This window comes from Lepidochelys kempii, chromosome 1 (genome assembly GCF_965140265.1).
Source record: "Lepidochelys kempii isolate rLepKem1 chromosome 1, rLepKem1.hap2, whole genome shotgun sequence".
Classification (NCBI taxonomy): Eukaryota; Metazoa; Chordata; order Testudines; family Cheloniidae; genus Lepidochelys; species Lepidochelys kempii.
In genome coordinates, this window is record NC_133256.1 from 327101226 (window position 1) to 327590420 (window position 489195).

General features: G+C 42.2%; 6 protein-coding genes across 19 annotated transcripts; 2 read left to right on the forward strand and 4 right to left on the reverse strand.

Moving 5' to 3' along the window:
• Positions 1–18088: 18088 nt before the first annotated feature.
• FAM185A (family with sequence similarity 185 member A) lies at positions 18089–95506 on the reverse strand. The gene is made up of 8 exons (XM_073328557.1): positions 94775–95506; positions 92647–92756; positions 87273–87365; positions 73014–73152; positions 60300–60341; positions 32526–32621; positions 30038–30172; positions 18089–18303 (listed from the first exon to the last, which is right to left on the reverse strand). The coding sequence occupies exons 1-8, from the start codon at positions 95244–95246 to the stop codon at positions 18188–18190; spliced, it is 1203 nt and encodes a 400-aa protein (XP_073184658.1). The 5' UTR covers positions 95247–95506; the 3' UTR covers positions 18089–18187.
• A 283-nt stretch (positions 95507–95789) lies between these two features.
• Positions 95790–223106, forward strand: CCDC146 (coiled-coil domain containing 146). 5 transcript variants are annotated; one of them, XM_073328559.1, is made up of 19 exons: positions 95790–95867; positions 115515–115676; positions 166263–166345; positions 172287–172496; positions 187635–187692; positions 190852–191028; positions 192069–192142; positions 193673–193900; positions 195676–195862; positions 200195–200290; positions 201252–201422; positions 204727–204815; positions 204937–205101; positions 206781–207005; positions 209045–209273; positions 216676–216804; positions 217626–217763; positions 219692–219940; positions 221026–223106. In XM_073328559.1, the coding sequence occupies exons 2-19, from the start codon at positions 115527–115529 to the stop codon at positions 221227–221229; spliced, it is 2862 nt and encodes a 953-aa protein (XP_073184660.1). In that variant the 5' UTR covers positions 95790–95867; positions 115515–115526; the 3' UTR covers positions 221230–223106. The 5 variants fall into 5 exon arrangements, with proteins under 5 accessions (XP_073184660.1, XP_073184662.1, XP_073184664.1 ...); XM_073328560.1 differs by lacking the exon at positions 95790–95867 and adding an exon at positions 156004–156050 and having other exon boundaries at positions 115639–115676; XM_073328561.1 differs by lacking the exon at positions 193673–193900.
• On the reverse strand, positions 135609–143587 carry FGL2 (fibrinogen like 2). Its single transcript, XM_073328570.1, has 2 exons — positions 142886–143587; positions 135609–138294 (listed from the first exon to the last, which is right to left on the reverse strand). The coding sequence occupies exons 1-2, from the start codon at positions 143502–143504 to the stop codon at positions 137588–137590; spliced, it is 1326 nt and encodes a 441-aa protein (XP_073184671.1). The 5' UTR covers positions 143505–143587; the 3' UTR covers positions 135609–137587.
• On the reverse strand, positions 222849–285563 carry GSAP (gamma-secretase activating protein). Of its 5 annotated transcripts, none has more exons than XM_073328566.1 (31): positions 285294–285563; positions 277742–277818; positions 272344–272400; positions 269621–269690; positions 269172–269228; positions 268932–269020; positions 268452–268521; positions 267854–267903; positions 264538–264642; positions 263522–263581; positions 262332–262375; positions 260800–260885; positions 255843–255920; positions 254689–254766; positions 254108–254200; positions 252023–252240; positions 251614–251683; positions 250730–250812; positions 249793–249846; positions 243560–243688; positions 243090–243148; positions 242610–242641; positions 240537–240598; positions 238923–239018; positions 235240–235310; positions 234577–234671; positions 231967–232086; positions 230199–230260; positions 226717–226821; positions 226461–226554; positions 222849–223194 (listed from the first exon to the last, which is right to left on the reverse strand). In XM_073328566.1, exons 1-31 carry the CDS (start codon positions 285376–285378, stop codon positions 223103–223105), a joined length of 2541 nt encoding a protein of 846 aa, XP_073184667.1. In that variant the 5' UTR covers positions 285379–285563; the 3' UTR covers positions 222849–223102. The 5 variants fall into 5 exon arrangements, with proteins under 5 accessions (XP_073184667.1, XP_073184665.1, XP_073184668.1 ...); XM_073328564.1 differs by having other exon boundaries at positions 269172–269231; XM_073328567.1 differs by lacking the exon at positions 238923–239018 and having other exon boundaries at positions 269172–269231.
• A 42095-nt stretch (positions 285564–327658) lies between these two features.
• PTPN12 (protein tyrosine phosphatase non-receptor type 12) lies at positions 327659–478230 on the forward strand. 6 transcript variants are annotated; one of them, XR_012156837.1, is made up of 19 exons: positions 327659–327996; positions 386728–386836; positions 401134–401210; positions 403283–403378; positions 404664–404702; positions 405639–405710; positions 407085–407144; positions 415597–415739; positions 419368–419434; positions 421229–421306; positions 421398–421496; positions 433537–433622; positions 452832–453808; positions 461259–461336; positions 464415–464506; positions 472420–472450; positions 473455–473571; positions 476413–476594; positions 478123–478230. XR_012156837.1 is itself a non-coding variant. In XM_073328578.1 (18 exons), exons 1-18 carry the CDS (start codon positions 327898–327900, stop codon positions 476472–476474), a joined length of 2382 nt encoding a protein of 793 aa, XP_073184679.1. In that variant the 5' UTR covers positions 327659–327897; the 3' UTR covers positions 476475–477731. The 6 variants fall into 6 exon arrangements, 5 of the variants coding, with proteins under 5 accessions (XP_073184679.1, XP_073184681.1, XP_073184682.1 ...); XM_073328578.1 differs by lacking the exon at positions 478123–478230 and having other exon boundaries at positions 476413–477731; XM_073328580.1 differs by lacking the exons at positions 472420–472450; positions 478123–478230 and having other exon boundaries at positions 476413–477731.
• LOC140905373 (uncharacterized) lies at positions 468286–469844 on the reverse strand. Its single transcript, XM_073328584.1, has 2 exons — positions 469437–469844; positions 468286–468848 (listed from the first exon to the last, which is right to left on the reverse strand). The coding sequence occupies exons 1-2, from the start codon at positions 469840–469842 to the stop codon at positions 468313–468315; spliced, it is 942 nt and encodes a 313-aa protein (XP_073184685.1). The 5' UTR covers positions 469843–469844; the 3' UTR covers positions 468286–468312.
• Positions 478231–489195: the final 10965 nt, after the last annotated feature.

Below are 489195 nucleotides of genomic sequence, written 5' to 3' on the forward strand. Positions count from 1 at the left end.
AATTTATTTTTTTATGTTGGTCTTTGTTTACATCTCATGTCCCTACAACCAGAATAAAGTTTTCCATACACTAGCCAACACTGCAGTACCTGGGGAGCACACACTGCAGGGGAACAGTTACTTGTTAAAGGGATGCTGACAACACAGATTTTTGAAATTAGTTTCTGACTGGCCAGTTAGCTGTTACCACCTCCTTTTTGTTATTCAGGCCAAGGATTGGCTTTGGGGTCCTGATCCACAACTAGGGCACCTAGATGCACCCGTAGTTGTACTAAGCTGGGACCCCCCAAGGGGCGGGCATGGTGGGGACTGGAAGCAGGGACTTGGAAGGGAGGAAAGGTTGTAATGCTGGGGAGGAATCAGGGATCCATGGGGATGGGGAGGCATCATGCTGATGAAGGAAGCAGGGCCCTGGGGGTGGGAGGATGATGTGGAAGCAAGGATGCAGCAGGGGAGTAGAGATGGGGTGGCGGGAGCGGGGATTGTAACCAACCTTGGCTTTACCAGTGCCACCTCTGCAACTATTGACTCAAGAAGAAGCAGGGCCCTGGTTGGGTAGGGGAGTGATTTCCAGCCAACGCTTGACAGGGTAAAGGAAGGTTTGGTGGGGGGAAGGGTGTGAACTTCTGAGGTCAGGTGGGAAGGGGATGGGGGCAGGGGGAAGGACTAAACAGCTCTGAGTGCAGGCACTGGGGTATCTGTAACTGCCATGATCCCCATCTCTAGCCACTCCTAGTCCCTGTAACCCCTCCCCACTCCCTGTATAGCACTTTCCCCACCAAACTGCTGAAGGCAGCGGAATCTCTGGCATCCCCTTGTGCTGCCTACACATACTCCAGGCAGCAGCTTCAGCCGCTGCTCTTTCATTGCGTGTCCAGCTCCACCTACAGACGCAATGACGTGGTAAATCCTTTAGTCAATTTTTGAAGTTTTTTTTCTGTTCCACCGCTGCTGACTGTGTAGGGCACATAAGCAAGGCAGCACATGCAGACCTGAAAGCACCATGAAGCGACGTGCTGAGGGCCAAGTCTCCCCCTCTCTACCTGGCATGCCTGTGCCTGCCTCTGTTTTACGGTACCCACTCCCAGGTATGCTGTTGCTTCTCCATGCCTGCGCCCCACATAGCGAAGAGTTCCTCTTGCTGCTCCCCAGCCCTGGGGAGGGCTCCAGGGACAAGACACATCATCATTGCCTCCTACTAGGCTACTAAGAAACAACAGAAAAGAAGGTAGAGTGTCACATTAATGGTGCCATAACAAGTGACTGCCTGTTCACTGAGGCCTATCTTTGTGTGGTTTTAGTGCATCTGCAATCTAAATATACCTGCTTACAAGATAAGCCAGCCTGAACCAGCAAGCCCACCTTGGCTCTGACTAATGCCTCCCGAGGTGTAAGTCAATTTACACTTGAAAAGACTCTTTCCAAAGAAGGGCCTTTTGCCTGGGTTTCAGCAAGGAAGGCATTTCCTTTCACCAGGTATCTAACCGCACCCTGGTAGAAAATAACTCTTTGAAGTGGATCACAGACAACCAGGTTAATGTGAAGGAAATTTGAAGATTATATATTGGTGGCAATGGCATAATGGGAAGTTATGTTTCCTAATGCTAATGAAACTTTGCCCACTTGCCTCTGCTAAGAGCAAAGAAAGTCCTGTCTTTACACATCAGGACACTGAACTTGAGGGAGCGGGCGAGCAAAAACAAGCCAAGGAACACGTATACAGTGTTGGTGTAGCCATGTTGGTCCAGGATATTAGTGAGACAAGATGGGTGAGGTCACATCGTTTATTGGACCAACTGCTGTTGGTGAGAGAGGCCAGGTCTACACTACAGCGTTAGATTGACATAAGGCAGCTTACGTCAACCTAGCTCCGTAACTGTCTACACTAAAATGTTGCACCCACTGATGTAACTCACCAAATACACTGACTTAACTCCACCGCCATGAGAGGCGTAGCGTTTAGTCAACATAGTCAGGTTGACGCAGTGTCGATGTAAGCAGAGTCAAGATGAGCTCCACCCTGACATCTGGTGGTGAGGTGTGGCAAGTTGTAGAAAAGAACTTCAGGGGCTGATCTCATTTGCATAGGCACACCCACCCTGCCTAGCATGAGCCCATAGCTGCCCAAATTGTCACTTTGGCTGCTGTGGGATCCCCAGTGTCTCTGTTATTGGGGCAGGAAAAACAAATTGTTATTATCCTGATTATGTGAATCAAGGACAGTGGAACTGTACTTGGCCTTTGGTTATGATGGAGGGACTCGCCATCAACTAAGTAGCACCCGCTAGGCAAGGGACATGGGTTCCAAAACTCAGTGAAGGGAGAGAGGTTGGGGATGGGTATTAATATTTGGTGGCATCCTCCCTGAGGGTCTTATATGCTAATTGCATTTTCTTCTCTCTCTACTGTAGAATATTGGAGTTAATTTTGATTCAATTAGCAGTCTAGTTACAGACTGCTGAGCTGAATTCACTTTGGGCCAATGGTGCACCAGCACTGAGGCTCCCCTACTACAAGCTGAAATCACAAAAGAGCTAAACTTACTAAGAGCTGAAATCACTGAGTGTTGTGTTAAGTACTAGGGGAGGCTAAAGATATATTGTGGAGCAGTTTGTGGGACAGCTGGAGAAGAATAGAGAGACTCTTGGAACAGAACAGTTCACAGGACGGCTGGAGTGGCTCATGGGACGGCTGGCAGAGGGGAGCGATTTGTGGGACGGCTGGTGGAGCAGAGCAGAGCTCCATGGAGAGGTGGGGCAATCGGCTTTGGACCACGTAAGGTGCCCCTTAACTCCCCCCCCCCCCATCTCCACCCAGGTTGGGAGGTAAAACTCTGCAGATAGACTTTCAAACTCTGGTGCTGCACTGACCAGGGACAGAGACTTTGGGGTTGTTGGACTTTGGGTGACTTTGGGTTGCTGGACTCAAGAACCAAAGAGAAAGGACACGCCCCAATTTGCTTGGGGTTGGTTTTTTGCTCATGGGTTGTGTTATGAATCCTGTTGGTAGTGTTTCCCCAACATAATGCCACATTGTTTCTCTCTGTTATGAAAAGGCTTTTGCTACACTCAGACTCTGTGCTTGCGAGAGCGGAAGTATTGCCTCTTAGAGGCGCCTAGCGGGGGTGGTATATATTTGTCCCAGGTCATGGGGGGTGGGGGGGCTTGAGCCGGTTTTGCATTGTGTTATTGGAATGGAACCCCAAGATACTGAATCCAGCCCTTGTTGCTGCCAACTCTGATGGGCAGAAGGGTTACATCAGTATAAACACTGCATTACTTAAGTCAACTTTAATAGCCTCCAGGAGGTGTCCCACAATGCCCCACTGTGACCACTCTGGTCACCATTTTGAACTCCACTGCCCAGCAGCAAGATACACAGGTATATGCTCCCTCCTCTAAATTCCCACAAATTTTTGAAATTCCATTTCCTGTTTACTTGGCATGGAGAGCTCACCTAGCAACTGCCCTGCTGACCATGCTGCTTCACACTGCAGACGCGCTCCTGCCTGGAGTATACAGGAGGTGGTGGATCTCTGTGGGGAGAAGAGGCTGGGCAGGCACAGCTCCAGTCCAGGCATAGAAACATCAATATCTACGAGGAGATCACTCATGGCATGGGGAAGAAGGGCTACAAGAGGGACCTGCAGCAGTGACGCATGAAAGCCAAGGAGGCCAGGGAGGCCAACAGTCTCACTAGTGCAAAACCACAGACGTTGCTTTTACGAAGATCTGCATGCTATCTGTGGATGCTTAGGAGAAGTCAGAGAACAGTGGGGAGCAGGTGTTGGACAAGGAAGTGGGTGGAGGGGGGAATGACAGGTGAATAGTGGCACAGTGAGCCAGGACCTGTTTTTGACTCCAGAGCAGTTGAGCCAGTCCCGACAGTCCAGCCCAGGTGAGCCTGATGCAGGGGAAGGAACCTCCGGTAAGTATGCTGTTTGTTTTGATATTACAGGGACACATCTGTACATTTAATCAAGGTAGAAGAGGTAGTGAAATAACCAATAGAGGCAGAGTTGCTATCTGCTGCTCATTTCCCTGTACAGTCAGGCAGAAGGAGACATGCGGAGCAGCTTGTTTATGTGCACCAGGATGTCCTATGAATCCTCCATACAGATCTTGAGAAAATGTTCCAGGAGGTGCTCTGCAATTGTCTGCCGAAAGTCTCTGGGGAGGATTGCCTTGTTTCTTCCGCCGCAGTAGAACACTTTCCCACGCTGGTCAGCAATTACTTCAGCAAGCACCATTGCAGCACACAGGCTAGCAACATGTGGACCCGGTCTGCAGCTGGACGCAGGCAGGAGCTGTTCCCTTTCAGCCTCCATTACCCTCAGAAGTGAGATATCAGCTACAATCACCACCGCCTGTGGAAAATGGTGCCAGTATTCAGTTCAATTGCCCTATCCGCATATACTCATGCCCACGAGCTACCCCCCTCCCCCCACACCATTATTTTCCCAAGTCGCTCCCTCCCCCGGGCCATACTCACCATGGCTGGGAGTGCCACCATGCTCTATGAATCCCAAGGAGAAGTGAGAATGTAGTGCTTGTACCTTGTGTGGATCCAGGGGAGTGAGTTCAGTATACAAACTTCCCATTTATCTTGTGAATACACTCACAATAGTACCTCTGTGCATTGTATCCTTTGCAGCTGGAAATGTGGCCTTGAGGATCTCTTCATCCACACCAGCGGAGCGGCTCAGCCAGATAAGGAGGATAAGGAAGAGGATGCAGGATGACATGTTCCAAGAGATTCTGCAAGTCTCTGGTGCTTTGGATACCAAGCACAGGGCTTGGCGGATCACACTCATGGACAGAATGGACAGATATAGAGCGGAGAGGAGAAAAGCACAGGAAAAGGAGAGAGACGTGCTGCAGGAGATGCTAGAGCTTCTCAAGCAGCAAACAGACGTGCTGGAGACTCTTGTTCACCTTCAGGTTCAAAAGACCCATGCTTGCCTCCCTCTATAGCCTATAGAGAACTGCATTTCGGGACCTCTCTACACTCACTCCCCACATTGCACATGGCATCCAGAGCCATTGCACTACCACTCCACCCCAAGGGAGACAATCATAGATAATCACAGCTGCACATACGTCAACTTTAATGGCCTCCAGGAGGGGTCCCACAATGCCCCACTGTGACCACTCTGGTCACCATTTTGAACTCCACTGCCTGGCAGCAAGATACACAGGTATATGCCCCTCTCCTCTAAATCCCCACAAATTTTTGAAATTTGAGAGACATGATTGGTGTATGGGTTTGTGAAATGAAAATGACTGTTCTTTCCCCTTCAAAGGTTCTTGTCCCTGCATTTATAGAATCATAGAATATCAGGGTTGGAAGGGACCTCAGGAGGTCATCTAGTCCAACCCCCTGCTCAAAGCAGGACCAATCCCCAATTAAATCATCCCAGCCAGGCCTTTGTCAAGCCTGACCTTAAAAACTTCGAAGGAAGGAGATTCTACCACCTCCCTAGGTAACGCATTCCAGTGTTTCACACCCTCCTAGTGAAAAAGTTTTTCCTAATATCCAACCTAAACCTCCCCCACTGCAACTTGAGACCATTACTCCTTGTCCTGTCCTCTTCTACCACTGAGAATAGTCTAGAACCATCCTCTCTGGAACCACCTCTCAGGTAGTTGAAAGCAGCTATCAAATCCCCCCTCATTCTTCTCTTCTGCAGACTAAACAAGCCCAGTTCCCTCAGCGTCTCCTCATAAGTCATGTGTTCCAGACCCCTAATCATTTTTGTTGCCCTTCGCTGGACTCTCTCCAATTTATCCACATCCTTCTTGTCGTGTGGGGCCCAAAACTGGACACAGTACTCCAGATGAGGCCTCACCAATGTCGAATAGAGGGGGACAATCACGTCCCTCGATCTGCTCACTGCCCCTACTTATACATCCCAAAATGCCATTGGCCTTCTTGGCAACAATGGCTGACTCATATCCAGCTTCTCGTCCACTGTCACCCCTAGGTCCTTTTCCGCAGAACTGCTGCCTAGCCATTCGGTCCCTAGTCTGTAGCTGTGCATTGGGTTCTTCCGTCCTAAGTGCAGGACCCTGCACTTATCCTTATTGAACCTCATCAGATTTCTTTTGGCCCAATCCTCCAATTTGTCTAGGTCCCTCTGTATCCTATCCCTGCCCTCCAGCGTATCTACCACTCCTCCCAGTTTAGTATCATCCGCAAATTTGCTGAGAGTGCAATCCACACCATCCTCCAGATCATTTATGAAGATATTGAACAAAACCGGCCCCAGGACCGACCCCTGGGGCACTCCACTTGACACCGGCTGCCAACTAGACATGGAGCCATTGATCACTACCCATTGAGCCCGACAATCTAGCCAACTTTCTACTCACCTTATAGTGCATTCATCCAGCCCATACTACTTTAACTTGCTGACAAGAATACTGTGGGAGATGGTGTCAAAAGCTTTGCTAAAGTCAAGAAACAATACATCCACTGCTTTCCCTTCATCCACAGAACCAGTAATCTCATCATAGAAGGCGATTAGATTAGTCAGGCATGACCTTCCCTTGGTGAATCCATGCTGACTGTTCCTGATCACTTTCCTCTCATGTAAGTGCTTCAGGATTGATTCTTTGAGGACCTGCTCCATGATTTTTCCGGGGACTGAGGTGAGGCTGACTGGCCTGTAGTTCCCAGGATCCTCCTTCTTCCCTTTTTTAAAGATTGGCACTACATTAGCCTTTTTCCAGTCATCCGGGACTTCCCCCGTTCGCCACGAGTTTTCAAAGATAATGGCCAATGGCTCTGCAATCACAGCATTTATAAAGTTTCATTAAGTTATAAATATGTCTGTTTGCCTGGATTTGGAATAAAAGTCTATTTATGGAAAATTAATTCATCTTTATTAGTTCACAACATATGCAGGCTGGGGCTGACATCATTCAGAAGTAACAGCAAGAGGTGCATTTACAATGTGTTATTACTACGCACAGCACTCATTACAAGGTTCGTACCGGGGTGCAAAAAGCCAATGCCAGGCAGAGTGCACTACAGCAACACACTACTCTGGCTCGCTATTAAAGTGGTTTTTCAAAGCCCCCCTGAGACTTATTGCTTCCCACTGAGCTCTTCTTATAGCCCTGGTATCTGGCTGCTCAAAATCAGTGGACAGCCATTCCACCTCCGCCCTGGCGTAAACTTCCCGCCTTCACTTCACAGCTTTTACAAAGTGCACAGCAGGCAGCTATAACCACTGGGATATTTTTTCACTGAGGTCTAATCTCACGAGTAGACAGAGCCAGCGGCCTTTCAAACGGCACATTTAACTGTCATTCTGCACCTGCTGAGCCTGTGGTTGAAGTGTTCTTTGCTGCTGTTGAGGCGGCCAGTGTATGGCTTCATGAGCCATGGGAGTAAGGGGATAGGCTGGGTCGCCCCGGATCATTACTGGCATTTCAACATCCCCAATGATAATCTGCTGGTCTGGAAAGAAAGTCCCTGCTTGCAGCTTTCTGAACAGTCCTGTGTTCTTATAGATGCTCGTGTCTTGCACCTTCCCTGACCATCCCGGATTGATGTCAGTAAAACATCTCTGGTGATCCACGAGCGCTTGCAATATACCATAGAAAAGTAGCCCTTTCTATTGACGTACTCTGTGGCAAGGTGGTCTGGTACCAAAATAGGGATATGTGTGCCATCTATTGCCCTCAGGCAGTTCGGGAACCCCATTGCTGCAAAACTATCCAGTATGTCCTGCAGATTGCCCAGAGTCACAGTCCTGTGTAGCAGGAGGCGATTAATGGCCCTGCACACTTGCATCACATCAATGCCCATGGTGGATTTCCCAACTCCAGATCGATTCCCCACTGACCGGTAGTAGTCTGGCATTGCAAGCTTCCACGCGATCGTCACTTGCTTCTCCACTGTCAGTGCAGCTCTCATTTTGGTGTCACAGCTCTAGAGCAAGCTCTGCACATACACCCAGGAATGTGGCCTGGCACAGCTGAAAGTTCTGCAGTCCCTGTCAGGCTGTACCTACATAACAATGCAATCCCACCAATCAGTGCTTGTTTCTCAGCCCCAGAACCGGCACTCCATCACCTGCAGCTGTTCTGCGAATGCCTGCAACAACCTTGAATTGTTTCTTTTTGTGTCCCACAGCAAGCTAGCCTCCAAGGAATAGTCAAGTTCTCCGAGGCTCCGCTGGCTGTTCTGCGAATACTGCAGGATCAGGCACACCATGCTCACAACGCTCATCACGATCGTGCAGAGCTGTACAGGACCCATGCCTCTCACACAGATGGTGGATGCATGGGTTTGGGGGCTTTTGAAAAGAGGCATGAAACATTATGGGATGCAGATACAATTATGGGATGGAGAAAACTGCATCTTGGGACATTGAACCCATGTTCCCAGTTGTCTCTGCATAACTTGTTTGCCCCCATGAGGCATTGGAAACCCTTGCCAAAACACCCTGCACTAGACGATGCACTGCTCTCTGAATCAATGCAAGTGCTGCTAGTGAGGATGCATATTGCGGACACAAGGAGCATAGTGTGGACATGCAAAAGCAATTTAATTACTGTGGCAGCTGTGTATGTTGACTTAACTTAGGTCAACTTAATTTTGTAGTGTCGACTTGCCCCAGAGACAAGCTTTCAGGCTTACATAGAGCTCTTCTTCAGGTCTGGGAAACATACCCAGAGCCAGAGTGTCACAGTTCAATACAAGATGGAACAGACTGTTCAGCATAAGCAGTTAACAGATATTTCAAGAGACCATTGAATGTGAAGTGGCCAATTAACACCACTCCAGCTATATGAAGAAAGGGGGGGGAAGCAGCTGGGGGTGGGGAGTTAGTGAGTTACAGATTGTTGCAATAAGCCATAAATCCAGTGTTTCTTTTCAGTCCATGATTTTTAGAGTCTGTCAAAGTTATGAATTTAAGCTTCCAGGCTCATCTTTTGAAAGTGTTGTGCAACCTTTCCTTTGAGGCTGAGGACTGATAGGGTAGATACAGAGTGATCATTTTGTGAACAGTGTTCACCACAGGTGATATGGTGTGTTTGTCTTTTATAATTTTACTGTGAGAGTTTATTCTAGAGCGTAGTTGTCAAGGTTCCTTCCCCACTCTGAACTCTAGGGTACAGATGTGGGGACCTGCATGAACACCTCCTAAGCTTACTTTTACCAGCTTAGGTTAAAACTTCCCCAAGGTACAAACTATTTTACCTTTTGCCCTTGTACTTTATCGCTGCCACCACCAAATATCTAACAGGTATATAACGGGGAAAGAGCCCGTTTGGAAACGTCTTTCCCCCCAAAATCCTCCCAAACCTTACACCCCCTTTCCTGGGGAAGGTTTGATAAAAATCCTCACCAATTTGCATAGGTGAACAGAGACCCAAACCCTTGGATCTTAAGAACAATGAAAAAGCATTCAGTTTCTTTAAAGAAGAATTTTAATAGAAGAAAAAGTAAAAAGAATCACCTCTTGTAAAATCAGAATGGTAAATATCTTACTGGGTAATCAGATTCAAAACACAGAGAATCCCTCTAGGCAAAACCTTAAGTTACAAAAAGACACAAACAGGAATCTACATTCTATTCAGCACAGCTTATTTTCTCAGCCATTTAAAGAAATCAGAATGTAACGCATATCTAGCTAGATTACTTACTAAGTTCTAAGACTCCATTCCTGTTCTGTCGCCGGCAAAAACATCACCCAGACAGAGAGAGTTTTGTTCCCCCCCCAGCTTTTGAAAGTATCTTGTCTCCTCATTGGTCATTTTGGTCAGGTGCCAGCGAGGTTATCCTAGCTTCTTAACCCCTTACAGGTGAAAGGGTTTTTCCTCTGGCCAGGAGGGATTTTAAAGGTGTTTACCCTTCCCTTTATATTTATGATAGTAGCGATTGTCTGGTTTCACCCAGATAGTTGCTATTGGGGCATTTAGTGCACTAGATGAGGTATACTACATATGATAGGCATGTGTAGGACTCATCAATCTTGATTATCACTACAAAAGGTTTTCTTCCCCCTCCCCCGCTCTCCTGCTGGTATTAGCTCATCTTAAGTGATCACTTTCCTTACAGTGTATATGTTAACACCCATTGTTTCATGTTTTCTGTGTATATAAATATCCCCACTGTATTTTCCACTGAATGCATCCGATGAAGTGAGCTGTAGCTCACGAAAGCTTATGCTCAAATAAATTGGTTAGTCTCTAAGGTGCCACAAGTCCTCCTTTTCTTTTTGCCAATCTCGAAAGGTGTGTTGTGGGGAGTGCTGATCATTGTAGCAGTGGAGATATGTCTGCAGGTTTTGCATCTGTTGTTCTGGCAGGGTCTGGTGCTGGCCTGAGTTGCTGTGTCTTGGCCCTCGTCTACACTACAGAGTTGGGTCAATGCAAGACAGCTTACATTGGCCTAACTCTGTAACCATCGACACAAAAATGTCGCTCCTGCCAACATAACTCACCTGCTCTGCCAATTTAATAACTCCACTTCCACGAGAATGCTTAGCTCGATGTAGTGGAGTGTCAGTTGCTGGTTCTCAGAAGCCATCCCACAATGCCCCACACTGACAGTTAAATCGGTGCAAGCGCACCTGGCGAGGACTCGCATCGCTGACACAAGAAGCATAGTGTGGACATGCAAAAGTGATTTAATTACTGCGGTGGCTGAGCAGCCACGTAACTTAGATCGACATAATAATGTAGTGTAGACATACCCTTGGTCTACGGGGAGCTTGCTTCTGATGATGAGGTTGGACAGATTAGGGGATTGTTTGAAGGTCAGAAGAGGGGGTCCAGAAAAGGTGTCTCTCAGGAAGCCAAGGAATAGACATGGATTGTGTAGGCTTAAAGTGACAGATATGGCAATTTCTTGCAATATTCTTGAAAAAACACCTTACTGAACTACCTTTAAGTAGTTTTGGAGCCCATTGTTTAAATGCAAAAGTTATAAATGCCAGAGGACTGTATTGAACAATGGATCAGACAAGAATGGACTTTTGGACAAACAGTGTCATGTATCTCCTGAGAAATCTCTAGTGGGAGGAGAATGTAAATTCCCCACCTCTAGTTATGCAGAAACCCAGCCTTTTAAAGCTACACCCGCATGAGCTGATTACCTGATCCTGGAATCTGAAGATCAAAGGCCCAAGCTGTAGAAAGGAAAAGCTAAGCTATTCATAGGGAGGGCTTGTTCTGAGCTATGAACTTGTTACCACAGAAACCCCCCTCTGTGCAGAGGGTCTGAAAGACTCCTACCAAAGCTCCTGCTGTGTGATCTCTGGTAAGCTTATTAGCATGCATGTAGATTCTTTTATTGTTTTTAACATTTTTTCTCTCTAATGCTTTCACCTTAAGAATAAATGTGCTTGTTTAGAAATGACTGTGTGGTGATGTATACCTGTGCGCAATCTTGCTGTTTACAGCGTCTAAGAGAGCAAAGTGCAGCCACCGGCCTGTTTAGGCAGTCTGGCTTGCTAGGAATAACAAAGTATAGGCAGGGAACTATGCAGCCTAGAAAAAACCCAGTCAGGAGGGAGAGATGTGGGTGTCTGCCCAGGAGAGGTGATGGCCAAGGAGCCGAGAGCCTAAGAATGGGGACTCTTGCTCGACCATGGAGGGGAATACAGAGGCAGTTGTCCTGAATTGTGACACTTAGTATGCATGGGATTCTGTCATTGACAGGCTAAAGCTACAGATGGAGAGAATAGGAGACTGTACACGGATAGGTAAGATCCATAATTCCCAACCTTTATGCAAGTAAGCCTCAGAAACTCTTCTAGCTGTGGACTATGTAAGTTCAGATGCTTTTCACTCTTTCTTAAACAAATAATATCTTGTTCAACTGCAGGTATAACTCAGAGCTGGCTGTTAACGTGGTGCTGATGGCATCCTGGAAGATGAAAGAATTTAAACTGCCATGGTAGGGAAAGAGAACAAGCAGAGATAACTAGTCCTAAAGTGCCTATCACAGGGTGATTGGCCCTTTAAGGGGAGATGGATCCAGTCCCTACCTGTGACTGACCCTCTGCCTCCCACCTGAGGCTGTGGGGCTCAGGTTCAGGTGAGAATGTGAAGAACACATGGCCTTCATAAAAGCCAGGAAGAGCTCAGATGAGTTGTAACTGCAGAGAGAAGGAGTGCAATGGTTAGGTGGCTCCAAGGCAGGTAGTCTGGAGAGTGAGAACTGAAGGGAACACAGAGTCAGGAGGGAGACTCTGTGGCATGGAACCAAAACCTGGCTTTGGTGAGCTGAGGAAGTTTACCATGAATTACACCACAGTCCCGAGGAGACGTAGCAGTGCAGGGACCAAGGGAGGCTCCTTGGACCAGGATCGGACCCTGGATGCTGCTGGACTGAGGAAGCCTGCCATGAATTGCAACACAGCCCCAGGAAGGAGGCTGTGGAGCCCCTGGAACCAAAAGGAAGAAGTTTGAGTCCAAGGACCAGGGCAAAAGGAAACCTGGAAAAAAATTATCCAGGAAGACCAGTGATTGGCAGAGCTCCCTGGCTCAGAGGGAACTAAGGGAGAGCTGGGACTTGAAGTTTTGGACAAAAGTGAATTAGAAGCCTCAAGAAGATTTGAAGCTGAAGGGCCCAAGGAGACCATATTCTGTAGGGACTTAATAACCCAGACCCCCGGAGCAGGAATGTTATTTTAAGTTCTCTGGGCTGTGAATTAGTGGGAGGACCAGGAGGAAACTGAAGGGGGCATGTTCTGGTAGCACCCTGCTACCATCCCCAGTGGTATAATAAAGAAGGGGTTCTCTGGGGTTGCTGCCCCTACCGACAGTGAAGCCACAGATGAGAGAGGTTCATGAGGGCATAAAATAAGCTCTCAAGCTTTCGATGTGCAGGGGCTTGGTGACCAGTTTTACACATAGCACAGTATAATAAGTCATAGATTCATAGATATTTAGGTCAGAAGGGACCATAATGATCATCTAGTCTGAGCTCCTGCACAACGCAGGCCACAGAATTTCACCCACCACTCCTGCAAAAAACCTCACACCTATATCTGTGCTATTGAAGTCCTCAAATCGTAGTTTAAAGACTTCAAGGAGCAGAGAATCCTCCAGCAAGTGACCCGTGCCCCATGCTACAGAGGAAGGTGAAAAACCCTCTTCCAATCTGCCCTGGAGGAAAATTCCTTCCTGACCCCAAATATGGCGATCAGCTAAACCCTGAGCATATGGGCAAGATTCACCAGCCAGATACTACAGAAAATTCTTTCCTGGGTAACTCAGATCCCACCCCATCTAATATCCCATCACAGGCCATTAGGCCTATTTACCATGAATATTTAATTACCAAAATCATGTTATCCCATCATACCATCTCCTCCATAAACTTATCGAGTTTAATCTTAAAGCCAGATAGATCTTTTGCCCCCACTGCTTCCCTTGGAAGGCCATTCCAAAACTTCACTCCTCTGATGGTTAGAAACCTTCGTCTAATTTCTAGTCTAAATTTCCTGGTGGCCAGTTTATATCCATTTGTTCTTGTGTCCACATTGGTACTGAGCTTAAATAATTCCTCTCCCTCTCCGGTATTTATCCCTCTGATATATTTATAGAGAGCAATCATATCTCCCCTCAACCTTCTTTTAGTTAGGCTAAACAAGCCAAGCTCCTTGAGTCTCCTTTCATAAGACAAGTTTTCCATTCCTCGGATCATCCTAGTGGCCCTTCTCTGTACCTGTTCCAGTTTGAATTCATCCTTCTTAAACATAGGAGACCAGAACTGCACACAGTATTCCAGGTGAGGTCTTCCCAGTGCCTTGTATAGCGGTACTAAAACCTCCTTAACCCTACTGGAAATACCTCTCCTGATGCATCCCAAGACAGCATTAGCTTTTTTCATGGCCATATCACATTGGCAGCTCATAGTCATCCTATGATCAACCAATACTCCAAGGTCCTTCTCCTCCTCCGTTACTTCTAATTGATGCGTCCCTATCTTATAACTAAAATTCTTGTTATTAATCCCTAAATGCATGACCTTACACTTCTCACTATTAAATTTAATCCTATTACTATTACTCCAGTTTACAAGGTCATCCAGACCCTTCTGTAGGATATCCCTGTCCTTCTCTAAATTGGCAATACCTCCCAGCTTTGTATCATCCGCAAACTTTATTAGCACACTCCCACTTTTTGTGCCAAGGTCAGCAATAAAAAGATTAAATAAGATTGGTCCCAAAACCGATCCTTGAGGAACTCCACTGGTAACCTCCCTCCAGCCTGACAGTTCACCTTCCAGTAGGACCCGTTGTAGTCTCCCCTTTAACCAATTCCTTATCCACCTTTCAATTTTCCTATTGATCCCCATCTTATCCAATTTAACTAATAATTCCCCATGTGGCACGGTATCAAATGCCTTACTGAAATCTAGGTAAATTAGATCCACTGTGTTTCCTTTGTCTAAAAAATCCGTTACTTTCTCAAAGAAGGAGATCAGGTTGGTTTGGCACGATCTACCTTTTGTAAAACCATGTTGTATTTTGTCCCATTTACCATTGACTTCAATGTCCTTAACTACCTTCTCCTTCAAAATTTTTTCCAAGACTTGCATACTACAGATGTCAAACTAACAGGCCTATAATTACCCAGATCATTTTTTCCCCTTTCTTAAAAATAGGAACTATGTTAGCAATTCTCCAATCATACGGTACAACACCTGAGTTTACAGATTCATTAAAAATTCTTGCTAATGGGCTTCCAATTTCATGTGCCAATTCCTTTAATATTCTTGGATGAAAATTATCTGGGCCCCCCGATTTAGTCCCATTAAGCTGTTTGAGTTTTGCTTCTACCTCAAATATGGTAATGTCTACCTCCATATCCTCATTCCCATTTGTCATGCTACCATTATCCCTAAAATCCTCTTTAGTCTTATTAAAGACTGAGGCAAAGTATTGGTTTAGATATTGGGCCATGCCTAGATTATCCTTGACCTCCACTCCATCCTCAGTGTTTAGCGGTCCCACTTCTTCTTTCTTTGTTTTCTTCTTATTTATATGGCTATAGAACCTTTTACTATTGGTTTTAATTCCCTTTACAAGGTCCAACTCTATTTGATTTTTAGCCTGTCTCACTTTATCCCTACATGTTCTGACCTCAATAAGGTAGCTTTCCTTTCTGATCACTCCCTTCTTCCACTCCCTGTATACTTTCTGCTTTTTCTTAATCACCTCTCTGAGATGCTTGCTCATCCAGCTTGGTCTACAACTCCTGCCTATGAATTTTTTCCCCTTTCTTGGGATGCAGGCTTCCAATAGCTTCTGCAGCTTTGATTTAAAATAATCCCAGGCCTCCTCTACCTTTAGATCCATAAATTCTTCAGTCCAATCCACTTCCCTAACTAATTTCCTTAATTTTTGAAAGTCAGCCCTTTTGAAATCAAAAACCCTAGTTGCAGATCTATTTTTGTTAATCCTTCCATTCAGTTTGAACTGAATTAGCTCATGATCACTTGAGCCAAGATTATCCCCTACAACCATTTCTTCTATGAGGTCCTCACTACTCACCAAAACCAAATATAAAATGGCATCCCCTCTAGTCGGTTCAGCATCTACTTGATGAAGGAATCCATCACCTATCACATCTAGGAAAATCTGAGCCCTATTATTATTACTAGCACTTGTCCTCCAGTCTATATCTGGGAAGTTAAAGTCTCCCATGATCACACAGTTTCCATTAGTATTTACTTTATTAAAAACATTAAAAAGGGCTCTATCCATATCCAAATTAGATCCCGGTGGCCTATAGCACACCCCAAGCACTATCCCAGGGGAGGCTCTAATAGTTTTCTTCCCCAATGTAATTTTTGCCCAGACGGACTCTGTCTTATCCATTTCATTGCTTCTTATTTCTTTACATTCTACCTCATCATTGATATATAATGCTACTCCACTTTATTTTGGTCTTTCCTAAACAGCACAGACCCCTCAATACCTGTAGCCCAGTCATGACGACTATTCCACCAGGTCTCTGTTGTCCCTATAATATCTGGTTTCACTTCCTGCACCAGTAGCTCTAGTTCCTCCATTTTGTTACCTAGGCTCCTTGCACTGGTGTATAAACATCTTAATTTTTGCTGTTTGGCCTCACTCACATTCTGTACCCTATTAGGCACGGTCATTCTACAGCCAGTATGACCTATTAGACTGGTATCTACACTGCCCTTCCTCCTACCCACGGCTGTATCCTTTCTTACTTCGTTTTCTTTCCTCTCAATGCTAAAATCTGGCGTGGAGATTACCTGGATGTCTCCCAACCATCTCCCCCAAATTCCTAGTTTAAAGCTCTCGTAATCAGCTGTGCCAGCCTCCATCCTAGAAGTCTATTTCCTTCCCTACTCAGATGAAGTCCATCCCGAGAGAACTGTCCTCTGTCCATAAATGCCTCCCAGTAGCCATACATCCCAAAGCCCTCCTTATAGCACCACTGCCTAAGCCATCTGTTGATAGTCATAATCTTGTCACACCTTTGTTGCCCTTCTCTAGGAACAGGCAGAATCCTACTAAAGATCACCTGAGCCTCGATTTCCTTAAGCGTCTTCCCCAGCCTAGCATAGTCTCCCTTAATACTTTCCAGCGAGAATCTAGCCGTATCATTGGTTCCCACATGAAAGATAATTAGGGGATTCTTTCCTGCTCCCTTTAGAATCCTTTTCAACCTCAGGTCTACATCCCGTATCTTAGCACCTGGAAGACAGCACACCCTCCTATTCTCTGGATCAGCTCTGGTTACAGGCCTGTCTATTCTTCTCAGTAAAGAGTCCCCGATCACATAGACGTGCCTTTTCCTGGTGACAGTGCTATTCTCCAGTCTATCCCTGTTCCCTCTGGCTGCAAGTTCTTTCCATTCCTATTCTCCCTTGTAATCCTCTTCAACCCATCCTGTATCCTCCTGGGGCTCATATTTGGTGTAGTCTCCATTAACTCTTCCCCTTTTCCTATAGGACTAGCCGCTCTTCTCTTCCTTGCCCTTCCATCTTCCTTGCCCTTCCATCTTCTCTTCCTTGCCCTTCCATTACCTGCTGAGCCCCTTCTTCATTTTCCAACTCTGCAAACCTATTCTTGAGCTCTATTTCTGCTTCACTAGCCCGTCTTTTCCTCTGCCTGGTTCTTTTAGTCACATGCTTCCACTGACCACTTTCCTCACCCAGTCTCCCCTCAGAATTCCCCCGTCCTGCTTCCATCTGCAAGTCTGAGCTTTTCCCTTCAGATACCTCATGTCTTTGCTCCATAATCTGCTCAAACCCCTTCCTAAACTCAACCAAACTTTCCACCTGCATCTCCAAACCTCGGATCTTTTCCTCCATCAGCTTTATCAGACGGCACTTCATACAGACAAAACTCTTACCAGGTGCCCCCTCCAGGATCATGTACATACCACAGCTTCCACAACCAGTCATCTTCATTGTGTCTTCTGCTACATGGGTCACTCCCACTGCTGCCTCTGTATCTGTCATCGCCTTCCCACTGAAATCCTGTTAATCTGGGAAACACAAACCACACCAAAACACCACCACCCAGAGCAAAAACAAACCCCAAACGAGCACCACAAGGCAAACTCGCCTTTCAAACTCCCACTCAAACTCCCCTGTTTACAGCTCTGTTTGCTAGCTTCTGTGCCGCGGCAGCTGTCTGTGAATTGTAGACTGATTACTTAGGAGTCAAATGTAAACTGCAACCCTAAACGTGGTTTTATCCCACACATTATATACATAATTCAGTAAAAGGAAATGCTCAGCATTATGCACAAACCACAAATTTCAAATGGTAACAATTCATTTAAAAGCAGCATACAGAATATGGCACCATCACAAAGCTTAACTCAAATTCTTGTATTTTCAGGCATCAACCTGTGTTGAAAATGTTCTTTGCAGTGGCTTTATACTTTTACTTGAAATTCACTAGCTTTCAGAATAGGCAGGGTGTGCGGGTCAAGTTTTACACAAATCAAGTTTTACACTGGATTGTGCAACTGTAGAAGGCACTAACAGTAAAACCTGTTTCATACAGTAGTCAAATAAAAGCAGTCATTTCACATATAAAAAGGTTGGGCAAAAAAGTCCTCACTTAATATATTGTTTACTGTATTTTAATAAGTAGCATTCACCACCACTGTACAGTAATCTTTCTTCACTGTTCCTTGATTTTGAATACCTTTGGCCTATTCCATCCTCAAGGAACCTGCAACTTGATGGACTGGAACCAGCTTTGGCTTTTAAGATGCACTGTGCCATCCTGTGTGTCAGCCTTTATCCATTTGTCTCTTTCATTCATTTGATTCATATGACCTGAAAAACAAAACTGCATTCAGTTTGCTATTCTGACACATTAAAAGTTTCTTCAGTATAAGCTTATTCAGAGCTTCCTGGAAACATTCTGCAAGAGGATTTGATTGATGCTTTGTGTTTCCTTGCTGACATGATATCATTTGTTCTCTAAGTCTTTTAGTAATATGCCAGTGGAATGAATCTGGAGACTCATCATATTTTCTATTGCATAACATCATGTAGATTAGAATTGCAGTGGGAAAAGAGACAAGGTGGATGAGGTAATATCTTTCATTGGACCAACTTCTGTTAGTGAAAGAGAGAAGTTTTCAAAACGCATCTGTCATGGAAGCAAGAAGCTTTCATCTCAGCTGCAAACTAGTCTAAGAAACATGGGTGAATGCCATGCACTATAGTGCTGATTTACTGGGACCAGTTTGCTACCTGTGGAAATGTTATTCTTATTACAGCAGTGCATAGAGAACATGACTGAGACTGGGGCTCTGTTATGTTAGGTGCTTTACATTCACATGGTAAGCAACAGTCCTTGCCCTGAAAAGCTTGCAGTCTAAATGGACACAACAAGGGAGAAAGTCAATATCATTTTACAAATGTGGGGCTGAGACACAGAGGACTAGATTCACAAAAAGCCTTAGGTGCCTAAATCCAAATCAGGCCCCACTGGGATTCACAAAACTCCCGCTCTGCTGCCCCCAAATTCAATAACTCGCTAAAATCACTTGGCACCTAAATTTTTGCTGAAGAAGTTCCTAGGTACCTATGTTTCTGCCTCTGAGCAAGCGCACTGCAGCCCCACCAGCCTGAAGCGATTCACAAACTGGGGAAGGAAGATAGGCATTCTGCCTAAGTCACCTGAAAGATCTGATCCGGGAGGCATGCTCAGAGCCTGCTTACCGGATCAGGCCCCTAGAGATGATCTTACACAAAATGGCTGGGGACCAGGGGGAGGGAGAATTAGGACCTCCTTTATAACTTTTAGCTCAGTGATCAGGGTACTCACCTAGAATGTAGGAGACCTCCCAGTTCAAGTCCCTCTCCATCTGAGGGAGAAAAGGAATTTGAACTGGGATCTGCCACTTCTTTGAAGAGTGCCCTAATCAGTTGGCTATGGGATAGTCTGATGGAGGGAGGAGAGTCCCTCCATCTCTCCTGTCGAAGCTGTTCCACTATTGGACGAGAGAGAGAGAGAATGTGCCAGCATGAGAATGATTCTGTAGCCTGGTGACTAGAGCACTCAGGTGGGAGACCCAGGACCCAGCCCCCTGCATCAACGATTTAAAAAAAAAAAAAAGATTTAGCCACAGTGGAAAAGCTTCAACAGGAGAGACTGAGGGAGGTAGCTGAACTGGGGGGGGGTGTCTCCCAAGTGAGTGCTCCAACCAGTGGGCCAGAAGTAATGAGGAAGCACTCTCAGCTTCTTGCTAAAACAGTGTAGGCACCTAACCCCAAAGAGGTTTTGCAGCAGAGAATCCCATGCAGAGATAGGCACCTAAATCCAGGCTACAGGGAGGTGCCTATCTCTGAGAAAGGACCAGGGTTTAGCACACCCCCCGCAATTTGGCATCTCCCATTGGTTAGCTTAGGTGAGGAGCCACTTCCCATGCTGGCTGTTATGAGTCCCATTCTCAGGCACCCGTCTCCAGTGGCGCTGGAACATTTTTAATAGTGGGAGTGCTGAAAACCAGCGCCCTTACCCGTGTCTAACCCCTCTCCCCCAGCTGAGGCCAGGAGCAAAGCCCTGGGTGCAGGGTGGCAGCAGAGCCCCGGGCGTGGGGCTGGCAGCTGAGACCCCGGGCACGGGACTGTCAGCTGGGAGCCCGAGGGTGCTGCAGCACCCCTCACACTCCTAGTTCCTGCGCCTATGCCTGTCTCTCCCCATTCATTGTACAAGGAGCCTAGGCACCTAACTCAGGCTTTGTGAATGCCAGTGATTTTCTTGGTGCCTAAATTTCTTTATGAATCTAGCCCAGGGGGATTAAGTGATTTGCCCAAGGTTACATAGATAATCCGTGGCACATCTAGGAATTAAACCCAGATTTCCTGAGTCCCAGTCCCATGCCAGTCACAAGATCAGCTTTCATCTTGAACTCTTTTCTAAACAACCTTTTGTTTTGTTTAAATTTTTGACGACTTTAGTGCTTACATAAGTGTGTAATTTGTAAGTTTAGCGCTGAGCCTGGCATGGCCTGGGGCAGGTACTGAATCAGCATTCTAGAACAACTTTGCAAATGCGCCTCGGTTCAAACCTGCAACACACAGAACGTGAAGTTCTGGCCCCAATGAAGTCCAAGACGAACCCTGCCATGACTTCAATTGGTCAGTTTTCATCCCTAGAATCCAAGTCTTCTTGAGAAGAGGCTGACACTGCTACTGCAGTTCTATATGTTGATAAGTGGTGGCTACTGTGAGACTCTGGACAAAATCATGTCAACCCACAAGAGTGCTGGGAAACTATTTCAAAGCAACTGAGAAGACAGTTTGTTTACCCAGCTCTCCCACAGAGCAGGCAGGGATGTGAGTTTCCTAACCTACAGATGGTGAAAACGCTTTGGGGATCTTCATGTAGATGCTCCAGTGCTTACTCCTCAGTCCCCATTGCAACATGGGTCCCACTGAAGTTTTGCTCCTATTGGTTCCCTTCCTGCATTTGGGCCAAAACCCAGGTTTCTCAACTCCATCTGCCCAAACACTTCGAATGTCTGTCTTTGAAAAACATTTAAAAACAAAAGTGGAGTTCATGACAATGTAGGACGGATGGGGTGTGCAGAATATTTGTCATTGCTGAAGTTTCAAGTTCTTCAGAAATTTTATCGGAATTACTATTACCTATTACTTTTCATTTGCCATAGCTCTGTGTAGGAGAATGAAGAATAGAAATGAAAAAGGAATCTACCTTCTAAGTAGAGACAGCCCTTAAAACATGAAAATGGACTGAATTTTAAACAGGAAATAACCTTGAAGTGTCAAAAAAATGAGCTGACAAAAATATGAAGGATTTCAGCTGTTCCCTTAGTAATGTTGTATGATATCTAGAATGCAGGCATTTTTCTAGGCTGTAAGAAGAGGGGACAGAGCAAATAGGTGGGGCATAGAAATATATGCCAGGAGATGGAAGTGAGAGTTGAAGATGCCTGGCCGTAATAAGTGTTTTATGCCAAGTGTGAATCTCTCTGGTGTGTTTTCATAGTCTCCAGTAAGCGCCACTGCATATGCGTTGATGAGATTTCATGCATCATTTACCTCTTATTAAATTATTGCTATAGAGCTGGAGAAAATCTTTTAACAAAACTAACAGAAAAAATATCTGAGATGTTTCAAAGTTCTAAAGTTGTCTGGCCTCAGCCTCTAGTTTTGTATTTGCTGTATTAACAAAAACGATTAATTCCTTTTGCTTCCTTTGGAGTTTTGTCTCGGCCACACTGGTGGGGAATACAAGACCAACTTCCCTGTAACCAGAGTCCAGTGTTTAAAGTTCCACTTCCCTGGGACATGGCACCAAGAGCTCCTGGGGGAACAGATTCCCGAGCCCATCCCCATTAGCAGTTTAAATCAGGCACAGGAGCATAACATAGTTTAATGCACATGAAAACTTTCCAACTAAGCTATAAATAATTTTATAAAACCGTGTTGGAGTCCTGCCGGAGTAGTTCTTGAACACAGTTTTGTCTTGTGCTTGTGCTCTGAATAAGGAGACTCTAAGTAGGTTTTGAAGACTGCTTTGCTAAAACGTTTAAACTATGATAGCAAAAGCCATTCAGGTTTTTGTCAGTGTGGACAGGGATTTACTTTTAAAGCACACCATTCACGCTATCAGGACTATGCACCAAACATTCTGCATCTAACCATTAGCCATCCCTTTCAACTTAACACCTAGAAAACAGTAACTTTCCACATGTTTTGATAGTCAAAACAATTGTTCTCTAGACAAAGGCAAGTATGCACAAGCCTTCCCGGAGAATGGAGAAGCTAAAATGATCCCTTCCTAAGTTACAAGACACAGAATTTACTTATTTATTTTAATGTGAATTAATAGGAGAATAACCATTCCAAACCTTAAAAATCTACAAAAAAATCATATGCATGCAAGCTACGGATAAAAATGAGAGCTGTGATTCACATTAAAACCCAAACCTAAGGTAACCATATGACCCGTTTTGGCCAGGACAGTCCCCCTTTTTAAGCTCTGTCCCGGATATCATGACATTTTTGGCAAAACTTGCCATTTGTCCTATTTGCTCTTGCCAACTGATCATTAGGGACAAATGCTGAGTTTTCAAATTGCCCCCAGGGGGGCATGGAGGAATGTTGAGGGGGGTGAACAGCGACACCAGGCAGCTCAGGCAAGTAATGACACTAGATAGCTCAGGCCTGACACCAGGCAGCTCTGGTGGGCAGCCCTGTATGGAAAGGCTCAGACAGCCTGTCGCAGCGCCAGGCAGGGCTGGGGCCAATGGCGACACCAAGCAGAGCTCAGGGAGAATCTCCCTGAGTGACATCAGGTGGCTCGGGCCGGTGTCCTGTTTTCAGTTAGGGAAATATGGCCACCCTACCCAAACCATTTTCATATGATGATGTGGAAAATTAGGAAATCAATCTCTGCAGTCAGAGTCCAGACCTTGGATTGCTCTCTGTTAAGGCAAGAACAGATGGAGAAATGCCATGCCAATGGTAGCTTTTTATTCTCACCTTGTGAGTAGTACATGACCAAAGGTTGGCTGACAGTGCAAGGCTCTAGTTTAAATGAATCTTGACAAGTCTCACAAGTTTTTGACTTTCTTGAGTTAAATGCAAGCTGAAACCAACCAAAAATCGATCTGTTGGACACAAGCTGATCTAATGTGTTATTAAAAAGCTGGGTTAACTTTCTATTTGACTCCAAGGAATTTAATCTTTTGCAGATTTTTATTAACTTCTTGCTTTAAGGAACAAAACTTCACCAAGATGTGCAAATGGACATTGTGAAACTGTAAGAAAGTCTCTTCCGACTCAGGTTGGGTGACATGGATTTTTGCAGCATTTGATTCTAGGAAAGAAGGAAATTCTTGAAGAAGTACCTTGAGAATACAGAAAATTATTGGGTTGATCTCCTTTGTTGGGATCAGGGCTCAAACTTAAAATGCAGCAGAGGCTTTCCAATTGCCTTCAAGATGTGGGGGAGAAGTGGCACTGAGCAATGAGGGCTACGAGAAGAGAAAGTCCTCTAAGATGAGCCCTGACTCTCTGGGACCTATTGGAGAGGGAAGAGCGGAGCACAAACAGATTGCTTTGGCCCTTGCAAATTTCTTAAAGGTGAGTCAGCAGCACCTCATGGTCGATCATGTCAATACCACTGACAGGTCAAGCAGTATTATCATGGAGGAGCCACCACGATATGTGGCCAGTAGGAAGCAGGCTCCAAAAGCTACCAAGGCTGTCTCTGCATCAAGAGGGAGCCTGAAACCTGGCTGGAAAAGCTCCAGGATACTGAAGGATGTTGGGTGTTACTGGCCATCTCATCCATCCCACTCTCAATGATTTTTGCCACAGAAGGAGAGGTTGGCGACAGGATGGAAGCTGGAAGGATCACCAGTGCCAAGTTCCACCAGTGAAAAGTCTTAGAAGTGGCTTCCCCTACAGTCTTCAGAACCATAATCTGTGGTATTGGGCCAAACTCCACCAGGGATGGCACTCTGCTCACTTGTTTCTCCAGTTACTTGTTTTCCTTGAAGTTATAAAAAAGATTACTATACTTTTTTTCCTCCCCATAAACCTCACCACCAAATTAGAAGCTAGATGGCCTTGGGGACTAGAAATGATGCACTGACCCCTTGATCTTTAACAGGCAACCCCCAAAACAACATCTAAAGAAGAGCCCATTTGACCCCAAAATATGAGAGTTATATGATCTATTAGCTGGTGCAGTACATACTGAAAACATTATGTGCAAAGTTAAAAGCATTTGACACACACCAGCCAAAATACCATATAATTCAATTTGGTGAATAAAGTGAGAGCCATATGCTGAATGATTTTATAAAAGTCTGCCCGGTTCTCATTATTCCCCAATACTTTACTTCCCCCTTGGACATGAGCAATAACTCTGACCTTCCAGAAAATAGATTGCTTAGGTGAAACTTTTCCTCCCTTCTGGGATGGGTGAGCAGGATGCTTCTCAAAAGATATGGCTTTTTTTTTTTAATTTGAGATTAAAACAAGGCACCATGGTTTATAAGAGTCCATAAAAACTGCTGTAAATTGCTTTCTCTGCCCATTCCAAACTAAGCTGCCAAACATGCAATTTACTCAGCCTGTCTCCACGTTCAGATGCAGTATCTCTGCCCGAGATCTGCTGGGAAATAGAATATAGTATGCCTGGTTAATTTCTTGTCTCTGCGCCTGAGAAACTTCAGTCACTGGGATTTTCTCTTGCAAAAGGTTTATTGTCTAGTTTGCTTCTTTTATTTTCCAAATCAAAAACTCAGTGGCTGTTTCTCTTTGCTGATATATAGGAAACTGAGTAGCCTCACTTTCCCCACATATACTGCTGGTGAGGGAGATGATGCTTCCTTGCTAACTCTTAAAGATGTATTGTTTCAGAAGGACTTAAACTTCAAGGTTGTTTACTAGCCATCTGCTAGGTATTGCAATGATGGGCATGCTGGAAATACAAAAGATGGATTAGAAAGAGCTATTCTCATGTCCCAAGATCCTCTAGTTTGAGTGAATACCCAAAGTGGAGTTGGGGTAGAAAGGCCATAGAAACCACTTAATGATAATAGATTATTTCACTAAAACTGACCAGATGAGCAAAAGAAAATTCATGGCTGGGGTGTTGGGAAATTGCTGGGCTAACTGCCAGTTCCCTGAGACCAGCCCCCTTTCCCTTTGAAGATCTCTTCACAACAGCAAGCCTCTATTCTCACTGAGTCTGTGTTCTTTGGCACACGAGCAGGCAATGCGAGTGTAGGGGAACCTGTCCATTGGCTGTCTTGCTCCCAAATGGTTCCTGCCTGTACCTTCATGATCTTCCTTTCAGTCACCTTACAGCAGGTAGGAGCAGGTGGCCAGGTAAGCTCTTGGCCAATCAGGCTCTCCCCAGAATTCTGCCAAGCATCCTTTACTTTAATTACATGGTCCTTGCTGTATGTCCTGTGCCCTTCCCATTGTCCATGTAGTTCCACACAGAGTTCAGTTCGCAGATACCTCCTGATCTTGAGTGAGTGGGGATGGACCACGGGTTAGGCCACAGGCCCTTTTTCCCTATTGCCAAAGAAAAAGATAGGAGTGTCTGCCTAGTAGGATCAGCACCAGGGATGGAGTTATACTAGCACTTTCCAGCTATGCAGCCTGACAATGCTAAGAAGGAAATTGGGCCATAGAGTTTGCAAATCAACTCTTAAAACCTATTTTTAGATTTCCTTAAAGTACCCACTGACTCCTTAGAGAACTGAGGGCTCATCCTTGTTAATTACACTGAAGCACTCAAGAGTAAACTCTCCTTCCATGTTTCCTATTTCCCTCCCTCCTACAGCAAATGCCCCAATTCCTCTGAACTGATCCTCCGTTTCTGGAGAGAACAAATGCCTTCCCACTTCTCTAACTTTCCCATCACCTCTCCTCCCAGCACGCTCCACCTACTACTCACCCTAGGCTGTTTCCCTCTTGTCTTCATGCTATGTTCGAAATCAGTTCCATTCTTTGGTAGCCTCCCAACTCCCCTGTATGTGCATCACCATTGAACTCGCAATCCTGCTACTCCCTTGACCAATATTGTACCTAGTAGCAGAGAGAGGACTAGTCCCATGAGTGTTACACCAAACTTCAGGGTTCAGTGAGAGTTTCCTGTAGCTGGAGGTGGACTGGATCAGAACTCACTTGATGCAAGAATTCTACTTTCTGACATTCCCCTGGTGTTATCTGGACTGGTGATGTGCCGGCCTTACCTCTGGGAGCCGGCCTTACCCTGATCTGCTGTGAGAACCCCCACTCCCAGGATGTTCATGCACAGCCTTTGGCATGTAAGCTGCTCCCAGCTACATGAATGGGCACTTTTGGCCAGCCACTGCTTGGATTGTGCAACCGAATGATACTAACCAATATCTCTGGTCCCAGACACAACCCTAGGAACTTCCATCTTGCAGTATGCAGTTATGCCCGCTGGTCGCTGCGAGCTTATATAAGTTCGTCAATTTAACAAAGAAATTGATGTATAACAGCCTTGTTATCCCAAGGGGAGTCTCTGTCACGCTTCAAACCAAATGCACTGTTTCACGTAGAATAAACAAACAGAGTTCTTAACTACAAAGATAGATTTTAAGTGATTATAAGTCAAAGCATAACAAGTCGGATTTGGTCAAAAGAAATAAAAGCAAAATGCATTCTAAACTGATCTTAATACTTTCAATGCCCTTACAAACTTAGATGCTTCTCACCACAGGCTGGCTGGCTGCCATCAGCCAGGCTCTCCCCTTTGTTCAGCACTTCAGTCGCTTGGTGTGGTGTCTGTAGATGGAGTTGGAAGAGAGAGGAAGAGCATGGCAAACGTCTCTTCCTTTTATCATGTTCTTTCTTTCCTCTTGGCTTTTCCCCCTCCCCCTTCAGGGTCAAGTGAGCATTACCTCATTGCAGTCCCAAACTGACCAAAGGAAGGGGGGTGACTCACTCGAAAGTCCAACAGATCCTTTGTTGTTGCCAAGGCCAGTGTCCTTTGTTTCTGTGAGGCTGGGCTGGGTTTGTCCTATACATGCTCTGATGAGCTGTGAACTGCCTCTCTGCTCTTAGAGAGTTTTTGCCTGGGCTTGCTTTAAGTCACGAGGACACATTTTCAGCCTCTTAACTATATATATGAAATTACAACCTATACCATTACTATAACAACGATTACTGTAACATTCCCATAACAACAATGCTCACTGCATCATGAGCCTTCCGAAAACACCCAACATGACAAACTTTGCATTGGATACCACACAATCATATTATAAGGATGAACATGGGGGTGCTGGGTATTCCCCCGAGGTACAGAACATCACATACACCCACTCTGCCCTGGAAGAACTCTTCATTGACCTCTCACACTAGAATTCCCAAGAGATATGGAAAATCCATTCAAAACAGACAGTTCCCAGCATTAACCACCTGGAAACCAGCCAGCTTCTGAAGGGTTAACTATTTTTGTACTAACCTCTTAGCTTACAGACTTAAAAGTCTAAATTGATATCCCCTTGTGATGTGGGGTTTTTTATGGTTTGGCAAACACAGGGACTTTTTTCATCTGTTTTATATGTGCTTCAGCTAAAACGCAAATGAAATTGCTGCCACGCTGTCCCTAAGGTTCCCGAGGGTAGGAACATTTTTCACCATGTACCCTATCTGTTAATTTTATTAAATTATTTGTAATTATTTCAGAGTCTACTTATATTAGAAAACTATCTTACTGGAAAAATAATACTTTCTGTTACAAAGAGAATCTTGACATTTAATATAAGACATTGTTAAATTAGTTGAAGGGAGGATGTGAAAAGAAGCCAGCCTACATTTAAAGGAAATAAAGGAAAACTGTATAAAAAATACAGAATTGGATAAGGTTTCTTTTTAAAGCACAGCTCCCCAAAATGTTATATTCAGACTATGAAGTCACACACTGTTTAATCATACATTTGTACAGAATCACAGGGTATGATCCTTTACCCAAATACCGCTGAAATATGGACAAAGTATATTGATTTGTTCCTAGAATGTGGGATATTAGGCACTAAATAAGGTAGAGATGGCCACCCTACCTGTAAACATGAACTGTTATTTCCTCTAAACTATCTGTATTAGGATTATTGAAGTCAATCAATATTAAAATGATTTAAATGTGACACGGATAGAAATAAAGCAACATGTGATGCAAGGACAGATCATCCCAAAATCTTACTGAATTTTATATCCATAGTCATTGGGTGTCTTATTGGAATGCCATGGGCTCTTTAAGGGAAGTGAAAACTAGTGGCTAAATGCTGCCTTCAGTGGCCTCTGGATGTGTACATTTGAGGGCTGACTGATCAGGAGACACTTTCAGTCTAAACTGCTGAATGGTTTGTATGCAGAATGGTAGGTTTGTGGGTCATTCCTGTTTCAAAGATGATTCGTCCCCATCCCTCCCCCACAAAAATCACAGAATGTTAGAAGTAGATGCTGACCACCTCCCCCTAAAAGAAACAAAAAACCGCCCATGGGCCTGATCCAGGTATCAGAAGGATCAACCCCAGGATAGAAGAGGGGCCACTCAGCTCACATGTACATTTTATAGTGCAAGGGTATGGTTTGTTGTTTTTAAAGTCCATGAGATCCAGACCACTGGCCAATCACCAGCTCCCCACTCATTGTGACATGTTGTTTAATTTAATCCAGGCTGGAGAAGTGAGTCTGCCTGCAGGAGTTATGTCACTCTGAGGACCTTTAACATTGCTTTTTAAAAATTCTAATTTCATATCCTCTATATATCTTATCACACACTGTGCACTGAATGAGGGAGGGAAAAATAGTAGGTGGTGATCATGTAACTAAAGACGGCATCATGAGGCACATGCAAAAGGGAGCCAAATTAAGACTGCACAGGCACCCTTAATTCCTTGCATTTTGAGTGCTTGACTTTGCAACCTTAACATTCTTTTAATATAGATTTGTGTGTGTGTTTTCTTATGGTTTTAAAAAAGCAAAATGAAAAAAAGAAACTCCATCATGGATCATCAGCAGGGTAGATAACCTTCAGTTCCATCACACAGACCTAAGCTAAACGGAGTGACTGGTAGCAATGATAGACTGTTATCCTCTACGTGGAGCAGTCACTAAAGGGGGGATGAGACACATGTTTTGCCAGTGGATTTCACAGCTATATCTTGATAGCAGAGGAACGTAGAGACTCAGGACTCCAAGGTTCAGTTCTAGGTTCTCTGCTCTAGTGGTTACAGATGCTTCTTTGTGCCCCGAGCTTGTCTTTGTCCCCTCTGCTCCTATCAACTCCCTCATCCCAGCTCCAGCCCCTCCCCACATAGTCCTATCCACCCTCCCATATGCATCCCTGCTCCCTGGCTCCTGACACTGTCCTTTTCTGTTCTTATCCACTATCCCCTAGCTCCTGCCCACCCTGGTTCCTGTTTCCCTTTGGCTCCTGCAACATCCTTTCGCCCCCTCTCCCCCCATTTTTCACCCCTCTGAATTCCAGTGTGCCTGCTACATCCTTACCTTTCTTACTGGCTGGGCCCCAACAGAGGGAGCATCACATATAAAATATATAAATGTATTTTTCGAAAATACGCTGCATTCCCCTTTTACCCTGGTTATCAGAGGCACTCAGAACACATTTGTAAAGATTCTTGTGTTATATTTTAATACATATTTGCTGGTCACCTATTTAATTATACTCAGCTGTCTAAAAACCAACAACATACTCTCTCTCTCTCTCTCTCTAAAAATCAGTGGGCCAAATTCTTGCCCAGTGTAGCTCCACAAAAGTCAATGAAGTTACGTTGGGGATGAATTTGGCCCTACAACTCTAACTACTGAAACAGCTGATTGGCATTCACATGTCATTTACGAAGGCATGAAATAAAAAAGGCATCTAATAACAGATGTGGAGGCCATTGGCATAAGCAAACATTTGAAGTTGAAACAGATGGAACAGGAAGAAGCCAAGAACAATAAAACCATAATCAAACATATCTACATTTTATTTAGGCCAGATAAATTTATTAAAAGCAAGTCTTACCAGTAATAGTTATGTGACCCTCTTTAGGGGCACACTGGGTTTCCTGTAACTGGATCTCTGAGCTCACATCAACCTTGCTTCCAGATAACTGTAAATAAGCTTTAAGAGAGGCAGGTACCTTGACTGTAATAGAGCCTGTTATAAATTAAAATGAAAGACATGAATGTTAATATCCAAGACAAAGCATGCAAACAGAGAGTGGGCCTCCGCTATTCTACTCTTTTCTGAGCTTAGATGGGAGAGAGAGTCCTATTTTTGCTCAAGAATCTTCAGAGATGCTGGTTTCTTTTCTTGCCTCCAGGAGGATAAAGAGCACTCCTGTGGACACACGGACTCTCATTTACTGCAACCAGAAGACTGTGCAGCAGTATACACCATCAATACAAACAGCTATTTTCTGAGATATCTTCCCCTTACAGCATAGAGCTAGCACTTCACATCCATTGAGAAGATGTGGCCTCACAGTTGATTCTAGCTTGGGGTATAAATTGCTGTCTATTCCACAGCTATTGTGAATTACGTTTTACAGATGATCTGTTAGCAAAATCACAACAGCTTCAGTAATCTGCACTACCACACCTTGAGATTAAAAACTGGAAGTCTGGCCTCTACTGGAACAGCAATCCTGAAGTACTTTCCCTAAATGTGGGCCTCCTGTTGGGTTGCAGCTAATAGCTGAGCCATCCAGTTACCAGTCTTAGGCATATTTGAACTAGTTAGATCAAGGATCTTCAGTACCTATGCTCTGTGCATGATGGCAAAAAACAAAAAAACACACACATTTTCTGAATAAAGGTTTTTTATTTTCAGCCTGATTCCTGCTTTTGCTTAGCAAAAATTTTCATTTTTATATAGCTACATATATACTGTAGGTCCAACTCAGAACATAACTAGTACTTTACTACACTATTTATATATCAGTCCTCCAAAGTAATATCTATGATGCTACCTGTACAAGAAAATGCAAACAATAGACATATAGGGCCTGATACTATCCCTACTCCACACAGCACAAGACAGTCAGAAAGCTACCCTAATAAGGCTGCTGGGGATTCCCCTGGTGCATGGGAATCCCGGGGTGGTATATCCTCAGCTCTATATCTTTGGTTCCTGACCCTCCCTAGAGGACCACAACTAACAGCATAATTCAGGCTGGCATAAATTATGATGGGCACAGAAGAACCAGCCAGATCAGGGGAATGGAAAGATGGCTCACAGACACTTTTTCTCCATTGTCATGTCCTGGCTGGTCAGATTCAATGATCTAGCCCATAAAACCTGACAAACACTCAGTTATTTTGACATTACAGGCCAGGTTCTGCTCCACTGATGTCAACAGTTATTCTGGATTTACATTGGTGTAACTGAGAGCAGAGTTTGTCCTGTTTTATCTTTGTCTTCACTGGTACAGATGTCAGAGTATGTTTTGAACATCAGTTTAATTTTTTTTTCTTTATAACACTTATGAAACACATTTCCCTCTCTTGATGGTTAAACATTAATGTGAGTTATTGGAAGTAATTCCACACCTGGTTAGACAGTAATGTAAAGATAGTTCTTCCCACACAGGAGATGGAGTGGCTAGTGCAAGACAATAAAAGATAGCACACAGGAATTAATTCAGTACCTTTCTTTCCTCTCTTGCTGAACACTGCATTCCTACAGGACATACTCCCCATTTCAGGGATAACAGGGGAGGTTTATCCAAAGACAAATGACCACACAGAAACACTGGGAGAGTGCAAAGGCATAACAGAAATGAGAATGAAGAGTACTGTATAACGGCTTTTGCAAATGCATTACACAATATTGTAACACAAAACACCTGCAAGGCATGAATGTTTTTACTATAACAGGACCTTTAGGTCTGTGCTCTTTCAAATGGCAAAGGGGTGAATCCAGCTTTTGAAGGATGATGTTTTAACAACTAAAGCTGTGATAAGTAAGTAAGTAGATAGCAGAAATTAGGGGAGTAATTAGCTCATTTAACAACATGTCCATGGGCTGGGGCATGTGTCATCTCTCTGGCTCTGCCTTCCCTTGCGTTGCTGCTTTGCCATTTTAATTTCAGGGTCTCCACACACAGTAATTCTTTTCATGGGAAATGGGCATGGAGAAATGAAATACGAGCCTCATCAGTTCCACACGCCTGCCAACAGCATGGAGTAAACTGCATTGATGAGGCAAAGGGGGATTACAATCCTAGTCAGTTCTGCAGGATTCTACTGGTTTGGTGCGGAAGATTACTGGAAGAAAGGTGGAAAGTGTAAGATTCTTACTGAAATGAAAGCCCCAGATGATCTTGTGGGGTCTATTTTAAATACCATTGTCCTCTGCAGTGCCTACTGTGCTAAGAGCCAATATACATTTTCTAATGATGAATTAGGTAAGAATGACTATTTTACTGTAATTATTTAAATATAAGAGAGTGGGTAGTTTTACCATCTCTTATATCAAAGGATGCCATAAAATGTTGCAATTTGCTAACCTTTCTGGCTTTTCAGATCCACTTTTCTCACTTGACTAACATAAACATCTATTGCCCCCTGACGTGTAGAAGCTTTTAGACATCCATCCGAGGAATCTGAAAAATGAGAGAATAAAAGGATTAAGTCTGAACGACATTTGCTCTAGGATTTTTGAAGTAATTTTCAAAATATTAAACTCTGAGCTGGATTCAGCCACTGGGATAATGAATTGGTATTTTCTGTGATATAGCTTTCCCTCATCTAGCTCGGACCAAACTCCTGTCCTATGTGCAGTGTCAGAGTACACAGGCTTTATGCAGGAAACCTTTCTCTTTGATTGAGCTCAGAGCTGCCACCTTGTTTCTAGGGTTGTGGAAGCAGCCATGGCCTACTCCATCTTCCTGAGGTGGAAGTTTTACCATTCTGCATCATTGCCCTTAACATCACTGCTTCGCTGGCCCAATCATAACATCTCTAGCTCACTATAGAGGGGGAACTTCATCCCTGTGCAGACAGCCAGCACAAGGCCTAAGCACCACTTAAGCCTTCAAATGAGGCCTGCACTGAACCTCTCTGTGGGGTACATTTCACTCAGAGAAAGCCACTATACATATAAGGTTGCCAGGGGTCCAGTTTTTGACCAGAATGCCCAGCCAAAAAGGGACTCTGGTGGCTCCGGTTGGCACCGCCGACTGGGCCGTTAGAAGTCCGGTCGGCGGCGCAGTGGGGGGCCAGGGCTAAGGCAGGCTCCCTACCTGCCCCAGCTCCACATGGCTCTGATAAGCAGATGCCAGGTCTCTGCGGCCCTTTGGCGCTGGGGTGTCCAGGGACTGGGAGGCTCCATGAGCTGCCCCCACCCCAGTGCCGGTTCCGCAGCTCACATTGGCCAGGAACCACAACCAATGGGAGCTGTGGGGGGCAGCGTCTGCCAGCACGGAGAAAGCACACAGAGCCTCCCTGGCTGTCCATGCACCTAGAGGCCGCAGGGATCTGGCGGCCGCTTTCTCAGAGTGGCGGTAAGCACCACTGGGACCCTCTCTCCCCCCTCCCCCCTCCCCCACACTCCAACCCCCTGCCCCAGCCCCGTGTCCCCTCCTGCACCCCAAACCCCTCATCCCCAGCCGCACCCCAGAACCCACACACCCAGCCGGAGCCCTCGCCTCCCTGCACTCCAACCCTCTGCACCAGCCCAGAGTACCCTCCCGCCGCAAACCCCCATCCCTGGCCCCACCCCAAAGCCCTCACCCCCTGCACACCAACCCCCTGGCCCAGCCCGAAGCCCCCTCCTGCACCTCAAACCCCTCATCCCCAGCCCCACCCCCAGCCGGACCCTTACACCTCCCCCCCCATCCACTCCAACCCCCTGCCTCAGCCCGGAGTCCTCTCCCACACCCCAAACCCCTCATCCCCGGCCCCACCCCAGAGCCCACATGCCAAATTCCTCATCCCCAGCCCATACCCCCTCCCACACGCCAACCCCTGCCCCAGCCAGGTGCAAGTGAGTGAGGGTAGGGAAGAGCAAGTGACAGAGGGAAGGGGATGGAATGAGTGGGGCGGGGCCTTGGAGAAGGGGCGAGGCATGGGCAGGGCCTCAGTGAAGGGGCGGGGCAGGGGCATTCGGTTTTGTGTGATTAGAAAGTTGGTAACCCTACATACATAGGCAGTATGGAGTTTAGCATAACGACCTCCCATCTCCCATACAGCACAACTGAGATGATTTTACTAATTTTTAGGCATTGTAGAACAGTGTTTCTCAACCTTTTTGGGCTCAGAACCCATTTGTAAATGTTTATGAACTATCATAACCCAGTTAATAGTCTGGGGCTGGAGGCCCTGGGATGGTTTTAGTCAGGTCCTGTCTCTGAGGGGGTTGGGCCCTGCCTGGCACTCACCCCACAGTATCAGCTCCTGCAGCTCCTGTTAGGATGGCTGGGCTTGGCTCTCCACTAGGGTTGCCACCTGGCTGGTATTTGACCGGCATGGCTGGGTTTTTTTAATGGATTTACCAGTTGCCAGAAAAATAATTTAATCTGACAAGTATTATTTTTTTATGTGGGTCTAAAGATTTGCATTATTATTACAGTACACTGGGATATCTAATGTTAAAAGTTTCTATGTCCAGCTAAAGATGCTGCAAGTGTTCCCACTTCCGAAGTTTAAGTAAGAAAATGATGTTATTAGTCTTATCTATGTGTGTTCTCTCTCTAAACACTATAAGTGGCTGTTAAGGGGGGATTGTGGAGTTGCTTTGGGGTTGGGGTTGTGGCAGGCTTGCCTTGAGGGAAGGAGGTGCCAGGTTTTTTGCATTTCAAAGGTGGTAACCCTACTCTCCACTCTGGGTGTTGCAACCTCCGGGGTTGCAGCACTGCTCAGACTTGGCCTTGCACCCGTGACCTGAACAAATTTGTGTGAGTGGAGTTGTGACCTGGCTCATGGGGTTGCAGGTGCCACTCACTCAAATTTGACCTACCCAGACTCCCGTCATACTGTTGGCTGGGCCAATCGTGAGCGGCGCTGGGACCCCAGAGGCTGCACTGCCTGGAACAGGGAGGTGAGCCAAGCAAACCCGTGGGACAGGAGCCACCACATGACCCTTTGAAACAATCTGGCGCCCCAATTTTGGGTACAACCCAATGGGTTGAGAAACATTGTTGTAGAGTATAGAGGGACAGGATATTCTCCCTACATTTGAAGTTTACTTAACTGGAGACAGAATTACTGAATTTTGATATTTATAGAAAACCGACACATACAGATAACTGTCTGATACCTCACTACTGGCTTAGAAAGCAGCATACATATATTTTCCTTCATATATTATCAGTTTTCATCTATGACAACTGAAGACTCTCTAAAGGAATGACTACACAAATACAATGCTTCAAAAAGGGCAAACCAGAGATGGAGACAACACATTCTACAATTGTCTCCATTTCCTGTCATTGTACTTGCAATTCATTCAGGCTTCAGATAAACAAGTTTCAACAATGTTATACTGAAAGTCTGCAGAATTAACTTTTGAACAAACTAAGGGATTTTTCCCCCTGTAGATAAAGATTCTAAATCCCAATCTTAATTTAAGAAGTATACAGAAACGCCAGAGATTTGAACAAATCTGAAAAAATATCAAGCAGCATGATCAATGGTAAGTGAACTAAAAATCTTTTGTCCAGACAGTGGTTGGAATGAACAAATCTTTCCACTGTGGATTTCTTTTATCCAAAGGATGTATTGGCAAGGAATGTGAAAGGTTGACAGAAACCATTCCCTTTTTCTGATGTTTTGCATGTGCGTAAAAAAGATAATCAGCCAGAAATGTCTAAAACTACATACATGAGTCTGACTGAAGCTAATTAGAGCTGACCTGGCAATTTGACATGGGGAAGATTTCTGGAGAACAACATGCTTGATTAGTAATGGGGAAGAAAAGAAGAATCCAAGCATAATGCTCTAAGCTCTTCTGTTGTCTTTAGCAATAAGCAATTACTGAACTGGTCTGCAAAAAGAAAAGGAGTACTTGTGGCATCTTAGAGACTAACCAATTTATTTGAGCATAAGCTTTTGTGAGCTACAGTACTCCTTTTCTTTTTGTGAATACAGACTAACACGGCTGCTACTCTGAACTGGTCTGCAGTTTTTTGTTTTAACTGGGCTCTCAACCCACAGATGTGACAGACCAACACACCAATTTTAAGAGTAACAACATGGGAAGGGAATGTTTTCTCACAGCTAAAGCTGCTTTCTTAGAGGGGAAAATATTAGGAAGAAAAATAAGTGTGGCCATTCCAGCTGTAGTCAGCTGGGAAACTGACAGCATCTTTTGGCTCATTTAAAACAGCAGTAAGAGTAGCCTCCACAGAATTCTGAAAGGGATTTTGCTGGAACTGGACCATGATCAAACAAACAATTGGCTCAATACAAGTCCATTTTTACCTGCCTGGATGCTTCATGGGAGAGTGACACACTAACCAGACTGCTCAGGAGAACCGCCACTAACAGCCTGTATAGTACAGTAAATCCCAGTCCTCAAATACAGTGTTTCTATGGCCAATTCTTCAGTGAAACGCTCTTGAAAAAAAGCTCTGCTGGGATTCTCCACCATGGGCAGCTGCTTCTTCCTAACATCAGAGCAATTGTAACTGAAATATTTTCCTTGTGGATTGTATTTTCTAAATGGACAACCTACCCAATTCTCAATTACTGAGGGACAATCTCCACTCATTGTTATATTTCGCTTTCCACAACCAAATCTCTTATCATGACAATACCCGAGTATTCAGATTCTAATATCTAAACTGTATTGTTAAATCTATTCACCTATGTTTGCGTTATTGCTGATTATGTACTCCATGTATCATATGACTTTAAAAACAAACTTTGTATTTGTGGATAATCTAAGCACTATACCCAGATGTACAGATACTCTTTTCTCAACCTATGTATTATATAGTTTTTTTTAACAATAGCTTTAATAAAAATTTTAAAAGGCTGACAGTTAGAAATTTGCCAGGCTTCCAATTCAAATAGAGAGACTCCATTTAAAAAATAATTCTATATTTGAGGGAAAACCCTGCGTGATGCAAGTGCACTCAGCTGTTCCACTCTGCATAAAATACTTAAATATTCAGTGGAGCAGGACTGTAATATGGGTCTCTCAGGTAACTGACCTAACTATTGGGCTTTAGATTCTCGCGGTCTCTCTGCTCCAGTGAATACCTCAGTATTTCATACAAAGTGGAACAGCTTCAATAGAAGAGAGAGAGAGATCCACCCCAGAATATCCCATAGTCTGGTGGTTAGGGCACTCACCTGGAGTGGGAGACCTGGGTTCAAGTTGCTGCTCTGAATCAGGCAGAGTAGGGACTATGAATATGGGTCTCCCATGTCCCAGATGAGTGCTCTAACCACTGCTGTACATGGTATAAGGGCAGCCCCACTGTTGCTGTCATCATTGTGGTGTTTCATGCAGGACCCAATACAGTAGGCCAGCTCTAAGGAGGCTTCTGAGAATGCCAGTCAGATCATGGACAATAAGTGGGGGAATACCTAGTTTGAGGAGACCAGCACAAGTTTGAAACTGAGCAGATCAGGGTGTCAGGACTTAGGCAGCTTTGTACATGCCTGCTGACAGAAATTTAGGTACCTAGGGAACTTTACTAGCAGAAATGTAGGCACGTGGGAATTTAGGCAACAGGTAAGCATGGGCTTGAGGTAGGGCTGTCAATTAATCGCAGTTAACTCACGCGATTAACTCAAAAAAATTAATCACAATTAATTGCACTGATAAGCAATAGAATACCAATTGAAATTTATTAAATATTTTTGGCTTTTTAATCTACATTTTCAAATATATTGATTTCAATTACAACACAGAATACAAAGTGTACAATGCTCACTTTATATTATTTTTGATTACAAATATTTGCACTGTAAAAGTGATAAAAGAAATAGCATTTTTTCAATTCACCTCATACAAGTACTGTAGTGCAATCTCTATCCTGAAAGTGTAACTTACAAATGTAGATTTTTTTGTTACATACTTGTACTCAAAAACAAAACAATGTAAAACTTTAGAGCCTGCCTGTCCACTGACTCCTACTTCAGCCAATCACTCAGATAAATAAGTTTGGTTACAATTTGCAGGAGATAATGCTGCACGCTTCTTGTTTACAAGGTCACCTGAAAGTAAGAACAGGTGTTCGCATGGCACTGTTGTAGCTGGTGTCACAAGATATTTATGTGTCAGATGCACTAAAGATTCATATGTCCCTTCATGCTTCAACCACCATTCCAGAAGACATGCTGATGACGGGTTCTGCTCGATAACGATCCAAAACAGAGCAGACCGACTCATGTTCATTTTCATAATCTGAGTCAGATGCCACCAGCAGAAGGTTGATTTTCTTTTTGGTGGTTCGGGTTCTGTAGGTCCTGCCCCTGAGTGTTGTTCTTTGAAGACTTCTGAAATCATGCTCCACCAGTAGCCTAGCCAGGGAGGAAGCGGGGGGAGCAGCCGCTCCCCCTCTGAGCACAAGTGGTGCCTTTTTAATTTATAGGTGCCTTTTTAAATTTTTACTCACCCGGCAGCACTCCAGGTCTTCGGCAGCGGGGGCCTTCGCGCGCTCTGGGTTCTCGGTGGCATTTTGGCGGTGGGGGCCTTCAGTGCCGCCGAGGACCTGGAGCGCCGCCCGGTGAGTACAAGCGGATGGCACCTTTTTTTATGTCCACACCCCTGTTCGCTCCACCTAGCTACGCCACTGTGCTCCACACCCCGTCCCTCTCAAGATTTGGGATGGCACTTCAGATTCTTAAACCTTGGGTGGAGTGCTGTAGCTATTTTCAGAAATCTCAGATTGGTACTTTCTTTGTGTTTTGTGAAATCTGCAGTGAAAGGTTCTTAAAACAAACATGTGCTGGGTCATCGTCCGAGACTGCTGTGAACATGAAATATATGGCAGAATGCAGGGAAAACAGAACAGGAGACATACAATTCTCCCCCCAAGGACTTCAGTCACAAATTTAATTAACACATTATTTTTTTAAAAAGCATCATCAGCATGGAAGCATGTCCTCTGGAATGGTGGCCAAAGCATGAAGGGGCATACAAATGTTTAGCATATCTGGTACTTAAATACCTTGCAACACCGGCTACAAAAGTGCCATGCGAATGCCTGTTCTCACTTTCAGGTGACATTGTAAATAAGAAGCAGGCAGCAGTGTCTCCTGTAAATGTAAACAAACTTGTTTGTCTTAGCGATTTGGCTGAACAAGAAGTAGGACTGAGCGGACTTGTAGGCTCTAAAGTTTTACATTGTTTTGTTTTTTAATGCAGTTTTTTTTGGTACATAATTCTACATTTCTAAATTCAACTTTAATGATAAAGAGATTTCACTACAGCACTTGTATTAGGTGAATTGAAAAATACTATTTCTTTTGTTTTTTTACAGTGCAAACATTTGTAATAAAAATAAATATAAAGTGAGCACTGTAGACTTTGTATTCTGTGTTGTAACTGAAATCAATATATTTGAAAACGTAGAAAACGTCCAAAAACATTTAAATAAATTGTATTCTATTATTGTTTAACAGCATGATTAATCATGCAATTAATTTTTTAATCACGCGACTTATCACGCAATTAATTTTTTTAACTGCTTGACAGCCCTAGTTTTAGGATCTAAATTTTGAACTGAGGCACCTAAAGTGGCAGTTAAGTGCCAGAATACCTTTGTGGCTCTTGAGAGACAAGGTGGGTGAGGGAATATATTTTATTGGACCAACGATGTGGATCTAGTGTTTTCTTGACATCTATGATGCTGAAAAGGTACCATACCTCCAACTGAAAGGGTCAGGCCCCAGCCTCCTCTGTGCATGCTTTGATCAGCAGTTGTACTAGTCAATGCACAGTTGTACTGGCCTGCCCCTTTGTACCCTCTGCATGACTTCTACCTCTCCACACTTTCCCATGCACAGTACACCTTTATTGAGTTAGGGCAGGCACTAAATGCTCCTGGGGGTGGACAGAGATTATATCTATTTTGGAAAACACTGAGCACTCTGTCAGATTTAAACAAACAATAATACAACACTACAATCCATGTTTAACTGTGGAATTGGGCTTTTGGAAATGATACTGTAATAATTATTAGACTATATCTCTGATGTTAGGTAATGAATGAGATATAAATGCCTAAATGGTAGATTAGGCAGAACATATACAGTACTACGTTAATAGTTAAAAAGTCAACATCTTTCTTTTTGAAAAGGCTGTTGAAGTTGATATTTGTGTTTAAGTCTTCTTTTGTCTTCTATTTCTCTTAAACAAGTTAGAGAAGGAAATATAACAATGGGTTAAAAAACAGAGGCTGGAAAAGCTTGGATAACAAAACGGTCTGAAATTTAAATGAATAATGCTGCAGGAAAAGTATGGTCTTGCAACAGTTAATGAAGCTTGGTGGGACAAAGTACACAACTGAAATGTTAATAGAGAAGATACATCCTATACAGAAAATAGAAAAAAGGAGATGAAATGGGACGGGGTTATTTTATATATAAATACTTACCTAGTTCTAGATGGTGCTAATATGAATGAACTATTGAGGTTAAAAGATAGAGAGAAAGTAGAGGATATTTTACATTCAGAATCTGTTATGAACAGACAACTGAAAGGGAAATAAAGATGAATCATTCTAAAGGAAATGGAACAGATTGCTAGAAAAAATGACTGGTATTCTTGAGTAACTCCAATGATCTAGGTATTTACTAGTACAAAAATGCAGTGATGCAAAATGTCCTTGATACGTTCTTTGTTTAATTTTATGGATAATAGTTTTCTAGAAATAAAGGCAATCAGTGGGGAGACCAGCTTGGTTAGAGTTTATACTTCACCAGAAATGAAAATGGAAAGATGGTGTGATAAATAAAGTGGGGAATAGCTCCCTTTGATGGACACCAAGCCAGCCAATTAGTTGTAAAATCCCTCTTGGTAGCTGTTCTTTACTTGCTTTACCTGTAAAGGGTTAAAAAGTCCCCCAGGTATAGAAAAAAAAAAAGTGGGCACCTGACCAAAAGAGCCAATGGGAAGGTAGAACTTTTTAAAATTGGGAAATAAACTTTCCCTTTGTCAGTTGTTCTCTGGACTGGAGGGACAGAGCAGCCATGCTATAAGCAGCTTAAGCCAGGTATGATCATAAATTAGCAGATCATGCCTAGAACTACTTATCTGAACTCTAAATGTGTAAGTAGATCAGAATGTTTAGCTAGACACGATTAGGGTTATTTCTTTTATTTCTTATTGGCTTGTGGACTCCTCTGTGCTAACCCCAGATGCTTTTGTTTGCTAGTAACCTTTAAACTGAACCCCCAAGAAAGCTATTTTGGGTGCTTAATTTTTGTAATTATTTCTTTTAAGATCTAGCAAAAAGCCTAAATTCCAGATGTAATTTTTCCTTTTTGTTTTTAATAAAATTTACCTTTTTTAAGAACAGGATTGGATTTTTGGTGTCCTAAAAGGTTTGTGTATGTTGTTTGATTAGCTGCTAGCCACAGCTAATTTCCTTTGTTTTCTTTCTCAGCTCTTCCTCGTAGTGGGGATGAAAGGGCTTGAGGGTACCCCACAGGGAGGAATTCCCAAGTGCTCCTTCCTGGGTTCAAAGGTGTTTTTTTTTTTGCATTTGGGTGGTGGCAGCATCTACCCCTCCAAGGTCAGAGAGAAGCTGTAACCTTGGGAGTTTAATACAAGCCTGGAGTGGCCAGTATTAATTTTTAAAATCCTTGCGGGCCCCACTTCTGCACTCGGAGTGACAGAGCTGGGATTCAGCCTTGACAGATGGGGATATTAAAGATGGTGAAACCTGGAATCCACTATCAGAGGGGTAGCCGTGTTATTCTGGATCTGTAAAAGCGGCAAAGAGTCCTGTGGCACCTTCTAGGCTAACAGACATATGGGAACATAAGCTTTCATGGGTGAATAGTGGGTATTCACCCACAAAAGCTTATGCTCCAATACGTCTGTTAGTCTATAAGGTGCCACAGGACTCTTTGCCGCTGGAATCCACTGATCAGGATCAAATTGGAGGAGGAGGAGAAGCCCTGGAGATATTAAGTATCAGTGAGAGAGAATGTCAAACTGAAAGAGTGACTGGGAAAATGAGATATGGTTGACATATGAATCAATTGGTGCAAAGATACTATGTTAATGGGTACACTAGAGATGCCTACGGTCACGTCTACACTATGTGCGCTATGGAGGCAAAGTTATGGCACTGGAGCTATTCTCCTGTAACCCTGTAATGTTGCCACAGGCCACAGACATGGAAGAGATTTATCTGCTGCTGTAGGAACTCCACCTCCCCAAGTGACAGAACTAGGTTGATGGAAGAATTCTTCCGTTGATCTAACTGCATATAAATGGGGTTAAGTCGGCACAGCGATGGCGCTCAGGGTTGTGGACTTTCACACTCCAGAGTGCCGTAGCTCTGTCAACGTAAATTTTAAGTACAGACCAGGGCCTACACTAGGACTTTAGGTTGAATTTAGCAGCATTAAATCGATGTAAACCTGCACCCGTCCACACAATGAAGCCCTTTATTTCGATTTAAAGGGCTCTTAAAATCGATTTCCTTATTCCACCCCTGACAAGTGGATTAGTGCTTAAATCGGCCTTGCCGGCTCGAATTTGGGGTACTGTGGACACAATTCGACGGTATTGGCCTCTGGGAGCTATCCCAGAGTGCTCCATTGTGACCGCTCTGGACAGCACTCTCAACTCAGATGCACTGGCCAGGTAGACAGGAAAAGAACCGCGAACTTTTGAATCTCATTTCCTGTTTGGCCAGCGTGGCAAGCTGCAGGTGACCATGCAGAGCTCATCAGCACAGGTAACCATGATGGAGTCCCAGAATCGCAAAAGAGCTCCAGCATGGACCGAACGGGAGGTACGGGATCTGATCGCTGTTTGGGGAGAGGAATCCGTGCTATCAGAACTCCGTTCCAGTTTCTGAAATGCCAAAACCTTTGTCAAAATCTCCCAGGGCATGAAGGACAGAGGCCATAACAGGGACCCGAAGCAGTGCCACGTTAAACTGAAGGAGCTGAGGCAAGCCTACCAGAAAACCAGAGAGGCAAATGGCTGCTCCGGGTCAGAGCCCCAAACATGCCGCTTCTATGATGAGCTGCATGCCATTTTAGGGGGTTCAGCCACCACTACCCCAGCCGTGTTGTTTGACTCCTTCAATGGAGATGGAGGCAATATGGAAGCAGGTTTTGGGGATGAAGAAGATGATGATGAGGAGGAGGTTGTAGATAGCTCACAGCAAGCAAGCGGAGAAACCGGTTTTCCCGACAGCCAGGAACTGTTTCTCACCCTAGACCTGGAGCCAGTACCCCCCGAACCCACCCAAGGCTGCCTCCTGGACCCAGCAGGCGGAGAAGGGACCTTTGGTGAGTGTACCTTTTAAAATGCTATACATGGTTTAAAAGCAAGCATGTGAAAGGATTACTTTGCCCTGGCATTTGCGGTTCTCCTAGATGTAGTCCTAAAGCCTTTGCAAAAGGTTTCTGGGGAGGGCAGCCTTATTTCGTCCTTCATGGTAGGACACTTTACCACTCCAGGCCAGTAACACGTACTCGGGAATCATTGTAGAACAAAGCATTGCAGTGTATGTTTGCTGGCATTCAAACAACATCCGTTCTTTATCTCTCTGTGTTATCCTCAGGAGAGTGAGATTGGTTGAAATAGAGTGCTTTTCTTCAGGGGACACTCAGAGGAGCCCATTCCTGCTGGGCTGTTTGCCTGTGGCTAAACAGAAATGTTCCCCGCTGTTAGCCACAGAGAGGGGGGAAGGTTGAGGGGGTAGTCACGCGGTGGGAGGAGGCAAAATGCGACCTTGTAACGAAAGCACATGTGCTATGTATGTAATGTTAACAGCAAGGTTTACCCTGAAAGAGTGTAGCCACTGTTTTATAAAATGTGTCTTTTTAAATACCGCTGTCCCTTTTTTTTTCTCCACCAGCTGCATGTGTTTCAATGATCACAGGATCTTCTCCTTCCCAGAGGCTAGTGAAGCTTAGAAAGAAAAAAAAACGCACTCGCGATGAAATGTTCTCCGAACTCATGCTGTCCTCCCACACTGACAGAGCACAGACAAATGCGTGGAGGCAAATAATGTCAGAGTGCAGGAAAGCACAAAATGACCGGGAGGAGAGGTGGTGGGCTGAGGAGAGTAAGTGGCAGGCTGAAGAGAGTAAGTGGCAGGCTGAAGACAGGGCTGAAGCTCAAATGTGGCGGCAGCGTGATGAGAGGAGGCAGGATTCAATGCTGAGGCTGCTGCAGGACCAAACCAGTATGCTCCAGTGTATGGTTGAGCTGCAGCAAAGGCAGCTGGAGCACAGACTACCACTGCTGCCCCTCTGTAACCAACCGCCCTCCTCCCCAAGTTCCATAGCCTCCACACCCAGACGCCCAAGAACGCGGTGGGGGGGCCTCCGGCCAACTAGCCACTCCACCACAGAGGATTGCCCAAAAAAAAGAAGGCTGTCATTCAATAAATTTTAAAGTTGTAAACTTTTAAAGTGCTGTGCTTAAAGTGCTGTGTGGCATTTTCCTTCCCTCCTCCACCACCCCTCCTGGGCTACCTTGGTAGTCATCCCCCTATTTGTGTGATGAATGAATAAAGAATGCATGAATGTGAAGCAACAATGACTTTATTGCCTCTGCAAGCGGTGATTGAAGGGAGGAGGGGCGGGTGGTTAGCTTACAGGGAAGTAGAGTGAACCAAGGGGCGGGGGGTTTCATCAAGGAGAAACAAACAGAACTTTCACACCGTAGCCTGGCCAGTCATGAAACTGGTTTTCAAAGCTTCTCTGATGCGTACCGCGCCCTCCTGTGCTCTTCTAACCGCCCTGGTGTCTGGCTGCGCGTAACCAGCAGCCAGGCGATTTGCCTCAACCTCCCACCCCGCCATAAACGTCTCCCCCTTACTCTCACAGATATTGTGGAGCACACAGCAAGCAGTAATAACAGTGGGAATATTGGTTTCGCTGAGGTCTAAGTGAGTCAGTAAACTGCGCCAGCGCGCCTTTAAATGTCCAAATGCACATTCTACCACCATTCTGCACTTGCTCAGCCTGTAGTTGAACAGCTCCTGACTACTGTCCAGGCTGCCTGTGTACGGCTTCATGAACCATGGCATTAAGGGGTAGGCTGGGTCCCCAAGGATACATATAGGCATTTCAACATCCCCAACAGTTATTTTCTGGTCTGGGAATAAAGTCCCTTCCTGCAGCTTTTGAAACAGACCAGAGTTCCTGAAGATGCGAGCATCATGCACCTTTCCCGGCCATCCCACGTTGATGTTGGTGAAACGTCCCTTGTGATCCACCAGAGCTTGCAGCACTATCGAAAAGTACCCCTTGCGGTTTATGTACTCGGCGGCTTGGTGCTCCGGTGCCAAGATAGGGATATGGGTTCCGTCTATAGCCCCACCACAGTTAGGGAATCCCATTGCAGCAAAGCCATCCACTATGACCTGCACATTTCCCAGGGTCACTACCCTTGATATCAGCAGATCTTTGATTGCGTGGGCTACTTGCATCACAGCAGCCCCCACAGTAGATTTGCCCACTCCAAATTGATTCCCAACTGACCGGTAGCTGTCTGGCGTTGCAAGCTTCCACAGGGCTATCGCCACTCGCTTCTCAACTGTGAGGGCTGCTCTCATCTTGGTATTCATGCGCCTCAGGGCAGGGGAAAGCAAGTCACAAAGTTCCATGAAAGTGCCCTTACGCATGCGAAAGTTTCGCAGCCACTGGGAATCGTCCCAGACCTGCAACACTATGCGGTCCCACCAGTCTGTGCTTGTTTCCCGAGCCCAGAATCGGCGTTCCACAGCATGAACCTGCCCCATTAGCACCATGATGCATGCATTGGCAGGGCCCATGCTTTCAGAGAAATCTGTGTCCATGTCCTGATCACTCACGTGACCGCGCTGACGTCGCCTCCTCGCCCGGTATCGCTTTGCCAGGTTCTGGTGCTGCATATACTGCTGGATAATGCGTGTGGTGTTTAATGTGCTCCTAATTGCCAAAGTGAGCTGAGCGGCCTCCATGCTTGCCTTGGTATGGCGTCCGCACAGAAAAAAGGCGCGGAACGATTGTCTGCCGTTGCTCTGACGGAGGGAGGGGCGACTGACGACACGGCTTACAGGGTTGGCTTCAGGGAGCTAAAATCAACAAAGGGGGTGCCTGTACATCAAGGAGTATTTCAGGCAGGACTGCACGGAGGGTTCCAATAAGAAATGGTGCACCTAAGTTATCGTTCTTATTGGAACAAGGAGGTTAGCCTGGCCTCTGATTGATACATGGCTAGATTTACCTCGCTGCACCTTCTCTGTGAGTGACTGCAGTGTGATCTAGAGGAATGAGTCCCCTAGACAGGGGAGGAGGCAAATGAGTACAAAACAAATCTGGTCTATTTCTTGTTCTGACCCACTCCATCTATCTTTTACATCTTTGGCTGGCAGCAGACGGTGCAGAAGGACTGCATGCCATCCACATCTCATGGCTGCTCGGCAGAAGATGGTACAGTACGACTGCTAGCCATCTTCATCTCTTGCCTGCCTGGCAGAAGATGGTACAATACGACTGCTAGCAATCCTCATCTCTTGCCTGCCTGGCAGAAGGTGGTACAGTATGACTGCTAGCAGTCCGTATCGCCTGCCCGCTCACCATAAGACGGTTCAATAGGACTGACTGCAGGACTAAAGAGAATGACCTGGTCAAGTCACTCCAAATTTAGTCCCTGCACCCATGTCTGCTCAGGCGCTCCCAGCCGACGTGGCCAGGAGCACCTCGGACATGACAATGACGTACTGTACCGTCGTACATGACAGTCGTACTGCACCTAAGTCCTTCTGCACCGTCTGCTGCCAGCTGCTAGATTTACCTCGCTGCACCTTCTCTGGGAGTGACTGCAGTGTGACCCAGAGGAATGAGTCCCCTAGACAGGGGAGGGGGGGAAGCAAATGAGTACAAAACAAATCTGGTCTATTTCTTGTTTTGATCCAATCCATCTATCTTTTACATCTTTGGCTGGCAGCAGACGGTGCAGAAGGACTGCATGCCATCCACATCTCATGGCTGCTCGGCAGAAGATGGTACAGTACGACTGCTAGCAATCCGTATTGCCTGCCTGCTCACCATAAGACAGTTCAATAGGACTGACTGCAGGACTAAAGAGAATGACCTGGTCAAGTCACTCCAAATTTAGTCCCTGCGCCCATGTCTGCCCAGGCGCTCCCAGCCGATGTGGCCAGGAGCACCTCGGACACGACAAGGACGGCTACCAGTCGTACTGCACCGTCTGCTGCCACAAGGCAATGGGTTGCTGCTACTGTGTAGCAATGCCGTACCGCGTCTGCCAGCACCCAGGAGACATACGGTAATGGTTACCTGAGTGGGCTCCATGCTTGCCGTGGTATGGCGTCTGCACAGGTAACTCATGAAAAAAGCCGCGAAACGATTGTCTGCCCTTGCTTTCACGGAGGGAGGGAGGGAACGGGGGCCTGACGATATCTACCCAGAACCACCCGCGACAATGTTTTAGCCCCATCAGGCATTGGGATCTCAACCCAGAATTCCAATGGGCAGCAGAGACTGCGGGAACTGTGGGATAGTTACCCACAGTGCAACGCTCCGGAAGTCGACTCTAGCCTCGGTACTGTGGAAGCACTCTGCTGAGTTAATGCACTTAATGCACTTAGAGCATTTTCTGTGGGGACACACGCACTCGAATATATAAAACCGATTTCTAAAAAACCGACTTCTATAAATTCGACCTAATTCTATAGTGTAGACATACCCTAAGATTAAATAGATAGCTGGAGGAAGGGGGAGTCTTAAAAAGATGTTCTTTGTAAGGGTCAAAAGGAAACAAGGTTAAGATGGAGGACAATCACAACCAAAACACAAAAAGAAAAGGAGGACTTGTGGCACCTTAGAGACTAACCAATTTATTTGAGCATAAGCTTTCGTGAGCTACAGCTCACTTCATCGGATGCAATTTGTGCTTTGTGATTACAATTACTTTTTTTTCCCGCTCTTATGATGGCAACTGTAAGAGCGGGAAAATAAAGTAATTGTAATCACAAAGCACAAATTGCATCCGATGAAGTGAGCTGTAGCTACTTACTGGGTACAGTTGCCATCATAAGAGCGGGAAAAAAAAGTAATTGTAATCACAAATTGCATCCGATGAAGTGAGCTGTAGCTCACGAAAGCTTATGTTCAAATAAATTGGTTAGTCTCTAAGGTGCCACAAGTCCTCCTTTTCTTTTTGCGAATACAGACTAACACGGCTGTTACTCTGAAACCAACCAAAACACAGCTTCACTTTTGTTGGTGCGGCATGGCATTTTTTCCTATTTTTGAACTAGGTGTGGAACAGAAGGTATCACAGAAAACTAAAAAACATGAAAGAAATTAAGACATCACACAAAGATTTACCTCCGAGATCTAGCAACCAGAATTTTTCCGAAACAATTCACTCTCTCTCTTACTTGCAAAGTATTGTATAAAGTAGTGACCCATATAAATCACACAGCTACAGGAAACATACACAAGTAAATACCAATATAAGTTACAAGAAAATATTTACAAAAAAACTGGAACTTGATATATCCCAGTAAAACACTCAGCACATCAGAATAGGGTAGAACAGTTCCATAGCTTGACAATCAATTATTTCTCTTCATACTGACACTTAACAAGTGGAAATAATAAAGAAAAATGTTGACAGAAATTGTCCTTGGCTTAAATCTGAGTATTTCCAGGAAAACTTTAGTTTTCCCAGGAGCACTAATGGATTCTGTTCCCATTAAAATCAATGGCAAAACTCTCTATGATTTCAATAGAAGGAAGATCATGCTTTGATTAAGATTTGGTTAAGGACACACAGCAACGATATAAGGAAATTAATTAAATGTCATGACTCTGGAGGTGCAAAGCAGATGATTTAAGCCCTACTTAACTGGCCAGTGGAAGACTTCCCTGGTGTAAGGGAATCCTACAGTGGCATAGGGCCTCTGTAGCAGTTTTTATGTCACCTATTCTGCTGAACCTAAATGGAGGATGGAGAGAGAGCATGGCCAGGGTGCCCATCTACCAGAACAGCCTTGTCTGCAGCAATCATAACACAGAGAAGCACTAAAACTGCTCTACTTCGTGCTAGGGACCAGGCTGGTATCTGCTGGCATCAGGTCAAGAATGAGGCTGCATTTGCCCCTCTCCCTGGCTGTGTACCAATCACAGCTCAACCAGTCTGGAGGATCTGGACTTGAGAAAGGATTTTAGGGGTTGCCTCATATAACTATAGCTCCTATCCACAGATGTTCACCTAATATTGTCCTGGTGCTATTAGATGTCCAGACTTTTATAATCTTTTTCACTTTAGCCAGTCATCTGACCCAAGCAGCTTAACACTATAGGCTTGCTTAAAATGTGGGAGGTTGCCAGCCCTGAAGATTAATGGGAAGGAAGAGACTTCTGGCTCATTTTTTTAACATGGGACAGATTCTTAAGAAGATATACAGCGTTCTGTCAGGGATGCTACTGTCAGTAGTTAAATGCAAGTAAAGAGTTATGTAAGACTCCCTGGTACAGTTATGTGAGAGGGTTTGTCTATGCAGTCTGGACCATTAAACACTTTGACATGTTCTTTAATTCAAGGGAAGTTCTAAAGATAAGATTATGACGCATAAAGGAGTCTGCTGCATCACAACCGTCTTCTGGTAATTCTTTTTAAACTTTTGAACTTTTCAGAATTTAATTTCATCTTTACAACTGTAATCTTTATTTACAACTTGATAGTGTATTTTTAAAAGGAAATTAATCCTTTACAGAGTTATAGGTGAGCCTGCATTTTATCATGTATTTACAATGAACAAATGCAGCTCTCTCTTACTTCATAGCTTCTTCCTTCTAGGAAGGATGAATTAATTAATCTGGATCAACTCTATGAATCAAATTCTTCTCTGAAAGTAGTTTAATTCACAACAGTAGTTACTCTGGATTTACACTGATATAATGACAGGTTTCAGAGTAACAGCCGTGTTAGTCTGTATTTGCAAAAAGAAAAGGAGTACTTGTGGCACCTTAGAGACTAACCAATTTATTTGAGCATGAGCTTTCGTGAGCTACAGCTCACTTCATCGGATGCATACCGTGGAAACTGCAGCAGACTTTATATACACACAGAGATCATATCATCTCTGTGTGTATATAAAGTCTGCTGGAAAAAGTCTGCTGCAGTTTCCACAGTATGCATCCGATGAAGTGAGCTGTAGCTCACGAAAGCTCATGCTCAAATAAATTGGTTAGTCTCTAAGGTGCCACAAGCACTCCTTTTCTTTTTACTGATATAATGGAATGCAGAATTTGTTTCTATGTTTGAAACATAATGAACATGCTTTCTGAATACAATATATCAGTCTTGTAGAGCTAAACAGTAGTTTAAATGTTGGTATTTAAGGAACCATAAATTAATCCAAATGCTCTTTTATTATCAGGTATTGGTTCATCCAAGCCACTACGCTAGACATGGAAACCAAAATACATTTTTTGATTCAGGCAGCATGTATGATAAAACATTTTCGTATACCATCCTTGAATGGAAATATTGCCTGGTGGAGTTAATTTGGATAGGATTATATCTGAGTGTCTGATTACATATCCACTGTCTGAAATGTATATTATGTGGGAGTACTTTCTCACCTTTTGGATCTGAAGAACTGAAGGGTCTGTCTGTGGATTAAATGTTTATCTACATGAATTTGTTGCTTTCTCATTATAAAATGCCTGTTGGCAGTTTTTAAAAGGTCTATAAATCTCTAGGACAGGAACAGAACTATTAAAAACTTCTAGAGGTGAAAGTTTTTTAAATGATTACTGTAATACAGCTATTAAGTAACAGTAATGTGCAGAGGTCTCAGTCAGGACAGTGGCTCCGTCATGCTAAGCACTATAAAGCACATACTGTATAAGATCAAAACCTTACAATGGACAGATGTGTACTATAAAAAGAATGAGATTATGTACAGAAGAAAAAAACTATTTATCCTTTTGAGTGGCAAGAAAACTCATGTTGTGACTCAGGGCTGAAGGAAAGCTGACAGGTATGAAGAACCACATGATTTGGGCAGAGACATCCCTTAGCGACGAATTTATTAAAGGAAGAACTCTATATCCTAGTAAAGAGGACAAGAAAGAAGTTGGTAAAGTACAAGAATGCACTAGTAAGCAATGGTGAAAAGTAAAAGAGTCCCATTTAAATATAAACATGTGAAGGCAAGCAACTGAATATTGACAAAATGTACAAGTGAAGGGTGAACTAGAGTGCCTGGTATTAAATGAGGATATGGCTATAACAGGCATCATGGAAACTTAGCGGAAAGAGGATAGTCAATAGGACACAGTAATATCAGGGTACAAAATACATAGGAATGATAAAGCAGGTCACGCTGGTGAGGAAGTGGCACTATACGTGAAAGCAAGCACAGAGTCAAACAGAGTAAATATCTTAAATGACTTATACTGTACCACAGAATATCTATGGATAGATAATCCATGCTTGAACAATAGGAGTATAGCAGTAGGAATATATTACCAACCCCCTCATCAGGATGGTGACTGTGAAATGCTTAGGGAGATTAGAGAGGTCACAAAGGCAGAAAAATGCAATAACAATGGAGGATTTCAACTATTCTCACATTTACAGGGTATATGTCACCTCAGGAAGGAATGCAGAGAGAAAATTTCTAGATAGCATTAAAGACTGCTTCTTGGAGCAGCATGTCCTAGAACCCACAAAGTGGGGAGACAATTCTTGATTTAGTCCTACGTGGAACACAGGATCTGGTCCAAAAGGTGAATATAGCTGAACCACTCAGTAATAGCACATAATGTAATTAAATTTAACATCCTTGTAGGAGGAAAAGTGCCAAATAAACCCACCACAGTAGCATCTAACTTCAAAAAGGGGAACTACACAAAAATGAGGAAGCTAGTTAAACAGAAATTTAAAAAAACAGTCACAAGGAAGAAATGCCTGCAAACTGCATGGAGACTATTTAACAATACCATAATAGAGGTTCAGACTAAATATATATCCCAATTAAAAAAAGACAGTAAGAGGACCAAAAAAATACCACCATGACTAAACAGCAGAATAAAAGAGGCAATTGAAGGCAAAAAGCATCCTTTAAAAATTGGAAATCAAATCCTACTGAGGAAAAAAGAAAGGAGTATAAACTCTGGCAAGTAAAGTATAATAAGGCAGGCCAAGACAGAATTTGCAACTAGCCAAGGACACAAAAATTAACAGCAAAAATTTTTTTGGTACATCAGAAGCTGGAAGCCTGCCAAAAAGTTAGCAGGGCCACTGGACAATTGAAGTGATTACGTAGCTGTCAAGGTTCCTTCCCCACTCTGAACTCTGGGGTACAGATGTGGGGACCTGCATGAAAACCTCCTAAGCTTACTTTTACCAGTTTAGGTTAAAACTTCCCCAAGGTACAAACTATTTTACCCTTTGCCCTTGGACTTTCACTGCCACCACCAAACGTTTATCTGGGTTTATTGGGAAAATGTTGTTTGGAAACGTCTTTCCCCCAAAAATCCTCCCAACCTTTGCACCCCACTTCCTGGGGAAGGTTTGGTAAAAATCCTCACCAATTTGCATAAGTGACCACAGACCCAAACCCTTGGATCTTAGAACAATGAAAAAAGCATTCAGTTCTTGAAAAGAAACATTTTAATAGAAGAAACAGTAAAAAGAATCACCTCTGTAAAATCAGGATGGTAAATACCTTACAGGGTAATTAGATTCAAAACAGAGAATCCCTCTAGGCAAAACTTTAAGTTACAAAAAGACTCACAGATAGGAATATTCATTCTACTCAGCACAACTTAATTTCTCAGCCATTTAAAGAAATCAGAATCTAACGCATATCTAGCTAGATTACTTATTAAGTTCTAAGACTCCATTCCTGTTCTGTCCCCTGCAAAAGCATCACACAGACAGACACAGACCCTTTGTTTTTCTCCCTCCTCCCAGCTTTTGAAAGTATCTTGTCTCCTCATTGGTCATTTTGGTCAGGTGCCAGCGAGGTTATCCTAGTTTCTTAACCCTTTACAGGTGAAAGGATTTTTCCTCTGGCCAGGAGGGATTTTAAAAGTGTTTACCCTTCCCTTTATATTTATGACAGGAGTACTCAAGGAAGACAAGGCTGTTGTGAAGAAGCTACATTAATAATTTGCATCCCTCTTCACTGCAGACAGTTATGGGTAGAAACCCACAACTGTGCCATTCTTTTAGGTGACAAATCTGAGGAACTGTCTCAGATTGAGGTGTCATTAGAGGAGGTTTTGGAACAAATTGATAAATTAAATAGAAATAAATCCCCAGGATCAGATGGTACTCACCCAAGAGTTCTGACAGAAATCAAATACGAAATTGCAGAACTTCTAACTGCGCTATGTAATCTATAGCTTAAATCAGCCTCTGTATCAAATGATTGGAGGATAGCTAATGTAATGTAAAAGGCTCCAGAGGTGATCCTGGCAATTACAGGCCATTAAGCCTAATGTCAGTATCAGACAAATTGTTTAAAACTATAGTAAAGAACAAAATTATCAGATACATAGGTAAACACAGTATATTGGGGAAGATTCAACACTGCTTTTGTAAATGGCACTCATGCCTCACCAATCTGTTAGAGTTCTTTGAGGGTGTCAACAAGCATGTGAACAAGGGCGATCCAGTAGATATAGCATACCTGGACTTTCAAAAAGCCTTTAACGACGTTCCACATCAAAGACTCTTAAGCAAACTATAGAGTCATGAGATAAGAGGAAAGATCCTCTCATGGATCAGTAACTGGTTGAAAGACCAGAAACAAAGGGTAGGAATAAACAGTCAATTTTCACAATAGAAATACATAGAGTTTCCCAAGGATCTGTACTGGGACCTGTGCTGTTCAACATATTCATAAATGATCAGAAAAAAAGGTGTGAACAGTGAGGTGGCAAAGTTTGCAGATGATACAAATTTACTCAATATCATTAAGTCCAAAGCTGACTGTGAAGAGTTACCAAGGGATCTCACAACACTGGCTGACAGGGCAGCCATATGGCATATGAAATTCAGTGTTGATAAATGTTAATTAATCCACAAAGGAAAAAATAATCCCAACTATATACATAAAATGATTCTAAATTAGTTCTAAATTAGCTGTTACCCTTTGTGATGTCCCTTGCTCCGGGGGTGGTTGGTAGGGAAGCAGCACCTACTAGTCAGGGGCTTTGCCCCGTGACTTGCCAGTGGGTGTTGGTAGAGGAGTCCGGGCCTCCCAGTCCACTGAGCTCTGTCCCAGGGCCCGTTGAGGGCTATCAGTGATCTGACAGCTGGGGCACCTAAGGTGCCCTCCATGGGCCACTTCCTAACACACACCCCACAATTGTCCCAAGGTTGCTGTCTGGGTTAAGACAGTGTGAAGGGTGTCCGCCCAACATGAGGCACCGTCTGCCAGCTGCACACAGCAGAATAGCTCCCTCTCTCTCAGGGTGGCAACTGTCTCCTCCTGGGCCATGTCAGTCCTAATGCTTTCCCCTGCTGGGGTAGTCCAAAACAAAACAAAGGGGATTAACAAAATAGGGAATTCATATAAGGGGGAGAGGGGAATTCTTCCATCTAAGGTGGTCTCTGCAGCAGGTCCTCCCTTCCCTCAGGGAGGGACCTTTGGGCAGTTGTTTTAGGGAGAGATTCTGCCTTTCCTCAGCTCTTCTATGCTGGAGCTGCAGGATACAGGTCTGCTCTCTTCCCTGATCTCCCAGCAAGTGAGCTGTTTCCCTGCCTTTTAATTCCTTCTCCAGTTGGTGCATTTCTTACAAGTGTGGTGGGGTGGTGCTGGCTGAGCCCAGAGTAATTCCCTACTCCTTATTTGTATACCCCCATCACACCACTCAAGAAAGAGACCTTGGAATCATCATGGATAGTTCTCTGAAAACATCCACTCAATGTGCAATGGCAATCAAAAACGCTGACAGAATGTTAGGAACCATTTGGAAAGGGATAGCTAATAAGACAGAAAATATCATAATGCCACTATATAAATCCATGGTACGCCCACATCTTGGATACTGCGTGGAGTTCTGGTCATCCCATCTCAAAAAAAGATATATTAGAATTGGAAAAAGTACAGAGAAAGGAAACAAAAATGATTAGGTGTATAGAACAGCTTTCATAAGAGGAGAGATTAAAAAAACTGGAACTGTTCAGTTTAGAAAAGAGATGACTGAGGGGGGATATGATAAAGGTTTATAAAATCATGAATGGTATAAACAAAGTGCATACGGAAGTGTTATTTACCCCTTCATGTAACACAAGAACAAGAGGTCACACAATGAAATTAATAGGCAGCAGATTAAAAACAAACAAGAGGAAGTATTTCTTCACACAATGCAAAGTCAACCTGTGGAACTTGTTGCCAAGGGATGTTCTGAAGGCCAAAAGTATAACTGGGTTCAAAAAAGAATAGACCTATCCTCTATGAACTCATCTAACAATAGCTATTAGCCAAGATGGAAAGGGACACAACCCCATGCTCCAGTCAGACTGCTAGACTGCCTCTGACTGCCAGAAACTGGGACTGGACAACAGGAGATGGATCATTCAAAAGTGCCCTGTTCTGTTCATTCCCCTGAAGCATCTGGCACCGGCCACTGTCAGAGACAGGATAGTGAGCTAGAAGGACCATTGGTCTGACTCAATATTGCCATTCTTATGTTCTTACATGCGTTTATTATTATTTTTCTACGGCAGAAGCTGTGTTTTTGCTTTCAGATACACTTGTTTTTGGTATTGCTGTGCTCTTCAATGCATGGTCTCTGCCCAGACCACACAGTCTAAATTCAACATGACACAACAAGGGAGGGTATCTGACAAAGGAGGGAAGAGGAAGAAGGTGATAAAGACTATTTTGGTAGTAGTATTTGGATGAAGTGAAGGAGTGGACATGAATGATATAAAATACTTAGGAACAGTTGCTGAGGAGGCACTTCCATCCTTATTAGAGGGAAAATACCAAATTAAAAACCTTGGGTCTAATTTTAAACACTTGAAAGCTTAAGATAGGCATCAAGTTCTACACCTGGGTACTCATATCAGTGCATAAGCACCCAAATGTTGATCTGAACCCCCAGAAGTGAAATGGGCATCCTGACACAGCCCGGTTTTCAAATAGGCATCTGAAAGCTTGCAGCATGTCATACCTGGTGTTAGGGTTTGAGATAAAAAACAGCCCACAGTCTGAGTATGTTGTTGGAGCTATGCAGGTTACATCTGGGGTGTTTCCTCACACAATTATGCTAAAAATATTTTGAGCATCTTTTTTTTGTTTTCCACAAACAATAAAACTTCATAGGAGAGAGAAATTGCACCCGAATTCTTGGTATTGTCTTTCAGTCCTGGGTAACTTCCAAGCAACGGTCACATATAGCAACCTTCTCACATCACTTTGGACACCTGCAGATTGCTCAGTTCACTTTAGGACTGTACCCCAATTTCGAGTAACAGATATCTGAGTTTTGACAGATGTTTAACACTTAACTGGAAATTAATATTTCAGGTACAACAAATCCAAGGCAATAAGTGACTCCAGGTCCTGTACAGACAGAGGGTCATGATGTGAGGAAGTGGGACAGAATCACTTTGTGTCTTTCAATATTTGGAGGATGGTGAAAAAATTGGCAATGAAACATGTAAGAAAATGAGCCTGACAAATCTGTTCTTTCCCGAGTTTCCTTGTGCTCTGTGTGCCAAGTCTTGCTTTCACAAGCAGGACCCACTTCCTATAAATACAATCCATAAAGCTAGCAGCTGAAAATAAACTCTGCCTTCAATCCCACAAAAAATCTGGGGTCATTCCCTCTTATTTGAAATAGCATGGCTGGCACAGAACTCCCCATTTTTCTCACATTTCCAACAGACCAAACTCAAAGTAAAGAGTTGCTATTTCAGAACATTTTGAAGCTGAAATGTAAACATTACCATGCAGGGAAGCAGGACTTGAATGTTATTTTTAAAACATCTGTAGGATGGTAGAAAGAAATTTGTCCTGGCAGCAGAGAACACCTCATGGGAACAAGGAATAACAGCAAGGAATGAGTGATTACTAGCAGGACTATGACAACTATAAATTGGAAAGATAGGATTGGTACTGAACACAAAGCCATCTCCGTTGTCCTTTGTGAAACTGTTAAGAATTCTGGTAGTAGCTTAGGGACCATTTCAGCAGTGATTTAATCAAATCAGAAATAAAACAAGGCTGGGTTGATCTACATTAACAGGTCATTTAAAATCTGCATATTATTTGGTCCACGTTGAAAGTTTCCAGTAAAGTACTTTCAAAACACATCAAAATTATTTCACATTTGTTAATCACTAACAGTGTACTTGGCATGTATAAACACTTGCTGTAGAGAAAAGCATGCTTCCTGCTTCAGTATGCTTATTTTAAACCCCCAGTCCTGCAAGAAGTTGAACACCAGCAATCCCTCTAATTTTTTTACGTCCATGTGCAGAATGAATTTTGATATGTACACTAATATGGAGGTGATGTGTGACACATCATATTACTTCATATTACTGCACGTAACAAAATTCATGGGGGGAGATGAGGGGTTCAGAGTGTGGGAGGGGGTTCAGGGCTGGGGCAGAGGGTTGGGGTGCAGGCTGAGGGAGGGACTCCTCTCCCCAGCAGCTCCAGCGGGCCTGGACCAGGCTGGAGAAGGGGCATCTCTCCCCACCTGCCTGCTTGGCCCTTGAGAGCAGGCTGGGCAGCTTACAGGGAACATAGTTGAACCACCTCAATTCCTGTTGAATTTATGATTGGATCACCAAGTATACAATATATTTCAAACATAACTCAGAAGGGGATGGCCAGGTATTATTCCAGACACAATGGAAAGAATGGCTGAAGGCAAGAAGATAGAAGTATAAGAAGAATTCAAAGGGAGCGAAAATAAAGCAATACAAGTGTTGCTTGGTTCCTACTGACTATTAAAGCAGAATTTTGCAAGAATAAGGAATCGTTGATTAGCATGATTTCCTGTTGTCTCACAGATTAATACCTTGAAAATAAATTCAACATCTCACCTCTGTGTTAGCCGGTCTCCTATGATATATCGATAGATAGATAGATAGATAGATAGATAGATAGATAGATAGATAGATAGATAGATAGATAGATAGATAGATAGATAGATAGATAGATAGATATAGATATAAAAAATAAGGATATACGAAGTAGCACGACACTAAAGAGTCATTGAGAGATATAATGGGTATATTATTCAATTAACTAGTTTTACCTAATGAATGGCATTCCTGTTTGTGCAAAATCATATTATTTACTATTACTAACTTTATACAAACAGGAATAATATTCAGTTGCTAAAATTTGAAAATATATGTACCTCCAGGCAGGTAACATAGCACAGTGGTTATAAGAAGGCACTAAGCACTAGAAGACCAGAGTTGCTATATGAGCTCTAGCAATCCACTTAACAACTTTGTGCCTCAGTTTCCCCATCTACAAAACGGAGAAAATACTTATCCACTTGTGTAAAGCACTTTAAGAGTTTGAGGTGAAACTATGAAAGTGCAAGGTATTATCGTATCTGACCCAGTGTTCCCTAAGTGTATATGATTCTTTAAAAAGTTATTTTTTCCTTTGAAAAAGTCCATAAAAAAACCTGAAAATGAATACAAATGGCTTTGTGATCTCCTGAGGAAAAAGTCAAACGTAACTAATCACTAAGGCACATAAATCTGAAAGATAAAATGGCTCTCAACTGTCAGACACTTCTTAACATTTAGAACTGAGCCCAGTTAATTATGGAAACTATTCATCATGTGTTAGTAGACAGGGATACCTCCTGGGTTAAGAAACTAAAGTCTTCCAACACCGTCATCATCAATCAGTTCATTTGACAGAAGGAAAAGCAGAGTCTGGAAAGTTGAGTTTAGGTTTGTGGTTTTCATGACTGACTTTTTTGAGGAGATTTGTTGCATTTATTTTTAAGAAATGTTTATGTTGATTTTTTAGTTACTATTGTTTTCAGGTTTTGATATTTCTAACAGGCCTCAATCCTGCAAGGAGCTTGCTGTGGTGGGATCACTGAGGTCAGCTGGTGCTCCCAGAAAACACTCAGAACCTTTCAGAATTAGCTCCATAATTGTATTCTTTAGAAAAAATGTAATTCCTTGAGTGCTCACATTGTACATCCAAAAGAGACAGTCCACCTGATTCACCACTGCGTTACTCCCGTTTTACTTCACTGAAATTATTAGAATTACATTGGCATAAAAACTAGAGTAACTCAGTGATGAATCAGGCCCAGTACATTTTGATTTGAAGTAAAAAAGAGGGAGTCGCAACAACCCCTGAACTCAGTACGAAAATCACAAGAGAACATTGAGATAATTCAGCAGTGTTTTACCATTCACAACGAAAAATCACTTTGTTGAAACAGAGACAAGACTAACCCCGGTCTTTTTTCTTTAACTTAAGAGCACGCTGATTAAAGTGGCACTTAGACTGTAAACATTTTGTCTTCTATTTTCTAGAGAAGCTCCTAGCATCTTTGTGGATGACAAAATAATAAAACAATGATTTAATATTACTTGTAAGTGACAAAATCCCAGCCATTCAGTTTTAATCATCAAACATAAGACAAAATAAAAGGTTAAGAAGACACTTGATCATGTTCTATAATTATCTACAGAGAAAGAAGATATCAGATACTTCAGAGCTCTTTTATCTAGCAGATAAAGGCATAACAATATCCAAAGGCTGAAAGCTGAGGTCAGTAAAATTCAGACTGGAAAAGAGAGGTAAATTTTTTATAGCAAGCGTAATTCAGCATTGGAACAGATTACCAAGTGCTGTGGTAAATGTTCCTTACTTGGGAATTTTTAAAACAAGAATGGATGTCTTTCTAAATGTATAGCTTTATCTTTCCCAGCATTATAATATTCCCTTGCAGTTTGCAAAACCAAAATGAAATGATCCTGTACTAAACCAATTCTTTATTACAAATCCTAGAAAACATTTTAATCACATCAGTAAAACAAACAAAATATGTTACTGAAGTTACAAATAATCTATGTATTTCACCTAAATACTATCTGGAAAAAAATACAAGAATGCTATCCTATTTAAAGAGAAAATAGAACCTACCTACTGTGATGTTCCCTGTTTCAGTCTGAAGGGTTGTGTCACCTATAAGAGAAAAACAGAGTCGATGTTTTAATGATAAGAGAAACTTATTTTATACAGTCCATTCAGAGACTGCACAGATTATCTGCATATCTGAGAGTCCTGCTTCAATGACCATAATACAACTGATAGTCTACATATTTTTATTTGGGTTGCACATAAAAATTAACAAAATAAATCAATACAAAATATATTACTTTATATTCACAGAGTTTCATTCTATGAAAATTCTTAACAAATGTGGAAATAAAGTTTAAAAATATGTAGATATGGGAAACAATCTAAACTTTATGTGTAAAACTTTATGAACATATAGACGAACAAAAAAAGCCAAAAGCATTTCATGGGTATCAAACAATACTTTTTTATTATTACTTTGTGCCAGAGTTGTTTTTTTAGTGTGCAGCTAACTACATCAGCCATTTGGTTGACTAAACTGGTTTAATTGTATGTGTAACAAAAATGGCATGCAGATAGCTAACCAAAAAAAGTTTCCATCTTCCAACAGGGATATATTTTCCAAGCTGAGCGTGGGGGATTACAATAATATTTTTTTCCAGGAGGGGTTTTTCTGTTTCATTCTACAAGGCTGCTTCTTAAAAAATTCCTGTGGAGTCATTGCACATTACCATGCTATTCCTTTCAAACCTCTCTTCATGTCAGACTCCAATGTCAATCTGTGCAAGTAATCACATTAGCATCTGCAGCCCTGTTTTGAAAGAATTCAATGAAATGAGGATCTGACAAAGTCATAAATCTGCTAAAGGAATCAGTTTATTGTAAACTGCCTTATGTATTTTATGCTTGCTCAAAAATATTGATACATATCAACATCGTGGAAAGTAGTAAATAATTTATCAGTTTTTAATTTGTTTAGCAAAACATGATTCTGTTCAGCTGTACTACTGTATCATATTAATTTCTTATGGACACCAGAGCAATCTATTTGACAAAGAAAGGGCTGGTGCTGCAAAGTGTAGAGCAGTGGTTCTTAACCTGTGGTCCCCAAACCCCTGGGGATCCTCAGACTATGTCTAAGATTTCCAAAGAGGTCTGCACTTCCATTAGAAATTTTTTAGGGGTCCACAAATGAAAAAAGGTTGAGAACCAGTGGCTTGGCGGGTCCCACTAGACATACCAAACATCCTCAATTTTCATGGACTTTATTGGGATTTGATAGTGCTAAGCACCTCACACAATCTGGCCCCAAGAGATTAAAGAGAATAAGTGTAGAATAGTGCAAGAGATCTGGAGCATGTAAAATCATCTCTTGTTGTACTTGTCAATTTCTGATCAGACAGTACCACATCGTATTATACGCAGATACCTTCAGACATACTAAATCCATGTACTGTACTCTTCCTGTTCAATTACAGTGCTTGCAGAGTTTGCAAGGTCAGTGCCTAAGGCTTACGATCTACCTAATTAAAAAAAAATGCAATTAATAGTCTCTCAATAGCTGGTAGAAGGTATTATACACATACATCATATATATGGAGCAACATTCACACACAAAATACATTCAAAATGCAAAGTAGAACTGCACAGGAAAGTAGTATACTGGAAAATACAGTTTAAAAATGGTTTCCATGATTCGGAAGTTGGCAACAATATGATGAAAGAAATTTACAATTTTCAAGCTCCTCAGAACAAGACTGAAAATTTTCACATCAGAGGTCAAACTGAGCAATTTTCGAAGACAACAGGCATTACTAAGGATGGAATCAGGCCGTTTTTATATGTTCTATCGACTTGAAAGAGGTTTCCCCTCCCTTGCCCTTTCCAGCCTCAGATATACAACCTATATATAGGTCTCCTCTTTTCCTCCAATTTGTTATTAATACTTATTTCAACACAACAAAAAGAGACATAGGGCCAGATTCAGACCTGTTGTAATCAGGTGACTCAAACAGAACTTCAGCCACTTACACCAGCTTTGAAATTAGCCCCTAGTTTATAAATTATCAAAGAGATCCCTGAAGAACATTAAACATTTGGAGATCATTAACTCAGCCAATTTGACAAGTTGTTTGGAAGGCAGAGACGAATTTTTTCTGTGCTGTATTGTGAAATGTCCATAGAGTATATATAAAACTAACTTTAAAGTCATGCAATTATTCCATTAATACCAATAGTTAGTTAAACTTACAATTTTTCAGCTAACTAATCCTTCAGCCTAAATATATTAGGGGTGGAACAGAGGAGAGCTGACTATATTTAAATATTGGTTGGTTTATTCTGCACTACTAGATGTTATGTTGGGGTGAAGTACTATAAATACTGCACTCTAGCAGCTTTAATAGATCACTGATGGTGGTGGCTTACTGTGTCGCTTTCTGTTTTTTCTGAACATTAATTAGAACCTTTTCCTGCTTTCCTAAGTTTTGTTTATCTATAGATATTGTAAGTCTCAGCATCAAGGTCAGTTTGAGGCCAAACTCAAGATGTGGCTTCTGGGATGTGAACAGTGTCATCATATTTCTCTTGTATTGTATTGCTTTCCCTGTGAATTCCTGACTTAGGCCCATAAGGGGACAAGGCATGCATGGGAAGGGATAGAGTTCATATCCTTGCACTTCTCCTTAGCTTTGGTTTTCTATTGTGAAGTTGATGCTATTCAGACCTATGTCTATGAAGGAGCTAACACCAGACTGCTAAAATACGTAGAATTTTGAAATGAAGTCATAATCTGCCATTAAAAATGTAAAAGACTCATTTTTGTGCAGGGACCATGTTTTCATGTGCTTTTACAGTGCCAAGCTCAAGGAATAACAAGCCTTTCCACATGTCATAGCTTCTTTATAATATCGAGGTGATAAGTTAATGATAGCATAAGAGAGTTCCCATTTTAACCTTTCTCCGTGCTGCACATAGCCAAGATCTTTTAAATCAGAAGTTCATTTCAAAAGATTATGTGACAGAGGAGGAAAAAGGTCTGAGTGTATTGGTTGATCACAGAATCACGCCAACATGATGCAGATGTGAAAAAGGCTAATGCAGTTCTAGGCTGGCACAGGCGAGGTATTTCCAATCGAGACAGGAAATATCTGTTACCATTATACAAGGCACTGGTGAGACTTCATCTGGAATACTGTGTGCAATTCTGGTCTCCCATGTTTAAGAAAGATAAATTCAAACTGGAACAGGTGTAGAGAAGGGCTACTAAGATGATCCGAGGAATGGAAAACCTACCTTATGAGAGGAGACTCAAAGAGCTTGGCTTGTTTAGCCTAACCAAAAGAAGGCTGAGGGGAGATATAATTGTTCTCTATAAATATATCAGAGGGATAAATACCGGAGAGGGAGAGGAATTATTTAAGCTCAGTACCAATGTGGACACAAGAACAAATAGATATAAACTAGATAGATATCAACAAACGTAGGCCTGAAATTAGACAAAGGTTTCTAACCATCAGAGAAGTGAAGTTTTGGAACAGTCTTATAAGGGGAGCAGTGGAGGCAAAAAACTTAACTGGCTTTAAGACTGAGCTTGATAATTTTATGGAGGGGATGGTAAGATGACACTGCCTACAATGGCATGTAGCTGATCATAGAATCATAGAATATCAGGGTTGGAAGGGACCCCAGAAGGTCATCTAGTCCAACCCCCTGCTCAAAGCAGGACCAATTCCCAGTTAAATGATTTATGACTGCTAACAGCAAATATCTCCACTACCCAGTGATGGGACATTAGATGGGGAGGGCTCTGAGTTACTACAGAGAATTCTTTCCTAGGTGTCTGGCTAGTGGGTCTTGCCCACATGCTCAGGGTCTAACTTACTGCCATGTTTGGGGTTGGGAAGGAATTTTCCTCTGGGTCAGATTGCACAGACCCTGGAGTGCGGGGCTTTCGCCTTCCTCTGCAGCATGGGGCACAGGTGACTTGCAGGTTTAGACTAGTGTAAATGGTGGCTCCTCTGTAACTTGAAGTCTTTAAATCATGTAATTCAGTCAGAGGTTAGGGACTATTACAGGAAGTTTCTGTGGCCTGCAATATGCAGGAGGTCAAACTAGATCAGGGGCTGGCAACCTTTCAGAAGTGGTGTGCCGAGTCTTCATTTATTCACTTTAATTTAAGGTTCACATGCCGGTAATACATTTTAATATTTTTTAGAAGATCTCTCTCCCTATAAAAGTCTATATATTATATAACTAAACTATTGTTGTATGTAAAATAAACAAGGTTTTCAAAATGTTTAAGAAGCTTAATTGAAAATTAAATTAAAATGTTCATCTTATGCGGCCAGCCTGCTCAGCCCGCTGCTGGTCTGGGGTTCCGTTCACCTAGGCCAGCAGCAGGCTGAGTGGGGCCTGCGGCCGGGACTCCGGCTGGCAAGGGGCCAGCAGCCAGAACCCTAGACTGGCAGTGGGCTGTGCGGGGCCAGCAGCCGGGACCCCAGACCGGCAGTGGGCTGAGTGGCTCAGCCCGCTGCCACTCAGGGGTTCCATCTGCCGGCTCCTGCCAGCTGGGATCCCGGCTGCTGGACCCACTCAGCCCGCTGCCGGTCTGGGGTCCTGGCCCTGCCCACATACATTGGGTACCTACCTTCTCCCTGGTTCTAGCCCCTTTTCTTCCTCTCTGTCTGCACTGAGCTGGGGGTGGGAGTGCACTAAGCACAGGGCTGGGGGTGAAGGAGCAGGCTGGGGGTTGGGGTGTAGGGTCTGGCCAGGAGCTAAAATGAGGGAGGGGGCTCAGGGTTGGGGCAGGAGGTTTGGGTGTGGAGTGCTTACCTGGGGAGCTCCCATTTGGTAGGAGGGGTGCAGGTGGGAATGTGGAGTGGAAGTGCAGGAGCTCCCATTTAGTGCTCAGGGTGGGGGTGGTGATGTGGGGGGTGCATGGGGTGTGGGGGGGCTGGGTATGTAGGGGGGTACAAGAGTCAGGGCTGGGGTCGTGGGGGGGTGAAGGAGTCAAGCAGAGTGCTGGATGTGTGTGAGAGGGGTACAGGGCTCAGGGCAGAGGCCTGGGGGGCGTGCAGGGCTCGGAGCAGAGGGCTGGGTGTGTGTGTGGGGGGGTCAGGGCAGAGGGCTGAGGGTGTGGGCTGGGGTCGTGGGGTGCTCACGGTAGGGGGCTGGAGGGGGTATGCCCCGCTTCCACCCCGCCCTTCTCCAAGGCCCTGCCCCGCGCATCTTCTTTGGCTCCGCCGGGAGCACCAAGCACGATGACCCCGCTGCTCCTCCCCCACCCCCTCGCAAGGGCCATCAGCTGATTGGCCAGCAGGGAGGGACGGAGAGGAGGAGGAGGGGCAGGAACCCAGCATACTGCGGGAAGAGGCAGGGGAGCCGGCAGGACCAAGCTTCTGCCCCTTATTCCCTACCCCCACGGGAGGGAGTGGGGGGCGGAGAAGAGCAGGCCAGACCGGGCAGGATTTTTAATGGCATGCTGCTGCTGCCCCAGCAGGCAGCAGCATGCCATTAAAAATGGGCTTGCGTGCCGTCTTTGGCACACATGCCATAGGTTGCCAATCCCTGAACTAGATAATCATGATGGTCCCTTCTGGCCTTAAAGTCTATGAGTCTACTCTGCATGCTAACTCCTACCAAGTGTAGTAACTCTTACATAATTTAATACCAGTTGCTTTTTAATGCATTGTGGTCACGTAAGTAAGCCCTAGTCTACACTACAGGGTTAGGTCAAATTTAGCCGTGTTAGGTTGATTTTATAATGAATGTGTCTACACAAGCAACCCCATTCCATCGACCTAAAGGGCTCTTAAAATCGACTTCTGTATTCCTCCCCGGCGAGGGGAGTAGCGCTAAAATCGACCTTGCTGGGTCAAATTTGGGGTAGTGCGGATGCAAATCGACATTATTGGCCCCCAGGAGCTATCCCAGAGTGCTCTAATGTGACTGCTCTGGACAGCACTTTCAACTCCGATGCACTAACCAGATACACAGGAAAAGCCCTGGGAGCTTTTGAATTTCATTTCCTGTTTAGTGAGCATGGCGAGCTCAGCAGCACAGATGACCATGCAGTCCCCCCAGAATTGCAAACAAGCTCCAGCATGGAGCGAATGGGAGACACTAGATCTGACTTCTGTATAGGGAGAAGAATCTGTGCAGGCAGAACTCCAGTCAAAAAGAAGAAATGCTAATATATATGCCAAAATTGCACAGGGCATGATGGACAGAGGCTACAACAGGGACACATAGCAGTGCCACGTGAAAGTCAAGGAGCCCAGGCAAGCCTGCCAAAAGACAAAGGAGGCGAACGGTCGCTCAGGGTCAGAGCCCCATACATGCTGCTTCTATGATCAGCTGCATGGCATTCTAGTGGGGGACCCTACCATTACCCCACCACTGTCCATGGACACCTGCAAGGGGGGAGTCTAACACAACACGGAGGAGGATTTTGTGGATGAGGAGGAGGAGCAGGAGCAGGAGGAGAATGTGCAGCAGGCAAGTGGTGAATCTATTCTCCCCGTTAGCCAGGACCTTTTCATCACCCTGGAGCCAATACCCTCCCAAAGTGGGATCCCCGACCCTGAAGGCGAAGGCACCTCTGGTGAGTGCACATTTGTAACTACAGTATAGGGTTTAAAAGCAATAGTGTTTAATGTTTGATTTGCCCTGAAGACTTGGGGTGCATTTGCGGCCAGTACAGCTACTGGAAAAGTCTGTTAATGTGTCTGGGGATGGAGCAGGAACCCTCCATGGACATCTCCATGAAGCTCTTCTGGAGGTATTCTGAAAGCCTGAAAGTACTCTGCAGGTTTCTGGGGAGGGCTGCCTTATTTTGTCCTCCATGGTAGGACACTTTACCACGCCAAGCCAAGAGCACGCAATCTGGAATCACTGCAGCACAAAGCATGGCAGCGAATGGTCCTGGGTTTTGGTCGCATTCAAGCACATTCAGTCTTTATCTTTCTGTGTTAGCCTCAGGAGAGTGATATCATTCATGGTCACCTGGTTGAAATAGGGGAATTTTTGTATGGAAACAGTAAAAGGACCCCGTTCATGCTGCGCTGTTTGTGCTTGGCTACAAGGGATCATCCCATAGCCACGTGGCAGAGGGAGGGGTGAAGGGATCATCCCAAATAGCCATGCAGAGGAGTGGGGGGAGGTGTGTGCTGCACATCCACCCGAAAACCGCAGCCCCTCCTTTTAAATGGCAAACCCAACCGGCATTACTTCCTATGGGAAAGGAGGACGCTGCAGTTTGAAAACATTCCCACATGTTATGAAGGTGTTAGAAGCCAAACCTGCGTACCCTTTGGCTTACCATGGCTGCCTGGAAACCAAATTCTGTTGCCCAGCCGTTTGTGATGTGTCACCATACCGGCAGGCGTTCAATATAAAAGACAAAATGTGACCTTGTACCTAAAGCACATGTGCTGTCTGCTGTGAATTGCTTGATTCACTGTGAAAGAGTCTCCCTTTTGTTCTCAGAAATGTATTGTCTTAAATTTTACTCTCCCTTTTTATCTCCCCCCAGGTGCAAATGTTTCTATGCTCCCCCTATCATCTCCATCCCTGAGGTTACCGCAGATTAGAAGGCGAAAAAAAACACACTCGCGATGACATGTTTTCCAAGCTCATGCAGTCCTCCCGCACTGATAGGGCACAGCTTAATGCATGGAGGCATTCAGTGACAGAGTCCAGGAAAGCATTAAGTGAGCATGAGGAGAAGAGGCAGGATGCAATGCTGAGGCTAATGGGGGAGCAAACAGACAGGCTCAGGCATCTGGTGCAGCTGCAGGAAAGCCAACAAGAGCACAGACTGCCACTGCATCCACTGTACAACCCCCTGTCCTCCTCCCCAAGTTCCGTATCTTCCTCACCTAGACGCCCACCACACCATAAACATCTCCCCCTTACTCTCACAGATATTATGGAGCACACAGCAAGCAGTAATAACATTGGGAATATTGGTTGCGCTGAGGTCAAACCTAGTCAGCAAACAGCACCAGTGAACTTTTAAATGTCCAAAGGCACATTCTACCACCATTCTGCACTTGCTCAGCCTATAGTTGAACTGCTCCTTACTACTGTCCAGGCTACCTGTGTATGGCTTCATGAGCCATGGGAACAAGGGGTAGGCTGGGTCCCCAAGGATAACTATTAACTTTTTAACATCCCCAACAGTAATTTTCTGGTCTGGGAAGTAAGTCCCTTCTTGCAGCTGCTCAAACAGCCAGGAGTTCCTAAAGATGTGAGTATCATGCCCCTTTCTGGGCCATCCCACATTGATGTTGGTGAAACATCCCTTGTGATCCACCATTGCTTGTAGTACCATTGAGAAGTACCCCTTGCAGTTTATGTACTGGTTGGCAAGGTGGTCCAGTGCCAAGATAGGGATATGTTCCTTCTATCACCCCACCACAGTTAGGGAAACCCATTGCAGTAAAGCCATCCACTATGACCTGCACATTTCTCAGAGTCACTACCCTTGATAGCAGAACTTCAGTGATTGCATTAGCTACTTGGATCACAGCAGTCCCCACAGTAGATTTGCCCACTCCAAATTGATTCCCGACTGACCAGTAGCAGTCAGGCGTTGCAAGCTTCCACAGGGCTATTGCCACTTGCAACTGTCAGGGCAGTTCTCATCTTGGTATTCCTGTGCTTCAGGATGGGGAAAAGCAACTCACAGAGTTCCAGGAAAGTGGCCTTACGTACGCGAAAGTTTCGCAGCCACTGGGAATCATCCCATACCTGCAAGACTATGCGGTCCCACCAGTCTGTGCTTGTTTGCCTGGCCCAGAATCGGTGTTCCACTGTATCATCCAGCCCCACTGCTGCCATGATGTCCCAATTGCCACAGCCCGTGCTTTCAGGAATGTCTGTGTCCATGTCCTCTTCACAATCGTCCTCACGCTGCCATCTCTTAGCCAGGTTCTGTAGTATAATGTGCGAGGTGTTTACAATGCTCGCAACAGCAGCAGAGAGCTGAGCGGACTCCATGCTTGCCATGCTATGGCGTCTCCACGGGTAACCCAGGAAAAATGGCGCAAAATGATTGTCTGCAATTGCTTTTACAGAGGGAGGGAAGGAACGGAGACTGACAACATGTACCCCAAACCACGACAATGTTTTTGCCCCATTAGGCATTGGGAGCTTAACCCAGAATTCCAATGGGCAGCAGAGACCGTGGGAACTGTGGGATAGCTTTCCACAGTGCACCACTCCATGAGTCGATGCTAGCCACGGTAGTGAGGACGCACTCCGCCGACTTAATGCGCTTAGTGGGGACATACACAATCGACAGTATAAAATCGATTTCTAAAAATCGACCTAATTTCGTAGTGTAGTCCTAGTCTATCAGATAAAGTAAACAAATAACAGGCCAAGGCATTGTGGTTTATATTCAGGGAATTTAAATAATTAATTTAAATCACTCGATTTAAAAAAACAATTTATTTAAATCAGGTTGAGGCTTTGTGAGATGGTTACAAGGCAAGCTGCACTCAGATACCTTTTAATCTCTCTCAGGTGTACCTTTCTGGGGACAGATTTTGCCACCATCACCCCTCCTTTTCTGGGAGCAACAATGTGGTTCTAAACTGGATTTCTGGGCTGCAGGTCCCCTCTTTACCATCTGTGTTAACCCAACAGGCTCAACTGCATTTAGCACCTGTAAGCTCTTTACCTCCAGGAGCCTATGACAGCAGCTGATTAAAGTGACTCAAAAACAACTTCTTCAAAACAAAGCATTATTTATTCACTCTACCTACTCAGTAAGCAGAGCAAATGTATACAACAAAGAAGACCTATTTACATTTCCCCTTACCAAAACCTTATCTTTCCTTGCAAGCTTTAGTAAGTTCCATTCAGCCCAGTTACCTCCATCTCTGGGTTGGGAGCAATAGTGTGCCTTGCTGCAGTGTGTTCTCTCTCTCTCTTTCTTTGAATCCCCATCAATGCTCACTGACACTCCCTGGGGAGCCCCTGGCTACTCACTCAAACCCCTCACTGCCCCCCTTCTTCTCTAGGCTAGCATCCCCTTTGATCCTAGGTTTGGCCTGGAAGGAGTAAACTTTGCCATCTTAGCTGGAGCCAGGCTGGAGGTATTTGCCATATATAGGGCCCTACCAAATTCACAGTCCATTTGGATCAATTTCATGGTCATAGGATTTTAAAATTGTAAATTTCATGATTTCAGCTATTTAAATCTGAAGTTTCACGGTGATGTAACTGTAGGGGTTCTGACCTAAAAAGGAGTTGTGTGGGGGTTGCAAGGTTACTGTAGGCGGGGTTGTAATACTGCTTCCCTCACTTCTGCGCAGCTGCTGGGGCAGCGCTGCCTGCAGAGCTTCGCAGCTGGAGAGCGGTGGCTGCTGACCAGGAGCCCAGTTCTGAAGGCAGAGCCACTGCCAGCAGCAGTGCAGAATAAAGACTGGCACGGTATGGTATTGCCACCCTTACTTCTGTGCTGCTGCCTGCAGAGCTGGGCCCTCAGTCACCAGCCACCGCTCTCTGGCCGCCCAGCTCTGAAGGCAGCAGCGCTGAAGTAAGGGTGGCATGCTACGGATTTCCATCCTTACTTCTGTGCTGATGCTGGTGGGGCGCTGCCTTCAGAACTGGGTGCCCGGCCAACAGCCACTGCCCTCCGGCTGCCCAGCTCTGAAGGCAGCACAGAAGTAAGGGTGGCAATACTGTGATCCCCCTAAAATAACCTTGTGACTCCCCTGCAACTCCCTTTTGGGTCAGGACCCTCAATTTGAGAAACACTGGTCTCCCCCATGAAATCTGTATCGTATAGGGTAAAAGCACACCAAAGACCAGATTTCACGGTCCATGACGCGTTTTTCAGGGCCATGAATTTGGTAGGGTCCTAGCCATATATGTTAGTTACAAGGTATCAGTGGGTTTAATTAACAAATAAACACTCTCCTGATGGGTTTGCAATCTAAATGTTGCAGCTTTGTGCTCATTCAGGAGACCCAGGAAGTAAAATACACTAGAACTAAAAATAAAAATAAATAATTTCAATTTTCAAGCTAAGGGAAATGCAAAAATAAACAAATGGCAAAAGAGTAAATTCAAATGTAAAAATTGTCATTTTTAATAATCGATGGTGTTATTACTAAAATAGAGAAATATATGATTTTAAAATAAGATTTACCTTAAAGTTTCACCATCAGGTTAAAAACACGTGTTATAACATGTGCACTATATAATCATGAATAGATCCTTATACTTGTCTGCTGTGTTTACAAAGAATTACTGTTCCATAAAAAGGCACTCAAAGTACTAAATAAACTTAGATTTACTTTTGCTTCTGTTTTTAAAAGCAACATTTTTAAAAGAAGTGTGTGTTAAAAGAGCAAGTGTTAAAGAGTTCCAGAACCATTTAATGTAGAGCTTTATGAAAATAAACATGAAGTAAGGTAAGAACTATTTGTTTAATCTGGATACAGCTCTATTTGCATTCATGCAGTTCCCTGACTGAAATTACAAAACAGCTGTAGATATGTGGATTATGAAAGTGATTTACCTTCAAGTACGATTGTTACTGTTTGATTTTTGGGTTGAAATAAGCCAAAATATGCTTTTCACAGAGACCCGTCCCCTCCCCAACCTCCCATTTCACATTAAGAATTTAGTTCTTAGAAGATTACTTAGTAAAAGTCAGCATATTGGCTTAGCTTACTGAACAGCAACTAAATATAGTATTTATGTAATTAAATTTATTTATGCCTCATCTGTTGGAGAGGCTGGTTCCATTCTAAAGGCTAGAACTTTAGCCAGGAAGTTTATGAATCAGTTTTCTATAATTGACAAAGGGGTGTGCTTTTTTTATAAGGATTAAAGGGAGACGCAGTATTTCTGGAGTGAGGTAAAAATCTGCAGCCTTCATGAAATTGCAGCAAGTTGTTTTGGTGGCCTATAGCTAAAGATTGGAAGTTGTGCCAACGTGAGTAATTTTCACTGTTGGTACATGCTCCAGTTTGTCTCTCCAGTTTGCCTAACTTAGCTTCAAAATCACTATAAACACATCAAGAACAGAGAGAAGGTGCTCAAGGGGAATTCTTACTGAATTATTACTGGGGACCAGGTTCCAACCACCACTACTACTAATATGAAAGAGACCCATGTTAGCCATCCTTCCAAGTCTGGATGAAAAACATTTGGGGGAAAAATATGACATTTGACCTGGAAAATTGTAAATTGGCAGTGTACTAGCTATACAGGGAGCCAGCACAAACACAGAGAAAATACTTCTAATAAAAATAGTATCACTTTAAGTCATCATAACCAAATTCTACCCAGAAGTCTTGTTAAACAGGTTAACCCCCTTGATTTCTGTAAAGAGATAAAAACAGATATTTAAAAACAAAGTATAGTTTTACCACTGATGTTCCTTTTATTTGTTGTATTTTCCACTATTTAACTCTATAGCAAATTGTTAATTTATATCCCTAAAAATGTGGTATGTTTCTTCCTTATATGCTTTTTCTTTACTATAACAAGCTTCCTTATGGAAGTATCTTTAAAATACAATATTATTTATAGCAGAGGAAGAATTAATTAACTTGTCTTATATATGGTGATCTCATCATTTTAGTATTTGCCAGTATTGAACTGTTTGAGTCTGGTTTGCTCAGCTGCTGCGTCTGCAGTTGATTATTTAGGGCCCCAGCCTCATGGGAGCAGTCATTTTGTTTTTATTATTAACACTATAGATACCTGCACGTCTGCTAAATTCCAGACTGTATTTTGCCTTTCCTGTCTTACCATGAATGCTTCCCAATAGAATATCACCAGCTGTTGAAGACAGAAATGAAGATTCTGCATAAAGATATTTGGTTTTCAACAAACCATCTTCAGTAGAAATTTTGATGGATGTCCCCTGTAGTTTCTCTATATTCACACTCTGTAAGAGAAACAAGCTGAAATAAGAACCATGGAAATATGCCCAGGCTCTTTGAGGGGCAACAGAACTACATGGCACACATTTACCCAGATACAAAACACAAGTGGAGTGTCAGATCCCAGCTAGAAGCTAAGTAACACACAAAATAAATCATCATATTTTGCACTTCCATTCAAGGACTTTAAAGCACTTTATAAGTACAAACTGAATTAATCTTTACAACATCCCTATGTGGAAAGGAAGTATTATTATACTCATTTTATAGGTGGAGAACCTGAGGAACAAAGAGGTTAAAAGGATTTTTAAAGGCAACACAATGGAGTCTTTGGCACATCCAACAATAAGGTTCCAGTCCTGTGTTTTATTCACATGATCCCAAACAAGGGGAGTTAAAGATCTCAGCCAGAACCTACAAAATGAAGTTTAATCTGTTTCAAAATAAGTTACTGAATATGATCAAAATTAATAACTGAGGGTTAGTGATCTTGAGACAGACTTTTGCAGATATTTAAGAGATGAAGTTAAGATGGCGTGCTTTGATAGGAAGTAGTTTACTGTATTACTGTTGTGCCTAATCCATAGACCAGGACCCCAAGCTAAGCAGAGCCTTAAAGGTGAAGGCAAGGGGTTTAAATCCAATATGGCTGGAGAGACAGGAAAGGAATTTGAAGGTATCATCTTGGACAGACTGGAAGGGTACAGAGTGGGGGTAAGTAGAACTAGGCCTTTGTGCAAATAGTCAGACTTATGACTATTTGGACATACACAGAGGAGATACATTCTCATGTGATTACACAGAAAAGAATTAAATTCTTATAGATTCATAGATTATAATATCAGAAGGACCACTAAGAGCATCTCGACTGACCTCCTGTATGAAACAGACCATAGGATTCCCTAAATTAATTCCTGTTTGAACTAGAGCACAACTTGTAGAAAAACATCCAATTTTGATTTTAAAATTGGCAGTGATGGAAAATCCACCACAATCCTTGGTAAACTGTTCCAACAGTTACTTCACTGTTAAAAATTTGTACCTTATTTCCAGTCTGAATGGCTCTAACTTCAACTTCTAGCCATTGGATTATGTTATACTTTTCTCTGCTAGACTGAAGTGTCCATTATCAAATTTTTGTTCCCGATCTGGGTGCTTATAGACTGTGATCAAGTCTCCTTTTAACCTTCTCTTTGTTAAACTTCAGTAGAACCTCAGAGTTACGAACACCTCAGGAATGGAGGTTGTTTGTAATTCTGAAATGTTTGTAACTCTGAACAAAATGTTATGGTTGTTCTTTCAAAAGTTTACAACTGAACATTGATGTAATATAGCTTTGAAACTTTACTATGCAGAAGAAAAATGCTGTTTTCCCTTTATTTTATTTTTTACTAGTTTACGTTTAACACAGTACTGTACTGTATTTTCTTTTTTTTTGGTCTCTGCTGCTGCTGATTGTATACTTGCAGTTCCAAATGAGGTGTGTGGTTGACTGGCCAGTTCATCACTCTGGTATTCATAACTCTGAGGTTCTACTCTAAATAGATTGAGCTTCCTTAAGCCTATCGTTATAAACTGTGTTTTCCTATCCTTTAATCATTATCATGGCTCTTCTCTGAACCCTCTCCAATTTATCAGCATCCTTCCTGTATTGTTGACATCAGAACTGGACACAGTATTCCAGTAGTCACACGAGTGCTAAATACAAAAGTAATATAAGCTCCCTACTCCTACTACATATTCCTCTGTTTTTATACATCCAAGGATCACATTAGATTTTTTGGCCAGTGTATCACACTGGGAGCTCACATTCAGCTACTTATCCACCATGACCCCCAAGACTTTATACAAATTGCTGCTTCCCAGGAAAGAGTTCTCCATCCTATAAGTATAGCCTACATCTTTTGTTCCTAGAAGTATAACTTTACATTTGGCAATATTAAAATGCATATTGTTTGCTTGGGCCCAATTTACCAAACGATCCAATACTTACAAGTTCAGCATGATCTGTGTTGTAACCTGTCATAATAATTCAAGTTACACTCCTGTCCAGCATGTTTTAAAATTTGCCAGCTTTGCCTTTGTTCCTAATGAAATGTATTGTGCAAAATCATTATCCACCCTATGAAATGATTTACAGCCTTGGGGTGTACATCAGGTCATCTTAAAATCCACTTTGGCATTTTAATTCTATCTTCGCCTTATAAGATGAACAAATTCATGAGAAAAAACCAATCTCCCATCTCATACAATCCTCTGGAAAGGATGTGATGTAGAAAAGTTCTTACAAATATAAGGATATGTCATCAAAATCTTTTGTCTAAGGTTCTCTCTCTCCAACCCTGCTATGTGAGTTTACAGTCAACTAAGTTTGGGAGTGAAATCTGTGCTCCCATTACAGCCCCTTTCATAGAATCATAGAATAACAGAGTTGGAACGGACCTCTGGAGGCCATCTAGTCCAATCCCCTGCTCAGAGCAGGACCAATCCCAACTAAATCATCCCAGCCAGGGCTTTGTCAAGCCTGACCTTAAATACTTCTAAGGAAGGGGATTCAACCATCTCCCTAGGTAACGCATTCCAGTGTTTCACCACCCTCCTAGTGAAAAAGTTTTTCCTAATATCCAACCTAAGCCTCCCCCACTGCAACTTGAGACCATTACTCCTTGTCCTGTCCTCTTCTACCACTGAGAATAGTCTAGAACCATCCTCTCTGGAACCACCTCTCAGGTAGTTGAAAGCAGCTATCAAATCCCCCCTCATTCTTCTCTTCTGCAGACTAAACAATCCCAGTTCCCTCAGCCTCTCCTCATAAGTCATGTGTTCCAGACCCCTAATCATTTTTGTTGCCCTTCGCTGGACTCTCTCCAAATTATCCACATCCTTCTTGTAGTGTGGGGCCCAAAACTGGACACAGTACTCCAGATGAGGCCTCACCAGTGTCGAATAGAGGGGAACGATCACGTCCCTCGATCTGCTGGCAATGCCCCTACTTATACACCCCAAAATGCCATTGGCCTTCTTGTCAAGAAGGGCACACTGTTGACTCATATCCAGTTTCTCGTCCACTGTCACCCCTAGGTCCTTCTCTGCAGAAACTGCTGCCGAGCCATTCGGTCCCTAGTCTGTAGCGGTGCATTGGATTCTTCCGTCCTAAGTGCAGGACTCTGCACTTGTCCTTGTTGAACCTCATCACATTTCTTTTGGCCCAATCCTCCAATTTGTCTAGGTCCCTCTGTATCCTATCCCTACCCTCCAGCGTATCTACCACTCCTCCCAATTTAGTGTCATCCGCAAACTTGCTGAGCGTGCAATCCACACCATCCTCCACATCATTAATGAAGATATTGAACAAAACCGGCCCCAGGACCGACCCTTGGGGCACTCCACTAGATACCGGCTGCCAACTAGACATGGAGCCATTGATCACTACCCGTTGAGCCCGACAATCTAGCCAACTTTCTACCCACCTTGTAGTGCATCCATCCAGCCCATATTTCTTTAACTTGCTGACAAGAATACTGTGGGAGACCGTGTCAAAAGCTTTGCTAAAGTCGAGGAATAACACTGCTTTCCCTTCCCTTCCCTTCATCCACAGAGCCAGTTATCTCATCATAGAAGGCAATTAGATTAGTCAGGCATGACTTGCCCTTGGTGAATCCATGCTGACTGGTCCTGATCACTTTCCTCTCCTCTAAGTGCTTCAGAATTGATTCCTTGAGGACATGCTCCATGATTTTTCCGGGGACTGAGGTGAGGCTGACCGGCCTGTAGTTCCCAGGATCATCCTTCTTCCCTTTTTTAAAGATGGGCACTACATTAGCCTTTTTCCAATCTTCCGGGACTTCCCCCGATCGCCATGAGTTTTCAAAGATAATGGCCAATGACTCTGCAATCACATCCGCCAATTCCTTTAGCACTCTCGGATGCAACGCATCCGGCCCCATGGACTTGTGCACGTCCAGTTTTTCTAAATAGTCCCGAACCACTTCTTCCTTCAGACAGGGCTGGCCACCTCCTCCCCATGCTGTGCTGCCCAGTGCAGTAGTCTGGGAGCTGACCTTGTTCGTGAAGACAGAGGCAAAAAAAGCATTGAGTACATTAGCTTTTTCCACATCCTCTGTCACTAGGTTGCCTCCCTCATTTAGTAAGGGGCCCACACTTTCCTTGGCTTTCTTCTTATTGCCAACAAACCTGAAGAAACCCTTCTTGTTACTCTTACCATCCCTCACTAGCTGCAACTCCAGGTGTGATTTAGCCTTCCTGATTCCATTCCTACATGCCCGAGCAATATTTATATACTCATCCCTGGTCATCTGTCCAATCTTCCACTTCTTGTAAGCCTCTTTTTTGTGTTTAAGATCAGCAAGGATTTCACTGTTAAGCCAAGCTGGTCGCCTGCCATATTTACTATTCTTTCGACACATCGGGATGGTTTGTCCCTGTAACCTCAATAAGGATTCTTTAAAATACAGCCAGCTCTCCTGGACTCCTTTCCCCCTCATGTTATTCTCCCAGGGGATCTTGCCCATCAGTTCCCTGAGGGAGTCAAAGTCTGCTTTTCTGAAGTCCAGGGTCCGTAATCTGCTGCTTTCCTATCTTCCTTGTGTCAGGATCCTGAACTCGACCATCTCATGGTCACTGCCTCCCAGGTTCCCATCCACTTTTGCTTTCCCCACTAATTCTTCCCAGTTTGTGAGCAGCAGGTCAAGAAGAGCTCCACCCCTAGTTGGTTCCTCCAGCACTTGCACCAGGAAATTGTCCCCTACAGTTTCCAAAATCTTCCTGGATTGACACTGCACTGCTGTATTGCTCTCCCAGCAGATATCAGGATGATTGAAGTTGCCCATGAGAACCAGGGCGTGCGATCTAGTAGCTTCTGCGACTTGCCGGAAGAAAGCCTCGTCCACCTCATCCCCCGGTCCGGTGGTCTATAGCAGACTCCCACCACGACATCACCCTTGTTGCTCAGGCTTCTAAACTTAATCCAGAGACTCTCAGGTTTTTCTGCAGTTTCATACTTGAGCTCTGAGCAGTCATACTGCTCCCTTACATACAGTGCAACTCCCCCACCTTTTCTGGCCTCCCTATCCTTCCTGAACAGTTTATACCCATCCATGACAGTACTCCAGTCATGCGAGTTATCCCACCAAGTCTCCATTATTCCAATCACATCATAATTCCCTGACTTTGCCAGGACCTCCAGTTCTCCCCACTTGTTTCCCAGGCTTTGTGCATTTGTATATAGGCACTTGAGACAACCTGCTGATCGCCCCTTGTTCTCAGTATGAGGCAGGAGCCCTCCCCTCTCACACGCTCCTGCTCGTGCTTACTCCCGGTATCCCGCTTCCCCACTTACCTCAGGGCTTTGGTCTCCTTCCCCCGGTGAACCTAGTTTAAAGCCCTCCTCACTAGGTTAGCCAGCCTGCTTGCGAAGATGCTCTTCCCTCTCTTCGTTAAGTGGAGCCCGTCTCTGCCTAGCACTCCTTCTTGGAACACCATCCCGTGGTCGAAGAAGAAAACACATAAAACAGCCAATGCAGCATAAAGGGGCCTTAAGAGCCCTGTACCTCACTGGGGATACTGCACTGGTGCATGCACAGTGGAAGACAGCTCTTGAGGACATCCTTACAAGCCCTGGCATAGGGGCATGCTGGGAGCAGAGATGGTGTAAGGAAGGAGAGGCATGTTGGAGGCAGGGTCACAGCACTACAGAGATTTTGGGCAACATTGCAACCCATAGGGCAGTCTGGGGAGGCTGCCTTAGACCTGGGCCTCTCCAACCCCCAGACAGCCTAAGATCAGGAGGGCACAAAGATGGTTTATAGCTTAGCCTTTAGAAGCACAGTCCAGACTCTAACCCTATATTTCATACACAGTGCACAGCGAGAGTGATATTTGGTCTCAGACCTCATATAATTCAATAATGTTCACGGATTGCTGCCAACTTTTGAAAAGTAATTTAAATATCATTTCATTTAAAACTAAACTTCTCTGTTACAATCAAGATTCCATGTATTCAGCAATTCCAAAGCTGTGGCAGTCGCCACACAAACCAACACTTCCCTCAAAATTATGTTCCAGAATTTAAGCTTTCATTTTTAAAAAAGTTGAGGGAGAGATTTTCAAAGGCACTCCAGTTAGGATGGAAAGTGAATGGAATTTCGGTGCCTAACTGCTCTTCATGCCTCTGAAAACTTTCCCTCTAAGGCCTTGTGTACACTACACAGTTTTGTCAACAAAAGTCAGCTTTCACTGACAAAACAGTGGAGGTGTACACACTGAAAGGCTCCTCCCACCAACGTAACTTCCCTGCTATGCTGACATAATAAAACCACCTCGACAAAAGACATAGGGCTTTTTGTGACATAGTTGGAGTGACACAGCTGCAATGTAGACACTGCGCTTTTGTATGTCACCCTAACTGGCCTACAGGAGGTGTCCCACAATGCCCTGACCTGACCGGTCTGGTCATCAGTTTGAACTCCTCTGCCCTGAAGGTACACATGTATGTACCCCTCCCCCTTTTAAAGGCCTGGGAATTTTTGAAATTCCTCTTCCTGTTTGCTCGGCCTAGACAGTTCACACAGCATCTTCCCAGCTGATCATGCCGGCTTTCTGCAACAGACGTGCTTCCCCATAAAATACACCAGAGCTGTTGGATCTACTGGGTCTGTGGGGAGAGAAGGCTGTGCAGTTGCAGCTTTGTTCTAGCCTTAGGAACTTTGATACCTATGGGTTGATTGCTAGTGGCATGCAGGAGAAGGGGCACGAAAGGGACACGCAGCAGTGCCGTGCTAAAATCAAGGTGCTGAGGCAGGCGTACCAGAAGACAAGGGAGGCCAACCGTTGCTCTGGTGCAGCATTGAAGACATGCTGCTTCTACAAGGAGCTGCACACCATCCTTGGTGGCAACTTCACCTCTACCATCAACAGCCGCGTGGATACTTCGGGGGGGACTAGAGGCAGGGGCCAGTGGAGTCAACTCAGAGGATGAAATGTAGATACGGAAATGGCATTGGAGGAGGAGGTGGAACACACAATAGGATCATCTGGTAGTACGGTGAGTCTTTTTGACTCCAGAGGGGTCTAAGCCAGTCCCAACACTCCGGCTCTGGCATGCCTGAAGCAGGGGACACGAGCATGGGTAAGCACGCATTTTGCTTTGATACTTCATGGGGAGAGGAGATTGAGCTCTCATGTATTTTGTTATATGGTAGGGGACGGATAAGGGAAAGAAATTAACAACAGTATATGCAGATATACAGTGGGGGCCCGGCAGAAAAGTTTGTTAACGTACACCGGGAGGTCCCAGTTGTTGAAGCACTACTTGCTGCTGTTTAGGTTCCTGGTGCAAGGCTTCATGAGCCATGGGAGCAAGGGATAGGCAGGTCTCCCAGGATCACTCTGGGCACTTCCACATCCCCCACTGGAAGCTTCTGGTCTGGGAAGAAAGTCCCAGCATGCAGCTTTCTATACAGTCCAGTGCTCCTAAAGATGTGTGCATCATGCACCTTCCCGGACCATCCCGCACTGATGTCAGTGAAACAGCCCCAGTGATCCACCAGTGCCTGCAAGACAATGTAGAAGTAGCCCTTTCAGTTGATGTACTCCTTCTCAAGATGGTCTGGGGTCAAAAGAAGAATATGTGTAGCATCTATTGCCCTGCTGCAGTTAGGGAATCCCATTGCCTTGAAGCCATCAAGTATTTCTTGCACATTACCGAGAGTCACAGTCCTTCGTAGGAGGAGGCGATTCATAGCCCTGCACACATGCACCACCAGAACCCCCATGGTGGATTCGTGACTGATGGGTAGCAGTCTGGCTTCCACAGCTTCCACACAGCGATTGCCACTCGCTTTTCCACAGTGAGGGCAGCTCTCATTCTGGCGTCTTTGTGCTGCAGTGCTGGGTCGAGCTCCCCACACAGTTCCAGGAAGGTGGATTTGTGCATCCAAAAGTTCTGTAGCCACTGCTCATCATCCCCTATGTGTATCACAACGCAATCCCACCACGCAGTACTTGTTTCCCGAGCCCAGTACTGACAGTCCACCATGTGCAGCTGCTCCATGAATGTCAGCAGCAACCTTGAATTATTTCTTTACATGGCACACAGCAGGGCAGGCACCACTGATTCATTTTCTGTTTCACAGCTTATGAAATACAGCAGGACCAGTCATGTTGTATTCATAACGCTCATCACTAGACTGGTCAGCAGTGCAGGATCCACGCTTTCAGGCAGAGATGATGGCGGGCACACAGTTTACAAGGGCTGCTAAAAAACAGTGCAACACGAAGTGGGAAGCCCACGAAATGATGGGACAAAACAAACTGCATCATGGGATGGTGAGCACACTCCCAGAGCTCAGTGAGTTGCACTGTGGGATAGCTTCCCACAATGCAATGCTCTCTGAGTCAATCACGATCACTGAATGTGCACGTGTTCCGCCAATGCAAGGAAAATTGTGTGGTCGGGCACAACCGATGTAATTAAAGCAGCTTATGATCACTGATCTAACTTAAGTCAACTTAACTCTGTAGAGTAGACAGGGCCTTAGTTTCTTCTTGTTGCAGTGCTAGTATAGCCAAGGCACTGGTGGCGCTTGGCATTTTAAGCATCAGGTTATCAAGACCTACTCAGCATAAGATTAGATGCCATGTTGTTCAAAATGGTGGTGACCTCCTGGAGCCCCATCTACATTAGTGAAGTCATCACTGTTACTATCAGTGGAATGGAAATATAGGCAGCAAAATTCTAGCAAAAAGACATCCTAGCGTAGACACAGCCCTAAGTGTACAGCTGTAGAGCTGCTCTTCTGAATATGCAAAGAAAGCCTGAAACAATAGTTCTGAGAGGTGTGAAATACCCCATTTATCCTCATGGGTATTAACTCAGACTCTTGCTGATGACAATTTAAATATTAACATTATTAATAATTTCACTGCTTAACATTTTTAACAGTGATATCCAGCTAATGTGCTTACTTGTTACTGGATGCAGGGGTTGATATTGAGGTGAAGTGCAATGAGGCAGCTAGTTACTACTGAAAGTTACTGAGGTGAGGAATGAGCATTTCAAGGCACCTCAGAATTCTAAAATCACCTCAGATCTCACCCACAAGTGCAGGATACACAGTTAAGACACGTACTGTAAACAGAAGAAGATGGGTAAAACGGGGTGGCTCCTAACTGTGACTATTTTTCATGTTGAATTGTTTATCTTTTATGGATTTTTGGCAGAATCTGAATGGTTTGGTTTTGTTAAGTGTTATATAAGATCCTACAAGTGTAGATTCGCTAATGACTCCCCACTGAAATAAGTGGGATGTTTTCACCAATCTATCCGCCAGAAATTCTTGGGGAATTCCATTCCCTCCTGTGAAGATCAGAACATCAGAATGGTCATACTGGGTCAGACCAATGGTCCATCTAGCCCAGTATCCTGTTTTCTGACAGTGGCTAGTACCACTTGCTTCAGAGGGAATGAACAGAACAGTGCAATTATCAAGAGATCCATCCCCTGTTGTCTATTCCCAGCTTCTGGCAGTCAGAGATATAGGGACACCTGAAACATGGGGGTGTCCCATTCCATCTTGGCTTGTAGCCACTTATGCACTTATGCTCCATGAACATATCTAATTCTTTTTTTTAACTCAGTTATACTTTTTTAGATGCATTAGTTCAGCCTTGCAAAACTCATTTCGCCTACATGCACAGGGTCATTAATTTTCTTTAGGTGGGCAAGTAAAATATCATCAGTTCATTCATCAGTATATTAAATGGGAGTGAGTAGATTTTGTGACTTGGCAAGTTTTCATGACAAGTTTGCAATAGAGCATTAATTTCCGAGTCTCAATAAAAAATACTTGAAGTAAGAAGCAAAGCACACTTTCTTATTTATTTATTTGCTCTTATTCTTTGTTTTATAAGTACCTTGACCATTTCTTCATTTTTCTTCATTTTGTCTAGTGTTTTAGAAAACAACTCCCTTTGCGGCTGAAATCTTGGGTGTCCAATTTCAGCCCAGAAGAAATTATAGAGCATAGCTAGAAACCCCTCATATTCCTGGTTTATAATGGAAATGCTGACAAACCCATAACTACATAATGATGACTACCACTAATGGAACAAAAGTGTAACAACAGCACACATGGCAGATATAATGCAACCTGATTACTAACAGAAACTGCTATTTGAGAAAAGCCGAATATCACACTCTAAAAACTGGCTGCCCAAATACTGCATTAAGAAATTTTACTCTGTAGATAAACATGATCGGCCAAATTCTGTTCCCAGTGCCATGGCTGTAAATTCAAAGTTACTCCACTGACCTATGTAAAGTTACTGTAGATTTACAAAGGTGTTACTGAGAGCAGAGTAGTCCTTAACTATATTGTGTAAATTATTATGGGCTTTTAGAAAAGTACATTTCCAAATATTAAAAGACGTATGAAATTTATTTGAATGTTTTATTGCTTCCAAATCCCATTTTAGCAGAACATTTATGTAAAAAAATAGTAATATTTCCAAGGTTTAAATGCATCCACTACATTAGAGTATCTTTAGATAGGCTATAGTTTGTATTTACAATACAATTGTCACATTCTAACACATGAAATACCTATGTGTCTAGTTCTGCTCTGATACTGGCTTTATACTGTTGTAACTCCATAGCTAAATTCTACTCTTGGTTAAACCAGTGTAAATTTGGAGTAACATTAATGGATGTAAATGAGAGTAGATTATGACAAATGACTTCTTTATGTTAAACCTAATTTACACCAACATATATGAGAAGAGAGCCAAGCTAGCATGTTGTAAAACAAGTGAATCTGCTTTGACATATGGCCCCCTGCACTACTCTGAGTCTTACTCAATATGAAAAAACAAGGGCCCCAATCCTCAGGTCAGGCCCAGGTGAGCTCAGCATAGGAACATGAAGAGCTGGCACCATGGTGGCTGTAAACCATCTTTGTGCTCCCCCAGTCCCTGGCGCGCTCTAACCTGGCCTCAGAGGAATCATGACACCAGCCAAGGATGACAACACCACAGCAAGGTCCAGTCACACCCTTCCTCCAGATGACTGTATGCTAAAAGGCCAGGCTGGGGTACCATAGTGCCAGCATAGCCAGAGGAATTCTCAGCTGTTTGGTTAGGGCAGCTTTAAAGTCCCTTTGCACCACTGAAGCAGGGGCCCAGATCTGGTCCAAGGAATGGTAGCTGTACAGAATGCTCTTATCTCTCTTACCATTAAGACAGACAGACAAAGCACAGTGGCATGAAACTTGCCTTATGATGCCATCTGCTGGAAAATATGAACTATTTCTACTTTAAAAAAGGTTTGTATTAACCACTCTCTTCAGTTCACATTGTATGATTAGTATTACATACTCCCATTCAGCATTTTACCTAAACAACTACCCAGATATACACAAACCATTTTCTGCTTTAGTTTTGTTGACCTTACAGCCCTGAAATTATTAGATGTGATTATGATCCATTGTACACTATCTCGTACACAATTTTTGTTAAAATGTTATGGTCAACATGTTCAAACTTGGTTGCCTAGAGTTAGGCACCTAAATCCACATTAAAGAACCTAAATAAATCTACTGATTTTCAGAGATGCTTAACTCCCATTAACTTCAATAGAAGCTGTGGGTGGTCAGCACTTTTGAATATCAAGCCACTTTTAATTGGGTGCTTATATATGGATTCAGATGACTATTTTAGGCACCCATATTTGAAAATGTTGGACAATTTACTCCTAATGAAAGGAGTCACAACTAAGCTGGAACTGACAGAGTTGCATCTACTTATTCCATAGCTAATTTGTTCCTATGTTAGAATAAAAGGAGATTGATTTTTATTTTTATTTAATATTAACAAAAACTAGAAATTAAATCTACTATGGTAGAATTCATATTTATAGACTGACCTCGCATGCAAAATTTAAAATGAAGCAAGTTAAAAAGATACAAAAAGTAGTCTTGTCAGCAAGATACCAGATTTGAATTTTAGTTTAGTAATTTAACTAAATTTAGTAATTTAACTGACATACTTTATAAAAGACAAAATAAGAAATCTTGAGTTCCAGCCTCTAATCTCTCCACAAGTGAGAGAGGCTTTATTCATTATTATTATTATTTGTACTGGTGTAGTGACTAGAGCCCCCAATCAGGACTGGTGCTCCACTGTGCTCGGCAGTGTACACATATGTAAGAAAAAGACAGTCTTTGCCCTGAAGAGCTAACAGTCTAAGGGCTTGTCTACATGATGCATTAGTCCACACCAGAAGGGTATAAATTCTAATGTGCACTAGCACAGTAGTTCTCAACCTTTCCAGACTACTGTACCCCTCTCAGGAGCCTGACTTGTCTTACGTACACCCAAGGTTCACCTCACTTGAAAACTACTTGCTTACAAAATCAGACATCAAAATACAAAAGCGTCACAGGACACTTACTGAAAAATTGCTGACTTTCTCATTCTTACCATATAATTATAACATAAATCAAGTCAAATATGAATATTGTACTTACATTTCAGTGTACAGTATATAGAGCAGTCTAAAGTCATTGTCTGTATGAAATTTTAATTTGTATTGACTTCGCTAGTGCTTTTTATGTGGCTTGTTGTAAAACTAGGCAAACATCTAGATGAGTTTATGTACCCCCTGAAAAACCTCTGTTATGTTGGATCATATTAAAGAAGTTCTGTATTAAAATCACAAATGAGTTTGATTCCCCATAGTTTAAGTTCCAGGGTATTACTAATTAAGAGGTCTCTTGGTTTTTGGTCTCTTGTTTTTACTGTTTCTCTCCCTCTGCGTGAATGTTGCAAGCTGCTAATTGTGTTAGTACACCCTAAAACAGAGTCTGTTCTCAAAGCAATACTTTGTAATAACAACTACTCACAGAGAGAGACTCAAAGCGATACTTTGTAACAACAGAAACAGCACCCAGAGACCCCCCCCCGCCCTTTTGTTGTATTTATCTTGCTTTGTTAACAATTGGGATTAAAATAGAGATAGAGGATGTGGATGGATGCTTGGTGTGGATAATAAATGAATGACCAGGGAGGTGCCAGCCTAAGAATCCAGTGTCGATTGGCTGAAGAAGGCGTCAACTGGAAACAACCAGAGGACCCCCTGAGGACAGACTGGAATCCACCCAACAGCCTCAAGGATGGGAGAACTGAAGAACAAGATAACATCTGGCAGCATGGAGCCATCAGGAATGTGCCATCTGCTGATTGATTCAGCAACAGCATGATGAAGCAATTCCCATAGACTGGCATAGGAATAAATTCCTATAAAAATGGACTCTAGAAAGTGAGAACTTTGGGGTCTGATTCTGCAAACCAACTTCCAGGAGCATCAGATGTGCCTCTGACAAGGCCCTGTTCCCTCCTTGTGTCCAGGCCACCTGGCCAGTGGCTTGGCATGAGCAACTGTAAGGCTGGTAACTATGATAACAACCTTGCAGAACCTGTGTGTGTGTGTGTATGAATGAATGTGTGAATAAATATGAAATTGAATGGAATGTTATAGTTATAACTAACTGCTTACTATGATTCTTTCTGTATTCACAATAAATGTGGCATTTTGCCTTATCCCCTTTAAGAAGATCCTGCTGGGTTTTATTTTATTGAACACCTCTGTGCACCCCCAGGGGTATGGTACCCCTGGTTGAGAACCACTGCACAAGCATACTGTGCACTAACTGGCCAGGGTGGACACTACTAGCATTCACTAAAAGTTCCCGTGTGTGTGTTAAAGTAATCCTGTTTCAAACAGGACTACAGTACATTAACATGCACTAGGGAACTTTTAGTGCACATCAGCTGGGTCCTCACAGGCCAGTTAGTACACAATATATTAGTGTGCATTAGAATTTACATCCCTCTGGTGTGGACTAATGCATTGCGTGGACAAGCCATAAGTATATGAAAAAGACTCAACAACCAGATGGAGGGTAGACAAGGTAAGAACGAGATGAAGATTAGCTGATCAGAATCAAGTTGCAGTACATAAACATTCCTCAGCATTTACCTACTTTACATCAGACAACTTGAATTATAAATATAACAATCCCCAAAAGCGAAGACTTCACTTTTTGCTTACACTTTTTCCTGCTGCATGAATATCTGCATTTCCATGAAGAGTTCCCAGACAGATCACTTTGCCTCCTTTAGTTTGTACATGGATTTTGTGACTCTGAAAAATAATTATACGTATGTATCAAAATAGTTTAGTTTCAGATTCTGTTTATCTTTGTTCTTTCAAACTCCACTGTTCAAATCACTCTTGATCTGCAAACCTCAGCAATTCCACTTATTGAGCTTCTTCTGGAAAACTGCCAAGTGCGCTAAGTAATTTTGAAGTAAACATCTTTCCACTATGACTAAAAACAAATTCATTTTTTCTTATGATTGAAGATATACACAAATGGATCACTCTGCCCAGCTCTCTTCTTCTGAAAGCAACTATTTTGGAGCCAAATGGTCACACTAACTTAAATGTGGAAATAATACATGGCAACATGATTTCTCTTTTTTAAAACAAAAAATACCATTTTAATGCCAATAATTTTGCAATATTTTGTGGTTCATGTCCCTTGAAAGCCTGTAATGTGAGGTTTCCAATAATACCAAGCTTGTGCTAAAATGTTATGTTGTACAGATATCAAGCATGAGAAAGTCACTTGGTAATTTTCATTGATAGAAGTTGGGTAATTTTTGCCCCAAGTCCTAAAATCTACCACTACCAAGTTTTACCAATTTCACTTTCTATTGGTAAATACTAGCCAGGAGAGTGAGACCAGTAAAATGCTCAGCATATTAGGGTCGGAGGCAGCTGAGGGTCTAAAGCTTGAGAACAAATAAGTCTTCAGCAAAAGTGGGTGTAAATATCATTCATACTTGTGACCCTCTTTTCTCTCACCCCTTCCTCAGAAATTGATATGATCACTCTACTTACTCAGCAGCTTTAAGGACACACAGCTTCTCCCGAGATGGAAGTGTCACTATGTAATATCTTACTCGGGCATGTGAAAGACCCACCAAGACTTCTTACCCTCCTCTCTACAAATCATGCATTTTTGGCTCCCAACCTGATTAGAAATCATATTCACAAGGTAGCTTTATATGTTAACTGTTGATGAAACGCATACTAAAGGCATGCGAAGGAAAGTAAAGATGTTTGGCTAACAAATTCAGGCTATTATGCCATGCTTATTTCATTATTTAGAGTAGAACCAATGGATGGTTGAATGAATGAATCACCTGCAGAAAATATGAAAAAAGCATTGAGTTCTGAATACACAAAGGTAATATTTAAAAGAGGATGGGCTTTGGGGTTTGTTTGCATTGCATCCTGGGACCTAGATGAAGTAGGACTTTAGCTTGGACATGCAGATTATTATATAGGGAGTATATCCTGCAGTTTTTACTCAGATCAAACTCTCCTGCATTTTAGCCAGATATAAAACAATTGTGAACCCTGCCACAACGGATGAAGGACTATTTGCAGAACCTAGTGAGAAACTGACAGGAAGATCTGTGGGAAACTGACGAGTATAGATGGCTTCCATAGCACATATTGGGCTATAACCTATATTAATAAACCATACCCCAGGAGGTGAGATTCTATTTTAAAATTCTTGTTCAATTAGTCTGCAGGGTAACCTGAGGTATGGCTGTGCACTTGATGAGAGGGGTAAGCAACCTCTGTATAATCTCACTGTATCTGAGCATCGCATCACACACTGAGTGTTACTGTACTCCAAAAAAAAATTCATAAGTCTAATCTTTCCTGATTTGAGCCCTATTTCTCAATGCAGGAAGGACTCTGCTGACCAAAGAAATACTGGGGGAAGAAGAAATCAAAATAGCTGTTATTTCTTGCTGAATGTAGAATGAGCTCTAAAGACATTATATATTTCAGATGTGACAGCACTGAGCAGCAACTCATCTTCTGAAGAAGATTAAAAAGAACAATGCATAACTTGCTGAGACCTATAACTATGAATCTGAGAACTAGTGACTGTGAAAATCTGCCTTCGCTGGTGTTCTTGAATACACACACAATCATTTCCTCTAATAGACCACCCTATCAATGGTTTGGAATGACTGCATAATATTTTGTTCTCATCTAGTGGGAAGGGGCCTCCTTCCTCCCTGAACTGGAATGCTAAACTGTATTATACTACAAAAAGAAAAGGAGGACTTGTGGCACCTTAGAGATTAACAAATTTATTTGAGCACATCCGATGAAGTGAGCTGTAGCTCACGAAAGCTTATGCTCAAATAAATGTGTTAGTCTCTAAGGTGCCACAAGTACTCCTTTTCTTTTTGTGAATACAGACTAACACGGCTGCTACTCTGAAACCTGTATTATACTGTTTAGCTACTAGGTGACATTTTGTGTAAAATATCTTTTTTAAACAAACCGCAACCATACCTCACAAAGCATTAAAGGATCTTATGATGAACATATCTGGTGTGTATAAACAAGCTCTGTAACTAGTCCATTTCTAGAACAGGAACATGACACTCCACGATCACAATGGTGTGTAGATAGCATGTGACCACCGAAGTGAGACAGAAGATTTCTATAATGCACAGTCAAGTACTTCCCGATTCCATCCAGTAGAGGGCAATAGAACATGGATACAAAGTCCCACGTATGACAAGGGAACACTATGCAGGAATACGGCTCAGACTCTGTAGATCATTTTGAAGGGCTGCAGTCTTAGAATGCAATTTAAACTTCAGTTACTTGTAGACTATGCACTTCTAAGTAGTTAAGATCGCTTTATCACTCTTCTAATCATCTTTCTTCCAACTACTATAATAGGACATTTTCTAAATCAGCAGCATAAATACAGTAGACTTATATAACTTTGTAAGTTTTTTCTAATTGCCAGAATACTACTTTAAAAAATTGGCTAAAAGCTAAATTTGTGTTTTGACTAAGTAATGAGATGTTGTAATTTTACTAGGATCATAAGCCCCGATCCTGCATACACTTACATGAATAATTTTACTCACATGAGTAGCCCCATGGACTTTAGTGTCTGCATGAGTGTGCCCATGTTGACACATAGTAGTGCAAGAGTAAATGCAACTAGTGCTACGTTTTTTTTTAAAAAGGAAAGTCATATAAAAATGTCCAGTGACATTTCATTCTAGTAAATGTTTGAATCCAGTCCTTGGATTCCTTCTTATGTTCTTACTAAATTAACTCCACCAAAAAAAACCCCCCAAAAAACAAAAAACCCCAAAACATTCCAGGTCAAGTTCTCTCCCCTACTGTGGCCCATCTGTGCTACGGTGGTATGAAGGAGCCAGATCTCCCCAGTTGAAGGTTCTTCCAGTGAGGCCCTAGCACAGGGTGCATTCCAGAAGCACGTCCAGAGGGGAGGGATCCTGTGTTATACTCCAGTGATTGTCATCTTGCCCCCAGGGAGGTATGGCAAGGGGAATTCAGTCAGCTGGTACAGATTAGAGAAATCCCAAGGCTACTCTAAACTATGATGGAGAGTCCACGGCACCTTACTCTTCTTGTCGGGAGTTGAGTACAGGTGTTGATTGGAGAGCAATCTACTGTCATTTTGACGGGTCAGAGTGTGGATTCGGGCTATAGTGTAGACCTGCCCTCAAGCTTAGCTCCCAGACCTGACAGCTCTAGGAATCACCAACCAGAAACAAGGACTCTCTATTGAGTCTAATCAGCTCTGTCATTAGCACTCTTTGAGCAGCATCCATATCATCAAGTAGGAACATCTGTCCCAACCCATTTTCTTCTTCACTGGGATTTGACATCCCTACCCTCTGCTTAGCGAGTGAGGTTCAGTTTAGGGGAAACCCTCAATCATGCTAAGAACATGCTAAGAACAGTTCTGCTACCCTTTACTTGTACAATAAGGATTACAAGATTTCATTACCCCTACATTCAAATACTTGAGTAATTTGTAATCCAAGACCAGCCAAAATTGATCATTCTGGCAAAGCAGCTCCATCATGCTGCGCACTTAGGCAGACTAGGCACGTCTACGCAAACATGGTTTGCTCCTAAAGTCTTTTCCCCCATTGCATCACTAGATATCAAGGGGAGCGCTCATTCAGATCCTGTTTCATATATTATTTAGTGCTTTATAGTTTTCCTATATTCTAGTAAACTGAAATGTTTGTTTTAGACATATACTGCCTCTCACACTTAGGAGAAGCTCCCTGTAAACATACGCAAAATTAACTCATTATCCTTCTTTAAAACTCTTCTTTTCCATGATGCCTACAAAAATCTTCACAATTGTTAGGCTGCTGGCATGCTGAGACCACTGCCCATCACGCTGACCAATACTGTTGTGTTGTTTCCATGTAGTTCCCTCTCTGTCTGCCTGTACCCATCTGTTGTCTCTTGTCTTATAGTTAGATTATAAGCTCTTTGGGGCAGGGGCCTTCTCTTTTTTCTGTGTTTGTATAGCACCAAGCACAATTGGGTTCTGGTCCAGTACTGATAGTGCAGAATCTGGAGGGAAAATGGTACACAGCTTTTAAAAAGCTTGGTCAGTGTAGGACCCGATCCCGTTTGAAGTTAATGACAAATCTCCCATTAAGGGCCTGACTGTCTACCACTGAAATTAAAGTAACTCTCTCTTTTTTGCATTTTTGGCTACCAAAAATAGGTAGAAGTGAATGTGTCTGAAAACACATTCTGGGACCAATTCTCCCTTGAATTACATTAATTTTTATACTATTTTATACTATGAATTATACTATTCAATTGATTTAAGTGAAATTAATCCTGATTTACAGCAGAGTTGGACCCACTATGAGTCCAAAAGCGTACTGTGCAGAGAAGTCTGAAATCTTTGGGGTAAAAAGGGGTCATGTCAACACAATGTATGGTATTTATCGGTAATATTAATGTCAGCAATTTAGCTGGAAAGTTATATACAAATCTATGGCTGAAAACTTATCCAGAGGGCATGTGTGTGATAGTGATTAATTGAATTAACTTGAGAAGTCAAGAGAAATATAATGATCTCAACAACAAAAACTAAGGATCCAAAAGAAAACTCTCCTTGTTACTAATTTAAACAAAAACATCATAGGCTGATCGTGGGAGGGACCAAGCTCCTCCTGGAAGATGCTGCACACCCTTAACTCACAACCGGGTTTAGCCTTCACTCACTGAAGTCAAGGCCAATTTTGACATTGACTTTTGGGAGAACAGATTTTGGCCTACTGGCTTGAATTGTTGTTGAGGGCGCTCAGCACTTCATTGTCTCAAGCAATCTGTGATTATTAACTTGCATATTGTAATCAGTGCACTAAAAAACAATGAAATCAGCTATTGTAACATCTGCAAGTGTTCTTGCATGTGCACTGCATACCATGTCTTCAAGACTAGATTCTGGCCTTATAATACTGTATTCCATAATAAACAGTTGCCTTTAAAATAATGAGTATAGAGGAAGAAGAGCTCTTTGTACCTTTATTGACTGTAAAATGCTAGTCCCCTTCTCAGTTTCTACTCTGCAGCTATCACAGTCTATTTTCTGAATCTTCACACAGCCAGTTCCTGATGTCTTGATATCCAAATCTAGAATAGTGAAAGCAAAAATGGGGCTCTCTTAGTGCTAAAGAGAAACAAATAACAGTTCTAAAACACTGTAATATCTGGTCTCAATCTACAATAATTACACGTAGAAGAAAAACAGAGCAGTCACTGAAAATACTCTACAACCACATCTTCCAAAGCTCGGTCACTTTCTGTTTCACTGTTAGCCCAGAGTTATTTTACATGATTTTCCTTGATAAACTGATAATATTGCAAGCCTAAATACCCTCCAACTTCTGAGATTGTTAAAAGAGGCAGTATAGCCAATACAGGATTATAGCCTCCTGGGGAAGAGGGAATAATCCACAGAGTATGCCTCCATCTGAAATTTTCAATCATCTCAAAACATGCCATTCCTATGATCTCAAAAGTACACTTCAAATTTCAGATAACAAATATTGTCTATATATACAGTGTGTGTACGTGCGGCAGAAGGGGCACAGGGAAATCAGTACATTGACTAACGTATCTGCAGAGTAAGTATAGGGAGAAGGTATTAGCCTATGAAAAAGATGTTTGCATATTGTTTAACAGGCATTTATGGTACTTATTTCAGTAGTGTGAGTGCCTCAAACATTTATGAATTTAGGCACATAACAGCCCTTGGGCCTAGCTGAAATTTGGGGTTCATCTCTGGTGCAAAGCAGTTAAGGAGTAATATGGCTATTGGCCCAAGCCTGGTTAGCAACTACCACATTTGGTGGTAGTACCATAGGCACGGACACTAGAGGTGCGGGCGGGGGGGGGGGGTGCTGCAGCACCCACCAGGTTTTACATGGGGCTCCGCTCCTGGCCCCGCACACTGGGTCCTGGCCCCATGCCCGGGGGTCCTGGCCACTGGCCCCACGGCTCCTTTTCTGGCCCCCCATGCAGCCACTGGCCCCACGCCTCCGCTTCTGGCCCTGCACACAGCTACTCACCCTGTGCCTGAGGGTCCTGGCCACTGGACCCGCGCCTCTGCTTCTGGCCCTGCATGCAGCTACCACACCCCCTCACCCCCCTGCTGTGACCACAGCCTTGGCCCCCTTAGCCCTGTCCGGGTTCCCCCTTCCCGGAGACACGGCCCTGCTCCCGGCCCCAGCTCTGGGGGAGGGGGCGCGGACAGGGGGTAAGGGATCTGGCTTTCAGCACCACCACTATTAAACATATTCCAGCAAGACTGGGCAGTACAGCTGAGCTGTCTGTAGGATTTGTACTCACAGCACTGTCTGGATTCAGAGGGAGTTTCTCACTGCTAAGGGATGACATAGGAATTGTACTGGAAAAGAAGAGGCCTCTCCTGGCATTCCTGTCTCTATGACTGCAAACACTGTTGTCTTCCAGTTTTTGTAACCGGTGAGATGGGACACCCAAAAAAACACAAGCTAGTAGAGCTCATGACTCTGACTCCATTGGAGGTTGTGTTGGAGGGTTGGCTGCATGTACCACATCTGGTGCGAAAAATCCGTGAACTGCAAGTGTGCACAGCCAACTATCAGTAGTATCGCCAGTTCAGCTAGAAAACAACATCAACCCCTGCTGATGTGTTGCCAACTCTCATAATACCTGGTGTTTTTCTTACCGCTTCAGCTGCTGGAATCAAAAGATGGCATGTATATCTCCGTTTTCATTCAAATAAAAATGTACATTTCTAGCCCCTATGGTTGCACAGAAAAGTTTGAAAATAAGAAGCTTCAGTGTACCCTAAAGCCTCTCTTCCAACCCTAATCTTCTATGATTCTGTGATTCCATGAAACCAACAGGAAAAGAAAAGGAACCCTTTAAAAAAAGTTTCATGATTTTGTGGAGAACATGACTCATGGTTTTTGAGTGCCTGAGGTTGGCACTATTGCAACAGCACTGTCAGTCTTACAAGAAGGGAGGTCAGGAGAGGCCTGAACCCAGGGAGACACAGGTGCATGTCTCACTGTGCGGGAGAACAGGGATTGGACACACAGGGCACATACCCACACCTCAACTACAACAGAAAACTACATCTGAACCAGCTACACCTCACATACCAAACTTCATAGGTGTCTTCACAACAACAGCGGCCTTGCTGTCCACGTGGTCGGAGACAATCGCCATCTCCTTCAGCGCCTCGTCGTACTTCACCTGCAGGCGATCCAGGTCCACACCCTGGGGCAGGCTGCTGTCCACCCCGCTGACAGTGACCAGCGCTCTGTCCGCGGCCGGGTAGCGGAGCGGGTCCAGGGGGCGCACGGTAACGTGGCAGGGCAGCCGCACCTTCAGCTGGCCGAACGGGCTGACAATCAGCGTCCACTCCTTGAGGGGCTTATTGCCCCTCTTCTTGCCCGCCTCGGGGCCCGCCGGGCTCCCGCAGCCGCTGCAGGGGCCCGTCACGAACAGGGCAGAGCGCGACCAGCTGCCGCCCCTCGCCCCTCGCCCGGGGCCGCCGCTGCTCAACAGCCCTCGCGGGACACCTGCCACCCTCACCCCCAGGTGCCACCAGCCCGGGCAGGGGGGCCGCATATTGCCCAGCTTTGATGCCGGCGATGGCGCCCTTCTCCGCGCGGGGTGCGGCTTATGGGAACGGGGCACCGCGGGCGGGGGTGGGGTCTGCCCCCCACCGGGCACCGCAGGGACGGGCTATGGGGCCCGCCCTGGCCGAGGGCCGGGGCGCACAGCTCATAGGAGGGGACCCCACCCGCAGCTCCCGCACATAACTCGCAGCGGGCGGAGGGGGTGGCGAACAGGTCCCCGGCCAGGGTCAGGCGGGCAGCTCCCCACCTCCCTTTAGCCGATGTGGCTGCTGGGACTTGTAGTTCGGAGCCACAGCAACTTCATAGAGAAAGGAAGAAGGATGAACTACAAATCCCAGCGGGCTACATCACAACCCCTCAGCCGCCCTTAATTCTCTGTCCACGAACCACGGGTTTCCGTGTTCTGCTCCTATTGGACAGAGGGGGAGACGTTGTCACCAATCAGAAGTGAGGGAGAAGGAAGGTAGCGAGGCTGTGCGGCGGGTGGGGGGGGGAGGGGGCTGTGTCTCCATGGCGACCCGAGACGCTCTGGGGGTGGTGAACACGCGGCTCGAGGCTGCCGGGCAGCTGCTAGGGGGAACAAAACGCCCCGGAGGAGGAACCTGACTGGGTAGGAAACATCAGGCAAGAGGAGCCCCGGGTGGCACAGACGCCTCAGCCCAGCGGCTGGGCCCGCGAGGGGGAGAGACGCTGGCTAAAAAGAAGCGGGGGCTGGGGTGCGGGAGCCGTGAGGTATTTGCGGGAGGGGATCGCACTGTGTGGGGCACGCGTGGAGAGGTGCACTGTGCAAGGGGGCGCACGCCCTGGCAGTGTGGCGAGATGCATGGGGTGGGCACCATGGGTAGCTCGGTGAGGGTACGAATTTCCTGGGGGGCGCACCGGGGGTGGTGTTACAGGCCAACATACATGATGTAACCCTGACAGACCCCAGTCGTCGGCAGGCGGGATCGAACCTGCAGCTTAAAGCATGAATCATAGAATCATAGAATATCAGGGTTGGAAGGGACCCCAGAAGGTCATCTAGTCCAACCCCCTGCTCAAAGCAGGACCAATTCCCAGTTAAATCATCCCAGCCAGGGCTTTGTCAAGCCTGACCTTAAAAACCTCTAAGGAAGGAGATTCCACCACCTCCCTAGGCAACGCATTCCAGTGTTTCACCACCCTCTTAGTGAAAAAGTTTTTCCTAATATCCAATCTAAACCTCCCCCACTGCAACTTGAGACCATTACTCCTCGTTCTGTCATCTGCTACCATTGAGAACAGTCTAGAGCCATCCTCTTTGGAACCCCCTTTCAGGTAGTTGAAAGCAGCTATCAAATCCCCCCTCATTCTTCTCTTCTGCAGGCTAAACAATCCCAGCTCCCTCAGCCTCTCCTCATAAGTCATGTGTTCCAGTCCCCTAATCATTTTTGTTGCCCTTCGCTGGACTCTCTCCAATTTATCCACATCCTTCTTGAAGTGTGGGGCCCAAAACTGGACACAGTACTCCAGATGAGGCCTCACCAATGTCGAATAGAGGGGAACGATCACGTCCCTCGATCTGCTCGCTATGCCCCTACTTATACATCCCAAAATGCCATTGGCCTTCTTGGCAACAAGGGCACACTGCTGACTCATATCCAGCTTCTCGTCCACTGTCACCCCTAGGTCCTTTTCTGCAGAACTGCTGCCTAGCCATTCGGTCCCTAGTCTGTAGCTGTGCATTGGGTTCTTCCGTCCTAAGTGCAGGACCCTGCACTTATCCTTATTGAACCTCATCAGATTCCTTTTGGCCCAATCTTCCAATTGGTCTAGGTCCTTCTGTATCCTATCCCTCCCCTCCAGCGTATCTACCACTCCTCCCAGTTTAGTATCATCCGCAAATTTGCTGAGAGTGCAATCCACACCATCCTCCAGATCATTTATGAAGATATTGAATAAAACCGGCCCCAGGACCGACCCTTGGGGCACTCCACTTGATACCGGCTGCCAACTAGACATGGAGCCATTGATCACTACCCGTTGAGCCCGACAATTTAGCCAGCTTTCTACCCACCTTATAGTGCATTCATCCAGCCCATACTTCCTTAACTTGCTGACAAGAATACTATGGGAGACTGTGTCATGGAGCCATTGATCACTACCCGTTGAGCCCGACAATTTAGCCAGCTTTCTACCCACCTTATAGTGCATTCATCCAGCCCATACTTCCTTAACTTGCTGACAAGAATACTATGGGAGACTGTGTCACATGATTTCTGTGTGTATATAAAGTCTGCTGCAGTTTCCACGGTAAACATCTGATGAAGTGAGCTGTAGCTCACGAAAGCTCATGCTCAAATAAATTGGTTAGTCTCTAAGGTGCCACAAGTACTCCTTTTCTTTTTGTGTCAAAAGCTTTGCTAAAGTCAAGAAACAATACATCCACTGCTTTCCCTTCATCCACAGAACCAGTAATCTCATCATAAAAGGCGATTAGATTAGTCAGGCATGACCTTCCCTTGGTGAATCCATGCTGGCTGTTCCTGATCACTTTCCTCTCATGCAAGTGCTTCAGGATTGATTCTTTGAGGACCTGCTCCATGATTTTTCCAGGGACTGAGGTGAGGCTGACTGGCCTGTAGTTCCCAGGATCTTCCTTCTTCCCTTTTTTAAAGATTGGCACTACATTAGCCTTTTTCCAGTCATCCGGGACTTCCCCGGTTCGCCACGAGTTTTCAAAGATAATGGCCAGTGGCTCTGCAATCACAGCCGCCAATTCCTTCAGCACTCTCGGATGCAACTCGTCCGGCCCCATGGACTTGTGCACGTCCAGCTTTTCTAAATAGTCCCTAACCGCCTCTATCTCCACAGAGGGCTGGCCATCTCTTCCGCATTTTGTGATGCCCAGCGCAGCAGTCTGGGAGCTGACCTTGTTAGTGAAAACAGAGGCAAAAAAAGCATTGAGTACATTAGCTTTTTCCACATCCTCTGTCACTAGGTTGCCTCCCTCATTCAGTAAGGGGCCCACACATTCCTTGGCTTTCTTCTTGTTGCCAACATACCTGAAGAAACCCTTCTTGTTACTCTTGACATCTCTGGCTAGCTGCAGCTCCAGGTGCGATTTGGCCCTCCTGATAACATTCCTACATGCCCGAGCAATATTTTTATACTCTTCCCTGGTCATATGTCCAACCTTCCACTTCTTGTAAGCTTCTTTTTTATGTTTAAGATCCGCAAGTTAAGTGGCTGGGAGCAGACTCATTTTATCTCTTTCTTTAAGTGATCTCGGTACCAGTAGATGGGGCAGAACAGCACACCCCGAAGGTGTGTGGATTACAGTGACAACTAGTGGTCAGAGCAGGAGTCTGTCCTAGATGCCGCAGCGAAATCAGGGGGCAGAGCTGGAGTTGTGGTAGGGAGATAAACCATTACTCAGCCAGGAGCCAGAGGCACCTTTGACTTCTATTTTCGGGGGTTAAGGGGCTTAATACTATTAATAATAGGTATAGGTGTAACTTCTGGATTTACCCATTGTTAGTGATACTTAAATTCGTAGGCGATCCCTCGAGATCGAGGATGATCTCTTTCACAACTTCAGAGGGGTAGCCGTGTTAGTCTGGATCTGTAAAAGCAGCAAAGAGTCCTGTGGCACCTTATAGACTAACAGATGCATCCGACGAAGTGGGTATTCACCCACGAAAGCTCATGCTCCAATACGTCTGTTAGTCGATAAGGTGCCATAGGACTCTTTGCCTCTTTCACAGGTTTTATTTTTCATGGGTCCTTTGGTGATTGAGGAGTCTGATTCTTGAGCCACAGGCTCGTTGGCAGACATTGCAGGTGGTGTTGGAAGACAGGGTTGGGCCACGATTGCTGCGTAACAGTTGTCTTTCCTTTCTTTTCTGGCATTTTTCTGCGACCAGGGCAGGGTGATTTTCCTCAAAAGTGGACATTCCCTCTCTGACAAATCTTCGCCAATTATCCCTGTCCTTGGCTGCTGTCTCCCAGTGTTTGGTGTTGATGCCACATCTCTTGCTGTTTATCCTGAGGGTGTCTTTAAAACATTTCTTTTGGCCTCCCCATTTCCTTTCATGAGTTGGGCATACAGCAGTTGTTTTGGTAAGCGTACATCAGGCATGCGCATACAGTGCTTGCTCCACCTCAGCTGGTGCTGGATAATCAGGGCCTCAACACTGAAGATGTTGGCCTCTGTGAGGACACCGACATTACTGCAATGATCCTCCCACTTTATGTTGAGTATCTTCCAAAGAAAGTGCTGGTGTTCCAGGTTTTTCAGGTGTTTTGTGTAGGTCACCCAAGTCTCACAGTCATAGAGGAGAGTTGGGATTACCACTGCTTTATAAACAAATTCTAATATGTGTTCTAATGTTGTAATTGTTGAACACCTGGCGAGACAGTCTGCCAAAGGCAAGGCTGGTGCAGCGAATTCTGTGCTGAATCTCGACGTCTATGTCTGCCCTCTTTGAGAGATGGCTGCCAAAATAAGCAAAGTATTCTACATTTTCCAATTCTTCTTTGTCGATATAGATCTTCCTTGCTGGGTCTGATGATTGACTGGGGACTGGCTGGTGGAGAATTTTTGTTTGGCCATTGTTCAGAGTTAGCCCTAGGCTTTTGTAAGCTTCAGAGAAGCAATTAAGGGCTGTTTGAAGATCCTCCTTTGAGTGTGCAACTACAGCACAGTCATCTGCGTACTGGAGTTCAGTTATTTTTGCCAATATTACTTTAGTTCTGGCATGGAGATAAGAAAGGTTGAAGAGGTTGCTGTGAATCCAGCGTTGGATGCCAGTGCCCTGTGGTAGACGATCTTGGGTTAATGTTTTCATAGCTGCTAAGAAAATGGAGAAAAGGGGGGGTGCCAGTACACAACCTTGTTTTACGCCAGTTTGGATGACAAAGGGCTCAGAGGTAGAGCCGCTGCACAGGATGGAGACAGTCATCTGGTCATGGAGGAGGCTTACAGTGGTGATAAATTTGCCAAACTTTGACATGATTTTCCATAGAGCCTCATGGTTCACAGAGTCGAAGACTTTGGTCAGATTGATAAAGGCCGTATACAGCTCCTGGTGTTGTTCTTGACATTTTTCCTGCCTCTCTGCGAAAATCATGTCGGTTGTGCCTCGTGATGGTCTGAAGCAACACTGGGACTCTGGAAGTACTTCGTCTGCAAGAGGGAGCAGGCAACTCAGTAAGATTCTAGAAAGAATCTTCACAGCGATGGAGAGGAGGGCAATGCCTCCATAGTTGGTGCAGTCAGCCCTGTCTCCCTTTTTGAAAATGGCGATGATGTTAGCATTACGTAAATCAGCAGGGATTTCTTCAGTGCGCCAGATTTTGAGGAGCAGAAAGTGAAGCTTGTTAGTCAGTGTTTCTCCCCCCACTTTCAGTATTTCAGCTGGTATGCCTTCAGGACCTGGTGCTTTATTGTTATTCATTGTTCTTCAAAATTTCTCGATACTTTAAATGACTGCTTCTTGGAGCAGCTGGTATAGGAACCCACAAGGGGAGAGGCAGCTCTCGATTTAGTCCTGAGTGGAGTGCAGGATCTGATCCAAAAGGTAACTATAGCAGGACCGATTGGAAATAGTGACCATAATATAATAACATTTAACACTCCTGTGGTGGAAAGAACACCTCAATGGCCCAACACTGTGGCATTTAATTTCAGAAAGGGGAACTATGCAAAAATGAGGAGGTTAGTTAAACAGAAATTAAAAGGTACAGTGACTAGAGTGAAATCCCAGCAAGCTGCATGGACACTTTTCAAAGACACCATGATAGAGTCTCAACTTAAATGTTTACCCCAAATTAAAAAACTCAGTAAAAGAACTAAAAAAGAGCCACCGTGGCTTAACAACCATGTAAAAGAAGCAGTGAGAGATAAAAAGGCATCTTTTAAAAAGTGGAAGTCAAATCCTAGTGAGGTAAATAGAAAGGAGCATAAACACTGCCAAATTAAGTGTAAAAATGTAATAAGAAAAGCCAAAAAGGAGCTGAAGAACAGCTAGCCAAAAACTCAAAAGGTAATAACAAAATGTTTTTTAAGTACACCAGAAGCAGGAAGACTGTGAAACAACCAGTGGGGCCCCTGGACGATCAAGATACAAAAGGAACACTTAAAGACGATAAAGTCATTGCAAAGAAACAAAATGAATTCTTCGCTTCAGTCTTCATGGCTGAGGATGTTAGGGAGATTCCCCAACCTGAGCCGTCTTTTGTAGGTGACAGTTCTGAGGAATTGTCACAGACTGAAGTGTCAGTAGAGGAGGTTTTGGAATTAATTGAGAAACTTAACAGTAACAAGTCACCAGGACCAGATGGCATTCACCCAAGAGTTCTGAAAGAACTCAAATGTGAAATTGCGGAACTGTTAACTATAGTTTGTAACCTGTCCTTTAAATCAGCTTCTGTACCCAGTGACTGGAGGATAGCTAATGTAACACCAATATTTAAAAAGGGCTCTAGAGGTGATCCTGCCAATTACAGACCAGTAAGTTGAATGTCAGTACTAGGCAAATTAGTTGAAACAATAGTAAAGAATAAAATTGTCAGACACATAGAAGAACATAAATTGTTGGGCAAAAGTCAACGTGGTTTTTGTAAAGGGAAATCATGTCTTACTAATCTATTAGAGTTCTTTGAAGGGGTTAACAAACATGTGGACAAGGGGGATCCAGTGGACATAGTGTACTTAGATTTTCAGAAAGCCTTTGACAAGGTCCCTCACCAAAGACTCTTATGTAAATTAAGTTGTCATGGGATAAGAGGGAAGATCCTTTCATGGATTGAGAACTGGTTAAAAGACAGGGAACAAAAGGTAGGAATAAATGGTCAGTTTCAGAATGGAGAGAGATAAATAGTGGTGTCCCCCAGGGGTCTGTACTGGGACCAGTACCATTCAACATATTCATAAATGATCTGGAAAAAGGGGTAAACAGTGAGGTTGCAAAATTTGCAGGTGATACAAAACTATGCAAGACAGTTAAGTCGAAAGCAGACTGTGAAGAGTTACAAAGTGATCTCACCAAACTGGGTGAATGGTAAATTTTCAGAATGGAGAGGGGTAACCAGTGGTGAACTGGAGCCAGTTCGCACCGGTTCGCTAGAACCGGTTGTTAAACTTAGAAGCCCTTTTAGAACCAACTCCATGGGGGCTCCAGGGCTGGAGCGCCCAAGGGGAAAATTTGGTGGGTGCAGAGCACCCACCGGCAGCTCCCCGCCCCACCCCCAGCTCACCTCCACTCCACCATCACCTCCTCCCCTGAACGCGCTGCCCCATTCTGCTTCTCCGCCCCCCAATCAGCTGTTCAGTGCGGGAAGCTGGGACAGGCTGAGAAGCAGGCCGTGGTTTCCCGCTCAGGCCCAGGGAGGCGGAGGTGAGCTGGGGCGGGAGGGGAGGGGGCGCGAGGAGGGCCGTCCGCAACGCAGCAGGTAACCTGGGGGGGGGTCACGCAGGGGAACCGCTCCCTGCCCCAGCTCACCTCCGCCTCCCTGGGCCTGAGCGGGAAGCCGCCGCCTGCTTCTCAGCCCTCCCCGGCTTCCTGCCAAACAGCCGATTCACGGGAAGCCAGGGCAGGTAGAGAAGCAGAGCAGGGTGGTGCATTCAGGGGAGGAGGCAGAGCAGAGGTGAGGTGAGCTGGGGCCGGGCGCAGGGCGGGGAGCTGCCAGTGGGTGCTCTGCACCCACCAAATTTTCCCCGTGGGTGCTCCAGCCCTGGAGCACCCAGGGAGTCAGCGCCTAAGGCGCCACTTTTGATGTGATCTGTGGGGGAACGGCTGCTCCCCCTGCTCCCCCCAGCTACACTCCCCTGCCCCTAGGAGCCAGAGGGACCTGCCGGATGCTTCCTGGGAGCTGCCCCAGGTAAGCACCTCCGGGACTCCCCACCTCGCCCCCCAGCAGGTGCCTCTGGCTCTTAGGGGTGGGATGGGCACAGTTCTGGGGGCAGTCAGGGGATGGGGGTGGATGGGGCAGGGGTCCTGGGGGGGGCGTCAAGGAACGTGGGGGGGTTAGATGTGGCAGGAGTCCCACGGGGTAGGGGTGGGCAATGACCCCCTCGTGGGGTTAGGAGGGAACCCGTTGTTAAGATTTTGGCACTGGGGGTAACTAGTGGTGTTCCCCAAGGGTCAGTCCTAGGACCAATCCTATTCAACTTATTCATAAGTGATCTGGAAAAAGGGGTAAACAGTGAGGTGGCAAAGTTTGCAGATGACACTAAACTGCTCCAGATAGTTAAGGCCACAGCAGACTGAAGAACTTCAAAAAGATCTCAAAAAACTAAGTGATTGGGCAATAAAATGGCAAATTTAATGTGGATAAATGTAAAGTAATGCACAATGGAAAAAATAACCTCAACTATACATACAATGTGATGGGGGCTAATTTAGCTACAACTAACTAATCAGGAAAAAGATCTTGGAGTCATCGTGGATAGTTCTCTGAAGACATCCACGCAGTGTGCAGCAGCAGTCAAAACAGGATGTTAGGAATTATTAAAAAAGGGATAGAGAGTAAGACTGAGAATAACTTATTGCCCTTATATAAATCCATGGTATGCCCACATCTTGAATACTGCGTACAGATGAGGTTAAGTCCATTAATGGCTATTAGCCAGGATGGGTAAGGAATGGTGTGCCTAGCCTCTGTTTGTCAGAGGGTGGAGATGCATGGCAGGAGAGAGATCACTTGATCATTACCTGTTAGGTTCACTTCCTCTGGGGCACCTGGCATTGGCCACTGTCAGTAGACAGGATACTGGGCTTGATGGACCTTTGGTCTGACCCAGTATGGCCATTCTTATGTTAATTTGTTTAATTGCTTTGCAGACCTCCTCAGGTGTTGGGAGGTTGGCAAGAGTTTCCATGATTGGGTGTTGAGGGATGGAGTCAATGGTGTCGTCAGTCACAGTCGATTCTCGATTTAGAAGCTTTTGGTAGTGTTCCTTCCAGCACTTTTTGATTGATTCATTATCTTTAAGATGAGTACTACCATCTTCGGATATCAGAGGTATGAGGCCACATGAGCTTGATCTGTACAGGGTCTTTGTCTCACAAAAAAAGCTCTGCAGATCATGTCTGTCAGCAAATGTTTGGATTTCTTTTGCTTTGTCTTCCTACCATTTGTTTTTTGATTTCTTGAATCCTTCTTTGAACTTCAGCTTTGAACTGATGGAAAAAGCTTTGCTTCTGACTGGATAGTGGTTGGTTTTGCCAGTCACAGAAAGCTTCTTTTCTGGTCCAAAAGGGCTATAATCTCAGTGTTGTTGTCAAACCAGTCCTGATGGTGGCGGGTAGCAAGGCCAATGGATTCCTTGCAAACCTCATGGATGGTCTGTTTTAGGGCTTCCCAGTCTTCTTTGACACTTATGTTGTCATTTCCAGGTGTGCATATGGCCGGTTTTTCACTGACAACTGTTTGGAAATTCTCTTGGTGTACTGAGGATTGAAGTCTTTAGATGTTGTATTGCCATCTGTGTGATTTGGATTGCTTTCTATGTTTCAGGCCTTGCCAATCAGCTCCTTCCCCTCCCTCCCAGCACCTCCTGCCTATCACAATCAGCTGTTCAGTGGCATGCAGGATGCGCTTGGGGGAGGGGGAAGAGCGAGGGCAGGAAGAGGCAGGGGGAGGGGCAGGAAGCGGCGGGGTTGGGAAGAGGTGGGCTCGGGGCTTGGGGGAAGGGATGGAGTGGGGGCGGGGCCTGGGCCTTGGCGCCTCTGCTTACTCATACTGGTGAGTAGTTAGTTACTTGCATGAGTAGTCCCATTTAAATCCACTGGATTGCTTGCATGGTAACTGCTTATCATTATGAGTAAATGGTTCCACCATCTGGCTCTGTGTTCTAAATTTATGCAAATATAATTTAACTTGAATGCATAATTGTTAAACAAGCTTAAGTTAGTAAAAGAGGACATCTCTTTAGTGTGCTACTTCAGTACTAAAAATTTACAATGTAGTATTACTCTGGCAAAGAATCTGTGTTCCTACTACTATGAGACAACAAGTGCAGGTGACTGGCAGTTGTTAATAATTCAATAAAATGTGCTTCTCAGCATACATGTTTCTGTAATTCAGTTTCTAAATTTGAAGAATGAAAGTTTAAAGGGACTGTCAATTCTATTTAATTTGGCAATTCTATGAAGAGAGAATGTATAAATATGGTACCTTCTTAAGCAGCAGATCTGCTTCATCTGCATATACAGGGTCTTATCTTATTTGAGTAACTGCAATAAGATTTCACTGTTTTTCACTCCTGTTAGTCCTGCAAAAATTAACACTGCTAGGAGAGAAAGACCTTGATTCTATTCTGATTCATCCACGGAACTCTTTTCTAAAGAAGTCTTGTGATTAAGGCACTGGACTTGGACTCAGGATCTGGGTTCAGTTCTTGACTGCTACAGACCTTTCTATGTGGCCTTGGGTAAGTCACTTATGACTCACTAGTGCAAACTGCTCCACTGGCTGGACCTCTGTGTCTGACTTCATCAGGGATCAAACGTTTGTCTGTCTTGCACTTCTCAGTGCAAAGATCAAGGTTTTGACCTCTTTGGGTAAGTCTACACTGCAACTAGGAGAAAATCTCCCTACTTGGGTAGACAGACTGACTCTAGCAGGGCTTGAGCTATCGCTAGTGGCACTCCAGCTATCAGGCTAACAATTGCAGTATGGACATTGCAGCCTGGGCTGGAGCTAGACTTGAGAGCTCAAGTCGCCATGTCCATATTGCTATTTTTAGCATGATAGCTTGAGCCCAGCTAGTATAAGGCTCTACCCAGGCTGGGAGGCAAACTCGCATCTGCAGTGTACATCTGTATTCTGAAAACATTCCAAAACTGTAGAACCATTATGTAAGTTTATAACTCGTTCCAAGTTTCATTTATATTTGAGTTAGACATTTCACTTTTTAGATATTGGAATACAATGTAACTTCTCTGCTTTGCATTGTGACCCTTAAAGTCTAGTATCTCCCAAGATACTTTTTAATTCTGGTATTTGGGAGGCAATTGATATATTCATTACAAATTTATATTAGGCCCATGGAGAATGGCATATGCCTTTACTACAGTACAAACTGCTTCCATTTTAAGAACAACATAGCTTTGTTATGTTCTTCCCCCCTGAATAGTTTAGATCAGCAGTTCTCAACCAGGGGTCCGAGGCCCCCTGGGGGGCCGCAAGCAGATTTCAGGGGGTCCACCAAGCAGGGCCGGCATTAGACTCACTGGGGCCTGGGGCAGAAAGCTGAAGCCCCGCTGCCCCGGGCCTTGTCACCCAGAGCTGAAGCCGAAGCGTGAGGAGCTTAGCTCCACAGGCATGGGGCCCCAGGGAACTGCCCTGCTTGCTACCCCTTAACACTGGCCCTGGCTTTTGTATGCAGAAAAAGAGTTGTTGTGGCACAGATAGGCTGTGGAGTTTTTATAGCATATTCAGGGGGCCTCAGAAAGAAAACGGTTGAGAACCCCTGGTATAGATAGTAGAACTGCAACCTACAGTGTGAATGCCATATATCCACACACACTCCCACACACATGGATACTTCACCTCTGTTTAGAATTTCTTCCATGTATCCTTTGTTTCTTTTTCTTAAAATCTTTCAGCATGGCTTAGAGACCTGAACAGAACAGCAGCAACATTGAAGATAATAAATATATTTAGCAATTTTAACATTTTGTAGATGAAAATTATTTTATTTATCAATATGTGTACATGTTTATGTACAATACTTCCTGGATTCAGTCTTGGCATCTGTGCTGTTTATATTGGGCTCACAATGTTTTGACTCCTCAAGGAGGCAAGCAAATTGTTTTTTTCCACAAGCAAATATAGCTGCTTAAAGCTATCTGTAAATGTCAAAACATCCTTGAAGGAATTCCAAACAGCACTAAAAGCAGGCTTAAATTTTACCATTCAAAGATTTCACTGCCCTAAGAGACCACCGTACCTTTCATTAGCCAATTGTAAATTATACAACACTTTTGTGTTTGTTTTTTTCCCCCGACAACAGTTCTAAAAAAAAAGGGCGGGGACCATTATCTCAAGACTTGGCACTCTGGTTTTTGAGTTGGAAGATACTGGAATTTTTATCTGAGAGATCTGAATTATGCTATTTCAAATACTGATTTGGAACCCACTCTGAAAGAAAAGTGTGTTTATCTATTTCACTTCAATTTAATCCTGACTTCTGTCATTTATTATAAACAGTTTTAGGTTAGGGGGGAAAAATTCATTACATACTACAATATAGGTTTGAGGGGATGGCAAGCTCGGCCGATTTGTGGGTGGGTTCCACCTAGCACAACGAATTTGGCCTGTACTAGTACTCAGTGCTGCAACAGAATGTTAAGTACTCTGCATAGCCATTACTGCCATCGTGAAGCAGATGAAAAGATAGTCTTACCTGAATTTACTTCTGTTGTTGACAAAACACAGAAAGATGTACAAGAGGACAGAGCACAAAGTGAACCTTTACAGAAGGCCACAATCTGCCCTTGAGAATGTTTGGCGCTATAAAAGACAAAATGGTGGTAAAACTACAGCAGGCTGGCAATCAGTGGGTCAACAGCTGAGATAATATGCTATGTCATTGAGAGTGTGGAGAACAGCAGCTGCATCCTAAAGCCTCATTCTGTAGCTAGTTACAATCCAAAACATGAAATTATAGTTTACATATAAAGTTTGACTGTGTTACAAAAGATCACTTACATTGAATTGAATGCTAACTGTTCATCTCAGAAGATGATGGTGTAAGCATCAAAGCAGTTCAGTTACTGTGTGTCATGCTACAGCAGGGGTGGCAAACCTGTGGCTCCAGAGCCGTATGCAGCTCTTCAGACGTTAATTTGTGGCTCCTTGTCTAGGCACCGACTCCGGGGCTGGAGCTACAGGCGCCAACTTTCCAATGTGCCGGGGTGGGGGTGCTCACTGCTCAACCCCTGGCTCTGCCACAGGCCCTGCCCCCATTCCACCCCTTCCCACCCCCTCCCCTGAGCCTGCCATGCCCTCGCTCGTTCCCCTCCCCCCCAGAGCCTCCTGCACACCACAAAACAGCTGATCGATAGGTGCAAGGAGGGAGGGGGAGGCGCTGATTGGCGGGGCTGCTGGTGGGTGGGAGACGCTGGGAGTGGATGGTGGGAGCAGATGGGGAGCTGCTGACATATTACTGTGGCTCTTTGGCAATGTACACTGGTAAATTCTGGCTCCTTCCCAGGCTCAGATTGGCCACCCCTGTGCTACAGCATCATGAGTGGCTAAAAAGTCCAGTACCCAAGTGACAGTCCTTGCCATAGATAATGCACATGTAAAGTGCAGGGCCAGAGGTTGAAGCGAAGTTACTACTAGCTCTTGAGACCTGCTGCCTCTTCTTCTTTGCTCTCTTCTTTTTTTTTCACCACCTCTCTTCAACCTCTTTGACTCCCTGGTGCAGCACAGTCCTCCAGGATAGCCTATTACTAGCAGCGTCTTCCGAGATTGTGCTGTCAGCATTGAAAGTTTTCAAGTCCTTCTTGCATATGTCCTTGAACCTGACCCTAGATCAGCCCAGTGGCTTTGGAGTACCCACATGTTCTCTGTATAGGAGATACTTTACATAATGGCAGAAGCTGACACTTGTGGGTGCTTTGCAAATGTGGTACAAATATGAGCCTTACTATGTCATGTCATAATTTAAAATTGTAAATTAAAGTAAAATTGAGAGGCAGGGTAACCCTGTGGTTAAAGCACTAGACTCAAGTTCCATAGATCTGGGTTCATTTCTCAGTTCTGCCATAGATTTTCTATATAACCTTGGGTAAATTACTTAATCTCTCTGTGCCTCAATTCCCTGTCTATAAAATGGGGGTAATAGTACTTTCTGTGTCTGTCTTGTCTATTTAGATTGTAAGATTTTAGGGGCAAACACTGTCTCATAGTATCTGTTGTACAGAACCAAGCAGGATGGTCTCTGCAGTCTTCACTGGGGCCTCTAGTTACCTAGAGCAGTGGTTCTCAAACTAGGGCTGCCGCTTGTTCAGGGAAAGCCCCTGGTGGGCCGGGCTGGTTTTTTTACCTGCCGAGTCTGCAGGTTCAGCCAATCGCAGCTCCCACTGGCCGCGGTTCGCCCCCATTGGCCTGGAGCGGCTCCCACTGGCTGCAGCCCCCATTGGCCTGGAGCAGCGAACCGCGGCCAGTGGGAGCCGCGATCGGCCAAACCTGCGGACTCGGCAGGTAAACAAACCGGCCCGGCCCGCCAGGGACTTTCCCTGAACAAGCGGCAGCCCTAGTTTGAGAACCACTGACCTAGAGTATTGTAGAGCTGGCTCCCACTAATGCCAGAAACTTGGTGACCTACATTCGTAAAATAGGACATTTATAAAGATGGGATTTTGCCAAACACAAGAGGAGGAATGTAATACAGCCAAATTTTCAGATCTTTATTCACTACTGACTCGGGCTAAATACCTTTTTATTTTATCACTATTTGTAACTGTTATTGAACTCTTCACAGTGTTTTGGGATAGAGTGTGTGTGACCGGCATCCCGGGGGAGCCAACTGAGGTCACTCAATTAGGGTGAATTGCAAAGAATATGGCAGGCAATACCCAAAGCTGGTGGATATTCCAATACTTAGATTTACCAAGCCAGCACAATACAGCTCCTATTATACCTCACTGGTTACTCAGAAGCCAACAACACAATACCCTTAAAGTAACTCAGCCTCAGGCCTCCACCTAGACACCCAAGTCAAATATGATGAGGATTAATGAAAATCTTACTCATCATAAAAAGTTCTACCAATCCCAAAGGATCAAACACATTACCTCCTAGGTTAATGAATATTCCAGATTTTATCCAAATACATGCTTACAGTCAATTCTTATTAACTAAACTAACATGTATTAAAAAAGAAAAGAGAGAATATAGGTTAAAAGATAAATATACATACAGACATGAGTTCAATTCTTGAGGTTCCAATTCATAGCAAAAATGGTGAGCTTTGTAGATGCAAAGAGATCTTTCAGAAATAGTTTCTAGGTTATAGTCCAATGTTTGTATTCAGGGTGGTCCAGTCAGAACTGGGATATCAGTCCTTATGACTTAGGCTTCCCCTGCATGAAACCTCAAGCAGATCTAAGATAAAAGGGATCAGGACCCAAGGGTCTTTTATGCAGTTTTCTAGCATCCACTTGACCATAGAATCCTGGGTAAACAATAGGCTTTTGATGTAACCTTCTGTTTCCTAAACTTCACCAGTAATTAACTACATGGATTAACATAATTTATCCATTAAGCAATTTATCACAAACTTTAAAGAGACATATAGACTATTACATCATTGCACCCCAAATTCATCTAAATATTAATATTCCCGTTTCATCTCTGAATCAATAGCTATAGTGACAGACAGGAACTGTCTGTTTCCATGGCTAGCATATATAAGTAAACACACACAATTAATATCACTTCTAACAACATAGGTTTTCATTTCAAAGTTCTAGTCTATCTAGCATCGAATGGCCCTTATTATCATTTGCATACCTTTCTAACATGACTTTAAAGGTTGGCTCTGGGTTATTTAGCCTGCCAGCTCTTTAACCCTTTCTGGCCATGTGTTACACTTTGTATAAGATTCGTTGGAATTATATAATAGTGGTAACAATAATGATTTGCATGGTTATATTTTAATTAGACAATGTCACAGTGTGTATGAAAGATATAATAACTTTTTGATGTTATTACTTACAACAACCTCCTTGAAAGCCACTTCTTTGAGAAATCTTTCCTACCCCCTTCTTTTCTTCAGTAATTTGCCAACTTTCTCCCTTTTCTCAGAAATTGTGCTGTTTTCTCTTGTGTTTGCATGTTTTGTAATTTGGGGCCTGATCTTGCAAAGACTTATGAACATGAATAACTTTCACTCACATGAGTAATACCATTAGACCAGATCATGCCCCAAGATCCACCTATGTAGGGTCCCCTTTCTATGCAGATGTCTCCTTTCAACGTAAGAAGATTGGGAAGGCCAGGAGTAGAGATGGGCAATTTCATGCTGGATGGGAGGAAAGGGGAACACACAGCTTATCCCTTGACTAGCCCTAAGGAAGTTCAGATAAAAGGTAAGGTTGGCTGTAGGATCCTATCCATAGTAGAGATTCCTCCCTTTATGGGGTATCCGTAGGTAGCCATAACTAGGGAGAGCCCCTTGTTTAACAATTACTTTGGAGATACGCTACCAAGCAGGAGTGGCAACAGAAATAAAGGGATAGTGTAAAGGCACACTGTCTCTGTGGGGCTGGGCAGTATGGTTACTAACTTTCTACTAACAGAAAACCAAACACCCTTGCCCTGCCCCTCCTCTGAGGCCCCACCCATGCCCCCACTCCTTCTCCAAGGCCCCACCCCCACTCACTCCATCCCGCCCCCTCACCCGTTTCTTGCTCTCCCCACCCTCACTCACTCATTTTCACTGGATTGGCTCAGGGGGCTGGGGTGCAGGAGGGGGTGAGACTGAGGAGTTCAGAGGGCGGGAGGGGGATCAGGGCTGGGGCAGAGGGTTGGGTCACGGCAGGGAGGGGGGAGTGAGGGCTCAGGCTGGGGCTGTGGGCTCTGGGGTGGGGAACCTTTTTTCTGGCACAGGCCATTGACCCCCAGAAACCCACCCACGGGGCGCGGAGGCTCGGGGCTTCCTCCCACAGTGGGACCAGGTGGCACAGCCCCGCCGGGGGGGGGGGGGGAGAGCATAGAGGCTTGGGGCTTCGTCCTGCAGCAGGATGAGCCAGAGCAATGGCTCCAACCCCGTGGGGGGGCAGGCATGGAGTCTCGGGGCTTCCCCCCACAGTGAGATGAGTAGGCCCAGTGGCTCCAGCCCTGCGAGGAGGCGCCGAGACTCAGAGCTCCCCCCCACAACAGGGTGAGCCGGTGCTCATGGCTCCTGACCCCTGACCCGCGGAGGGGTGGGGGGCCTGCTGGCCAGATGAAATTAACCGGGGGCACTGGTGGATCTGGCCCACATGCCCTAGGTTCCCCACCCCTACTTATGTGTAAGAACCAGGGGAGGGACATACCGTCTGCTTCCCAGGAGCCTGCAGAGCTGAGGCTAGCAGGGAGCCTGTCAGCCCTGCTGCGCGGCGCCACCAACTGGACAGTCAACGGCCTGGTCAGTAGTGCTGACCGAAGCCGCTAGGATCCCTTTTTGATGGGTGTTCTGATTGAAAATCGGACACTTGGTCACCCTAGGGCGGCCCTGGACTTTTGTGGATTCTGTAGGATTTGTTTGGTTTAGGGATGATCCTGCACCTCTCCAGCAGAAAAATGTGAGGGGAAACTTCAAGAAATCTTCAAATTTTTCCTCTTTCTTAACATTCTACTCGCAGTTTTACTGAGTGAGAGGCCAGCCCAGCCCACTGAATTCAGTGGAACTGCTTGCACAAATAAGTGGTTTTGAAACAAGTCGCTTAGGTTGTAAATTATTCAGACAGGGAACATGTTTAACTGTGATATGATCACTGTAATTCGGTTTATGTATTCTGTATTATTGTTTTTGCTGGTCCTTTAATTATCATGATTAATTGTTGCTATTTGAGGTGTTACTCACTACATAAGAATTCCTCTATGGACAAGATCATAGTATCATAGAATCATAAAATATTAGGATTGGAAGAGACCCTCAGGAGGTCATCTAGTCCAATCCCCTGCTCAAAGCAGGACCAATAAAAACTAAAGCATGGGCTGGGCTGAGATAATGTAATGTTTTTAATATTTGTGTCCTGTTTGTAAATTTCATGATCCTGTGAGGGAAGATCTGTTTACACTGACTTGAGGGTGATACTAAATCTCTATAGATATATGTAATATTTTGAGCCCTAAACTCTCTGGGGCAAGATTGCCTTCTTATGTAACCCTTCTGCCAGGCCGAGTTGATAGCAGCAAGGGCCGCGTTCAGTACACAGGGGTTCCCTCTCATCAAAGCAAATGCAAAACTGGCTTGAGCCCCCACCCAGTGACCTGGGAAAATCTTACACACACCTCTGGGCGCCTCAAAGAGGCAATACTTCCCCTCTCGCAAGCACAGAGTCTCGGTGTAGTAGAGAATCTTTAATAACATGAGGTAAACAACATCAGCATTAAATTGGGAAAACACCACAGCTAGTGTTCATTAACCAAACCATGAGCAAAGACCCACCCCAGCAAATTTGGCGACGTCCGTTCCCTCGGGTTCTTGAGTCCCACAACCCAAACGTCTCGAGTCCAGCAATCCAAAAATCACTCAAAGTCCAAAAAGTCCAGCCCCAGAGTTCAAAAGTTCATCTGCAGAGTGTTACTCCCCAGTCTGGGTAAAAATGTGCATGTGTGTGTGTGTGGGGGGGGGGGCGGACAGAGGTAAGGGGCACCTTACGTGACCTGAAGCTGACTGACTGCCCCACAGGGCTCCGCTCCGCATCTCACAAACGGCTCCGCTCGCCGTCTCACGAACGCTCCGCCAGCCCATCCACGAACAGCACCACTGCGCTCTAGATCTTCAGGCTCCCCACTTCTTGGCACAGTGCTCAGTGATTTCAGCTCTCAGTAATTTTAGCTCTTTAGTGATTTCAACTTGTAGTAGTGGGAGCCTTAGTGTTGCTGCACCATAAGGCCAAAGTGAATTCAGCACAGTACCTGTAACTAGACTCTTAATACCCCAAAATTAGCTCTGGCATTCCACAGTGGAGAGAGACAGAGGTGTAATTGATGTTTCAGGCCCTCACAAAGGGAGCCCACACCACCCAGTACTAATACCCCTCTCAATTCACAGAGTTTTGGAACCCAGGTCCCTTGCCTAGTGAGTGCTACTTAGTTGATGGTGAGTCCCTGCATCATACAAAAGGCCAAGTACAGTTCCACTGTCCTTGATTCCCATAATCAGGGTAATAACAATTTATTCTTCCTGCCCCAATAACAGAGACACTGGGGATCCCACAGCAGCCAAAGTGACCATTTGGGCAGCTATGGCCTCTTTCTAGGCGGGATGGGTGTGCCTATACAAATCAGATCAGCCCGACGTTCTTTTCCACAACTTGCCACACCTCACCACCAGATGTCAGGGTGGAGCTCATCCTGACTCCGCTTACAGTTATATTGTGTTTTTATGATACCTATACTAGGCCACCATAGGAGCTACTTTAGTACAAAAAATAATCTGACTTTATTCTGCTGAATATATGTACATTACAGAAAAAACAATTAAGATCTAACATGGAAAAAATATGAACAGGTCACAAAATAGTATGATATGATAATAAAATGTATTTAGTGAGAGACTCCTCTTTAACACATGGTAATTCCTTAACTACAGAAAAATAAATATAATTGAGTCTTGACAACAATCTCAATGACAATTTTTTTTGTCAGTCATCAAACTCACTCTGATGTGTTTTGACATACTAACAGTAGAGTCAAACTCCTCCCAGTATTCACCATCAGCCAGATAGAGCCTACTTTTTATGACTCCAACCAATCAAATCTCTTCCTACAGCTCAAGAAGAAACAAACGTCTGAAAAGCTTCTTGAATTATAGCAATTTGAATCAAAGCACTAGTCTATACTATAAAGACTTTGCTGGTATAACTGTACAGCATATACCAGTAAAAGGACCTAAACCATCTCCTTACACAACAATCTATACCATTAAAAGGACTCTTTACCACTATACATTTTATTTATGCAGGTGATTTTGCTTGCATAGCTATATTGATTGGGGTGTGATTTTTGTCCCCCTCTCTACTCCTAGCCAACATAGCTATGCTGGCAAAAAATTGTAAATCTGGCCTACAAATGCCTCTCCACTGCCTCAAGTCACTTGGAGGTGAGGACTCTCTGCACTTTATAGGATAATGCTAATAAAGAGGTGAAGGCATAGCTCTCAAAACGTTTGACTCTGACTGTGCTTTAAGGAGGATTGTCTTCTATCTACAGAATTATGGCGTAACTAAACCATTAGAAGGGTTTTATAGCATTTATACCATAGAGTGGGACACAGTCTCTTTACAGCTTTCATTAAGGCAAACCTCTGAAAATGATCATTGTGTAATTTTCTTTATTTGAACACAGGTCTCATTCCAACTCACATTATATCTTCGTTTTCTTCATCTCCTGCATATGTGGTTGCCAACCCTCCAGGATTGTCCTGGAGTCTCCAGGAATTAAAGATTTTTAATGAAAGATTATGTCATATGATGAAACCTCCAGGAATAAACCTAACCCTACTTGCATAGTGTGTGTTTCTAAAGATTTGTAAATGCTGAATATTGGTATTTTTATTACTTCACAGAACTTTGAAAAAATGAGTGATGCTGGTGAAGAAAGTTCCAGTTCCAGTGACTCAGAAACAGAGAAAAAGGAGCCTATTTATGCCATACCTCCATCAATTAATATCCAAGATGAGGGATCCATTGATGTAACTGCAAGTCCTGCATTTCAGTTTCTAGATGAGGTACTGTATGCCTAGCTTTCTAGAATACAAGTGTTAATAGTTAGTCTGAAATCCAATAACTGTTGGTAGCAACTGAAAGTTGTTACCATTTTTTGTTGTTTGGCCTATGTGAAACAAGTTGGTGTTCTTCTCAGTTTCCTAATGGATAGGGACCCACATCACAAAAACAACCACAACAAGAAGATCTGGTGTTGGCAGTTTTGGTGGAGATGTCAAGGATTAATGGGAGATGGAGACAGATTTGCGCTCCATAATAAAGGTGGTGTCTCACGGTCAGAGTTGTTTGGGCTGGAAAAAGCTTGCACTGCGGTTGCCCATACTGAACTTCTTCTGGGAGTTAAAAGAGGACTTCATTCTCCAGTTCTGCAAATCTAGTACTTTTTACTAGAATTATTTTCACTTTAGGGAAGAAATTATTAAACTTGGAATATTCTTCAATAAGGTGAAATAACCATACAATAAATCACAAAGCATTAATTTTACTTTTACAGATGATGCAGCTGACAGCCCCATCGGTAGTCTGCGTTCTTTCTTCCCTAGACATTAGAGGACAGGGACCACAGAGCTGTTTGGCTATATTACAAGATTAGAGCATGCATAGGGGCATATATCTTGCAGGATGGAATGCACACACAATAGTTTTTCTCTGTAGGTAGGGAGACCATGGACACGGTCTTGAGGAGGCTGTGAACAGTGCTGCTTTATTTTTATGGTATCTAATTATTTTTTGCAGCTAAAATGATAATTTTCACAAAGGCTGCATGGGGGAGAGGAAAGCTACAGTTAAAAAGCATCACAGGCTCTGTGAGCAGCTAGTGGTAGCAGAAGCCATTTGGAGCAAAGCAGCTTTGCAGGGCTGCCTTCATTAAGGGAACTGTTAGAGACTATTTAATTAAAATGTTTAGAGTAATAACTTGAAAGTTCTGTTAATTTGGTAATAATCATATCCTGGATTAATAAACCCTTTGGTCTTCAACCTCAGCATTTATTTACTATAAATATAAACACAACATCTTCTGAGTTTAAGGAGCCCAAGATAAAATAGTTACTTTATAAACAGGAAGCATGCTCAAAGTTATCATAATAAACTCAAGGTAGCACAGTACATGACAATCTCCTAGATACTCAGTTCAATTCAAAGGGATCCCTTAATCCCCAGTATTTCTGAAGACAGCCTGAAGTAACAGCTCCAGAATGAGCTTCACAAGCTTCTCAGTGCTATGAACCTTTCTATAGCTCAATCATATAGATCCATATTGATGAAAATGAAACTAAAACTGTAACATGCTAACTGACCTTTTGGGAGATGAGGTACAGAGCTGCTGGGAGAGGTAAATGCACTTGCAAATTAGAAATAGGACAGGTTTCAGAGTGGTAGCTATGTTAGTCTGTATCAGCAAAAACAATGAGGAGTCTTTGTGGCACCTTAAAGACTAACACATTTATTTGAGCATTAGCTTTCGTGGGCTAGAACCCACTTCATCAGCTGCATGGAGTGGAAGATACAGGAGCAAGTATAAATACATGAAAAGATGTGAATTGTCTTACCAAGCATTAGGTTAGTCTAATGAGACAATTCAATTGACTGCAGGATACCAAGGGAGGAAAAATAACTTCTGAAGTGGTAATGAGAGTGGCCCATTTCAGACAGTTGACAAGGTGGTGTGAGTAATAGGGGGAAATTAGTATTGGGGAAATTAGGTTTAGGTTTTATAATGACCCAACCACTCCCAGTCTTTATTCAGGCCTAATCTGATAGTGTCCAGTTTGCAAATTAATTCCAGTTCTGCAGTTTCATATTGGAGCCTGTTTTTGAAGTTTTTCAGACTCCAACGTGAAACTGCAGAACTGGAATTAATTTGCAAACTGGACACTATCAAATATTGGCCTGAATAAAGACTGGGAGAAAGTTATTTCTCCTCCCTTGGTATCCTGCTGTCAATTGAATTGTCTCATTAGACTAACCTCACACTTGGTAAGACAATTCACATCTTTTCTTGTATTTATACCTGTTCCTGTATTTTCCACTCCATGCATCTGATAAAGTGGGTTCTAGCCCACGAAAGCTTATCCTCAAAAATAGGACAGTAATTCCAAAAATTTTCAGTTATTTCAACTTGTGCTCAGATTTACATGGAGAATACAACTCATGATGAAAGGTAAAAAATTATGGAGATACCTATAACTGGTCCCAAATTATTCTGCTTCTTTGAATGAAATGGTCAGAAAAAGCTTGTCAGGAAACAAAATTAGGAAATGAATCTCTTGATTTAGAATCTGCTAAGGACTCAGTCCAGCCCCTTCCCTATGAAAAAGGCCTGTAGAATTAAATATTAACATATATCCACAGTATAGTCTTTTATGTGATGGTAAAATTATACAAAAGATTTTAGGGAAATTTCTGCATATTAGAATTGCTAGAAGTACAGAGAAGGGCAACAAAAATGATTAGGGTATGGAACAGCTTCCATAACAGGAGAGATTTAAAAGATTTGAACTGTTCAGGTTAGAAAAGACAACGGGGGGAGGGGGAATATAGTAGAGGTTTATAAAATCATGAGTGTTCTGAACAAAGGGAATAGGGAAGCGTTATTTACCTCTTCATATAACACAAGGGGTCACCCAATGAAATTAATAGGCAGCAGGTTTAAAACAAACAAAAGTAAGTACTTTCACACAGTGTTCAGTCAACCCAGGGAACTCGTGCCAGGGGAATGCTGTGAAGGCCAGAACTATAACTAGGTTCGAAAAAAAAAAAAAGTTACATAAGTTCATGGAGGATAGGTCCATCAGTGGTTATTAGCCAAGGTGGCCAAGGATGCAATCCCAAGCTCTGGGTGTCCTTAAGCCTCTGACTGCCAAAAGTGGGGACTGGACAATGTTTGTTTGGCATAAGTGGTTAACAATAATCTGTTCCACCTTGTATTTAGTTGTGATACACAGAGTATGTTTCCCAGACCTGAAGAAGAGCTCTGTGTAACCTGGAAAGCTTGTTTTTCTCACCAACAGAAGTTGGTCCAGTAAAAGATATTACTTCACCCACCTTGTCTCACTGATATCCTGGGACCAACACAGCTACAACAACACTGCATGTGAAGTTTGGCAAAGTTATAAGCAAGTTAAAACAGGGTCTTATGGGAAGTGTTGGAGAACTTTAGTAGGTGGTGCACTTATAATATTAAACTTGTATACAAAAAATGAGCATATAAAGTGCATAAGGCATTCGTGAACAGAGCTTTTGATGTGATTTTTTAAAAGGAGCCAATAGACTACTTTATTCTCAGGGTAATTTTCAACAATTACTACTTATACTTTGTTTCGGTCAGGCTTTTCGTTTTAGTCACATTTCTTTTCTTCCAATAACATGCATTTGGTTTTGTTCAATGAACTTATGGAGTACTCAGAGATAAAATGTATGACTTCAGTCACAAAGAGGTCTGTGCATTGATGCTGAGTTCAATTTCTATGAGTAGCTTTCAAAGTTTTCCACTTGAACGGAAGCAGATTGTCTCTGGTTTACTGGTTAGCCATTTATGCCTATTTAGTAGCAAATACTATACCAACAGAGACACCTTTCAGTATTTTAACATTTATTTTAGAATAGATAGTCCTTTTGGCAGTGAACCTCCTGTTCGACTCAGTCTTGCTTTTCACATGTAAATAGCAGATTGCATGTTTGACTCTTGCTGCACAACGTATCTCTTATTATTTTGTAACACATTTTGACATTTAGCCTGCTTGCAATGGGTAAAAACTTTTCAAAATAGTTCAAGGGATGAATAAAAGCCACTTAGTCCATCAAGATGTGTTCCTTTTCAGCAAGTTATTTACTATCATGACGACATCAAGATGACTAAATAGTTCCATTGCTTTTTCCATTAGCAGAGTTGTGGGGAGGCGGGGAGGAGGCTGTTTCATGCATTTGAATCTGATGTATGCATGGAAATGAACATCCAAGTGGTGTTCTATTTTATTTTTTTACTGGTGTGGAGTTAAAATGACAATTGCTTTATGTTTCCACCATTTATTATTGAAATGCTTTTGTAGTTAATCTTTATATCCTGTGAAGATTTCCTGAAATCCCATTTTCCTCCAGTGTAAGCCAAAAGAAATAAATCCCTGGAATCTACTCTGTATGGCAGGGATTGGCAACTTTGGCCCATGGCCTGTCAGGGAAATCTGCTGGCAGGCCAGGATGGTTTGTTTACCTGCAGCGTCCGCAGGTTTGGCCGATCACAGCTCCCACTGGCTGCGGTACGCTATTCCAGGCCAATGGGAGCTGTGGGAAGCAGCGGCCAGCACATCCCTCAGCCCACACCACTTCCCACAGCCCCCATTGGCCTGGAACAGCGAACCACAACCAATGGGACCTGCAATCGGCCGAACGTGCGGACGCTGCAGGTAAACAAACCGTCCTGGCCTGCCAGCGGATTTCCCAGATGGGCTGCGTGCCAAAGGTTGCCAATCCCTGCTCTATGGATTACTTTAATTGGAATCTATTTTGTATATCATAGCTTATCATTTTAAGTTTTAATAGATATTTATAGGGCAAATATGTACCCCATGAAATAAACTCCTCTAATGTCATCTTGAATTTGCTTCATTCTAGACCACATTTGTAGAATTTGGCCCTAAAATAAATAAAATTTACCATGATTGATTTAAAGTTACTTGTCCATTACCTAAGTTTAGATGCATTAACAATTAAGCAAAATTAACATAATTCTTCCAACAATTGACTGCAACAAAAAGTTCACTCCAAGTTTACAGTTACCCTCTGCTGTAATAAAAACTTACATACAAAGATACTAGCCTTAATCCATTACCTGACCTATCTTAAAAACAAAGTGTTCCTCATAGCTAACCTCCCTCAGACAAAGGCTTGAATGAACAGATGGGTTTTGCAGTGTACCCTGAGGTATATCTATATTCTTCATTCATTGCAGCCTTTTCTCATGTCTTATACTTTATATTTATATTTTTTGTTTTTTAAAAAGCATCTCAGAATTTATGCTTAAGGCCTTTGTTTACTCTGTGGCAGCAACCCCCAAATTCCACAACAAAGTTAATTTAGTCTGCTGTAAAATACCCTTCATTCCCACCCTGTCTCCCTGTACACTCACATGCACACATACAACAATGGTTCTGAATTGAATTTGTCACTGGTTATTTTCAAGGATTCCTTGCTCCTCATCTCATCCCTACCACAATGCCTAATTGTTTTGGGGTTGGCATCAAATTAAAATGTTTGTTGATTTTATTTATAGACCATAAAAAGCACCACACACAGGATCTGAGTTCTCTGCAAGTTATTCAAAATTACAAACCAAGTACAATTCAGTCAGTTTACCCCATCTATCAAATGGCAGCTGATAATGACAGGTTTCAGAGCAACAGCCGTGTTAGTCTGTATTTGCAAAAAGAAAAGGAGTACTTGTGGCACCTTAGAGACTAACCAATTTATTTGAGCATAAGCTTTCGTGAGCTACAGCTCACTTCATCGGATGCATACTGTGGAAAGTACAGAAGATCTTTTTATACACACAAACCATGAAAAAATGGGTGTTTCACCACTACAAAAGGTTTTCTTTCCCCCCACACCCCACTCTCCTGCTGGTAATAGCTTATCTAAAGTGATCGCTCTCCTTACAATGTGTATGATAATCAAGATGGGCCATTTCCAGCCCAAATCCAGGGTTTAACAAGAACGTCTGGGGGGGGTAGGAAAAAACAAGGGGAAATAGCCACTCCCAGTCTCTATTCAAGCCTAAGTTAATTGTATCCAATTTGCAAATGAATTCCAATTCAACAGTCTCTCACTGGAGTCTGGTTTTGAAGTTTTTCTGTTGTAATATCACAACTTTCATGTCTGTAATCACGTGATCAGAGAGATTGAAGTGTTCTCCGACTGGTTTATGAATGTTATAATTCTTGACATCTGATTTGTGTCCATTTATTCTTTTACGGAGAGACTGTCTAGTTTGACCAATGTACATGGCAGAGGGGCATTGCTGGCACATGATGGCATATATCACATTGGTGGATGTGCAGGTGAACGAGCCTCTGATAGTGTGGCTGATGTTATTAGGCCCTGTGATGGTGTCCCCTGAATAGATATATGGGCACAGTTGGCAACGGGCTTTGTTGCAAGGATAGGTTCCTGGGTTAGTGGTTCTGTTGTGTGGTATATGGTTGCTGGTGAGTATTTGCTTCAGGTTGGGGGGCTGTCTGTAGGCAAGGACTGGCCTGTCTCCCAAGATTTGTGAGTGTTGGGTCATCCTTCAGGATAGGTTGTAGATCCTTAATAATGCATTGGAGGGGTTTTAGTTGGGGGCTGAAGGTGATGGCTAGTGGCGTTCTGTTATTTTCTTTGTTAGGCCTGTCCTGTAGTAGGTAACTTCTGGGAACTCTTCTGGCTCTATCAATCAATCTCTTTCTTCACTTCCGCAGGTGGGTATTGTAGTTGTAAGAATGCTTGATAGAGATCTTGTAGGTGTTTGTCTCTGTCTGAGGGGTTGGAGCAAATGTGGTTGTATCGTAGAGCTTGGCTGTAGACGATGGATCGTGTGGTGTGGTCAGGGTGAAAGCTGGAGTCATGTAGGTAGGAATAGCGGTCAGTAGGTTTCCGGTATAGGGTGGTGTTTACGTGATCATCGTTTATTAGCACTGTAGTATCCAGGAAGTGGATCTCTTGTGTGGACTGGACCAGGCTGAGGTTGATGGTGGGATGGAAATTGTTGAAATCATGGTGGATTTCCTCAAGGGCTTCTTTTCCATGGGTCCAGATGATGAAGATGTCGTCAATATAGTGCAAGTAGAGTAGGGGCATTAGGGGACGAGAGCTGAGGAAGAGTTGTTCTAAGTCAGCCATAAAAATGTTGGCATACTGTGGGGCCATGCGGGTACCCATAGCAGTGCCGCTGATTTGAAGGTATACATTGTCCCCAAATGTAAAATAGTTATGGGTAAGGACAAAGTCAAAGTTCAGCCATCAGGTTAGCCGTGACATTATTGGGGATAGTGTTCTTGACAGCTTGTAGTTCATCTTTGTGTGGAATGTTGGTGTAGAGGGCTTCTACATCCATAGTGGCCAGGATGGTGTTATCAGGAAGATCACTGGTGGACTGTAGTTTCTTCAGGAAGTCAGTGGTGTCTCAAAGGTAGCTGAGAGTGCTGGTAGCGTAGGGCCTGAGGAGGGAGTCTACATAGCCAGACAGTCCTGCTGTCAGGGTGCCAATGCCTGAGATGGGGCGCCCAGGATTTCCAGGTTTATGGATCTTGGGTAGTAGATAGAATATCCCAGGTCGGGGTTCCAGGGGTGTGTCTGTGCGGATTTGATCTTGTGCTTTTTCAGGGAGTTTCTTGAGCAAATGCTGTAGTTTCTTTTGGTAACTCTCAGTGGGATGAGAGGGTAATGGCTTGTAGAAAGTGGTGTTGGAGAGCTGCCGAGCAGCCTCTTGTTCATATTCCGACCAATTCATGACGACAACAGCACCTCCTTTGTCAGCCTTTTTGATTATGATGTCAGAGTTGTTTGAGGCTGTGGATGGCATTGTGTTCTGCACGGCTGAGGTTGTGGGGCAAGTGATGCTGCTTTTCCACTATTTCAGCCCGTGCACGTCGGCGGAAGCACTCTATGTAGAAGTCCAGTCTGCTGTCTCAACCTTCAGGAGGAGTCCACCTAGAATCCTTTTTGTAGTGTTGGTAGGGAGGTCTCTGTGGATTAGTATGTTGTTCAGAGGTGTGTTGGAAATATTCCTTGAGTCAGAGACATCGAAAATAGGATTCTAGGTCACCATAGAACTGTCTCCATTCATTTGCAAATCCTCCTACCTTTCTCCAAATTCCAGGTGAAATAAATGGGCTCTGCAACATGCCCTGAAAGTCAGTAAATATTTTGGATCAGATATGGGAGGGCATTCCAGTGCTTGGTCCCTGCCTGCCTCCTCTCTCTTATATCAAAGGGGACCTAGAATGAACAATCTGCTGATTATAACTGTGTCAGTCTATCCTGGAAAAAGACTGTTTCTTGGGTAGAGTAGTCCCAGACCATGTAGGTCTTCTTAGGTCAAAACCAAGATCTTAAAATTTATCTGGAAGCTCACAGGTATCCAGTCTAGGCCCTGGGAACAGATGTCAAGTGTTCTCTATGAGACATCCAGCTTAAGAAGTTGATAGCTGTCTTTTGCACCTGTTCTAGTTTGGGAATGGATGACAGTTGCAACATCTGAGTACAAAAGATAGCCTTCCATCTAGGTGTAGATAGTAAACTGCCTTCTTAATCCACTGCTGCTACTTGATCTTCAAATGTAATTTTTGATCTAGCTGTACTCTTCAGGTTCTACATTTGCATAGCTAATGGCAATTGAAAGTCCTTAATCTTAGGGTCAGATATAAGCTCCACCATGTTTTCTGATTATTGCTTCCATCCTACCAATATTTTGTTTTGATTTAACTTATATTTCATTTTAGATTTGAAGTAAAAGTTCATATGAGAATCTCCAAAGTGATCTTGGACTTTGGTTTTCAGACAAAATATGAATAGTTGCTTTAGCTTTTCTATTTTCAGGTCTTTGGGACCATTCGTGATTCCTTGGACTTAAACTCACAAGTCATTAGCCAATATTCAATTTTTTAAAATAATTTGTCTGTTACAGCCTGTTGTGTGATTAAGACAACTCTATTTTCCTTAACTATCATTTTTATTTCATTGTATTATTTTTTCTTCAAAATATATTAATAAGTAGCTAACTTCCTCTGTAAATCACAATTTAAAGCTACTCTCATGCTGTCAGTTTCTGTGCCCCTCAGACATATTGGAGTTTTGACAAGTACAGTTTTGCAAGAGGTTGTTTTTTCCAGCTTCTGGGAAGCTGTAAACAGGCCTGTTTGTGCAAAATAAAGTTAGATCACATTTTTCTAGAAATATTTTGTTACATATGATTAATGGTGCAATTCCATGATGATGAAAGTAAATCAGCTGGTAAAAAAAATGAGTAGCAAAGGCTTATGAAAATATGAATTCAGATGTGGAAAGTGAAACATGATACAAGAAATACTATAGTAAGACCTACCAATATTTCTGTTCACCACATGGATATTTGAAGACCTGAGCTAGGCCCTTTGGATTTGGTATTTTGGTACCTGCACTCTATCTACTGCCACTCCAAACTGGCCTTGGCTCTGTCATCTCATTATGAACACAGAATTGCTATGTATGAGAACCAATAATTTCATGTTTATGATGCTTATTTTCTGTAGCATTTTAACCAACTTACAAATTACGTTAAAACATGCATCTGAAGTAGTGTTTTTTTACCCATGAAAGCTTATGCCCAAATAAATCTGTTAGTCTTTAAGGTGCCACCAGACTCCTTGTTGTTTTTGTGGGTATAAACTAACATGGCTACCCCCGATATTAAAACATGCAACAGGTTCAAACAAAAATCACATGAAAAACAAAACTACATTAGTTTTTCATGCCAAAATTGAAGGTTGAATATAAAATTCCTGTCTCCTCTTAAAACGAACTGAATGCACGTGACCCTTCTAAGCTCCAGTGGGATGGCAGTTTGCAGACCCAGGGATGCAGAGGTAAAGATAGAAGCTGTACTATGGTACTTCTGCAAGTTCCTGAGGATTTTTTTTTAAATACACCATTCTGACTCATCTTGAAGAAAAAGCTGGAATGGAGTGAAGGTGCCACAACTTCTACTGCATTGTCCACAGAATTTACCTTATGTGGCAACTGCCACAAAATCCTCCTCTCAGACACAGAAATCCTGTTTTTCTGGAAATCCAGCTGTCTTCCCATCTGCCATGCCACCTAACTTTTTTCACTGGGCAGGCTTCAGTTGTCTTCTGCCTGACTCTTCCTTACTCTGAGGAGGGAATTCTGCCTGTTTTCAGTTCATGTGGTCCACTTAGGTCCTGAATCTGTAGAAGAAGGAAATCCCCAAGAAAGCTTTTATGACCACGCTACTTCAAGCTGGTGACCCCCCCATATCTTTCAAGGTAAAAACTGGAACTTACCCCTGCAGCCTATGTGAACCCACCTCCTTGGGAACCCGGTCTCCATGCCTACTCCCATCTCCATCTATTCCCAAGTGTTTGACCTCTTTCCACCTTGTTGACTCCTACTTCCTTCCAAGTGCCTGTTCCCATCCACTGGTGCTTTTTCCCCAGCCCCCTCCAGCTTCCCAGTTCTTACCTATTTCCACCCTTTTTCTTCTTTCCCAGTTCTGTCTCTTCCATCTTGCCAAATGCTGCTTCCAGTCTGCTTCTACTGGTGCATTGTCAGTAGACCCTTCCATTCATACTGCATTTGGCAGCCAGAAGGAGGCAGAAGGCACTTTCCTCTCGCAGGCCAGTGGCTAAGCAATGTTTTCCCTCAGAGTTTGAATCTCTGTTGCTCCATCCTCAGAGACTGATGGACCTGATAGAGATCCTCCACTCAAGAAAGACTTAGATTCTGACTTTAGTCTGCAGTAAATGGTGGTCTGCCAATACAGGTGCAATTATCACACTCCTTTTATCCTCATCAAATTGAAAGATAAAAAGGCATAAAGCAACAAAATCCCCATGAAGTTTTATGGGCGTTTTACCCTTTCCAGTGTCAGCTCAAGCTCAAAATGATAGATGGGGCTTGTGCTCATTAATTAAGGGCAATATTGTGGCTTTCACACTGTCAGTGAAATCCTGTTTCTGCTGCTTTGGATCTGTGCAGCATGGGAAAAGTTGTCTGACAAGGATTCTTCAGATGGAAGAACTTTTCCATGGTGCATAGACTAGGGATGAATGTAAATTTGTCTTACTTTGAATATATTTTCCTTATTTTTTTCCTCTGCTCAGTGCAGGAGGAAAGAAAGCAAGTCACCAAGGAGTTGGTTACATATTTCTAGTTCTTCAAATATTTGCATGGATCCCACTGTTTGTGTGTATATGAGAGTACGACACAGACAAAATCTCATAGTAACCCTTCCTTTTCTGACCTGCACAGATTTAGACCTGGCCCTGGCATATGTTAGAGCTGCCTAAGAACTACTTTGAACTGCACCAGCTGGCAGTGTAGTCCCCAAAGGACCATCCACTCACTGAGAATTGGCAGAGTCCAATGGTACATTGGGCAAGCTCCCTGCACTGGATAGGGTGGAGTGACATAGAAGCTGGCTACATGCCTGACCAACCTGATTGCCTTCTATGATGAGATAACTGGCTCTGTGGATCTCGGGAAAGTAGTGGACATGATATACCTTGACTTTAGCAAAGCTTTTGATAAGGTCTCCCACAGTATTCTTGCCAGCAAGTTAAAGTATGGATTGGATAAATGCACCATAAGGTGGATAGAAAGCTGGCCAGATCGTCAGTCTCAACGGGTAGTGACCAATGGCTCGATGTCTGGTTGGCAGCCGGTATCAAGCGAAGGGCCCCAGGTGTCAGTCCTGGGGCCGGTTTTGTTCAACATCTTCATTAATGATCTGGATGATGGGATGGATTGCAAGTTTGCAGATGACACTAAGATGGGGGGAGAGGTAGATATGCTGGGAGATGCTGGGAGATATGTGTGGCATATGGAGGGCAGGGATAGGGTCCAGAGTGACCTAGACAAATTGAAGGATTGGGCCAAAAGAAATCTGATGAGGTTCAACAAGGACAAGTGCAGAGTCCTGCACTTAGGAAGAAAGAATCCCAGGCACTGCTACAGGCTGGGGACCAACTTGCTAAGCAGCAGTTTTGCAGAAAAGGACCTGGGGATTACAGTGGACGAGAAGCTGCATATGAGTCAACAGTGTGTCCTTGTTGCCAAGAAGGACAACGGCATATTGGGCTGCATTAGTAGGAGCATTGCCAGCAGATCGAGGGAAGTGATTATTCCCCTCTATTTGGTACTGGTGAGGCCACATCTGGATTATTGCATCCAGTTTTGGGTCCCCCACTACAGAAAGGATGTGGACAAATTGGACCGAGTCCAGCAGAGGGCAATGAAAATGATTAGGGAGCCAGGACACATGACTTATGAGGAGAGGATGAGGGAACTAGGCTTATTTAGTCTGCAGAAGGGAAGAGTGAGGGGTGGGATTTGATAGCCGCTTTCAACTACCTGAAGGGGGTTTCTAAAGGGATGGAACTAGGCTGTTCTCAGAAGTGGCAGATGACAGAACAAAGAGCAATGGTCTCAAGTTGCAGTGGGGGAGTGTCATGGTGTATGCACACCCCATCCCCCTTTGGGGCAGGGCAGAGGAGTGATATCACTGCAGTTAATCTCCCTGGTGGCCCTTGGGCAACTGCAGAGTTACAATGGCAGCCCTTGGACACAGGGCAGCACAGCCTAATAGAGTCGCTGTGCACTGCCCAGGCGTCCTCAGACACAGGGCAGCATAGTCTACTGGCTAGAGTTACTATGGCAGGGAAAGGTGGGGGTGACTACCAGATTGGTGACGGCACGGGTAGGGTGGACTGGGCCCACCCAACTCCACCGGGCCCCAACCCAGGGCACTGATAACAATGGAGTGGTCCATCACTGGGTCAGCAGGGAATCCCACTGAAACATGCTGACCTCACCCGGGCAGGAGATACCACTCGCTCACCCTCCCTGGGTCACTTCCTACCAGAATTCCAGACACTGCTGTCTGTGTGGCATATGGGTCTCTGAGCTCATCACCGTGGATGGTTCTCCGGAGCTTCTTGGGCTCTGGCTCTTGTAGGCAAGGGCTGTTACAGCTCTTCAGCTGGAGCTTCGGCCAAAGGTCCTTCCCCTCCAGCAATCAGCTCAGAATGAGCTGGCCTGCTCCCTTTTATACTGAGGCAGCAGTTGGAGCATGCCCAGCATGGCCTGGGGGGCGGGACTTCTGCCACCCATAGTGTGGGGTTAACCCTTTCTTTTCCAGTGCAGGGTTTGCACACCCTGTCACAGGGAGGTCTAGGTTGGATATTAGGAAAAACTATTTCACTAGGAGAGTGGTGAAGCACCGGAATGTGTTACCTAGGGAGGTGGTGGAATCTCCATCCTTAGAGGTTTTTAAGGCCCAGCTTGACAAAGCCCTGGCTGGGATGATTAAATTGGGGTTGGTCCTGCTTTGAGCAGGGGGTTGGACTAGATGACCTCCTGAGGTCTCTTCCAACCCATATCTTCTATGAGTCTATGTCAGCCTTACAGCAACTGAAAGCTCACCTCTCCTAGGGAATCCTCAGCTGGCTATATACAGCTATTATCTGGCCTCTTTGCACTGCCCAGGCGTCTCACTGGCCAGTATAATTCAAAAGATACCTTGTAACTACAAAAACCTTTAAGCTTTCTTAAGCCAAAATATTTTAAATCTAAATAATAGTGAGTTAAAACCGATATATTGTAAATAACCATATTTTTAAACCCTCTAGGTAAGGGGATAATTCTAAAAGTACTTGTTACCAAACTATATAAAAAGGGTAAAATGCCTAGAAAAATTGCCATTTGCATTAATAGTATTATAGGAGAAAAATATTTTTTCTGTCTTGTATATGAAGCTGAGTGAAAGTATTTAGAATAAAAAAAATCTTCTTGCTGTTGATCTATATGCATCTACTTGCTGAAATGTGCTCATCTATGTCTTTTCACATGGTAACCATGGTAGTGACAACATTTTTCAATAGCATGTAAAATCTGTGCCTTTTCTATCCAAACTCTAAAAACCTGACACAGCTGCAGGAAGAATTTTCAAAACATCAGCTTGTCCAGCTCATTCTGCATATTATATGCTTGAAAGACTTCTGGAACAACAAAAAGCCATATAACTATGTTAGCACAGATAGGAAAGACAGATGTTGCCTTCACCTCCACCCACAGGAATCTAACAAAGTGAACTAATTAAGTGAACATTTTCTGTCCAGTTGAAATGGTCACTGGTGAGCCAGCACAGTGGTGATAATGTGAGCTGACATTTATTATAAAACCTTTTGGTGGGTGCCCAAAATTAAGCATGGTTGGTGGGAAATGCTGTAAGAATGCAGATTGAATATGGCTACAGTCTGGCCCAAGAAAGATAAACATGGTCAATAGATGTTTGCTTGCTTCAAAAAGGCACCTGATGAATCTGTGAAATGTCACATATACTAACACACTGATAGCACTGTATAGGAGCTACTAGTTCAACTGCTTGGTGGGATGGAGTAGGGAGCTTCAGCTGGTGTACTCTGGATAGTGTTAGTGAGCATAAAGTAAGATTGAGCAGACCTCTTCATTTCACAAAATCATCTTCAGTCACGATACACTGGTGATGGACATGGCATTCGCTTCTCTTAGCAGGTGAAATACTTGGATAATATCCAAAGAAAAGAGCAAGTTAAGTTTCCAAATATGTATATGTATAATATATGACGAGCATAGTGTGGGTTCATCGAGTCGAGCATTTGAGGCACCAATTGAAGACTAGCACAAATGAGTCTGGATGGGGATTGTGCTACAGAGGCTCAGTAAAGCACTAAATTAGTGCTTTTATTTACTGAAGAATTTTAAGTGATGAAGATCCGGTTCTGAGCATTTGTTGCTATAGAAAGCTGGAGGTTCTGAGAGGTCATGGCCTTACTATTAAGTGCTCTACATTCCCCTCCACTTTGAAGCATGGGGTCAGTGTGTAGAGGTAGAAAGGCCTTTGAACTCGCAGAAGTGGGGAGTAGAGCCAATACAGTATGCTTCCTCTACCAGGACCCCACAAAACCCTTTCATGTGGCCATTGTATGATTGGAGTTCTGATTTTGTGGGATTTTTGTTGCTCAGTCCTAGAGACTGAGGAACAGCTTCTCTGCATGATGTGATCCCTGCAAAACAGGCAGCATTCCTCTTGGATTTTCAGAGATATAAATACTTTTAGAAGCAACCTTAATTTCTGGTATACACTATCACCTTCACACAGATGTAAAGTGCAGTGCAAATTTGGTGGGGCCAGCTAGTGGCAGCTCAGCTCCTAGAGAAGCCGTGAAGCTAGGAGCAGGAGTGACGTGGAGGTGCATAACTTCCCTATGATTGGAGCTTCCTTTGATTTTGCAGATTCCTGAGATGCATGAGGTTTGGAGGTGTCACATGCTCTCTGCCTTCTCTACAGTCCAGATGCCTATGCCTTGCTTCTCCCATCTAAATAAGGGGAGCTGTGACTGTTTGCTGTATCAGAATTTGTGATTTACAATTTTGTAGTAAAACTATTAATCCATTTGACCTTGACATATGTCATATATATCTGGTGTGAGGACTTGAGGAAGGGAAGTAGAATCTGACCTATTGTCTTAAATCAGTTTTCTGTGGGATTTAATATTGAAGATTGTGGCCAAATTCACCTCTGGAAGAAGTAGTTAAAGTTGAGGGAGTTGTGCCCACTTACATTAGTGTTAAACTTTGCCTAAAACTTCCATCTAACTGGAACACACCATTGCAGCAAGGGGAATTCTTTACACATTCCAGGGATTGTATATGAATATAAGAACATAAGAACAGCCACACTGGGTCAGACCAAAGGTCCATCTAGCCCAATATCCTGTCTTTGGACAGTGGCCAATGCCAGGTACTTTAGAGGGAATGAACAGAACAGGTAATCATCAAGAGATCCATCCCCTGTAACCCATTCCCAGCTTCTGGCAAACAGAGGCTAGGGGCATTATCCCTGCCCATTCTAGCTAATAGCTATTGATGGCTCTATCCTCCATGAACTTACCTAGTTCTTTTTTGAACCCTGTTAGAGTCTTGGCCTTCACAACATCCTCTGGCAAAGAATTACACAGGTTGACTGTGCATTGTGTGAAAAAATACTTCCTTATGTTTGTTTTAAACCTGCTGCCTATTAATTTCATTTGGTGACCCCCTAGTTCTTGTGTTATAAGAAGGAGTAAATAACACTTCCTTATTTACTTTCTCCACACCAGTCATGATTTTATAGACCTCTATCATATCCCCCCTCAGTCGTCTCTTTTTCAAGCTGAAAAGTCCTAACCTTATTAGTCTCTTCATGTATGGAAGCTGTTCCATACCCCTAACCATTTTTGGTTCCCTTTTCTGAACCTTTTCCAATTCCAATATATCTTTTTTGAGATGGGGCAACCACATCTGCACTCAGTATTCAAGATGTGGGTGTACCATAGATTTATATAGAGGCAATATGATATTTTCTGTCTTATCTATTCCTTTCTTAATGATTCCCAACATTCTGTTAGCTTTTTTGACTGCTGCTGCACATTGAGTGAATGTTTTCAGAGAACTATGCACAATGACTCTTTCTTGAGTGGTGATAGCTAATTTAGACCCCACCATTTTATAAGTATGGTTGGGATTATGTTTTCCAAAGTGCATTATTTTGTAACCCTTCTGCCAGGTGGAGCCAGCAGCAACAAGGGCCAGGTTCAGTATCTAGTGGTTCCTTTTCAACAATACAACACACAACCAGCTCGAGCCCCCACCCAGTGACTTGGGACAATTACACACCACGCCCTGGGTGCCTCAAAGAGGCAATACACAGAGTCTGAGTGTAGCAATAACTTTAATAAAAGGAGGGAATTAACTTAGCATTAATTTGGGAAAACACTGCAACTATGGTTCATAAACACAAACCATGATCAAAAGACCCACCCCCAAGTAAGTTGGGCAGTGTCCTTTTACCCTCATTGTCTTAAATCCAGCAACCCAAAAGTCCCTTTAACGTGCCTGTCCCTTCTCTGTACCCCACTCACATTTGCTGTCCTTTGGCCAGTGCAGCCCCAGAGTTCAGAGGTTCATCCACGGAGTGGTGGGGGTAAGGAGGCACCTTACATACCACACTGCTCAGGCACTCACTCATCATCCCAACAGCCAATTGCCATGCCTCTGCAGGGCTCTGCTGGCCACTTGCCACACCCCTCCACCAGCCACCCTGCTGGTCATGCCTCACCACCAGCTTCCCTGCTAGCCATACCTCTCCATCAGCTGCCCGCTTACCAAGCAGTCTTCAGGGTCCCCCACCCACACTTAACACAGCTCTCAGTCATTTCAGCTGTTGCTGGGGGAGCCACACTTCCAGTGCACACTGTGCAGTCTCTTGCAATAAAGACACTCTCCCAAAGTAGGTCTAATACTTAGACCTAGGTATCAGTGATTTCAACTCTGTAATATGTAACAAGACTCTCAATTGAGTCTAAATTAGCTCTTTTATTATACCATGGAGAGAGGACAGGTCAAATGGTGTCTAGGACACTTAAACAGGCCCAGCCCACCAGATACAAATACCTGTCCCCACCCTCTCTCAACTCATTGGGCTTTGGAACCCATATCCCCTGCCTAACGAGTGCTGTTAAGTTGAGGGTGAGTCCCTCCATTGAGGTATGCCAGGTACAGTTCTGCTGCCCTCGGTTCACACAACAAGGATAACAACACTTTATTACAACCCTTTATTAGTCCTGCCCCAATACCAAGGAGACTGGGGATCCAACACCAGCCACAAATAATCTTTTGGGCAAGCAATCCCATCATGCTGAGCATCATGCAAATGAGATCAGCTTCTGAAGTCTTTTTCCACAGCTCACCACTAGATGTCAGGGGAGAGCTCATCCAGACTCTGCTTACACATTTATTAACGTTGAATTTCATCTGTCATTTTGTAGCCCATTCACCCAGTTTTGTGAGATCACTTTGTAACTCTTCACAGTCTGCTTTCGACTTAACTGTCTTGCATAGTTTTGTATCACCGGCAAATTTTGCTACCTCACTGTTTACCCCTTTTTCCAGATCATTTATGAATATGTTGAATAGTACTGGTCCCAGTACAGACCCCTGGGGACACCACTATTTATCTCTCTCCATTCTGAAACTGACCATTTATTCCTACCTTTGTTTCCTATCTTTAAATCAGTTACCGATCCATGAGAGGACCTTCCCTCTTATCCCATGACAGCTTACTTTGCTTAAGAGCCTTTGTTGAGGGACCTTGTCAAAGGCTTTCTGAAAATCTAAGTACACTATATCCACTAGATCCTCCTTGTCCACATGCTTGTTAACCCCCTCAAAAAATTCTAGTCGATTGGTGAGGCATGATTTCCCTTTCCAAAAACCATCTTGACTCTTCCCCAACAAATCATGTACATCTATGTGTCTGATAATTCTGTTCTTTATTATACTTTCAAAGAGCTTGCCGGACACTGAAGTTAGACTTCCTGGCCTGTAATTGCCAGGATCACATCTGGAGTCTTTTTTAAAAATTGACATCACATTAGCCAAGTCATGTGGTATAAAAGCTGATTTAAATGATAGGTTATATACCCCAGTTAGTAGCTCAGCAATTTCATATTTGAGTATAATGTACCGCTTAGCTGTGTTTCTTTGCAACCTATCTCAATTTCATTAGTCTTATATGAAGTGTGATATTCATCTTTTTAACCCCTGAAGAATGAAGCCAAAACACAGTTGTGAATTTATACTTCAGACCTATCTCTTTGGCAAGTCAATATTTGGATCTTTATTACACTGAAAAAGTTTAAACTTTTAGGTAATACTTTGCTTTTTAAAAACAAAAACAAACCCTTTTCTGTCATTGCTATGTCAGGTAAGTTTTTTTATTTTTTTTTGGCAGAATACCCCCTTTTTAAATTAAAAAAAAATAATGAGCTGCAGTAGTTAAATTATAAACACAGTGTTCCAGGTGTGGTCTCATCTTATCTCATTTTAACTTCCTTTGAAAATGTCAGATAAATTTAAACATAGTTGTGGTCTGACACTTGCATGAAAAGCTTCTTAGAGAAAGAAATATTTTAACTCAACATCTTAAGTAGGTCTTTTCTGAAGTTTTGAGAGACCCCTGTGTCTGTCAAAAGACCACTGAACATGGCGTTTTAACTGAGATGAATAGAGTTATTCCCACTGTTACTTGCATGAAAAATGGCAAATCAGTGCTGTTTAATATGGCTTTCAGTTCTAAAGATATTCTTTGTCTTTCCTTCTCGGTAGTTTTCTTTGTTTAAACAACCCCATGGAATGCCAGGAAATTATAGCATGCTTGGCTGATCACTTTGAACAGATGAGTTTTATTTCGTATTCTGTGGAAAAGTGTCCCATAGGACCTTTGCTTGAAAATCTGATGTTAATAATCTTCATTACTAAAAATCCAACATTTAATTGTATCCAGATCAAAAAGACAAGTGCATTTATTAGATTAAAAATTTTATTATCATATATGTGTTTTTTGTAAATTGAAAGACATACTTTGCATTATTAAGCCCATGTGTAGAGAAAGAGAGTGTTTAGGTTGTATAAGATTTCTTTTTTAAATGCTTTAATTCAGAGATGCTAAACTTTGTCCAGTCAAGGATCATGTTAACAGCTGTACATGAGCCCAAAGATCTCACATAAAAACAGATCAGTTTACAGCTGCCTTATCTTTAATATGGAGATGCAGCCTATGAAAACTACAGGGTCTGGGACCCAATCGTTCTGCAGCAGTATATGAGTAACCTGACATTGATGTCTGAGAATTCAGCCATTGGTATTATGTGCTCGCCTGTAGTGTCCATAGACTGCACCTCCATAGCTGGAAGGTACCCATAGTCAGCTGTGTAAAATTCCACAGCCCTTTTGTCAACAGTTGGCCATTCTGAGTTCGCTTACTGCAGTCTGTTTCATCAGTGATTGAATTGTTATAGAACATCAAAGGAATAATTTGTGAGATACTGTGTTCGAGGATTCAGATCAAGGAACCTTTCAAACAGGTACTATAACAGCCGTATGGACATAATGGGTGTGAATTAGCCTTTATTCATACCAGTGTAAATTGAGAGTAACGCCATTGAAATCACTGAAGTTACACTTGTATAAAACTAATGTGAATAATTGGAGAATCCAGCCCACTAGTTCTAGGAAGGCAGTATCCAGCTTTGAAAATATCAACATTAGACTGATTTTTTCCCTTTAACAACATGTCAAGAATCCTGTAAATAATATAAATAGTATTCTGATTTTTAAATGTCTATATTTTAAAAAAAGGATCATTAAACAAGAAACAAAGGTCAGTTTCACTTGTAACAAATTAGCTGAGTAATAAGTTTCCAAATACATTTCTTTTTCATTGTTTAGGAACAGTTAGTGCACTTTATACCAAGTGATTAAATACAATAATATTCTACTAAAAATCGCTCTTCTAGCCAGTGCATCAAAAACTTTTTTTTGTTTAAATAATTCCTTTTTATCCTGAAATACAATGTAACTTCAAAATGTGTTCTCGAGCAAAGAGTATACATCGGATAGTATTAAAATCTTCCATCCATCTTTTAAAATGAAAACATAATAAAGCAAATGACATTTCTCATCAAAATATTTATAATTCCTTTAAAATATATTAATATCTTATAATTTGGTCATTGTCACCATAGATCATTGTACATAAATCACTAATGCACAATTCAGTTTGGTATATCGAAAAGTAGTAAATGTCATGTTTGTAAGTATTGGACCTGACTACGCTTAAAAGTTTTGCTGGCATAGCTATGTTGGTTAGGTGTGAAAAAGTCATACCCCTGACTGATGTAGCTATGCCAGGAAAAGCCTTACTGTAGATGCAGTTATACCAGCAAAAAGTCTTTGTCCCACTATAACTTACTTAGTTCTGAGAGCCAGTATAACCTGTCTAAGTACAGACAAGGCCTTAATCTTATCAAATTTAAATTCACTATGTACAGTATTCATTATGATTTGGAAAGTCTCTTTGGTTTGTAATTCATGAAATGTTTGAACGTCTGTTACATTTTATTTCTTACACTTCAGAACAACAATAACAAGAAAATCTCTGCTTCCCTTCTGTTCATTGTATAAAAGTCATTCATTGGGGGGAAACCCTACTTTGATTTTATATTTGGGTGTGTGTTTTTCTACATAATCTTTTCCCTGGTGATAAATAAAAAATTCTGACAAGTTAAAAAAAATTAAGTTTGAATCCTTGCAATCTCATAAAGTTCACCTTGAATAGAGGATGCAGAGGAAGGGAGATTTGGGTGTGAAACCACGCGGTTTTAGGCTGTAAGGGAACCAAACTCCATTTCTGTAGATCTGGAGGCAGTAATACAAGAACTCAATCCTTTCTGATGCTTCCTGCTCCAGTCCTGCTAGCATAGCTCTCTGACAAGCTGTGGAGCTGTTGACTTTCCTTCATCAAAGAAGCAAAAAGCGTGGTCTCGAAGCAAACAGCTTGGGGGAAAACATCCTGTGGAGGTGCTGTTTCACTCCATACTTAGTCTACACACCCTTTCCATTTCCTTTTGTTCAACTCTGCAACTATACTTGGTTGGATGGTCTTTTGATCAAGGGGATGGACTGGGAACTCAGAAAATCTGTTTTCAATTCCTGACTCTGTGTCCAATGTTGCTTTTTGACTTTGAGCAAATTAGGTGATCTCTGCCTCAGTCATTTTAAAATAGGATACCACTTTCTTAGTTTGTGGTGGTGTTGTGATCATATATTTGTAATGTTTATGAAGGCACAGATGATATAATGAGATCCAGATAAGCAGATACTGAGTTTCATCCTAAGTGGTTACATGTAATCAGAAATGTTTGCGAGATATTTTCAGGCAAAAAATATGGGTTTTCATTCAGCTACCTTTGTAGAAGTTTTTAAAAGTTGTAGATTGTAGAAACCTGGTATGCTGCGGATAGTAAAAGTACAACTGAAACATTAAAATCAATGCCTTCAAATTCAGAATTTAGCAATGCTGAAGTTTTAGCAACAGCTACTCTGAAGCATTAAAACTGTCTTTATAGGGCATGGAGGGGGATCAATAAACATTTTATGTTGAGATACTTTCTTTCATCTTGGAAGGATTATATTAGAATTGAATATTAAAATACTCCAATATTTGTATTTTGAATATGATACTGAATAAGTATGATGTTTTTAGTATGACCATTACAAACTGGTTACAGCGGAGGATGCTGATTTATGGCACAAAGGCTTTGGGTCTGATCATCATTTTTACCTGTTTAAAAGCTTGCCTATAACCATTTGGAAGATCATTAGAAACATCATGCCACGTGCCCCAGAAAATCCCGTTGCGAATACCTTTGTATTTTTTGTGATAGTATTTGCCGTTTAGGTTGGCAGACAAACATTTATCAAACCACCAGCCAGAGCTGTAGTAAGCCCCACAATTTCCTGATGGATACTTATCATTGTCTTTGTCCGGAGTACTGAAGAATTTTTGATCGTGGTTGTAATGTTTACTGAAGTGCAGGGCATCTCCGGCTGTACCACTGTAGCCACTGACACTTAGACGGTACTTGAGATATTCATTGGCTACATAGAACTGTTCATATTTCGCATACTCTCGAAGACCATTGAAATCTTCAAGCTCAATTCTCAGCTGCATATCTTTGCTTTTGGTCAGGAGATGAATTTTATCATTCCCCAGCCAAAACTCCCTGCTGAGATTTCCAAAGCCATTTTTGTAGTCATTCCATGTTCTGTTGAAGTTAATGCTACCATCTAGACGCATCTGTAGCACTGTCCAGCCACCTCCCATTGATTCCATGTCACAGTAAACCTCAAAGCTATTATTTTTTGGATCAGGAATAACTCTGTAGATTCCATTACGCCTTCTACCTGCTGTGTAATGATCAGCACAGTCTCTCTGCATTAGTTGTATAACTAGGGGGAAAATAGATAGTATTAGTACGGACAGTCTTTTATTTAATATTTTTTAATATCTAGTAAACCACATCAAGCATTCCAGACTATGGTAATATAAAAAATTACATTTTAAATACACCGTGTATACTCTTCAGCACTTTTAGCAGTATCTTGCCTGGAAGTTCTCTCTCCTATTTTTCTTATTTATTAATGAATGCAAAAACAATACAAATTATTAATGTTGATCTAAAAATGCTACATAGCTCCATTAAATTGTCTTGTTGCTTATTTCTTGCATGTATATCCATAAAGAATAATGAGTTAAATTCCACAAAACTGGTTCAAGGAGGTGCAAAACACATACCCTGAGGGTTGCATCCTGTGGGATGACTTATCTCTCCAGAGGTCAAATAGTGTTTCTGCAGTCAGAATTCTGGTAAGTATGGGCATCTTTTATTCCCATCAGGGCTACTCCATAGGTATCCACCACCAGGAGCCTGTTGCATCAGATGGCTACGCAGCCACCTTGACAACACTGCATTTCTGGCCAATATTGCCCACTTTTCACTGGGCTGGCCTCTTCCCCTCTTCCCTTTTCACTCAGTGAAGTTGTTTGCTATTTTCAGCCGAAGTTGGCCCCCTCTGTATACTTTCCATTATTGGAACTCTTTTCCATGAGCTAATGGTGGCATATTTCAGTGGTGAATTTGGCCTAATATTTCCATTCTATTATTTCAAATGCTTTTTAACTCATGTATTCAACTATACCTTAATTTTCTCTTATGTATTGTAGAATTTGCTCCTCTTGTGGAATATATTCATTGTACTTTGTCATATTAATGTCTATAATTCACTACCTTTCATGCTATAGTATGTCATATGAGAAGTTTATTTCATATCAGGATGACTTAAAGATGGCTCTTAGTATTGGCTGTTAGTCTAGACAATGGGAATTTTTCATATGTCAGTGGTCAGTTATTTACAATACTTTAGGAAATAGGAGGAAACTAGTAATTTTATGCCAATTCTATGATCCCTAGAAAGATGTAGCTAGAAAAGTGACAGTGCTTTCCTGTGCATGTAGAATTGCTGACTTCATAATAAAGAAATAGTCAGTATGCCTATCCATTTGCGTAACTCGTCTTCCTATCAATAATTTATTTTATACAAAACATGTTTTCCAGGTGTTTCCTGAAGATTAGAAATCCATCTATAACCACTTTAATACTGATGCTGTGCTCAAGAGTTTTCACAGGATATGCTGCAAATGACACATTCCTAGAACTTCATGTTCCACAACAAAATATGTTCATTAACATAACAATATTTCATTGATGTCTTTCAGAGGAAGTGTTTTAAGTGTTGGAAACTATTTTGAGAATGTTTATTCCTACTATAAATTCATTTAAATGCATGGGTGTGTTTGATTACATTTTAATTGTATATCACCACTGGAAAAATACAAATGTTATTAATAATAATAACTGCTTATTAAGAGGAAATGAGGAAAAACTTCAGAAAGAGAGCATTTTATAATTATTTTCTCTGCAAAAGTTAGTAACTATTTTATTTAAGAAATTACAGAGAGAATAAATTGTTCTATTGAATCATAGAACAGTAGAACTGTAGGACTGGAAGCATCATCTAGTCCAGTTCCCTGTACCCAGGTAGGACTAAGTAATAACTAGACCATCCCTGATGGGTTCATCTAACATGTTCTTAAAAACCTGCAATGACAGAGATTCCACAACCTCCCTGGGCAATTTGTTTCAGTGCTTAACCACCCTGACAGATAGGAAGTTTTTCCTAATGTCCAGCCTAAACCTCCCTTGCTGCAGTTTAAGCCCATTGCTTCTTGTCTTATTCTCAGAAGTTAAAGAGAATAATTTTTCCACCCTCCTCCTTGTAACAGTCTTTGATGTACTTGAAAATTGTTATCATGTCCCCCCTCAATCTTCTCTTCTCCATACTAAACAAACCCAATTTTTCCTCATAAACCATATTTTCTACATCTTTAATCATTTTTGTTGCTCTTCTCTGGACTTTCTCTAATTTGTCCACATCCTTCCTGAAATCATGGTGCCTAGAACTGGACACAATACTGAACAGGTTATTTTGAAGAGTTATTTTGTCAAATGAGGAGACTAAATTCAATCTTTAAAGTGTGGAAGAGAAATCTTATTCTTTTATTGGGTTCAAATCTCAGTGTAACCTTAACTTTGTGGTTGATACTAATGCTGCTATGGAATATACATATGTTATATATGAGACAGAATTTAACACGGGAGTTAATTACATAGAATAGGGATGCCAATGTTACTCAAGGATATTCTAGGATTACATAAGTGACTTATTTATTCTCCTCCACTCTTGAGTTTTGTGGTCAACCCTCACTCATGAAAATAATAATAGTTATTAATGGTTTTCTTTGTTTTACTTTCATCCACATATCAACTGGAGACATGGAAGATTTCTGATAGATAAAACTTTCTTTTTAACATCCAGAGACTAGAGACAACAATTTCAAACTTGAGTACCTAAAGTTAAGGATCTAAATCCATATTTAGGCTCTTAACTAGGGCCTCATCCAAAGCCTATTGAAGACAATGGGAAGACTCCCATTTACTTCAATGGACTTTGGATAAGATGGTAAGTGGCCTAAGTTTCAGAATAAATGTGAACAAAGAGTGTCTGTCTCAATTAAACATCTCCTATGGATCCAACCCTACTCCTACTTAAGTCAATAATAGTTTTGCCATTGACTATACTGAAGTCAGGATTCGGTCCTATGAGCGAAAACTAGTTGTCATCCTTTCTAGTTTCATAATGCACATATTACCATAACATTTTCACTATCACTGTTGGACTGTTTGTTATATATAAATGCTATGTATTAATATTTTTACCTGCCTGGATTTAGACTGTAGGTTGAACATTACTTAGCATCAGTTACCTTTTCCACATGTGTTATAGTAACACAAGAATATAGTAACACAAGACTGGCCTGGCCTGCGCTAGTGACCAAAACTGATGTTTCAGAAAAAGGTGGTGGTGGTGGTGGTGATGAGAATTTAGAATGCACCTACCCAATCATGGAGAGTTGTACATAATGGGTAGGAAAAGTTCCTTCCTGACCTCTGTGACTATCTTATACCTGAAGCATGACATTTGATTACTGGTATCTAGTAAAGACATTGCTATTAAATAAAGTTGTTCTTGTGTCCTGTTTGTGCTTTTGCTGATCTTGTTTTTCAGAATTTCAGCAGTGCATTCGTTGTACTATCTGCAGTTTTCTCTGATATTCTTTAAATAGACTAGTATTGTAGATGGGAGTGAAGGAGGGCAGGTCCTGCAGGTATGCCTTCCGATAGACAAAAGACCTGTCTCTAATTTTATACGTCATACTTTTTTTAGCTTGGAGGATTGGTAAGCAGTTTTGTGGCTCAAAAATTTAGTGCAGTGACCTGTTGTTGTTTTAATCACTAGAGAACCCTTTTCTTTTTATGTATGGTATCTGGATGGCAGAATACACTTTTGTGAATGCCTCTTACTTCTAAAAATCCTTAAATGTAATATCAAAATTATAATTACATATAGACAATGTAAAAATTAAAATGCTAATCATATTAATTTTGCAAAAGTAAAGGTTAACATGATATAATCTACCAATTCCATTTCTTTTTCTTTTAATAATCATAACAGGATTTTTAAAAAGATAAAAAAATAAGTCCCTCACAGCATGGTATTTAAAAGGAAATAAATCCCCAAACTCCCACATTATTGTCTCATTTTACATTGTTTATATATTAGATTCTTGCCAATATTCCACTATTGCTAAAATAGCGCTGTGTGCCTTCCATTTGAGAAGCATTAATACTGATTAGATTTTTAGCCAAGCCTTACATGTACGTGTAGCTATGGTAAATAATGATTTTGTTATCCATCTATACAACTTACACCTTCCACTAGATTCCTTTGTTGTTAGCTAACACTTTCTAGGCCATTTTACAACAATTCCAGGATATTTTTAGATGTTTCTTTTTCCAGTCTTTCATTATGAAAGTCAGATAGTAAAAGTATTGAAATCTTAGGGCCAGATCTTTCTCATTCCCTTCCCCTAATCCCTCAAAAATGTGAAAAAACATCCAAGCCAAAAATAGTTGTTCAGTTTTCAGTGTAATGCAGAATTAAAGTGGATATTTTCTTTTGAATACAATGTAAAATAAAATTTAAATATATAAAGGAATTTCATTTCCATCTTAATATTTGGGCTCTGAATTGCTATGGCAGCAGTATGCGAATATGAGTAAATACAATATGCATATCTGCTGAACAAATGTTAAAATAAATGTTCCCTTCGGAGGGCTACATTTTAAGTACTATGTTAGAGTCAAATCCTGAGAGGTACTGAGTACCTGCAACTCCCACAGGAGTTGAAAGCACTTAATATCTTCCAGCAAGTCCTTCCTGGCCACAATAAGAGTGAATTTTATAATGCTTTTTAATTTGTGAAGATGATAGGAAAGGTATTTGTGGTAAAATATGTTTAAATTGTTCTATTAAATAATTCTACAGAATACAGAAAATTTATAAATATAGCTTTACTTACCAGGACTTGATTGTATGACTGGACACTTAGAAGAACATCTGTCATCCAAATTGTTCACAACATATGTCAGATTTGCTACTTTGCTGTCGACATAACTTTCTACGTTGTCCATGTTGATGAGGCTTATTTTTTCCAGATGACCCTGCAGTGAGTGGATCCGATTCTTTGCATTCTTCAAACTGGCTGACAGTTTATTAACTTTGCTCTGTAATTCCTTTACTCTGTTATCTTGTATCTTACTGTTTTCTGTTGGGACTTCTGTATTAGGTGCCAGGAATTCAGTACTATCTTTTTCTTGGTTGTCATCTGCCTGCAACTTGCAGTCTTGGCAAGATTTCTTCAATTTGTTTACTACATCTTTAAGATTTTGTACTTCTTTGAGAGTCTTCTCAATCAGTCTGAACTGCTTGGGTAACTGGATGGTCATCGGAGGCAGGTTTATCTGATATGGACATTCCTCTCCTTCTTCACATTCCCCATTGGTTTTGAGCTTTATAGGACAAGCATCAATAGCTTTGCCTTCTTTAACATGCTCTGTATGTTCATCTGCAAGTGCAGAAACATTTGTAAAAGCAAGCAGAGCTGTCTTAAACAAGACTAAGTAAATGAGCTTCTTCATCTTTGCAGTGAAACTAGCTCAATGAGGAAGTATGCAAAACTGGAAGAACTTTTTATAAAGGCAGCTAGCAGCCTGTGAGTTAACAGATAAACTGCCTGCACTGTTCTCAGAAATGGGTGGGAGTTATTGCATCACAAGTTGCAGTGATATTAATAGCGGAGCAAAGTAAGTAGTCCTTGGCAAAAGTAGCTTATGCATAATAACATAAGCAAAATGATAATATTCATGTGCACAGATAGAGTATGTAGTTTATTTTGAGCTCTTATTTATTTTACTTTGATTTTTCTTTTGGAAACAAAGTATTTTCTTGCTTTAGATATCTGTTTTGATATGCTACAAAATTCCTGATTCTTAACATTGGAGTATCATAAAATTATACTTAAAAATTGACATTGTGGACCATGTTATGTCCTCTACCTTGACAGGTGGAGAAGGTCATACTGTCTGGAGTGGCTCACAAATGTGAGTGCCTACCTTAGGACAGACTGTCAGAAAACAGGGCAGATATCCCAAACTGGTGGTGTATTCTATAATTAGATTTCACCAAGCCAGTAACAAATATGAACTCCTGGATCACTATACCAGTCTTACCATGAAGTGACCAACAGTTCCCTCAGACTCTCCAGTCTATCATTCCACTCAGACAAACTGAACTTTGTGATAAAGGGTCACTAAACCAAAAATCACACCATATCAGGTTGCTCCCAGTTCCAAGAGACCAGTTACTTACCCCAGATCAATTGGTACTCCAGATATGGAGAAGAAAAGACTGTGAGGGGACATGATAACAGTTTTCAAGTACATAAAAGGTAGTTACAAGGAGGAGGGAGAAAAACTGTTCTTCTTAACCTCTGAAGATAGGGCAAGAAGCAATGGGCTTAAATTGCAGAAAGGAGAGTTTAGGTTGGACATTAGGAAAAACTTCCTAACTGTCAGAATGGTTAAGCACTGGAATAAATTGCCTAGGTAGGTTGTGGAATCTCCATCATTGAAGATTTTTAAGAGCAGGTTGGACAAACACCTGTCAGGGATGGTCTAGATAATACTCAGTCCTGCCTTGAGTGCAGGGGACTGGACTAGATGGCCTCTCGAGGTCCCTTCCAGTTCTATGATTCTATGATCTTACACCAAAGACAATTTTGGCAGCCAATTCTATAGTAAACTAATTATATGTTTATTAGCTAAGAAAAATGAATGAGAGTTATTGAGAGGTTAAAGCAGGTAAAATATATGTACAGGTGAATCCAAATGGTGGCCACGGTGTAATAAATTGCCAAGTTTCCCAAAAGTCTTTTCAGGGTACTCAGATTGTCTCTGGAGAGCTCTGCTTTGCATCTAGTTCACTTCCTTGTAAGAGTCCAAAGAATCCAGAGATGCAGGATCTTTCCTTGAATCCATTCTTATAGTTTCTTCTCACAGAAAACAAGCTGACAGGGTCACTACCCACAAGGGCTTTTCTTTCATTACACACAATGACCACTTGCTTTGAAGTTAGTACTTTTCTGTTAAAGTTCTTCATTTGCGTTCCACTGGCTTCCTTCTTGCTTGATGGGTTATTTATTTACAGGGGTATACACAATGTAAATGTTTGCTATTACATTATAACAGGAGACAATGCATGTAACATCCCATTAGTTTTCATGAAGTTTAAACACCAACTACACTTACACATTTAACAATTACTTTGATCTATACTAATATACAAGTGAATTGACCTGGGGCTTCGGCATGAGCTGGCACTTGGTCGCCTGCACCACAGAGAGAATGAATAGTACCCCCTCTTTCCTAGGACATGGTGGAATCACCTCTGCTAGAACTTCCCAAAGTCACTGCCTTACAGCACTTGGGGGGACTCAACTTCTGAAATAAAAAATTGTCTCCAATACATTTCAAGAACATGTTGGATAGTCTGTGCCCTGATGTGTCATTTTCCCAACAGATGTGGAAATGTGAAAATGGCAGAGGTGCTTAATGATTTCTTTGTTTTGGTTTTCACCAAGAAGGTTGGTGGTGATTGGACATTTAACATAGTGAATGCCAGTGAAAATAAGGTAGGATCAGAGGCTAAAATAGGAAAAGAACAAGTTAAAAATTACTTAGTCAAATTAGATGTCTTCAGGTCACCAGGGCCTGATGAAATGCATCCTAGAATACTCAAGGAGCTGACTGAGGATATATCTGAGCCATTAGCAATTATCTCTGAAAAGTCATGGAAGACGGGAGAGATTCCAGAAGACTGGAAAAGAGCAAATATAGTGCCAATCTATAAAAAGGGAAATAAGGACAACCTCAGGAATTACAGACCGGTCAGCTTAACTTCTGTACCAGGAAAGATAATGGAGCAAATAATTAAGCAATCAGTTTGCAAACATCTAGAAGATAATAAGGTGATAAGTAACAGTCAGCATGGATTTGTCAAGAATAAATCGTGTCAAACCAACCTGATAGCTTTCTTTGACAGTGTCAAGGTTCCTCCCCCACTCTGAACTCTAGGGTACAGATGTGGGGACCTGCATGAAAAACCTCCTAAGCTTATCTTTACCAGCTTAGGTCAAAACTTCCCCAAGGTACAAAATATTCTACCCTTTGTCCTTGGATTGGCCGCTACCACCACCAAACTAATACTGGTTACTGGGGAAGAGCTGTGTGGTCGCGTCTTTCCCCCAAAAATACTTCCCAAAACCTTGCACCCCACTTCCTGGACAAGATTCGGTAAAAAGCCTCACCAATTTGCCTAGGTGACTACAGACCCAGACCCTTGGATCTTAAGAACAATGAACAATCCTCCCAACACTTGCACCCCCCTCTTTCCTGGGAAATGTTAGATAAAAAGCCTCACCAATTTGCATAGGTGACCACAGACCCAAACCCTTGGATCTGAGAACAATGAAAAAGCATTCAGTTTTCTTACAAGAAGACTTTTAATAAAAATAGAAGTAAACAGAAATAAAGAAATCCCCCCTGTAAAATCAGGATGGTAGATACCTTACAGGGTAATTAGATTCAAAACATAGAGAACCCCTCTAGGCAAAACCTGAAGTTACAAAAAAGATACACAGACAGAAATAGTTATTCTATTCAGCACAGTTCTTTTCTCAGCCATTTAAAGAAATCATAATCTAACACGTACCTAGCTAGATTACTTACTAAAAGTTCTAAGACTCCATTCCTGGTCTATCCCCGGCAAAGACAGAATATAGACAGACACACAGACCCTTTGTTTCTCTCCCTCCTCCCAGCTTTTGAAAGTATCTTGTCTCCTCATTGGTCATTTTGGTCAGGTGCCAGCGAGGTTACCTTTAGCTTCTTAACCCTTTACAGGTGAGAGGAGCTTTCCCCTGGCCAGGAGGGATTTCAAAGGAGTTTACCCTTCCCTTTATATTTATGACAGACAGGGTAACAAGCTTTGTGGATGGGGTGAAGCAGTAGACATGGTATATCTTGACTTTAGTAAAGCTTTTGAAACTGTCTTGCATGACCTTCTCATAAACAAACTAGGGAAAATCAACCTAGATGGAGCTACTATAAGGTGGGTGCAAAACTGATTGGAAAACCATTCCCAGTGAGTAGTTATCAGTGGTTCACAGTCATGCTGGAAGGGTATATCAAGTGGGGTCCCACAGGGATCAGTTCTGGGTCCAGTTCTGTTCAATATCTTTATCAATGATTTAGATAATGGCATAGAGAGTACACTTATAACGTTTGCAGACGATACCAAGCTGGGAGGGGTTGAAAGAGCTTTGGAGGATAGGATTAAAATTCAAAATGATCTGGAGAAATTGGAAAAATGGTCTGAAGTAAATAGGATGAAATTCAATAAGGTCAAGTGCAAAGTACTCCATTAAGGAAGGAACAACCAGTTGCACACATACAAAATGGGAAATGACTGCCTAGGAAGTACTGTGGAAAGGGATTTGAGGGTCATAGTGGACCACAAGCTAAATATGAGTCAACAGTGTAACGCTGTTGCAAAAAATGTGATCATCATTCTGGGATGCATTAGCAGGAGTATTGTAAGCAAGACACAAGAAATAATTCTTTCACTCAACTGTGCCCTGATTAGGCCTCAACTGGAGCATTGTGTCCAATTCTGGGCACTACATGTCATGTAAGGTGTGGACAAATTGGAGAAAGTTCATAGAAGAGCAACAAAAATTATTAAGGTCTAGAAAACATGACCTATGAGGGAAGATTGAAAAAAATGGGTTTGTTTAGTCTGAAAAAGAGAAGACATAAAAGGTTGTTACAAGGAAGAGGGAGAAGTATTGTTCTTCTTAACCTCTGAGGATAGAACAAGAAGCAATGGGCTTAAATTGCAGCAAGGGAGATTTAGGTTGGACATTAGGAAAAACTTCCTGTCAGGGTGGTTAAGCACTGGAATGAATTGTCTAGGGAGGCTGTGGAATCTCCATCATTGGAGATTTTTAATAACAGGCTAGACAAACACCTGTCAGGAATGGTCTAGATAATACTTAGTCCTGCCATGAGTGCAGGGAACTGGACTAGATGGCCTCTCAAGGTCCCTTCCAGTCCTATGATTCTATGTCTGGGTAGTTGAAGTCCCCCATCACCATCAAGACCTGTGCTTTGGATGATTTTGTTTGTTGTTTATAAAAAGCCTCATCCACCACTTTTTCCTGGTTAGGTGGTCCGTGGTAGACCCCTACTATGGCATCACCCTGGTTTTTTTTTACCCCTTTTATACTTACCCAGAGACATTCAACAAGTCTGTCTCTGATTTCCTTTTCAACTTCAGTCCAGGCAGTCAGTCCAAGTATACACATTTTTGATACGTAAGGCAATGCCTGCTTCCTTTTTTTCCCTGTCTATCCTTCCTGAGCAAACTGTACCCTTCTATACTAATATTCCAGTTGTGTAATACAATATGCTTGCAGACAAGCATTCACTTCCAGGATGCATCTGTCTCTGCCTGGGCCCCATCCTTGCCCAGAAGGATTGAGGAGAACACACCTGTGTCCCCAGTTCCTTACTCCCAGATCCCTGTAGTCACTTCTGATCTACTCAGGGTCATATCTTGCAGTATCATTAGTGCCAACATGGATGAGTAGCATGGGGTAGTAGTCAGATGGCCGGATGATCCTTGACAATCCCTCTGTAACATTTTGGATACAGGCCCCTGGCAGGCAGCATACCTCCCAGGATGCCATGTCAGGCCAACAGATGAGTGCCTCCACCCGCCTCAGAAGACAGTCACCAACCACCACTACCCTACATTTCCTCCTGGGAGTGGTGGCTGTGATCATATGAGTTAATATTCTCATGTTCACTAGAAAACAGCATCAGCTATTCAAGAAAACCTTCTTTTAACCTTGATAATGTGACTTTGTTTATGAATTAAAAGATTTTTAACTTGCCTTTTAATTCATGACTAAGATGAAAAGGATGTAGGAGGTATTTCTGAAAAAAAGTTCCAATGCTCCTTCCTCTGTTGCTCTTTTTCCCCCACCCCCTCAAAAAAAATTTTCTCTAAATATTTTTTTCTACATTTTAGTTTAAAAAAATATTTTGAGCTGGTTGTTCACTGCCACGGTGTTGTCAGTGCTTATGATTTCATCTTGGATCTCACATTGGCTGGTGTGTTTCTTTTAAACTGCAGATCCTGGAGGCATGTGATTGGGGGGAGAATTTCAGCTTTCATTTTTTAAAAAAAGTAAGTTTCTAGCCCTCATGGTTTTGGAGAAATGCTTGAAAATGTGACTCAAGTGCACCCTGAATGCTCAGAAACGAGAAGGCAACTCAAAATATATTCTGTTTTCAAAATCATGATTTTTTTAAATCATTTTCGTGATTTTGAGGCAGCCTGATCCATAACATTTAAATGCTTCGGATTGGCAATAATGCTGCTGTGTAACTGCTGTTTATATTTCTTGAAGATAACAGTTGTCTGTGTCCTTGCCAGCACACAGCTACGCAGGTTTAAAATGTACTGTTATCCTTTTTCTTCTTTGTGGGTGAGCTGTTTAATCTCTCCTGCAGCTGAGGATATTTTCCTGCATTTCTATATTTCAATGGTCTTTTGCAGGATAAGAAATATCACTTCTGTTTCCTCACTTGTAACTAGAAAGATGGGTATTTTTATAGCATCTTTACCTTTCATTTGTTCATCTGCCTTCTGGTTTTCTTTAACAGTCCCTTTAAAATACATATCTGCTACCTCATTTAGCCCAGTAATAGGTCCACAGCAGGCTCAGAGCAGATGACCATTAATTAATTTATAATATATTTATATTGTTAAAGCTAATGAAATGTTAAAAAAATCTTGCCATCCTATAATGTATATACCAGATACTTAACAAAAGAAGAAGAAAAAATCAAATTTGCTAGATGGTATCCAAGCCAATGTATAGTTTGTATAGACTGCCATAGGAGTTTGTCTGAGTAAGGACTAAGTAAATAAGGATCTCAGGATTTGGCCCATATATTGTAAAAAGTAGAGATTAAACGTTGTTTAAACCTTGAAGTACTCTTTTGGGCAAAAAGTCTGCTTCATTCTGAATAACTTGAATACCTTAATTTCAACAGCATATGGGATACTTGTGTAATAAAGTGTATTAGGCCTCCATGTTATCTCAGCCAGGTTTGGGACTTAGCTTAAGAGTTCTGGCAGTGTATTACAATATCTGTTTGCAACTTCCTGCTCTTTACAACTTGCATTGAATTCATATGAGACAAGTCTTCATTTGGAGTTGTGAGTGCTCAGCAGTTCTGAAAATCAGACCTTTATTTCCTTAACCAAATCCTCCTCCTTTTGACTACCATGTTAATTCCAATTGAGTTCAATAGAACTATTAATTTGAATAACATGAACAGAGTTTGGCTGTTCAGTGGGAGGTCGTCTGAATAAAGACTGAGTAAAAACTAAGGACCAGATCATATCATCAAATTTTAAACAGAAGTCCCTATTGAAATCATTAGGGAGCACTACTGAAACATCACTGGCACAGCATGGACCTGAATAAGGACCTCAGGATTTGGCCCAAGGTTAATACAGGAAATTTCCTTTTTCCTCTTTTCACTTATATATTGCCATAAGTGTCTATTCTTTCAGGTTCTCATTTAGAGTAAAATCGTTTGAAATTCTTTCATAGAATCATAGAATCATAGAATATCAGGGTTGGAAGGGACCCCAGAAGGTCATCTAGTCCAACCCCCTGCTCAAAGCAGGACCAATTCCCAGTTAAATCATCCCAGCCAGGGCTTTGTCAAGCCTGACCTTAAAAACTTCGAAGGAAGGAGATTCTACCACCTCCCTAGGTAACGCATTCCAGTGTTTCACCACCCTCTTAGTGAAAAAGTTTTTCCTAATATCCAATCTAAACCTCCCCCACTGCAACTTGAGACCATTACTCCTCGTTCTGTCATCTGCTACCATTGAGAACAGTCTAGAGCCATCCTCTTTGGAACCCCCTTTCAGGTAGTTGAAAGCAGCTATCAAATCCCCCCTCATTCTTCTCTTCTGCAGGCTAAACAATCCCAGCTCCCTCAGCCTCTCCTCATAAGTCATGTGTTCCAGTCCCCTAATCATTTTTGTTGCCCTTCGCTGGACTCTCTCCAATTTATCCACATCCTTCTTGAAGTGTGGGGCCCAAAACTGGACACAGTACTCCAGATGAGGCCTCACCAATGTCGAATAGAGGGGAACGATCACGTCCCTCGATCTGCTCGCTATGCCCCTACTTATACATCCCAAAATGCCATTGGCCTTCTTGGCAACAAGGGCACACTGCTGACTCATATCCAGCTTCTCGTCCACTGTCACCCCTAGGTCCTTTTCCGCAGAACTGCTGCCTAGCCATTCGGTCCCTAGTCTGTAGTTGTGCATTGGGTTCTTCCGTCCTAAGTGCAGGACCCTGCACTTATCCTTATTGAACCTCATCAGATTCCTTTTGGCCCAATCTTCCAATTGGTCTAGGTCCTTCTGTATCCTATCCCTCCCCTCCAGCGTATCTACCACTCCTCCCAGTTTAGTATCATCCGCAAATTTGCTGAGAGTGCAATCCACACCATCCTCCAGATCATTTATGAAGATATTGAATAAAACCGGCCCCAGGACCGACCCTTGGGGCACTCCACTTGATACCGGCTGCCAACTAGACATGGAGCCATTGATCACTACCCGTTGAGCCCGACAATCTAGCCAGCTTTCTATCCACCTTATAGTGCATTCATCCAGCCCATACTTCCTTAACTTGCTGACAAGAATACTGTGGGAGACCGTGTCAAAAGCTTTGCTAAAGTCAAGAAACAATACATCCACTGCTTTCCCTTCATCCACAGAACCAGTAATCTCATCATAAAAGGCGATTAGATTAGTCAGGCATGACCTTCCCTTGGTGAATCCATGCTGGCTGTTCCTGATCACTTTCCTCTCATGCAAGTGCTTCAGGATTGATTCTTTGAGGACCTGCTCCATGATTTTTCCAGGGACTGAGGTGAGGCTGACTGGCCTGTAGTTCCCAGGATCTTCCTTCTTCCCTTTTTTAAAGATTGGCACTACATTAGCCTTTTTCCAGTCATCCGGGACTTCCCCGGTTCGCCACGAGTTTTCAAAGATAATGGCCAGTGGCTCTGCAATCACAGCCGCCAATTCCTTCAGCACTCTCGGATGCAACTCGTCCGGCCCCATGGACTTGTGCACGTCCAGCTTTTCTAAATAGTCCCTAACCGCCTCTATCTCCACAGAGGGCTGGCCATCTCTTCCCCATGTTGTGATGCCCAGCGCAGCAGTCTGGGAGCTGGCCTTGTTAGTGAAAACAGAGGCAAAAAAAGCATTGAGTACATTAGCTTTTTCCACATCCTCTGTCACTAGGTTGCCTCCCTCATTCAGTAAGGGGCCCACACATTCCTTGGCTTTCTTCTTGTTGCCAACATACCTGAAGAAACCCTTCTTGTTACTCTTGACATCTCTGGCTAGCTGCAGCTCCAGGTGCGATTTGGCCCTCCTGATAACATTCCTACATGCCCGAGCAATATTTTTATACTCTTCCCTGGTCATATGTCCAACCTTCCACTTCTTGTAAGCTTCTTTTTTATGTTTAAGATCCGCTAGGATTTCACCATTAAGCCAAGCTGGTCGCCTGCCATATTTACTATTCTTTCGACTCATTGGGATGGTTTGTCCCTGTAACCTCAACAGGGATTCCTTGAAATACAGCCAGCTCTCCTGGACTCCTTTCCCCTTCAAGTTAGTCCCCCAGGGGATCCTGGCCATCTGTTCCCTGAGGGAGTCGAAGTCTGCTTTCCTGAAGTCCAGGGTCCATATCCTGCTGCTTACCTTTCTTCCCTGCGTCAGGATCCTGAACTCAACCAACTCATGGTCACTGCCTCCCAGATTCCCATCCACTTTTGCTTCCCCCACTAATTCTACCCGGTTTGTGAGCAGCAGGTCAAGAAAAGCGCCCCCCCCAGTTGGCTCCTCTAGCACTTGCACCAGGAAATTGTCCCCTACGCTTTCCAAAAACTTCCTGGATTGTCTATGCACCGCTGTATTGCTCTCCCAGCAGATATCAGGAAAATTAAAGTCACCCATGAGAATCAGGGCATGCGATCTAGTAGCTTCTGCGAGCTGCCGGAAGAAAGCCTCATCCACCTCATCCCCCTGGTCCGGTGGTCTATAGCAGACTCCCACCACTACATCACTCTTGTTGCACACACTTCTAAACTTAATCCAGAGACACTCAGGTTTTTCTGCAGTTTCGTACCGGAGCTCTGAGCAGTCATACTGCTCCCTTACATACAGTGCTACTCCCCCACCTTTTCTGCCCTGCCTGTCCTTCCTGAACAGTTTATAACCATCCATGACAGTACTCCAGTCATGTGAGTTATCCCACCAAGTCTCTGTTATTCCGATCACGTCATAGTTCCTTGACATCACCAGGACCTCCAGTTCTCCCTGCTTGTTTCCAAGGCTTTGTGCATTTGTATATAAGCACTTGAGATAACCTGTTGATCGCCCCTCATTCCCAGTATGAGGCAGGAGCCCTCCCCTCACAGACATTCCTGCCTGTGCTTCCTCCCGGTATCCCGCTTTCCCACTTACCTCAGGGCTTTGGTCTCCTTCCCCCGGTGAACCTAGTTTAAAGCCCTCCTCACTAGGTTAGCCAGCCTGCTGGCAAAGATGCTCTTCCCTCTCTTCGTAAGATGGAGCCCGTCTCTGCCCAGCACTCCTCCTTCATGGAACACCATCCCATGGTCAAAGAAACCAAAGCCTTCTCTCCGACACCACCTGCGTAGCCATTCGTTGACTTCCACGATTCAACGCTCCCTACCTAGGCCTTTTCCTTCCACGGGGAGGATGGACGAGAACACCACTTGTGCCTCCAACTCCTTTATCCTTCTTCCTAGAGCCACATAGTCCGCAGTGATCCGCTCAAGGTCATTCTTGGCAGTATCATTGGTGCCCACGTGGAGAAGCAGGAAGGGGTAGCGATCCGAGGGCTTGATGAGTCTCGGCAGTCTCTCCGTCACATCGCGAATCTTAGCCCCTGGCAAGCAGCAGACTTCTCGGTTTTCCCGGTCAGGGCGGCAGATAGATGACTCAGTCCCCCGGAGGAGAGAGTCCCCGACCACCACCACCCGCCTTCTCCTCTTGGGAGTGGTGGTTGTGGAACTCCCAACCTCAGGACATCGCATCTCATGCCTTCCAACCAGCGGAGTCTCCTTCTGCTTTCTCGCCCCAGACATATCATCTGGTCCACTCTCCGCAACGATACCTGTGGAGAGAACATGAAAGCGGTTAGTTACCTGTGTCTGTGTTACTGGAACCCGGACATTCCGCTTACCTCTTCTGGAGGTCACATGTCGCCAAGCTTCTTCACTGGCCTCTTGGCTCCTCTGTGCAACCTGCTCTATATCTGTAGAGCTTTGTGCCCCTAGAAGCCTATCCTGAGTTTTGTCCAGAAAATCCTCCGTTTCCCGTATGCAACGCAGGGTTGTTATTTGTTGCTCCAGACCTTCAATCTTCTCTTCCAATATGGAGACCAGCTTGCACTTTGTACAGACAAAGTCGCTTCTGTCCTGTGGAAGAAAGACAAACATGGCACATCCAGTGCAGGTCACAACAGCTGAACCCCCCCCTTCCATATCACCTTCCTACTACGAGCTTCCTCAGAGCAGTTTGCAAGACGTAAGCCTCACTGGGCTCCCTCCAGGCGAACTCCCAGGCAAACTCCTGCTGTGAGCTGCTCTGCTGTCCCCGCTGCTCAGCTGGTTCTCCGCCGCTCAGCTGGTTCGCGAAGCTCTGGCTATTTTTAAACAGCCAGGCTTCCCTGTCGCAAACAAACAGACAGACCTTTCAACACCATTTAAAGGACATTACTGACCTCAAAACACAGAGCCAAAAAAGAACATGAGCTATACAATTCTATCAGATCTCTTAAAATCCTCAACTTCGATGATGTTCAGCTGAGGCAGATTTCCTCATAACTTGCTTCGGTTTCTGGCTTGATTCTTGCCTAAACATCAGTTGTCATCATAACCATCAATGAGGTAAGAATCTTGAGCTAAAAATGAGTTTCCTTTAAAGGAGCAAAACTTGCTTCTTTGATTAAACCCATAAGACTAAACCATCTCCTCACGTATCCTTGAATATTAGGGGATGGTCTACAGTTCCACAAGCTCATCTGCCCCACTTAAACTTAACATTTCCTGTTGCACCCAGATGACTGATACTGAATGTCAAATATTTTTTCAGCCATAGCAGGATTCCCTGAGGCAGGTGCAATAATGACCATTGTTTTTGTGCCTGCGCTTTTGAGGAGTTTTGTATTTTGAAGAATATTAACATTCTGCTTAGAAGGATACACAAAACTTGTCAGCCATCCTTATTCGTCTGTGTTTGTGTTCATACATCGAAACAATGAGTCCCTGGAGCAAGACAAACCCATCAGAAGCAAGAAAGAACACAGAAAATAGATTCTAAACTTTATGCAGCTGATTGATAAAGGGAGTTACTTACTACTCAAATAATGTTATATTGAAATCCCAAGCACAGAAAAATTGTAAAATGTTAATAATTTGGGATTTTGCCCTTGTGCCCTATATTGAGACAAAGGACTGTAGTTGGAAGTGACTTTTTAGGTGTTTGAAATGAAAGAATAAACAAGGTTAATTTCAATTTAAAATTATGACTATCATTCTATGTTTTAAAATAACTAAAAGAATGGTCAAAATGTTAGTTATTAAAAATATAAATGATTACAGGAAATGCAGCATAGAAATGAAAGATAGAGACTGTGATTATTTCTGTTGAGGTTGCAGAATTTATGTCAAATATTTTATAATAATTGCCTAAATAAGTAGAAATGTGTTAGCTGCACTATTTTGCTGGAACATTGGCATTTTTATAATGTTCAATTCAAGCCTTCCCTTGGAAGCCCTCATGTATTTCATTTTTATAATGATCACGGTTAATATCTGTTATCATTGTCTATGTCGAATACTATATTTAACTTCAATCTTTTGCTTCACATGCATGCAGGATGCTGGTGCACATGACACAGGATGATTAGACCCTCTGTATTCAAGGTACTTGATGCTAATGGGATTGAAGATGGGCTGAATTAAGGGTTTCTAGAGGCCCATACTGGCTGGGTAGTTCATAAAGAAGAAATTAAAAAAAAAATATGAGGAAGCTAGTCAAAAATACTGAAGCTTGAAACTGAGTAAGTCAAAGTCCTTAGACTTGTCAATTATACCATAATTGAGTCACAGAAGCCCTATTGTGAAGGATTAAGCTGCTCAAGAGGGCCCTTATTAATTATTGTGTTGTGGGGGGGAAGGCCCCAAAATATTTTATCTTAGAGAACTGGTCCCCAAACTTTTTACCTTGCGCCTCCCCTTACTCCTGTCCACGCCCCCCAGAGCTGCCCCTCTGCCAAACCTGCCTGGCGCTGTAGCCCCAGATGCCAGGTCACAATGGCAGGAGCAGGGAGTAGGGCCCAGCTCCGCAGAACAGGAGCCGCCACTGCAGGGTAAGAGTGGGGTGGACTCCGTTTCTAACCCCTCCTCCACCCTGGGGTCTCCCCACCACACCAGGCTAGCATTAGGATTCCGGTGCCAGGATGGAGGATGCTGCTGCAGGTCGTCGGTGCCCTCTCAGCAGTTTAATATAGTGCATCCGTTGAATTATGAGGCTACATCTGCCCCTGCTTATGATTTTATGCCTTGTGCTGGCCATCTACACAGGAGTGAATCTCTTTCCAATAAAACAGAAGATGTGAAAACTTTATACAACTTTTGGAGGAAATGTTAGGGTCTGTTAACTTCTGATGCAGTGAGAGCCAGATTCTGCCACTTTTGCTCACATGAAATAATTCTTCACTCTGTAAGTAATTCTATTGGGTGGGTTCATCACCCACTGAGATCTGCATGCAGCTGTCCCCATCCCAGGGTCTGCCACTTCCATGTCACAGTTTTTCTCTCTCTTCTCCCCCAACCCCATGGAAGAAACTCCATGGGTCCTTGGTCCACAGTAGAGGAGGGGACAGAGATTGGTTGAGCTGAAGGCAGGAATTCGCAGGCTGGGAGGATGGACAGTGTCTCCCTCCAGCCCTGTGAAGCTTACCTGGAAAAGATAATATATCTTAGGGTTATATTCTTTCTTCCATGGAGTCTCCTTCCATGGCTCCTAGGAACAGCTGTGGCAGAGAGAGTTATTGGTTGCATCGCATCAATGAAGTTGTAGTGCCAGGGATGGGAGAAACAGAGCTGACGTTAAGCATAAGCAGATTAAGCAATTGCTTAGGGCCCCAAACAGCTCAAGGGGGCCCCCTATTAATTATTCCTGCTTAGGGCCCCTAATGGGCTAGCACCAGCACTGGGAGGAGATGGTTTGCTGGGGTCCAGAGCAGCTGTGGAAGCACAAGTCTTTTTCCCTATGGCTCTGTATTTCCTACAGATTCCTTAATTTGCATGGTTTCTGCATGGGGCACATGGAAAACCCATCCTCTCCCAATGGAAAATTGTGGAGGGATCTCAGCAAGAGAATTGTTGCAGATATATCTTTTCCCCAAATCCCTTCCTCCATGTGTCTTACAACAGGATGGGGTGATTCGGCCCAATTATTTCATAGGACTTCTCACAGAATAAGAGTACTCAATGAGAGTAAAGAGGCAGAATTTGGGTCCTACCTTTTTCTTCTCTCATATAAGAGCAAGACTTCTGAGAGAGAGAGTGAGATAATATAAAAATGTAACAAAATGAGAAAGTTACATACAAAAGATAGCTACAAGTTAATAATCAGTTAAAAATAAGAATTAAATAAAAAAGTAGGTAAAATAAGAGGGTAAGAATAAATATAATAGGAAAGTAAAAATACAAGTAAATACAGTAATAAGATACATACTTCTATTATGTAGTTACATTTATGGAAGTGTAGGAATATAGAAAGCAAAGAGAAGAAACTCCCAAGCAACCAGCACTAGCAGCCAAATCTTTAATCCAATTTTCTACGAATTCTTGATTTGGATAAGTACAATTTATTTTATTTTGCCCTGCTTTTGGGGTAATTTTTTTTAAATTATGGGAGAGAGTCTTGTTGTTTAATGCATATGGAAATCAAAGAAAAGTGTTGTGTATATACCAAAAGGAAGAGAAGCAAAATGTATATTAGTACATTTGAAACTTAAAGGTTTTGAAAGGCCCAGGAATTTAAGAGAGGTGACCTGCCTATATTCCAAACTCCAGACCTGACATCATCTACTCCCAATACAATGAAGTGACCTAAATTGATTCCAGATTCTACCTTTAATTATACTAGATTGCTAGAAGAATTAGAAGGAAACTGCCACTTGTTTAGTCGGATAGCCTCGTCTTGGAGGCATCCACTTTACAGGAACGTGACAATAGCAAGTCTGAGAAACCTAATGAAAAATTGTTTAAACCAGCTCCTACCCTTGTTTTACAACTTTTAAATATATGTGAACTAGAGTGTTGTATCTTTATTCATTTTATTTTTCTTTATTTTTCAAAACATACTGATATAATGAAGGCCAATATTTTCAAACCTGGATGCCAAAACAGTCTTCTGGATATGTATCTAGGCTCCTACATTAAAGTTCCGAGCAGCTACAACTTCCATTACCCTCACTGCTACCCAAACTGTGCTGGCTTCCTGATGTACTGCCAGGATTTAGCCATACATGTTTTGTTTATACACTGGAATTCTTACCAAATGTAAAGCAACTTAGAAACAAGTTTTCATTTCCTACATTAAGTGTCCACATTACCACTGTTAGGAATTACAAATTACTACCTGGTCAGACTACCCATTGCCACAGGGCCATTACAGTTTCTGGGGATCATAGGAACACTGCATCCACATGTTCTTTTCCTTGGACATACTACTTGCTCTCGGGGCCAGGAAGGAGGAGTAGAGCTGCAATGCCAGCTCTGTGATCTCCAGAAATTTCCCTTTGCAAAAAGGGAATCCTCAGGGCCAGACCAATGCAAAGGAGTCCTAGTATGTATGAGATTCTGGCCCTAGGGACAAAAGTTTAAAAAAGTATTTAGGTGCCTGGTGGATTTTCAAAAAAGCATTTATCTGTATCTTTAGGCAAATACATTTAGCAGTCTGGCTTCTAATTTCTGTCAAGTGATATTATAATTTATGAAGTGAACCTAGGGTTCAGAAACACAGAGATAATGAGCTACATTGCAAATTGTTGCTACAGCTCTTACAATAGCTTAAGCATAGTATGATCTTTCTAAAAATATTATTGCACAGTGCAATTCCCTGATGGATACTGCATTTGCCTTACAATGGGGCTAGAACACATTTCAGTCCAGAAAATAAACAGTATTGTGTAATTAGCGAGACAAGGTGGGCGAGGTAATATCTTTTATTGGACCAACTTCTGTTTGTGAAAGAGACAAGCTTTTGAGCTACACAGAGCTCTTCTTTAGCGGTGACACTCTGAATACCTTTCCAAGAGCTCTGTATTTTGTTTAATATTGTATATTCCCAAGTTTTATCTCTGAGTGCTAATTAATTCTTGATTGAACCATTTCTTGATTAGATCAGAATTATCTATAGTAATCTCTCATTTTTAATGTTTTAAGATAATTTTACCTAAATTGTATCCACTCTGACCCATTTCAGTGGGACTTTGTGTAACTGTCTTGTGTTGTGCAGCATTTGTAATGCATTTCTAAAGCATGACAATATTATAGTACTGTACATATCTAGTGTGACGGACGTTATAGGTTTTATCAAGATCAGAATGTGGCTCTCAGACTCAGACCCACAGAGCTACTTAGGTGCCAAAGTTCCAGTTTTAGGCTCCACTGCAATCCACGAAACTGCCAAACCCTGTAGGTCACTCTGTGACTAAATTTTCAGGGTAAAAGTTCCATCTGCACCTAAGTTTATTCTTCTGAGCATGCACACTGTGGTCTCCCTCTAGGCACCAGGAAGCCTATCTCTAACCTAAGCCCCAGAGGAATCCATGAGCCAGGGGAAGATAGGTAGTCCACCTAAGTCACATATGGGGCCCAGGCTGGTCGGCATGCTCGAAGGCTGCCTACCAGACTGGGTCCCATTCAAAACAGTGGTGGGGCTGCTGCTATCCACCTTATAACTTTTAGCCCAGTAGTTATAGCACTCATATGGGCAGGGGTGGAAGTAACTTAAAAGTCTTACTGGTATGGGGGCCTGGCTCCACACTCCTTTAAGGGGCGGGGCCTCAGACAGAAAGGGTGGGGCCTTGGGCAGAAGGGGCGGGGCTGGGGGTCAGCCTCCCCCAGCCAGCCCTTCAGCACTGCCTGGCCTAGGCCACCCGGGGCTCCTGAAGTGATTTAAAGGGCCTGAGGCTCTGGCCGCTGCTGCAGTAATGGTGGCGGTGGCCAGGAGCCTTTTAAATCACCAGGCCCCAGGGAAGCTGCCCCTTTTGTCCCCCCCTTGGCGGCCCTGGGGGGCCAAAAGGGGCAGTTATGCTAAAGCGCTGCCACGGCAGTGCTTTAAGGACCCCACCGCTCTGGGGGAGAAAGGGTTTGCATGGGGGGATCTCCCACCTCTCAGGAGGTGGGCAGTAACCACTGAGCTATTGGGTGTTCTGATGTGGAGCTCCCTTAATCCCTCCTGTAGAAGTTGTTCCAATGTTGATTAAATAATAAAGAGTCATTGGGCCAGAGAGAGAGTACATGTGTGAGACTGACTCTATAGTCCAGTGGTTATGGCATCCACCAAGGAGATGCAGGATACAGTCCCCCTGCTCCAATGACTCTTTAATAATTTATCTACAGGGGAACAGTTTAGACAGGAGAGTGAGGGAGCCCTACATCAGACTATCCCATTGCTCTGTGCTCTTGAGAGGTGAGAGACCCCTGTTCAAATCATTTCTGCACCTGAGGCAGAGCAGGCAATTGAAACTGGGTCTCCCACATCCTGGGTGAGTGCGCTAGCCATTGTGCTAAAATTTTAAGGTGGATGGCAGCAGCAACATCACCACCTTCTCTTTCAGCTATTTTGTGTGGCGTGAGGAAGGCACCTCACTCATTCTTACAAGAAACGACTTAGGTGCCTAAGCTGCCTGACTCCAAGAGAGGGGTTCCTGTTCTGTATTGCTAGCAGATATAGGTGACTCCCAGCACTCCAGACCTAGACCCCAGACTTATGTCTCCATAAGAGTGGTTGGGTTTAGGACACACCCCTCTAATCAGCATCTTTCATTGGCTATCTTCCATTGCTCCCCACCTAGCATGCTGGCTTTTAGAATCACATTCTGAGGTGCCTATCTCTCTCCATTCATTGTATAGGGACTTAACTCAAGCTTTGTGGATTGCAGTGATGTTCTTGTGATTTTCTAGCAGCCTAAATTTTAGGTGCCGCAATGTTTAGTATCACAACACCTATGTCTCTTTGTAGATCCAGGCCTCATTTCTTACTCAAGAAAGATGGAATAAAGCTATCAGAATTTGGTCCCAGATGCAGAGTAGTGGAAATAAAGGTTATGTCTTCCCTGCAAATATATATATATATATATATATATATTGTTTATATTTGACAATGGAATGACTAATGCACATTAACTATCTCACTGTAAAATCCTATTGGAGACAAGGTACTGTAATTTTTACCACTAGATAGATAGGTGAGGTCAACACTACCCCTGTCTGTGGTTCATATTACCTAGCTGTGAAGCTACAGTGCCTTGACTGCACTAGAATTTAACAGTGAGATAACTAACTCACATTAATAATCTCACATTAAAACACACCTTTATTTGACAATGAAGACAAAGCTGAAGCTAAACAAAATTCTACAGCATCTCATAGGAAAATATGACTTCAGTGTGATTCATCTTTCACAAACTTTTAGAAACAGAGGTGAAATGCAAATATTTGTAAATTGTTATTCCAATTTAGCTTGCAGTATTTAAAAAAAGAAATCTAACACTATATTTCAGGAATAAAGATTTATAAATATTTTATAAGTCTGGTTAAAAGGGTGTATATATCTATATCTATCTATCTATATATATATAAGCTAAATCTGAGTCCAAGTGCAAAAGCTACAGTTTAGAGATGTCATATATTTATGACTCTTCCCAGGGGATCTGGGGTCCAGAAACCCAATAAATGGAAGATGCTGATTCGTATGTGTCTTCTTTTATTAAAATGTTTAATGGGCCTCTTATCTCACACCAATAATTTTAAGTCAGTATAATTGTACTAAGAAAAAGGAGTATTTGTGGCACCTTAGAGACTAACAAAAAAGAAGATATTGTTAATGTTACTCACTTTACTAATTTCAGAATACATTGAGCCTGAGAGTGTAGTGGAATGGAAACGGTTTATACAAAACGAGAGAGGGGTTGCAGCATTGCAAGGCATACTCTCCGAGGAGGGCACACAGCAACATTTTGGGTAAACTTTACAAAACCTAGATAGCCTGTGACACGTTTTCACTTAATTAAAAAATGGCATGCCAGTAACTATTGCAGTCTTGCTGCAAAGTGTTGCAATGCATACTGTTCGGATAGATGTCTAAGGGCCCGATTCTGCAGTCTTTACTCAAGCAAAACTCTCATTAACTTACATGTCTGAGATTTTTTCCTGTTGTTTTACACCTTGTATAGTCATTAACACTTGCGCACAGTGCTGTAAAGCTCTAACAAGTCAAAATGGTAGCATTTTACACACAGTTTGCACAGGTACAAATATATATACGGTGCAAGAGTGGAGACTGAGGCCACAATGTCTGTTGGCTTCAATAGAATTACTCTGGATTTATATAGGTGCCACAGCGCTTAATTTGGCCTACCTTGTATTTCTTGGTCATACATACATTGGCTAAGAAGTTCAGAACCCATGGTTTCACCCACAGTTTTTATGATTCCCTCTCCCCAAATGCTAATTACAATATCTATGCTCGTCTGTGGTAGATGACTCTTGAATGGCTGAGAAAGGAGATTGAAGACAGAGCCCAAAGGAAGGACTGATTGTTGAGGTACTTTGCAGTGTTAGTTTGAGCTTTTGTTGCCTTGAAAGGGATCTGACTTAGATGCTTTCAGCCGAAGTATGAACAGGGGCAGATGGACTGCAGGAAGGGCTGGAGATGAAGATTGTCTGCAGCATTATGGCCTATTGCAAGTGGGTGCTCTGGCATCATAAAATCCTCCTTCCATCCACACAGAAGAACATTTAACATGGATTTGAGGATGCTTTAAGTCTGGGCTAGTTAGCATGGCTGAGGATATGGGCTTGAGATTGGAATTTGCTTCAGCCCAGACAGGCAAACTGCCTACTTTGCAGTGAAAATGCAGACTACTCAATCCCAGATGCTGTTAGTCCTCCAGTCCCATCCCACAACTCTACCTGGGCAGTACTTTCTTGTGGAACTCCTCCCTTCTTCTGCTGTGCATTTTAACCCTGTTTGCCTGCTCCATTTCTGCTGCACCTCCACAGAGATCTCATCTGTGCCAAACTGGGGCTATGTTTATACAGTTTATGAATTTTGGTTAATATTGTGCAGTTGGTTTATGAAAAGCAGCTGTACTGAGTGCCTATATGTATGAAGATCTGCCAGGTCCTGTAGCAGGTTCACGGCAGACAAATACAAGGAGCTAGTGGATTCAATTATACTATTCAGGTTCAAACAGCTGGCAACAGTGGGTGAGCTCAAGCCTTGGAAATCCAGTTTAGCTCACTCTTCTGAAAGGAGAGGGGGAGACAGAAGCAATGAAAACTTATCAGGAGCAGAACAAAGGCAGCCAGCAGACCAGGAGGAGTTTAAATAAAGGAATTCACAGGAATAGAGGGAGCCAGGCAGGAAGAGGACACGTGGGGCAGAAGAAAGCAACAGAAGCTAGGTAAAAGGGAGATACCACCCATCATGGAACAGCGGCAGGAATGGGACAGCCTGCCTGTGGTTCCTAATGACACCTAAGGGAAGGCTGAGCTAGAAAGGGAAATGTGTGCAATGTTTGTTGTTTGTATGATTAAGTAAAGAACATAAATGTGTTAGAGTCTGCAAAGTTTGTGTGTTAACTGCTGTGTGCCCCTGAGAGTTAGACTGTAACAAAAAGTTTCACACCTTTGGGGTAAAGTTCCAGGAGAGGGTATGTTTAAGTCCAAGGGCATTCTAAAGCTCACCATTGTGCACAGAGGGGCTAGGCAGCTGTATAGGGCTCCAATTCTCAGGAGGGAGTGTTAGGCTGTAGGTCTGTACTTCCAAGAGTGTGCCTAGGGATCCTGAGACTGGGGCAGTGGCTGGACTGCATTCATGCTCTGTAGGCTTAAAATAGCCGGGGGAGCAAGGGACACAGCATGGATTCCCTTCACGGCAGTCCTAGTGAGTGGCCATGAGGGAGCACTTGCTAGGATCTGTGACACCATCCAAGAAATCCTCCTGTGCTGGCAGTTTGCCAGAAGCTGACACCTGTCTCCTGCTAAAGCTGTGGGGTAGTATCAATAAAAAACATAATTTAGATAAATGTACCCAACATGAGATTTTTATGTTTACTAGGCAGGAAAGAAATAGGAAATGGAGAGGCAAAGAAGTCAGCTAGGTGTGCTATGAATCACTTTGTGGTTTGTAGACTGAATTCCTTAATAACTTTCTCATTAAAAGTTCTTGTTGCCAAATGCTGTTTGCTTTCACCTGCAGGACTGCCTGCATTAATAATAACTCCACTTGGAAGTTATTTACATATTGTTCTCATGTCATGGCCACAGACAGCAGCTTCATTCTAGGTGAGATTGAGTGAGTTTTCAACCTGTGAATGAATTTGTAGAGTGGCTCAATTTAATGCACTGTTAAGACCCACAGGATAGCCCACCAGAAATCCATTCCAGCTCAAGGGGTAGTACAGCCCTATTGTGGATGTAGTTACATGGGTCTGGCATGGGTAAGGCTTTGCTGTGGGGACACTCCACCCAGACAGGGCTAGCCTGGCTGCAGTGAAAACTTGGCTTTTCTACACTAGGAAATTAACTAGAATTACTGTTGTGGTATGTTTCAGAGTAGCAGCCGTGTTAGTCTGTATTCGCAAAAAGAAAAGGAGTACTTGTGGCACCTTAGAGACTAACAAATTTATTTGAGCATAAGCTTTCATGAGCTACAGCTCACTTCATCGGATGCATTGTGGTATAGTTACTCTGCAATAGCTATTCTAGAATGCTTTTGCACTTTAAATTTACAACCTGCTTTAATATTTAAAAAACAGGCTGAGGTCTGGTCTTTGCTTAAAATTTAGGTTGACACAGCTGTCAATCAGAGGTATAAAAAAACCCACAACCCCTGAGTGATGTAGTTATGCCAACCTAACACCCTGTGTAGACAGCTAGCTTGATGGAAGAATGCTTCCCTTGACTTAGCTACCATTGCTTGGGGAGATGGTATTCCTACATCAATGGAAAAACCGTCTGTTTAGGTTGTGTCTACACTATGGGTTTATGCCAGCATTGCTACAGTGATGCAGCTATGCCAGTATAGTCTCCGTAGTGTAGACATACTCAGGCAAAACGAAGATTCCACCCTAGACTCTCTAACAAAAGCCATTAAGATATATAGTAACTGGCCTGAGGCTCACACAGGGGGTAGGGCTTTGAAAAAAGGGAGTTTCTCTGAGAGGGGGGAAAGTGTCTAAGAGAAACACTTTCTGGAAGGCTAAGAGCTCTTGGGCTTACTAGAAGAATGTAAATGGGTATGTTATGTTCGTGTAACTCAAGAGGGAAGCCCATCTAACTTAACTCATAGCAAAGGGTAAGGTTAGATGAGTCTAGATATGTATGTAGGCTGCTTGTTTTAAATCCCTTTCTCTAACACTTTGCTCCATTTGCTAAAAAAAAAAAAAACTACTTGTTTTAAGAAGGCTGTTTGGCACTGTATAGCATTAGTGACAGGCTTCTGAAACAGGTCCAGTCAGACCTGCACAGTAATAAGTAGTGGGCAGGTAGAGAGTGGCATTCCAAGGTCATGGTCTAAGAGAGGGAGAATTGGGTACTTCCACCTCCAGACAGGTAAGGGCTGCAGACCTAACACCTTAGGGGGTACACTCAAAGAGAGCAAAATGGGAACAGAGGTCTAATCAACTCTGTAATTGTGATGTGTTCTTTATGGTCTTTTATGTATACTACAAATTATTAAATAAACAAGCATCTTTCGTGTGTATATTTTTATTTTATATGTTACCGAGAACTGAAGAAAAGTCTGCCAACACTAATTATAAAAGTCTAAGTATACATAAAAATGTTAATGTCTCGTGGATTTAATAACTGTCTATTCCCCTTTTCTAGTTATTTTCTGCTGGAAAGCTCCCAGGCACCAGAGTTGCTGCGCTGAAGGCGAAGTACACCGCTCTGCATGAGACTGTGATAAGGTACAATACTTGCAGATTTTCAGTATATCAGTTCTTGTTTCATTGTGAATACTTGATTATAGAGATTAGCCATGGCCATAATTCCTTTTCTGAATTGTTTCATTAGCCAAAACATTACATGCTTAAAGTAAAAATCCCCCAGTGCAGAGGCGCTGCACAAGATCATATACATTGTTCAAGACCCGCTTTACAGTGATTGGACTTAAAAAAGAAAGCAGAAAGGTAAGAAAAAAAACCTAATATGGTTAAATGGCAAGATTTAAGAGGTAATTTTGACCTAAACAAGTATCTCTCAGAAATCTAAACATAGTGATGGCAATGGAAGAGCATAAGCTACAGTGGGTGAAATGTAATGTAAAAATTAAAAGAGCTGAGAGCAAATATGTAGAGCAAATAGCCAAAGATATGAAAAACACAGAATAAGAAATTATTTTGGTTTATCAGAAGTATGTAAGCGGTGGAATAGTCCCGCTATTGTGGGGAACTTTCCTGGCTTCTGCGCTACCCCAGTGAAGTGGGCTAGCGAAAGGATCAGAGTCCTCACTCCCACTTCCTTTTCCCAGTGGCCTCCCTGCCCTTGAGGATTCCCCTTCCACTTTCCTTCTGGAAGAGTCCTTGTAACCCCAACAAGGCTGGGCCCAGGATTCCCAGGGGGCTCGACCCCCAACCCTGCTGTGGTCACTAGGACAGGGGCTAGGGTGTCCCCACTCCAGGGTACTCTCTCTGCACTGGGCACTTCTCTGACCCACTGACCATTACATACAATTTAAAGCAAATGCAAGTTATTTAATTAACAATTAATTTTAAAAAGAATAAGGGAAAGTGAGAAAGGTTAAAGGAAACACATCAAGCTGCTCTGTGGCAGAGAACATCACAAGCAGTGTCTCTGGAATGTCAGGGCAGTTCACAGTCTGTTCCTTGTATGTCCCAGGCCTTCTTCTCAGACCCTGGCTGTGCTGTAGGGATGCTGTGGGTTGGACACTTGCTCTGGTAGTGGCCACACACTCTCAGGCTCTAAGTGGTAGGACCCTTCTTCTCAGTGTCGCCCCTGCCCTGTCGGGGTTACGATCCAAGCCTGGCCTGCAGAGCTTCTTGGCTGAGGCCTCTCCCCGTGCTGGGCCCACTGCCCAGGGTCCCCCTCGCTCTCTCTAGCTGCTCACCGCACCCAGCTCCAGACTGCTCCAGCCCCAGCTCCACCACCCTGTCTCTGCACTGCTGCTGCTCTGCCTCCAGCTCCCTGGGCTGCTTCTTTGGCCCCTCTGCCTCTGGTTGCTACAGCTCTGCTCCCAGGACAGGTCTGCTCTGCAGGCTGCTTCTGTGACTCTGCTCCCAGCACTGACCTGCTTCCTGGGCTGCTTTTCTGGCCCCTCTGGCTCTGGTTGCTGCAGCTTTCTTCCCAGGGCAAGTCTGCTCTCTCTGGGCTGTGCCTCTGGCTTTGGGGCTGCAGCTCTACTCCCCAGCTTAGCTAGGGACCCTGCTTTCTCCTTAGCTCAGCCCCACTCTGTCTGGCCCAGGCAAATCCAGTTCACACAGAGGACGGGACCTCCCTGGCCTCCTGACTCCCTGATTAGCCTGCTCACCCTGTCATTCAGGCTGACATGAAGCATTGGCCTCTCCCCATTGTTCCTGGAGGCTGTCAGTCTCAGGGTCCTGATTCCCCATTGACCCTTCCCCCTTTTTAGTACTGGGAGCTAGCAACTACAACACCCCCACTGAATGTTAGTAAGGGGGCAACGGTCCCCTTACAAGTAGGAAACCTGAACTAATAAGGTTTAAAGGGCACACTTAAGGAAGATAAGAATGTTGCTGAGACTCTAAATAGTGTCTTTATATCAGTTTTCACCTATTTTCACCTTATTTGAGGGCTTAAATGATGTCTAGGCCTTGTGCTGACCCTTTGCATAGGAGTGAATTTTACCGAGTGGGAACATTCTCAGTTACTTTAGATAGGATTATAAACAAATTGAGCTTCAAAGTGTAAGCCAAACACTGTTAGGTTGTTCCATAATTGTCCACTATGGGATTTCTTGCAGCTTCTCTTGAAGCAGAGGGTACAATCTGCTGTTAGGTACAACATACTCCATTAGATTCACCTTTGATTCCGCACTGCAATTCCTATCTTACTATTTTAAAAGTTGCTTCACTTTGAAAGAGTCATTAACTTGAATGAGATTCCCTGTTCTTAAAATGGGGATTACCACTGGAACGAAAAATATTTCTTCTCAAAACAGAAAAATCTTCTTGAAAGAGCTTAAATAGGATTCAGGTTGGTATGTAGGGCCTCACACAAGACCTATGCAGTACAGTGAATTTCACCCTTTAAAAGCTAAAATACAACTCATCCGAACACTACAGATTCAGTTCCTGTTACAGAATACATTCTTAGTTCCTGTTGAACTATGTGGTTTTCATATTTTCTTAGAATAGGAAGTAGTTATCTACCTTGAAGTGCAATGAATTGAATTTTTTCTGTGTGCCATTTCAGCTGTCTGTGCTATATGACCAGTTTAATGTTTTGCTTTTATACTAGTGCCTGTGTAATTTGAATTTCTATGTTTTGGTTGTTTTAATATTTCTATAATGTATCCAGTTGTTTGGTAAGCTTCATTTTGGTATATCAAAATTGTCTGAGCTAAAATTTGGTATATAAATTCTCCATCTGGGAGATTCCAAATTCCTTTTGCTTTTTGGGTTTTTTTGTGTGTGGGGGGGAGGCATTCACTTCTTTTTAATTAGCAATGGTCAAATAGTAGTGCTTTGATTGTTTCTGATCTTTTGTGAACCTCAAAACCAGTTTTAACTTTTGAATTTGAAATTTTCTACGCTGTTAGTCAATGTGGCTGAACTTCTTTTAGCATAATGTAAAATTAATTTGGTAAATTTATTCGTATTCAGAAAGCATGAACAATAATTCATATAACAAAGATTTCAGTACAGTAAATTGCATAACATGAAGGTCTCATGATTCATTTATCATTGTAACTATTCCATAATAAGCAATGCATGTTAATAATAGTCTTACTCTTAAACATCAACTATTACAACAAGCAAAGTCTGCTACATTGATGGATTTATTACAAGACACTGTGTCACTATATACAGCCAGACGTTGGTAATACAAGCAAAGTCAGGCAATTCATCAGTGATGAAGTCAGGGAGGGTAATGCACACTAAACAGCATAATAAACCTGCAGATTAGGATCACTGTCCATCGTTGCACTGGGCTCCTAGAAGAAAATTAAGCTGGAGGGATAGGCAATAAATAGTGGGGCCAGGATTTAACCTTAGATGAATTGGAGTTTTTCTGCTGACTATAATGGGCCAGGATTTCACCCTGATATATGGCCTGTATTTTTCTGTTGGTGATCTTCTTGCCTCATGCCTGTCACCTCTCTAACAACAGGGAATGGATAAATGAAAGAATCTCTCTCCTAAGAGCCAAATCCCTTTCCTGGCTTGCAAAATCTCCAGTAACATGAGATGCCACTCCACCTTTTCACTTAATTGTGGGTTACACATAGGATTGTACCCACTGAAGTTGAGACCTCAAGTAATGAAACCAGTTTGGCTTAACAGTGAAATCTTCGGTGAGCTTAAACAGAAAAAGGAAGCTTACAAGAAGTGGAAACCTGGACAGATAGGAGGAGTATAAAGATATTGCTCGAGCATGCAGGGGTGTAATCAGGAAGGCCAAAGCACAATTGGAGTTGTAGCTAGCAAAGGATGTGAATGGTAACAAGAAGGGTTTCTACAGGTATATTAGCAACAAGAAAAAGGTCAGGGAAAGTGTGGGACCCTTACTGAATGGGGGATGTGGAAAAAGCTGAAGTACTCAAAGCTTTTTTTGCCTCGGTCTTCACAGCCAAGGTCAGCTCCCACACTGCTGAGCAACACAGTATGGGGAGGAAGTAAGCAGCCCTCATTGGTGAAAGAACAGGTTAAGGACTATTTAGAAAAGCTGGACATGCACAAGTCCATGGGTCCAGATCTAATGCATCCGAGGGTGCTGAGGTAATTAGCTGATGTGATTGCAAAGCCATTGGCCATTATCTTTGAAAACTCGTGATTCCCTAACCCTATATACATGAACAAGTAAAGCCCTACCCAGAGGCCTTGAAAACTCATGGCGATCAGGGGAGGTCCTGGACAATTGGAAAGAGGCAAATATAGTGCCCATCTTTAAAAAAGAGAAGAAGGAGAACCTGGGGAACTACAGCCTCACCTCAGCCCCTAGAAAAATCATGGAGCAAGTCCTCAAGGAAAGCATTTTGAAGCACTCGGAGGAGAGGAAGGTGATCAGGAACAGTCAACATGGATTCACCAAGGGCAAGTCATGCCTGACCAACCCGATTGCCTTCCATGATGAGATAACTGGCTCTGTGGATATGGGGAAAGTGGTGGACGTGATATATCTTGACTTTAGCAAAGATTTTGATACCGTCTCCCACAGTATTCTTGCCAGCAAGTTAAAAAAATATGGATTGGATGAATGGACTATAAGGTGGATAGAAAGCTGGCTAGATTGTCAGGCTCAACGGCTAGTGATCGATGGCTCAATCTCTAGTTGGCAGCTGGTATCAAGCGGAGTGCCCCAGAGGTTAGTCCTGGGGCCAGTTTTGTTCAACATCTTTATTAATGACCTGGATGATGGGATGGATTGCACCCTCAGCAAGTTCACAGATGACACTAAGATGGGGGCAGTGGTAGATATGCTGGAGGGTAGGGATAGTGTCCAGAGTGACCTAGACAAATTGGAAGATTGGGCCAAAAGAAATCTGATGAGGTTCAACAAGGACAAGTGCAGAGTCCTGCACTTAGGACGGAAGAATCCCATGCACCCACTACTGGCTGGGGACCAACTGACTAAGCAGCAGTTCTGCAGAAAAAGACCTGAGGATTACAATAGATGAGTAGCTGGATATGAGTCAGCAGTGTGCTCTTGTTGCCAAGAAGGCTAACGGTATATTGGGCTGCATTGGTAGGAGCATTGCCAGCAGATCGAGGGAAGTGATTATTCCCCTCTATTTGGCACTGGTGAGGCCACATCTGGAGTATTGTATACAGTTTTGGGGGCCCCCACCGCTACAGAAAGGATGTGGACAAATTGGAGAGTCAAGCAGAGGGCAACAAAAGTGATCAGGAGGCTGGGGCACATGACTTAAAAGGAGAGGCTGAGGGAACTGGGCTTGTTTAGTCTAGAGAAGAGAAGAGTTAAGGGGGAATTGATAGTAGCCTTCAACTACTTGAAGGGGGTTCCAAAGATGATGGAGCTCAGCTATTCTCAGTAGTGGCAGATGACAGAACAAGGAGCAATGCGGGAGGTCTAGGTTGGATATTAGGAAACACTATTTCACTAGGAGGGTGGTGAAGCACTGGAATGGGTTACCTAGGGAGGTGGTGGAATTTCTATCCTTAGATGTTTTTAAGGCCTGGATTGACAAAGCCCTGACTGTGATGATTTAGTTGGTGTTAGTCCTGCTTTGAGCAGGGCGTTGGGCTAGATGACCTCCTGAGATCTCTTCCAACCCTAATTTTCTATGATTCTATGAAACAAACTGCTAGTTGCTTAAATCCTCCCACAAAAATCAAATTTAAATAAACATGAATGCCACTCCCACTCCTATTCCACCACTACTCCACCACAGAGTAAGGCAGCCCATCATATTTTCCCCAGTCTATTTTATAACACTAGTCCCATCTTGTAGTATTCCATTCACTTAGAGTTGTCTATCACATGGACCATGAATATACACCAAGTCCACTGTAACTGAGCCTAGACACAGAGAAAAAGAGAGAGATCCTGATGTTCCGAGGGGTGCCAGGAGTGTCCCATTTTATATTAAATGTTATAGGTCAGCATATGAGATACAATAATATAATTACAAGGTTTCTTTCTGGTTCCTTTTTAATGTATGATCCTAAATACTTTTATTTAACACAGTTTACAGGAGTCAGAGATCCAGCTGTTGCAGGAGGCAAAACATTTCACTGTAGAAATAGAACAGCAGAAACAGGCACTGGAAAAAGCTGATCAGTTCCCAGAAGGATTTACCAGTGAAGTCTCCAGGATGAGACAGCAACTTCTTAAATATCAGAATGAATATACTGCTATTAAAGAAAGAGAGTATGAACTTCAGTACAGGTTGAACAGGTAGGTGATGTTCAGGTTCACTTCTGTGCAATTTTTAAATAACTCAACACTAAAGAGATAATATGCAATATAACCCCATTTCTCCCTGTATCTTTGATTGGATACATTATTTTCCCTCTAAACAGTTATAGTGTTGCTGTGTCATATTAAACAGTTGCCATGACTTTCCCCAGAGGTGACTACGTGTCAGTGGTGGATGTAATGACTCCTGAATGTAATCTGTATATCATTTTAAATGTATAGGGTACTTTGGAGTCCTTTGAGGTACTGTATAAATATGAGATTAAAATAATAATCTGTTTCACTGTGTTCTACAGACTTTGGTAAAGACTATTACTGGAGCATATTGTCCCATCATTCTGTTAACCAAACTGGCACCATTATTAGGTTTCACTGGGAAACTTCTATTTTTTGGACTGTTTTTAGTACAAATGAAGCAAAATGTCTCTGAGACTCAGCGATTGGGCTTGTGTTGAAATGATATGATAAATATGTTTGCCTTCAGAACTAACTTTTTTAAACCCCAAAGTCTATACATATTCAGCCCTCTCTATTAAAGTAATAAAAGAAAATGTAAGCTATGTCTATACCGTCTGCAAAAGAAAAGACTAAATATAGTCATTTGTTGTGGAAAAAATAAATGCTTGACATTCTCTTGAAAGGTTGAGTCTTGTAAGTACAGCTTTACATTTTAAATAGCTGGGTTTGGCTGCAAAAAACACTGTCTGTGTTCAGATTATCTTTCCACTTCTATTCCATAGAGAAATGAAGTATAATTGTCATGTAGTGTACTTGAAACTTTTATAGTACAATTACAACTGAATGCTATCTCTTTCCAAAAAAAAGTGTCTGTGTATATATGTGCTAATGGAATACAACCCATACAATAATTCTTCTTTGAGTAGTTGACCCTATGGGCACTTCACTTCAGGTGTGCATGCCCACCCTTTTGATTGGAGATTTTTGGAAGTAGTGTCTGTAGGTCCACACCTGTGCCCTGCACATCCTCATGCTCTGGTCTGAGGGTATATAAGGCAGGGTGGACCCCTGCTGCTCAAGTTCCTTCTCAACTGCCTGTGGCCTGAGATAGAGTCTTGTGTGTCCCTTAATTAGCTTGCTAACTCTTTTTTTCCTTACTCAATTTTATTTAATCTATTTTATTTTTCATTTGTTTTCTTTGCACTCTGTGCATTTGGGGGGATACCTCTCTATTCTTTTTTTCCCAGTAGCGGCGGTTTCCTGCCTACCTTGGATCCCTTTGTTTGGGGCCCTCCACTCTGCCCCAAAACCACAGGGTTCAAACCAGACCAGACCTGTAAAAGGTCTTTTCTTTTCAGTAATGGACGTTCTTGCTGCCTCCAGGAGCATGCACTCCATCAAATTGTAAGGTCTGCTCTGGCTTCAAGAGCAAATCTAGAAAGCTGAGGGAAGACCAGTTCAAGTATTTCTTGGGGCCTGCTACCATTTCACAGCCCAACTCCTCTCCCCCTACTCCTGCCCCTCCCTCCCACATCAGCCTTGGGAGATCCAAATGCCCTGTCAACCTCCACATGTCCAACTCTCATGCCCAAGTCCCAAGGGACAGCGTTTACACCCCTGAGGCATTCCAAGAAGAGAAGGCATAAGTCCTCTGATAAGGAGTCAATGAGGGAAGAGAAGTTACCCCAAAGGTGGGTCAGTAAAGGGATCTCATGTCCAGATGTGGACATAGCAGAGGCTCCTAACCCCTTCCAGTACCAAGTCTCACCTACTTCTGAAAAAGGCTTCTCCTGCTTCCCATGTCAAGAAGACATGCTTGATACCAGCATTGGTATCCAATTTGGAGCCCTCTAGACATAAGGACTCCTTCGAGAGGCCAGCACCAACCCTGACTCCCTCGATACCAGCTCCTCCAGTACTGCCCATGCTAGAAGGCCAGGAGTTTAGAAAGCCTGTGGATCACCCAGCTATACAATCCCCAGGACTGGCAGCTATATCACAGCAGAATGTTCAACAGCCCACCTTGCTGGTACAGATAGGGTGACCAGACAGGAAATGTGAAAAATCAGGACAGGGGGTAGGGAGTTATAGTCGCCTATATAAGACACAGCCCCAAATATCGGGACTGTCCCTATAAAATCGGGACATCTAGTCACCCTAGACAGAGCACATTCCTGCTCTCAAAGGACGTCCTAGTCCTTCAAGAACCTGACTGTCCTCTCCTGGCAGGTACCAAGAGAAATTTCCTGACAGTACCATTAGCCCAGCCAATATCTCCATGCCTCAGGCACATGCATGTCCTCCTGTACTGACCCAACCTCTGGTTCCGGTGACACCTTCAGTACTGACGTGACCTCTGGTACCACTGCAGCTCCCCCACTTCCTCACCTCCAGAAATGGGTGAGGATACTTCTTCAGATTCTGAGGTTTCTGTTTAGTGAACCACAAATCTCCCATTGAGACCTCCCTCCCTTGAAATCTACTTGGAAGAGGAGCTTCCAGAAACTTGCAGTGATGAACCCATGACCCACAACCTATACCCCATCCTCCCTCACATTGGGCTTTTTGGAATCCTTGGACCAGATATGGTGACCTGTATTACAGAGCTCCCTCCAGCAGGAGGTCCCACTCAGAGGAGTATCTTCTGGTACACGACGATCCTGCCTTCTCCTCTCCTCACATGACAACACTCTGAGGAACATGATCTGGGAGCTGAGGAAGAGGTACCAACACATAATTCCCCCTGGATGAGGCAGTGATGCCTCCTCCCCCATTCTGCACAGATGACTTTAAGGTCTTTTAGGACCTTATGAAGAGGATAGCAGAGTCCTTACAAATCTCGTTAAAGGAAGTGCAAGAACCCCAACACAGCCTTGCAGGTATCCTTCACTCCTCTCCTGAAGGCAGGGTTGCCTTGCTAATTGGTTGCAATCCTCTGGGTTTCTCAGAGAGGTCCAGAACATGGCTGAAGATCATCTTTCTTTTGATGGCCACAAGCTCTTCATTGACATCACTGAGTCCCTCCACTCACTGAAAGATTTGAGAGCAACCCTCTGCTCCTTGGGCATTGATGCTCCTGACCCAAATGAAATATAGCAGATCACAGACAGCCCAGAGATCTTGTCCAGCTCAATACCATACATATAAAAAACCTGCAAAAATCACATAGGAAGAAGCTTAGGTACCAAAGGAAAAATCCCTCTTACCATCACCCCACCAACCTTTTCTACAAAGCAGTCCTTTTTGTCATGAGCCTGCAGATCTCAGACATGGATCCATGGGGTTCCCAGTTGACTGATGCCTGCTTACTACCAATTGACTGGGTGGAGAGACCATGAAACCTGAAGCGACATCAGGGAGGCTTCCCTTGGGCCCCAAAAGGAGGAACACAAGAACCCCTGATTGGTCAGCACTTCCTATTTAAACCCAAAGAGAGGCACATGAAGTTGTCTGTGCAACGGGGTGAATTCCTGGCTGGCTGCTGCATTGGACCCTTCTTTTTCTTCTGACTCCTGAGCCCCACTTTCCTGACTTGTTCCTGGATCCTGCTTCCGTGCCTTGCTTCTGGTTCCTGTTTTCCTGACCTGTTCCTGATTGCTGCCTACCTGCCTTTTTCCTGATCACTGCCCCTGGTCTCTGACTCGGGTTCCGGCTTTCATCCTTGGCTTGACTCCTGGATCTGATACTTAGCTCAACTCCTGGCTCTGACCCTTGGTTTGACTGCCCAAGACCCAGCCATGACACTTCTGATGGTTTGGTTGAGAGCCACGAATCACTATCCCTGGACACTGTGTTCATAACCCTTCCCCCCTCCCACCTTTCCCCCTATGCATTTCAGACCATCATGGGAGCAGATCATGTTGGACAGATGGATGCTAGAAATCATTGCAGCAGGCTACACTATTTGCCTCATCTCCATCCCCCCCTACCTTCCACCCCTCTCAATCCCCTTTTGGAGACCCTTCTCAGAACTTAGGGTTATAACAGGAAGTTCCGTTCCTCCTTTTTCATGAGGGGGCCTTCATATCAACTTACTCAAACTCGGAGTTGTCCGATATGTATGCAGCCACTTCCTACCCTTCATACAAGTGGTCAGGATCATGACGGATGACAGAGCTACCATGCAGTGTATAAACCACGAAGAAGGAGCAAGATCCCCATCCTTGTGCAGAGTCAATAAAGCTTTGAAACTGGTGCATAACTTGCCACATTGATATCTCAGCAACTTACCTACTGGGTCTTCAGAACACTCAGTGGATATACTGAGCAGATATTTCTGCCAACACCGTGAATGAATATTTAGTAACCCAGTCCTATGGGAAATCTTCTTCACCTGGGGCTTCTGAGTGATAGACCTTTTTGCACCCTCAACCAACACAAAGTGCTGCAAATTTTGCTTGAGGGATGGTCTGAGCCCCGATTCTCTGGGAGAATTCCTGGTGAAATCATTGCAGCTGTCTCCACTCCCGGTCGCAATTGCTGCTCTGCACTTTCCCACAATCACCATTACTTCTCAAATTCCTGAATAGAGTAAAGTAAGAGAAAGCTAAAACTATTCTCATAGCTTGGCTGAGGCAAATATGGCTCCTAAATCTGATTTGCTTGTCCCTGCAATCACCTCTTCACCTGCCTCTAAGTCTGGATCTTCTGATGCAGGAATCCAGAAAACTGAAGCACCCCAACTTCTCTCACCTATATTTCAAGGCCTGGCTCCTGGATGGCTTACAAATCAACTGCTCATCTGAAGTTCACAATGCTCTGATGAATAATAGAAAGCCACCGACTAGTAAGTACATTTCCACAAGCGTAGCAGGGGATACTGTATGTATTGCATAGAACAGATTTTTCTGCCAATTCCATATCTTAACTACTTTCTTTTTAGCTAATTTTGCTCTAAGAGGAAAAGGCACCTGGAAAAAGAAACAAATGGATGTGGGGAGAAATGAGGGAACATCCTGGGAAGCATCTGGAAAAAAATTACTTGTTAGGAGATAACCAAACCACTTGTATTTTCCAGAAATAATGGTTAAATTCAATATTTATCAAAACTCACCAATAATTCACAACTGAGCTGTTCAAAATATTTGGATTTTGACCTCTTTCTCTCAATATCTTCTAAGTATTTCATCAATTTCATATCACTTTTACAGTGATGGTGTATTTTAAATTTGTGTCTCTGGATGATATTTTTCTCCTATATATCGTCTCTCTTTACAAAAAGCATTTTTCCATGTCCTACAGAAACAGACCTTGTGTATTTTTTGTTATTGCAGTCTCTTTCACACTTTCTTTTCGTGTGAATTACATACAGTATCTTGCTTGATTAGAAATATACTTTTCTGGATTAGTCACTCTCTGAGAAATGTACTGTAAATGGTAATCAGAAGCTTATTGTTATTTGTTTATTCAGTGTATGGGGCTAGAGTGGGGTCTAAAGAGCATTATGGGATGGGAGTGAAGAATCTGCACTGATACAAGCTCCTGGAGGCATCATACCTCAGTGAGGGAGTGCACACATCAGTGTCAGCTAAACCGTTTTCTAGGGGGCAATCTGTGCTTCCCACTCTAACAGAGTACTCCAGCTGTATTCCTCTCCCAGAGTACAAGGGCCAAGATTGTGCCTAGCCTCTAAGCAGAGGTGCAGGAGTGGAAAAGGCTCTTAGTCCTGTCTATCTGCCACACATGTTCCTCAGGGTATGAATGCCTAGGTACCATGTGTGGTATCTGATGTGTACCCAAAGCAGAATTTAAGGCTGCTCTTTATGTGATATACACACCGATGCTTACAGGCATACATATCTGCAAGTGTCAGTCTTCATATATGGGTTTGTGGGTAGGGAGAGAGGGTGTTGTTGTCCAGGAATGAGTGGGATATGCAAACTGGGCCGGGGGCGGGGGTGGGGGGGAAGAGATGGTGCAAATGGGGTAAGTCTGGTGGAGCAGTGAGAAATCAGTGGGGTTGGCTACAGAAGTGAATTAATATGTGAATGTGTGGCAGGAGTTAGTGAGCATATATGGGGGAGCAGGAGTAAGTGAGGTTGTGAGTGGGGAAAAGCAGGTAAGGGGTGTAAATGCATGCATGTACCCAAAGGGGCAGGATTGACAACTACCATTTGTGAATGACTATGGGAATGTGGGGGAGAGTGAGTGGTGTTATGAGTGGCCAGGACAGCGTGGTGTGTAGTTAATGAGTGAAAGTTCATATAAACTAATGTAGGATTGGCTTGTATGTTAGCATGTTTAATATGGTTCGTCACAGTCTCTTCAGATCAATACATGCATTGCCAATGTCACAGTACAATGAGTGCTGTGCTTTAGACCCCTTTTAGTACATATCAAGTGCACCCTTCAAGTGACAGGCTTGGTTTCCATCATGTCTCTGTCGGGTGGAGCCCTGCAATCCAAACCACTCTTGGACTGGATCTCTGGGTTAAACTTCACACAATCAATTGTACTTGGCACCTGCAAGAAAACTTCTCTTCAGAAGTCTGTGACCAGCAGCTGATTAAAGTGACTCAAAACAAATATATTGTTTATTCACCTGACGGCATAGAGCAAACAGGGAAAAGGGATAAAACTATGCGAGCCCTATATGCCTGGTTCTTACCTACACTTTATTCTTTCCTTGCAAGTGTTGAGTAAGTTCCACTCAGCCCAACCATCCTTACTCCAGGGCTGGGTGTGACAGTCAACCCCTCCAGCATTCTCTCTCTCTCTCTCAGGGTATGTCTACACTGCAATTAGACACCTGCAGCTGGCCCATGCCAGCTGATGTGGGCTCTTGGGGCTCAAACTGTGGTGCTATTTAAGTGTGGTGTAGATGTTTGGGCTCAGGCTGCAGCCCGAGCTCTGGGTCCACCTTGCAGGGTCCTAGAACCCAGGCTCCAGCATGAGCCATAACGTCTCTATTGCAATTCAACAGCCCATTAGCCCAAACCTGGGAACCTGAGTCAGCTTGCATGGGCCTGCTGTGGGTTTTTAATTGTTCTGTAGACATACCCTGAGACTCATGTTTAGCCATTGCTGTCTGCTCAACACCTGTCCTTCATAGACTGAGGACTTCAAAGGTTTAGTATCCCCGTTGATCCCAGGTTCAGGCCTGGGAAGAATAAACCTTGCAAGTCTAGTTGGAGCCAGGCAGATGGGTATTCCCCAGTTAATAGCTTCCTGAATGTTTGCTCAAGGACCCTTTGTATTCTCCCTTATGGTACCTTATCTTTGTAGTCAGGCAGGATAATATCAAGCATCTAAACTGCAGTGCACATGATAATCATAAAATATAATACAGATAACTCCCTCATTCTTCACAGGCAGAAATAAGAATGTCTCCTTTTTGCTACCAGACTGAACAGAAAGTTAACTATTTTCTACACAGAAAAGAGAACAGAAAGCAAATCAGCATTCATTTCCATGTTGAGGGGAAAAGCTAGTCCACAGCCTAATCTAAATGTCGACAAGTCCTGCCACTGCAGCATGGGGCATCTGCTGCAGGCCAATTATATTAAAAAAATTGGATGTCCTGAAATCTTCTAGTTGGTAAAGACCTCTGATTTGATACCATATGTCAGAGCAATTATCAGATAATCTTGTCAGTATTTAAAGATGTTGGGTTTTTACTTTCTATTTTATAACTATTTTAAAGAATTTTCAGCTTTTTATTGTAAATCTAAATCTATGTTTCCTGTAGCACCTTACTTAGTGTCAGCATCTTTTCACCAAAGTTCCATGCTCAACTTGTCATAAAGGTATTAGATTGAAGGAGGCTAAAATTATGGCAAAGGAATATTTTTTTCTTTAGTCAAATGGTATTGATGAAATTGACTTTCAGATGTAAGCCACAATGTACAAAACCTTACTAACAGGTGATAAATTAAGGGGAAGGTAATAAAATTTAGTCTTGGCACAATTCCGTGCAAGACAATGGAGTTGCTTCTGTTTACAGCCAGGGCTGTTATGGCCTAATAAACAGTACAGAAAAAATACCAGATGAATAAAGGATCAGAGAAGCATTCAGCAAAGATCAGCCCTAATCTAGTGTAACTTTTCTGTCTTGGTATGAGGTTAAGAGTTCCACTTTTGTGGGGTGAAAAATGAGAAAAAGTCTCTTTTCTTTCCTAGACCATGACAGAAATAAGAAGTGAAACTAATACGATACAAATTGTATTTTAAATAGTAATCAATTGAATTGAAAAAGGAAGGTGTATAAAATAGACAAGATTTATGTGACTATATTTTCTTTTGAAAATAATTTCCATTTCAAGCATAGGGGCTAATTCTATAACACTTACACTGAGTAACTTCTTAGTCACACAAACAGTGCCACTGGAGTCAGCGGGGCTACTCACAGAAATACTCCTCAATGTGAGACAGGGATGCAGAATCAGACCTGACATTTTGTACAAGTCTGGAAAATTCTTTAACCTCTGGCAATTATTTCAGGATTAGCCATTCAGTTTAGTGTAACTGATTTAAAGGCAAAGAGGTAAGCCTTTCTCTATACTTTCCTACTACAAACTTTTCATTTAGTGGAGTTCAAGGTAAGGTTGTTAAAGACAGCAAGTAAGTAAGCCTGAACAACTAGTCCCTTGACTGTGTTCTTCAGCATGCGCAAGCTAAGCATGTTTTTAAAGTCTTCCAGAAATCTCATGCTGGTGTCTTGTCATCTCTAATACTTTCACGTTACGGACATAGGGCCTGTTCCAGGGAAATGCTGAACACCTTCTGTGGACTGTTGAACACTCTCAGCTAAAGTCAGTGGCAGTTGAAGTGCTCAGCACCTTGCAGGATTGAACTCAATGACTTAAAATGTTCTGTTCTGGTTATTGTGTTTATTGATTAACTAAAACAGATCTCTATTAACAACTACCATTTATATTTCCTAACCACTCTTGAGTTTATTTTTGTATCTTTATGGCAGTTTGCAGCTGTAGACATCTCTCAGGGTAAAGTCTGGAACTTATTTCAGTTAAGTGTGTGTGTGTTTAAACAAACTATATCTACATTAGTTTTGCATGCATTTGTAGTCATTGGCATGAAAATGAATAAAGTAGCATGAAAAACAAGTGTCTGCATTCTCAAACACAAATGCTTAGGCTTAAGGGTTCTGTTCTTTTCGACTGTGTATGAGTTGTTCTGGTTGCCAAAATGATTAGGGTTATAAGCAAGTAAAAATGAAGAACAGATTCACCAAAGGACATTATAGAAAACAGAATTAGAGAGTCTGATGCCTATTTCCTTTGTATATTATTATTAATCTGTGTAGCACCAGCAGTATGCTACGTGTTTTACAGACAGTTATGAAAATTAGGACCTGACTCAAACAGATTACAATATACAGAGGCTAAGGCTAAATGGTAAGGCTAAAATTACAAAGGCTAGAGGGTAAGGCCAAACAATAACTTTTAGAAAAGTAAAAGAATACCGTTTGAGAATAATGAAGCCAGAGAGAAATCTTAGACTTATGCAACTTGAAATAAACAGCTAAATCATGAGTGCACATGTAATGTGTATATGAAATTAATATTGTAAATGAAGTATTTTAAGTTTGACTCTACTTGATCTTTGGATTTTAATTTTTTAAAATTTAATATTTAATATCTCTTCTCTTATTCCTTCTCTTGCTCCTGGACTTGCTTTTCGTGAAAGCAGTGGGGAATTCAAGGGAATTATAACTTTTGTGTTTGCAACCCTCTGTTGCCACAGAACCTGAGGTATTAAAATCCTTTAACCTTAAGATGTCAAAGCTTTTGTTGTGAACTTACAATGGTACCAAAGGAATCTGTCCTCATGAGAGAAGATTGTGATGAGAAAGGGAAATTGTGCCAACTTCTTTCTCCCCTACAGTTTTAAGATTGTCCTTGTGGTCCTCCTGGGGTGATTTTAAAGAGGACACTCCCTGGCCTAGCCAGCTAACAAGCACTGCAGTACCCATTTAATTAGTTTTGGTGGCAGCTAAATATAGGTGTGGGTACATTTTCAGAATGGGGATTTCAGTAATGCTGTTGTGATTATGCAAGCCCAAGCAATTCTACTAGATATCCAGCTAAAGTGCCTCAGGGTTGTAAATTCCCCTTATCAGTTATGTATTTAGACAACCCCAATAACTCAGCTGTGTAAGTGAAAATATTCATTCATTTGTGTTCAAATAGCAAAGTACCCCCAAGGGAAAATTATAGAGTTCGGTTGTGGCATTTGGGCGCCATAGTAGGGGGAGCAGTACAGAGCCCCACCACAAAACCTGGGGAGAACACACTGGCTGCTACACCTGTCTACAAGGGGCAAGTCTTACATTCTCCCTACCCCTCTTTGGGGTGCTCTGCATTACAGGGGAATACAGAAGGAAAAGTCCCTGTGCCACATAAAGGGTAATGGCAAAGGCTTTTTGCACTGTTTTCACTACACACACTCGCACTGTGCATGGGCCAAGTATAGTCTGGCCCACAGTGACTTGTAAAAATAATACTAAATTAGGTCCTAGTTCTTCAAGCTTCACTCATAATGGCATAAGTAGTTCCATTGAAGACAATGAAACTGCTCTTGTGCTTAAGTGTTACTCAGCAGGAGCAATGGTTGAAGAGGCAGGATTTAAATACATATTATTTTATTTTCTTAAGGTTTGTATCCTGTACTAACTGTTGAGAAAATAATTACAGTATGAGTTGTAATTTTTTCTGTTACAAAGCAATCAATGAAAGATGCCATCTGAAATCTTGTACTTTTGGCCCCAATTTGTCTTCCTTTCTTTTATTAAATAATCTTATGTCTAGATGTGTATATACTAACAGATTCCTACTAATTCATCAGGATGTTCTGACTCACTAGTGCAACAGAATGTTATAGCCATAACTATATGTTTCCATTACTTCCATATCGGAAGAGCAATCAGTTGTGGCATATGAATATCCCGTAAGAAACTTTTACAATACATAACTGATTCCATGTCCAGACAGCAGAACCAAGAAGAATTCTAGCTTCTCAAATAACGTAAGATACAGTATAAATAGAGCAAATTAAGCAGATGGGGAAAATTCAGCAAACATCAACTGTAACACATAATTCTACATGTTTAGACTGAAAGTTATTCCTGATTTTTATCTGTCTGACCCATAAATTCCCTCTTCTGCAAAAATGCATGGAGGGGAATAAGTTCAAGAGCTATAGCACCTATGAATTTTGTCCCCAAGTTCCTGGGACAAAAAATGCTACAGATGTTAGAGAATTATGGGTATCTGTTCTTCAGAACTTTTGGATCCTAAACAGCCTCACTGGGTGATTCTCCTTCCAAGATCACCTTCACCTCTTCCCCCACCCCCTCTTGGCAGTGCCAATTGCCAAGCTGCCTTTGGCTGACAAACCATTGCTGTATTTGTTGACCACTCTTAGGGAGCAATTGCAGAGTATGTATCTGCACTAATTGGTGAGCAAAATAGTTACAATAAAAGTTATTTTTTCTCTTACAAAGCCAGCAGCTAAAGATGCCACTTTCCTCTTTATAACAACCTGTTACATACTTGAAGACATATCATGTCCCTGCTCAGTCTTCTCTTCTCCACACTAAATTGTGATGCACTCTGTATGATTTTATAAAGTATTTTATAAAAGTATGAATGTGACTATAATGTAACTAAAATATGCTTCATGCAAAAGGTCTCTTGTAAGGTATCATTACAAAGCTTATAATCTACTGAGTGTGGTCATCCTATTTGTATAAATGTATCTGAAACTAGAAATATGAAATATAACTTTTGAGGGCCTATTGTAGTTATGCAAAGTGTGGGCCATTAATGGTGGTTTGGAATCTTGATGGCTCCCATCAACCAGGACAATTGACTGTGGATGGCTCTGTTTGCAGGGAGGCCTTCCTGTGAGTCAGGCTGGGAGGAGTGAAGGCTTGGGGGTCTCACAGGACATGTGATCATGTCACCTGAACTGGAATCCATCTTTAACCTGGTGCTTTTCCACTGAGAAGGACGGGTGGGAACCCAGAGGGACAAAGGATTCCTGCCTTATGCAAAAGATATATAGGCAGGTGGAACAGAACAAGGGCGGGAGCCATCATGAGAGATCCCCTAGCTACCACCTGAGCTGGAACAAGGGCTGTACCAGGGCAAAGGATTGTGCCCAGACTAGGAAGGCGTCCAGTCTGTGAAAGAAACGTATTGAAACATCTCTAAGGGTGAGATTTTTGAAAAAATTAAATGTAGTTCTCTGTGTGGGCTAAGTGAAACAAAGCATCATTAAAGCAGCCCTCGGGGGGTTGGACTAGATGACCTCATGAGGTCCCTTCCAACCCTGATATTCTATGTTAAACCAGCTGTTTCTGCACGTTATAACTGGACCAAGGGTAATGTACAGATTTTTTCTTTTAGCCTCCAAGTGCATATGAAAGTGAACTTTACATGCTGGGCAGGCTTTAAATGTTCATTTCATAATGACAATCAGGTCATTTTCTTTTTCAAGGTTTTTATGCCACATGTCCCCAGCTAAGTTTAACAGGTAACACAGGTCACAGGACAGCATTCAGAAACAAGCACTTAATGCTCCAACTCCCATGCCTTTTTCATATATGTTTCATGTCTGATACAAGAACAGTGATCCAGTCAAAGGAAACCTCATTTTTAACCAATGTTTTCCATATTGCTTGGCTAGCTGTCTTAAAGTTCACAGAGTCTAACATTACACAGTCCAACAGAATTATGTTTAATTTCACTTCACATTAACATTCTGGTTTGCTTAAAACAGCCAGTATGCTGAGAACATATCTATCTTCTGCATCTGTGATCTTGTTAGTGACAATGCTGATCCCATCACAAGTCTTCAGCTTTTATTTAATTTCATTTACATGATTATCAAGTACTCTTGGCAAGTGGAATGCTGTAGATGGCTCAAACGTGGTGTGATTCCAACATTTCTCAGGTTACATTTTAAATACTTCTTTAGGCTTATACGGTCAAGGATTTCCAGTGTCAGATTCACTGCACAGAAAGCCTCAGTAAGCTTAAAAAGCTCTGTCCATCTGTGAAGTTGTTCATCTGTTTGTCTATGAGTTGTTCACCTAGACACCATATTTTTGCACGTTTTGTTTACTGCTCTTTTCAGATTTCCAAGCCTCTGCTTTACATTTGTGGGATGCTGTCTCCAAATGTTTTATCTCAATTTCCCTTATGACTGTTATCTCCTGGTATGTTGCATGTAGAACAAAATAATAAACCTCCACTTTCATGAAAGATATTTTTGGGATATTGGGCAGATCACTCCCTTGTACTTATGCTTGATATTTTACACATCATCATCATCATAGCTGTAGACTAAATCCTCTGTGTTTGCAACATAGCACTGTGCTTGTAATGCTGCTAAGGAAGGCATCCGAGCTGGTCAAAAATAAATATATAATGTCTTTTTAATAGTTACGTGAATTATGTAACATAATTTTATGTAATGCATGCTACTGTTAAAATCACATTTTTCAAGTAGTCAAGTTCAATGCACTTTGTTAAAATCCTGAACACAAAGAAAAATCCCAGACACAAAAAAAGCCATGGACACAAAGAAAAATCATGGTATCAATGACATTTTTTTCCACTGTGACAAACCTGCAGCCTTCAATCATAACATATGACAACCATTATGAAGATGACATCAACAGTAGAACATTCATATGGCTGAATAACAATGACTAGAACCTGAAATCAGTGTCCATGATAGCTGAAACCAGATTTAAGGGTGAAAGTAACATTAAGCACTTACCAGTATGGGAGCTCGAATACAGGCCCCTGGAAGGGGTGGGGCCTTGGGCAGAAGGGGCGGCGCTGGGGCTCGGCCTCCCCCAGCCAGCCCATCCGGGAGCCCCAAGCCCTTTTAAATTGCTGGCCCCAGGGCAGCTGCCCCTTTTGCCCACACCCTGTCGGTGGCCCAGGGGGGCAAACGGGGAAACAATGTTAAAGCGCTGCCGTGGCAGTGCTTTAAGGAGGGTCCTTAAAGCACTGTCATGATAGCGCTTTAACATCGGCTGGTACAGGCTGGTAGCAGCAGCCACTTCTTACTGGTACACTGTACCGGCCTACTTTCACCCCTGACCAGATTAAATACAACACTCATTGTACCCACATTACTTTATGGTTGTAAAACATGAGTACTGACAAAGCATCTGGAGAAATAGCTGCAAACACTTGAAAGGAGGTGATTGCACCATATCCTAGGCATGACAAGACTAAATAGACTAACAAATTATGATATCTGTAGAAGACTGAAAGTACATTGCAAAAAGAAAAGGAGTACTTGTGGCACCTTAGAGACTAACCAATTTATTTGAGCATAAGCTTTTGTGAGCTACATAAGCTTTCGTGAGCTTACATGAAGTGAGCTGTAGCTCACGAAAGCTTATGCTCAAATAAATTGGTTAGTCTCTAAGGTGCCACAAGTACTCCTTTTCTTTTTGCGAATACAGACTAACACGGCTGTTACTCTGAAACCTGAAAGTACATTGTGTGACTACAATCATCAAAAGCATGCCTGGACAGAGAGGACATGGATGTTCAAGGAGACAATGGTATAACACACTATATAAAATCATCCAGGCAACACCCCAACTGGGTTAAATGGCGGCTCAGAATAGATTTGGTTGGAATCTGTTTATAATCTTGGCCCTACCCATGCTTGGTGTTGGAAAAAGATGATGATAAGCATGCTGATGGTGAAGATAGTCTTTATGCTAAAGTATACAGTTTTTTGCACGCAGTTGTTACTAAATGCTCTTCTACAGTTTATCTCCTTCAATATCTATTTTTTTAAAACCACATGTCTTTGATTTCAGTTTTATTAAAGAGTTTAGAAAGTGCCCTGAGATATGAAAAACATCTCTGAGGTTTCTTTAGGTATCTGTGCTCTAATTCTGTGTTGATATTTGGATTATTCTTTATGCACCAGATTCTGCAATGAAACTTGTACCTATATAATGAAATTTGTTTTTCATACCCTTATAACATCTAGATCAATGTTATGGTAAGACTGACCTAAATTCAGTTTTAAAATGGTATCCAAATTGTCACAGATGTTATTTCACATCACTTTTTAATGTTGGATAGCATGGACTGTTAAAGGTCTCTTTTTATTGCTTTGCATATTGTCAATGTGCTGATCTCTATGATGATTTTTCTGTAGTTTACAAGAAGACAAAAGACTCCTGCAACGGGAATATGAGAGAATCCCCAAGCAAGGTGTAAGTATGAAATACACCTCACTAAAAAAAGTCATGTTTTGAGTCCTGTTGGATAGCATGTAAAATAAGAAAACTATGCAGATGAAGATACTATTGTAAAAGCTAGAACAGTAGATTTTTGTAACATCTGGAATATGTGGAAAAATCAAGAGGTAGAATTCAAACGAAAGGCTGTGTTGTGTAATTCACTTTTGAGAACCCTAGGACAAACACGAAACATTTAACTTATAAAGACATGTACGGATAGATGTCCTGAGAGAACTGTTCAAATTACAATTCTACTAATTCATAGGGCAAATATTGAAGTAGTACTTCTGGAGGAATTCTATGCCACTCCGTGGTCGCAGAAGTCATGTCATCCACAGATTGCTTTGCTTCTCTGCAGAAAAATGACTTCTGAGGGGAAGCAAAAGGAAGCTGCAAGAGCAGTCACTTACCCCTCCCCAGCAGCCAGGAGCAGCCGGTGGAGACATAAATCGTCGCAGGGGAGGAGAGATTGTGTATCCATGTGGGAGAGACATCACTCACTACTGGGGGGCAGGGCTGGGCATGCATGCGTGTGTGCAAGTAAGCAAACGAGGGTGGTGTAAAGGAGCCTTTTTGTAAATGACATGTGATGGGGCAAGGCCAGATGGCTATAGAAAAGTAGTGGGAGATAGATATATTAGCTCCAGGCTAAACAAATCCCTGGTACCAGGATAAGTGAAATGGCAGCTGCTTCAGGTCAATTAAGACATTTGGGGCCAATTAAGAACTTTCCAGAAGGCAGGGAGAAGGCTAGGTTGATTGGGACACCTGAAGCCAATCAGGGGCTGGCTGAAACTAGTTAAAAGCCTCCCAGTTAGTCAGGTGGGTGTGCATGTCAGGAGCTGTGGGAGGAAGTTGCACTGTTGGAGAGGCTGAGTAGTACACACCATATCAGGCACAAGGAAGGAGGCCCTGAGGTAAGGGTGAAGTGGAGCTTGAGGAAGTGACGCTGCTGGGGGAGGGGGGAGTAGCCCAGGGAATTGTACATGTAATGTTTCTAAAAGGTCAGCTGCCATAGCTGATACTATTAGGGTCCCTGGGCTGGAGTCCGGAGTAGAGGGTGGGCCCAGGCTCCCCCCCCACCTTTGCCCCCTGATTAATCACTGAGACTGGGAGACAATAGAGATGGTGCAAGGAAGGATAACTTCTCCTCACCTCCCTCGCTGGCTTATGATGAAAATGGCTCAGTAGACTGTGACCCTTGTCTGCAGGGTCACAGTGAGCCTCTGAGGCTAGCGAAATCTGCCAGGAAATGCGGGACCCACTGAGGCAAGGACAGAGCTTTGTCACAGACAGTATAGCCTTATAAATGCTTATGGTGCTTTAGTGATTAGAACTGGCCTAAGTTTTCAGACTGAAAAATTTCCCTTTCAAAATGTGCTCCATGAACTGTTTACTACTGACCTTTCTGGAGACTGTCAGTAGCCAATACAAATTGTGAGTTTGATACCCCAGCCCTCATTTGCTCTTCAGTTACCTATGATTGTAATACTGAGCATATGGCTGCATATATTTGTTGACTAATAACTAGAAATAAAGGATCAAACTTAGCTACATTATTATTAGACAAAGGGTGTTGGGAAATTTCCTCCAGTGCTCCCCACTCTCATTCTCCATCCATTGTATTGTAGTTTAAATAAATTCCCAGAATTTTGCAGAAGTTTAAAATATTGTGCACAGAATTTTAAAAAATTTGGTGCAGAATCCCCCAGGAGTAAAGTAGTAACAAATTATATTTCATATCATATACTGTAATACATATATCATTCAGAAGAACTAATCTTAATCCTTTCTTACAATATTATTCCCTTTCCACAAAATATAAAAGAGGTCTTTATATACTGCTTGCTTTTCTGATCATCTTAATCCTCCCACTGTGCTCAGAATTTATTTTTCTTCCATTCAAACAATACCAGTGGTGTTTGTTTCATGAAATTGCCCATCATCTCATTAAAGGCCTGATTCTGCAATTCTTGCACATTTTGAATAAAAAACACTCAACAATTAATAATTGCAACAAAAGGTAAATAACATTCTGCATGTGAAAACTACAAATTCAAGATCAGTATTTGGGATAGTGGGATGTACAGCTTTTCCTGGTGAAAAATCCAAATGAGCATTGCAGATGGTTCTTCTGGTTTCAGCTGGCTGACCAGGTTTAGAGCAGCGGATCTATTGACTTAGAGGTTCCTGGCACTGCAGTTTATTGGAGCTTCTGGTCCTCCAGTCAAAACCAAGTCTTCTTATCATATGTGCAATGTGATGCAGGTGACACATAACCAGGATTCATCACTGAATTTGGTCCACTGGTTGGATCATTAGCTTCCCCGGTGTGAGCCGGGTACTGGCGGAGACCACGATATAGTAACCAACAGAAGCCAGTTGAAGGATTGTAATAGTTTTTACTGGAATTTTCCAGGCTTTTACTTTTACTTTGCCACTTTGAATCAAGCCCAGGTTGGTAGTAGCCAAAATTTAGCATCTACTGGCTATACAGTGGCCTTTCTGAAATGAGCATTACAGTTGATGTTAAATCGACTATTGGCACAAAGGCCAAAGTCTGGACAGACATGAAAATTTAACTTCTGCTCTCACTAATAGGGTTGTCCTTCCATGTCAGAGTTGAGACATGATGATGGAGCAGTGTGCGGTAGTTAGCACTGCTGCTGCTTGTTTGAATCTGTTCTATGGGTGAATAGAGGTCTTATGGGCTATCAAGCCAAGACTTATAAAAGAAATAAATCATCAGAACAGTTGGAAGACCTAAGGCAGTATGTATGTATATGAGAAAATATCTTTAAGAGTTATATTTATTTTAAAATTTAAATTTATCTTACAACAAAATATAAAAGAAAATTTGGTGGAAATATGCTGGAACCAAAGAATTTTAGGAGTTTTCATAATTGTGAAATAGGAAAACTAAACTCATGTGAATATGCAAAAATACCAAAGTAATACATAGTCCATTCAGGCTTCTCAGTCTTTTAAAGAAAAGGTGCACTTCTCTAATGAAAATTCAGAAATTATTAAACAAACAATACAATATTTGTTAACAATTGTAAGCAAGAAATGTACTTTCCCCCAAAACCAATACAAATTTGAGATACCTGATCTTTGACTTTACTTTTAAAGGAGACAGAAAAGAAAACAAAAGTGTTGAAAGAAAACTGTGAAGAGCTCCGTAAAGAAACAATCCAAAGGAGAATGGAAATTAAAGCATTGAAGGAAGATGTGACATCCAAGCAAAGGCTGATGTTAAGAGAACAGAAAGAAGTAGAGGAACTTCTTGAGCAGCAGGATGAGTTAAAAGTAACACAAGAATGAGTATATAAGTGTGTGTGTGTGAATGCACACGCTCAGGGAAACACATTGAATATTCTGAATACTTCTACTGTCATTCGAATATGTACTACCATCAGTAGGCATGACATAACAAAACACAGCATTAATCAATAATCATGTATCATGCTGCTATACCATTCCCCCAAGTAGCCCTCTGGGAAATTATAGGCATAGTACTGACAACAAGTAGCTTTCATAATGGTCAGAACTCTTAGGCTAATTTCAGGTATATAAATATTAATGAACAAGACAGAACACAGTATTCTGTGAGTTATAGTTAGAGCGGGTCAAGAATTTTCAGTCAATCTTTTTTGATGGAAAATGTAGTTTCTGCAAAATTTTCTACAGGAAATTTTCAGTTTTGCTGACACTTTTTGATTTTTCCATCATGAAAATGAAATCAGTAACTTTCACTAAACACACACACACACACAAGCTTGAGACCTAAGATAGGTAAAATTCAGAAGACGTGGATCGGTGAAAGGTTTGAGGTCAGATATTTCATGAACCAGGATGGCTGGAAATAGGAGCTTAATAGCATTGGAAAAGCAGGGCTTCCAGTCTTTCAGAAGGACACACAGCACTTCTTTCCAGACCTGTCAGATCTTGAAATATTGGACCTTAATAATGTGAAATATGTATTTATAGAAAAGGTATTTTGTGTCATTTTTAGAGTGTTTTGTGGCTTTCTCTGAGCTCTGGTCAGAACAGATTTGCCCTAAGAATTGGAGCTAGATTTTCTGGTGCTCCTTGACATTGAAAATCTAGGCCTATATATTTATAGCATATGTACATTATTTGTGAGTTTTGCAAATATAGTTTTGCATATCTGGTGCACTAGTCAGTAATAAAAATAGCAGCTGTGTTCTTTTGTGGGACAAACTCATGTTACTGAAAACCACACATTTCTGTCCTAGGTCATATTAGTAGTTCAAAGAAAATGTTAGTTCTCTGAAATTATGTGACATTTAGAGCCTGTTGGTCTAACATTTTTGTTTTATTACTAGGATGAGCTAGTCCGCCTCCATGCTATTCCTCTCCAGCTTGGAAAAGATATGGACAAGATAAAACGCAAAACACTGTAGGTTTTTAAATGTACCTAACTAAAATCTTTTCATTTTATTTTTATTATTTGTTTTCTCAGTAATATCTCGGTATAGAGACAACTAACAAAGTTTAAGTTCTTGATACAAAATTCTGATCAATGCATACAGTGTGTCCATAATCTACTTAATGAGCAATATCCATAAAACTGAGTCAAAAGGTATAGCATCAGCAGGGAAACATATCTTAGACTTGAAAACAACAATAAAAAAAGTTTTGGAATAACCTTTGGTCACAAACCATAAAAAGTCTGTTAATACTGCATATTGAGATGGTTGATATCAGATACTACACAGATCTTACCTGATATCCCACAGATTTTTTTCATATGTGGAACAATACTATAGATCTAAATTGATGGTGTAAGCTAGCACCTAGCACTTTTAAACACATGCCAGTCCTCAGCTGCTGAACATTAGCATAGCACCATCGGCTACAATAAAACTACATCAATTTTCACCTGCTGAGGATCATGTTGTGAAATTACCAGAGCATCCAGATTTTCTGGGAACAAGTATTTAGTTACAGTGCTCTGATCCTAGTCTTCCTATAAAAATTATTTGGTCTAATGCTTTAAATGGGGTAGATAATATCCACTCATCATCTGTTATGTTTTCCTCCTTATTCCTTACACACTTCTTTTTGCAGCCAATGGCAGGTTTCTCTGTTTCTATGTTGGGTAATCGGTACAGTAAAGCATGAGATATACTGGTCAAGGAAAAGCATACTTCTTTGAAATGCAACCAATTGCAATTTGGCTACCTTTTCTTAAAACACCTAGTGGCCAAACTGCTGTCCTAAGTTAGCATTCTTTGTACCTTATTAACCTATTATATTACACTGAAATTTATTCTATCTCCTGACTTCATTCTCTACCTCTAATTATTTTTCTGATGTTACATTTTTGTAAATAATTCCTTGCCTCTGCTCAATTATTTAATTTAAAAAACTATACATTCCTTTTCTTTTTCTTTCTTCTTTGTCTATTTTTGTGTTTCTAGTTATCTAATTTCTTTGTACAAAAACTGATTTCACATGTGTATTGCCAAGCTGGACTGTGGCTTAGCTATGGATTTGGGAATGGCTTACTGCAAAAATACACATTTGAACCTAAACCGTAACTTGTGCTGTAGTGGTGCTCAAGTGAAAGAAGAGAATGGATAAAGCCCAAAAGGGAGAACTGCCCACTGTAACAAGTCATCAAGAGCGAGTGATCTGAATTCAATCCTCCAGTCACTTGGCATGCTCTCACCAACAAGTGTTAGCTAAGGGTACATGATGCCCTAACTCAGAGGAGCAGCAAAATGCGCTTCCGAATACTATCCCCATAGCCATGAGGGCTCCTGTCCAGGGCAACAGAACAATTGTAGCAGAAGAGATACTGAGCAATAGTTCTGCTTCTACTCACTGCAGCAGGAATGAAAGCATTTGGTCTTCAGTCTATATTTCTAGAGCTGGATCCATTTTTACAGATGTGATATTATACTGTTTTAAAATGTGTTCTCAGAGCTATAGAGAAGAAGAAAAAAATTCTCGTTGACCATGTACAGGAGTTAAATAATGCCCTTAAAAAAATGGAAAAAAAGAGTGAAGAAGTATTGGAAGAAAAGGAAGATGTAATGAAGGAATTGGATGGAAAACGAGCTTTGCTTGAAAGCAAAGAGCGAGAATTCAACCATTTGACAAAGTTACTAGAAATGAGCAAAGAGAATGAAGCAACAGCCCTGGCAGACAGGTTAGAATAGAAGGCATGAGCCGTGTACTCAGAAATGGTATGGGTGAGCACTCATCTATTCTGAATGAATTATTCTTTTCTTGGTTATTGCTTGAAATAGCTTTATTACTGACTTCATAAAATCACACTATTTAACATTACTCTAATTTCACCATGGATTTATATAATTTCTGTTCATTGAGTTATGTTGGTGATCAAAACTTGATGTTATCATACAATAGAGAAATGCAGTAAGGTCCTGATCCAAAGCCCACTAAACTGCATGGAACAGCTCATTGATTCAGTGGACATTGGATCAGGCCCTAAATGAGAATCCACAAGACGGAGGCTGATAACAATCTTCCACTGTGCCTGAGCAAAGATTGGTTTCAGAGGAGAGGGGTGCTAACAAAGGCCCATTTGTGGCTCCATGATTCTTCTGTCCCACTCCAGTAGGGAGGGGCAGCTTTAAGTTACACTGCTTGCAGAAGACCTGCCTCCAGCAAAGAATTGGGTATAGCAGAGCCTTGCTTTGCCACACCTCCTCCCCTCAATTCGCCTCTGACATGGTCACCACCTGACTCACCTCCTCCTGACCCCTGACATCCTCCCTCCCCACTTACACTGGGCAGCACAGCTTTGGTGGAAGAGGCAGCAAAAGCAGGTGGCAAAGCTGGCACGGGGGGTGGGGGTGGCAGAGCCACCTTTACCAGCTTTACAACAGCCAGAGATTCCCAGTATCACCAACCAGAAGTGTTCAAACATCTTGAGTCATGCCTCCCCAAATCATGATATTATTTAAAAATAGTACATTTGGGATTTTTTTTATGTGCTTTCTGCTTTCTGACCCGTTAAGGTTCATGCTGATCATGCTTTCAAGCATTTCTTTGGAACCAGGAGGGCTAGAAACCTGCTTATTGTTTTGAAGTGAATGCTGAGGTTCTCATATAATCACTGGGCTCTGAGAGCTGTGACTTTAAGAAGAACACCAGAAATCATGAGAACTGTAATAACATTGTGAGAGCTGGGAACAGTGGATTACCCCTACACAGGGAGAATTCCCTAGGGGATTTCTCCAGGTGATTTAAATGAGTAAGCAATGCAAAGTGAATTTAGCGGCTCAGAAAACCTAGCCCAGCGATTTTCAAAGGAGCATAAGGGTGCTAGGCACCCACATTCCATTGAATTCCGGCTGGATTTGGGCAGCCAGCTCCTTTAGACTCCCTTATAAATCCCCGCCTCTCTACATCTGGTAATCAATATAAACCTCTATAATGCTTCAAATCTCAGATCTAGGAGATATTATGCCTGAATCTAGCCAGCTTCAATTTTCTCCTTTCTTTGTGGGGAAGGATGTATACCTGTAATAATAGCCTTACCTTTAGCAGTAATCCTTCTGCCCTTTCTGTTTGTGTCTCACATTAAAGAAGATTGGAGGAACTGATAAATGGAAATTTACAAATGAACACAATTTAGACTCCCTTAGATATTAAATATACATTGTAATTCTCACTTTAAGAAATAGAAATAATTTCTCTCTTATACTATGATTAATTTTTTAGCACTGTTGAAACAAAGCATGGGAGTGTTGCCATTGGCTTCAATGGCATCAGGATTTCACCCATTATGTTTTAGGAGAATGGCCATTAATGTGTGACAAGATAGTTTTTTCTATTTTATTTTGCTTCTCAGCTGCCATAATGCTTTTCCAAACTCAATGTAAAGGGGTCGTGTTTGTTTGCATACATCTATTGGACAGGTTTTCTCTTTCTGAAATATTCTATATATCTATGCAGGGCTGGTCTGGAAATTGGTTTACGTAATTGTCTCTTGGAGAAGCAAAAGCAGCATGATAATCTGGTTTTTAAACAAAGAGAGAAAGATAGAGATTTGAGAAATTTAAAAAAGATGGAGATGCAACTGAAAATCGCTTATGATTCCTTGGAGCAAATTAAATTACTGCATGAGAGGCTCACATTAGAGGTCTGTATGCAAAACACTGATGACAAGAATTAAAAATATCGCAATAGAAAATCAAATTAAGAAATACTTTTATTTTTGTGCAACCATTTTAAAAGTAAGACAACATTTTAAATTTCTGTGTGCAGAATACAGGCTGTTGCTAACATTTGTACTCAGAGTTCTTGCATTTATAGCTCTCATAAGTACTACATCTGTTTGGCTGTATCTGTATATGTGAGTATTTGTTATCTGCACAGCGCCCACAATATGCAAGGCACTTTATAGCCATGAAAAAAATATAGTCCCTTTACCCAGAGGACCTTACTAACTAGATCAGGGGTGGGCAAACTTTTTGGCCCGAGGGCCACATTGGCATTGCAAAACTGTGTGGAGGGCCTGGTATGGAAGGCTGTGCCTTCCCAAACAGCCTGGCCCCCACCCCCTATCGGGCCCCTCCCACTTCCTGCCCCCTGACTGCCCCCCTCAGAACCCCTCACCCATCCAAGCCCCCCTGCTCCTTGTCCCCTGACCGCCCCCTCCTGGGACCCCCCCATCCAACCCCACCTCCTCCCTGTCCCCTGACTGCCCCAATCCCTCTCCAAACCCCCATCCCCTGACAGGCCCCCTGGGACTCTCACTCCTATCCAACCCACTCACCCCCGCTCCCTGTCCCGACCCCCCCCAAAACTCCACCCCATCCAACTGCCCCCTGACAGGCCCCCTGATACTTCCACACCTATCCAACTGCCCGCTGCTCCCTGTCCCCTGACTGACCCCCGGGACCCTCAGCCCCGGCCCCCTTACCATGCTCCTCAGAGCAGCATGTCTGGCAGCCGCGCCTCCCGGCCAGAGCCAAACATGCTGCCGCACTGCCCTGCAGAAGCACACAGCTCCGCCGCCCAGAGCGCTGCCTGCATGGCAGCAAGGCTGCAGGGGAGTGGGAACAGCAGGGGAGGGGCTGGGGGCTAGCCTCCTGGGTGGGGAGCTCAAGGGTCAGGCAGGACGGTCCTGTGGGCCGGATGTGGCCTGCGGGCCGTAGTTTGCCACCTCTGAACTAGACAACATACAAGTACAGTACAGGGAAAGGTTAAGGAGCAACATGAAGAAGTGTGAACAAACAACAGACTATTACACATATCTGCTAGTGCCACCATTTTATTGTAATCTTCGCTGAGGAGTAACTGGGATTTGTAGGCTGTTTGAAGAGGTGTGTTTTAGGAGGCTGGAGGCCTAGCAAACTGAGTCAGATGTTTAAAGGCATGCCACCTGTGAAGTGCTGTAAGTATTGTTATCCCCACTTATGAGAGGGCAAAATAACTGAGTGGTTTGCTCAAGGTCACAGAAAAAATTAGTGATAGACATGACTAGAACCCAGGATTACATGGCTCTCAGTTCTTTACTTAAATCACTAAAGCACACTTCCCTTTATATTGTGCAGGTTTCTTGTATATTACAGTAAATCAGATTCTTCTTTGTTTTAACGTGATTCCAGGGAATTGATACCATTTGATGTTTGGTATTACGAATAAAGTACTCTCCTCTATGTTTCGTTCATTCCCACTCCAGTTACATGTCTGTTTATTTCCGCCCTCTTCCTTCATTTCCCCAGTCCAATGTCCACATGGCTTTCTTTGTCTTCTTTTCACACTCATGCCTTCTGTCACTCTGCCCCTTATAAGAACAGTTTAATTCGTCTTGTCTACCAAGCACGCTCCTTCTCCTCCTTCAAATCCTTCCTTAAGGAATTCCACTGCTCAAGTGAGCTGTAGCTCACGAAAGCTTATGCTCAAATAAATTTGTTAATCTCTAAGGTGCCACAAGTACTCCTTTTCTTTTTGAGGAATCCTCCTGATCCTCTCCTCACTAGTTGTTCCCCAACTCTCCATTTCCTGAACTATTGTTCCATGCCTTGTGTTGGCTTTGTTTTTCTTGTCTGTTGAAGATTGTAAACCTGTCTTTCAAAATTCTAATTCCCCCTTGGCAAGTAATTATTTTTGCAGGATAGTAAAATATCATCTCAGTAAAAGGCTAGTGAGCAGATATGCCAGGCCTGGTACAATTTCATTACAATTTTGCATGGCTGTTGTAAGCTCTTTGGGGCAGAAAATATTTACTATATTGTTTTAAAAGTGCTGTTTAAATTTATAAAGCTGAAACTATTACTTTATAATTTTACTTCCGCTATCCCACTCACCATTGCAAAAACAAAAAAGGAATTTCCTTCTGAATTCATCTCACTGCTTATTACACACCCTGTGACACAATTCAAGTGGGAAAAAATGCACACGAAGTTGCTGTTGTTTTCCAATCAAGGATTATGCAAGACACAAGTTTCAGAGTCAGCTTATTTGAAATATTGCTTAATGGGCTGATGAGTGTCCCTCCAGTGATAATAAAGGCATGAACCAGCTGCCTCTTAGTAAGTCCAAGGAAATGGGACCTCTTCTGTGCTGCTGTAAACAAATTTTGCTGAAGAAAGAACCATAACTGGCCACTATGGTTGAATGTCAAACTCAAACTGACAAAAATCAGGGGCATTCTGAGTTTAAAATTCACCATATCCAGTGACATCCTCACCCCTGCTCCTTCCCCTTTATATCAGGTAACAAGGCTCAAGCAGCATAAAGGTGCTCTGAAAGTTCAGTTGCAACAGGCACTGTGGAAGTCAGCCGTAAGGTTGCCTCCCAAGAACCATCTTTCAAGCTCTAGCATAGAGAGTGTGCCTGGGGAGGGGGGCCACAGAACACAGCCCTGTTGAGATTCTGGACAGCATGGCCTGCAGGCCAGCCTCAAGAGACGGCTGTAATTTAGACAGGCCCTGAGGACTATCTCAGATATCCTGGGGGCTTCTCCAGCCCACAGAACAGTCCAGGATCAGGAGCGCACAAAGATGGTGTAAAGCAATATGGCCAGCCTCAAGAGATCAAAAAGTATGAGTAAGACCCTCTCAACAGCTCAAAAATCATGTCAACCCCCCAAAATCATGAGCTTTAAAAAAACATCAAATCATGTGACCGTGGGCAAGTCACTTGGGTCAAATTTTCAAAAGTGGCATCTGATTGTGAGTGCCTCTGTTTTTGGGAATCCAACTTGAGACACCTTGAGCCTGATTTTTCAGCTCCCTTTGAATTGAATTGGAATTGTGGGTGCTCAACAAATCTGAAAGGCAGACCAAAGTTGTCTCAGATTGGGCACCCGAAAATTAAGGATGCCAAAATCAGGTGCCACATTTGAAAATTCTGGCCTTTATTTTACTGTGTTTTAATTTTCCCATCCATAAAATGGAGATAATATCCACCTTTGTAATACTATTTAAGAACCACAAATTAAGAGTGCTGTGTAAGTGCAAAATATTATTTATTATTTATGTTAGTGTATAGAATTTTGAATCAGGTTGTACTTTGAAAATGGCATCTTGGGGTTCAGAATTTATTTTGGCTGTGTGACTTCTGGATCCAGTGTACTCAGTTTGCAAGTGAAAAAAATGCTATTTCTAACTGCCAGCATTGCAAACTCGACACAAGCTGTCCCTCTTACATACTGCTACTAGCAGAGGTTCTTCAAGACACATTAGTTCCTCTGTGGCACCTGTGTTATCCCATTGTCTCCAAATTATACCCCAGTGAAACTTTGCAACACAAATGTTTTTCGTGGAATTACACAGATATAATTTAATTGGAACTTAATTTCTAATTAGTCTAGGCTTCATTATAATATCTGAGTCACTAAACAATTCTGATGATGATGAACAAGACGGAGTATATTCAGCTCACTCTATTATTTGTTTTGGCTTCTTCAAGGCTAACAGGAGTAAGAAGCCCTAAAATTGCATTAAAAATCACTAAAAGCAGCAGGTATGACTTTCATTATATACAAGGGTTAAATATTGACCCACATTAAGTCAATGGCAAAATTCCCATTGTCTTCAGTGGGGACAGGATTTCACTGAAAAAACTATCTATGAAGCTAGAAGGTGATATTTTTACAGTCACTTATCAGACCAGAACCATGCTTTATGTTGCAGTGAAACACTGACTCTCAGGAATGGCAGTACCGACCCACTTATGTTGTTGTGAAGTTTAGGATTTATGGCTAACATTTTCCAGTGAAAATTTGAGAAAATTACTTTTAATGCTATTATTTATTTATTGTTTGTATTACCATAGTGTTGAGGAGCTATGGTGATGGATCAGAACCCCATTCTGCGAGGCATTGTACAAAGACAGAACTAAAAGATAGTCCCTACCCCAAAGAGCTTACAATCTAACAAGCTGCTTGAAAGATATTATCTATGTTTACATCTTTTCATATTCTGCTCTCACATCATTTTGCTTACCTGATTTGTCTTTGTAGGTAGATGCTATCCCTAAAGATGATGGGACATTGGTGGAAAGAAGAAGAGAACTTCAAAAAGAAGTTGAAATGAATAAGAGAAATCTGGCCCAGGAGGTGAACAGCTCTCCTTCCTTATATTTCTTTCTACAGCAAATAGCTTTCAAACTACAAGATAAAAGGGCTGTTTGCAGAAAGTTTGCCAAGCATTTCCAGTTGTAGGTGTCCAGTGAGATAATGTACAGTGGAATCTGTTTTATTTTAAAACACTGTCAAGGTATTTGTCGTATTTTTAAAATTTATTTTTGCTCTCACTATAATTGGTCACCTATTGGAAGTATGAGAGAGAAATATGCTTCCTAATTAAAATGTTCTCTCCATTATAGGATCCCATCTACACTACAGCTGGAACTGTGGTGGGTGTAATTGGCTTTGGATATGGCTGTGTGACCTTATTAAAGCAAACACAGTTCAGTATGTCCACAATATAGATTTTCATGTAAATTGTGTGTGCTTGCCACCAACTGCCACACTGTCAACAGTATTAGTGCATTCTGGGAAAATCTAGGTGACTGTCTTATAATACCTCGGTTGCTGGTTCTGTCTGAAAGTGTTGGTGTGCTAAGCACTATAATGACAAGCTCACTGGAAGTGATAGATGGTGTTTTTCAGATAGAGATCTCACAATTCCCACCTCTTGTCCACATAGGAGTCTTTCTTTTTATGCCAGTCCCAGAATTCATTAGCATAATTGTTTATTAAGGGCATTTTAAGATGTTTTGACAATCTTGGCTGTTCAGGCTGCTGAATGTTCTGGGCTTTCTTATTTTCATGCTCAATAATCTAACGGTGGATAGGCCAGAAATGTTCCACTGTGACAGAGCATTTTGGTGTATTATTGTAGGGCATCATGTTATGGTTCTGTTAGTAGTGATTTTTTTTTAATACCCATGTAGACCAAAACCCTTACACAGACTTTGAAGATATAAGCAAAAAAGAGCATTTCAGATTTTGTGCCTACCAGCATTGATACTACAGTTCATAAATAATATTAAAGTGAAGTTTGGTTTTACTTTAGAAAATGACAACAGATGTTGAGGCCCATATGTTAGAACAATGTATTGCTGAAGAAGATCAGCTTTTTAAGGAGCAGGAACGCTGCAGAGATGAGTTAGCCCGTCTTGCACGCCTGACTCAGGTCAAAGCTGATGAGAGGGAACAGAAATCTAAGGACTCCTTAAAAGCACAGGTAAAAATGTATGGTTCATCTCACTAGAAAACTGTTTTTGAGTGTATTAGATTACATTACTTATCAATAAAATGATCACTCAACATAATCTCCTGCTCCCACATCCCTTGAGAATTCTGTCATAACATGAGGTTAATATCATGACATTATGTTGATTCATTGTCACCTTATGATATAATATAATAACAGTACATCAAAATGTCATCATGCCACAATGCAATGTGATGCCACCTGATTTCAGGCATCACAAATGCCTTCAAAACAAGAACAAGCTATAAAATAATGGGACAGAATCTAGATACCTCAGTCTGGAAATTCAGATCACAGAAGTTGCATATCATACTCCACAAAGACATGAGTATCCAAAGAATACTGATCGTCCTTCATTCCGAACGCAGGCTACAGTCCAAATTTTTGACATATTGTAGAATGTAATCCGTGACGTTACTTTTGGTATAAAAGAGCAAACTAGAACAGAACATAAGAACAGCCATACTGGGTCAGACCAATGGTCCATCTAGCCCAGTATCCTTTCTTCCGATAGTGGCCAATGCCAGGTGCTTCAGAAAGAATGAACAGAACAGATAATCAAGTGATCCATCCCATGTCACCCATTCCGAGCTTCTGGCAAAGCGAGGCTACGGACACTTCAGAGCATGGTTTTCCATCCCTGCCCATCCTATCCTGGCTAATAGCCATTGGTGGACCTATCCTCCATGAACTTATCTAGTTCTTTTTTAAACCTTGTTATAGTCTTGGCGTTCACAACATCCTCTGGCACAGGGTTCCACAGGTTGACTATGCGTTGTGTGAAGAAATACTTCCTTTTGTTCTTTTTAAACCTGCCGCTTATTAATTTCATTTGGTGCCCCCTAGTTCTTGTGTTATGAGAAGGAGTAAATAACACTTCCTTATTTACTTTCTCCCCACCAGTCATGATTTTATAGACCTCAGTCATATCTCCCCTTAGTCGTCTCTTTTCCAAGCTGAACAGTCCCCATCTTCGTAATCTGTCCTCATATGGAAGCTGTTCCATACCCCTAACCATACTCTTTTCTGTACCTTTTCCAATGCCAGTATATCTTCTTTGAGGTGGGATGACCAGATCTGCACGCAATATTCAAGATGTGGGTATACCATGGATTTATATAGAGGCAATATGATATTTTCTGTCTTATCTATCCCTTTTCTAATGATTCCCAACATTTGGTTAGCTTTTTAGACTGGGTGTCTGGGGTGGCGACCAGCAGCGTATTAATGCCTAGGCCAACAAAGCCTAGGCCTAGGGCGGCAAATTTGCAGGGGCGGCAAATTTTTAATAGCAGCCAGAGGCTGCTTCCCCCAGTGCCGGTTTGCGCCATCCAGCCCCGTCCCCACCCCAACTCCACCCCTTCCTTGCCCCCTCCCTGCCCCTATTGGTCCCTTTCCCCAAATCCCCGCCCCAGCCCCGCCTCCTCTCCTGAGCATGCCGCGTTCCCCCCTTCCCCCTCCTTCGCAAAGCTGTTTCGCGCACAAGCACTGGTAGGGAGTGGGGAGAAGCAGGACCCGGCAGCGCACTCAGGGGAGGAGGCGGAGGTGGAGTGGAGGTGAGCTGGCAGGAGGCGGGGGAGCGGCAATTATTTCTGGGCCTAGGGGCGTCAAAATCATTAATCTGCCACTGGTGGTGACTGCTCCAGGCCCTGCGCTTTGTGGGGCCCTGCAATTGGCCAGCACAGTCAGTCCCAGAAATGATGGGTCTGTCCTGGAAGTGACAGATTTGTCACTTCCTCTCTGGGCCCCGCATCCTGCTAGGGATGGCCCTGGGGCCTGGAATTGCTGTCAGGGGGCCTGCACCACATACACAATGCCCAGAGTCCCACACTACATCCAGCCAGTCCACCCCACTCCCATTTTATCATGGGCAAGAAAGAAAAGAAAGGCCTTGCAGGGCACCTTGAAGGTTAATAAACTCGGATGGTTACAGTTCTGGAAGTAACTAAGTTCAGAAGGTCCAGGACTCGAATGAAGAACCTAGAAATGTACCTTTCCGAGCAATCGTCCATGATTGTTTGAAAGCCAAAAAAGAGTAGGGACCAGTGCAAACCCAGACTAAAGAAGCTAGAGAACTGCAATTTCCTTCCTGCCAGGAGTCCAGGATTCAACTTCAGACATGTCTTTACCAGACAATCACATCATAAAGGAAATGATAGGCTGAGGAATAGAAACAGCAGGCCTCAAGACAGAAGAGTTGCGAACTGGTTGCTCTTGCCAAGTCTCGTGAGAAATGGGAGAGAGAGCAATAGACTTTTTTTCTCCACCTCCTTCCTATAGATCTTTCTTGTGCTGTCATCATAGGTGCTTTGCTCTCTCTTATTTCTCATCCTTTTTCTGAAAAGAAGGTGAAGGAAATTTAGGTGCCAAGGTGCTTTAGAAAATCCCACTGGGTGCCTGTCTGCATGTTCAAGTGGCTAACTGCCTTTAAGAATGTGGCCCAAGGTGACTTCAAGAAAAAGAAAGAATGCTGAGAGATGGAAGTAACGCCGTGCTCAGACAAAGAGAGGCAAAAAGACTGAGGGAATTTAGCTATTTAGTGCCCTAAGGATACAGAGCTCTTTTGCCTCCTTGCTTCCTCACAGGCAGATGATGCAGTATCAGGAATCCTGCTGAAATGGGAGTTAAGACCTAATTTGGATAAGAGCAAATGGGGCATGTTCATTCTTAGTACAACCCTACTGACCTCAATGAAAGGATTAATTTTGTCCAGTGATTTACAATATTCTCATTATTAACCAATCCTGCAAGGTATTCAGCTTCCCCTGAAAGGTGTTGTGTACCCTCAACTCTCATTGACGCTAGTAGGAATAGAGGATATTCAGCAACTCTTAGGTGTCAATCAACACTTTGCAAGCTGTATGCTTTCTCAAGGAAAGACTGATAAATGTTAAGATGCAGCATCAAACTATTATCTTAATTACGGTAATAATAATGTTGTTGAATGACTTTATGTAAGTGAATTGTGTTCCCTGAAATTGTTAGCCATCTTTGAAAGGAAGGTTATTATCCCTCTTTTTGTCCTTCATGGTTACTCTTCCACTAGTAATCAAAAGACTAAAGGACATCTCTGATTTTACTATAGTTAGAACAAAATATGAGTCTTTAGAATAATTTTCCTCACTGCTTCCTTCTTATCTATGAAAATTCAGTTTTTGTAACGTCCTGTATCATTTAAGATGACATAAAAAGTTTCTTCAACTCAACTTCATATTTGGAATTTTCTTTGCAGATCCTGACCTATCAAAAATGTTCAATGCTATTTATGTTTCAGATAAGGCTCCACAACATTATTAAAGAGATAAAAACAAAGGAACTTGAAATAAGGGAATATAAGAAGAAGAAGAAAGCAATCCAAAGGCAGTAAGAGAATTATAACAATACACTAGAGGAAATGACACTTTTTCTAAAGCAATAACCCATTTAAATTATTTATGTATAAGCATTATAATAATCATTTCCTTAAATACTTGCATTTTTTCAGACTCAAAGGATTTGCTAAAATGTATGACCTTATTCGAAATGAGAGAAACAAATGTGTAAACCTGGTGCAGACTGCTCGCCAGAAAACAACTGAAATTAAAGAGAGAGCAAAAATGCTAGAGAATGAGATGGAAATTTTAAGGAGCAATGTTATAATTAAAGAAAGGTAAGTGTCAAAGTAAATATTTCCTTTGAATAACATTCCTGGATTCCTTTAACCTCTGAAGGCTTAGGATATCATTATTTATCAATGGATGGTGTTGTAAAGTGGGACTTGTTCATTATGAGACAAAACTTGCCCCATCCTCCTCAGTCACAGGGAGCCCCAGACGCTGGTGTGATTCCATTGTGTGTAGGCAGGAGGCAGGATCTCAAGAGCCCATTCAGGGAGTCTACACTCACTGTGAACTGTGGAGCTCAACTCTTCCATTTGTGAATTGTGGCGCTCTTCTTGTATTTACAGCTCTATACAGCTGGGTTTGAGAGTCAAGTGGGTCAGGGGAGGAATGGAATAAGGACATTGGATCTGCCTCTGTACATAATCAATGGCCTTTGCACTGCTTAGAGCCAGAGCTACTGATGCTTTAGTAGCTGCACAGTGGTTCCACCCCCTGGGAACAAGAGTCGTTCTTACCCGGGTGACATGGACCTGCCTGGTGCCAAGCTTATTTACTTGGTCTTTGCATGGGAAACAGGATTTAACACCATACTGTCATTGGCCTGCTGCAGTCTGGGCAGTTTAGGGAACAGATGTATTGAATGTGTCCACCAAGCAAATAGTTCATCCATAAAATATTTAATAATACTTTGTACTTCTGTAACAGCGTCTATCTCAGTTTTCTTGACAAATATTTAAATAAATCTCATAGCACCTTGTGAAGTAGAGAAGTCTTATTATCCCCACTTAGATGAGGGGAAACTAAGGCAGAGAGGCTTAATGACAGCCTATGTCACGAAGCTACTCAATGGCAAAGTCAAAAATAGAATCCAAGAGACTTAACCATGAGATCACACTTCCTCCTATAAAGCCTCTAGTGTCTGTTAAGATTAATTTCTTTATAGCAGAGATAAATAGTATTTGAACTAGCAGTGATACTCACTCCAGATGGAGTAAAGTAATTCTAAATACCATCTTATTAGCAATTTAGAAGAATGGACTATGTGGAAACTGAAATCCAATTTATCAGTGAGGGAGCATCATCCAGTGGTTAGAGAATACAGATCTCTGGGAATCATGAGTTCTAGTTTTTATTCTCATTCTGCCTCTGATTCGCTATTTGATTGTACTTTAGCCACTCAAACCTCTCTTTACATCAGTTTACTCATCTGTAAAATGGGGATGTTAATACTTTTCTCTCTCATGAGAGTGAGGTGAGGAATAATTCATGTTTGTAAAACACTTGGAGATCTTTGAATTAAAGGCACTAGAATAGTGCAAGACATTATTTCAGTATTATTATTTAAATAGAGATAGAGTTAGACTTTATGTACATTTAGAAAATTTTGTATCAGTGTTATTTCCTATGACTTTATCTCCTGCGGCACCCTGGGAGGCAGAGAATAGCCATAGTGCATAGCCCTTCTCTGTGCCTGACGCACCTCTTATTCTGAGGGGCTGAGAATGAAAGAATTGTAGAGGCCTTATCCAGTTCTATACAGAGTTGGGAGGCCTTCTGCAAAAGGGGCATTCTTAGAGGGTTGTTTCCACCCCTTTTAATGCTCCTGTGTACTGCCAAAGAGGTGTAAAGGGCTTTAGTGTAACTGAGGATAAAGGCCAAGTTCTGTTATATTAAGTGAATTGAAATTACAAAAATCCTTCCCTTTTCTCTGTTGCTTTTATTAAAGAAAACTGCAGAAAAACCTTCTGAAGCATTCAAATAATATTGCAATCAAAGACAGCATCCAAAGTGATGTCTGCAAAATTACTGCAACTCTGCAAGAGATGAAGGAAAAAAGAGAGCAACAGTTACTGGATGTTGACAGACTCACCAATATGCTCACCCACATTGAAGAGGAAATGGTGCAGCTACGCAAAAAATATGAAAGGGCTGTTCTGCGTCGAAATGAGAGGTAAGAAACAGGGTAATTTGACACATAAAACACCTTGAGTCACTTCTATGACATTTCACTTATTTAAAATGGTAACCAACAATTGATGAAAGATGCCATTTCTTCATAGGATCTAGTTCTGGTGTCCATCTGCAGTTTATTGTTATAGATAGGGTTGCCGACTTTCTAATCACACAAAACCAAACACCCGTGCCCCGCCCCTTCTCTGAGGCCCTACCCTGCTCCCTCCATCCTCACTCCCTCCATCATTCGCTGTCCCCCACCCTCACTCACTTACTCATTTTCACCGGGCTGGGGAGGGTCCCTTTTTGACCAGGTGTTCGGGCTGAAGATACTGTTGTATTTTGCCTATAAATATAAACTGGCCTTAGATTTATGTTTAAATTTTGAAATGGAAAATAGTCCTGGAACAGGCCTACCATTAGCCAAAGTTATTTTTGTTTGTTTCCTTGTATCAACAATATTTTTAAAAGGAGGAAACCTTGTAACCAGGAATGCTAGATACCTGGAATTTGGCCTCACTAGAATGGCAATATCTGAATTGAGAGTGAGAAAGCTGTGTATTACAATATATAGTTATTTGGCATTTCTTCATTGGTTACATTGTGCAACCCACAGAATAATATCTATAATAACAACTGTATTGGCTATTGAATCCCCTGAGAGATTAATATCATCCTCCCCTGTTTGTGTATAAGTGCACAGATGTGGCATGAGAAGGCACAAGAGATGAATATCACTGACCAGGATAATCCATTCTTTAAATAAACTTCCATGGAAGGTGTCAAGGTTCCTTCCCCTCTCTGAACTCTAGGGTACAGATGTGGGGTCCTGCATGAAAGATCCCCTAAGCTTATTCTTACCAGCTTAAGTTAAAAACTTCTGCAAGGTACAACCTTTGCCTTGCCTTGAACAGTATGCTGCCACCACCAACCGTTTAAAACTAAAAACAGGGAAAGAGCCCACTTGAGAATCATAGAATATCAGGGCTGGAAGGGACCTCAGCAGGTCATCTAGTCCAACCCCCTGCTCAAAGCAGGACTGATCCCCAATTTTTGCCCAAGATCCCTGAATAGCCCCCTCAAGGATGGAACTCACAACCCTGGGTTTAGCAGGCCAATGCTCAAACCACTGAGCTATGGAGACGTCTTTCCCCAAAATATCCCCCCAAGCCCTACACCCCCTTTCCTGGGGAAGGCTTGATAATAATCCTCGCCAATTTGTACAAGTGAACACAGACCCAAACCTTTGGATCTTAAGAACAATGAAAAATCAATCAGGTTCTTAAAAGAATAATTTTAATTAAAGAAAAGATAAAAGAATCACCTCTGTAAAATCAGGATGGTAAATACCTTACAGGGTAATCAGATTCAAAACACAGAGAATCCCTCTAGGCAAAACCTTAAGTTACAAAAAGACACAAAAACAGGAATATACATTCCATCAGCACATCTTATTTTACCAGCCATTAAACAAAAGGAAATCTAACACATTTCTAGCTAGATTACTTACTAACTAACAGTTGTAAGACTGCATTCCTGATCTGTTCCCAGCAAAAGCATCACACAGACAGACAGACCCTTTGTTTCCCCCCCTCACTCCTGATTTGAAAGTATCTTGTCTCCTCATTGGTCATTTTGGTCAGGTGACAGCGAGGTTATCTTAGCTTCTTAACCCTTTACAGTTGAAAGGGTTTTGCCACTGGCCAGGAGGGATTTTATAGCACTGTATACAGAAAGGTGGTTACCCTTCCTTTTATATTATGACAGAAGGCAATAGAATTGTCAAAAAAGTATGCTGGGAGACCAGCACATAGGTTATGTTTACAGCTCTATGTCCACTCATTCTTACAGACATGAACATTTTTGTCATTGGTTAATAATACTGTAAAGGATTAAATAAGGATTTTGTGAAATCTGTGTACATTTTCAGAGATGATTGCTAGTGCTAAAATCTGCCACTTGCATTCTTGAATGGAACTAACATTGAATGTGAATGGAAAATTTTAAAACCTGATTTTAATTTTGGGTCTGTTGCAGTGGTGTTTTGCTCATAGAGCGAGAGGAAGAAGTATGTATTTTCTATGAAAAAATAAACATTCAGGAGATGATGAGTAGAAATGGTGATATTGAGATGCAAGTCATGGATGAAAAGATCAGATTTCTGAAGCTGAAGCTAGCTGAGAAAAAGAGACAGATTGAGTTGTCCCTGAAAATGCTGCCCATGAAGAATGCCTTGGATGCAGATCTGGTGGTACTTCAAATTCAGGTAGGTGGAATTAGAAAACTAATTTTTGGGAGGGTAGGTTTTATTTTCATTTTTTTAAATACATAAATTATTTCAGTTTGTACTACTCTGTGTTCTGATAAAAGAAATTAAACCACAGTTGTGGGAATTTAAGTTCATTCTATATGAAAAGCTACAGTGTGAACAGTATGGTTGACACAAACGGACAAAACATTAAGGTACCAATCCAGTAAAGCACTTAAGCATGTGCGTAACTTTAAGAAAGTTTGTAGTCCTATTGACTTCAGTCAACTCACACGATTAAACTTGCACACTTGCTGAAGTGGTTGGGGCCTAAGATAAGAATAATGTTGCTTTAAACATCAGCATGGTTAAACTGTAGGATAGGCATAAGGCATCATGTAAAAACAGGCACTGTCTGAAATTAGTCAAAAATGTATTGGCTGTGTCTTTTTTCAGTCTTTCCACTTTGCAAAATAGTAGCTCAATTCACTGAAAATACTTGACCTTAAACCTACTCTGGAGACTATGCTGCCTACTATGATATAATCCATGTACATGTTCCCCATACAAAAAACGGAGTTTTAGCTCTCATTACAAAAATGACATTCAACAATTAACAAGCTGTAGTGTTCATCATTGTTGTGGACATTCTTCCTTTGCTTTCTGAAATGGCTCATTTACTTCTGACCTTATCTCCAGATGGTAATCTTTTCCATATATATTCTGTTTGCTTCTGTACAGAATTGTAATTTATGGTGCATCACTGATGCTAGTAGTTGCATAGACTAGAGATTGTGACTCATCGTAAGATAACACTGCAGTATTCTATTACCTCTGCTCTTTTAGGGAAATTGCATGTACAGCTAAGAGAATACAGTTTCGCATGGTGTCTTTCATAAAACTGTACCCCAAAGAACTTTATAGGGGTACTGTAATTAATTGAGTTACAGAGTTACATAATGAATAGAGGGAGTGAGAAACTATGGAAATGAGCCAGAGGGAACAAAGATTTTTCATCTGAGATTCGAAATGATATGGTGAGTCAGTCAGGCAAGTGCAGTGACAAAACACAGAGGTGTTGTTTCCTGAACTGAAGCAAAGAGAGTTGTGAAACTTTGGGTTGATACTGTAGCAGAAATTGTAAACATCCTGTAGCTTCTCCTTCATGGTGACACTTCTTATCGAACATAAAGGTTTATGTAAAGGGAGACTATTGCTGTTTTTTGTTTAGTTTCTCATGTAATAAAATCAGCATAAAATCAGAAAGCAGTGAAGCATAGTGGGCATGATATTAATGACAGGGTACGTTTCAGAAATTTTCCCAAGTGGGAGATTGTTCCAGTGACCAATGGCAAATAATGAGTCATCAGAATTTTAAAAGCAAGAGGTCATGCCCTCATATTGTTCTTACTGTAGGCCAGTTGATCCAACTCTCTCATTACTTCTGCCACTTTCTGACATCCCAGTTAGCTCTTTCGGAGTCAACACTCCTCATCTGAGATTGACAATAGGCACTGTCTCTGGTGAGACACATTCTGTTTGTTTTGTTGTATCTCCTAGATATGGATGAAAACTATAATCTGGAATCCAAACTCAGAATTTTGGGGTGGATTGCTGAATTTGAAACTCTGGACTTGATGTGAATCTGTTCCTGGGGCTTTGGTCCCTGGTTGGGTTCAAACTCATAAGTGTTCTAGTATCTGGTTCCAGTTCAGATGTACCAAGTGTCTTTCAAGAACAGTCATTTGCATAAGATATTGACCCAATGCAGTGGATCCAAATCTGACCCTTAATATTGATTCAGTTTTGAATCCAATCAGTGACACCAAACCTAATTCAGTCCCTGAGCCAGCCCCTTGTCTCTAGGAAAAATGGTTTTATAGGTAATGTACTGGACTAGGCTTTAGGAGCTCTGGGTTCAATTGCTGGCTCTGCCACAGACTTCCTATGTGACTTTGGACAAGTCACTTAGGCCCAGATCCTCAAAGGTATTTAAGCTCCTAACTTTATTTATTTCAATGGAAGTTAGGAGCCTAAATACCATTGAAGATCTTGGCCTTAATCTCTCTGTGCTTCAGTGCCCTATTTGTAAGATAGAAATAGCAACATGTCCTTTCTCCCACCCTTTGTCTGTCTTGTCTGTTTAAACTATAAGTTTTTCGGGATAAGCTGTATCTCTTACAAGCACAATGAGACCCTGATTTCTGGTGGGGGCTAAATGCTTCTATAATACAAATAATAATAATAAGTATCTCTTTTCTGTGTTCTTTTCTCTGTTTTTTCTTTCTTCTGTTGCCTGTGATCTTTTCTTCCTCTTTTCTACTTCCTCTTTTCCCTTCTTTATACTTCTCAACCTTTGCTACCCACTTTGCATTCCAACTCTTTACTATTCTTCCAGCCTTGACTGCCATCCCCTCTTACACCCACCACTTTTCTTCCTCTCCTTCTCACCCTTGCCACTCTCTCCACATGCATCTCTAGCATTAGAGTGTGGTAGATTCTAACGTCTAATGCCAGATAAGCTACTAGCAATAGAGATCAGAAACTAGTAGCATGCTAAATATCAAATAATAATCATTAGGATTAGATGCTTTAGTTACTATCAGTGTTAGGCATCTAGTCAGGGCTGGCCTTACCATGAGGCAAACTGAGGCAGTCACCTCAGGTGCCAGACTGTGTGTGTGTGGGGGGGGTGCCACTAGGCCCCAGAGTGCCCCCAGGCATAAATACCATACAACCTTTAATTGGAATTGCATATCCAGGGACTGGTTCTGCAGACTGAAATGAGCCATGAGCACTAATCTGTCTTCATGCATCAATGAGAAATATTTGCCATTAAATGGTAATTGGTCCAAAGTGCAGACCTGCTGAGCCACTTAGTGCTTAAGGAGACAGCTTCACTCCTAAGCCAGCAAAATGGGACTAACCTGTGAGAGGTAAAGGCATTAACCTCAGAATTTATCCAGTGTCATGACGGGGTGAAAAATTTATGGCTTGTTTTATGCAGGAGGCCAGAACAGATCATCAGAATGGTACTTTCTGGTCTTAAAATGTAAAATCTATGAAACAAGAAACAGTTTTACCCACAGCTGACACTGACGTATAAGGCAAGTGAGTGAAGAAAATAAAGAAAGAAGATTATAGTCAAACAGTTATACAAATACATTAGCATGGTTATTTACATGCATGCCATTTATTTTTTGTACCCTTGGGTTGAGTACCTTCATATAAAGCTATATGTATTCTCTTTTACCTGTGAAAATGAAAACTTTGCATTGATACTATTTAAGCTGCTTATTATTTTTATTTTGAATACATTATAAAACCTTTTTCTCATTACATTTAAATGCATACTTAAGAATCTGGGATGTTTGCACTTCAGAAACACCCGTAAGTCTATATTTAAGTTTAGTGTGAAACTTTATAAATGTGTCTGGTCTGAGTTGGTAGGTGTATCCTCTGACAAAAACATCATTTATAGAGTAGAGACCCACTCCTGCAAACTCTTGAGTGAGCGGTCTCTACTCACATGACTAGGCAGCAGTTCTGCGGAAAAGGACCTAGGGGTGACAGTGGACGAGAAGCTGGATATGAGTCAGCAGTGTGCCCTTGTTGCCAAGAAGGCCAATGGCATTTTGGGATGTATAAGTAGGGGCATAGCGAGCAGATCGAGGGACGTGATCGTTCCCCTCTATTCGACATTGGTGAGGCCTCATCTGGAGTACTGTGTCCAGTTTTGGGCCCCACACTTCAAGAAGGATGTGGATAAATTGGAGAGAGTCCAGCGAAGGGCAACAAAAATGATTAGGGGACTGGAACACATGACTTATGAGGAGAGGCTGAGGGAGCTGGGATTGTTTAGCCTGCAGAAGAGAAGAATGAGGGGGGATTTGATAGCTGCTTTCAACTACCTGAAAGGGGGTTCCAAAGAGGATGGCTCTAGACTGTTCTCAATGGTAGCAGATGACAGAACGAGGAGTAATGGTCTCAAGTTGCAGTGGGGGAGGTTTAGATTGGATATTAGGAAAAACTTTTTCACTAAGAGGGTGGTGAAACACTGGAATGCGTTACCTAGGGAGGTGGTAGAATCTCCTTCCTTAGAGGTTTTTAAGGTCAGGCTTGACAAAGCCCTGGCTGGGATGATTTAACTGGGAATTGGTCCTGCTTCGAGCAGGGGGTTGGACTAGATGACCTTCTGGGGTCCCTTCCAACCCTGATATTCTATGATTCTATGACTAGTCTCATCAATATGGATTGTGCAGATGAGTAGGTTTACATGACTGAGACTCAGATGTGAAATACAACTGGAACTGTAGCTACATCCTGTTATTTATCATAGACTTGTTTTTAAATTCTTCTTTTTTGCAAAACTCAGTGTATTGTTGTGCTCATGTTTCTAGTTAACTAGCATCAAAAGTATTTCTCAATCCCCCTGTGGTCCAACCCAAATGATGCATGTTTGCAACCAAAACATGATTGGACAAATGAAGGGACAGCAATCTTACATTGTGACTTGTTTGTATAATGGCTAGTTCCCTTTTTAAAAAGTTTTTAAGGTTCTTTTCTGTGCTGCTACTTCTTAGAACAGGAAGAGATGGCTGCTGCTTTTTCGCAAGAAAAAAGTGCTTAAACTGAATGTTCTGGTGACTTTCCATTATCATAGCAAAAAACCAACGAGGCATCCAGCGGCACCTTAAAACTAACACATTTATGCATCACGAAAGCTTATGGCTAAATAAACGTGTTAGTCTTTAAGGTGCCGCTGGATGCCTCGTTGTTTTTGTGGATACAGACTAACATGGCTACCTCTCTGATACTTGGTATCATTATCATAGCAGCACATCTATCAGCTCTCACAGATCTGTGTTTGCATTTCTACACATCAAAAAACACATGGCCAGCACTGAACCTCCGGTGAACCTATTCCTGTGGTTAGGCCTAAATATTTCTTCATTTATGGTAAATCATTGTGGCTGCAAGAGCCCAAGACAACTATCTCCCTCGTAATTTTTCACCTGAGAATATACGGATTGTCTTTAGACCTAATTATTTGCATCATGTTTACGTTAGTGCTGAAAGATTAATATCCCAACAGATTAACCCATGATAGATTACTATAGATATACCAAATATGTCATGTTGCAAAAATGGACTAACACTGTATTGCCAATCCTGCAAGTTCAAACATCAGGAGGTAGACTAAAAAGAATCAAGAGATTGGCTTAAAAATCATGAGATTTACAAAAATTAATCACCTATCTTTTTTTGTCTGTGATCGGCTGTTTTTAAACTCTCATCAGGAGCCCCCACCACCATGTACATGTGCATGTCAGATGGAAAAGTTAACCTGAAGTGTACACAAAATGTACACAAAAATTGGCAGATCACCATCTGCCTATTGTCTCTGAATTTGTATGAGGGACGTGTTCTCCCCGGCATCCTCCTCTCATAAGCCCAGAGAAATCTCTCTTGGCAGTCTCCTCAGCGCCCATCTGTGCTCCCACGGAAACCAGTGCCAGGTCCCTTCCTACTTCTTTCAGCTTTTCCCCGACACTGAACTCTACCTTCTGCTGGACTTTACTCCTGTTCCCTAATCATATGGCCCTGCTGCCGGGGCCCCTCTTTGTCCTTTGTCGCTGTCTTGTGTCCCTTGATAACACCCACACAGCCCTTGCCTGTGTCACTTGTCCTGACCTGTGTTTCAGCTAGCTACTTTTATTTCCTCCCATTACCATTGGATCTGAATGCCTTCCAGTATTCAAAAACTGAGCTCACAGTGGCTCTGTCCAGCCTTTAGGAGCAATAGCTTGGTGAGTTTACAGGGTTTTGTTTCTTTGTGTGTGTGTGTAACTTATTGAGCGGGAAAGCTATGCCGAAGAAATGAGATGTTGGAGTCTGTGTTGTGCCTCTTGGACAGGAGCCTAATGATGTTCAAGGAGCTGAAGATGTGAACTGCTGTACAACTTGTAAGCGTTAATAGCAACATCACTAGCGTCGGTGTCTCATTTTTATTTCCGCTATTGAACTTTTTTTTTTGCCTCTTTCCTTTCTGGGTAAGTTCTGTTACTGGGTTTCCACAAGTACAGACTCTGAGGCATTTTCCCTCTCTGCTCTGAGTAATATAGGTGCCAGTACAAAGATAACAGGCAGCAGGGGCCAGAAGAGGAGGGCTGGTCTCAGCAATGTGGCTGTGAATCGTTGGCCTCAGCAGTTGCACATATACTTCCTTTGTTGTATTTCGTATGGTCTATGACTAGTCCCTATTCCCACTCCTGGGACAGGCAATGGAGAACAAGGTAGTTCATCTCAGACACAGGGCTGTTGAGCTAGTCCTCATCTGCTGGGTACAGAGTGACCAAGGCACTGAAAATACGGTGTATTTGCATGATTCAAAAAATGGTCTGGGGATAAAGAGGGAAATGAAACCGCCACTTTCTGGTGAAGAGAAGAGAGTTTCCATCTATCCAGGGTTTGCCTGAGAGCCATGGTGTCCTCACCTAAAGAAAATTCTCACTCTAGTAATCCCACAGCAGCCTCCCCTTCTGCCCTCATTCCATCCTCTGTGTTCTCAAGGGATCGGTTATGGATTCCCCCAGCCACTCCAAGCAGGAAAACTCTCCTTTCCGCCAACCCCCCAGCTAGCTGGACTTGGTGCCAAAGGAGGCAGCTTTTTTCCAAACCTCCCACTGAGTACACCAGAAGTGCGGGAGCGTCTCGTCGCTCAAAGGGCTGGCGTCATGCACGCTGACATTCCAGAGGCATGATTTACCAAGAGAAGAAGCCCAGGTCACTTTGCTGTGTGTGAGGAAGGCCTCGGCTGAACAAGTGTTTGAAGATGGGTTTGAAACGTGAATAGCTGTTGGGGGGCCTGTGATAAAAACACAAATAAGGCTAATTCTGCCCTACCAATCTATCCTATACCCCCTCATTAACTTCAGTAGGGTTCTTAGTGTATAAATCAGCCAAAATTGGACCAAAGCATCACTAAGGACATCAGTGACTGGTTTCAGAGCGGTAGCTGTGTTAGTCTGTATCAGCAAAAACGAGGAGTCCTTGGGGCACCTTAGAGACTAATAAATGTATTTGGGCATAAGCTTTCGTGGACTAGAACCCACTTCATCAGATGTATGGAGTGGAAGATACAGGAGCAGGTCTAAATACATGTATGCATCTGATGAAGTGGGTTCTAGCCCACGAAAGCTTATGCCCAAATACATTTATTAGTCTCTAAGGTGCCCCAAGGACTCCTCGTTGTTGTTTTTTTAAGGACAGCAGTATAATTCATGAGATAAGACCATTTAATTTCTCATCTGTGATTGGCTACTTCATTTATCATGTAACAATGACTTTTTTGTTTACTCACCAAACTGGTTGTTTAAAACCACCACAAACCTGACAGTTATGTTTTCTTGTTTGGTAGTATTCTCAGTGCAAGGACAGAATTAAAAGTCTGGAGAAACACTTTTCTGATCCTGAGGGGAAGAACAGAAAGCGAACCCTGGAAGGAAAGGACCCATCACTACCTGAACTGTTCAAAAAGATTGAAGAGGTAACACAGCATGTCTGACAACAGAATTTATCACAATAGATGGCTGGATTACCCTAGAACTGTGGTTCTCAACCCATGTGACATCATCAGGGCCATACAGATCATATATATACTGTATGGATGCAGCGCACATATAACAGAGAGCTGCATATGCAGCCCACAATGGTAAACAAATTGAGAACCACTGCCCTAGAAAAATGTAAACAGTCTTTTCTTTTTTATTAAAGTTCTACATGGAGAGTTAAAAAAATCTTTGAGCTAGGCTTGTGGGCACTGCAGCACAGCACACAGCTGTCCATGAAAGCTGTGAGGAGCAGCTCTGCATAGGAGCAATCAGGGCAGACCACAGCAGCATTAATGTGAGCCCACAGGTGCCCAGTATTGTCAACCCCAAAACCAACCTAAATCCAAAGTCAGGTTGCCAATTAAAAAAAAAATAGCTTAAAAAGCATAAGACTTTTTTATACAAATGTATATTTTGCATACTTTTTATTTGCTTTCTGGTTTTTGAGACTTTAGGACTTACATTTTTCAGGTTTCTCTCTACAACCATGAAGAGCCAGAAAGTTCCTTTTGTTTTAAATTAAAGCAGTAATACAGAAACTAAATAAGCTCTGTACTGAGACTTGGAGTTAGTGTTAGAGTTGTAGTCTTGGTCATTCAGGAAAGGATTCATTTTGAAGTGGTTATTTATGCTGTTATTTATTTACACAATCTGAAAAAGCTGTCAAGTCTGTAAAAATGTATCTATTGCAAAGTGATTGTGAGCAGATCTTACTCCTACTCATTCACGGTTGTGTATGGGTTTGTTCTCATTACAGTTAGAAATACAGCTGGTACAAAAGGAGGAGAAATTGTTGGAGAAGGACTTTATTTATGAGCAAGTTTCACGGCTAACAGATAGACTTTGTACCAAGACAGAGAATGGGAAGAAAGACACGCTGATATTAGCAAAACGGGTAAGTATCAGATCAAACTCTTTGTTTCCAGGCATCCAGTATGTATCCATATTTCTTATTTCTGAGGTCGGGTGCTTAATAGCTAAGCAAAATGGTGAAGGTAGTCTCCTTTTTGAATGAATCCTCCAACCAATAGTTTCCAACAACTATGTGGACCTGCTCAATAATAGGAAAAACACAGACAGGCTCCATACTCCTGCAATCTGAAAGGAGATACATTGAGCCAGCAGGCAGGTTTTTCTTACACACTTTAGGCTGAGATAACCACACATCCTTGCGTTAAAGAAAATTCTCAAAACAATCATTTTTCCTTATGTCTATCACATTTATTTCTGCCTGCCTCATAGAGCTAATATTTTGAAAAGATAAAGGAGGCTCTCAGAAAAGAAAAACCCAACTTAAGAGGTTTGTTAAAGAAAAAGCAATGTCAGAACAGAGACACTGATAACAAGTGAGGTGAAAAGAGACAACCAAAGACAGAAGAAAACTGAAGTGAATGAAGAAAATCTGGCTCAGCCTTGTTTTCTTTCCAGGTATTAGGGTTGGAGTTTGAACAGATCCAGATAAATAAGAACAGACCATTACAGCAACAAACATGTTTAAGTTGTTTTCTACAGGGAAATTTAACATGGCTGCTGCTAACCTATGTTTGTTTAAAGTGTGGTTCTAGTATTAGGAGTGACTGTAGAAAAGGATATTGTGGATAAAAATGGCATTGATTCTTTTCCTCTTTCAATAATTCTCCATAACAATGGTCACTTAAACACTTAAAGATGCTGTTTCTAACTATCATATATGCTGGGAGTCAAGCTGGGGTTCGTTCTTGTGCATCATCACCAGTAAGAGCCTAGCTGACTTGCAGAAAGATTACCTTTGTACAACCCCATTGCCTTGATATTATACCTCCCGTTGCCTTTACTGGGCTCATGCAGGCATAAGTGAATACAATTTGGTGTACAATGCTGTTCACTGTGCACAATATGGAACAGCTTGCAGGATGAAATTCTGCACTATGAAGTTAAAGAGTTTTGCTATTGACTTCAGTGGGGCCAGGATTTCATCCCTGGCCTGCCTTTTTAACAGCTGGGTTGGTTCTGCCGTGCCAACAGGAGTGAAAACATTGTACTCACTGTTTTTACTGAAAGTGAGCTGGTATGGCTCTGAATGTACACAAGAAGCAGACTGGGTGACTAGGAATGTGACATTTATTTTTAAATGTAGAACCATGCTTTAAAAAATAGACAGTTAAGGTGAATTTTTCCTCCATCCAGTACCGAACCCCCCAGCCTCTATTTTATGGTCCCTTGGGACAATGACAGTTTCACAAAAATTATACATTATTTTCTTGGCTCATCAGCTGGGTGGGGATTTCATGGGTACCTTATGTGAAAATTTTTCCAATAATTTTTCTGCCCCACACTTCTGTACATTGTATTTTCAAATGTGCAAACAACAAATAAATTAGGCTTTTAAATGCATGTGTAACTGAACAGTGTATGTAAATTCACAAATAAGTGGCAAGTTATTTGTGCACACACAAATGTGAACACTAATTTTTTTTTAAAGACTAGGCCAAAATAACAGTATGGCTTAGCAGTACTAACATTGAAAGTGATAACTAATAGGGTTAAGGGAGATAGTTTTCCTTTCCAATTCAACAGAAAAAGAAAGAGACAAACAATATGTGCATTAGCTCATATATATTATATTTATCTTACTTTACTGGCTTTTAAAAATGATTAATATGTATTGTACAAATAAAAGCACTATATCATCCAGAAAGTCATATAGATTTTCTGTCTTTCCTATTATCTGCCAGTTTGATGAAAAAGTTTTCCATTAATTCTCTGAAAATACAGATCCTGAAAGCAAGATTGATTCTTAAGTAAAGAGAAGAACTGGTTAAAGTATAATGTTATTGATTCCAGATGAATGAACTACAGCAGAAAATAAAAGATAAAACCAAAAAGATGATGGCTCTCATTGCAGAGTTATCCATGAAGCAAGCAATTACCATTAAACTGCAACAGGAAATGAGGGATAAAGAACAATTTTTGCTGACTGTCTCATCAAGGATAGAAAAAGGTCTCCCTCCTCCTAAAGAAACAGAGATTGAGTGGATGAAGGTATTGCGCAATGAGGAGATTCATAAGGCTGCAGCTGAAGCTAGAGAGAAGGTAGGTTTTTGTCATATGGTACAATTTGAGATTCATTCACATTGTTCCAGTTTATTTACTTTTTTTAAGGGCTTTGCTGTGTGGCTTCTTATTGGCCATCTCCCATCCCCCCCAGTTTGGTGGCGGGGAGTTTTCTTGAAGAATAGGGCAAGACTGACCTAGGAAGAGCTTGACCTTGTGGAAGAGCTTATTGCCAAGCTGCTTTGTGGAGAGTCACAACAGAAGTCCTGCATACTGTATATAATGAAAATTCACCAATTGGTCAGCTGGTGTCTAGTGCTAAAAGGAAGCTTTACATATCAGTTTAAACATTTTAATCGTTTGGATAGTGGCAAGATAGAGGAGCACTGATCTTTTCAGATAATATACTGAGGGTTCAGTTTCAGGATGCGAGTGCAAAGGAAGAAACTAACCCCACCTTTGCTCTTAGGCGCTTGTAGATGCTAGACTGGCAGCGACAAAGGGAGATTAGATTGCTAGATGGCAGTGAGCAGGAAGAGCACATGGGAAAACGCTGCAAGTTCCTTAATGGGCAGCTTGCCTCCTTAAAACCAATTGGGGCAACCAATGATCTGTAGGGGGAGAGTTCACACTAAGTAGGGGCAATATTATAAAAAGATGTCCTATTTGTATGAGGTTCCCTCAACCTCAGGCTCACGAGGCAGGGGAAAAGTATAATTTCAGTAGGGTGCATTAACAGCACTCCTGACAGCACTAGCCTCTGCAAGGGCTGGATGAAGGCAGGCCATGGTCTTTCCACCTCTCTCTGGCAAAAGCTGCCTGAGCATCGAGGAGTGCCCAGTGCACTCATTTAAAGAAAGTACTGCCTTGAGGCCAAGGAAGGCTTCCCCAACAAAACTGCTTTGGAATTAACAGTTTCCCCTATGTTATGACAGTCACTTCAGTATTTTGTACCTCAGTTTCCTCATTTGTAAAAATGGGGATATTAGTACAGTAGTGTTCTTTGTAAAGTGCTTTGCCCTATAGCTGAGAAGTGGTAAATGGAGTTCTAAGTACTGTCTTCACCATGAATTGCAAAACAGACTGTCAGTGTTGTATCCGATTAAAAATGTGTTTCTTCACAGCGTACTGCAGAAGAGGAAGAGTATGCATCGCCAAATAGTGTCTATACAACAGCGGAGCAGCGCCCCAATGCATACATCCCAGATGATGAAAATGTTCTCCCTTTGCCACGTCCCTATGGTGCTTTGGCTCCTTTCAAACCAACTGAACCTGGTTCAAATATGAGACACATAAGAAAACCTATTGTTAAGCCAATTGAAATCTGAACAAGTGATCCTGTTCTACCTAAACCATAAGTCCAGTAGTAGCAATTGAATACGCAAAGCCAACAGCTCTTAATATTGTAAATGTTTTTAAATGTTTGCTAGCAGTTTGCCAAAATATTCACACTGTAAACAAAATATTTTTGAAGTAGACAGTATAGCCAAATAGTCCCTGCAGCACTTTATCCTTGCTAATAGGGGTTCAGTATGCAATACATAGCAGTATTTTGAAATGTTAAGAGGAGTGAACAACAATCAAAATTGGTTTTTAACTTGTTTATTGTACCTGTTTGTACTTTATAAGCATTTAACAAGAGAACATTTTGTAGCTTTTCTTTTTAATATGAACATAATTGAACTATGTCCTTATTCATTATACAAATAAATCAATATGGGGAGCAGTTTGGACTGAAGATATTGCCAAGCATGTCTGTTTAAATCAAAAAATGCCCTTTCTCTCACTACAGACCAGTGAGAAAGCTAATCCTCCTTTATCACTGATGGCAACCATAGTAGAGGGAACAAGTCCCATTATTGAGAAGGAGCAAGAGGAGAAGAAAGAGTGAATGATCTTACATACTAAGAAGTAAAGTGAAAAAAGGGCCCTCTTTCTGGGAGCTGAATCTCTCTCATTCAACACTACGAAATAGGTACACAAGTTTGGGAACATACTCCCCTATTTGAAACTATGCTGAGAAAAGATAACAGAGGTAGTTATACAGAGAGCTTGAGGAACATACCGGAATTAAAAAGAAAAAAAGTAACATCAAATTCATTCTAGTTTACTACTTCTGAAACTTTGGCACATTTTCTTACCTAAATGGAAGTACATCTGTTCCATGCTATTTCAGCATGTTTGAAGTTCACAAATTTTCCCTGTTTGGTAACAAAGCACTCCTTTTTTATTGCTGTTAAAGCTCACAGCTAAAAAAATAAATGGGTTAGGTCAGTTCTGTATAAATATAGCTGGGAACTGAAGGAAAAAATCTGTAGCAATTTTTTAAAAATCTAACACTTGATCTAAAAACATTAAAAGTCATAAGGGCAGAATTAAATACAATTCATCAAAGTCACTGTAAAGATAAGCTTCCAAAGAAGCTTTCTTATTCTGCTGTATTGTACAGTACATTATAAACATCAGGAAAAGTTCTTATACACATTACAGAGAGAGCAAATATATTAAAACCCAACTCCAAAGACATGGGGGCAGTACTGTTAAGAGATGTACTGCCTATATGAGGAATTTATACACCTTTATTAATACATTATATACAAAGAGTTACTCCGCATTTGTTGCCTCTAGCCTATACTATGCAATCTCAAAGAAATCCTTTATACATCAGTGCAATAACAACTGCCAATTTCTCATTATTTCACAATGTAATTGGACTGTTCTTTTTTAAGAATGTCTTGCTGTAAGTCTGGTATTAGAATAAAAATAAAATTCTGAAGAAACTTTTCCCACCATATTCTGAAACTTTCTACACCTACTCCTGTTAAGCCATTCCACAGTGTAAAATTGAATAATAAAAACATATTTAGCTGGAGAGCCAGGTCTATATCAGATACATTTTTCCCCCAGCTCCAATCCTTCATCTTCCTTGTATTTACTAGCAAGTCTGCAATTTCAGTCTAGTCCCTGCTCAATACATGCATGAGTAGAGTGGAGCATATATTATTTTGGGCAGCTTTTTACTAGTTAATGGTTGCAACTGAAAACTGGGATCGTTTCATAGGACATTTGTTTTCTAAATATTAACAATTTTTGAGAAGTATTAAACCCTGGAATTTTAGTTGCAAATATGCTTGTTGAAATGTTGATATATGTAGCAAGACTGACATGTTTTTTGAATTAACCCAATATATTTTAGCAGTACTACAGGCCTAAAAGCATCATGGTGTGTTTCAGTGCTGTTTCTTCTACAAATTTTGCATTCACATTGTCTTCTTCCTCAAATGGATTCAGACCTGGAAAAGCACATTGAGAACATCAGCATTTACAAAATGAATGTTCTTCTGCACCAATACTTTCAATCCCCAGGACACCATGACCAACATTTTCAATCTGGGATACCCAAAGTTAGGATTAAAATGTATTTTCATAGATGTGAAGCCCTCCCCCCAGCTTTCATTGATTTCACTTGGACGCTCAGCATCTCTGAAATTCAAATGCTCAGTTTTTAAAAGTTTTCGCCCCTAGTTTTTTTCATAAGGAGAAAAATATTTCTTGTAAGGACCCGGGGCTAGATTCACCAAGGTTCTTAAACATTATAATGCCTCACTATTTGGAATTCTCAGCCCCAAGTTAGGTGCCCCAGCTCCTCATACAGTACATGGAAAGAAAGAGTTCAATGCCAAAGAAAGATTCTCAGAATCCAGCACTTTGAGTGGGGAGCCACCTAAAGCAAGCGGGGAGAGAAATGCAGAGAAAAGGGGTGGGGACTTAGGGCCCAGGTAAGTGGCCCAATCACTAGGCTCTTGGGCATTCTGGGGTGGACCTCTCTCTATCTCTCCTGCGAGAGGTAGTCCATTTGGTATAAATATTTAAATATTCATTTGGCAGAGAGCAAAAAAGAGTAACTCTACAGCCTGGTGATTAGGGCACTTGCCTAGGATGTGGGAGAGTTAGGTTAAAGTCCCTGCTCCGGTAATATTTATTTATACAAAAATGAAACAGCTCCAAATAAGAGATTGAGAAAGACCCATCCCAGAATCCCTTATAACCTGGTGGTTGAGATTTACCTGGCATGTAGAAAACAGGGTTCAAATCCCAGCTCCAAATCTAACAGAGCAGGGATCTGAATTTGGAACACCCACACCCCTGAAAAATTTCCAACCTGCTTGCCCCTTGCTGTCTTTTGAGTGGGCCTGACCCTAGAGGTGCACTCTGAGCACACCTACAGGATTGGGCCGCATTGGAGAGGTAGGCAGGGAAACACCTTGTTTGAGAATCCTGCTGGGGCTTCGGTTTGAGTGGGATTCAAGCAGCTCATTAGCTGTTGGGCAGCATCAGAACTTAGGTGGCTTTGAGCAGGCCCATGCAGAGAATTTTGGTACTGATGGGAATTTAATCACCCACAGGGTTAGGTGGCAGCTGAGACGTGATTTTGCACATGTCAGTGGAGCCGAAATGTTGGGCTTAAGTGACTATCTGCCTCTCTAGATGCCCAAGTACCTTTGTGAATCTAGCCCATAAGGTCTGATCCAGAGTCCACTGAAGCTAATGGGAGCCGTACTATTGACTTCTATGGGTTGTTTGTTTTTTTGTTTTGTTTTTTTTTAAACAGACTCATAGAACCTTTAAAGTCTGTATCAATATAATATCAGGTCAGAAGGTTGAGTCTGTCAGCCACTTTTATCTAAGTACAAGCAGGTCAAATCCTGAAGATTTTACACAGGCAAAACTCTGAAATCAATGGAAGTTTTGCTTGAGTATAAATTGAAGGAGGACTTATAGAATGTGGCCCTGGTATTGTCAGTTTCGTAATACTGTGACATGAAATCGCAAGCAATGTAATTTAGGGGGAAAAATTTGTGGATTTGATTAACATTTAACCTTGGCTACTTTCCAGATTGTAGCAAAGGGGGCTAACGCCTTTCAAAGCTGGCAACACCAGCCTGCTTCTTACGGGGACATAAACAGAACATATCCCACAGGGAGGAGACCCAGAGACTCTACAAGGTGCACTGAAGACTTTGCTATTGATTTTATGTTAGAGGCACTCAAGTTGACAATACAGATGGGCACCAGTATAAAACCTTAAAATAGATTAAACAGTCAATGGGATTTAGGCTCCTAAGTGCAGCAATGCCTGAATACCTTTAAAAATCTGGTCCTACGCCCTTTATGGCCAGGGACTTAGGATGGTTATGATTCCCAGACAGATCATGTCACCAGAAGGGAACCATGTGACAGAAATGCCAGAACTATATAAAAAGCTGGCTCAGAAAGGAACACACCAACAAGGGAGTAAGTGGTGAGATATGGAGAAGGGTTTTCACTAAGAAAGGTATGGAAGCAGTGAGCCAAGGAGGGGCCAATGAACAGATAGATGCTCTGGAAAGAGGTAATTGGTTCAAGGCCTGAACGAAAGCGAAAAGAAGGAAAAAACTCTAGGACAATACAGAATTGGTGTAGGCTGGAGGCTCAGTGTTGGTACCACTCTTTAAAAAGTACTAAGTTGGAGCTTCCAACAAAGTGGGAGGAAGTCCCCTATCAATTGGAACACCAGAGCTGATGCCTGTGGAGGAAGGACTCTTGATTGAGCCTGGAGAAGGCAAATTATTGCATTTTAGCTTGACAAGAAGATAAACAGAAAACTGCAGCCTGAGGAGGTGAATAAACTATTTAGCCCATGGATGGCCGTTTAGGACCATGTTGTTTTTAAATGTTTGGTTGCCCCCAAAGGGAGAGAACTCTTATTGAGGTTTGGCCAGAGAGCTAAACCCCAAATTGCCCATTTGTCAGGGAGAAACTACCCACCATTGGCTGAATAAGGGGAAACAGAGTAGTGATACCAGAAAGGTAAGAAGCCCATTACACACACATGTAATTCTTATGGAAAGGTTAATATACCCATAGGTAGATAACTACTACTGAGAGATTGGCAGGCATTCTGTATACATCCCTTCTAAAACCAAAGCTGCATGTGTGGTTTTTAATAATGCGTTGCTAACCCACATGCCCCAAGCGGGTTTGTCACTTCATTTTTATTTAAAGCTCTTAGCCTTTAAACAATAACTGAGCTTGCAGTTATACCTGAAACAGGAAGAAGCCATTCTAGCCTGACTCCTTTGGTTTACTTCAGCCACACCACCCTGGCTTTCCACTATATCCACTGGTGCCCTTTTGAGAGAAATCGGGGCAGGAACACTTTGAGGGGCTGAGGATGTTCACAGCCACGGTGGGAATTCCAGCTCTACACCACTGCTTTTTGTAAGAAAAAGCAGTACTGTTCTACGTAAAAACCCCAAACTCCACTTCTCTGCATGCGCACAGCTTCCATTAGTGGAAATGGGAGCTACAGGCCCAATCCTGCATCTATGGAAATCAATGGCATTTGGCCGCAGTCTTCCATAGGGACAGGATAAAACCCTATGTGCACATCCAGGGGCACAAGGACAGCTCATTAAAAGAACAAGGTACAGAAAGAACCCACTTCTCTTTGGTTCTTGGGCACTACTGTTATAAACATGCTGAATAAATAAATAAATGAATAAATAAATAATGTTACCTTGATCTTCTACCTCTGCCAGCATATCAACTAAGTAGTTAAGTGGCAGAAACTCTACATGGACAGACAGTCTGTCCACCACTGGTCTGTTATGCTGTAAAGAAAAACACTTTATATTACATCACAAAAGTGGTAAAGTAGCTAGTTAAATACTGAGTTAAGAGTGGCTAACAGTCCAAATGGTAGAGTATACATTGGGCTCAAGACTATCAAAGCTAAAAGATTAAAAAACAAGCAATTGCCACCAAACTCTTACCTGTCTGTTCCTAAGTTTATCAAGCAAAAGTTTAACGGAGTTCCTTGCAATAAAATTAGAGTTGACAGGATGATTCCACAGCTGACTGACCTTGTGACCAATTGCCTATTAAGCAAAAAACAAACATAAAATAGATGCAATGCAATGCTGAGCCTATTGCCCTTATGTGACAGTTTCTGTCACAATAGGTCTCACTACTTAATGACTAAGCACCAGAGTGAGAGTACACTTAGAATCAATCCATCCTCCCTCCCAACAGCACCCAATGGCTAACAGCTCATTATAGATTCCACACTGTGAGCCGTGCCTCAACTGACTAAACCATTCCTAGAACAAAATACAGAAGACAAAGAAAGCTTTGACACTTTTTTTTTAAATGCAACCAAGTAAAGAAACTCTTTTTACAGAAAAATTCTATTGGTACTTTCAGTGATTGGAAACACACAACAGTCCACATATTCAAGTCAGCAGGACCGATGAAGTTCACCCAAGAGGATGTAAGGAACTAGCCCAAAGCAATCTGAATCATTAATGATTATCTTCGAGAACTCAAGGACAAGTGAGGTCCCAGAAGCTGGAGAAGGTTATGCATAGTACTATTTCCAAAAAGGGGGAAAAGGAAGTCCCACAGAGTCAGACCAGTCAGCTAATTTTGATACCCAGAAAGATACTAGAACAAACTATAAAATAATCAATTTGTTCAAACCTGGAGGATAAGAAGGTGATAGCTAACATTGGTTTGGCATGATTTGTTCTTGTACTCTGGTGATGGAATCAGTTTCCATCCAAAGCACATGTCCAATCCATGTCAATAGATCTTGGTTTGGGATTGTTCTGGGCCAAAAGACATGGAGGATTTTTCTGAGGCAGATTGTATGGAATGAAGACAGTTTGGACATGTTATACTTTCTCATTCCCCAGCATTCTGCACTATAAAGTAATGTTGAAAGTAGGCAGCTCTGATAAATCTTGAGTTTGGTTTTGGTGTTGTATTTAAACTGTATTTAAGCTCCTAAAGGTGTTCCTGGCTTTATTGATTTTGTTCCCGATATCCTGGCTTGTTCAGTTGTCCCGGCTGATGGTGCTGCCCAAGTATGTGAATGTTTCTACATTGGTGAGAACATAATCCTCTATTCGTACTGGTGACGGTGAGGCAATATTAAAGGTCATATCATCTGTCTTATTGTGATTGATTTTCAGTCCAATTTGCTGGATGAACGCATTGAGTTGAGTTGTTTTTTCTTGTATATGGTGTTGGGTATGTGATAGGAGAGCGAGATCATCTGCGAAGTCCAGATCTGCAAGGGATGAGAAGGGTGTCCCTTTAATGCCTCTTGGCATATCTTTTGTTGTACGCTGCATTACCCAGTCAATGGCAATGTTGAAGAGGATTGCAAACATGCAATCCTGATGTACTCCTCTTTTGATTTCAAAACTGAGATCACTCTGATGTAAAGTTGAAATAAAAGCTTTTGATTATGTTGATTATATATAGAGGGATTCCGTATGCCCACAGAATGTGCCATAGGCTGGTCCTGTGAATGCTATCAAAAACCTTCTCAAAGTCTCTGAAGTTTATGTAGAGCTTCTGTTGCAATTCTAAGCATTGTTCTATTATGTTTTATAGAGTGAAGATCTGGTCTGTGCATCCCACTGTTATTAGGAGGACCTAATAACAGTCTTAAAATATCTCAAAGGTTGTTATAAAGAGGATGGTGATCAATTGTTCTCCATGTCCACCGAAGGTCAGACAAGTAACAACTACCTTAGTTTGCAGCATGGGAGATTCAGATAAGATGTTTGGGAAGTCTAACTATAAGGATAGTTAAGCGCTGGAATAGTTTATCTAGGGATTCTACAACCTCCTTGTCACTGGAGGTTTTTAAGAACAGGTGAGACTTAATCCTGCCTCAGCTTGGGGAGGAGAGACTTGATGACCTCTTGAGGTTCCTTCCAGCCCAACATTTCTATGATAAACTAACAATTAGCAACTATGGTCACGTTGGGCAGGGCCAGTAAAACAGCACACCACTGCCACACAGGGATCCATGCTCAACCCTCTGCCCACTGGGTTAATGCGTTCTAAAAGTACTGCAGAGGCAAGACAACTGGAATAGAAGGGGGAAGGTGAGGAGTTAGCCCTTCTTTTTCCTGTCATCATTACTGATGCATCAGTGATTGGCTTTGGAGGTGCCTTATCAAATTCTTCTCACCAGAGGCAAGGCTGCTACACTGCAGGGATCTCCCCCAAAAGAAGATTGGATTTTACCTCAAAGACCATAAGGTGGCATGGTGTGTACATGCTTTTCAGATGCTTCTGCATGAATTGTTGTACATAATCAGCACTCAGTGTAGCAATATTAATCACATCCATCAGACGCTCTACATTTATAGGATTTATTTGTATTCTGGTAGCACTCACAATGTGCTGGATTCCTTGGAAGACAGTATGGCAGTGATCTACAATTCAGGATATAGACATAGCCTACTGGATTTGGGCAGTAAACAATGGGGTGGGTTAGGTAATCAAGAGTGCTACATGCAAATCAGTAAACAGAAATGCAAAGCTTCCAGAAAGAGATCAATGCATTAGCTTAAATATGATTTGGCATTAGCTGATCTCCTAGCAATAAAACCCTGCTTAATCTTGGGGGAGGCTTAGGTTCAACTTCCCTTTCTGGTCTCTTACTAAGCTGGAAGGGGTGAAAACTGCATCTCACATTTTTCAACAGGAACTCCTCTAGTTCTTTAAGGGGCAGAGGTAACAGGCTCTAAGAGAGAATAATTTGTTACTACAGTAGTTCTGGGAAATTACTTTGGGAACATGTCCCCCTTTCTCTGCCTTCCTACTCACAAGGGTAAACAAGAGTCACAGCTTGATTTTACTAAAAAATAAAAATAAAAAATGTGATAGCTAAGAAACCAGGCTCCAGAGTTCCTTTTGCTTCCAGTACCAACAAGAATCCAGTGTAGTAAGAAACCTCATCGGTTAATAATTGGGTAAAACCAGACCTACGGACTAAGACTGAAATAGGTTTTGCATATATAATTACCAACCAGAGTATGCATTACAAAATGACATAGGAATAGCTTGTACTGCCCTAGACAATATATATTTGTAACAGGTAGTGAAGTTGGACAGGAGTAGGAAACTCCAGGAATTAAAGGGAAATGCGTATTAGTCCCAGCGTTAACATGGATCACCAATACTAAATATTCAGAGAGTTCAAAAAGCCCTCTTTCCTCAATGTAATAATCACCCTCCTCCCAGTCACTGTCAAACTTAAAGAAAAGGTATATGTAGCTAAAGCCCTGAAGATACACAAGGTGAACTTCATCCCTGTTCAGTGGACCAGCATGCACTATTTAAGTCCCAGCCAGTTAAGCCATCTTATGATGATTTACAAGGGACTTAAGTCTTGAGCTCAGATCAATTTCGTAACAACTGGATCCAAAACCTAAAAAGCACCCCATGCAGTTACCTCAGGAAGTCTTGTAAAGATACTAAATTTTAGCTTTTCATTCTTCTCCGTGTTGTCCAGATCTACAAATTAGAGAGGGAAATAAATAACTGACCATGACTTCAGAGCTATGGCTTCTTAAATGAACTCAATAGCAAAATACACATTAACTTATATTACACCCTTTGAGATAACAGTTTTGAGTGCAAATATTCAGACCTATTGGGAACAATTAGAATTTGAAGCAGCACCTTCCAAAAGCATAATAATAGTTTCATAACCCTGGAGATTACAAGATATGGTGTACTGTATCAATCTGTACCTATTTTTTTTTATCCACTGGGGAAGTATTGTGTTACAGGTTTGATTACAGTAGCATAACTACTTTAGTTATGTTATAGTGTGGTACAGTAGAACCTCAAAGTTACAAACAGCGGCATTACGAACTGACCAGTCAACCACACCCCTCATTTGGAACCGGAAATACACAATCAGGTGGCAGTAGCAGAGGAAAAAAAGAACGCAAACACAGTACAGTACGGCATTAAATGTAAACTATTAAAAAAAAATAAAGGGAAAGCAGCATTTTTCTTCTGCACAGTTAAGTTTCAAAGCTGTATTAAGTCAATGTTCAGTTGTAAACTTTTGAAAGGACAGTCACAACGTTTTGTTCAGAGTTACATACATTTCAGAGTTACGAACAGCCTCCATTTTTCCAAAGTGTTTGTAACTCTGAGGTTCTACCTATTGCTGTATTCCAATAACTGATTCAGATAAACTGAGTTATGCTAACTGCTCCCTTTGAGCTAAAAGGACAATGAACATAGTTGTGGTCATTATATTGTTTATGAAGCCACAAACTGGTTTCATGAAGATGTTGGCTTTATGATGACTGCATAAAGTTGGTCCTATGCCAAGAAACACAAAGTCGGATAATGTGGCTGCAAATTTGGAAAATAATTCAAGAACATAGTGACTGGCGTATATGAGAAGTGATTATGCAAAACATGATTTTTCATATGCTGCTTTGTACACTATTTCTTCTTTTAAAATGTTCACAAAACATAGAAAGAACGGGGTGAGTTTCTTAGCCTACTTACAAGAAAGCCTAATGAAAATAACCACTCTGGAGGTGTAACAGCATATTTTAAAAGTTCTTTAAAGCATGATGGTCTTAAACTCCTGGGTTTTTTGTTTTTAAAAAGACTTTATTGCCTTGGGCAGAATTTTCTGGACATTCCACCAATGCGAGCACCAAAAGCATTTTGTCTGTTGTATACATCTGAGGAAATTTGCTGAGGCAAGCTCACCCAGTTATTTTGAGGGCAGGGGCCTTTTTTTAAGCTATAGATAAATCCTATGAAAATCATTAATGTTAATGTGTCTACAAATTTCCTAGTTTAAAAATGAGACTGGGATCCATGTGTGATCTGCTGAAAGTCTCACAATGGATATTTCCTGGTCTATGGCATCAGGGATAGTGTTATGTAGGCTCATGCCCAATTCTGTCCTCTGGAACAGCTGTGCAACCACATGCACTTCAAAGCAGCTCCACAGGAACAGCTTTCAACAATAACTTTCAATTCTAAGTGAAGGATTGAACTCTCGGCCCTTGTATGTTTCCTCTCTGTACCGTAAGAGTAAAAAAACCCAACATTTTAAAAAAGCAGCAGCCAGTTGTGCAAAGAGCCATGGGTGTCCCTTCAAAATATACCAAGGGTATCCATTTCCAAAGCAGACTTGTTATAAAGGAATGTAATCTAAGTGTCTATGGTTAAATCCACTATACCTTTCAAAAGTTTTATAGCGCATGTCTCAGTCAGCTGCAGCACCCCATTATCAATGTAATGCAGCAGGGTATGCAAAGGCAGACATCTAACTCCAAGCCCCGTGTGCAAAGTATGAAAACCTGCAAAGAAAGGACCAGTTGTTTGTGCAACAGAAATACAAACAGTTTTGTGCAAAGCCTCCAATTACAGCCATGCCATGCACAGCACTACGCTTAGTGGATAACAATACTTCCTTTACTAACACCTATATATTTCTATTTATGGGAAGAGAGGAAGAGTTTATCAACACTTGCCTTGCAAAAATATTTAGTCTTCATGTTATTTAACACCTCCACCCTCTGCAACAGTATTAAGTTAAAGTGAATACATCAGTTTGAAGATTAAGCTAGTGTAATCAGTTCCAACTAATACTATGTTACAATAAGGTAAAAACCCTTCTTCCCTAGAGGATTTTCTACTTATAATATGAAACTGCTGAGTTCCCGTTATCTTAATGCACCCTGCAAGGAACAGGAAGTGAAACGCAGGAGTCTGGAGACATGCCATAAAAGTAGTTACTTTATTTTAAAATATTTTTAATTCACAAAAGAGTGCTAAATATTCTATAAATTGTTTGTTGGCATTTAAAATTTCTTATGTATGTTTCTTTTTCTTCACCCCCCTCTCAATTAATCAAGAAATAAAATTCAACATGCATGATATGTGGTTACTATCCACGCTCCAGCATAGCATGAACCAGCACAAAAATGGCTTCAATACTGAGGGAGTTTTGAGATTCATGTTTCTGATCTAATAGACTCAGATCTATCCCCCCAGCATGTGGTTATACACATACTTTGGTCTCACAACTAACAGTATGATCATAAGCCAAATCCTTCCGCAAAAACATTCTTAACTGGATTAAAATCCAGACGAAATCTATCAGGTGTCTGTAAACCCCTTACTGCTTTGGCAAATTAAACAACATGCGATTTACAAAAATGTAAAACATTAGTATTAAGAAATTCTTCCTAAATTTAAAAAGAAAGTGCTTTGAAAATTGTATGGGGGATTATCAGAAGCCCTCGGTAATGGAAGTCTAGCACCATCAAAAGAAAAACTGGTTAATTTTCATTACATCCTTTGTCCCCTGGATTTCTTGAGCCAAACTCCTTTCTAATTTATCCCTGTGGGTCCCTTTATATAGTCCCTGTATCCCTAACAGACTGAATAGCAACTTTAAAGTGCCTTGTAGCATTCTCACTCTTCATTTTAAATTAAGTCAACATTTTCCCATCTTTTCTTTCCCTTCTTCCTTGTGTCCCCTACTGAGACATCAGTTCATCTGGATAGGGGGAAGGGTTACTTATGATCACCGTTCCCAACGGATCATGATCACAAAAGAATAAATGGATACAAATCTGACAGCAGGAATAACATTCAAAAACCAGTAGAAGAACACTTCAATCTCCCTGGACACTCAACAACAAAAAACTTCAAAAACAGATTCCAATGAGAAACTGCAGAACTGGAATTAATTTGCAAACCAGACACCATCAAATTAGGCCTGAATAAAGACTGGAAGTGCATGGGTCATTACAAAAACTAATTTCCACATACTAATTTCCCCCTACTGTTACTCACACCTTCTTGTCAACTGTTTGAAATGGGCCACCCTCATTACCACTACAAAAGTGATTTTTCCTCCCTTGGTATTCTACTGTTAATTGAATTGTCTCGTTAGCACTGACACCCACTTGGTAAGGCAACTCCCATCTTTTTATGTACTGTGTATATATACACCTGCTACTGTATTTTCCACTCCATGCATCTGATGAAGTGGGTTTTAGCCTACGAAAGCTTATGCTCAAATAAATTTGTTAGTCTCTAAGGTGCCACAAGGACTCCTCGTCGTTTCTGGTTCAAGTTTGCAGCCACAGTGTCCAAGAGCAGTTACTGTGTCACAGTTGGTTGGTGACCCTTCTGAAAACTGGCACTAACTGAAACTTTCCATCTCTGCAGCCTTCAAGGACTGCACAGACATGAAAATGTAGGCTTCGATAGTGCAAGCTGCTTCACATGAGCAGACTCTTAAGCTGCAGTCAATGGACATCTACAGGGGCACAGGGCTCACCCCTGGGGGCAGCTGCAGGATCAGGGCCTCTACTCCATCCTCACAGCTGGAAGTTCAGGGCTGAAATACATTAGCAGGGCAGCATGAAAAAAACAGTTTTGTCACTGGATGTCGTTTACGTTGGTAGCCCTTGAAACTGAAAGTCCAACCCAGCTACTTTCTGAACTAAAAATTCACTAAGAAGGGGAAGGGGGAAAAACAAACATGTAACTGTAGATGATGCTTTGCCACAGAATTGAAATGGTGCTTGGAAGTGAAACTTTTCAAAAACTACATGATTTGCCATCTTTGTTGTAAGAATTGACGTTTGTTTTATTTCACTGCAGGTGTTTATGGAGAGCTCTTCCCCACACAGCTGTACTGAGTACATCTCAGGCCTGCCAAAGTTAACACAGCGTGCACTTACTGCAAATGCTATTGGTCTGGAAAAAAGTCAAAGCAATGCTCTTATTCTCAAGGGTGGAATAAAATAATGAAACAGTGTCACAGGGCTTACCAGGAGGCAGGGGCATACACATTCCATTGGCAGCTTCTAGAATCCGACTCATGATGTGGAAAGCCGAAAACTCTGCCACGCTTCCTCGCTCGTCCCTGCATTTAATAAAACTGCCTGTTAGCAGCCAAAGACATCGAACTCCCCCCATGGCTTAGTCACTTTGTGTGACAGCTAAATGAACACATTTTAAACAGAAAGAATTCATTGTCCTGAGAGACCATCTTAAAAATTTATTTAAGAGTAAAAGTTACTGGATTCTTGTTGTTGTTGACAATTTGAAATGTGGTTGTACATCATCTATGTGGAGTGCAGCATACCTACCAGTCTCTGCCATGAAACAATGAGCTACAACTTTCTAAGCAGAGTACCAAAAGTTAGACACTTCTTGTCCATAGGTATCTGCATAGGGATGTAAGTGGCCTGATTTTTCAGCACCCACAACCCAGACTCAAACCAATGGGAGCTCAGTGAAGCTTTTCTTTATGCAGCTTTCCCCCGCCCACTAGTGAATCTGCCCTCTGTTGCCTACCCGGTGTTGGGTTTTTAGTCAGGTGTTAGCAATATAAATACTACCAAAAACCAACCATGGCAAGGTGGACTTGGCAAACCATTTTGCCACATTCTATAAAACTTGCTGTAGATTAATAGAAAACTCTTGCTTACAAGCAGAGAACGCAGGACTGAAGACTGTATTTCCTCCAAACAGCTTCCATTATCCGACAGATCAGATCCAGCTAGAACAGAAAGGGATGTGGATGAGTTCTTGTGTGGAAGGCCAATAGCCTCTGCTACCATTTCCAACACCAGTTCACAATATAACAATGTGTGGATTTTAGGTCTCCTCTGATTATTCCGATCAGGACTTCAGCCGTTCCCATCGCTTTTGCAACATCTGAGATGGGGGAGCTGCCTCCTTTAATCAATGTGTCTCTCAGGCACAAGAAATCCTAAAGCTAATTCACTAGTATCCCTACAGCGTGCACAGCCAAGCTGGCCAACACAGATTATTTAACTACAAACAGATGTGAAAAGACTCCATGATTGTGAGGCAAATGAAAACATAATGGCTGCCTGACTGGGCCTTTTGGTGGGGGAAGGACTCAAGGGCCCAATCCAACTGACTAATGTTAAAAGCAGTGGGATAGTCAACTTGCTGCACAAATCTAAAGGGGAAGGAGGGGAGACCACAAGCTTCCTGCCTGTGAGTTGCAGACCCACCATGCAAGAGGCGAGTGCACGCAAGTGAACTCTTCTCCTCAGACCCTCCCAGTTCAGTCTGTCTTCTTAGCTGGTTTCCAACACCCGCAAACAAGTGTTCGGCCCACACAGTCTCTTTCTTGTGCTCTCTGGCTAACCTCCAGCTCAGAACTATTGGCCAGTGCCAGCTGCTAGTCCCACTCACCTCTGGCCTCTCTAAGCTTCTGCAGCCAACAGAGAACCTGCCCTTGTATGAGAATGTTGAAAGGCTTTCCTAAACATGCTCAGTGCAGCGTGCAAGTCCCGCCTCATTCCCAAAACCTCAACTGCCATATAGGGCTGTTTGCAATAATCCCATTAATATTAAATGAGAAGTGTTTTTGTAGCTCACCATCACCACAAACATCTGGCATGTCTCTAATGCCGTTCATCTTGGCGTCTCAAAATTCTTTAGAAATACTAGTTTGGAGGGATTAATTGAACACTCCTAAAGCAAGTATTATCCCCATATTCCTGGGGGTATACAAAGGCACAGAGAGGTTAAAGTTTACTTCCCCATGGTACAGTGATGAACTCACAGCACAAGCCAGATAAATCTGAATAACATTCCAGTATTTTCCAAGTTCAAAACTTTTTGGACTTGATGGGAAATTCCAGTTGAAATACCCTGGAGTTCAGCAGTTTCTCTTTCATTTCCAGGAAATGAGAATGACTTCCAACTTTCAGGCATGCACCAGAAAAATCATGCCTCCTGTCTGGAAAGGCTTTCATTTCTGGTCCAGTAAGCAACAGAATCCCTAGTCTACATCTGGAGTTTTAGCTATATCTGAAGATTAGCACACAGTAAGGAAGAGAAGTTTCTAAAGGAGTTCCCAACAATTATGCCACAGTCATTTGCTATGCTATTACTTGCATGACAAAATTGGATGACTGCAGGGACTTGGTAGAGTTTGAGTAAGCACATACTTATCCAGCTTCTACCCAGTTCAGAAAAATTGCAGCTTACAGGTGCAATTTGGTTCAATTATAATGATGTAACCAAGTTTTGAGTGTATGCAAGTCATTTGACGTTGTTTGTATTCAGATAGCACTTCAGAGTCCCCACTGTGCTAGGCTGTACAAAGACAATCCCTGCCCCACAGTTCCTGCAATCAAATACACAAGAAAAAGTGCGGGTAAAAGGAAGCATTATCGTTATCTCCAGATGGGGGACAGTAAGTGACTTGCTCACGGTCACCTAGTGAGTCTGCGGTAGAACAGAACATGAACATTAATCCAGTGCATTAACACCAGAACATTCTCCATCTCAGTAAGAGTAACTGAACCATGGAGTAGAAACTGGTAGAGCAGTATAAGCCTCATCTCTTGGTACACTTAAAACTGAACTGGAGAAAACCCAGATAAAGAACATCAGAAGCAAAATGGACTAGACCAGCCAAAATTGCAGTGACAGGGCTAATATCTGCTAGAGGGCCTGTGCCACTTTTGAATTTTTATGCCTTACTTTCCGAGATGCTGAGGTTCCACGGAGGTGCTCAGCCACTCTGGCTTTTCTAAGATACTTCTGTGATGATTAAGGCTGCGTGCTGGTCGTGGAAGTCATGGATTCCGTGACTTTCCATGACCTCTGTGACTTCTGCAGCAGTCAGCAGCAGTTTGGGTGTGTGGCAGGGGACTCAGAGTTCGGGCTGGGGCAGGAGGTTGGAGTGTCGGGTGGCGCTTCCCGGCTCCCACCAGCATGTCCCTGCAGCTCCTAGGCAGAGGGGCCTGGGGACTTCACACACTACCCATGCCTGCAGGCGTTGCCCCCGCAGCTCCCATTGGCTGAGGTTCCCAGCCAATGGGAGCTGCTGAGCTGGCACTTGTGGTGGGAGCAGCGCGTTGAGCCCCCCTGGCCTTCCCTCACCATAGGAACTGCAGGGACATGCCGGTTGGAGCCAGATAGGGAACCTGCCAGCCACGCCAACCCTCCCTCTCCCCACCAGCACCAGCAGGGGTCCTGTGTCACGCACTGCTGCTACCTGCCCCCCCAGTACAGGTCCTGGGCTGTGTGCTGCTACCCACCCTCCCACTCCCCAGTGCCAGCTGGGGTCCCGGTCTGCGAGCCACTGCTCGCCTCTCCCCCACCACCCACCGCATCCCTGGACTGCCCCAATAGAACAGACCCCCCAGACCAAGTTTTAGTCAGGGGTCTATAGTAAAAGTAATGGACAGGTCACAGGCTGTGAATTTTTGTTTACTGTCGGTGACTCATCCATAACTTTTACTAAAAATACCCATTACTAAAACGTAGCCTTAGTGATGATATATGAATGCCAAGAACAAAACTAAACCCACTTTTCATTACTTCCTGCTTTGCTGGTTCCTGCCCTGCCATACACGGCTGAGATTACATTAAAGAATGCTGGAAAGAGAATCACATTCAGGCCACCTGACCAATAAATGGGGTATGGGAAATATAAAGATGTTCTGAATTTAGTGAGAACTCCCAACCAGGATGCGGGGAGATCCAGGTCTAGTGATAGACTTCTAAAAGAATCTTGCAAAGTGCGCCAGCCAAATGGCAGGAGTAATTTTTATGGGCATCTTGCCTTTGTTTTTAACAACTTTGTTTAGTTTCTGTCAAGGTGCCTAGAGGAATGGAAGCCTATAAACTGCATATTAAGAGAATTCTTGCTTTAGGTAACATTAAAGAGCAAGATTCATCACAGGTTTGGTTATTAACTAGTGGGGGTTATTTTAAGGCTCAATCTAAATTGATTTGTTTTGCCAGAAACTTTTGCAGAACAGGGCTAAAAAAGCATTCTGACACCAAAAGGTTCTTGTCTTTGTTTACATGAAGAGGGAACATATGAAAATCAGAAAACTGTAGCAAAAGAGAAAATGCAACCCGGTTCTACTTTAAGCATCAAGCATTCATGCTGCAAGCAATCTTATAGTTCTTATTTTATCAGTGACTAGTTTTCTTCTCCAATATTTCTTCTTCTTATAGACACACAGATCTAGAAAATAGGTACTGGTTACTGAGTAATGAGCGAGGCACAAGACACAGAGAAAGACAGTCCTTGTCCGGAGAAAGTAATCTAAAAAACCTAGTTCCAATAGTAACTTTTAAACTTGGCAAATAAGGAAAAAAAATTCAAACTAACCAGTTTTGAAACATAGTCCAGAACTATCTGGTCAATCTTCATTTTCCCTACATATTGTAGGTGCCTCATAAGATGATCTTTCAACTGAGCAACCATCTGGAAAAGGAAAACAGCCGTGTAGGTGCCTTCTCAAAGTCCAAGCACCAATTCACATGAACTAGCACAACAAGTTTCTGCCTCTGTTAAACAAGCAGGATTTACACTGCGATCACTGGCTATCACACATTCTCACCAAAGAAAAGAGTGATTTTAAACAGCCAAAATTATAACTTAGAACAGATCCAGCTCAGTGGACCAATGAACATAACACAAGGCTTTCAGTTATCCCTGGACCACACTTCTCCGCCTAACAGGAGAAAGCCCAGAAATCTAAATCTCTATAAACTCTACTATGTTACAGTGGCTGCATATATCATAAGTCCTTCTCCTGGAAGAAAAGAGGATTCTTCAGTATTCCAGTTCTCAGCATTCAACTTTAGGTTGTGGAGAAAGAATTAGTAGGATTTGGATGAGAGGGCCAGGCTGAGAGAGGAGTCCAAAATGAGCCCTAGATTTTGAGCGGCAGAGAACAAGAGAGGTGCTGAGGGTTTCAGAGGCAAGATGAGGAGATTAGTTCTAGCCATGCTGAGTTTGAACAGGTCACGAAATCTGCAGGAGTAGATGTCCAACAGATTGGCTAAGATGTGGGACTGGATGGAGGGGAACAGCTCAGGAGTGGAGATTTAAATTTGCGAGTCATCAGCATGGAGTCAGTAGATGAAGCCAAGTGAGATCACCCTGGGAAAAATGGTGTAAAGGAGGCGGTGGCCCAAGAATAGATGCAGTGGGGTTACAAGTGAGCTAGAGGGCAGGTGAGAAACAAAGGAGAAAGTAGAAATGGTGTTAAGTGGGTAGCAGTAAAAGGAAACATGATCATGGGGGATCTTGTTGATCTTCTCTTTGAAAGTCGGCCAGCTCTTGCAAAGAGGGAGGACATGGGAGAGGGATTAGAAGGGAGTTAAAAATTGAAAGTAAGTGACAGGGGCTTGGGATGAGGCCCAGTGAGATGGAAAGTCAGTGTTTAGGCAAGGCATACAGCAGCATATAAGAAAAAGAGTAAACTTGTACTGGAGGCAGTTAGGCTTTGACAAATTAACTTTTAGCTACGATCTGCCTCCTAATTTTCATTTTTAGGGCTTAGTGTCTTGACCTGAGAGAAGGGAACCAAACTGATTCCTGCATGGCAGCATGTTCTGTCCCATTTCTAGTCTCAACATTGATTAGCCTAAGTCAGTGGTGGGCAACCTGCGGCCCGTCAAAGTAATCCACTGGTGGGCCGCAAGACAGTTTGTTTACATTGGCCATCCGCAGGCACGGCCTTCCCAGCCCATGGGAGCTGCGGGCAGCCATGCCTGTGGACAGTCGATGTAAACAAACTGTCTCGCGGCCCGCCAGCAGATTACCCTGAGGGGCTGAATGCGGCCTGTGACCACCACTGGCTTAAGTGATCTTCTAGTGAACCACTGAATAAAAGATTTAGCAAGAAAAACTACAAATAAATACTATCAAATTTATTCTTTACATTGATTAAGGTTGTGTGTCTTCTACTGCACAGAATGTAACAAAAATACTTACTAGTCCAATTAATAATCGCTGCTGGTAGTCTTCCTCTTGAAAGAGAGGAACTAGCCTTTCCTCTGAAATAAACAGAATTAATATCATTCAAATGCATGACTCTTCAGAATTAGAGAGACTTCCAGGGACTCCAAAAAACACTTAGAAATGAGTAGACACAAACAGGAGGCATAGCGTTCCCATCCCTAGAAAGATTCAGAGAACAGTCACGGAACAGAAAATTGTCACAAGGCAGTCTTCCCCAGCTGCTCTAACATGGAGGCATTTGTGAAAAAAAGCTTATTCTCTTCCCCTCAGTTCTCTTATACAAACAGCATCACACATTGTTTCTATAGCTCTTTCCCTCAATCTCTAAGACAAATGTTGCCACCACCATTAGCCCTTTAGAGCCGACAGGTCCAGAAAACCCAGTGGTAACAAGAATACAAAATGCGCACTGTTCAGATCTTGACATTTACAACTCTCACCAAGGGCAAACATCTGGGCGGGTTTGCTATACAACTGGATAAGCAAAGTAGCCTTTTCATAGCATGCACCTCCTACACTCACAGCAGAACTCTTTGGCCTGGCTATTTCAGTTAAAAATTGCTGAGTAAGGTGAACCTAAATATCCGACCGCACTCCCTTTAACTGCATGGAAGAAAGAGGTTACAAATAAAAGGACAGATATAGAACACAACAGCCAGAGCTTGGCATCTCCTGACTCCTTATGAGTTCTTCCTGTCCCATGAGATCAAACAGCCTGACCCTGCAAGATGCCGAGCATCACCACTTTCACAGACTGGGATTAGAGGACTTCACCAGACATCTTGCAAAAATTGGGCCTTAAATTTAGAAGCATTTCCCTTCAACTATCTTTTTTCTCCCTTGAAGTATATGTATTTAGCTACTCCTTGGGCAAGCTACTTAACCCCTCTACCTCACTTTCCCTATCCGTACAAAGATGGGTCTGGCTATCCCCATTTTAAAATACTTGGAGATCTATGGATGAAATGAACTAGGTAAATGGTCACTATTACTATTACTAACTGGAAAGTCTATAGGCACAGTTGAGGTTCTGATACTAATGAACTATACAGACATAAATATGGTTCTTAAACCAGCATCTTTAGAAGACACGGCAGTGGTTGCAATGTAAGGCTACAGAAGTTTAGCTAAGGCTACATGGGGTCCTAAAAGTCAGAATCCAAAGCAATGATTGAAGGATAGGGGAGGCGATCATAATGTTGGATACTGGAAGTTAATGTTGCCTTGATATTCTAAACATGTTTGGATTTGTTTAAAGCTTTTAAACGAGTGACCAATACCTAGACTAGCACAGTGATGTAAATGAGGTGGGACTGCAGTCTGGAAATCTTGATTAGATTGTGAATGGAAACCTGAATCACATGATAGAAGCAACACTTAAAGGATAAGAGAGGTCCTGAAAGACCCAAATGCCTAGCAACGGAAACAAGAATAGCAACTTATGATTTGTCAATGAATTTTATGGAAACTAAGTTTTAACTAATTTTTAAACTAATAAGTAGTTGTCTTGAAGGTCATGCTAGCATTTCTGAAATGATTCCGAGATGCTACTGATCAGCTCTGCTCAGCAACTGATTGAGTCTAGTGCCTTGTCTCCTCTAGGATTTTTCTACCATAATCTCCCAATGGGTGCAGCTCTGTAGCAGTAGCACTGTAGAAAGCTATGAGAAGACAAAGCTCAGATGTTTAACAGTCATCTATCCCTGCTTTAAGGAAAACTCCTTGTGTAGACAAAGCCTAGATGACTGTGTTTGTCTAGATCATTTTCAAAGGTGCTCTTCAATCTCACCCAGGTCTCCTGATGCTTAAACTAAACAGATGCTTAAACTTAAACTTAAAGCTCCTGATGCTTAAACTACATCAGAGAGAGACTCTTTCCCTGCATTTTAGTTACCCCAACTTTACCTTCCTCCTCCCTCAGATCCTTGAATGGCAAACAGGTTCAAAACATATCTGCAAATGAATTTTTCAGCCCATGGTATGTAGACTGTAACCATTTCAGCATCCTACCTAGCCACAGAGTGCATCAGTGCATGTTTTCCTTACCCAAGTTCCATGCAGCAAGATTGGAAAGCACCCTAGGGAGGGAAAACTGAATTTAAATACTGCTTCAAAAGGACAGACACACACTGAAAAGTTACTTATCTACATGCAGCTAATCAGATTTAAAATTGCATGTATTGGCCATGTTAAATTAGCTCAGTTTTAACTAGTATTATTGATAGTGGCATAAAATTAATTTAAACATGTTTTTAAAGGAAGAAATCTTCATTTCTCATGTTCAGTTTTAAAGCCCAGAATGCTGGATTCCCTGGACAGTTTTGTGGCCATCATCAGGAGTCCCTGATGACCTGGGTTGACTGACACCTGGGTGACCTCCCATAGGTGAGGTGAATTGGCCAGGTATGTAGCGACACTGAGATGCACCTAGCTTCACAGCACTTTTAAGTCCAGAATGGTCCACTTAAAACACAGCATTCACTTAATCAGAATAAGGAAGGGTAAAATCACCAATATTTTACCTACTTTTTTGCATTCTCAAAAATATTCCTCAAATACGTTGTGGTTCTTCTTTCCTCTGCTTTCTACATTGGAAAAACAGTTGCAGAACTATTAAAATTCTGCCAAATAAAAGACCGATGAACAATAGAGCTAGCTTTCCCTTCTAATGGGGATAATGCTACAGTAGTGCTCTCAATCACTCTGAAAAGCACAACCTGCAGCTGGCAGAACTCAGGAAACCTGCAGAAAGCTAGAGTAGCAGAAATCCAAGCCCCCAACCTGGTGGCAGATTGTGGAATACAGATTCTATCTGAACCTATAGGTAATAATTACAATCACTGACTGCCCTCCCATAAGCGCTACCCAATTTCCTCATCAAATGTCTAATGAGATGAGTTCCAACAACTCAATTCTTTACTTCTGTATTCAGCTTTTAAACAATGCTCACATCATGGAAACATAACTATGGATGCTTATCCAATCTGTTCATTTACCTCGTCTGAAAGTAGCTTATACCATTCTCTCCTGAGCACATTGTTGTTGTAATGCAAGTGTGGCTCAGCATATTTCACACACTCCAGGTTTAATGTTAGCTTTTCCCAGAAGCCTTTACAATTGTGAACCTACAAATATACAAACGAAATCGTGAATACAAACGAAATCGTGAATACAAACGAAATCGTGAATACAAACGAAATCGTGAATACAAACGAAATCGTGAATACAAACTGCACAGTTGTAAAAATATTTATTGAGCTTATCGCTCAAATGACGACATGAGAGAACTATGATAAATGCAGGGTTGGAAATCACTCTTGGGTTATTGTTTTTTTAAGCCATTCTTATATTGAGAAATTATTACTTTAGTACTACTATACAAGAAAGCTATGAAACCTCTTACACAAAGGTTCTTTTTCAGCGTAGCAGGTGAACATCCTGCCCATTTTGCACCCAGGGAACGTTAGCCGAACAATGCAGACACTTTGTTCTTTCAAACTTCTCCCATTTTTATCTTTTGATATTTCTTTTCTTTATTTGGCAGTGGCTTTCTCCTCCTCAGCCATAACACTGCATTCTACTGGCATGCCAAGGTTTGTACCATTACAGAATTGCATTAGCACTTCTGTTAGAGAGAGTCCTATTTGGGAAGTTGCTATAACAAACTCAGTCCAGAAAAAAGGGTTTTCCACAGCATTTTTTAAACCTTTGATTTTAACATTAAAAATTGACTTAAAACCTAGGAAGGTAACAGGAAAAACCAAACACATACAGTTCTGATTTCCTGAGCCTGTTTTTGCATCTAGAATTCCACACTGGGTCTGACTTTAAGTTATGTATTTTAAATGGAAATTTGAGGCCATTATTAAGGGTCAGCAGCATGCACTGTACTGGACAGGACATAGAAGATTAAGACACTAATTTTTGGAAGATATTTGGAAAAAAAAGCCCACACTTTTAAGCTTTACTCCTCTATTCCTGTCACCCCTCCTGTCTGTCTGCCTTTCCTGGTACACCTTTCCAACCACCGCCATCATCTTAGCAACATTTTGGGGGCACCAGCAGGCCTTTGGCTGCCTCTGCCCCTTGCCACAGTGAAGTTACCAAGAAAACTAAAACGGCAGTTCTGACACAGTTTCATAGCACGGAGCACATCTTACTGGAGGGTGACACATGGAGACTGGCCTCCTTCCCTGCACTTTAATTCATGCTCATATGGACCACTTCCCTTCCACTATCAGTCACACAAAAATCCTGTGGCAACTACAGCTATGGCTTACACAGAAAAGGAACATCAGGATAATAAGGTATTTTTAGCTGTAGTTTAATGCAGTTTAGCAGTGGGAAAACAAGGATAAGAACTAGCATCTTGCCCATCCTGATCTGGAGACCACCTGTTGCCCACAGTATCAAATCTCTGGTCTAAGACTCAAAATATTTTGAATAAAACAGCACTCAATAGAAGATGGAGAGAAAAAATCAAGAGTAAGTGTTCTAAACATCCTATCTGGTCTAGGCTGGGATAGCTGCATAGTCAGTGAAAGTAAAATCCTGCACTTTCCGTGGGTCAAACAAGAATTCATCTATCCTAGCACTGCAGGGTTTGTGTTAGACCATCAGATGCTTTCCTCCTTTCAGCCCTGCAGCATCCACAAGGCCCACCTGAGTTAGTGTGCCCTCAGAGTCAGGGACCTACCTCCCTGGAGACCAGTCAGTTATTCCTCCAGGCTTCTTCGAGGGCAGGCGTGACCATCCTTAATTGCTCTAATTTTTAAACAAACATTATAGGCCATTTTCCCTTGTATGTTACATCTTCATTCAATATTGTATGGAACTGCTGCCCTGAGCAAACAAGCTAGTTTCTATCCCTTCCCCCTTAACATTATTTCACATCTGCTTTTGAACCTGACTAGCTGGCTATTGGAAAATTCATCCTGTGTACGCTTTCATTGCATAGCACCCAAAGTTCACTTGCCTTTGAGTAGTCCTATCTTTCTAGAAGCTACTGGCTATTTCTCCCCCAGAAGTCTCTGACACAAACCTATTCTCCAGCAATCACAGCCTTAAATAGAATAGTCTAAAGCTTTCAAAAAAGGGACGAGTGATTTTGGTGCCGAACTTGAAATACTTTAAAGGAAACTAATTTTCAGAAAGTGCTGAGCAACCATCCACCCAAAAAAACCCACAGACCCTTTTAAAGGTATCTAAAATGGAGTATCCAAAATCATTTCAAAAAGTACAGGCACATGTAACTATTCACTTAATTTTCTATTTCTCCAGTTGCACTCAAGATCAGGCATGCCTTTGAAAGACAACCTACAATCCATCACAGCGAATTATGATATACTCCCACATAATTCTGAGGAGACACAGGCTAACTTTAAGCCATACTATATACTTTAAAATACAGTCCCCAACTTTCATGTGGCCTTAGCTGATAAGGGTCAGTCTGGGTTTTAACATAATTTAATTAGGTTAACACAATTGACTGAGATTTTTGGTCATAAATAGGCAAAATAACTAACTCTACCAAATATTACTACAGTATTATTTTGCATAAATGTTACTGTTCGGTTTCAGAGTAGCAGCCGTGTTAGTCTGTATTCGCAAAAAGAAAAGGAGTACTAGTGGCACCTTAGAGACTAACCAATTTATTTGAGCATAAGCTTTCGAGAGCTACAATTAGGTTAACAACAGCCAGAATATACAACAAGGATGACCTCTAGTGACCAGTTTTGATAGTTTCAGTTGCACAACCCTGTGGATCTCCTGCCGTCCCCCCTTGCATTGTTTTCAAGCCATACAAACCCTTGTTTGACATGATGAAAAGCTGCTTTTGTCTAGTGAGTCCATAACAAAGTGGCCGGTTTTAAGATTAAAATTTGATGCCACTGAAAACTAAAACCAGCAGCATCTTTTGGTCTCATGTAAGATGTCACCAGATTAAAATAAAGGATTGTTTGTTGCCTAAAATCTTGGTTTTCTCTGGCCTGTCCACAGAGAGAAACAGGGCCAGGCTGGGTAAGAATTGGAGGCGAGATCTCCATAGGTGCAGGTGGAAGTGGTGTTCATTCTGCAGGCTGCCCTAATCCAGACAGTACAGGATTAGTGGCCCAGCCTGACCATTAATACGCTGAATTACTGAAGGTGTCATTTTTCAGAGATGTGAAACCACTTGTGAGGGCTTAAAAACCTCATGACCCTTTTCACAAGAGCAGTGGTGTCAGACTATATTTACCCAACACCATGAGGAATACTTGCCTGAACTCCTCTTGCAATTCTGAATGGCTACAGCGGTCCTCTTCACCGCCTATCACACGTCCACGTAGTATATCTGTGTGCTACCACCTAACTTGTGGTGTAGGATGAATAGCTAACTGCGATGGGAGGCACTAGGTAAATATACAACAAAGCTCAATGCTTACTCCCTGCCAGCTCTGCAGGCCGTGTCACTCCCCCATGCCAGGAGACTGCCTTTTCTGATGCCTGCCCGCTTGCCGATTCTGTGTGCCTCACTCTTTTCTTTCAGATTCTTCAAAACTCTTCCTTCCAGTTAGCCTTCCAACCCAGACCTTTATCCCACTCTTCCTGACAGATTAAAACATGAGTGAGCATTAATATATTAACTTGTTCAAAGAAACTGACCAGATCTCTATGTAACACAAACGAACATATTCCATGAGCTTACAGTGATTATCCTGGCATCTCTTGCAACCCTTTGTTCCCAAACATTGTGTTTGTTATCCCGTGGTAGGCTGTTGAATTTAGGATCCATTTTCCTACTACATATGGCGCACCCTCAAATGGGAAGGAATTCCCTGGGAGCACTCAGAAGTTCACAAAGGGCACGGGGCCACTAAATAGAAAGCTCATCAAGGTCGGGAGATGTCACCTTGTCCATGAAATGCCTCATGCACCTGAGAGACTGCAGAAATACAGTGCCAGATTCAGTTCTATGTTCTGGTTGCTTTTTCACTCTTGGGCAACAAGAACCACTTGGAACCCCATTAACTGGCCAGTTAAACTGGATTTATGATGGTTTTGTATCATTGGAGCAGTGTAAACAAGCCAGAACAGAGCACTGAATCTGACCCAGGGCATTTGTATTTTAGCCTCACATAAGTCAGAGCACTTTGCAATCAAAAGCAGCAGCAAATAAGTGTCTTCAGTTTAACTTTATCCTTCTCAGTCTGTTTAGGTTTTTAGACACAAGTAAGAAAGGAGTTTCACAATCAAGAAGTGCAACTGCTAAAGACCTTGCTCCCAGAGGCTTGAGGTTAAATCTCAGACAAATTAAACAGCCTGCTAATTCTGACCTCAGTGAGCACATGCAGCATATGGTGACCAAAGATCCATCTCAAAACCTGATCTCCCAAGTGTCATCAACTCCCAGTGAAATCAATGGTAAGCAGCTAGGCCCAATTCTCCACTCACCCTGGTGTAAATCAAGAGCAATGCCACTGATGCTAGGAAAATTGGGCCCTTAGAGCCAGTTAAAATTGAAATCTTAAACTAGTTCTGAGCACGTGGGGAGTAAGAGCATTTCTGCCTTAAGTGATGCCATTTGACAATATTCTCAAGTTCCTGAGCATGCTATGTCCAGAATACAACTCCCACAAGACACCTCTGCTCACATGCTGGGTTCCCAGCACTTTGAACATTACTCCTATGTTACTTGTCAGAGTGATTCTCCAAACATTTAGCACAGATCTCACTACTTTATTTATCAGTGTCCTTACAGCCATGTTCTCCCAACTGCCAAGTGCTCTTAACCTTCATACAAAGTGAAGACTTCAGCTGAAGGGAGTTGTGTGTTTGTGGGGTGGGGTGGGTGGGGGGAGATGAAGGAATCATCAATCCAGCTTTCATAGCAAATACAGGAACTACAGACAGACAGATTCCCCCACCCCGCCAAAGATTATACCCTGTTCAACTTCTGTATGAGGAGAGATTAAAAAGACTGGAACTGTTCAGCTTGGAAAAGAGACTACTAAGACAAGATATGGTAGAAGTCTATAAAATCATGACTGGTGGGGAGAAGAAAGTGAGTAAGGAAGAGTTATTTACCCCTTCACATAACTTGAGAACCAGGGGTCACCCAATGAAATTAATAGGCAACAGGTTTAAAACAAGCAAAAGAAAGTACTACTTCACACAGAGTCAACCTGTAGAACTTGTTGCCAGGGGGTGATGTGAAGGCCAAAACTATAATGGGGTTCAAAAAGGAATTAGATAAATTAATGGAGGACAGGTCCATCAGTGGCTATTAACCACGAAGGGCAGGGATGCAACCCCATCACTGGGTGTCCCTAGCTTCTGATTGCCAGAAGCTGGGAGTGGACAACAGGAGATGGATCACTCGATGATTGCCCGTTCTGTTCATTCCCTCTGAAGCACCTGGCACTGGCCACTGTCAGAAGGCAGAATCCTGGCCTAGATAGACCATTGGTCTGACCCAGTCTAGTCATTCTTATGTTCACCAGGTTCATCTCCTTTTCCATACCCACCTGTACCCATACAATTGGTTTGTTTAGGTGAAACAGCCACTTCTTCTGAACAGCACAGCCAGAGCGATCACAACAATGCAAGTGCAGGGTACCATGGCCAAAATGAAAGGAAAAACCCTGAACTGCTGGTGCTGATGAACATTAGGGATGTAAAATGTTAACCGGTAAGCATTAGTTTTGCCATTTAACCTGCCTTAACCATTAACCCACGGCCTGCTAGCTGCCCAGCCAGAGTAGACCCAGCTGTGCTGGCTGGATCAGCCCCAGCCACTTAATTGGTTAACCGTTTAAACAAAATATTTTAATCATTTAAACGGTATTTACATCCCTAATGAAGATATAGTGACACCTCCAATGGGCCCAGTGAGAGGGGAGATACATTAGAAATTCCCCATGTCCCCAGTGCAAAGAAACTTCCCCCGTGTTAACTTCAGTCACAGAATGAAGAGGCAAACAAACAAACTGGAAGGCACCCTTGGCAGGAGCCAACGTCCTTCTGAAAGAACAGGACAAAATCTTGAGAAACTACAGTGCATTTCTGAGCCGGCAAAATCTGTCTGGAAAATTCATGTTTCTAGCAACCATAAAAGTTACTTAACCTAGAGCAATTCTTTCTTCATCCTTATTTTCAGGAAACATGTGCATTACAGTAACGTTTATAAGGAAAGTGACAACCCACATCCTTCCTACCAATAGCAACACCTTCATATGTAGGAACTTACCTTTAATTCAGGTAAAGAAATGATGTCTGTTATGCATGTTATTCCGGGGATAATCTATAAACAAAGAGTGGGAAATTAAAACATTAATTTAGTCTAAAAGATACAAACAGATACAACCGATAACAACATCAAAATCTGAAGATTTCAGATCACTTTCCCCTGGGCAGTAATCCAGCTAACCAAGACAGCACATTCACCTCTGCACAAAAGTAGTATGGAAACTATTTTCTCTCTGTGCTGGGATGAAAAGTGGTCTTGTCTGTCCGGATTAAAGTAGCTTGAGAGACCCAGTATACAAGATAAACAGTCTCCAGCCAACACAGTATAAAGTAAATGTGTGTTTGGGGTTTGAAATTTTAAGTAACTACCATTTAAATAAGCTGCCAGCTCACCAGAACTTTTGTTTAGTTAATGAGGAAAATCAGACAGTAGGCCTTACTGGAGAAGGCTGAAGACTGGAAAACTTTTGATTGGCTGGTGATTGTGTTATCCATGTGTAGACCTGCCCAATGCTGTTTTCTCTATAAAACTTTCATATTAGTAATGCTCTCCAGATTGTGTACTTATTGGAAAGAACTGCAGGATCCTGGTGACTAAAATTACTCTGCATCCATTGTAAATACACATGGGCACACAATAACTGGTATATTACTAAATAAAAACCATAACCAATGTAATCATTCATAACAGTTACATAAATGCAACCTCAGCTGTTATCACCGACATTTCATAAATGCATTTACCAAAAATAAAGATTCCTGAAAACCATGACACATTAAGTCTAGGTAAGATAAAACAGGTAAAAAACAGAGAAGCCACTAGATATTCCAAAAAGAATAAAATTTGCTTCCAAAAGCAAACAGGGTTACAACACATTTTAGAAAGAAAAAAAACCCTCTCCCAAAGTTGTTAGTGCTTGTAGCAGCTGATTTCTTACCCCATTCCAGTACAGTAGTGACGTATATGGCAAAAGTTTATCCAGTTTGCTAGTCTCTGGACACATTGTCCAGTATAGGGAAGCTGAATGCATTAAAAAAAAAAAAAAAAAAGAGAGATTTACAGAAACAAGGCTGTTTAAAGGTATAAGTTACCAAGAAAAAGCTTTATAGTCTGTTCCATTTTTACTCGCCCTTTCCCTCACTAATCTGTCAATTAATTGTTTAGGGACAAATCCTGATGTTGCCACTGCAGCAGCTTTCTTAGCAGTGGAACCTGATATGACTCCACTGCACACAGGGAGGAAAGGAATTCCAGATAGCCATGCAGGGGTATCAGCTGCTTAGCCTCAGCTCAGCTGGGGTCCCCCAACAGACACACAGGAGGCAGGGCTCAAATTGTCTGGGCCAGGGGATCTGCGGATATGTGAAAATGCCACAGGATACACCAGCCATTATCCTGAAGCAACCTTCATGGAATGGCTCCGTGACCTGGCTGAGGCTAAAGGAGAATTACTCCTTCCCTTCTATTCATCTTTCTGGCACACATCCCAGCTATTCGAACCACCTGCTAGGCAGAGAATTTGGCTCATGAAAGGCCAAAATGGTAACGGATCTCTCTTCCTGCACAACTAGGTAGCGAATCACATTTGTAAAGCTGTACAAATTGCTATAAAACCAGGACTGCAATGTACTTGTCTTCTCAATTAGCAACAGAGTACAGCATTACAACAGCTGAGTCACCCAACCAGGAGTACAACTAAAAAGATGAGCTAGCAGCAGCAGGAGAGTCAGTTTGCAGTTGTGTGGCTTTACCGTCGGATGTCTCCCTTTAAGCAAAAACGTGCAGTGTGTAGCTTAACACGCAATGCAAAAAAACACCTACCAATGATAAATTCCTGGAAGGGGTCAAATGTATAACATGTTGACAGGTTCTCAGAAATCCACTGAATAATCTGTGAAAGTCAAAAAATGGAGAGTTTGTTACAGTTCTGTATTTAAAGTTTGTGTTCAAATGAAAGACTCTGGAACAGTCGAGACCAATGAACCCCTTTCATCTGCAGCTCAGTGCTCAAATAATATTTTCAGAACGAGAACCATTATACCCATTATAATGATATACTGGAAGCATGTTGGGGCCAACCTGGTCAGCTTCTAGGTGCTACCACAATACAAATGTTTGATGATAATAGTGAACATGCCTTTATCTTTGTCCTGTAAGGCACCCAGCACACTCGTTTTCGCACTGAAAAAGTAAATGTCCAGAAACATAAGGAATTAAGCTATATTCCCACCTGCATTTCCAAATCTGTTGTATTTCTGACATGTAGAAGAGCACAGTGCAGCGCGGCCAGTCTATCACTGTCCAGTTTGCTGTTACAGAGGAACTGCATCAAGGAGCACTCATTTATTCTCACAGTAAACATCCTTCCTGAGCAGCAATCCCAGACGACGGACTTGAATGGGGACTGGATGGAACTTTTGTGCAGCACGTTGATTCTCGCATCCTCACCTGAAGGGAGTGGGTTTGAAGGAAGAAAGGTCTTTGAGTGTACATAAGCTCTATTGACCACAGATTTCTCCCCTCTGCCAGGTCCCACAATCTCATGGTCTCCAATGGTCAGAAATAATCTACCCCTGCTGCGTTTTCTCTCCCCTTACCCACTTTAACTTCCCACCCCACCCTACTGGCCTGCTGCTTTCAGAAGTGCTAAGCACCCACAGGTCCCTTTGAAGGCCATGAGAGATGCAAGTGCTCAGTACATCTGAAAATCAGGCCCTACCTGTCTTATTCCATAGCACAGATCACCATTGTGCCTAAGCGCTCAAGGCAGGTCTACACTACCGCTTAAGTCAACGTAACTTACGCCGCTCAGAGGTGGGAAAGAGACACCCCCCCACCCACGAGTGACGCAAATTACAGCGACATAAGCGCTGTCCACACCGGTACTACGTCAGCAGGAGATGTTCTCCCACCAGCATAGTTTCCACCTCTCATGGAGGTGGAGCAATTAGCCGACAGGAGAGCGCTCTCCCGCCGGCATGCAGCGTCTTCACCAGATGTGCTAAAGCGGCATAGCTGCACTGGTGCATCTGTGCCAATATAGCACTTCTAGTGCAGACCTGCCCTCAGTCCGAACTGCTTCTTGGCCATTGTTCTTGAAGCTTAAAATGACTGGATGGGATTCATTTAATGACATTCCTTAACTGCCTTCAGATAGCAGAATCCATTCAGTAGTGCAAGCAACTACCTCCACTGCCTAGGACTTCAGTAGTGCACTGAATGCCTTCTGTTTTGGGGAGGGAGAAACAAAGTATCTAACTCTTGCTTGAATTTGAATCACTATTGTAGATGGCCACCATTTTAGTAACAGAGCAGAGTGAGTTAGTCTGTGCCACCCAGAACGACATGCTCACATTGTATTAGGCCATCCAAACAGCAGCATGTGCCAAACTACATGAACAGGGAGATTCTGCTTTGTAGTACTAAATTTAAACATAACCCAAAATCAAAACTACTTTGCATATACCGGAACTGATTCACCACTGAGTTACTCCATTTTTCTGCCAATGTAATTCCAGACCCACTGCATGAGAAATCACACCCACCATGCAGAAAATAAAATAATGCTTCCTACCTACCTCAGGTATTTCCGCAGGAAAATATTTATTTACAGCTCCACCTCCAACCAGCTATGAGCTTCTTTTTGACATTGCTGCATATGTCGGAGCTGCACCAGTCCTAGCACCCTACCTTTCTTTTACCCAGTCAGAAAAATGGCCTTCTGTTTTCAAACAAAGGCCTTCTGTTTCCAAAAACAACCCATTTCCTATAAAGTACTGTTATGTGGAAGTGAAATAATGTGCCTTTCAGATGAGACTTCAAAACAAATTACATTACTCTGATCAGGTGAAGGAAATGCAGATTTCCTCTCCCCACTCCACTCCAACATACATACACAAACTCAATTGGAGGAAGGAAATGTAAAATCAAATTTGCATCTCCATGTGAAATTTGAGAACACTGGAGCATCCATAAACATGCATAAGGGGATGGAAAATTATTAAATTGAGGCAGAGAATGCAATTCACTGAATGGTCTTCTTTCATTTCATAACACGCTAACAGTGAGTAATGGATGAAATAAGAAAGTTCATCATTTCTTTTTAAAATTGAGTGTGCTAAAAATACATGTCTTACTCTGCCTGATCCCAATCTTCTAGCCTTTTCGGAGAACAATGTACAGTAATGCAGATGCGAGGCCAATAAAATTAACTGAATTCTCCTCCAAAGGGAGCTGAACATTTTCCAGAGTCTCCACCAAAGCCAACAATAAAAAGAGATGCTAAAGACTCCAAAGTACTGAAGTTTTACTGTACCTGTCAGAAACAAATTATAGCACATCAGGTCAGGATGTTGAGTATTGAGAAGGTGTAGAAAGTGGCCAGGCAAATAAACAGCCACATAATAGTCTGTTCAAAATAAAAAGAGCCATCAATTTGAGCAACTGTTAAAATATTTACTTTGGGAGGTTGGGATTTATGAATTCTCAGCCCATTTCTCTTTATTGGAGCAGGTTATGTCTAGGAGATATAACAGGAGTTAGTTAATAGCAGTTGCAGTGTTAACACAGGAAATATAGGTGATATGTTCAGGTTTCCAGGGGAGGATGTGAGAGGCTCATGCCACTAAAGAGCACTATAGTAGTTGATCTCCAGAGAAGTCAACTTCAGAGGAAGTTGCTCACTGACAGTATGAGGTATTGCAATATCAAGTTCCAAAAATGGAAGTCAAGTAAGTTGCAAAATGTAGCAAATATCGTAACTTAAGAAGGGATGGGGGGGGCCTTTATGTCCCTCTTATGAAGAGGAGAGGGACCACCAAAAGGCTGGAGGTTAACAATTTCTCTCCCTTCTCAAAGTGGGGAGAGGAAACAAGAGAAGCTAAATTAGCAACCTACCGAGATTCAAAAAAGCTACTTCCTTCACTTGTGGGTAATCTGTTCTTTGTAGAGCAACTGTAAAGGTTTTGCTGTAACCTGGGAAGACACACATGAAACAGCAGTTATATGCAAAATATAACTAGAGAGAGAGAGTATGGAGCAATGCAAGTCTATCCAAACCACAGAACTTCTGAGATTGTTTGTCTTTACTATGTTATATTTCTGAACAAATCTTCCTCTGCCTGGACTGAAACACTAGTCTCTATTCTTACCAAGAAGCGCTTAGAACTAATGGATTAATTTTCCAGAGATTATAAAGCCAGAAGGAGCCATTGTGATCATCTAGGCTGACCTTCTGTATAACACAGACCACAGGACTCCCCTGAAGTAATTCTTGTTTGAACTAGAGCATATCTTTTTAGCAAAACAACCAATCTAGATTTAATTGCCAGTGAAGGAAAATCCGCACAACTCTTGGTAAATTGTTCCACTGGTTAATTACCTTCACTGTAAAAAATGTGTACCTTATTTCCAGTCTGAATTTGCGTAGCTTCATCTTCCACCCATTGGGTTTTGTTATACCTGTGACTAAAGGCCATTATCAAAATTTTTGTTCATTATGTAGCTGCCTATAGGCTGTGATCAAGTCACCTCTTATCCTTCTTTCTAGCTTAATTTATGCAGATGGTTTTCAATGAAGTCAGTGAGAGCTGCACCTATGCCTGTGAAAATCAGGGCTGACCTGCACCCGTAGACACTCAAGCTAGGAGCTACCAGTTCCATCTCCCACACACAGAGCCTTATTGTCACAGGCACAGGGCTCTAGAGCCCTGCGCGGATACAACATTTATCATCTGTGGATGCAGCTCCTCCAGGATGGGTGTACTGCCCCCAGCTCTGCCCACTGCACTGCGTGACCAGGGACAGCTACTGATGAGCCTGGTGCCTGCCCCAGCGGGCGAGGCTGGGTGCGGGACGGGGAGCGGTACAGCCACACCAGAGGAGCTGTGGGCATGGGGTGCTGGCTTGTGGGAGCGGCGGCCCACCAGGCTGCTGCTTTCACTGCTGCAGGTCCCAGCAGAGCCCTGTTTATTTTGTAAGGTATTCTGGTACAAAATGACACACTAAAATAAAGTAAGAATGAACAATTGAATAAAACAGATTAACTGTACCTTTATGTAAAAAGGAAACGGAGTATGTGACCTCCATAGGAATATCAGGAGCCTGACTACAACACAGACAAAAACTTCCTAAAAAAATAAAAATAGAGAGATTAAAATGAAGGTTGGTTTTGTTATCATACTTGTTCATTGAATAAGACATGTCGGCCTTCACCGATTCACTTTATATTTCTCAAAAGATGGATACAGGCTGCAGAACCCAATCCTAAAAACTAAGACTGTTTTAGACTAAAGATAACAAAGATGCTTTTTCTTAAACAACTTTCAGGACTATAGAAATATGCATACATCAAGGTAATAGCTTACATAACATTTAGCTAAAGAGGAAGAAGGCAAAAAGGTTGAGTATGAATAATAAGATAGGGAAATGCAGGAGAAAATACACTGTAAAGCAATTTTGGGTTCCGAAGGCTCAGCAAATCCTTCGAATTCAGAGAAAACTGCATTATTCAGCTCTTTGCTGTAGAAAACATTCTAGCACCGTCTGAACCACTGACCAGACCACGGTACCTACAGGAAGCCCCAATTTCTGGAGATTATCTATTAAAAGCTGCCAAGAGGCAATGCTGTAATTCAACCTCAAGAGATTTCACTTTATTAAAAGTGCTTAGAACTTCTGAGCACGAAGCTGTACTATAGCATTGCACTAGTAATGCTACATATTTGGCTGAGGCATTTAACTTTCAGGAGAGGGGAAGAGAGAGAGAGAATTTCCTCTGGCTGAAATTCATGTTTGTTTCCAGCGTGCTGAATAGTTTTGGTAAGTTTGATAGAATTTTGCTTGGATATTTGAGTTACTGAAACATAAATAGATGGGGTGTCCCTGATCATTTGGGGCCTTATGGAACATGCAGAATTTTTAAAGCAGCGGCATAAGACCACAGCAGGAAGGTTGTGGCTTTTCTGGGCCTCTTTCAGTGCTATTTTCTTGCCACGGTCTTCCCTTCCACTTTCATTTTCACACGCTGGGAAGGACAAAGTGTGCTGTGGAGTACACTGCCCTATAAACTGCACAATTTGAATTGAACGTGCAAACTAATGATCTTGTATTCAGATTAATGCATTGGTGCATTTGTATGCAAAATGTGACCAGAGAACTGGATGGCTCAGTAGACTGCTAACGGGATACACGTGCTTTCATCTCTCAGAGGTTGGTAGTGAACAAAGAGAGTTGCCATCCAATGGCTTTTCAGTGACTTAGATAAAGGGATATTGGTCTCAGTCCAGTTGCAAGTAGACAGGTACACATTTCACAAGAGCCACCACATCTGACACCACGTTAGCAATCTCAGTCAAGAGGTCAAAGACAGAATATAAAGTGACACATAAAGTGAACTATTTTCTTGCCTCAGCTGGTGGTTCCTGCACGACTGACACACGTTGGTGGACGGTGTGGAAAAGACTGTGTTGCTAGTGGTCAAGTTGCAAAGGGTACTGTCGTTTTTCTGTTTATCCACAGAACAAGAGAGTTTACACTCCAGCACTGTTCACAAGCAGTAAGTCTCACACAAACCACTGGGCCAAATTCTCTGCAGAAAGTAATGGCATAAATGAACCCAGCTCCACTGAAGTCAGTGGAAGTGCAGTCATTACATTGGAGAGTTTGGTCCAATTGCTTTTGAAGTGTGATCAGCAGGTTGCATATTCAGATATTTGATAAACTCTCCTCTTTCTTCTTCAAAAACAAAGAGGGAGAAGATGAGAAAATGTGGAGGGGGGCAGGGAAGAAGGAAAGCCAGAAACAAAAAGGAAGAGTTTAAAAATATAGTTCTGCTCATGCAACTCCATGATAAGATTTTAGGACATACAAGAGTCAGGAAATAGCAACTATAAACTCTGACTTGGCAACTATACATTAGGACAATGAAATTACCATTGAAGGAGTCATGCAATTCCATATATGCATAAAGTTACATTTCCTAGGAAACTAACTTTAATTTCTTGACTTTTGTTCATGTAGAATCTCAACCATAATGTTGCATTAAGATATCTCCTGCAGCATCAGAACATCTCCTAATTCAAACACAATGTGTCACTGGACATAAATGGCTTGCATCTATCCTGTTTACAGACTCAATGCACAACAGAGCCAAAGGAGAGTCATTGATATGCTAACTAACAAACAGTGAAGCAGAGGAGGAGATGGGTCTTTTATTCCACCTTATTGTCTATGTTTCTGAAAGATCAATAAGCTAAATTGAAAATAAAAATCTCCAAGTTAAAAAAAAAAAACAACAACTTCTAATCACACAAAGTTCCTGCGACCATACCAATGGTTAAATAACCATTAACGCCGTTCGGAAAACAAAAAGTTAATTCTCAGACTTGTTTGATCTCCGCTAATTTGTGAGCGGGGTTTTTTGGGGTCTAGTGACATTCTATCTTGTTAGTGCTGGCTATAAGTAACAGGGCTACTTTTCTTCTGCTACGGAAGTTTGAGAGAGGAAAAGCAGATTCATTCACTGTTGAGACAGGCTATGGTTACTAACAGTTTTTTATTAAATTGGAAATTGCCTAGAATATTCCATTTGAAATTGTGCCAGTTCTTTACTGGAAACAGTTTAAAACAGAACGAATAAGAGCCCTACTATTAATGGTTTGTAGCCTCTGAAGTATGCTAAGCTCTTCACAGAAGACACATTCCCTTCCCCAAAGAGTTCACAAAGTAAATTTTAGATGAGTGAGACACAAACAGCAGAGAGGAGGTGAGGTGATAAAAAAAAATTGAGGTTACAGCAATAGGATCTTGCAGTGCTCAGTTTATGCACGAGCACGTAGGGCATGTCTACACTATAAACTTACGTCAACCTATGTTAGGTCGACTTACAACCACCGCAGTAATCACCACAGTGGTTCATGTCCGCTCAGCCTTTCTTCTGTCGATGGTGCCCGTCCTCAGCAAGAGCGCTTCCACCGACTTAAATGGGGGATGACAGAGCCAGGACTCTCAACTCTGTGTGCAGCTCCCCGCCAGTAGACCGTCTCCCCTCCCCGCATCTTGGCTCCCTGCTCCCCGCTAGGAACAGGGCAGCTGCATTGGGCTTCTTGGATTTCCGCGGGGAGCACAGCAGCCAACCGGACCTCAGATGCGGAGCACCCCACCGGCAGCCCAACTGCCCTCGCGCCCAGGCTCTTGGCTCCCCACTGGGGGCACAGCTGCACCCAGTGGGGAGCTCTGTGCCTGGAGTCCAGTCAGCTGCCCTGTTCCCAGCAGGAAGCCAAGACGCCCAGTGCAGCTGCCCCATTCCCGGTGGGGAGCGGGAGCCTGGGAGGGGGCAGCCGGCTCCCAGTAGGGAGATGCGCCTGGAGTCTGGTCGGCTGTGATGCTCCTAGCGGGGAGCCAAGAGCCTGGGGGGCAACCCAGATCGTAGTGGGGAGCCAGAACCCTGGAGGGAGCAGGGCTCCCTGCAGGAAATGAGGAGCCCAGGCAGCAGCCTGAGCTGGGAGCCTGGGTAGCACCGTGGCTTGGAGCAGAGACCAGACAGCAGCCCAGCTTGGGAGCCAGCGTTCTTGTCACTTTCACAGCTCCGCAGGACAAGAATGCCAGCCAACAGCTGTAAGCAACAGTGTCTACAGGGACACTGCGTTGCCTGAACCACACTGACACAAGCCCTACACCTCTCGCGGAGGTGGAGTTATGATGTTGGTGCAGGAGGGCACTTACAGAGGCGAGAGCAAGGCTGCAGGGTGCACGCTGACATAATTAGCTGTCTTACATCAGCCTAACTCTACAGTGTAGGCCAGGCTGCTGTAGTAGCACAGGTGTCCACTCCAGTTGTGTTGTTAGATCCTGGGCTGCTCCTGGGGATGCGCAGGTAGCATCTGCAGTCAAGAGCATTTTTCTATGCACGTCTGGTAGAGAAGGTGAGACCATTCTCTCTGATGCAGATTTTGCAACAATTATCCAGGCCTTTGTCAGCTTAATATTCGCTTGCGATAATGTACTTACATGGGGCTACACCTTGAGACCGCTTGGAAACTGAAGGTCGTGCAGAATGTTGCCGTCTGCTTATTAAGAGAAGTTTCACCTTGGATGTGCATTACATCTCTGCCCGGGGATCTGCTCTAGCTGCCAGTAAGTTTCTGGGAGCAGTCTGAGGTGTTGGTGCTACTGTATAAACCTAGATGGTCTGGGACTCAGTTACTTCAGAGAGAATGCGTCTCTCTGCGTCCTACAGCAGGAGGTGAGATTGGCAGAGATTCTTGAGCGGGCACCACCTCCGAATGAATAGCAGGAAGCTTGACTTGGAGTCTGCTAGAGCCAGGCACACTGACAAACCCACCACTTGTCCTAGGCTTTGGGGGTTGATGGGGAAAACTAAGACTTTGAGGGACTTCATGGATACTTATGCCCAATCTTTTTAAATGTATAGGATGAGTGCCCAGAGAATACGATGGGCATCTAGAGGATTTTATATATCTAAAGAAATGTAAGTGTCTCACAAGGTATTCCTGTACTTGGTTTTTTTACCCTTGAAGACATAATGACTGAAGGCAGTAGTGAGCATAAGAATGCGGGCTTCCCCCCAGTCCTCATCTGTGCACTCCACAGATCAGCGTAATTGGTAGGCTCGGCTCAACAGACTCTGAGGACTGAATAACACTGCTGACAGATCTGAAGAAGTCTGCATTAGAAGTCTGATCCAAAAGATCAGTGAAGCAAACAGAAAGATTCCCACTGACTTTGATAAGCTTTGGATCAGGCACTATGTGCCTGGCTCAAGATAGGTTAGTTACTCCAGACCTTCCATGGTCATTAGATTAAAAATCACTACAGCTACAATTTCCTGCAAGATCTGCTATGAGTACTATACATCAGGAAAAGTTAAGCCATAAACATATAACAATGGGCTCCTAAAACTTCTTAGTAATTAGTTACACTACTACACGTCAGTGTAGTAATCTGTAACATATGATCATCACAAGACAGTTTTTCATTATTAATTACCTGTTTTACTGGTAAAAACTTGCAGATTCAGAGATCTAGGTTCCATCTCTTGGTCTTGAGAGTAATCGTATCCAAAATTCACAAATCTAGAAGTAAATAGAGACCATTAAATGCATTTCTTCATCCACAATGATTTTTAAAGAGTACACTGAACCCATGAAAGGTCACAAGGGAAATATAAGCATTAGATTATTATTAAACATTCCATAAGAAAGTTTAATTAAACAACAACTGATCAGTCTGTTTCTGTTAGTTTACTCTTAGGGTTGGGATTGCAATCTAAATGCAGCAATTGCTTCATAACCATATTTAAAAAGGGGATATCCCATATGCCTGTAAGTTATTTCTTCACTGCACCATACTGCTTAATCCCACACGAGCTGAACCAAAGTGAAGGAAAATTGTGCTGGAGGGTCTCAATTTATTCACTCACCATATCTGAAAGGTCAAAAGGTTTGGAGCCCAAATCTACCACATGCCAAGTGGCACCTTACTCTGTGAGTAGTCACACTGATTGCAATGGGAATAGTCACAAAATAAGGGAAGGGGGCAGCAGAACTGGGCTAATTTCATTGGTGTTACCAGTTCTGCATTTTGGTTCTTTTTCAGATTCTAATGTTAGCTGTAGTTTTCACAGATCTTGGAAAAATTTAATATGGCATCAGTGTTAATTATTAGCTACAATCTATCAATAGTAAATTATGCACTAAATCATTTTTTTTTTAAATGGTCCTCCTCCAGACATATTTCTCGACCTTTCCACAAAGATTCAGATGAGTTTTAGCAATTGTGAAGTTGGTTTTCTTCAGTACTATATCATAACTGTACTGGTCCTGTAAGGTAGGCTCCATGGCCAGCACTGCCAAGCTCCAGCTTTCTACTTAGTACTGAAGCATGCTGGGAGTGCTAGCTGGGGGGGACAGTTTGGAACTGTAAGCTACCACTGCAAGGCATGCTAGGAAAGACAAAGGGTATATAAATAGCTATCTTCCCTCATAACAGGAAGAGATGGAAACAAAAGAGGAGCTGTTGGTCTGCCCAATTACCAGTCTGGAGCTGAGCCCAGTAGCTGGAAAAGGAATCCCAGAAATGGAATGGAAGTTTTGGGAACACTGCCACAGGCCAGCTGTAGAGAGGATGTGACCTCAAAAGAAAACTAAGGAAAGTTGGTTTTATTTGGATGGGGACATTGTATCCCCCAGGAAGGGTGGTTTAGTCTATATTTGGTTCTCCAGCCAAACCGCTCCCAACGGGAAGGGACCTGTGACCGTGTTAAACTTCTTGTCTGGCTTCACCATACCAGGGAAGGAGATGAAGGAGGGGAAAGCTCTCAGGAGGGTCTGAAGATCATATGTGACACCGCTTCCTCCCCTTTACCTTCACATAAATCAGGTTACAACAACAGGTACATGAATTCAAGTCATACAGTGCAAAGATGCATGCAATGCCAAATGAAGTTAATGTACTAATAAACCAAATTTTAGACACACACGTTGACAAATGAGACAAAAAAAATACTGTGATCCACTTACTTTAATCCTGTGTCTCTTAAAGAGATGTCCAGGGATGCTTCAAGCTGTTAACCCAAAAATCAGAACACACCTACATTATTCAGTATTTAAGGTTGGTTTTGCAGATAAAGGATCAATCGGGCTCATTCACTCTTCATCCAACTCACCAATTTCACAAAGGAAAACGTGGATTCATCAACCACCACTCGATCCTTTTAAGTCATTCAAGAACTCAGAAAATAGTTCCCCCTCCCAGTAGAGGTTTTATACAATTATGGAATGGGATGCTTGTGTCAAGCCAGTGTAAACGTTTAATGTCTTTGTACGCCTAACTAAGGCAAGTTTTATATTTTAAAAACAACTTAAAATGTGTGTCGTGGGGATGCCATACTGTCTTTATATGAGAAGAACATCAAAACAGCTGAGCTCCAAGGCAGCAACGCTACATGGATTTGAAGTAAAGCAGGGCAGGGAGTCATGCTCCGGGCTCATCAGCCCTCAGTCTGCCTTTTAATTTGCAGTGCACTGTGGGCAAAATTCACTCCCACACAGAAGCCTCACATATGATCCCCTAGAGACCCACTTACCCAAACCTTTAGCTGGGATGCATCCACTTCCACGTGTCAGGGCACCCACGCGTCTGGGCACCCACGCAGGCCCCAAGCACCAACATGAATTTCAGGCTTTGTCACAAAGACTCCAACCCAGATACCTACAGGGTGCCCTCAACACTCAGTGACATATAGACTCAATCCTGTTTCCATCGAAGTCAATGGGAGCAGGAGCAGGCCTTCATTTCTCCATTTACTGGTAATTTGATTGGCAAGTGCTGCTTAATTCCACTGGTCTAAAATTAGAGTAATTCCATGAACTGCAGTGGGATTACACAGCTATTCTAGATGGTTTAAATAGTACTTGGTCCTGCGAGGAATGCGGGGACTGGATTAGATGACCTCTGAAGGTCCCTTCCAGTCCTACGATTATATGTTAATCCAAAATCAGTGGAGTGACTCGAATAGATTTAGATTAGAATCTGGTCATTACATTTTGAAGAACGTTTCCAAGGTTTGTGGTTTTATATAATAATTCATGCTAATAAAAATATCAAATACAAATACTTGGGAATAAACATAATTATCATCCCTTGAAATATATAGCTAAATCCCTCCTCAGACTAGCTATATGACAACAAGTTTATATCTATGACTTACTATTAAATTAAAGTTTTCATCAGGATAAAACTGGACACATTTTAAGATATTCCTTGATTCCTAAAATTAAGAGAGAGACTTTTATTATAATAATCGAGCCACATCACGCAGACTGAGAGATGGTTGGAAAGTCCATCATTCAGCCCTGTTTGCTAACATGCATAGGGCAACAAGTGAATGAGAAAAGGCAAAAACCATACACTAAACCCTCAAATAGCACTCCCCAGCACACATGCTTCCTTCTTGTCCCAGATCAGTTGTCTATCTTCTGTCTAGAATTGGTTACGGTCTTGTGCAATCCCCGGTCACACTCCTTTGTCACACGCAGAGAGCCACTAGAAGGTTACATAACCTTCTGCTCCACAGAGACTAAAGCTATTGAGAACAGTATCTTATTTTGCAAAACTCCAAAGGGCCTCTCACAAAAAGTAGAACAGAGATGAGCTCTTCATTATATATTACACTTCCCATCCTTTCTGAAATACTCCACCTAATTTCAGTGCATCAAAAAGATGAAACAAACTAGCACTGAAAGTCCATTTTTGTTCATGCATAACTTAGGCTAAGTTTGGCTATTCACATTAGTCAGAATGAGAAACAGTTTGAAACTTTCTAGCAAAGAACCATGTCCTCAGTTGGTGCATATGGTCTATGCTTTCTTACATCTATATGCCCTAGCTTGCAATCGATATTCTCTCATAATTTGGCAAGCCCATATTCCTAGGGCACATGTGCTAGCTATAACAGGTTTAGATTATCACACACATCAGCACTACCTTTAAAAAAAAATCTCTCTGTTTCCCTGGGAAGCACTGACATCATATCTCACTGCAAATACTCATATGTAAACAATAGCATGGAAAGTTGAATTTAGGCCTCTAGTTTTCATTACCCTACTCTTCTTACTACCCAAAATAATCCAACTCACACCATTATTACTGGCTTTTAAACTCAAACTTTCATATTAGAAAAATGAAAAAGAAATGAAAACACACAGAGATTCAATTTTTTCCCACCTTTGGAACAATGTAGAAGAGTCTTTGTTCTGTCATATCCCATTGTGCCCAAATGAAATCATCTGCAACTCTGTCTCTTGGCAGCTGGCCTGAGTTTTGAATCACCTGAAGGGAAGGATTTAAAAAATGAGCTGAACACTATAGGTCAAATACTCTTCTGTAATGAAGATGATGAACAACTCAGGCTTTCAAAAGATAAACAGCAGCACACAGAACAGCCTGATAGTTTTAATATTTCCAAGTAGCTTAATGTCCTATTTGCTCATTTCACAGGAGTCTCTGTAAACCAGAGGGTCTGGCACTTTGCAGAGGCAGTATGTTCAGTTCAGGAGAAATATTTGCTAGTTCCCAAGGAAGTTCCAGCTAATATTTTCTAGATTGGCACAGAGTTGGGAGAAGAAGGGAAACCACAAAGAACAACTTACCCACCCAAGTCCCTTGAAGGTGGGGAGGGAGAATAGATGGCAAGCTTAGTCCCAGAGAAGGGGAGAGAAATGGGATGCGAGATGCTTTTGAACTGACTGCAACTATCTTTATTAGCCAGTGAAGGAGGAAAGTTGCTAGTTCCAAAGAGAGTCTTGTCCCCTCTTTCCAAACACATGATGAATGAGGAGGGAAGAGGCTAAAATAGTGGGAAATGATTAGGACCATCTAAGTTTACCCTTGGCAGATGCAGCAGGACGTCATTTCAAGTAACAGTTAAACAGTTTATTTGACAGAAACTGGCATAGACTAAGGGCCTGATTTTCAGTTACTCTAAAGCTCTTTTCCCTACTCTTACAGGTTTGTTTTTTAAATTGCACCCACCTTAAAACACCTTTTCACCGCTGGAGTAGCGTGAAAGGCCTTACAGTAACAGAGAATAAGGACTTGTAGGTTTGGAGGGGAAAAATTTATTTGCCACAATTAAATGAATCATGGTTTTCATGATACAGCATAGATTCATAGACACTAAGGTCAGAAGGGACCAATTCAATCATCTAGTCTGACCTCCTGCACAACGCAGGCCACAGAATTTCACCCACCCACTCCTCCGAAAAACCTCTCACCTATCTGAGCTATTGAAGTCCTCAAATTGTGGTTTAAAGACTTCAAGGAGCAGAGAATCCTCCAGCAAGTGACCCGTGCCCCATGCTACAGAGGAAGGTGAAAAAGCCCCAGGGCCTCTTCCATTCTGCCCTGGAGGAAAATTCCTTCCCGACCCCAAATGTGGCGATCAGCTAAACCCTGAGCATATGGGCAAGATTCACCAGCCAGATACTACAGAAAATTCTTTCCTGGGTAACTCAGGTCCACCCCATCTAACATCCCATCACAGGCCATTAGGCCTATTTATCATGAATATTTAATTACCAAAATCATGTTATTCCATCACACCATCTCCTCCATAAACTTATCGAGTTTAATCTTAAAGCCAGATAGATCTTTTGCCCCCACTGCTTCCCTTGGAAGGCTATTCCAAAACTTCACTCCTCTGATGGTTAGAAACCTTCGTCTAATTTCAAGTCTAAACTTCCTGGTGGCCAGTTTATATCCATTTGTTCTTGTGTCCACATTGGTACTGAGTTTAAATAATTCCTCTCCCTCTCCAGTATTTATCCCTCTGATATATTTATAGAGAGCAATCATATCTCCCCTTAACCTTCTTTTAGTTAGGCTGAACAAGCCAAGCTCCTTGAGTCTCCTTTCATAAGACAAGTTTTCCATTCCTCGGATCATCCTAGTGGCCCTTCTCTGTACCCGTTCCAGTTTGATTCATCCTTCTTAAACATGGGAGACCAGAACTGCACACAGTATTCCAGGTGAGGTCTCACCAGTGCCTTGTATAATGGTACTAAAACCTCCTTATCCCTACTGGAAATTCCTCTCCTGATGCATCCCAAGACCACATTAGCTTTTTTTCCACAGCCATATCACATTGGAGGCTCATAGTCATCCTATGATCAACCAATATTCCAAGGTCCTTCTCCTCTTCAGTTACTTCTAATTGATGCGTCCCTATTTTATAACTAAAATTCTTGTTATTAATCCCTAAATGCATAACCTTACACTACTCACTATTAAATTTCATCCTATTTCTATTACTCCAATTTACAAGGTCATCCAGATCCTCCTGTATGATATCCCTGTTCTTCTCTAAATTGGCAATACCTCCCAGCTTTGTATCATCCGCAAACTTTATTAGCACACTCCCACTTTTTGTGCCGAGGTCAGTAATAAAAAGATTAAATAAGATTGGTCCCAAAATTGATCCTTGAGGAACTCCACTGGTAACCTCCCTCCAGCCTGACAGTTCACCTTTCAGTAGGACCCGTTGTAGTCTCCCCTTTAACTAAATTCCTTATCCACCTTTCAATGTTCATACTGAGCCCCATCTTTTCCAAATTTAACTAATAATTCCTCATGTGGCACGGTACCAAACGCCTTACTGAAATCTAGGTAAATTAGATCCACTGCGTTTCCTTTGTCTAAAAAATCTGTTACTTTCTCAAAGAAGGAGATCAGGTTGGTTTGGCACGATCTACTTTTTGTAATACCATGTTGTATTTTGTCCCATTTACCATTGACTTCAATATCCTTAACTACTTTCTCCTTCAAATTTTTTTCCAAGAACTTGCATACTACAGATGTCAAACTAACAGGCCTACAGTTACCCGGATCACTGTTTTTCCCTTTCTTAAATACAACAACTGCATTAGATTGTCTCTGATTATTGCATTTCATTTTAAATAGGACACACACTAGTGGATTTGTATAGTCTTCTAATAATGGCACCACTGATTAATGTTGCTACTAGCAATTATAATAAGGATTCATATCATATGTTATAAATACAGGGGAATGAATAATTCAAAGCGTTCACATCACCACTTTCAAACTGAATTTTAGATGCATCATTTGGTTTTGTTGCTACTTCATGCATTCTTCATACAGATCATCTTTCTAAACTCTCCTCCATGTCAGAGTCTTCGAACACAAGGGTGAGGGAAAGCCCTTTCTTATCAGGCAAGATATTTAGGCTTTGGGGAAGCTGTGAAGCTCTAAACATACCCTTTGATTAGGTCAAGTTCATAGACTTAAGGAGAAGGCAATGAGAGGACTAACTTTCCTATAAGTTACACAGTATCTGGTTGAATAACCTATTATACTATCTGTACATTTATTAACATAGCTTTCACAGTTGTAGCCACAGTTTAAAGCATTACCAAAACAATGACTTAGAAAGGTCAGAAAAATCACAATAGAAAACTGGTTACAAGAATAGTCTTCCTCTAGTTTTTCCAATAAAAGCTTCAAAAGAAAGTTGATTTCTTACCACTTTGTGGTGATCTTCTGTGACAACATGAATGTGAAATTGTTCAATATCTTTAAAATTAGAAATGTTGAAATTCAATTTTTTAAAATATGTTAATATGGTTAGCAAAACAATTTAACCACCTAGCACTGAAAAGTTGTGAGCTGCCATATTAGTATCAAGAAAAATTAACTCCTCGCATAATAGTTAATCTGAATAATAGGCTAAATCTTACAGTCCTTACTCAGGCAAAACTTCCATCAAAATAATTGAGATTTTCCCTGAGTAAGGGCTACAAGATATGGTTGCTTATGGGCAATGCATTAGCTAATCAAAAATAAAATAAGAACACAGTAAAGACTGGCCATTCCTCCAATATTGGGGAAAAAAATCTTATTAAAATACACCTTTGTTGGAATAGCATCTGTAATATTACTACTGGCCGAGACCTTTCTTATTTCTATATTGGCTTTTATGGAAGGGACAAATAAGTAAATAAAAATGGATATTGAAGTCAAATTGGCAATATTGTTCTAGTTTACAGTGTTTCAAAATAATAGGATGTCCATGTTTAACCAGAAAAGCAGTATATATTCAAAATATTAACTCAAATACTTACATTTATCTTCTGAAATTAGTAAGAGATGGCTTTCTGGAAAAGGATTTCTGTTTGCAACTGGATAGAGAAACTGTAAAAGGAAATTATGTAAAAATGATGGTCAAGAGACTTTGTTGCTAAAGCTAATCTAAGCTGTTTATAATTTTTAAGAGATTTATTTGACAGTGGAATAACTTTTGTATACAGACTGCCACACTGACAATCCTCCATAAACAACAGCAGTGTTACTACAGATGAAAATCATCATCATTTGCTATGAATACAATCTTAGAAAGATTCAATATAGATAAAACAGACAGTTCAAACCAAAGGCATAGTCTACTTATAGTGTACTAAGTATTAGGAAAGCATAATGTATCTCAGTTACATAATGCAATATTTTTGCATGGGTAACATGAAACAGGTACTTTTAAATTCCCCTGCTTTTTCACTTTAAAGTAATAAATGAAAAGTTACAGTCAGATTAGTTGAACCATTTACCTGTACTCTGATACAGGTATCCACAGCCTTTAGGACTCTTACATTATTAACTGGGTGAATTTCAATGACCAAGGTCAAACACTTAGATACTGCAAAAAGAACACAAGTTTCAAACTATATTAATCTGTTTTATAAAGTTTTGTTCTACAAAATAAGGGATACAAGCAAAAGTAGTGTTGCAAAATCCCAATAACAGTGTTAGTTTTACCTTCACAATTAAAAATAAGCTACTTTTGGTACCTGGCTGCAGTAGCTGATTTACTCTTTCTTCCTTTGTTGACTGAAGAAAACTGACTGCTACTTAACAAAAAACAAAATATGTATATTCACTATTTCATCTTAGTGAACATTTCCAAATATCAAATCACATAAAAATCTCACGGAAGAAAATTCATCACTGAACCAAACTTTAAAGAAACACCACAACAGATACTGTAGATCCATTAGACATGCAGAAACTTAAGAAGTGGTCAGTTTGTTTAAAAAGAAAAAAGCAGTCACAGTAATCACATTGTCACCTAGATATTCTAGTGACAGATGTATTAAAAATGCAGAGAAGGAGATTGTCATGAGCTGCTTCTGAGTAAAATATTTCTTATTATTTCTAGATTGAAATTTATCCAGATTAGTAAAATAAAAACTTTTATCATGACATCGTATAATTTTAATGAGATAAAGACGACACTTACCTAGTAACGTCTTTTCATTGTTGATCGAACAACTGATTATGTGTAGATCTTTTTCAAAGGTATACAGATGCTATTGAGAAATAAATTTCGAGTGAACTACACAATGTGGCTTGTTTTGTTTCACTCACTTAATACAAACTATTTTTAAAGTCTCTACTCCTTAGGAAAAACAACACTGATCAGTATTTCTTCAAAGTGTTTCTTTAAACAAACATTCCAAAGGCCAGAAGAACTATATTCTGATGCTATGTTTTAGCACTCTCCTCCACCCTTTATGCGTTGCTTTTTTTCGTTAGGCCTCCAATCTGCCAGTAGATCTACACAGGCAAACCCTTAAGTCAGCATGAAACCCCAATGATTTCAACACAGCTCTGCACAGGCCACCCACATGGATCCAAATGCAGGACTGTACAATCTTCTTTTCTAGGACCATGTCTTCATATACACGTGGCAGCACACAGCACCTTGTGGGTGCACATGTAATACAAGTAACAAAATAAATAATTGCTTTTTAGTAGGGCTGTCAATTAATTGCAGTTAACTCATGCGATTAACTAAAAAAAATTAACTGCAATTAAAAATTAATCGTGATTAATCACACTGTTAAACAATATAATACCAATTGAAATTTATTAAATATTTTTGGATGTTTTTCTACATTTTTAAACATATTGATTTCTATTCCAACACAGAATACAAAGTGTACAGTGCTCACTTTATATTATTATTTTTATTACAAATATTTTCACTGTAAAAATGATAAAAGAAATAGTATTTTTCAATTCACCTCATACAAGTACTGTAGTGCAATCTCTTTATCATGAAAGTGCAACTTTTTACAAATGTAGATTTTTTTTGGTTACATACCTGCACTCAAAAACAAAACAATGTAAAACTTTAGAGCCCACAAGTCTACTCAGTTTACATTTACAGGAAATACTGCTGACTGCTTCTTATTTACAATGTCATCTGAAAGTGAGAACAGGCATTCGCATGGCACTTTTGTAGCCGGCGTTCCAAGGTATTTATGTGCCAGATATGCTAAACACTCATATGCTCCTTCATGCTTTGGCCACCATTCCAGAAAACATGCTTCCATGCCGATGATGCTTGTTAAAAAAATGTGTTAAATTTGTGACTGAACTCGAGAGAGAATCGTACGTCTCCTGCTCTGTTTTACCCGCATTCTGCCATATATATTTCATTTTATAGGAGTCTCGGATGATGACCCAACACGTTTGTTTTAAGAACACTTTCACAGCAGATTTGACAAAATCCATAGAAGGTACCAATGTGAGATTTCTAAGGGTAGATACAGCACTCGACCCAAGGTTTAAGAATCTGAAGTGCCTTCCAAAATCTCAGAGGGACAAGGTGTGGAGAATGCTTTCAGATGTCATAAAAGAGCAACACTCCAATGCGGAAACTACAGAACCCAAACCACCAAAAAGAAAATCAACTTTCTACTGGTGGCATCTGACTCAGATGATTAAAATGAACATGCATTGGTCCGCTCTGCCTTGGATCATTATCGAGCAGAACCCGTCATCAGCATAGATGCATGTATTCTGGAATGGTGGCTGAAGCATGAAGGGAACATATGAATCTTTACCACATCTGGCACATAAATATCTTGAGATGCCAGCTACAACACTGCCTTGCAAATGTCTACTCTCTCTTTCAGGTGACACTGTAAATAAGACGTGGGCTGCATTATCTCCTGCAAATCGTAACCAAATTTGTTTGTCTAAGCCAGTGGTCCCCAACCTTTCTGTTGCAATAGCATATTCATGTTCCCAGAAGAGTTTGGTGGGCACCGGATGACCTGCCGCCAAAATGCCGCCGAGAAGCAGCGTGTTCGAGAAGCGCCGCTGCCGAAATGCCGCCGAGAAGCAGCGTCATCGAGAAGCAGCGGCATTTCGGCGGCGATGCTTCTTGGCGTTGCTGCTTCTGGGCGGCATTTCGGCGGCCAGTTGTCCAGCGGGCGTGCTCCTCAGCAGCGGGTTGTCCAGCGGAAGCACTCCCTTGTCAGTCAGTTGTCCCAACGGGCACCATGTTGGGGACCACTAGTCTAAGCAATTGGCTGAAGTAGGACTGAGTGGACTTGTAGGTTCTAAAATTTTACATTGTTTTGTTTTTGAATGAAGTTATTTTTTGTACATAGTTCTACATTTGTAAGTTCAACTTTCATTATAAAGAGATTGCACTCCAGTACTTGTATTAGGTGAACTGAAATATATTATTTCTTTTGTTTTTTTACAGTGCAAATATTTGTAATCAAAAATAAATATAAAGTGAGCACTGTGCGCTTTGTATTCTGTGTTGCAACTGAAATCAAAATATTTGAAAATGGAGAAGACATCCAAAAATATTTAAATAAATGGTATTCCATTATTGTTTAATCACACGATTAATCACGATTAATTTTTTAATCGCTTGACAGCCCTATTTTTTAGGGAACATGTTTAATTAGGCTTTTTTAAAAGACTCATGAGTGTTCGTATTTGCCTGACACCGTATAAAATAAGTCAGATTGCTGTGCAGACAGGTTGCTACAAAACGTTGTTTGAATGCTTTACGCTGGGGTGTGGAAAGGTCACAACAGCAACTTTTATTTAAAAACAAATGCTTCAGACAGACCTAAGAGAGTCATTTTTAGGGCATCAAAATCTAGAAAGCAGAGATATTCTCCTTTCTAGATCTACATGTGGCATTAGCCTTACCTCATTTTGTTTATTAAGAGGATCATATAATCCAATGCAGGTATTTCTCCCACTTCCCTGTAAATTAAATTAAATAACTATCAGTTTATCTAGATTTACGTAGACATTTGTTAAACATTGTTTTCTCTTTTCCAGCGTTACTCCCCTCTTCTCTCCTATCACCAATTCTTTCCATTCCCGTTCACTCCCATCCATTTTCTGGCCTTTGGTTTCATACGTATTGCTCTATGACTTCAACTCCAAAAAAGGGGTGTGAGAAAATGGGGGGGGGGGGGAATTGATGTGTGTTGTTTTTTAGACCAGTTACATGTGACAACTGATCAACCCCACCACCCACAACTGAATCTGCATCCCCATATAAGCTGAAATTCATTTCTCTACTTCACTGAAGCTCTATGCAGGCTCCCCGCTCAACCTCCACAAGAGCAGGGTGGCAATGAAGCAATATCTTGGCACACTCTGTGCACCATGGAAGTGGATTTTGTGCTGGCCCTCTGTGGGATATTTTGGGGTAGGATGCACCAGATCTGGGGGATCTGCAATTATATGGATCCAGTGGCTAAAAACTTCACATCTGGACGCAGAGAGATTGCCACATAGCCCAGTGACCTACTTGCAGTTGGAGGAAGAGTGTAGCCCCTACCCTGCCTATCAAGACAAACGCTAAAAAGATTTCACAAGCTGTTTAAAAGCTCCAGATTGTCAACACAATTATTGACAGTCTACTGCCTTGTAAAAAACAAACACTATCTACAGCTGATTTATATAAAGATGTACTGGTTATTGTTTACACTACTTCTGAACACAAACAGATTAAACTGTTTCCTTTTCAATGGACAAGACTCTTTATGGTTTTCCATGCTTTAGGTTTTCCAGATCTATTTCCATTTTTGGCCTCTGACTGGCAGCAAATTGTTGCATTTCCATTTTCAGTTGGAAGCTACTGTCACTCTCAAAGCGTGCATAAAGTTCCCAGACTAATAAGGCTACATCTAGGTATGCAACCTTGCACTCATCAGACAACAATCGTGGAGTCTGCTCAATACAATAAACACCACTGTTTTTAACAACAGAGCATGAGAAAAAGGACCTGTAGTCGTTTGAAAAATTACTGCACCCTGTTTTGTGAAGTAGACATAGGACCCTTCTGTTTTTGTTGTTGTGGTAATAAACACTGATAAATTCCCAGGAAAAATTAAATAAAATAAAAACTAAACATGATGAAAATCAGTGCAAAAAACTATTCATAATTTTTCTGGGTAAATACTGGGGTTTATTTTGGTAAATGGAAAGACGGGAAAGTATTCAACAGATGAACAGAATTCAAAGCATTAATCAACATGATTTGCTGCAGAATCAAAATAGAACTCAAAACATAATGCCACCTCTGAGTTTAAGAAAACACCACATCTCTAATCTCCAAATAATACTTTTCATTTGAATAAACAGTTTACTGTTGTAGACCTAGAACTATTAGCCTATAAATATTTACATTTAATAATTGGACCGCACCATTTGCCGCACATACACTTAACTTCATCCTTTTCTCCTGGTTTTGTTTTTTTTAAAACTTTCAAATACTTCCTTGTGTTCTAAAACAGATTTTCATTTCCTTCCTATTTTAGTGTGTAAAATCTTTAAACTGTTATCTGCTAACAGCTTGAAATGTGTATGTGGTGGGTGTGAGATTCATCAGGAAGTTCAGATTCACATGCACTTCAGAGTTTGCATGCGTGCCTATTTGTTTAATGTGTGTATCTTCTAAACTAATACTTTAACAGGCAGCTTTGCATATACACACACAGACTAACGTATTATCCTAATACATAGATCTCATGCAATGTATTGTATTTTCCTAAAAAAACCAAGTTATTTTTATATAGTTGAATGATACAAAAGTAGGGTGAAATCAGAAAAAAAATGAATACTTTTTGTGACACCCAGAAATTTTTCAGTAAAAATCGGTTTAAACTGAAAATGAAGGGGCTTAAGTACATATAAGGCCTGATCATGCATTCTCTTAGGTTTCTATACCTGCTGCCACAACAGCTCTCGACAACAAAACTCTTCTATGCTCCTATTTTATTTAAAAAAACCGCACGTGCTTAAGTTCCACCGACTTAAAATGAATCAACAGGACCAAATTGCGACCTTCCTGACTTCAGTGGGAGCAGGAGCAGGCCCCTATAATCCGGCATTTTCTGTACTTTGCTAAGAAAAATGTATTTCATAAAAATGGGAATCACAGTCGTAATAAGCAATCAATCTAAGTTCCACATCAGGTCTATGCATGTGCTAGCATATTGTTACCAAGTCCACTTACAGGATTCCTACACTGCTTTTCAGGGCAGAAGTGATTACCCTGTGACTAATAAGCTGTTTTTTTAACAGGTATGGGACAACTGTATATGCCAGGAATGACAAAGGCTACGTTTTTTCTAATCTCAACATTTTATAATTTTTGTAAAAGTTTGAAAATAAGGTCCATCCTCCTCCTTCCACTGATCATACACACAATACATTTGGTCTTTTTGCACTTGGCAGATACAGATGGTTTTCCAATTATGTTTAATGGGACAGAAGCCAAAATAGTTCAGTATCATTTACATCCTTGTTTGTGCACAAGCCTTGCTGATAATGTCAGTATGAACATGAAGTGCTCTGACAATTGTCAGAGTTAACTGCTGCTAGAGAGCCAGTAGGAAGGACACATGTTTACGTGTGTCTCACAGAAATGGTGGCTCACTGATTAATATAGTTTACAGTGGTTATTTAAAATAAATCTAAAGACTAAATTGTCTTGGACAACACAATAAGATCTGCAGTTAACCAACACCAGTATGCAGTAATGAAGTTATTTCTCCACAGTTAATATAGGGAAGAACAAGGAAACCTGCAGATACTGGGTTAACCATATCTATTGATCTTGAATAAAATGAGAATGCTTTTCGATATCATTTCTGTATATTAACAGAGTAGAAACATGAAAAAATACGCATCATTCAGAAGACATTCTTCACCAGTTTGCAACAGTTTTACGGTAGGTCAAAAATGGGACTTTAACTACTTAACAGTTACCCACACATACAGTAAAGTTTAGATAAATTCAAGACCCTGTCCCTTCCTGCACAAAAAGAAGAAAGTCATAAAAAGATCAGCAGATGGAAACGTTTTGCCATACACAACAGAACAAAGTAGATAAGCAGTACATTTGTTATCAGTCAATCAAATAAGTTACTGCAGAACAAAAATCACCTTAGGTGGAATCCTGCCTCCCTTAAGGTCAACAGCAGAAACTCCACTTGCCTATCAGTGGAGCCAGCATTTCACACTTGAGGCTTAAAAATGGTCCATTTTCCAAGCTTTAACAATTTGATGCAAAAAGCATCTTATGTGGAGGATGAAATTTATACTTTTTGTACATAGCTCCAACTTCTGGAGAAAAAAGTTAGCACACTCAAGGGTCTGGGATAATTCAAACCCCCATCATGCAATTGCACCAGCATGGATGGACACAACCCTGCATGGAATCTCAATAACTTCAGTAGGAATCTATCTGGGCATTAAGGCCTGCACGGATCCCACAGCAGGTTAGACACCTTATTTGTGTGTCTCACACAGACAGCACTCCTCTCTCTAGGAGAAGGATGCATTTTTTTTTTTTAAAACATACAACATATGACCAGCCCTCAAATTTGCCCAGTGGTGAAAATACTCCAAGGAGTACTCTCCACTCCAGTAACAGGTTTTAAAACTTAAAACCCAAACAAAACATATATGTGGCCTTCCCACGGGAGCAAAGCTCCAGATGCTGGTTCTGTAGGAGACTGACCTAGCAGGGGGAAGGTCAGCCTACTTTGGTGAGACAGGAGGACTGGGGAATTAACAAAAAACATGTTCTTCAGGACAGAGTTCACAGCAGTCTGGGAGGTGGAAACCTCATGCAAAAGTGTTCTCCACTCTGCTACACCCAGTTTTCAGGATCTCTCGTCTGCCCCGCTACCACCACCTGGCACCACGCAGCCTGCAGAGGTTACCTCAGCCCTAGGAAATGTAACAAGCTGGGGACAGGAAGGCAAACACGCTGAGCAAGCTCAGTGAATCGTGCTGTTTCTCCCAAGAGCCTGGCTGCCATATGAAGTGATAGGGCTGGCCAGTCTGCAGCCCTGGAATGCTTAATGCAACATTCCATACATGCTAGAAAGAAGGCACTTTCCCCTTACAAACAAAAACTGGCCTCCTCAGGTCTGTGGTGCCCTGAAGATTAGCTGTCAACAGCTGCACAGATGAACTTTGCATGGATCAGAGTAAAATATTAACAGATTTTTGTGTAATACAAAAACCTGGTATTTCACGAAACTAAAATATTAAAAACAAACAAACGATAAACAAAGGGAGCTTTGTTAATACTGCTGGATGATGCATAAAGGCCCCATAACTCCCCTTGGTGTCCTCATGCAAAGGAGAGCCTACATCCACAAGAAAAGGGAATTCTGCTCCCCTGCAGCCTCTTCCTTCCCCCATCCTTGTGGAAGTCCTGCTGGATGCTCTGTAGAGTTTCAGCTCTGCTGTTTGGAGTTGGCAAGTCAAAGAATAAGAGGCATCCCTTGCAACGCAGTGCCATCGAAGTGCTGCCCTGCAGCCTGTGCCCCCAGCAGATCCCCTAAAATCCACATGAAACTGGGTGGGTACTAATAGATTTTGCTAACTGAACCCCAACTTCTTCCAAAGAGGGGGAATCGTCCCCAAGCCAATTGGAGATTCTCACAATGCCACAAGATTTAATACTGAGTGTTTCTTCTTCCTTACATGCACTAGGGAGAACAGAGCCCTAAATGTAGGCTTTTGAAGTCGAAGTGACTGTAGCTCTGAAGGATACTAAACTAGTTAAAGATACTTCATAGTTCATGACAACTACAAATATAAGCAGGGTTTAAAATTACACAAAACACAGCATGAGGAGGGTTTTTTACCATTAAAAAAGTTTAAAGATGTCACTTATACAGAACTAAGTTTAAGTGAAATAGCTCTGCTTGAATTCAGTAGATTCTGTCTTTCTTGAGCAACTCAGCTCTCAGGGTGGAAGAATGTGCTGTTTATGAAGAATTTGTCTAAGTAATGGCTGTTCGTTCAGGATGAAATCCTGGCAGCAGTGAAGTCAATGGCAAAACTCCAATGGACTCGAATGGAGCCAGAATTTCACTCTCAGTCCCTTCAGCCTTGCCCCAAGGAAAAAACAGTTTTGTAAGTAACCTAAAAGGCATCTAAAACTTGTAATCGATCAAATTACAGGTTTTAAATCCCAATGAAAAGAAACATAAAATGCAAGTATTAGATTAAATTAGACAAATTATTACTTTCTGGTATATCTGAACAGACTTCTATGCTGTAGACTCACCTTCCAGGTATAAATAATTTTTCCATTTCTTTCAACATTTACTATGTACGGATTTGCTGCACTCTTCTCAAAAGTGTCTGAAATAAGAAGTATTAAAGGCATAAAACACTCATTTGGATTAATTCATTGTAGAACTTATGTAGGTTTAAAACAAATCAGCATTAGTCTTACATCTGCAAAAACACTTAAATGAAGGCCTTTCTACAGCGTATTGTGCGCATGAAAAAATTCCTCTCTTCTTGAGGAAGATAGTATAGTACGCAGGCTTCTATTTAATCCTGAATGAAACTTCAAATGAGATGTAATGAGTTTTAAAACTTACAGAAAAGGAGCTCAGTTTCTAAACACTCCCCACTCACCCACCCAATAACATGGAAACCATGTTTGAATTAACAGTTCTAATTGCCATAGTAATGGAATTCAACCATCTCCTTGCAAAATTTCAAGATCAACTCCTATTTTCCATTAGGATTCTAAATAAGGTGTTTGGATTCATTGTATGCTGCTGACAGCAGATCAGTTTCAGCCCATTCTATTAAATGCATACAGGACTTTAGAAGTTAAGTAATGGCTATGCACTGCAAGGTCTCAAACTGCAATTCTCAGAGCACCGGCTGGTGGTCAACACAGAGGTAGAACCAGCACCACGACGCCCGTCACCTTGTTTCCAACTGCTTCTCCAGGCAACTCAGAGAAGTACCGGGAAACGAGGCAGTGCCATTCTAGCTGCCTCCTCCACAGGCCACTTCCACATAACGAGCAGGGTAAGAAACAGAATTTTCCCTTCGTGACCAGAGCCACCAGGAAGTTATGCAGCCAGGCAGTACACACTGGGGCAGCGGTTCTCAGATTTATTTGATCACACCTTCTTCTTTCTGTCTGTATTAGTGTCACCCCAGCTGGGGCACCTGGCTAGCAGCCACCACTCTCCGGCCACCCAGCTCTGAAGGCAGCATTGACACCAGCAGCAGCAAAGGAGTAAGGATGGCCTGGCATGGCGTGGTCCTGCCACCCTTATTTCTGTGCTGCTGCTGGCGGCGGCACTGCCTTCAGAGCTGGGCGCTCAGCCAGCTGCTGCTGCTGCTGCTCTCTGGCCCCCCAGCTCTGAAGGTGTGCAGTAAGGTTTTTTTCCCCCTAAATCTTTTCATGCCCCCCTCCAGCACACATTCCACACATCCGAGTTTAAGAACCGCTGCACCGGGGTACCTGGAAACTAAGCCGCACAAGGGCACGTGCAAGGATCCCATGTGTCAGGGAACCATAAATAAGAGAGTGGGGGTAGAGGAGGGAGAGAATCATCAGAAAGCCACGATGGACATGAAGGGCAAAGAGAAGGACCAGGCAGCAGGGAAGCCCAAAACAAAAGGAAATAGCATGTGTATGTCAAAAAGGACAAATCTCATATCACATTAAAGACAATAAAAAGACATGCCTTCCTTATGCCACTTTTCTAGCAGCTGTGGTTGCTAAAGGGTTGTTGCATCACAAATCGGATCTTGATTGGGAAAGGAAATGTAGTCCATAACAAGAACATTTGATGGCTTCATTTTAATCATTGTATGGTAGTTTGTAACAGCAATGTGGTTCAGAAAGTGGGAATGGAAAAAATCTTCAAGATTCCAGTTAGGTTATTAGCTGGGTTTGACACTAATAACTTTGTGGCTATCACTAAAGACTGGTAGAGAGTGCGCCTCCTCCTTATAGTCACGTATTTTTATACCATAAACTGGCTTGTGCTAACACAATTAGTAATGAAAAGAACACCTCCTTTGTTTTATTTATTACTGTTAGGATCAATTAAATTCAGAACACTGGCATTTTGTTCCTGGGGAACAAGGGGGAAATCCTGGCTTTCTTTACACTAATAGATTCATCACTTTCCACAGCTGTCAGATCACTCAAAGTCAATTACAACAGCATTACACCAGAGATGATCACCCAATAGTAGCCCAGAAGATCTGTCATTATCCCTGCGAATGACACTATACCCTACATTGATATTAATGGAAATTTCATTGGATTCACCTACTTTTACTAATCCTGAAAGTTTAGAGAACAGTCTCCAAACAAATCCTTTTCCACATAGGAGACTCCCTCAAGGCAGAATTCACTCCAACATAGGGGGCCCACACAATACCCTCTGTACCACAGGGCCTCCTCATCAGTCCAGGATGAAGAGGAGGGAGGACATGTTGAAGGAGCTACACACCACAAAGGTGATTGTCCTGCCACCCTTACTAAGCCAGCACAGACTGAGCATTTGGAGTGGACTGGGGAAGTGATCATTAAATCTGCACTTGAAAGATCTAGTGGCCAAAAACCCAAGAGCACAAAGAACAATAGCCAATATCCCAGTCCACAGACTAGAATAGCAGGCAAGCAACCACACAGCCTGCCTGCATGTCGAGGGTGAATACTGTCCCATCAACCCACAGGCGCTGACTTCCCCTCTTTCCCATGGGTGCTCGATTCCCACTCTGTCCCCGGACCTGACCCCACTCCACCCCTTCCTCTTCCCACCCCTTCCCTGCCCTGCATTCTGAAACTTGCTTGAAGTCTCCTTTATACGGATGGCCATTTGTGACTCTCCAGCAGGTTACCACCACCACCAGATTCAGAATAGCCAGGAAGACTTTGTTCAAATATTGCACAGTTTTAATACATAGCAAGAAGTGCTGCTTGTCTTCTGAACACTCACATGACTGGGCTAAACAAAAATAAGTCCAGATTTCCTTCATAAACAGTTGAAAAAAAATATTTTCATGTGTTTATTTTAAAAAGTTTAATTTCTTTAGTTCTGACCAATGTTTTACAAACACAATGCTTCTACTAGGTAGGACCTATAATTGGAGATATATCAGTTTGTGAACACAACATACGTGATTGCTAAGTTCAGCATCACACAAGATATTTTTGTCCAAAATCCAGTGATTTGAGCCCTAATACTGACAAAACTTATATGGATGCTTAATGTCATTCCTATGAGTTGTCCCATGAGAATAAAGTTAAACATGCGTGTGAGACTTTACAAGATAGCTCTGTTGAGCATGAAACTGTAGCAACAGGAGCTGAACCCGAGATAGTTTAATAGTAGTTTAACTAATAGGCTACAACGCCCTGGGTGCCTAGACACAAAAATAATTTATTTTTAAAAGGTAGAAAAGTCACTATGTGAACAGAAGTTGAAATGTTAAACAGTAACATCAGATGGGTTTATTCTAAAAATGACTGTTTTTTTGCATTTTTAAAAAGGCCGTGCATGGCCTGCATCGGTCTTAAACAAGATGGTCAGTGCCATGTCCACACTATAGGACGTATTCATATCACAGTAAACCACTCCAGTATATAATGATAGATGATAATAATAATACCTAACGTACGTGGAATACTTTTCCACTACAGACTTTGGGGTAGGAGGGAAGGTAAGGAATTTATTTTTAAAATAATGGGAACTTTCCTATTTACCTTTGGTTTTGTATAAACTTGTTTGGGGCTAAATCAATCTGACACACCCCTTTATAGTGCAACAATACATACACAGTTGATTTTTTTGAATTGCGTATCTTGCCAAAAGGTCTCCAAATAGACATTCAGAATTTAGTACCTATACTAGCATCTCTCTCTACCAGGATTAGGGCCCTACCAAATTCATGACCATGAAAAACGCATCATGGACTGTGAAATCGGGTCTCCCCCTGTGAATTCTAGTTTTTTGTGTGCTTTTACCCTTTACCAGGGATCTCAAACTCAAATCATAGAATCATAGAATATCAGGGTTGGAAGGGACCCCAGAAGGTCATCTAGTCCAACCCCCTGCTCAAAGCAGGACCAATTCCCAGTTAAATCATCCCAGCCAGGGCTTTGTCAAGCCTGACCTTAAAAACCTCTAAGGAAGGAGATTCTACCACCTCCCTAGGTAACGCATTCCAGTGTTTCACCACCCTCTTAGTGAAAAAGTTTTTCCTAATATCCAATCTAAACCTCCCCCACTGCAACTTGAGACCATTACTCCTCGTTCTGTCATCTGCTACCATTGAGAACAGTCTAGAGCCATCCTCTTTGGAACCCCCTTTCAGGTAGTTGAAAGCAGCTATCAAATCCCCCCTCATGCTTCTCTTCTGCAGGCTAAACAATCCCAGCTCCCTCAGCCTCTCCTCATAACTCATGTGTTCCAGTCCCCTAATCATTTTTGTTGCCCTTCGCTGGACTCTCTCCAATTTATCCACATCCTTCTTGAAGTGTGGGGCCCAAAACTGGACACAGTACTCCAGATGAGGCCTCACCAATGTCGAATAGAGGGGAACGATCACGTCCCTCGATCTGCTCGCTATGCCCCTACTTATACATCCCAAAATGCCATTGGCCTTCTTGGCAACAAGGGCACACTGCTGACTCATATCCAGCTTCTCGTCCACTGTCACCCCTAGGTCCTTTTCCGCAGAACTGCTGCCTAGCCATTCGGTCCCTAGTCTGTAGCTGTGCATTGGGTTCTTCCGTCCTAAGTGCAGGACCCTGCACTTATCCTTATTGAACCTCATCAGATTCCTTTTGGCCCAATCTTCCAATTGGTCTAGGTCCTTCTGTATCCTATCCCTCCCCTCCAGCGTATCTACCACTCCTCCCAGTTTAGTATCATCCGCAAATTTGCTGAGAGTGCAATCCACACCATCCTCCAGATCATTTATGAAGATATTGAATAAAACCGGCCCCAGGACCGACCCTTGGGGCACTCCACTTGATACCGGCTGCCAACTAGACATGGAGCCATTGATCACTACCCGTTGAGCCCGACAATCTAGCCAGCTTTCTACCCACCTTATAGTGCATTCATCCAGCCCATACTTCCTTAACTTGCTGACAAGAATACTATGGGAGACCGTGTCAAAAGCTTTGCTAAAGTCAAGAAACAATACATCCACTGCTTTCCCTTCATCCACAGAACCAGTAATCTCATCATAAAAGGCGATTAGATTAGTCAGGCATGACCTTCCCTTGGTGAATCCATGCTGGCTGTTCCTGATCACTTTCCTCTCATGCAAGTGCTTCAGGATTGAATCACCATGAGGGCCACATGAGGACTAATACGTTGGCCCGAGGGCTGCATCACTGACACCTTTTAATACAAAAGCCTCCCCCCTGCCCCAGCCCCACCCAGCCCCACCCCACTCCACCCCTTCCATGAGGCCCCACCCCTGCCCCACCTCTTCCCAGCCCCTATTCCAACCCCTTCCCCAAATCCCAGCCCCAGCCCCACCTCTTCTCCGCCTCCTCCCCTGAGCACACCGCATCCCCGCTCCTTCCCCCTCCCTCATGAAAAGTCCTAAGTGCTGCCAAACAGCTGTTTGGCAGCGGGAAGCACTGGGAGGTAGGCAGAGGAGCGGAGCGGGGCGGTGAGCTCGGGGGGGCGGAGGCGGGGGGCAGGGGAGCTTGGCTGCCGGTGGAGTCGGCGCCTATGGTGGGCCATAGGAAATAACTCTGTGGGCCACGTGTTTGAGACCCCTACCCTATACTTTGCAGATTTCACAGGAGAGATCAGTGTTTCTCAAATTGGGAGTCCTGACCCAAAGGGAGTTGCGTGGGAGGGGTCGCAAGGTTATTGTAGGGGGGGAAATCGCATTATTGCCACCCTCACTTCTGCGCTGCCTTCAGAGCTGGGCAGCTGGAGAGCAGCAGCTGTTAATTGAGGGCCCAGCTCTGCAGCCAGCAGTGCAGAAATAAGGGGGCATTACCATACCATGCCAGCCTTATTTCTGTGCTGCTGCTGGCAGTGGCTCTGCCTTCAGAGCTCAGCTCTCAGCCAGCAGCCGCTGCTCTCCAGCTGCCCAGCTCTGAAGGAAGGACCATGGCCAGCAGCAGCGCAGAAGTAAGAGTAGCAATACCGCAAGCCCCACTATAATAATCTTGTGAGCCCCCCACAACTCCTTTTTGGGTGTGGACCCCTACAATTATAACACCGTGAAATTTCAGATTTAAATATCTGAAATCATGAAATTTACTATTTTAAAAATCCTATGACCATGAAATTGACCAAAATGGACAATTTAATAGGGCCCTAAAGATGATGATTTTTATGCTATTTCCCTCTGCTTTTCTAAACTGAGTCTTCTGTAGTTTTTAAAAAACAGAATTGAACCAGTTACTTCACAGGTGGGGTGGGGGGGAACCACTGTGCCAAAAGTCCACTGGGTTTATTTATTGCTTCTCAACTCCCACACCACCCAACAGAATAATTTAGCAATCACCTATTGTTGTGGCATCTAACCATTAATTTAATTTCAATTAGCATTCATTTACAAGATTGATTAAAGTTTTTTGTTTTTTTAAAGGGGAGGTTACTGGGGGAAAGTACTGAACCAAATTTTTGGAGAAATGGGGAGTGAGAGAGGAAAGTTTTGTGAAAGAAAGGGATAACATCTAGCATACATGATAGTAGTCTGTTAGTAGGAAGTTAAATCTACATAGGTTATTTCCTGTTGTCATATAAAATTGTTTCACTTTGAACATTCTTTGCCAAATTCATCTCTGATGCATGAGTGACTTTAGTGGAGAGCTAAGGATGAATTTGGCTCACATTTCAAAGTAGTTGCTTTTAAATACACATACTTTAGAATAACCTGTTTAATGTTATATTTGTTTTTAGACTCAATGATATTTACTCAAGGAGTTCGCAGCTCTTGGCATGTCACCTTCAGTGCAGTCTGCATCTCATGTTTGTAACAGAACCATTTTCACTTCCCTGCCATAACAGATGAAACTCCCCGATTCTCCATTTTTAAAAAATAAATAAAATGTCACCATCTAAAATATAAACTCACAACATACGGAATAACTTTGCAATTTGCATCACTTTTAAAGTGGACATTTAGACAGTGTACTTACATAAATAATGAGTGGACTGGATTCTGCACATGCCTTTAATGGCATTTGAACATGGTGTAAATCGGTCCAGCATTAGGCCCAGCAATCTTTGTAACTGGCAGCCAAGGAGCACACATATGGGAAAACCATAACATATATCAAGGCAGACAGGTATTTCTAGATACTTTTTGGCAATGGTTCACATATCATGCTCCCGGCACCTGACTAAGCCATGCCAAAAAGAGACACTACTTCACTCATTTAGGCCCAAGTTTAAACACACCTAGGCTCTTTTGACATGGTCACCGCTCAGCACATAAATAGTATGTTGTTGTTATTACTGCCATAAACTAAACTAAGGTGCCGATTCATAAAAAATTAGATTTCAGCCAGCTCGGCTTTGACCCAGCAAGGACATTAAAATCACATCGTGTCAAACTTCTTCCCCCTCCCTTTGTGTTATGTCCCATTTTAAGAAGGGGGGGGGAGGCTGTGGGGATGTTTAAAGGGCCGGGTAACCATCCATATGCGCACACACTGCAGAAGCCAGGGCCACATCTGGGAGGGCGAGGGCACTTGCCTTACAGGTGAGCCGAGGACAAGACAGACATGGCTAGCAGGGGTGGGGGCGACCCTACAGAAACCAAGCCTGCGTGGGCGGCAGGGAAAGCGCCTCCCCCAGCATCAGCGTTACCTAGAGCCGCTGCCGGACCTTGCGCCAAGAGCCACGGCACCACATCGCTCTGGGGATCAAACTCGGCGCTCAGCTGGAGCAGCATCCCGCCGGTGCCGGTGCCGCCCTCCTGGCCCCTGGCTGCAGGGGGAGGCGCGGGGCAGACTCGCAAGAGCCCGGGTCCTGGAGGGGCCGGCGCACCGGCCTCCCCGCTCCCGTGCAGCTGGGCTTGCGCCGCCCCTGTGGCCCCGGGAGCCGGCGGCGTGGGCGGGGCGGGGCGCGACGCTTCCACCCTCCTCCGCCTTCAGGCCGCTGCTTTCCCTTCTGCCCGGGCGCGGCCGCGCTGGGAGGAGCCCGGCCGCGCTGGGAGGAGCCCAGCCCCGCCGGGAGCTGCTCCAAGCGGCAGCCTACTGGGTGCCGGGGATGTCATTCAGCTCCCGGCGGCTTGGAGTGGCTGGGCGCGCTGCTCCCACAGGCTGCAGCAAGAGGGGAGGCTGCGCTGAGCAGAGGCCTGGGGTTGCACGCTGCGCTGCAGGCCGGCCGGCCGGCCGGCCGGTGATGTTTCGTCGGCCCGGGCTTTCACCGGGCTGGGGGGGAGGCGGGCGGTTTGTTGGTGGTGCTTTACGCAGACTGCTGAGAAATGGTCCGTCCCTGCCTGCTGGTGATAAGTAATTGGTAATAAGATAAACGCTGGAGGTTGGCAGTGGGACAAAACCAACCCCCAGATCCAACGCCTCCAAACTCGGGGGAATGTTGGCTTCTGGTCCAGCTCCGCTGCCCTTCGTGGCTCTAAAGCCTTCCAGGAGCCTGTAATGAGGGTATCACAACCTAGTGGTGTCAGCAGTAGGTGCGTGGGCGGGAGGGGGGTGTTGTATTATTAGTCATTCTGATATTATTACAATGGCACCCAGAGGCCTTCGTCAGAATCATGCCCCCTTTGTGCTGGGCAATTTACAGGCACAAAGTTCCCCACGCACCAGCACCAGAGAGACTTCAGGTTCAGGCCACAGTCTTGTAACTGGGTCAGCACAGCTGAAATCCAGCACGAACGTTGAGCCGCCCAGTACAATAGCTGCTTATACAATCATCAAACTGGAAGGGACCTCAAGAGGTCCTCTAGTCCAGTCTCCTGCACTCAAGGGAGGGCCAAGTATTATCTAGACCATCCCTGACAGGTGTTTGTCCAACCTGCTCTTAAAAAATCCCCAATGATGGAGATTCCACAAACCCCGCCCCCCAGGCAAGTTATTCCAGTGCTTAACCACCCTGACAGGAAGTTTTACCTAATGTCCAACCTAAACTGCCCTTGCTGCAGTTTAAGCCCATTGCTTCTTGCCCTATCCTCAGAGGTTAAGAAGAACAGTTTTTCTCCCTCCTCCTTGTAACAACCTTTTATGTACTTTAAAACTGTTATCATGTCCCCTCTCAGTCTCCTCCAGACTAAACAAACCCAATTTCTTCAATCCTCCCTCATAGGTCATGTGTTCTAGCCCTTTAATCATTTTTGTTGCTCTTCCCTGGACTTTCTCCAATTTGTCCACATCTTTCCTGAAATGTGGCGCCCAGAACTGGACTCAATACTCCAGCTGAGGCCTAATCAGCGCGGTGTAGAGCAAAAGAATTACTTCTCATGTCTTGCTTACAATACTCCTGCTAATACATCCCAGTGGTTCCCCTGGCCCTCATAGCCCACACAAGCCATGGGAGTAAGGAGGTTCCACTGAAAAAACAGCACAGCTTCAAGTTCAGCTCCACGGATTGCAGCAGAGAGAGAGAGAGTGTGTGTGTGGCGGGCTGGAGGGGAGGGGGACAGTGCCACAGAGGTGCAGGCCGGGAACATCCACACATGGAGGAGCACACTCCCAGCATCTGGATCCAGGGGACACAGTCTGGGCCAGGATCAGAAATATCAAAGCATCAAAAAGAGAAAACATGAATGGTGAATGAACTATTCTCTACTATGTGTACTGTGAGAATCATATGATACCATCTTTTGATAAGATCTGTATCTTATATAATGTGGGAAAGGAAACCAGCTTCCACAAAGTAAGAACTATACAGAGCTAATGTAGAGCTCGCCAGTATAATTCATCTTTGTGTCAGTGGCAGAGCTAATCTGGGGTGAGGGGTGACTATCCCCCTGGCAGCCTTTCAGTGTATGGGCAGTGCCTTTTCAAGAGGATGATGCAATTGACAAAATTGCACAAGAATTTTCACAAGGAGCTGGAGAGTAAGCTAGCCCCGCAGTCGTCCGGCAGAGACGGCTCTTGTCCTGCCGGGCGGAGGCAAGCTTCCAACTCCGGGCATTGTGACCTGGTGCATGGAGTCATATGGCAGTGTGGCCACGTGACATGTTGCAACACCACTCACTCAAATATTGTCTGGCTGCCCCTCCATCGTGACTGAGGATGGCCAGTCCAAACCTGAATGGCACTGATGAATGCAGAGAAATTAGAAGCAGAGGGAGAGAGAGTGGGGTGAGTCAACAATGGGGATGAAGGGGAGTGAAAGACAAGTGTCAGGAGCCAGAGCTGTCTGGAGGGGGAGAACAGAGGAAAGAGGACAAGGGCAGGGGCCGAGTGGGGAAGGTGAAGAGAAACAAGCGGGAAGAGGAAGCAGGAATAATGGGCCAGTGCTGAGACAAAGGAAGAAGGGTTTATAACCACTACAGCACACTCTCCTACCAGGATTCTTGAGTCTCATTATTCCCCCACTGTCTAGCAAACAGCTGTGAAACCTGCTGGCAAAATGTGTCTAATCTGCTTCTAGTAGCTGGTCCACATAGTACAGCCTACTACTGCTACCATTAGCTTAAGTGATAGAGGTATGTGCTATGGATTTAAAGGTTGCAATCCCATGATGACCCTTGTGGGAGGTCAATATGGTTTTCAGATGATAGAATTTCTGCTTTTTTTCAATGTGTTTTTTTTAAAAGGCCTAGGAAATTACCCACAAAATTACAAAATGTCCAGGACCCGATCCATCCTGTTTCATTTCCAGGTCATGATCCATTGTGCACACTGAATTAAACAAGAGGTTTTTTGGGGAAAAAAGTATGTGAACATGTCATTAAGGACTGTATCATAAAGTGTGTGCACACAGGGGGTGAATGAAGGTTGCACAGACAACCTTAATTCTAGGATTTCCTAACTTTTCAGTGCTTGATGTTGCAACCTTACTATTCTTTTAACATAGTTGCATACATGTTCATAGAATATCAGGGTTGGAAGGGACCTCAGGAGGTCATCTAGTCCAACCCCCTGCTCAAAGCAGGACCAATACCCAATTTTTGCCCCAGATCCCTAAATGGCCCCCTCAAGGATTGAGCTCACAACCCTGGGTTTAGCAGGCCAATGCTCAAACCACTGAGCTATCCCTCCACCTACATGTTATATGTGTGTGTGTGCACAGGTGCCAACTCTGTGGGTGCTCCAGGGCTGGCGCACCCATGGAAAAAAATTAGTGGGTGCTTAGCACCCACCGGTAGCCAGCGCCCCCCACCCCAGTGCCTTCTGCTGATCAACTCCTCCCCCATCCCTCCCAGGGCCTCCTGCCCGCCGCGATCAGCTATTCTGTGGTGTGGAGATGGTGCTGGGGGGAGGGGTGGGATGGGGCCTTGGGGGAAGGGGTGGGGTGGGGGCGGGACCTAGGGCTGAGCGGGGGTTGAGCACCCCAGGGGAAAGGAGTAATCCAGCACCTGTGTGTGCGTGTGTAGCACACCGACACTTATTTCCCAACATTTGTTTGACAGACGGCAAACACCTATATAAAGTACAGGGAAAACTTGGATCCAATAGGAAATAAGCCAATGAAAACAAATACTAAAAAGACATTGAAATGTCTGAATGATTCTTAACTTAGCATTTGGAGGCAGACTTCTTTTGAATGAGGGTAGGAGAGATAAGCAGAAAATACTGTCAAATTTAAATGAAACTCAGAGTGGCCCATTTAGTGGTATAGGCAACCTCAGCAACTGTTTGGGACCCCACCCTTTGAGAACCAGCATGCAGACCCTTGCAGCTTATTGCCAACCCAGTCTTCTTCACACCATTCAATCAGTGGGAGCAAAAGGGGAATCACTGCCTGAGATCTGCCTCTAGAAGCAGGATCCCCAAGAGACGGTACTGGGTTTTGCTTGGAGCCCTGTTAATCAGAAGGCTATCCCATACCAGTATTACTGCTTTGTGCTGTCATGAAGGAGACCTAGTTCATTCCCACTGTCTCCTCAAGACAGTAATTGTTGGGTGTCTACTACAGCAGCTATCACCTGAATAGTGACTAATATTTAGCTGAGATGGGGTTGCTGCCCCTCCCTTCCTGCTCTGCCATTGTTTTGTCCTGTTTTTATTTTCTCACTTCCCCTTTTAATGTTCAATGCTGAGACCCATTTCCTCCAAGACTGAAGGAAATGCCTCTGTATAGATAGGCGATTACTACATAAAGTGATTCTCTGCTTTGGGAGACTGGTGGCAATCTCTATAGGCCCAAGGAGCCAGGTTAACTCTTAGCAGCATGATGCATTCCTCACAAACCGCAAAGCTGACTTGCACTTACATTTTTTAAATCATTCTCTAAGTAAGAATAAGAAACTGTACAGTATATAATACAGGTTCAGTACACAGGTATTTAAAACTTCAGAGCTTGATCCAGAATCCAATAATATCAATAGTAAACCTTTCATTGACTTCAGTGTGCTTTGAATCAAGCCCTAACTCCCCAAGCTATTTTAGGTAAATACGTAGAGCCCTACGTGGATACAAAAGTTGTATCCACATCCGAGCTGCAAACATGGTCCACGGTAGATATAAAGCAGATATCCGCAGATTTGCAGGGCTCTATAAACAAGGATACATCAGATGTACCTTATGGTGGAAAAGAAGCTTGTTAAAGAAATACTCTGAATTTACAAAAATATATATTTATTTACATGTTCTAATTTTTGTTAAGGAAAATTATAGTTAAAATTCAATTTACTGCTAATCATATATGCTGTTGGTTTACTTTTTGCATTTCTCTCAGCTTGCACAGTAGGGTGTCCAGACAGCAAATGTGAAAAATCGGGACAGAGGGTGGGGGGTAATAGGAGCCTAAATAAGAAAAGGACCCCAAAATCGAGACTGTCCCTGTAAAATTGGGACATCTGGTCACCCTATTGCACAGTGAAACCCAATTGTGAGCTTCACTTTCTGTTTCTAGTCAGAGTCACTTCCTGGTTCTCACGCACTACTACATTGTTAGTGTTGGTTTGGGTTTCCAGCACTGCAGTGAATATTTAAGTGTAAAAATTAAAAATTAAATAAACCAATATGTTTTAATATGATACTTCTACTTATACACATTTCTGTTAAATCCTTTGTGATAGAACACACAATCTGTGTCCCTAATCCTGCAAGTTACTCTGTGCAGATGAACCCGTGTATCTGCTCTATAGAGACCCTTTGAAGTCAGTGGAGCACCATGAGACTTGAGAGTCTGTCCCCATGGACCAACTTGCAGAATGGAGGCCTAAATCACAATCCGTTATGAAAAAGAGGCAGATTTAGTTATTTGCTTCTTGCTTTTGTTTTTTTAAAAAGGTCCTTTATTAAGGACAATAACTCACAGTAGGTTTTCAGCATATCACAGGATTGGACCTTGACCCCGTCAAGGTTGGTGGATATATCATCAAAAGTGCTTTTGATCATGTGATGATCAGATATAGCATTCTGTAGAAAGGTTTAAAATTCTTATGCTTATTGCACACTTATTTATTCTTGCCATTGTTTCTTTGCAGATAACTCATGTAGCTGGAATTACAGAATCACTTGTTTAAAATATATTTTACTAAAATAGACCTATAAATAAAGAAAAGTATGAAACATTAGGCCATGAAACTTCCATGTGTTCTTTATAGAGAACCTCCACTTAAGACTTCTGACCATAGTGGAAGCCACAAAAAAGGGTATCTGAAGCAATTCAGTAAAAATCTTAGCAGTGTGGCAAACATCTCATAGCTTCTTTTGAAAGTACTGTACCACTTACTGAGGCCAAGCTCCTTTCCAGATGGTCTAGCAACAGAGGATTAATTGTGATCTCTCCTGGAGAGGGGATTCCTTAACGAACTTTGTCAGCCAATGTAAGTTTTTGAATAAACAAAAAATATGTAAATAAATTACTCTGTACAAAAAGGTTGGTCGTTGTGTTCTTGTCAGTGTCCCTAGGAAACACAAATTGGATGCAAATTACAATATACATTTCAGTAGTAAGCATAAAGGTCAAAATTCAAGGGGCAGTTTATCAGGATAGTTTTACTGCAAACTATGGAAATAACAAAATCTCTTTAAACACAGAACTTCCCTTTCTTTTACAGACTTCTGTATCACATTTTCAGACACTATAAAAACAGTGGGCCAGACCCTAATGTGGTGTAAATCAGAATAGTTCCCTTGAAATCAACCAGCTGAGTACTGATCTTGAAAGATATAAGCGTTCTCATACAGATTTCATTGCTTTGTGGATATGTATTCCCATGCTTTGTTATAATTAATGCTTGGAAATATTTAATTTCTCAGTTTAATTACTACTGAAGAACCCTATTTTGCTACTCATATGTTGAGTAGTACTTTACTCTGCAAATAGGCTCACTGATATCAACACCACAGGCCTGATGCAAAGCTCACTGCTAATGAAGTAAGGTACAACAGTGGGAGGGAGGGAGGCAGAATGGAGCCCAGAGAGATCTGTGACTGTGGTCTGTTCTCTTCCTTCAGTTCTCTCTCCGAGGCTCCATCTCTTAGGGTCCTTTGTTCTTTTCACAGAATAATCCCTGCAAGCACTGATCAAAGCTCTGAATACACGCTGACTCAATGGCTGTTTAAGGAACTACTTGCTCTGGGTTTATTCTCTCAGAGGGAGCCTCATTAGGATCATCAGTATGGTTTAGAACTTAGATACTTGCTATTGTCTTTCTGGTCTGTTATTTTTTATTTTGTTTTTCACTTTAATTCAAGAGGATGCTATTTATACTCAGTGGCAGGTTTAGTAAATACTGATAACATGGATTGATACAACACTGCATTTGATTAGCACATTAATTTTAATTTGCTCCATGTTTTTTTCTTTTTGTTTACATTAATGTTGATTTCATTATAATTTTGTGTTTTATTTTAAAATAATAAAATACAACAATTTAAAAGACAAAAAATGTTTCCTCAAATGTTGCTACTAGGAATTTAAGACTTCAGCATGGACTACAGCAAACTACAGTCAGTGACCACATAGTACTAACACTACATCATCCTCCTGCTATAGCAAGCGTGGGTAAACTTTTTGGCCCAAGGGCCACATCTGAGTATGGAAATTGTATGGCGGGCCATGAATGCTCATGAAATTGGGGGTTGGGGTGCGGGAGGGGATGAGGGCTCTGGGGTGGAGGAAGAAATTAGGAGTTCAGGTGTGGGAAGGGGCTCTGGACTGGGGCAGGGGGTTGAAATGCGGGGGGGGGTCAAGGGTGCAGGCTCCGGGCGGCGCTTATCTCAAGCAGCTCCCCGAAGCAGCGGCATGTCCCTCCTCTGGCTCCTATGTGTAGGGAAGCCAGGGGGCTCCACACGTTGCCCTGTCCGCAGCCGCTGCCCCTGCAGCTCCCATTGGCCACGGTTCCTGGCCACGGTTCCTGGCCAATGGGAGCTGCAGGGGTGGCGCTTGGGGCAGGAGCAGCGTGCGGAGCCCCCGGCTGCCCCTACACATAGGAGCCAGAGCGGGGACATGCCGCTGCTTCCAGGAGCCGCATGGAGCCACGGCACAAAACAGGGCAAGCCCCGGACCCCGCTCCTCAGCGGGAGCTTGAGGGCCGAATTAAAACAGCTGAAGGGCCAGATGTGGCCCCCAGGCCATAGTTTGCCCACCCCTGTGCTATAGAGTTGGATCCTGTGCTCATTGAAATCAACAGAAAACCTCCAATTGACTTCCATGGGCTTTGGATCAGGCCCTTAATATGCACATCTTCGGGTGATTATTTGATCTTTCCCCTCTCCAGCTTCCTGTTCTATTTATTATTGGCCAACAAAAAGGTGATTTCTAGTTACCATTTTAACAATACCTCATCTGTACGTTACATCATTTGCCCTTTTGATAAAACCCAGCACTTTAAATAAATTCAAATCCTCCATCCAAAGCTTTGAAAACATTTCCCTAATAGGTCCTAAAAATACCTTTCATTTTTCATACACATTAGCTTCAAACAAATGACACATTGATAAACAGGGAGGAGTGTGTAGGTGTGCTTGATTTGCCACACAGCTGTTTCTTTTTCCAAAATACTTGCAGAATACAGTCTGACTATTTTTAACAATGAGCTATTTATAAGGTGCAGCCCTTCCTTAATCAGCCAAAATTCCCCATTAACACTGACTTTTAGGGACTTCATCCTGCAAACCCTTACTAATGTGAGGAGCCTTTACTTGCTTACCTGACTTCAGTGAGCCTACTCACATGAGTAAGACTTTGTAGGATTGGTCTCCAAGTCAATTGTAGGATCAAGCCTGAGTTATGTACGTATTATTTATACAGTGCTATATAGTGCCATGAATGTACAAAGAAAGAACAGATACAGAGCAAAATTCTGTTCAAAATTCAGTTGCACTGTCATAAATCAAGGATAACACCATTAGGTTTACATTGCTGAAAATGAGAGAAGAATTCAGACCAAAGTTTTTACATTTGCATTTGCCTTATTACAGAAGGGATTGGGTGTAAACGGTAAAATGTTTCTAAAACATAACAGAAATATTAGTAAAGTCATTTAAATGTGTTTTAATAAGTTATTATTATAATGTTTTAAATAGTACACCATTGCAATAATAAATTATTACGTTGTTTGATATGATCATTCATGGAACCATCTCAGCCTATTAGCAGCTTAACTATACAGAACCTATTGAAAAAGGTTAAACATTAATTTTTCATTATGTATGGGCAGATTGAAATAATAGCACATAGCATTAACATCTTCAAAGCACCATACGATCATTAATCAATTAACCACTACTACACCCCCCTGAGGTAAGTAAGTGCTACTATAGGAACATAGGAATTGCCATACTGGGGCAGACCAATTATCCGTCTAGCCTAATAGCTTGACAGTGGACAGTAACAGATGCTACAGAGATTACACAAGAAATCCATACTGGAATAACCTGCCTATAGGGGAAATTTCTTCCTAACTTCCAGCCATTAGTGAGTGTTGATGTCTTTTATCCTATCTATAATTGTGAATGTTTTTATTATCTGTATATATGTCTAATGTGTTTTAGAATCCTACTAATTTATTTTCCTCAGTGGTATCTTGTAGCAATGAGCTCCATAACAGAAATTACAATGAACAGGCACAAGGGTAAAATGCCTACAAACTGCATGGACACTATTTAAAAACCATAGCAGAAGTTCAAACTAAATTTATACCCCAAATAATAATAATAAAAAAGTAAGAGGACCAAAAAAATGCCACCATGGCTAAACAGCAGAGTAAAAGAGGCAGTTAGAGGCAAAAAGGCATCCTTTAAAACTTGGAAGTCAAATACTACTGAGGAAAATAGGAAGAAGCAAGTCAAGTGTAAAAGTATAATTAGGCAGCCCAAGAAAAAAATTGAAGAACAATTAGCTAAAGTCAAAAAAGCTAACAACAAAACATTTTTTAAAGAACATCAGAACCAAGAAGATTGCAAACAGGCAGTGGGGCCACTGGACAATTGAGGTGCTAAAGAAACACTTAAGGAAGATATGGCTATTGCAGAAAATGAATTCTTTGCTTCTCTCTTCACTGTGAAATCTCCATACCCAAGCCATTCTGTTTAGATAACAAATCTGAGAAACTGTCCCAGATTGAGGTGTCAATAGAGGAGGTTTTAGAACAAATTGATAAATTAAAGAGTAATCAGTCACCAGAACAGATGGTATTCATCTAAAGAGTTCTGAAGGAACTCAAATATGAAATGCAGAACTACTAACTGTGGTATATAACTTAGCACTTGAATCAGTCCCTGTGCAGAGGACTGGAGGATAGCTAATGTAATGCTAATTTTTTTAAAAAGCTCCAGAAGCGATCCTGGCAATTCAAGGCAGGTAAGCCAAATTTCAGTATGAGGCAAATTGGTTGAAACCATAGTAAAGAACAGAATTATCAGACACATAGATAAACACGGTATGTTGGGGAAGAGTCAACACAGCTTTTGTAAAGGGAAATCATGCCTCACCAATCTATTAGAGTTCTTTCAAGGTGTCAGAAAGCATGTGGACAAGGTTGATCCAGTGGATATAGTGTACTTGGACTTTCAGAAAGCCCTTGACAAGGTCCCTCACCAAAGCCTCTTAAGCAAAATAAGCAATCATGGGGTAAGAGGGAAGGGTTTCTCATGGATCAGTAATTGGTTAAAAGATAGGAAAGAAAGGGTAGGAATAAATGGACAGTTTTCTCAATGGAAAGAGGTAAATAGCAGGGTCCCACAAGGAACTGTACTGGGACCCGGCTGTTCAACATATTCAGAAAAGTGGGGTGAACAGTGAGGTGGCAAAATTGGGAGAAAATACAAAATTACGCAAGATACTTGGGTCCAAAGCTGACTGCAAAAATTACAAAGGGTCTCACTAAACTGGCTGACTGAGCGACAAAATGGCAGATGAAATTCAATGTTGGTAAATGCAAAGTAATGCACATTGGAAAAAATAATCCCAACTATACATACAATATTATGGGGTCTAAATTATCTGTTACCACTCAAGAAAGATCTTGGAGCCATCATGAATAGTTTTCTGAAAACATCTGCTTAATGTGAAGCAGCAGTCAAAGAAGCTAACAGAATGTTACGAACACTTAAGAAAGGAATAGATAAGAAGACAGAAAATATCATAATGCCACTATATAAATCCATGGATGGCTATACCTCGAATACTGTGTCATCTAAAAAAAAGATATATTAGAATAGGTAAAGGTACAGAGAAGGGCAACAGAAATGATTAGAGGAATGGAACAGCTTCTGTCAAGGTTCCTTCCCCACTCTGAACTCTAGGGTACAGATGTGGGGACCTGCATGAAAACCTCCTAAAATTACTTTTACCAGCTTAGGTTAAAACTTCCCCAAGGTACAAACTATTTTACCATTTGCTCTTGAACTTCCACTGCCACCACCAAACATTTATCTGGGTTTATTTATTAGGAAAGCGTTGTTTGGCAACGTCTTCCCCCCAAAATCCTCCCAACCCTTGCAACCCACTTCCTGGGGAAGGTTTGGTAAAAATCCTCACCAATTTGCATAGGTGACCACAGACCCAAACCCTTGGATCTTAGAACAATGAAAAACCATTCAGTTTCTGAAAAGAAGGATTTTAATAGAAGTAAAAAGTAAAAAAGAATCACCTCTGTAAAATCAGGATGGTAAATACCTTAGAGGGTAATTAGATTCAAAACATAGAGAATCCCTCTAGGCAAAACCTTAAGTTACAAAAAGACACACAGACAGGAATATCCATTCTATTCAGCACAGCTTAATTTCTCAGCCATTTAAAGAAATCATAATCTAACGCATATCTAGCTAGATTACTTATTAAGTTCTAAGACTCCATTCCTGTTCTGTCCCCAGAAAAAGCATCACAGAGACAGACACAGACCCTTTGTTTTTCTCCCTCCTCCCAGCTTTTGAAAGTATCTTGTCTCCTCATTGGCCATTTTGGTCAGGTGCCAGCGAGGTTATCCTAGCTTCTTAACCCTTTACAGGTGAAAGGATTTTTCCTCTGGCCAGGAGGGATTTTAAAGGTGTTTACCCTTCCCTTTATATTTATGACAGCTTCCATATGAGGAGAGATTAAAAAGACTGGTACTGCTCATCTTAGAATAGAGATGACTAAGAAGGGATATGATAGAGGTCTATAGAATCATGAATAGCATGGAGCAAGTCAATAGAGAAATATTATTTATACCTTCACATACCACAAGAACTGGGGTCATCCAATGAAATAGGCAGTAGATTTACAATAAACAAAGGGAAATACTTCTTCACACAACACACAGTCAGCCTGTGGAACTCATTGCCCTGGGATGTTGTGATGGCCAAAAGGATAAATGAGTTTAAAAAAGAATTAGGCAAATTAATGGAGAATAGGCACTTGGCTGTTAGCCAAGATCATCAAGGACTCAATCCCTTGCTCCATGTTCCCTAAATCTCCAACTGCCAGAAGCTGGGACTGGATGACAGGGAATGGGTCACTCTAAATTTCCCTTTTCTCTTCATTCCCTCTGAAGTATCTGGCACGGGCCACTGTCAGAAGACGGGATGTTGGGCTAGATGGACCATTGGTTTGATCCAGTATAGCTGTTTTTAAGACTCATCAATCTCTGGAAGTGCCTCATTTTTATCATTTGAAAGTAGTGGTTATTTAGCTAACATCCTCTGTGGATTGATGCAAAGAAGCTAAATGATTTTTTGCACTGTCCTTATTCTTGTCATTTACTAATTGGTAGTCCAGTGGACCCACCAATTCTCTCACAGTCTTTGTAACTCTGATACTGTCAAATAGTTTCTTGATATTTGATTGATGCCTTTGGCTAGTCACATATCAAATTCCCTCTTAGCCCTCCTAATTTCCATCTTACATTTTAGTTTATGTACCTTTCTATTCTAAACCCTAAATAAGTGGCCTGATTTTCAGAGGTTCTGGGCATTCACAAATCCCACTGAAGTTGATCATTGAGGATTTAATATTTTAGATATTTGTTCTAGTTTGTATGTTTATTATTTAATTCCTGTACAAGTGCCCAAAAGTTCAGAGGGGAACATCTGAAAATAAAATACTTAGCTTTACTCCTCCAAACAACTAGGTGACCTGCTGCTCTTTTATGGCAGTCCCAGTCACAGCAAAATAATTAAGGGGGAGTTGAGATTTGCTCTTAAATCAAGGATTCAGTCTCTTTGATTTATATAAATTGTTTGACTATATGTTATATTGTACATGAAATATACAATGTATCCTTCTAAATTTTATAGTAATCATAGGTGCTGACTCCATGAGTGCGCCAAAAAAACCAGTGGTGCTCAGCACCCACCGGCAGTCCCATGGATCAGCTCCTCCCCAGCACTTCCCACTCGCTGCAGATCAGCTGTTCAGTGGCATGCAGGAGGCACTGGGGGGGAGGGAGATTGGGGGCAGAAAGAAGCAGAGGAGGGGGCAGAACGGTGTAGGAAGAGGCGGGGCGGGGACTTGAGGGAAAGGGTAGAGTGGGGGCAGGGCCTGTGGCAGAGCAGGGGTCGAGCACCCCCTGGGAACTCAGAAAGTTAGTGCCTCTGATACAGAATAATTTTTTTTGAATTTTACAGATATTCCAAGGGTAAGTCCATTAAATAGTTGATGGGTTAAAATTAATTGAAAAATGGATCCTTTATGAAATTTAGCATCCTGTGTTAGACCTCTTTGATTTGTCCTGTGGAATTTTAATAACAATAACAGACTTTTCAACTTTTCTGTATAGTAAAAACTCACTGAAATCTTGTTGCATAGGTTATATTTTACTTTTTTTTTATTGATTATTGGTTGACCAATGATGAATGATCATTTTTGCCATTATTTCTTAAGTGAAAGTTTATCCTTCAACAGAGTTTGGCACATAATCAGTTTCAGAGAATTCCATGAAGATTGCCCAAAGCAATTCTCCTGTGAGGAGGAGCAAAAAAAAAAAAAAGCAAATGTGTCTTTAAAAATCACTATCACCTAATTTGGGACTAAAAACGCTAAAATGTCTTAATTATACTAATATGGTTATTGCATGAGGTCACAACGAGGTAGAGTTAAGGTTGTCTGGGTGCCCTAACTATACATTGTCATACCTTAATTTGTTTGCATTTCTGTTGAGTTCGGCCTGAATTCCAAATTTCCCGGATTTTATAATGTTTATTGTTCTAAAAATTACAACATCACTGTATTGTATTTTACTCTTAAATTACTGATATGTACTGTTACAGTTTTTGGCTGAGAGTATAGATGTGGCTCAAGCAAAAGCCTTTCTTCCCCTTTCATAAGGGCTAGATATTTTAGACTTGGTGGAAAGTATAAATCAAGTGCTGAGATACAAATTTGCTTGATAGTCTTCGATTTGCCTTTCTTTAAAACCCTGAGATAACACAATTAGTTCTTAATGCAAAGGTGCATGGAGGTCAGCATGATAAATTATTGAAACGTACTGTTATATCTCAAGTTGTCTGAAATGTGGTGAAATGAAGTCAACGGAAAGGGTAGAAATTTATAGAACCCACAACCGATGTGCTATTGCACATTTTTAGAAAGGTTTTAGAACAGCTCAACCAATGGGAATTTTGCAGAGCAGTAACATTTCTTATAATCCAGCTGAATTTAGAAAATTTGTTCCTTGTCTCCAACAAAACAACTTGCTGATGTAATCAGCAGAGTCACCATATTCCAGAGAGAGGCTAGCAGCAGCCTGCAGAGCCACAGTTCCAACCCACTAATCATGCATTGTTCATACTGTTGAGAAATGATCTGAGGAGTCCTGTAGGAATGCATAGCATGCAAGATCTCATCTCTCAAAATAATTTGAGACTGTAGCCTTTTTAACTGTGATGATTTAGCAGCTATGTTTCTTAACATGAGAAATACATTCTTGTGCCTTTCCAACTGGATCATTTTAACTAGGGTTAGGATCTGCAGAGGAAAACAAAGTGGTTAGCTGTGAAGATCCTTATTTAATGACTGATTTACAGAAAGATAAGTCTGTACTTCTGTGTAAATGTTTACATACTCAATTGTTGTTGCATACACAAATAGACCACTTAAGTGTGCTTTATCCAGATTTCATTTATACAGTAGAACCTCAGAGTTACAAACACAAGAGTTACGAACTGACGGCCAACCATACACCTCACTGGGAAATGGAAGTACGCAAACAGGCAAGAAGAGACAAAAACAAAACAAAACAAAATACAGTACAGTACTTTGTTAAACATAAACTACTAAAAAATAAAGGGAAAATTTAAAAAAGATTTGACAAGGTAAGGAAACTGTTTCTGTGCTTGTTTTATTTCAGTTAAGATGGTTAAAAGCAGCATTTCTTGAAAGAGAACCATTGACATGATTGGGCTGGATGGGGAAAAGTGTAAATAAAGCACAACAGTGTAGGGATTGCTACAAGGAATGGAAGATAAAGCTGCATGTTAGTGAAAATGTGTAAATACAGAGTGAAATACAGAGGTTTTCTTTGAAGAGTAAAAATGTAGACACAAAATTATGCTAGACCTGTAATTTACCACATGATGATATATCATCTATTTATACTTGTCCGATGCCAGTGACAGCACTGGCATTAAACCATGTATGTCCTAGTAACAGAGTTGGCTTAGGGTTGTTGTATTGTTCCAGATGCTAGATGCATATTTAAGCCACTTCTATATCACAAGAACATGGTCAAAACTACCATGAGTTAAATCCTGTGGTGCACATTTTAAACACGGTAATCAGATCTGTGGGTAGACTTATACTTTGCTACCCATGCTAGAACAAGAGAGTAAGTCCACAGAAAAGTGTGGGGCAGGTAGGTATTGGACTTAGAAAAAAAATAAAACTAGTAGAGAAAACTTTTAAAAACTGACTCCACTCAACGTAAAAATCAATGAACATAACTAGTGAAGCATCTTTGTACTTGTTTTTTCATTTGAAACAATTCCAGAATAATAATAACTAAAGGTTTGACTGCAGATGAGGCTGACTGAAAAATGTTACATTTTCAATAAAGTCTGTTCCGTTTAGACTAAAACTGGTAAGATGCAAAAAACTTCAACAAAGGCTCATTTAAATATAGTAATATCCAAATTCAGTAATATAACAAGTATAAATAAGATGTCCATCAATTTAGTTGGTAATTTTCAAAGCTTTCCACTAAATATTCTGCAACCTTCTGAAGTATTTGAAAACCATATATACTCTACAGTTATTTCTCTGCTATTTAGAGAATACGTGTAGCTTGCTTTCTGCTATTAGTCTGTCCTAGTATCTTTATTGTTGACTGTACTGTGGCTAGTGTAACAGAGCCTTTGTTGTGGTCTCAGCTGGAGCCATTATGCCCTGCTGGCCAAATTTTCTCCACATGGACTATAGTGGGGTTATGCTGGTGTAGATGAGGGGATTATTTGACTGTTACTTTAAGGACCATGGGCCAGACCCTCAGCTGTATAAACTGGTACGGTTCCACTGAGTTTAGCTTAGGATCTGGCCACATGTTTTGTAAATTTTGCATTGGGGTTTACCTATTTGCAAATTGGGCTTGTGCAAAGGTATACATGTACTTTTGAAAATCTGCTCTTAAAGGTCCAGAGACTAGCTAGAATGTTGATTTTACTGGTGCAAATAAGGTCAAAGACATTGAGGAGAAGAGTAGCCAAATTCTGCTTTTCCCCCTCTATGCAAACTAAAAAAAAATAATTGTTTTCTAAACTGAATGAACCATAACATTTTACAAAAGTGGCCTCTAAATTTGCACTTTCTAGTTTTGTGCTTGCAGCTTTAGGTAGCCAAGATTTTATGCAGTTCAGATTTTGGATTTTTACAAGCAAGTGTAATTTGTACTCCTTTGGATGCCTATCCAAGCATAAGAGCACAAAACCTTGATATGCAGTTTTAGACCTATAATGTTAGAGGGAGTTACCCTCAGCAAAAAATCTGGCCCTGAGGCTGGATTGAGGCTGTTTTGAAGATTTGACCCTATGTAAATGAGTGTAATGTAGACAAAATGATTGCAGTGCATCTGGAGTATTTGTTTTATTTAGCAGTTCATTTGAACTTGTTCTTCCACATTCCTGATATCAACTACTAAAACCAGATACCCAGAAGAGCAGGCAGCAAACTACTCTACTGGTTTCCCCACACTAATCTGAATTCCTTCATGTATACATTAAAAAAACTCAAATACCCAAAGAGCTTTTGTAATACATGCTCAACTATCCTAAACTCTTGCAAATATAAGGTAATATAAAATGAGCATGGAACTGAAGCAAGAGACTTGATTAATCTGAATTTATCACCAGGTAGGGGAAAGATACAGTGACATATATCTGAAATTAATCTGAATACATTCAATCTTTGTGATAATCATAATGACTCAAATGATCTCTTTCTGAAATTTCAAACTTAAGCCTGTACTTCTCAGATCTGTAATCAAGGATGGGTGTGTGTGGGGGGGGAAACAGTGATGTGGGTAACAGACAGGATTGCATTGCATTAGAATGGAATTTGCTTTTTCCACTGATCCAATATAATATGCCACATTTGGATAAAAAATAGTAAAGAGATGGTAAAGACATTTCCTTTCATTTAAGTTTATTGAACTCAATTGTATCAAGTTAGACATTAACTTTTAGGAATGCTTTACTGTATTCCTAAAAGTATTAGGAAAGCTTGCCCTGCATTCATTTCTGAACTGACAGCAAAAATCAGGTTTGTTTGTTTGTTTTTTAAAGTGACCAGTTCTTTATCTAAGGAGACACTGCACCATAAAAACCTATATATGAAAGACTTTTTTAAAAAATCTTATTTTGTGCAACAGCTGCAGTTGGACAAAAATCCTGCAGTGTATGGAATTTCTTTATCAAATCAACACATTGCAGTTCAATATTCCCTTGACAGTGAACACAGCAAAATCAAAGCCTTTAGATACTTTCCTTACTGCTTTCAAAATTATTTTTAAAAAACAACTTAAAATAAATGTATTAATACCCCCACTGTTTTCATTGCCACAGGAATCCTAAACCTTGCTGATTTAACCCAAGCCACAACAGCTACTTTTTGAAATAGACACCTATGTCTTAGTCATTACAGTCTAAGTAGAAAATAATGTGCTTTTTAAATTTTCAAAGTATTTAATATAACAGAGCCTAGCAACTTGGAGGAACTAAAATATACAAATAGCATTTGCTGTACTGGACCAAACCGACAGTCCATGAAGTCTGGCATCCTGCCTCCAATAGTGGCCAACACTCAGTGTTCCAGAGCACATAGCTAAACTTCATGATCATTTACAGGTTAGTATTTTTTCTTCCCCCCATCCCCACCTCCCCACCCCCCACCGCTTCTGCACCGCTGGGTTAAACAAATAAGTGGGGTAATATGTCTGTCCATTGCACATTGTTAAAATATAAGGTAAAACTAAGATATCCACTTAGTGTGCTACTCTAAGTCCTGTGGTGAAATCTTGGTTCCATCAAAGTCAATAGCAATATTTTCATTGAGTTCAATGGGACCAAGATTTCATTCTGTACCGGCTAACTTCTGCAACATGCAAATTCTGCTTTCTGGGATCCACAGGATAAAAGGTAGTGGAAAATTCATCCAAGTGTTTTTAAAATGGTGTTTGTATATAATAAAAGGGCTAAGTGGTGTTGTGACACAAATTGTTCATCTAGAAGAGAAACTTAAATCTTGCTCATGACATAAGTGGAAATGAATTTGGTGGCTTGATTGTAGACTTCCTTAGGGAAGTATCCACACCACAAAACCTCAGCATGGTGAACAGTCTTTATTCAGGAGAGCCCTGAAAGGAAAGGTTCTGCAGATTACAACTGAATATATTAACAGAGCTGTTTGAAAAGAGTTTACAGAGTATCAGTCTGTGCTTGAGTCAAATTCTGGATGCCTGATACATGTAGTTGCACGCCTGAAATCCCATGGGCAGAAGGGGGGACCCTTGGGAGGAAAAAAAGTCACTCTGATTTCTCTCTCTCTCAAAACCAATGGAGATGAGACACTATAGGCACTTCATGACAGGACTCATAGAAGGGTGTTCTGAGGCCATGGCCAACCTGTTTTTGATTTATGCCCTCAATCTAGCTATAGGTTTTAGACTCCTCGCCACCAATCTGAGCAGGAATGAGCTGTACAGGAGTTTGGTGCCACCCAGAATAAAAGCATAAAAACCCCATCATTTGTGTGTGTGTGCGCGTGTGCACACATTGCAGTTAGAAAGAAGGGTGTGATCGGAAGTCCATATCTAGTTAGTATTATTAGTTATTTCAAAAGCATTATGTGCCTGCTTCTGCAGTCATTGAAGTCAATGACTTACCTCGTATTGACTTCAAAGGTGCAGGATCAGACCCTAAATTAACCCCAGTATTAGCAATTGCTCCAGCATGTATTTGTACAACATGCAGCTTGTTATGTCAACTCTGATGCTTCCATTAGGAGGGTTTTGCCTCTTTTGTAAATACTGTCATAAAAAGCAAAGCATACTAAACCATTAATATCAGTGTTAAAGAACACTATAGGCTAAATTCTGACATGATGTAAGCAGACAAAAATTTGAACATATTCTTTTATTTTTGTTTTCCTATCTCATGAACCCCAGCCCACTGACATAACTTGTCTTTTAGCTCTTTGCGGCTAGGGCTGTCGTTCACTATAGGTTTGTACAGCATGTAGCACAATGGGGCCTTGATTTAGGCTCATGCTCAAATAAATTGGTGAGTCTCTAAGGTGCCACAAGTCCTCCTTTTCTTTTTGCAAAGACAGACTAACACGGCTGTTACTCTGAAACCTACCATAAAGTTGTTATTCAATAACAAAGAATAAAAGTAGTTGTAATTCCTTTGAAGTCAATGTTGCACCGACCTTCACCAGCTCTGAATTTGGCCCTGTGTGTCTGCTTAACCTACAAAAAGATCCAAAATTAAAGTTCCAACTGAGAACTATTACTATAATTAGCTGTTCCCATTTTGTTGATATAGCAACACATAGTCTATGTAATACCGCACACTGTTCTGAACTTCTGGAAGCCTTACGTGGGGTGAGTTACAGAGTTGAATGTTTGAAAATGTCTATGCTTTTGTGAATATGAGTCAAATTTAAAAACACATTCCTTAATCCAATATATTCAAACACTCTACAGGATTGACATCACAATGAGGTACAGTTTCAGATTCTTCCTTCATTTAATATGGTGCAACCCCAATGAATTCAATGGAATTGCACTGGTGTAACTCAGAGCAGAATTTGGTAGTTTTAAACCTTTTAAAACCTATGTTAACTCTCAAGGCCAAATTCTCACCTTTTTTATACTGGTGTAAATCCAGAAGAACTTGGATTAGTCTGTATGAATGCTGCTGTAAGTGGGAGCATGATTTGGCCCTAGGAGTGATGTGAAGATTAATTGGTTAGCATTTCTACAGTGCTTCAGGGTAAGTATACATAGCAACTGGGATATGTGATTGTAACACGTGTAGACATACTTGAGTTAGCTTTGATCTATCTAGTTACCCTCAGAGTTATAAAATGCAGTATAAGTAATAACTGTTGTTCAATAGGAGCCATATGCTCATAATCTGAGCACTGAATTATACATACTAGGTCTACCTGGTATGTCCAAAATCTGGCAAAATTTACCTCACTGTCACCAGTATTTGCTAGCATTCTTATTTTACGGTAAGTAATAAACTATAGAAAATTGAGTATGGTCACTACGTGTCTGACCATGCAACATTAAATACTGGGTGAAAAGTCTTACCTCAGTGCAGTTCATGGTAGTAACTACTACACCTCTGTTATTTGGTGGGGGTGACAGCAGAAATAAGAACAACAGTAACAAGGTCATTTTGATATCTTCATGAATGATTTGGATAATGACATAAAGAGAGTACACTTTTAAAGTTTGCAGATGATACCAAGCTGAGAGGGGTTGCAAGCGCTTTGGAGGACTAGATTACAATTGAAAATGATCTTGACAAACCAGAGAAATGGTCTGAAATAAATAGGATGAAATTCAATAAGGACAAATGCAAAGTGTCACACTTAGGAAGGAATAATCAATTGCACAAATACAAAATGGGAAATGACTTGCCTAGGAAGGAGTACTGCAGAAAAGGATCTGGGGATCATAGTGAATCACAAACTAAATATGAGTCAATATAATCCTGTTGCAGGAGTGATGTAAGCAAGACATGAGAAGTAACTCTTCCACTCTACTCAGCACAGGTGAGGCCTCAGCTGCAGTATTGTGTCCATTTCTGGGGACCACACTTTGGGAAAGATGTGAACAAATTGGAGAATGTCCAGAGGAGAGCAACCAAAATGATCAAAGGTCTAGAAAACATGATTTATGAGGAAAGATTGAAAAAAATTGGGTTTGTTTAGTCTGGAGAAGAGGAGACTGAGAGGGAACATGATAATAGTCTTCAAGTACATAAAAGGTTGCTATAAAGAGGAGGGTGATAAATTGTTCTCCTTAGCCACTGATGACAGGACAAAAAGTAATGGGCTTAAATTGCAGCAAGGGAGATTTAGGTTAGACATTAGGAAAAATTTCCTAACTTTAGGTGTAGTTAAGCACTGGAACAAATTACCTAGGGAGCTGTTGGCGTTTCTATCGTAAGAGGCTTTTAAGAACAACTTAGACAAACACCTATCAAGGATCTTCTAATAATATTTAGTCCTGCCTCAGTGCAGGGGACTAGAGTAGATAACCTATTTAGGCCCTTTTTAGTCCTATATTTCTATGATTCTGTGATTCAACAGATCCCCTTACCTCAATCCATGCATAACATAGAATGGGGATGTCAAACATTCAGGCTGCAGAATGAGTTTGGCTTGCTTGATGCATCTGCGTTTATGAGATCCAGAATCTCATTGTTCATTAAAAATAGGTGTGTTCCTAGTAGTAAAAAAAAAAAAAAAAAAAAGCTTTCTAATATGAACTGAGTAACTGAAGTACTGATAGGTGTCAGAGGGGTAGCCGTGTTAGTCTGTATCAGCAAAAACAATGAGGAGTCCTTGTGGCACCTTAGAGACTAATGAATTTATTTGGGCCTAAGCTTTCGTGGTCTATAACCCACTTCATCAGATGCATGGAGTGAAAAAAAGTAGGCAGGTATAAATATACAGCACATGAAAAGATGGGAGTTGCCTTACCAAGTGGGGGGTCAGTGCTAATGAAGCCAATTCAGTTACGATGGATGTGGCCCATTCCCAACAGTTGACAAGAAGGGGTGAGTATCAACAAAGAGAAAATTACTTTTTGTAGTGACCCAGCCACTCCCAGTCTTTATTCAGGCCTAAATTGATGGTGTCAAGTTTGCAAATTAATGCAGTTTCTCACTGAAGTCTGTTTTTGAAGTTTTTTTGTTGAAGAATGGCCACTTTTTAAGTCTGTCATTGAGTGTTCTGGGAGATTGAAGTGCTCTCCTACTGGTTTGTGAATGTTACAATTCTTGATGTCTGATTTGTGTCCATTTATTCTTTTGTGTAGAGACTGTCTGGTTGGCCAATGTACATGGCAGAGGGGCTTTGCTGGCACACGATGGCATGTATCACATTGGTAGATGTGCAGGTGAACGAGCCCCTGAACCAGCACAGCACATTTCCCAAGGGGTGCTTGACCCCCTGCTCCTGCCCCCTCCACCCCAGCACCTCTTGCACGCTGCTGAAGAGCTGATCCGTGGCAAGCAGGAGGCCCTGAGAGGGAGGGGGGAGAGAAGCTGATCAGCGGGGCTGCTGGCATGCAGGGAGGTGCGGGGAGAGAAGAGGAGGAGATGATTGGCAGGGCTGCCGGAGGGTACTGAGCAACCATGGAATCAGTGCCTATGTGCTTCAGTGTTAACATTAACTGTTTTATTGCTGAACATTTTAATGGCTGAAATGGGAAAGTGGATAGTAGTGAAGTCCACCAGAAAATGGGAACTGGAAGTTGCTGAAGGAAGGAAATGCAGTGGGAGGGACAAAGGAGATTTACAAAGAGAGGAAAGAGGGAGGGAAGCAAGAAGAGGAAGATGGTAAAGGAAGAACAGGCAGAAGTAGTTATAGTCTACAACTGAACAATATTAATTGTGACAATAAGGTACTGAACAAATATACAATAATAGTAAATAATAACAAAAAGCTTAGTTACTACATAAAGGCCAGATTCTCCCCTGAATCTTTGTGCAAATCTTCCTGAGATGGGGTATACAAACCCCACACTTGGAAACAAGAGGTTAAGGAGCTGCTCTGGGCTCAGCCAGCCCCACCCTACTCTACCTGCAAGAGATGCACAGACTGGAAGAGGAGTTAAATGGAAGCAGGACAGCTCATTTGGGCAGGCCAGGGAAGGGAGAGGACCTTTCACTTACAGTTCCTGAGGAAAGATCTGAGGAAAGGCAAGATCTCTCTCTCTCTCTCCCCCATCAACAGTGGCCTGAAGGTCCTGCCCTGAGGGAAGGGAGGGTCTGCTTCTGATAGACCCTGAGAGGGAGGCATTTTCCACTCACATACTAACCCAGTTTGTTTTGTGAGTTCCCAGTGTTTTGTTTATGGATACCCTAGAAGAGGAGAGGCTTGGAACTGATCTGGCTGGAGGGCCAGCCACAGGAGGCAGCTGTTGCCCTAAGAGGGAAAGAGCTGCTGTGCCAACGTGGCCACAAAGAGGTGCCAAATGATGAGCTGACCCCCTTTGCACCTTCCTGTTACAACTGTGAAATTTGGACACTACATGGGTGGTAGGAAGAGGCCCAAGGAGGGCAGCTTTAAGGTTGAAGGGTCTAACCCCCTGACCACTAGGCAACACTCCTGATGAGAGACAACCATCACACACCCATTGACATTTGTAGGAGTACTGATGTGGATGGAGGGTAGTATGTAGTCATAAATTTATAACCCTGACCATTGATCATTATTAAAAATTGAATTAATCCTTTAATACAGGAAAAGTTTGAAACTCCTACCTTCCCTCAGCTCTTCCACCAGCTCCAGGTAACCCTAGTAATACGCAGCAATGTACTGCTCACTTTTCACTCTACAGATAAAAGTTAGTCACCCATGCATGCACAGCAGATCCTGTCGTCTCTTAGCTAAACTTACAAGCTTAGCAAAAAGAAATCCAGTCTAGAACTTCCAAAGGTTGATAACTCTGAAATCAAAATCAATTGTCTCTGCAACAAGCAAAAGACCCTTCTCTTCAGTAAGGGTTGTTTCCAATCCAAATTTCAACTTTAAAGATGCAGTGAATTTAGATGTAGACCTGTTTTGGAAAAAAAATTGCAATATATATATATTTGTTCTCCTTGTGCTCATGTGCCACACATGAAAGGAAAATTCACTTTCATGGAGAAACCAAGCATGGAATGTTTCAGCCCTAAAAGTAAATGTTTCAGAAAGTTATGAATAATTGAAAATGAAAGTTATAATGGAAACTGTTATATAACCTTGACCATAGAAATTGACAAAGTAGCTTTTTCTCCTTTGAGATCTAGATTAAAATATGCTAATCTTGTATTCCAAGTAAATATGGCAATATTTCCAAACATTGCCCATGTAAATCCCATTGTCTTCCTATATTTTAATAATAATATATTGAATAAAATGAGAGAGAAGTTAGAAGCTATTTTGATGGTGATAATGGAAGATGCAGCCAATGGATTCTCTTTTTAACATTTTCAGAGGAAAAAGGAAACAGGTACTTGAGAAGTATAGGTGTGACAACTATAATATTTTTGAAGAGTCGGAAAAGGATTAAGAGCTAATTTTTAATTAACAACATTTTTTCAGCAACAGTATGGTCAGATTATCTTAAATACAAAGATATATATGTACCCTCATAAAATGTAATTTCCTCTGTATTTAATAGAGAATAATATTCCTACTATAGAATTCTACAGGTTGGTTTTAAAATTCTATATCTGTGCTATCATTCCATCTTAAATTCCATGGGATTTTTCCACAAGGTAATTTTCAAGTAAATGTAATCTTTCTGAATAGGCAGGAAGAACAAAATACATGTCTTGAAGTTAATAAAAAATATTGCTCGAGCATGCAGGGTTGTAATCAGGAAGGCCAAAGCACAACTGGAGTTGCAGCTAGCAAGGGATGTGAAGGGTAACAAGAAGTGTTTCTACAGGTACGTTAGCAACAAAAAGAAGATCGGGGACCTTGTGGGACCCTTACTGAATGGGGAAGGCAACCTAGTGACGGATGATGTGGAAAAAGCTGAAGTACTCAATGCTTTTTTCGCCTTGGTCTTCACAGACAAGGTCAACTCCCAGACTGTTGCACTGGGCAGCATAGTATGGGGAGGACGTGAGCTGTCCTCAGTGGTAAAAGAACAGGTTAAGGACTATTTAGAAAAGTTGGACATGCACAAGTCCATGGGGCCACATGCAATGCATCCAAGAGTTCTGTGGGAGATGGCTGATGTGATTGCAGAGCCATTGGCCATTATCTTTGAAAACTTGTGGTGATCAGGGGAGATCCTGGACAACTGGAAAAAGGCTAATGTAGTGCCCATCTTTTAAAAAGGGAAGAAGGAGAATCCAGGGAACTACAGACCAGACAGCCTCACCTCAGCCCCCAGAAAAATCATGGAGCAGGTCCTCCAGGAATCTATTTTGAAGCACTTGGAGAAAAGGAAGGAGATCAGAAACAATCAACATGGATTCATCAAAGGCAAGTCATGCCTGACCAACCTTATTGCCTTCATGATGAGATAACTGGCTCTGTGGATATGGGGAAAGAGGTGGACATGATATACCTTGACTTTAGCTAAGCTTTTGATACGGTCTTCCATAGTATTCTTGCCAGCATGTTAATGAAGCATGGATTGGATGAATGGAATATAAGGTGGATAGAGAGCTGGCTAGATCATTGGTCTCAACAGGTAGTGATCAATGGCTTGATGTCGAGTTGGCAGCCAGTATCAACGGAGTGGCCCCGGGGGTCTGTTCTGGGCTGGTTTTGTTCAACATCTTCATTAATGATCTGGATGATGGGATTAATTGCACCCTCAGCAAGTTTGCAGATGACACTAAGCTGGGGGGAGAGATAGATACGCTGGAGGGTAGGGATAGGGACCAGAGTGACCTATACAAATTGGAGGTTTGGGCCAAATGAAATCTGATGAGGTTCAACAGGTACAAGTGCAGAGTCCTGCACGTAGGAAGGAAGAATCCCATGCACTGCTACAGGCTGGGAACCGACTGGCTAAGTGGCAGTTCTGCAGAAAAGGACCTGGGGATTACAATAGAGGAGAAGCTGGATATGAGTCAACAGTGTGCCCTTGTTGCCAAGAAGGCTAACGGCATATTGGGCTGCATTAGTAGGAGCATTACCAGCAGATCGAGGAAAGTGATTATTCCCCTCTATTTAGCACTGGTGAGACCACATCTGGAGTATTGCATATAGTTTTGGGCCCCCACTAGAGAAAGGATGTGGACAAATTGGAGAGAGTCCAGCGGAGGGCAATGACAATGGTCAGGGGGCTGGGGCACATAACTTATGAGGAGAGGCTGAGGGAACTGGGATTGTTTAGTCTGCAGAAGAGAAGAATATGGGGGGATTTGATAGCAGCCTTCAACTAACTGAAGGGGGGTTCCAAAGAGGATTGAGCCAGGCTGTTCTGAGTGGTGGCAGATGACAGAACAAGAAGCAATGGTCTGAAGTTGCAGTGGGGAAGGTCTAGGTTGGATATTAGAAAAACTATTTCACTAGGAAGGTGGTGAAGCACTGGAAAGGTTTACCTAGAGCGGTGGTGGAATCTCCATCCTTAGAGGTTTTTAAGACCCGGCTTGAAAAAGCCCTGGCTGGGATGATTTAGTTGGGGTTGGTCCTGCTTTGAGCATAGGGTTGGACTAGATGACCTCCTGAGGTCTCGTCTAATCCTAATCTTCTATGATTATATGATTCTAATATAATGCTGTAATAGAAAAATCTCATTCCTTTGTTTCTCTGCATGTGCAACTTTTAAGTGCTGTTCCTGCTATCTTTCATACAAACAAATTGTTGCTTAGAATGCTGGCGTGACCTTTGCTGTGACTTGTGAGATTGTTTCACTCTTCCTTTTGAATAAGCAATAGCAAGTTATTGCATGTTTAGGGTCACATTGTCAAGTGTGCCGTCAATTTTTTAAAAAATATACACACAATTTTTCTTGCAATTTGTGGGTCCAATATTGCAAGCAAAGGGTAGGATGAAATTTTGCATGAAAATTTCATTTGTATATGCAAATTTTAGGGCATACACTAAAGTTTGTGGGAACAAAATTGGATGCAATCTCAAAATTAGGCATTTTAAATTAATTCTTAGAAAAATTTAACCCATAAAGAATTATGTGGTATTTGCAAACATATGTAAGATCAGGAGGAAAGGGAGATTAAATTGTGATCCTATCAGTTTTGTCAACATCCCTTTAAATGATTTCTTCTGGCAGAGTCTAATATAATTTCAGTAAAATGCCTGAAAATTCAGATTTTTTCTGATCATCCTATTGATTGTGATCTAACTTTAATACACAAGAGAATAGACCAGATGCCCATTGAAAGCTGATCTACATCCAAAGAAAGGCAGACCAACATCAGTCCACCAAAGGCTGGGTAAGGCTAACCAGGCCTATTTAAATAGACTGCCAGTTTCTGTTAGGGTTGCCAGGCATCCATTTTTCAACCAGAACGCCCAGTTGAAAAGTAACCCAGTCGAAAAGGGACGCTAAAAGTCCGCCAGCGCCAGCGGGGCAGGTAGGCTCCATGCCTGGCTCCACATGGCTCCCGGGAAGTGGCCGGCATGTCCCTCCAGCTCCTAAATGGAGGGGTGGCTAGGGGGCTCCGTGCACTGCCCCTGCCTGCAGGCGCCACCCCCACAGCTCCCATTGGCTTCTGGCCTACCTAGGAGCCGGAGAGATATGCTGGCTGCTTCCCTGGAGTCAAGTGGACTTCCTCCATCCCTGGGAAATGCCGGGGTCGCCTGAGGTCAGCAGCACCCGGAGTGTACACCCCAAACCCTTCCCGCACGCCAACCCCCATCCTATCTCTGAGCCCCCTCCCACACTCCAAACCCCTTGGCCCCAGCCCAGAGCCCCCTCCTGCACCCCAAACCCCTCATCCCCAGTCCAACCCCAGAGCCTGCACCCCCAGCAGGAGCTCTCACCTCCTCCCACACCTCAACCCCCTGCCCCAGCCCTGTGAAAAATGAGTGAATGAGCGAGGGTAGGGGAGCGTGAACAGTGGAGGGAGTGGAGATGGACTGAGCAGGGGCCAGGGCCTTGGACAAGGGGCGGGGTAGGGGCAGGGCCTCGGGAGAGGGGCGGGGCAGGAGTGTTCAGTTTTCTGAAATTAGAAAGTTGGCAACCCTAATTTCTGTTCTGCCTACAAAGCGCAGGTAGGAAGATTAGAACCCTCTTCCTACAGAGATTAAACAAACAAAAGAAAGAAAACAAATTCAAAAGGGAAAATGAGTTTTCTGGAGTTTGTTAGCCTCTGCAATCTGTTTTGGCTACACATTTGATTTTCTGTATATATAGGCTCTACCCCAGCACTTTCATCCTTTCTGAAAGACTCATCTTAGGATGCAGAACTTTCAAGTGTTTCCACAGTGTTGAAACTGGGATTTTCCATGCATATTATTTGCAAAGGTGATGTGGGATTTTTGCAAGATTGCTTCTGTGTCTCTGCCTGCGCAAATCATTGCTTTGGAATTTTGCACCATCCTCATAAAAGAAAACTGAACACAATCCTACCACCATGAATTAGCCAAAAACAACATCTAGAATATGAAAGTTTTGATGGACCCAGGATCATTCAGTCTTTATTTTCCCATGACTGCACTTGTACCGGGACTAGCAGCATTTGGTAGCTATAGAAACAAGCACAGAATCTGGATCTGCAGAATGTTTGTTCAGACTAGAATCCCTGGACAACAGTCAATGATGTCCAACTCCCCTTCTCTTGTAGTGGGCCTGAGAGAGTACAAATAGCAGCTGTCTCATGTAGTGGATCCAAAAAGAAGTCTGATCATGGCCTACTTGCTTCTTCTGAAAGCAGCAGTGGATTCCAGTATCAAGAGATGTCTGCTCCCTCATTGTCATGGTAGGCAGTAGGTTAGATAGGAATTTTTTACAGAAATATGCCTGCAGTTGCCACAGAGAACTATGGGCCTTATCTACAATTTCAGTACCTATTGTTATAAGTGGACATAGAGGGAACTTGAGGGGTTATCTAGTCCATTAGCCTTGCACTGAGACATGACCCAATATACCTAGACCATCCTGACAGATGTTCGTTTAACCCAGGAATGGGCAACTTTAAGGTAGCAGAGAACCAAGATCCACTAAAATCCTTTGGCAGGGCATGCAGGGAAAAAACCAAATACAATAAAAAGTGATCTCTAGATGTTAACTGCTATGAGCTCTATATAGCAGCACTTCTAATTCATCCTCTTTGTATAAAGAATCAATTTTTGGTGCCTTATGGGAGTTTAAAAAACAACAATATGAGCATCTCCTGTTGGAAAAAGCAGAATAGAACACTTCAATCTCTCTGGTCACTCAATAACAGACCTAAAAGTGGCAATTCTTCAACAAAAAAAATTTCAAAAACAGACTTCAACGTGAAGCTGCAGAACTGGAATGAATTTGCAAACTGGATACCATCAGATTAGGCCTGAATAGAGACTGGGAGTGGTTGGGTCATTACAAAACCTAAACTTAATTTCCCCAATACTAATTTCTCCCTACTGTTACTCACACCTTCTTGTCAACTGTCTGTAATGGGCCACTCTCTTACCACTTCAAAAGTTATTTTTCCTCCCTTCGTATCCTGCTGTTAATTGATTTAACTTGTTAGACTGACCTCACACTTGGCAAAGCAATCCCCCATCCTTTCATGTATTTATACCTGCTCCTGTATTTTCACTCCATGCGTCCAATGAAGTGGGTTCTAGCCCACGAAAGCTTATGTCCAAATACATTTGTTAGTCTCTAAGGTGCCACAAGGATTCCTCGTTAGGATTTTTGTAATTTTAAAGTTACTGATATCCAGCTGAACTGTAGTAAGTGTTTATATAAGCATTTCCATTATACAGTGTGAAGCAACTGGGTTGTGTTTTGAGGTAGTAATGGCCAAAAATAGTATTTTGACTGGCTTCAAATCATTTGCACTCCTTTAACCTAACTTTTAAAATTAAATTTGTCAGGATAATGATACATAAAGTTGTGTAAACTAGGTTTTTTCTCTCAATTTTTTTAAACAGATGAATTATTAATCTATAAAAATGGTCAGTAAAATATTCTTTCATGAATAATGATGCATTTTACATTTTTTTTAGCATGTATTGTGTATTTTGGAGCCCTTGCATTAATGCATTAAGTGACAGTAATAGGACTTGACATATTTATGCAGGAACAGCTTCATAAGATACAATATATACAGTTCAGTTCTGTATAGGTATGGATAATATACTCTCTTGTAATCATTTTGAACTATAGCATCAATGTATTATATTCTCCTTGGGACAAATCCTGCAGGCTTTACCCAGGCAAGCTCCCACTGAAATAAAGTCAAGAGGAGTTTTACAAAGAAAAAGACAACTGCCACTTCAGTCCATGCAGCATTATGCAAAGGTGTGTTTATTCTTTTGTTCTGTTCTTGGCTCTACCTCTAATTCTCTTTTTGCCATGCCAAAGTAAAAAAAAAGTCTGTGTGCCTCAGTATTCTCATCTGTAAATTGGACATAATACCCATCCCACAAGAATATTCTGTTAATGAATGTATGTAAAATGTTTTGAGATTCTCAGATAGAAGGTGCAATATAAGCAAGGCTCTGTTTTCTACAGCAAGCTCAACCTAAATTCTGCAACCAGAAATGCAAATTATTATACTTCTTTATTATTGTTGGAGATAGGTCTAAAATCAAGTCCAAGATGCAGGTGCACCTAAACTTTGGAAAAGTTAGATTCAGATTGGGATTTTGCTGGTTGGGCACATCTATTAGTTACTATTATTATTATGACAATTGCTCATTACAAATGTTTAAAATATATAGTGGTAGACTTGACTTCAAGTTTCTTTGCTTTTGTTAGTTTAGTATTGACATGCTGAACATTGATGTGTTGTTTGTACTCGTGAGACATTAGCCTTGTTGTCTAGCACTTACTTTCAAAGGAACACCAAAATCCTAGAATCATAGGACTAGAAGTGACCTTGAGAGGTCATCTAGTCTAATCCCCTGCACTAAGTATTATCTAGACGAGGCTTTCTCAAACTTCATTGCACCGTGACCCACTTCTGACAACAAAAATTACTACACAACCCCAGGAGAAGGGACTGAAGGCTGACCCCCACCTGAGCCCTGCTGCCCTGGGCGGGGGGGCCAAAGTACAAGCCATACCAGTCCAGACAGGGGGGCCAAAGCTGAAACCCAAGGGTTTCAGCCCTAGGCAAGGGGTCTGTAACCTGAGCCCCACCGCCCAGGGCTGAAACCCTCGAGCTTCAGTTTCGGCCCTGGGCAGTGGGGCTCAGGCTTCAGCCCCGGACCACAGCAAGTCTAAGCCAGCCCTGGTGACCCCATTAAAATGGGGTCACAACCCACTTTGGAGTCCCGACCCACAGTTTGAGAACCACTGATCTAGACCATCCTTGACAGGTGTTTGTCTAACCTGCTTTTAAAAATCTCCCATGATGGAGATTCCACAACTTCCCTAGGCAATTTATTCCAGTGCTTAACTACCTTAATAGTTAGGAATTTTTTCCTAATGTCCAACCTAGACCATCATTGCTGCAATTTAAGCCCATTACTTGTAGTCCTATCCTCAGAGGTTAATGAGAACAATTTTTCTCCCTCCTCCTTATAACAACCTTTTATGTTGAAAACTGTTATCATGTTCCCTCTCTATCTTCTCTTCCTCAGACTAAACAAACCCAATTTTTTTCAGTCTTCCCTCATAGGTTACATTTTCTAGACCTGTAATCATTTTTGTTTCATGTAAGAATTCTGTTAATAGCTATGCTATGTATGAACCACCAATGGCACTCAGAAGTGGTTAAGTCAAACTTTTACGTTCTTTAAAATTAATTTTTAGAATCTTACATTTGGAGCACAGTACTTTGAATTTAACAGAACTGGACAAAATGCTCAAAGCAAAATTTCAAACTGTGTGAAAACCACCAGATTTAAAATTTTCTATAGACTCAAAATTCAAACCATATTCTAAGACATGTAAACATCTTCATTAAGAAGCGCAAACCTTTCAGGCAAACCTGAATCCAGGTTTGCATGAACTCAGCTCAGTCATGTGAAATTCTCAGTTTCATATGTGGTTGGAGTTAAAATGGGCTTAAACCGCAAAATTTAGATCCCACCTAGATTAAGCTCCTTAACATTCAAGGAATTGGGATCATTCTGGGGCTTTGGCTCAGTAGAGACAGAGAACCTGATTCTTTACTCTGTTATGCCAGTTTTTCATCAGTGTAACTTTGTTGACTTCACTTAATACAGTCTATAAGTATATCTTGGCATATTTTCAGGGCTTGAACCTGCCCCCTTGGGAGTCAATGGCAAAATTCCCAATGACTTCAATAGGAGCAAGATCAAACCGTGAGGTGACAATTACTAAAACAAAGAGAGCGTTACTACAAAGTATCTGTTTGTGTGGATCTGGATGTAGTCACATTTTCCATATTTCTGCTACATGTAGTGTTCTCTGGTAGAAATTGCAGTTCAAAATGTTCAACTACAGTAGCTCCTACTGATTCCTGTTGTCAACTAGGTTTAGGTGAAAGAGTAACAGGGTTATTGAGCTACTGGTTCCTGGGGACTTGGTGCTCAGTAAAAAAAACACCAAAAATCCAGGAGAAGGATTCTAGTAGATTATGCTAGAATTTCCAGGTGGGCTGTTCTTACCTATATCCAAATATGACTTTCTACTTGTGACATTTTATCTACTAAGTGTCTTATTCTGGCAGGCTTCCTAACCATTTCTTCATTGGCTATTTACCATACAATACACCAACATAATAATTGCTTGTGTGAAATTAACTGTCTAAACAGCATATCTAACATAGGATATGTACTGCAGAACAGGAAATAAAAGTGAAACCTATTTGCTTCTTATTTCTCAAATCCTTTTGTGACTGTTGCAGTCACAAAGTATCAATATTCCAGCACCAATGCTCAGTGCAGTATGTCTTGACATGTGGCATGACTTTCAGTGGAGTAAAAGGCATAGCGTATCTTAGGTGTTTGTCCTCCATTGAAAAAACAGTGTGCAACTTCCTTGAAAGGTCTGCCAGGTATTACTGTGCTGCAGTATGATTTCTCTCACATGGTGTACTGAAAGGAACTAATAAAATGAACATATTACTGTACTTCTATGCTGAGTTATACTTTGCTTACTTAGAATATGGATATTTCATTTAATATCTGTCACAGATCAACAAACTACATGTGTAGATGAGTGTAGTTTATTCATCAGTTCATAGCCACAAAGGCCCCTGGAGAGCACTAGATATCCAGATGGCACTAAGTGTTGGATTTTGCATTTTGATCCTTGAGGTGGCTAATGGATGTATTTTTTAAAAAATCACATGTAGACAGACAGCTTCCCAGTGCCTACGCATCTGGCAGTGCATCATGTACATTGTTTATTCCAGCAAGTACATACAATATATTGCACTTATGAAATGTGCCCAGCTGCAGCAAGAGTTTGGTTGACGTACAGATTTCAGTTCCCCTGCTCCATTCCCTTCATTCCATCCCCACTAATATGTAAAATATTCTATTAGGCTTAATCATTAACTTAATTTCTTTGCATTTGGCAGGCTGTCTGACAACTTCCAAGTTATTAATATTGTTTGTATTGTGTGACTTTCGCATACTATAAAAGATGAGTTGGAATGGCAAAGTTTATCAGAAAAGATCAGAAGACATTCAGGTTCTTAGTGAGTGTAACTATCTTAGGCTGTCAGATGGCTTACCTGAAATGAGTTCGATGGTGTGTTGTGTTGATAAGAAGGAGTCCGGGGCCAGCTGAAGGTCTTCCACTTTGCATAAAATACTTAGATATTCACTGGAGAAGGGATTTGAACCTGACTTTCCCGTATTCCGGGTGGGTACTGTTTGCCTTTTATATGCATTGAAATGTAGCAGTTGGAACAATATTGCAAATGGAAATCTATAGTTGGAGAAAACCTTTAGTAAAATTTTGCACACAACGTTGAATTAATTCTATTGGCCAGTAATTTTCTCTTTGAAAGACTTATCTTTTGAGCTGAGCTTCGTCAAATATCAGAGGCATGCTCCATTGCAATCTTCAGCATGATCTGCATTTAATTTGTTTCATCATGTTTGTACAAGTGAAATATTCTACTATTTATAACAAGTATCTATTTATATTGAGGTCCCACATGTTCAGATCAGAAGGGAAAGATATCCGTTGTGATGACCACTGCCACAAGCCCTCCCCAAAACCACAATCACCACATTTGTCATCTTTTTTCATATTCACTGAATCAGAAAACTGTTTGCCCTTTAGTTAATAATAACTGCAGCATCACAAGCAGCACTTGACCATAAAATTGGAATTGTGACAGGCTGCATTTTTAAAGCAATATTTTAGGGCATGTGTATTTTGATCTTATGACTTCATGACCTCCTACACACAGATTATTATCACACCATATGACTATATGGGCTACATTGTCCATTATTTTCCTTAAAACATCTATGTGGGGGAAGGGCCCAGTGATTAAGTATTGTTTCTGCATTCTGTCACACCCATTTTACAACTGAGGGAACTGGGGCATATGGAGGATACGGACACTTTTGAAAATGTTGATCACTAATTTTGGGTGTGCAGTTTTAGCCTCTTGATGCCTAAAGTTGGGCAGTCAGAAACTGAGACACACAATTAGTAGATAATTTTGAAAATTTATCCTTAAGTGACTTTCTCAAGATCAAAGACAGTGTCAGGTTTAGAGCTGGGATTAGAATTCTCAACAAGGAGTTCCTAGCTCCCAGTTCTGTACTCAGCCTTTACTCATGTAAAATTTCAGTTTAAGCAGATCTCAGTTTCATTTTTTGCAATATTTTTTATTTCTAGAAAAAGATATTTTAATGACTATACCATACCTCTTTCTCTAGAGTATTTTTAAATTGAAACTGGGCATACGTTTAAAAACTTGGGATTTTATCTGAGTTCCCTGTTGACTTTTCCATGTTCCCCTGGTATTTTCTGATAAGGCTGATGCCACAACACATTCTATAACATCACTCTAGAGCAGAGCTGGCTAGTGGAATTTCAGGAGACCTAAAAAGAGAGCCTAGTTTTGAGTTGTTTATGTGCTGACTATAGTTATGAGCATGAGTACTGGGGATATTAAGTTTATATGGATATTCATGCAATTTTATTTATTTATGTAGTTCACCTTGATTAAATTTAATGAATTTTATGTTAAAATCTCAACCTTAACTGTGGCGTTAAAGGGATCAGTCCTGTTTATTTGAATCTTTTTATTTCAGCTTTGTTACTAATAAGACTCTACAAGCTTCAATCTGAAAAACAGTTTGCAAACAGAATTGGCTTTCCTACCATTATTCACAAGCTTATTTTTAGCTAATGTTACTGAACATGGAAGCAGTCCAGTTTACATCCTGGTTCTATTTCCTGTTTACATGAACGAGCCTGGTGTCACCATCATATTCTTGGACCACTCTGGAAGCCAGTGTGTAGCCTTCCTTCCACTTCTGAAATGAGCAGCATTACACAACAGAACTATTGATGTATTTTCAGATAAACAGATAGGAATATTAATGAGCTTATTGTTATGTAATATTAAATGAAGTGAGTGTTAATACAGATATAAAGTGAAAACTTGTCCATTGAAAGTCAATGGCAAAACTTCCACTGGCTTTAGTGGAGCTAGGGTTTTACCCATGGAATGTTTGAAGTTAGATAGAAAAGACCTATTCTGATGTAGAATTGCTCCCTGTAATACATTTTCCAGAGTTTTGTGGTGCCTAGTTTTGTTTGCCAAGTGAGAGGGCTTCCACCACCTCCCTTAAGAAACAATTAAAATCAAGAGTTGCACCCACTGATACAGAAAATGAATTTGGCCTATAAAGTGGCTTTCATTAGTAACTGCCATAAAAACATGTTCTTCAGATCAGGAGGTCATGGGGAATTCAGAGGATATAGCTCAACTTTCTTGAGTCTCATCAACATGTCTTATGCATTATATTACTAGTTCTAGTCCCTCTTACCACAATTTTATTATAAATTTAAAGTCCATATACGGCATAATCTTCAAAATGCAATTCAATTATATGGTGTCAAATAAGAATATCAGTGCACGTTAAAGGGACATGGTCAGATCATTTAGGCCCAAAGTTTAGCTTTTAGTCTTAGAAAAAAGTAGTTTTACAGAAGCTGATATGAACTGAAATATTTCCATGAATTTAAAAATAGAGGCAAATGCAGCTCTGAGGGTTATTTAAACATAATAGCAAACTGCATTGTGGTTATGGATAAGAACCACAAAATGAAACTGACAACGAACAGTTTAATTACCTTCTTCTTGAGAGTGACAAGTAAAAGGTAAACTTTATGAATGACGTAAAGTGCTGCTGGGCCAGGAGGCTCACCACTGAGGATGGTGTGTAGCTCTTTGTAAAAGCCAATTTATGGCTCAGCACATGATCGACTGCTGGCCTCCCTGGTCTTCTGGTATGCCTGCTGCAGCTCTCTTGCTTTCACCCAGCACTGCTGCTGGTCCCTGTTGTAGTCCTTCACAGATATTATGCAGGACCCAGCAGGCAGCCATATCCATTGGGATATTTTTCTCACTGAGGTCCAATCTTGTAAATAAACAATGTCAGCGACCCTTCAGATGACCAAAGGCACATTTAACTGTCATCCTGCACCTGTTGAGCTTAGTTGGATCACTCTTTGGTGCTGTTGAGGGCAATGTTGTGCCATGGAAGCAAGAGGTAGGCTGGGTTGCCCAGGACCACTATTGGCATTTCCACATTCCCAATGATAATCAGCTGATCAGGAAAGAAATTCCCCCTTACAGCTTTCTGAACAGTCCTGTGTTCTTATCGAAGCTCATGTCTTGCACCTTCCGTGACCAGCCCACATTGATGTCTGTGAAGCATCCCCAGTGATCCACCAGTGCTTGCATTACCATAGAGAAGTGACTCTTTCTGTTGATGTATTCTGTGGTAAGGTGGTCTGGTGCCAAAAAGGGATATGCATGCCATCTATCAATCCATTGCTACAAAACCATCCACTATGTCCTGCACATTGCCAAGAGTCACAGTCCTTAATAGCACGAGGCGATTAATGGCCTTTCACACTTACACAACAACCACAGGTACTGACTTACTCAAATCCTTGGGGGTGCTTGACCACTGCTCTGCCCCCACCCCATCCCTTCCTCCAAGTCCTCAGCCTGCCCCACCTCTTCCCGCCCCAGCTCCGCCCCAGGCCCCGCCCCACTCCAACCCTTCCCCCAAGATCCATCCTCTTTCCGCCCCCACTCTGCCCCTGCCCTGCCTCTTCCTGCCCCCATTCCCCCCTCTCCCCCTCAGCACCTCCTGCATGCTGCTGAACAGCTGATCACCGGTAGGTGGGAGGCACTGGGAGGGAGGGGAGGAGCTGATCAGTAGAGCCGCTGGTGGGTGGGAGGTGCTGGGGGGAGAGGAAGGCACTGGTGGGTGCTGAGCACCAACTATTTTTTTTTCCATGGGTGCTCCAGCCCCAGAGAACCCACGGAGTTGGTGCCTATGACAACAATGGCCCCTCCAGTGGACTTCCTGGCTCCAAATTGATTCCTGATTGACCAATAGCAATCTGACATTGCAAGTTTCTACAGTGCAATTGCCTCTCGTTCCTCAGCTGTAGCGCAGCTCTCATTTTGGTGTCCCTGCGCTGGAGGGCTGTGACGAGTTCAGTACCAGAGCCAGAAATGTGGCCTTGCTTATCCAAAAGCTCTGCAGCCACTGCTCATCCTCCCAAACCTGCATGACGATGTGATCCCACCATTCACTGCTTGTTTCTCGAGCCCAGAACCGGTGCTCCACCGTCTCCAGCTGCTCCATGAATGCCACCAACAACCTTGAATTGTTTCTTTTTATGTCCCACAGGAATCTAGCCTCCAAGGAATCGTCATGTTCCCCACAACTCCTTGTTGTGCAAGTGCCATGCTTCTGTCAGGGATGGTGGACAGCAAGGAGGAATGCATGGGTTTGTGAGATTTTGAAAAGAAGGCACAAAAATGTGGGATGAAGATGAAATTATGGGATGGAGAACTCTACATTATGGGAAGCTGATCCCATGCTCATATTCACCCCTGCGTGGCTCATTTTGTCACCATCAGGCATTGCAAAAACTTCCCAAAAGACCCTGCACTCGATGATGGTGAGTTGCGTAGTGGGATACCTACCCATGGTGCACTGCACTCTGCATTGCTACAAACGCTCATGGTGAGGACACACACCAGTGACACAAGGAGCCAAGCACACACAAGCAATATAATAACTGCAGCAGCTGTATGCTGGCATAATTTAGGTTGACATAAATTTGGAATGTCGAGATGGCCTTAGTCTCTGAGTACTGAAAGAACTCTCTGAGAATGTAGAAATACATCTGTTAATTAGTTTATTGTAGAGTATAGTTGGTTAAAAACATGAATTTCTAGCATGTGGGAAATTCTGATATTTCAAAATTTATTTTGAGTATCAAAAAATTCCAAAAAATGTTTATGTGGAAATGTCAAAACATTTCTTTAGCTATTTTTGATCAAAATGAAACATTTGGAGATTTGAATTGAAATGTTTCCATTTGGTGAACTAAACTAAATGTTTTGTTTTGGCTTGGTTCAACATTAATGTATGTCCCTCTGACCTGCTGCTCCTTAAAGATTCCATACCTGCCTGCTGGCTCCTGGGATCAGGTTTGCCATGGCAAGACTCCTCCTGACCAAAGTAAAGACCTCTTCTGGAGCAGAAAGAAATCAATTGCAGCTGGCATGAATGGGGGATACAGACAGCCCTCTCATACTCTTCATCTCCTCTTATCTCTATTGCTTCTCCCATATCCCGGCTCACCACATCCCCATTGGCCTTCCAAGGCCCCCCACATCCGTCTTCATCACGACCGTATGACCTCCTCACTGTTGTATTAATTTAGATGGAATAAATAGGCCGAAAGTATTAACATAACTCAGTCACTGTCCAGCCTCAAACATTGTTAACAAAGGTTCAGGGTTTGGTATGTAGATAATGCAGTCACTTAGTACCATGGCAAACACAATTACAAGTCCTTTTAACCTTTTATTAAAGATACAAAAAAGAAGGGAAAATGGATAAAGCATTTGAAATGTAAACCATTAAGAAAGGATTTCATTTTAACAACGCTTCTTGTTCCCTTTAGCTTTTAGAAGGACCCTCTGGTTTGACACTCTGTTAGATGGTATTAAAGACTGTAATAACTGCCGCTTTGGGGGAAAGAAGAGTTAGTTGAGATGAGTTGGAGCTGTTGAAGGCCATTCCCATTTCATCTGAGGAGGTAATTGTCACCTTTATCAGCTCCAGCAGAATCCCAATGTTATCTGGGTCCCTCTGTCTATCCTGGCTTGGATTAGGACAAAGAAGGTCCGGGGATGACCAGGTAGCAAGTGTGGAGGGTGTGTGAACCCAAATAAGCTATGGGCAAAATAAAGAAGCAAACCTGTTAAGTATAGACAAGGTCTTAATAGGCTTAATTGAGATTGTGAAAGAGAAAGAGGTTAAGAGGTGACATGTTCACAGTACATTAGAACGTACAATACGAGAACATATCTGATAGAAGTCTCTTCATTCTAGTAGACGACAGGTATAGCTACACTGCAACTGTGAGCAAGCCTCACAGACTGAGTAGCAGGGCTTGAGTTAGCATGCTAAAATAAAATAGCCCTATGGAAACTGCTGCACCACCAGAGACTATGGCTAGCCACGTGAGCTGGTGTAACATTGACAGACCCCGGTCATCAGCAGGATTGAACCTGAGACCTCCGGAGCTGCTACTGCATGAGCTAAAAGCCACTTGGCCTTTAGTTAAGGTTGTAGAGCAGACTCCTTAATCTCTAAGTGGTCTTGGTGCCACTAGAGGGGACAGAGCACCACACCCAGGAGGTGTGTGGGTTACACTGGGACCTATCAAACCCCCTGGAACTGAGTTCAGGTGGTTAGACCACACCTTTGCCAGTGCAGCAACTTCCATGCTGCTATTTTTAGCACACTAATTTGAGCCCTGCTAGCACAAATCTGACTACCCAGATTGGGAGGCTTGTTCCCGCTGCAATGCAGACATACCCATACAGTGTCATCACTGCAGAGCTGACCTAGATTTTTACCCATGTTTTGCCCCTAACCCTTCTACCGTCCACACACAGAAGCCTCTGACCTGGGTTTGGTGGTGCTTTACATCCAGGCTAGTTGACCCAGCTGGAGGTACAGGTTAGACTAGCGCCCACATTCCACTTTAACTCAGGCAGTAATCCTCCCAGTTTGCAATGTGGGTACAGGCAAAGACATAATGAAATCTAATGGCTGGAAACTGAAGCCATACAACTTCAAACTGGAAACAAAATGCACATTTTTAATGGGTAATTAACCATTGGAACAATTTATCAAGAAATGTGGTAGAGTCTCGATCACCTGACAATTTTAAATCAAGATTGGTTGTCTTTCTAAAGTATTTGCTGTTGTTCAACCCAAAATTATTAAACTCGATGCAGGAATTACTGAGTGAAATTCTCTGGCCTATGTTATGCAGGAGGTCAGATTTGATTATCACAACAGTAACAGTTCCTTCTGATTTTAAAATCTATGAATTCCAGGATTACAGATGCTCAGAAAATGGAATTTGAATCTTGGAAGGAATTCTTGCATTTTGATATTTTTTCCATTCCAAATTAGAACAAAAAGCCTAAACTTACAAAATTTCCTGCTGCACAAAAAGTAAAAATTAGAAAAAAAAAAATCAATTCAGGACCATTGAAACATTTCATTTTGATAATGTTGAATAAAGTAATTTATACATAAAAATTATTTGATAATGCTGAATCATTTTGATAATGCTGAAACAATATATGAAAGTTTAAATTAAATGATAAAATCAAAATTAAACATATCAAAAATGACCAATTATTTTGACTTTTTCTATCAAAAATGTAATTGAAATTGACATATTCCCATAAAATGTTTTGATTTTGATTAAACTGCATTTTTCAACAGAAAACTATTCTATCAGGAATTTTTCACCCAGCTCAACCCTAGACTCCTCACAGTACCCCAATATTATCACTAAGCCCTTCCTACAATCTATGTTCCCTTTCATACAGGAAATAATAGTAGTCAGTTAAGGGCCAGATTCACCAGTATGCTCTAGCTGCTTTGTGTTCCTCTGGTGATGCAAAGTAGGTGCTGCACCTGCAAGCTTTATTTAACTGGTCAGTATGCTCCAGCTGTTTTGCATAGCTCTAGCGTTCTGCAAAGTAGCCAGAGCATGATAGTCAGTGGCTGTGGCCCTAAAAGTCAACAACAGATTGATATTTCATGTCTGCAGCTCATTAGAGAAGTCACGTTGGGTAGCATTTTTAATGTCTTTCTGGTTTTATCTTCATGCATGGTATTTTTAAATAAAAAAAATCCCAGGCAAAAACGTATGTTCATTTGGAGTTAAGAATTTAAAATAAGGTCATATAGAGCAGAATTAGGATGTTTTAGTGCTTCAGCTGTTTATTTCTATACTTTAACGAGTCTGTGTTTCTTTGCATTTAACCCTGACTCTAAAGTTCTGGGGTTTATAATGCCAATTTTGGGACTAATTACAAGAGCTCTAAATATTGCTGTATTCTTAAATTACCGGTACATGTTCTCACTTTAATGCAGTTCCTGTCTCCGAATATTCATTACAGTGTTGTGGATTTAGGGTGACCAGATGTCCCGATTTTATAGGGACAGTCCTGATTTTTGGGTCTTTTTCTTATATAGGCTCCTATTTCCCTCCACCCCCTCCCGATTTTTCATGCTTGCTGTCTGGCCACCCTACGTGGACTGGCAAGCTCCGCTGGAAGAAAGAGACTCCATCACTCAGACCTAGTCCAAGCCTCACTCGTGGGCATGGAGGGTTTTGCTTTGTGTGTTTCCATGAGACGATTAAAGAACCTCCCTCATTCACTGGCTTCTCATCAGCCTGGGACATAGCCCAGGGCGGACTACAGCTCCCGGCGTGCACCGCTCATCAGGCATTACACCCTGGGACGTGTAGTCACTACAGCGAGCCGCACCCCTCTTCACACTGAGCTTGCCTCTCTCCGCTGACTTCCCCTACATTCTTCCCCCTGCTCGCTTAAGTGGTCCCTCCCAAAGTTCCATGCAGAGCGCTTCAGGAAGGTCCTATCCACGGGAACCTGAGGGGGGAGGAGAATAAAGGGAGGGACGGCCGGTGACTGATGTTCTGTACAACCAATCACAGAGAAGCTATTGAACAAAGAGCCAATGGTAGGAGCCGGGGGTGGGGTCGGACTCTTAGTGCGGGATAAGAAAATGCTGAGTGGCGCTCCCGCGCTTGCGCGGGAGGAGGGGGGTGGGGGTTGGTATCGTCGTGTCCCTTCTCTGACCGTGTCGGTGGTGGCGGCGGCTGCAGGGACTGCTGTGGGGAGGGGCGAGCGGCCGGAGGCAGGATGGAGAAGGCGGCCGGGTGGCGCTGAGCCGGAGGGAAGTTGTGTGAGGGGAGGCTTCGGGATTGGGGGAGGCGGGCGGCCTGAGAGAGCCGAGGCGGCGGCGGGGATCGTGTGGGGGCGGCCGGGGCTCGGGCTCCGGCTCGGCAGGCAGGATGGAGCAAGAGGAGATCCTGAGGAAATTCATCCAGCGCGTCCAGGCCATGAAGGACACGGACCACAATGGGGACGACAACTTCGCCAGCGACTTCATGGTGAGGGGGGTGGGAGCGCTCAGCTCCCATCGCTGCCTGGGGGCAGGGGAGAGGGTCCCGTGTGGGCTGGGCAGGAGAAGCGGGCGGAGAGGAGATGGGTGGGGTGTGTATGGGGTGGGGGGAGGTGTAGCATCCCCCTGCGTGAGCTGCCATTGTAGCCCTCTCAGCCCGTGTCCTAAGCTCTCCTGTTGTGTAACCCGGAGCCGGGACATTGCCCCAGCTCCGGTTTGGGGGAGCGGGCGCTGGCCTGCAGCCTCTCGTGTAAGGGCTGCTCTTGCGATCCCCAGCCGGAACCCTTCTTTGGGAGGAAGTAGGAGAGTGGATACCCTCCAGTGTTTTCTCGCTAACCGCGTCAGTCTGCTATTGTCACAGCAGCCCAGAACCGCCTCTCCTGAACCCAGCCGCTTTCCTGAGGCGATAAGGAGGGTCCTGGGTACTCTCGGTGCGGGTGCTGTCTTGTTCCTTTCCAGGATATGTCTTTGTGGCCTCTTCTGTCGGCGATAGTGGGGGGTCATAATGGCTACTTTGGGTAGTCTGGCATCTTCTGTCCTCAGTTATTTGTCGTTGTAACCCCCTTTTGATCCTTTCCGAGAAAATATGGTAGGTGTGTTCTTGGAGGCTAGCATCTTTCCCTCAACTCCCCCTCCCACTGCAACCCCTAGGCTATATCCCTCATCCTCTCTTCCTTTGAGATCACTTCACCAGCAGCCTTCCTGTAGCCTGTGTCTGCATGTGCATACAGGAGGAGAGGGGATATAATCTAGAGGCAGGTTTATTCACCGTTTGTTTGGTTTTTTTATCTGTTTTTCCTTATTCTGACGCTTAAAATGCTTGAAATGATTTGATCAGCTGAGTGGGTGATCTGAGCTGGGAACAATGGACCTCATTAGGTGAATATGTCAGTGTGACTTTAAATGTTGTTTAAACATTTAATATGAAATATAACTTAACCTGGTTTTGGGGTGGTGGGTTAGCAGACTGCATGTACAATATGCGGCTGTAGCCTGTTGTATTACCTGGTGGGGTTTAGAATAAAAATGTATGTATTTTTAAAAAGAAAAGGAGTAATTGTGGCACCTCAGAGACTAACCAATTTATTTGAGCATAAGCTTTCGTGAGCTACAGCTCACTTCATTGTAGCTCACGAAAGCTTATGCTCAAATAAATTGGTTAGTCTCTAAGGTGCCACAAGTACTCCTTTTCTTTTTGCGAATACAGACTAACACGGCTGTTACTCTGAAACTTATGTATTTTTAGTCTTTTTAGATCTCATTTTGATAATAGTCTGGGAACAAAAAAATCTGGATGTAAATGTCACATCAGGGATTGTCTAAAATGTGGGGAGGAGGCTGTGGATATTGTGCAAGACCCAGGGGCGTTGGGAGCAGTTTCAGGTCTGAGGAATGGAAGAGGAAGTGGACTTTGGGAAGTAACTATTTCATACAGGGTGGGCAGGGCCTGGATGGGAAACAAGAATACCATTTGGAAAAGATTTTATTGATCCTGGTCCACTGAACGAGCCATACGAATAGGGAAGGAAGGAGGAAACCACATGTAAACCAAGATTGATTTAAGAGGTATAAATTCTTAGTTTGCTTTACTTTCCTTGCAAATTACATTAAGATGTAGCCTTAAATCTATTGGATTCCAATCCTTTTAATCTGTTTAAATTAATCTTGAAAATATGAGTAATTAAAGGAACTCCTGTTTAACACACAGACTGACATCCAGTTACATTGTGCTGGTAAGGCTGACTATTGTTCTAAGTAAAGGAAGTGTATGTATGTGTGTATATTAAAAAAACAGAAATGGAAAAAATATGTAAACTGAATGCTTTAAACAGGGTTGGATTTAGTCTTTTTACAGAGCAAATATTTGACAATATAAGAACTCCTGTATTTTATAGCTACAGTTTTGCTATTTCATATTTGATTTGGCAGCCCAGAATTAAAGTTGCAGTATACTAAGGGATACCAACTTAAAATACATATGTAGTAATGTTTTTTACTTACTATTACAAGTAACATTTAGGTTATTAAGAAAGATTTGAAAACTTTTCTGTTGTGCATTTATTTGACAGCACTCTGTGTAATTAATGTTGCTATTTTCAGCTGTGTAGTTGGTGGTCTTCCTCTGTTTTTATGGAACTTACCCATAGCCACAAGCATGGAAAACCTTTATAAAAAAATGTTGTTGTAAAACCAAAAATTTGCTGAGAACTGAAGGGCAGATGTGCTACCTGAAAGAACTCTCAGGCCTTCAGGAGAGTGTGGGGTGGGAGAGACTAGATTCAAAGTTTCTGATGTCCTTTTTAACATTTTCTGTTTGTAACTCAATGGCACATTTCTATTTCTGGGAGAAAAAAAAAACTTTGACTAATATGTTAAAGGAGAGTTGGGGAGCCAGAATATTGTAGTTAAAGTGTTCTAGTACTATATTGAAGGACTTTTCTTTCATGTTTCTGTTTCACAAGCAGATGTAAAAGGGTCTGACCACAAGAATGCAAATTCTCTTTGTAAGTAGTTTATCATTGTATGGCTACTGCATTTTTGCCACACCTATTTTACGTAGCAACATTAAAGCTTCTGTCTTTGAGATTTTGAGGGAATGGAGAAGGGTGAAGAGGAGGTGGTGAGAGAAACTAACGGGAGAAATAGTCTCTCCTCCTTCAGTTTTAAAGATAAGGAGAGACGATGCAGAGGAGTGTTTTTTTGTTTTTGGTTTTTGGGGGTGGGGTGGGGGGAAGCAGTGCCTTCACATTTAAGGACAGGAAGTACTGTTGCTGTTAAGCAGTGGCAAGTTGATGGAAAAAGAATTGCTGTTACTCGTCACTCCGCTTCCAAGCCGAAGTGGAGTCTAAAAATAGGAGTGGAGTGGTGGATGAATGCAATTGAAAAGAGTTCTTTCATTTCATGTCTTAGTTCTTCCCATAGATGATGATTATAGTGGCCTACATTAGTTTATTCAATCAAGGTTAAAAAGACTCACTACTTTATAGATAGGTGTCAGGGATTTGTTGGGAGGAGGAGTTAAGGAAGATGATGTGGCTATATGATCGATTTAACTAATAATCTACTAATCATCCTGGATGTATATGATGTTAAAAGGCAAAAATGTTAATGAATTCAACAGTGTAATAATGCTGCTGATATAACTGAAAATCCATTGGAAGGGTGAAACTAGAATGTAGTATGACTAATGGAACAGATAGGTGAAATATAAGATGACTGACCTTAGAATCATAGAAATGGAAGGGACCTGGAGAGGTCATCTAGACCTGCCTTGAGTGCAGGGGACTGGACAAGTATTATCTAGACCATCCCTGAGAGGTGTTTGTCCAACCTGCTCTTAAAAATCCCCAATGATGGAGATTCCACAAGCTCCCTAGGCAATTTATTCCAGTGCTTAAGCACTCTGACAATTCGGAAGTTTTTCCTAATGTCCAGCTTAAACCGCTCTTGCTGCAATTTTATCCGACTGCTTCTTGTCCTATCCTCAGAGGTGAGGAAGAGCAATTCTTCTCCCTCCTCCTTATAACAACCTCCTATGTACTTGAAAACTGTTATGTCCCCTTTCAGTCTTCTCTTATCCAGACTAAACAAACCCAATTATTTCAATCCTCCCTCATAGGTCATGTTTTCTAGACCTTTAAACATTTTTATTGCTCTTCTCTGTACTTTCTCCAATTTGTCCACATCTTTCCTGAAATGTGGCACCCAGAACTGGAGGCAGTACTCCAGTTGAGGCGTACTCAGCACGGAGTAGAGCGGAAGAATTACTTCTCATGTCTTGCTTACAATACTTGTGCTAATAAATCCCATAATTATGTTTGCTTTTTTTAACAACTGCATTACACTGTTGACTCATATTTAGCTTGTGATCCACTATGACCCCCAGATCCCTTCCTGCAGTACTCCTTCCTAGGCAGTCATTTCCCATTTTGTATGTATGCAATTGATTGTTCCTTCCTAAGTGGAATATTTTGCATTTGTCCTTCTTGAATTTCATCCTGTTTACTTCAGACCATTTCTCCAGTTTGTCCAGATCATTTTGAATTTTAATCCTATCCTTCAAAGCACTTGTAACCCCTCCCAGCTTGGTATTGTCCGCAAACTTTAAGTGTATTCTGTATTCCATTATCTGAATCATTGATGAAGATATTGAACAGAACCAGACCCAGAACTGATCCCTGTGGGACTCCACTTTGTTATGCCCTTCCAGCATGACACTGAACCACTGATAACTACTCTCTGGGAATGATTTTCCAACCAGTTATGCACCCACTTTATAGTAGCTCCATCTAGGTTGTATTTCTCTAGTTTGTTTATGAGACGGTCATGGAGACAGTATCAAAAGCCTTACTAAAGTCTAGATATACCATATCTACCGCTTTCCCCCCTATCCATAAGGCTTGTCACCCTGTCAAAGAAAGCTATCAGGTTGGTTTAGGGTAGTGATAGCCAGAGAGCAAGTGTGAAAAATCGGGATGGGGGTGTGGGGTAATAGAAACCTGTGTAAGAAAAGCCCCAAATATTGGGACTGTCCCTATAAAATTGGGACATCTGGTCACCCCAGGTTGGTTTGATATGATTTGTTCTTGACAAATCCATGCTGACTGTTGTTTATCACCTTATTATCTTCTAGGTGTAGGAATACAAGGAATACTTACAAAGTATGATATAATCCAGGTGTCATTGGCTAGTCTTTTACAGAGAGAACCAAATCCATTCGGACAGAAGTAAATTAATTTGATTTTGATGATCATGCTTCCAAGTACAAAAAGTGCCAGTACTTTATTAGCAGATCGCTTGTCAAGTGTTTCGTATGTACAATCTAGCTGTAAGTGAACAGTGTTACTCAGCATTGTTTATTGAAAAGAGTAAGCTTGCTTGCTGCTGTACAAACATGGAAAGCATGGCCTAATCCTTGGTTTCTACAAAGTATGTGTGTGTAGTATGTATGTGTGAGAGAGAGGTTGAAGGTCAAAGCTTTCTATGGCAGTGGTGTAAACGATATTTTGTGGGTTATAATTGAAAGACCTCAAGAAATAAGAATTTTGGTTGGTTGGTTTTTGTACCAAAAGACTGTCTAAACCATCAAACTTATAAAAAAAAATTCCCTAAATACAGGGATCTGTATGTAGTTACAGGATAAATTATACATTACATGCAGTTTCATATATTTTTGTACTGTGCAATTAGATCATTACTACAACTAATTGAAATAGCTTACCTTCAGTGTAGTGTCAAATTCAGGATTTCCTAGCAGCTTGTGCAACCCAATTCGATTGAGATTGCTCAGATTGTAAGTTAATGAAAATTTTGTCATATTTTAAGGAAGAAGTATTAAATGGAGTGTTGATTTGAAATCAAGACAATAAAAAAAAAATTTGCTTCTGGTGCTATACCAGCCTCTTAGTCTCCTTGCCATTTTCTGTGTTCACAATCATCTGTTCCTATTCTTAAATGTTTTTTCTTCCCTATTGCTTTGTGAAACACCACATAAACAAAAGGGGAAAGTTACTGACTATATAGGGGTAACAGGTCTTTCAATTCTAGGTGGAGACCCCTATATAGCCTTTCTTCTAACTTTAGATATTACTCTTAAGAAAAGTAGACATAACATTGTTAGACAGAAGTAATATTTTGATATCCTTCTAACAAATCACAATGCAAGAATACTCAAATACATGAATAAAGATTATGTGCATTGATAAACAAATTCAGTTTAAATACAGTAGAATGTCTATTTTACAAACTGGGGATTAAGGAGTTCATAAAATAAAGAAGTTCATAAAGCTGAAAATTGCAGAAGGTATGATTTATAAGTTTCAGCATGTTGCACTGCATCACTTTCTTCTTGGTCTTCAAACCATTGCAAACTGATTTCCAGTGTACTGAAGGCACTGGAATGTTAAGGGATGTTAACTTGTCCTTCATCAACATCACTTTAGTTATGTGATCTCCATCCCACTCCTACCCCATTAGGGAAAAATGTTTCATATGTTTGTCTGTAAGATTGGTGTTTGTGAAATTGAGGTTCTACTGTACTGTGTAAGTTCCATAACAGAAGAAAATAATGCAAATGATCTGCTAAAAATAAGTTTGGCAACACTTTTCTGGCAAGACTGTCTTAATATTAATTTGCTTCTATTGGGAACTTTTTGGTGCCAGATACAACTGATGTACCTCTCAACTGTTTTTTTCAAATTAAGCATGCAGTTATGTAGTTTGGAAGCTTACCAGAAAAGCATTATGAGTAGTTTGTGTCCAAAAGATAAACTTCTAACTGTTCTGTTTAGACAAAGAAGTAGTTGACTATTTTTTTTAATTCTTAAGAATACAGTAACTCCTCACTTAATGTTGTAGTTTATGTTCCTGAAAAATGTGACTTTAAGCGAAACGATGTTACACGAGTCCAATTTCCCCATAAGAATCAATATAAATGGGGGGGGTTAGGTTCCAGGGAATTTTTTTTGCCAGACAAGACTATATTTTTTACACACTTTTATTTACACATTTTTTATTTATATATATATACACACAAACACAGTATAAGTTTTAAACAAACAGTTTAATACTGTACTCAGAAATGATGATTGTGAAGCTTGGTTGAGGTGGTGAAATCAGAGGGTGGGATATTTCCCAGGGAATGCCTTCATGCTAAATGATGAACTAGCAATTGGCTGAACCTTCAGGAGTTAACTCATTTTTAAGGTAGTCTCACACTCTACATGGCAGCAGGAATGGAGGGAGGGGAGACAGCATGGCAGACAGACGCACACACTGTGTGTGTGTGAGAGAGAGATGTGCATTTCCCCTGTAAGTACTGCTGACCCACTCTTAAGTACACTGTCTTGTTAAGTTAATCAGCAAGCTGAGACCACAGCTGCTGCCAGGAAGCTCCGTCTGTTGTGTGTCCCCCTGCTCTATGGAGATGGGGTAAGCGGGGTGCAGGAGCAAGGGGAAGGGGGACACCCTGACATTAGGCCCCTCCCTGCACAGCAAGCAGGAGGCTCCTGGGAGCAGCTCCAAGGCAGAGGGCAAGAGCAGCACATGGCAATGGGGGGAGGGAGAGCTGAACTGCTGGCAATTGATAGCCTGCTGGGTGGCTGCTGCACAGGGAACTTAGGGGAGTGGGGAGCTGATAGGGAGGCTGCCAGTCCACCCTGGTTCCAAGCCCTCACCAACTAGCTGCAATGGGCTGCTCTTCCTGCAGCAGTGGACTAAACAGGAGGCTGTCAAGTGACTTTATAAGGTAGCATTGCGCAACTTTAAACGAGCATGTTCCCTAATTGATTAGCAATGTAACAACGAAACAACGTTAATCGGGATGACTTCAAGTGAGGCGTTACTGTACATGAGATGACAAATTCAAGAATTCAGTTCCTTCTGAGCAGGTTTCATGTTAATAACATTTAGGGTTAAATATAAATGTACAAAGCTGCTTCTCTGTTTTTCTCATGTGGACTTGCATAAGCTACATGTTGAATTTCAACAGAATTAACTTCAACCTATTAAGAAGGCTTTAGCAGAGAAAAGATGCTAAAAAACAGATTCATTACTTTTTATCCTTTGTGCTTTATCTAAGAGTGGTTAACACATTCTCTATATCTAGCAGGTGTAAGTCAAAATCAGATATGACCAAACACTGTAACTGTCTTGATACTAAGAAAGGGTTCAAACTTGTAAGGTGCTGAGCACTTTCATCTCCCTCTGAGTTCAATGAAAATTGAAGGCATCCATTACCTTGCAGGAACTGACCCGTAATTATATTACATAACTGATAATTTTAACAGACTTTATTCTTACAGTTCTAATAAGCCAGGTGCAGTTTTATTATTTGTAAGTGTACATCAAGTGTGTCTAAACTTGGAGGGCCAAAAATTTGACCTACTTTGACCCATATTGAAGGACTTGCCTTCAACATTTCCTCAGGTACTAAATCCTCCTGTTTTGGGGGTTAGGCGAAGTGTCTATTTTGGGCCTTTCCTAAGACTATGTAAATACGCCATCACATGTAATTTCACTCTGATTAGTATGGTCTCATAAGAGAGAAGTGTCCTGTTGAGATAGGTTGGATACTTCTATGAATTGCATTTTAGTATTTAAACATGACTTCTGTTACTAAGTTGTTTTTAAATTAACATTTCTGTCAAAACTCTTTCCAGTCTGACACACCTTTTGGTTGTAATTCAGCTAAAGTTTCATTATGGACAATTTTAATAGGAAAGGCCAGCCATAACATGAGCAGTTGTAAGGGTCTCTTTGCTAGAAATGTTCATAAACTTTTACTTCTGTCTGCAACAATATGATTGAATAATAGTTTCAATAACTCTTGCGTTAGGGGTATCTGAAGCTTTGTGGAATGGTATTTTTTTTTAAACATTGCTTACAAAATATAATTTTCAGTGGGCAACCCTTTCATTTGTATATTCCGTTTCAGACAAATTAGAAGGAAATCATTACTGTGGCTATTGTTTCGGAGATGTACAGATGTGACTTTTGATGGGGGGCTGAGTGACAAGCAGCCAGGAAGCTGCTGTGGTGGACCCCAGTTATCTTGTGTTAGCATATACTGCGTGACATCATTAAATTAAATCTTGCTTAACATTACCATGTAAAATCTTGTGATTGCTGGTCAAAACTGTATAATAGCTATTTAAGGCAAGAAGAAAAACAGCAGCAGATCTCACACAGCTTAAAGGTTTTTATCACGTAAGTGATACAACAATATGTTCTGTGTGTTTAAATCTTTAAAGAAAGTGGGAAAGTCTAACTGTTTTGTTTTCACATACCAAGGTTTTGCTCTTTGTGAAGAAGTTTTGTGATCTTGCTAATTTTGCAGGATCAATGACAAAATGTAGACTTATCTGTCAGTAAGTGACATACCAGCATATTTAAGTAGATCATCTCAGAAGTAAGAGAAATATACAATATTCCCTGTGACCCCAGTCAAGCAAGGTGCTTCAGCATATGCTTTAATTTTAAGCACATGGTAAGTGCCTTGCTGGATTGGGGCTTATAGTGGGTAATGTCAGTGGGAAGTCAGCAACTTTTATAAAGCTTTATTACATTGTTGCAGAAATACTTTATCAGGATCAGTTTGTAGATCTTATTTTTCTTGCAGTAAATGTCAAGTCATAATCCTGGCAAACTGTATAATTGAGGATTGCTTAATCCGAATATTAATTTGTGAAATATATACAATTTAACCTAATTTTGAGTAGTGCTTATAGCTGTGCTAATGTTGGGGGGGGGGTGTTACTATTTGTAAGCGTATGCATCCGATGAAGTGAGCTGTAGCTCACAAAAGTTTATGCTCAGATAAATTGGTTAATCTCTAAGGTGCCACTAGTACTCCTTTTCTTTTTGTACCTCTATAGTTAACAAGGTAAGCGACAAACTAAGCACACAGTAATAAAGACATGTAATAGTGACATACTAATGGATCTAACAGAATCCTTGTTGAACTTATTTTTTCGCTTCTTGGTATCGTCCTTTCATCTAGGATTGGTGGGTGCTGAGGGGCAAAATGGTGGGGATTGTACTGCATCAGTTTGTGCTTTACCTGTTATGTGATGGGGAATCTTGATACTGGGAAAAAAAAAATAGTAGTAATGCCTGACTTGGTGCAGTCATTCTAGGTTTTTCAGATAAGGAAAAAGTGAATGTGTCGGAAAGGCAAAATGGCAGCCGTAGCCTGAGTTCATGTTTGCAGAACTCCACTATCATTGGACTTCCAACTCATTTTCTTCTTGGTCTTCTCTTGAAGTAGCCCATCATGCTGAATGTCTCTTAGATTTGTGTGCGGTAATTGCCACTTTTGTCTTTGAGGGAATTTTTGAGTTGGAGGTTAGCCAATACTGTTAGGAGAAAGTATGTTTAAACAGGCAAAAAGACAAACTCAACCACCAAACTTTTCAATAGCAACAGGCTTTGTTAAGCAGGGGAAGAGACAGATGGTGATCTGGCTTGGGAGACTTGTCTCCTTGCCTCCCTACCCCATTTGTGCTATAAATTGATCGCATTACTTCCTTAAAGGTAATTTCATTTGTGGTAAGCAAGTTATGAGGTGGAGCAGATATTTATGAAGTTATTGGGAGGTGAAGGATCTCCAATTCAACAGGTTAATCATTAATATTTGGAGGATTTTCTTACCATGCTATATTAGGAGAACGTCATCAGACAGATACTTAAATTGTGTTATTTAACTAAAACAAAAATGTTATGTATTCTGGATTTTTTTTCTTCAACAGCAAACAAAACAAGCATATGAATTTTTGAAGTTTTTTAAAATCAGGTTTGTTTTTGTTAAAATTGTTAACTAAAATAGTTAAATGAAATATTTAAAAAAAAACACCCACAAAAATTAAAACGACTGTCAGCCAAGGTCAACATGAGAAACTTAAAATATTGGCTTCTGCAGCTAACTCAGTCGTCTTCACCTTCATCTTCTTGTTTGTTCATAATCTGGAAAAGCAAGCTTTTTTGCTTTTTCAGGTCCCAAACAATTTCTCAGTTTGGAATGAATTAGTCCAAAAGAAGAAAATATTCTTTCCTCACGGTCAGAAAAAGCTACTGCTGTTAAAAATGAAATGATCACTTCAGCAGTCTCTGACTCCAAGTGCTTAAGTGACTTCCACCAGTTCACTGGTGTGACTTTCTTTAAAACATCATCAACAAACATATATTTCTTGAAGGGTTCTTATGCCCAGACTGGGTCTCTTTTACACCCTGCTGCCATTATAGTTTTTCCCTTCTAGTGAGAGAATGGTATGGTAGATCTCAAATCAATGAGGGCTACACTCAGAAAGACCTCAAGACTTCTGGAATATGCTGCTCAAACAGTTTCACTTTTGTTTCTACTGCCTGTCCCTCCCTTCTCACATTTATCTCCAGACTTCTTCTCCTTGTCCAGATCTGTTCCACCCACAACAATCTTCTATTCATTGAACTTTTTGAAACTTTGCACTTTTAGAGAGAGGTAAGGGATTGACGCTGTGTACAGAAATTTGCAGAGGGACAATAGGGTTGGGGCTGAGGCCTGTTGTTTCTCACTTCTCTCTATATATTTATGTATTTAAAATATTTTTGTTTTTAACCAGTATGTTATCTCCGGAGAGAGACATCCTCAGTTTGAGAACTGCAAAATAACCATCTCTGGTGGTATCTTGTAGACTGAGCACTGAGTTCCATTGGATAGATAGAAAAATTAACCTAAATTATCTATACAGAAGCTCCTGGAACCCCATAAGATTGGGTCCCTAATCTATGAACTATTGAAACTCATTTACAAAACTTTTTGCAAACATTACATGACTATATTCTGTCATACTGTAGAATTAGAATTTATAATCCCTATTCCATTATGAGATATCTTTGAGCTATAATGCTTTTTAATTTAAACTATCTTTAGATAGTTTTTTCCTCAAAGTATTTTATCAAAGAAATCAGATTTTAAATTTTAAAAAAATCAGTTAAAAAAATCATTGATTTTTATTTACCCCTGCTACCTGGCCACACCTCCACCTAACAGCTGTGTGAGGGGGATGTTGCCGCTTCCGGGAAGCCCCACAGGTAAGTCCTGCTCAGAGCCCGCCTCACCCCATCCTGTGCCCTAATCCCCTGCTCCCTCCCACACCCAAACTCTGCTGCTAGGGTGGGGAGGTGCAGAGCCCGGTAGGGAGCCTGCCGGCCCCGCCAACCCCAGCACCTATGCGGGCCCCCGGCCAGCACCCTCCCACCCCCACAAGGTTTTAGTCACCCGTCTTTTTAGTAAAAGTCATGGACAGGTCACGGGCCGTGAATTTTTGTTTACTGTCTGTGACTTACAGGTATTTTTAGTGAAACTAAAACATAGCCTTAATTATTCGCACTTCACAACCCTTATTGAGCAAGGCCTCATGCAGCTGCTCTACGGGTTTCACTCATCCCCATTTACAGATAAAGTAACTGAGAGCCACAGAGGTAAAATAAGGTCAGTTTTGACAGAGCTGGGATTAGAGCTCTGGGTAAAAATTTCAAAAGTGCCTTATTGAGGTAAGAGCTCATATAACAATTTCAAAAGTGAATTATGCATTGAGGAGGCTTGGTCTACACTTACACCTCCATAGCTATGTTGGTCAGGGGTATGAAAAAACCACACCCATGACTAACATAGGGCTATCCTGACACAACCCCGCAATGTAGATGCAATTACGCTGACGGAAGCATTCTTTTAGCATAGCTAATGTTCAGTGAGGTGGTGTTATGACACTGGCAGAATCATGCCTTCTGTTGGTATTCGCTGCTTCTGCACTAGGGTGCTATGCTGACATGGTTTTGCCAGCATGTGCTAGTCTATAGTGTACACGTAGGTAAGTTTAATTGCAAGTCAATGGAACTTAGGTTCTTAAGTCGATTAGGCACTTTTGAAATGTTTACCCTAGGTCCATAGTATGCCAAAAGCAAGCACTTTTGTCAGTAAAACTTTTGTTGGTCAGGGAGGTTTTTTTTTTTTTTCACACCCCTGACTGACAAAAGTGCTGGTGTGGACAGCGCTATGTCAGCAGGAGACACTCTCTTGCCGACGTAGCTACCACTGCTCGTTAGTTGCGGTTTGTTTATACCTGCGTGAGAGCGCTCTCCTGTCGACATAGAGCGGCAACATGGGAGACCTTCCAGTGGCACAGCTGCAGCAGTACAGCTGTGCCGCTTTAAGGTCCATAGTGTAGACATAGCCTTAGCCACACTGCCTCTCAGATACATTATGCCTAATCTGTCCCTGGCAATCTTCTATAAAATGGAGCATTCTTGCATACCTAAAACTCCACAACAATGAAACATGCAGATGAATCAGAGTGCCTTTAACTGCATGATAACCTATTTGAGGATGTGGTTATGAAGTTGAGCTGGTACTCAGGAGAAATGGGTTCTCTCCCTGCTTCTGCCACAAACATCCAATATGATGTTAAGCAAGTACTTAAACCAAACCTTTCAGATTTGACCACTGATTTATAGTCTTTTGTAATCTTGTTTTGCAAATTAAGGTTTGCTTTTTAAGCATTTCAATTAAATGGATCACAATTTACACAGCATTTAGCATTTTGACAGTTACATCATAAACACATTTGTGTATTAAACAAATTTACTGTTAGTCCCATGCTACCCATCTTTGAAGTTCCTGCCAGTTAGTCTTTTAGAGGTTGATCTGGGGTACTACATATTTTTACGTTTTCTCAGGAAAATAATAGTTTCTTCTCTTTTAGTAAATGAATACAAACTAAAAACATCAGTTTGACCCTCTCTATGTCCTTCTTGTCTTTGAAATTAGTGCCCTATGTATAAGTACATAAACATTACTATGGGGGAGGGAATGGACTGTGTCATTTCCACTTAACCCCTACGCACAACTTGAAAAACAAGGAAATTCCCACAGAAGGGAGTTAGTTATAAACCTGTTTAAAGGACACTTTTCCACACAAACTCTTTAAAGCAAGGAAATATCCAGTTAAAGTATCTTTTTAAAACATTTTAATCCCTCCTCATCACATTTAATGTGTTCGCTGACGAAAGACTCTTCAATTCTAAGTCCTGCACAGCACATTCCTCATGATCATGGTAGGATAAAAAAAACCTTCTCACTTCTGTATGAGAGAAAAATTGACATTGTACACTTAATCTGTGTAGATGTCTAATGGACATGTATTGTTAATGGTTTTTATCATTTTTTTATTTACATTCCTCTCTATGAAAGACCCACTCAGATTAGAAAAACTGACTACAGGGTGCTGTCAGATGCACAAAGTAAAACTGAAAAATAGAGAAACTTTCTTTAATGTTACAGTTACCATCTGTTACATTCAATGTATTTTAACTTAGTTATAAGTAAGTGATTTTACAAAAAGAATTTGTTAGATGTGATGTATTGCAGTCAAAATATTCAAGTTAAGATGAATATTTAACTTTAGACTGGAGCCCTGGAGAGTCATAGAAATCCTCTTATCTTCTCCATGTTATCATTCATGTTAACCAAGAAACTAAGTACTTCCAAGCTTTCATCTCTGCTCTTCTACAGCTGTGCAGATTTATATAATTACATTGATATAGTCTGTAAATTCTTCTGTATCAAAACAAGAAGCTTAGGAATTGCAGTTCCCTGTTTGATTCTCCTGGAAAGCCTAAAACTTCTCTGGATATCATGAGGGAGGGAGGCTAGTTGAATTTATTGAATAATTATCGAAAAACTGTTTTTTCAGTAAATGAAATAGGCTACTAAAAGGTGGCAGTGATGCTTACTGCAAAATTAGTGTATGCTGAATCCTATAAATCATGTTGTTAGGCTGCATATTTCACTGATTCTATAGATTAATATTTATCAAACTCATTGGTGGCTAATTCTGTAACAATACACAATCTCTTCAGGGAGGATTTACATTTGCTCACCTGCATATCAATGATGATACTAAGCACTATAGCATTTTTTGGTCATCTCTCTCCTCCCCCTCCCTCACCACCTCAAAAACCAACCAAACAAAAAAAAACTACCTACATCTTGGACTTCCGGTAATGTGTTCTAGCCCAGCATTTTAACAAGTGATAAACTTGTTTTTCTAACACTCTGGTAATTCAGACAGTATGCTTACTGCTGGCTTCAGGTATGCGTGGTCTTTCAGTATGCACAGTAGAATTGCAGTTCTGTTCACAGCAAAGCATTTGACATCTGGTAGACTACTGACAGTAGATCATATAGACAGATCTGGAAAAATTCACTTACCCAAGGTGAGTAAGATCCTGGGCAAGTGCAGTCATCTTTTGCAGAATGTAAGTTTTCATATTTAAAAAAATATTTTTTAGTACTTAGGATTGTGAAGATAACCTTCCAAATACAAACTGAGATTAAACCAATACAGTGCTAAGTCTTTGGAGGACAGTTTCGGGAGGGCAGGTGAGAGTACAACCATTAGTGGTGAAAAGGAGATGGTTCTAAGGTATGATGAGGCAATAAATAACTGATTTGTGGAGAAGTAGAGCTGCATATGGACAAACAGTTAACTGCAAGATAAGTCATTTATCTGCCTACCAGAATTTTAGTCAGGCTGGTAAACTTTGCCTATATATATATAAGAATCTTGCAGGAGATAGATATCCTAGGACTGGGGCTGGATCAAATTAATATTAAAATGGGATCCTTTTATTCTGGCGTTTCTATCCCATTGTCCTTAGGTCTTACATGTCATTGTAATGCTTTATCCTCACCATAGTTTAGAGCTGGATTCAGTTTTAATGAATAAATTACTAATTGATGGCCACTAGCTTGGATTTTCATTTTGGGGTTTGGCCATCAAAACATACTTAGCAAACAGGAGGCGGTACTGTCACTTAAACACAATATAGTTATATGCTATGTTGCATGCTTAGTGTCCTCTTCATGATTGACTATGAAGTCTGTTATAGCTAACATAGACTTGGAATTTAAAATTTATTAGCAACAAAATTCTGAGGACTTGAGCAATTATTTCTATTGATAGAAATATAACTAAATGTAGTCTGCTCATCAAGTAACAAATCTTCTGGCCAACATGAAGAGAAGAGGTGGATCCCAACTTTCAGTCCTTCAGGGCAGGGATTAACTTCAGGTATAGTCTTTACAACAGAATATATTCACCATCTAACAAATAAACTGAAGGCAAATCACTAGCTTTCCCAATGATAATTTTATTGTTGGTTGTTCTCTTGATCATATTAACAGACATAAAATGTAGATGTTTTTGGTTCTCTTTCCTCAAAATACTTTTTGGAAAGAGCTACCTTACAGTTTTCTTTTCTGTATGCTCACTGCAAACCCATAAAACCAAGTTCTGTCAGGGTGAAAGGGAACTTGCAGACCTTGGGAGACCCATGGGTGAGAGCTCTGCTACTGTGCATTTCAGGAGGTGCACAACTGGGGAGCCCTGGTGACATGAATCTTCAGAAGCATACCCTTTATAAGCTCTAGGGCAGGAACCTTGATTCTCCAGAGCTTGAAGCTCCATTGGACAGGCTTCTTGTTCTGCAGCTGTCTCCCACTCTCTAGTTCTCATAGGAAATTTGATGTATCAGTTGCATAAAGCTTTCAAAGTTGTAAGACTCTTACGGCTGAATCCAAACCCTCAGCCATGCTCCCTGCTTGTTGGGGATTTCCTATCCTTTGCAGAAGGAGATTTCTATTGCACATCTCCAGGGGGGACAGGAGGGAAGGGCCACTGCTGTAAAGCTTAGGAGGGGTGCCTTTTGTGAGGGTAACTGCCCAGCGTTCATAAATTCAGTCAGAGCAGAGGAGAGAGGTTGCTGTCACCCACTGATTCTTTTTGTGTGGGTTTAGTCCCCTATATATACCACTGGACCGCTACTTGCAAGTAACTGAAGCAGTTGTTCTTCTCCCCATATGGAATTCTTAAGGTGCGCAGGAGGCATGCACCACTGTTATGGATCTCCACTTGCACACTCTTCTGCAAAACACGTTCCTACCTTCCTGCAGGATCTTCTGCTTGTATATTCTGGTTGTTGTATGTAAGTGTCTGTCTGGAAATAGCTCATTAATAACTGTCTCAATTCTGGTGTCAAACTTTGTACATTCGGTGTAGAAAATTTTTTAATGGATAACTCCTAATGGCTTCCATAGTATAACTTTAAACCTACATTATGCTAATAATTTGTTTTTAATTCCAAAAGTGTGAGCATGAGGTTTTTACACCCACATCTAAAAGTTTCAAGTATTAAGGAAGCCATATAGATTAGAGTTGGAGGAAATATTAGATACCAGCTCTAAAACTTCAGAAAGGAGTTACTTACCTTTTTATAAATAAATATCTACTCCAAGTGGTGTATTCTGGGTCTGATAAACTTTCATACCTGATTAAGATTAAGATTAAATTTTGCTTTAACTGAAACCAAATGCAGTTTTAATTTTGGTGTCTCTGCTAATACCTTCATAGTAAATATGGCAAACATACATCTTAAGACTTGAAAATAAAGTTTTTGTGATACTTATTTCAACTGAGAACACTCGGAAAACAGCACTTGAAATATTTTTATGTTGGAAACGTAGATCTCAGTAGTAAAGCTGGAACATAATTTTCAGTCTTACTATATAGTTGATGCATTTTGGCTAGATTCTAGTTAAATTTTCTGTGATGGCCATGGGGCTGTTACGTAGTAATTTATTAATACACTGTTGGCCTGGTTATTGGGATTTTTACTGTATGACTATAATAGTTAAATCAACAGGCTGTTGGAAAATGTAGGCAAGTGAAACAGTGACTCTCAGTAAGACACTTTTAGCAACACTTGGGGGTTGTTACAGGACAATGGGAGAGCCTTTGGCTCTGAGGGGAGAGGCTTGATCCCCCCATTGAGCCTGTGGCACTGCACCCCATATTCTTTCATGATATTATGATTGACATAGTTATGATGTATTTTATGCAAAATAAGTCATGTGATGTCATTGGAAAGATTATGGTTTGCTGAATATGGTTATCCTATTGGTATGCATATATTTGGTATCCAAAGTTATGAATATTGACTCTCTATCCATTTCACATGTAGCTATTCTTGGGCAACACCCACCAGGCAAAATGCTCTTTCTAGATGGCTGGCTGGGAAGGGCCCATTTAGATTAATGAGCCATTAGGAAGAAACAATAGGCCTTAGGAGAAGCTTATCTCCCACATGGTGAACCTTCCTGTGAACGCAACAAACAACTCTGTGGGGGATGGCTGCTGTGACTCTATAGGGACATGTGACCAGGTCACCTGGTATTGTACTCCATCTTGGGGTGTCAGTATTTTTTCACTCATTGGTGTGGGAACCAAGTTTTGAAACAAAGGGTTTCCGACATATGCAAAAGCTATATAAGGAAGGGGAGTGACTTCATCTAGGTTCTTCACTGACTCCCCACCCAAGAAGACTCCTGGAAACACCTGAGGAACAAAGACTGAACTGGGGGAAGTGCTGGACTTAGGGATTTTTAGCCTGTGAATGGAACACCTGGGATTTCAAGCTGTAAGCAAGTGCAGCTTGCCCTTTAAGAATCTGCAGCCTGCTTGTATCATCACTTAGGGTGAGAATCTGCTATTCATATCAAATCTATTTAGTATATTAAGCTTAGTTTGCGTTTTTTGTTTATTTGCTAGGTAGTCTGCTTTGATCTGTTTGCTATCCCTTATTATATAAAATCTATCTTTTTCTCATTAAACTTATTTTTGCTTTATTCTAAACCAGTGTGTGAGAATCATAACCTGGGGCAAAAGGCTGTTGCATATTCCTCTCCACATTGTGGGGAGGGAGTGAGTTTTATGAGCTTACGCTGTACAGTTCCCTGTGCAGCGCAAGATGGTATAATTTTGGGTTTCACTCCAGAGTGGGATGTGTGCCTGAGGAGCTGGGAGGTGGCCTAGCTGAAGCCTTCTGAGGCAGAGGCTGGTCAGAGAGCCTGCCTGCTTGTAACTGGAGCTGGGTGCGTCCCTACCTGTAGGTGTGCTGGTGAAAGTGCAGGCTGGAGAAAGGGCTTTTCAGCTTGTTACAGCAGTACAGTGTAAAAGGGAGCCCAGGCTGGTGGTGGGTCAGGGCACTCAGTGGTACCCCAGTTCCAGGTGGCACCCCCGGGGGGAATCCGTCACAGAGCCCACCAGATTTTTTGGACAACAGGGCCAAAAATGCCAGGAAAGGTGAAGGAACTCAGCCTGGATAAAGAGAGACTGTAAGGGAGGAGGCAGTTGTTGGGGAGATATTCAGCTGCCCACTGATGTGTCTGAAGAAGTTAGGCCTTCCTAGACTTGCATCAGGGGATGGTAAGCCTCTAGGTAAGAGGGCAATGCACAAAGACTGTTTTTAAAATCCTTTTTCTCTTATGTTATGCCTTCTTCTGCCAATAAAGATCAAACAATTTTGTTTAAGAAGGCCGTTTGGTCTCTAAGTTCACTACTACTCAGTCTCCCAAAGGGAAGAACCCATTCTGATCTGCTGGGTAAATGTAGGCAATAAACAAAGTATTGCCATTCAAGGCCCAGTCTGAGTGGGAGAATTCCATCCTGGAAGAGGTAAAGGCATGAGGACTGGGGGGAGAGAGGGGGGAAGAGGTTGTGCTCAGAGAACAGAGGGAACCGAGCTGCAGCTTGTCTTGTAACTGTCACTTTCTTTTAGTAAGTGACGAGTTGTCTTACTGGTCTAGAAGGTAAAAAGGTTGTCTTTGTGTTTGAAAAATTGCATTTTAATGTACTATTATGGTATTACGATCACTCCTATGAATAGATTCATTTTAGTTGACTGGCTATAGACTGATGTTGGAATGCAAAGTACAAAATGCACATTTTGTTTCAAACTGAAAGGCTGCACCTCTTATTCTATTGCATGTCATGCCATTTTAATCTATTTAGGACTAGATGCATATATTCCCCTCTGGGTTCACTATCATCAGTACTTTTATTGAATATTAGAATGGCTGCTAACATATAAGCACTCCTATAACATATGCACTTGGTGAGGTTGAGGGTTTTTTTAAGGTCAGAAGGGAGGGTTTCGGAAAGATTTGTCAGGATGTTGTCCCCATCAAGTATGGGTTGTAATTGTTTGATGCACAACTTGTTTTCCTAATGATACTAGACTTAAAAGCCTGCTTGCTTTGTTTCTCATCATAAACTCTTCTGTACTAAAAGGAGTCTTATGGGCAGTGTAAAATTTCACTGATGTGGAATTTTGCAGCTCAGTTTGTAACCTTAAACTACACATTTGTAGTGTGTAAAAACACTTCTATTTGCTGCAGAACTGTTGTGCTCAATATGCAAATTGTTCTAGAATCGGATGTACTACAGAATTACAAGGGCCTGGTTACTTTGTCATAGGTGCAGGGCACAAAGTCCTATTCCTGATGTGCTGACAATAACAGCAGGACCAGGAGAGGGTTCTTGATTCACTGCTCAATACAGCTTCTAAAAGCTACTGAAATAAGGTATCTAGCCATTTAACTTTCTGATCATATCTACATGATGATTGAAGAGGTAAAACGGCTAGATTTCCCCCTTCCCCTCATATTCATATCTTTTGCAAGATATTATGGAGAGAGGTGATGGAAATCTGACTAGAATACTGATCAGATACCCTGGATGTGGATAAGTTGAAAATATAAAAAACTTCAAAGAGGAAACTAAATACTTAGGTGGAACTTCAGCTTTAAATTGTTGCTTTTGAATTGTGTTCTGCTGAAGGACAAAAACCTCAGCTTTTCTTTTACGGTTTTTAATTTAACCGTGTCCTTATTCACTAATATCTTAGAAGGGAGAATCTCAAAAAAGAGCACTGATGTCAAGATCTCCTTTCATTAGGCCATTGCTATATCACTGTCATATTGTTTTGATCACTTTTGTACTTGAAAATCTCTTGTTTCTAATTTTAATGGAAGCAATACATTTTCTTTGCAAGAAGGCATTAATCCTCATTCAGGGCTACCACATGCCAAGATGGTTTTAAAAAGGTAATTTGAGTTGTCCAGACAAGGTAAACTCATTAAACACAATTGACTGACTTATTACTGAATTATCAGCATCACTTCCTGAAAGTCACCAGTTATCGATTCAATCTAGCCATGTTGGTGAGACCACTGTGTATCCACAGCATAAAGAGAAGCCTATGAGATGGAAAGGTGAAAGCTAATTTTGATTTGGCATGTCAAACACAAGAACATAGTTGGATTAAGCTTTTGTGGTGCCCTCCCCATCCCTTCAGTCTGCAGTTTTCCCCTCTCCCCCCAGTGCTCCTGCCAGGGAGATATGGTTGGTGTGTGAGGGCTTGCCCTGCCCACTTGCCCAGCACTTCTGCCAGGGATTCGGGGTTGGGGCACAGGAGCTTCCCCCATTTCCTTGGCAGGAGTGCTGGGCGGGTGGAGCAGGACAAGCCCTAGTGCCCTGGTGTCGCTCCCCAGCAGGAGCACCAGGCGCGCGGAGCGAGGCAAGCCCCTCACCCCGCTCCCTGTCAGGAGTGCTGGGTGGGCGGAGTGGGTCAGGGCATGGGGGGGCCCATTTTTCCAGGCCCCCCCAATTGGCCCCATTTGCCCAGTGGCTAATTGCTACTTCAAATCTCTCTTCTGTATAGAGTAGTGAACTTTTTAAAATAAGCGGGCTGGAAAATAACACAGCATATTAATGTGGTTTCTGTCAGGATGGTCTGAATAAATTTCCAAGCCTGAGCACATTTGGTGGTGTGACTATTGACCTTGTCCAAAGACTTGCGGGGCCGGGGGGCGGAGGAGTAACCCCTATAAAAGTGAACAGAAACGCCTATCTTTAATTTTTTTTTTTTTTTAAAGCTCAGGACATACCATTGAAAAGGGAGCTCAGTCAGAAAACTTTCTGAAAATAATCAATGTACAAAATTCAAATGTTCCTGTAAACGTAAAATCTGAAATTTTAATCTTAATTTAAATCCTGTATCTAAATTTTGTAGAAGTGTTAGGAAAATTGGCAAAATATTGCATAAAACTTGATAGTTAAGCGTGAGGAGACCCTTATTACTTACTAGACTTTAGGGACCTATGAAGCGAGCTGCTTAGATCAATGTGTCAGTAAGCAGTTAACACTTTTTACTGATGCAGATTATCGTTCAATCTCGCAAGGGCTCTAAGTATTTCTGCACTACTACTTATTTAAACAATAAGTTATTGTGTAAGGATTTATTGTTAATCATACAGTAACTTACAAACTGAGGCCAAAATAAGATTCCACTTGATGGTAATTACAATTTTTGGTTGCTAATCAAAAGAAGCCTTTTGGGCAAGTTGCAGTATTTTTATTGCTTGCCTGAGGCATTGGTAGCAAAGACCGACAGATAATGGAAGTGTACACAATTAGACTTGGCAACAGTTCTAGGAGTTAAAGTTTTAGTGACAGACGTGCAAAACGAGGACCTGTTTCCTCATTATTGCAAGCAGAAGTCACTGCAAGCACCTTTTATAAGTAGTAAAAGCTTATGATCAGTTAAGAAATGAACTGCTCAATGAACAGTTGAACTATTCAGCCAATTTGCCAAAAGGAAGGAATGAAAATCCATTTTGTTAACATCTTGATTGAAGTTTGAGAATTTGTATTGCCACTTCAAAACTTGAGATTCACCATTATTCCAATATGTATCCTTTGATTCTGTTGCCACTAATGCAGATTGATAGCCTTTACGTAAATTAGGCTGATTGCCTCTTACATGACTGACAGCAATCACTAGGAAAAAGAATGGACTCTTGGTAAGCAGAAGTTCATCTGTTTGATAAGAATATAAGAACATAAGAATGGCCATACTGGGTCAGACCAAAGATCCATCTAGCCCGGTATCGTGTCTTCCAACAGTGGCCAATGCCAGGTGTCCCAGAGGGAATGAACAGAACAAGTAATCCTCAAGTGATCCATCCCCTGTCACCCATTCGCAGCTTCTGGCAAACAGAAGCTAAGGACACCATCCCTGCCCATCCTGGCAAATAGCCATTGATGGACCTATCCACCATGAATTTATCTAGTTTTTTCGAATCCTGTTTTAGTCTTGGCCTTCACATCCTCCTCTAGCAGAGTTCCACAGGTTGACTGTGCATTGTGTGAAGAAATACTTCCTTTGGTTCTTTTTAAACCTGCCGCCTATTAATTTCATTTGGTGACCCCTAGTTCTTGTGTTATGAGAAGGATGAAATAACGCTTCCTTATTTACTTTCTCCACACTAGTCACGATTTTATAGACCTCAATCCTATCCCCCTTTAGTCATCTCTTTTCCAAGCTGAAAAGTCCCAGTCCTATTAATCTCTCCTCATACAGAAGCTTTTCCATACCCCTAATAATTTTTGTTGCCCTTTTCTGAACCTTTTCCAATTCCAATATATCTTTTTTTTTTGAGATGGGGTGACCATATCTGCACACAGTATTCCAGATGGGGGTATATCATGGATTTATATAGAGTCAATGATATTTTTTGTCGTCTTATCTATTCCTTTCTTAATGATTCCCAACATTCTGTTCGCTTTTTTGACTGTCGCTGCATATCGAGTGGATGTTTTCAGAGAACTATCCACAATGACCCCAAGATCTTTCTTGAGTGGTAACTGCTAAATTAGATCCCATCATTTTATATGTATAGTTGGGATTATGTTTTCCAGTGTGCATTATTTTGCATTTATCACCATTGAATTTCATCTGCCATTTTGTTGCCCAGTCACCCGGTTTTGTGAGATCATTTTGTAGCTCTTCGCAGTCTGCCTGGGACATAACTATCTTGAGTACTTTTTATATCATCTGTAAATTTTGCCACCTCACTGTTTACCCCTTTTTGCAGATCATTTACAAATAAAGCTGCAAGTCTGTCACAGAGGTCACAAATTCCATGACTTTCTGTAACTTCTGCAGCAGCTGGTGCTGGCTCAGGGGCTGCCTGTACCTGCAGGCCAGCCCCTGCAGCTCCATTGGCAGCGGTTTCCAGCCAATGGGAGCTGCAGCAACCGGTGCTTGTGCCCTGCTGCTGCCTAGGAGCTGCAGGGGTGCGGTGCTGGGTAGGGAGCCCCTGCCAGCCCCGCCAACCCTCTTTTTTTTCCCCCTCCCCCATACCCCTCACAGCACCAGCAAGCGTCTCGGGCCATCTCCCCCAGCACCTGCGGGGTCCCCGTACCGTGCTCTCCCACCCACAGACCCCTGCCCAAGTTTTAATCAAAGGTATTTTTAGTAAGTCATGGACAGGTCACGTGTTGTGAATTTTTGTTTACTGTCCATGACTTCTTAGTAAAAATGTTGGATCATATTAAAGAAGTTCTGTATTAAAATCACAAATGAGTTTGATTCCCCAGAGTTTAAATTCCAGGGTATTACTAATTAAGAGGTCTCTTGGTTTTTGGTACTGTTTCTCTCCCTCTATGTGTGAAACTTGCAAGCTGCTAATTGTGTTAGTACATTCTAAGACAGAGTCTGTTCTCAAAGCAATTCACAGAGAGAGAGACTCAAAGCAATACTCTAACAACAGAAACAGCACCCAGAGACTTTCATGCCCTTTTGTTGTATTAACAATTGTGATTAAAATAGAGATAGAGGATGTATGTGGATGGATGCTTGGTGTGGATAATAACTGAATGATCAGGGAGGTGCCAGCCTAAGAATCCAGTGTCCATCGGCTGAAGAAGGCGTCAAGTGGAAATAACCAGAGGACCCCCGTCCCTCTCCCCCGGAGGGCAGACTGGAATCCACCCGACAGCCTCAAGAGTGGGAGAACCAAAGAACAAGATAACATCTTGGAGCAGTCAGGAATGTGCTATCTGCTGATTGATTCAGCAACAGCATGATGAAGCAATTCCCATAGACTGGCATAGGAAGATAAAAATAGACTCTAAAAAGTGAGAACTTTGGGGTCTGATTCTGCAAACCAACTTCCAGGAGCATCAGATGAGCATCTGACAAGGCCCTGCTCCCTCCTCATGTCCAGGCCACCTGGCCAGTGGCTTGGCATGAGCAACTCTAAGGCTGGTAACTATGATAACAACCTTGCAGAACCTGTGTGTGTGTGTTTGTATGAATGAATGTGTGAATAAATATGAGATTGAATGGAATGTTATAACTATAACTGCTTACTAGGATTCTTTCTGTATTCACAATAAATGTGGTATTTTGCCTTTTTCCCTTTAATAAGATCCTGCTGGTTTTTATTTTATTGGTATAAGAAAAATACCCATGACTAAAACGTAGCCTTATTTATGAATAAGTTGAATAGTAATGGTCCCAATACAGACACCTGGGGACACCACTATTTACCTCTCTCAATTCTGAAAATTTACCATTTATTCCTACCCTTTGCTTCCTATATTTTAACCAGTTACCGATTCACGAGAGAACCTTCCCTCTTATCCTATGACGGCTTACTCCTTTTTTCACAATAATCAGGGGCATGCAGCTCCATCACTTTGATATTTGAGTTTTTGCTTATTTTCCTCTCAAAACAGGAAATTAAGAAATTAAAGGAAGTTACTTTTCCAGGTCCAGATTGTGTCAATTTAAATAATTGGCAAAGTTCCAGTTAGTGCCGGATCTGGCATCATATAGGAGAAAATTTGTCCTTTCACCCTAGGTTCATGTATGTAAACTATAAAATAGGTTAAAGGAATGAACTCTTAATACCTTTTCTACCATTCATAGTTAACAAAAACAAAAATTCCCCACCTCCCTACTTTCATCCTATTTAAACCTTGTTCTCAGAAACCTGGAAGAGTACTTGTCCTTAGTAGTGTGCTGAGAAACTCAATAGACTCTAGTTTTGTCAGATCAGGGGGAAAGTGTTCCAGCATCTGGGCCCTTCATTCGGAGAGCCCTGCCAGCAGCTTCATCCCTGCTGTACTGGTGGACTGCTAGCTAGAACATACTTGATCTCAGCTTCCCTGGTATCACATGAGGAAGGTCTCAAAGCCTCATCTTACAAAGGCTGATGTGTAGATGGACACTACTTTTGCCACCCACTTTGTCACAACTTTTTCATCAGCAGCACAAAACATACAAAAAGCCCAGCTTGCTGCTGCAGCTTCCTCGTGCTGTTCAAACACAATGAGCAAGCTTAATACATTTGACTGAGACAGAAACCCGGAATTCTTGGGCTGGATCTTGGAGTCCAGGTGAACTCTAAGCAGCATAACTGAGGATGAGAGTTATGGAAGTATAACTTCTTTCCCCATAAACTTTCCAAATATCCCATAAGCTACTGGTTCAGGTGGCTGTTCCTGGAGTTGTTATAAATACACACAAAAAAAAGGAGTACTTGTGGCACCTTAAAGACTAACCAATTTATTTGAGCATAAGCTTTCGTGAGCTTATGCTCAAATAAATTGGTTAGTCTCTAAGGTGCCACAAGTACTCCTTTTCTTTTTGCGAATACAGACTAACATGGCTGTTACTCTGAAACCTATAAATACACAGAGGACAGTGACTAGAATACTTGACTAGAGCACTGCGGTTGTAACAGGGTAGCTGCTACGAATGCACAGTACCATTACTTTTTCCACTGGTGCAATTAGCTTTGCAGCCTTGGGCAGGGCAGGGAGGGAAATGTGTATTGATATACTCAAGCTATGGCTTTTCAGGCCATCTACCAATTTGACACTGCAGGCATTTTCTAATGAAAACTGACAGAAAGCTGCTCCCTCTATGGAATGAGTCCTTTGTTTTGTTAAGGCTCTCACTGGATTTCATTGTGGATCCTTAATGCTGCTTAATTCCCAGGCAGCAGCAGTAGCCAACTACAGTTGTCTGCATTTCCCATTCCTTTACATCTAGAATAGATTTCTGCATATAATATGCTCCATGTAGTACTAGTCTTGTAGCAAACTCATCTGTCAGCTAAAGCAAAATTTTTGCTGGATTGCTTGATCAATCCAGTGTGTTCCACAGACTGTACTAGCTAACTTGTTTCAAGTGTGATTCAGAGTTCTGATTTTGATCTACAAAGCTGTAAATGACTTTGTCCCTTACATGCTGTCTAGATAAATGATACCTGCTTTAGTGATCTTGTTGGTACCCACACTTGAATTCAGAGGAGCTGGAGGCAGATCTTTGCTGGGAGCTTGTCTGTGCTGTTTTGTTTGCAGCAGTGTAGCTAAGATGTATATGTGAATTGGTGCTTATCCATGGAGTAGACTAGCTACACTGGTGCAGATTATTCCAGTCTGAATTGGAGGAAAGCCACCACGAAGTCACTCTTCTTACAGTGGTGCAGCCCCACAATGCAAAAAAAACCCCCCCCAAAAATCCTCCAAAGTAGACAAGCCTCGTATGTATTTGTGTAAAACGATCCAGTGTCTTTCTTCAGTGAAGCACTGGTAAGTCGTTTTTGGCAGGAGAGTATGAGTCTCTGCTGCCTAAAGAAGGGGCTGGAACAGGGTTTCTCAAACTTTTTGCAATGGCAACCCCTTTCAGACAGCAAGCCTCTGAGTATGACTGCCCCCATCTAAATTAAAAACACATTTTTATGTTTAACACTATTATAAATGCTAAATTTATAACCCTATTAAAATGAATGTACCCTTTTTTACTGCTTTTAAAATAAGACTAAAACACACATTTATCAAATTATTGTTAAAAGCAGAAAAGTTATTTTTTTTAAAAATAGTTACTATTTAGTATTGCAGGGCTGGGAAGAAACTTTGTGAATACCACTTCTCACTGCAGACTTACCGTCCTTTTGCCACCCTTACTTCTGCGCTGCTGCTGGCAGTGACATTGCCTTCAGAGGTGGGAGGCTCGGAAAGCAGTGCCACCAGCAGCGCAGCAGTAAGGGTGGCAATGGGGTGCTAAGTCTACTGTGAAAAGTGATATTTGTATGTTAATACCACTTTTCACAGCCTCCTAGCTCTGAAGGCAGCACTGCCACCAGCAGCAGTGCAGAACTGCAGAAATAAAGGCAGCAATGCCATATCATGCCACCCTTACTTCTGCATAATGTTTGACCTTTGTGCTGGAAGGGAAGGCTACATAGGGGGCTAAAGCAAATTTTGGGATGACTGTAGCCTCTTCCAGTACGCCCCCGCCTGTGTTTCTGACAGGCCAAAAATTTTTTTTTATAATTTAACCATCTCAGGGTTTTGATTGGTCTGTGGTTTAATGCAGCTCTTCAGCTGCTGAACAATCAAGTCCTCTAATGTTGTCTGTCCCACCTTTGTAGTCTCAAGATGACAAACCTGCGCACACAATACTACAAACCCCCGAGTCCAATTTCCTTAAAGTGGCAATAACACAAATATATATTTTGTTTAGGAATCGCTGCATTATACTTTACAATACTTTGTGAAGTAAATATACTACATTGCGATGTAAAGGTGTGATTTTTCTAAAACACTAGATTTAAATTATGTATTTTATAGCAGTTGCTCTGTTTCGTGCATGTACTTGCAACCACCAAGTAATAACTTCTGCGACTCCCCCCCCGAGGGATCGCAACCCCAGTTTGAGAACCGCTGGGGCTAGAGTGAGGAGGTCCCTGTCACTTGCCACACACAGACTAGCCGTGACAATGACATTCCCCATCAGAAAGGAATACCAAGAATGAGAACTGCATCTATTCAGGAGGATTGTTCATAGCATTGCTTTTGTGGCACTTAGTAAATCTCAACCTTTGTTCTAAAGTCCGATTTTTAAGTTAGTTTTTAGTTGTCTTTTGGGGACTGGAACGTCTTATGCGTGGCCTTCTTCAGAAGTGTGTTTGCAGAAATGGGTGTATGTTTTATATAAAATTTAGAGGAGAAAACTGTCTGTTTTCAGAAGTACTTCTTCAATAACTCAAATGCTTTGCTTTAGTTTTAACATGTTACATCTGAAGGAGGAATAGTGCCTTTTTCTTTTACTTTGAAGAACTAATTGAATAGGTACTGACTGGTCAGAAGCAAGATGGCCTTAATAGTTTGCATATGCCTCATTTTATAGAACACTAAGAGCTTAAGAAGACTTGTGCTTGGTTACTGCCTGGTTTGTATCCCTGGTATTGTGGGCTGTTGGCATCTGTCAGCAAGATCATGATTGTGTGTTTGTTATAGTTGCAGCATGAATAACTGGCGTAGTTAAGGATACATAAGAATGAACTTTTTTGAAAAGTTCAGACAAAAATGTATGTAAATATAGGAGGGGAAAGTTTTTTACCCTTATAACTAAATTTAATAAAAAGAACCTGTTGCAAAATCTTAAAAGCCCTTACAAGCCAAAATGGCAGCTGGAACAGACAAAATTGAACAGGGAACTAGTCTCTCTGATAAGTGCATTGAATGTTCTAGTGAAAAATTGACTTTGATCTGCCAATAGTTTAGATTTATGAACATCACACTTCACATAGTTATTAAATGTTTAATGCTTCAAAAGCAGTGTCTATAAGAGGGTGGTGTGATAACTTATCTGCATAATGTGTGTGGATTCTGCAAGGTGAACAGTGATGGAGGCAGGCCAATACAAGATCCTTACTTGGTTGGGTATGTTCCTTACATGGGACAGGGCATTCCTGTGATGTCTACCCATATATAAAAATTCCAAGGCCTCTCTTTTTTTTAAGATGCTCCACTTTAAAGTCTACATTAAGAGAAAATTAGATATCCTGAAAATGATTTATTAAAAAATCAGACTTGAGCCCATTTTGCTGCTTTATGATGTATAAAAGTCAGACTTAAAAAGCTTGGATTTTTACCTTTGGAAATACTAGGAATGTCAGGTCTGGTTTTGTAAGTGGACTTCTGGGAAGTGTAAGTTATTTTGTCTATCAACACCAGAATTGAAAGGATAATGGTATTTGTTTCTGCCTCTTACAATGTTAGTCACTGATAAATTTTAGTTTTTCAGCAGTCTGACTAAACTCCTTTCCTGTCCTATGCTTTGTCTTCAATACAAAGTTAGATTGACATAAGTTGCCTTGCATCAACCTAGTTATGCATGTGTCTACTTAAATTTATCTCCTGCCGATGTCAGCACCTTGTTACAGTGATGCACCTCCCTGAATGGCATCATCTCATGCTCAATCTACTGTGGTTGACACAGTGCAAGTATAGATGCTACATGACCTCAGTCGATACGAACAGTCTTCTAGCAACTGTACTGCAATGCCTGACACTGCTCTGATCAAAGATGTGAGCATCACAGCCCAGGGATCATGGAGTCTGAGCTATGCCTTCCTGCCCTTTAAAAACCCCATGTATCTTTGAAATACCTTTTCCTTTTTGTCCAGCTTAGCGAGCACTCTTTGCAGCTCTGCCTTGTGTGAAACTGCTCAACTGACCATGCTGGCTATATGCTTCATATGCTTTCCTGCCTGGAGTAGACAGGAGGTGTACTGGATCTCTTGGGCCTGCGGAAAGAAAAGGCTCAGCAGGCTCAGCTATGGAGCAGTCGAAGAACCAGGAACATCTACAAGCAGGTTGCATGGGGGATAGAGTCAATAGGGTATGATAAGGATCAGCAGCAGTGCCATGTGAAAGTGAAGGAACTGTGGCAGACATACCAGAAGGCCAGGGAGGCCAACCGTATATCTGGTGCTGAGCTGCAGACTTGCTCCTCGTGCCGTACTTGTCAGAGACCCCACCAGCACCCCACAGAGCACTGTGGATACCTCAGAGGAGCCTAAGACCCAGACCTCTGCTGTGAAGAGGAGGCGGATGGGGGACATGTGACTAGGAGGGAGGGCGGAGCTATGCCATGAGCCAGGATCTGTTTGAGATGTCACCATAATCTAATCAGTCCCAGGAGCCAAGCACTGACAAACCTAGTGCAGGGTAAGTGTGTGAATGCATTTTTTCCATTACAATGTTTAAATGTACAGATGGTGCCCAACGCCAACATAGGATGACAGTTATTGAATTTTCCTTAATTTACATGTACTAGGAAGGTAGCAGTACAACAAACAGAAGGAGAATTATCTGCTTTTCATTCCCTTGTAGTGTTATGGGGTCGGGGCATGCTGAGTAGTCTTTTATCTACACAGGGCTGTCCATTGAATCCTTCTGAGAGATCTTGATTAAACTTTTTCATGGAGGTACTCTGCAGTTCTCTGCTGAAGGCTTCTAGGGATGGCAGCCTTATTTCTTCCTTTGCAGTAACACTTTTCCACACCAGTCTGTGATTACTTGGGCATGCACCATTGCAGTAAACAAGCTAGTGGCATATAGGCCTGGCTGGTTTTGGGGCAACAGCTGTGCTCAATCCTTTGTTACCTTCAGGAGTGAGATACCAGCTAATATCACTACTGCCTGTGGAAAATAGTGCTAGTGCTCGATGCCATTTGCCCTGTACTCATATCCATGGAAATAGTGGCTGAAATTTTATTGTTTCATACAGTTGAACAGTTCTTCCAGCCACTCAGCCCCAGGCCATACTTGCCACAGCTTGGGGCTGGAAAACAGGGCTATGCATACTCCAAGACTGAACTGTCAATAAATGTCCTGTTTAAAACTTCAGCGAGCAAGGGAAAGGATTTGTGAAACTTAATTTTCACTTTCTGTTGTGACTATATGTACAATGATACCTCTGTGTATTTCATCTGTAGCTGCTACTGTTGCAGCCTTGAGGGGTCCCCCCTTCACATTCATGAAACACCTGACTATGATAAGAAAAGAGGTCACAGGAGTATATGTTCAGTGAGATCCTGTAAGCCACTGCTGCATTGGACCATGAGCGTAGGACCTGGAGGGTGAATACTGTGGACAGTATGGAGAGAGAAGAGCAGATGAGAGATGCACCAGGACGTAATGGGTCTTCCCTGGCAGCAAACACTAATGCTGCACACTGTTGACCTACAGGTTCAACAGTCACTTGATTGTCTCTCTTTGCAGTCAGCCGAGAATTCCACTTTAGCACCTCTTTACATTCCATGTGGCATCAAGGGTTGCATCCCTACTCCAGCTACTCCACTGTAGGGGACTATAAGGGCAACTACAGCTTCACATACACAGACCTGTGAGAGCCACAGTTGCTGTATGGGTAGCTAAAATGAACTGAAATGGATGTGACTATTTTCCCCCTTGTTCTGTTAATTTCAAAAGTTGTTGTATTTGTTTTTGATTGCACATTGTGTTTTTTGCACTGGCTTTGGTGTGCAATAAAACTGCGTTTGGTAAATTTATCTTTATTGCTTCACAGTGTAAGCTGAAGAATGCCTAGTTCTATTTGAAAGCACCCACTATTTGTCATACAGGTGACAGAACTCGTAGGATCAGTGACAAACATAGTAATGATAAATGTACAGCAAGCACAGCAAAGTTAATAGATGCATTAACAGACAGTGTTTTGTTCATAAATGTGCAACAAACATCAAAATTCCTAATAGCCCTGATGGAGCACCGTCCATCACACCAAACTACAGAGACTGTTAAAGTGCTCTTTCAAAGCCCCCTTCAATCACATAGCTCCATGTTGAGCTCTACTAAAATTGCCTTTGTTTGACTGTTCAAACTCAGCCAACAGCCACTCCCAATCTACCCTGGTGGCAACTTTTCTCTCTTTGCATCACAGATATTCTGCTGGGTACAACAGGCAGTTATAACCATTGGGATATCTTTTCATTGAGATCCCATCTTGTGAGTAAACAACTCCCATGTCCCATCAGTCTATCACAAACGTATTCAACTGTCATTCTGCACATACTGAGATGTAGTTGAATTTTTCCTTAGTGGTGTCAAGGTGAGCAGTGTACAGCTTCATGAGCCAGAGTAGCAAGGGGTAGGTTGGGTTCCCCAAGATCACTATTGGCATTTCAATATAGCCAATGTTAATCTGCTGGTCAGGAAAGAATGTTCCTGCTTTCAGCTTTTTTAACTACCTTATGTTCTTAAAAATGCAAGTATCATGCAACTTCCCTGATCAGCCAGCACTGTCAATGAAGCATCCCTGGTAATTCACCAATGGTTGCATAACCGTAGACGAGTAGCCCTTTCAGTTGATACGCTCTCTGTGGCAAAGTGGTTGTTGCCGAAAAGGGATATACATGCCATCTATTGTTCCACTACAGTTTGGGAAGCCAATTGCTGCAAATCCATCCACTATGTCCTGCACACTACTGAGAGTCACAGTGCTGCATAGCAGGAGACAATAGCTCTGCCCATTTGCATCCCCCACTGTGGATTTTCCAACTGAAAAACAGTTTTCCCCTAATGGGTCGTGATCTGGCATTGCAAGCTTCCACAGGGTGATAGTCACTCGCTTCTCAGCTGTTAGTGCAGCTCTAATTCTGGTGTCCCTGCACTGGAGGGCTAGGGCAAGCTCAGCGCACATATCCAAGAGTGTGGCCTTTTGCATCAGAATGTTCTGCGACCACTACTCATCATCTCAAATCTGTGTTACGACACAATCCCACCAGTCAGTGCTCATTTCTCGGGCCCAGAAGTGGCATTGTACTAAGCTGCTCCATGAATGCTACCAACAACCTTGAATTGTTTGTCCCCCAGTAATCTGTCCTCCACAAAACTATCACCTCCCCATTGTTGCAATTCGTCCTGTGCCTCTGCACGTGCTGGTGGATCATTCATCTTGTGTTTGCAACATTCATGACCGTAGTGCAGAGCTCTGTGGACTCCATGCTTTTGTCAGAGATGGCAGACCGTAAAGTCGCACATGGTTTTGTGGGATTTTTAAAAGAAGGTGAGAATTATGGGTCTCGTTTCTGTCCCACCATGCATTGCCAAAATTTCCCAAGACAGTCCTCTGGATGATGATTTGCACACTGGGATATACTTACTGATGATGCACTGGGCATCGACACACACAGTCCTGGTGAGTATGCGCAGCTCTGATGTAAAGAGCCGGGTATGCATGCACGTGAGTGATACACTAATTGCAGCAGTTTTATGCTGATGTTACTTGCATTGACCAAAGTTTGTAGTGTAGACATGGCCTTAGTAGCTCAACTTTCACACTTGTAATATCACCATTTCGCTAGTTCTCTTGTCATCAGTATTTCAGCCTAGATAGAACTTGAGTTCCTAATGCAAAAAGGAGGGTGGGAGGTTGGGTGAGAGGAGGATTCAAAAGAAATAATCTTTCAGCCCTTCTTTAAGCATCATAAAGAAGCAAAGTAGGGCACATGGCCCAATCGTTTTAGTCACCTTTAAGGTTGTATAGTTAAGCATTCAGGTATGAATGTCCATAGTTAAAGATGCAGTTGCAACTTTAAGTGTCTGCTCAGTACCTCACTAACTGTGATTAGACCCTGTTTCTTAGACAAAACATACAATTTGCAATGTGGAAAGGAGCACAGTGAATGTGGCAAGAGATCTTTCATGGACTCTTTTGGGTATACAGAGTAGTAAAAGATGCTTTGTGTATCTAAGTTGTAGGAGGGGAAAAGGTTGTGTATTTGAAAAAGTGTATTTGAAAAAGTTGTGTATTTGTATAATGTGTGCACAGAAGGGCATAATTAAAGTTGCTTTGTGTATTCAACTTTGACGTTTTGTGACCTTGAGTGCTCAACTATGCAAACATAATGGACTCTTAATATAGACAAATGTATAAAATTACCTTCAAACTCTTGTATAGGTGACCAACTGAAAACACTGTTCTAGGTTGGCTGTTTTTTTGTGAGCAACAGTTGCTCTAATTATATTTGAATGTTTGCTGTGTAACTCCTCTCTTCCTGAAATAGTTCAGAAAACTTTGTACCCTATTCTGCTCTTTCTCTCTTCTGAAAACAGAATTGGCATCTAGTTGAAATGCATGCACAATTGGACTGACAAGAATACAGTTGTTGGCCAAGAATTGACACATATTCTAAATGTGAAGAATTACAACATGAAAATTTCCTCTGCCAGTCCCTAAATATTGTGCTGATTATTAGTTGGGGTTATTACAGTTGAAGTCTCAGTACAAGTTTCTCTTTTTAATGAGGCTATTTCTCTCCCTCTAAAATGCTATTGAGCTCAGTTATAAAGGGCCATTTATAACAAGCACATTCCTTGGCTTCCAGGCAGAGTCTCAAGGAAGGGGTAAAAATAATTTTAAGTATGTTTTGTCCAATTAAGATAAAAAGCTGTATTTTCTGTGAGACCTTCTCTTACCCCTTCATTGCTTCTCAAATTATATTCCCTACTGTATAAGTCTGTTTTCTATGTAACTTGTATGTGTGGTGTTGCATAGAGGTACTTTTACTGAAATTCATTTGACACATTATCAGAAGTATTCTTGCTGCACTGAAGTCTGGAGAGGTCAAAGTGTGACACTGTTGGAATTTTGTAAGGGGTAACTGAATAATGCTCAGACACCACAGGATGTTCCTGGAATCAGCTGGGAATGGAGCAATGCTAGTATTGGTGGCTTACACTATTTCAGGAGCTACTGTGAGCTCTAAAATAGAAATATGTAGAATTGATAAAGCATTTTATACAGCATTCAGGTCCACTTTTGGAATAACAAATATGTATCCTCTGACATGCGTCCTGAAATCAAAGGAGCCATTCTTTAATGAAATTCCTTTAGTGCCTAATATGAGCATAATTATATCTAACCTGCAGTCAGTCATATTACCATATCACTGTTGAGCATCCAGAGGCAAAAACTGGATTGTATACAAAAGATTATTGGAGGAGGTGAAAGGAATAACTGCTTTGAGTGAGTTCTAGGGGCTGCTGTAATCAGAAATAAAAGCTTGGGCACAGAAGCAGATGAGTTGTAACGCTTCCTGATTAAATATGTACTCCTAGCCCTATCTATACAAATTCTACTTGAGTTTTTCCAGAACCCTCGCTTTTTTAGTTGAGGTCACCTTATTGAAAGACGTTTTGTAGGCCTGGGCCGCCACTAATAGGTAAATGGACAATACATAATAATTAGGAAGCACCACTATTTTTTGTTAACCAGGTCAAATGTCCCAAAGAGCCAAGCAGATCCTCCAGTTTAGACCTTCTTTTAGTGTAGCCATCAGAGTGCTGGTGTTTAAATGAGTGATCCCACCATTCCTACAGCTGGTGGAACTGTACCACATGGAGACCTTTTCCCAAAATGTTTTGTGTAGAAAGAGCCCAAAGGATGTGAAGGAAAGGTCTTCAGTAGGGGGTGTTATGACCCATGGGTCTTGAACCCAGGTCCGTAGAATTCACTGGAGTAGGAACATCCCAATCCTCCATCTGGCAGCTTGCTGACAGTGGCCTACATGAGATGTGTGAAGCCCAACCCCAGTATGATGCTCTCCTCCTGAGAGCAGATTGACAGAGCCCCAGAGCAGCTGATTGACTCTACTGAAGCCAGCAGCAGGAAAAAGAAAGGTGTCCAAACAGCTGGCTCTACCCTGCTCTGGACTGCGTACATTGTGCTTCCTGCTGCTTGAAATTTCTTGGCATCCTGGCTTGGCTTGGCTCCTGGCATCTGATTGTTTCCTATCTTTGACCTTCTGGTATTCTGACCCCACCTGATTCTTGGTTCTGATCTCCAGTTTGTCTCCCACTTCTGATATGCCAGTAGCCTGACCCAGCTGACTCCTGTCTCGTAACTGCAGACTCTGGCTGTGACTACTAGGTCTGGCCGCCCATAAGCGGGCTGTGACGGGCAAGGAAGGGGAGTAGGAGGAGAAAGGGAACAGATGTCAAAGTACATGTGGATAACAGAACAGATGGGAGTGGGAGATGAAATACAGAGCAAAAGGAGACACTTGTGATTAACTTTCAGGAACATGAAAATTTGTTACATTAGACAGCTTGAAATGCGTAAGTAAGTTGTTGTTTTTTCTATGTAAACACTTGCTGTAATTGCCACAGTGATGTTGCTTGATCTTTGTTTTTTGATTTTGAATGGTCCACAAAGCAATTTAAGATGAAGCCAAAAGTAATATACAATTTGGGAACCTATGTTGTTTGACCATGGTGAAGTGTATTAATGTTGTCATTCACACTGTTAAGACGCTATGAGCTACCAATCCCTAATATAGTTCTAGCAGTCAGCTATAACACCATATACTCTCACACTTTGGCCTAGGGGAAATGCTCCAGGGAGAGCGGGAGCCAGTATAAAATGAATTCTAGGCTTTCCTCTTCTGCTGACTAATATTTTTCCCTCTGTAGCTCTTACTAGATGTTCAGCTAGTAGGATGAGTATACTATAAGATCATGAATAGAATAAAATTCATTTGGGTAAGGTGAATAGTTTCCTCTGAAAATATTTGAGGTGGAATGTTGCTTGTACATGGTAATCAAACAGTTTTGACTGAACTAGTGCTGCTTGTAGCCATTGCTGATAATTGGTGTAACCGTTTCTTAGGTGTTCTACAGAAACTACTTTTTGAGCAGCTACGTAGAAAGTGAGTAAAGGATAAAAGTACATAGTAAATATAACTCCTTCTGTATAAGTACTTAGTCCCCTAAGCTTTTTAAAAATGTACATTCTTCAGTGTATTGATGACCAATTAACAGACTTGCAGAAACATTTTTCCAGCCAAACAATAGCATCAAATGTGTATACTTGCTTCCCTTCTGTGAACATCACCACCTAGCACACTACTTAACTCCAGATTTGCCTAGACTAGATGAGGCAGTGTTTAAGGCTTGCAAACGTGTGTTATCTAATCACAGCATAACCTCTGGTTTTTCCTTAGTATAGATGCATGCCATTTAGCTGGTCACTGTTCGCCTTCGGGAAGCCTATGCTGGGCAGTGACCATCCACAAGGTGTTAACCTGAATCTGCACTAGGAAAAGGTCATGATTAGGTAAAATGTTTTAGCTAAATCTTGACCACTTTCCATAGTCTAGACCAGTGGATTTCAACCTGTGGTCTATGACCTAACATTTCCAAAGGGGTCCTCACCTCCATTTGAAATTTTTTTAGGGATCCACAAATGAAAAAAGGTTGAAAACCACTGGTTTAGACAAACCCTCAGAGGTGTTAGTGTCCACGCCTAATTGGGTCTGTTTAAATACCAGGAGGTGTTGGATGGTCTAATGTCATGCACCAAACAAGGAAACAGTTTCAGGAACATAACTTTTATGAAATGCTTTGTCGTCTTGTTCTTGCAACAGTTAAAACGTTCATGCAGCGGTATTTTTTGGCAAGCATCCGTAAACAGCCCTCTTCATAACTACAGATGCACAGTGTATTTGAGGACTCCAGAAGCTCTTTTCCTTTACTGCCAGGCTCTGCATCTGGAAGTAAGGACTTTCTGGTAACTTCCAAATGTGAGGCAGCGCATTTTGAGTATAACTCTATGTTGAACACTTGCAGCTTCCTATCAATATTTGGGAGAAACTGCCTTTTTTGCTGGACATGATCAAAAGAACTTGTACCAGTTCTTTGCTACCACCTAACCTTTGTAAAACTAACTATGTTTGGAGCAAGGCAGTGGACATGTGTTCCAAGCTCAGTGTATTCTAACAACTTGTTGCAAAGCTTTCATTTGTTACAAAGCTTTTTATTGTAGATGTGGCTAAAAGCAAACACTCACATGAAACAGCCTGTTCCAGGGCATAAGAAAGCAGGAAGAGCATTTGGAATTTCTATTGATAAGGGAGAATTTCAGACAAAGAATTTATCTTGCATTAAACAAAATGGTAATAGGTGCCTGAGAGTACATATTAATTACACAAGAGTTTTTTCTGAAAGAACTTTACAGTCTAACTTCATACATGATGAAATGAAGAACAAAAGAGTGATAGAGATTGGGAAGAGGAAAGACAGTGGTCACAGTAATATGTGCAATTACTCACCAAAGGTAAGTAAAGCACCAAAGATGCTGGATTGATAGTCTTGGAGACAGAGGGTATCTGTCTGTCTAAACTATACCTGTTCTGTAGTGGCTATACACCTTCCCCATATTGTCTTGCTAGCATGCATCAGCCCTGCAGAAAAGGGATGACAAGATTGATCAGTTTTCATGGCCATTCAGTCCTTTGTACCTCTGCTGAAGACTGCTAACAAGGTATGCAGTTGTGTGCACTTGATGTTAACGCTCATCCACTGAGAACTGGACTAGGTCATCAACTCCTCTCACGAGCTACCAACAGCCATCACATGGAAAGAACTTAAGTTACTGACTGAAGCTGAATTTGAAGTGAATTTGAAGCCAGTTGAAAGTGAGACTCTATACGTCCCAGTTTGAGCATTTCAGCCCCTTGACTTTTTTAAATGTCTAAGCAAATAAGTTAGTAGCAAACTTAGTAAAACGTTCTATTTAACTACAATACTGCAGTATTTTTGTGGTATCTTTCATTATTACTCAGGAAAATTGGCAAAGTATATTTAAGGGTTCATAATGGGAAATTAAGTCGTAACATACCTTATGTTTCCAAAGTATCCAATTGTTTGGATTACTCAGGTGAGTAATATGTATCAGTAATTATTGAACATATTTTGTATTGATAAAGTTGTATATGAAGAGAATAAAATTATTAGTACTTGAAACCAATATATAAAAACAAAGGTCCTGTTTTCACACACAATTCCTTTGATAAAAATGGAGATATGTAAAGCTTGAAGCAACAAGTGCACTTTAATACCATTCCATAAGGCAACTGCTACTTTCAAAATAACAAGCATTCATTTTCAGAACAGTAAATATAATGTCAAAAATTAGAGGCTGTTGCAAAAGGCTTTGATAAGACTTTCAGTTTTGTTAAACGGTTACTCTTTTGGTAACCACACTACTTTAGTAAAGGTGTGACTAATGGGACCTGTACCTTTACCATGCAAGCTTCAGAGGAAAGTAACTAAATTTAAAGTCTCTAAATATTAGGTATTAGGAATTTTACAAAGCATTAGACAGCAAGTCGTCTTCAAACATATGTAAGCAGTTTTTGGTGCTGCTAATGGGTCGAGCCATGGGAGGGAAAGAACAAATTAGTAAATTTAAGTTCATGGTCCAAGCAAGGATGCAGGTTGAAGCTTGCCTCATTCTTGCCTTGCTTTGAGTGCTAATGTATGGTAGAGATCTGAAAATGTGATCTCTTTAATTTGCACTGCAACAAAGCATACCTTTTCAGGCTTATTTCTGTAACTGAATTTTAAATTATTGCAAAATTCCTTCAAAGCAGCTAGTCTGTTAAGGAATCTACAATTTGGTTTCTGCTAATTTTAAAATGCTTTTTTTGCTGTTGCCCTGAGACCTTCTTTGCCATCCTTTAACCCAGAGCAACATAGTGTAAACCATTTATAATCAACTATTTTCAGTGGAAGTGCTGTTATCCTTACCTAGTACACTGTATAACTCTGCTAGAGTACTCTCAAGTGGCTTGACTAGCACAGTAATTTCAGTTGACTTATATAGTAGTGTCTGCTGTATTTATTACAGTGCAATAAAAATGACATTGCTGCAATAATAGTATGGGCTGTGGGCAGGAAGTTGAAATTAGATTATACAAGTGTGATTCTCTTCTCTCTCCCTCTCCTCCTCCCCTCCCCCCCCGTGTTATACATGCATACATTTGTATATAGCTAAGGCTTCATTAGTTTTCATTCTGAAAATGTGGCATCATACAAGTAAACTATAGTTGTCAAATTCAGCAAACTACTTTTTGTGATGTTGCTTTATTCTTAAAACTTGTTTGCTAATTCACAGAATTCTGTAACTCACAATGGCCTTGTCTACACAGGTATAATTATCCGTTGTTGGTATTGAGTGTCTGCAAAGGGTAAAATTGAAGCGGTGCTGAACTTGGTTTAACTACAATTGTAGTAAGGTCAAACCATGTTCAGCAGTGCTTCAGAAATCATGGCAATGTTGCTAGCTGTAAATCTGCTAGTGTGTCTTCCTGTCAAAAATGCTGCTCAGTGATATTCTACTGGAATACCATATCCTGAGTATGTTCATCTACATTAGCCTTTTTTTTTTTACAGGTTTTCACTGGCATTGCATTTGTCAGTTGTGTGATGCTGCTGTTGGAAAAATGATGCTTCTGTTTCCAGCACCATATGCAAGTAGCATAGAAAAATAGTCACAGGAAAAAGGGCTGCATAACACACACAGAAGGGTGATTTAAGTAATCCAGTTCTTGATAGCATTACCATATGTAAAACTGCCCTTTGGTATGATTAAATCCTGTCCTGTTAGAGCTATGCAGATCTCTTAAACTCTTGTTAGCTAGTGCATTGTGTTTCTTTTGGAGAGAAGGGTCAGGCTCTGAGCAGTGGGGAAATAATTGTCTCCAATGTGTGTTTTCGTTTAATACTTCCTCTGCTGTCGTGGCAAGCACTTGTATTTTACTTGTTCCTCCTAGAACAGAGATTCTCAAACTGTGGACCGTGGACCATCAGTGGTCCACGAGCTCCATTCAGGTGGTCCTTGGATAGTTCCTTCTAAGGTGCGTGCCTGGAGAGACCCTCCCCCAGCTCAGGGCATATCCATTGCATTAGAAAGGTAAGGCTATTGATATTAAAATATGAGTTGTGTGCTTTGATTTGTAGAACAAAAAAATTAAAGTTTTTTATATAGCGTTTTTATCCAAAGTGCTTTACAATAGTTGGCGAACTGTTCAAACAACATTTGGAAAGACCATTAAGTGGTCTGCTGAGACCTGTGGCAATTTTCAAATGGTCTGCGGGGGGAAAAAAGTTTGAGAACCACTGTTCTAGAAGAATAAACTTGAGACCCAACAAAGGAAGGGTGTATCTCTTAGTTCCCTCAATGCTTTTCCCACAGCACCACAAAGTAGGCTCGTACTTTATTTTAAAAAATAGCCTGTACTGTAATTGTCATTTTCATAGTAAAAGATGGCACACTTTTTCAGAAAGGAATAGTGCTAGGCAACTTCAGGACCATAACCAACATGAGGTGGATTTTTTTGTGTTTGAGTTAGCCGTTTGTTATGCTACCTTCGTTGGAAATGAGATTACATAGTACTTTTACTGTTTATAGAGGCAGTGTGCTCATCAGTCAGATATGCCCAATTTATTTTCTGTTTTGGGGGCAGGACTAGGAACATTTGCCCAAGAATTAGGCCTATGTGCCAAGCCAAATTAAAGTTGTGTTCCATGTCCTGTCTGCACCCTTGCCTGAACACCTGCTGGTTGTGTGATACTACTGTTTGGATACAAAGACCCATGGTCTACTGCTGGTGGCATTCTTAGTCCCTGATTAATCCTGCTTCCTCTAAAACACCAAATCAGTTTATGCTGATTAGCCATAGCACAGATTAAATCCTCTTGTGTTGGGCTGCCCTAGTGAAATGACGTTGCCTCCAATATATTTAGGATGGACAGCCCCTAAAATAATTTATGCTGACCCTCACACAATGCTGTCTGCTGTGGTGGTGGAGGCTAAAGCTTCGCTCTCCTAGACCGGACTCCGGGCTCCTCACAATAAGGATCAGCAAGCTGAGGAGCAGGGAGGCCCTGACTAATTTTGAAGGCCAGGAGTGGTGTTCACACCCATCTGTCACTTTAGCAGGGACTTTGGTGTGTGAATTATGGGTACCACCACCCTAGCAATGACTCACTGCTGCAGTTGTGACATGACAGCAACAGCCCCTCCCTCCTGAATCTGTTGCTGAGGGACAGAAGGCCCCGACAGGCACCTGTGCGCACACATGGCTGTCTGCTTGTGTGGAGGGGGTCCTCTCATTTCCAGTAGGGAAATGGGTCACCATGTGTACAGACTCTGCCCCAGCCAATCTACTCCCAACAACAGAAGTCACAACATTACCGCCCAGCAGAAGCAGTAACATTGGAGCTGTTTCTTTTGCTGATTTGGGCAGACTCCACTGCATTTGTTATACCGGGCTTGCATTTGGAAAGCTGCTTCCTTTAGCCATGAAGGCTAGAAACATTGTTTTGAAATGAAAGCTTGAATTATTCAGAAGCTAATGGCCCTAGCTGGGGAAATATTCCTGTTCGCCCCAAGTAGGGGCATTTTCAAGCACTGTGTGGCAGTGTCACGTTAACACTAGCTCCCATTTCAAAAATACAGTTTTGTCTATATCTGTCTGTCTATGCCATGAGTTTTGACAAGACTTCTAGTATTTTCCCACAGCAAAAGATGAAAAATGCTTTTTAAGAAAATGGCTCTGGAAACCATAACAAATTTATAGGGATCTTGGTGAAACTACCTTAAACTTTTTTTTTAAATTGACTAGATTTTGGTTGATACTGTGCCTTAAAGTTTGTTTCCTCCATATTTGAAAAAGTGGTAAACATGCTGCCTGAAGGTAGAGTAAGGTTTTGTTTTTTAAATACTGGAGGCATAGGGGTAGTTGAATACAGTACACTGAGTCCTTCTTTTTGCATATTTGAAATAGCAGTACAAAGTAAAGCTTATGGTGGGAAAAGCAGTCTTGTAAAGCTTATGCTGGAAGAGATACTTTTTAAGGTGTGTGTGTGCTGATGATTTGGGAAGGTTGTAAAAAAAAATCTTTTGCAAAGGTAGGACACATATAGTTTTAGATCCTTGGTGAAGGTAACCTGATACAATCATAGAATAGTCGGGTTGAAAAAGACCTCAGGAGGTAATCTAGTCCAATCCCCTGCTCAAAGCAGAACCAACACGAACTAAATCATCCCAGCCAGGGCTTTGTCAAGCCAGACCTTAAAAACCTCCAAGGATTGAGATTCCACCCCCTCCCTAGGTAACCCATTCCAGTGCTTCACCACCTTCCTAGTGAAATAGTGTTTCCTAATATCCAACCTAGACCTCCCCCACTGCAACTTGAGACTATTGCTCCTTGTTCTGTCATCTGCCACCACTGAACAGCCTAGCTCCATCCTCCTTTGGAACCCCCCTTCAGGTAGTTGAAGGCTACTATCAAATCCCCCCTCACTCTTCTCTTCTGCAGACTAAATAACCCCAGATACCCTCAGCCTCTCCTTATAAGTCATGTGCCACAGCCACCTAATCATTTTTGTTGCCCTCTGCTGGACTCTCCAATTTGTCCACATCCCTTCTGTGGTGGGAGGACCAAAACTGGACTCAATACTCCAGGTGTGGCCTCACCAGTGCCGAAGAGAGGGGAATAATCACTTCCCTCAATCCGCTGGATATACTTCTATATAATAATAATAATATATATATATATATTATAATAATAATAATGCAGCCCAATATGCCATTGGCCTTCTTGGCAACAAGGCACACTGTTGACTCATATCCAGCTTCTTGTCCACTGTAATCCCCAGGTCCTTTTCTGCAGTACTGCTGCTTAGCCAGTCAGTCCCCAGCCTGTAGCAGTGCATGGGATTCTTCCTTCTTAAGTGCAGGAAGCAAGCTTTGATTTCCATATTGGTTTTTCTGCATGGTTGTTAGAAAAGTCACATTGTCTTGCACAGTGTATCTACACTGAACTTTTTAATCTCCTTTTGTTGCACTGCGACAGTATGCATCTGTGTGTGTGGCAACAAAATTGACTAAGAGCTGGTATTTTACCACCATGTTATCCAATGCTGCTCAAAGCAAGTCTAGTCAAAACCATGGTAAATGCTTGCACCCTGCCTATTAACTCTCCAAGTACTTCTGTCACCACTAGAACTGCACAGGTGGTTAAGCAACAGGGGAATACTTGCTGCAAACTGCTAGTGTAGACAAGGCCCTAATGACATGTCACTATTTCTTATATAAGCATCTGCTGAATACTTATCCTTATGATGGAGGGTCAGGAAGGAGGCAAAATGGGTCAGTTGATTCTAAGTAAATATTCAGTTTTTTAAATGGTGTTCTTTAAACCTAGATAGGTAGCATATGGAAAACAAGCTAAAATATTTCTTCACATACACTGTGGAAGAGAAGTTATATGAATATGTATCTTGTGTGGCATTGAGCAATGTGCCTCTATTGCCGATTTTTAGTGGGACTTGGATAACCAATAAATAAAATAAGATGGCTGCAAACGTGACAGATTCTGCTGTCTCAAACTGACTGATTTGTTGACTTACTGTAGTGGCAGTCCATATATTAACCTAAGACTTAAAAAAAAGCCAAACAAACCCCAAGGTTTTTCTGAAGCAACTTTGAAGGATGCAGTTGAGTAGAATTTCAACAATTCACAATGCTGACTTTCAGCCATTATGAAAGCAGGAAGTGTATTTCTCACACTCAATTGTTCCAGTCAAAAGAACATCCCCCCACTGCCATATGTGGTAAGGGTTTGTCACTATCCCGCAAACCACTTCTGTGATAAAGTGAATAAGCAAAATTAGTCTATGCAGAATTTCTAACTAGAATGGAACTTAGTTTTACAGCGCCTTTAGAATGATTTGTCTTATTTTTAAAGAACTGCATGCGAATTTCCAATTGCCTTTTAAAAATATACTTGTCAAAAATTGTGACTTGTATAGTGCATATAAATGAAGGGCTTGTAACACCAGAACTGCCAGTAGAGTGCATGTGAGTGCTGTGCAAGATCCAGGCTGTCTGTGAAAGTACAGACTTTTGATCTCTAACATCTCTGCAGTTTCATCTCTGAAATTTTCAGGGAAGTAATTTGGTAGTCTTACTGATTTTTGTCCCAAAATACATGCTGTGTATTGTGAACAGTTTTAATTAACATAAAGCCTATTCCTCTGATAGCTCTTCCTGGATGTCTTGCCATCAACTTAAGCTTGGTCCAAACTGAATTCTTTTCCCTCTCATTGCCCACATCCTCCTGTTTTCCTCTGCCCTGTAACCTGGAAATCCTCCAACTCCCACCTCCCTTACATCACAAGTTCAGGCTATATCCTAATTTTATGTTCTGCCAAAGCTTTTCCAAGACCTTACATTTTCTTTGTGGCTCTACAGCTAAATCTTTAGTGCAGGTTCTATCTCCCGTCTGGACTACAACATCCTTTTCTTTGGTCTCAGACACGTTAATCTTCCTCTTTATAGTCCATTCATAGTCCTTTCTCCCTCCCTCCCTCCCCCCCCACCCCGGCAGGGCCGGGCCCAACTAAACCATCGGTGGATTAAAAGCAGGCCTTTTGAAGGTGCGTCTTTCTTGAATAGTCTGTCCCACTTCTACCGTGCTTGGTCCCAAATAACTTCAGACCACTGGATTCTCCATATGGTAGAAGTGGGATATTCTCTCCAATTCTGCTCCTACCCTCCCTCCCACCTCCTTTTCCCATCCCTCTTCAGGGACCCTTCTCATGAGCAACTCCTTATCCAGGAGGTGCGGGCACACATCACCATGGGAGCGGTGGAGGAGGTTCCTCGGGAGCTAAGGGGAAAGGGATTCTATTCCCAATACTTCCTAATCCCCAAAGCCAAGAGGGGTCTCAGACCCATTCTAGATCTACGAGGACTCAACAAGTTCATGGTAAAGTTGAAATTCTACATGGTCTCCCTGGGCACCATTATTCACTCTCTGGATCCAGGAGACTGGTACGGCGCCCTCAACATGAAAGACACGTACTTCCATATAGCTATTTGGCTTGCACACAGGTGATTCCTACTCTTCATGGTCGACCACAATTATTATAAATTCGTGGTCCTTCCATTGGGCCTCTCAACAGCCCCCCCCCCCCAAGTGTTCACCAAGTGCATGTTGGTCGTGGCCACTTTCTTCCATCGGAGGCAGGTCCAGGTATACCCATACCTTGACAACTGGCTGCTCAGGGGCCACACTAGGGGGAAGGAGGAGCCTCAAGTCTGATTGGTCAGATCCACATTCAAGAGACTGGGTCTCCTCAACTTGTTCAAGTCAACCTTGGTACCAACCCAAAGAATAGAATTAATTGGGGTGGTGTTAAACTCGGTTCAGGCAAGAGCATTTTTGCCAGAGTCCCGATTCCAAGCCATGATGGACATTGTTCAAGGCCTCAGGCGGTACCCAACCTCTACAGCAAGGGGATGCTGGAGTCTCCTCGGCACCATGGCATCCTGCACTTAACGTGACCTGGTATGCCAGACTGAGGCTCCAGCCTCTACAGCCATGGCTCGCTTTGGCCTCTCCCAGGATGCAATAGCCTGAGTTTAGTGGTTACTGTGCCAGGGCAGGTGCTCGAGTCCCTTCAATGGTGGCTCGACCCTCAGACAATGTGTGAAGGAGTCCCCTTCAACAGCTCTCAGCCTTCCTTGTCCCTACTAATGGAAGCGTCAGCTCTGGGATAGGGTGTGCATTTGGGAGACCTCCAAACACAGCGTCTTTGGTTGCAGGATGAGCTCTCCCTCCATGTCAACATCAAAGAGCTGAGGGCAGTGCAACTAGCATGCCAGACCTTTCAGGCCCAACTACAAGGTCTTTGCGTAGCAGTTCTGATAACATACTGCCATGTTTTACATCAACAAGCAGGGTGGAGCCTGGTCCTTTCCCCTATGTCAGGAAGCCCTCCATCTGTGGGAGTTCTGCATAGCCCACTCATTCAGCTGGAAGCATCCTATCTACCAGGAGTTAAGAATGCACTGGTGGACCACCTCAGCAGGTCCTTCCGCAGTCACGAGTGGTCCATCCAGATGTCATACATCTCATATTCCAAAGGTGGGGGTTACCCCAGGTCGATCTGTTCGCCACTCGGAACAAAGTGTCCAAATGTTCTGCGCCTTCCAGAGACACAGCCCAGGCTCAATCACGGACGCATTCCTGCTACCCTGGCTGCCTGCTCTATGCCTTTCCCCCATTACCTCTCGTGCAAAAGGTCCTACTCATGGTCCGCAGGGATAGGGCAGAGAACTCTGGTAGCGCCAGCATGGCCTCGATAACATTGTTACATCACACTCCTGGAACTGTCAGTGGACGCCCTGGACATGTTGCCTCTCCTCCCCGACCTAATCACTCAGGACCATGGTCGTCTTTATCACCCTGACCTGCAGTCCCTCCACCTCACGGCTTGGAAGCTTCATGACTGACCCCGGGGAGCTTCTGTGCTCAGAACAAGTAAGGATGGTCCTACTTGGCAGCAGGAAGCCCTCCACTAGAGCCACATATCTGGCAAAGTGGAAAAGATATACTTGTTGATGTGACCAGCATCATACACTCCCTCTTCAGACACCTGTACCTTCTCCAGGGGCCCCATTAGCCTGGAGAGGACTAGGTTAAGGTCCCACGCAGGGACAGACTGTCTGATCTGGGGATGTAGGCGTTCCAGACGCTTGAGGAACCAACCAACCACAGCGTTGGCGAAGACCGAGGGTCCAGATGCTCCTGGGTGGAAGGCCGAGATAGCAGCGAGGTGTACTTTTATGGAGGACTAGTCCTCTCCAGGCGAATGGGGCCCCCATTTGAACCGCTGGCGACTTGCTCCCTTCTCTATCTGTCATGGAAGGTAGCCTTTCAGGTCGCCATTGCATCAGCAAGGAGGGTGTCTGAGGTAAAGGCCCTTACCTCAGACCCACCTTATATGGTTTTCCACAGGGATAAGGTGCAACTCAGACCTCACCTGGCCTTTCTTCCTAAGGTTGTCACACTTCCACACTAGTCAAGACACTTTCCTGCTTTTTTTTTTATCCTAAGCCTCATTCCAGTAGCCGTGAGCAGAGGCTGCACTCCCTGTATGTTCGGTGAGCACTCTCCTTTTACATCGAGCGCACTAAACCATTCAGGAAGTCGAACCAGTAATTCATAGTGGTGGCAGACTGGATGAAAGGACTCCTGGTCTCATCTCCAAGAATATCTTCCTGGATCATGTCATGCATCCACAAGTGCTACAAACTGGCCAAAATACTAGCCCCGGCTCTTATGGTACACTCCACGAGGGCTCAGGCCTCATCAGCGGTGTTCCTGGCCCAGGTCCCGATACAAGAAATCTGCAGGGCAGCAAGTTGGTCCTCAGTATACACATTCACGTCTCATTACGCCATCATCTGGCAGAGCGGTGCTCCAATCAGCGATTCCATTACTCCATCCCTACCGCCTACGTAAGGCTTGGGCGTCACCTAATTGGAATTTATATTAGCAATCACTCGTCCTCCTTCTGAAGTGATCAAGTTAGCTAGTGTTGAAGTGAGTGTGAGGGAGGAAAGGAGGATAGAAAAAAGTTACTCACCTTCTTGTAACTACTGTTCTTAGAGATGTGTTGCTCATATTCATTCCAAACACGCCCGCCTTCTCCTCTGTCGGAGTAACCGGCAAGAAGGAACTGAGGAGGCGCCAGACCAGCAGGGCCCTATATTGAGCTCCATGAAGGCACCACTCCAAGGGGCTCCACAGCCAACCCGATGGGTGCTGCTGGGGAAAAACTTTCTGATGACTGCACGCAGAGCACACACACCTAAATGGAATGGGTATGAGCAACACATCTCTAAGAATAGTTACGAGAAGGTGAGTAACCATTTTTTTCAACATCCTTTCCTCTCTCAAATACTTCCTCAGACTTACTTCATCACTGGCTAACTTGATCACTTCAGAAGTGGGATGGCATTTGGGACTATTTTTGAAATGTAACAAGTATATATTTTTGACTTTTATCTGTACCCTCCTTACCCGTGCATGTCTTAGACTGAAAGTTCTTTGGGGCAGGGACAGTCTTCATACATTCTGTTAATATACAAATTCCACTTTCGAATTAATTAAATCATGTCCGTGAATCCAAGTTGCTGGGGGTGTGCACTGACAAGCTGTGTAGTATTAGTACTTTTCCATCGGCTGGCAATTTAATTGTGATTTTTTTTTTTTTGGTAGGTTGTATTAAGAATAGTTGCATAACACATTTGACGTACCTCATCACCAAAAACAGTATTTGAAAACTTACTGAGGAATGGAGGTTGTTAGGAACCAAGGTATTGTTAAGCAGGAGCAGTGGTTCATAGGGTTCAGTTTACTGCTTCTGTCATTGGGCTATACTGATAGTAAAGAGAGCTTTATTTTCTCCCTAGTTTTATAGTTGGTTATGCAACAACTTTGCCATGGGGGGTTGATTTTTTTCATAGTATTAGACCAGTGGTTTTCAGCACAGATCCCTGTATGTCCACAGACTGTCAAAGATTTCCAAAGGGGTCTGCGCCTCCATTCAAAGTTTTTTAGGGGTCCACAGATGAAAAAAGGTTGAAAACCACTGTACTAGACCATGCAGTCCACTTTGCCAATCCAGATTATGCCATGTTATACATATACTAGTGGTTTTATCTTGTCTAGCTTTATATAGGCAAAACAAAGATTTCCCCCACTTTCTTTGGGAAACTGTTCCATAGTCTAATACATCTCTCTCAATGCCATTATTCCTAAAGTATGAGTTTCTTATGCTAAACAAGCCTTTACTTAAGTGTTTAAATAATTTAAATATTTACATACTTACGTTGTTCTTTATTTGGCACTTTTTATTTATTAATATAAAATATTCTTTCTGGAAGATTTTTTAATGTTTTATGCACAAATATAAAGAGGCATGGTCCTTGCCCTCTAAAAATCACACAGATTAAAGCAGTAGGGTCGGAGAAGAGGTACAATATGCAAGCAAAGTGCAAGTATTGGCCACAATTTGAAAATATTAATGTTTAACTACTCTGCTTTTGTGTGGTTTTATGCTTAGGCTCTGTAGACTATCTCCAGTGTGACAAAGTTCTGAGCCTGTAATTGTGGGTCCCATGCTTCCTGGCGGATCCAGGGGCCTCAAACTCACTAAGGCCCCAATGTGACCTTCCTTTCACAGTGTAGTGGCCAGAGTCACAGCCTATTGAGTTAATTTCATCACCTGGGGGCTCTTGAGGGAACTAGGAAGGAGAGCTTTTAAGCAGTCTGAGTGAAACCTTGATTGGTTCCACCTGTCTCTGTTAGCCTAATGACCTTAATTAGTTGACTGGCCTGGAGTAGCCTTTGTTTGGCTATCCAGGGAACAGGGACCTGCTCATCCTGAGGCTGATATACCTGATACACTCTTTTGAGGTCATCCTGCTGGCTGGTTGCCCCCCTGGCTGCTGCTGCAGCTGTCGGGAAGACTCTACTGGTGACCCTCAAAGGGTAGTGTGAGGCCCCGCTTGTTCCATCTCTTTTGGGGAGTGGAGGGCGTTTGTAACATCTTTGCTTCTGTGGTGGTAGGTGCCTTTGTTGTGGGGAGCTGGGGGAGTGGCGTGGAGCCCTCCCCCGGTCTGTTTGCTCCACTACTGCCACCACCACTGCCCCCTCCACCTTTCCACCTACCTTTTGGCTCTATTCTCCACTCCCCAGTCCAGCAGTTTGCTCTGTCTATCCATCCCGGGACAGTGGCGGCAGCAAGCAGGCACTTGGTTTTTGGGTCCCCGTGGGTGCGCTTTTCCCTTCTTTCCCCTCCCTTGGCTTTGTCCTCCCTCCCTTGCTGCATTTGGCAGGTGGGCCGTGTTCCCCTCTGCCTCTGGTCTTGCAGCTGTTTGCCCCCTTTCCCTTTGCTGGCTTCCCCGCCAGCCCCCCTTCTAGCCACCCTGTTTGCTCTGATTTGCCCTGTTTTGGCTTTTGGTCCTTGGTTAGTTTGTTTGCCCCGTCCTTGTCCTGTGGTGCGGGCATGGTTGCCAGCCCCATTCTCCTCCCCTTTCCTTTGGATGTTTTTGAACCCACCCTGTTTTTTGCGCCATGCCTGTGGCATACTTGTTCTAACTCTCCACCCCCCCACCTTTCATTCAATCCCTTGCTGTTTGCTCACCTTCCCGGTCTGTCCACGTTCCGCTGTTGGCATTTGAGATTCCGCCCCCTTTTTTCCATTAATCGCTTCACTGATGCATGTTCCCCCACGTTGTTTTAGTTTTCCCCTCCTTTCCTCAGTGCAGCAGGGGGAGCCGGTTTTTTCTCATCTTGTGTTGGGAGTTGTTCCTCGTTTTCCTCTGTCCCTTTCTGTTGACGCCCCTCCACCCCGCTTTCAGTCTAGCAGGTGGGGTCTAGCAGGTAGCCATTCCTCCTCCTTTCCTATCCCTTTCTCTCCCCTCCCCCTCCCCCTTGCCCTTTCCTTCCCTCCGTTCCCTTCTTCCTGCCCTAGCAGCTGTCCCTATCGCCCCTTTCCTGTGGTGGGTGGTTCAGGGGGTGGGACTTTCCTGGCTGCCCCTGCAGCTCTCCTTCAGTCTCCACCCCCCGTACCACGCCCTCCTCAGCGATGGCCACCTTGACTGCCACTGCTGGGGTATATGTCAGCACTGCAGCTGAGGCACTGGCGGCGGCAGGCACGCATAGGGACTCCCGGGACTCCGTTGCTGCTGCTGCGACCTCTGCCACCTCCACTTCCGAAACCGCTCCCTTGGCTGGTGGGAAGAGCCGGGGGACGAAAAAGGGCAAGGGCCCCACCCGGAAGGTGAAACCTCCTGTAGCGGTGGAGCCCTCTCCCGCTGCAGCCCTGTCAACAGCTGCAGCCCCCCTTCTCCCTTACCTGTTGTTCCCTCCACCAACCCTGGGGGTGCTGCTCCCTCGGCCCCCAGGGCATACACCCAGGTGGCTGTGACCCCTCCACTCGCCGCCTGCTCCAGCAGCCTCCCGGAATACCATTCCCAGCAGCCAGGGCCCTTTTCCCACCCTCACCAGGGAGCACTGGGTGCGTTGCCTCTTGGTGCCATCCTCGCCCCACATAGAAACCTACGTGTGGGCGTTGGCATGGGTGGTGGCCTCTAAGATGTTTGGGAAGGTGGTGTTCTTCCTGTCATCGGAGGCCACCGCCCAGGAGGCGGTGGAGAGGGGTTTGGCAGTGGGGGGGGGATTCACGTCCCCCTTGAGCCTTTTGGAGGACCTGGGCATACAGGTGGTGGTCTCCTCTGTTCCTCCCTTCCTCCCCAATGCCGCCCTTTTGCCGTTCCTCTCCACCCTGGGGAAGCCCTTGTTTGTCCTTAGCCCCCTACCATTGGGCTGTAAGGACCCCGCCCTCCATCACGTTTTGTCGTTCCGCCGGCAGGTGCAGGTTCAAGTGATGGGGGGGCCTCTGGAAGGGTCCTTTCTGGTGCCCCATCGAGGGGCCCAGTATCTGGTTTACTACTCCTCGGGGGAGGCCCAGTGCTTTCTCGGCCAGGCGGCAGGGCACATCTGGAGGGACTTCCCCCGGCCCGGCTCAGAGGGGCATCTGGGACCTCCACTACCTGGAAGGGCATCTGCTCTACCATTGCCGGCAGCCCTGATCGCCCGTACCCTGGGGTCACCCCTCCTCCATCTGTGACCGATCTCAACTTCTCTCAGGTCTCAGGGGTGGCTCCCCCGACATGCCCAGATGAGTGTGCGGGCCCTGCTGCTGTGCTGGGTGATAGACCAGGGCCTGCAGAGGAGAGGGTGGGAGGGCCGATGGTGGGACTTGAGCAGGGCTTGCCTCAAGGGGATTCTGTCCCTTTCCCTGCTGTCCTGCCCGCCTCTTCCCTTACCCGCCTGTCAACATCCTTGCTCCCCAGCTCTGATCCAGCTGGCCAGCCCGCCCCTTCGGGGAGCTGGGAGCTCATGCGAGGGAGGCACCGAAAGCGGGGAGCACAGGCCCAGTACCCCTCCCCCTCATTGGCGAGGGGGAAGGGACCCCCTGTAAAACTATGAAGGGGTTGCTGGCGCTGGGCTTTCTGCTGACTCCCCTGCTGATGTTAATTGTTTGGAGTTGGCCGAGGCCACTGCAGCTATGGTGGCAGGTAGCACCGTTTCTCCTATGGAGTCCCTCCCTGAGGGGTTACGAAGGTGTCCCTCCTGCCACTTTGCCATCTGTGCCCCCTGTAGGTGCCACAGTGCCTATTGCCCTGGCTGCTGCCAAGGGGGAGCCCGTAGAGGTGGTTGGGGAGTTTACCTTTATTTTTGATGAGATCGAGGCCCTAGGCTTGACCCTAACCACCGAGCGGGTGGACGCTCACCAACTAGGGGGCCTTGGTCAGGGCACTTGTGGTCTGTTGCCCACCCCCTTCCCCTTTTCCCCCGCCTCAGGTGGTTATCCCTGTTTTGGCCATTGCACCGCCCCGGGACCTGACAATCTGCCCGGCAGCAAATGGTAATCCGACTGGTGCTGCTGTGCCCAGTGAGGCGACGGCCAACGCTGAGTGGCCAGGCTCTGAGCCCATGAGCGCCCTGCCCTATGAAGCGGGGCCGCAGCCCTTGCCCCCAAGTGCTGTAATCGTGGGTGCCTCGTTAAGTGGGGCACCTGAGCCTGGTGTTGTGGGGGCACCCCAATCCCTTGCTGCTCTTTTGCCCACCATGCTGGGTCAAGGGGCACCGTGTCCCGGTGGCTCTGTCACTCTGGCCCCTGATTTTGTCCCTGTTCCCTGACCAGACCCTGTTCCCGTCCTAGATTTGTCCTGTCCCTGACCCTTTTCCAGCCCCTGTTCCTGTCCTTAACCTCTATTCCTTTCCTCTTCCTGTTGCTGCCGCCCCTGGGGTTGCCTCTTTCTCTTTTTGTGAGGTCCCCCGAGAGGCGATTTTTGTTTTTCTCTCTCATGGCCCATCCGGGGCTGCAGTTCTCCCTTCCCCAATGTCCCTAGGGCTGAGTGCTGAGTTGGGTGGTGCGGCGCCAGCGGGACGGGCATCACGGCGGGGATCTGATCCCGCTTGCCTGTCTCGATAGACCACGGGGCCGGCAGGGGGTCCAATTGGGTGACGCCCCGGGGTTTGTGGCCCCAGTCCCTGCCGCGCAGAGGAATGAGATGCGCTGTTTCTTGGAAGACACTCGTGGCTCCACAAACAGAATGCATCTTGCTCTTCAGCACTGGGGCAATTTTCATCTTGTTCTCCAGACCGTGAGGGCCTTTATGGGGGAGGGCAAAGGGACCAGGAAGTGGGACACTGCAGCTTACCAGCAGGCCCGCAGCTTCTGTGATGCCCTGATGGCTTTTGGAGTCGGTCACTGTTTGCTGTGGGGCCCAATGGGAACTGCTACCCGCCCCTGATGGCAAGGATCATCCCCAGCCCTCCCCATGTCGCTGTCCATCTTTGCCACTTTAAACACCCGGGGCTGTAGGTTGGGTCTTTGCAGGTGCTTTCCCTCCTTCGGGAGGGGAGGTACTCGGTTATTTTCCTGCAGGATACCCACACGGACCCAGCTGCCGAAGCTAGCTGGTGGCTGGAGTGGGGGGACAGGGTCTACTTTAGCCATCTTTTGGCCCGTCAGGCCAGGGTGGCGACCCTGTTCTCCCCGCACCTACAGCACGAGGTGCTGGGGATTACCGAGGTCGTGTCAGGTCGCCTGCTGCACCTCCGGGTTTGGGTGGAGGGGCTGATGTTGCATCTCGTCAATGTCTATGCCCCAGCATCTGGCCCGGAGTGAGCGTGTTTCTTTCGGCGGGCGTCCGCCTTCCTTGGTTCTCTGGATCCTCGCAAGTGCCTGGTCCTGGGTGGAGATTTCAACTGCACCCTTGAGGAGTGGGACAGCATGGGGATCGAGCCAAGCCCGGCCGCCACAGATGTCCTCAGGGAGATTGTAGCCCATTACTCCCTGCTGGACGTCTGGCGCAATCACCACCCAGACAATGACTCCATGTTCACTTTCCTCCAGGTGGAGGAACAACGGTAGAGCCACTCCCAGTTGGATCGCATTTATTTCTCTCGATGTCATCTTTCGCAGGCCCATTCCTCCAGCGTCCAGCTGGCCCCGTTCTTGGACCACCATTTGGTGGCCATGACGGCCTCCCTTTCTTTGGAGAGGCTGGGGCTGGCCTATTGGCACTTCAATAACAGCCTGCTGGAGGATGTGGGATTTGTGGTGTCCTTCCGGGAGTTCTGGCTGGCCTGGCAGGACCAGAGGCATGCCTTTCCCTCTGCATGGTGGTGGTGGGATGTAGGGAAGGTGCCTGCCCAGCTCTTCTGCCGTAGCTACACGGGGCGCCAGCCGGTGGAGGGATGTGGTGATAGAGCAGCTGGAGTGGGAGGTTTTGGAGCTGGAGAGACATCTGGCCGCCAGCCTTGGGGATCCACCCCTCTGCGGAGACTACTGGGAGAAGCAGGAGGAACTCCAGTTCCTCGATGACCTTCGGGCCTCGGGTGCCTTCATTCGATCCCGCATCCACTTCCTGTGGGAGATGGATCGTGGCTCCCGCTTCTTCTATGTCCTGGAGAAGAATAGGGGGGCAAAAAAACAAGTTCTCTGCCTCCTGGTGGAGGACAGTGCCCCCCTCACAGATCCGGTGGAGATGTACGAGAGGGCCAGAGCCTTCTATGCTGGCCTTTTCTCCCAGGATCCGACCGACGTCAAAGCCTACAGAGTGCTTTGGGACGGACTCCCAACGGTCAGCATGGGCGACCAGGACCGGCTGGAGCTGCCTCTCACTCTGGCTTAGTTCTTGGAAGCCCTCCATCTCATGCCCACCAATAAATCTCTGGGCATGGATGGGCTGACTGGAGTTCTACCGCGTGTTCTGGGATATCCTCGGCCCGGACCTTGCCACCATCTGGGTCGAGTCTCTGTTGAACGGGGTCCTCCCTCTGTCATGTAGGCGAGCGGTGCTTGCCTTGCTGCCGAAGAAGGGGGACCGCCGCGATTTCTGGAATTGGCATTCCTGTCTCGCTCCTCAGCACGGACTATAAGGTCGTGGCAAAGGCCATCTCGCTGCAGCTGCAGTCCGTGCTGGTGGACATGGTCCATCCAGACCAGACCTACACCGTCCCGGGCCATACCATCTTTACCTGGTCTGGGATCTTTTGGAGCTTGGGTGCAGGGATGGTCTGTTGTTCGCCCTCCTGTCCTTGGATCAGGAGAAGACGTTTGACCGGATGGACCATGGTTATCTCCTGGGCACTCTGCAGGCATTCGGCTTCAGGCCCCAGTTTGTGGGGTTTCTTCAGGTGCTGTACGCCTCTGTGGAGTGTCCAGTAAGGCTCAACTGGATCCTGACCGCACCTGTCAGCTTCGGGCGAGGGGTGCGTCAAGGCTGCCTACTGTTGGGTCAGCTGTACACTCTGGCCATTGAGCCCTTCCTTCGTCTCCTTCACAAAAAGTTGACGGGGTTGGTGCTGCGTGAGCTGGAGGTGCAGCTGGTCCTGGCAGCATACGCTGCCGATGAGCTTCTTGTGGTCCAGGACCCGGATGATATGGTGCAGGTGGAGGCCGGTTAAGCTGTTCGGCAGCCTCCTCTGCCCGAGTCAACTGGGGCCATGTGGTGGGTGAGCTCCCTCCCACCCACGCTTCAGGTCATCCGATGGAGCATGGGTCCACTGCTTTATCTTGGCGTTTGTCTTTCTGCCACGCATCCGTCTCCATTGGAGAACTGGAACGGTTTAGAGGGCAGGGTGATTTGGGCGGTTGCGGGGCTGGACAGGACCGTTCCGGTGCCTCTCCCTCTGGGGAAGAGCGCTGGTGCTTAACCAACTGGTCCTGTCCGTGCTCTGGCACAGACTCAACACCCTGTGCCCACCCCCGCTGTTCCTGGCCAATCTCCAGAGGCTGGTCCTGGAGGTTGTTTTTGGCCGGGAGTGCACTGGGTCTCTGCAGGTGTTCTCCATCTCCCCCTGGAGGAGGGAGGACAGGGCCTGAGGTGTAGGCGCACGAAGATCCATGTCTTCCGCCTCCAGGCCCTGCAGAGGCTCCTTTATAGTGCGGGTTGCTTGGCATGGAGCATATTGCCTTCCTCTGCCACCTGCGAGGGCTCTGATATGACCAGCAGCTTTTTTTTTCTCCACTTGAGAAATCTTCCGCGAGACCTCTCCGAGCTGCCTGTTTTCTACCAGGACCTCCTCTGGGCCTGTAGGCTGGTTTCAGCAATCAGGTACTTTGTGGCCACTGAGTGGGTAGATCTCTTCGCGGAGCCCCACTACACAATCCCTATCTTCGTTCGCCAGTGACGGAGTCCCCTTTGGTGTGCCGGAGGTTGGTCCTGGCTGGAGTCACCAAGATCGGAGACCTTCTGGACTACAACCTGGGGAGTTGGGTGGATCTCCACCTTTATAACCCCCCGGCCTGTACTCCAGGAGGAGGAGGCAGCCCTGCCTCCTGCAGCTCGGTTTTTCCTCGAGCGGGTCCTGTGAGAGGGTGCGCCCCGCCTGCCCCTCACTCCAGGGCCTCCAGATCTTTCCATCAGCCCCCTGCCCCATGAGCCTTCCCGCCCGCCGCCTCCTCGTACCTCAAGCCGGCTGCGTAAAATGCAGCCAGTTTGTTTCCAAACCATGCGAAGGGACCATCTATACACGCTCGTGTTGCACACTCTTCACTATCCCACCCTTGAATAAAGACTGGGAGTGTATGGGCCATTACACAAAGTAAAACTATTTCCCCATGTTTATTCCCCCGCACCCCCCCAATGTTCCTCAGACGTTCTTGTCAACTGCTGGAAATGGCCCACCTCGATTATCACTTCAAAAGGTTGTGCCCCCCTCCCCCCCCCGCCGCCTGCTCTCCTGCTGGTAATAGCTCACCTTACCTGATCACTCTCGTTACAGTGTGTATGGTAACACCCATTGTTTCATGTTCTCTGTGTTTATAAATCTCCCCACTGTATTTTCCACTGAATGCATCTGATGAAGTAAGTTGTAGCTCACGAAAGCTTATGCTCAAATAAATTTTAGTCTCTAAGGTGCCACAAGTACTCCTTTTCTTTTTTACTGACTTGGTTGTATTTGCTACCATGCTCTCCTACCTGGAAATCTTAACTGATTTATTTTTGTTACCTTTCCTCTATTCTACTTAATGTGCTTTTTAAACCTTGATCTCTGACCACTCCCTTCTAAAGCAATATTGGTGTGGGGTTTTTTCCTCTTAAGAGAAACTAATCTATTGCCTTTTTCCTTCCTGGCCGTAAAATCTCATTTTTAAGGGGTGTAAAGTAGAACTTTGTTTGCAGCATTTAGTGTTCCAGACATTTTAATTGTTTGAGTACAGTTGTTACTCAGGAGAGATTGGACAGGAAGGGTGAGTTATGAATAAGGCTACGTTTTAGTCACGGGTATTTTTAGTCAAAGTCATGGACAGGTCACAGGCAGTAAACAAAAATTCATGGCCTGTGACCTGTCCCTGACTTGTATTAATAGACCTGACTAAATCCTGCCACGGGTGCTCAGGAGGGCAGGGGGCAACCGCTGGTGCTGGGGTGGGGCGGGGGTGTTGGTGGGGCTGGCAGACTCCCCAGCTGGCTCCCTGGAAGTGGCAATATGTTCCTCTCTCAGCTCCTAGCTCCGCGCGCTGCCCCTGCCCCAAGTGTCGGTTCCACAGCTCCCATTGGCTGGGAGCTGTGGGGGCGGTGCCTGTGGACGGAGGCAGTGTGCAGAGCTAGGAGCTGAGAGGGAGGGACATGTCGCCGCTTCCAGGGAGCCTCCCAAGGTAAGCGCTGCCCAGAGCCCTTACCCCGAGCCCTGATTCCTCCCCACACACCTAAACTCCTGCTGCTGGGGGGGAAGGGGGAAGTGGCCTGAAACTGTCTCAGCCACTGCAGAAGTCCTGGAAAGTTACAGAATCCATGACTTCCGTGACACACTTGTAGCCTTAGTTATGAATAGATTGTTTTTGAAGTACAATGTGAAGCAAGTACAATAGTGATGTCCTTCATTTCCTCAAAGCTTTCATTATGTTGACACGTTAACGTTGCTTAAATTTTAACATCTTTATTTCAGAGGTTAAGAAGATTATCAACCAAATATAGAACTGAAAAAATCTATCCAACAGTCACTGGAGAAAAAGAAGAAAATGTTAAAAAGAACAGATATAAGGACATATTGCCATGTAAGTTTTGATTCTTCTACTACAGAACAAAGAAAAATGTTAATTATCCTTTTTAATGTATCTTCCCAATTTTACTATTCACATTCTGTTGAACAGTTAAATTAGATGGAAATTATTCTCTGCATAAAGGTTCATTATCAAGACTCTTAATCGGCCTTTAAAGTGAAACGTTGCCCTGGTATATATGGTTATTTCAGCCTCCTAGTTTCTATTTTAAAATGACTTAGAAGCATATTACTTTACAAAACTAAACAAAACAAACTTGCGGTTAATAGGGGACTTTGGTCTCCAGGCCTGTCAAACCAGCACTTTTCACTTCACAAGCACCAAATTCATTCAGTTGCTCAAAATTAATTCAGTCTTGAAATTTAATTCAGGTTTGGGTGTCTAGCATTAATTCCCTCTCCCCCTGCCCCCCCTTAAGGGGATCAGAAATTACTTACTTGGGGTGGGAAGTGAAGACATACCAATGTAAACTATAGACGTGGCTTTGTTGGTGGTATGACAGATGCTGCTTGTACACAGGCTAAATTTAAACCTCTGACAAAAAGATTTGCGGGGGGCGGGGATTTCAATCCCTGAGTCCTTTTTGTTTGGTTTTTGTATTTTGGTAGCACTCAGTTAGGATTGGTGCCCCATTGTACCAGACACTGTATAAACACATAGGAAGACATGGTCCCTGGCAGAAGAGCTTACAATTAATAATTTTTTTAATACAAAGAGTATAACAAATAGAGAAATGGGATGGAATGACAAAGGTATCCTAAAATCATACTTTTACATATATTCAGTGTAAACCCTTTCAGCAATTCATTCATTTGTTGCTCTAACATAAGCAAGTGGCAAAGAGCTCAGACACACAAATCATATTTTGAGAATAGAGTGACCATTAATCCAGTCCCAGGAAGTTAGAGAAGTGCAGGGATTTATTTCATACTTTCATACTTAGCAGTGTTAGTCTGTATCCACAAAAACGAGGAGTCTGGTGGCAACTTGAAGACTAACAGATTTTTGGGCATAAGCTGAAGTGGGGTGTTTTACCCACGAAAGCTTATGCCCCAAAATGTTAGTCTTTAAGGTGCCATTGGATTTCATACTTTGCTGTTCCAGAAATGCTAGGTCTGCAACCAGTTCTGAATTTAAAAAAGGTTGTCCTCTTCAGTCTCAGCTTTCAGCATGGAATCCTTAAAGTCCATTATTCAGTCCGTGTATTTGAGTACATTCTATGTTCTCTGGATCTTGTAGGGATGAAGCATGGAGGTATACAGTTTGCCATCCTGAGGCAGCACTTTCAGCAGCAAGCCCTGCCTTTTGGACTGGCTACAGCCACAAGTACAATTACCAAGATTATGATAGTGTTGGCTGCAGCACTGAAAGAAAAGGCTGGTGTCCATCCTTACCTGGATGACTGACTGGTTCGAGCCAATCTGTAAACAGCCAGGCCGGGAGCGTTAGAGGTTTGCAGTTTCCCAATAAGCAATGGGTAGGTAATAAACCAGAAGAGTTCTGTCAGTGTCTAGTAGGAGCTGATAGGTCATGGAACAATTAAAAGACCTAATAAGCAGCCTCTACAAGAGAAAATGACAAACTTCAGAGATAGGGCAAAGCTTTGATTATTCATTCGGGAGAACACTGTGGAGTTGCTGCAGGCGCTAGGATCAATGGTGGAAAGTCAAGTTGTAGTGCCCTTAGCCTACTTCTCCAGTAGTCCATTTGAAATCTTTCTGGTGCAGTAGAAGGAAGTTGTGGTACCACAGATGATTTTATATCTGAAGATATCTAAGAAGGTGTGGCATTATCTGAAACAGTTGCTATCCACAAAGGAATGACTGACTATTGACCACTTCTGGAGTGGAAGGTGTTTGAATACAGGTGCCAACCTACAGGGTTAGGATGCTCATTTAGGGAAAGCAATAGTCCAGGGCTAATGAACAGAGAATGAAAGTGATCCATAAACAGGCCAGAGACCAATGCAGTGAGGTTCTTTGTATTGAATTTTCAGAACCAGTGACAGTTGTGTAGAAGAGTTTCAGTTGGACAGTGCCATGATTATGACATAGATTAACAGCCAGGGAGGCACAAGGAGGTTAATGGGTTCTAAGACCCTAAACCTCTTGATGTTTAAGAGGCAGAAAGAAATTTTTCCAGTCTGTCAGTGGCTGGCAGATAGTGAGGGCTCCAAGAGTCTGCAGCTCCTAACCTTGGTCTGAAATAGTCCAGACATGCTGAAAAGACATCTGTTTGATAGGAACTTATGGAGAATATATTATGTTGGTATCGAAGTAAAAACCAGAAAACTCTTATGGATCTTTGTCATAAACAAGGGAAAAAAGGCACAATAGACTTTTGTAAAGCATTTGCCAATCTTTAAATCTGCAGAAACTGCTCTTATCACCAGAGAGAAGTATATATATGACATATTCGTTACCATATGCCATCCTAGTTCCAACCTAAACAAATCAGTGCATGTTTTATTTTAGGCTGTTTACACAGCTTTTAATACACTACCTTTAAATTCTGTTTTAATTTAAAATGTTGAACATGAATTATCCAGAGGGACCAATTTTTAAACTCTAAACTGGAACCATAAATGTGTATTAATATATCCAGGGTTTGGTGTATTCTGTAATCATAGAATTTGCCACAGAATTCACCCTCTCCTACAGCATTGTACTCCAGAATCTCAGCACTCATTTAGAAAAAGAGAGTTCCTTCTGGAATTGCAAGGGTTACAGAGAATCTGGAAAACAAAAAAGATAAACCAGTGCAGTGTGCTCCTTCTGGAGTTCCAGACAGCCTGAAACAGTATCTCAAAGAGGTGTGAGCTGCCCCACTCATTTGAGTGATGCCACATTAACTCAGCAATTCTGCAGCTGTAATATTTGCCATTTTCCCCAAAATGCTACATTTCTCCCAGGGACTGTGCCATTGTCTGGCTATGGTGAAACTGAATGGGGTTTGACTAGGCTACAACTTTGTTCCTAAATGTCAGGTAGTACCTGGCAGATAAAAATGTACAGTGCAGGTAATTCCATAATCAATTACGTATACCCTAAGGCTGACAAATGGACCCTAGTCTCCCTCGGTAATTCTGGTGCCCCTTATACTATGTCTGGATGAGAAATTACAAATCCCCTATGTCATCTGTGAATTTGGCCCCCTCCCTATTCACATAGCTTCTAGTCTTGTTGACCCAAGGGGGCTTCACAGTTTCCTGCCACACCCTGTATTGCAACATGTCTGACCAGATAATTTTTACTCCTGGAAAAGTTCCAGGATCTGCCCCAAGTCCCTCTTTGCTCTTATCATTAAGTCCACCCCTTTACACATTCCCAAATCATTGTGGTTCACTTTGGGGAAAAATCATATCTGGTGCCTGCTCACAGGCCACCACAGTGTAAAAAAGGGACAACAGCTGGTCGCATAATATGCATGGTTCCATAACTGCTGGTCCGCCTAAAGCACCTGGGATTCACATACTGGGTTAGATGGACCATGGTCTGGCCCAATATGGCTATTCTTATGTTCTTATACCCCTCCTCCCATGTCAGTTTAGGGCTGGTTTACCACTGAGGCCTAGCTGCAACCTCCAGGCAACGTGGAAGCCTGGCTATGCACCCACTAAACAATATTGTGCCTGCAGATCCACACCAATGTCTGCCTGGCTCGTTTGCTAACATCTGGAATACACAAACAAAGGAAAATTAACACGGATTCTCCATCTGGGGTCTCACGTACATTTTGTATGCGTCAGAATGTCAATACTTAATTGCTTGAGTTGCACTAGCTCTCAGGCCCAGCTGGGCTGCTGCTGTTGCAGCCCTGATCCTGAATGAGTGAACCAAACTCATATGCTAGAAGCCCAAACTTCATCAGAACCCACCTTAAAACTGTAACAAACTGGTATGTTGTGAGGGGACTCCCATCACCAAGAATCAAGAGGGGGCCTATCCCTCCCTGGCCTTATTGCCACATACGCCTTCAGTCTCCACAGGGCAGATCCTACGCTCGTCAGCCTCCTGTAGATTAATGGATTCACCCCACCTCCTTGATCTATGTTTGACCTACTCAAACTATCTTTGACTCTGTCAAAGTTAATATGACCAATCGTCCCTCCCAGTGAATATCCCTCAATTCCATAGCCCTTCCGGAAGAGTCTTCCTAGAACCCAGGTACTAGTTCACTGATCCTAAAAGTTCCAAAATGTGCTACCAGAAATGCCACCAGGAATAAACTTACCTCTTGTCCACAATGATGTGTGGGCTTTACGTTCTGCACCAGATCCTTAAGCACAGTGACGGGCGGCATGTATCTTCCTTAGGGCTGGTGCCTGGAAGTTTCTAGCAGGATGGTCTCAAAACTAAAAACACACTAAAAGGATCTGAGTAACTATTCAGCCTACTGACCAACGTAAGGACCGGTAGGTGAGTGGAGATGGTTGGTGATACCAGTTGCCAGGTTGCTAATGACACCATGTACTGCAGCACTCATTCTTCCATTATGGGCCGAATTGGTGACATGCCCTCTCGCTCCTGAAATTGAACAAAATCATTAAGACTTCTTTTGTAGCTCTGCAGTGTTCACAGAGCCACCTATCTCTGCACTACAATGACAGTTGTCCTACACCAAGGTTCCATAGTGCTAGCAGGATCCATTTGGGTTCCTTGCTGGCTTTTGATGCTGGATACCAAAATCTGTCCATCTGAAAATGAGACAATGCATCTGATATGACATTATCAACCCTGGGCACATGTCTGGAAGAGAAACAGATATTAAAACCTAAACGTAGTACAAATGCCTTTATATACCTCATAACTCTGTGATCTGGAGGACTAGTAACTGATAACATGTATCACCACCATGTTGTCACACCAGAAATAGATGCTTTTATTAGCAAACTCTGTTTCCCAAATGACCACTGCGACCAAATGAGAAAATGTTCTAAAAATGTTGTGTGTCCCGTCCCCCCCCGGGGTATCTCTTTTTGTATCCATATGAAGGGTCATTTTTGGGTGCACGACCTCTCTTGGTAAAACATACTCAGATGATTTGGGAGGTATGGGTTTTGGAGTATCTTTAAACCATCTGCAGGTATCCATTCCTCCCTCTACAATGACACTCCATTAAAATGGCTCTGAAACTGTTCCCAAACCCCCAAATCCTCCTTCATCTCTCTAGTAACTCTTGGAAAATGGTGAAGTCTGTCTGTGCTCGCAAAGGCATTCTGTGCCCTGTTTGCAGCATCCAGACCCAGGACTGCCACCTGGCAGGCAAAGTTTAGATGCTCAATTAATAGATTGTAGCTCATGGAGTGTAACTTTTTATGGCCCCCTACCCCTCCTGATCAAGCCCAGTAGCTCCAGAAGCTTATCCTAAGGGAATTTATATACCCACCGTGTTATACCCACATAGGTCAGCATTGTGGAAGGCCCCTCTGTTTTTTTCTGTGCCAGGGGTACCCCTAGTTTTTTAGCTAATGCCTGAAAGTTGTCCATCAGGCTAACACACTCATCCAGATTTACCCTGCCCATGTATAAAGTCACCTAAGTAATGCACTAGCTGCCATAAACCAGCATCACAGCCCTGTGTAGCATTGTACTAAATTTCTCAAATGCCAAACAGGATATTGCTCATCCAATGGACATAACTTTATCAAAATAATATCCTTTAACATTTTGGGTTTCTCTTTCAAAGCTGGAAGGATGCACTGATAGCTGTTGACAAGCAGACTTGATATCACACTTGGCCATCAGTGCTCTGGAGCCACAAGACCTAACCATGTGCACAGAACACAAGTCTGGGTCTGTTCCATTGTTAACAGAGCTACCCCATGAGTATCACAGGTGGTGAACTAAATGATATTCACCTGGAACTTCCTTAGGGGACCAAGCTTAGGGGAGTAACCTACATGTTCTGTATCAGTAGATGATTGCATAGCCCTGCTACCCTATTCTTTAATACTTTTGTAATCTTTTTCTTTACAATATGACCCATTATCGCTAAGGACTTAAAATTTTTTGACATAATATGACTTTTTTCCCCTGTAAAGGGGATCCTAACCCTTCAGTAAACTCATCCCACAAATGTGCCCCATCTGTCTTGTTAGCATAATCTCAAAGGGACACCTTTAACTTCTCCAGTTTAATTGGAGATAACTTTTTGGTCCAGCCCCCCATTTTCAACTCACCCCCACCGTTCCTGTGCCTTGGCCCCCATAGGTCTGTGGGAAGCACTTGACTTACCCATCCATTCTGTTTCCCTACTGCAGCCTTCCTCAATTGCTGTGGTAATTGCAGGCTCTAAAGCACATTTTTGCAAGCGTGTCTAAATTTTCAGATGCTACGAAAACTACTTTCATTAAATACCCAGCAAATGTCATTATGAGCCTCAGGCGTCTGGTGGGCTTGCTGCAGAATGAACTGTCGGTATGGAAACCAGCCTGTGGTGTCATCTACTCTGACCGCAGTGTATGATCTGGTATGTCCCACCGGTTTGTGTTGCTGCCCACAAGTACTCCTGTTCTTTTTACAATCTAAACTGTTCCTCATAGATAAACCAAACCATGCCCCGTACCGTATGAGATGTGCACCTGATTATATCCATATATTTGAACAGTGCTGACCTTCTGTCTAGGTAAGCCTCTGCAATAAAGCCCGAATAGATCAGGAAAGCAGCTTCCCAGTTTTCCCAAGTTCTAGTCACCCGTGGCTGCTTGGGCATTTCATTACCCTGCTTGCTTTGCCCCAACTTATTCTCTGTCAGCACCTCCCTGTGCAACAGTGATATGTCTACAAATTCACCTCTCAATTTTATTTTTAGTAGTGCTGATAAAAAGTGAACTCCCATTGGGTCAGCCACCCCAGCATAACCATACTCGTGACTGGCACCCTCAGTGGCACCTGTTACTTACCAGTTGCCCCTGGGAAAGCAATTCTGTCCTGTGAATTCACATACCCGATCAGTTGGTGAGTTGTAGGGTTCTCATAAATCATCCCCCGTTTAAGGGCTTCTGCCCCCTGGTGAGCAGTCTGCCTCATGTGATGATCACCTGTCTCCCAAGCTGGAGCCTTGGGTTTTCATTAAAACTACTTCCAGACCTCCCTCACCCGTGGAAGCTCCCAGTTGCTGCAACAACTGAAGGCTGTGTAATGCCATAACTTCTGTAGAAGGTGTGTGTACCCCAGACATCTCCAACATAGCTCTTAGGAGACCAGATCCCCCACATAGCCTGTTTGCTTGTTCTGCTACTCCACTAGGTTCAGTGTCTCCTGCCGTCTTGGAGGGAAGGGTAAGAGACCACCCTCCCATCTCATCCACTTTTACTCTCAGGGAACCTAGGTGGGAGCAAGTTCCTTGAACCCCACTGAGGTCTCCCCTACAGACACCATCATTGGATGGAAGGGACTCACTTTAACACCCTGCCCCTTAAACCTGTATTTGGTGCTGATCAAACTCACCACGGCCAGTCATGTCGCTCTCCTCTCTTGCAATCCGTTCATGCAAGTGTCCTGGCTCTGGGCAACCCATTACACCTTGTAAGCCTTGTAGTATTGTAGAAACAACTTTGGAAGCAACTGCCCAGACAACTTGAATCAATGCTCTGTTGGCATCCCCGCCCACATACCCAGCTAGTTCACTACAGGGTGTGTTTGCTTCCCTCCAGATCTGTTACTTCACAGTAAAGCGGTATCCATTTGGTAGATGGAAACCACCCTGGGATCTGCCAGCTGTGGTCCTGTGTCCAACCCTTTGCCCATACGGCGAGGATCCTACCCCCTGGTTTCCCGTGGCCCCTTGAGCTCCTCTTGGTCCCCCATGAGCGGAGTTTGGAACTCCCTATCCCATCAGCTCTAACATGCCTGCTATGACCAGCAGGAAGGTGGGGGGACACCCCCCTTCCTGTTTTCACCATTCTGTTAAAGTCCCACGCCAATGAGCTGAAACTCTCTCCTTTTCTGCTTCTGCTGTGGGGTGTGTGGTGAGAACAGCAAAACGGGGGGAAAGACAATCTGCTACTTCACAGAATCATAGGACTGGAAGGGACCTCGAGAGGTGATCTAGTCCAGTCCCCTGCACTCATGGCAGGACTAAGTATTATCTAGACCATTCCTGACAGGTGTCTGTCGAACTTGCTCTTAAAAATCTCCAATGATGGAGATTCCACAACCTCCCTATGCAATTTATTCCACTGCTTAACCACCATGACAGTTAGGAAGTTTTTCCTAACGTCCAACCTAAATCTCCCTTGCTGCAATTTATGTTCATTGCTGCTTGTCCTATTCTCAGAGGTGATGAAGAAAAATTCTTCTCCCTTCTCCTTGTAACAACCTTTTATGTACTTGAAAACTGTTGTCATGTTCCCTCTGTCTTCTCTTTTCCAGACTAAACAAACGCAGTTTTTCCTAATGTTTTCTAGACTTTTAATCATTTTTGTTGCTCTTCTCTGGACTTTCTCCAATTTGTCCACATCTTTCCTGAAATGTCGTCCAGAACTGGACACAACACTGAGGCCTAATCAGCGTGGAGTAGAGTGGAAGAATTACTTCTCGTCTCTTACGTACAGCACTCCTATACATCCCGGAATGACGTTTGCTTTTTTTGCAACAGTGTTACACTGTTGACTCATACTTGGTTTGTGGTTCACTATGACCCCCAGATCCTTTTCTGCAGTACTCCTTCCTAGGCAGTCCTTTCCCATTTTGTATGTGTCCATGGCATAATGAGAGAGAGTGCTTTAGTTCCTGTTGTTCTGCCTAGTCCAGGTGAGACCTAAATAGTCTTCCCTCTCTTCCAGTCATCTGGTGGGGGGAATGGGTCAGCATTCCTATGCTGACCTTGTCTGAAGCTGCTACAGCAAGTCACTTTCTGGATATCTACCCCCTAAAGGGGCCACACACCTTTTCCTACATACCAGACAATGGCCCCCACTGCCTAATGGGCTGTGAAGTCATTTTGCTGCAGCCAGACACCTGACATCTTGGTTTGTCTCCCTGCCATAGTGAACCTGTCTATTGCTGCTTCGTGCTCTCCAGCTTTCCCTACAAAGCGGGGTTAATTTGATAACTGTGCATGCTTTCTGTAATGTTCCATGGAGCTTGGCAGCAGAGGGCTGGTGAACCAGGATTTGAGTTCAGCTTGCAGCTAGAGAAGTTGGGAACCAGAAGTGTAGGTAGGTGATTTAGTTGAGACCCAGGGAGTGGAACCAGGCTGCATGATAAGACCATCTCTGAATATTTTCAACAATTTTCATAAATGAATTTTTGCAACTGAGCTTTGTGTTTGGGTGAAATAGGATTAAAGAGTATGACATGGCAATAATTATGTTGCTACTATAATAGCAATATAACCTGCACTCATAGGGATTTTCTGTATCTTTATTTTTTTTTAAAAGTGTACTGTCTCTTAAAACTAGTGATGATTGCAGCTCTTCTTGTAGTTCTATCAACTGTACTCTTGAGGGCATTTTGGGCCAAAAATTAAAAATTCTGTGCACAATATTTTAAAATTCTGCAAGTTTCATTTGTTAATAATTAAATGTAGAGGCTCCAGCATGGCAGTGGGGAGCACAGGCCACTGGCTGCATGAAGGTGGGGGATCACACTGCAGTCCTCCTACCCCTGGGACACAGACTCAGCAGTGAGGCTGCAGCTGACCCTGACACAGCACAAGGCCTGGGCCTGCCCCAGAAACACTCTGGGGACCTGCCCCTCTGTGCCAGGCGCACCAGGTGCGGAGCAGGCAAGCTCAACCAGGCAGGATCCAAGTGTGAAGGGGCTCAGTGTGGGGGGAATCCAGGTGTGCAGTGAGAGGATTTTGTGTGGGACAATCTGGGCGCAGGCAGCTCAGTGGGAGGTCTAGGTATGGGAAGATCTGGATGCACAGAGGCTTGTTGGGGGGTTCCAGGTGCAGGGGCAATGGAACTCTGCAGGAGCTTCCAGGTAAAGATGGGTGGGGCTCAACAGAGCAGTCTGGGTGTTGGGGTCTAAGTGTGGGGGAGTGTCTGGGGAAGTGGAGCTTGGTGGGGTAGAGGTCTGGGTGCAGCTAGTTGGGGGTCAGTCGCATGGAGGTCTGCATGTGGGGGCTCAAAGTGGTGCATGGGGTGGGGAATCAGGGTGGGTGCAGGTTTGAGTGCAGGGAGCTCAGTGGGGTGTGGTCTAAGTGCAGGGGGGCTCCAAATGCCAGGGTTGAGATTCAGTGGGGTGTGGTTTGGGTATGGCGGGCTAAGGGGGTTCTGGATGTATTGGGTAAGACTTGGCAGGGGTGTCTGGGTATGGGAGGTCCAGCTGCATGGGGGTTGGGCGGATAGGGGAGCAGCTCCCCATACAGTGACCCCCCTCCCTCCTCAGCTGAGGAGAGATGGGAGCAGGAAGCAGGGGAGGATGCTGAGCTTCCTGCAGCTGGGGAAGGTTTCTGGGGGTGCATCTGACACAGCCCCAGCAACTCCTTGCAGGGGAAAAGGAAGTCCCGTCAAGGTTCCTCCCCCACTCTGAACTCTAGGGTACAGATGTGGGGACCTGCATGAAAAACCTCCTAAGCTTATCTTTACCAGCTTAGGTCAAAACTTCCCCAAGGTACAAAATATTACACCCGTTGTCCTTGGACTGGCCGCTACCACCACCAAACTAATACTGGTTACTGGGGAAGAGCTGTTTGGACGCGTCCTTCCCCCCAAAATACTTCCCAAAACCTTGCACCCCACTTCCTGGACAAGGTTTGGTAAAAAGCCTCACCAATTTGCCTAGGTGACTACAGCCCCAGACCCTTGGATCTTAAGAACAATGAACAATCCTCCCAACACTTGCACCCCCCCTTTCCTGGGAAATGTTGGATAAAAAGCCTCACCAATTTGCATAGGTGACCACAGACCCAAACCCTTGGATCTGAGAACAATGAAAAAGCATTCAGTTTTTTACAAGAAGACTTTTAATAAAAAATAGAAGTAAATAGAAATAAAGAAATCCCCCCTGTAAAATCAGGATGGTAGATATCTTACAGGGTAATTAGATTCAAAACATAGAGAACCCCTCTAGGCAAAATCTTAAGTTACAAAAAAGATACACAGACAGAAATAGTTATTCTATTCAGCACAATTCTTTTCTCAGCCATTTAAAGAAATCATAATCTAACACGTACCTAGCTAGATTACTTACTAAAAGTTCTAAGGCTCCATTCCTGGTCTATCCCTGGCAGAAACCAGCATACAGACAGCCACAGACCCTTTGTTTCTCTCCCTCCTCCCAGCTTTTGAAAGTATCTTGTCTCCTCATTGGTCATTTTGGTCAGGTGCCAGCGAGCTTACCTTTAGCTTCTTAACCCTTTACAGGTGAGAGGAGCTTTCCCCTGGCCAGGAGGGATTTCAAAGGGGTTTACCCTTCCCTTTATATTTATGACAAATGGGAATGTCAAATAATTGTGATGCATCACAATCAAATGGAATGCACAATTGCCAATATTGTGGATTACCTACAGATGTATTTGCTGTATTCAGTTGAATGTTAATATGTTTGTCTCTTTACTTGTGTTATATTGAAAGTGTCAACTGAGTGTACTAACTGTTACTGAGCAGGATTAGTTTATTTTTTTTTCCATAGCACCTAAAAAGGATTAACTTCCTGGTATCCCCTTAATAATCACAGAAATGACACTACAATAGAATTCTCTAACTTCAACTATACTTCAAGACCTGTAACTTTCCTGAATCATAAAATTATCCAAGCAACAAACTAGAAAGATTACTAAGGTTCTTCAGTAGATGGAGAGAGCTGCTATATCACTGAGCAAACCTTCATTAGTGTATCTGTCTCCAGAGAAAGAAGCTTCCCAGTTGAAATTCTTAGCTTAAAATGTAAGCATTTATAGTTGTGTACTTGTAAATAAACCACTTGAATATGATGGTTCTTATGGAGCAACATCAGCATATCCTCAATTCCTAAACAGAGCTGAATTTGTGCTTCAAAGAGTTCAGTAACCTAGAGTACTTAAAACAAAATACCTGGCTGTTATACTAATCTTGCACAACTGTTCAGTCGCAACACTTTCTGGTCACCAAAGTTTTGTGACTGAGTTACTTATTTTATGTTGAAGGCTCAGTTGCTTATGGTTAATACAACAAATATAAACTGTCCAAATACAGGAACATCTGAGTAGATGCCTGCTAAATCTGAAAGGCAAGACAAGCTGAAACAAATATTCTGTTTTAGGTGTAAACCAGAGATTTATAGTGTTAATGAAAACCTTTCCATTGTTTCCCTTTGCCAATTTTTTGTTTTGGATAGAAACAATCTCGGTTGAATTTTGCTTTAAAAGCTTACTTGGAAATTCTACTTCTGATATATTGCATGCTACTTCACCGAGCATTTAGTATATTATTGGTGTTTCTGGCTGAAATGCCCATGGCTAGAAATTTCTAAATAGGTTGTAGCAATCCGGAAGTCAGTTGGAATGCTCTATTGAAAGCTGGGTAGGCAGAGGGAACCTGAGCTCTTGGGTCTTTATCCCAGAGTTTGCTTGCAAAGCCTTTTTCCTCCTGCCTCTTGGTATATGCTTTTTCAGGAGACAAAATATGCTAAGAAACTGCCTAAATGCTGTCTCAACTAGTTTCTGTTGTATACTGTTCTCCCAGGCCACACTCAGTATCCTCCTACTATAGTTCATGTGATCAGCATCTAGTTGTCTCAACCAGCTGCGTTCCCTTGTCAGTGTTTAGCACTCTGTGTTGGGAATGTGTTGCCATATTTTCATTTGAGAGGCAAATAATAAGTTTGGCTGTTAGAAAAATGGGAGTAACAATGTCAATTGACAGATAAGGCAGTTTCCTGCAATATCTTTTTGAAAACCCTTGTTGAATTAAGTTTAAGTATCTTTGGAGTCCATTGTATTACATACAAAGGTTATTGTGGGCTGGGATTATATGTAATCTCTCTAGGGGAGAAATGTGAGGTGAACCCTTGGAAGTGTTATGAACTTCATAGGACTGTAGTGAACACTGTTCCAGACAAGAATGGACTTCTGGGACAAACAAGTGTCAAGAGGTTTGACTGGAGAAATCTCAAGATGAATGTAAATTCCCCACTTCTAGTAATGCAAAAACCCAGCCTTGAGGCATGAGCCATTGTCTGGTAAAGATTACCTGTTACTGGAGTCTCAACCAAAGGCCCAAGCTGTATAAAGGAAAAACTAACTTATTCCAGGGGAGGGTGGGCTAGTTCTGAACTAAAGCTGTTATGAACTTGTAACCACAGGGGGAAAAAACACTTTTTGTTGGGTTTGAAGGACTGACTCCTACCAGAGCCCCTGCTGTAGTTGGGGAGTGATCTCTGGTAAGCTTATTAGGATGTATGTGGTTCTTCTATTTTTTTTAATACATTTTTTTCTGTAATGTTTTTACCTTAAAAATATATGTGCTTTCTTATAAAGGGCTGTGTGGTAATTTATAACTGCTGGCAATTACAGTGGCTTGTAGCCTTTGAAGAGAAAGTAAAGCAAAACTGCTGGTCTATTTAGGCAGTCTGGCTTGCTGGGAATATCACTGTATTAGGCAGGGGAAAACCCCAGTCAGGAGGAAGACATGAGTGTCTTCCCACGAAAGGTGATGGCTAATTAGCTGGGAACATAGTAAGTGCCCTTGGTGAACTATAGAGGGGGAATACAATGTAGTTGCCCTTAACTGTGACAGCAGATATCCTTTAATTCTAACCCAGACACTCAAAGGCAACAATTCTAAAGTGTGACTTTAATAGAGTTCTGGCCAGGACTCCGGAGACCTGGGTTCTATTCCCAGCTGTACCACTGATCTATTGGATGACCTTGGGCAAGTCACTCTAGCTATTTCTTACTCAGTTTCCCATCTGTAAAACTGGGTTAATGATACTTTGAGATCTACAGGGGAAAAGCTCTATATAAAAGCTTGTATAGATATAAGTATTGTTGTATTTAATACTGTATTAAATTTTTGCTTAATGTTGACAAATTGGAGTTGTTCAAAACAATACAATGGTAAAAGTATTTTTTTTTTTTTTTAGGATTCCCAATAATTAGCCATGTTTGTAAATTGCTTGGAGATCCACTGAGAAGCTCTAAGGGCACAGTTGTAGGTCTTTCCTGCCTTTTCCCACCTAAATTAGCTTATTCAGAAATTGCTAATTTCATTGACTGACTAGTATCTGCTACAAACTATTATGCACCTTAAGAAACATTTTGTTTGATTAATTTGCTGCATCACGCAATATTTTTATTTATGTAATAGATATATCTTAACACATGCTATAATTCTTCACTAAAAAACTATCTTCTTTTAGTTGACCACAGCCGGGTTAAACTGACTTTAAAAACACTCCCGCAAGATTCAGACTATATCAATGCAAATTTTATTAAGGTATGTATTTAACATCTGACTACATTAAAATACCTTTGGATTTCATAGAAATGCAATTTTAATTTTTAATATTTTACAAACCTTATGAAATAAGAACTCAATCTTACTATAGAACATTTCCAGTTGGCATAATTTTATTTAATTTTCAAACATGTTGGTGTGTACTTTAAATGAGTTAATGTCTAAGGTTACTTTATACAATACTATATGTTGTACTTTTATTAAAAAATTTAGTTCGGAATTGGCTAACCTATCACGATTTCAGTGCAGTAAAACTGTAAATCTGTCATTCTTTTGATATATAGTTCCAGGTAACATTTATAAGACAGACTGTTCACAGGAAAATAGATATTTTAAGACAAAAAAATAAGTTGTATATACCTAATTTGCATATTAATGATAGAATATTCAAGCACATATCAACGTATCTCTGCATCTCCATGCAGTGGTGAGCTTTTGCAAAGGCTCACCACTGCATGGAGATGGTAGATCTAGAATATTATTTATATACAGATCTTCCAAAGTTTAGCAAATATTTGATCACTATTGGGGGGCAGGGGGATTATTTTAATACAATAAAAGTAGCATTCTTTCTGAAAACCTACTTTTCAGGTAGTAGAGTCATGGTAGGATGCTGTTATGCTTTGCCTTTTGCCTGTATCATCTGAAGTGACATTTTTAAGTTTCTCTGGAACTCTGATCCACTTTTCTTCAGTGGGCATGCTTTTAATCTCTAATTCTTGCTTTTTTTTAAAAAAAAGTTTCACTACTTGGATATAAAATTGATTTGAGAAATTTTTATCAAATATTTCAAAGTTCAGTCGAATTTTTGTTCGTTGTCTGAGAATATTTGCTGCTTTTGACTTAAAAATAAAAATATTCTGACTAAAACTGTCTTGTAAAACTTCTACATTGAAAAATTAAGCTTTGAAATGTAATACTAGTTAAAAGAAGAAATTTAAACACTAGTAATCAAAACTAAATTAAATGTAACTAAATCAAAATTAAAAAGTAAAACAATTATAACTGGGTTGCAAAATTAATTAGATAAATTCATGGAGATAGATCCATCAATGCTTACTAGCAGAGGCGGTCAGGCGTGCAACCCTATTCTCTGGGTGTCCCTAAGACTAGACCACAGAGGATGATAGATCACTTGAAAATTGCCCTGTTCTTTTCATTGCTTCTGAAGTATCTGGCGTTGGCCGCTATTGGAAGTTAGGATATTGAGCTAAATGGACCATTGATCTGACCCAGTATGGCCATTCTTATGTAAATAATTCTGCACGTTTTCTTAGAACTTTTTTTGGTGGTCAAATTTAATATGAAGCATACTTTCAGATTTAAATCTAAAGTATTTGTTTTTACTCATTTTTAACAAATCTATAAAGCAAGGGAAATATTGCAGAATTGGAACTTCCATACAAACTTTCCTTTTCAATCAATCAATAAATAAATAAATTTACTGAACTCTTTGGTCTTAATTTTTTATGCTGGCATAATGTAAGAATTTACAACTGTGAAATCCTGGTCCATTTGAAGCCAACAGGGGTCCGTCTACACTGTAGCTGGGAGCATCTCACCCAGCCTGAGTAGATGGACATGTTGTAGCCCTCCTTGAGCTAGCGCATTAAAAATAGCAATGTGGATGTTGCAGCACAAGCTAGCCACCTGAGCTCAGATGCATGAAGTTAGATGGGCTTATTATTTGGTGGCTAGCCTGTGCTCGAATATCTACTCTGCTTGTGTGCGTGTGTGTGTGTGTGTGTGGCATGAGCGCATATCCATCTACCCTGGCTGGAAGGCAGCTTCCAGCTGCAGTGTAGACATACTCTTGTAAAATTCCCATTGTTTTACCCCCCGCTTTTCCATCAAGTCAGCTGTTTGGAAGTGTGGTGGAGGCTATTTCTGCCACTTTTTTGGATATGGAACAAAATATCAGTTTGTGAAAGAAGGACACTGAAAAGAGATTCTAGATTTACATTTAAATTATGAAATAAGGATTTTTTTTATCCAATACAACCAGACTTCTATCGTGAACATTCAGCTGTTTCTGTCTTTTGCAATTTTAGGGAGTACATGGGCCAAAAGCATATGTTGCTACCCAGGGACCATTAGCAAATACAGTAATAGATTTCTGGAGAATGATATGGGAGTACAATGTTGCAGTAAGTACCTTACTTCTCTTTTTAAACTTGTTACATACATACATGGTGATGAATATTGAGCAACTAAAAATACATTTTCAGAGTCTTTTGGAGCTGTTGGCAGAAAGGAATGTTTACAAAAATTGAGCAACTTGGACTTCTGCTAAAAATTCTACAGACTGGCTAAAACCTTAGTGACCTACAGTGTTGAAACATAACTTGTTTTTTATAGTATGAATGAAAACTGTGGGAAAACATTAAATTTAAATATTGCCAATAAAATTATTTTTATGGTATACAAACAGCTCAAATGCATCATTAATCATTTTCCTGGAATAGGGTTTATCACTCTAATTAGTCCGGTATGGATGGCAAAATCGATTTCAGAAATAAGGATTCAAACATTTTAAAAAAAAGAGGAAAAAAAAGTGAGTTTAGGAGTAGTCTTACTTTTAGAGTTCATGTAGTGATATAGTTTTGTACTGTTGTAATGAAGTAAGTGGAAGCTTTAGTACTATGAAACTCATCTCTTTTCTACTAATTCATGAGCCTTTCATAATTGTACAACTTTCATTCATAAATGTTCATAACTGAAGAACATTTAAAATCTGTTTTAATATTTACCAATTAAAACAGTGATTTAGTGACTGGGGAAACTTAATATTACTCCATAGTACAATGAATTGCTTAACATTTAAAGATTTCCTATCTAGAAGTTTAAGGTAATACACATAACTCCATGAAAAATAGCAGTAAGTTACATTTTAAAATTTTGAATACTTATTTCTTTATTTATGTATGGTCAGTGCAAAAATCTGTCCTGATTCTTTCCAGGCAATTTAACGAAGCCAACTATGGCTGTGTTTGCTTGTAAAGCATATAACCACTTACATTGTATAAAAATGTCAAGGTCAATCACAACTTGTCATTCTATGTAAGAACTTAAGTGTATAACTTCTGTAGACTGACTTCTCTCTCTGTTAATTTAAAAACATTAGGATGGCAATGAATACAAATAACTAATGGATTTAAGAAATTACTATTGCTATTTGAGTAGATTAGCTATAAGTGATTAAAATTCAGACTCAGTGTTTAGTATTTAAATTAAGTTAATATTAAAAGTACATACTTCTGCATGTGTGCAATTCTTAATATGCAAAACTTGTATTTAGATTTTAACAAAGGTTTAAACACTTCAGTAATAGGCAGTCAGTCTGAGCACTTTCTCAGATGGCAAAGTTCTGAACTTTCATGAAAGATGTTAAAATGTTAACTTCCCGTAGTTATATATTTCTTCCTTTTTCAGATAATTGTAATGGCTTGTCGAGAGTTTGAAATGGGACGGGTACGTATGCTTAAAATGGAAATATGAATAAATGTTGCAGCCCCACTGGCTAGGACAGTGTTCTAATTATTGAGACTTTTTATGTAAAGTCAATAGCTACAAATATAGCTCAATTGCACCAAGTAAGAGCCTTTATTCTTGTCATTCTTTATGGAGAGAGTTCACAAATCTACTTCCACAAGCCAAGTTGTGTCAATATGCATAGAAAATCAGTGAATTTGGCCACTTTTTCATTCTAGAAAGCGGCTGTTTTCTGATAACTGTACCTTGGTGCTAGCGAGGTACAACCTGAATAGAATCCAAGCTAATCTTTATTTTCAGTTATAAAAGGATCTCTCTGAATTAAAATGAACTAATGGTAGCTGTACTGCTGCTGGTCTTCTCACTGTGGAGATTATAGTGCAGTTTTAGGCATAAAAAACTCCATTAAATCAAATAAGGAATCTAGATTTTGAGTCCATCAAACCCCATGTCAGATGAGGAGACAGGAAGGGCTGATATTGCTCTGTCATGCTCCCTAGATTAGTGGGTATTTCCAGTGCCACAGGGAAACTGTGCAACAACTATTGCTACCCCTGTGCATTCACAAAAAGTTTGAATCGGGCTCCAAAAGATCACGAGGCTTTAAAAAAAAAAATCTCACTTTAGAAATCTCTTGCTTACATCTATTGGTCTTCGGTTTTTTAAGTCCTTAAGATTTGTTTTCAAACTTTTCTCTGCAACCATGAAGACTAAAATCTTACTATTTTTGTTTAGTTTTAAATGAAGGCTGAAATGCTCTCTCAATCACAGGACTCCAGAAGCTGGAGTTTTAAGAAAAACACCAAATATGAAACTTGCGATAAAATTACAAAAGATGGCAACATTTTTACTGTCAGTGACTTTCTTAAAGTACCAACTATGGATTAAATTAGGACTACACTATTTTTTTAATAGAAAAAATGTGAGCGGTACTGGCCTTTGCATGGAGAAGAAAGCGTAACTTTTGGACCATTTCAGATTTCTTGTGTAAGTATACAGTTTTGTAAACTAATATTTTTAATAAATTTATTGCTGTACATCTTGAAAGAGCTCTTCCTATTATCAGATGTACTCATAGCACAGACTCTGAATGCATTTTTGTAATCACGTGTAAGTTTTAATTCTAAACATGTAACGTTTTAAAAATACACCTTTTTCGTTGTGGACAGAACAGGCCCTAGGTTGTTTCACTGTGGCTACTAGTTCTCAGTTATTTATTGCGGATCCCTAGTGACATAAGGCACTGTCTTGCCTGGCTATGCAGAGGACTTTAGTGTGTCACTTTGTTATATTATATATTGTATATAATAAATAATTTATTTTATTATATTATATTAATGTAAAATGCATACTTGTTTATTGTATGTCTTGTAAAATTAATCTTTCATATTTAGCAAATAACTGCAGAGAGGTGAATAACTTTTTTGTAGCTGCCCACATTTATATTAAATATTTGGTTGAGTGCCAGCTTTGTTTGACATTGCACAAGGCCCAAATGGTCCCTGGCCTGAGCTTGTCATTTAAAATTCAAAAATTGATATTCATATACTAGTTAGACCAGGAAAATGGTAACACTTCCTTTGCTTACTAAAAAAGGCATGGGTACAGTAGTATGTTTAAGGGCCTTCAAATGCAAACTCACTTGAAATAGGTTTTAATAAGAAGTGAGAGTGCATACTGGGATAGAGGTGGCATTTGTGGCATGGGTTGGTTGCAATATAAGGCATCAGGAAAAGGAGGACAATAAAAGGAGAGGTGAGGCTGCTATCGTAGAGGGAGTGAAAAGGGTAAGGAGAGACTCAACAATATAAGTGGGACTGAATTGTGTCCAATCTTGGAAAGAAAAATAACCTTAAATTTGATTGAGTAAATGATGGAGAATTAATGGAGGGATTCAGGTGGGGGCGAAACATGATCTGAGTGCATGGCAAGGAAGGATAAATTGAAGGAAGCAAGTTAGAAAACAAGGAGGCCAGAGAAAGTTAACTAAGGCATGGAGAAGCGTTGGAGGTACAGGAATGTATTTTGAAATATCATAGAGAAAAGTGACAGAATTTGGTGACAGCTTAGTTTTATGGGGAAATTTCATTTCTAAATAGAGTAGCCTCTGGCCAAGATATTAACTGATTTTTTTTAAACCCAAAATCTTATTTCATTTTTTTTTAAATGATAAAACATGTTTACCTGTCTAGCTTCATAGCAGATAAATAGCTTTTACACTGACTCTTCAAGTAAGTCTTAAATTGTCAAAAAGTGAATTATTTTTGCTCATGTGACACTATAGAGAATAAAGTTGGGGTTTATATCTAATTTGTTCTATATTAAATTCCTATCCACTCACAGATGTTTCCTCTTATTTAGGAAGCTGAACAAGCAAGAACAGACTACTATATTAGAACGCTATTACTTGAATTTCAAAATGTAAGTCATTAAAACTTGAAAGGTTTTCCCACTCAGGACAGTTGTTCAAACACTAGTTATGTTTTACATTTTTGGTCTTAATCTGGTGTGACTTAACATCTGTTCAAAGATCTCAGATGGTAAATCAAGGAAACTTACAAAAAAATCAAGTCAGTAATATTAAAGGAGCAAAAACTTGGTTCTCTGCTTGTGTACATTATTAAGTTTGTAAGGGATATAAATAGTTCAGTTATAAGAAACAAAAGGTTCATAAATGTCTTGTAGCATACTATCTGTTCTTACGGTAGTGCTTTTGTGGTTAACCAAATCTGTATAACGTTTTTCAGTAGTGTTCATTAACAATACAGGGCCAGATCTTCAGCTGGTATAATGTGTTGAAGTCCATGAAGCTATACTGTTTACACCAGCTCAATATCTGATCCACAAATTTAATCTGAAGGCTGAAAGAAGTCTTTTTTGATCCAGCCAGCCTTTTTAATGCCTCTTAGTATGTGATCTGACTGTTTCCTTGACAATAACTGTGTGTCTGACAGACTTACTGACTGCCCACCCTACAGATTATTTATTAGCGTGAGAAAGTGCATCCTGGTGTTTGTTTGAACTTTTCTTTTAATCTCCAGTTACACTCACTTGCCTTATTATCTTTGTTTAATGTAACATGATACTGTTCTTCAGTCTAGATTTGATAAATAAAATTTCTATCTGGACTTCAGTATCTTGCTGAGATGGCCTCTGAATGTTTTTTTGCTTCATCTAATAGATGCTTTTAGCTTTAAGTTAATAGGTGCTGACCTTCCTGCTTCTGCTTGTCACTTTGTTTTTGTCAGTTGAAGTCCATAGGGATTTGGAGGATGCAGTCAAGGCTCAAAATGGAAATAAACGTTAAAAACCATACAAAACAAAATCTGTGCTTAAAGCACACTTTTTTTTGCCATCAAAATTACTAACAAATTTTAGTGTTACTAAAATTGCACTTTCAAGATCTAGTTCACTGGTTAGAATAAGAACCTTATGAGTAACATTCTCTAATATTTAAGTACTTACGATGAATGATCTGTGATAATACCAATTAATACTGATTTTTCATGTTGGTTAATTTGGAAGTTATGAATGTAAATCCTTAAGAATTGCAGTCACTTTTTTCTGAAATAAAACTAAGTTCTTTACGTGATGTCCTTATGGGACACGTGTATGGCAGCGCCCCCTGGGTCTGGGATCGGAGATCTTCGTCAGCAGTGCCCTTCGGGCCATGTGCCCCTGGCCCCCCTCGCACTCTGCACAGGATGTGTGTATATATAGTGCTGTGTGGTCTTAGTGCCCACAGTTCCTTCTCTGCCACCTTTGGTCTGTGACAGAATCCGCAGCAGAGTCCGCTTTTCCCTTACTAAATAGTGCCTTACCCGTTAGTGTGGTTACTATCTTCTTTCTTAATTTTTTTTGTTTTGTCTTTTGTTTTAATTTTACCTTCAGTTATTTCATGCTTAGGTTTCCGTTTCCCCACTTTCCACCCTTCCCAATTGGGAAGCTTTTTCCTTCACCCTTATGCCCAGATACTCCAGGTTTAAAGAGTACATTTCTTGCAGGGTTGCCGTCCTGGTAATGGGCAGCCACCCACAGTGCATTTGCTGTCTGGGAGAGGGACATCCCACAGAAGTGTTCCCACTGCCTTGGCATGAAAGCTAGAGCCAGAAAAGACCGGACTTTAGATTAAAACTTCTCTGTGACTAGCATCGGACCCAGGCCTGGACTCTTCCCCAGAGAGGTCCTCATGTTCTGCCAGGTTGTTTGCCAGTCCTCGTTCCCCATGTCCCTTAAAGAGAGAGAGCCTTCTTTCTTTCTCTCTTGGACAAAAAGAAATGGGCTCCCTTCTCACAGTTTGAGGCACAGCCCACCAGAACACTGTCGCCTGCGAGGTCTGTTGCCTCAGCTCGTCTGTCGGGATGTAGCTCCAGGGCCCGTCCAAGGACCTCTGGTACCAACTTGAAGAAGCAGTCTTAGGATCCTAACCAGGCCAAACCTACAGCCCTTGGCACCATTTCACAGCTCTGAGGAACGAGACAGGCCAACTTCAGGAATTTCAGCACCGAAAGAAATGCCGGCACTGGCACTCTTTCCAACAGCGATTAAACCGTTGGCCCCGAGCAAGCCCATGGCATCATCGAAATCGTCTGCACTGGCCAAGTCTCTTGCGCTGTGGACACTTCAGGGGAATACACCCTTCCTTTTGATATAGAGTTATATACTGGCATCGATGATGCTTTTCCACCTTCCACAAGACTTTAGATACCCTAAAAAGACCTGCTGGTATCTGACATTCCTGAGTCTCTGCTCTTTCGATGTGACCTACCCTCTCTGGACTAAATGACACCCCTACCTTTCTCCTCCTGAGGATGGCACCTACCTTCCCCAGAGATGAGGAGGAGTGTTCTATTACTCCCTTGTTTGCCAGGCAAATCATACCTCTTCATCTGCCCTTTCCACAATCCACATCTGGTCCACAGTCTTGGCATGGACCACCATAGATACAGCCACATATTTCATTCGCTCCACACTGGCCATATTGGAACCCTTGGGCCATGTACAGGGAGCAGTTGGGAACCCTCCCAGAGAGCAAAGCCGGAGACCTGCACCTTTTCCTTCTCCATCAGTTGCTTCCTGCTGGAGTTTGAACCCCTGCCGGTACCAATTGAAGAGGAGGAACAGGAGGAGGAGGCTCCACCATTTTTCCTCCTCCTCCTCCCTTTATGAGGCTATCATGCCTCCACCTCCTACATCTGCCTACGACTTCAGACATTTTCAGGACTTATTCTGCAAGATTGCAGACTCCTTGCAGATTCCTTTGGAGGAAGTCAAGTACCAGCAGCATAATCTGCTTGATACCCTCCACACCTCCTCCTCCTCCAAGGTCCCACTACTGATCTATGAGGCTCTTCTCAGCCGTGCAAAGCTGCTCTGGTAGACCCTGGCGTCCATCCCTCCAACCTGCAAATGTGCAAAAAAAAAAATGTTCCAGAGAAGGATGTGAAATTTATATTCTCCGATCCCACCCCAAGTTCTTTGGGGGTCAATGCAGTGCACAAAAGAGGCTGTCAATTCCAATGCAATCCAGACAGGGATTGGAAATGCCTGGACTTATTTGGACACACAGCGTATTAATCAGCCATGCTCCAATTAAAAATTTCCAGCTATGAAGCTCTTGTGGCTAAGTATAATTACCTAAACTACTCTAAATTGGAGGAACTCTGCCATGACCTGTCAGAGGCCAAGAGAGCAGTTCCAGTCCTTAATATTGGAAGGACACCTCCTAGCTCATACAGCCCTGCAAGCCACGTTAGACTGTGCAGACACCACTGCCTGATCCATCGCAACTGCTGTGGTTATGAGGCATGCATCATGGCTTCATCTCTCAGGTTTTCCTAATGAGGTACATACCACAGTAGAGTACTTACCTTTTGAGGGTCAGAAACTATTTTCAGAGCGCATGGACAATTATCTGCGTTCTCTCTCTAATAGACTTCCAAGCTACACTCTTACCTTGGCATTTACACGTCAGCACCAAAGAGACACCCAGCGAAATACTCTCCCCCTCCAATCCTAACCACAGCAGTACACCCCTCAGCAGCACTTTGACACCCAGCACCAAAGACAAAGGCCTCCTATCAAATGTAGACAGCCTGCTCATCAAGGGGCTACCTCTCACGTGCCCCCACCACAGCAACAATTTTGAAGGTGTGGTTGAGACCCCGAGAAGCCTCCCACTATTCCAGTCATTCCCACGGTCTTTGATGTTCCACTAGTTTGGTGAACGACTAGCTGTATTTTTCCCCTCTTGGATACTCCTCACCTTGGACAGGTGGGTTCTAGAGACAATCAAAGGAGGATACTCCATCCCCTTCGTATCCATCCTGTCGTGGCATACTCCCTCCTTGTCCTTCTTCAGAGACCCCTCTCACAATCCCATTCTCTGGGGAGAAATAGATCATCTTCTGGAACTGAGAGCCATAGAACCTGTCCCTTCCTGGCACATTGGACAGGATTTCTACTCCCACTATTTCCTGATCCAGAAGAAATCTGGTGACTGGCGAGCCATGATGGACCTGTGCTGATATATAAAATAAACACCTGGTGCAAATGTCAAATCTATTTGTATATTAAATAAGACTTACTGTTCATGGACCTTCACAATCTAAACAAATTCACCAAACTGCAATGCATCAAAATGGTTACTCTCTCCAGTATTATCTCAGCACTGGAACAGGGGGACTGGTTCTTGGCCCTTGACCACAAAGAGACATACTTTCGTATTACAATACACGCTGCTCACAGGTAATTTCTCCAATTAATCTTGGTGTGCCAGTACCAGCACAAAGTACTGCCTTTCAGACTGTACTCCACACGTTGGGTGTTCTCCAAGGTCCTTGCAGTAACTGCTGCCTATCTGAGGAAACAAGATGTCATCATCTTTCCATACTTGGGTGACTGTCTCTTTAAGGCCGCATCTGAGACTGATGCTCTCTGAGCCGTCCACATAACAATAGACTTGTTCACAAAGTTAGGTCTCCTTGTGAACCGAGAAAAGTCCACTTTAATGCCGGTACACAACTGGAATTCATTGGCGTGCAGTTGGATGCCAGACAAGCCAGAGCCTTTCTACCTTCTCACAGATTCTCAAGTGTAGTAGATCTGGTATCAAACATATGAGTCTGCCTCCCGATCTCTGCCAGAACATGCCTCCAGCTTCTAGGCCACATGGTAACGGCCACTTTCGTGGTCAGGCACGCAAATCTACACATGCAATGTCTTCAGCTATGGCTCCGTACAGTATATCTCCCCCACAAACACAGCCTTTACAAGCTCTTATCCATGCCGATGAGAGTAAAGGGGTCACTACTTTGGTGGACACAGCCCAACAATGTTTGTGTCAGAGTTCCTTTCCTCCAATGTCCACTGACCATGATCCTAATAACCGATGCCTCCCTAATCACACAGTGCAGGGCAGATGGCTGTTAACTGAATCCATCCTACACGTCAATCTCCTAAAACTACGAGCAGTCTGCAATGCCTGCCAACATTTCCTACCTCTTCTCAAACATCATACTATGAGTGATGACTGACCATCTCACCTGCGTATATTACATCAACAGACAAGGTGGAGCAAGGTTCCACTCTTTATGATCAGAGGCACTCAATTGGAACTGATTTGTATATATTGAATATATTGTATATATTGAACTCAACTGGTGTATCCAACAAATCACCATTTCAGCAGAGTACTGCCCTGGACACCAAAACACTATTGCAGACACATTGAGCAGTAGGTTCTCCCACGCTCACGAAGGGGAACTGGATATGCAAGCACTTCAGCCCATCTTCAATCGATGGGGATACCCCACCATAGAGCTCTTTGCCACACAGCACAATGCCCGCTGCCCTCAATTCTGTTCCAGAGGAAGACTGGGACATGGATCTGTAGGAGATGCATTCCTCATAATATGGGACATACTGCTCCTTTTATGCCTTTCCCTCCTATTCATAGTATTTTGCAAGCTATGAGAGGATCGAGCTCATGTCATACTTATAGCTCTAACAGGGCCACGACAGGTCTGGTATACTTACCTCTTCTACATGATGGTGTGCCAATTGATCTCTCTCCATCCAATGCCACTGCTCCTTTTGCAGGACACATCCTCCATCCCAATCCACAGATGCTCCATCTCAAAGCCTGGCTCCTCCATGGTTTGGACAGAGTCAAACTGATATGTTTAAATAGCAGGCATGACACAACTAGACGCACTTACGTTCACAAATGGACAAGATTTCAATACTGGTGTGTCTCCCACCAAGTCGACGCTTTCTAATCACCTACAAGTGGCGCACTCGTACGGACATCACTCAAAGAAGAGAAGGTTACTCACAATGTGCAGTAACTGAGGCTCTTCAAGAAGTGCATCCCTATGGGTGCTTCACTACCCACCCTCCTTCCCTCTGCTTCGGAGCCCCCCCCCCCAAAAAAAACCCCAGCTCTGTGGCAGAGAAGGAACCTGAGGGCGGTCGGACCGCAAAGCACTATATGTATGTCCCACGCATAGCTCTGGGAGAGCGGGGGGTGATCTGCGTGTGTGGTCTCATGGGCACTGCTGATGAAGATATCCGATCCCAGGTGCAGGAGGCAATGCCACACCTAAAAGTGGAGCACCCATAGGAACAAACATCTCAAAGAACCTCAGTTACTGCACAGGATGAGTAACCTTCTCTTGAACAAAAGGTCTGACAGGAAGAGAATTTAATTATTGTAAAATGTTAAAGTTCCAGGAATAGTTTGAGAATTCGTGTGTGTGCGCACGCACACAGAGTAATTCTATGAAAAAATAAGGGTTAAATAATGTTTAAAATTCAGAACTGGTCATGGTAACAAGTATTGGAAGTTTTCTTTTTTGCTAAAGGAAATCAAGCTCACTTCCAAAAAAAACTGTTTAAAGAAATGCAGGACTTGATCCTTTTTGCAGAGTTATACCTCTTAAAAAGAGGGCTAATTTGTAGCTCAGAATAAAGAGTTGGGAAAGGCCATTTATGCTCCTGTCAGGTGGCTGGCAATAATACAGATTTCATTAACATAACTAGCCTAAAACAATGTTGGTAACATAGGTGATTATCCAGCCTGGGGTTTGTAGTGGCCACCACTGTTACTAAATGACTGTTTCAAGCTACTGTCTTCTGCTTGGTCAGATTTTCTCACTTAGAGGCATTTCCTGTCCCTAAAAATAACGCAGATCTCAACCATTGCAGATAGTTATTGTTCAGAAAAAAGCTTACACAGACTAGGGTGTACAGTTATATCAGTTTATTTTGTTCATCAAGCTGCAGGAAGACATGACAATCTATAAAACATTCTAAATTCTCTGATTTTAGCGATATCTTTTGACTACCAGCACTAAATAAGCTCAGAGGGACTTTGAATATATTGTGTTATATGTGTGGTGAATTGTTCCTTACAGTTGTTTTTGGGTGCACTCAGTGCATTGCTACATTTAAGGAATTTTTAAAGAAATGTAGAGGGGACTGGATAATTCAGGTTTATTGTTGATAATTTTTAGCTTGTGTCCCAGTTAGCATCCAACCGTTTGACCTATGAAGTCTGCAGTCCCAGTTAAGTTCCTATAGGACACCTGTCCACTATATTACAATAACAAAAACAACACTAGTAACAAAAACTGTCACAATTTCACTTTGTTTACCATCTTGGCAGTAAAGCCAAAGATAGGTTTAAAAAATGAATCAACTCCTCACCCATAGAGTTGGTCCCTCTAAAACAAAATAATTGAGACACATTGACAGGTTATTTTGGGGAAGCTGGATAGCTGTACTTAACCTGCTCTGTCAATAAAGGTATTTTTTTCTCGTCATGAGCATCTAATTCTCCTTTTTCAAAAAATCAATTAGTTACACTAATTAAGCAGTCTTCATTATTAGATGTAAACTTGCCCTTTTATCTCATAATGGTACACTCAGTTCAGCAAAGGAAGAAAACTGGTATCTGCAGTCTGTAGATGAGCTTGAACAAATGAAATGAAAACCTCTTTCTCATCTACTTCTGTGAAATGCTGTTGGAACATCGTATGCACTACTTTTTTGCAGTTTTTCCAGAAGTCTGCTAGTTTGGATCTGTTCTAAAAAATACTTATCAAAAGCATAAGTTTACAAGTTATTTTTCTGCTAGTCCTGCAAACTCTTCCTGGGATCTGAATGTCACTCTGGATCTATCGTTCTTTGCACATCTACACAGTTCATAAAGGTTTTGCGGGCCAAGTTAGGTCCTTACTGACATATATGCAAGCCTGTTGTCTTCAATGGACTTACACAGGTGTAAACAATTAGAATTTAATATGTTCAGTTAATGATGTACAAGACAGAATCTCTCTCGCTCTGTTCCTTTTGTGGGTCCAACAAAAGTAAAAAGATGAGGTCTGCACATCTGAGTTCTTTTCCTATAGCCCCTCTTTTCAGCCTTCTCCCTGGGCTTAAACCAGTGGTTTTCAACCTGTAGTCCACAGAAACCTGGGGTTCTGCAGACTGCACATCCATGCAAAAAATGTTAGGGGTTTTCAAATGAAAAAAGGTTGAAAACCACTGGCTTAAACAAATTTGTTAGTGAATGCTTACTTTTTACTTAATATAATTTCAGATTACGAGTTTTACTTTATACAAAAAACACTGGAGTCCATGGTTTGTTTGTAATAAAATTGGAGATCTTTATTTCCATATCAACCCCAATGCAAAATCTGTTTCATCCACTTGTGCTGTCCTTGCTCAAACTTACTTCACTTTGGCTAAATGCAGCATCTGTTGTCTTTGCAGTGAAAGTCTTTGATCAGGAAAATAAATCATGCAGAAAATGATCATACATTTATACAAAATTCTTCAATGTGTGTTTGATTTAAATTTTTTTCCTTAGGAAACTCGTAGGGTATATCAGTTTCATTACGTGAACTGGCCTGACCATGATGTTCCATCGTCTTTTGATTCTATTCTGGACATGATCAGCTTTATGAGAGAATACCAGGAGCATGAAGATGTGCCTATTTGTATACACTGCAGGTACCAAATATATTTCTTAATATTTTTTAAAGTTGTATGTTTGGTACAAGACTTACATGTGTTAATTTTGAAAAGTTCCTCTTCTAGCTCATTGGCAAAAAGAACCTCTTTCTTCTTCAAGTGCTTGCTCACGTTGATTCCATTTTAGGTGCGTGTGCGTACCCATTTGCACGACGGTCGGAGATTTTTGCCTTGGCATTATCCGTAGGGTCAGCTACAGCACCATCTTCAGTGCTGTGCCCATGTGTCAGTATATTAGGTGCCACTGGCCCTACGCCTTCTTGGTTCCTTCTTAGTGCCCGTGGTGGTTTGTCAGAGCGCCTTTCCCTTGCCTTGCAAGGGCTAGCGATTCTTCTACTTCAGGCTTTGAGCCTTAAAGCCATTTCGTAAGTCAACACAGTTGTTTGTTGCGGTGGCGGATAGGATGAAAGGTTTTCCAGTGTCAGTGCAGAGGATTTCATCCTAGATCACAGCCTGCATCCATTACTACGATGACTGGCAAAGGTGGCTCCACCAGCGACTGTGACTGCGCATCGGCAGCCTTCCTGGCCCAGGTGCCAATTCAGGATATCTGTAGGGACACGACCTGGTTGTCTGTCCACGTGTTTACGTCTCATTATGCATTCACTGAGCAAACCCGAGACAGTGCTGGCTTTGGCAAAGCAGTGTTGCAAGACTCATGACCGTGAACTCTGAGCCCGCCACCAGGGATATGGCTTGTGAGTCACCTAGAATGGAATAGACATGAGTAAGCACTCGAAGAAAAAACAGTTACCTACCTTTCATAACTGTTCTTCAAGATGTGTTGCTCATGTTCATTCCATTACCCATCCTCCTGCACCTCTGTTGGAGTTGCCAGCAAAAAGGAACTGAGAGGGCATTGGGCTAGCGGTGCCTAATATACCGACGCATAGGCGCAGCACTCAAAAGGACGCTATAGCCTACCCTACAGATTCCACTAAAGCAAAAATCTCCGGCTGCGCATATGGGCGCGCACACCTAGAATGGAATGGACATGAGCAACACATCTTGAACAATAGTTACAGAAGGTAGGTAACTGTTTTTTCTACTCAGCGTTATGGATTATATATACTTTAACAAGTGACCCAAAGGCTAACTGTACACTCAGTAGTTTTAAAATGTAACCCCTGGCTGCCCTCTCCTCTTCAAGTGAAGGACTGAGGACAAAGCAGTGGAAGCTGTTTCTAAGGACATTTCAGAACTAGAATGGGTGGAGTATTAGAATACGTCTTATGGACAAGATGCCTAATGGGTCTTTCATCTCTAAATTCTATAAATATGGGAAATTAATCTGCTGCTGGTTTTCATTGCCGGTATGCTTAACAAATACACAACTTCTGTGGCTATATTAAGGAAGATGAAAATTCTAAAAAATAACAGGCCTGTATGCATTTGTTAACTTATATACATCCATATGCAAATCAAGTGCAGTCATTGGATTTCTGGCAAGCTACCAGTGCAGACATCAAAAGTCTCTCAAAAGCGCGCACCTTTGCAATTGTTTAATGAAATACATGTTAAAACTACATTTCCAGTTTAGACTAAAACACAGAACTTGTTATAGACTGAATTTTGCTTCATGATAGCATTGCAAAAACAAAAATACAGCCAAAGAGAGAAATATATAGCAGTATAGTAATGAAAATGATAAAAATATTAGTTGAGTACTAAAACCATGTTAAGAATGTGCCTATATATTTTCATAACACGCTATAGATTAGAAACAACAAACACTGCAATGCCGTTAATTCTCAAATTATTAATTTTCTTAGCCACTGTGCTGATATATAAAATAAACACCCCGTGCAAATGTCAAATCTATTTGTGTATTAAATAAGATTTACTGTTCTTAAATTCCAGAAGGTTTCTTTCCTTGTTGATGAGCCTACTGTATTCTCCATTTAGAACATCTATTAATTCTAGTATTTCTAGGGTGCTCTGACGAATGACTTCTGAATCTATAGCAGGATTAAGCATAATATAAAATTGAGGCTTATGCAGTTGTCACTTTTTTTCCTTAAAAGAATAAATGCCAAAGTAGCAATGACTATACTTAAAAAAAGCAAAGGTAAAATCACCTTTCCAAACATCTGAACTTCCCAAGAGGGTGTGGAAATTTCCCTTCCCCTAACAAAAAACAAAACAAAACTGAAACCCTTTATCATAGACCAGAGCAGTACTTGGCTGCTGTTGCAGAACCTGCAGGAGGACTCGAGCATCTATTTTGTTGACCCACAAAATTTAAACTATTCTTGCAACATCTAAAGGGTATGTGTTTAAATACCTACCAAGTTATGATTATATTAAACCTATATGATTTGGATTTCCCTTTAATACTCTTCATTTTAATGAAAATGCTACTAAAAGCCGCAGTAACAAGCTCTAGTATTTTTTTTACTTTAAAACTTCTGTCAGTGGTCATTACACTATAATACATTTTTGTATGCTTTTTGTTTTCTCTCTCAAATACGAATTCCAATCACTTTTTCATAGGTTGGAAGAGAATTGACCCTGAGTATGGATATGACCTTTGATTAGTCAACACTAATGACTTCACTATAAATGTAAATATTTCTGCAAGTAACGGTTTGATCACAACCAAAGGCATGTTTAGTGTTAATGAGTGATTATACATCAAAAATTATATAGGAAGGGTTAAGTCTAAAACCAGAAAGTATCCCTAAAAGGTTTACAAAGTGTGGTTCTACTATGAAAAGATGACTATGGAAAGAACATACCCTTTTACTCAAAAGATGTGCTGTCCTTGTGTATTCAGTCATATCAGCTGACATTAGTTGACAGAGTTTTTAACTGGTTTTTAGTCCTGTTTAGTGCTAAGAAAAAGTTAAATGGATTCTACTTCTTGAGCATCAACAGAATTATTAACTAAGTTTCAACCAGTTGCACCTATATACACTTATACAAGACAATGGAAATGCACAGGCATTGAGGGATAGGTTATTCTGTAGAAACTTAATTATTAGTTATGAAGCATGGGAAGGAAGGAATCAAAGATTGCGTTTTAAGCTGATAGTGTAAAATAAATCTCTTTATTTATAAACTGGACACATTTGCTGCAGAAATCATTTGAGACAGAATAAATGTGGACGTTTGATTCCATTTTTCATCACTTTGCAAAGGAGAAAGATTTTGACACTTTAAAGATTGTTAGTTATATAAATTGAGAAGTAACCCATTTTGTGTTTTACCAGGTTATCAAGAAAATGAAAACTTTACATTTTACACTTTTCTATTGTCTCTTCCTCTATGTAGCCATTCTATAATGCTTGAACTGTTAGACCAGTTACTATTCTCTGTAGTATATAGAATAGGCAAAAATGCTTCAACACACTTTATTAAAGCATTTCTTCATATCTGAAATGCTGATGCCTGTTGGCTATGAAAACATGAAACTACATGTACTTTACATTAACTACATTAAGAGCTGGCTGACAAAAGGTATTTGAGGACTGACATATTTTTAAGTAGGTAGTGATATTTTACCTTGATTCTGTAAATATGAAAATAGTAACTCTATAAAACTTACACAAGGTAACTTAAATCATTGTTAAAAGAACTGTCGAGTAACTGTTGTTTATGTCCCTAGTGCAGGGTGTGGAAGAACAGGAGCCATCTGTGCCATAGATTATACATGGAATTTGCTAAAAGCTGGGGTAAGGAAGATTTATAGGAATAAAATTTACTGTAGAATTAGATCATATTTTATACCAGTGATTAAAATTAAGCTTCCAACCTGCTGAGGAGTAACAAAATCAGAAATATCAAATGTTCAAATTTTTGAAGTACAGTAACTCCTCACTTAGTCGTCCCGGTTAACGTTTTGTTATGTTGCTGATGAATTAGGGAACGTGCTCGTTTACCGTTGCGCAATGCTCCCTTATAATGTTGTTTGGCAGCCACCTGCCTTGTCCACTGGCTGCAGAAAGAGCAGCCCATTGGAGCTAGCTGGTGGGGGCTTGAAACCAGGGTGGACTGGCAGCAGCCCCTCCCCCCATCAGCTTCCCTCAGTTCCCTGTGTGGCAACTGCCCAGTAGGCTATCAATTGACAAGCAGTTCAGCTGTCCCTCCCCACACTGTCCTGTGCTGCTCCTGCCCTCTGCCTTGGAACTGCTCCTGGGAGCCGCCTGCTTGCTATGCGGGGGATGGTGGGAGGAACTAATGTCCGGGTGTCCCCCTCAAACCCCGCTCCTTTACCCCATCTCCACAGAGCAGGGCAGGGACACAACTGGGCTCAGGATGGAGGGAGCTTTCTTAACTTGCTGATCTACTTAAAAAGGCAGTATACTTAGAGTGGGGTCAGCGTACTTAAAGGGGCAATGCGTGTCTCTCTCTCACACATGGTGTGTCTCTCTGTCTCTCTCTGCCATGCTTCTCCCCTTCCTCCATTCGTGCTGCCTTGTTGAGTGTGAGGCTACATTAATGACAATGTGTTAACCCTTGAGGGCTCAGCCAGTGCTAGTTCATTATTTAGCATAAATATCCCATCCTCTTCCACTTTCTGACTCTGCCACCTCAGCCAAGCTTCACAATCATCATTTCATTGTACAGTATTAAATTGTTGGTTTAAAACTTATACATACACATACATATACACAGTATATCTATCTAGTCTTTTGTCTGGCAAAAAAAAATTTCCCTGGAACCTAAAGCCCACCCCCTTTTTACATGAATTCTTATGGGGAAATTGGATTAGTTTAGTATCGTTTTGCTTAAAGTACCATTTTTCTTGAACATAACTACAACGTTAAGCGAGGAGTTACTGTATATTAAACATTGGCTTTAGGTTACTTATGGAAGCACTTTCCTATATCAACAAAACAACCAAAACCTACCCAGTCTCAGAATGGAAGCATCTCAAGGTAAAATGTCAAACTGTAAATTTAAATAGTACATAGTTCTGAGTATATTGACCTGAATGCTTATCTGAAGTGCTGATTTTCAAATTATTTCCAAAGATCAAATTTTCAAAATCTATAAATATACTGCAAAGTATGTTTACTCCTTGTTTCTTCTGCAATGATTTTTTATAGCTTCTTAAACTCTCTGCATTTGAAATTTCAAGTTGTCTGCGTTTATATTTCACTTTGTGGTTTTTAGGTTCATTTTGAAGCAAAGAGACATGCTGATGGGTCGCCATAATGTCAGTGTGTCAGACATTATTGCTTCTGCCAAGTCTGTCACACTTTTAGAATTGATCTTAAAAATGTTTGTGTGATCTGCACTACCAGTGAAACAGTTATAAATACCAGTTCTGAAAGAACTGTTGCTCTAAATGACTTTGATAAGATTAACTTACATGGAGGGAATGGGTCAGCTTTCTATAAAAGCAGTAAGGCATGCTGTAGTGGTAACTTTAAAAATTGGTCTGCCACATTTTAAATCACTATGCTGACAATATACCGTATTGACTTTTATAGAAAATAACATAACTTTGCCTTATATTTCAGAAAATACCAGAAGAGTTCAATGTATTTAATTTAATACAAGAAATGAGGACACAAAGGCATTCTGCAGTGCAGACCAAGGTATACTTTTCTGTAGTGTAGACTTGGACTTTGTGGTATGTACTTTTTAAAGCATCTTGTACATTAATCATTTTTAACATGCATACAATAGGAGCAGTATGAACTTGTCCATCGAGCCATAGCACAACTGTTTGAAAAGCAACTACAGAAATATGAGAGTCGCACAGACTGGAAGATTTCTGATGGAGTGGTATGTTTTTCTTTGACGTATGGGCTTTCAATTAAAGTTATAGCTTTTACTTGCAGTTTTAAGTTTTACTGTGCTTTCAGTCCTTGATCTTGTTTGTCTTAAATATTTTTGTGGTCCAGTAAGGAGGGAAAGTCAGGATGGGCGGGCCTGGAGAGCGCGCTCACCTCAGGTAGCAGCAGCTTTTGTGTCCTGCGGGGCTGGGCCGTGATGAGAGGGCCAAATCTGAATGGTGCTGCAACCCGACACACCAGATTTTTTTTTTTTTTTTTAAATTTTCTTTAACACCAGGTTCTTCCCAGTACCAGTCAGGTCTTCACACCTCCCTGATAACCTTGTCATGCCCCACAGGGGGTGCACCCCACATTTTGAAAACCTCTGCTCTGATTGAAATATGCCTGAAAATATTTGGCTCACTTGGAGTTCATAGTTCCCTGATTCCCATCTCAGAAAATTGCCCACTTGGGAATTGACCTAGACACTTGGAATGACAGAAACTCCCCATCTCAGGAAAGGATTCAGAAACTGGTAACACTTGCTCTCTTCCTGAGTTGGCAAGTCTTCCCCAACTGGTTGTGTGTGTCATTTCTAAGCATGCCAATGTTATGCCAAGACCTGGTAGCGTGGATGAAGTTTTCATTCCTGAAACTTTAAGTAGCAACTCTTACAGTTCATACTGTCAACAAGGGAGGACTTGGAAAAGGGAGGACTTGAGCCGCTCATCAGTCAAATTCTCCTCTGGTGAATGAACAGGAACACCATGTTCAGAATTTATATACACACCCTATACATACATAAGCATGGATGTCAGCCTTATAGGCTGGGGAGCCCACACTTCCAGAGTTGGCCAGCCAGAAAGAGGATTGCACAACAATATTTTGGAGCTCAGGGCAGTCTTCCTGGCCTTACTTAGCTTGTTGCATGTGTACTTTCACAACTATGCATAAGGTCAAGTAAAACAACTGTAGTATGAAGCACCAGAGGGTCGTTGAGTTAAGCCTTGTTGAGGGGAGTGCATCAAATCCTGCATATGTTCTGAGACGGATTAGCGCACAGACTAATTAAGAATTTAAATCTATACTGGAGAGTGGACTACTGCACAGTGATGGGGTACACATCATACCAGACCCTAGATGACTTCTCATGCAACTGGAAAAAACTGAGGCTTATGTGTTTCCACCTCTTCAGTAATTCTCAAATGAGTAGAAGATGTAGAAAGCAAAGGTTGTATTTGATCCTTATTACTCCAGAGGGCTTGGTTCTCAGATGTCAACATGAAATTATCTCAAAGTTTGGACCTGTTGCACAACAGCATCTCGGCCATGTTCAGGCTTAGGGATCTGGCTTTTTAAGGTTGGGCCTTCTTGAAAGTCTCTCCAACATTTTCCTTCCTGGAAAAAGGACTTGTCATTCTGTTAACTTACTGTTTATATACCTATACATTATAAAACTTAGTAGCACTTACTGATCAGGGAGGGAGGGATTGTGTGTGTGTGTTAGGTGCTGTACAAATTAATCAAAAGTTATGGTTCCTGACTTTAGAGCTTAGTCTAATTGGATAAGATCCAATAAACAGAAGGAGGGAATAGTGAGGGATGAGGATAGTAACGGTAGGAACATATGGTTACATAAGCGATGTACAATCCAGTTCTGAATCATATAAAGTTGTTAATCATAAAAAAAAAATTACACATCTGCAGTCCCATCTGTCTCTAGGTCAGTGTTTTCTTGCTGGTGCAGAACCAAACAGGTCTCAAAGCATACTGCAGTTTGAGTTTCTTCAGGAGGGTTTTGAGAAGGGTCTTCTAATATAATGCCCTTTGTGTACAGGCATTTGTTCTTAGTGTGTTCAACGACATAGCCAGTATGGGCTCAGCCTATGTTGATAAGTTTCTTTAAGGCAGTCTTCTGCCTCATCCAGTTAAATCAACTAGTCTCTCCCTATAGCCTGTACTTGGTCTATAAACCCTCTGTGACTTACTTGAGTCACTAAAATTAATTTCTTCTTTACATGTTTTTTTAAATTTCTTTTCCCATGGCTGTTAGTTAGCAGTTCTAATCTGACTCCCTATTCATTTTCCACAAGGATATAATAGTTGTCTTGGTTTTCTCCCAAAGTTGGTCACTTTTTTTACCTTAACAAGGAGATCTCCCTCTGTAACCTCTGCCCTAACATGGGGCAGATTGAGATCCTGCACTATTCCCTTGATGTAGGGTGAACAGATGTCCTGTTTTTAAAGGGACAGTCCCTTATTTTAGCCCTCCCGCAGGTGTCCTGACTTTTTCTTTAAAATGGGCAAATTGTCCTGTATTTTTTGTCTCCCCTGGATCCTGCCCCCAGGAAGTGTGGGGCTGCTCTATTTCCTAGGCACCTTTCCCTGCTGAGCCACCTCTCTGGCCAGGTTTGCTAAAGCCCCTGCAGTCAGGTTCCCTCGGCCCCAATGGGCAATGCAGCCTTAGAGTTTAACCCCTTCCTGCCCATGCTGTAGCTGGGAGGTGGCTTGGTTATGTAGGTGGCTAGCAGCGGCCAGGAAGGGGCAAGCTGTTTCTAGCCACATGGGGGGCGGGGGAGATGAGTTCTGCAAAGGTGGGGCCAGGTCATCCCTTCCCCCACCCCCTGGAGCCGGAAGCAGCTCACTTCGCTTCCCTTCTCTCCCGCGCAGTGCTAAAAGGCTCCTGCTGGCCATATTCTGGTGTGAACCCTGGCATAAATCTGGGGCGGGGGGAGGAATGTGACCCTGCATGCCCACCACATGTTGCCTCAGGAAGAGATGGTACCAGGAGAGGCAGGTCAGTCCTGGGTGCCCAGCCAGGCATGAAGGGTGGAGAGTGCTGGGAGGGAGGGTCAAGTAGGTCGGTCACACCCCCCCCCGTGTGAGAGAGGTGTATGAGAGTGTGTGTGTGTAGGGGGGTAAGGGTGTGTGTGTCATCCCTCCCCATGTGGACCCGAAAGCCTTAAAGATAAGGTAAATAAAAAAAAATCAACTACATAGTATTTTTTTAATGGGGTTCAGTCAACTTGATGTTAGTTTGAATGTTTGTACTGCACAGTTCGAGTTACTGCCATTGAACTCGTTTGAATAAGAGTAATTTTACCAGGTGTCCCGTATTAGCATAGGGAAATATGGTCACCCTAAGCCTCCTGTACAAGAATGGAGGAAATGCAACTCTTTGTATTGTTAAAGGATCCTTTTCAGGAACAGAGCTGCTAGGTATGTAATTTCCCATACAATCCATTTCCACATGAAGGTGGTTTCTCTTGTCCAGTCAAACTTCATGCTCACTCCATTAGAGTAGTTGCTATTTCTTGGGCTGAGGGAGAAGTCTAATTGAATTAGCCAGAGCAGCCACCTGATGTCAAGAAGTGCTGTGTAGTTCTAACTTCCTTGGCTGATGAAATATTTGGCTAGAGGGTGCTTCAAGCAGGACTGCTGACTCTGCCTTTTCAAACCCCCTGCCCCCCGCAATTAGTTGCCCATTGGGTTAGATCTATTCTCTCCATCCCTTCATGTAAATCTTCCCCACCTTCTTTTCCAGTCTTCCACTTGTCATATCTACCTGATCATAGCTGGCCCCTCTTGGGACAATCGTGGATCTGCACTGTTTGTGGGAACAAACTTGAAAAATAAATTTCTTATCTTATACTTATTTTCCAGCACAGTACATCCATCCACTCAGGTAACACCTGTTATAGTGTAGGAAGGAGGGGTAGGATAAGATGACCATCAATCTTTCATTTTTAGAATACATTACTTGGGGATCCAGTGCCCTAGCGAGGATGGGGTTGGGGTGTGTGTTATGGGTGTTTACTGCTTGAGTGACATTCTTAAGGAGAAACAAACCTGGTCTGCTCTGGCCATGTCTCAGGAAAACTGGCAGGTAATAAAAATTTGTTAGTTTGGGTACATTTTTGAATTTTTACGAGTTTGTCTTGTAATGTTGGCTTTGAGCTGTTTTGGTTTGGGTTCATTGTTCTTAATTATACCTGAATTGTGTCTCTTAATATAAAAGTACCTACAGTGTAGCATAGGTGCTTCTGGTGTGTCATTATATTCCTGTGCAGATTTGAAATGCTTCCGATGAAACTGGGAAGATACCTAGCAGTGTCATGGAAACAATGTTCTCAGCATCTGATGAAATTCTCCTTTCACCTCTTGTTGTCCTAGCAGCTGGAGTATAGAAATGTAGGGCAGCCATAAAGCTTTATTGCCTTCTCATACACAAGGGTCACTGTAGTATTTGCATGGTGTGTGAATGTGCATAGAAGCAGGAGACATGTAAGCAAAGGGGTGCGTGAATGTTCTGATGTTTAGTCAATTGGGCTAAATTCTTTGATTCATTACATTGGGATTGTGTGATAATGAGTTACTGTCTGAGGATCATACTGACATCTAGCAATAAGGAATTTGTATCTGTGGATAATTCTGAATCTATCAGTTCAGCCAGGGAAATGAATAGTCATCCTAGAGAGATATTTTAAATACTAATATATCATTTTCTGAGATTTTAGGGAAATGTAGGGAAGAGAACCAGATAAACGTATAGAAGAAAAGCTCTAATTGTATTACAAAAACTTTTGTGCCAGCCAAGTATCACTTTCTTTCACCTGCTAAGGATATGACATTCCATTAATTTTGAATACCAGTACTTAAAGGATCTGGTTAAACTGAAGACTCCTAAATTTATTTATATTATAGTTGCATCTGTAACACATTTGAGGTGCTGCATACATAAGCAGGGTCTAAGTCTTCCTAATTAAGAGCTGTTGAATAGAAATTACATTAATCTGAATGAAATTGTACCTACTTTTAACATCTAAGATTACTATTACTAAGAGGAAAACTCCCTCCTCCCCCTCCCCCAATAGTTCATTTTTTCACTAGACAAGACTGTGCAGCGTCAGTTTTACTGTTTTATTGGGCAGCTGCACTTCCTATCGCATGCCCTGCTCTACAGTAGCATATGTGCATGCCCTTCCCCAGGCTGTGGAAAAGTGTTCACCAGTAACATCAGCAGTAAAAATTAAACTGGAAATGGCAGCAGGGAGGTGTGAGCACAGAAAAAAGGGATGAGGGGGTAGATGTGAACATGATTGGTGTTCCTTTGGACCTACCACCGCCACTGTGCTGGAAAGACTCTTCATTAGTCCTGCCATGAGTGCAGGGGACTGGACTAGATCAGTGGTTTTCAAACTGCAGTACTGGGTTGTGGAATGTAAGGTACTGGGTCGCGGCGGCTCTGGTCAGCACTGCTGACCAGGCTGTTAAAAGTCCTATCAGCAGTGCTGCCCAGCTAAGGAGGCTAGTCCCTACCTGTTCTGACACTGCGCTGTACCTCGGAAGCGGCCAGCAGCAGATCCGGCTCCTAGGCAGGAGGGCCACAGGGCTCTGCACCCTGCCCCCACCCCGAGCACCGGCTTCGCACTCCCATTGGCCGGTTCTTGACCCATAGGAGTTGAGGGTGGGGGGCGGTGCCTCCAGGCAAGAGCTGCGCAGAGCCACTTGCGTGTCTCTGCCTAGGAGCCAGACCTGCTGCTGGCCGCTTCCGGGATGCAGCACTGTCCATCGTGCCAGGACAGGCAGGAAGCCTACCTTAGCACCCCTGCTGCACCGCTGACCGGGAGATGCACGAGGTAAGCCCATACCCCAATCCCCAGCCCTGAGCTCCCCAAACCCGGAGCCCCTTCCTGCACCAGAAACTCCTAATCCCTGGCCCCCTCCCACACCCTGAACCCCCTCATTCCCAGCCCTGAGCCCCTCCCACACCCCAAAATCTCATCCCCAGCTCTGTTGGGTCATGGGCATCAACAGTTTTCTTCAGCTGGGTAGCAGAAAAAAGTTTGAAAACCGCTGACTAGATAATCTCTTTCCAGTCCTATGATTTTATGATAAACAGCAGGTGAATACATTTTTAAATATATGCATGTGCTTTTTAATAGATGTTCAGTTAGAAACTTGACTTATTTTAAATTTAGTCAATTTTTAAAAATCCGAGTATCCCTTTAATTTAAAAGAAAGAAAAAAGAAAAAAAGTAATGTGTATTAAAAATGTTTAAAGGTATGACTCAATGTGACCCGCTGTCCCTAGGGCAGCTCTCACTGGAAATGCAAAGGGCAGGGCAGGGTGCAAAAGGGAGAGCAGACACTCCCAAAACTGGTGGTTAACACTGAAGTTAAACTCTTCAACCAGTCACAAACTGTGCTCCTGATCCCCCACACTAGTTTTCAAGAAGCTAAAAAGGAAATCACACAACCCCCTTTATTGCATTCTAGTTCTCTGGCTCTCAATCATCATATAGGTCCAGTGCAATGAGACTTTATTTAAAAAACTCTGCTCACATATAGAAAATGTTCTTTTGAACTCCAAAGGTCAGCCACATTGCCGGGTCAATATTAGGTTGGATATTACCCAAAATATCATGCTGCCAGCCAATCCTTTAGTGTCTAAAACTAAAGGTTTATTATAAAAGAAACAAGAGGAGATTTGTTAAATGGTAAAGCAATCAAATACGTACAGTCTTCAAAGTCCATATATCAGGTTCTTAGCAGTATTGGTGAGTTGGTTGGCTTGAAAGTCCTTCTGAAACACATCCACAGCTTGGATGGGTCATTCAGTCCTTTGTTCAGAGCTTCAGTTTGTAGAAAAGTCACTTCAGAGGTAAGAAGCAGGGTTGAAGACAAAATGGAGATGTAGCTGCTCTTTATATTCCTTTTGCCATGTGGCTTGTACTTCCTGTGTCCCAAACACAAGCTTCACAGTACATGGGCATGGAAAAGCCATAGAGTTCTGTTCACAGGTATGCCCCTACAAGTCCTGTTGAGTGATAAGGTATCCCCTGACTCCTTTCAATAGTTTCATTATACAGCTGATGACCCTTGATAGGCCATCGAACAGGCTAGGCAGTGCTGATGCCAATCTGCCTGGGAGCGTCACCCAGAAACACAGCAAAAGTTTTGAAATACAGATATACTATACATATCTATAACTCATAATACAAAGGTGATGCAAACATATAAACAAGATGATCATACTTGGCCATTTATAACATTTTTACGTGGCATATTTGGTTAGATTTCTTGAAATTTTATAATATTGGTATCAACAATATTATGAAGTGTCCCGCATATTCCATACAGCATCACAATATGTATGAACATATAGGTCAGAAATGGTAAAAAGAAAATATCTTTGAACACCGAAGACTGGGAAGAGAACTATGAAGAAGAGACTGAAACCTGGTAGACTGAGTGCTGGAAGTAATACAGATACTAAGATTTAAGATGTTTTAATCCTTAATCAAGAAATAGCAACAAGAAGATTTATTCTATCTAGGTTGGATTTGCATAGTATTTAACATGTTTATTGTGTTTAACTTTATTTTGTGCTTGAAAATAATATAATTGGGAGCCAGTTATTGGGGGTAGTTGATGGCAGCACATCCCAAAGAAGAGAAATGCTCTTGTGTCCCCAATGGTACTGAATGGGGATAGAGGTACCAGCTTGAGCGCTTTGTCAAAGGGATGGGTATTGAGGGCTTATATTTAAAGAAATGCTACTAGGAAGCTGATGTAAAGGAGAGCCTAAAACCAGGAGAAGCACCAAACTCAGGAGTCAAGGGACTCTCTGTTTGAACAGAACCTGTCACAATGGGATTTGTGGTCTTTGGGTGCTGCTGCAATACAAATTGCCTAGTTCAAGACAGGCAAGATAAGGTAAAACCCCTCTTTAAATGTCTGGGCCCTCATGAATAAAACTGAAATTCTTTTTTAGTAGATTTTTAAGCCAATATTCTATTAAAGAAATTTAGTGCCGATTTAGCAGCAAAGAAACAACATCTCTTAATCCACTGAACAGATAAGGTAAGGTGGTACTATTACAAATCCCCACATATTGCTCCATCAAAATGAATCCAAGCCTATTGTGAATGGACCAACTCTCAAGTTGAGGAAAGGCTACTTATATATTCTACCCTTGGCCTCTAAGCAGGGACTCCAAGCAAGAGATGCAACTATAATGATGGTTTCCTTTCTGAGAGAATCTATCCACAGAAAACTGGACTACAGCTGATTTCATAATGGTCGGAGAGTCTTAAATTACTTGAGCCCAAGGCTCCTCACCCCTTTCCACCAAAATTCTCAATCCGACTGTCAACCATTTAGTAACATGCTCCTCTCCACTTTGGCCTTACTGGTGGGGATGCAATGAGGGTTTGGGTTTTGGCTGAGCTGTTTTTCAGGGTTTTCTTTGATATCTACAAGTGGCACAGTTGCCAAATACTGACCAGCCAGTAAGAGGTCATTTAAGTATGCAGCAGGGAGAATGACTTACTTTTTTTAGGAGAGACTAAGGAGATCTACCCATGGGGAATTTAAACAAACTGCTATTTGATGCAGTTTGATACCTCCCAAGGAGCGTATGATTTATCAAAATACCTCCAAGATCTGCGAATGAGTCATTGCTGCCAGGGATGGGCTCCCAAGTGGGAAGGAGTTTCAGGAGGCATAGATCTTACTGTATGTAGAAAAAGGAAAAGGGGCTCATTGCATACAGCTACATTCAGTCTAGTACATTTCTAAGAAAATTGCTTGTTGAATTCATTGACACTAATCTTGGGAAAATAAGTTCATGGGATTTAATCCTTTGTCATGTTTTATCAACATTAGCCACTAATGCAAGGTCTGTTCTACTAAGTAGATTGGTTCCTGTGTCCTAACAAGAAAAGGAGTACTTGTGGCACCTTAGAGACTAACCAATTTATTTGAGCATAAGCTTTCGTGAGCTACAGCTCACTGTAGCTCGCAAAAGCTTATGCTCAAATAAATTGGTTAGTCTCTAAGGCGCCACAAGTACTCCTTTTCTTTCTGCGAATACAGACTAACACGGCTGTTACTCTGAAATGTGTCATAACATGACCCTACCATTTCCTCTTTGGGTTTCTCTTGCATGTCTTACTGTGAAAATGATATAATACCATTATGTAATAGCTTACATGTTCAGAGTGCTATAGAAACTTAAACTATGTGTTGTTGAGTCCTGGGTACCTGATACTGCACCTCTTTAGTGTTTGGCAATTCTCAGAGGCCTCGCCTCTGGAATTTTCTTCTTCTATTTGGACAGATACAATTTTTTGACATTTGGGGCACTGTGGAAAGCTTATTGCTCTTCAGAGGCTTTACCTTATTGGTGATATTGGTATCTTTGTTTGTTTTAACCTTTTGGTTTAAAAGATAAATTGCTACTTAAAAGAGAAATTAAAATTACTTCTTAAAATATCAAACTTGTAGGATGTTCTATGGCTCCTAGTGTGCTTTATGATGAGTACAAAAGGAATGTCTGTTACAACAGGGTCCATGAAAGAGTGACTACTGGGAAAGACTTAATAAACTCAGTAATCCTTAACAAACACATGCAGCTTATGAATCAAACTATATATTTGAACTGTGGGGTTCAAAAGAAGCTTGTTTTGTATTCCTGATCAGGAAGCTTTAAATTGTTTACTTGTAATGTAGTGCTCCTGGGAATCTTGGCTCTAAAATCTTGAAACTCTGCTGCTTGAGTTTAGACACAAGTTTGCTAGCTCAAAGTCAGGAGCACATTCATAAACCTCTGTGGTACAGACACTGGGGAGGGGCAGAGAACCACACTGTAAGCGTGGATTACAGCTGAACTAGGAAGAGGTCTTGCAAAATAAGGCAGAGGTTCTGTGGAAATAGTATGTCATCATATAATTAGACATATATCCTGTGTCTGTAAAAGGGATCTGAATTAAGTTTGCACAGGCAACCTTAATTCTTGCATTTTCTAACCTTTTTGTGTGCTTGACTTTGCAACCTTAACATTTTTTAATGTAGCTTTTTGTATGTAGTTAAAACATAGCAGCAAATACACAGATACAGTCTACTTAGACTAGAGCAAAGAAGATCATATAACATGTCTTCACTGTTGGTCTCAAATCTTCATCCTAGCCATCCTAGCTGACTTTTGTTAAATGTTTAGCTAAATAAGTTACCCGTTTAAATAATGGTTTGTTTACATTTAGTGCTCAGTTTCTCTAGATAAAACACTGGTGGTTGGATTCATTTCCCAAAGGAAATTTATACTGTTTGTGTTTTGACTACGGTTCCTAGGCTGAGATCTGAAAAGATCTGTTCCCTGAACTTCAGTATGAAAATACTTTAACAAAGCATCCAATAATTCTGAATTGTTATCACCATTTAGATTTAATCTGAATACTTGTTGCTGTAGCAAATCTCTTTGATCAGGAAGGTAAATTCTGCATTCCCTTTAGAATTCTGATTTAGGCTGTTCCTTAAATCCAGAATGGGGCACACAAACATCTCATGTGAAAACCTTCTGGTGTTTTACCACTGCAATGCTGATAACTATCTTCTGGTAGGCAAGAGTCCTACCCAATAGGGGAGAGTGAGGAGTATCTTCAAGGTAGCAGTGGATTGCCATTGGGCCAGATCTTTGTCTCATTCAATAACCAGCATATTGGTTCATAAATATATTATTGGTTTTTAAATCAGTTGCTAGACTAGAGGCTGGTGGGCTAATATTCTTTGTCCTTACTGTTTTGAAGCAGATTCTTTTCTTTAAACTTCTCTACTGCTGGACAGTGCAATAACGTCTGTCTAAGAAAGCAGGCAAGTGGTTGGTTGAGGCCAATAATCTTTGATTAGGAAGGCTAGGGTTTTCTCTTAATACCTCCATCTGCCCTTCTCGTCAGAGGATGAAGTTAATGGAACTAGCTTTAATTTAGATTTAGCTTTAATTTGGAAATGCAAGCTTCCCAATGTTCTCACCAGTATGGCTCAGTCTCTTGCCAGGGGTGGAGGTACGGGCTCTGTCCAGTGTCAGTCCTTGTGCTCTCTTCTGGGGTTGGTACCAAAGATACTGCTTAGAAGTCGGGTATTCTAGTTGACAGGCAACCACATTATAAAAGACTGTCGACTATTTAGTGTATATAGGCCACGCACTGTCAGAAGGCAACAGTAGGTCACATGTGCCCTGGATCACATCTGACTGATGAGCTAGGAGTGATAGGCATATCAGTTGAAATTAATGTCATGTTTCTGGGAATAAATTACTTGTTTCTGGGATGCTGGCAAGGTCTGTTTGAAATGTCTTTTTAAAAGAAAATTTGCAAAAGTTAGCTCCAAGAAGATATTTTTTTCAAAAATATTGTGTATTCCATTTTTAATAGTGTTAACTTCTGAACTTGCCTTCAGAATTGTTATACACATGTTTAAGGTAACTGTGTACATGAAAACTAATTGGATTTTTCTGTACCTGGTGCAGTTCTAGTTAGTTAACCTGAATACTAAATTTATTTTAAAAAAAAGAAAAAGAGAGTGGGAGGGACCATTTTCCTTCTGCAATGGCTTGCTGTGTAAGGCAGGAGAATATCTCCAACTTTATTTTTAAATACAAAGGGGTACTGTTAACTTGAAAACTAGTCACTTTAGGGAAAATGCATTATCTTGTATATTACTCCCTCCTATTGAATCCCCTTTCCAATTTGTGTTTTCCCTCTGTGGTTTGAGAGAGACATTTCCTCCCAAATAGAAAATTGATTGTACAAGGGAAACAGTGAGGTTCACTGTCCATTCCGTGCTGCCAAATACTTAAAGTAAACAGTATGAAAAATACTTCATTACTGAAGTGACAGATGAATGTGAGATTTGTTATAAGTAATACTGAATAATGGTAAGTTTAAAAAAAAAATGTTCAGAAGTGGGTTCTAAAGTTAGTGTCCTCTTAAGTTCCCTGTCTCAATTCCCTCAGAGTGCTTTTTTGGGGAGAGGTGCTTTTATAAATAAAATGTATGTATAAAATGTAATTTATACTTAAATTGGAAGCTGAAGCAAGTGTAAGGTGGCTTAGTAACTTGCTATTGTCACCCCATGCTTTTTTCAAGTTTTGGTTTTGGGTCCTCATTCTGTTTCAGGAACATGTAGAAATGTATTAAATTTTAGTGATCATGATTCTTTCAACTTCGAATAAAATATAGTTGGATTTATTTATATATTTATTTTGGCAGAATGAAACTAGTACAGAGAAAACTGTCAATTCTATAGATCTTGAGAAACAAGACTCTCCTCCACCAAAGCCTCCACGGACCCGCAGGTACTGTTCACCTTCTCAGTTTTGAGCTTAGAGAGTTATAAAGTTTATACTTAAATGACCAATCCTGTCTCGTTTGATATTTCTAATGGCCCATATTTTGCGTGAACAAATAGATTTTGTGCAAGTGTAACAAGTATTAATTTACATAATTCCAAAGGCAAGTTAAAATGTAATTTACACAGCAATTGTTCCACCTTGTTCTAGCAATTTGTCTTAGGACACTGAATAAAAGTCTTGCATCACAGCAACACCACGTGTGATATTTAACAGAAATCCTAACCTAGTCAACTGTTACATGGTCTCAAGATAATATACTTCAGAGATTCAGACATGTATATAATTAAATTAATGTTGAAAGTATGTTTTAATGGGGTATATTTTGACCTTTGAATGTATTTTTGCAAACTTTAGGGGGCAAATTTACTGTTTTGAGTGTTGTAAATCAAGTGCTGCTTCTTTCCTGTTTGGGCTGTGAAGAGTGTGTGCCTTGTTTTTATAGTGTGCATATAGTTAACCTCTTCCATGCTTCCCTTAGTATGGGGTATTAGAAACTCTTCAAATTATATATTTTTTCCACCCGCTCAAAAAAAAGAAACAAATAAAAAACAAAAGAAACTTCTTAGCAAAGCCTTGTTGGCAAAACAAAACAACTTTGGAATATGGAAGCCAAGCTATTTAAAGATTATCCAGAAAAAGTAAGGAAAGCCTTCAAAAAGGTAATAGTAAACTTTTTTGAATCACCATGGCTCAGATTTTTAAAGCTATTTAAGCGTTGTTGCACTCAATATCACAACACCTAACTGATTTAGGAGTCTATGCATCATTTGGGATTTAGGCACTTAGGAGTCTACGGACTGGTCTGCACTGGGGGTGGTGGTGGTAGGGGGAATTGATCTAAGTTACGCAACTTCAGCTACATGAATATGTAGGTGAAGTCAATGTACTTAGATCTGCGGTAAGTTGACGGCTGACACTCTCCCGTCTACTCCGCCTGAGCCTCTTGCCCTGGTGGAATACAGGAGTTGACGAGAGAGCGCTCGGCTGTAGACACGATAAATCGATCCCCGCTGGATCGATCGCTGCCGGTCGATCCAGCGGATAATGTAGACAAGCCGTAAATCAGCAATATTATGAAGACTTTTAGGCTGCAGCTAATGTTCTGACTGCATAGTCATAGCAATAGAAGCAAGTTGAAGGGAGGATGTTTTAGAGCTTCCCCTAAATTGTCTATTTACAAAACTAACAAAGACATTTACTTTGTCATATTTCCCCCGATCCTGTAGTATCTAATGCACACAAAAGCTATTATAATGCTATTTTTGGTTGTGTACAGTATATGCACAAACTTACATACAGTGTTGTCTGTTATACATTGCTATTTAAAGGTTATATTTGTAAAGGTAAAAAGGAAGAACACTTTAATAATTAAGAGGAATGGTTTTACCAATTGACCTTTTATTCATTCCAAGAGAAAAAACTTAAAACTGAGAAGTTGGGAGACTGGATGTACAGATGTAAAATAGCTTGCAGAGACAGGCACACAGGGCTCTAGAGATACCTCCAGAAAAAAGAGAGTGAAAGGAAAATATGAGAAATGGAGTGACTCTAAATAGTTAGTTTTTTGCTCCCTTTCTAGAAAGATAAACATAAGCAATTGGAACTTTAAAGCAGGCAATAGTTGGGAGACAGCATGAAGAAAAGATGGTGAAGGAAGACCTGATTTTTTGGGGGTGAGGGGAGAATCAGATCTACATAAGAGGCGCCACTCTTTTTTGGGTGAGGTGGGGAGTGTGTGAGCAGCTGAGACTTCTGAATAGCCAAATTTTTGGTGCACATGTTAGATACGTGCCTTGTTATATCTAATGTAATATACCAGGTAACTTTCTCTGGCACTTTTTCTAATATTTCCTTATTTTCAACAATATGTAAACAATATAATTAATCTCCATCTCAGAATTATCTGCATGTTGAATTGCTTAAACCCCCTTTTTTGCTTTTTATTTTTCTCATACTTGTTTCTCTTATCAAACTAGTTTTAAATTGAAGGGTTCTAAGATTTTTTTTTTTTCCTTAAGGTCAGAAACATTTTGGAGAAATAATATGCAGTTTCTTGTTTTTAAAAAAAAAATATGAAAAAACGGAGGTACCTGATGATGACTGACCAGCAAATTTAGTACCTTTATTTTTAAGGGCATAAAGGAAGATACAGGAAATAACCAGTCAATGAATATTTTCTTTGCAAAATATTTAGACATATAATGGAATTAGTGACTGCACTTGTGAGGAAATGAAGCTGTTCAATCAACCAACTCATTTATAGAGTAATACTGATAGCATTTTTTGAAACATTTACTGTTTTGGTAGATACAGCATATATTTGGTCTTTATAAAATATTTTATATAGTACAGTATAAAAATGTTTTCAGTTGGTTAAATACCATAGCACAGATTAAAAATTGTATGACAGATGTTAGTTTTTACCATTAAAAATTAATCTCTTCCAAATGGAGTACCACAGGGTCAAGTCAGTATTGGGGACATATACTATTTAATACTTTAATGATCTAGAAGAAGGCCGAAGATCAGCATTAATCATACTTGCCAGCCTCCGAATTCGAGGAATATTAAACATAAGGATGATGTATCCACACTAAGTGGCTTGGAGAGATTAGAACTGTGAGTTGTATACAGTAAAATGGGATTTAAGACTGAAGTCCTTTTGGCTGGAGAGAAAAATAGCATGTGTACAAACTGGAGATAAAAGCTGTCTAGAAACTAGTGAGTCAGAATGAGTGGAGAGAACATGTAAAATGCATCTGAGATCACATTGCAGTACTGTTAGAGAGAAGTTAATTCTGTTCTCAGAAATAGTGATTTAATTTAAAACTAGATCCACTTTGACTCTGTGTCAATAAATGATTGTTTCAGAGCTAGAATATTTCATGCAGTTTTGCGATCTACTTGAGGGTACCAAAAAAATGCAGAGGAAACCACATGAGTGGCAAGGAAACCTTATCAGGATTAGAAAATAAAATGAGATCCTGAGTAGGCTAAATTTAGAGTCTGGAAAGGATGTCTTACAGGAACGTAATCAGCCTAAACAAATACCTTCAAGGAAATAGAAGTGGAAAACATGTTCACATTCTTGCAAGATGACATGGAAAGGGGCAATAATTTTAAGGCCCTTTTCCCTAAGACTGCCCTACTTCTCTCCTGTCCCTCTTCTCTTACCCCCCACTTCAGTAGTTTGGACATTGGAGCTATTCTCAGAAGTGGTGGTTATTTGGGAGAATATTATGTAAGAGATTTAGTGGGTAAAATAGTCCTGAAAAAGGTGTGGCATTCAGCTCAATCTGTGTGGTCTTTTCTGACCCCTGCTACTGTACCTTTGCATGACTTTTGGAGGTGGGACTAACTTCTGCCACTTCGTAGTTTCTTATGGTGGAGACAATTATTGTTGTAATGCTCATGGTGTGCCAGATGCATCCCAAATGCAGATGAAGATATAGTCCCTGGCTGGAGAACCTAAAATTTAAAAACCCAAATGGAGAAAACTTTACTTGTATGTAACAATCCTATCAGGGTGACACCCTCATGTCTGTCTTGTTATACTGTGTTGTCTTGTTATCTTGCACACTACTATCCTTCCTGTCTTTCTCCCACAACAATTCCAAATTTTAATTCCAGTGCCACTATGCCCCTTCTTTTCAATATTCTATTTCCTTCCTCCATATAGGTGAGACTAAAAATATTAATAAGATAAACAGAATCGCTAAGTGGGTTACAGACCTCTTGTTTCTGGATATCTCCTTGTAGAAATGTTTTTTAGGTGGGATTTAAATAGGGTGCAGTGGCTTTTACTGACCAGTTCCACATTCCTAGTCTATTCTGAATAAATTGCTTGTTCAAGTATTTAGCTTCCTTCAGGAACATTGGTGGAAAATGTTTAATCTTCTTTAGATTAACATTTTTAAGACTTCCAGTCAAATGGGTACTTAAGAGAATATATATGTCCAGTTTCTAAAGGGGTTAAAAGCAAGCAACTGTTCTTACCCAAGGTAGTAACTTAAAAGGGGGAAAACAATAAGACCTTTTATTTTCTTTACGTAATGCTCTTTGAGATGACTTTAGAAAATGAGCAATCAAAAATTGCTCCTGTCTTTAACACTAATCAGCAAGCTGTAGGTTTTATAAATTCTTTATAGCTTTGCTTTTAAACAAACTGAATGGAAAACTTCACTAACTGTATGCATGCACCTGAGTAACTGTCTACATGTATGATATGCTCAATTAAGCAACAAAATTTGTTAGCGCATGAATGAATAGGCCATGGGATATATTTAATATGTTATGAAGCACAAGGCTTGAGTAATTTCAGAAACCCCCAAAAATTCATGAATGGTCCATCAGTCCAGGTTCTGGAGAATCTTTGGTTTTATAAATCTATTTACCTTTTTTAAAGATTCTTATCTTTCTGTGTTAAGTAGTATGATAAAAAATAACTCTGTGCTAGCTTTATTGAAGCAAAGAAACAAAATTACTCTTCAGAAATCTGGTCCTAAAACTGCTTTTTCTGCCCCCCAAGAGTAGTGGCATGACCACTGAGCCATCACAATTGAGCAGAGTTTCTCACTGTAGAGATGGAGGAAGATGGAGATGGCAGAGTGGAGTAAGGAACTGGGCCAGCACATCAAATCCCTATCAGTCTTTGCTTCTGCTCTAGAGCTATAGAACTCCTACTGCTATCACAAATTACCTGGATTTCATGTCCCAAAAATCTGTGGATGCATTTTGGCAAGAAGTTATTTTCTTACTATGGCATCCCACTAACATGCCCTTTTCTAGCTCTTGGCTCACATTCCCATATGACCCCCCTAATCATTCCTTTTCTCTGCACTTCACTCCCCACTTACATGTGGTCAGTGGTAATACTACTTACCAGTTTCTGATTCTAACCTTTTTCCTTCCGTTATTGCAGGGATATGTTTAAACAGTTTTTTTATTCTTTAATTTTCAGTTGGCTTACCTATATATTTTCTTCTGTTCACTGTATCCAACTGTTACAGTTCTTGAATTTCCCCTCACGTACATAGTTTTTTATTAATGTTAACAGTTACAATAGCTATGGAAAAAGTTTGAATACAATTCCTGGAGTGGGTCTTTTTTATCTTAGCTCTTCCTGACTGATCATTCTAGCTTCCTCTGTTGAAGGTTTAGAGGTTTGATCCACTTGGGAGGGATTTCTGAATATGGTCTCTTAGAAGATAAAATAATGTGCTCTCTGTCAATTTAACTTCATATAACTGTTAGCCTGAGTTTTATCTGCGAGCATAAAAGTATAATTGTGCATTACGTATTTTGCCACAGCAACCGTTGGTGTATAGCGATTGATAAAATTATAATAAACTTTCATATACATATTAATGGGGTGAGATGTTGCCAAGAGGATTTTTTTTGTAAAAGAAAACAGGCTTATACCGGAAATAAAAAGAAAATCCTTTAATGCTTCATTGGGTTGGGTGATCTTGGGATATGTCTACACTGTAGTGTAAGCCTGGGCTCAGACTCAGGCTAAAACCCTAACCCTTCCCCTTCAGTCTACACACAGATCTCTTGAACATGTGCTCTGACCCAGGGTCCCAGGACCCTGTGAGCATGGAGGGTTGGTCTGAACCCAAGTCAAGATGGTACCCAGGGTTCAAGCCCTATTGTTTTGTAGTATAGTGTAGGGATGTTTTGCAGCACCCCTCCTTTCCTGGACTCTGGTCCTTGGAGTCCACCAATAATATCCCACAATGCTATCGGCCAACTTCCTTTGTCCTCTGTCTCCCAAGAATGAGCAGTTGACTCCATGGAAATGGAAGCACCCGCCTTGTTCCAGTGCAGCAGTTTGGTGTTTAACCCCTCCATTTTTTTCTGATTGCCAAGCTGCAAACACACCCTAGGAAAACCTTCAGTGTTTGCAATGGATACTGACCAGATGTCCCTTTACAAAGAGTGCTACTTCATGGTCATAGGAGCACAGCCAGATTTTGGTTAATCTCTGGTGCAGGGCCAGAAAAACTGGGTTTTAGTAAGAGTACTAGGAGTGACCATGAATACCAGCTACTAGGAAAGAAGATGGTGGCACTGGAAACTTACCGGACTGGCGATCAGTGCAGAAAATGGATTAAGCAGCTCAAGAGTACCAGAAAACCAGAGACCACAAATGCATCTCTGGCTGCTCACCACCATCATGCCCATTTTATGAGGAGTCTGACTGGGTGCTGGTGAGTGCACTGAGTCATCAACTGTGTATGATGACCTGGTAAGCTGGGATGGCGTCCAGCTGGTCCCAGAAGCCAGCATGGAAATAAATAGGAGCCAGTAGCAGGTGGCAAATGAAGTAACACTATTGGTGAAACTGGTCCTAGGAGGCAGCTTTGCCACAGGAGCAGCTGCAGCACATCTTGAGGATGTACTCAGAAGAGCTTTTTTTACACCCCCTTGGAGGAACATTCCACTGCAGAACTGGCAGCCGAAACAGAAGAGGGAGAAGCTACCCCAGAGCCAAGTAAGTTTCTGGGTCTATTTTTGTGTTTATTAATATAACAGTGGGAGCAATTTCTACTGTAAGAACCAATGCAAAAGAGATCAGCCCTAGATAGAAGCATGTATCCATTAATGGCAGATTGCATGCCAGTGCCGTGACATCGCGATGCCACCCTCGCCCACCACAGGGAATTCAAAGTAGAGACCAGGAAACACAAACAGTAAAACAAGCCTATAAAAAGAGAATTTTTACTGGGAAGGTGCACATTTTTTCTAATAAATTCCAGTTTGTTAAAATAATAAACTAATATTACTTTCCCTGTATGTATGTCGCTCAATACTCTGAGTTGGTAACAAGCTCCCTGAAAGGACTGAACTGTACGGTGGGGAAGAGGTTCATATGTAGTTCATTTCTTTTAAATGTGGTCTGTACATTCCATGGGTGATGAAACCACCAGTCCCAAATATGACTGGGGAGATTGAATTCAGTCCATAAATTTGCCAGGGGGGAGAGGGACTAGCTGTCTTTTTTTCATGCAGTCCTAAAAGACTGTATCGGAAGCCATAGGAGGTCTGAAGCCATGTGGAAGCTAATGCAGTATCCTATTGATTCCCCCTTGAATTCTGACCCAAACCCATAGCAGGAACTCCAGATAGTTAGTCACATTTTGAGGAAAGGTATTTTTCAGGGCCACCTCAATAGTTCACCAGCCCACTCCATTTATGGATTTGGTGTTCAGTCACCATATGTATGAATACTTTGGTGGCATGCAATTTTTCTCACTGCGATTTAATCTGGCTGTGTCCAAGGAGCTTCTGTGGTCTGGAGAAGTCCTCTGCCAATATATTGACATTGAGTATCAAAAAGTAACATTTTCTATCCTTGAAATTCGAAAAAGACTTTTATTTGGTGCTCCTGCATAGTGATATTCAAGATCTGTGTCTTGTCCTGTTCCAGGCCTCTCAAACTCTACATGTTGCAATACCTCCTTAGCTTGCCCACATTGCAGAAGCCTGACTCGTCGTACCTTCGTAAATGGTTCCAGGAGGAAGTATGACTAATTTGATTGAAGTTCTGGACTGGGCCAATAAGTAGCGTGAGTACCAAAGGCAAAGGGACTTGCGGCAAGAAGAAAGACATACTGAGAGGCAAGTGGACAGGCTTGGGCTGGCTTTGCAGCTTGAGGACAAGGTAGCAGCATGGAAACAGGCACTCTTCACGGATCCTGGAACAAGAATGGCAGCTAGAGGAGGAAGAGAGAGCACAACAGAGAGTTGTTTGAGTGGCTGCTACCTCTAATGGCAGCCAAAGTGCAGGCTCCTGCTGCACCTGCACCATGGCCTTTGTCCCCTCCATGGTACCTTGGCCTGCATTCCAGGACCAGCTTGGACAACTCCATGGCTGGGTGGCCCATTCACTGGGACCCTATTAGTGACAGGACAGGGCAAATGTGTCTCATGCGGTCCTCAGTATTGAACCTCTCCCCCATGGACACCCCTGTCCCGGCTGCAAGTGTGTGGAAAACATGGAGGGTGTCTTGTATATAGTTCAACTATTTGCACTTGTTTATGCACTTGGCTCTTGGTTATTTTTAAAGCTTTTGGTGTTGCTGATTTGGTGTGCTAAAGGCAGCTGGCCTGCCAGGCAGCAGTTTAATATTGTACTTTTCCAATACATGTCTGAAAATAAAGATTTTCATTTTGTAAAGAAATTTTATTGTCACGGCAACACAACATATATACTAAAAATAAACGCATGGGAGATCGTATGCCAGAGGTGGGGAACCTTTTCTGTGTCAGGGGACATTGACCCATCAAAAAAAATCAGTGGCGGTCTGCATACGTTCAGCTCACTTGCATGGGGGACATTGAGGTTTGGGGCTTCCACACACAGCAGGGCAAGCCAGTGCGCGTGGCTCCAGCCCCCCCGTGAGCGTCGGCTCGCCCCACCGAAGGCGGGGGAAGCCCCAAGTCTCCCTTCCCGGTGGGTGAGTTGAATGTATGTGGCCTGCAGGCTGGATGAAAATGAGCGAGAGAGAGGTTCCCCACTCCTGTTCATGCAAAACCCATGTCTCGATACAGCTATAAACATCAATCTACACTATTTTCCCCCCTCCCGCCCCCGCATTTCATAATAAGCAGTCATGTCATTCAAAAGGACAGTACAGGGTGATCAAATCCCCTCCCACAAAAGTAATCAGTGCTTACCCGATCCCCACCCCCAACAAGCACGTTCATAAACATACTATTCTCCCTCTGCCACTGGCCCTTGCCAGTCCATAATGTGGGAACACAAAGCATCCCTAATTTCTGTTGCCCCGGTGTATCCAGCTGCAGCTGTGTTAGGTGCACTTTGTGGCTGAGTGTCTGTCATATTTCCATTTGGGAAAATAGCTCACCTTTGGCTTCACAAAGATTATGAAGAACACAGCAAGCCACAATAATGGTGGCTTTGGTGACACTGAAATCCAGACAGGTCTGTAAATATTGCCAGCAGGATTTCAATAGGCCAAACGCACATTCCATCACCACTCTGCACCTGCTGAGACTGTAATTAAACCTTTTTTTGCCAGGGCCTCTAAGATCAGGGTATGGTTTCACAAAGCAAAAAGGGACATGCTGGGTCCCTGAGAATAACAGTGAGTACCTGTTTATGACAGTCATGTGGTGGGAATAGTGTTCCAGCCTGTCTCAGTTGGTGGGAAAACCCTGGTGGTATGAACTTTTCCAGTGCAGTCAACATTGAGGTTCATAATTCAGCCTCTTTTGTCCACAAGGTCCTTCGTAACTATGGAGTAAGACCCTTTGCGGTTTATGAATTCATGTGCTCCTTGAGAGGGGCACACGATGAGCATGAGTCCCAGCAATGGCCCCATTGCAGTTTGGAAACCCTCTGTCACACTGTTTGGAGTGGCTCATAACTTTGAGTGCCTACCTCAGGACAGACAGTCAAAAACAGGGCAGATACCCCAAACTGGTGGTATGTTCTGTAATTTGATTTCACCAGCCCAGTAACAAATATGAACTCTTGGATCATTGTAGTAGTCTTACATGGAGTCACAGACAGACTGGAGAGCCCAAGGGGACTGTCTTGTCACCAAAAATCACAAAATATTCAGGTTGTTTCTAGTCCCAAGAGACCAGTCACGTACCCTAGATCTTACACCAAAAACAACACTTGTAGCTAATCCTGTAATAAACGATCTAAAAGTTTATTAACTAAGGCCATGTCTAGTGTAGACGTGATAAACTGATCCCCGATTGTTCTGCCATCTACTCCAGAACTCCACCATGACGAGAGGCGGAAGTGGAGTTGATGGGGGAGCGGCTGCAGTTGATCCCGCGCTGTGAGGACGCAAAGTGATTCTAAATCTAAGATGCATCTACTTCAGCTACACTATTCTCGTAGCTGAAGTTGCATATCTTAGATTGATTCCCACTCCCCCCCAGTGTAGACCAGGCCTAGGAAAAATAAATTAGTTATTTACAGGTTAAAGCAAGCAAACATATATACACAAATGAGTTACCATCTATGGTTTCTAAAGGTGACAGAAATGTAGTAATCTCTATGTTCAGAATGTTTTACAGGGTGGATCCAGGTTGACCCTGGGGATCTATGCTTTGGTTTGGTGTCTCTGGCCCTGTGAGAGTTCAGACAGCAAAGAGAACTATTTCTTCTTGTGAGCCCCTTTTATATGGCCTTTCACCAGAGTACAAACCAATGGGATGAGTGCTCCTGCATATAAATTCTTCATGGGTGGATGGGGCAATCAAGAAAGCTCTTTGTCCTAGAGGGCCCACCAAGTCTTGATAGGTTTCAGAGTAGCAGCTGTGTTAGTCTGTATTCGCAAAAAGAAAAGGAGTACTTGTGGCACCTTAGAGACGAACCAATTTATTTGAGCATAAGCTTTCGTGAGCTACAGCTCACTTCATCGGATGCATTCAGTGGAAAATACAGTGAGGAGATTTATATATATATATGTCTTGATAGTTTGTCTTGATGGGTGGTGAGAACCACTCTTCCTGTCTCTGTTCACAAGTTCAAAGCAGGCATTTTTACAATTTTATAAAACAAACTTCTATCTTACCTTGTAACATGGAATACAGACATTACAAGTGAGATTAATGCATGCAGCAATTTACAAGCATTTCATAGTCTAAATATATCCTTATAAAATTAATACCTATTCAGAACAAACCTAACATACAGGTGAGCTGGTTTGGTTTCCATCTATGAGTTTGTCAGTTAACACCTATGGCCTTGGCTAGAGCTGGCACTTGGTTTACTGGCATCATGCCATTCTCTCAAAGCCAGTGATTACTTAAGAATATTCCTTAAGTAATATGCCTGTCATGTTGGGTTAAACCACACACCTGCTTGTCTCAAATCTCTGCCACCATTTACCAATAGTCGACTTTCCAGCACCAAATGGGTGGCAATGGACCTGTAACAGTCTGGGACAGCCAGCTTCTAAACAGTTACAGCAATCTGCTTCTGGACTTGCATGCCCACCCTCATGCATATGATCTTATACAGGAGGGTCCAGGGCAAGCTGCTCCCAAAGCTTCAGAAATATAGCAAAAGTTCTGGACCCTGCAAAAGTTCTGGATGTTGTGAAGGCCAAGACTATAACACCTGGCACTGGCCACTGTAGTAAGATCGGATACTGGGTTAGATGGACCTTTTGGTCTGACCTAGTATGGCCATTCTTATGTCAGCATTTGAAACCTGTGAAAACCTTTATTTGTAGGCAGATACACAAGCAGCAAATTAAAGATCAACTGGAAAGCTGCACATCTGTAAGATACCTTCCTTTCTAATGGTATGTCTACACTGCAAGGTAAGCCCAGGGTTAGCAGGACTTATGTCAGGGGACCCTGGGTTTGAGAATCCATGATTGCCAACCCTAGCTTAAAATTTTTTTGACCTAAGCTGGGGCTCTGGTGTCCACACTGTAGTACGCAGACCCAAGTCCAACCAGCCGTATCCCATCTAACCCAGTATCCGATCTTATGATAGTGGCCAATGCCAGATGCCCCAGAGGGAATGAACAGAACAGGTAATCAAATGATCCATTCCCAGCTTCTGGCAAACAGAGGCTAGGGACATCATCCCTGCCCATCCTGGCTAATAGCCATTAATGGACCTATCCTCCATGAATTTATCTAGTTCTTTTTTGAACCCTGTTATAGTCTTGCCCTTCACAACATCCTCTGGCAAGGAGTTCCACAGGTTGACTGTGCATTGTATGAAGAAATACTTCCTTTTATTTGTTTTAAACCTGCTGCCTATTAATTTCATTTGGTGGCCCCTAGTTCTTGTGTTATAAGAAGGAGTAAATAACACTTCCTTATTTACTTTCTCCCCACCAGTCATGATTTTATAGACTCTATCATAGTCCCCCTTAGTTGTCTCTTTTCCAAGCTGAAAAGTCCCATCTTCATCTCTCCTCATACGGCAGCTGTTCCAAACCCCTAATAATTTTTGTTGCCCTTTTCTGAACCTTTTTCAAGTCCAATGTATCTTTTTTGAGATGGGGCAACCACATCTGCACACAGTATTCAAGAGGTGGGTGTACCATGGATTTATATAGAGGCAATATATTTTCTGTCTTATTATCTATCCCTTTCTTAATGATTCCCAACGTTCTGTTCGCTTTTTTGACTGCTGCTGTACACTAAGTGGATGTTTTCAGAGAACTATCCACAATGACTCCAAGATCTTTCTTGGGGGGTAACCGCTAATTTAGACCCCCATCGTTTTATATGTATAGTTGGGATTATGTTTTCCAACGTGCATTACTGTGCATTTATCAACATTTGTATTTCTTCTGCCATTTTGTTGCCCACTCGCCCAGTTTTGAGAGCCTTTTGTAGCTCTATGCAGTCTGCCTGGGACTTAACTATCTCGAGTAGTTTTGTGTCATCTGCAAATTTTGCCACCTCACTGATTACTCCTTTTTTCAGATCATTTATGAATATGTCAAATAGGACTGGTCCCAGTACAGACTCCTGGGGGACACCACTATTTACCTCTCTTCATTCAGAAAACTGACCGTTTATTCCTACCCTTTGCTTCCTATCTTTTAACCAGTTACCAATCCATGAGAGAACCTTCTCTCTTATCACATGATAGCTTACTTTGCTTAAGAGCCTTTGGTGAGGGACCTTGTCAAAGTCTTTTTGAAAATCTAAATACGCTATATCCATTGGATCCCCCTTGTCCACGTTTGTTGACCCCCTCATAGAATTCTAGTAGATTCTTGTTTCTTGATGTTTTTCATTTTTAATCACATGAAAAGGATGTCTTAAGTACACTTTTTGTCTTGTTTTACTTCCCAATAGAATCTTCCAGTAACATTCCTTAATGGTTTTGGAATTATAACAAGTTATAACACAGTACAAAACATTTAAAATGTTTCTATAATATGAGCAAATAGTGATTCCTTATTGAACATAATCATCTTTAGGTAGATTGTGTTTGAACTTGATATTGGCAAAATGTTAAAAAATTAAGAAAAAATTTTGAGTGCTGCCACTAACTTGTGAGTAAAAACATTTCATGCTGTCCCAATTTCATCTGATAACAGCACCGTATAGTTAATTCTGGGAGCCGTTGAGTCGGGAGGTTCTTTAACTAGTTTTCAGAGTAACAGCCGTGTTAGTCTGTATTCGCAAAAAGAAAAGGAGTACTTGTGGCACCTTAGAGACTAACCAATTTATTTGAGCATGAGCTTTCGTGAGCTACAGCTCACTTCATCGGATGCATGCCGTGGAAACTGCAGCAGACTTTATTTATGCACAGAGAATATGAAAAAATACCTCCTCCCACCCCACTGTCCTGCTGGTAATAGCTTATCTAAAGTGATCATCAGGTGGGCCATTTCCAGCACAAATCCAGGTTTTCTCACCCTCCACCCCCACACACAAATTCACTCTCCTGCTGGTGATAGCCCATCCAAAGTGACAACTCTTTACACAATGTGCATGATAATAAAGTTGGGCCATTTCCTGCACAAATCCAGGTTCTCTCACCCCCTCACCCCCCTCCCAAAAACCACACACACAGACTCACTATCCTGCTGGTAATAGCTCATCCAAAGTGACCATTCTCCCTACAATGTGCATAATTAAGGTGGGCCATTTCCAGCACAAATCCAGGTTTTCTCACATCCCCCCCACCCCCATACACACACAAACTCACTCTCCTGCTGGTAATAGCTCATCCAAACTGACCGCTTTCCAAGTTTAAATCCAAGTTAAACCAGAACATCGGGGGGGGGGGGGGAGGAAAAAACAAGAGGAAATAGGCTACCTTACATAATGACTTAGCCACTCCCAGTCTCTATTTAAGCCTAAATTAATAGTATCCAATTTGCAAATGAATTCCAATTCAGCAGTTTCTCGCTGGAGTCTGGATTTGAAGTTTTTTTGTTTTAAGATAGCGACCTTCATGTCTGTGATTGCGTGACCAGAGAGATTGAAGTGTTCTCCGACTGGTTTATGAATGTTATAATTCTTGACATCTGATTTGTGTCCATTTATTCTTTTACGTAGAGACTGTCCAGTTTGACCAATGTACATGGCAGAGGGGCATTGCTGGCACATGATGGCATATATCACATTGGTGGATGTGCAGGTATACGAGCCTCTGATAGTGTGGCTGATGTTATTAGGCCCTGTGATGGTGTCCCCTGAATAGATATGTGGGCACAATTGGCAACGGGCTTTGTTGCAAGGATAAGTTCCTGGGTTAGTGGTTCTGTTGTGTGCTATGTGGTTGTTGGTGAGTATTTGCTTCAGGTTGCGGGGCTGTCTGTAGGCAAGGACTGGCCTGTCTCCCAAGATTTGTGAGAGTGTTGGGTCATCCTTTAGGATAGGTTGTAGATCCTTAATAATGCGTTGGAGGGGTTTTAGTTGGGGGCTGAAGGTGACGGCTAGTGACGTTCTGTTATTTTCTTTGTTAGGCCTGTCCTGTAGTAGGTAACTTCTGGGAACTCTTCTGACTCTATCAATCTGTTTCTTTACTTCAGCAGGTGGGTATTGTAGTTGTAAGAAAGCTTGACAGAGATCTTGTAGGTGTTTGTCTCTGTCTGAGGGGTTGGAGCAAATGCGGTTGTATCGTATACCTGCCTTAGTAAATCTCAGACTCCAGTATTACAGTATTCGTGCCTGTTGATACAATAGCCACACTGATTTTTTTATCTAAGTACTTTAGACTGAGGAGAATTAATTTTATTCCTACTGTTAGCTGCAAAGCCAGAGCTTTGATTAACTTGCAATTTAGACTTATTTCGGTACAGTAGAACTCAATTACTTCAGCTCCAGCAGTGATGTGCTGGTTCTTTAGGATCTGAAGGAGATGTTTAAATTACACAGGTATCTTTCAGTGAGCCAAGTCCTTGAAGCTCTCTTACCTAATTACTTGGTAGCTTTGTTTGCTAGAGAATAAGTAAGACACCTGTAAAGGAAAAGGATAATGGGAATTGGTGTTCAGTAGGATGAAAAATGGTAACTTTTTTCAAACTGATAGTATCCTTTAGACCCAACATTTAAATGATTAAACTAATTACAGCTGAAATATTTCACAAACGTACAAAGGTAAAGGCAATGCTGAACGAGAAATGGGAAAATAGAAGGCGTGAGAAAAGGAAATTGGTGGTAAAAGAAACATGACAGTGTTTCCACATCATCCTGATTTAGTTTCTGTTTCTATAGAAAACACAATAGTTCTTTATTTGGGAGAGGAGATTAGAATGTTGATGATGATACAAGTCAAATTGCCACTTACTGTGAATGAAGCTGCATGCCGTAATGGCAAGCAATTCCTCTGCCACATTTCAAACTCTGAAGAACCTTTTAACACATATTCAGTTAGGCTAAAATTAAAAACAGTTCAAGAATCGGTTGGCTGCTAATAATTTGTTAATGGTGATTTTAAAAACATTTTTCATTTAACTATTTTTTTTACTAGAAAATCACCAGTGGGCTATTTTTGATGATTCCTGAGGCATGGGTATATGTTTTAACCTATAATTCAGTTTCTGACAAGTTAAGCAAATTGTAGTGTTTCTCCCTTATGGCTGAATAAGATCTGATGCTTAAATAAAGTAGAATAATATGGTGTCTAGCCTCAGCCCACTTACATAGGGTTTAATGTTCCTCTTTTAATTATCCAGAAGAATGCAGAGCTCAGTATCTATTTTTGGTTGATCATAGCAGCTGCATTCCATGACCTTGACATCACTCTTTTATTTGATGATAAAACTCCACAGTGTGTTAAACAGAGTAACCATGGATTGAGGGTTTTTCATTTGGACGCTAGCCAGTCCTCATTTAAATCTGAACTACATTTTGCCCTATTTTAATACAGTTGCACTTTTCCACTAAGCACAGAGTGATTTAAAATTTAAATTGTCTATTTTATTAATCCTTTGGTGCATGGTTGGAGGATGGGTGCACTTATAGAAATGCTTTTCCATATTTGCATTACCCAGCCTCTTCCTATTATTTGTCATCTCACTTATTGTGTTTATACATTTTTAGATTGTAAACTTTATTGGGGGCGTAGATTATCTTCCTTTTCTGAAACATCCAGTATACTTTAGGGCACTATACAATAAATTAGCTTGAGTTAAAATTATTTTTAAAAAGTAACAAACTGTTAACTTCCAAATCAGAGCATATTCAGATTTTATAATGAAAGCTGTGTAATGATTATGAAAATATAGTACATCTTTATATTGAAGTTCATTTAAATGCTATGAGGAGTAATAAGGTGATTAAGATCTAAAAGCTTTTCTCCCCAGGGCTTACTGTGACAGATTTCATAGGAAAAAAAAATACTTATGTCGCTACATAAACTATTCTTCACCTTTATACAAGCTATGAAGATAACTAAGCAGTTTTTAGTATCCTGGAAACATCTCTCCTACTCTGCTGGAAGCAGCAGATCTAAGTCATAAGGAGTTTTTCTTGTGCTCTTTTGGGTCAGTCTCACCTCTGTTTTGTTTTTGAAAGGTGTCAGTAATCTGAAATAGTATTTCACTGTTTTTAGATAAACTTTATCTATAAATCCAGGGACAAGTAGATGTTCTCCAGAACACGAAATAGCATATTAGAGTCTAATTTTAAAATCTTGTTCTTTAATGGCTTGCTGAATGTTTCAGAAATTCATTTACATAATCTTCAAGAGTGGTGCAGCCTTCCTGTAAAAGTGACAGGCACATCACATCACATTGACATTTTAGCCAAAGTCTTCCTGAGGATGTGAACAAACAAATATTCAAATATATTACAAACCCAATATTTGAATTCACATAGCTCTGTTACTCCTGTTTGACAAACTATAACATCTTAAAGCAATGACATATTACTTAAGAAGACAATAGGAACCTGTTCCTGAGAGGTGTTGATCGTCCACTTTTCAGAATCAATGGATGTTGCAGGTGCTCAGCACATCTCTGGTTTACGCTCTGTGAGAATTGAACCAAATTTTTCTAAAGAATGGCTCCAGTTAACCACTCTTCTCTTAATTACAATAAGATGGCTGCAAGAGATTTTTTGCCAAGCCATTTTTAACAAGCTAGAAGGGATATTACTAGATATCATGAGTAAAATTCCTGTATAGTGAACCCAAACGTTAGAATCAGCTGTTAGGCCAAAAAACATTGAAATTCCATTATTTGGATTCGCTTATGCAGAAAAACAGTATTCAAAGTCTGTCAAAATTCCAATTTTTTTCTTGCATCAAAATTTATTCATATCTTATGGAACTTGGGCATGAAGCCTGGAAAACGGATGTCCCGTACTCTTTAAAAGCCTAACCCAAGGTTTGAGTTCACTCTTCTGGGTAAAATTTCTCACTCCTTTTTTTTCTTTCTTTTTTTCCCCTTTCATGTAGGTATGACATCACAAGGGCAATTAATTGTATAAACCACATAATTGTTCTTGCATATAATCCTGTGCTTGACACATTTTTCCCTTGTAATAATAATGCCATCTGCTGAATGAAAGTGTCTTAATGCATTTTTCTTAATTTTACTGTAGGGGAAATTGATTCACTTTCAGTAAATGTATTCAAATCCTCTTGTGGAAATGTGGTTATTGAAAAATTACTCTCCAAAGTTCATCCACTGATATCGCATACCCAAGTATCAAAGTCTCTAGCATACATGACACCAGATTATATTTAATTGCTTCTGCATCAAAAATCTTCATAAAAATGTTTTACTCTAATTCTTTTCCCCTGCTTGCATTAATTTCACACCCCAGTAGATAGTATGCTTTTTATTCTCATAGTGGAAAAGACCCCCCAATTTTAATGGCTCTGTAAAAAACCTACCTCTATATAACAAGTGATTCCTGTGTGTAGACTTCTTAAATAAATCTTAAGTCATTTTAATTATTTTAACATCAAGAAGACCTGTTACTTCAGTGTCACCTTACAGTAAATTTTATTAGATACCTATTTTGTATATCTTACACACTCCTACCTAAAATATTTCTCCCTTTCTCAAAAACTACAAACTTTCTACCAACACTTAATAGAAATAGTATAAATTGTAAACTCCTGTCAAAATCCAAAATCTACTAATTTCACTAAAACAAATTTTCAGAGGTGTCTTTGACCTTACCCCTGTTGCTTTTCTCTCCCAAAAAAGGTGGTAATGAAATTTCTTGTCAACAAATCAGATACTCCAATAGATGAATCTGTTTTATATACTGTGTGTAACTCACTGAAGCTATGCCATCGACATGTTAGTGTATAAACTAATGTTCAGAGTAAGAAAAACTGAATCTATATTCACAATACTGCCATTAAATCTGTGGAGAAAATGTGTTTTGTTTAAAATGTCTCTAAATGTCAAATAGACTTTTATTTGGGGAGGATGAGGGCAACAAACTGAGCTAGAAGTTGAGAGTGATTGAGTACCAAAAAGAGTCTGTATCTAAGATATCTTTTGAAATATTTCTATTTTTGTTTAAATATAGGGATTTTTTCCTAGCTTCATTAAAAGCAGTGGTTTTTACAGGGCGCTTTATGCTCCTATGAATCCAATTGCGTTTTTTTCCCCAGAAAGTCTTTCAGGGAGTATCGTCACAATGGCTATTAGCCAGGATGGGCGGGTATGGTGTCCCGTAGCCTCAGTTTGCCAGAAGCTGGGAATGGATCACTTGATGATTACCTGTTCTGTTCATTCCCTCTGGGGCACCTGGCATTGGCCACTGTCTGAAGACAGGATACTGGGCTAGATGGTCCTTTGGTCTGACCCAGTGTGGCTGTTCTTATGTTCTTAAGAAGGTCTGACCATTCTACAAATGCTCTGTAGAGTCAGCTGTGGGGAGGAAAGTGAGGGAAAATCTGCTTTGAAGCTATTTTATGGGTTAAGGTTTGTAAGATCTGGCCTTAAAAGTTAGTATTTGTGGCATTATCAAGCATCTTTTTCAAGTTATATTTTGGAAGACTTATCAACTATTCCCTTGCCATTTATACTGTTGTGCTTGGTTCATATCTGCTCTGTCAGCCATATTATACAACCATTTTTGGCAAGCAGTAGAAGTGTTACCCATGGTTTAAGATTAATGTATGTTGGATGTTTCAGAATTTTTTTGAGCTATAATATCAGATGTGATAATGCTGAAGTACAGAGAATTTACATAATTACTTTTTTGCAGTTGTCTTGTAGAAGGAGATGTTAAGGAAGAAATCTTGCAGCCTCCAGAGCCTCACCCAGTACCACCCATCTTAACACCATCTCCTCCTTCAGCTTATCCGACAGTCACTACTGTGTGGCAGGACAATGATAGATACCATCCAAAGCCAGTTTTGCACATGGTTTCATCAGACCATTCAACAGACCTCAATGAAAACTATAATAAATCAACAGAACATTCAGGGAAAAATGAACCCAATGAACGTGTGGAGAAAAAGCTGGAGCGCAACTTAAGTTTTGAAATTAAGAAGGTACCTCTTCAGGAGGGACCACGAAGCTTTGATGGGAATACTCTTTTGAACCGAGGACATGCAATTAAAATGAAGTCTGTTTCATCTTGTGTAATGCATAAGAACTCTAAGCCACTGGATCATAGTTCAGGGGATTCACTTGTAGACTCTTTTCAAAACTCTAGTATGGAATACAGTGTGCCACAATCTAACAAAGCCGTAGTAGCTTCACTGGAAGGGCTGCAGAGCCAGAAGGATTCTGATGCTCCACCAAGACCAGACCGTCTGCTTCTCAAAGAGAAGGAGCATGCCATGTGGTCACTACATGGGCCTGAAAATGCACTGCCTACATCTGCATCTGAGGCTATGTCCTCAGATGTCTTAAGTCATAGTATTAAAACTGCCTCTCTGGTACCAAACCCCACATCTCAAGTGGAATGCTCTTCCAGTGAAACAGTTGATCATCGGGGCAGTACACTTTTAGTTAGAGCACCCCTCTGTTTCACTAATCCTCTTCATTCCGATGATTCTGACACAGATGAGAAGAACGTTGATGGAGCCATGACCAAAAGTATGTCTAATATTTCAACCGCAAGTGCCACAGTTTCTGCTTCAACTAGTACTGAAAACATTTCTTCTAGAAAAGTATTATCAATGTCCATTGCTAGACAAGATGTTCCAAGCATAAGACATTCTGAAGAGGAAAAAGGTAGGTGTTTTTTGTATTTCAGCTGTATTTGTCACTTTTAATCTGTAGAGTGGGAAAATATTTCATAATTTAAGACCGTATTTCAAAGAAATATTTAATTACAAATCTTAAACTTTAAATTGACAGTATGGCTGCTTCTGCAACAATCTAATTTAGTTTCCCAATCTCCTGTGAGTTAACCCTGTTGTATTGTTACTACAAACCTTGATAAACTGCCTTGAGTGCTGTACTGAGAAACATTTACTCCATGAATAGCCTGTTTCTACCTTTTCAACAGTCTCATTCTTCTCATCTGAAGTTAGGTTGCCCCTTCATTCCACCACTTTGGATACTTGGAAATATTAGTGTAAATTTTTTGTGTACTTAACAAATATCACAGTCTGTTAAATGTTGGATATCCAATTAGTTTGGATAACTACATTCACAGTAAAAAAAACCAAAAAAAAACCACATAGCAGCAATACTCCCTTCTGAGTAATTTATCTGTCCAGTCACCACTGTCTGATGGTCACCACTGGTTAAAGTAAAACAGTTATCTTTGCTTTATCGCTCTTTGAGAAACGTGTTACGCTGTGAATAGAAGATGCATTTCTAATACTACTGTTGGGCTCTGTGGTTTTTGCAGTTCGTTGCACCAGAACGGGGTGAGGAAGGTAGGCTTACACCCTAGTTCCATTCAAAAGAGAGATGTTAAACATAATTGAGCAGGTGACATCAAACACTAATGTGCAGTGACAGTCAAAAAGCTAACAATGTTAGGAGTCATTAGGGAAGGATAGATAAGACCGAAAATCATTATGCCACTATATAAATCAATGGTACAGCCACAACTTGAGTACTGCGTGCAGTTCTGGTTCCCTTATCTTAAAAAAACAAAACAAACCCCACACACTGAGAAGAAGTACAGAGACGGGCAACAAAAACGATTAGGAGTATGGAACAGCTTCCATATGAGGAGAGATTAAAAAGACAGGACTGTTCACTTTCGAAAAGAAAGGACTAAGTGGTGATGTAATACGGTTTATAAAATCATGAATGGTGTGAAGAAAGTGAAAAAGGAAGTGTTATTTACCCCTTCACATAACACAATGAAATTAATAGGCAGCAGGTTTAAAACAAAGGAAGTACTTTCTCACACAACACACAGTCAACCTATGAAACTCTTGCCAGTAGGTGTTGTGAAGACCAAAAGCATAACTGGGTTAAAAAAAAGAATTAGAAAAGTTCACGGAGGATAGGTCAATGAATAGCTATTAGCCAAGATAGTTAGAGATATGGCCCCATGCTCTGGGTGTGCCTAGACCTCTGACTGCCGGAAGCTGGGAATTAATGACAAGGGTGGCTCACTCAATAATTGCCCTGTTCCGTTCGTTCCCTCTGACACATCTGCACCAGCCACTGTTAGAATGCAGGATACTGAGTTAGATGAACTATTGATCTGACCCAGAGTGGCCATTCTTATATTTTTATGAACCATCACATATTGACTAAATCATTCAGATTTGTGGCATCAAGTAAACCATGCTTGACAAAGTTCTTGAATATAGTTGATGCCTTTTTAAAATTAAGATAATTATAAGGAAGCAGTTTACTGATTTTTGTGCGTGCCACCATCTTGAATGGCCCAAAATGAGGTGTTCAGTGATATGAGATGTTGAAGTCAACTTTCTTAAACAAAAGGTGATCCCTTTGCTGCCGCTTCAGAGAAGCGTTTTGGAAGTTTTTATATTTTTTCCTAGGCTGTGCTTCTGTCAGAAATGACCTATATTTAAAAGCATACTATCTTTTGACAAATCTAAAAGAACGCTATCTTTACAGGTGCTTCAGGATTAAATTCTTTCTACAAGCATAGCTTGCACGTAGACTAAGGGTTAAAAGTAGCTAATTCCTATTTTAAGGTTTTTTAAAATCATAAGACACGTACCAAAAAGCAAATACCCTTTGCTTCCGTCCCCTATTTAGCATATCTGCCAAAATGGTCTGTCTTGAGACTAGTAAAAAACAGGTAAATTCATATTAAACTGTTTGTTTTCAATGTATTTCTACTTGGGCTTTTGGTGTTCTCACCCAGGGCTGTTGCTATGTCTATTTTGCTATTGTCAGTCCCAAGTTATGATAATGTTCAAGTCTATCTCTTCATGTCTGAACATGTTAGCCATGTTCTCCTGGCATGGATACTGTGAGGACATAAAAGTGAGATGTAAAAAAGATGGCAATGCAAGGTGTGGTATAAAGGTGATGAAAGACTGAAAAGAACATAGCACCGAGAGGCTTGATCAATGGAATTGCTGCATCAGAAGTGTGTGTGAGAGGGAGAGAGAACTTAAATGAAGTCTGAACTGTGGTTTCTAGAAGACTTGATAAAACATTTTAGGCAGAGGACTCTCCCCTTTAAAGTTTTAAATTGTGGTAGATTCTAGTTTGTCATATATGTGCCGCCTGGTCGTTGTGGGTTCACCTGTCTCCCTTGTATTATGCTGATTGAACCATGTTTAATGGTCAAATGCAGTTCTTCCTGGTAACCAGTTGTGTTGTATTAGAGAATATGCTGGTGCAAAAACATTCAAGGGCTGGTCTTAAAATGAGGATTATAAATTGTGCTTAATACCCTTGATGGGCTGTTTAGGCTTTATGCTTTGATTGTATGACTAAGATTTTCAGTGCTGCAGTAGCAGTTTGTCCTTTCTGACAAATGATTCAAATGGAGCAGGCCTCAGTGGAGCACCACCCCTAAGCTGATGGGTTTCTTTCCCTTAAACAGAACCATGTATAGGTGATCAGGAGTCATCATCCACAGTGTCACACTAGGACTATGCACCATGTTGTCTCTTAAAGATTACCATGCAGACACTTATGTTTGAAACAGCTTTCATTGGGGTTTTATTTTTCTCAGTCTCAGCCTGTTATACCAGGTTCTTCAAACTTTGCACCTTCCTGTTAAGGCTTTATGCTGCTGCTTGCAGTTTGTCCCAGTTTCTTCCCTCCCCAAGCGTACCGCTTCCTGAAGTCTTTCTGCTGCTCCTCACATCCAGGTAGTTTTTTCTGCCCTGGGCTTCCCTTCTTTCTGATGGGGATTTGCTGTTCTTCATAGCTAAATAGTTTATTCCTGCCCTTCCTGGGCCTAGAGTCTAAGGAGCTATCATGCAGTTTTTCATTTCGTAGAGTCCCTCCCCAGTCCTATTCAAGCTCTCTTGTCTGGTTTTCTCTCTAATCATACTCCCAGTCAGGTGCCACCTGCCCCCTCATTCGGCTCCCAACTGGGTGCACGTCTTAGTCTCCAGAGAAGCTGGACCCACTTCATTTAAGAGGCTAGCCACCCGGTGACATAACCGCACGAAGGCTATTTGTGACACTTGGTTGTAAAGTACTTTGAGATGAAAGTGCTAATAAGTAGTTAAAAGTCCTAAAGAAGAGACCGTACACGTGTGTGTGAACTTTTCTTGTCTATACTAGAAAATTTTGGCATGCTAACTACTGTTACAGGCATGCCAGCAAGTCCACATGCCAGGCTTCCAACAGTGCACCAGTGCTCATGGACTTTGTGGATGCCATTTGAGTTAATTATGACATCTGTTCATCTCCACCATTGCATCACCAGGGTAGAGAACAGTACTGGCATAACAGCTGCAACAGTGCAATTCGTGTGCATTACAGCGCACCAATTGTTGTTTAGGTGCTTCTGTATTGTACAAGGGTCAAATTTGCTAGAAGCCTTTCACCCGTTCAAATTGGATTGCACATGCTTGGGATGTTAGTACATGTGTTTTCACAATCTCTTGAGTTACCAGGCCACTTTTGTAGTATGTCAGAAGAAACCATCATATAAATGTGCTGCCAGCTGGTTTGGAAGTGTCCCGGTGTTTGAGAACTTGGAGCAACCAGCAGATTACTCCCAGCTGAACCGATTCATAATACCATGTTTTGCAGCTGGGTTCCAAATGTCTTGCCAAGCAAAGTATCATTAATTCTGGGAGAAGATAGAGGGTCTGAAGGTCCAGTGCAACAAGGCCTGTAACATTGACAGTTGCTCCACAGCAGAGTGGAAGACACCTATTTATGACACATTGATGATATTCTCAGCACATCATCATCTGAGTTTCTTTTAGTCTGAGTTCATTTTGGACAGCATCAAAAAAGCTGGCAATGTGCTGTTGAGGGACCAGGAAAGGTGGAAAGGACATATGTGGTCAAATTCAGAACTGATGTGGATAAAGGCTTATCCAAAACCATTCTGGGTGCTGAAGATCTCTTTGCAGAGTGTCCCTTTCTGGATACAAGCAGATGAGCAAGCTTTAAATGAGGACTTGGGAGATGAAAGGTCCTCTAAACAAGATATGTTGCTGTGAGTTTACTCCTCTGAAAGTAATGTCACGAGCTTAGAGCGAAAGCTTAACAATGGAAAGAGGAAGGTATCTGTAGACACTTTTTGTTCTGTTACTAACATTTTGGAAAAAGGAAGCCTTTGTTAAAAATTAAACATGCCCTAACTTTCTGTTAAGGTGTGAGAGCTGACTATATGTTCTCTGGAAATATCCGGTAAGTCTTCCAGCAAAACTGGGAAAAACATGAATTCGTATTCCTGATATTTCAAAGGCAACAAGTGAGTAAAAATAAGAACCCAAACGTTTTCTAAATCGTAATGAAGCAAAAGGGCTCATATTCAGTTTTCTAAAATAAATCTTTTACAGATTATCTTTAGAGTTTGAATTTAAAAGGGAAATGAATGCTACTTTTATGACATTCCTTGGTACTTCAAGGATGGTCAATACATTAATATGCCTGTTGACTCTCTCCTTATTTCTCAGTTTAGAAACCACAACTGCATCAAGGCCACAATTTGGAAATGTTAGTTACACCAAGATAGTGAACAGGCAGCACCAGAAGGAGCAGATGCTTGACCTATCTCTATGCTAAGGCAGAGCAAGAGATGAAATGGTGACCATCATAGGGGTGTGAAAATACACAGTAATAGAATTTGAGGTGGAGGACAAGAAACAGAAGTTTGAGGACAGTCCACCTTTTTTGTGTACATTCAGGGAAGAGGACAGAGAAGCCATGATGGAATACATCTATTGTGACAGGGAAATGAGCCTACTGGGAAAAGAGTACCACAGGGAGCTCTTCACGGGAAATAAATGCAGAGCAAGAGGCAAATTGCAGATTGTTCCTCTCTGACTCCCTGTACATGTGCATTATGTTCCAGCTCTTCAGTACAGTGCCATTAGACAGGAGCACTACATGTTGGACTGGCCATTCTTACCTGCTTCTTCCTGGGCATTCCCATGCAACTCTGCCCCTCATCAGGATTAGGGAAAAAGACCATGAGGATCCACAGAAGATGCAATTCCTGTCCCTACAGTGTCTATTTACAAACTGTTTTATTATGTGTTTTGCATTGATTACTTCAGCTGACCTGTATGTGTTGTGTTAAATAAAGATGGTTTTCGGTATATCTGTTAAAATTTCATTAAGCGGAATAATTTATCCTTCATAGTATCATTAAATCTCACTGGACACCAGACTACTTCATTTTCTATAATATCCTTAATCAAAATCATATACATTTACAAAATGGAGGATCAGCAAAAGCTATTACATAAAGTTAAACCCACCACCAGCAAAGAAAATAATATTTAATAACAAATAGTAGTCTTCTCTTACCTCCAGCAGAAAATTGTCTTGGCTTCAGTTTTGTTTCCGTTTTGCAAACAGGCTGTGGATATGAATGGTTAAGTTTCTAAAGGAGTTGGGGGATTTTGACCCCCCCCATTCTCTCATAATTTTCATGGGCTTGCAGAAACATTTTCCAAATGTCTAGCAAGCCATTGTTTCAGGAAGCCTGAAATTGTGGGCTAAAAACTCGAAAGGCAGTGTGCCTTCAAAGGTTGATTAGTGTGCTGTGTGAAAATACGTGTGCTGTGTGACATGGGGCATGTCAAGCCTGATTCCACATTCTGGCACTTCGAGTGCAGAAGTTGGGGGGCCCACAAGGATTCTAAAAATTAATACTGGCCACTTCAGGCTTGTATTAAACTCCCCAGGTTACAGCTTCTCTCTGACCTTGGAGGGGTAGATGCTGCCACCACCCAAGTGCAAAAAAAACCCCAACTCTTTGGACCCAGGAAGATGCACTTGGGAATTCCTCCCTGTGCGTACCCTCAAGCCCTTTCACCTGCCTCCGGGGAAGAGCTGAGAGAGAAAACAAAGGAAATCCACTGTTGCCACCAGCTAATTAAACAATATGCACAAACCTCTTAGGACACAAAAACCCAATCCTGTTCTTAAAGGTAAATTTTATTAAAAACAAAAAGAAAGAAAATACATCTGGGAACTTATGCTATTGCTAGATTTTAAAAAGAGCAAATATAATAATTAAGCAGCAAGAATGGTTTTTCTTGAGGTCCCGCTTAATGGTTACAAGCAAAACAAAAGCATTTGGGGAATCCACGAGCCATAAAAAAATAAGAGAAACATAATTGCGTTTTTCTAGACATTCCCTGATCTACTTACATATCTGGGGTTCAGATAAGTAATTCCTAAGTATGACTTGATTTTTCATACCTGGTTTAAAGCTTCTTACAGCATTGCTGTTCTGTCTCTCCTCTCTGGAGAACAGCAGACAGGGAAAGTTTTTTCCCCAATTTTAAAAAGTTCTAGCCCTCCCATTGGCTCTTTTGGTCAGGTGCTCACTCCCTTCCTTTTACCTATGGGCTTTTTTAACCCTTTACAGGTAAAGCAAGTAGAGAACAGCGACTAACAGGGATTTTGTAGCTAACTGGCTGTCTGGGTGTCCATAAAAGGGAGCTACCCCGCTCCCTTCATTTATCACAGGGCAGAACTGTAAGTAAAACAAAATGGCTGCTGTGGATACACTGCACTACTGCTGTTGGCACTGGTGCAACCATCAAGGTTCAAGAAGCAATAGTAGAGCTCTCCAGTACAGAGGCTTCCTAATTCTCTTTAAATTCAGAGTAGGTAGTGCAAAACATTGTTTTTGCTTCGTTGCCTTAAACGTGCACACTAAGTTTTTTCTTTTTGTCTTACTGTTTTGAGCTTATTACTAAAAACTTCTCAAACACCACTAAGGTTATACTTCTCCGCCCCCGCCCCGCACAAACTGAAGGACCCTAGGCATCTGAACAGAAAGTAGTTTTTCATTTGATATTTGATTTGTTGAACAGTCAGTGAGCTAATCACTGAACAATACAAAGACACTGCCCTTTCCCCAAGGAGTTGCACACTAAAGTAGGAGAATGATATAGGAAATGGTTTCATTTGATGTATAAACCTGTTTTTGCATCTGTATTTGTTCTTAAACTTTTCTTTATACAATGCCTTATACTGTAGACTTGTAAAAATTGACCTATTAAGTGTTGTTAGAAATTCTGTTTGTTTAAACAAAGCTACATCATTCTTAGTTTGTCTAATTACAATAATACATTCGATTTAGATGCTGATGTGAGTGAAGACTCCTCTCCCCCACTACCAGAAAGAACACCAGAATCATTTGTATTAGCAAGTGAACAGAGTGAGTCTCTTCTGTTACATTTTACAGGTTTGGGGAATAAAATAATCCTGAATAAAATGAGTCTAGTATAGTAGTTCTGGGTACTGCTGCTTTTTGTTTGTTTTAAAGAATAAGAAAGTACCAATCCAGTTTTCCCCCCACTCTGTGCATTTTTTTAATCCCTCAGTGTAGCACCGTACATTTGTTTTTGATGAATTTCATTTTGTTGTCAATAGCCCAGTTTTCCAATTTATCAAGATCCCACTGAATTTTAGCTCTACCCTCCAAAGTATGGGCACCCCTCTCCCAGCTTTGTCATCTGCAAACTTGATCAGTATGCTCTCTCTACCTACAGCCATTTAGCATAGTAATACATTAATGTAGTAATGTCTTACGACTTGCACATGCACCTGGATACAGCTGGTGGGAGTGCTGATAAAAACTGAGTTTATGGCCTGTCAACATTTCCTGAAAAAAGGATATGTTCTTAAAATACAGTATACTAAAAGCTTATAACACTATATTAAGGATAGTTTGAAGAGAATGGAGCAGATTTTCCAGCCTGCGAAGGGATGGAAGTCTGGCTGTATTTCCCCCTCTCCGCTAAATATTTGCTTGTCTGCTTCCTCAATGTCCTTGTAACCCCCAGTGTAGGGGTTGGGGAGGGAGTGTGGCTGGTGTATGCTATATTCCTCTCTCCGTAGCTGATAGATGGTCCTTCAGATCAGCTGGCAACAGTCCCTATGGTAGAATAGCATTAGGCTGCTCTAAGCAACATCTAGGGCTGTGCAGAGAATAAGGGAGCTGTAAACAGCTTCCTGTTGCCCTACTCAGTTGTATCCTGCAGAAACAGCAGTCTAGTCCAATATTGTTACATTTAGTAAGCACAGTGCTACTGTGACATAAAGCCCATATTGAAACAGACAACACTTCCAACTCTAATAAATCAGTCACTGGGTCTGTATCCGAATACTTCACTCATAAAACTAGCAGTGGCTTTAATTAGTAAATAAATAAAAGGAATTCATGTAAATCAGGTCTGGGGCAGATTGGTAATGCTCTAGAGAATTTTGTATAGAAATTACCTGCGTTGTGACAGTGCCATTTGTGAATCCATAGTTAAGGATGAACTGCATTTTCCACACTCCTTTTAGAGCACTTACTTCTGGAGCGTAGTATTTATTTTCTGAGAATATATAAATCAGTTTTGTCTGAGTCAAAATTAGTTAAAATGGGCTCCTTAAGCAAGTTAGCACCATATTCAAACAATTTTTTTTGCCCTGAATGATCTCTGTAATAGAATAATGCAGACCCTTCACACGTCTCACATAGTTCAATCTTACTGAAATCTTGTCCAGAGGCTACTTTTAAAGAATTAGGAGAAAAAAAAAAAATTTCCCCAATTACTTTTTGTAACTAAAAGTTTCTCATTCAGCAGATAGTAAATAATGTTCTACAGAAAATCCACAACAAACAGCCCTCTTTCAAAATGATGGAGAACAATGAGACATGACAAAGACTGAAACCAGAATTGCCCTCACTTGGTGACCATTTTGAGAGGAGCATCTCTCTCCCCTGTTGTTCAGTATGTCTGAGTGTTCTCTTCTACCTCCTGGCAGCATAGGAGGCCACCATTTTGAGTGCAACTTGGCATCTCTCATTGAGAACAATGGGATATGAAGCCCATTTTGAATGAGGGCAAATTCTTCAGTTTCTCTGAAGATTTAATGCACTAAACTCTGGAAAATTTTATGAAAAATAATAGCAAAAAATTACCATTAATCCTAAATATGTCTCCACAAAAGCTACCTGTTGAACCAGATCTATTCAAGAAAGAGCAGAAAGGGAGGAGAAAATGGGGTGCACAGGGAAATATGCTGGATCCAGGCAGTTGGGGGAACTAGGTAGCATGTTTGTACACAGGAGAGTTTGGAGGACAGGAAAAACTTAATAAAGGAGAAGGTGTGTGTACATTCTTACTGCTTGGCACTTCTACAGAGTGGGGTAAAATAGCCAGAGCATACTGGTGAATCTAGTCATAAAAGTTAACATTTAAAACAAATAAAGGGCGTTTTGCTTCATATCTTCAAATCATTAAAATGATCACACTGTAACATTGTTGGAATTTGTGTAGTGTCCATGCATGAAACATTTTTAAAGGAAATTTGCAGACAACAATTGTTTAAAATGGAATTAAGGTTGAGTACTAAAGTTTTTTTAATAATAATCAGGGATGCTGTAATTCTCTCAAAAGTGTTACAAACCCAGGAAATTCAGACTGAAGGTTAAACCTGAAAGAAATCAAGGCACCTTAAGGTATAAAAATGTACAGCACCTAAACAATCTTATTTCTGCCCTGTAGTGACGTGAGAAGAAAATTCTGTCTTTAAACATTTAATTCAGACAAAAAATGCTAAAATGCCATAATCTGAATCCTATTTTGGTATGGTGTCACTACAGGGAAGAATTATGGTTATTTGTGCATTTCCTTAGCTTGAAATGTTTTGATATTTCAGATCTAACCTTAGCTCTGAATTTTTGGGGTCTATAATCCTTGGCTTTGTACCATCTGTAATTATGACTTTATAAATATCTATTAATCTCCCTCTAAAAATATTTATTTTGCATATAATGTTGCATTGTAGCCTGAGATGTCAAAATAGAATTTAGTGGAATCTGATATCCATGCATTTCCAAGTTTTACATATTGTATATATTCAAGGTATAAAATTTTTCGCAGTTGGTGTATTGCATTTGTTTTAAATTTCACCTAAAAACTGACCCAGTTGCCTACCAACTGGAATTCCCTGATTGTAGGAAATTCTATCCAACTTTAAGCAAAAAAGGGAATTTTGTGATTTTGCATTTTGATTGGTGGCAATTTGTAATCTTGGAAGTTCTTCATTAAGTGTCTTGAACAAAATGTTGATTAGAAATATTGTGAATACTCTTTGTTTTAAAGACCTTTTAGAAAAGGTGGTTGATGTAACTTCTCTCTAAAGTTTTGTTAGGACGGTCCTTGGTATGGTATTGAAACTCAGGAGATCAGTGTATAAATTTCTGAAATATATTTTGATTTTAAGATTTCATTTTTATTAGGTGCACCTTTGACCAAGACTTTTATGTTTTCACAATCTGCTGAAAGGAGTATACTGCATGATCAGAATCTTCCTAAACAAACAGAATCTACAGTAAGTATCAGTGATAAGTCCATGCTAATTTTTAGCTTCTAGAACTAACCTTTTGAATATACAACCAAATGGTAAAAGAATTTTTTTTAAATGTTAGTTATAAGTGTTGATAAACTTCAACTGACCAAGTTAACTGACTTTTGCTTTAACTGGTGACCTATACCAATTTAATTTTTGCATTTAAACCTGAGCTGCTTTTCTACACTGTTCTGAATGTTGAGTGTTAACATTCTGCATTTTTTTGTCACCAATACTTCAGATGAAGTGGTAGCACAGAGCTCTTCTAGCTTTACAGACAGAAGTGAAAATTAAGATCAGAAATTGAACGTTCTATGAAATGAGTTAAATGCTACCTACACTCAAACTACTCTCCTTTGCCGCCTGCAGTTGCAGTGCTACGAACAATCCCTCTTTCCTTTCCATTGCAACTAACTACATTTCTCCAATCCTTGCCCCATACAAAACTGTAGACATTTTAAAGGTGACCTGCAATGAAAAAATTTATTACAGTGTAAATTAGGATTATGACTATCCTTTGATGTATAAGGAGCTTGAGGAGAACTTTTCCAAAAGGTGTTTTTCTTAAAAGTACAAAGAATATGAAGGTTTTACAGTTAGAGGAGGTCTTACATGATTGAGAAATGTGGGTTGGGAGCATTTTGCCATCCAAGTGATTTTAGTTAAAAAAATTGGTTAACAAAAACAGTTAAAATAAAAATCACTTTTTAATGCCTCAGATATGCTAAGTGAAATCTGATGACAAACCTACTTATTTTCCAGTTGTTTGTCTTTCAGGGTAGACTATGGGTAAAATTTCCAAGAACACCTAACTCCCATTTTCAAAAGTGACTTAGTGATTTAGGCACTTAGGCTATGTCTACACTACGAAATTAGGTCGAATTTATAGAAGTCGGTTTTTTAGAAATCGGTTTTATATATTTGAGTGTGTGTGTCCCCACAGAAAATGCATTAAGTGCATTAACTCGGCGGAGCGCTTCCACAGTACCGAGGCTAGAGTCGACTTCCGGAGTGTTGCACTGTGGGTAGCTATCCCACAGTTCCCGCAGTCTCCGCTGCCCATTGGAATTCTGGGTTGAGATCCCAATGCCTGATGGGGCTAAAACATTGTCGCGGGTGGTTCTGGCTACATATCGTCAGGCCCCCGTTCCCTCCCTCCCTCCCCCCCGTGAAAGCAAGGGCAGACAATCATTTCGCGCCTTTTTTCCTGAGTTACCTGTGCAGACGCCATACCACTGCAAGCATGGAGCCCGCTCAGGTAACTGTCACCCTATGTCTCCTGGGTGCTGGCAGACGCGGTACGGCTTTGCTGCACAGTAGCAGCAACCCATTGCCTTCTGGCAGCAGACGGTGCAATACGACTGGTAGTCGTCCTCGTCGTGTCCGAGGTGCTCCTGGCCATGTCGGCTGGGAGCGCCTGGGCAGACATGGGCGCAGGGACTAAATTTGGAGTGACTTGACCAGGTCATTCTCTTTAGTCCTGCAGTCCTATTGAACCGTCTTATGGTGAGCGGGCAGGCGATACGGACTGCTAGCAGTCGTACTGTACCATCTTCTGCCAGGCAGGCAAGAGATGAGGATTGCTAGCAGTCGTACTGTACCATCTTCTGCCAGACAGGCAAGAGATGAGGATTGCTAGCAGTCGTACTGTACCATCTTCTGCCAGACAGGCAAGAGATGAGGATTGCTAGCAGTCGTATTGTACCATCTTCTGCCAGGCAGGCAAGAGATGAAGATGGCTAGCAGTCGTACTGTACCATCTTCTGCCGAGCAGCCATGAGATGTGGATGGCATGCAGTCCTTCTGCACCGTCTGCTGCCAGCCAAAGATGTAAAAGATAGATGGAGTGGGTCAGAACAAGAAATAGACCAGATTTGTTTTGTACTCATTTGCCTCCTCCCCTGTCTAGGGGACTCATTCCTCTAGATCACACTGCAGTCACTCACAGAGAAGGTGCAGCGAGGTAAATCTAGCCATGTATCAATCAGAGGCCAGGCTAACCTCCTTGTTCCAATAAGAACGATAACTTAGGTGCACCATTTCTTATTGGAACCCTCCGTGCAGTCCTGCCTGAAATACTCCTTGATGTACAGGCACCCCCTTTGTTGATTTTAGCTCCCTGAAGCCAACCCTGTAAGCCGTGTCGTCAGTCGCCCCTCCCTCCGTCAGAGCAACGGCAGACAATCGTTCCGCGCCTTTTTTCTGTGCGGACGCCATACCAAGGCAAGCATGGAGGCCGCTCAGCTCACTTTGGCAATTAGGAGCACATTAAACACCACACGCATTATCCAGCAGTATATGCAGCACCAGAACCTGGCAAAGCGATACCGGGCGAGGAGGTGACGTCAGCGCGGTCACGTGAGTGATCAGGACATGGACACAGATTTCTCTGAAAGCATGGGCCCTGCCAATGCATGCATCATGGTGCTAATGGGGCAGGTTCATGCTGTGGAACGCCGATTCTGGGCTCGGGAAACAAGCACAGACTGGTGGGACCGCATAGTGTTGCAGGTCTGGGACGATTCCCAGTGGCTGCGAAACTTTCGCATGCGTAAGGGCACTTTCATGGAACTTTGTGACTTGCTTTCCCCTGCCCTGAGGCGCATGAATACCAAGATGAGAGCAGCCCTCACAGTTGAGAAGCGAGTGGCGATAGCCCTGTGGAAGCTTGCAACGCCAGACAGCTACCGGTCAGTTGGGAATCAATTTGGAGTGGGCAAATCTACTGTGGGGGCTGCTGTGATGCAAGTAGCCCACGCAATCAAAGATCTGCTGATATCAAGGGTAGTGACCCTGGGAAATGTGCAGGTCATAGTGGATGGCTTTGCTGCAATGGGATTCCCTAACTGTGGTGGGGCTATAGACGGAACCCATATCCCTATCTTGGCACCGGAGCACCAAGCTGCCGAGTACATAAACCGCAAGGGGTACTTTTCGATAGTGCTGCAAGCTCTGGTGGATCACAAGGGACGTTTCACCAACATCAACGTGGGATGGCCGGGAAAGGTGCATGACGCTCGCATCTTCAGGAACTCTGGTCTGTTTCAAAAGCTGCAGGAAGGGACTTTATTCCCAGACCAGAAAATAACTGTTGGGGATGTTGAAATGCCTATATGTATCCTTGGGGACCCAGCCTACCCCTTAATGCCATGGCTCATGAAGCCGTACACAGGCAGCCTGGACAGTAGTCGGGAGCTGTTCAACTACAGGCTGAGCAAGTGCAGAATGGTGGTAGAATGTGCATTTGGACGTTTAAAGGCACGCTGGCGCAGTTCACTGACTCGCTTAGACCTCAGCGAAACCAATATTCCCACTGTTATTACTGCTTGCTGTGTGCTCCACAATATCTGTGAGAGTAAGGGGGAGATGTTTATGGCGGGGTGGGAGGTTGAGGCAAATCGCCTAGCTGCTGGTTACGCGCAGCCAGACACCAGGGCGGTTAGAAGAGCACAGGAGGGCGCGGTACGCATCAGAGAAGCTTTGAAAACCAGTTTCATGACTGGCCAGGCTACGGTGTGAAAGTTCTGTTTGTTTCTCCTTGATGAAACCCCCCGCCCCTTGGTTCACTCTACTTCCCTGTAAGCTAACCACCCTCCCCTCCTCCCTTTAATCATTGCTTGCAGAGGCAATAAAGTCATTGCTGCTTCACAGTCATGCATTCGTTATTCATTCATCACACAAATAGGGAGATGACTACCAAGGTAGCCCAGGAGGGGTGGTGGAGGAGGGAAGGAAAATGCCACACAGCACGTTAAGCACAGCACTTTAAAAGTTTACAACTTTAAAATTTATTGAATGACAGCCTTCTTTTTTTTGGGGCAATCCTCTGTGGTGGAGTGGCTGGTTGGCCGGAGGCCCCCCCACCGCGTTCTTGGGCGTCTGGGTGTGGAGGCTATGGAACTTGGGGAGGAGGGCGGTTGGTTACAGAGGGGCAGCAGTGGCAGTCTGTGCTCCAGCTGCCTTTGCTGCAGCTCAACCATACACTGGAGCATACTGGTTTGGTCCTGCAGCAGCCTCAGCATTGAATCCTGCCTCCTCTCATCACGCTGCCGCCACATTTGAGCTTCAGCCCTGTCTTCAGCCCGCCACTTACTCTCTTCAGCCCGCCACTTACTCTCTTCAGCCCTCCACCTCTCCTCCTGGTCATTTTGTGCTTTCCTGCACTCTGACATTATTTGCCTCCACGCATTCGTCTGTGCTCTGTCAGTGTGGGAGGACAGCATGAGCTCGGAGAACATTTCATCGCGAGTGCGTTTTTTTTTCTTTCTAAGCTTCACTAGCCTCTGGGAAGGAGAAGATCCTGTGATCATTGAAACACATGCAGCTGGTGGAGAAAAAAAAAGGGACAGCGGTATTTAAAAAGACACATTTTATAAAACAGTGGCTACACCCTTTCAGGGTAAACCTTGCTGTTAACATTACATACATAGCACATGTGCTTTCGTTACAAGGTCGCATTTTGCCTCCTCCCACCGCGTGACTACCCCCTCAACCTTCCCCCCTCCCTGTGGCTAACAGCGGGGAACATTTCTGTTTAGCCACAGGCAAACAGCCCAGCAGGAATGGGCTCCTCTGAGTGTCCCCTGAAGAAAAGCACTCTATTTCAACCAGGTGACCATGAATTATATCTCACTCTCCTGAGGATAACACAGAGAGATAAAGAACGGATTTTGGTTGAATGCCAGCAAACATACACTGCAATGCTTTGTTCTACAGTGATTCCCGAGTACGTGTTACTGGCCTGGAGTGGTAAAGTGTCCTACCATGAAGGACGAAATAAGGCTGCCCTCCCCAGAAACCTTTTGCAAAGGCTTTAGGACTACATCTAGGAGAACCGCAAATGCCAGGGCAAAGTAATCCTTTCACATGCTTGCTTTTAAACCATGTATAGCATTTTAAAAGGTACACTCACCAGAGGTCCCTTCTCCGCCTGCTGGGTCCAGGAGGCAGCCTTGGGTGGGTTCGGGGGGTACTGGCTCCAGGTCTAGGGTGAGAAACAGTTCCTGGCTGTCGGGAAAACCGGTTTCTCCGCTTGCTTGCTGTGAGCTATCTACAACCTCCTCCTCCTCCTCATCTTCTTCGTCCCCAAAACCTACTTCCGTATTGCCTCCATCTCCATTGAAGGAGTCAAACAACACGGCTGGGGTAGTGGTGGTTGAACCCCCTAAAATGGCATGCAGCTCATCATAGAAGCGGCATGTTTGGGGCTCTGACCCAGAGCGGCTGTTCGCCTCTCTGGTTTTCTGGTAGGCTTGCCTCAGCTCCTTCAGTTTCACGCGGCACTGCTTCGGGTCCCTGTTATGGCCTCTGTCCTTCATGCCCTGGTGACATGAATTAATAGTGACATGAATTAATTTAGTCGTTAAAAGCGACCTGAGAAAATGTCTTGAATTTTTCTAACAGCCCTCATATATATTAATATGTATGTTTGAAGTCCACCTAATGTTTTAAAAAAAACTTCCCCCTCATTCCTCCTTGAATGTTGCCATTTAGGGGACGCCCATTTGCCTTCAGTAGCTCACAAACCCCATGATCACATTAATCATTGAGCTGTCATCTGAGCTCCTGCTATTGAGCTGCCCCCTTCTCATACTCTGTGCTGGGAAGCAACAATGTAGCATCTTCAATAAAAATACTATAACAACTTTAACTAAATCAATTTAGAACTGTGTAAGTACAGAGGGAATAGAAAGTGGAATGTTTGCCTCGGTTAGATACGCAAATAGAAGTGTCAGCTGAAGGCAAACCTGAAGTCCCCCGAACTACTCTTGTTTTTCCTTGAAAATTGCAGGGGAGAGCAGAAAGATCAGAATAGCTATTTTTTACTCTTATAAAAAGCAAGAAAATGTGGATTTTGACCAAAATAAAGTAGAAATGAATCTTTGTGAACAATGAATAGGGCCCTACCAAATTCATGACTCTGAAAAACACATCATGGACCGTGAAACCTGGTCTCTCCCGTGAAATATGGTCTTCTGTGTACTTTTACCTTATACCAGTGGCTCTCAACCAGGAGTACACGTACTCCTGGGAGTATTCAGAGGTCTTCCAAGAGGTACATCAACTCATTTAGATATTTGCCTAGTTTTACAACAGGTTACATAAAAAGCACTAGCGAAGTCAATACAAACTAAAATTTCATACACACAATGGCTTGTTTATATTGCTCTATGTATTATACACTGAAATGTAAGTACAGTATTTATATTCCAATTGATTTATTTTACAATTATATGGCAAAAATGAGAGAGTCAGTAATAGTGTCCTGTGACACTTTTTTATATTTTTGTCTGATTTTTGTAAACAGGTAGTTTTTAAGAGACGTGAAACTTGGGGTATGCAAGACCAATCAGACTCTTGAAAGGGGTACAGGAGTCTGGAAAGGTTGAGAACCACTATACTGTACAGACTTAATGGGGGGAGACCACCATTTCTCCAACTGGGGTCCTAACCCAAAAGGAGGTTGTGGGAGGGGGGTTGCAAGGTTATTGTAGGGGATCACAGTAGTACCACCCTTACTTCTGCACTGCCTTCAGAGTTGGGTGGCCGGAGAGCAGAAGCTGCTGGCCAGACATCCAGCTCTGAGGGCAGTGCTCCACAAGGAGCAGCGCAGAAGTAAGGGTGGCAATAATGTACCATTTCATCCTTACTTCTGAGCTGCTGCTGGCAGCAATGCTGCCATCAGAGCTGGGCTCCAGGCCAGCAGCTCCCACTCTCTGGTCACCCAACTCTGAAGGCAGTGCCACCATCAGCAGCAGCACAGAAGTAAGGCTGGCAATACTACGAGCCCCCTACAATAACCTTGCGACAACCACCTTTTGGATAAGGACCCCTACAGTTTTACCACTGTGAAATTTCAGATTTACATATCTGAAATCATGAAATTACAATTTTTAAAATCCTGTGACCATGAAATTGACCAAAATGGACCATGAATTTAGTAGGGCCCTAACCATGAGTCTCATAAAATGAAAAAATGAACAAACTTTAAAAGCTTTCCAGGTCGTCTTTAATGCATCATAACTTACTAACATTCCTTTGCTAACTTTGCTAACATTCCAGAATGGAAACTATGATTTTACCAGTAATTCATGTATTAACTATCAGCACTTGTTACCACCAGACTATCATACTTTTTAACATTGAGTCTTCTGTAGCGCCCAGCCCACCCACTTAGCATTCAGGCCCATCCCCAAGACCCAGCTCTGCTCCAGCCCCAGCACTTGCCTGGCTCCCCCCGCCTGCCAGGGAGTGGGGTCAGGGCATGGGGGCTTGCACCCACAAGCCCCGACCCCACTCCTCAGCAGAAGCACCAGGTGAGTGAAGCAGGGCAAGCCCCCACACCTCAACCCTGCTGTCTGGCAGATGCGCCGGGTGGAGTGGATTGGGGGATGGGGACGCCCCAATTGGCTGGGGCCGCTGGGCATGACCCAGTGGTAATCCACCACTGGGAGGAGGGTGGGTGGGCAAGTGAGTGTGCGGTTTGGCAGCAGCAGAGTTGATCCTCAAAAAAGGTAGGCCTGCCTCCTTGGGGAGCCAGGCCTGGCGTGGGACGGGAATGGGTGCTGGGAGCCATGCACATTAGAGAGCAGCATCTCCTTCCGGAGCTGGCTGTGCACCCAGGGCCCCAGGGGGACCCTGGCCAGAGCGTCCATTACCCTACGCAAGGCCTGCTGGAAGGGATGGGGGGAGGCGGGTCCCTCCTGTCATTGCCCGCCCACCCAAATGTCCCATCCTGGCTACTCCACTAGTAGGAAGTGTAAAATTTTCCAATTCTGCTTATGGTATCTCCTTCCAAAAATATTTGCTTTTATCTTGAATATCTCAGACGTTCTTTAACAAATTATTTTGAGGCATCCTACAGAAATTTAAAATACAATATTTCATATTAACAGGGCTTGAAAACAGCTGGATGTGTAAAACTTGGTAAGTGATTAATTTAGTTCTTAAATGTAAATGAAACTTTCTAACAACTTGCCAGGTTCCTAGTGCATTGTGAGTTACCTTGAAGTAATGGTGGGAGGCCAAAAGGAGTTAGTTACCCTGTGTGCACTAGCTGGTCACCAAACTAGTTGGTCCAGCTGCAGGAGATGTGCACTGCATAGTCACCAAACATCTTAAATTCTTAATCCTTTTTTAAATCTACCATAGTTTTTGTAGCTTATAGCCTATTACACTTTGTTACAATAATATTTAGGTTTCCATGACTTAAAAATTATTCCTATTCAATTGTAGCTGTTATACTAATGTATAAACAGTCTTATCTTTTCATCTTCGTTTCCAAACTACTCTAAATCTGTATGTACTATATAAATATTGAGTTAATTTTCATTTTATTTTACAATATGAACTAATTTTCTCTCTCACACTATTTTGGAGCTTCATTAATGAGGTTAAATTGGTGTACGCCTGAAGTATTTACAATTAATTCTGTTCTGTTGCTCAGAAGCACCAAATACAAGCTGAAAGGAAAGCTACTTACATGAATATATTAAAGGATACTGTGAACTGAAATCATATATTACGTAGTTACCTTTAATATGAATTGGTTAGAACATAAAAACTGAAAGGAATTTTTAAATCTTATTTACTTCATATTGATATAAGAATTTAATATTTGGATTTCTCTAAGATTGGTCATTGAAAACCAGTGGAATTAGTTCAACTCCTGAAACTTTACTGTAAGCACTTTTAGTTCTCAGTGCTGCAGTGCTTGGGTTACAAACACTTCAGGGAAGTGTTAAAAGAAAAAAATAACTGTTTCTACCGGAATAAAAACATTTTTATTAGCCTTGGATTTTATAAAGGCTTTGTTTTCTACAAAGGGTAAAATTTGAATCAAGTTTGACTTAAAAGCATCATTTTGAAATTAAGAATACCACAAAAATTGCTTGCCTAACATATTTATATTAAAATCTCTTGTTTTCCAGATAATCTTGAAATGGGCAACAAAACACCAGCTGATACTATACCTCAGATTCCTCTTTCCAGTTCCACTGATATAAGAGGTCAAATTTCAGAAATTCCAGTAGAAATCACAGATATTGGTAATTGCCATTCATTCAAAACTGCCCCTTTTATGTATTTGTTTAAATTTAGTACATAAATATATAAATGTTTACTCATTCAGCGTGTACATTCCATTTATTAGTTTTTGAAAAAGTCGCATCCTTTAAAAAATGGAAGTTGAATCCTATCAAGGAAAATAGAAAGAAGCATAAACTCTGGAAAATCAAGTGTAAAAATATGATTAGGAAGGCCAAAAGAGAATTTGAAGAACAGTTTGCCAAAGACTCAAAGTAATTGCAAGAAGTGTTTTAAGTACATCAGAAGTAGGAAACCTGCCAAATAACCAGTGGGGCCAATAGATGATTGAGATGCTAAAAGAAAAGGAGTACTAGTGGCGCCTTAGAGACTAACCAATTTATTTGAGCATAAGCTTTCGTGAGCTACAGCTCACTTCATTGGATGCTTATGCTCAAATAAATTGGTTAGTCTCTAAGGTGCCACTAGTACTCCTTTTCTTTTTGCAAATACAGACTGACACGGGTGCTACTCTAAAACCTGAGATACTAAAGGAGCACTCAAAGATAAGGCCATTGCACAGAAACTAAATGACTTCTTTGCATCAGTCTTCACGGCTGATGACGTAAGGGAAATTCCCAGATCTGAGCCATTCTTTTTAGGTGACAAATCTGAGGAACTGCCCCAGATTGAGGTGTCATTGGAGGAGGTTTTAGAACAAATTGATAAACTAAACAGTAATAAGTCACCAGGACCAGATGCTCTTCACCCAAGAGTTCTGAAGGAACTCAATGTGAAATTGCAGAACTAACAACTGTGGTATGTAAACTGTCATTTAAATCAGCTTCTGTACTAGATGACTGGAGGTTAGCTAATGTGACACCAATTTTTAAAAAGGGTGCCAGAGGCGATCCTGGCAATTACAGGCCGGTGAGCCTTACTTCAGTACCGGGCAAACTGGTTGAAACTGTAGTAAAGAACAGAATTATCAGACACATAAAAGAACACGATTTGTGGGGGAAGAGTCAACATGGCTTTTGTAAAGGGAAATCATACCTTACCAATCTATTAGAATTCTGAGGGAGTCAACAAGCATGTGGACAAGAGGGATCCAGTGGATATAGTGAACTTAGACTTTTCAGAAAGCCTTTGACTAGGTCCCTCACCAAACATTCTTAAGCAAAGTAAGCTTCATGGGATAAGAGGGAAGTCCTCTCATGGATCAGTAACTGGTTAAAAGATAGAAAACAAAGGGTAGGAATAAATGGTCAGTTTTCAGAATGGAGAGATGTAAATTGAGGAGTCCCACCAAGGATATGTACTGGGACTTGTGCTGTTCAACACATTCATAAATGATCTGGAAAAAGGAGTGAACAGTGAAGTGGCAAAATTTGCAGACGATACAAAATTACTTAACTATTTAAGTCCAAAGCAGACTGCAAAGAGTTACAAAGGGATCTCACCAAACATGGTGACTGGGCAACAAAATGGCAGATGTGTTAGTCTGTATTCGCAAAAAGAAAAGGAGTACTTGTGGCACCTTAGATGAAATTCAATGTTGATAAATGCAAAGTAATGCATGTTGGAAAACATAATCCCAACTATACATATAAAATGTTGGGGGTCTAAATTAGCTCTTACCACTCAAGAAAGAGATCTTGGAGTTATTGTGGATAGTTTTCTTAAAAACATCCACTCAGTGTGCAGCAGCAGTCAAAAGAGCTAACAGAATATTGGGAATAATTAAGAACGAGATAGATAATAGGACAGAATATTATATTGTGTCTATATAAATCCATGGTATGCCCACATCTTGAATACTGAGTGCAGATGTGGTCGCCCCATCTCAAAATAAAAATAAAAATAAAAAATATTGGAATGGGAAAAGATTCAGAAAAGAGCAACAAAAAAGATTAGGGGTATGGAACAGCTTCCATATGAGGAGAGATTAATAAGACTGGGACTTTTCATCTTAGAAAAGAGATGACTAAGGGGAAATATTGAAGAGGTCTATAAAATCATAATAGGTGTGGAGAAAATAAATAAGGAAGTGTTATTCATTCTTTCACATAACACAAGAACTAGGGGTCACCAAATCAAATTAATAGGTTACAAGTTTAACACAAACAAAGTATTTTTTCACACAACGCACAGTCAACCTGTGGAACAGTTTGTCAGAGGATGTTGTGAAGGCCAAGACTATAACAGTGTTCAAAAAAGAACTAGACAGGTCAATCAATGGCTATTAGCCAGGATGGGCAGGGACAGTGTCCCTAGCCTCTGTTTGCCAGAAGCTGGGAACCGGTGACAGCCTACTGTAAATATGAATTTCTTAGTATATTTGAGAAATTGAGCATACTTTAATGTACTTCTGTTTGAATTTCCTTTTTGAAATTGTCCGTGTATTGTCATGTTTTACTCATAATTGTTTGGGTTTCTAATTATCTAATCAATCCTCACTTGTGTGTTTACAGAGTCTGCAAAATTATGCTTTAATGATTATAACACATTTTCACTGTATAGTTATGAAAACCTGAGGACATAAACAATTTTCCAAAATCATGGTATTTGGGGGAATAAAATAAGCAAATTATAAAAGACTTAATTTGGCATTGTGGATTAAGTACCTTCCAAATTAAATAATGAAATATAAAAGTATCTGAATGGTTCATGTTTGTAGTTACTACAAGCATCTTGTGTTTAAAACTCTTGTATTGAGACATGAAGTTTTGTAAGTCCCTGAAAGTAGGAATATCTTAAATGGGAGATGCTGAACAGCTTTAACAATAGCGATTGTTCTCAATGCTAATTCTGAATTTGCTTTTTTTCAAAGTTGACGGAATTTAAATGTTTTCTGTTTTTAGGTTTTGGTAACCGTTGTGGAAAGCCAAGAGGACCAAGAGAGCAACCATCAGAATGGACATGATGAAAAAGAAAATGGTCACTCTGGAAAAGTCAAGTGCCACTGAAAACTAAATAAACAGTATTCCACTCTTTACTTTTTGGGGACTAACACAGAACAGTGTAGTTTTATAACTACAGAATGGTACACTTTTTACTTTACATCCCACATAAAACCTTAAATATTATTCACAACAGTGGATTCCAGTATTACAACCTAACTTTTTGCTGGGGCCATCTACCTGCCTTATTACACCTAGGAGAAAGTATTACATATGGTTTATTTTGTAACTTCCAAGTATTATTGCCTTAATGTCTTTTAACCCTGTTACACGCTGCTTGTAGACATTTGTTAATATAGTGATACTTTTGACAAATTGAGTTTATGGACTACTTTTTGCTAACTTTTGATTACCTTGTAAGCATTATTTTGTATATGTACAGGGCAAGTAGGAATATAATTTGATAAAGTTGCAATCATAAAATATTAACAGAAGATGTAAGAAATCTCTGCATGTTCTAAATTCATGTGTATCTTATTTGTAAATTATTTGCCCTGAAATTTTAGAAAATGGTTTCTGATTTAAAAACAAAAAAATTCTGGACATACAGCCAGAATTGCAGGTTTGCAGAGATAAAGATTGTAATACGTTTTGTAAATTGTAAGCAAAAGGTTATTTTTATATTATATACTGTTGGTCAGACCTAATTTGTTCCGGTTTTCATCTAGTCATGGAGATTCAGTAAGTGCCTTGGAACAATATTGAATTCTCTTAGCCTATGTATGTTGCTTCAGTGTTTGAGTTCATCTGGGTTTAGAAATGTATAAAAACAAAAAATTGTTTAGTGTATCTGACCTTCCAGTAAAATAGAACCAATTCTAAGTAACCATCACTTGTTAGTTTTCATTTTAATATTTCATAAGTTTCAATTTATAGAGATGAATTTCCTAAAAGCTTCCTACATAATAGCTGGTTTAATGCTACAGTATAATATGGTGTGTATTTCTACTTTTGTACAAACATTTCAGGACACACTGGTAAAGGGACTATTTGAGAGCCATTATTTTCCATTGTGCTGGTAAAAATAGTATTTTGATCATTCAGCAAGTGTGTGTATGTGTGAAAGCAACTTATATGAAGATTCACATAGAGCCCTTGCAGCTACACTGAATCTTGGCAGCATACCATGCCAAGGATTAATCCTTATAAGGATTCTCTACTTCTAAGCTTTGTTTCTGTAATAATGATAGACTCTTTAAATTAAAGAAAGTACCTCAAAATTTCACTGTGTTTTTACTTATAAGGAACAAGTATATTATTCAAAAATGAACTAGAGTACATTGGGGTGGGCAAGGTCATATTCAGCTGTTTGTAATTCTTCAGTGCTCATTACTGTAAACATGAAACTGAACCTAATGGATGCTAAAAAAATTTTCTGTTAACTTCCTTAGAGATTCTGCCTAATTATAATGCAAAAAACAGTAGAAATGAGCTGAGTAGTATAGCATATGAAGATTTTTTTATAACTGGTTTTTATTAATGAAAGTAGTGACTGAAACCTTCATACATGGGTATCTGCTATTCTGGTCACTAGCCATGGATTTGACAGAGTCTTTTCTACTACAATGGGGGGCAATTTAGTCATTTTTTCCTCCCTTTCTCTGATTTCAGGCTCACTGCTATCCACAGAAGAGCTTTAGAGAATGAGAAGTTAATCTAGCAGACTGCTTGGAACTTCCGTAGAATTGGTGGTTCTTCACGCAGTTGCAGTCAGGTGTGTGTGTGCGCCCAGCATACCAAAGCCAGAGAATTTTGTTTAGCGGTACCTGTTCAGATGGTGCTCTAGCCCTTCCCCTCACTGTTAAAGAGCATCACCACCCACCCCACCTTTAGTTCCTTCTCACCACCCAAGGCTAGAGTCAGAGCATTCTGTGTGGTGTTTCACCTCACGCTGTTTTTTCTGTTTCTCTGGGAATTTATTGTATATGTAGCTACCCTCAGGTTAAGCTATAGTAATTAGGATGGATAGTTTGATGCCCCTACCAGGGTTTAAACATTGTCTGTTGTGTGGGATAGCTATCCCCAATAGTGACCCCCTGCTCATGTGGTTTTTGTTGTGTCTGCAAGAGGGGCACATTTGGGAAAGGTGCTCTATATGCCAGTTATTTAAGAGGAGGATAAAGGTGGCAAGAGGCCTGGTGTCTGAAACAGCACCTCTTAGAGCAGGCCATGAACACTGCTTCAGAACCAGGGATCTCTTAAGGTCATCTAGCCATACACTATTCTTTGTAGCCAACACTGTGTGGTTACTGGGTTGAGATGCGGTGCATCCCCTAACAGGAAGAGAGGTCATTCTCCTTCCTCAGGTCCTTTGAGGAAGAGGTCCCATGAGACTAACCAGGCCCATTCTAGGACTTGGAGGGACTCTTCATCCTCTTCCAAGAGGAGTGCTGACCGGCACCGAGAGTCCTTTAGTACGTATTATAGAGTTGGCCCATCTAACCCCTCCTTAGTACCACATTTAGATCAGTTGGACTCTGTATCATCACCTCCATATTGGCCATTGGGCACCCGTTGAGTCTAGTACCAATGACAACAGCATTAGCATCAATTGTCTCCATGCCATTGGAACAGTACCAGACCTGCTTTGCTTTTATGTTCCTGATTCCCCTATAGTCTAGGGGTTGTCAGCTGACATGGCTTCTACATCTCTCTCTTCTGCCGTGCCACTGGCAACATCTAGTTGGGTCGCAGAACTGTCTCACTTGTCAGTGCCACATTCCACGCTGTCTGGGATTAAGACTGCAGCGTCGCAACCAAAGTCCTGTGTGGTACTGAGAGGTTCATCAGCATGGATGGTGTCTTCAGTACTGATGTCCTTACTACAGACACTTTCATCGGGTTCAGCTGACCTCGGTCTTGGCTCTGTCGTTTGCTCTAGTACTGACAGCGTCGACTACTCATTCATCCTCAGCACTGATGACTTCTTCGTGTTGGGCTCAGGATGAGGCTGACTGTTATCTCTTCCTTAGGAGTGGCTCCACAGTTCCCACCAGATGACTTCTAGGGCTTCTCAAGACCTGGTTTGGGGACTTCTTCCTCTTCCCCCTCACCTTCGAAGCACCGTTCTCAATCCTTGGATCACCATTGGTACCGGGACCAGCACAAATCCCTCAGTAAGGATAGGGGTCACTGGCCTAGTTCCTACTGATCTCCATCGTTCCCTAACCCTTCTTCTCCAGATGATTATGCAATATTCATCCTCACCAGTGTCTGAGGGACATCCTTTCCCAAGAGACAGCAAGGTTTTTACAGGCAGGGTTATAAATCATGGAGGTGGAGGTCTTCTGGGTCCAATTCCATTCAGCCAGCTCACTGTCCAGCATGCAGACATTTTAACTCACATGTCGAGGACAGCATTCCAGTTGTGACCTGCCCTTCTGTCTCCTCATATATCAGTCCAGTACCAGGAGCTCCATCATCCTCTCAGAGCTGAGGGCCTCAGGGCGCAGCCATTTCTGGGTCAGATGAATCAGGTCAAACAATTGCGATCGGGGTGTCTTGTCCTCTGTATACTGCCACTCATGGAACCTCTGGGCTCGCAACGCCGTCGTTACTCTGGATCTGCCCAGGATCTCTGCCTTCAGCTGGGGGTAATCTGCTGTAGTCTCTGCGGCCATATCGTAGTAGACTTTCTGGGCCTCCCGACACAGGAACTGGGTGAGAATACCAGACCACTGATCTCTGGGCCAGGCCTCCCACAGGGCTGCTCTTTCAAAAGCCAGGAGGTATGCCTCCACATCATCCTCCTGTGTCATTTTCTGTAGGCAGTAGCTGGCCCGTATGGTCCGGGTCCCGTCGCAGTTGCGGTTCAGCTCCATAAGGGCCTTCATCTGGTTCACCAGCTCTTGCAGCAGGGCTCGGTCCTGGGCAGCCTGATTCATCAACAGCCAATTAGTCTCCTGCTGCATCCGAGTCTCCTCCTGTTGGGCGGTTGCTTGGACCCGGGTAGCCTCCTGCTGGGCTGCGGTGGCTTGTATTAGGGCCTTGACCACGTCATCCATCTTAGGGATGGGAGGGTTTTGGCTAACCCTGGTTTAAGTCCCCAGCGCGTCGATCCCACTCCTGATACCACATGTGGCAAATTGCCAGCATTACTATGATAGGTCTCGTGCTTTCTCTTCTTGGGGAACGGGGGGGAGTTCAGGGCACCGTTTCTTGCCCCTGAACTGGGGTATTAATTGCCCCACTAGTGTTGTAGAGGAGGGGGGTGAAGAGGGAGGGACCCGGGCCCACCCTCTACTCCGAGTCCCAACCCAGGGGCCCTAGGGATAGCGGTAAACCACTAGAACTAGTGGTTCCTTCCCCTGGGCTACTTCCCTCTCCTGCCCTTCAGTTTGTGGGGCTTCCTGCCCTCCCTCTGCACAAACCAGATATCCCTTTACCTAGGGTCTTGGTCATCTTAGCCCACTGCAGCACTTCTGCAAACTCTCCTCTGCTTCCCTCCAAACTACTCTCTGCTCCAATACCAATCCACTCTGTTTCAACTCCTCCAAACTGCTCTCTGCTTCAACTCCTCCTCTTGTCTGATCGAAGCAGGGGGTTTTTATCATGTGACTGGCTTCAGGTGCTCTAATTAATTTATAGCAAACTTTCTTGTCTTTACAGGGAATAAGGTTCCCTTCTACCACTCTTCTGCTGCCCTGTGGCCATGCTGTATAACAATATATATTTTATATAAATCAGATGTAGGGTAGATTTTAGGTTTATTCAAATTTTAGGTCTGCTTCATTGCACTCTTCCCACATCTGTGTGTGTTTATCTTGTAATTTTGTTAAGCTTTGATACCTTTTAAACATGGACCTCAACAACTTAATGTATTTATTTTAAGATACTTCAGTATATTTTGTCTTCATTATTCTGTTTATACAAATGCCATCATGATGTTTGCTGAGATTTGGAAATGTTTTTCCATTAAACTTGTCACTTGAGCTATAAAAACTACACTTCACCAGGAAATATTCCATTCTTAAAACAGTTAAACTACTGTATCATTCTGATCAAAAGCTTTTGCTGAATTTGGCTATAACTTGACAAAACCAAAAGGAACTATTGTTCCGTTAAGTAAATAATCTCCATTGTTCTTGTTTCTACAGTACATCCCAGAAATGGGCGATGACAGTCATTAGAAGTAGCTTTGGATTTATTATGTAAAACTAACAGATTTGTGAAAATTCTTGAAACATCTGTTCTATATGTGGGTATAATTGTATCTGTCCTCTTCTACTGGTAAATTGTTAGGCATCATTGTTGGCATGCTTAAAATCCCCAAGGAAAAATGCATAATGGAAGAGGGGCTGCAGGAGTGCCAGAATCTGGGCACAAGTGTTGGGGCCACCAGTGCCAGAACTGTGGCCCTGACCCCTACTTCTCTTACCCCCAGGCTAGAAGCTGCAGCCAGACAGTGATAACAGCCCAGGGAGCCCGCACCACTGTGGGGAGCCCTAGACCCTCCACCTGCCCTGGGCGGGGGCTGAGGTGCCCAAGAGCAGCCCCCAACCTGTGTCCCTGCCTCGTAGGGCACACCACTGCCAGTAGGATCCAGGGGTGGGGGCTCCGATCTGGCCTCCTTCCCCCTCTCTGGGGTCTGCAGACACGCTCTGTGGGGAGAGGAGGCCCTGCCCTAGCTGGGAGGCGACGAGGAGACCTGGGGAGGTCACAGGCTATGAGGAGCCGAGCAGGAAGGGCTCCTCCGGTGCAGCTGCTGCTGCTCCTGGCCCAGCCTCTGTCACCACCACGCTGCTCCTGGGCTCACTTAGTGCCTGCACCCAGCTCCCGGTGACAGGCTGCCCCCACTGCTACCTGGGCTTTGTACCTGAGGCAGCAACTACCGCTCCTCCTGTCACCTCTGGCCTGAGGCTTGCAGTTTGGGGAGGGGCAATACCCCCCTGCCTTCTTGCCAACACCGACTATGCCCAGGTCGCCACCACTCTGCACCTGCCTGAGGCTATTATGCCCATGTTAAAAAGTAGGCCGGCATGGCCCTTCCATTCCCAAAAGTAGGAGGACATGGCCTCCCTGGCCTCTGTGGTTCTGGTGTCCCTGGGCCTCCAGGGTGTGGGGGCCCAAAATGTTCTTTGTGTCCATGGCCCCAATAATTCTTAATCCACCTCTGGATGTGCAGGAGCTCAGACTAGATTATCACGATGGTCCCTTTTGGCCTCAGTCTGAGAGTCAGATCCAAATATTACTTTCAGTTTGTTAATTTTGGCACACTGTGCTGCATTCAACAGAAGTTGCAGAAGTTCTGAAACTTTTAGCATTGCCTTTGGCTAGTGCAGCTACCACCAGACCTGCATTGGAAAGGGGCCCAGTAGGTCTGGTGGCTTTTATGCTAGTCCCTTTAAGGATACAAATATATGGGAGTAACTAGGCTAATAACTGTTAAAACCTCTAAGTATTTCCAGTGCAAACTAGATGTTTCTAAAAACTGAAGCAGATTGAGTCTGCGGAGTGATCATGCTGCTAATAAAAGTTCTTTGTCTTATCTCCAACCAAAATGTTGTGAGTGCTCACTAAATATTTCAGACTCCATGTGCTTAGTTTTTAAAGTTTCTATCTTCTGCTGGAGTAGTCACCATTGGGGAATATAGCTCTAGGACATGTTAACTTTTAACTGAATGTGCCATCATTTAAACACTCATATGTTTATATTTGATCACTAAACTGTATGATCAAAACTGTAATTCCCACAGCAAATTAAACTGTGACATTGCATTCTCATATTAAACCATAAAAGTCAATGCTTTTTATAGGTTTCAGAGTAACAGCCGTGTTAGTCTGTATTCGCAAAAGGAAAAGGAGGACTTGTGGCACCTTAGAGACTAACCAATTTATTTGAGCATGAGCTTTCCTGAGCTAAAGCTCACTTCATCGATGAAGTGAGCTGTAGTGCACGAAAGCTCATGCTCAAATAAATTGGTTAGTCTCTACAGTGCCACAAGTCCTCCTTTTCTTTTTGCGAATGCTTTTTATAGTAATTCAAATTACTACGTATCTCCAATGGAGTAAAATTACTGTAGAAAGTTTATCCAACGGTTACTTAACCGTTTGTCTGCAACCCACTTAATTGTGGTCTTTAATTCTGGGTTAATACTAGCTAATGGGCAGAGAGCAGGCAATGGCCCTACCTCTCAGCCTCTGAAGAAACAAAATTAGAGCAGTTGCCACTTGACAATCCTTGAAGACCATGGGGGGCGGGGGGTTAACTTGTTTCTCCCTGCTGGAACCTTTCCTCACTGCAGTGAAAGGCACTCACTGCTGGAGTCTTTCAGTGTGGCAAGTAGCTACGTGTGTAGCACTGTACTTTACATGCTGCCATAATTGTAAACATAGCCTGTTGTTCTCTGTAAATCCTTATTGGTCAATGCTAAAATTATTCGTGTTTCCCTCATCAACCCACAAATGAGCGCTCTGACTAGACCAACCTAGCCATAAATGTGTCTAGTTTAACTGAAACAATCTGAATGCTTACTTTCCCTATTGTAGATTGTTTTTTCTAACATCTTCATGTGACACTTTTTCTGATATGTTTTACATGTCATTTTTTAGCTTACACAGTAAATGTGCATTAGAAAAGGGATAAAAGAATTAATCTGTGTGCTGTAGAAAAAATAATTATAGAAACATTAAAAATACAACCCCCAACTGTCTTTGAAACCAGTACTTCTGAAAGGGAATCCTCAATCCCCAAGGCTAAATAGTCTTTGATTAATATCTATGGGAATTTACAGGTACCATATTTGGCCAGCAGAGGGCTTGTATACTCCATGATTGCAATGGAAACATTAATTCCTTGGCTTCCATGTATTCTGGCCAAGATTTAAAAAAATGGGTTTCTACACTTAGGCTCCTAAATCTATATTTAAATGTTTAAGTAACTGACTTAATTTAAGACACTTTGAAACCTCTTCTACCCCTAACTTTTTTTCACAGATTAAGTATATGCCGTAGTGTGAATTAATAGACTTAGATGAAGTAAGAGACTGAAGGACACATCAGAAAGAAATGGACCAGGCATCCACTAAAAGTGGTGGGAGAGACCTGCCATGCAATGGTTGGGTTCTTGAGCATGCCATCAAAATGTCCTAGTAGGCAGCTGGGCCCCAGAGAGCCGATAGCAGTAGTGTGGTCTGTCTGCTGCGCTGTGCTCTCTGGCATTTTCTCAGTGGCTTGTAGGCCCTCTGGTGGTAGAATGGCTGAGGGGTTGGCTGGTATCTATGCAGTAGCAGCTTAAACTATTTCCTGCGAGCTGCTGGGATGTATATTCCCAAGGAGCAGAGGGTGGCGGGAGAGAACTTACATGAGTGAAGCAACTCATTGGTTTTCTCACAGATGAGATTGTTACTCTTGAGGGGGAGACCTTCAGCTGTCACCTGGACCTCCATGGGGAACCCCAATGACTGCAGTCAAGAGTTCTGAGTCATAACCACAAAGGTTGCCATGGAGTAAAAAGGTGTGTTTGCTGTCTCGAGGCCACCAGCTTCCCTTCATCTAGGATAGCCTAGAATTGGGCTCTCCAGCAGCTTATTGACAAATTCTGATTGCTTATTGTAATTAATACAATCATATTTTGATATGAGTGCTTGGTACTTTGCAATACAGAGTAATAGGCTGGCCAATGAAACATTCTTTCTGCCAAAGGAATAAAGTTTCTCTGCATCCTTGTTGGACAGGAGTGGACCTGGGCTGGTGTAGCCTATTCTGCTCCATGACTGTTTGGACAACCCGAGAGCCCAAGTTAGGGTGGGGGAAACAAGTACTCTGCCTCCTTGGAGGGAACAAAATACTTCTGTTCAGCCCTCTTAGGGGTCAGGGTACAGGTGTATGCATGTTCTTAGCGGGCTCCAGATGGCCTAACTTATAGGGAGAGCTACTTTGGAAGGAGCCATAGACTGGACAGTATCCAGAATCCTGACTTTCACTTGAACCAGATGATTCACTACCTGTATTTTATCTGAAACCTCACAATAATAGGAAGAAAAGGAGTACTTGTGGCACCTTAGAGACTAACCAATTTATTTGAGCATGAGCTTTCGTGAGCTACAGCTCACTTCATCGGATGCATGCCGTGGAAACTGCAGCAGACTTTATTTATACACAGAGAATATGAAAAAATACCTCCTCCCACCCCACTGTCCTGCTGGTAATAGCTTATCTAAAGTGATCATCAGGTGGGCCATTTCCAGCACAAATCCAGGTTTTCTCACCCTCCACACCCCCCCCCCCCACAAATTCACTCTCCTGCTGGTGATAGCCTATTTCCTCTTGTTTTTTTCTGTCATAATAATAGGAAGGACCAGAAACTCCACTCCTTGACACACACAGATCTGGCCTTTTACCTGGACAGGACAAGGCCCTTAGACTTCTGAGGTTATTCATATCTAAAGTTGAGAGGATGAAAGGAGAAGAAATGCCTTCCCAAAGACTCTCAAAATGGATTTCCAACTGCATCTTCCTCTGCTATGAGCTTTTAGTAGCCCCTCCTCTGAAGTCTGTCAGGGCTCATTCTACCAGCGCTCAAGTGACCTCAATGGTTTCCTCGCATGGAATCCCACTCTCTAAAGTTTATAGACCAGCAACCAAGGGCTCCATTCACGTTTACCAGGCACTGTGCCCTGATTCAAGCCTTGGCCGAGGAGGCTTCCTTGAGCTCAGCGATTCAGTGAACTGTGGTGCAGAGCACAACTTCCTTGCACCTGCCTCTTTTTAATAAACATTGCTTGGGCATCATCCACAGCAAACCCACCTGGGGACCAGCACTTGAAGAATGGAAGGTGACTTTATTGTAACTGGAATTCTTTGAGGTGTGTGTTCTCATGGGTATTCACATCCCACCCTCCTTCACCTTCACTACAGTAAGGTAAATAACCTTTCTTTATGCTTCCCACTGACATGAAGAACACACTACATGCTGTTTTGAAAAAGCATGTGTCTAAATTTCAGGTTTTATAACCAGTTTCATTGCCAAGTGAATCATCAGCTCTAGTCACAAACTACTCTCCACAGTCACCTTGTGAGCACCTGAAAAGCAAAATAACTTATCTGAAAGACTATTTGCCCCCAAAATATCATAAACAGAAGGATTAAAGATTTCTAGATCATTCATAGTAAGAGGTGAGTATGTCAAAAGCAGGAAGAATAGGACTAAATAGCCCAGGAAAAAGTGCACCAGATAGGAGCTGGATTCTAGTGAGTACAAGTAAAGAACAGGCTGTAGTTGCCTAGGGCTAATAACTTGTACAGAACATGTTAAACAGGTTCTCAGTTCTGCAAGAGACTTGTTGTAACTGAAGGTGTGGTTAAGTGGTATAACACTAATGCAACCCATATTGCACCCCTAAGGAAGGAAATAGTGGTAAACAAAAATTGGTGGGGTTTTAAGTCTAAGGAATACTGATAATATAAACTTTGTTGTCCTGAACTGGTATCTTGAATTTTAGCCAAATGAGCACTGAAAATGGATGACTTAGTTCAGGGCAGAAAAAGCTTCTGGCAGGAGCTGGTGAGGAGACATTAGCTGTCATCCATTTGATACGCAAATGGATGCGTATCAAATGGATGACAGATAACAACTGTTGATACGCGATTCCATGCCCGACAGAATGCTATCAAGCAGTTTTCTTTAAACATCTTAAGAGATTCCTTACTTATCTGGTGACGGTGGGTACTATTAGGAGGACTGCTTTACCAGCCCGATATTACATTTTTTGATATAATTTAGAAGGAATGTGAGGATGTGACTTTCTGCTTCTTGGCTCAAGGCTGTTGTGCTCCTAATATGACTGCAGAAGAAGGTCTCGGACTTTACACAGCAGTTGTTTGGGAACTTCTTCACCATTTGCAGAGAAAAAGGAGCTAACAGGTTAAAGACACAAGGGACTGCTGAGCCTACCATTAAGGGATAGAATGTACCCCTCTTTGGTATGGGGGGGAATCAGCAGTGCCCAAAACTCTACGTAAGTCCTCATTTAATATTCGTATTACAGTAGGACAAAGGGGTTCATTGTGCTTTTCCCTGTATATGCATCAGAAAGATAGTCTTAGCCCCACACAGTTTATATATCTCCCATGGTTATAGTCTCCAAACACTAAAACTCTTTTAAGTTTTGGGAGTTTGGGCTGATCTTGTATTGGAAACAAAGCACCCAAGAGTAGGAATTTAGTCATTAGTATGTTCCAATACATCAGTCTATGCACACCACTTCATTGTGTAAATGATTTCCTTTGAGCCATAATACATTTTGTTTTACTACAAACTCTATGGGCCTAGACTGTTAGGGAATTTCATGCAGGCCATCCTGAAGAACAACCTATAATCTCTAAGAACGTGTGGTTAAGGAAGGGTGGGTGGAACCTACTCCATTTGAGGTTTTGTTCAAAAGTGCATGAACCAAAGGGTCCTATCACATAAAGTTTCATTGTAAGTGCTGTAGTCCTAATGTTGCATGGGAAATGCTTAATGACCACACATGAGAATTGATCTTAATAAGTCAAAGGGCTAAGATCATATTTTGTCAAGCCCATGCACCACATTTATTTGCCTATGTATTTACACCCTTTGTGGCTTTAAGGGTCTATCTCCTAATAAATGGAAATTGGTCAATACCAGAGACGATCATACTTTATATTTTGCCATCACAAAAATTTGATCAGAATTCACCCTTATATTCGTGTGCTCCAGAATCTAAGTTTTGTTTTGTACAAATATGCAGTTTTAGTTCTTTTGGCTTCCAAGAAAACCTCCTAAAAGTGAACAGAGTATAAACTCCATGTAGTGTTAGCCTCTTGAGTCTCTGGACAGCCTGCAACAATTGATCCACGCTCCTCAATGGAGTTTTGAAGACTGAAAGCAAATGACAACTTCAAATGTCAGCATTGTTAACTATTTGACAGCTGATAATTTTAGCAGAAAGTTTAGGCTAAGGTGCTTATCTTGATCTCAGATCACTCCCTATATCCTTTCGGGTGCCAAAAGCCCCCTATGTCACCCACCCAGCTGCCCAAGTCTATAGTTCATTCTCCCACCTGTGACAATTTTTAAGTGCAGTTATGTATTAATACAAAATTGTTGCATTCTGAAAACATAGAATAAACCAAATTAAATCTAATATAAAAACAAATAGCACAAGGAATACTATACTGCTTATTTATTTTTTCTTTGTAAATCAAAACATCCATTAAAAAATTTACCTATAGCTGCTGGAGAATTTCTGGTCTGTAGTCCCGGAGTGCTACAACTACCAGGGCCCTTGCCACAGAATTTAGTTCTAGTTTGCCATAGAATACACTGAGTCTGGCCAAAAACGTTTTCCTATAAAGTTGATTAAGCCTCCCTGTTATTGTTGTCTTGTGTAGCATTCATAATGTCTTTCTGCCCTTGAATTGATCAGAGGTCACCAAGGAAGTGTTTATCATACATTTTTTTCGGGGAGTGGAGGGAAAAATAAAAACTGCCAGGCAATCTGAGAAAAGTTGTCAGGACTTCAAGCAACTGATGGGAGTTTGAGATTATACATCCTTGGCTGGGTCAAGAAGGTGTATATTTCTAGAAAAGGCAACTCTGACTTTGTCCTGTGGCTGCAGGACATCCAACAGCTTGTGACCTTGTCAAGGTTCCTTCCCCACTCTGAACTCTAGGGTACAGATGTGGGAACCTGCATGAAAAACCCCCTAAGCTTATTT

Coding starts and splice junctions, on each gene's coding strand:
- FAM185A (XM_073328557.1), bottom strand. CDS start 95,246: ATGCGGCCCCCCTGCCCGGGCTGGTGGCACCTGGGGGTGAGGGTGGCA. Junction 60,342..73,013: donor TCTATTGGGAAGCATTCATG/GTAAGACAGGAA, acceptor TTTCTCTTATAG/GTGACACAACCCTTCAGACT. Junction 30,173..32,525: donor GGATCTGAAAAGCCAGAAAG/GTTAGCAAATTG, acceptor AATTTATAACAG/GCTCTATTACAGTCAAGGTA.
- CCDC146 (XM_073328559.1), top strand. CDS start 115,527: ATGAGTGATGCTGGTGAAGAAAGTTCCAGTTCCAGTGACTCAGAAACA. Junction 115,677..166,262: donor CATTTCAGTTTCTAGATGAG/GTACTGTATGCC, acceptor CCCCTTTTCTAG/TTATTTTCTGCTGGAAAGCT. Junction 205,102..206,780: donor AATGTTATAATTAAAGAAAG/GTAAGTGTCAAA, acceptor CTTTTATTAAAG/AAAACTGCAGAAAAACCTTC.
- FGL2 (XM_073328570.1), bottom strand. CDS start 143,504: ATGAAGAAGCTCATTTACTTAGTCTTGTTTAAGACAGCTCTGCTTGCT. Junction 138,295..142,885: donor AGTCATACAATCAAGTCCTG/GTAAGTAAAGCT, acceptor TTTTCCCCCTAG/TTATACAACTAATGCAGAGA.
- GSAP (XM_073328564.1), bottom strand. CDS start 285,378: ATGCTGCTCCAGCTGAGCGCCGAGTTTGATCCCCAGAGCGATGTGGTG. Junction 262,376..263,521: donor ATGAAAACTTTAATTTAATA/GTAAGTCATAGA, acceptor TTGGGTTAACAG/CTTGAAGCATCCCTGGACAT. Junction 226,822..230,198: donor TCTTTACAAGACTTCCTGAG/GTAACTGCATGG, acceptor TTTGCTTAATAG/GCAATTGGTCACAAGGTCAG.
- PTPN12 (XM_073328578.1), top strand. CDS start 327,898: ATGGAGCAAGAGGAGATCCTGAGGAAATTCATCCAGCGCGTCCAGGCC. Junction 401,211..403,282: donor TCAATGCAAATTTTATTAAG/GTATGTATTTAA, acceptor TTGCAATTTTAG/GGAGTACATGGGCCAAAAGC. Junction 403,379..404,663: donor TATGGGAGTACAATGTTGCA/GTAAGTACCTTA, acceptor TTCCTTTTTCAG/ATAATTGTAATGGCTTGTCG.
- LOC140905373 (XM_073328584.1), bottom strand. CDS start 469,842: ATGAAGGACAGAGGCCATAACAGGGACCCGAAGCAGTGCCGCGTGAAA. Junction 468,849..469,436: donor AGGCGGAGAAGGGACCTCTG/GTGAGTGTACCT, acceptor TTTCTCCACCAG/CTGCATGTGTTTCAATGATC.